The following is a 576,716-nucleotide window of genomic DNA, read 5'->3' as shown; positions in this document are numbered from 1 at the left end:
GAAAATGTGATAAATATATACAATGGGATATTACTCAACCATAAAACAGAGTGAAATAATGCCATTTGCATCTACATGGATGGACCTAGCAATTATCATACTAAGTGAAGTCAGACAGAGAACGACAAATACCATATGATATCACTTATATGTGAAATCTAAAATGAGACACAAATGAATCTACAAAACAGAAACCAACTCACAGATATAGGAAACAGACTTGTGGTTGCCAAGGGGAAGACAGGGGAGGGATGGATTGGGAGTTTGGGATTAGCAGATGCAAACTATTATACATAGGATGGATAAACAACAAGGTCTTACTGTACAGCAGAGGAAACTATATTCAATACCCTGTAGTAAACCATATGTATATATGTAACAAACAGTATGTGTGTGTGTATATATATATATATCTGAATCACTTTGTTGTACAGCAGAAATTAACACAACATTGTAAGTCAACTATACTTCAATGAAATAAATTTTTAAAAAATTAGGTGGAGATTATACCATCGATTAGTTTGAAGGCACTTTTATAAAGTAGGCCTTGTTTTTCTTGTCCTTTCATCCTGGGACAAATGTATAATAGATAGAAACTAACCAAGATTACTCCAGTCTGAACTCATATCACACAGAACTTTAATTGCTGAACAAACCATTAATACCGATTACACCATGGGATGTCCTGATTCAATATCAAGTTTGTAAACCTTGTATCAAGCCTGCAGAATCCACTAAATTTGGAAATTCAAACTGAAATGAAGCCAACTATCCCATGACTTCTCCAAAATTAGTTATACGACAATCAATTGGAAACCATACACAATCAGATGAATGTAGACAGAAACAACCATACCCTTCCTTTTTTTCCTTTGAGATGAAGACGGTATTTAAGGTGATGTCGTGGGCCATTTCAGGGTGTTACTCAATTTCCTGGGTATCTCCCATGCACACAGGTGGTACACATGTTAGTTAACTTGTTTGTGCAACTATATGAAGGCAGTCAATACCACAAAAGTGTATATGTAATATGAATTAAATGGTAAATGTCATGTTTTGTATTTTTAATGACAATGAAAAAAAAGTGTAGTTCTGATATTTCTTACAACATAAATGTACATTAAAAACATGCTTAGTGAAAAAAGCCATACAGAAAAGGCCACCCAGATCCCATACTCATCTTGTCTGCTTTAAATCCATCAAGGTTGTCCAAATGAGGGAAAAACTCAGTAATGGTTCCAGAAAAAGAAAAGTGGATCAGGATGGAAAAATACATTTTCATACAGTTGGGACAATAGGCAAAAGTTGAAGTGGGCCTGTGTATTAAATTATAATGTAGACATCATGATTTCCTCATGTAGGGTTATGTGCTGATTCCTAAGGAGAGTGTCCCTGTTATGGGTAAAACACACTGAGCATTTTGTGTGAAGTGGCAAATGTGAGTACTTTTGCCATTATTGAAACTTTTCTGTACGTTTTAATTACTGGAAAGTAAATTACTTTTCAAAACAACCATGTCAGTACCATGCCAGAAAATCAGAGAAGACAGCCATCAAACTTTGTTATAGAGGCCAAGACTTACCCAGACAAAGTTCAACCAAAGTTGTGATTGTTATTTCCTTTGTAGGGGTCCACATGCTATTAACAGGCACAGTAAGAGGGACTTCCCTGGTGGCACAGGGGTTAAGAATCCGTCTGCCAGTGCAGGGAACACGGGTTCAACCCCTGGTCCAGGAAGATCCCACATGCTGCAGAGAAACTAAGCCCATGCATCACAACTACTGAGCCCGCGCGCCTAGAGCCCGTGCTCCCCAACAAGAGAAACCACGGCAATGAGAAGCCCGCGTACTGCAGCAAAGAGTAGCTCCCACTGCTGCAACTAGAGAAAGCCCGTGTGCAGCAACGAAGACCCAACACAGTCAAAAATGAATTTTAAAAAAAAGGCACCGTGAGAGGAGTATATTAGTAGCTACCATGTCTTGGGTCCTGCGGATTACCTGGAATGCAGTAGAAACAGTGAGATTTTAGCATTACAATTTTTCACATTACTTCAAAAAAATGTTAAAAAAATAAATTCAGTAAAGTTGCAAAATATGGAATCATTACACACAAATCAGTTTTGTTTCTATACACTTAAAATGAACCATCAGAAAGAAAAATTAAGAAAACAATCCCATTTACAACTCCATCAAAAAGAACAAACTATTTAGGAATAAATTTAACCAAGGACATGAAAGACCTATACTCAGAAAACTATAAAGTATTGATAAAGAAATTGAAGACACAATAGAAAACAATATTCCATGCTCATGCATCAGAAAAATGACTATTATTAAAATGTTTATTCTACCCAAAGCCATCAACAAACAGTGCCAGGAAAACTAGACACCAGGCTCCAAAGAACAACACTGGTCACCATCTACACTGCACATAAAACTAACTAAAAGTGCACAGTATTCCACATTAAACCCTTTCTCTCCTGAGTCCCCTGAAGATGCACCCCACTCACCCAGCAGTCAGCTGCACAGGAGGATTCTCTACACTTTCTCATTTTTTCCTCTCATGGCATCTCCTCACCAGTGGGTCCTGAGAAAAGCCAGCTCCAGTCAGTGTAGACACTGCCCCATGGTCCAGAAACCTAAGCCCTGACAGGAGACAAAGCTCCTGTCTGCTTGTCACAGAGCAGTCTGTGGGACAGATGCACCTGTGCCCCCAGAGTCAGACAGGTGGGTTCAGCGCCCCCTGTGGGATGTCAGAAAAGTGCCAGGAGCACCACACTCACAAACCCAGAGGCCTCATCCACAATGCTGTTCCACTGTATACACTAAGTTTGGAAATCCAAACTGAAATGGAGCCAAGTATCTCTCTGTATCTTCTCAAAACATGGTTAAGGAACAATTAATTAGAAACCATATGTAATGAAATGAATGTAGACACAAACTTTACAATGTAAACTGAAATTCACTCAAAAGTGCCCATAGACGAGTTTAAATTACCAAACTATAAAAATTCTAGAAAAAAAAAAGAAAATCTAGGACTTCCCTGGTGGTGCAGTGGTTAAGAATCCGCCTGCCAATGCAGGGGACACAGGTTCAAGCCCTGGTCCGGGAAGATCCCACATGCCACAGAGCAACTAAGCCCGTGTGCCACAACCACAGAGCCTGCACTCTAGAGCCCACACACCACAACTACTGAGCCCACATGCCACAACTATTGAAGCCCACGCACCTAGAGCCCATGCTCCACAAGTAGAGAAGCCACCGCAATGAGAAGCCCACACATGGCAACAAAGAGTAGCCCCCGCTAGACGCAACTAGAGAAAGCCCGCGTGCAGCAACGAAGACCCAACACAGCCAAAAATAAATAAATAAATAAATTTATTTTTTAAAAAAGAAAGAAAATCTACATGACCTTGGGTCTGGTGATGCATTTTTTTTAATTTTATTTTTTATTTATTTATTATTTTTATTTTTGGCTGTGTTGGGTCTCCGTTTCTCTGCGAGGGCTTTCTCCAGTTGCGGAGAGCGGGGGCCACTCTTCATCACGGTGCGTGGGCCCCCCACCATCGCGGCCTCTCTTGTTGCGGAGCACAGGCTCCAGACGCCCAGGCTCAGCAGTTGTGGCTCAAGGGCCCAGCCGCTCCGCGGCACGTGGGATCCTCCCAGACCAGGGCCCGAGCCCGTGTCCCCTGCACTGGCAGGCAGACTCTCAACCACTGTGCCACCAGGGAAGCCCCTGGTGATGCATTTTAAACACACAACACCAAAAGTCTATCAACAAAAGAAAAATAATTGATAATGTGGACTTTATAAAATTAAAAATTTCTACTCTATGAAAGAACTTATTCAGAAAACCAAAAGACAAACCACAAACTGGAAGAAACCGTTTCCAAAACACATATCTGATAAAGGGTTTGTACCCAAATTATACCCAACAATGCCATTAAAATTTGGTAAAGATTGAACCACACACACCTGGCCAAAGAAGATAAACAGATACTAAATAAGCATACGGGAATATACTCAAGATGCTGGTGGAATGCACGTACGACCAACTTTGGAAGACGGTTTGGCAGATTTTTCTAAGTCTAAATAGTCTCACCTTAGGATCCAAGAAGTGTACCTCTTGTATTTAGACAACTGCTTTGAAAACCTGTGTTCAAACAAAAACTAGCATCAAGTAATGCAGAGCAGCTCTATTCATAATGGTTAAAAACTTAAAGATATCAGGATGTCCTTCTGTAGATGAATTCATAAGCAAATTAGGGCACATACATGTCAAGGGGAGCAGAATACACCACCCCAAGATATGCTCATTAGACAAAAGGATTATTTTGGACTGATTAATTTAAAAAACAGCAGACCCAGGAGAATCTTTGAAAACCAAGTAGGAAATGCCCTTTTATGAGGTAAATTTACATTTATTAAGGATATCTCCATGTATTAGGGTATGTCCCTCTCTGGACCAGGGATTGAATGATGACTAAATATCAAGAAAAACTTGTCGGGACTTCCCTGGTCGTCCAGTGGTTAAGACTCCACACTCCCATTACAGGGGGCCTGGGTTCGATCCCTGGTCAGGGAACTAGATCCCACATAACGCAACTAACACCTGGCACAGCCAAATAAATAAATATTTAAAAAAAAGCTTGTCAATGAAATAGGTCTGGATGTAAGTCTGCGTAACAACCATACCCTTGTTTACTGTGCTTTGCCTAATAACCTCCCTTAAATGGCTTCCTTCATTCCCTAACATCTTTCTTCTGTTCTTAGCTGAAGGTATCCTTTAAGGTAATGGCTTGGGCCAGACTAAGTTTTCCTAGGTATCTTTCAAGAATACAGGAGGTATGCATGGTATATATTAAACTTCTGATTGTTTTTCTCCAGTTCATCCCCCTTTCATTACACGGGGGATATCAATGAAGAACATAGAAGGGTAGTGGGAAAATTATTTTTCCTCTCATATACATGCAATGCAATAGTATTCAGAGATATAAAGGAATGAATCATCAACCCGTGCAAAAAAAAAATAGATGAATCTAACACTTACATTGCTAAGTGAAAGAATCCAGTCTGAAGCGCTACACACTGTATGACCTCATTTATATGACATTCTAGAAAAGGCAAAACAGACATGGTAAACCGTTTATGGAATATGTAGTTGAAGAGGTCCATATGATGCTTTAGTGGTGAATACCTGTCACTATGCATTTGTCTACACCCACAGATTTTTACAGCCCAACAAGTAAATTATAATCTATTCAAATTTAGTTACTTAGGATATGGAAGTGTCAAAGACTGGCATACAGAATGTAACAAACAATCTAACTGATTTAGAAAGGTATGAAAAAACTCACTGTTGGTGGTGGGACAAAATGGGCTGACCTAAGTTAACTTTGGAAATGAGCAGACTCTGTAGGCCAAAGGCAAAATATGCCGTACATACACAGTGGACTCTGTAAGTTCTTCCCCATGGAGAGTGGTAACTAATAGTACTGAAACTACTATATCAGTGATCGAATGGAACAAGCACTGAATTTAATGACAAATGGTGGAAGCCAGGTTTCTTACCACTGGAGTGGGAAGTCACAGACAAACAAAGGGAGACAGTTACAATATCCATGTCATAACAGACCAGGTAGGAGACATCAGTATAAACTATCTTTAGCCTAATAGAGATACACATAGTTCCACATGGAAATCTTTATAATTATGTGTATATGCATAGGCTGGGATACATGCATATATTTCCATGCACTGTCAGCTGAGCATATTTAGCTCCCACGTGTAAGTTTTTAATACCATTCTCTAATAAAAGGAACAAGGGCTCTTTGAAGAAAGGGCTGATGCTAGGACTGAGACAGTAAATATACGAAGCAGGATAATCTTAAAATATCAGAAAGTAAAGAAGTACCAAAAATTTTTAAAACCCACAAAAGAAAAATTATATAAAATGAAAACAGGAGCAAATGGAAAAAGTGCTCAACCGCCAAAGCAAGAATGAACTAAGCAGTCTAATAATGTAGTGCTGGATTATACCCAAAAGTTTACGATAATTATTCATGTGTCCAAACTGGTAAAAATAAGTTACATAGTTTTTGATGAATGATGTTAAATAGAAATCTCCTAGGCAGAAAGTTTCTCAACGATTCATATAGATACTCAGCTGTCCATCAAGGATGTGAAGCTAACCACTTTGTCCTCAAGTGTGGCTTCTGCATTATGACTCCCTCCTAAATAAGACACACAGGATGAACATGGGAAAAAATTAACTTCACTGTGTGAAAACTTCACAAACACTACCTCAGCCTGGTGACCAAAGTTAAGAATATAAGTGAGAAGTTCCCTTAAGAGCCTGTTCTCTCGATATACAGTGAAGAGGAAGCACTTTACCTCTGTGATCTGCTTTTTCAAAGCCAAGTCTAATTACAACAAAAACACCAGGCAAATCCCAGTGCAGGGCAGTTTACACAATACCTGACCAATCCTCCTCCACACTGTCAAGGTCATGGAAACAAGGAGAGTCTGAGCAACTGTCAAAGCCCAGAAGAGACAAAACAGACATGATGACCCCATGTCCTTTGAGACCCTGGAACAAGGAAAGGTATAACAAAGGGAACATGAATAGAGACTAAAGTTAATAATAAAGTATCAATATTTGTTCATTATTTGTGATGATTCTGTAGAAAATTAGACTGGAAAAATTAAAAGTCAAATAAGAGAAACCTATTGTAACAAACTGGAAATCTAGAGGAAACGGGTGATTTCTTTGTAAAAACAGGTTACCAAAATGGACCCTAAATTAAGGAAAATACAAAAAGACTAATTAACCACTGAGGAACCTCTTTCCTTATTGGTTATCCTATCACTGTTCCAGGGTTTCCCTCTCCCAGGACATGGAAGGAACAGGGACATAGCTGTTTGGCAGCTCCCCTAGTATATGACCCCACCCAGTGTCTTCATCTCCCCCAGCCACACCTACTCAGTGAGGACACCTGAGGATGGATCAGGGATTATTGATTCGGATGTGTCAACTAGGACTTTTTTTATTCCCAGCAACTGGACACACTTACTGGAGTAAAATAAATTAGTATTTATTATAAGGGTAGAAATAAATTAATACTTACAAGTGGCAAGTTTAAGAATGGGTTTGGACCTGGCAAGGTCCAATGTCTCACACTCTCTGTGTGACCTTGTTTCTCTCCAAACCTTTGTCCTGCTCAGTGCCTTTGGGGGACCTCATTCACAGGCACAGTCTCTCTCTCTGCCCTTGGGCCAACAGCAACTCTAGGCTGACAACCACTCACCATCCTTTTTCCGAGAAAAGGTTTCTCCTTTTCTTGGGTTCTAAGAAAAGTCATGGTTTTGAATACCTTTGGCCTGGCTTGGGTTTCATTCTCATCCTTGACCCATCACCAGAAGATGGAAAATGGGACTGGCTATATGTGGGTTGTAAACCCATCTTCGAGCTGGGTGGAACATGGGCTCATCCTTCTGGAACTATTTGGACTGGAAGCAGGTGAGATGTAATTCCCAAAGGTAAACTGTGGCACTAGACTTGGGCATGAGAACAGGTGCTGGCTGCGAGAAAGCAGCAGATTCTATGTCAATGACAGCTCACAGCATAGCACAGAATCTGACACAAAAGGAAGAAAGGGGTTCACTTAGGGTCAGGGGCTGCAGCTACTCATCCAGTGCTTTTACTGTCTTCCCAAGACTGCAAGAAGTTCTTTGAATTGCTGAAAAGGCAGGATCATTGTTGTTGGTAAACTCAAGTCTCCCGCCTTGGGCATCAGGTCCTCAAATCTCAGAGGCTGGCCCAGAACAGCCCATGTGCCCTCAGAAGACACACAGACCTCATTCCTGCCCCTGAGAGGTGGAATCCCTTGAGTTATGCCATCTCCCTTGCCATATTAATTACCCACCCCTGAAAAACAATACTGCTCCTTTTCCAGTTTCTTCTGTCTCCTTTACTAAGGGAAGAAACCAAATGCTAGGGTGGTAAGGAAACTCTTGTGCAATGAAGTAATGGAAGGCTCAAGAATTATTCCATGCCATGGAACCCATAATTGGCAGGCTTTCCAGAGGCCACATGGATGCATATGGCTCTCCAATACAATGCAGTCTCAGTGTGAATCTCCCATTGGGAGGCCCAGTTACTCCCATAACTTTGACTCTTAATGAATATGAATGTCAAAATTTCTAACAACTAAAAGGACAAAGGATTGCAGGGCCATGGTCTGCTGTATGCTTGTTGTGTCGGGGACACACTCAAATATTTAGAGGGTTATTACCTCTCTTGGCAGGCTATGAGGCTGTGGAGGCTGTGAAGGCTGTGAAGGGGAGGCCCTTTTCTCAACCACATGGATGTTGGTAGTTGAAACATCTCAAAGGAAAGGCTACAATGCCCAGGTAGATGTTCCATTGCTCACCACCATGGTCAGCTCACTTATTGTCCACGGGGTCTTGACAGGGCCCAGGCTGAACTGAGCTAGAGGACCACAGATGCCTCCCTGAATGGTCAGAGGTCAAGGACTGTCCTGCCTGAGACTTGATTGTCTATTGATACCCACTCCAATGGGACAAAGGATGCCTTCAGTCCCAGGAGGGCCCCACCAGCCCTCAAGTAGGCAGGGGGCTGGCACGTTGCTACACCCAGTCCTGCATTAATCCACACATGTCCACTGAGTGCCCTCCTCTCTGGGCACTCTGTTGGAACTGGGGCTGCCCAGGCAGAGTAGGGCCAGCACCACCTTTCCCAGATGGGAGGGCAGGAAGCAACCATGCATGACTCCTGACACCCTCCACAACCCATGACTGACATCGAGTTCAATTTGAAACACTCAGAGACAGTACAGACCTTTCATTCTTCTCTCAGAGCCCAGGACTGGGGGATAGAAATACAGTGGTACAGCTCAACTCCCTGACTCACATGTGACCCTGGGCAAATGTTATCCATACTGGAGACCTCGGAGAGGAGAAAGGAAGGGCAATGGGGGCCAGTTATGCTTAAACCTAGCCCTAACCCTAGAGAACCCATCCTCTAACCTTAACACCCTAACCCCAGAACCCTAGACCCTCTACCCTGACTCTCAAACCCTGACCCATAACCCTGACCCCTGACCCTTAAACCCTGACCTGACTCAAACCCCAGACCTAAACCCTAGCCCAGTGGATACCGTGGGATGACGGTACTCTGGAATAAACCAAGGGATTCATGACCCTGCATTTAACAATAGTTTCTTAGATCTGACCCTAAAACACAAGCAATGAAAGAAAAAAAACAGATAATCTGGAGTTCCTCAAAATTACAAACTTTTGTACATCAAAAGAGGCTATCCAGAAAGTAAAAAGACAGCCCCCAGAATGGAAGAAAATATAGGCACATTATATATCTGATAAGAGTCTTTATCCAGAATATATCAAGAATTTTTACCACTCAATAAAAGAGCAACCCAATTTTTGAAATGCACAAAGGACTTGCATAGACTGTTCTACAGACAAGGCATACAAATGGTCAACAAGCACATGAAAAGATGTCAAACATCAGTAGTCATGATGGAAATGCAAATTAAGACCACAGTGTGAAACCCCTTCACACACACTAGAATGGTTATATTAAAAATAAATAAAAATAACAAATGTTGGCAACAATGTAGGGAAATTGGAATCCTTAAATTTTACTTATGGAAATGTAAAATGGTGCAACCTATGTGTACAAAACTTTGGCATTTTCTCAAAAACAAAAAAATATAATTATCATATGTTTCAACAACTCTACTCCTAGATATACACCCAAAGAACTGATAACAGGTGTTCAAATAAAAACTTATACATCAATATTCATAGCGGCAATGTTCACAATAGCCCAGGTTAGAAACAATTAAAATGTCCACCAACGGGTGAATGGATAAGCAAAATAATGTAGATCCATAAGCTGCATTATTCTGTCATACAAAGGCATAAAGTAAAATTGTGCTGCTGCTGTGGAAAACAGTATGGCGGCTCCTCAAAAACTTAAACATGGAATTAACGTATGACCCCTCAATTCCGCTCCAGGGTATACACCCAAAATATTAGAAAGCAAGGACTGGAAAAGATATCTGTACCCCATATTCATAGCAACATTATTCACAATAGCCAAAAGGTGGAAGCAACACAAGTGTCCTTCAACAGATGGATGCATAAATACAGTGTAGTATATACACAATGGAATATGATTCAACCTTTAAAACTAGGGTAATTCTCACACAGGTTGCAATGTGGATGAACCTTGAAGTCATTATGTTAAGTGAAACAAACCAGACACAAAAGGACAAACATTCTATGATTCCACTAGTATGAGGTATCCAGATAAGTCAAATTCAAAGACAAAAAGTAGAATAAGTTTGCCAGGGGTTGAGGGGAATAAGTGTTTAATGGTTACAGTTTCACTTGGGGAAAAGGAAAGAGTTCTGGAGATGGATGGTGAGGATGTTTTTACAACAATGTGAATGTACTTAATGCTACAGAAGTGTATACTTAAAACGACTTAAATGATAAATGTTATGTGTTTTCAATCACAATGAAAAAAATGATACATGTTACAACATGGATAAACACTGAAAACATCCTAAGTGAAAGAAGCCATACAGGAAAAGCCACCCAGATCATACTCATCTTGTACACTTAAAATCCATGAAGGTTTTTAAAATGAGGGAAAGCCCTAGTGATGGTTCCAGAAAAAGAAAACTGGATTAGAATGGAAAAAGACATTTCCACAAAGTTGGGGCAGCTGGTGAAAGCTGAAGTGGTCCTGTGGATAGGATTATAATGTGGAAACCATAATTATCCCTCATTTTGGGGATATGTCCTGGTTCCCTGGGAGACTGGCCCTGTTTTGGCCAAAACATACTGCAGTATTTGGTGTGAATGTAGACAACTTTGTACTGCTATTTAAAGTTTAAACATTTGAAATTTACTAGAAAATACTTTTCAATACAACCATATCAGTAACATGCCAGAAAATCAGCGATGACGTCAAACATTGCTAGAGAGGCCAAGACTTACCCAGACCAAATTCAACCAAAGTGATGTTAATCACTTTGTCCACATGGTATTAAGAGACACCGTGGGAAGATAATATTAGGAGCCACTAGGTCTTGGGCGCTGTGGATGACCTGGGTGTAGTGGAAAACAGTGCGATTTCTGAATTCTAGGTTTTCACATAAAACCACCAAAAAAATGGTCAGAACTAAAAAAATGAATTCTGTAAAACTGCAGGATCATTTGTGATTCTATACACTAATAATGAACTATCAGAAACACGAATTAAGAAAACAATTCCATGTATAATTTCATCCCCCAAAAAACTCGGAATAAATTTAACCAAGGACTTGAAAGACCCGCACACTGAAAACTAAGACATTGATGAAAGAAACTGAACAGACACAAATCAATGGAAAGGTATCCTGTGTGCATGGATGAAAATATTGTGAAAATGTCCATGCTACCCAAAGCAATGTACACATACACGCAACCACTACCAAAATGTCAATGACATTTCATAGAAACAAAACAATCTTAACATTTGTGTGGAGCCACAAAGGACCCAGAAGAGCCAAAGCGACACTGAGGAAGGAGAACGGCCTGGAGGCATCTCGCTCCCTGACTTCACACTTCATTACGAAGCTACAGTCCCAAAAAAGTGTGGAATTGGCACAAAAACAGGCACACAGACCATAGGAACAGAGCAGAGAGCCCAGGAATAAACCTACAGGCATGTGGTCAGTTAATTCACAAGAAAGGAGCCAAGAACATACACCAGGGAAAGGACAGTCCCCTCAATAAATGGTGCTGGGAAAACCAGACGCCACACGCCAAAGAACAACACTGCACTCTGTCTACATCACCTACAAAAGTGGCCAAAAACCCAGTTTTCCACATCAAGCCCTTCCTCTCCTGGCTCCTCTGAAGACAGACACCCTCAGCTGTCAGCCACACACAGGAACCTTCTCCCTACTTTTCCTCACCTTTTCCCTCAGCGGCATCACCTCCCGGCAGGTCCTGAGGAGATCAGGTTCCTGTCAGAGAGAAATGGACCCCACGATGTCCCAAAGCTGAAGCCCCAGTGGGTCCTGAGGAGACCCGGCTTCCGTTAGTGTGGACTCGACTCTGGGTTGTCCCAAAGCCCAGCCGTCAGCATGGACTCAGCCCCGCGTGTTCCAGAAGCCAAAGCCCCAACGGGTCCTGAGGAGACGGGGCTCCCGTCAGCGGCTCGTGCAGCCAAGTCTGCAGGCTGAATGCGCATTCCCACGGAGGGTCAGGGAGGCGGGCTCACGTTCCCTGCCAGCCAATGGAAACATGCAGCCCAAGCTGCCTCCCAATTCAGTGGAGGCCCCGCCCCCTGAGGACACTTCTGAGGCATCCACTAAACTGTGGAAATTCAAACTGAAATACAGTCAAGTATCCCATGACTTCTCCAAAATAGTTAAGGAACAATTAACTGGAAACTGTATGAAATGAAATGACTGTAGACACAAACTTTAAAACTCACGCCAAACTCACTCAAATTTATTAACAGACATTTAAAATGTGAAATTGTAAAAATTACAGAGATAAACCTAGAAAATCTACATGACCTTGGGTTTGGTCTGGAGATCATGAGCTTTGAGTTTTAACACACAACACAAAAATTCAATCCACAAAAGAAAAAAGTAATCATATGGACTTTATGAAATTAAAATTTTCTACTCTCAAAGACCTTATTCAGAAAATCAAAAGACAAGCCACAAACTGGGAGAAAAATATTTGCAAAACTTGTATCTGATAAAGGATTTGGACTCAAAATAGACAAGGACCTCTAAAACAACCCCATAAAAAACGGGTTAGGATCTGAACAGACATCCAGCCAAAAAAGATACACAGATAGTAAAAGTCATACAAAAACATGGTCAACATCATACACCGTTAGGGAATTACAAATTAAAATCATGAGATATCACAGCACACCTATTAGGACTGAGGCAGGAGATAGATGGGCTCCAGGATAGACATTTACAACTGGCCTCCTGTTCACACTTCCTGGGGTGAGAAGAAGATGGGCTCCAGGTCGGACATTCATTACCAGCCCCCTGTTTACATTTCCTGAAGCAAGAGACAAACGGGCTCCAGGACTACATGTTTATGACTGGACTCCTGTCTATATTTCGAGATCTGCACCTCGATATAAAAACCAGCAACAGAAACAGGGTAAATAACTGGACATTGGACACTTTTATGGCAAGGACAGAGTGGGACTAAACCCTGTTGAAAGATCAAGAGGTCATACATTTTCCATCCTTGGGGCAAGGGAGACATTGCACATGTGCAGAAAGGCTCCTTGGGGCTCAAAAAGGAAGAGAAACCACCCCATAATAGTTGATGCAAAGGCCGTCCCATAGGTCTCTGGGCTGTAATCCACCTTGGAAAAATGTTGCACACGCATGTTGGGCAGGGTCCTAGGGCAGGGCAGGTGTGGAAAAAGAAACCAGGTAATTGGCCAGAGGTAAACAGAGACCCGGAAGAACTGCCTTATATAAGTGACTTAACCGCCTCTTTACTGCGCTCTTCCTCACTGGGGGGATGCCCACACCCTTTCTCTCCGGGTGTGCATCTCTGCCTTGCTTCTGTCTTAACTAAACAAACTGTTTCTCTGTGTGCTTTCCCACCTGTTGTTGTGCTATGTCTCTAATAATAAACTTTGTACCTGTTTTTACAGTTTCCCTCTGTAAGAAATGCATTTTTCACTGGGGGCAAGAGCCAGGGGGTGTGGTAGCTAGCATTCCTAGTTTTCATCCAGGGTAACCAGGTTCAATTCCTGGGCAGGGAATTAAGATCTCACTTCACGCCACCACTCACTGGTGCCTCTCCAAGATCAGGACAGCCAAACTCAAAATAATGACAAGACCAATTGCTAGAGGGTGAGGAACAACAGGAACTCTCCCTGCTTATTGGTAGGATGCATGTACAGCCACTTTGTTAGACAGTTTGTCACTTCTTTCCAAAGCTACACAAGTCTCACCTTGGGATCCAACAATCGTGCTTCCAGTATTTAGGCAACTGCTTTGAAAATCTATGTCCAAATGCAAACAAAGATGCAATTATGCACAGAAGTTCTACTCATAATGGCTAAAAACTTGAGGAAATCAGAATGTCCTTCAATAGATGAATGCATAAGCGAACTGGGGTACATCTATGTCAAGGCAAGTAGAATATGCCACCCCAAAATATGCCTCTCTGGCATAGGATTATTTCAGTCTGCTTAAAAAAAAAGGAATCTCAGAAAACTGAGTAGAGATTGCCCTTTTCTGAAGGACATTTACGATAGAGAAGTCTCCATTTTTAAGGGTATGTCCCTCTTTGCACCAGAAATATAAGGATAATGAAATCACAAGTAACTGTTATCAGTGAAGAAGTCCTGACTTAAATGTGCAAACAATCATACCCTTGTTTACTGTGCTATGCATGATAACCTGTCATAACTGGCTTCCCCCTTCCCAACAGCTTTCTTCTGTTTTTAGCTGAAGATGGTATTTAAGGTGATGGCGTTGGTCACTTCAGAGAGTGATTCATTTTTCCTTGGTATCTCCCCTGTATACAGGGGGTATACATGTTATTAAACTTCTGTTTTTCTCCTGGTAACCTGTCTTTTATTATTGGGGGGCAGGGGGGTGTCTCAACCAAGAACCTAGAAAAGTAGAGGGAAAATTGTTTTTCCTCCCATACACGTGCAATGGAATACTACTCAGCAGTAGAAAGGAATGCACCATCAACCTATGGAAAGACATGGATAAATCTTCAGTATATACTGCTAAGTGAAAGAATCTTGTCTGAGGAGGCTGCACACAGTATGATCCCATTGATGACATTCTAGGAAAGGCAAAGGTACATAGATGATAAGCAGATCATGAGGTGGGGGGTTTGAAGTATTCCATGTGATACTTTAGGATGGATACCTGTCACTATGCATTTGTCTAAGCCCATAGATGTGTACAGCCCAAGGGGTCAATCATATAATCTATTCAAATTTAGTTATTTACAATGTAGGAGTGTTGCAGGATGGAATACATAATGTGACAGAATCTAACTCTATTAGAAATATACGGAAAAAAAACTCACTGTAGGGGATGGGGTAAAAGGTGCTGACCTAAGTTACCTTTGGAAATGAATGGAATCTGTAGACTAAAGGCAAAATGGACCGTACATAAACAGAGGGCTTTATTTTATGAAGTTATTTCCAGGGTGTAGTACCTAACAATTCTGAAACCTCTGCACGTGTAACCTGGAAAGGAGCAATGCATAGTTAAATGGCAGATGCTGGGAGCCAGGCTCCTTGCTGTGGGAGTGGGAAGTTACAAGTTATCAAGAGGAGAGCCTCTGCCCTCGTAATCCTGGATCTGGGCTTCCTGGGAGGATGCTGACTGGCCGGGGGAACTTCACACCCCATCTTTCCACCCATACCTGCTGGAAACACTCAGTCCTCCATAATCAGTCAGTTGCAGATTTTAAGACATTATCACCCCTAGGCAGATAAAGGAGCATAAGGGTCTTGCTTACCCCTAAGCTGTCCCAGAATCCAGGCCCTGGGGATGGAGCCAGGTTGGGGATTCCTGGGCCTCTGACCAGCAGGTGAGAGGAAGGAGGAGGACCAGTCTTGAAGGCAGAGGTTCCCTGAAGTCTGTGAGCCACGGTGCCCCGATGGGATACATTCCCAATGCGGACATGGGCAGGGCGTGCTGTGGTTCTGTGTTCCCCCTGGGCCTTTTGATGAAGCCATGGCAGCACTGGCCCAAGAAGTCTCCTGGCGGTGTCTCAAACTCTGACACAGTGGTTTTACAAAGGAACAAGAGAATGAAGCTGAGCCCCTGACGGTCACTCCTTTCTGGCTCTGAGTTGCTTCCAACAGGACCACAGTCACCTGCACGTAGTCTGCTGTGACTTACCTGCCCCCATTGGCCTTTCCTCTCCCTCCCTGCGATGATTCCAATGACATTTCCAGCCTGGACCCCTCTCCCAGGCCAGACGCCTCTGTCCAGCCACTGCATCCCCATCTCACCTTGGGGGCTAACAGGCCCCTCAGAGGACTGTGATCCTGCAGCTACCCACAGCCAGGAGCAGCCCCACCTTCCCAGGTTGCCAAGCCCAGGCACCAGTTGTAACCGAGCAGGACCCTATGGAGCCTTCCCCGGACAGATCCCTCCCCCATATCCTCTGTTGTAGCTCCTCTCTGAAGTACCTGGATAACAGTATCTGATGTACACTTCCTGAGTTGTTTTACAGATGCTAAAACCACCACCAAGTGGAAGAAATTAACTACTTGATGATCATGAACAGGTAGCCCCAGAGCTTCTGGTGCCTAAGAATTTACAATGTTAACTGCCTGTTACCTCACCATCAACCAGAGAATTGTGCACCAGCTGATCACATACCCTGTGACCACCCTCCTTAAACTGGCCTTAAAAATGCTTTGCTGAAATCCCTCAGGGAGTTCGGGCTTTTAGAGCACAAGCCACCTGTCCTCCTTATATTGGCACATTTACACTTAAAGCTCTACTTTCCTTCACCACAACCGGTGTCTGTAGATTGGCTTTACTGCACTCGGGCAAGTGGACCCAAGTTTGGCTCGGTAACACTGGGGCCTCCCAGCCTCTCACTCTCCTTGTGCCCCAGTGACTGTCAGCTCCTCCTCCAGAGTCTGTGGCCAGTCCCCACACTATTTCACCTCTACACCCACAGCCCTGGCCCAAGCCCAATCCCTCCATTAGGCCCTGACAAAGCTCACTTCCCCCAAAGTGCATCTCATCCCACCCCAAAGAGTGGTCTTTCTGAAGCATAAACGAGACTTTGACTCTCTCCCACCTGTACACCCCCGCAAAGTTTTCCTCACTTTTGCTGGGGTGTCTGGTGAGAGAGGTGTCCATCATGGCCCTGAGAGTCTCCGGCATCCCCACTAGGCTGCTGGCTCCTGGTTTCCCTGACAATGAACATCTCAGCAGGCCAGGCGACACGGCACAAAACCCCAGAACTGCTCACCTCAGGACGGGACTAGCAACACACCGTCACTGCCTGATCAAAGAGAGCAGAGAAGGGTTCCCCAGCTGGGACACAAACTCTGCACAAACTCTCCCTGAGCCATCGCATGATTCCCGTGAGACTTGAGGAAAGGAGGGACCGAGGCACATATTGGTTCCTAAGCAGGATGATGTGGGCTTAGCCATGTACCCCACAAATTCACATGTTGAATCCCTAACCCCCAGAACCCCAGGATGTGGTTGTATTTGGAGACGGGGTTTTCAAAGAGGCGATCAAGGTAAAAATGAGGTCACTAGGGTGGATCCTAATCCAATAGAACTGATGTCCTACAAGAAAAGATTAAGACACAGATAAGCACAGAGGGAGACCATGTGAAGACATGGGGAGAAGATGGTTGTCGACATGCCAAGGAGAGAAACCTCAGAAGAAACACCTTGATCTCAGACAGCATCCAGGACTGGGAGATGTCTGTCGTTTAAGCTGCCCTGTCTGTGGTATTTGTTACGGCAGCCCTGAGCAGACTCACACACAGGGTAACTCAGGGCTCAGACTGGACAGGGCCCACTCTCCATTCCCCTGTACATGAGTTACAGGAGCCACAGGAACTGAGGAGGGGGTCCCTGAGGGGAGGTACAAGATAGAAGATGTTAGGCATAACATGATTGCATTCATGTTAAACGTGCCTGAACTACATTCACACGAGATGGCTTTGTCTTGTATGTACATAGGCACCTTTAGTCTGAACTGCAGATCTTTGGCTTCACCACCTCCACTGACAGCATTAGCTTTACCTGCTGTGGACTGTCTCCTATAGGATTTCCAGAACCACAAAGCATTGAAGCTTCACAGGACCCAGAGTCTGTGCGCTAGCGTCTAGGCGACCCTCAGAAGAGAGCCGCCCAGCTGCCCATCAGAACCCATTTCCCTTTTTCCTGTTCACGGCTACCCTGCACCCCAGCCTTCCCACCCCTTACAGCTGAGATCCAGTGTCTCGTGTTACCAAGGGGAAAGGTTGGAGGTGGTGAGGGGCTTGGCCAGCCTGCATCCTAGGACAGAGGGCGTGATGTCCCCGTCGTCACCCCACCCTGCTGGTTAGAGCTCTCACCTGGAAGCAGGGAGGAGAAACAAGAGGGACAGGGCCTGGGCTCCGACACCCAGCTGCCCTGGACTCTAACAAGAAGGGGACAGGGACATCTTCCGCTTCGGCCCATTTTTGGGAGACACTTTGTTCCAGCAAGAAACCTTTGCTCTAAAAGCCAAGGTGCTTTACAAACCCCTCCCCAGCTGTCACAGAAAGTCAGGCTTGATCTCATAACACTTTTCGTGAACCCCAGCTCACGATGAGATTACCACTCAGGTGATGGTGCTTCAGAGCATCCCATTTAAAGGATCCCTGGAGTTCAGCTCTCCCAGCCGTGCCTTCAGTTTAAGAGAAACTTCTTTGACAACCTTGAAAAACCTGCTCAGTTTCCTTGACAACCAAGCTTCACAATCTCTCAAACTCTTCCCCTTCAAACATTCCTAATCTAGGCTTGCTGTGCCTAAACTGACAGTGCTCTCATCACATACCAGAAAGCAATTCCTCCAAGCCCATAGTTATTGGTTACATGATGCTATTGATTGTGAAATCCCAGAAGAGCCAGCTTTGCAAGGTAACCACTTCAGGACTTGGCACTGGGTCCCTTTCCATGGACAAAGTGGAGTGGCTGTTTCCACAGGCCCCATGGTGGAAGAGCTCACTTTCTGATGAAGCCAGGCTTTGATCCTTCACAGGTGACTCTAGGGTCCTCATCATCACCAGACCCCCACCCACATGGCTGTTGTCTGTACCAAGCTATATGAGACCTTGGTAAACTCCTAAAATGAGGGTTATTTTATACACAGATAATGGATTGAATGGTGGTCCCAAAAGATGTGTCCCCCCAGAACATGTGAACAGGACCATATCTGGGAAAAGGGTCTTCGTACATGTAGTTAAGGATCTCGAGGGAGGTCATCTTGGGTTACAGTGGCCCCCAATCCAATGACAGCGTCCTTGTAAGAGACAAAAGAGGAGAGACCCAGACACTGGAGATGCCACGTGAAGACAGAGGCAGAGACGGGAGGGATACCACCGCAAGCCTGTAGACGCCTGGAGCCCCCAGTAGCTGGAAAAGGCAGGGAGAACCCTATCCCGGAGCCTCTGGAGGGACTGCAGTCCTACAACACCTTGATCTCAGATGTCTGAACTCCAGGACTGGGGGAGGATGAATTCCTGTTGTTTTAAACCACCCGGCTTGTGGTCATTTGTTAGAGAAGACACAGAACGGTCACACAGACCCTGCTCTGTAGGATTCTGGAAATGTGGGCCTCACTAAAGGCAGACAGAGGCTGGATTACGGAACTCTTAGAGTCAGCATTGGGCCCCCAGAAATCCTAAAGCAGTGGTTGGACACCAGAATGTTGAGGGGTCAAGTCGGAAGCCCTAAGGGTGCTGTGTGCACACGGCGTCCCCAGGTTCTTACACCTGTACATGTGGGGGGGTAAGTATTTCAATCCTGATTCAGGACTTTTAACATTACCATTCCCATTGTTAATTAAGAACCCACCAGTGCAGATTGGTTCAAAATGGTGGAGTAGAAGGACGTGTGCTCACTCCCTCTTGCGAGAACACTGGAATCACAACTAACTGCTGAACAATCATTGACGAGAAGACACTGGAACTCACCAAAAAAGATACCCCACATCCAAAAACAAAGGAGAAGCCACAATGAGACAGTAGGAGGGGTGCAATCACAATCAAATCAAATCCCATAACTGCTGGGTGGTTGACTCACAAACTGGAGAACACTTATACCACAGAAGTCCACCCACTGGAGTGAAGGTTCTGAGCCCCATGTCAGGCTTCCTAACCTGGGGGTCCGACAACAGGAGGAGGAATTCCTAGAGAATCAGACTTGGAAGGCTAGCAGGATTTGATTGCAGGACTTTGACAGGACTGGGGCAAAAAGAGACTCCACTCTAGGAGGGCACACACAAAGTAGTGTGCACATTGGGACCCAGGGGAAGGAGCAGTGACCCCATAGGAGACTGAACCAGACCAATCTGCTAGTGTTAGAGGGTTTCCTGCAGAGGCGGGGCGTGGCTGTGGCTCACCATGGGGACAAGGACACTGGCAGCAGTTCTGGGACATACTGCTTGGTGTCAGCCTTCCCAGAATCTGCCATTAGCCCCACCAAAGAGCCAGGTAGGCTCCAGTGCTGGGTTGCCTCAGGCCAAACAACCAACAGGGAGGGAAACCAGCCCCACACATCATCAGACAAATGGATTAAAGTTTTACTGAGCTCTGCCCAACGGAGCAACAGCCAGCTCTACCCACCACCAGTCCCTCCCATCAGGAAGCTTGCACAAGCCTCTTAGATAGCCTCATCCACCAGAGGGCAGATAGCAGAAGCAAGAAGAACTACAATTATAGAGCCTGTGGAAGGGAAACCACATTCACAGAAAGATAGACAACATGAAGAGGCAGAGGATTTTGTACCAGATGAAGGAACAAGATAACCCCAGAAAAACAACTAAATGAGGTGGAGACAGGCAACCTTCCAGAAAAAGAATTCAGAATAATGATAGTGAAGATGATCCAGAACCTTGGAAAAAGAATGAGGGCAAAGATGGAGAAGATGCAAGAAATGTTTAACAAAGACCTAGAATAATTAAAGAACAAACACCTAGAAGATTTAAAGAACAAACAAACAGAGATGAACAATACAATAACTGAAATGAAAAATACACTAGAAGGAATCAATAGCAGAATAACTGAGGCAGAAGAACGGATAAGTGACCTGGAAGACAGAATGGTAGAATTCACTGCCACAGAACAGAATAAAGAAAAAAGAATGAAAAGAAATGAAGATAGCCTAAGAGACCTCCGGGACAATATTAAATGCAACAACATTCACATTATAGGGGTCCCAGAAGGAGAAGTGAGAGAGAAAGGACCCAAGAAAATATTTGAAGGGATTATAGTCGAAGACTTCCCTAACATGGGAAAGGAAATAGTCACCCAAGTCCAGGAAGCACAGAGAGTCCCAGGCAGGATAAACCCAAGGAGAAACATGCCAAGACACATAGTAATCAAATTGACAATAATTAAGGACTAAGAAAAATTACTGAAAGCAACAAGGGAAAAACGACAAATAACATACAAGGGAACAGCTGATTTCTCAGCAGAGACTCTACAAGCCAGAAGGGAGTGGCACAATTATATTTAAAGTGATGAAAGAGAAAAACCTGCAACCAAGAGTACTCTACCCAGCAAGGATCTCATTCAGATTTGACAGAGAAATCAAAAACTTTACAGACAAGCAAAAGCTAAGAGAATTCAGCACCATCAAACCAGCTCTACAACAAATGCTAAAGGAACTTCTCTAAGTGGGAAACACAAGAGAAGAAAAGGACCTACAAAAACAAACCCTTAACAATTAAGAAAATGGTAATAGGAACATACATATCGATAATTACCTTAAACGTGAATGGATTAAATGCTCCAACTAAAAGACACAGGCTCGTTGTATGGATACAAAAAGAAGAGTCATATATTTGCTGTCTACAAGAGACCCAAATCAGACCAAGGAACACATACAGACTGAAAGTGAGGGGATGGAAAAAGATATTCCATGAAAATGGAAATCAAAAGAAAGCTGGAGTAGCAATACTCATACCAGATAAAAGAGACTTTAAAATAAAAAATGTTACAAGAGACAAGGAAGGACACTACATAATGATCAAGGGATCAATCCAAGAAGAAGATATAACAATTATAAATATATGTGCAACCAACATAGGAGCACCTCAATACATAAGGCAACTGCTAACAGCTATAAAAGAGGAAATCGACAGTAACACAGTAATAGTGGGGAACTTCAACACCTCACTTACACCAATGGAGATCATCCAGACAGAAAATTAATAAGGAAACACAAGCTTTAAGTGACACAACAGACCAGATAGATTTCATTGATATTTTAGGACATTCCATCCAAAAACAACAGATTACACTTCCTTCTCAAGTTCACATGGAACATTCTCCAGGATAGATCACATCTTGGGTCACTAATCAAGCCTCAGTAAATTTAAGAAAATTGAAATCATATCAAGCAACTTTTCCGACCACAATGCTATGAGAATAGAAATCAATTACAGGGAAAAAAATGTAAAAAACACAAACACATGGAGGCTAAACAATACGTTACTAAATAACCAAGAGATCACTGAAGAAATCAAAGAGGAAATAAAAAAATACCTAGAGACAAATGACAGCCAAAACACGACAGTCCAAAACCTATGGGATGCAGCAAAAGGAGTTCTAAGAGGGAAGTTTATAACAATACAAGCCTACCTGAAGAAACAAGAAAAAATCTCAAATAAACATTCTAAACTTACACCTAAAAGAACTAGTAAAAGAACAAACAAAACCCAAAGTTAGTAGAAGGAAGGAAATCATAAAGATAGAGCAGAAATAAATGAAATAGAAACAAAGAAAACAATAGCACAGATCAATAAAACTAAAAGCTGCTTCTCTGAGAAGATAAACAAAAATGATAAACATTTAGCCAGACTCATCAAGAAAAAGAGGGAGAGGACTCAAATCAATAAAATTAGAAATGAAAAAGGAGAAGTTACAATGGACACCACAGAAATACAAAGCATCCTAAGAGACTACTACAAGCCATTGTAGTAGTCTCTATTCCATTAAAATGGACAACCTGGAAGAAATGGACAAATTCTTAGAAAGGTATAACCTTCCAAGACTGAACCAGGAAGAAATAGAAAATATGAACAGACCAATCACAAGTAATGAAATTGAAACAGTGATTAAAAATCTTCCAACAAACAAAAGTCCAGGACCAGATGGCTTCACAGGTGAATTCTATCAAACATTTAGAGAAGAGCTAACAATCATCCTTCTCAAACTCTTCCAAAAAATTGCAGGGGAAGGAACACTCCCAAACTTCTTCTATGAGGCCCCCATCACCCTGATACCAAAACCAGACAAAGATACTACAGAAAAAGAAAATAACAGACCAATATCACTGGCAAATATAGATGTAAAAATCCTCAACAAAATACTAGCAAACAGAATCCAACAACACATTAAAAGGATCATACACCATGATCAAGTAGGGTTTATCCCAGGCATGCAAGGATTCTTCAGTATACACGAATCAATCAGTGTGATACACCATACTAACAAATCGTAGAACAGAAACCATATGATCATCTCAATAGATGCAGGAAAAGCTTTTGACAAAATTCAACAACCAATTAAGATAAAAACTCTCCAGAAAGTGGACATAGAGGGAACTTACCTCAACATAATAAAGGCCATATAGGACAAACCCACAGCAAACATCATTCTCAATGGTGAGAAAACTGAAAGCACTTCATCTAAGATCAGAAATAAGACAAGGATGTCCACTATCACCACTGTTATTCAACATAGTTTTGGAAGTCCTAGCCACAGCAACCAGAGAAGAAAAAGAAATAAAAAGAATACAAATTTGAAAAGAAGAAGTAAAACTGTCAGTGTTTGCAGATGACATGATACCATAGATAGAGAATCCTAAAGATGCCAGCAGAAAACTACTAGAGCTAATCAATGAATTTGGTAATGTTGCAGGATACAAAATTAATGCACAGAAATCTCTTGCATTCCTATACACTAACAATGAAAGATCAGAAAGAGAAATTAAGGAAACAATCACATTCACCATTGCAACAAAAAGAATAAAATACCTAGGAATAAACCTACCTAAGCAGGTAACAGACCCATACTCAGAAAATTATAAGACACTTATGAAAGAAATCAAAGGTGATATAAACAGATGGAGAGATATACCATGTTTTTGTATTAGAAGAATCAATATGGTGAAAATGACTATACTACCCAAAGCAATCTACAGATTCAATGCAATCCCTATCAAATTACCAGTGACATTTTTTAGAGAACTAGAACAAAAAATCTTAAAATGTGTATGGAGACACAAAAGACCCCGAATAGCCAAAGCAGTCTTGAGGGAAAAAAAACGGAGCTGGAGGAATCAGACTCCCAGACTTCAGACTATACTACAAAGCTACAGTAATCAAGACAATATGGTACTGACACAAAAACAGAAATATAGATCAATGGAAGAGGATAGAAAGCCCAAAGATAAACCCACCTACCTATGGTCAACTAATCTATGACAAAGGATGCAAGGATATACAATGGAGAAAAGACAGCCTCTTCAGTAAGTGGTGCTGGGAAAACTGGACAGCTACATGTAAAAGAATGAAATTAGAGCACTCCCTAACACCACACACAAAAATAAACACAAAATGGATTAGAGACCTAAATGTAAGACCAGACACTATAAAACTGTAAGAGGAAAACATAGGCAGAACACTCAATGACATAAATCACAGCAAAATCCTTTTTGACCCACCTCCTAGAGAAATGGAAATAAAAACAAAAATAAACAAATGGGACCTAATGAAACTTAAAAGCTTTTGCAAAGCAAAGGAAACTGTAAACAAGACGAAAAGACAGCCCTCAGTATGGGAGAAAATATTTGCAAACGAATCAACGGACAAAGGATTAATCTCCAAAATATATAAACAGCTCATTCAACTCAATATTAAAAAAACAAACAACCCAATCCAAAAATGGGCAGAAGACATAAACAGACATTTCTCCAAAGAAGATATACAGATGGCCAAGAAGCACATGAAAAGCTGCTCAACATCACTAATTATTAGAGAAATGTAAGTCAAAACTACAATGAGGTATCACCTCACACCAGTTAGAATGGGCATCATCAGAAAATCTACAAACAACAAATGCTGGAGAGGGTGTGGAGAAAAGGGAACCCTCTTGCACTATTTGTGGGAATGTAAATTGATACAGCCACTATGGAGAACACTATGGAGGTTCCTTAAAAAACTAAAAATAGAATTGCCATATGACCCAGCAATCCCACTACTGGGCATATGCCCAGAGAAAACCATAATTCAAAAAGACACATGCACCCCAATGTTCATTGCAGCACTATTTACAATAGCCAGGTCATGGAAGCAATCTAAATGCCCATCGACAGACGAATGGATAAAGAAGATGTGGTACATATATACAATGGAATATTACTCAGCCATAAAAAGGAATGAAACTGGGTCATTTTTAGAGACGTGGATGGATCTAGAGACTGTCATACAGAGTGAAGTAAATCAGAAAGGGAAAAACAAATATCATATATTAACGTATATATGTGGAACCTAGAAAAATGGTACAGATGAACCGGGTTGCAGGGCAGAAGTTGAGACACAGATGTAGAGAACAAACGTATGGACACCAAGGGGGGAAAGTGGCGGGTGGGTGGTGGGTGGGATGAATTGGGAGACTTGGATTGACATATATACACTAATATGTATAAAATAGATAACTAATAAGAACCTGCTGTTTAAAAACATCAAGTTAAATTCAAAAATTAAAAAAATAAATAAGATTAAAAAAAATAAACAGAAAAGACAAGTTCTTCCCTTCCCATAGACTTATTTATATGAATGAATGATTTCCACGCTTATATCTATAAATACAAAAAGGAGGAATAACAGCTACCTTGAACCAAAAAAAAAAGAAAAGAAAAACCAGAACCCACCAGTTATACAGATGAAAACTCTATCAGAACACTTGCTCCAGTGGTAAACAATTCTGAAGTTGGTGAGAGGTGGGGAATTGTCTCACATGCAGCCAGCAGTCCCCCAGCCAGGAGCGTTCTCATTGCAAAGCTGGGGGACCGTGAGGAGGCGTCTCTGAGTAAACGTGAGCTGAGCCCCAGGCCAGTTGCTCCTGAACTTTTTCCACCCTTCCCAGGTAAATCACCTGAATATGTACAAAGACTTTAAAGCCTAGAGGAAGGGGCTTGGGGCCACACCAGCGACAGCACCCAGGCCAAGTTGGTGCCTGCAGGCCAGCCAGGATGGTCGTGGCCCTGGGCGCTCTTCTGGAGGCTTTCCCTTTCCCTGCCTGAGTTACCCCTCCTGTCCTGGCCCCCACTGCTTTTTTTCTTGCTTCCTCACCTCTGCCCGGGGAGAAATTCCAGCGGCAGGTATGGGTAACACATTGTCTTCCTTAGCAGGTGGCAGCCTGGCAACTCCTGCGGAAAGTCCAGCAGAGCCCCACTCACACCGGGCCACCCACAGAGCCGTGGACCCTACTCCCTCCCACCAGCCCAGCCCCGAGACTGCTGACGGGGCAGAGAATATGGCGTCAGGCGCAGCTGCAGGGGCTTTTGCTGCCTGGAGGGGTGTTTATATTGACCTCAACCCAGGCACACCTGGGAAGGGCTGGCCGGCCGGGTCAGGCTGCCCAAGCCAGCCAATCCTCGCCCCTCAGGGGCTCACAGTTGCAGAAAATGGGCCTTGCTGCACCGGCCAGGTCCAAGGAACAGGTGTAGGGTCCTGAGGGTCAGGATAGACAAGGGGTTGCAGCTCTGGCTTGTTTTCCAATCATTTTATCTGGTCCATGAGTGGGAGACAACTTCACAAAGACCCTCTCCTAATGAGAGGAACCCAGGAGTCAGGGAGAGGAAGGGGGGTGGGTGGAGACAGAGGCCTGGTGCCCCGGCTGCAGTGGAAGGGTCTGGAAGACCCGGTGGAGGGAGGCCGCACAGAGTGAAGCCCAGGGTCACAGACCTGTTGGAGCTGCTGTTTGTTAGTTCAAGTCCTGCTCTGAGGTGCTCTGTGTCAGCTCTGACCAACACGTGAGCTGGGGGTGCTCTGCAATGAAGGCTATGTGCATGATTCCTGTGTGCCCTGCCCTGCCGGGGTACCTGCCCAGGTGAGCTCCGTATCCTGGGCGGGGCCTGACCACTAGAGCCCCGAGGGCTGGCAGGGGGGCATGTGTATGGGCGTCCTCTCTGTGCAGCCTGCACAGAGTTGCTTAGTGACTTCTCTGTGGGCAGCGCTGGGATGAGATGAGAACCAGGAGATGTTGCGGGCCCCATGAACCACTGTCCATCCAGAGTGATGAGGTCAGTAGGTGGGTGCTGGCCACTGTGCTGCTTGAGGGAGGCCCCACGAGTACCTCTTGTTTCTTCCACCTGACACCACGGAGGCCTCCCCCGGACAGAGCAGACAACCTGCCTGGGGCAGGTGGGGAGCTCCTGATGACCCTGCAGGGGACACGAGAGGGACGGACCAGGCAGGAGGGGGTGGAAGCCCAGGCAGAGCCATGGGGCTCGAGCCGAGGGGGACTTTCTGGGTCTGAGCTGGGAGTGGACGAGCAGGTGGTAAGTGTGATCCGGGAAAGCTGCCCTGGTGACATGAGGCTGAACCTGCTTCAGAGTGACAAGCTTCCAGATGATCCCAAAACAGGATAGTGAGACGGATCCTGTTAGAAGAAGGTAAGTGAATCCCCCCAAGAGGAGGATCTGTGAGCTGGCCCCGGGAGGGGGGTGAAGGGAACAGGTGTGGAACCTGCTTGGAGCGGGCAGTCCCCCTGGGCGGGCGGTGGGTGCAGACCCCACTCCGTGGCCGCACATCTGTGCTTCTGGCTGGATTACTTGGCTTCTCAGAGCCTCAGCTTCCTGATCTGTCTGTGGGGTGATGGTAGCATGGATTGGCTAGTAATTTCCTCAGAACAGGGTAGAAAGGGGTCTAGTGGAAATTCCACAGAACACCGTCATTATGGGAATCACAGGCCCTGTTTCCAGCAGGTCTGTCTTCAGGATCGGGAGAGCAAATCCAGGCGGACTTGCAGCAGAGCCTGGGGATGGGCTCGGTTTGGTGGGTCTCCCTGTTTCCTGAATTTCAGAAGGAGCAGGCTCCCATAGGCAGTGGCAGGTTCATCCCACCTGGAAGCGCCCAGACCTCAAGGCCCAGCAGCCCCCGAGCCCTGTGTCTGGGCCCCCAGGAGGCAGACGGGACAGGCCGGCATCCTCCTCGACCCTCTTCCTGCCCAGAACAGGTGAGGTCCAGGCCGTCATTAGGAAGAAGCAGGGATGGGGTTGTCCCATGTGGGAAGAGGACACGGAGCAGCTTGTGTACGTAGACGTCCACACCAGGAAGGTGGGTTGGTGGGACGCAGGCACTGGGAGGGGCAAATCGTGGGCCTGAGTAAGCACGGTGGGGCCAGGGGTCCTGAGGAGGGGCTGCGGCAAGTTTTGCCTGTGCCAGGCCTCAGACTCCCCTGGGCTTCCCTCTCCTGGTCACTGGGGAGGAGGAGCTGAGCAGTGTTGGTGGAGGGACCACTCTCGTCCCCAGGCCCTGCCAGCATCAGACATTCAGCCTCTGGGTCGGGAAGCCTGAGGAGCACAGGTCCAGCTGTGGCCACCAGGGAGGCCTGGAGGGGTTGGGCGGGAAGCACTGGTGTGGTCATCACCTGTACAGAAGCTTCCGAGCCAGTGTCCAGTGGGAGCTCTCACCTTGCATGTGGGTTTCAAGTCCACAGCTCAGATCACCTTCTAGCTGCTTGGTTTGTTTTCTATACACAAAGTCCTAATATCGCCTATGTCCCCTGGCCGTGAAAAGGCATGTCTGATCTGGCACCAGGTGCTGCCTCTGGTCCCCCATGACTGGATGCCCAGCAGCCAGTGTCACCGTGTCATGACTGTCAGGGGGTGTCAGGCATGGGGGAACGAGAGCACACGATTCAGGCCCATAAGGGGCCGTGCCATCCACGGAGCCGGTGCTGTGGCTGTACGTGTTCCCTCCCACCACCCCATGGGCAGAGACCACCGTCCCCTTACAGACTGTTACCAAGTTAAGTCATCTGGACCCTGCTCGGGCCCTAGCCTGGCGAGGCACTCTGCCTCAGAGGGGAAGCTTTCCTTTATCCATTTGGGTTGAAGTAGGCAAATAACAAAACCAAAGCTGAGACCACCACAGCACAGGCTCTTTTCAGTGGCCAAAGGATGGAGAAGCGGGAGCTAAGCTCACAGATCAATTTCTCACCCACATGGCAAGAGTGGTTTAATTTGAAAGAGTAAAGACAAAGGGAGGAGGAGTGAGGCTAATGATGGGGATGAAGAGGCCTTCCGGGGAAGGGGCAGGGTTTTTTCCAAGCGAGTGGGGTAGCACCTCCTTTCACCCATTTTTGGTCCTTCATGTCCAGTCATGGCCACCGGTAGGTGTGTCACTTAATATGCTGATATAGTAAATTCACCCTGTGATGAGACGCAGGGTCTGTTGGAGGTGAGATTCGTTGCCATCTTGGTCCCAGCTGGTTCCATCTGTTTTTTTGTTTGTAGCTTCCTTTCTTATCTCTTGACCCTTTAACTTAAATACATAGGTGAATTCCTGCTGAGGGTGTGGTGGACAGCCCTGTTCAAGGTGTGTCCGCGGGTTTTGAGCAAGGGCCTGGAGCAGCTCTGACAACAAGAGGAGGAGGCTGAGACGGGCGGTCAGTCTGACGTCCGCACTGGGGCCTGTGGTCGGCATGCGGAAGTGGTCAGTAGGGGGCATGTGTCAGGGAAGGTTCTCGGTGTTTACACAGAAGATGTGAAGGTGGGTCCAGATGCAGAGCTGCCTGCAGACGCTGCTACAGAAACCCTTGATTCTTTCCTGAGAAAACTGGTCGGGGGTCATTCAGGCAACAGGGCAAACTGCTTGCTCTGGATGTTCTTGTGGGGAAGTGGGGGCATTGCAACAGGGGGTCAGCCCACAAAACCCCAGAACCCCTCCCTGAACAGTTCCAGAACCGCTTCTGGAATGGCAAGGAGAAGTGGGTCTTCCACCTACTAGACGTGGAGGAAAGGGCTGGGGTCTGCAGGGCCGCCCTCACCTTCAGGTACTGGCTGGGAGGCTCACAGGACCCAGCACATGCTTGTGGCTTGTGTGCTCACAGCTGAGATGGGTCACAGCACGCAGTAGGGATGCACGGGAGGGAGGCTCCCTGTTCCAGTCAGCTCATGACCCTTCATGCCCCCTCCTTCCCTCGAGGATCCCTAGGGTGTCTCTTCTCCCAGCGACGAAGGGCAGAACCATGACAGTTACCCCCACCGCCGTCCCCCCAGGGAAGCTCACTAGAGACTTGACACCTGGCTGGGGGCTGGTCATTTGATGTTCTCTGCCCTCACCCTCCAAAATGCCAGTGCCCAGAAGGGGAGCCGGTGTTCAGCATGAACCACATTGTTTGTGCAACAGCACAGGCGCAGGGGGCTGCCCCTAACGGGAGACGGGAGGGTTTAGATCAGGGCAGGGAGCTGCTCACCAGCTGCATTAGCTTCCCCGAGCAGCTGTGACAAACGATCACAAATGGAGGCTCAGAACAGCAGAAACCTGTCCTCTCTCAGTCCCGGAGACCAGACGTCTGAGGTCAAGGTGTCCCAGGGCTGCGCTCCCTCTGGAGGCTCCAGGGGAGGGCACTGCCTGCCTCTTCCAGCTTCTGGGGGTTCCAGGTGTCCCTGGGCTTGTGACCACATCTCTCCCATCTCTGCCTCTGTCTTCACATGGTGTCTCCTGTGTGTCGGTCTCTCCTCTGGTCTCTTATAAGGACACTGTCACTGATTTAGGGCCAGCCTGATCCCGGATGACCTCATCTCCAGATGTGTAACTAAGTATGCCTGCAAAGACCCTACTGCCAAAAAAGGTTCCATTCTCAGATTCTGGGGGGCATGACGTGAACATAACTTTTGGGGGGAACCCCCTATTCAACCCACTATAGTACCCAGTTCCCAGATGCCAGCCGACCTTCCTCAGGACAGCATCAGGCTGGTGATGTTCTGTCTATCTGCACGGAGTTGTCTTTTGTTTCTTGTGGTAACAGTGAGGTTGGGTCGGGGGCATTGCTGGCCGACCTCCTGGTCATTCCAGAGACCATGCTGAAGTGTCCTTCCCGGGAGTGTGGGAGCATGGCCAGGCCTCCCTGTGAATACCCTACACTGACCGCTCGGTGGTCAGACACCTGCATGGGCTGGACTGGTACCCGGCACCTTCTACCACATCCACAGCCTGGTGGACTCTGTGTGTGCCTATGACCAGGAGGTGTGGACTGTTAAGATCGGTGGGAGCCCTGCTCCCTGCCACGTGGCCTCCAGCCCACCACAGACCCTAGAGTCCTGCCATGGACATCCCCATCTCATTAAACCCCAAGAGGCCTTCTGGGAGGGGTGAGAACTTGGCCATGAAGAAGACAGGGCAGGCTCTAACTGCAGCAGGTGAAGGCAAGTACTAGGGGTGCTTGGCTATTTGTCCCCAAAGACCCAGAATATGGGCTCTGACTTGAGGGGTCCATCTCCACCTGGGCTCACCTGGGGGGTCGCTGCAGGGAGAACACGTCCTTGGGTGATTTTCCAACTCTCTCCACCCCCAGCTTCACCCCCTGGGCCCCCCGGCCCCATTAATAGTCTTTAAATAGTGTCTCTCACCCAACAGGCCTGCGTGGGAGATTTTAATATTGTGTGGGAGTCCAGTGACCAGCGCCTATGTGTCCTGTGTGCCTTGGGAGGGGAAGGAGCCTCGCTCTCACGTTCCTGCCCCAGTGCACCTGGGGTCGGGGACAGCAGGCCAAAGCTTTGTTTTGGCAGAAGCTCCCTTTCTGTGAACAAGTTTTCTCCCACTCCCATTATCCTCACTGGAGGCTCAGGAGACCACAGCACTGGGGCACCTCCAGCACCAGGACCCCACCCTAGGGAATTTCTCAAGAGCAGGGACCAGGCCTGGGGGCTGAGGGGAGGAGGGAGCTGGCCTCTTTGGGATCCACGGGGGCTAGGATGCCTCCTACCCAGGAGGGCCTTGGACTCAGCTTAACTACCAGCCGGGGTCTCCTACCCCTCCCCTGGTAGGGGGGGCCCTTCAGATTCCAGGGCCCCAAGATCCTCCCCACTGACTTCTGACCCCAACTGCAGAGTCGGAGACCCAGAGACCCCCTCCCCGGCTTCTTTTTCCTTGGAGGCTCCCAGAATTCCCTGAAGCTGTTATACTCAGGGTATATTATGGTGAAGGATGCAAGTTAAGATCAGCGAGGACAGAGGGGACGAGCAGGGTCCAGCATCCTCGACTGTGGCAGCCCAGGGAAACCCACCTGAGTCCTGAAGTGCAGGGTTTATTGGGGTCTGTCACGTCAATGTGGGGACCACCATGTGCCTGACCTTGGCCTCCAGACCCTGGGGGGACTCAGGAAGCCCCACTGTGCATCACGCTGTCAGCACACAGCAGCCTGGAGCGAGGTCCACGGAACACGGACACCCCCGTCAGACTCAAGGTGACCTCTGGGGCCAGGAGCAGAGGCCCGGCCTCTCTGTGGGCAGGTGAACCCACACCGCACGGGCCCTGGTGCAGTGCCCATTCCGTGTGGTCAGCATGGGTGCACGCAGGTCAGCCAGTGTCTGTGTGTCTCAGCCTGTGACCACTGACCACACTGTCCTGCTCTGCTCACAAGAGCGAGGCCAATGGAGGGACAACGGGGGTAGGAACAAAGCCGGGTCATGGTCAGGCTGGGTGAGAAAGGGTCCAAGGAGCAAGAATACTGCTGCCCTTGCCTGGTGAGCTGAGAGCTGACGTCCAGCCTGTGGTCAGTCCATCTCCCCACATCAAGAGGTAGAGCTGCCTTTCCTGCATCCTGGGGCAGGGTCATGTCTGTGTATATAGAAGGACGCACAGCAGTGCATGCAGCAGGCTTGATGCCTGCCCTTGGCATGTACTTGGGGGCTTGGTGAGGGTGGAACATCCTGACAGGTCATGGAGCCGACCCCGGGGGAGGATGTTGGGGTGAAGCATTTGGGAGCATCTGGAGGGGATCCTCACCTGTCTGCACAGGTGGCTTGAGGACACCGACCAAGGCTGGGCAGGCAGGGGAGCCCAGGAAGGGTCCTGGGTCATCCCTGAGGCTGGACGAGGGGTGTGGAGCTGGGGGTGATGGCGATGGCGAGGAGGGGCTGATCGCCGGACAGTGTGGAGAGGGATCATCCGAGGCAGCGGGTAAGGTGAAGACTGTGCCTGACGGGAGGACGGAGAGACCAGCAGGCGGCGCTGTAGGCGCGGGTATCAGGGTTGCTCCCTGCAGGGTGGCGCCCAAGCCCCACAGGGCTGGAAACCACCCTGTGTCCAGCAGGCAGCGCTGTAGGCGCGGGGATTAGGGCTGCTCCCTGCAGGACAGCGCCTAGCCCCGCACCGCTGGAAGCCACCTGGTGTCCGGCCAGAACCCCGCCAGGACAAGAAAGGAAGCCCCATCTACACTGCTGAAAACATCGGTGCGGGACGTTTGCCCTCCTCTTCACCAGGCGGGGAAACAGGCAAATTGAAGTGGAGAGTGATGGGGTTGAGGTGGGAAATGTGGGTGCTTGGAGCCTGGAGAGGAGGGTTTCCTGAGGGGGTGAGACCACAGGGAGCAGGAGAGGGATGGGGGATGGGCAGGAGGACAGTCAGTGAGTGTCCGGCGCTGGAGCACATCCATCCTCCCTCAGGCCAGCCCCCCCTCCCCAGACGGCTGGGTTTATTAACACAGGGGACCCTGGAACGGGGTTTTCTGTCTGGCTGGTTCACTGAAGCTGGGTGTTTGCGGGGACATGGGCCAGTCTGGCAGCCCCGGTGAAGACATTGTTCAGTCTGAGGGAATGAGGTGGACACTCAGTCCCCGGTCTGTGGATGGTCTAGTCCTCTGGGTGTCATGTCTCTTCTTGGGGATCACTGGGGCTTTATCCTCATTCCGTGGGGTACAGGTGGGGAGGGATGGATTGGGCCTGGCCTAGCTGTGCCTGGGCTCCTGGGGAGGACCTCTCTGGCCCACATGTTCACAGGCCTCAGTCACCCCTGCTCGACACCCCCCTCCAGGAACTCGGCACAAGGACCTGCCCTGTGAAATGGGGCGCCTGGGTCGGGGGACTGGTGGGTCCCTTCTCAGATGGCCACACTCAGGTCTCGGGGTGGGTGCAGTGGCCTGCGGCCACTCACCGTGGTCACCACGCTGCTGTGGCTCCTTTCTGGGGTCTGAGATGCCCCGGTGGTGGCTGGGTGAGGGGGGGAGGTCGCCGTGACAAGGATGTGTGGGACGGGGGTCCTGGGCCCTGGGTCCCTCCCCGAGGAGGAGTGGGCGTCATGCCCAGAGGGGAGGCGGCTGGTGACTGTCCTGGGTGTCAACAAGCACAGCGCCGCCCCCCGCAGGCCGGGTATGGGATTCCTGCGGCCCCATCACAGAACACCGCGGCGGGGGGGTGGCGATTGGAACAGGGGCCGCTTACTCTCAGGCCTGGAGCCCGAGGTCTAGGTACTGGGGGCCCCCTCCTCTCATGGGTTCTGGGGTCAGTCGGTCCCATGCCACTCCCAGCCCCAGCTCTGTCTCTGCCGTCACATCGTCTTCTCCCCCATGTGTCTGTGTCCAAATTCCCCCCATGAGGACCCCCCACATACAGGTCAGTGACCTCGTCTCAACCCCGGCACCTCTGCGGTGGCCCATCTGCACACAAAGTCCCATTCTGACGTCCCAGGGAGTCCATCTTCCGGGGCCTCTTGAGGTGACCAATCCTGGTGGTCCACACAGCTCGTGTGGGTGTGTTGGGGGCGGGGCCCCAGGCCGGAACCCAGGAGCCTCACGGAGGAAGTGGTGTCCTGACTCAGAAAGGATGGATGGACAGGCAGAGGCGAGAGGGAGGCCGAGGGGCGGTCAGCCTTGCCCTCCGGGGAGTGAGGAGTCTCTAGAGGGCCGGGCTGGAGCTGGCGGGTGGGACGCGGAGGTTAGAGGCGGGCGGCCTGGTCTGCGACGTGCGGGGTCACTTAGGGGCAGATGCACGGTGGCCTCAGGGATGCCCTCTGTCTGCTCCTATGAAGGCGGCTGGCCGTGGGCTCCCAGCCAGGCTGGGCCAAACGTGGAGGGGTTTGAAGACACATCCCAGGGCCACCTTCAAGAAGTGCCTTGTGCCTGGCGACACAGAGCCTCCAGCCTGCAGGTGAGTGTGTGGGGTTGGTGGCACGTGGGGCTGCATCCAGGGCCCTGAGGAGCTCGAGGTGCCTGCTCCAGGCCTCACCTGGTCCAGGACAGAGGGCGGCTGCCCAGGGCCTCCTGCTTCGGGCACCGCTCCTGGGCTGGGAGGGACCAGCAGGTCCCCTGACCTGTCATTGCAGCCAAGCTGAGGCTGCTGAGTGGCCACGGCCGGAGCACGGCCTGTGGGTGGGTTGTGCGTGGGGAGGTCGCATCAACAGAGGCTGGTCGTCCACTGGACATACGACAAGAGTGAGCTGGACAGCAAGGCCAGCCCGAGGCACAGCTCAGGTGGGGAGGCGGCTGTGTGTCCTCCATCTTCAGCACCCAGACGTGTTTGTAGAGATGCTCATCCAGATACCGAGGGGCTCTTTCCTCAGATGCCTCATGTCTCATCATCTGACAGGTGTGGGGGTCCTGGGGTGACCGTGACAACATGCCACAAGTCGGGGGGTTCACAACAGCAGAGATTTCTCTCTCGCAGCTCTGGACACTGGAAATACAAAATGAAGGTGTGGTTGGTTCCTGCTGGAACTTCAGGGAATTTGCCCTGGCCTCTCCCGGCTTCTCTGGTTTCCAGAAATCCTTGGCATCCCTGGACTTGGGGCTGCATCACCCGCACCTCTGCCTCCATCGTCACGTGGCTTCTCCTCTGTGTCTGTGTCCAGATTTCCCTCTTCTTATAAGGACACCAGCTGTTGGATTTAGGGCTCTCCCTAATCCAGCATGACCTCATCTTAACCACATCTGCAGACACCTTGTTTCAGAAATAAGGCCTGATTCTGGGGTCAGAATGGATATAAATTTGGTGGGGGGACACTATTGAACCCACAGTAGTAGGTGAGGTGTTAGAGGATAGAGGGAATGAGAAGTGCCCACCGAACTGACAGGGCATCGTGAGACCGAAAACCGAGCCAGGCAGCTCCAGGTAGTTAATAGATCAGCTTATTATTGGGTAATTTACTCACAGAGTGGGATTAGGATGTGGTGGACAACGATCGGAAGCATGTGCAGCCACGCTCTGCATGGCCAAGGGGTCACCGGGACAATTTATGGTTAACATGGGGGGGCGGTGCTTGGAAACAACGTACATTCCTAAGTCAAGGTTCATGAATGGGTAACTGGCTTCATGGGCGCCGGGAACACATCAGCGAAGGTCTTCCTTGTTTGGGGACTAAAAAAGCATAGAGACCACCTGGTCCTGATAATTATTAAACAGCCTCTATTAGCTAGAAATGCCTTGAGGACAGAGAAGTGATTGACTACACAGTACAGTCCTGGATAGAGTCAGCGGAAGGATGAGCCCAGGATGGCATCAGTTATGCTGACAGCCTTACATGGCGAGGAGGCAGGGCTGAGGAAGGTGCGGGCTTGAGTCCCGCAGGTGCCCCAGAGAAAGGGACGCGGGCCGGGCAGTGGGGTGGGCCTTGCACCTCGAGTGGTACAAGGGCGTGGCCCTAAAAAGTAACATGACACTTGTTCTTAGGGACCCAGTCTGTGCAGGGTGGACATGCCTGTGTCCAGGGTCACATCCTGCTGCTTCAGGGCCCGACCTCTGCATGACCTCTGTAGGCCAGCGTGAGTGGGAGTATATTGTGTCAGGAGCCTCAGGCAGGACACATCCTCAGGGTTTGGGGAGGATCCCCAGGAGGCCTTGGAGGTCAATTCTGGTGGGGGAGGGGTAAGTGTTCAACTCTGCTGCTGTAAGGGCGGCGTCCACACATGAAGGGGGTGGTGTTATCAGTTTACCTGAGAAAACACACTTTCAGGTCTCCCGTGCGTTATGGAAAACTCATATTTGTAATATGTGGGTTTTCCGGTAGCTGGAAGTGCTCCGGCCTTACTCTGTGGCTGTGCCCGTGCTCCAGCAGCTCCCAAGCACTGACTGCAGCGCCGTTTGCTTCACCTGGAAGGTCCCAGCCGTGGGGCGAGGGGGATCGGGCCATGGCCCCGGTGTCCAGGGTTGCAGTCAGGCAGTACACGGCCAGCGGCCCCATGGGGCTGTTCACAGTGTGATGATAAATCCAAATGGATCCTGTCCTGTGCTACTGGGGACAAGCCCTGGGTCTGCCTCTGGATCATCCCTGTGAGGGGTTGTTCATGCTCTCATTTACACTCCACGGCCCCCACGAGTTCACCCGGGGCCCCAGAAATCACCTGGGCAAGCAGACAGGGTCTCTTGGCAGAAATGGAAATTCCTTGAGGTGTCAAGATGTTGATGTGACGAATAATTATTTTTTTAGTTGTGATTAAAATATATGTAACATAAAATTCACCATTTACCATTAAATTGAACAACTCAGTGGTATTTATCACATTCACAATGTTGTGCCAGCACCACCTCCCTCTGGTCCTAAAACATTCTCATCCCCCAAAAAGGAGACCCCCTCCCCCTCCCCTAGCCCAGTAACCCACTTCCTAACTCTGTGGATTTGCCTGTTCTGGACATTTGAGATAAATGAAATCAGTTTGTGGTTGTTCTTGGCTGAATGTTTGTGTTCCTCCAAAATTCACATGTTGAAATCCTTACCCCCAAGGTGATGGTATTAGGAGGTGGTGCCTTTGGGAAGTGATTAGATCATGAGCATGGAGCCCCTATTATGGGATTAGTGTCCTTATAAAAGAGACCTCAGAGAGCTCCCTCACATCTTCTCCATGTGAGGACACAGGGAGAAAATGCCACATACAACCAAGAAGAGAGCCTCACCAGAACCGGACCGTAGTGGCACCCTGATCTCAGACTTCTGTCCTCCAGAACTGTAGGAAGTACATTTCTGTTGTTGAAGTTCCCAGCCTGGTAGTTCGCTATGGCAGCCCAAGCAGACTGAGACAGTGTCCTTCTGTGTCTGGCTTCTCTCACTGAGCATTGTGTTCTTAAGGATTGTCAACACTGTAGTGAGTGTCAGTGTTTCACTCCTTTTCATGGCTGAGTCATATTCTATTGTGTGGATGGAGCACATAGTGTGTATCTGTTTTCTGTTTACCTGTTGATGGTCATTTGGGTGGTTTCCACATTTTGGCTGTTGTGAATCATGCTGCTATGAACATGCATGTACAAGTGTTTGTGTGGACGTGAGTTTTCCTTTCTCTTGGGTTTATACGTAGGAGTGGAATTGCTGGGTCTTGTAGTGACTCCATGTTTGACATTTTGAGGAACTGCCAGATTGTCTTCCAAAATGGTGGCACCATTTCACATTCCCACTAGCGCTGTTTGAAGTTTCCAAACAGCACTAGGTTCTCTCCTTTTTATTGTCTGTCTTTTGGATTCCAGTACCTTAGAGGGAATGAAATGTTATGTCATGGGTGTTCTGTCAACCCGTCAGACCCTCACCCCTTTTATGCCAAGTACTTTGTAATGCTCCCCTCACTTTCTGAAATCAGAGGCAGAGATAAGATAATCTCTCTACACATACAATTTAAGTATAATTATGTATATGTGTGTATGCAGCTATAGTTACAATAGAGAGGAGAATTAAAGATAAATACATTTTAATGAAATAATACATAATATAATAGGTGAATGCTTGGCTTAAACTACACTAAGTAATCAGATGTTTGCTTAAATTTTTCTTCAATTTAGATTTAAGAAAAGGCAGGTAACATTCAACTCGCTTCAAACTTTATATTTAATGTTTTTAAATGAGGACAAATAGGCATTGTTGTATATAATTTGAATTACTGTGGTGACAGCAATCCTGGTGCATTAACTGGCAATTCAGAAACTCTGAGCCACTTTACCAGGAGATTGGGTTTTCCAAAATGTCAGAGAATTCTTGGTAAAGTTCTGAATAACCGTGCGAACAAGCTTTCCTAGATTCACATCGTTGTTCTATTCCTGCAAAATTCAGCCTATCTTAAAGCCATATAGAAATAACTTGCGTGTAAAGTAGAACAGAGTCAGATTCTCACCTCAGAAAATCACGAGCAGGTCCTTCCCAGGAAGGGTGGGCAGGCACAGGACAGTGTCTAAAACAATTGTCAAATGCATAGTTCTATAAGATCTGTGATTTTAATAGTATAACTCTAGATATAGGAAGACGCTACAAGAGGGAACCATTTCCTGGACCATAACAGACTAGTAGGACAGGCGACCCAGAGGCTTTGGGCTACTGTTAACAGGGCTTAGTCCAGTAACAGCACATTGAGTGGCCTATCAAGGAAATCCTCGCCTGAACTGGGAATGAGTATTCCAGACGCTGTGGGATAAATTGGTCATGAAATGCCTCCTAAACCTTGGTCAAAAGAGGGGGGATTTTAACATAAAGAATGTTGCCCACCATTCAGTTGTACAAGAATTAAGTCATCAACCACCACAATCGCTGACTTACAGGACACACTGAAAGGAATTCAGGGCAAAGATCAGGATGAGGCACTTTGTACTCTGGGAAAACTGGCAGAACTGACCCTCAGAGAGTTCGATATTTTCAGGAGAAAATTTTTATGAACCTGGATTCTTGCCTCTTCCCACATTTAGAAAAGCAGTAAAACCATTAAGGTATCTGTCCCTCCTTAAGAGCAGTAACCTCCTACCAAGCTGTGTGCTTGGTTGCACGTACCCCTTCGTCAAATTCACACAAATGTGTCACTTTTTAAATACAAGCAGTTATTTTCAGCTTTCATGTAGAGAAAAGCCGGTCATGAAGAGCATTTCACAGGAGTGCAAACTGAATGGGCCAATCAACAGTGGTGAGATGGTCCTCGACACGCGCCTTGCCCTACGTGGTCTGAGTTCCCACGTGGCTCTCCTTTCACCCACCGTGTTGGAGAAAGATGAACCAGATGTCCGGCCCTGTGTGTCTGACATGGCTGCGCTGGCCCCCCTGGATATGGGGTTCCTGGTGGGAGAAAGCGCAGCCCCTCAAGTCCTTCTCTTTGGTCTCAGGTGCAGGGACCAGCCCTCTGCGGCCCGGATGCCTTGGTGCAAGCAGCCACTGGTGGGGGAGACCCCCGCTGAAGCAGCAGAAGAGGATGGTCGCCGTCACCACGGAGGTGACCCTCTTCCAGAAGTATTTGCCCAGGGGAAGTACCCTGCGCAGGTGCAGCCACTGCGCAGTTGCGGACGTGGGAGCTGCTGGGGCACGTGGTGGGAGAGGGATGCTCCACACCAGACAGGGTCGGTGGCTCGAGCCCGTGGCAGCACTGCAGCCCTGTGGTGCCCTGCCCACTAAGATGCCACGTGAACCTGATCACGTGAGTGTCTACCGCACCTGATCTCTCAGACATGTGTGCTCACTGCTGACCCATTACGTGTGCCTGATGTCACACACACAGATGTGCTCACCTGCTCACTGCAGGCCTGTCACATACACTTCATCATACACCCACTCACTGCTGCCTGTCGCCCCCAGACCACATGGGTCGAGTCCTATAAGGAGGTTGGGGTTGCCCTGCTGGACCTCATCAGCTGGTCCAGTGCTGCAGCTGTGAAGGGGAGCTGCACACGGGTGCTTCCTGGGGTCCTTCACACTCGGGTCATGAGCCGCACTCTCCTGCCAAGTCAGTTTCCAAGAGACCAGGCAGGCTCAGACCTCTCTGAGGGGCTGGCTTAGGTAAGGGGCTTGCTTGTTTTTTGGGCAACATTACCTGTTATCTCAGAGTGAAGGGGGATTGTGTACCCCCCAGGGAAAGAGACATCCATGTCCTGACCCCAGGGCCTCAGGACATGACCTCATTTGGAAATAGGGCCTGGTTGTGTAAGTAGGTAAGACAAGGGCCTTAGGGTGGTCCCAATCCTGTGTAACTGTGTCCTTATAAGATGAGCGGAGACACAGACACAGAGGGGAAGCCACATGAAGATGAAGGCAGAGATGGGAGGGATGCAGCCATAATCCCAGGGATGCCTGGAGCCCCAAGAAGCTGGAAGAAGCAGGAAGGACCCTCCCCTGGAGCCTCAGCACTTTCCAACTAGACAGTTAGTATGAGTGGGCCTGAACTGAAAGCAGCACCGTGGTCCCTGACCAGTCTGTCTTGCCCGCTGGGCACCGTGGGGAGCAGCTCTCACGAGACACTGACGAGTGAGTTGGTCTCACATGAGACCATAGGACGCTGGTCCCGTAAACAGGCAGGCCCATCTCACACTTCCTCCTGGGCTGTGGTCACACAGGGCAACTGTGCACCCTGTGGGGCTGGGCTTTCAGCCTCTGCACAGGACCCCTTGGTGTTGATTAAAAGTTCAGCTTACACCCCAAGAATGACGGAAGGTGAAATCCTCATCAGCCCTGTGTGGTGCAGACAGGGAGACACAATTAATTATAGAGTTAAAAGGAGAGGGCTTCCCTGGTGGCGCAGTGGTTGAGAATCTGCTTGCCAATGCAGGGGACACGGGTTCGAGCCCTGGTCTGGGAAGATCCCACATGCTGCGGAGCAACTGGGCCCGTGAGCAACAACTACTGAGCCTGCGCGTCTGGAGCCTGTGCTCCGCAACAAGAGAGGCCGCGATAGTGAGAGGCCCGCGCACCGCGATGAAGAGTAGCCCCCACTCGCCGCAACTGGAGGAAGCCCTCGCACAGAGACGAAGACCCAACACAGCCAAAAATAAATAAATAATAAATAAATAAATAAATAAATAAATAAATAAATAAATAAATAAATAAATTTATAAAAATCAAAAAGGGGGACCAAGCCCGAGCCAGACTCTGGCTACTGTAAAAAAAAAAAAAAAAAAAGGAGAGAGGGTAAGTGTTACTCAGCCATGGAAAAGGAGTGAAGCACTGACACAGGCTATGATGTAGATGAACCTCGTAAACATGAGGCTCAGTGAGAGAAGCCAGACACAAAAAGACAATTAGTGGATTCCACTTACATGAGACATCCAGAAGAGGCATGCCCACAGATCCCCATCCAGAAAGTGGACTGGGGATGCCGGGGCTGTGGGAAATGAGGGGTGACCTCTAAAGAGTGGGCCTCTGGGGAGATGATGGAAATCATGTAAAATGCATTGTGCTGGTGGCTGCACAACCCTGTGAATATGCACCACTGAGCTTAATACTTAAAATGGGTTAACTGTGTGGTATAGAAATTCAATCTCAATAAAGCTGTTATCAAAAGTGAAAAACTGGAGGCTTCCAGGCCCACCTCCAGAATCTGACAGCCGAGGTGTGGGGTTGCACAGGACCTGCGTGTCTGAAAGTCCCATTGTGTCCAACCAGGTGGTCTGAGGGCACCTTGTGAAAATTCTCCCTGTGGCATCAGAAGCGTGGGGCGCTAGTGTGGCTAGGCCTCAGGCAGAGAGGCTGGATTGTGTGGCCTTGCTGTCCTCTCTTAGGGACTGTGGCATCGTCTCCGTAGAAGGACATGGGTCAGCTTGAAGCCCATTTCCCTCTTCTGCACGTTTCTTCTTTCTCTCCCAGCGATGGTGCTGGCCAAGCTGTGCCAGAGCAACCAAGGCAAAAGCGTCACGCACAGAATGACTGAGAACTTTGACCAGGTGCCGTGGGCTCCTCAGAGGTAGTGACCCCAGACTGAGGTCCCAGAGCCTCCTTCTGAGTGTCATGGCCCCCTTGCCCCTCTCACGGGAGTTGTTGTCAGGCTTGATGGTTGAAGCAGCCATGGTATCAAGATTTCACTGGTAGAAACTATTCCTTTTCTTCCCTGGGAGAAGCAGGTCTCCTTCTACTTTGTTGGGATACCCCCTTTTTAATAAACAAAAATGATAAGCTGTAAGTACATATTAAGGATTAGGTTATACATATGTAAAGAATAATCATAAAGATCAAGAAACAGAACATGATGAGTGGACACCCAGGAGTGCCCTTCCCTCGTCACAGCCTCCTGCCCACCGTGAGGTAGCTGTTCTCCTGATTTTGTGTCAGTGACTTGTCCTCATAGTTTATGCCCAGGCACGCATCCCTAAATAATGCAGCCCAGCTTTGCCTAGTTCCAAAGTCGGTAAGTGGGTGTACCGTGCATGCTGCTTTATTGCTCTTGATGGCTCAACATTGTGTCCATGAGATTCTTTCATCTTGTGAATATAGATTTTTAAATAATTTTTATAGTTTTACTACCTTTAAACAAAATGTACTCCATTGCTGTGGAATATTCCTTCATAGGAGCATGCATGGTTCATTTCTGCATCCGCTTGTGATGGCCTTCAGGTTCTTTCAGGTTTGGCTCCTGTGTCTGCAGAGTCCATGTCCGTGTGTCCTGGTGCAGGGCTGTTGGGTTTGTGTTCAACTGGGAGGAGCACTGTGGGTCTGTGTGCACGGACTTCGTTATCTGAGGCCCGATTGTTTCAGAAGTGGTTGCATCCCCCCGCTGCGTACCAGGCTTTCCATTGCTCCACATCCTCTTGATATTTGATACTATGTCTTTCATGTCTGCCATTCTGGTAGGTGTATGCACAGTTTTTTTCTTATGGTTTTAACCCCTGGGTTATTAGTGAAGTTGTTCATCTTGTTGTATTCATGGACTATTTCCTGTTGTTTTTTAAAAAGTTTTTAAAATTGTGGTCAAATACACATAAGATACAATTTACTGTCTTAACCATGTTTAAGTGCACATTTCAGGGTCATGAAGTAATTCGCACTGTTGTACAACCCTGACCACCATCCTCCTCCAGAACATTTTCATCTTGCAAAACTGAAATAGTCCCCATTAAACACTCACTCCCCATTCTCCCTCCCTGAGGCCCTGCACCCACCATCCTGCTTTCTGTCTCTATGGTTTTGACTGCTCTAGGGGCCTTGTATGAGTGGATCAAGCACTGTTTGTTTTTCTGTGTCTAGCTTACATCACTGAGCATAATACCCTCAAGGTTCATCTCTGCTGCAGCCTGTGTCAGAATTGCCTTCCTTTTTAGGCTGAATAAGATTCCCTTTTATGGATGGACCATATTTTGCTTCTCCATTCATTTGTTAATGGATACATGTAATATCTACATTCATTTCTCATGTCGTATAATATTTGTGGAATAACATCGGAAAGTCCTATGAATCAAAAGTCATTTGCCATTAACTTTTTTCTTAAACTTTTTATTGTGAAAAACATAAAAGCTAAGAAAAAGGGAAGAATACATGTCAGCTTCACTTGTGTTCAGGAATTAATGCTTTACGGTATTCACTTTATTTCCTGTGTGTGTGCTATGCGTGTGCATGTGCCTGTTTGCATACATGTGCTGTGCATGTGCATAGGTATGTGCATTTGCACACGTTAGTGTGTGCATGGGCATATGCATTCATGTGTGTCCATATGCTAGTGTGTGAATATATTTGTGCTGTGCACGTGCATATATTTGTGTGTGTGCTGTGCTTGCTTGTGCACACACCTGTGTGTTTGCTGGAACCACTTGCAAGTTGGCTGCAGACTGAATTGTGCCCCACATATGTCCGCACGCAGCTGCTCTAACAATCCTGCGTAGCCACGTAAAGGTCACAGATCTCAGGGATTTAAATGGATGGAGCAGGATGTCCTGAGACAGAGTCTATCTTCCAATGACTGTCGCTGTCTCAGTAACATCCTTCACACCTTCTTTAAGCCCCATTCAGGGTCCAGTTTAGACCCCCATTACATTCAGTCACCTGCCCCGGATCTCCTATAAGCTACAGTGTCACAGTTGGAGAGTCTGGCCAGGACTGGGTGTGCCCCTCCTGTTGGCATGGCCTCCAGGCCCTGAACGTGGCTCCTGTGTTCCCATCTCTCAGCCAGGTTCCAACTTGGATGCGGCTGTCACCTCTTTCCTCACAGGGTCCCATCGCCCAGTCAAGGGGGTTCATTCTCCCCAAACACAGCGTCAGGAGTGGGGGGGTGACAGTCCCCACTGGGTCTCCTTCATGTGAGACCCTGTGCTTTTGAAAGAGCAGGCACTCTGCACTCAGGGGTGGTGGGGTGGTGGCATGCGGCCCACAATGGGCAGGCGGGTCACCAGTTGGGGATGAGCCAGTGTGCAAGGAGTTCTGCGGTGGGTTCTCCTCTCCAACGGCTTCTGTGTCCCTACCTCTCCCCGTGCCTCCCATCGAAGACAGCTCGGTGCCCGTGCTGCGTGTCAGCCCCAGGGCATGAGGTCACCTGACCGGGAGCCATAGGAGCTGTCAGCCACCCGCCTCCATCCCCCCCGCCCCCCGCACACGCTGCAGGGAAGCAGGACCTGAGTGCAGGGCTCTCAGCGGCCCTGAGCGCCCCGCCCGGAATCGGCCGGCGGAATGGACAGACCGCCTCTCCCAGCCCGGACCATGCAGGACTGTCCTGTCTGGGCTTCCAGTGTGGCCGCCTCCTTCTGGAAGCCTGGGAGGCTGGAATCAGGCCACTTCTTGTCTGTCTTTGCAGCAGACTGGGCTGCACTATAAGAAGTTCGTGGCTCACCCGTGGATCCTGACCATCAGGTGGCCAGAGAAATTGGGAACATTTCTGTTTTGCCTGTTGAAATGTTTAATGACAAAGATTTTGTTCAGTTTCCTCATGTGGGTGTCCAAAGATGAGAGACCCATGCGTGTCACCTGTACCTCCTATGAGATCAGCCCTAAGGTAGTTGAAACATGATCAAGTTCTGTCTACATGGTAGATTTAGACCTCTGCATGTCCTGTCTACTGATTATGTTTAGAGCTGACCATGTGTTGTCCATAATAAGAAGATTTAGACCTGACCATGTTCTGTGTACGCTACGACTATGGGGACCTGGGTAGAGACCCGGCCTGGCCTCAGTACTGGGAAGCTCCGTGCCTGCATCTGAATGTCAGTGCCTAGATGTCTGGGGTCTGGAGCTGAGGTGGGCTTGTCTACGTAACAGCCTCTCTTCTGAGTGTGGTTACCTGGTCCTCCCAAGGGTCAGTGCTATGGTCGGGGCCTTAGTGTTTATCCCTGCAAGGTTCACCTTCCCTGGGGCTCGTGGAGAATCCTCAGGAGGGCTACCGGCAAATTATTCCAATTTACCAGCACGTGCATGGTGCATGGGGAGGCAGGTTTAGCTGGTGAATTGATTGCAGGGCACGCAGATCGGGCAAAAGGCCGATGGGTAACAGCTGAGGCTGCTGCTGAGCTCTCCTTCCAGTCTACCGTCCCTACTCAGCAGAGTCCAGAGCTGCCCCTGGGCTTTCAGGCCTGCTGTCCTGTGAGTTTTCTCAACATGTAAGTGAGACAAGAAAGGACTGAGCCTGCCAGAACCAAGGTAGTGTGTTCAACTCTAGCATGAAAGCTTTAAAAACAGTTAAAATCACACAGAACCAAAGTGAGAAGAGGAGGACTTCTCTGGGACAAGTGTGGGAGGAGGAGAGCAACCTTATACTTCTTTTCCCATCCCAGGAGGTCCCAGGAACCCAGCTTGTTTCCACATTAGGGGACCAACCAGCAGAGCCATGGTGTCCTGACCAAGGGGACGTGTGACCGCAGGTGCAGTGTCTGGGGAGGTGGGGTCACCTGGTGAGTGTGGACCTGTGACCCCAGGTGTGGGGGTTCTGGGGAGGTGGGGTCACCCTGGAGATGGTGCACGTGTGAACCCAGGTCGTGGGGTCTGGGGAGGTGGGGTCACCCTGGAGGCTGTGCATGTGTGAACCTAGGTGGGGGTTCTGGGGAGGTGGGGTCACCCTGGAGACTGTGCACGTGTGACCCCAGGTGGAGGGGTCTGGGTAGGTGGGGTCACCTGGTGAGTGAGAACGTGTGACTTTAGATGCAGGGTCTGGGGAGGTGGGTCACCGTGGTGAGTGTGGATGTGTGACCCCAGGTATCGGGTGTGGGGACTGTGTGAGTCTCACCACATCTGCATGGGTAGGGATCACATGTATGGGGACACCCCATATCTGTTCTTTGCCTGCAGAGTTTCTTGTCCCCTTTGAGATTTCCAACATCTGAATTAAGAGTGTTGCCCTGATTATCCTGTGGTTCCTTTTCTTCTCTTAATCTTGTCACATTCATATGAGGTCAGGCATGATTGAGTGGGTTGCTGCTCTGTGTTCTGGTGAGTGACAACACTTGGTGGTATCATATTAATATCATAGCATATCATATGACTAATCTATGGGGGTCACCACTGCCTGGGTCCCCCTGGACAGAGGTCAGGTGAGCACAGACTAGCCCCCCCTAAGAATGGTCTCCCACGTGCTCTGTGAGGGTACCGTGATGGCCCCTAAGGTAGGGGACTGTGTCTGGGCCTCTGACATTTGTGATGAAGGGGAGTCGTAATGGAATCTCAATTAACAAGACATTATTTTATGAATTTATTTTAAGTGAAATAAAACACACGTCACATACCTTTTACCATCATCACCATTTTAAGTGCACGTTTCTGAGGCATCAGATATATCCACCTTCTCGTGGAGCCATCACCACCATCCTTAGAACTTTTCATCTTGCAAAACCAAAATTCCACAACCATGAAAGTCTCACTCCCCTTCCCCTCCCACTGCCCCTGGCACCGATGTCCACTAACGTCCCTGAGTTGTCGACTCCAGGGCCCCCATTGGAGTGGAATCCTGCAGTGTTTGCTGACGGGTCATTTTGGAAGAGCTGACTTTCAGTCTGAAGCTCTGCCTGTATGCATCTGAAGAATCTGCATTTAAGGAGAGTGTGTATGAGGAAGGGGGTGTATGCGGGACAAAGGTGTCCGGGGTGCAGGTGAGCCAGGACCTGACCAGCTGCCTTTTGGGTCCTCTGGTCCCATCTCTTGGTCTGTGCCTCATCTGCATCATCACTGTCCCCGCTGGCACCGCTGGGGTGTTGTTGTCTGAGTGAGATTCCCCTGGTGCCCCTGCTCTCCTCCCCTCTTCCTTCTTGCTCTCTCTACTCCAAGCTGCTTGCTTGGTCTCTACTCCTGAGGCAGGAAGGACTCTGTAGCATGGACCTGCAGAGTGTGGGGTGTGGTCCCAAGAGCATGGGGCCCACATAGGGCACAGCATTGACGCATGACAAGTGCTGGGGCTGCCTCATCACTGACAGGGAATGTTGCCCAGATCCTGCTCGGGAGGGCGTGGTGGGTGGCCAGGGACCCCAGAGGCCCCATTCCTATCCTGGACCTTGGGGAGTTCATCCCCCATGGGCTCCAGATTCACCCCATATCTCAGCCATATCTCTCTGTCCTGTCTTTGAACTCAGAAAACGAGCTCTACTGATCATTTTCCACAACATAGGCCTGATCCTGTCAGTATTAGGATTCTTTAATTTAGGCGTCCTGGGATAGCAGCTCTTTTTAGGCCTAAGACGGAACAGCTCAGGAGTGTAAAACCTTTTCAGATGAAACTAATGTTCAACGACTATCTCTAACTACTTGGTTGTTGACTTCTATTAGTCATTTTTCTCCTGGTTTTAGCTCTGATGTGGGGATTGCAGAGGAGTCAACATTTAAATCTTCAAGATCTGTGTATTTGTAGCTTCAGTATCATTACTGACTCATAGTTTTTATGGTTTGGGAAGAGTTATTGATTTCATGTATCATGTAAAGGATTCACCATGATGATAGGGCAATTAAGATTACAATAATGGTTGGTAAATTGTTCAGATTTTCTCTACCTGTGTATCTAATGTTTGTATATGAGTTAGTTTAGTTGTCAATATTAGTGAAATAATATAGAGGACTAGAGAACTTATTTTAAAAATAACTATTAATGTATGATTATGAAAATGTAAAAGTTCTTCATAATCGGTGATGTTGCATCTTGAGAGCCTAGATGAAATTGATATGCCTTAGTGATATACAGGATTTTAGCCTATGATTTAACTTTGACAAAGTGACATCACTTTTTACTTTTATCTCATTTACTGAGAAAGACATAATTGTTATGGTGATGGCTTGAAACTGGTTGAAAAGGACTTGAGTTCTCCCTTATTTTACATTTACATAGGTAGGATCTTCAAACATAGGATATGGTGGAGGGCATCTGTGTAACCATTCTAGGTTAGGAGTAGCAGTTTCCACTGCTGAGACTTCTCGTTCGGACACAAAAGCTTTTCAAAGTATGAAGGTTATTAGCATTACTGCTGCTACTGAGATGAATGAGCCTAAAGACAAAATATTTCATGTTGTGTGTGCCTCAGGGTACTCAGACTAACGTAGTGACATCCCTGAGAGGCCAAGAAAGTGCTGCAGGAAGTCATATTTACTACTACAAATATACTTGTGAAGTGAATTTTTGCTCATGCTGAGTTAACTGTATAACCTGAGAATAGTGGGAATCAGTGTAGGAAGCCTCCTATAATAGTGAAGACTGCTCCCATGGACATTAGGTCATGGAAGTGTGCTACTACATAGTATGTATCCTGGAGGACAATGTCTGGGGATGAGTTGGCTAACATGATTCCTGTCAAACCACCTACTGTAAAAAGAAAAACTAAAGCTTAGAACTCATAATATAGTGGGAGGTCATATAATATTACCTCCATGAACAGTTGCTAACCAGGGACTTCCCTGGTGACGCAGTGGTTAAGAATTGGCCTGCCAATGCAGGAGACATGGGTTCAAGCCCTCGTCTGGGAAAATCCCACATGCCACGAAGCAACAAAGCCCGTGCGCCACAACTACTGAGCCTGCTCTCTAGAGCCTGCGAGCCACAACTACTGAAGCCCACGTGCCTAGAGCCCATGCTCTGCAACAAGAGAAGCCACTGCAATGAAAAGGCCGCGCACCGCAACGAAGAGTAGCCCCTGCTCACCGGAACTAGAGAAAGCCCGCGTGCAGCAACGAAGACCCAATGTAGCCAAAAAAAAAAAAAAGAAAGAAAGAAAAAAAAATTTAAAAAGAGTTGCTAATCAGCTAGATAATTTTATTCCTGTAAGGATAGAAGTAATTATGGTAGCGGATGTAAAGTATGCTCCTGAGTTGACAGCTATCCCTACAGTAAACATATGATGGGCCCACAAGAGAAATCCGAAAAAGCCAGTGGACATGACTCATACTATTCCCAAATAGCTGAAAGCCACATTTTGTCCTAAATAGTATGTAATGATATGTGAGATTATAACAAACCCTGGTAGGCTATGAATACAGACTTCAGGGTGACCAAAGAATCAAAATATGTGTTGGTATAGGATTCGGTCTCCTCTTGCAGGGTCATAGAAAGTAGTGTTTAGATTTCTATCTCTTAACAGTATGGCAATTCTGGCTGCTCAGACTGAGAGTGGTAATTATAGTAATATGGCTATAGTTGGGGAAGATTAAACAAATACTGGTGTTTGATATTGGGATATGACTGCTGGTTTTGTATTAAAGACTATAGTAATAAAAGTAATAGCACCAAGAATTGAAGAGACACCTGCTAAATGTAAGGAGAAAATGGTTAGGTCGACAGAGGCTCCTGTGTGGGCCAGATTGCAGGCTAGAGCTGAATATACGGTTCCACTTGTACCAGAGCCAGCTTCTAATATTGGTGATATGAGTAGGAGTAAGAATGATGGGGGAAGTAGTCATAAGTTTATATGATTTATTTGGGGAAATGCTACCTCAGGTGCCCCAGTTATTAGTGGCCGAAGTCAGTTTTCAAACCCTGCAATCATAATGGGTACAACTATAAAGAAAATTATTACAAGTGCAAGGACTGTTATGATTACCTTACAGATTTGGGCATCTCCAAGTAGCGCTCCAGGTCAGCATAGCTCAGCCTGGATTAATATAATTAAGGTGCTGCCTGCTACTCCAGCTCAAGCACCAAATAGTAAATATAAAATGTCGATATCTTTGTGATTTGTTGAAAATAATCAGCAGTGTAAGAACAGAGGTAAAATGACTGAGCTAGCATTCGACTGTAAATCTAAAGACAGAGATTGAGCCCTCTTTCTGGCAAACCCAGTGGTGAATCAACAAATTGAATTGTAACTGAGAGAAGCAGCTTCAATTCTGCTGGTGATTTTCCTGCCTATTTTTTTTTCTTTTTTCTTTCTCAAAGGCAGGAGAGGGCTTCCCTGGTGGTGCAGTGGTTGAGAGTCTGCCTGCTAATGCAGGGGACACGGGTTCGAGCCCTGGTCTGGGAAGATCCCACATGCCGCAGAGCAACTGGGCCCGTGAGCCACAACTACTGAGCCTGCACGTCTGGAGCCTGTGCCCCGCAACAAGAGAGGCCGCGATAGTGAGAGGCCCGCGCACCGCGATGAAGAGTGGCCCCCGCTTGCTGCAACTAGAGAAAGCCCTCGCACAGAAACGAAGACCCAACACAGCCAAAAATAAATAAATTAATTAATTAATTTAAAAAAAACAAAACAAAGGCAGGAGAAGTAGATTGAAGCCAGTTGACTAGAGGATTTACCTGTTAACTAAAATTTCCTGGGGTTAAAACTCATCAATCTCTTAAGGATTTGGCTTAATTACAATGTTTGCTTTGCATTCAATTGATGTAGGATAAAGTCCTGCTGTCCTTATTTTTAGGAATTAAGTAAATTGTACTTCTTTAGGGTTTTGAAAGCTCTTGGTCTGAACTAACCTAAATTCCTAGTCCAGCACCGATAGAATGGGTGTTATGTGTAGTAATCGTGTGGGTATTATGATTGGTAATGATAGGAAGGTTATTTCTTTGTATGTTCAAATTGGTTTGTTTTTGTGTTGTTTAATGAAGGGAATATAGTTAGTGATGTGGATTATGTTAGCTGCAAGTAGAAGTATATGCTGAGGACTGCTATGATGGCTATTAGTGTTGGTAGAATGATGTTGTCATTTTTGTTGTCTCTTGGATAATTATTCATTTGGGTAAAAACCCTGAAAGAGATGGGCAGTGTCCTAATGATACTATAATGGTGAGGAAAAGGATTGTGATGGGAGGTGTTTTATCTCATGTGTGTGATAATGATACTCTTGTAGTACATGACTGGGCATAAATAAGAAGAAGATAGTGTTGTTATGATATAAATTAGTATGTTTAGGATTGTTATAATCTGAATATTCATTATAATATCTGTTATTCATCCTATATGGGCAATTGATGAGGAGGGTGTAATTTTTTCCAGGTGAGTATGGCTAAGTCTGCCTCAGCCTCCAGCTATGATTTATAATATCACTATGATTAATAGTATGTTTAGGTTGATGGATGGTGACATGTGGTATAAAACTGATAGGGGTGCAATTTTGTCATGTTAATAACATCTGGTCTGCTGTTCATGGAATGCCTTGTGTGACTTCAGGCACTCAGAAGTGAAATGGGGAAAGTCCTACTTTTGTGACAAGGACGATTGTCATGAGGGTGGATGCTGCTGGATTAAAGATTTTTGTAATTCATTGTGTTCTTTGACCAAAGTATATTAGATTAATGCTAATAGCCATTATAGGTAGTATTGAGTGGTGGATTGTTTTAGGAAATATTTGTGGGATGCTTCTGTAGCTGATGGGTTCATGTTTTTTATTAGAATGGGGATACCATTAACCGGTGTGAGCTTGTTACTACAATTATATTTCCTTAGATAATGGTCAGTAGAATGATAGTAAAAACAATGAGAGTTTATTAGTACAGGAAGGATATGCAACAATATTTTGGGGATATGGGCCTTGAAGCTTTCTTAGAGAACCTTACTATATAGCATGTGGTGTAATGTGGTAGCATGGAGAATGTAAAATTCTTAGGAATAAGTTCAATTCCAGAAATGAGAGCATTTAAACCTCTATCATTTACTCTATCAAAGTAACTCTTTGTCAGACATATTTCTTAAGTTTGTGGTGGGTTGCCTGGTATGATGACAGGTAGTGAAAACTCATATACATAGGGCTAATGTTAGTAGTAAAAAAAAATTTTATAAGACATGTATACATTGATCATATCAAAATTGTGGGTAAGATGCTCGAATTCATAGAAAGGAGATTGTTAGATGTGTTTTAATGATGTCTTGTGCTGTATATAATTCTGGCACGTAGGGATTGTCGAATGCTCCTAAAGATAGAATGTTGTGGAAATATTTATTATAAGGAAATTGACATATTCTCTAGGAAGGACAGGGTGAATGGGCCTGCTACATTTTCTACATTGAAGCCAAATACAGGTTTTGATTTTACTTCTGTTAAATCAAGTGGGGCTTCATTGGATTTCTGCTACTGCAGAGATAATCAAATTCTGGGTAGGGGTCAGGAGAAAATTAGTCATAGGTGTTCTTGTGTAATAATTACTGTTGTAAGTGTAAATGATCCATTTATCAGTAGGACTGAGAATAGAATAACTGCTAACATGACTTCATATGAGATTGTTTGTGCTACTGTCTGTAGAGCTCCAGTAAGTGAGTATTTTGAATCTGAAGCTCATCCAGATCAGGGGATGGAATAAATGGCTAGGCTTGATATGGCTAATATAAATAGTATGCCTACATTTATATTAATTAGTGGATAAGATATGGGAAGAGGAATTCATGTTGTGAGAGCCACAGTTAAGGTTAGCATTAGGGCAATAATATATAAATTGATGATGTTGATGGTCCTGGTGGTTCTTTAATAAATAATTTGAATGCCTCAGCAATGGGTTGTAATAATCCATGGGGGCTGATGATTTTTGGCCCTTTCTGGATTTGTATATAGCATCGGATTCTCCATTTAGTTAATATGAGGAATGCTATGGTGAATTAAATTGGGTAATTTGTGAAAGAATATTCATTATAAACATATTCTTAAGAAGAGGACTTGAACCACCGTAGATAAAAGTTTCAGTTTTACATAATTACCGGGCTCTGCCACCGTAACAGACCCTGTTCTACAGTAGGGTATGTATAAATTAATTGAATGTAGATTATATCATCATTTAGTTTGAAGACATTTTGTAAAGTAAGCCGTATTTCTTTTGTCCTTTCCTACTGGGGGAAATCTATAATAGACAGAAACCAACCAGGATGACCCAGTCTGAACTTTAATCGTTGAACAGACCATTAATAGCAGTTATACCATTATATAATCGTTGGGACTTTAATCGTTGAACAGACCATTAATAGCAGTTATACCATTGAAATGTCCTGATCCAGCATGAAGGTCATAAACCGTATTGTCGATATGAACTCTAGAATAGGATTACACTGTTATCCCTAGTCTACCTTGTTCCGTTGATCAGTGTTTTAGAACAACAAGTGATAAAGCATTTTGACTAGCTGGTCTAAATTTTAATCACTCACAGGTGGTTTTATTCTCCAAAAAATAAATGGCGCATGGGCTCAAGGTGCACTGGCTTCAGTAGTTGTGACACGTAGGCTCAGTAGTTGCGGCCCACTGGTTTAGTTACTCCGTGGCACTTGGGATCTTCGTGGACCAAGGATCGAACCCGTGTCCCCTGCATTGGCAGGTGAATTCTTAACCACTGCGTCATCAGGGAAGTCCCAGAATCGCAGTCTCCCTTTTAATATACCTTAAACCCAAAGAATCCATGGAAAATTGTTACAGAAAATAAGACAATAAAATATTGTAAGGACTATAACAGAAGCATACAGTTCTTATAGACACATCCCAAGCAGTTACAAAGTATATTAAAAGGGAGGTTGCAATTTTAAAAGAATAAAATAAAATATACCCACAAACTCCCAATCTTTCCTGGAAAGTTGCAATCTGAAACCCTATTGTAGGAAGCAGAAGATTCCAGGAGACATTCTACAAATGAAAGACTCTAAACTCTGTGGGTGGATAAGGAATTCTGGAAGGAAGGTATCCTCACCCAAGGAGAGGAGGTTCCTATAGTTCTCTAACATCACATCCCTGTACAATTCCCATTGATCTTGGTCCAGGCATTCTCACTCCTCTTGAGAGAAGTCTATGGCCACATCCTGGAATGTCAGCAGTCCCTGAAATTAAAAGTACACAGGCCATGTGGCCATGGGAAGAGTTCATGATGTGACCCAAGAAGGAAACAGCAAGTTAAGAGAGCTTGTTTTAAAATTTAGAAGAGTGTCTTGAATTATCCACTATTATATATATATATATATATATATATATATATATATATATATATATATATATATATTACAAAGTAACATTCTCTACCTTATTTCTAACTACAAGAAAAGAGTATGGCATGTGATCCACAAAACCAGTATAGAGACTATACTTAACTGGAAAAGAAATTAGAAAATGATGGTCAACACAGGCATATGCATTTTTTGAGTGTTTTATTTATGTCAAACTGGAAAAAAATGTGTGTATTTCTCAGACAGAAAAGACTTTTCAAGGTAGAAATGTACCTTTCAACTATTCATGGGTACACAAGCACACTGGGGAGATTGTAAAAGTGCAGATTCTGAGTCAGTAGTTCTCGTGGGCCTGAATTCCATTTTTTTAACAAGCTCATTTTTAACTAGTGATGCCACAGTCTCTGATTCATTAACCACAATTGTTAATAGCAGAGAGATAATAAGGAAAGGTAAAAATTCATATTTAACTGAACTTAAAGTGTTTTATGGATTTTACACATTTAATAGAATAGTAAGCACAGCAGCAACAATCATTTGTGAATATTTACTGTAGACTGTGTGTCTTTCTAACTTTTTTGTGTAGGATTCCAGGAAAAAGGCCTGGGCTGCGGTCACAGTGGGCGGGGCCCCCAGGCCGGGCCGCCGCTCCAGGACCCCCGACGGGGCCCTGCGCTCCTGGCGGCTCCTCCCCCGGCGCCCCCCCCCTCCTTCCCGGAAGGCCTCGGGGCAGAGCGGTCCCACCCCCTGCGCCCAGAACGGAGCCCGTGTTTCCGAAGAGCTGGAACTCGTGGCTCGGGGTCCCTTCCCTCCGCCGTCACTGAAGTGCCCCGGAGCCCGAGGGGAGGGCGGCCTCACTGAGGCTGCCGGCTCTGGAGGGTCCCCGGCAGCCGAAGCCGCGACAGTCCTGGGGACCGCGGGCCAGGTAAGTGGGCGCCGACCCTCCGCCTGGTCCGGTGCCCGGGCGGCAGAGCAAGACCAGCTTCTGAGGGGCAGGGGTTCGCTGCCACCCGCCTCTGCTGTGCAGAAAGAGCGGCCCCCAGCGTCTGGTCCCAGGGAACTTCGGTCCCTCCTCTCGCCCCTGCCCTCGGCCTGGCTCGCGGGGCCTGGTGGGCGTGGGGAGGGGGTCGGCCTGAGCGTCCTGAGGGGAAACGGGGCAAGGGAGGCGCAGGTTCCGGCTGGAGCGTCAGCGCCCCTCCTCCTGACTGCGGGGAAAGCGGCTGAAAACTCATCCCGGGGCTCGCAGGACCTTTATTCAGCCGAGTCCCTCTGAGCCCCTTCCTCCCTGAGCTAAAGTACCGGGGGGGGGGGAGGGGACAGGGCAGGGGACTGGCGCAGGTAATGGGGAACATCCAAAGATGATTGTTAATTAAGGAAAACCAGATATCCCAAGTTAAGGAATTTAGTGCTTTTCTAAGTATGGGAAGATGCAAGAGTCTGGGCTCACTGAAATCATTCCTTTCATATGCACCTCAGCTCTCTGGGACCAGTATTCTGTATTTGCACATCCTGAGTTTTCCCAGGGCCCACCGGCTCACATTGGAGGGCTGCAAGTACTGATGACTGTGACATCCTTTGTTTACTGATAGGGCAAGAAATATTCCATTTCTCACAGGTTTGAGGGGCAGACAGTGAAAAAGAGTAGGAGAATTTCACTCAGTATGTGCTTTGGTTTATATATATACAATATTTATATTTAACTGTGCTTATAGAGGTTCTCAAGTCCAATCAACTTGTACTACTGCCCTCTATGTATTAATTTCATCAATATCATAAGATAAATGCCTATAGAATTGACTTAATCCATTTAAACAGGATAATGATTTTTAAAGGAAACATAATAGAAATATAACAACAAAACCTTTACCACTAAAGGCTGAGTCTGGAACAACCTAAATAAATGTTCCATTGTTAAAATATTGAAAGATGTATTCAATAGAAATATCAACAAAAATGAAAAATAATAAGGGCAGGGGAATGCTGAAATGTTCTATCTTTATCATTAAAGTGGCAGAAAATCATTTATTAGTAGGCACTGGGGGCAGAAGGTGCCTGATTTTATATCTTTGTCATATTTGTGCAGTTGTTTCAACAAGTAACTTAAAGACAAAATGCAAAAACAAGGAGGTTTGTGCCTGAGATCATGTTGATGTGAAACCAGGGATGGCCACCTTGTGCCAGGTGAGTTAAGTTTACCTGGCCAGGTAGACCGCAGAGCTCCTGAGAAGCCAGGGTTGGAATTTTTCTGCTGGGTGCCCCTTAGGTTCTGTGACTTGATTGATTGTGAGTCATGTTGGGGGAAAGACCCGATCACAGGAAAAGGGTGGAAATAGAGGTGATTTGGGGAGCAGCTAACAACATTCATCACAGCTCATGGCCTGATTGAATTTTAAAGAAACAGGAAAACAAATGCTTCTTAAGGAATCAGAGAATGTGAGGGCTGGACAATCCCAGAAAATGAGAAACACCCATCCCGTTTTCCAGATGAGAAAACAGAGGCCCAGCAAGGTGAAATCCCTCACCCAAGTTGCACACATCTCTCCTCCCCACTACATGCTTCATGAAAGCAGGACTCTTCCTGCCTTGATCACTGCTGAACCCCAAACAGGGCCAGGCACCTAGCAGCTGCTCCAAAAATTTGGTTGACTATATGAACAATGCTATTTCTTTCTCTCTCACTCTTATTCAGGATTGTGCCAAGAAATCACCAGGTTGCAATGTTAATTCGATAAATGTAAATATTAATTGAGTTTTGTTGTGATAAGGGCTTAGGCTTTGAAGGTAACAGACTTGGTTTCGTTCCTGGTTCTGCCACTCAATAGCTGTTTGGCTTTGGGAAAATTACTAAACCTCTCTGAGACTATTTCCTCCTTTGTAAAAGTGGGGATAAAACTATCTGAGCCAGCAGAGCATGTGCATGAGAGATGTGCACTAAGTATGGGTCTTCCTCACTCTCCCACTCCTTCTCTGTTCTTCCCAGAGAAGATGTACAGAAGGATATACATGTACAGAAGGACTTTTTAAAAATTATTTATTTATTTATTTTTGGCTGCATTGAGTCTTCGTAGCTGCACACGGGGTTTCTCTAGTTGCGACGAGTGGGGGCTACTCTTTGTTGCGGTGCGCGGGCTTCTCATTGCGGTGGCTTCTCTTGTTGCGCTTGTTGTGGAGCACTGGCTCTAGGCGTGCGGGCTTCAGTAGTTGTGGCATGCAGGCTCAGTAGTTGTGGTTCACAGGCTTAGCTGCTCCGCGGCATGTGGGATCTTCCCGGCCCAGGGCTCGAGCCCATGTCACCTGCATTGGCAGGCAGATTCTTAACCATTGCGCCACCAGGGAAGTCTGATATAGTACTTTTTTAAAAGGGGTTTTAATTTATTTCAGATAATACACATTTTTCTTGTAGAAAAGATTATTCCACTATAGAAACATAAACACGCAAAACCACTACAAATGCAGTATTCTATGGGTTAGATATTATCAATCACATTTTATAAACAATTGGGCAAATGCCAAAGCACTAGCAACTGGGGAGTAAGAGGACTCAAATCTGGGGTGCCCCCCACCCCAATTTCAAGAGCAGGGTGTGTTTTTCAAATCCATATTTCATCTGGTCTTTGTTTCTCATCCATCCTCTGTGTCTGCCTTTCTCAAGAAGGCTCAGATCCTCGGCATTCACACCCTCCCGGCTGGCTGTGCACCAGCTCCCGCCCTGGAACCTCTGCGTGCCTGGGTGTGCCTGCTCTCCCTGTGCATCACCAGCTTTGCCAGGGAGCTGCTGTACCGTGCACTGCTTGCTGTACGCAGAGAACCTAGACCCTTCTGGTGCATGAAGTACACCCTCATCACCATGTGTGCAGCCCATCCCCTTACCTTATATCCTGCCTCTAAGCCAGGCTTGGGGGTGACTACAGTGTGCATTCAGCTGTGTGAGGTGCTGGGATCAAAGTGAAGTTCCCAACTTTTGAAGTTGCAGGCTTGAGGGGCACACAGTGATTTCAAATCGGGTCACCTGAGTTAAAGGGGGGACTGATTGATTTAAAGCCAAGGCAGCTGACTTAAAGCCTGCGTCCCTCAGCTGCAGGACGAGACCAACTTTGGTGGTGCACGGGTTCGCTCCAAGCCAGCACTGCTGTTCAGGAAGAGCTTCCAGTAGCACCTTAGTGCAGGGGGACTTGGTCCGTTGTCTTGCCCCTGCCCTCAGAGGGGGGCCACCTGCTCTTCTTGAGGAGAGTCAGGGAGGGGGAAGTGCAGAGTCCCGGCTGGAGTTGCGGCACCCCTTGTCTGATGGCAGGGAAGGGGGGGGGGCGGAGGCTGTGTGGTGTCCTGGGGCTGGACTCACCAGGTCGACTCAGCGTCTAAGCCTCCTAACCTCCCCCCACACACCCTACAATAGTTTCCAATAATATGTAATTGCGCCTTAGGTTCTCGGTCTTCAAACTCATACACAGGCTCATAGGTCCCTTGATTCAGCCAATTCCTCTGTGCTCTTTCTTCTATTAGATACAGTCCCAGAGGGAGGGGCTGGGGGATGGGACTGGAGGGACCCCGGCAGCACTGGCCTCAGCTGGCTAAAGAGATCCGGGGCCTGCGCTATCACACATGTGCGAGGACCCTTAAGGCGGAATCGAGGGGGCCAGTTAGAGGCAGTCCTTGCTGCCTCAAGTGAGTATGGATCACCGTCGGGTGGGGAGCACGCTGACCCCTGAGAAGTACTGTTAGGAGGATGTGTTCCTCCCTCAGCTTCAAGGACGTGGTGGGCTTCAGGGCTCCAGTTCCTCTCCAGGCCTCCAGGTCCGACTGCACCACAGCGGCCTTGCAGACCCGCCTTCCTGTCCCAGAACTTGCCAGCCTCCAGGAAGTATCCAGACTGCAGAGATGGTGCCTGAGCGCTCCAGCTTAAGAAGTGCTGTCCTTGGGCACCCAAGAGTGGAGGGACGAAGGGTGAAGGGAGTAGGGGGTGGGGTAGGGAGGGGTGTCTGCCCTGGGAGACTTTGAGAGAGAAATATCCCCACCCCCACCCCCTGCCCCCTGCAACTGACCCATTGGTGCCATAGGATCTCAGGGCCTTTTAGTCAGAGATGCCTCTGCTTCTTTACTCCTGTGTTCAAAACTATGCAAAACCAACTCTTCATCCTCTTGCTGCCTTGCCAGGACTTTTAAGCACTGTTCTTTTGAAGCACTCATTCCCTAAACTGCAGTTTGGAGCTGTCCCAGCTATTTAAAAGTGTTCTCCTTAAACTGAGACTAAATCCTACTCTTTTGGAAAAACGGCCTTCACTTCAGAGGAGATCGTCTTTTCTGCCCATTCCTTCCTTCTACTTCCCTCTTAAGAACCCCTGTGCTCAAAGAGCTTGGTGATTTATTTTTTGCTTGATGTCAATAAAAACCTTCCCCATGCACCCCAAAAAGCTTTCCTGGAACATAGGTGTTTCACAACCATGACAGTGTTTTGCAGTTAGTATACACTGGGTAGACTGCCTAGCAATCCCTCCAAGAGCCAGAGGTGAGCAAACCTTTACTTATTTGATTGGATGCCCTTCAAGTTTAGGAAGGTCCCATTCTTATGACCCAGCAGGTAAGACAGAGCCCTGGATGGCTGTGGCTGTGATTAGATAACTTCTGATGATTTTATTTCCCATACTGAGCTGCTGCTTCTAGGTTAAATTCATTTTATTACCTGTCCATTTTTAAAGAAAGACTGATAAAGTTACTCTAATAGGTCAGGGGTCTGAGCTCAGGGTTGGTCAAAGGTACTCACAGGGAGGAAGGTGGATAAAAATAGGTGGGTAAAATAGGAGAGTTAGCAGGTACAACCAGGACACCCGTGTTCATTGTGCATACTAATAAAGGCCAGAATCTCCTCATTTACCTCTGGTGGGAAGTTCTGGTGGTTTCACAGGATCAAACTCACATCATATTCAAACTAGGGGATTTCCCCTGAGCAAAAAAGGAAGTATCCATCCCTAGCAGGAGTCGCTGCTGAGGAATAAATACGCAGATGTAGAGAATGGACTTGAGGACCCAGGGAGGGGGAAGGGTAAGCTGGGATGAAGTGAGAGAGGGGCATGGACATATATACACTACCAAACGTAAAATAGGTAGCTAGTGGGAAGCAGCTGCATATAGCACAGGAAGAGCAGCTCGGTGCTTTGTGACCACCTAGAGGGGTGGGATAAGGAGGGTGGGAGGGAGACTCAAGAGGGAGGGGATATGGGAATATATATATATACGAATAGCTGATTCACTTTGTTATACAGCAGAAGCTAACCTAACATGGTAAAGCAATTATACTCCAATAAAGATGTTAACAACAACAACAACAACAAAAACAAAAAAACTAAGTCAGTCAAGCCAATGGAGATATTGTATGGGTTTACAGTTCAAGAAATCCACAAGGGAATCCTTTATTCTGTATGCAATGAATGGTCCATTCGAAGAGAAAAAAACTTTCTAAAATGTTGTTTTTCCATTTATTGTTCAGAACATCATTTTTATACCTCTGCATTTCTTAGTATTCAAAGTCAAGTCACGTGAGTTAGGGAAGCAGCTGATTGATTTAAAGTTCGGTCATGTGATTTAAAAACCAATCGCAGCTGATTGATTTAAATCCCCATCATATGACATGAGGAGGGGGTGCTAAGAACTGCTTCTTCATCTCTGGCTCAGAATATCATATTTATAACGTGGTTTTTCTTAGAATTTAGAAAACTTGAGCTGTCTCTCCTTGGAATCATCAAGAGAAAAATACAGTATTTCAGGTTCATTCTTTTTTTTTAAACATCTTTATTGGAGTATAATTGCTTTACAATGGTATGTTAGTTTCTGCTTTATAACAAAGTGAATCAGTTATACATATACATATGTCCCCATATTTCTTCCCTCCTGCGTCTCCCTCCCTCCCACCCTCCCTATCCCACCCCTCTAGGTGGTCACAAAGCACCGAGCTGATCTGCCTGTGCTATGCGGCTGCTTCCCACTAGCTACCTATTTTACGTTTGGTAGTGTATATATGTCCATGCCACTCTCTCACATTGTCCCAGCTTACCCTTCCCCCCCCCCCATATCCTCAAGTCCCTTCTCTAGTAGGTCTGTGTCTTTATTCCTGTCTTGCCCCTAGGTTCTCCATGACCTTTTTTTTTTTTAGATTCCATATATATGTGTTAGCATACAGTATTTGTTTTTCTCTTTCTGACTTACTTCACTCTGTAGGACAGACTCTAGGTCCATCCACCTCGCTACAAATAACTCAATTTCGTTTCTTTCTATAGCTGAGTAATATTCCATTGTATATATGTGCCACATCTTCTTTATCCATTCATCTGTCGATGGACACTTAGGTTGCTTCCATGTCCTAGCTCTTGTAAATGGAGCTGCAATGAACATTGTGGTACATGACTCTTTTTGAATTATGGTTTTCTCAGGGTATATGCCCAGTAGTGGGATTGCTGGGTCATATGGTAGTTCTATTTTTAGTTTTTTAAGGAACCTCCATACTGTTCTCCATAGTGGCTGTATCAATTTACATTCCCACTAGCAGTGAAAGAGGGTTCCTTTTTCTCCACACCCTCTCCAGCATTTATTGATGTAGATTTTTGATGATGGCCATTCTGACTGGTGTGAGATGATATCTCATTGTAGTTTTGATTTGCATTTCTCTAATGATTAATGATGTTGAGCATTCTTTCATGTGTTTGTTGGCAATCTGTATGTCTTCTTTGGAGAAATGTCTATTTAGGTCTTCTGCTCATTTTTGGATTGGGTCGTTTGTTTTTTTGATATTGAATTGCATGAGCTGCTTGTAAATTTTGGAGATTAATCCTTTGTCAGTTGCTTCATTTGCAAATATTTTCTCCCATTCTGAGGGTTGTCTTTTGGTCTTGTTTATGGTTTCCTTTGCTGTGCAAAAGCTTGTAAGTTTCATTAGGTCCCATTTGTTTATTTTGTTTTTATTTCCATTTCTCTAGGAGGTGGATCAAAAAGGATCTTGCTGTGATTTATGTCATAGAGTGTTCTGTCTATGTTTTCCTCTAAGAGTTCTACAGTGTCTGGCCTTACATTTAGGTCTTTAATCCATTTTGAGTTTATTTTCGTGTATGGTGTTAGGGAGTGTTTTAATTTCATTCTTTTACATGTAGCTGCCTAGTTTTCCCAGCACCACTTACTGAAGAGGCTGTCTTTTCTCCACTGTATATGCTTGTCTCCTTTATCAAAGACAAGGTGACCATATGTGCGTGGGTTTATCTCTGGGCTTTCTATCCTGTTCCATTGATCTATATTTCTGTTTTTGTGCCAGTACCATACTGTCTTGATTACTGTAGCTTTGTAGTATAGTCTGAAGTCAGGGAGCCTGATTCCTCGAGCTCTGTTTTTCTTTCTCAATTTTGCTTTGGCTATTCGGGGTCTTTTGTGTTTCCATACAAATTGTGACATTGTTTGTTCTTGTTCTGTGAAAAATGCCATAGGTAGGTTGATACGGATTGCATTGAATGTGTAGATTACTTTGGGTAGTATAGTCATTTTCACAATGTTGATTCTTCCAATCCAAAACATGGTATATCTCTCCATCTATTTGTCTCATCTTTAATTTCTTTCATCAGTGCCTTATAATTTTCTGCATACAGGTATTTGTCTCCTTAGGTAGGTTTATTCCTAGATATTTTATTCTTTTTGTTGCAGTGGTAAATGGGAGTGTTTTCATAATTTCACTTTCAGATTTTTCATCATTAGTGTATAGGAATGCAAGAGATTTCTGCACATTAATTTTGTATCCTTCTACTTTACCAAATTCATTGATTAGCTCTCATAGTTTTCTGGTAGCATCTTTAGGATTCTCTATGTATAGTATCATGTCATCTGCAAACAGTGACAGCTTTACTTCTTCTTTTCCAATTTGAATTCCTTTTATTTCTTTTCCTTCCCTGATTGCTGTGGATAAGCCTTCCAAAACTATGTTGAATAATAATGGTGAGAGTGGGCAACCTTGTCTTTTTCCTGATCTTAGTGGAAATGGTTTCAGTTTTTCACCATGGAGGACGATTTTGGCTGTGGGTTTGTTATATATGGCCTTTATTATGTTGAGGAAAGTTCCCTCTATGCCTATTTTCTGGAGGTTTTTTATCATAAATTTTCTTATATTTACCAAGGCTTGATTTGTGACCCAATACATGATCTATCCTGGAGAATGTTCCATGAGCACTTGAGAAGAATGTGTATTCTGTTGTTTTTGGATGTAATGTCCTATAAATATCAATGAAGTCCATCTTGTTTAATGTATCATTTAAAGTTTGTGTTTCCTTATTTATTTTCATTTTGGATTATCTGTCCATTGGTGAAAGTGGGGTGTTAAAGTCCCCTACTGTGATTGTGTTACTGTCGATTTCCCCTTTTATGGGTGTTAGTATTTGCCTTATGTATTGAGGTGCTCCTATGTTGGGTGCATAAATATTTACAATTGTTATATCTTCTTCTTGGATCGATCCCTTGATCATTATGTAGTGGCCTTCTTTGTCTCTTGTAATAGTCTTTATTTTAAAGTCTATTTTGTCTGATATGAGAATTGGTACTCCAGCTTTCTTTTGCTTTCCATTTGCATGCAGTATCTTTTTCCATCCCCTCACTTTCATTCTGTATGTGTCCCTAGGTCTGAAGTGGGTCTCTTGTAGACAGCATATATATGGGTCTTGTTTTTGTATCCATTCAGCCAGTCTATGTCTTTTGGTTGGAGCATTTAATCCATTTACATTTAAGGTAATTATCGATATGTATGTTCCTATTACCATTTTCTTAATTGTTTTGGGTTTGTTGTTGTAGGTCTTTTCCTTCTCTTGTGTTTCCTGCCTAGCGAAGTTCCTTTAGCATTTGTTGTAAAGCTGGTTTGGTGGTGCTGAACTCTCTCAGCTTTTGCTTGTCTGTAAAGGTTTTAATTTCTCCGTCAAATCTGAATGAGATCCTTGCTGGGTAGAGTAATCTTGGTTGTAGGTTTTTCTCCTTCATCACTTTAAATATGTTCTGCCACTCCCTTCTGGCTTGCAGAGTTTCTGCTGAAAGATCAGCTGTTAACCTTATAAGGATTCCCTTGTGTGTTATTTGTTGTTTTTCCCTTGTTGCTTTTAATATGTTTTCTTTATATTTAATTTTTGATAGTTTGATTAATATGTGTCTTGGCGTGTTTCTCCTTGGATTTATCCTGTATGGGCCTCTCTGTGCTTCCAGGACTTGATTAACTATTTCCTTTCCCATATTAGGGAAGTTTTCAACTATAATCTCTTCAAATATTTTCTCAGTCCCTTTCTTTTTCTCTTCTTCTTCTGGGACCCCTATAATTCGAATGTTGGTGTGTTTAATGTTGTCCCAGAGGTCTCTGAGACTGTCCTCAGTTCTCTTCATTCTTTTTTCTTTATTCTGCTCTGCAGTAGTTATTTCCACTATTTTATCTTACAGGTCACTTATCCGTTCTTCTGCCTCAGTTATTCTGCTATTGATCCCTTTTAGAGTATTTTTAATTTCATTTATTGTGTTGTTCATCGTTGCTTGTTTACTCTTTAGTTCTTCTAGGTCCTTGTTAAATGCTTCTTGCATTTTGTCTATTCTATTTCCAAGATTTTGGATCATCTTTACTATCATTATTCTGAATTCTTTTTCAGGTAGACTGCCTATTTCCTCTTTCATTGTTAGGTCTGATGTGTTTTTACCTTGCTCCTTCATCTGCTGTGTGTTTTTCTGTCTTCTCATTTTGTTTATCTTACTGTGTTTGGGGTCTCCTTTTCGCAGGTTGCAGGTTCGTAGTTCCCGTTGTTTTTGGTGTCTGTCCCCAGTGGTAAGGTTGGTTCAGTGGGTTGTGTAGGCTTCCTGGTGGAGGGGACTAGTGCCTGTGTTCTGGTGGATGAGGCTGGATCTTGTCTTTCTGGCGAGCAGGTCCACATCTGGTGGTGTTTTTGGGGTGTCTGTGGCCTTCTTATGATTTTAGGCAGCCTCTCTGCTAATGGATGGGGCTGTGTTCCTGTCTTGCTAGTTGTTTATCATAGGGTGTCCAGCACTGTAGCTTGCTGGTCATTGAGTGAAGCTGGGTCTTGGTATTGAGATGGAGATCTCTGGGAGCTTTTTGCCATTTGGTATTACGTGGAGCTGGGAGGTCTCTTGTGGACCAGTGTCCTGAAGTTGGCTCTCCCACCTCAGTGGCACAGCCCTGATGCCTGGCTGGAGCACCATAAGTCTTTCATCCCCACAGCTCAGAATAAAAGGGAGAAAAAATAGAAAGAAAGAGGATAAAAAAAATAAAATAAAGTAAGATAAAATAAAATAAAGTTATTAAAATAAAAAATAATTATTAAGAAAAAAAATTTTTAAGTAAAAAGAAAACAAAAAGCAAACAAACAAAAAACGGACAGACAGAACCCTAGGACAAATGGTGAAAGCTAAGCTATACAGACAAAATCTCACACAGAAGCATACACATACCCACTCACAAAAAGAGGAAAACTGGAAAAAATAATATATCTTACTTCTAAAGTCCGCTGCCTCAATTTGGGATGATTCGTTGTCTATTCAGGTATTCCACAGATGCAGGTACATCAAGTTGATTGTGGAGCTTTAATCCGCTGCTTCTGAGGCTGCTGGGAGAAATTTTCCTTTCTCTTCTTTGTTCACACAGCCCCCCGGGGTTCAGCTGTGGATTTGGACTCGCCTCTGTGTGTAGGTCGCCTGAGGGCATCTATTCTTTGCTCAGACAGGACGGGGTTAAAGGCGCAGCTGCTTCGGGGGCTCTGGTTCACTCAGGCGGGGGGGGAGGGAGGGGTATGGATGCGGGGCGAACCTGCGGCGGCAGAGCCCACCGTGACGTTGCACCAGCCTGAGGCGCACCGTGCATTCTCCCAGGGAAGTTGTCCCTGGATCACGGGACCCTGGCAGTGGCGGGTTGCACAGGCTCCCGGGAGGGGCGGTGTGGAGAGTGACCTGTGCTTGCACACAGGCTTCTTGGTGGCGGCAGCAGCAGCCTTAGCATCCCATGCCTGTCTCTGGGGTCCACGCTGATAGCCGCGGCTCGCGCCCATCTCTGGAGCTCCTTTAAGCAGCGCTCTTAATCCCCTCTCCTCGTGCACCAGGAAACAAAGCGGGAAGAAAAAGTCTCTTGTCTCTTCAGCAGCTCCAGACTTTTTCCAGGACTCCCTCCTGGCTAGCTGTGGCGCACTAGCCCCTTCAGGCTGTGTTCACACCGCCAACCCCAGTCCTTTCCCTGCGATCCAACTGAAGCCCGAGCCTCAGCTCCCAGCCCCCGCCCGCCCCTGCAGGGGAGCAGACAAGCCTCTCGGGCTGGTGAGTGCTGGTTGGCAGCGATCCTCTGTGCGGGAACCTCTCCACTCTGCCCCCCGCACCTCTGTTGCTGCGCTCTCCTCCGTGGCTCCTAAGCTTCCACCCTCCGCCACCCGCAGTCTCCGCCCGCGAAGGGGCTTCCTAGTGTGTGGAAACCTTTCCTCCCTCACAGCTCCCTCCCACTGGTGCAAGTCCCATCCCTATTCTTTTGTCTCTGTTTTTTCTTTTTTCTTTTGCCCTACCCAGGTACGTGGGGCGTTTCTTGCCTTTTGGGAGGTCTGAGGTCTTCTGCCAGCGTTCAGTGGGTGTTCTATAAGAGCAGTTCCACGTGTAGATGTATTTCTGATGTATCTGTGGGGAAGAAGGTGATCTCCGCATCTTACTCTTCCGCCATCTTCTTCTCTCCCTATTCCAATGTTATGTCTTACATGTTTTTTAATTCCTTGATTTCCAAAACTTGTGTTTATTTAATTGATTTCTATCTAATAATCTGTCTCCCCTTTATTGTTTCTTACTTTATATTTTATTGATCTATAGTTAATTTACATTATTATATCAGTTTCAAAGGTACAACATAGTGATTCATAAATGTTTAGGTTCTTCTCCATTTATAGTTATTATAAAAGAGTGGCTATATTCCCCATGCTATAAAGTACATCATTGTAGATTATTGATTTTATCTATAGTGGATTATACCTCAAAATCTCCTACCACTATTTTGCTCCTCCACCCTGTCTCTCCCTGCTGGTAACCACTAGTCTGTGTTTTCATCTGTGAGTTTTGTTTTTTTTTGTTGTATTCAATTTTTTAGATGCCACGTGTAAGTGGTAACATACCATGCTTGTTTTCTCTGTGACTTATTTTACTAAGCATAATACCCTCCATGTCCATCCATATTCTTGCAAATGGCAAAATTTCATTTTTTTGTTGAAGTCATCATAAAAAATCTTTTTTATCCACTAACCTATTGATGAACACTTAGTTTGACTCTATATCTTGGCTATGGAACATAACACTGCTATGAACATTTGGATGCAATTATTTTTTTGAAATAGTGTTTTTGTTTTCATCTGATATATACCCAAGAGTGAAATATCTGGATATTATGGTAGTTCTATTTTTAGTTTTTTTGTGGAACCTCCATTCTGCTTTCCACAGTAGCTGCACTAATTCACATTCACATCAACAGTGTAAAAGAGTTTCCTTTTCTCCACATCCTCACTAACCTTTGTTATTTGTGATCTTTTTGATGACAGCCATTCTGACAAGACTGAGGTGATATCTCATAGTTCTGATTTGCATTTTACTGCCAATTAGCTATGTTTAGCATCTTTGTGAGTTCTGGCTGTCTATCTGTATTTTTTCCTTGGAAAAATGTCTATTTAGGTCTTCTCATTTTTTTAGAAAAGATTTTGGGTGTGTTTTTTTCATATTGACTTGTATGTGCTCTCTCTGTATTTTAGATATTAACCCTTGATTGGTCATCTTTTTGGTGTTAACCTCTTATCATGTGCAAATATTGTCTCTCCTTCAGCAGGTTGTCTTTTCATTTTGTCTTTGGTTTCCTTTGCTGTACAAAATCTTTTAAGTTTAGTGAAGTCCCATTTGTTTATTTTTGCTTTTGTTTTATTTACATTAGTAGACTGAACCTAAAACTGTTGTTATCATTTATTTTGAAGAATGTTCTGTATTTTCCTCTAGGGATTTTATGGTTTCTGGTCTTACATTTAAGTCGTTATTCAGTTTTGATTTTATTTTATATATGGTGTGCTAAAATATTCTAATTTTATTCTTTTCCATGTAGCTGACCAGTTTTCCCAGTACCACTTATTGAAGAGACAGTTTTTTCTCCATATTGCCTGCTTTGTCATAAATCAATTAAATATAAGTGTGTGGGTTTATTTCTGGGATCTCTGTTCTATTCCAGTGATCTTTGTGTCTGTTTTTGCTCTGGTACCATTCTCTTTGATTACTGTAGCTTTGTAGTATAGTCTGAAGGGAAGGTGCATGATGCCTCCATCTCTGTTCCTTCTCAAGGTTGTTTTGGCTATTTGGGGTCTTTGTGTTTCTATACAAATTTTAAAATGACTTTTTCAAGTTCTGTGCAAATGCTTTGGTATTCTGATAGGGATTGCATTAAATCTGTAGATTGTCTTTGATAGTATGGTTATTTTAACAGTATTAATTCTTCCAGTCCATGCACATGCTATGTTTTTCCATCATTTTGTGTTGCCTTCAACTTCTTTCACCAATGGCTGATAGATTTCTGAGTACATGTCTTTTACCTGCTTAGGTGTGTTTATTCCTAGATATCTTATTCTTTTTGATGTGATTGCATATGTTACTGTTTTCTTGATTTTTCTTTTGGTTAGCTTTGAATTTTGGTTTTTCTTCTTTTTCTAATTCCTTCAGGTGTAATGTTAGGTTGTTTATTTGATATTTTTCTTGTTTCCTAAGAATAAGCTTGTATCACTATAACTTCCCCCTGTGAACTGCGTTGGCTGTGTCCCATAGATTTTGGATCATTGTGTGTTCATTTTCATTTGTCTCTGGGTATTTTTAGAATCCCTCTTTAATTTCTTCAGTGTTCCTTTCTTCCCCTTTTATTCCCTTCATCTGTGATATGAGGACTCTCTTTAATATTATGTTTGAATTTCTTTCAGGTGTGTGTGTGTGTGTGTGTGTGTGTGTGTGTGTGTGTGTGTGTATGATTATTTTAAGTTGCTGATCTCTTAATTTCAAATGGACATTAACAACCCTGCATTTTTACTCTCCTCCCCCACAATTACAGAATTTGACATTATATTTTACATGTACTTGTTCTGTGTGTCCCTTAACTTCTTATTGTGAATATAGATGATTTTATTACTGTTTTATTTCATCCTTCCTACTAGCTGTGTACATGGTTGATTTACCACCTTTACTGAATATTTGCCTTTACCAATGATGTTTTTCCTTTAGTAAGTTTCCTTTCATAATTTTTATGTTTCAGTCATGGCCTTTTCTTTTTCACTTAGAAAAGCCCCTTTAAGATTTCTCGTAAGCTGGTTTGGCGATGCTGAACTCATTTAGTTTTGCTTCTCTGTAAAACTTATGATCTCTCCATCAAATCTGAAGGAGAGCCTTGCTGGGTAGAGTAATTTTGGTTATAAGATTTTCCTTTTCATGACTTTAAATATATACCATCCCACTCCCTTCTGGCATGCAGAGTTTATCCTGAAAAGTCAACTGATAACTTTATGCAAGTTCCCAGCTTTGTAACTTGTTGCTTTTCCTTTGCTCCTATTAATAGTGTCTTTTTATATTTACTTTTTTGCCATTTTAATTACAATAAGTCTTGGTGTGGTCCTCTTTGGGTTGATCCTGTTTTGGCGTTACTGTGTTTACTGGACTTGGATGTCTGTTTTCTTTTCCAGGTTAGGGAAGTTTTCAGCTTTTATGTCTTCAGGTATGTTCTACACCCCTTTCTCTTTCCTTTTTGCTTCTGGGACCAGTATAATGCAAATGTTAGTACACTTGATGTTGTTTCACAGGTCTGTTCAACTTTCCTCATTTAATTTTATTCTATTGTTTTACTGTTCATCTTCAGTGATGGCCAGTACTCTGTCCTTTAGTTTTTTGATTCATTCCTCTGTATCATTTAGTCTACAGTAGTTTCCTTTTAGTGTATTTTTCATTTCAGTTATTGTATTCCTCATCTCTCTTTGGTTGTTCTTTAATAGTCTAACTGTTTTTAAAAAACTTCTAACTTCTTGCTCTGATTCTCCACTTTTCTCCTGAGTTCTTTGATCATCTTTACAGTCATTACCTTGAACTCTTTCTTGAGTAGATTGGCTATCTCCACTTCACTGAGATCTTCTTCTGGGTTCTTATCTTGTTCCTTCATTTGGATCGTGTTTCTGTGTCACCTCATTTTTCTTAACTTGCTTGTTCTGAACTTGTAGTAGGTTAGTTACATTTCCTCACCTTGGAGAAGTGGCCTTTTGTAGGAGATGTCCTATGTGTCTCAGCAGCCCATTCTCCCCTGGTCACTAGAACTCTATGTTCTAGGTTTACCCCCTATGTGGGCTGCTTGGGCTCTTCTGTTGTGGTGGGCCGACTACTGTGGGTGGTCTGGTTGGCTTGGCTGCCCCCAGACTGCTTGTTTGCCAGGCTCTGCCTTGTATGGAGGCTGTCTGTGCTGCTTGGTGGCACTAAATCATAAGGCAGCTGGCTGCACAACTCTGGGGGACACCAAATCTAGTGCTGGTTCACTTATGGGTAGAACTGCAGTCCAGGTGATATCAGGGCTAGTGTCCAATCACAGATCCTGGGGCTATGCTGGCTACTGAAAGGAAGAGACAGGTCCTGAGTTCTGGCTGCAGGGCCCAGGAGTCACAAGGTTAGTGTTGGAACACTGTTCCTGACACAGCTATCTGCCGGGTCTGGGGTATCCCAAATCTTGTGTTGGCATTCTGATGGGCAGGGTCAGGACCCAGCTGAGTCCATGGCTTCTTCTGGCCTGCAAGTGAGTGTTCTGGTCACACAGGCTGCTGGGCTGTGGCATTCCTGGAGCTGGTGTGTGCCTGTTGGTATAAGAGGCTGATCCCAATGCTAGAGCAGGTTTGCTGTTGGGTAGGTCCAAGCTCCATCCAGTCCCTGTGCAGTTATCACCTGCCGATGGTGAGGCTGACTCCAAGGCCAGAGCAGGCTCACTTGTCAGAGGGGCCATGGACTCTGGGGCTGGTTCCTGTCCACTGAGGTGTGGAGGCTGGTCCTGGGGCTTTTGGTGGCTGGACCCATGTCCAGGGACAGCTGTGCACTGAGAGGATCTGAAGGCAGCCTGTTTGCTGGTGGATGGGGCTATGCCCCTGCTCAGTTAGTTGCTTGGCCGGCAGCATCCTAGTACTTGTGTCTATAGTCTGGTGGAAATGGGTAGGGCTAGGTCCTGAGGCTAAAAAGATAGAGGGAAGATTCTGAAATTATGTTGGCTGCTACCAGTGTCCACGAGGTAGAAGGAGCTCCCCCAGATGGCTGCTGCCAGTGTCTATGTCCCTGAGGCTGTGCTGTAGTTGCCTCTTGCCTCTCTGGGAGACTCTCCAAGATCAGGAGGTAGGTGTGACCCAGGATCCTTTCAAATTCCTGCTTCTGTTCTGATTCTCGGATCATGTGGCATTTTGTTAGCATCCTTTAAGAGTGGAATCTCTATTTCCCACAACCCTCTGGCTCTCTGGAAAATAAGCACTACTGGTCTTCAAAGCCCAGCTTTCTAGGGACTCTTTTTCCCCTCAGAGGATCCCTTGGCTTGGCAGCCTGATGTTGGGTTCATACCCCTTGCTACCTGGGAGCACCTCTGAAATTGTAATTATTCTCCCATTTGTGGGCGACCCACCTGGTGGTATGGGTCTTGACTCTGTTGAGATTTTGCCCTTCCTTCCTGTCTTGTCGAGGTGCCTTCCTTATGTCTTTAGCTGTAAAACATCTTTTATGTTAGGTCCTGGCCTTTTTCATCAACTGCTGTTCTGTAAAGAGTTGTGACTTTGGTGTGCCCATGAGAGGCATCAAGCTCTGGGTCTTTGAATGCTACCATTTTGGACAATCTCTCCACTTCATTCTTAAATCACATTATTTAATTTTTCTTAGTATCTTATTTAATTATTGACAGTTTGAAATTTATTATCACTCATGTTTACTTCGCCTGTTTTAAAAAATTGAATAGTGCATTCATTCATTTTGAAATGAAGGTAGTGACCTGTGAATTTCCATACCTCAAAAATCAAGAATAGGACAAAAGCCTTTTCTACCTGTGTTACCCTCAAACTCTGCACCCAACCCCAGCCTGGGCATTAACCTCTTGCACCCATGCTCACCTTCTGTTTTTGGACCGTTAACCATCACTGCATCTGTATGTGTGTTGACAAAGTGAACTCTAGTCTTTCCAGTTTTTGTTTTTTGGTTTTTGGTTTAGGAAACAGTCCTACTATGAATGTACATTTACTGGTCTGCTGAAGTTCATATATAAAACTGTGAAGCACATTACCAGAATTGGAATGGCTTGTATATATACTTTGATAAATTTTAGAGACAATGGTAGAACAGAAGTAAATTGTGTTTCAAATCCCACAGTATTCTCACACCATGAAAACTCTTTCCTTTTTAATATATTTGTGTGTAGTTTATCTTTATGTCCATACTGTTTTTCCCAGAGATGGGTAAGTGTTAAGTTTCTTGCTAAAACATTTACTGTACTGTTCAAATTCAGGTTTTAATGGTTTTAGCATGATCATATTTCCATGAACTCGCAAATAGAAGATCTTCTCTCACACTGTCTTTTACTTCCTGCTCTTTTATATTGCCCTTCGAATTCTCAGTCCTAGTCTTTCTTTATGTTTTTCATTAACCTGGATAGGTTATACTATTTTCTCCCTTATTCAAGACCAATAGAATAGAACACCCAGAAATAAACCCTGATATATGGCCAAATGATTTTTGAACAAGTTGGCAAGACTTTTCAAAGTAGAAAGGATAGTATTTTCAACAAATGGTGCTGAGAAGTCATGTTGTCAACATGCAAAAGTAGGAAGATGGACCCTTACCTAACATCATATGCAAAAATTAATGAAAACGTATCAAGAAACTAAATATAAGACCTAATAAAATAAAAAGTCTTAGAAGAAGACACAGGAAAAGAGCTTCATGACTTTGGACTTGGCAGTGTTTTCCTCAGTATGAAACGAAGGAACAACAAAGACACAGCTAACAAAAAAATAAACAGTTTGCAATACATAATTTTAAAAAATGTGTATCAAAGAAATGTAAACAGAATAAAATGGCAACCCACAAGATGGGAGAAAATATTTGAAAGCCATCTATCTGACAAGAGATTTCTATTCAGAATATACAGAGAACTCCTACACCTCAACAAAAAGCAAACACCCTGATTCAAAAATGGATAAAAGACTTGAATAGATGGTTCTTCCAAAAAAGAAGTACAAATGACTAAGCACTTGAAAAGATGCTCCATATCACTAAATGCATGTTTATATATTTGTGTGCATGCATACACACACAAGCACACACACGCATACACAAGCAGAAAACAAGTATTGGTGAGGATGTGAGGGAGTTGGAACCATTGTGCTGTGTCACTGGGGATGTAGAATGATACAGCTGCTTTGCAAAACAGTATGGCAATTTTTCAGATACTGAAAAATAGAATTACTACATGATCCAAGAATTTTACTATGAGGTATACCAAAAGGAATTGAAATCAGGGTCTTAAAGAAATATTTGTACTCCAGTGTTTAGAGCAGTAATAATCACAGTAGCTAAACTATGAAAGCAATCTAAGTGTCCATCCAGTAGTTCCTGGATAAGCAAAATGTGATATACCCATATAATCCAATATTATTCGGTCTTAAGGAAAAGATCTAGGAATATGCTACAACGTGGATGAATCTTGAGGAAATTTAGCTACCAAAAATGCCATTTTTGTGACTTTTAGTGAGTCATAACAATACAACTACTTATTTCAATTATATGGGGTACTTAGTGTAGTCAAAACCATAGAAATTGGGAAGGTAATGATGCTTTTCAGGTGCTTATGGAACAAAAAGGAAAGTTATGTTTAAAGGATATACAGTTACAGTTTTAAAAGATAGAAAAGAATTAGAAAGATAAATGGTGATGTTGGTTGCCCAATAATATGAATGTATTTAATATCACTGAACGGTGCACTTTATAATAATTACCATGTTATATTTTATGTTATTTGATTTTACCAACGTAAAAATTTGGGAAAGAATGTAATGTCAGGAAAGGTAGTGGACCTGGGATAGAGCAGAGAGTAATCAGAAGGGTGAGACACTGCATATGTTGAAGAAGAGGAGCTGAGAGTCTTCATTGGCCAGAAGAGACTTTATTTAAAAAATTACTCTGAGGGTGTATTAGATAGATATCTATGGGTGTGCTGCTCTCTCCCATGGGTTATCTTAAAGAGTCTTTAATAAAGTCCATAAGGCTTGCTGAGGCTTTTTTAAAAACGGGATTCCCTAGGAGATAATTAGAGGGTGGTACTTAAGTCTATGTCTAGGTTGACAGATTTTGCAGGGAAGACGAACCTGAGAACAGTGGAGGTCTTAAGAGTGTAAGTACATGGAAATTAGAAAAAAATAATAATAAAGGGAATTAGGAAAACTTTGGACTTTGAAGGTCATGTATTATTACTGAGTCAGACCTGAGGTTTCTAAGGAGTTATATACACAGTTGCTATTTGGATTACTTGTTGATAAAGATAAGTGGAAAAACTAGAGTCGTTCCCAAGTGTAGGTAAGATATAATGAGAGGATGGAGGTGGAAAGTAGGGAGACCCAGAGAAAAGTGGGAAGGTCATATTGGGCCAAGATGGTGGTAATATCCAACAGAACAGACGGTAGGACAGACTATGGATTCATCTTTTTTATTTCGCCTCCCGCCCTCATCCTTAATAATTCTTTGGGAATATTTCACTGCTCTGTGATGCAGGTACAGAATTCGAGTGAGGAGGCTACACCTTCAGTGTCCAGCTGTCTGAGTTCTCAGTGTGCTTCAAATGATGGAGAACTATTGCTTCTTTATGAGAAGGGTTAGTACCTCGTAGCTAAGCTTAAGCTGGAGCTTATGCAATTTTGTTTCCATTTTATATATACTGTTGGAACGGAGGTTCCTCCTCCTCTTTTCTTGACCATTATGAAATGAATCTATATTTATCAATATTTGGGTATATCAGATAAATGCATTAACTAAAGGAATCCTATATATTGCTCCTTGAATAGTTTGCCTCTTTCTTGTTTCTCTTTTACCTTTACTAAATTAACACTGGGAGTGACCTTGAAATGTTCTAATCAGGAGAGATTAGAACATCATATTTCTAGAGAGGTTGGTTGGACAGAGCAGGGGTCCCAGTGAGAATCAAAGCTTCTGTTTCTACTTGGAAGTGTACCTGTATAGAGTAGAGGGCTCCAGGAAACATCCTAGAATATTCCAACGTCCCTGCAGGAGATCATTAAGAGAGGCAGGATCTGTACCAGATCAGTGTACTATGACATGTTGGTCAGTCATCTGATGTGAGATTCTCAGAGCCAATCCCATATGGTAGGGCTGACTGCAGAGTGATGCAGAACCTGTGAAAGCCTTTGATTGCATGTTAAAGATGAAGCTCTGATTTTGGGGAGAATTTTCTTACCTGACTGAATGTCATCCTTTTGTGCTTTTCTTCTGTTGATGACCACTGACTGAAAATCATTAGAGGATCATGTCTAGACAGCATACTTTATTTAATTTCTTAAAGAAGAAAACATAGTAAACATTTTTAACCACTTTCAAATTGAGGATCAAGGGGAATGACGTCAGTGAAAATATCAGAGCAGGGAGCTCTGGCTTGTATCCATCCCCAGAAACACTGACATACGTGGTAAAACCTGTTAAAATGATCTTATCAACACATGTAAGTTTTCTTTTCTTTTCGCCACGCCATGTAGATTTATCTTTCATTGAAACTTTACTTACTACAGGATGTGGAGAATAAACAGGGAAGTAGAAACTGTATTTCCTGATGAGACAATCACTAAGTCACATTAGCTGTTCTGAGCTATGTCTTACTCACCATGACCGTAATTAAAAAACAAACAAACAACAAAACACTTTTTTTTTGTTTTAAGTCAGTTCTGACATTTCATCGTTAAAGACAAGGTAACAGATACAGACTTAGATTTATCAGAATTGAGTAAAATTTTGATTGTACCTGTGTTGAATATATGAGCATGACCTGCTACAAATCTTCATTATACTTATTGCCACAACGGACAAATTCCCTTTTTCCACTCCTGATATGTTGCATGTAAGGAAAGCATAGGTCTCTAACCCCAGCTGGTCACAGGTAAACTCTGCCACATGGATTACTGCACGTTTTCCTGCTGAAAGACCCTACATTCTCGAGTATCATGCCTGCAGAGTATCTGGGCTCTTCTTTTTTCAGGATAAAAGTTAGATAATTACCTAATTTTATGAGAAATATATAAATTGTATTCGCATATTCTTCAGGTTTTTATTTAGCCATTCTCTTTCAACTCCTAAGTGCAAATATTAAAGTGATTTACAAGAGGGTGGTAAATAAGACAGTTATGTTTATGTTCCATAATTAACAACAAATCAGAATACAATTGTAAATGCATAATTGTGTGATTAATATGTAGACACTTATGTAAATGCAATTTCAGTAATGCTTTGTGGAGAGCTTCAGAATCTAGGTATTAAAAAAAAAGGAGTTCTTGAAACAATCAGGGAATTATACAGAAGTCTTTGTGTCTATAATTATCAATCTGAAATAATGCATTTTCTCAGATATAAACTAGGCATAATATTGTAGGGAAATCTACATGAAATGAAACAGCATATGAGATGGCCATACAAGAAAAAGAATATTCTCAGAGAATAATGAACAGTGTGGAGTTCAGCAGAAGGGTAATACAGATTCAGAGAATAAATCTTTGGAGAGCCTAATTATGAGCTCCTCACATTTCATCTTTGGAGAGACGGTAGTCATTTGAAATATGTTGTTATAAGGTGATGTTAACATACTTAAATACTTTCATTTAGAAATGACCACTTAGAACCAGAATAAATGAAAGAGAACACAAAATTATGTTTTTGTTGATTTTTAAAGACCTCAGGTGAGTGTTGATAATTTAAAAATACATAATGTCTTGAGTAAAGTTGCATGGAATTTGAGATCTGTAAAACATTTCTGTTCTGTAATGCTAGGATGCTAATTGGACATTTTTGCGAGAAAGAGATTTCAGGATGCAAATCTCGTGTCTCTAAGGTGGGAAGTCAGTTCATGGCGGAACATTCTATTAAACTTGTGATAGTGGAGAAATATTTCTTTGGAAAGAAGAGATCAGTAATCCGTTTTTAATGAAGTTAGTGGTTTATAGTATACCAAATGAGCAAAATGGCTATTTCTGAACTTTAAGAAAAAAATAATATAGTTTTTCTGCATTTATATTATGAAGCTGATGTAAAATATCAAAAATTCTTTATTTTGAGTGGCCCCCACTTGCCGCAACTAGAGAAAGCCCTCGCACAGAAACGAAGACCCAACACAGCCATAAATAAATAAAATTTAAAAAAAAAAATGTAAAAGCCATTCATATTTAAAAAAAAAAAAAATTCTTTATTTTGAAAAACAATGTAATCAATTTGACAGAACTTATGTATTGAGCCTGTGGTACACACACACACACACAAAAAAACTTGCATTAAAACATTTTTTTGCATTTAAAAAATATTTTCAAGTGTAGTTGATTTACAGTGTTGTGGTTTTTTAAAATACATGTTTATTGGAGTGTAATTGCTTTATAACATTGTGTTAGTTTCTGCTTTACAACAAAGTGAATCAGCTATATGTATACATATATTCCCCATATCCCCCCCTCTTGAGCCTCCCTCCCACCCTCCCTATCCCACCCCTCTAGGGGGACGCAAAGCACTGAGCTGATCTCCCTGTGCTATGCGGCAGCTTATCACTAGCTATTTTACATTTGGTAGTGTATATGTCAGTGCTACTCTCTCACTATGTCCCTGTCTCCCCTTACCCCCCCTCCCCGTGTCCTTAAGTCTGTTCTCTACATCTGTGTCTTTATTCCTGCCCTGTCACTAGGTTCATCAGTACCATTTTTCTAGATTCCATATATATGTTTTATCATACGGTATTTGTTTTTCTCTTTCTGACTTACTTCACTCTGTATGACAGACTCTAGGTCCATCCACCTCACTACAAATAACTCAGTGTTGTTCCTTTTTATGGCTGAGTAATATTCCATTGTATATATGTGCCACATCTTCTTTATATATTCATCTGTTGATGGACATTTAGGTTGCTTCTATGTCCTTGTTATTGTAAATAGTGCTACAATGAACGTTGTGGTACATGTATCTTTTTGAATTATGGTTTCCTCAGGGTATATGCCCAGTAGTGGGATTGCTGGGTCATATGGTAGTTCTATTTTTAGTTTTTAAGGAACATCCATACTGTTCTCCATAGTGGTTGTATCAGTTTACTTTCCCATCAACAGTGCAGGAGGGTTCCCTTTTCTCCACACCCTCTCCAGCATTTATACAATGTTGTGTTAATTAGTGCTGGGCAGCAAAGTGATTCTGTTATATATATATATATATATTCTTTTCCATTATGGTTTATCACAGGATATTGAATATAGTTCCCTCTGCTATACAGTAGGTCTTTGCAGTTTATCCATCCTATGTAGAATACTTTGCTTCTGCTATTCCAAAACTCCCAATCTTTCCTTCACCCTCTCCTTGGCAACCACAACTCTGTTTTCTATATCTGTGTGTTTGCTTCTGTTTCGCTGACATGTTCACTTGTGTCCTATTTTCGATTCCACATATAAGTGATATCATATGGTATTTGTCTTTCTCTTTCTGGCTTACTTCACTTAGTATGATCATCTCTAGGTCCATCCATGTTGCTTCACATGGCATTATTTCATTCTTTTTTTATGTCTGAGTAATATCTATTGTATATGTATACCACACCTACTTTATACATTCATTTTTCAATGAACATTTAGGTTGTTTCCATGTCTTGGCTATTATAAACAGTGCTACTATGAACATAGGGTTGTATATATTTTTTCAAATTATAGTTTTGTCTGGATATATGTCCACAAGTGGGATTGCTAGATCATATGGCAACTCTCTTTATAGTTTTTTTGAGGAACATCCATACTGTTTTCCATAGTGGCTGCACCAACTTACATGGGCACCAACAGTGTAGAAGGGTTCCCTTTTCTCCATACCACCTCCAGCGTTTGTTAATTGTAGATTTTTTTAATGATGGCCATTCTGATCAGTGTGAAGTGGTACCACATTGTAATTTGGATTTGCATTTCTCTAATAATTAGTGATGATGAACATCTTTTCATGTGCCTATTAGCTATCTGTATGTCTTTGGAGAAATGTTTATTTAGGTCTTCTGCCCATTTTTCCATTGAGTTATTTGTTATTTTGTTATTGAGTTGTATGAGCTGTTTGTATAGTTTGGAAATTAAGCCCTTGTCAGTCTCATCATTTGCTAATATTTTCTCCCAGTCCATAGGTTGTATTTTCATTTTGATTATGGTTTCCATTGTTGTGCAAAAGCTTATAAGTTTGATTAGTTCCTGTTTCTTTTTTACTTTTACAGTAAGTTCCCTACATATGAACAAGTTCTGTTCCAAGAGTGCGTTTGTAAGTCCAATTTGTTTGTAAGTCCAACAAAGTTAGCCTAGGTACCCAACTTACACAGTTGACTATATGGTACTGTACCGTAATAGGTTTATAATACTTTTCACACAAACAATACATAAAAAACAAACACAAAAATAAAGAAAATATTTTTAATCTTACAGTACAGTAACTTGAAAAGTACACTAATACAGTACAACAGCTGGGATACTCGGGCTGGCATCGAGGGAACAGGCGAGATGAGTTACTGATTGGAGGAGGGAGAGGAGGTGGGAGATGGTAGAGGTGAAGGATTATCAGCAGTAGGAGACAGAGGGCAAGCTGCAATTTCACTCATGCCTGGCGTTGATGGCACAGGTTCTGGTTCCTTGCTGGATTTAATTCTATCTACCCTCTTGAAAAAATGATGCATTGATGTCTGGGTAGTAGCTCTTTTTTTCTCATCAAAGATGACAAGGTAGCACTGGATTGCATTCTGAATGGCTGCTGCCACCTTTGGGTCCCATTCTAGGTTCGGGTCCTGTGCCTCAAAAACTAACAGTGCTTCCTTAAATAAAGAAGATCCCCTTGCCATTTTCTGTGTCGTGAATCTCTTCAGTTCTTCAGTTACTTCTTCCTCCTGTCCCTCTTCATCCTTCCTCTGGGCCTCCAATTCCATCAGTAAGCTCCTCATGTTGCACAGCAAGGAGTTCAATGAAATCGTCCTCTTGCAGATCTAGCTCCAGCTTCTCGCTGAGGGTCACGACGTTGCTGAAGACCTCTTCGGACTTCTGACCTACCTTCTCAAATCCACAAAAATCATGAACAAACTGTGGGCAAAGGTTCTTCCAAACCCCATTCATGGTGACCGCCATACCCTCACACCAAGCAAAGTCAATGTTTTTTATGGCTTTGTAAATGTTACAGTCCTTCCAAAATTGTCCCAAGGTTGTTCCTGATTTGTCACTCACCTTTACTGTCTGACAAAAAGTGTGACATAAATAATATTTCTTGAAAGTCGCTATAACTCCCTGGTCCATAGGTTGGTTGAGCAATGTAGTATTTGGTGGCAGATGCACTACTTTGACTTTGGTATGAAAGTCATCCATGAATGGGGGGTGACCCAGAGCACTGTCGAGCAGCAAAAGAATGTTTTGCTGGGACGTCCTTCTCCAAGAAATATTCCTCTACCTCTGGGATAAAGTGGTGGAAAAACCAGTCCTGGAAAATGGCCTGTGTAATCCAGGCTTTGGTGTTATGCTTCCACACAACAGAAAGAGAGCCCTTGGCTAAGTTTTTAAGGGTTCTTGGGTTCTCTGAGTGATATGAAGAGAGGCTTCAGCTTCATATCACCAGAAGCATTGCCACTAAACAGCAGTTAGCCTATCCTTTGCTGCTTTATAGCCCGGCATCAACTTTTCCTAGTTACTGATGTAACTTCGGTCTGGCATCCTCTTCCAGTACAGTTGTGTCTCATCCACATTAAAAACCTGCTTGGGTCAATACACACCATCACCAATAATTTCTTAAAGTGTTTCATGAAGTTCCTGGACAGCTACCCTATCTGCACTTGCTGCCTCTCCACTTACTTTTACATTGTGAAGGTTGGCTCTAGCCTTGAACTGATGAAACCAGCCATGGCTGGCATTAAAAGATGTGCCCTCTGATTCTTTGCCGTGTTTCTTCTTCAAGTCTTCATAAAGGCTTTTAGCTTTCTCTTGAATCAGCGTTAAGTTGAGCAGGACTCAGAGCTGATGTTGATCCTGCATCCGCACACTGAGAAGTTTCTCCATCTCCTCCATCACTTTTCCATGCTTCTTCGATATTTTGTCAACATCATTGGCACAGCCGACTCCACATGTTCCATGATCTTGTCTTTGTTCTTTAGAATCGTGCCAATGGTTGAATGATTCATGTTGTAAGCATGAGCGATGTCTAACATCTTTTTGCCTCGCTCCACTCTCTCAATTATTTTCACTTTTGTTGACATCATTATCGCTTAGCGCTTCTTAGCAGTACCAACTACATCACCACTGCTTTTATGCTTGCTTCCAGACATCTTGAACTTGAAATAAAGGTACTGTACTACTGTATTCTATACAGTACTGTAAAGTACACAAAAGCACAACCACTTATAGAGGATGCACACACATGACAATGTATGCCAGACACGTGAACTAACTTACATGATTGGACATGCGAATGGACATTTGCATCTTTGAAAGTTTGCAACTTGAAGGTTCGTATGTAGGTGACTTACTGTATTTGTACTGCCTTGGGAGACCTACCTAGGAAAACTTTGGTATGATTTATGTCAGAGAATGTTTTGCTTATGTTCTCTTCTAGGAGTTTTAAGGTGCCATATCTTATATTTAAGCATATAAGCCGTTTTGAGTTTATTTTTGTGTGCAGTATGATGGTATGTTCTGACTTCACTGATTTGCGTACGGCTGTCCAACTTTCAAAAAACCACTTGCTGAAGAGACAGTCTTTTCCCCATTGTATATTCTTGCCTGCTTTGTCAAAGGTTAATTGACCATAGGTGCGTGGGTTTATTTCTGGGCTCTCTATTCTATTCCATTGATCCATATATCTCTTTCTGTGCCAATACCATGCAGTTTTGATTACTGTAACCTTTTAGTATTGTTTGAAGTCAGGGAGGGTTATGCCTCCTGCTTTGTTCTTTTTCCTCAGGATTGTGTTGACAATTCTGACTTTTTATGGTTCCATATACATTTTAGGATTGTTTATTCTAGTTCTGTGAAAAATGTCATGGGTAATTTGATAGGGATCACATTAAATCTGTAGAATGCTTTGGGTAGTATGGCCATTTTAACACTTAATTCTTCTTATCCAAGAGCGTGGGATGTCTTTCCATTTCTTTGAATCATCTTCAATTTCCTTTACTAATGTTTTGTAGTTCTCAGCATATAAATCTTTCACCTCCTTGGTGAGGTTTATTCCTAAGTATTTTATTTTTTTGATGCCATTTTAAAAGGGATTTTTTGTTTACATTCCCTTTCTGATATTTAATTGTTAGTGTAAAGAAATGCAACCAGGGACTTCCCTGGTGGCTCAGTGTTTGAAAATCTGCCTGCCAATACAGGGGACATGGGTTCGAGCCCTGGTCCAGGAAGATCCCACATGCCATGGAGCAACTAAACCTGTGTGCCACAACTATTTAGCCTGCACTCTAGAGCCCGTGAGCCACAACTACTGAGCCCGTGTGCCACAGCTACTGAAGCCCACATGCCTAGAGCCCGTGCTCCACAACAAGAGAAGCCACTGCAATGAGAAGCCCACCCATTGCACAAAGGGTAGCCCCCACTGGCCACAACTAGAGAAAGCCTGTGCACGGCAATGAAGGCACAATGCAGCCAAAATAATTTTTTTTAAAAAAATGCAACGAATTTATGTATGTTAATCTTGTATCCTGCTACTTTGTTGAATTTGTTTATCAGTTCTAGTAGTTTTTGTGTGGAATTTTTTAGGGTTTCCTTTATATATATTATCATGTCATCTGCATATAATGACAGCTTTACCTCTTCCCTTCCATTTGGTTAGATGTTTTTTCTTTTTCTTGTCTGATTGTTGTGGCTAGGGCTTCCAATACTATGTTGAAGAGAAGAGGTGAGAGTGGGCATCCTTGTCTTGTTCCAGATTTTAGCAGGAAGGCTTTCAGCTTATGAACATTGAGTATTATATTGGCTGTGGGTTTGTCATAAATAGCTTTTATTATGTTGAGATATGTTCCCTCTATACCCACTTTGGTAAGCGTTTTTTTTTTTTTAATTTTTAATTTTTATTTATTTATTTATAGCTGTGTTGGGTCTTCGTTTTCTGTGTGAGGGCTTTCTCCAGTTGTGGCAAGCGGGGGTCACTCTTCATCACGGTGCGTGGGCCTCTCATTATCGCGGCCTCTCTTGTTGCAGAGCACAGACTCCAGATGCACAGGCTCAGTAATTGTGGCTCATGGGCCCAGTTGCTCCACGGCATGTGGGATCTTCCAGACCAGGGCTCGAACCTGTGTCCCCTGCATTGGCAGGCAGATTCTCAACCACTGTGCCACCAGAGAAACCCGGTAAGTGTTTTTATCGTGAATGGATGTTGAAGTTTTTCAAATGCTTTTTCGGCATCTATTGAGATGATCGTGTGTTTTTTGTTTTTCCTTTGTTGATGGGGTGTATCACGTTGATTGATTTGCATATGTTGAAACAACTTTGTGACCCTGGGGTGAATCAAATTTGGTCATGGTGTATGATCTTGTTATGTGTTGTCGGATTCGGTTTTCTAATATTCTGTTGAGAATTTTTGCATCTATATTTATCAAAGATATTGGCCTGCAATTTTCTTTTTTGGTAGTGTCTTTCTCTATGTTTTTTTTTAAGACTTTATTGAATTTGTTACAATATTGCTTCTGTTTTATGTTTTGGTTTCTTGTTTGTGAGGAATGTGGGATCTTAACTCCCTGACCAGGGATTGAACCCGCACCCCCTGCACTGGAAGGAGAAATCTTAACTGCTGGACTGCCAGAAAAGTCCCCATCTGTTTTTGTTTTTTTTTAAAATAAATGTCTTTCTTTATTTATTTTTGGCTGCGTTGGGTCTTCATTGCTGTGCGCGGGCTTTCTCTTGTTGCGGTGAGTGGGAACTACTCTTCGTTGTGGTGCACAGGCTTCTCATTGCGGTGGCTTCTCTTGTTGCAGATCATGGGCTCTAGGCATGTGGGCTTCAGTAGTTGTGGCTCACGGGCTGTAGAGCACAGGCTCAGTAGTTGTGGTGCACAGGCTTAGTTGCTCCGTGGCATGTGGGATCTTCCCAGACCAGGGCTCGAACCCATGTCCCCTGCATTGGCAGACAGATTCTTAACCACTGTGCCACCAGGGAAGTCCCCCACATCTGGTTTTGATATCAGGGTGATGGTGGCTTCCTAGAATGTCTTTGGAAGTATTCCTTACTCTTCAATATTTTTGAAGAGTTTGAGAAGAATCAGTGTAAGTTCTTCTTTGTATATTTGGTAGAATTTGCCTATGAAACCATCTGATCCTGGACTTTTGTTGGAAGGGAGTTTTTTTAAATTACAGATTCTATTTCGCTTTTAGTGATCAGTCTGTTCAAGTTATCTATTTCTTCTTGATTCAGTTTTTGTTGGTTGTAAAAAAACAACATACATTTTTAGATTATGTTAACACCTAAATATTTACCATGTATTAGACCACAAAACAAAGAAAAAAGTATTAAAATATTTTTTTAAATAGAAAAAGTATTGAAATATTGTTTAAGAAATTGGGATAATAATACTAATTACAATAATGACAAACTATTCTGAACTTAAAGACTACTTTATCTAAGATGCATATTATATGCTAATTGTTTTATTGTTTTTAAATACATGGAATGTATTCTCCTTTCTAATTTAATTCTTTTATTTTACCTGTATATATAAATTTAGTTGCACATAATATAAAAAATTACACTTTAATAGGAGATATTAATCCGCTTACATTTACTATAGTACTGAAAATACTTAGGTTTAGAGTTACCATGTTATTGTGGACTCTTATTTATTTTTTTATTTATTTTAAAGATTTAATTTTGGGGGGGGTTAATTAATTATTTATTTTTTTTAACATCTTTTTTGGAGTATAATTGCTTTACAATGGTGTGTTAGTTTCTGCTTTATAACAAAGTGAATCAGCTATACATATACATATATCCCCATAACTCTTCGCTCTTGCTTCTCCCTCCCACCCTCCATATACCACCCCTCTAGGTGGTCACAAAGCACCAAGCTGATCTCCCTGTGCTATGTGGCTGTTTCCTACTAGCTATCTATTTTACATTTTGTAGTATATATAAGTCCATGCCACTCTCTCACTTCATCCCAGCTTGCCCTTCCCCCTCCCCTTGTCCTCAAGTCCATTCTCTATGTCTGTGTCTTTATTTCTGTCCTGCCCCTAGGTTCTTCACAACCTTTTTTTTTTCTTCTTCTTTTAGATTCCATATATATGTGTTAGCATACAGTATTTGTTTTTCTCTTTCTGGCTTAGTTCACTCTGTGTGACAGAATCCAGGTCCATCCACCTCATTACAAATAACTCAATTTCATTTCTTTTTATAGCTGAGTAATATTCCATTGTATATTGAAGATGTGCAACATCTTTTTATCCATTCATCTGTTGATGGACACTTAGGTTGCTTCCATGTCCTGGCTATTGCAAATCGAGCTGCAGTGAACATTGTGGAACATGACTCTTTTTGAATTATGGTTTTCTCAGGGTATATGCCCAGTAGTAGGATTGCTGGGTCGTTTGGTAGTTGTATTTTTAGTTTTTTAAGGAACCTCCGTACTGCTCTCCATAGTGGCTGTATCAATTTACATTTCCACCAACACTGCAAGAGGGTTCTGTTTTCTCCACACCTCTGCAGCATTTATTGTTTGTAAATTTTTTTGATGATGGCCATTGTTACCTGTGTGAGGTAATACCTCATTTTAATTTTGATTTGCATTTCTCTAATGATTAGCGATGTTGAGCATTCTTTCATGTATTTGTTGGCAATCTGCATATCTTCTTTGGAAGTGTCTATTTAGCTCTTCTGCCCATTTATGGCTTGGGTTGTTTGTTTTTGATATTCAGCTGCATGAGCTGCTTGTAAAATTTGGAGATTAAGCCTTTGTCAGTTGCTTCATTGGCAAATATTTTCTCCTATTCTGACGGTTGTCTTTTCGTCTTGTTTATGTTTTCCTTTGTTGTGCAAAAGCTTTTAAGTTTCATTAGGTCCCATTTGTTTGTTTTTATTTCCATTTCTCTAGGAGGTTGGTCATAAAGGATCTTGCTGTGATTTATGTCATAGAGTGTTCTGCCTATGTTTTCCTCTTAGAGTTTGATAGTCTCTGACCTTACATTTAGGTCTTTAATCCATTTTGAGTTTATTTTTGTGTGTGGTGTTAGGGAGTCTTCTAATTTCATTCTTTTACCTGTAGATGTCCAGTTTTCCCAGCAGCACTTAGAGAAGAAGCTGTGATTTCTCCATTGTATAGTCTTGCCTCCTTTATCAAAAATAAGGTGACTCTATGTGCATGGACTTATCTCTGGGCTTTCTCTCTGTTCCATTGATCTATATTTCTGTTTTTGTGCCCGTACCATACTGTCTTGATTACTATAGCTTTGTGTATAGTCTGAAGTCAGGGTGCCTGACTCCTCCAGCTCTGTTTTTCTTCTCAATATTGCTTTGGCTCTTCAGGTTCTTTTGTGTTTCCATACAAATTTTGAAATTTTTTGTTCTAGTTCTCTGAAAAATGCCATTGGTAGTTTGATAGGGATTGCATTGATTCTGTAGATTGCTTTGGGTAGTATAGTCATTTTCACAATGTTGATTCTTCCAAACCAAGAACATGGTATATCTCTCCAACTGTTTGTGTCATCTTTGAGTTCTTTCATCAGTGTCTTATGGTTTTCTGAGTAGAGGTCTTTTGTCTCCTTAGGTAGGTTTATTCCTAGGTATTTTATTATTTTTGTTGCAGTGGTAAATGGGAGTGTTTCCTTAATTTCCCTTTCAGATTTTTCATCTTTAGTGTATAGGAATGAAAGAGATATCTGTGCATTAATTTTGTATCCTGCAACTTTACCAAATTCATTGATTAACTCTAGTAGTTTTCTGGTAGCATCTTTAGGATTCTCTATGTATAGTATCATGTCATCTGCCAACAGTGACAGCCTAACTTCTTCTTTTCCGATTTGGATTCCTTTTATTTCTTTTTCTTCTCTGATTGCCATGGCTAAAACTTCCAAAGCTGTGTTGAATAATAGTGGTGAGAGTGGGCAACCTTGTTTTGTTCCTGATCTTGGTGGAAATGGTTTCAGTTTCTCACCATTGAAAACAAGTTGGCTGTGGGTTAATCATATATGGCCTTTATTATGTTAAGGAACGTTCCCTCTCTGCCTACTTTCTGGAGGCTTTTTATCATAAATGGGTATTTAATTTTGTCAAAAGCTTTTTCTGCATCTATTGAGATGATCATACGGTTTTTATCCTTCAGTTTGTTAATATGGTGTATCACATTGATTTGCGTGTATTGAAGAATCCTTGCATCCCTGGCATAAACCCCACTTCATCATGGTGTATGATCCTTTTAATGTGCTGTTGGATTCTCTTTGCTAGTATTTTGTTGAGAATTTTTGCATCTATGTTCATCAGTGATATTGGCCTGTAGTTTTCCTTTTTTCTGACATATTTGTCTTATTTTGTCATCAGGGTGATGGTGGCCTCGTAGAATTAGTTGGGGAGTGTTCCTCCCTCTGCAATATTTTGGAAGAGTTTGAGAAGGATAGGTGTTAGCTCTTCTCTAAATGTTTGATAGAATTCGCCTGTGAAGCCATCTAGTCCTGGGTTTTTGTTTGTTGGAAGATTTTTAATCACAGTTTCAATTTCAGTGCTTGTGATTTGTCTGTGTATATTTTCTATTTCTTCCTGGTTCAGTCTCGGAAGGTTGTGTATTTCTAGGAATTTGTCCATTTCTTCCAGGTTGTCCATCTTATTGGTATATAGTTGCTTGTAGTAATCTCTCATGATCCTATGTTTTTCTGCAGTGTCAGTTGTTTCTTCTCCTTTTTCATTTCTAATTCTATTGATTTGAGTCTTCTCCCTATTTTTCTTGATGAGTCTGGCTGATGGTTTATCAATTTTGTTTATCTTCTCAAACAACCAGCTTTTAGTTTTATTGATCTGTGCTGTTGTTTCCTTCGTTTCTTTTTCATTTATTTCTGATCTGATCTTCATGATTTCTTTCCTCTGCTGACTTTGGGTTGTTTTTTTTTTTGTTGTTCTTCTTTCTCTAATTTCTTTAGGTATAAGGTTAGCTTGTTTATTTGAGATCTTTCTTCTTTCTTGAGGTAGGATTGTATTGCTATAAACTTCCCGCTTAGAACTGCTTTTGCTGCATCCCATAGGTTTTGGGTCGTCATGTTTTCCTTGTCCTTTGTTTCTAGGTATTTTTTTATTTCCTCTTTGATTTCTTCAGTGATCTCTTGGTTATTAAGTACTGTATTGTTTGGCGTCCATGTGTTTGTATTTTTTTACAGATTTTTTCCTGTAATTGATATCTACACTCATAGCTTTCTCGTCGGAAAGATACTTGATATGATTTCAATTTTCTTAAATTTACCAAGGCTTGATTTGTGACCCAATACATGATCTATCCTGGAGAATGTTCCACGAGCACTTGAGAAGAAAGTGTATTATGTTGTTTTTGGATGGAATGTCCTATAAATATCAGTTAAGTCTATCTTGTTTAATGTATCATTTAAAGCTTGTGTTTCCTTATTTATTTTCATTTTGGATGATCTGTCCATTGGTGAAACTGTGGTGTTAAAGTCCCCTACTATGATTGTGTTACTGTCGATTTCCTCATTTATGGCTGTTAGTATTTGCCTTATGTATTGAGGTGCTCCTATGTTGGGTGCATAAATATTTACAATTGTTATATCTTCTTCTTGGATTGATCCCTTGATCATTATGTAGTGTCCTTCTTTGTCACCTGTAATAGTCTTTATTTTAAAGTCTATTTTGTCTGATATGAGAATTGCTACTCGAGCTTTCATTTGATTTCCATTTGCAGGAATATCTTTTTCCATCCCCTCACTTTCAGTCTGTATGTGTCCCTAGGTCTGAAGTGGGTCTCTTGTAGACAGCATGTATACAGGTCTTGTTTTTGTATCCATCCAGCCAGTCTATGTCTTTTGGTTGGAGCTTTTGATCCATTTACATTTAAGGTAATTATCGATATGGATGTTCCTATTACCATTTTCTTAATTGTTTTGGGTTTGTTATTGTAGGTCTTTTCCTTCTCTTGTGTTTCCTGCCTAGAGAAGTTCCTTTAGCATTTGTTGTAAAGCTGGTTTTGTGGTGCTGAATTCTGTTAGCTTTTGCTTGTCTGTAAAGCTTTTAATTTCTCTGTCGAATCTGAATGAGATCCTTGCTGGGTCGAGTAATCTTGGTTGTAGCTTTTCCCCTTTCTTCACTTTAAATATGTCCTGTCAGTCCCTTCTGGCTTGCAGAGTTTCTGCTGAAAGATCAGCTGTTAACCTTATGGGGATTCCCTTGTATGTTATTTGTTGTTTTTCCCTTGCTGGTTTTAATACTTTTTCTTTGTACTTAATTTTTGATAGTTTGATTACTATGTGTCTTGGCATGTTTCTCCTTGAATTTATCCTGTATGGGACTCTCTGTGCTTCCTGGACTTGATTAACTATTTCCTTTCCCATATTAGGGAAGTTTTCAACTATAATCTCTTCAAATATTTTCTCAGTCACTTTCTTTTTGTCTTCTTCTTGTTGGACCCCCTATAATTCGAATGCTGTTGCGTTTAATGTTGTCCCAGAGCTGTCTCAGATTGTCCTCAATTCTTTTCATTCTTTTTTCTTTATTCTGCTCTGCAGTAGTTATTTCCACTATTTTATCTTCCAGGTCATTTATCCATTCTTCGGCCTCAGTTATTCTGCTATTGTTTCCTTATAGATAATTTTTAATTTCATTTATTGTGTTGTTCATCGTTGCTTGTTTACTCTTTAGTTCTTCTAGGTCCTTGTTAAACATTTCTTGTATATTCTCCATTCTAGTTCCAAGATTTGGAATCATCTTTACTATCATTACTCTGAATTCTTTTTCAGGTAGACTGCCTATTTCCTCTTCATTTGTTTGGTCTGGTGGGTTTTTACCTTGCTCCTTCATCTGCTGTGTGTTTCTCTGTCTTCTCATTTGTCTTTGGGGACTGCGTTTGGGGTCTCCTTTTTCCAGGCTACAGATTCGTAGTTCCCGTTGTTTTTGGTGTCTGCCCCCAGTGGCTAAGGTTGGTTCAGTGGGTTGTGTAGGCTTTCTGGTGGAGGGGACTGGTGCCATTGTTCTGGTTGGTGGGCCTCGATCTTGTCTTTCTGATGGGCAGGTCTGCATCCAGTCATGTGTTTTGGGGTGTCTGTGACCTTATTATAATTTTAGGCAGCTTCTCTGCTAATGGGTGGGGCTGTATTCCTGTCTTGCTATTTGTTTGGAATGCAGTGTCCTGCACTGGAGCTTGCTGGTCTTTGAGTGGAGCTGGGTCTTAGCACTGAGATGGAGATCTCTGGGAGAGCTTTTGCCGTTTGATATTATATGGCACCAGAGGTCTCTGGTAGACCAATGTGCTGAACTCGGCTCTCCCACCTCAGAGGCAGAGGCTTGACCCCCGGCCGGAGCACTAAGACCCTGTCAGCCACATGGCTGGGGGTGAGAGCAAGAGGTAGCTTTGGTACATCTCAAATACCACCAATGGGATTCACTGACCATTTTCTCTCCAGAAGTGAAGAAAACAAAATTCAGTCTTCGGCTAGTCAGCCACTTTGGTAGCCAGCCTCCAAGATGGCCCTAATTATCCCCTAATTATCTCCCAGTCTTCATGCACCTGTGTGGCCCCTCGCACCTGAAAAGGGCTTACTGTTTAACTAATAAGACATTGCAGAAATGACAAAGGGCTGCTTCCAAAGGTAGGTCATAAAAGACATTGCAGCTTCTGCTTTGTTTTCTGCTAGATCACTCATCCTGGAGTAAGCCAACTGCCACGTCATGAGGACACTCAATCAGCCCTAAGGAGAGATCCATGTGGCAAGGAACTGAGGTCTCCTACCTACAGTCACGTGAGTGAGTCATCTCAGAAGTCAGAAGATTTCATTTTATTTATTTTTGGTTGCGTTGGGTCTTCGTTGCTGTACAGGGCTTTCTCTAGTTGTGTGGAGCGGGGGCTACTCATCGTTGTGGTGCTCAGGCTTCTCCTTGTAGTGGTTTCTCTTGCGGTGTATGGGCTCTAGGTTCATGGACTTCAGTAGTTGTGTCATGCAAGCTCAATAGTTGTGGCTTGCGGGCTGTAGAGCGCAGGCTCAGTAGTTGTGGCACACGGGCTTAGTTGCTCTGTGGCATGTGGCATCTTCCCAGACCAGGGATTGAACCCCTGTCCCTTTCATTGGTATGCAAATTCTTATCTACTGTGCCACCAGGGAAGTCCAGTGTGCTCTTTTTTAAACCTAGTCTGTTTTCATTATTTTCTATCTTAACGATTCTGTATTAAATTAAAAAATATAATACTCTTTTATATCCCTCCTCTTTGAGGATTATATATGAAGAAGTGTGTCTTATCTATTAATCTCAAATTTTCAGCTTACTTTTAAGAAATAATCACAGTGTCAATTATTTAATACCTTTCACTTCCACCTTGAAAAGCATGGATATTAAAGTGCTAATATAATTACTTTCCCTAGTCTATCTTTTTTTACTTTTTGTTATGTATAAAAAACAACTAAAAAGATGCACGGTTTGTAAGGAAATGACAAATTTCAGAAAATTCAGCATCTGAATACACTCTATACATAGCTTCTAGATAAAGACACAGAAAATTTCCAGACACTCAGAGGCCCCCTGGTCCCATTCTAGTGACTCCTTTTAAGGTTTAATCATGTTCTGGTATCTAAGAAAAAGATCACTTTACCTGTACTTTGTATTTTATATAAATGTTATGACACAGTATAAACACTTTTGGACTGGGCTTTTTTATTCCTTATGTTGTTTGTGAATATACCTATACAGTTGCCTGTTGTTGTGATCATGCATTGCCACTGTTCCATAGGATTCCATAGTGTAAACATTTAACTATTAATTAATTTATTCCAATGTGTATTACAATATGAGTGATTTTCAGTTTGTGTCTATTGAGAATAGCACTGGTATATAAATTCTAGAACTTGAGCTTTGGTGGTATGTGTATAAATTATTGTTCAGTATATATGTAGTAGTAAAATTTTTGAGTCATAGCTTTCATGTGTTTATCTTTTAGATACTTCTAAATATTTTCAAAATATTCGTATGATTTTTCATCCTCAGCAGCAGTGAATGAGATTCAAGGATTATACACATTCTTGTCAAACTTGATAATACCTGTCATTTTCATTTGAACTTTCTGGTTGGTGAGTGACAATTCCAGGTATCACTTTTGTTTCATTTAATTGACTACTAAGAAGCCAAGCATCTTTTGATATGTTTACTTAACATTCTGTACTGTCTTTTATGAAATATCTTTTAGTATATTTTCCCCATTTTTGCTATTACATTATCTTCTTATTGAAGACTTCTTTTTTTTTTCCAACATCTGGAGACTTCTTATTTAGGAGTTTTTAATATATGCTTGATATGAGTTCTTCTCTGTCTCTCCTTCTCTTTCTTTACATGAGTGCCAGTTTTTAATGTTAATAACATCTAATTTATTATTTTCCTCTTTATTTATTTATTTAGACTTATTTCTATTTATTTATGTAGTCTTCTTATCTGTAGCAGAGCACATTATTCTAAACCACAAAGATGTTTTCGTTTCTTCAATAAATCTAATTATTAAGCTTTAAGTTAACTTTCTAAACTAAATATGTTGTATCATAGTGAAAATTAATTTTTTCTATGACAGCTAAAATGTTATATTTATTCAGAAAATGTTGTATTCAGCTTTTTTTTCATTTGCTCCTACATCTCATTGAATCACAGGTGTAAACATCACTTCATCCATGGATCTGACTTTTCTCTGATGTCTCACGGTCATTCTCATTAATTCTTCTTGTCTCCTAAATCTTGTCTCCTAAATCTTTAGCAATCCCATTATTCCACAAAAGCAAAAACCTTCCTTGGGCCTTTTTCCTCAGAAGATTGATTATTCCCACATTTTAAATGGGAGATTGCAATAAGTTAGGAGAAAATGCCACAAGGGTCTCTAATTTTTTTTTCTTCACATCTTGTATCAGCCTCTGCTTGCACTCTCTGTTCAAAGATTTTTGTACAACACATTGATGGAAGATGCCAGTTGTTTCTCTCCTTGGGGCAAAAGACAGATTAATTACCTGACAAATAAAATAAGGACAGTGTCTTGCTCTGTTCAAATGTTAGACAGGATTGCTTGCATCCTAATTTAAAAGTTTCAGGTGACTGAAGCTTAAGATTCCTAAGCTTTAATCCATACTTGCACCATGCACAGCACCCAACAGGACTGCTTTACATAACCCCATGAGACTTTTGTGTGCAAGTGGAACAGTTAAAAATATAAAACTATTGTTATCTTTTTGTGTCATAAAAATGATTTTTTGTCTCATTTAAAATATTTTTTTCTAAAATCCAAAAAATTGTCAGGCTAAAATATTGTAATTTCAAATATGGTAAAATCTAAGACCCTTCAAATTTCTTTCCAGTTTTGGTGATGATGGGATGCCGTCAGAGATATGACTTCAGTAAACACAATAGGTAAGATTCCTTCCTAGGCCTGATTGGGGATATGAAAATAATCCCTGGAAAAATCTGGGCATTCTCTAGTTCTCAAATATTGAGTAAGATGGTATTTAAGGGCCCTTCATTGCCCTATATGTGAATGCAGATCAATTGTGAGAGGTGGGGATAAAACAAGCAGCCTAAATAGCCTCTATATTTATTTGTTTGTTGTACCACTAGTGGAAAGAGGAAGGGTCAACATGTCACCATGGTTGATATAGCAAATAAGCTGCTTGAAACTACACAGATATGTACCTGCTTGTATTTTCTGTGCAGTTACCCTCTCTTTTGTTGTGCCGTGATACCTCCCTCAACTTATGTACCAACTCCAGCAGCATTAAGCAGAAATCCAAAGAAATGTATTCTTTGGAATTATGAGGAAGGGAAGAATCGAACATTTTATAGCATGCTCTATACAAGTATACACATCACCGTCCTTTTCTATGTCATGCCATGCATGGAGGGTCAGGAGGTTCAGGGGATTCTGGAAGCACCAAGTTCTGTGGGGTTAATCACAGCTGCATTCATGGGCAGTAAAAGAGAAGGGCCTTATCTTGGTCACTTTCTCAATGCTAGTAGCTACAAAAAGAAGAGGGCAGCAGACATCTTAGGGAAAAGAGCCAACATTAAATGAAATGTCCTAATTACTCTAGGCAACCTCTCATGATAGCCTCCCATAGCTCCTCAAATCCCTACATACTTGCACAAGGGATAATGTAATATTACTGGAGCATGTGACTCCAGATTAACATTATTGTTGTTGAAAAAAATAAAAACAGTTTCAAGTGACAGGGTTTGAAAAGGGTTCACAGTGGGAGGGAAACTACTGTAACAATGTAGACAGAACCCTTTGGATGGATTCATCATGTTTTTTTTTGTTTGTTTGTTTTTTTTGCTGCTTCAGAATCCGTAGTAGAGATTGGTGTATTCCATGATGCATTCCTGCTTCTTTTAAGTTTTAAGTGGAATACCCCATTAGGAAGAAGAGCACATAAGGATGGTTAGTGAGTCAAACTCCTCTGCCCTCTGTCAGCAGTGGGTGCAAAAGGATTTAGAGCAAGTGCTTTCATCCTTTGATGTTCAAAGTTTTCACTATACGAATGATGTTTTGTTTGTTTGCAGGTCAAGAGCCTTGGTCTCAATATCCCTGTTTAAAAAGTGTTATCACATGTCTGCCAGAAAGAATTGCTGATAATACTGGAAAAAATTGAGTTATCCTTAACAATTAAGGGTTTTGCAGCAACATGGATGGACCTAGAGACTGTTATACTGAGTGAAGCAAGTCAGACACAGAAAGACAGATATCATATGATATTGCTTATATGTGGAATCTAAAAAAAAAAGGTACAAATGAACTTATTTACACAACAGAAATAGAGTCATGGCTGTAGAAAACAAACTTATGGTTACCAGGGGATAAGTGGGGGAGGGATAAATTGGGGGATTGGAATTGACATGTACACACTACTATATATAAAATAGATAAGTATTGATAAGGACCTGCTGTATAGTGCAGGGAACTGTACTCAGTGCTCTTGTACTGGCCTATATGGGAAAAGAATCTTAAACAAAAACAAGAGTTTGGGGATTATATAATAAATATAAATGTGCAAAACCTTTAACATGAAAGGAAAAATCCATTAACTCTGTGGTCCCTGTTAAACATTTTGTACCTCTAATTTTCAAATTTTGAAACCCAGCTCCCATGTTGATGGTATTAGGAGGTGGGGCTTTTGGGAGGTGATTAGGTCATGAGGCCAGAGACCTCAAACATGGGATTAGTGACCTAATAAATATAGCACACAGAAGATCTTATGCCCATTACATGATTTTATTGCAGAGCCAGAAGACCCACATTATGAACCAGAAATTGGTCCCTCATCAGACACTAAGTCAGCTGGCAACTTGTTCTTTTTTTAATTAATTAATTAATTAATTAATTTTTTGGCTGCATTGGGTCTTTGTTGCGGTGCGTGGGCTTCTCATTGGGTGGCTTCTCTTGTTGCGGAGCACAGGCTCTAGGCGTTCGGGTTTCAGTAGTTGTGGCACACGGGCTCAGTAGTTGTGGCTTTTCGGCTCTAGAGCACAGGCTCAGTATTTGTGGTGAACAGGCTTTGTTGTTCCACGGCATGTGGGATCTTCCCGGAGCAGGTATCGAACCCATGTCCCCTGCATTGGTAGGCGGATTCTTAACCACTGTGCACCAGGGAAGCCCCTGGTAACTTGTTCTTGCATTTTTCCGCCTCAGCAATTATGAGAAAAAAAAAATATTCTGTTGTTTATAAATTACCAAGTCTCTCGTATTTTGTTTTAGCAGTCAAAGAGCTGGCTGAGGAGAAATATCTGTGAGCTTGAAGACATATCAAGAGAAAACTTTACATCTCAAAAGAACAGAGAAAATGGGCAGGAAAGAAATCAACAGAACAGAGTAATCAATAGTTGTGGAACAATGAAAAATGCTATGACCTATACATAATGGGTATAGCAGGAGGAGAATAAAGATAACAAAGAACAGAAAATATTTTTAAAAAATGATTGAGACTCTCCCCAGATGAATGTCTGACTAAAACCACAACATCCAAACTTAGAGGAACATATGAATAGTAAAGAAAACTGACCAATATCTCTCAGGAACATCAACACAAAAATCCTCAACAAAATATTAACAAATCGAATCCAACAATATTTTGAGAGAATTTTATATCTTGAATGAGAGGGAATAATCCCAGGTATGTAAGGCTGGTTCAACATTGTAAAATAAAATAATTATATCCATCATATCAACACCCTAAAGACAATCATTAGCATATCAGTAGATTCAGAAGACCTTTGAAAAAATCTAACACCCATTCTTCATAAAAACTCTCAGTTAAAGAAATAGACTGGAGCTTTCTCAAGTTGATAACAAAAATCTACAGGAAACTTTTATCTTACATCATGATTAATGGTAAAAAACATGAAGCTTTTCCATTAAGTTCAGGTAGAAGCAAGGATGTCCCCTTTCATCACTACTTTTCCATATTTTACTCCAAGTCCTTGCTAATGCAATAAGGCATGAAAATAAATAAAATAAATACAGATTGGGTAGAAAAAAATGAAAGCAACCTAAATACAATGTGGACCAATATACTTTATGGACAGCTCACCATAGAAAATAGACACTTTGCATGTAAGTATACAGAAGAATAATCCAGATTACTGCCATGAAAAAGCAAATTAAAAATACAATTACATTCCTATACACTAATGATGAAAAATCTGAAAGTGAAATTAAGAAAACACTCCCATTTACCATTGCAACAAAAAGAATAAAATATCTAGGAATAAACCTACCTAAGGAGACAAAAGACCTGTATGCAGAAAATTATAAGACACTGATGAAAGAAATTAAACATGATACAAATAGATGGAGAGATATACCATGTTCTTGGATTGGAAGAATCAACATTGTGAAAATGACTCTTACTACCCAAAGCAATCTACAGATTCAATGCAATCCCTATCAAACTACCACTGGCATTTTTCACAGAACTAGAACAAAAATTTCACAATTTGTATGGAAACACAAAAGACCCCGAATAGCCAAAGCAATCTTGAGAATGAAAAATAGAGCTGGGCTTCACTGGTGGCACAGTGGTTGGGAGTCTGCCTGCCAGTGCAAGGGACATGGGTTCAAGCCCTGGTCTGGGAGGATCCCGCATGCTGCGGAGCAACTGGGCCCGTGAGCCACGGCTGCTGAGCCTGCACGTCTGGAGCCTGTGCTCTGCAACAGGGGAGGCCGCGATGGTGAGAGGCCCACGCACCATGATGAGGAGTGGCCCCCGCTTGCTGCAACTAGAGGGAGCCCTTGCACAGAGACGAAGACCCAACACATCCAAGAGTAAATAAATAAAGAAATAAGTTTAAAAAAAATAAAAGAAAAAGAAAAATAGAGCTGGAGGAATCAGGCTCCCTGACTTCAGACTATACTACAAAGCTACAGTAATCAAGACAGTATGGTACTGGCACAAAAAAAGAAATATAGATCAATGGAACAGGATAGAAAGCCCAGAGATAAACCCGTGCACATATGGTCACCTTATCTTTGATAAAGGAGACAAGCATATACAGTGGAGAAAAGACAGCCTCTTCAATAAGTGGTGCTGGGAAAACTGGACAGGTACATGTAAAAGTATGAAATTAGAACACTCCCTAACACCATACACAAAAATAAACTCAAAATGGATTAAAGACCTAAATGTAAGGCCAGACACCATCAAACTCTTAGAGGAAAACATAGAACACTCTATGACATAAATCACAGCAAGATCCTTTTTGACCCACCTCCTAGAGAAATGGAAATAAAAACAAAATTAAACAAATGGGACCTAATGAAACTTACAAGCTTTTGCACAGCAAAGGAAACCATAAACAAGACCAAAAGACAACCCTCAGAATGGGAGAAAATATTTGCAAATGAAGCAACTGACAAAGGATTAATCTCCAAAATTTACAAGCAGCTCATGCAGCTCAATAACAAAAAACAAAAAACCCAATCCAAAAATGGGCAGAAGACCTAAATAGACATTTCTCCAAAGAAGATATACAGATTGCCAACAAACACATGAAACAATTCTCAACATCATTAATCATTAGAGAAATGCAAATCAAAACTACAATGAGATATCATCTCACACCAGTCAGAATGGCCATCATCAAAAAATCTAGAAACAATAAATGCTGGAGAGGATGTGGAGAAAAGGGAACCCTCTTGCACTGTTGTTGGGAATGTAAATTGATACAGCCACTATGGAGAACAGTATGGAGGTTCCTTAAAAAACTAAACATAGAACTACCATATGACCCAGCAATCCCACTACTGGGCATATACCCTGAGAAAACCATAATTCAAAAAGAGTCATGTACCACAATGTTCATTGCAGCTCCATTTACAAGAGCTAGGACATGGAAGCAACCTAAGTGTCCAGCGACAGATGAATGGTTAAAGAAGATGTGGCACATATATACAATGGAATATTACTGAGCCATAAAAAGAAACGAAATTGAGTTATTTGTAGTGAGGTGGATGGACCTAGAGTCTGTCATACAGAGTGAAGTAAGTCAGAAAGAGAAAAACAAATACCATATGCTAACACATATATATGGAATCTAAGAAAAAAAAATGTCATGAAGAACCTAGGGGCAAGATGGGAATAAAGACCCAGACCTACTAGAGAATGGACTTGAGGATATGGGGAGGGGGAAGGGTAAGCTGGGACAATGTGAGAGAGTGGCATGGACATATATACACTACCAAACGTAAAATATATAGCTAGTGGGAAGCAGCCGCATAGCACAGGCAGATCAGCTCGGTGCTTTGTGACCACCTAGAGGGGTGGGATAGGGAGTGTGGGAGGGAGGGAGACGCAGGAAGGAAGAAATATGGGGACATATGTATATGTATAACTGATTCACTTTGTTATAAAGCAGAAACTAACACACCATTGTAAAGCAATTATACTCCAATAAAGATGTTTAAAAAAATACAATTACATACCACTATATAACACTTAGAATGGCTAAAATGTGAACAATGACAAGAACAAATTCTTTAGTAATTTGTTGGAACAATAGGAACTCTCATTTGTTACTGGTGAAAATGAAAAATAATACAGCTACTTTGGTAGTCTGATTGACACTTGCTATAATATTGAGCATTCCCTTACTGTACAATCCAGCAAGTGTTCTCATGGATATTTACTGAAAGTAGTTTAAAACATACGTCCAGACAAAAACTGCATATGGTTATTTTTAGCACCTAATTCAATATTGCCAAAATGTGAATGAAACTAATGTGTCCTCCAAGAGGTGAATGAAATGATATAGTATTAATATATTCTGGGAATGGGATAATATTGAGCACTAAAAAAGTAAGCTATCAAGCCATAAAAATATATGGGAATTCTTTTTTTCTTTTGAAATATAGGTGATTTTCTTTATTTTTTAATTTAAATTTTATTGGAGTATAGTTGATTTACAATGTTGTGTTTGTTTCAGATGCACAGCAAGTGATTCAGTTACACGTATGCATATATTCATTCTTTTTCAGATTCTTTTCTGATAAAGGTATTCCCAGAATACTGAGTAGAGTTCCCTGTGCTATACAGTAGGTCCTTGTTGCTTATCTATGTTATATATAGTAGTATTCGTATGTTTACCCCAAGTTCCTGATTTATCCCTATCCCCCCACCTTCCCCCTTTGGTAACCATAAGTTTGTTTTCCAAGTCTGTGAGTCTGCCTCTGTTTTGTAAGTTAGTTCATTTGTATCAATTTTTAGGTTCCACCTAGAAGTGATATCATCCAATATTTGTCTTACTCTGTCTGCCTTCACTTAGTACAATCATCTCTAGGTCCATCCATGTTACTGCAATTGGCATTATTTTCCTCTATTTTATGGCTGAGTCATATTCCACTATATATATGTACCAAATATTCTTTACTTATTCGTATGTTGATGGACATTTTGGTTGCTTCCATGTCTTCGCTATTGTAAATAGTGCTGCAGTGAACATTGGGGAAGATGTGTCTTTTTGATTTATGCTTTCCTCCAGATAAGCTCACAGGAGTGAACTTGCTGGATCATCTGGTAGCTCCATTTTATTTTATTTTATTTCATTTCATTTCAATTTCAATTTTTTTGGAGTATAGTTGATTTACAATGTTGTGTTACTTTCTGCTGCACAGCAGAGTGAATCAGTTATACATATATCCAATCCTTTTTAGATTCCTTTCCCATACAGGTAATTATAGAGTATTGAGTAGAGTTCCCTGTGCTATACAGTAGGCCCTTATTTGTTATCTCTTTTATATATAGTAGTGTGTATATGTCAATCCCACCTCCTTTTACTGGTAACCTCCATTCTGTGCTCCATAGTGGCTGTTACCAATTGACATTGCCACCAATAGCGCAGTATTGGTGGCGCAGTGGTTAAGAATCCGCCTACCAATGCAGGGGACACACGTTCGAGCCCTGGCCCGGGAACATCCCACATGCCGCAGAGCAACTAAGCCCGTGGGCTACAACTACTGAGCTCACGTGACACAACTACTGAAGCCTGTGTGCCTAGAGCCTGTGCTCCACAACAAGAGAAGCCACCGCAATGAGAAGGCTGCACACCACAATGATGAGTAGCCCCCACTTGCTGCAACTAGAGAAAAGCCGCGTGCAGCAATGAAGACCCAACACAGCCAAAAAAAGAAAAAAAGAAAAGTAGGTTTCCCTTTTTTCCACACCCTCTGAAGCATTTCTTCTTTGTAGACATTGTGATGATGGCCATTCTGAGTGGTTCCAGGTGATACTTCTTTGTACATCTCATTTGCATTTGTCTAACATAAAGCAATGGTGAGCATCTTCATATGTGCTTTTTTTTTTTAAAACAGTATGAGTAAAATTTACCTCTTGAAACAGGGTTATTGAAAGTTTGCCTTGTTTTGAAGTCTATTTCGATTACCTATCCCAAGACATCTTTTGAGGGCTGTTGTCATTTACAGCTCCCCAGGCATTATGAATATGAAGTGCCTATAAGGTCCAGTTGTAGAGTTGTTGTTATGGTAAACAGAAGGCGGCAGCATTTCTACTGTCCATCTCTGGTTACTGACACAACCTTAGATGTAGGGAAAGTCCTGTTCCTGGGTTTTAAATTAGAGTGGAATGTGCCTGACCAAACATGTAAGGGCTTCTGTCCCATTCCTTCTTCCCCCTTACCCTTCATCCCCCGAACAAGTGTAAACCCCTGCAAAATCACCTGTTGAGGGTGTTGTCTTGCAGAGTGGGATGACCGTAACGAAGGAGTCTGGAGGTCGGAACCCAAACACCAGGATATGTTGAAACCAGGTGATTTTCCAAATGTCATCCAGCCCAGAGAATCCACCATCCTTTGGGTGTCAGAAGGTTGGTTTAGTAGTATGAGGGCACACTTAGATCTGGAGATTGTGATCCCATGCAGAGGGGACCAGGTACTACAGATTCAAGGGGGGCGAAGTAGCTGCCATATCCTCCAGAGGTCCTCAGGCCCACAACAGTCCATCCTTGGGACCAAATTGGGTCTGTGTCCAGGGATGTGACACTAGCACGTTCACCATGACTAAATGAATTTAGTGATCGTTTTTCTTTTCTGTAATTCAATTTTAAATTTATAATGGAATAGAGTTGATATACCATGTTGTGTTCATTTTTGACATACACCAACATGATTCATTTATACAGAGATGACTATATATTCTTTTTAGAATTATTTTCCCATTGAGGTTACTACAGTGTGTTGAGAAGAGTTCCAAGTGCTCTACAGCAGGTCCATGTTGACTACAAGTTTTCTCTCTGTAAATATGTATATACTAATTCCAACCTCATGATTTATGCCTCCAACACACCTTTCCAGTTTGGTAACCATTAGTTTGTGTTCTAAGTCTGGGACTCTTTCTGTGTTGTAAGATAGTACCTTTGTATCAATTTTTAGATTCCACTGGTAAGTAATATCATATGATATTTATCATTGTCTGATTTATGACACTTCGTATAAATGTATCTAGGTCCTTCCAAGTGGCTGCAAATGGCCTTATTTCATTAATTTCATGGCTGAGTAATATTCCATTGTACATATCTACCATAATTTCTGTATCCATTCTTCCTTCCAAGGACTTTTAGGTAGCTTCCAAGTAGAGACTCTTGTAAACAGGGCTGCATAAAGGCTGGAGTGCCTGGGTCCTGTCAATTTATGTTTTTTCCAAGATACAGGCCCAGGAGTGGAAACACCATATGCTCTGAAGCTCTGTTTTTTTAGATTTTTAAGGAATCACCATCCACTTCTCCAGACTGGCTGTTAGCAGTTTACATTCCCACCATCAGCTTGTCAGGGTTCCCTTTTCTCCACGCCCTGTCCTGTATTTCAGGTTTTACACTATGTGAGGTAGGCCATTCGGACTGGTGCGAAGTGATACCTCTTTGTAGTATTGATTTGCATTGCCCGCCTGTTTTGGCCAAAAAGGGAGTAAGGGTTTTTCCTGAATATATTAAGGAATAACGCATACAGCCGTTTTGGCCAACTGCATCATTGGCGATGTTTAGCAGCTTTGCATGTGCTTTAATGGCGAGTGCAAACTACCTCTTGAAATCCCTTTCCTGCAATTCTGCCTTGCTTACAAGTCCTTTACGAATACTTGGCTCAAGAAATGACTCCATTAGAGGTGTCAGTTACAACCCTGCATGTCTGTGAATTGCAGTGCCCCTGAGCACCAGTTTTCAACTTGTTGTTCAGGGAAGCAGCCACAAAGGGGCAGGATTTCTACAGACCCATTCCGGTTACTGGGGCACCTGAAGGATAGGGAAATTCTTCTTCCAGATTAGGAAACTAGACTGGCATATGCCTGTTCAAACGTCTAGGGCTTGTGTCTCATTCCATCCCTCCATTCCCCTTCCTCAGCCGGAAAATTCCAAGCTGTGCAAAACCGGCTGTTGAGTGTGCTGCCTTCCCAAAGTGGGGAGACTCTAAGGAAAGGAGCTGGAGGGGGGAACCTGAATACCAGGAGACGTGGAGATGAGGTGACTTTTCCAAACTCTTCCCGATCAGACAGTGTACTATCCTCTGGATGTCCCATGCATGTTTTAGCTGTAGGAAGGGTCCCCTGCACCTGGAGATATGGGACCCATGGAATGGGGACCAGGCAGTATTACTCTAAAAGGGCTGCATTTGCTGTCCCATCCTCACCAAGCCTCTCAGACCGACGAGTGTAGAGCCTTAGGTCCCATCCATCTGTGTGTCTAGATGTGGTCAGTCCAGGTTACATTACAGCCCCTGAACAAATTTTGTAAGAATTTCTGTCTCTCTCACTGTCTTTTTTTTTGTTGTTCTTGTTATTTAATTTTATACTTTTATAATTTTTATAATTTTATGATTTTCAATGCTGTGTTTCTTGCTGCTATACATCCAGTTGATTCACTTACAGAGAGACATCAATAAATTATTTTTAAGATTCTTACTAGTCAGATATATTCTTTTCCGGTGAATAGAGTGTGCTAAGACCAGTCCTTTGAGCTATAGAGTAGGTCCTGTCAATTACATATTTGGTCTAGCAAACGATTTGTGTGCTACTTTCAACGTCTTGGTTTATGGCTCACCCCACCCCACCTCTCCCCCTTTGCATCCATAAGTGTGTTTTCTAAATGTGTGACTCTCTTTCTCTTTTGTAATTTAGTACATGTGTAACCATTTTTAGATTCCACCGATAAGTGATATCTTATGATAAGTCTCTTTTCTGTCTGACTTATGTCACTTAGAATGATGAGACCTAAGTCCCTCCAAGTTGCTGCAACTGGCCTTATTACATTGATTTCATAGCTGAGTACTATTCCATTGTACAAAGGTACCACATCTTCTTTATCCCTTTTTTCCATCCAAGGACACGTGAGTTGTACCCAGGTCGAGGTTCTGGTGAACAGAGCAGCAGTAAACGTTGGGATGCCTGTGTCCTGTCGACATTTGGTTTTCCCAAGTTATACGCCCATGAGTGGAAGTGCCGTATGCTATGTAGCTCTGTTCTTTAGATGTTTTAGGAAACACAATACACTTCTCCAGAGTAGCCATTGGAAATTTACATTCCCCTCATTAGCGTAACAAGGCTCCCTTTTCTCCACGTCCTGTCCTGCACTTCTGGTTTTTACACTTTTTGAGCATGACTCTTCTGAGGCATGTGAAGTGACACCTCTTTGTAGTGTTGATTTGCATTGCCCACTTGTTTGGTTGGCCAAAAGGGGCATAAGCGTTTTTCCTGAATATATACAGGAAAAATGCATACGCCCTTTGTGGTCAGATTCAGCATTGGCGAAGTTCAGCCGCTTTACATGTGCTTTAATGGCGAGTCCCATCTGGCTCTTGAAATCCTTTTCCTGCAATTCTGAGTTCCTTTCAAGTCCTTTTCGATGACTTACCTCAAGACATTTTTCGAGAGTGGGTATCATTTACAACCCCGTATGTTAGTGAATTGCAGTGCCCCTGAGCTCTGTTTTCCAACTTGTTTTTTTGGCAGGTGGCCATAAAAAAGCAGGATTGCTTCAAGTCCTATTCTACTTCGGGGGGCAAGCTCAGCATTTGGTCAGTTCCTCTTTCTGATTGGAAATTAGAGTGGCATGTGCCTGTCCAAACACCTAGGGCTTGTCTCTCATTGGTCCCCCCAATTCTGCTTCATCCTCCGGACAAATTCCAAACTGTGCAAAACAGGATGTTGTAGGTGCTGACTTACCCAAGTGGGGAGATTGTTAGGAAAGAGGCTGGAGTGGCGAAGCCAACCACCAGGAGATAAGGAGATGAGGTGCCTTTTCCAAACTCTTCCCGATCAGATGGTGTACAATCCTCTGGCTGTCCCATATATGTTTTAGATGTAGGAAGGGTCTCCTGCATCTGGAGATTTGGGACACATGGAGTGGGGACCAGGCAGTATTCCTCTACAGGCGCTCCATTTGCTGGTGCATCCTCACCAAATCTCTCAGGCCCCCGAATGTCCAGCCTTAGGTCCCATCCAGCTGTGGGTCTGGATGTGGTCAATCCGGTTGCATCACAGCCCCTGAGCCAATTTTGTAATAATTTCTCTCTCACTGTCTTTTTTTTTCTTTTCATAATTTATTTTTGTAATGCAGTTTCACTGAATTTTATTGCTGCGTTTCCTGCTGCTGTGCAACCACTTGATTCACTTAAAGAGAGACATCAATAAATTCTTTTCAGATTCTTAAAAGTCTTATATATTCTTTTCTGGTGACCACAGTGTGCTGAGTGAAGTTATTTGAGCTATACAGTAGGTCTTGCTGATTATATATTTTGTCTATGGAACGGTATCTATGCAAATTTCAACCTCCAGGTTTATGCCTCTCCCCACCCCACCTTTCCACTTTAGCAGCCATAAGTGTGTTTTCTAAACGTGTGACAGTTTCTGTTTTGTAATTTAGTTCAAGTGTAGCCATTTTCAGATTCCAGCTATAAGTGATATGATATGTGTATTTTTCTGTCTGACTTATGTCACTTAGGACGATCGTATATAAATCCACCCGATTTGCTTCAAGTGGCCTAATTTCACTGACTTCAAGGCTGAGTAATATGCCATTGTACATAAGTACCACATCTGCTTTATCCATTTTTTCTTTCCCAGGACATTTAGGTTGTATCCAAGTGAAGGCTTTTGTAAACAGAGCAGCACTACACGTTGGGTGCCTGTGTCCTGTCGATTTTTGGTTTTCCCAAGATATATGCCCATGAGTGGAAGTGCCATAGGCTCTGTAGCTCGGTGTTTTAGATTTCTTAGGAAACACAGTACCCTTCTCCACAGTGGCCATTGGCAACTTAAATTCGCAACTTCAGTGTAACACAACTCCCTTTCTCCATGCCCTGTCCTGCATTTCTGCTTTTTACACTTTGTGAGGATGGCCCTTCTGACTACTGCGAAGTGACACCTCTTTGTATTGTTGATTTTCACTGCCTGCCAGGATGGTTGGGCAAAAAGGGCGTGTGCGTTTTTCCTGAATATATTCAGGAAAAATGCATACGCCCTTCTTGTCTAACTGCATCATTGGCGAAGTTCAGCCGCATTTCATGTGCTTTAATGGCGAGTCCAATCTACCTCTTGAAATCCCTTTCCTGCAAGTCTGCCTTGCTTCCAAGTCCTTTTCAATGACTTAACTCAAGGCATTTTTCAACGATACGTATCATGTACAAGTCTGCAGGTTTGTGAATCGCAGTGCCCCTGAGCTCCAATTTTCAACTTGTTTTTGTGGCAACTGGCCACAAAAGTGCAGGATTGCTACAAGTCCTATTCTGGTTCCGGGGGCAAGCTAAGCCTTTGATCACTTCCTCTTCCTGATTGGAAATTAGAGTGGCATGTGGCTGTCTAAGTACCTATAGCTTGTCGCTCATTGGTTCACCCCCTTCCGCTTCATACTCCGGACAAATTCCAAACTGCGAAAGAGGTTGTTGGAGTTGTTGATTGCCCCAAGTGGAGAGATTGTTAGGAAAGAGGCTGGATGGGGGAACCTGGTCACCAGGAGATGAGGAGATGAGGTGCCTTTTCCAAACTCTTCCTGATCAGACGGTGTAGCATCCTCTGGGTGTCCCATGCACGTTTTAGCTGTAGGAAGGGTCCCCTGCACCCAGAGATTTGGTACACATGGAATGGGGACCAAGCAGTATTCCTCTAAAGGGGCTCCATTTGCTGACCTATCCTCACCAAGTCTCTTAGGCCCAGGGGTGTCCAGCCTTAGGTCCCATCCAGCTGTGTGTGTGGATGTGGTTAATCCAGGTTGCATCACAGCCCTTAAACGTATTTTGTAAGAATTTCTCACCAGTCCCTCCTATCAGGACACTTGCACAAGCCTCTTAGATAGCCTCATCCACCAGAGGGCAGACAGCAGAAGCGAGAAGAACTACAGTCCTGCAGCCTGTGGAACAAAAACCACATTCACAGAAATATAGACAAGATTAAAAGGCAGAGGGCTATGTTCCAGATGAAGCTACAAGGTAAAACCCCAGAAAAACAACCAAATGAAGTGGAGATAGGCAACCTTCCAGAAAAAGAATTCAGAATAATGATAGTGAAGATGATCCAGGACCTCGGAAAAAGAATGGAGGCAAAGATCGAGAAGATGCAAGAAATGTTTAACGAAGACCTAGAAGAATTAAAGAACAAACAAACAGAGATGACCAATACAATAACTGAAATGAAAACTACACTAGAAGGAATCAATAGCAGAATAACTGAGGCAGAAGAACGGATAAGTGACCTGGAAGACAGAATGGTGGAATTCACTGCTGCGGAACAGAATAAAGAAAAAAGAATGAAAAGAAATGAAGACAGCCTAAGAGACCTCTGGGACAACATTAAACGCAACAACATTCGCATTATAGGGGTCCCAGAAGGAGAAGAGAGAGAGAAAGGACCCGAGAAAATATTTGAAGAGATTATAGTCGAAAACTTCCCTAGCATGGGAAAGGAAATAGCCACCCAAGTCCAGGAAGTGCAGAGAGTCCCATACAGGATAAACCCAAGGAGAAACACGCCGAGACACATAGTAATCAAAGTGGCAAAAATTAAAGACAAAGAAAAATTATTGAAAGCAGCAAGGGAAAAATGACAAATAACATACAAGGGAACTCCCATAAGGTTAACAGCTGATTTCTCAGCAGAAACTCTACAACCCAGAAGGGAGTGGCATGATATACTTAAAGTGATGAAAGGGAAGAACCTACAACCAAGATTACTCTACCCGGCAAGGATCTCATTTAGATTGGATGGAGAAATCAAAAGCTTTACAGACAAGCAAAAGCTAAGAGAATTCAGCACCACCAAACCAGCTCTACCAGAAATGCTAAAGGAACTTCTCTAAGTGGGAAACACAAGAGAAGTAAAAGACATACAAAAATAAACCCAAAACAAGAAAATGGTCATAGGAGCATACATATGGATAATTACCGTGAATGGATTAAATGCTCCAACCAAAGGACACAGGCTTGCTGAATGGATACAAAACAAGACCCATATATACGCTGTCTACAAGAGACCCACTTCAGACGTAGGGGCACATACAGATTGAAAGTAAGGGGATGGAAAAAGATATTCCATGCAAATGGAAATCAGAAGAAAGCTGGAGTAACGATACTCAAATCAGATAAAATAGACTTTAAAATAAAAAAATGTTACAAGAGACAAGGAAGGACACTACATAATGATCAAGGGATCAATCCAAGAAGATATAACAATTATAAATATATATGCACCCAACATAGGAGCACCTCAATATACAAGGCAACTGCTAACAGCTATAAAAGAGGAAATCAGCAGTAACACAATAATAGTGGGGGACTTAAACACCTCACTTACACCAGTGGAGATCATCCAGACAGTAAATTAATAAGGAAACACAAGCTTTAAATGACACAATAGACCAGATAGATTTAATTGATATTTATAGGACATTCCGTCCACAAACAGCAGATTACACTTTCTCCTCAAGAGTGCACGGAACATTCTCCAGGATAGATCACATCTTGGGTCACAAATCAAGCTTCAGTAAATTTAAGAAAATTGAAATCATATCAAGCCTCTTTTCTGACACAACACTATGAGATTAGAAATGAATTATAGGGAAAAAAAAACACAAACACATGGAGGCTAAACAATACATTACTAAATAACCAAGAGATCACTGAAGAAATCAAAAAGGAAATCAAAAAATACCTAGAGACAAATGACAATGAAAACACGACGATCCAAAACCTATGGGATGCAGCAAAAGCATTTCTAAGAGGGAAGCATATAGCTATACAAGCCTACCTCAAGAACAAGAAAAATCTGAGATAAAAAAACTAACTTTACACCTATAGCAGCTAGAGAAAGAAGAACAAACAAAACCCAAAGTTAGCAGAAGGAAAGAAATCATAAAGATCAGAGCAAAAATAAATAGAAACAAAGAAAACAATAGCAAAGATCAATAAAACTAAAAGCTGATTCTTTGAGAAGATAAACAAAATTGATAAACCATTAGCCAGACTCATCAAGAAAAAGAGGGAGAGGACTCAAATCAATAAAATTAGAAATGAAAAAGGAGAAGTTACAACAGACACCACAGACATACAAAGCATCCTAAGAGACTACTACAATCAACTCTATGCCAATAAAATGGACAACGTGGAAGACATGGGCAAATTCTTAGAAAGGTATAACCTTCCAAGACTGAACCAGGAAGAAATAGAAAATATGAACAGAACAATCACAAGTAGTGATATTGACACTGTGATTAAAAATCTTCCAACAAGCAAAAGTCGAGGACCGGATGGCTTCACAGGGGATTTCTATCAAACATTTAGAGAAGAGCTAACACCCATCCTTCTCAAACTCTTCCAAAAAATTGCAGAGGAAGGAACACTCCCAAACTCATTCTATGAGGCCACTATCACACTGATACCAAAACCAGACAAAGATACTACAAAAAAAGAAGATAACAGACCAATATCACTGATGAATATAGATGCAAAAATCCTGAACAAAATACCAGCAAACAGAATCCAACAACACATTAAAAGGATCATACACCATGATCAAGTGGGATTTACCCCAGGGATGCAAGGATTCTTCATTATACACAAATCAATCAATGTGATACACCATATTAACAAATTGAAGAAGAAAAACCATATGATCATCTCAATAGATGCAGAAAAAGCTTTTGACAAAATTCAACACCCATTTATGATAAAAGCTTTCCAGAAAGTGGGCATACAGGGAACCTACCTCAACATAGTAAAGGCCATATACGACAAACCCACAGCAAACATCATTCTCAATGGTGAAAAACTGAAGGCATTTCCTCTAAGATCAGGAACAAGACAAGGATGTGCACTCTAACCACGATTATTCAACATAGTTCTGGAAGTCTTAGCCACGGTAATCAGAGAAGAAAAAGAAACAAAAGGAATACAAATTGGCAAGGAAGAAGAAAAACTGTCACTGTTTGCAGATGACATGATACTATACATAGAGAATCCTAAAGATGCCAACAGAAAACTACTAGAGCTAATCAATGAATTTGGTAAAGTTGCAGGATACAAAATTAATGCACATAAATCTCTTACATTCCTATACACTAATGATTAAAAACCTGAAAGTGAAATTAAGAAAACACACCCATTTACCATTGCAACAAAAAGAATAAAATACCTAGGAATAAACCTACCTAGGGAGACAAAAGACCTGTATGCAGAAAACTATAAGACACTGATGAAAGAAGTTAAAAATGATACCAACAGATGGAGAGATATACCATGTTCTTGGATTAGAAGAATCAATATTGTGAAAATGATTATACTACCCAAAGCAATCTACAGATTCAATGCAATCCCTATCAAATTACCAATGGCATTTTTTATGGAACTAGAACAAAAAAATCTTAAAATTTGTTTGGAGACACAAAAGACGCCGAATGGCCAAAGCAGTCTTGAAGGAAAAAAACGGAGCTGGAGGAATCAGACTCCCTGACTTCAGACTATATTACAAAGCTACAGTAATCAAGACAATATGGTACTGGAACAAAAACAGAAACATAGATCAATGGAACAAGATAGAAAGCCCAGAGATAAACCCACGCACCTATGGTCAACTAATCAATGACAAAGGAGGCAAGGATATACAATGGAGAAAAGACAGTCTCTTCAATAAGTGATGCTGGGAACACTGGAGAGGTACATGTAAAAGACTGAAATTAGAACAATCCCTAACACCATACGCAAAAATAAACTCAAAACGGATTAGAGACCTAAATGTAAGACCGGACACTATAAAACTCTTAGAGGAAAACATAGAAAGAACACTCTTTGACATAAATCACAGCAAGATCTTTTTTGATCCACCTCCTAGAGTAATGGAAATAAAAACAAAAATAAACAAATGGGACCTAATGAAACTTCAAATCTTTTGCACAGCAAAGGAAACCATAAACAAGATGAAAAAACAACCCTCAGAATGGGAGAAAATATTTGCAAATGAATCAACGGACAAAGGATTAATCTCCAAAATATATAAACAGCTCATGCAGCTGAATATTAAGAAAACAAAAAACCTAATTCAAACATGGGCAGAAGACCTATATAGACATATCTCCGAAGAAGACATACAGATGGCCAAGAAGCACATGAAAAGCTGCTCAAAATTACTAATTATTAGAGAGATGCAAATCAAGACTACAATGAGGTATCACCTGACACCAGGTAGAATGGGCATCATCAGAAAATGTACATACAAGAAATGCTGGAGAGGGTGTGGAGAATAGGGAACCCTCTTGCACTGTTGGTGGGCAGTAAATTGATACAGCCACTATGGAGAACAGTATGGAGGTTCCTAAAAGCTAAAAATAGAATTACCATATGATCCAGCAATCCCACTACTGGGCATATACCCAGAGAAAACCATAATTCAAAAGGACACATGCACCCCAATGTTCATTGCAGCACTGTTTACAATATCCAGGTCATGGATGCAACCTAAATGCCCATCGACAGATGAATGGATAAAGAAGATGTGGTACATATATTACAATGAAATATTAGCCATAAAAAGGAACGAAATTGGGTCATTTGTTGTGACGTGGATGGATCTAGAGACTGTCATACGAAGTGAAGTAAGTCAGAAAGAGAAAAATAAATATCGTATATTAACACATATATGTGGAACCTAGAATAATTATACAGATGAACCGGTTTGCAGGGTAGAAATTGAGACACAGATGGAGAGAACAAACGTATTGACACCAAGGGGGGAAAGCCGCGGGGTGGGGGGGGGGGGTGTGATGAATTGGGAGATTGGGATTGACATGTATACACTGATGTGTATAAAATTGATGACTACGAAGAACCTGCTGTATAAAAAAATAAATAAAATTCAAAAGAAAAGAATTTCTCTCTCGCTCACCCTCTCTTTTTGCATGTGTGTGGTAATTTATTTTTCTAATGAGCTTTCTCTGATTTTTATTGCTGCGTTTCCTGCTGCTGTACAACCATTGATTCACTTAAAGAGAGACATCGATAGATTCTTTTTCAGATTTTTAAAGTCTTATATATTCTTTTTGGGTGACTACACTGTGCTAAGTGCACTTCTCTGAGCTATACAGTTGGTCTTGTCGATTACCTATTTGGTCTATGGAACGGTATCTATGCTAATTTCAACCTCCTGGTTTATGCCTCTCCCCACCCCACCTTTCCCCTTTACCAGCTATAAGTTTGTTTTCTAAATGTGTGACAGTTTTTGTTTTGTACTTTAGTTCATGTGTAGCCATTTTAAGATTCCAGCTATAAGTCATATCTTATGGTAAGTGTCTTTTTCTGTCTGAATTATGTCACTTAGGACAATCATAGATAAGTCCACCTGAGTTGCTGCAACTGGCCTATTTCATTGATTTCATGGCTGAGAAATATGGCATTGTACACAACTACGACATCTTCTTTATCCATTTTTTCTTTCCAAGGACATTTAGGTTCCATACAAGTCAAGGCTCTTGTAAACAGAGCAGCACTAAATGTCGGGTGCCTGTGTCCTGTCGATATTTGGTTTTCCCAAGATATATGCCTGTGAGAGGAAGTGCGGAAAGCTCTGTACTCGGTTTTTTAGAATTTTTAGGAAACACAGTACACTTCTCGAGAGTGGCCGTTGGCAATTTACATTCGCACCATCAGCATAACAGTGTTCCATTTCTCAACGCCCTGTACCTCATTTCTGGTTATTACACTTTGTGAGGATGGCCCTTCTGACTGCTGCGAAGTGATACATCTTTGTAGTGTTAATATGCATTGCCTGCCTGTTTGGTTGGCCAAAAAGGGCGAATGCGTTTTTCCTGAATATTTTCAGGAAAAACGCATACGCCCTTTTTGGCCAACCGCATCACTGGAGAAGTTCAGTTGCTTTTCAAGTGCTTTAACGGCGAGTCCAATCTACCTCTTGAAATCCGTTTCCTGCAATTCTGCCTTGCTTACAAGTCCTTTTAGAAGAATTGCTCAAGACATTTTTCTATGATAGGTATCATTTACAAGGCTGCAGGTTTGTGAATTGCAGTGCCCCTGAGGTACATTTTTCAACTTGTTTTTTGGGGGATTGGCCACAAAAGAGCAGGTTTCCTTCAAGTCCTATTCTGGTTCCAGGGTTAAGCTGAGCCTTTGGTGGAATCCTCTTCCTGATTGGAAATTAGAGTGGCATGTGCCTGTCCAAACACCTAGGGCTTGTCTCTCATTGGTTCGCTCCCTTCCGCTTCATGCTCCGGACTAATTCCAAACTGTGCGAAACAGGATGTTGAAGGTGCTGACTTCCCCAAGTGGGGAGATGGTTAGCAAAGAGTCTGGAGGGGGGAAGCTGATCACCAGGAGATGAGGAGATGAGGTGCCTTTTCCACACTCTTCCCAATCAAACGGTGTACCATCCTCTGGGTTTCCCATGCATGTTTTAGCTGTAGGAAGGGTCCCCTGCACCTGGAGATTTGGGACACATGGAATGGGGACCAGGCAGTATTCCTCTAAACGGGTTCCATTTGCTGGCCCATCCACTCCAACTCTCTCAGCCCCAAGAATGTGCAGCCTTAGGTCTCATCCAGCTGTGGGTGTGGATTTGGTCAATCCAGGTTGCATCACAGACCCTGAACGAATTTTGTAAGAATTTCTCTCTCTCTCTCTGACTGTCTTTTTTTTTTTTTGGTAATTTATTTTTCTAATGCGGTTTTGCTATCTTTTATTGCTGCGTTTCCAGCTGCTGTACAACCACTTGATTCACTTAAAGAGAGACATCAATAAATTCTTTTTCAGATCTTAAAAGACATACATTCTTTTCTGTGAACTACAGTGTGCTGAGTGAGGTTCTTTGAGCTATACAGTAGGTCTTGTCAATTACGTATTTGGTCTATGGAACGGTATCTATGCTAATTCCAACCTCCCGTTTATGCCTCTCCCCACTCCACCTTTCCCCTTTAGCAGCCATAAGTTTTTTTTCTAAATGTGTGACAGTTTCTGTTTTGTAATTTAGTTCATGTGTAGCCATTTTTAGATTCCAGCAATTTGTGATATCTTATGATATGTCTTCTTGTGTGTGACTAATGTCACTTAGGATGATCGTAGATAAGTCCACCTGAGTTGCTGCAACTGGCCTTATTTCATTGATTTCATGGCTGAGTAATATGCCATTGTACATAATACCACATACTTTCTCCATTTTTTCTTTCTAAGGACATTTACGTTGTATCCAAGTCGACGCTCTTGTAAACATAGCAGCACTAAACATTGGGGTGCCTGTGTTCGGTCGATTTTTGGTGTTCCCAGGGTATACGCCCATGAATGGAAGTGCTGTAGGCTCTGTAGCTCTGTTTTTTAGATCTTTTAGGAAACACAATACACTTCTCCAGAGTAGCCGTTGGCAGTTTACAGTCCCACCTTCCGCGGAACAGGCATCCCTTTTCTCCACGCCCTGTCCTGCATTTCTGGTTTGTACACTTTGTGAGGATGGCCCTTCTGACTGCTGCAAAGTGATACCTCTTTGTAGTGTTGATTTGCATTGCCTGCCTGTTTGGTTGACCAAAAAGAGCGTATGCGTTCTTCCTGAATATTTTCAGGAAGAACGCATACGCTCTTTTTGGCCAACTGCATCATTGGCGAAGTTCAGCCGCTTTTCATGTGCTTCAATGACGAGTCCGATCTACCTCTTGAAATCCCTTTCCTACAAGTCTACCTTCCTTAAAACTCCTTTTCGATGACTTACCTCAGGATATTTTTCGATGATACATATCATGTACAAGTCTGCAGGTTTGTGGATTGCAGCGCCCCTGAGCTCCATTTTTCAACTTGTTTTTTTGGCAACTGACCACAGTAGAGCAGGATTGCTTCAAGTCCTCTTTTTGTTCCGGGGGCAAGCTGAGACTTTGGTCAGTTCCTCTTCCTGATTGGAAACTAGAGTGGAATGTGCCTGTCCAAACACCTAGGGCTTCTCTCTCATTGGTTCCCCTTCTTCCGGTTCATCCTCCAGACAAATTACAAACTGTGTGAAGCAGGATGTTGAAGGTGCTGACTTCCCCAAGTGGGGAGATTGTCAGCAAAGAGGCTGCAGGGGAGAAGCCGACCACCAGGACATGAGTATTTGAGGTGCCTTTTCCAAACTCTTCCCAAAAAGACTATGTACCATCCTCTGGGTGTCCCATGCATGTGTTAGCTGTATGAAGGGTCCCCTGCACCTGGAGATTTGGGACGCATGGAATAGGGACCAGGTAATATTCCTGTAAAGGGACTCCATTTGGTGGCCCATCTCACCAACTGTCTCAGCCCCACGAGTGTCCATCCTTAGGTCCCATCGAGCTGTGTGTCTGGATGTGGTCAATGCAGGTTGCATCACAGCCCCTGAACGAATTGTGTAAGAACTTCTCTGTCTCTCACTGTCTTTGTGTGTGTGTGTGTGGTAATTTATATTCTAATGTGGTTTCGCTGATTTTTATTGCTGCATTTCCTGCTGCTGTAGAACCGCTTGATTCACTTAAAGAGAGATATCAATAAATTGTTTTTCAGGTTCTTAAAAGTCTTATATATTCTCTTCTGGTGACTACAGTGTGCTGAGTGCAGTTCTTTGAAGTATACGCTAGGTCTTGTCGATTACCTATTTGGTCTATGGAATGGTATCTATGCTAATTTCAACCTCCTGGTTTATGCCTCTCCCACCCAACCTTTCCCCTTTAGCAGCCAAAAGTGTGGTTTCTAATGTGTGACAGTTTCTCTTTTTAAATTTAGTGTATGTGTAGCTATTTTTAGATTCCACCCATAAGTGATATCTTATGACAAGTCTCCTTTTTTCTGACTTATGTCACTTGGAATGATCGTACCTAAGTCCACCCAAGTTGCTGCAAGTGGGCTTATTTCATTCATTTCATGGCTGAGTAATATTCCATTGTATATAAGTACCACATCTTCTTTATCCATTTTTTTCTTTCCAAGGACATTTAGGTGTTTCCAAGTCAAGGCTCTTGTAATCAGAGCAGCACTAAACGTTGGGGTGCCTGTGTCCTTTCGATCTTTGGTTTTCCCAAGATATCCGCCCATGAATGGAAGTGCCGTAGGCTCTGTAGTTCTGTTTTTTAGATTTTTTAGGAAACACAATACACTTCTCCATAGTGGTCGTTGGCAATTTACATTCCCACCATCAGCGTAACAGGACTCCCTTTTCTCCACCCCCGTCCTGCATTTCTGGTTTTACACTTCGTGAGAATGGCCTGTTTGACTACTGCGAAGTGATACATCTTTGTAGTGTTGATTTACATTCCCTGCCTGTTTCGTTGGCCAAAAAGGGCGTATGCGTTTTTCCTGAATATATTCAGGAAAAACGCATACGCCCTTTTTGTCCAACTGCATTATTTGCGAAGTTCAGGAGCTTTTCATGTGCTTTAATGGCGAGTCCAATCTACCTCTTGAAATCCCTTTCTTGCAAGTCAGCCTTGCTTACATGTCCTTTTCGATGACTTGCTTCAAGACTTTTTTGATGATACGTGTCATGTACAAGTCTGTAGCTTTGTGGATTGCAGTGCCCCTGAGCTCTATTTTTCAACTTTTTTTTGGCAACTGACCACAAAATAGCAGGATTGCTTCAAGTCCTACTCTGCTTCCGGGAGCAAGCTGAGCCTTGGGTCAATTCCACTTCCTGATTGGAAATTAGAGTGACATGTGCCTGTCCTAATACCTATGGCTTGTCTCTCATTGGTTTGCCCACTTCCTCTTCATCCTCCGGACAGTTTCCAAACTGTGCAAAACAGGATGTTGAAGGTGCTGACTTCCCCAGTTGGGGAGATTTTTAGGAAAGAGGCTGGAGCGGGGAAGCTGACCACCAGGAGATGAGATGAGGTTCCTTTTCCACACTCTTCCCAATCAAACGGTGTACCATCCTCTGGGTTTCCCATACATGTTTTAGCTGTAGGAAGGGTCCCCTGCACCTGGAGATTTGCGATGCATGGAATGGGGACCAGGCAGTATTTCTCTAAAGGGGCTCAATTTTCTGGCCCATCCTCACCAAGTCTCTCAACCCCACGAGTGTCCAGCCTTAGGTCGCATCTAGCTGTGTGTGTGGATGTGGTCAGTCAGGTTGCATCACAGCCCCTGAATGATTATTGTAAGAATTTCTCTCTCACTCACTGTCTTTTTTTGTTGTTGTTAATTTATTTTTCTAATACGGTTTTGCTGATTTTTAATGCTGCGTTTCCTGCTGCTGTACAACCACTTGATTTACTTAAAGAGAGACATCGATAAATTCTTTTTCAGAATCTTCAAGTCTTATATATTCTCTTCTGGTGACTACACTGTGCTGAGTGAAGTTATTTGAGCTATACAGTAGGTCTTGCCGATTACACATTTTGTCTCTGGAATGGTATCTATGCTAATTTCAACCTCCTTGTTTATGCATCTCCCCACCACAGCTTTCCCCTTTACAGCTATAAATTTGTTTTCTAAATGTGTGACAGTTTTTGTTTTGTAATTTAGTTCATGTGTAACCATTTTTAGATTCCAGCTATAAGTGATATCTTATGATAAGTGTCTTTTTCTGTCTGACTTATGTCACTTAAGACGATCGTAGATAAGCCCACCCAAATTGCTGCAACTGGCCTTATTTCATTGATTTCATGGGTGAGTAACATGACATTGTACACAAGTACATTTTCTTTATCCATTTTTTCTTTCCAAGGGCATTTAGGTTCTATCCAAATTGAGGCTCTTTTAAACAGAGCAGCACTAAATGTTGGGTGCCTGTGTCCTGTCGATTTTTTGTTTTCCTAAGATATATGCCCATGAGTGGAAGTGCCGTAGGCTCTGTGGCTAGGTTTTTTAGATTCCTTAGGAAACACAGTACACTTCTCCAGAGTGGCCTTTGGCAATTTACATTCGCACCATCAGCGTAACAGGGCTCCCATTTCTCCACGCCCTGTCCTGCATTTCTCCTTTTTAAACTTTGTGAGGATGGCCCTTCTGACTACTGGGAAGTGATACCTCTTTGTAGCCTTGATTTGCGTTGCTTGCCTGTTTGGTTGGCCAAAAAGGGCGTATGCGTTTTTCCTGAATATTCAGGAAAAACGCATACGCCCTTTTTGGCCAACCGCATCATTGGCGAAGTTCAGCCTCTTTTCAAGTGCTTTAATGGCGAGTCCAATCTACCTCTTGATATCCTTTTCCTGCCATTCTGCCTTGCTTGCAAGTCCTTTTAGAAGACTTACTCAAGACATTTTTCTATGATAGGTATCATTTACAAGTCTGCAGGTTTGTGAAGTGCAGTGCCCCTGAGCTACATTTTTCAAATTGTTTTTTTGGCGACTGGCCACAAAAGAGCAGGTTTGCTTCAAGTCCTATTCTGGTTCCGGGGTCAAGCTGAGCCTTTAGTCACTTCCTCTTCCTGATTGGAAATTAGAGCGGCATGTGCCTGTCCTAATACCTATGGCTTGTCTCTCATTGGTTTGTCCCCTTCCTCTTCATCCTCCGGACAGATTCCGAACTGCGAAACAGGATGTTGAAGGTGCTGACTTCCCCAAGTGGGGAGATTTTTAGGAAAGAGGCTGGAGGGGGGAAGCTGACCACCAGGAGATGAGGAGATGAGGTGCCTTTTCCAAGCCTTTCCCGATCAGACGATGTACCATCCTCTGGGTTTCCCATGCATGTTTTAGCTGTAGGAAGGGTCCCCTGCACCTGGAGGTTTGGGACGCATGGAGTGGGGACCAGGAAGTATTCCTCTAAAGGGGCTGTATTTGCTCCCATCCTCAACAAGTCTCTCAGCCCCCGAGTGTCCAGCCTTAGGTCCCATCCAGCTGTCGGTCTGGATATGGTCAATCTAGGTTGCATCACAGCCGCTGAACGAATTTTGTAAGAATATCTCTCTCTCTCACTCTCACTCTTTTTTTGTTGTTGTTTTAATTTATTTTTAGAATGGGGTATAGCTGATTTTCAATGCTGTTTCTTTCTGCTGTACATCCCTCTGATTCACTTAGAGGGAGATATCAATAAATTCTTTTTCAGAGTTTTACCTCTCTTATATATTGTGTAAACACACAGTGGTTACAGTGTGTTCAGTCGAGTGTATGTGCTATACAGTGTGTCCTTATGGATTACCTATTTTGCCTATGGAATGGTATGTATGCTAATTTCAACATTCTCATTTATACCTCCCTGACACCATCTTTCTGGTTTAATAGCCACAACTGTGTTTTCTAAATCTGTGACTCTGTTTCCGTTTTGTAAGTTAGTTAATTTGTATCAATTTTTAGATACAACCTATGAGTGATATCTTATGATAAGTCTCTTCCTCTATCTGAATTATGTTTCTCAGTATGATCACATCTAGGTTTATCCAAGTTGCTGCCACTGGCCTTATTTCATTCATTTCATGACTGAGTAATATTCCATTGTACATAAGTACCACATCTTCTTTATCCATTTTTTTCCTTCCAAGGACATTTATGTTGCTTACCAGTCTAAGGTCTTGTAAACAGGGCTGCATATATATTGGGGTGCCTGTGTCCTGTCGATTTATGTTTTTCCCAAGATATATACCCAGGATTGGAAGTGTCATATGCTCTGTAACTCTGTTTTTTAGTTGTTTCGGGATACACCATACACTTCTCCAGAGTGGCTGTTGGCAATTTACATTCCCACCATCATCATAACAGTGTTCCCTTTTCTCCACTCTATTTGCTCTATTTCTGGTTTTACACTTTGTGAGGATCCCATTCGGACTGGTGTGAAGTAATATTTCTTTCTAGTGTTGATTTATATTGTCCGTCTGTTTGGTTAGCCAAAATTGGTGTATGTGTTTTTCCTTAATATATTAAGGAAAAATGCATACGCCGTTTTGGCCAGCTGTGTCACTGGGGATGTTCAGCAGCTTTTCCTGTGCTTTAATGGAGAGTCCAATCTACCTCTTGATATCCCGTTCCTGCAGTTATGCCTTTCTTTCAAGTCCTTTTTGATAACTTACCCCAAGAAATCTTTCGATGATATGTGTCATTTACAATCCTGCAGGCTTTTGAATTTCAGTGCAGTGTGCACAGGTTTTCAACTTGTTGTTTTGGGAACCAGCCTCAAAGAGGCAGTATTCCTTCAAGCCAACTCTGGTTGCTGGGGCAACCTGAGCATATGGGAAATTCCTCTTCCTGATTGGAAATTAGAGTGGAATGTGCCTGTCCCAAAACCTAGGGCTTGTGTCTCATTCCTTCCCCCGAGCTCCCCTTCATCTCCCAGACTATTGCAAGCCATGCAAAACAGGCTCTTGTGGGTGTTGCCTTCCCCAAGTGGGTACACTAAGGAAAGCAGCTGGAGGGGGGAACCTGAACACCTAAAGATGTGGAGATGAGGTGACTTCTCCAAACCCTTCCCAACAGTAGGATTTACCATCCCCTGGGTGTCCCAGGCATGTTTTAGCTGTAGGATGGGTTCCCTGCACCTCTAGGTTTGGGACCCCTGGAATGGGGACCAGGCAGTATAACTCCAAATGGGCTGCATTTGCTGGCCCATCCTCACCAAGCCGCTCAGCCCCATGAGCGTCCAGCCTTAGGTCCCATCCCGCTGTGGGTCTAGATGGTGTGACTCCAGGTTTTTGTTACCACCCCTGAATGAATTTTTAAGAATTTCTCTCTCTCACTCTCTTTTTTTTTTTTTTTTTTGTAATTGATCTTTATTTTTTTAATGGGGTATAGCTGATTTTCAATGCTGTGTTACTTTCTGCTGAACTTCCACTTGATTTACTTACAGAGAGACATCAATAAATTGTTTTTCAGATTCTTACCTGTCTTATATATTCATTTCCAGTGATTACAGTGTGTTGAGTCGAGTGTATGTGCTATACAGTAGGTCCTTGTCGATTACCTATTTTTTCTGTTGAATAGTATTTATGCTAATTTCTACGTTCTGGTTTATGCCTCCCCCACATCTCCTTTCCCCTTTAGTAGCCACAAGTATGTTTTCTAAATCTGTTACTCTGTTTCTGTTTCGTAAGTCATGTGCTTTAGGGCGAGTCCAGTCTACCTCTTGAAATCCCTTTCCTGCATTTCTGCCTTGTTCAAGTCCTTTTCAATTACTTACCGCAAGACATTTTTTGAGGTTAGGTGTCATTTACAACCCTGCAGGATTTGTGAATTGCTGTGCCCCTGAGCACCAGTTTTCAACTTGCTGTTTTGGGATGTGGCCACAAAGCGGCAGGATTGCTTCAAGCCCCATTCTGGTTACTGTGGCAACATAAGCCCTCTGGATATTCCTCTTCCTGATTGGAATTTAGAGTGGCATGTGCCTGTCCAAGCACATAAGGCTTGTGTCTCATTCCTTCTCCCTCTTCCATTTCATCATTGAGACAAATCCCAAGCCATGCAATCCGGCTTTTGAGGGTGGTGCCTCTCCCTGGTGTGGAGACTTTAAGGAAAGAGGCTGGAGTGGGGAACCCCAGCACCAGGAGATGTGAATATGAGATGACTTTTCCAGACTCTTCCCGCCCAGACGGTCCACCATCTTCTGGGTGTCCCATGCATGTTTTAGCTGTAGGTTGGCTTCCCTGCACCTGGATATTTGGGACGCATGGAATGGGGACCAGGCAGTACAACTCCAATGGGGCTTCATTTGCTGGCACATCCTCACCAGGTCGCTCAGCCACACGAGTGTCCAGCCTTAGGACCCTAGCCAGCTCTGCATCTACATGATGTGACACCAGGTTGGGTCACCGCCCCTGAAATAATTTACTAAGAAATTTGCGCTCTCTCTCTGTTTTTGTAATTTATCTTTATTTTTTATTATGGAGTATAAGTGATTTACAATGCTGTTTATCATTCTGCTGTACATCCACTTAATTCACTTACAGAGAGACATCAATAAATTCTTTTTCATATTCTTACCAGTCTTATATATTCTTTTCAGGTGATTACAATCTGTTGACTCGAGTTCTCTGTGCTGTATAGTAGGTCCTTGTCGATTATCTCTTTTCTCTATGGAAGGGTATGTATGCTCATTTCAAACTCCTTGTTTATGCGTCACCCTTTCTGCCTTTCCCATTTAGTAGCCATAAGTGTGTTTCTAAATCTGTGACTCTGTTTTTGTTTTGTAAGTTAGTTCATTTGTATCCATTTTTAGATTCCACAAATAAGTGATATCTTATAATAAGTCTCTTTCTCTGTCTGACATATGTCACTTAGTATGATCGTATCTAGTTCCATCCGAGTTGCTGCAACTCTCCTTATTTCATTCATTTCATGGCTAAGTAATATTCCATTGTACATAATTACTGCATCTTCTTTATCCATGTTTTCCATCCAAGGACATTTAGATTGCTCCAAAATCCAGGCTCTTGTAAACAAGGCTGCACTAAACTTTTTGGTGCCTGTGTGTTGTCGATTTATGGTTTTCCCTAGATATACGCCCAGGAGTGGAAATGCTGTATGCTCTGTAGCTGTGTTTTTTAGGAAACGCCATACACTTCTCCAGGTGGCTGTTAGCAATTTACATTCCCACCATCAAGGTAGCAGGGTTCCCTTTTCTCCATGCTCTCTCCTGCACTTCTGGTTTTTAGAATTTCTGAGGATGGCCATTCTGACTGGTGCAAAGTGATACCTCTTTGTAGTGTTGATTTCCTTGCCTGCCTGTTTGGTTGGCCAAAAATTGCATACATGTTTTTCCTTAATATATTTCCTTATATTTTAAGGAAAAACCCTTACACCCTTTTTGACCAACAAAATCATTGGTGATGTTGAGCAGATTTTCATGTGCTTTAATGGCGAGTCCAATCTAACTCTTTAAATCTCTTTCCTGCAACTCTGCCGTGTTTTCAAGTCCTTTTTGTTTACTTAACCCAAGATTTTTTTTGCGGGAAGTGTCATTTACTACACTATTGTCTTTGAGAATTCCAGTGCCCCAGAGCACTGCTTTTCAACTTGTTGTTTCGGGAACGGGCCAAAAAGTGGCAGAATTTGTTCAAGCCACATTCTGGTTCCTGGGGCAACCTGAACCTTTGGGAATTTCTACTTCCTGATCAGAAATTAGAGTGGCATGGGCCTGTCCAAACACCTCGGGCTTGTGTCTCATTCTTACCTCTCCTTCCCCTTCATCCCCTGGACAAATTCCAAGCCTGCAAAACCAGCTGTTGTGGGTGCTGCATTCCTCAGGTGGGGAGTCTCTAAGTAAGGAGGCTGGAGGGGGAACCCTACCACCAAGTAATGTGGAGATGAGGTGACTTATCCAAACCCTTCCCTCCCAGATGGTCCACCATATTCTGGGTGTCCCAGGCATGTTTTTGCTGTAAGTTGGCTCCCCTGAACCTGTAGATTTGGGACCCATTGAGTGGGGACTGGGCTGTACAACTCCAGTGGGGCTGCATTTGCTGGCACATCCTCACCAAGACACTCAGCCCCAGGAGTGTCCAGCCTTAGTAGCCTAGAGAGCTCTGTGCCTCGCTGATGTGACTCCAGGTTGGGTTACTGCCCCTGAACTAATTTTGTAAGTATTTCTCTCTCTCTCTCTCTTTTTTTTTTTTTTTGTAATTTATCTTTATGTTTATAATGGGGTATAGCTGATTTTCAATGCTGTGTTTCTTTCTGCTGTACATCCACTTGATAAACTTACAGAGTGACATCAATAAATTCTTTTTTCAGATTCTTACCAGTCTTATATATTATTTTCTGGTGATTACAGTGTGTTTAGTCGAGTTCTGTATGCTATACAGTAAGTCTTAACGATTACCTATTTTCTCTACGCAAGGGTATGCATTCTAATTTCAACCACCTGGTTTATGCCTCCCCCCTTTCCACTTTTCCCCTTTGGCAGTCATAAACTTTTTTTAAATCTGTGACTCTGTTTCTGTTTTGTAAGTTATTTCATATGTATCCAGTTTTAGATTCCACCTTTAAGTGATATCATATGATAATATGATCTCATATCATCTCTTCCTCTTTCTTACTTATGTCACTTAGTGTGATCGTATCTAGGTCCATTTGAGTTGCTGCAACTGCCATTATTCATCATTTCATGGCCGAGTAATATTCCATTGTACATAAGTACCACATCTACTTTATCCAATTTTTCCTTCCAAGGATATTTAGGTTGCTAGCAAGGTGATGCTCTTGTAAACAGGGCTGCACTAAACGTTGGGGTGCCTGTGTTCTGTCGATTTATGGTTTTCCCAAGATATACTCCCAGTGGTGTTAGTGCCATTTGCTGTGTAGCTCTATTTTTTAGATTTTCTAGGAAACGCCATACACTTTTCCAGAGTGGCTGTTAGCAACTTACATTCCCAGCGTCAGCTTGGCAGATTTCCCTTTTCTCCACGCCCCCTCCAGCATTTCTTGTTTTTAGAATTTGTGAAGGTGGCCACTCTGACTGGTGCAAAGTGATACCTCTTTGTAGTGTTGATTTGCATTTCCCGCCTATTTTTCCTTAATTTCCTTAAATTAAGGAAAAACACGTAAGCCCTTTTTGGCCAACTGAATCATTTGTGATGTCGAGCAGCTTTTCTTGTGCCTTAATGACGAGTCCAATCCACCCCTTGAAAACTTATTCCTGCAATTCTGCCTTACTTTCAAGTCCTTTATGATTACTTACCCCCAAGACATTTTTTAATGATAAGTGTCATTTACAGCCCTGCAGGCTTTGTGAATTGCTGTGCCCCTCAGCACAGGTTTTCAACTTGTTGTTTCGGATACCTGACACAAAGGGGCAGAATTGCTTCAAGCCCAGTGGTGGTTACTGGGCCAAACTGAACCTTAAGGAAATTCCTCTTCCTGATTGGAAATTAGAGTGGCATGTGCCTGTCCAAACACCTAAGGCTTGTATCTCATTCCTTCCCTCCCTTCCCCTTCATCCCCCGGACAAATTCCAAGCCATGCAAAACAGGCTGTTCAGGGTGCTGCTTTCCCCAAGTGGAGAGACTCTAAGGAAAGAAGCTGGAGGGGTGAACCCGACCACCATAAATGTGGAGACGAGGTGACTTTTCCAAACTCTTCCCGACCAGATGGTCCACAATCCTCTGAGTGTGCCAGGCATGTTTTAGCTGTAGGTTGGCTCCCCTGCACCTGGCGATTTGGGACCCATGGAGTGGGGACAAGACAGTATAACTCCAAAGGGGCTGCATTTGCTGGCCCATCCCCACCAATCCTCTCAGCCCCATGTGTGTCCAGCCTTAGGTCCCATCCAGCTGTGGGTCTAGATGGTATGACTCCAGGTTGGGTCACTGACCCTGAACGAATTTTGTAAGAATTACTCTGTCTCTCATATCTTTTTGGGGTTTGTTTTGTAATTTATCTTTATTTTTGTAATGAGGTATAGCTGATATTCAATGCTGTGTTTCTTTCTGCTGCACTACCACTTGATTCACTTACAGAGAGATATCAATAAATTCTTTTTCATCTTCTTACTAGTCTTGTATATTCTTTTCTGGTGATTACAGCGTGTTGAGTCGAGTTCTATGTGCTATACAGTAGGTCCTTGTCAATTACCTATTTTGCCTATGGAATGGTATCTATGCTAATTTCAACATCCTGGTTTATGCCTCCCCCATACCACCTTTCCACTTTAGTAGCCATAAGTGTGTTTTTTAAATCTGTGACTCAGTTTCTTTTTTGTAAGTTAGTTCATGTGCAGCTATTTTTAGATTCCACTTATAAGTGATATCTTAATGATAAGTCTCTTTCCCTGAATGACTTATGTCACTTAGTATGATCAAATCTAGGTCCATCCATGTTGCTGCCACTGGCGCTGTTTCTTTCATTTCATGGCTGAGTAATATTCCATTGTACATAAATACCGCATCTTCTTTCTTCATTTTATGCTTCGAAGGACATTTAGGTTGCTTCCAAGTCGATGCTCTTGTAAACAAGGCTGCACTAACTTTGTGGTGCTTGTGTCCTGTCGATTTTTGGTTTTCCCAAGATATACGCCCAGGAGTGGAAGTGCCGTAGGCTCTGTAGCTCTGTTTTTTAGATTTTTTGGGGAACGCCATACACTTCTCCAGAGTGGCTGTAGGCAATTTACATTCCCACCATCAGTGTAACAGGGCTCCCTTTTCTCCACGCCCTGTCTTCCATTTCTGGTTTTTACACTTTGAGAGGATGGCCGTTCTGACTAGTGCAAAGTGATACCTCTTTGTAGTGTTGATTTGCACTTCCTGCCTGTCTGGTTGGCCAAAATGGGAGCACGGGTTTTTCCTTTGTATATTAAGGAGAAACGCATATGCCCATTTTTGGCCAACCGAATCATTTGCGATGTTGAGCAGCTTTTCATGTGCCTTAAAGGCGAGTCCAATCCACCTCTTGAAATCCGGTTCTTGCAATTCTGCCTTGTTTACAAGTCATTTTCAATTACTTACCCCAAGACACTTTTTGATGATAGGTTTCATTTACAAACCTGAAGGCTTTGTGAATTGCAGTGCCCCTCAGCACAGGTTTTCAACTCTTTGTTTCAGAAACCGGTCAAAAAGTGGCAGAATTTGTTCAAGCCCCGTTCTGGTTCCTGGGGCAACCTGAGTCTTCGGGAATTTCTACTTCCTGTTTGGAAATTAGAGTTGCATGGGCCTGTCCAAACACCTTAGGCTGTGTCTCATTCTTACCCCCCCTTCCCCTTCATCCCCTGAAAAATTCCAAGCCGTGCAAAACTGGCCGTTGAGGGTGCTGCCTTCCCCAGGTGGGGAGTCTCTAAGTAAGGAGGCTGAAGGGGGGAACCCCACCACCAGGTAATGTGGAGATGAGGTGACTTATCCAAAGTCTTCCCATCCAGACTGTCCACCATCTTCTGGGTGTCCCAGGCAAGTTTTTGCTGTAGGTTGGCTCCCCTGCATCTGTAGATTTGGGACCCATTGAGTGGGGACCAGGCAGTACAACTCCAATGGGGCTTCATTTGCTGGCACATCCAGTTCAGGTTGTTCAGCCGCATGAGTGTCCAGCCTTAGGACCCCAGTCAGCTCTGGGTCTACATCATGTGACACCAGGTGGCTCAACGCCACTTGAAAGAATTTCCTTAGAAATTTGCTCTCTCTCTTTTTAAAATTTATCTTCATTTTTTTTAAACATCTTTATTGGACTATAATTGCTTTACAATGTTGTGATAGTTTCTGCTCTATAACAAAGTGAATCAGCTATACGTATACATATATCCCCATATCCCCTCCCTCTTGCATCTCCCTCCCACCCTCCCTATCCCACCCCTCTAGGGGGACACAAAGCACCGAGCTGATCTCCCTGTGCTATATGCAACTGCTTCCCACTAGCTATTTACTTTAGATTTGGTAGTGTATATATGTCCATGCCACTCTCTCAGTTCGTCGCAGCTTACCCTTCCCCCTCCCCATGTCCTCAAGTCCATTCTCTACGTCTGTGTCTTTATTCCTGTCCTGCCCCTAGGTTCTTCACAAGATTTTCTTTTTTTAGATTCCATATATATGTGTTAGAATACAGTATTTGTTTTTCTCTTTCTGACTTACTTCACTCTGTAGGACAGACTCTAGATCCATCCACCTCACTGCAAATAGCTCAGTTTTGTTTCTTTTTATGGCTGAGTAATATTCCATTGTATATATGTGCCACATCTTCTTTATCCATTCATCTGTCGCTGGACACTTAGGTTGCTTCCATGTCCTGGCGATTGTAAACAGAGCTGCAATGAACATTGTGGTACATGACTCTTTTTGAATTATGATTTTCTCAGGGTATATGCCCAGTAGTGGGATTGCTGGGTCGTATGGTAGTTCTGTGTTTAGTTTTTTAAGGAACCTCCATAGTGTTCTCCATAGTGGCTGTATCAATTTACATTCCCACCAACAGTGCAAGAGGGTACCCTTTTCTCCACACCCTCTCCAGCATTTATTGTTTGTAGATTTTTTGATGATGGCCGTTCTGACTGGTGTGAGATGATATCTCATTGTAGTTTTGATTTGCATTTCTCCAATGATTAGTGATATTGAGCATCCTTTCATGTGTTTGTTGGCAATCTGTATATCTTCTTTGGAGAAATGTCTATTTAGGTCTTCTGCCCATTTTTGGATTGGGTTTTTTGGGTTTTTTTTGATATTGAGCTGCATTATCTTCATTTTTATAGTGGAGTATAGCTGATTTACAATACTACGTTGCACTCTTGTGTACATCCACCTGATTCCCTTCCAGAGAGACATCTATGTATTATTTTTCCGATTTTTACCAGTCTTATGTATTCTTTTCCAGTGATTACAGTGTGTTGAGTCGTATTCTATGTGCTATACTGTAGGTCCTTGTCGATTACCTTTTTTGTCTATGGAAGAGTATGTGTGCTCATTTCAACCTTCTGGTTTATGCCTCCCCCCACTCCACTTCCCCTTTAGTAGCCATAAGTGTGTTTTCTAAATCTGTGACTCTGCTTCTGGTTTGTAAGTTAGTTCATTTGTACCCGTTTTTAGATTCCCCCTCTAAGTGATATCATATGATAAATCTCCTTCTTTGTCTGACTTACGTCACTTAGTATGATTGTATATAGGTCCATGCAATTTGCTGCAACTGACCTTGTTTCCTTCATTTCATGGCTGAGTAATATTCCATTGTACATAAGTACCAAATCCTTTTTATCCATTTTTTCCTTTCAAGGACATTTAGGTTGCTTCCAAGTCGAAGCTCTTGTACATAGGGCTGCACTAAACGTTGGGGTGCCTGTTTCCTGTCGATTTATGATTTTCCCTAGATATACTCCCAGGATTGGTAGTGCCGTATGCTCTGTAGCTCTATTTTTTAGATTTTTTAGGAAACACCATACTTCTCCAGAGTGGCTTTTAACAATTTACATTCCCACCATCAGCGTAGCATGGTTCCCTTTTCTCCATGCCCTCTCCTGCACTTCTGGTTTTTAGACTTTGTGAGGATGGCCATTCTGACTGGTGCGAAGTGATACCTCTTTGTAGTGTTGATTTGCATTTCCCGCCTAATTGGTTGGCCAAAAAGTGCATACAGTTTTTTCTTCAACATATTAAAGAAAAATCCATTTGCATTTTTTGGCCAACCGAATCATTCGTGATGTTGAGCAGCTTTTCATGTGCTTTAATGACGAGTCCATTTACCTCTTGAAATCCCATTCCTGCATTTCTGCCTTGATTTGAAGTCCTTTTCCATTACTTACCCCAAGACATTTCTCCATGATAGGATTCATTTACAAACCTGCAGGATTTGTGAATTGCAGTGACCCTCAGCACAGGTTTTCAACTTGTTTAGGGATATGGCCTCAAAGTGGCAGGATTGCTTCAAGCCCCATTGTGGTTACTGGGGCAACCTGAGCCTTAGGGAAATCCCTCTTCCTGATTGGAGATAAAAGTGACATGTGCTGCAAATGGAAGTCAAAAGAAAGCTGGAGTAGCTATACTCATATCAGATAAAATAGACTTTAAAATAAAGAATGTTACAAGAGACAAGGAAGGACACTACATAATGATCAAGGGATCAATCCAAGAAGAAGATATAACAATTATAAATATATATGCACCCAACATAGGAGCACCTCAATACATAAGGCACCTGCTAACAGCTATAAAAGAGGAAATCGACAGTAACACAATAATACTGGGGGACTTTAACACCTCACTTACACCAATGGACAGATCATCCAAAATGAAAATAAATAAGGAAACAGAAGCTTTCAATGACACAGTAGACCAGATAGATTTAATTGATATTTATAGGACATTCCATCCAAAAACAGCAGATTACACGTTCTTCTCAAGTGCGCACGGAACATTCTCCAGGATAGATCACATCTTGGGTCACAAATCAAGCCTCAGTAAATTTAAGAAAATGGAAATCATATCAAGCATCTTTTCTGACCACAACGCTATGAGATTAGAAATGAATTACAGGGAAAAAAACCTAAAAAACACAAACACATGGAGGCTAAACAATACGTTACTAAATAACCAAGAGATCACTGAAGAAATCAAAGAGGAAATCAAAAAATACCTAGAGACAAATGACAATGAAAACACGACAACCCAAAACCTATGAGATGCAGCAAAAGCAGTCCTAAGAGGGAAGTTTATACCTATACTAGCCTACCTAAAGAAACAAGAAAAATCTCAAGTGAACAATCTAACCTTACACCTAAAGCAACTAGAGAAAGAAGAACAAACAAAACCCAAAGTTAGCAGAAGGAAAGAAATCATAAAGATCAGAGTGGAAATAAATGAAATAGAAACAAAGAAAACAATAGCACAGATCAATAAAACTAAAAGCTGGTTCTTTGAGAAGATAAACAAAATTGATAAATCATTAGCCAGACTCATCAAGAAAAAGAGGGAGAGGACTCAAATCAATAAAATCAAAAATGAAAAAGGAGAAGTTACAACAGACACTGCAGAAATACAAAGCATCCTAAGAGACTACTACAATCAACTCTATGCCAACAAAATGGACAACCTGGAAGAAATGGACAAATTCTTAGAAAGGTATAACCTTCTAAGACTGAACCAGGAAGAAACAGAAAATATGAACAGACCAATCACAAGTAATGAAATTGAAACTGTGATTAAAAATCTTCCAACAAACAAAAGTCCAGGACCAGATGGCTTCACGGGTGAATTCTATCAAACATTTAGAGAAGAGCTAACACCCATCCTTCTCAAACTCTTCCAAAAAATTGCAGAGGAAGGAACACTCCCAAACTCATTCTATGAGGCCACCATCACCCTGATACCAAAACCAGACAAAGACACTACAAAAAAAGAAAATTACAGACCAATATCATTGATGAATATAGATGCAAAAATCCTCAATAAAATACTAGCAAACAGAATCCAACAACACATTAAAAGGATCATACACCACGATCAAGTGGGATTTATCCCAGGCATGCAAGTATTCTTCAATATACGCAAATCAATCAATGTGATACACCATATTAACAAATTGAAGAATAAAAACCATATGATCATCTCAATAGATGCAGAAAAAGCTTTTGACAAAATTCAACACCCATTTATGATAAAAACTATCCAGAAAGTGGACATAGAGGGAACCTACCTCAACATAATAAAGACCATATATGACAAACCCACAGCAAACATCATTCTCAATGGTGAAAAACTGAAAGCATTTCCTCTAAGATCAGGAATGAGACAAGGATGGCCACTCTCACCACTATTTTTCAATGTAGTTCTGGAAGTCCTAGCCACGGCAATCAGAGAAGAAAAAGAAATAAAAGGAATACAAATTGGAAAAGAAGAAGTAAAACTGTCACTGTTTGCAGATGACATGATACTATACATAGAGAATCCTAAAACTGCCACCAGAAAACTGCTAGAGCTAATTAATGAATTTGGTAAAGTTGCAGGATACAAAATTAATGCACAGAAATCTCTTGCATTCCTATACACTAATGATGAAAAATCTGAAAGAGAAATTATGGAAACACTCCCATTTACCATTGCAACAAAAAGAATAAAATACCTAGGAATAAACCTACCTAGGGAGACAAAAGACCTGTATGCAGAAAACTATAAGACACTGATGAAAGAAGTTAAAAATGATACCAACAGATGGAGAGATATACCATGTTCTTGGATTAGAAGAATCAATATTGTGAAAATGATTATACTACCCAAAGCAATCTACAGATTCAGTGCAATCCCTATCAAATTACCAATGGCATTTTTTATGGAACTAGAACAAAAAAATCTTAAAATTTGTTTGGAGACACAAAAGACCCCGAATGGCCAAAGCAGTCTTGAAGGAAAAAAACGGAGCTGGAGGAATCAGACTCCCTGACTTCAGACTATATTACAAAGCTACAGTAATCAAGACAATATGGTACTGGAACAAAAACAGAAACATAGATCAATGGAACAAGATAGAAAGCCCAGAGATAAACCCACGCACCTATGGTCAACTAATCAATGACAAAGGAGGCAAGGATATACAATGGAGAAAAGACAGTCTCTTCAATAAGTGATGCTGGGAACACTGGAGAGGTACATGTAAAAGACTGAAATTAGAACAATCCCTAACACCATACGCAAAAATAAACTCAAAACGGATTAGAGACCTAAATGTAAGACCGGACACTATAAAACTCTTAGAGGAAAACATAGGAAGGACACTCTTTGACATAAATCACAGCAAGATCTTTTTTGATCCACCTCCTAGAGTAGTGGAAATAAAAACAAAAATAAACAAATGGGACCTAATGAAACTTCAAAGCTTTTGCACAGCAAAGGAAACCGTAAACAAAGATAACCCTCAGAATGGGAGAAAATATTTGCAAACGAATCAACGGACAAAGGATTAATCTCCAAAATATATAAACAGCTCATTCAGCTCAATATTAAAGAAACAAACACCCCAATCCAAAAATGGGCAGAAGACCTGAATAGACATTTCTCCAAAGAAGACATACAGATGGCCATGAAGCACATGAAAAGATGCTCAACATCACTAATTATTAGAGAAATGCAAATCAAAACTACAATGAGGTATCACCTCACACCAGTTAGAATGGGCATCATCAGAAAATCTAGAAACAAGAAATGCTGGAGCGAGTGTGGAGAAAAGGGAACCCTCTTGCACTGTTGGTGGGAATGTAAATTGATACAGCCACTATGGAGAACAATATAGAGGTTCCTTAAAAAACTAAAAATAGAATTACCATATGACCCAGCAATCCCACTACTGGGCATATACCCAGAGAAAACCGTAATTCAAAAAGACACATGCACCCGAATGTTTATTGCAGCACTCTTTACAATAGCCAGGTCATGGAAGCAACCTAAATGCCCATCAGCAGACGAATGGATAAACAAGTTGTGGTACATATATACAATGGAATATTACTCAGCCATAAAAAGGAAGGAAATTGAGTCACTGGTTGAGACGTGGATGGATCTAGAGACTGTCATACAGAGTGAAGTAAGTCAGAAAGAGAAAAACAAATATCGTATATTAATGCATGTATGTGGAACCTAGAAAAATGGTACAGATGAGCCAGTTTGCAGGGCAGAAGTTGAGACACAGATGTAGACAATGGACATATGGACGCCAAGGGGGGAAAACTGCGGTGAGGTGGGGATGGTGGTGTGCTGAATTGGGCGATTGGGATTGACATGTATACACTGATGTGTATAAAATTGATGCCTAATAAGAACCTGCAGTATAAAAAAACAAACAAAACAACTAATACTAAACTTTCACTGGGTTATTTGTATGGAAATATGTTAATATAAATGTTTCAGACATTACATGAAATTTCTAAAAATCTTATATTTGTATTTGTATGGAAATATGTATGGAAATATGTTAATATAAATGTTTCAGACATTACATGAAATTTCTAAAAATCTTAAAAAAAAAAAAAAAAAAAAATAGAATTACCGTATGACCCAGCAATCCCACTACTGGGCACATACCCAGAGAAAACAGTAATTCAAAAGGACACATGCGCCCGAATGTTCATTGCAGCACTATTTACAATAGCCAGGTCATGGAAGCAACCTAAATGCCCATCAACAGACGAATGGATAAAGAAGTTGTGGTACATATATACAATGGAATATTACTCAGCCATAAAAAGGAACGAAATTGAGTCATTTGTTGAGACGTGGATGGATCTAGAGACTGTCATACAGAGTGAAGTAAGTCAGAAAGAGAAAAACAAATATCGTATATTAACGTATGTATGTGGAACCTAGAAAAATGGTACAGATGAACCGGGTTGCAGGGCAGAAGTTGAGACACAGATGTAGAGAACAAACGTATGGACACCAAGGGGGGAAAAACTGCGGTGGGGTGGGGATAGCAGTGTGCTGAATTGGGCGATTGGGATTGACATGTATAAAGTGATATGTATAAAACTGATGACTGATTAAAAAAAAAAAGAGTGGCATGTGCCTGTCCAAACACCCTTGGGCTTGTGTCTCATTTCTTCCCCCCCTCCCCATTCATGTGCCAGACAAATTCCAAGCCGTGCAAAACCGGCTTTTGAGGATGCTCTCTTCTCTAAGTGGGGAGGCTCTAAGGAAAGTGGCTGGAGGGGGAACCCCACCACCAGGTAATGTGGAGATGGGATGACTTTTCCAAACTCTTCCACCCAGACGGTCCACCATACTCTTGATGTCCCAGGCATGTTTTTGCTAGTTTGGCTCTGCTGCACCTGGGGATTTGGGACCCATGGTGTGGTGACAAGGCAGTACAACTCCAATGGTGCTGCATTTGTTTGCACATCCTCACTAGCTCGGTCATCCCCACGAGTGTCCACCCTTAGGTACCTAGCCAGCTTTGGGTCTAGCTGATGTGACACAAGGTTGTGTCACCTCCCTGAACGAATTTAGTAAGTGTCTCTCTCTCTCTCTCTTTTTGCAATTTATCTTTATTTTTATACTGTAGTATACCTAATTTACAATGCTGTATTTCTTTCTGGAATACACAACTTATTTCACTACAGAGAGACATTTATATATTATGTTTCAGATTCTTAGCAGTCTTGTATATTCTTTTCCTCTGATTACAATGTGTTGAGTCAAGGTCTGCATGCTATTCAGTAAGTCCTTAACAATTACCACTTTTGTCTATGGAACGGTATGCATGCTAATTTCAACTTCCTGGGTTATTCCTCCCCCACTCCCACCTTTCCCCTTGGCACCCATAAGTTTGTTTTCTATATCTGTGACTCTGTTTCTGTTTTGTAATTTAGTTCATTTGTATCCATTTTTAGATTTCACCTATAAGTGATATCATATGATAAGTATCTTTTTCTTTCTGACTTATGTCACTTAGTATGATCATATCTAGGTCCATCCGAGTTGCTGCAACTGCCATTATTTCATTCATTTCATGGCTGAGTAATATTCCATTTTACCCAGATACCACATCTTTTTTATCCATTTTTTCCTTCCAAGGACATTTAGGTTGCTTCCAGGTTGAAATTCTTGGCAACAGGGCTGCACTAAACGTTGGGGTGCCTGTGTCCTGTCTATTTATGGTTTTCCCAAGATATACTTCCATGAATGGAAGTGCTGTATGCTCTGTATCTCTGTTTTTAAGATTTTTTAGGAAACACCATACACTTCTCCATAGTGGCTGTTCGCAATATACATTCCCCTTATCAGCCTAGCAGGCTTCCAGGCTTCCACGCCCTCTCCAGCATTTCTTGTTTTTAGACAAGTGAGGATGGCCAATCTGACTGGTGAGAAGTGATACCTCTTTGTAGTTGATTTGCATTTCACACGTTTGGTTGGCCAAAAAGGGCATATGGCTTTTTCCCTAATATGTTAAGGAAAAACCCGTATGCCCTTTTTGGCCAACCCAATCATTTGCGATATTGAGTAGCTTTTCACGTGCTTTAATGCGAAGTCCAATCTACCTCTTTAAAACTGGCTGCTGCAACTCTGCCTTGTTTTCAAGTCCTTTTCCTTTACTTACCCTAAGACACTTTTTTTTGCGATAGGTGTCATTTACAGCCCTGCAGGCTTTGTGAATTGCAGTGTCTCTGAGCACCCGTTTTCAACTTGTTTTGGGAACAAGCCAAAGCGGCAAGTTTGCTTCAAGCCCCAATCTGGTTACTGGGGCAACCTGATTCTTTGGGAAATTCCACTTCCTGATGGATATTAGAGTGACAGGTGCCTGTCTAAACACCTAGGGTTTGTGTCTCATTCCATCCCCACCCCCCATCCCCTTCATCCCAGCCTGCAAAACCAGCTGTTCAGGGTGCTTCTTCCCCAAGTGGGGAGACTGTTAGGAAAGAGGCTGGAGGGGGGAACCCAACCACCAAGAGATGTGGAGATGAGGTGACTTTTCCAAAGTCTTCCCGACCAAACGGTCCACCATCTTCTGGGTGTCCCAGGCATGTTTTAGCTGTAAGTTGGCTCCCTGCACCTGGAGTTTTACAACCCATGGAGTGGGGACCCAGCAGTACAACTCCAATTGGACTGCATTTGCTGGCAAATCCTCTCCAAGCCTCTCAGCCCCACGTGTGTCCAGCCTTAGGACCCTAGCCAGCTGTGGGTCTAGATGATGTGACTCCAGGTGGGTCATGCACCTGAACGAATTACATAAGAATTTCTCTCTCTCTGTGTCTTTATTTGTTTTTTGTAATTTATCTTTATGTTTATAATGGGGTATAGCTGAATGTCAGTGCTGTGTTTCTTTCTGCTGTACATCCACTTGATTCACTTACAGAGATACATCAGTATATTCTTTTTCAGATTCTTACCAGTCTTGTATATTCTTTTCCTGTGATTACAGTGTGTTGAGTCGAGTTCTGTATGCTATACAGTCACTCCTTATCAATTACCGCTTTTGTCAGTGGAAGGGTATGCATTCTAATTTCAACGTCCTGTTTTATGCCTCCCCCCTCCCACCTTTCCCCTTTGGCAGCCATAATTTTGTTTTCTATATATGTGACTCTGTTTCTGTTTTGTAAGTTAGTTCATATGTATCCAGACTTAGGTTCCACCTATAAGTGATATCTTATGATAAATCTCTTTCTCTGTCTGACTTATGTCACTTAGTATGATTGTATCTAAGTCCATCCAAGTTGCTGCACCTGGCCTTATTTCATTCATTTCATGGCTGTGTAATATTCCATTGTCCATAAGTACCACATCTTCTTTATCCATTTTTTCCTTCCAATGACATTTAGGTTGATTCCAAGTCGAGGCTCTTGTAAACAGGGCTGCACGAAACATTGTGTTGCCTGCATCCTATCGATTTATGATTTTCCCAAGATATAAGCCCAGGGGTGTTAGTGCCATATGCTTTGTAGCTCTAGTTTTTAGACTTTTTAGGAAAAAACCATACACTTCTCCAGGGTGGCTGTTAACAATTTACATTCCCACCTTCATAGAAGCAGGGTTCCCTTTTCTCCACACCCTCCCCAGCATTTCTTGTTTTTAGACTTTTTGAGGATGGCCATCATGACTGGTGCAAAGTGATACCTCTTTGTATTGTTGATTTGTATTTCCCAAATATTTGGTTGGTCACAAAGGGCATATGGGTTTTTCCTTTAATATGTTAAATGCCCTTTTTGGCAAACCCAATCTTTGGCGATGTTGAGCAGCTTTTCAAATGCTTTAATGGCGAGTGGAATGTAGCTCTTGAAATCCAATTCCGGAGTTCTGCCTTTTTTTCAAGTCCTTTTCGATTATTTACCCCAAGACATTTTTCGAGGGCTGGTGTCCCTTATAGCCCTGCATGCCTTGTGAATTGCTGCCCCTGAGCACTGGTTTTCAAGTTGTTGTTTTGGGAAACGGCCACAAGGCGGCAGGATTTCTTCAAGCCCCACTTGTGTTACCGGGGTAACCTGAGCCTTTGGGAAAGTCCTCTTCCTGATTGGAAATTAGAGTGCCTTGTGCCTGTTCAAACACCCTAGGGCTTGTGTCTCATTCCTTACCCCACCTTACCGTTCATCCCCTGGACAATTTCCAAGCCCTGCAAAACCGGCTCTTGAGGGTGCTGTCTTCCCTAGCTGGCGAGACTCTAAGGAAAGAGCCTGGAGTTGGGAACCCCACCACCAGGAGATGTGGAGATAAGGTGACTTTTCAAATCTCTTCTTCTCCAGGTGGGTTCACCATTCTTTGGGTGTCCCAGGCATGTTTAGCTTGGCTTGGCTCCCCTGTACCTGGAGATATTGGACCCATGTCTTGGGGATTAGGCAGTATAACTCCAGTGGGGCTGCAGTTACTGGCACCTCATCATCAGCTCCCTCAGCCCCATGACAGCCCAGCTTTGGGACCCGAGCCAGTTCTGGCTCCAGATGATGTGACACCATGTTTGGTCACCACCCCTCATCGAATTCAGTAAAAATTTCTCTCTCTCTGTCTCTTTTTTCTTTTTTTGTACTTTAACTTTATTTTTATAATGCACTATAGCAGACTTACAATATTGTATTTCTTTCTGTTGTACAGCAACCTGATTCACTTATGCAGAGGTATCTATATATTGTTCTTCAGATTCTTACCAGTCATAATTTTTTTCGGCTATTACAGTGTGTTAAGTCAAGTTCTATGTGCTATACAGTAGGTCTTGATTGACTACCTATTTTCTCTATGTAAGGGTATGTATACTGATTTAAACCTCCTTGTTTATACCTCCACCCCTGCTTTTCCCCTTTGGTAGTCATAAGTTTGTTTTCTAAATCTGTGACTTTGTTTCTGGGTTGTAAGTTCATTTGTATCAATTTTTAGAATCCGCCTATAAGTGATATCATATAATATTTCTCTTTCCTTGACTTATGTCACTTGGTATGATTGTATCTAGGTCCATTCGAGTTGCTGCAACTGGCCTTATTTCCTTCATTTCATGGCTGAGTAATATTCCACTGTACATATGTCGCACATCTTCTTTATCCATTCTTCCTTCCAAGGGCATTTAGGTTGCTTCCATGTCTAGGCTCTTGTAAACAGGGCTGCACTAAACTTTGGGGTGCTTCTGTCTTGTGGTTGTTTGGTTTTTCCCAAGATATACGCCCACCGGTGGAATTGCAGTATCCTCTGTAGCTCCATTTTTTAGATCTTTAAGGAAACTCCATTCTGTTACCCAGAGTGGCTGTTAGCAACTTACATTCCCACCATCAGTGCAGCAGGGTTCTCTTTTCGCCACGCACTCTCCAGCATTTCTTGTTTGTAGACTTTGTGATGATGGCCATTCTGACTGTTGTGAGCTGATAATTCTTTTTTTAATATATAATTTATTTATTTATCTATTTTATTTTTCATTGCACTGGGTCTTCATTGCTGCATGCGGTCTTTCTCTAGTTGTGGTGAGCGGGAGCCACTCTTCGTTGTGGTGCACGGGGTTCTCATTGTGGTGGCTTCTCTTGTTGCATAGCACGGGCTCTAGGACTGCAGGCTTCAGTAGTTGTGGCACGTGGGTTCAGTAGTTGTGGCTCGCAGACTCTAGAGCGCAGGCTCATTAGCTGTGGCACATGGGCTTAGTTGCTCTGTGGCATGTGGGATCTTCCTGGATCAGGGCAGGAACCTGGGTCCCCTGGTTTGGCAGGCTGATTCTTAACTGCTGCACCACCAGAGAAGTCCCCCGATACTTCTTTGTAGTGTTGATTTGCATTTCCCGAATATTTGGTTTCCCGAAAGAAGGGGCGTTCCGTTTTTTCCATAAGTTTTTATGGTCCTTAAGCCAGAACGGTTCCACCTGCTTGTTTATTAAAGTGAAACATCGTCACCTCGGATTTTTAATCTGAGGGGCTATGAGGGATGTAACGCAACTGCTGATTACTTTGGTAACTGATGAACCAACCTGTCGTCACTCCCCCATATAAACAGTGGCCTCCTCCTCCTCTGAGTAGCGAAGGTGGCTCCCACGTCCTACCTGCCGTTTGCCATTAAGTGGTGCACTGTTGCTCCAGCACCTTTTTGCCTTGCAAGAGTAGGATCCTCTATCCAATAAATCATTGACGTCTCTGTTGCTATCTCCTGGCTCTTTTCGGTCTCAGAGCTGGACAAGTATAGGCCTTCCAGGCCTGCTGGGTGCAGCCCACCAACCACATAGTGATTCAATATTTTTATAGATTATACTCCATTTAAAGTTATTATAAAATAATGGCTATATTCCCTTGTGCTCTAAAATGTATCCTTGTTGTATATTTATTTTGTATATGGTAGTTTGTCTTAATCCTATACCCTTATCTCTCCCCTCCCTACTTCCCTCTTCCCACTGGTAACCACTAGTTTGTTCTCTATATGTGTGATTCTGCTTCTGTTTTGTTATATACATTGATTTGTTTTATTTTTTAGATTCCACATGTTGGCGAGGATGTGGAGCAAAGGGAACCCTAGTGCACTGTTGGTGGGATTCTAAATTGGTGCAGCCACTATGGAAAACAGTATGGAGGTTCCTCAAAAAACTCAAAATAGAACTACCATGTGACCCAGCAATTCCACTGCTGGGTGTATATCCAAAGCAAACGAAAACACTAATTCGAAAAGATACATGCACCTCAATGTTCATACCAGCATTATTTACAATAGTCAAGATATGGAAGTAACCTAAGTGTCCATCAGCAGAAGAATGGATAAAGAAGATGTGGTATGTATATACATCAATACAATGGAATATTACTCAGCCATAAAAACAATGAAATTCTGCCATTTGCAACAAAATGTGGATGGACCTAGGGAGTATTATGCTTAGTGAAATGGCAGGCAGAGAAAAACAGAAAAATGCCTTCCATCATTACTATTGAGAAAATAGTTGACTATTGGTTAGAAGTCAGTCTAACTGCCATGCCTTTAAAGGTAATTGTCTTTTTTGACTCTCAGGATTTTTCTCTTTACCTTTGTTTTTTGCCATTTTACTATCATGCATCTAATTGCAGATTTTTGTTTTATTTATTCCTTCCAGTTTTATTGAGATCTAATTGACATACAGAATAATGACTTGACATTCGTATATGATGCAAAATGATTACCATAATGTTTAGTCCATCACCTCATACAGTTACAATTTTTTTTTTCACCTTGTGATAGCTTTCAGGATCTGCTTTCTTAGCAGATTTATTCAAATTTATTTGCATGGGGTTCCTTGGATCTCTTTGATCCATAGATGAATGTGTTTCTTCAGTTCTGGAAAATTCTCAGCCATTTTCTCTTCAAACATTTCTTCTACCTCATTCTCTCCTTCTAGGACTTGATCAGATGCACGTTAGATCTCTCACTGTACCCTCCTTGTGTCTTACTCTCTTTTAAATTTGTTGCTATTCCATGTTTCATGCTGGATAGTTTATTCTAATTTATGTTTAACATATATTTATATAATACATAATTAACATATAAAATTAGATAGTTTCATATCTAAAATATGTCTAATTAATGAGTTCATTAATTCTTCCTGTATTTTATACAATCTGCTGTTTATCTCATTCATTGTATTTTTAAAATTTTATTTATTTAGTTAGTTAGTTCGTTATTTAGGCTGCGTTGGGGCTTTGTTGCTGGTAGCGGGCTTTCTCTAGTTGCAGTGAGCAGGGGCTACTCTTCATTGCAGTGTGTGGGCTTCTCATTGCGGTGGCTTCTCTTGTTGCAGAGCATGGGCTCCAGCACGTGGGCTTCAGTAGTTGCGGCATGCGGGCTCAGTAGTTGTGGCTCTCAGGCTCAGTAGTTGTGGTGCACGGGTTAAATTGCTCAGCCGCATGTGGGATCTTCCCGGACCAGGGCTCAAACCCATGTCCCCTACATTGGCAGGCAGATTCTTAACCACTGCACCACCAGGGAAGCCCCTCATTCACTGTATTTGTTTTATGTTCTCTGCAACCTGCCACCTCTTTCTGCCCTTAGCTCTAGTAATCTGAGTGCTGGCTCCAGTGCAAACTCATGGATTTATAGAGTCTAATTTAGACTCACAGTTGGTTAGAAAATAGGACCCATAAGCCTAGACTCATCTTTTCTGAAGAGAGAAATATATATTGTGTGCTGTAATGTGAGGGAGAGTTAGTGTGGGAGTGGGGAGCTGAGTGGAGGGAGGGAAAGGCAGGCACATCAAGAACAGGTGACATTGATGTCAACGTGAGTGGCTGTTGTGCTGTAGCTGCCACACAACAGCATTTGGCCTAAGGTTACATTAATAAAGATATTATCTCTAGAATAGGGAGGTACTCTACACTGATCATTCATTCAACTGATGTTTGTTGTGTGTCAGATATATTACGCAGTATTTTTGCATCTAGGAAACCTCAGTGAAGTAAAAACAAGCAAACATTGCTGGCTTCATGGAGCATATGTTCTATTGGTAAGGGGCAGACTGTATACTATAAGCACAGTAAATGAGGGAAGTGTTCATATTAGAAGTTGCTAAATGCTTTAAAGAAGGTGATTCAGAGTACAAGTGTGTGGGGAGAGGGAAGATGTCTGTTGTGGTCAGTGTGGGCCTCATTGAGAAGCTGACCTTTGAGAAAAGATGGAAGGACCTGAATTTTCCAAGAGGATGTCTGGGGGATGTTCTTTCCAGGCAGGGAGGACCTCCAGTGCTAATGCACTAGAGCAGCAATGTGCCTGTGTCCATTCACTGCATTTTTAACATTGGTTATTTTAATATTTGTTTATAACAGCTCTGTTTGTTTCTTTTTCAAATTTGCTATGACAAATTTGATAGTTTCCTATAATGTAATCTGTTTCCTATGATATACCTGTTTTCTGCAGGTATTTTCAAGTTTGTCACTTAATTCTTTAAGCTTGGTAATGAAGGTGATGTTTTAGTCTGTTTGATAGTCTCCATGTCGAAGGAGAGTGCAGCTGTGTTTCTGCTTTTCTGCTTCCTTTTGGTTCTTCTGGATCTCAGAATGGAGGGGTGCTTCTTTCTGTTCCTGCTGACCTTTGACTGCTGGCCTTCTTTGCCTTTATAAAGTTACTGGTAGGGTAAGCAAGGCCTGGCACAGGTGTTCCTCCCCCCAAGAAGCTTTGGGTTCGCTCTGTCAGGGACCTGGGTCACTCCCACTTGGGTATCAACTTAAACCATTTTCACCATTTGAGATTCCTTAGCCAACTCAGGTTGTGAGTCCCTGGGTGTCAGTTCTCTTGAGGTCCAGTCTGGACCCAAAAGTCCCCCGGTTTTGGGGAAAGAGGGATAGGTTTCCACTAACTTTGCCCTGATGTTGAAAATTCAGCTTTTTGAAACCCCAGCTTAAAGTGAGCAGGTTTCCTAAAAATTTTCACCTTTCATAGGCTTTGTGCTCTGACTTTTGCTGCCCCTCCTACATGCAGTCCCTGAGCAGAAGCCCAAAACAACAAGAACCGGAAATGCTTGCAGGCATAAGTCCTTCCTATATTCCACTTTTCTCTCTGGTTATGTGTCTTTCTCCAAAAATTGGCCTGGGAACAACCTACTGCTCTTTGGGGTCCTCAGTCCATTTCAGGAGATGTTGAAAGTATTGAAACCAGTGTGTGCAGGGTGTGTTTGTGTGCAGGGGGGAGTGATCTGAATGATGGTTGTTTTTAGTCTCTCATATCCTTAAATGTGTTCAAGTTGGCATGGGATCCCCAGAACATAACGGAATTTGGGTGCTTAAATCCTTGTGAAGTGCTATACACATGGCCATGGACAAGCACAAGAGAAAATGCACTTTGTTTAGACTTCTTACTTATTTCCAGCTGTTTAAGAATGTGTTTCACGTCTTTACTAGACAACTGCTTTCATGTCTTAAGGCTGTATGATTTCCACAAGTCTTAATACAAGAAGCTGAGCAGTCTTTCTAATTGTTAACATACTTACTGAAGAGAAAATAGATTCATCTGTACAAATGATCAGGCTTGAGAAATGAAGCCTTCAAAGACACACAGATAAGGAATCGACAATTGCTCTTATTTATTAGGAATACAGGCTGTATTGTATATTTTAAAAATGTCAGTTTTCTCATTCATGCTCTTATGCAAAGTTAATGAAATAGAATATTTTCATTAAAATATTTTCAAATAGCTATGTTACTGAAATTAGGACTACTGTGAAGACTATAAAAAATTTACCCCAAATTATAAAGCATTTTGTTCTGAAGACATAAGTGTACTCTTAATTGTCCTATGCTTACTATATTGTAAAGTTTAAAATCCTTGTGAAAATTGCAAGTGTCAACTTTCCTACTGATGCAGTACACAGATTTCAAAATCCAGTCTTTATTCTGTTTTATAGTACATGCTTTTTGAAGGGCACAATCCATCACAGAAGAAAATATTTGTTTTTCTTAGTTATGCAACACATGTGTTCATGCCATTCAGTTTTAGAGTGAGTTGATTGTTCTTCATTCTTTAAAAAGTAAAGTGAGTTAGTAATCGCCTTAAAGTACCTATCATAGAAAAGTTATTTCCTTTCCCTGTGGGTTCCAGCAGCGATGTTGAAGTCGAAGTAGTGCCCTGAGTGAAGGTCGTGGGGGCCTTTCCAGGGCCCAGGGCAGTGGTGTGGAGCAGCACGGGTTTCTTTCCTTGTGCAAGAAGCCAGGCCAACTCAGCCCTTCCTGACTCCATAGCCTCTAGATGACCCACCTCAGGTTCCGGAGGGCTGAGGTTCTCAATGACCCCTGAGTAGCTGACTCGAGTCATCGTGGGTGATTTCTTCCACATTGGTTTTTGCACATTTACTCAGAAATTGGAATCTCAAAGGGGAAAGCACATCTCTCTCTTTAGAGTCAGCAGGGCAGAGTTGGGGAGAGGGCAGTGTGGTCTGGAGGTGGGGGACTGGGACTGAATGTTGATTCACCACTTACGGCCTTTGGAACTTACACAAACGCTCTCTTCTTTCTCTGCCTCAGTTTCCTCACTTGTCAGAGAAGAATAAGGACTGTTTCCACCTCATGGATGTGCTCTGAGGAAAAAATGAGGTCATAAGTGGAAGGAATTTAGTCATTGGCATATAAAAAGTGCTCAATAAATGTTTGATTTTAATATTCAGACACGAGAAATGTTTTGCACAGATTTGGTTAACTCACCTGGGGAGAGTAATATTCTTGAGAGAGAGTTTTGAATCTAGTTCAGAAATAATTAAATGCCTTCCTTGATTGAAATAGAAAGGCAATTAAGACAATGAAGCATTTTTCTCTGTGTTATCTAGGACATATTTTTCTCATTTTCCTCTTTTAATGGGAAAATTTGAAACTCACACATAGTGGTGACAAATTACTCATCCCGAGGTTAATTGTTCCCCAACAAATACATTTCCAGTAGGGAAGGTGGATGATTCCAGAGGTTTCAGAATCCAACTGTGAGTAGCATGATGCTTGGGATTCACACAGGCCTGGGTTTCTGGTGTGGCCAGCATAGGATTTTGTAAATGTTTTTTTAATCTCCTGCAGTCCCAGGCTCCCTCACCATAATTAGGGGTAAAAGTACCAAACTACAATGGTGGTATCGGCAGGTTTGTAGGTGACAGGCTATCACATGCTATTACATCATAGCCAAGCCACAACTGAAAGCTGACTTTGCAATATGTTCCAGGGGCTTACTTATTGTAAGAGGGAGCAACCTGTTCACATAAAATGAACCAATTAACCAAGCTCTGTTCACTTTACCCAAGCAAACTGTCTCGCAAATGGGTGTCTCTGGTTTTCTGGGATGGGGCACAAACAACGCTAATATGTGTCCAGGAATAGGGTGATGGGATGGAGAGAGGGGACAGAGATGACTTTGAATGTCATAGCTGTTGCATCTGTTAATTTCCCCATGCACATGATTATCTATTTAATGGTGTTTTTTAAATTTCACTAATATGTATTGGGAAGGCTTTGTGACAGATGAATAACCCACAGTCCCTGTCTTCAAAGGAACATAGGGCAGAAGAGGGACTTATGTGGTTGGGTATGATATCAGTTGGTTTAAAACCTCAGGAGCTTCCCGGGTGAAATCTGGCCCCTGTACACGGAGGGCAAGGAGAGACCGAAGAAAGAGGCAGACCACTCCAGATTTGTAGGTGGCAGGTTTGATAAGCAGGAGAACTTACATATGAGGCTTGTCTTGGGTAGCTGCAAGATGAGTAGATCTCTGCACGTGCCCGTCTGAATCTTAAAAGTTTAGGTAGATTTGGGATAATGGGATTCAGTCACGTATCCTGTCCAGATGGTCTCAACAACACATTGCTCTCTCAAGACCGTGTCCTTGAAAACAGTTCCCACTGTGGGAACGGAGGGCAGATGTACATTTCAAGGACAGGGGAGGGGGCTAGGAGCCTCAGATTGCCCTTACTCAGCTCGAGGGTCAACAGGAGGTCACGTCTTCTCCATGACCTCCTCCAAAAATGTCAGAGTAGGCTAACACTGACAAAACTCTAAAATCTCTTATGAGTTAACATAAGTTTATTTCTTGCTTGTATTAAAGTGCATTTCCTCACGCAGTTTTAGGGACCCAGATGCCTTTGACCCTGTGATTCTAACATCCCAGAGCCGGGGTCAGCAAACTTGGCTCGTGGGTCAAATTTGAATACTTTTTTTGTGAATAACATTTTATTGGAACACAGCCACATCCATTTGTATGTATCACCTGTGTTTTGTAGCTGCTCTCACACTACGACGGCAGAGTGAGTACTTGTGACAGAGGGAGTATATAGCCCATGAACCCTAAAGTATTGACTCTCAGCACTTTACAGAAAAAGTTTGTTAAGCCCTGCCTTATAGCATTGGAATCTTCTCTTGGATTCTCTGATTCAGCTCACAGAAGGGTGAAGAAGGGTGGAAGATTCTGTGGGAGGTTTTTATAAACTATATTTGGAAATGGCTTCCATCAATTCCACCTACATTTTATTGGCCAGAGCTCAGTTGGAACCATACCTAGCTGCTAGGGAAGCTGAGAAATGCAGTCTTGGCAATGGCCCAGGAGGAAACACATAGCAGTTCGCCACAGACTGGTACTGTGCTAGACTCTTCCATTTACTCTATCTTCGTTGTTCCTCAAAACAACTGTTTAATGAGTACAGTACTCCTTTGCTGATGAGGTACCTGAGGTTCAGAGAGGTTAAGCAACTTGCCTCAAGGTTGCTCAGCATCAAAATAGTGGGAGTGGGGATTTGATAGTCAGGATATCTTGCTCTGAATCTTGCACTAGTCTCTCTGAAAAAAACTTTTTTAAAATTGTGGTAAAATACACATAACATGTACCACTTCAGCCATTTTTAAGTGTACAGTTCAGTGGCATATACAATATATTTTGGAGAGTGGGGAGTTTCTTAGATTTTGACAGGAATTTAAAAGCTCAGGGCTTTCATTTCAATGATACTATTAAAAAGTTAAGTATAGGGCTTCTTCCCTGGTGGTGCAGTGGTTGAGAGTCTGCCTGCCAATGCAGGGGACATGGGTTCGGGCCCTGGTCTGGGAAGATCCCACATGCCGCGGAGCAACTGGGCCCTTGAGCCACAACTACTGAGCCTGCGCGTCTGGAGCCTGTGCTCCGCAACAGGAGAGGCCGCGATAGTGAGAGGCCCGCGCACCGTGATGAAGAGTGGCCCCCGCTTGCCGCAACTAGAGAAAGCCCTCGCACAGAAACGAAGATCCAACACAGCCAGAAATAAATATAAAAAAAAAAAATTTTTTTAAAGACCTGAAAAGAAGAAATACATGGCTAATATCTTTAAAAAAAAAAAAAAAGTTAAGCATAGTCAGACTTATCTGGGTAATTTCCATAAAACCGAGTACTGACATAAAATTTTTAATCTCACATTTTAGTTTGTGTTTATTGGTGCCAACAGTGATTCTTTATTGTCATAAGCTGGCAAGAAAGGGACAGAGGTGGATTTGCTACTGAAATAACTCCTTTAAGCTTTTCCTATACCACATGTATTAAGGAATGCTTTATGGTGGTTCAAAAAAAAGAGAAAAATGGTAGAAGAATTGAGACATTACACCAGACATAATTATACAGACATACCAGCCTCAAAGAACCTACTTTTTTGAACTCAGAACCATCTTGACATTTGAGTGGCAATTTAGTTTCCACAAAACAATGTTTTCCAGCATTTTATTATTGTTCATTTATAAATCTTTGCTTTTGTGGTGTTTTTCATTATTTTTATAATTTGTTTTCACAGTTGTTTGTGCCATATGCATAAAGAATTTATCCCTAGTTTTATGCTTGTGCATATTTAAGTAAGATAGTAAAATTAATTTAAATAAAAACATGAGGGATCCAGGAGAATATTTTCTTTTTAAAAGGTATGTGTACAGTCGTCCTTGGTATCCGAGGGGGATGGGTTCCAGGACTCCACAAATAGAAGAATCCAAGGACGTTCAAGACCCTTATGTAAAATGGTGTAGTCCAGTCGGCCGTCCGTATCCACAGGGTTCCATATCCAGTGGATTCAACCAACCTTGGATCCAGAACGCAGGTATACGGAGGGCTGACTGTATATGACTCAAGTTTACAAAAGACCACCCCACAGAGATAGTTTTCTTTTACAAAAAAGTTATATTTGAATTAGGAAACTGTACCAGTCAGGACAGACTAAGCTAAGCTGCAATAAGCGAACCCCAAATCCCCGGTGGCTTAAATCACTTGCTTACATTAAATCTATTGGGTATTGGCAAAGACCTCTGCTCATTGTGATCATGGACAGCAGGATCCCAACTGATGGATCTACCCTTGGTAATACCTCTGGTTGAGGGGAGTGACTACTCTGGGTCCTCTCACTTCTAAATAAATGCTCTGGCTCAAGTAGGTCAGATGACCACACCTAACTACAAGCAGAGGACTGTAATTTTGGGGGGTACCCAGAGGAGACAGAAACCAGGAATCAGCTCACAGCAATAATGTGTGTAACAGAAAGCATCCTTCATCTTTCTGTCAAGTAGTACCCTGTGCCCTGATTTCAACACTTTCTATTCCCTGGTAGAGTTGCAGACAGCTTTCTTAATTTCATGGGCAGCTGTGGCTCTTGGGTTACAGCCAGACCTGGCTGCTTACTAGCCACGGGACAAGGGCAAATCTCAACCTCAGCTCCTCCCTTGTGAAATGGGGGAGAAATGTCACTTGCATGGTTTGTTGAGAGGAGTCAAGACAATAACTCATGTGAAACCTCCTTCTCAGTTGTAAACTATTATCCAAAGGAAGGTAATAGTATTGCTTTTGGTAATCAGTCATACCACACTGAGGATAAAGAACAGAGAGTAATGATTTCACCCTACAGCACTTGTTACATGATCAATATTTTCTCACAAAAATTTCCTGAAAATTCACGAGAAATTTCCTTAGGTGATCTGCTCATGAAACCTGAAGAGAAGAGCTCTCCAGTAAAAAAGCAGAATGTTCCTCTTGGCTAGAAAATGAAAAAGCATTTTACATGGCCCCAAATCTATATGGTCCAATTTTCTAGCAGATTCCTACATTAAAAAAATGTGAGGTTAAAGAAAAGAAGCACTATCTATCTTTTTTAAAAGCAGTAGCTTTAAGTTGGGGATCAGTATGAAAAAAATTACAAATGTCTCACAAAATAGTGCTGAGGATAGAAACAAGATTCTTGTACTACTGTAGCATTGATTCCTAAAACTGAAATCACCCAAGTATCTTGGAGTTCTAGTTTAGTAGAACTGGATGGCATCCTAAGATGGTCTTGTCCAACACTCTTATTTTCCAGATGAAGAAAGTAAGGTCTGGAAATGTTAATTGATTTGCCCTAGATCATGTTCCTTAAACACAAGTTGGTAAGTCAAGTATTTTTTCCATTTCCCCAACCTGAAATTATAGAGATGAACCCAGTGGAGGAAGAAATGTTTCTCTGTTCCCTCATACAATTGCTAATAAGAATCTCTTCTAATCAGAACCTATAAAATTCCCTACATTGTGTATCTGCAAGTGGACAAAGGGCCCACTGGAAATTCTTGTGAAGGTCTAGCAATGATTTTGAGATTCCTTTTCTGCCTATCTAAAATTCAATTGTTTCCCCATTTCAGAATTTTCAAAATGATGTTTTAATCCACAGGAAATGTATGAGTTGAGTAAGAAAATAAGATACCAATTTCTCATTGAATAATTTCATTATCTGATTATTCTATTTAATTAGAAGTGTAAGTGTACTTTTCATCCTAGGGGAATTTTCACATTGTCCGCAAAAAGAAAAAGAAAGATAAGCTACCTTCCTAGGCATATTAGTCAGGAGAGGTTGGATTATGCTGCAGTAAAAAATCTCTGGGACACACAGTAACAAAAGATTATTTCCCATTCACGTTAAAAGTCCACTGTGGGTTGGAGGGCTCTTCACTTTTTGCAAAGAGTGGCAGGTGGAGCGAAACTCCATCTGGGGTTGGCCAGCAGCTGTGACATGGGGAAGGGGATTTGGTGAATTGCACACTGGTTCTTAAAGCTTCTGCCTATAAATAACACATACTGCTAATTCCTCATTTGTCAAAGCAAATTACAAGGTCACATCTAAATGCAGAAGGATCAGAATACTTTAATCTTACTATGCACCTGGAAGAAGAAAAATCATAATTTTGGTGAGCATCTCTAATGGCTACCATACTAGGAATAAAAAAAGAAGAAAATAAACAGAACAGGACCCACAGCCCCACAGCACGTGACCCAGCTGTCAAAAAGCCAGTATCTCACACCATCAGTATGAATCAAATCCTCTATCAGGGGTAATAAAATACCTGTCAGCTATACAACAAAATCTCTTAACACAGTAATTTGAGGCAGGTAAGATTTCCTGAGTCCATTTCTTCATCTTCATACATTAGTATTGCATAGAATAGGAAGCAGGTACAAGTGAACTAAACTAAATGTGGGGCTGGGATGAAGTTTCTAGAAATTCATTGTGGGCCAGCTAAATGGGGAGACACATTTATGCCTTTTGTGGATTTTATTAGACTCATTTCTCTGAGGAGAAATCATTTCTTTGACATGATTATACCAATCAATAGAGTCTTTCTAAAATAATTTGACAGTAGAAAAGTTAGAGCCCAATCAGACAGAAAAGTTCATATTCACTTAAATTGCTAATAAGAGTAATTGTTTAATGGGTCACTCTACAAGGGCACCCTGAACCTTTAAAACTTAGCCTTTTGGGGAAATGTCTGAAGGTCTGGAATATGTTTAAACAAGCTTCATTTGTTTCTTTTATTTGGGTACAATTATTTTCTTAGATACGTATTTTTAAACTTTTAGTGTATTACTAGCAACAAAATGTTTCAAGTGGGGGGAAAAACTAGCCCAGAACGTCCCCAAAATTAAAAAATAGAGTTTTGTACTTTCCAGAATAATAAGCACCTTTATAGTCTTTCTTTAAATCCTTCTTGGTAAAAACCTACAAAGCAAAAGGAAAGGGTGAGAGTCAAAGTCTGCTGATTTACTGTTTAGTTATATCTTTGCCCCCCACCCCTTAAAATCTTATAACAGAGCAGGGTTAACATTAACACCCTAACCACAGTAAACCAAACATATTTTATTACATATTTTATGTTCAAGATGAAAATGAACATATAATAGTGAGATAATTTTATACAGATGTACCATGAATTCTCTGTGAATAGGGGTAAGTCGATTTTGTGTTTTGTGCCTTAGTTTCTTAAGCTATCATTACTAATTATATAAATAGCAAACTTTTATTGAGTATTGACTACAGTACCAGGGGCTGTACCAAGTACTTTATATTTTCCCCTCACTTATTCCTTACAGCAAACCTACTTTTACAAACAAGGAAATTAAGGATGAAATGACTTGACCAAGGTCACCTATCTAGTTAACAGTGGAATGCTCTTTTGGGATAAATCATTGTGGTAACATTTCAACTAAGGTATCTGATAATTGCAGTGTTTTTCTAATCCAACTGTCCTGGAGAGGAAAGAATTTAAATTGGCAGTGGTTTCTTTATTCATAAATATATGAATGCCCACTCTGTGCCTGGTCCTGTCTTAAAGCCTGTGGATATAGAGCTGAATAAATTTGCAAGGCACAGAGGTTAAGAAAAGTGGGTTCTGGCATCAGACCAACAGACTTGGTTTGGGATCTTCAGTGCGACCTTGGACAGGAACTCTAGCTTCACCTGAAAACTGGGAAATTATACTGATGCTTACTTCATGGTTTTCCTGGTAAATTAAATGAGATAATGAAAGTCAAGTGTTTAGAACAGTACATTGCATAAGATGCTCCATGATATGCTCTCAGTAAATACTAGCTTTTATTGTTATTTTTGTCATTGTCATTGGTATAAGCAACAACAGACATTGTCGAGGAGCTCCCTGATTAGGGAGGACGGGGAGACATTTAAAGGATATTTCCTGTCCAATATGATATGAACATTAGGCGAATCAGGAAAAGGCGTGAGTGACTGCCTATAGAATGGGATTGGAAAGTTTTCTCGGAAGAGGTGAACCTGAGCCGGTGATTGCAAGGGGAGAGGAGCTTCTCCAGGTGGAGAAGGGTGTAGGCATTCCGCTCCTGTACAAAGGTGCGGCGGCAAAGGTGTGTTTGGAGGAATCTCTAGGCTCTGGCGAAGTGGAACGTTCTAGTGAGGGCAAGAGGAATGAAAAGCGAATGGGAAACCAGTAGTGGGAACTTCGGTGGTCTGAACCAGGAAAGGCTCTGCCTTGGGCGGCAGTGACGGGAGGGAGTCAGGGTGATCGCGAGGTGGCGCTGTGGCTCCACGTAAAGGGAAGATTCGGACAACCGCGGGTCACTGCACGACCAGGGCAGCCTCGGAGAGGGGGGGGCACGGCGGTCTTGGTGGGCTTGGCACCATCTTCATACAGCCACCAAATAATGACGGTGATAAAGATAATAAATATGCAGATAATCCGAAGCAGTCTCTTTTAGGACACACGGCATCAATAATCAAACTGTCCGCGAGAAGCAATTAAGAACGCGGAACTGTCCAGCAGGGATCAGTGCGCGCGCATTCCGGATAATTTGTGGACCCCGGGGGAACCTGCCTCGCCCGCCTGGAGCCGAGCTGGGCGCTAACGTGTAGCCTCTGGGCGGTTCCTGCGCCCCGTGGACGACCTCCTGCTACCTGCAGGCCAAAGGAGCTACAGTTTCCACGCCTGCCGTGGGGCGCTCAACCGCATCCTGCCTGCACCTTTCAACCGATTGGACCTGAGATCTTTGGGGGACTACTTCGCTGGGTTTCACATGCACATATGGACACACGAATCACATATGAGCTCCGGCTCAGACACGTGTACGATGCTTTTGCACACACATGCACACCCACTCACATAAACGAGGAATGTCTACACGTGACACATGCACACACTATACACATGCACTCGTGTACTCACGGTTGTGTGCAACAATCCTCAAGCACACGCGCACACGTGCACCCAAGTGCGCGATGTCACTCACTGCCACACACTCGTATTGCACAGACCCACGATATGCAACCACTCTTCGTTTGTACAAACATTTGCACACTCACATCACACACATCCAACAAAGACCTCCAAGCGCGGAGCGGTGCGTAAATATCCAGTGAATTGCACGTTAAAGAAAACACACTCGAGAACTTTCTGTGACTGGGGCATCTCGAGGTTGTCTGCTAAATTCCTCCTCTCTTCTACTTTCCTCTAAGCAAACAGGCCTTCTCCTTCCCTTCTGCTCCAAATCCTCGAAGGCCTCAGTTTCCTTCTTTCGGATTTGCACTACAGAAGGGATGCTAATTTCCAAACAGCCCGGCAACCCCTGTTCTCCCAACCTGGAGTCTCCTTAACGTGCGGGGAGCGAGGGCCATTCAGACTCCAGAATCAATCAGCCTGATCAGACTCCAATCCTGCGGGCTGGAGGACTGTGGGGAAGGGTCAGGGGAGGAGTAAGGTCGCGCCCTGGGGCAGCCTTTGACTGGGACCTTTCTGGCAGTGCCCCTAACTGTGTTCTCTCTGCACAGAGTAACTTCAGCTTTTAGCTATGGTCATTCCAAGGCCATACGGCCTTCCTCCATTAAAGCGCATCCACAGGTGTCCAGATTTCTGCCCTCTGATGGGCGTCCCAGGCATCCCCACAGTCTTTTATTTAGTCTATTTCAATTAGGCGACTTTGCGTGCGCCTGGAGCTCTAAAACTTCAGCTAGGGCTGGGGAGAAGCGGCTGACTGGAGGTCACATAACAAATGTGGCAGAGCCAGGGCTGGAGCTGGCAAGACCCTAGCGCGCCCTGCCGCTGGCGGCCCCGAGAGACGCGGGCATCTGTATCTGACCGCTGGAATGCGCATACAGTCCGCGTATTAGGGCTTTTCAGAACCGTTTACCCTCCTCTCTGCTGCCTGCCTTCGGGGGGACAACTTGCGCCCACGCTCCTTTCTCATCCAGGATACCTACAGGCTCGAGAGCTAAAGGGGTCTTCGAGCCATGGGGGGCAAGCACCAAGGCGAATGGGGGAGATAAGCGCCGAAGCTGGGTGAGTGGTTTGGATCCAAGTTTCAGAGCATAGGCTCTGGAGAAATTTCGGCTCGGCGAGTTTATTAGCAATGCGGCTGTGGACAAGTTGTTTCATTTTAATCACAGAGCGTCAGTTTTCTCACCTGTAAAATAGGGGTGATCTTACCTGCCTTGTTTGTCTGTTGTGGGAATTCAGTGAGTTTATGCCCATAAAACCTTCAACAAATGGGATCTGTTCTTATCTGGGGGCCACCCCAGAGGAAACCCGAGAGTCTGCAGGCTCGATCCGGGAAAGGTTTGTTCGAAACCCTGGCCTCAAGCCCTCGTCCCATGCAGACTAAGCGCTCCCAAGCCAGAGCCCCAGCGGTGTTATTTGCCTGATTTCTACCTCCTAGCTCTCTGTGGGTGACTTTGTCCCTCTCTAGGCCTCAGTTTCCCTGTCCGTGCTGTGGGAAGAGGCACGCTCCCAGGGTCTGGAAGTATCAGCCAGACTGGGTGAGCAAACCGGGGCTTCTCTGCAGCGCTGGGGGTCGGAATCAGGGTTCATGGTCCAGGGAAATGCCCCCTTCCCTTTGCCGCTTGCCAGAGCGGACTGAGAGCAAGGAGGTAGGACAGACGGATTTCCGGTGGAACCGTGGCCTCCTGCTCCCACGCATTCCTGGAGCGCAACGGGTAGAGGTATTAGGAGGGCAGGGGCAGGGTTTTGCCGCGGGCGACCGGGATCCGTTGTTTGACCACCCCCGCCGGCGTCTGGGTGCTGCTCAGGGGCCACTGCGGAGTTGCGCCCCGCTCAGATCCTCTCTTTCCCAGGGCCCCGGGCCACCACCCTCCACCCACCTATATCCCTCTCCTCTTTGGGGCAGTGCCTTGGCCTCTGTCCAACCCTGCCCGTGACTCCAGGCCGCGGAGGGACGTCTTCGGAGCCGGCCGCGTGCGGCAGGACTTTTCGCCTTTGGCCTTCATCGCCCCATATTCCCCTTTTCCCTTCTTCTCAGCTTTGAAGGAGGCATCTTTCCTCCGGTTTCACTCTAAGTGGTCTCTGGCTAGCGGCAAAAGGTAGGGGGCATTTCCCAGACAGGCGACCCTTCTGGGGGCGCGTCTTCATAAGGGGGACCGAAACGAGGGAATTTTCTAAATGACAGGTCCCAAGTCTGGCCTCCTGGGGGCGGACTAGCGGAGAAGATTCCCTCTTTCCCTGGGACGTCCCCCCTAGTCTTAGCTGGGCAGTGTTTATCTTGTCTCCGCTCTTTTGGGGAGCGGGTGTGTTTCTATTTGCTCTCCCCGGAAGTTACCGCGGCGACTGATGCTCTTCAGGAAACGGAATTGATCTCTTTGTGCGTTAAGAGGGTTGGGATATCCAAGAGTGAGAAGGTGTCAAAGGTCGGGGTGGGGAGAAGGGCTTGCTCACAGGGCCTGAGTTACCCCCAGCGCGGGGAGACCCCGAGGGCTGGGCAGCCTTGTCTACTGTCTGGAGCAACTGAGAGGAAGTGGGTGGACGCTAAACCGCGCCCACCGCCAGGCGGAAGAAACTCTGAGAAGCCCTGAGGGAGTCTTCACTCCAGGGGAAATATCAAGTCTTTCCAATTGCTCCTTCCACATATAAATTCATTCTGCTGTACATTTTCCTCATGTACATGTTCTTTACCCCTTACTTTCTTCCTCCCTAATTCTGCAGGTCTGGACAAGGCCTGGAAATCTGCATTTCTAACAAAATTCCTCCTTCCCCCATTTGATTAAGCTGATAAGCAGGGTTTACCTTATAAGTGATTACCCTGATGAGTTACCCTAAAGTCATATCACAAATATGCTACAAAGCCTGGGCAATGCTATACATACAAGTTTGTCTCTCCACAGAGGATGTGACTATAATGTAAAAAAGGATGAAGACAGTCTCAGTACATACTTTATAGTCACCCCTGTACACACGTGTTTTGCTTTCTGGAGGTGGTGCAAACCTTACATGAGGGAAGACTGAAAAGCGTTTAAGGGATTTTTCAAAGTTTAAAACTGCCAGTGCTAGTTCATTATTCACCAGAGGAAATCCACAAAAAGGTACCATTCTGCTGGCCTGGGTGTTGTTCCCAGTTTTCTATCACCCTCTTTGTCTCTTTTCCACCTTCTCTTTAGCTTCCTTCCTACTTAAACATTTATTACTGAGTAAGAAAGCAAGATTGAAAGCACAAGGATACCCAGAAGAAAAACTACAAATACACTCTGCTTGATTAAAATAAAGTACACTCACCATCCCAGGTGAAGTATCTGCTGCCTCTGCATAGCCAAATGGACTTGGTCGTATCAAAAGATACCTGCCCCCTTTTATTTTTCCTCCCATGGCCTGGCCTGGTGGATGTGGAGGTTGCCTTCCTCTTATTTAGTTCTTGGAGAGTACTGGCTCTGGGGCAGGAATTGGGCTGCTGAAGGCTTCTTTCTCTGGGCCAATTTCTCTTTTGGATCACGCAGCTTCAGGCCCCTCCACAAGCACATCATTTGCAGAGTGCTTCTAGATTTGCTTGACCCCCCTAGAAATCCATCTGTTGTGTTGCTGTCACTGATCCTGGTGCTCAGAATGGCTGTGTCTCTCCTTTCTCTGTCACCTTTGGCAGTGATCTGATGCCCCATTGTGCATTCCCCATCACTGGGGTATGCACCTCACCAGACTCAACTTGGAGTCCTAACACTGTTTACTGGAGAGTGAAATGGAGGCTCAGGCAATTAAAGAGAGGGAGATCTCGGTCTTATGCCAGTGCTACCTGGGACTCTTTGATAGGAGGGTGGCCTCTGCTTCCTGGTCCCCCTTCTCTGAAGGATCCCCTCAGAGAAGGCAGGGTGTGGTCCAGGAAGGGGAAGGGATTGGCTCTGGGGACCCCTTGGGCCTTGGAGGTTAAACTTGGAGCTTTGGGAAATTTTCAGCAGGCCAAGTTTCAATTGTGCACTTAAATTCTATAGAGATGGAGAATGTCCGGCTTCCCCTTTTCCCTCTTCACAAAACTATAATCCTTCCAGTGTTTCCACCAACATACCCCTCATGAACATCTACTGTGTGCCAGGAACTCTGGTGGGTGGCGTGGGGATCCTGATGGATCAAACAGATCTCCTCGAGAGTTTCTTGGAGGAAATGGCATTAATTATGGTATCAGGGAGGAAAAGCTCAGCACATTAAGTGGTCCAAATTAAATGGTATGAGACTGGGCAGGCTTTGTGCACAAGAGATAAAGCAGTGTTGAAGACAGTGGCCGTGTATCATCAGGCCTGAAACACAGTCTTTCAACTAGTTTACGAATCTGAAAGTGGCTCCCACTTTCCTGCTCTGCCAAGAGCACTAAGTTTAACTTCTGCCTGTCTCCATTCCATTCAACATGAGCATGTGTACTTTTCCATCACTGACCCCACGAGCTCCCTAAATCAAAGGGCCAAGAAAGTCCGGCAGAAAGGGGACCTGGACTTCTGGCAGAGAATTTCCCCAAAGGAACCCTTAGCAGACTTGGCTGCAGTCAGGGAGTTCCTTTGAGGGCAATGAAACAGAAGTTCACCATGTGCTTATTAGAGGTTACAACCTGCTAAAAAATGATGAGGCACGTTACCCAGAAACATCTAGCTATTTCCTTTGCCAGCCACAAGCTTATATGTTGAAAGGTCTGAGGAAGGAGATCATTTCGTCTTCCCTTCCTTCCTCCCTTCTTCCCTCTCTCCCTCCCTTCATTCCCTCCTTCCCCGATCTCTCTCTTTCTTGACAGGTGGCAGAGGCCGAAGTTGGGGGAAGGTTTGTTCAAGCCCCCCATTTTTTTTAAGCCCCCCATTTTAACAGAAAGAATGAGGAAGAGAGAAACCCTACACCAAATAACTAATCAGAGACGTTGTTTTTGCTTTGGTAGTTACTCTAAGGAAAAAACTATTTGGTGGGGCGGGGATGAGGGGGTGGGGATTTATTCCGAGCAAATTTTAAAACGCAGCCTGGCACAGCTCCAGTGCGAGCATTCGTTAGGTAAACGGTGGTTTACCTATCCCGCGGGATGCTCCAGAGAAGTGAGCATGGGAGGACAGTGCCTAACGCCGGCGGTCTCCAGGCTAGCCGCGGAGCGAGAGGGGTTTCAGTGGATTGACTAGGGGCAGAGCCCGGTTCCCCCACTCCCTGGGGATCCACAGCGCCTTGCTTGCCGGAGCCCAGGGTCCACCCCTCCCTCCCAGCGTGGAAGCAAGTGCCGTCCGCGAACTCCCAGCGCCGATCTCACACACCCATTTTTCCAACCCACCACCCCCTCCTCAAAGCGAAGAGGTGGGCACCTGGCATGCGCGTCCTGCTTTTTCTGCCCGGGCTCTCCCGTCTCCTCCACTTTTGCCCCCGACGTCCCAGAACAGCGGAGCAGGACACGGCCCTGGGAGGGCGCAGCCTGTGCGCCTCGAGCGCGCTCAGGGCGCGGCGAGGATGCTTAACGGACTGCAATGGCCGGGATGCAGACCCCAGCTCAAATCCCTGAGAAGAATATCCTCCTCCCCTTCCTTCTGTCTCCCTTCTCCTGCCCGGCTCTGCCCAGCTCAGCCCCGCTCCTCTCCAGCTCGGACACGAGTACTAAGCGATCCTTCGCGCGCCACTTTGCGAAGAACTTTGGCCGGCTCCCCTGCGCCACCCGGAGAGGGATGTTAATGAGGGAGCGTGGCCCTGCGCTGAGAGCCAGCAGGCTTCTGCGCCGCGATTGGCTGCGGCGAGGCGGAAGGATGACGTTATGCAAATGAAGGGGCGAGTCATTGACGCGCGGGCCCCGCCTCCTCCCTTTGGGGTTAGTGTGCTTGTGTTTAGCTCTGGGGAGAGTCAAACTGGATTCCATAGGGAAAGCCTGCAAATCACTTCTATTTTAGCAAGGAGAAAACAGAATCTCCATTCAGCAGGGTCCACCTCTCTCTCTTTCTCCCTCTCCTCTCCTTTCCTCTCTGTCTTTCCCTACCCCCCTCCCCCTTCCCCCCACCCCACTCTCCCTCTCTTGTGTATCTGTCTATGGCAACCAGCGTCCTCCTCATCTATAGGCACTGAAAGGAAAGAAACATCTTTGGTTGGGAGAGAAGGAGGAAAAAAAAAGAGAGAGAGAGAGAGAGGAAAAACTTGCCTGGTTGTGGAAAATGACACTTGAAGTAGCAAAGCCGGCAGCGCGAGTTGAGTCTATTGTTTCTTAAATTGCCATCAGGGTTTTTTTTTTTTTTTTTCTTCCTGCTTCTTCAAGTGAACGGTACCTCTACAAAAGGAAACTCCAGCCCCTCCTGTCCTCCACCGGCCTGTGATCATTACAAAAAAAAAAAAAAAAAGAGAAAAAAAAAAAAAAAAAGAAAAAAAAAAGCACCCAAACCAAAAATTAACCAACCAAACAACCCCCAACAGCCAAGCATACATCTCTATTTTTTTAATTTTGGTCTTTTTGTTGGATTTTCCCTTCCTTTTTTCTCTCCTTTTTTTTTTTTCCTTCGGGTTATCGCTCAGTTTTGAGCGAAGGTTTATATTTTTAAAAAATTTGCTTTCCAGCCCGCCTTGATCTTCTAGCGCGAGTTCAACGACTCAAAAAAAAAAAAAAAAAAATCTCTGGCTGGCGTTTTTCTTTCCTTTTTTTTTTTTTTTTTTTTTTTCAAATTTTCAAGGGGGAGGAGATTTTCCACAAGAAAAGGTTGTTTTCATGTTTGGGATTCAGGAAAGCATCCAACGGAGTGGAAGCAGCATGAAGGAAGAGCCGCTGGGCAGCGGCATGAACGCGGTGCGGACGTGGATGCAGGGCGCCGGGGTGCTGGACGCCAACACGGCGGCGCAGAGGTGAGTACCGCTCGGGGACCGCGGCCGGGGAGGCAAGCCGCGAGCAGCAGAGCCGGGAGGTGGTAGCGGAAGCCGCCGCCGCGGGGCCGGGCCGCGCTCTTGCGTCTGCCGCTCGGCTCTGCTCGTCTCCGGGGCTCCGCGCTCCCCGGCCGCTCTGTCTTGGTTGCCTGCGGCCGCAGAGCCAGGAGCTGCCTGCGAGGAGCCCGCGCTTTACCGGCACTTTTCCCTGCCTGGTCTGTGACTGTTTTCATTTTGTTTTAAGCCTGAAGAGGCGTCTCACCAGTATGATGTTGGATATCTGTGTTTTTCTGTGATTGCTGTTTCTTTTCAGGCCGCCTGTCTTTTCTTTCTTTCCTTCCTTTTCCTTTCCTATTTTTTTTCTTTTCTTTCTTTCTTTCTTTCTTCTTTCTTTTCTTTGCCTTTTCTTCTCTGTTTCTTTCTTTCCTCCTTCCTTTCTCTCCTTCGTTCTTCCTTTCCTTCCTCCTTTTTTTCTTTCTTCTTTCTTTTCTTCCCCCCTTTAAAAAACTTTCCTTCTCCTTCCTTTCTTCCCTTTCTTCCTCCATTTTTCTTCCTTCCTCCTTTTTTCTTCCTTCCTCCTTTTCCTTCCTTCCTTTCTTCGTTCCTTTCTTCCTCCTTTCTTTACTTCCTTTCTTTCCCCCTTTCTTTTCCTTCCCTCTTCCTTCTTTCCTTCCTCTTCTTTCTTCACCCTTTCTTCCTCTTTCCTCTTTTTCCTTCTCTTAACTCCTTCTCTCTCCCCTTTTCTCTTTCCATTTCCCCCTAGAATCATCTCTTATTTCTCCTCTCTGGTTCTCCCTCCCTCTCCCTTTAGCTTTCAGTTTTTCTTGGTCCATCCGAAGAACAGCAACTCCTAACTTTAATTCTGATGTCTCCTAAAAGTCTTCCCCACCATTTATGACCATGGCCCCTTCTAGCCCCTCTGCCACTCTCAGCTCCTGCATGCTAGGCTGTATGGCCTAGAGGCACTGCTTTTGGAGATTGACCTGGGGGAACTTTCCTGGGCACCCTCAGTACCTTTTCTGGGGACTCCTGGTCCCAAGTGAGAAATGGTCCCCCCCTTTTTTAGGCCACCAGCTGGGCTTGGGGAAATGGGAGATCTGGTGGCTCCATGCTCTCTCCGGCCCAGAGAGGGCGGAAGGGGAAGAATGAAGATCACTAATTACATCATCTTCATCTTCTCCGGACTGGGGACAAGTGTCCACAACACTGTTCCCATCCCCGATGATAATAAGAACGGGGGTGGTTGGTAGTGAGAGTGAGTTGGGTAACTGGGCTAGAAGCGAAAGTGTGTGTGTGGGGGGGGGGGGGCGTGCGTGTGTGTGTGTGTGTGTGTGTGCGCGCGCCCTTGTGTCGGGCAGGTCGGGCTGTCAGTGGCCGCCCTGCGCCCCTGGCGCCCCAGGCTCCAGCCCCCGGGAGGGCGCGCTCAACCGTCAGCCCTTATCCATAGGATTTCTGGAAAGGGTGTGAGGATTTCTGCGGAACCCCGAAACTTTGTCAGGACAGGTCTTTTTAAAAAACACCCAATTCCCTTTCCCACAGCGACCACTCCCGACTGCTCTGAGTTCCACCCGCAGATCCTTTTTCTCCACATGCTTTATTTGGGGGGTGGGGACAGACGGCTTCCCGAGGCCCGGCACCCGCGGCTGGCCGGGGGCTGGTGCGGGGGGCGGCACATGAGGTTTCCCGGAGGATGGCTGCTGCAGCGAGGAGTTGAGCATGTTCCCCATCCATTCTCACCTGCCCACGGGACATTCGAAGGGGTGGCGAGAACCAACTCCCATGCCCACCCTCCCTTTAAGTTGTAAACGACCGGCTTTATTCCACGATCGCGCTTCACCTCATCCACCGCTACTTTTCTTCCTCCCCACGCAGCGCGCGTCAGGTCGGAGTAAACGCGTACAGCGTTTTCTCTCTTGCGCAAAACCCAAACTAAACTTTCACACCTCTTCGTCGAGTTCGGGGGCCGCGCAGGTCCTCGGCGGGGAGGACTGGGCAGGCGAGAGCACGCATGTCCCGTCGCCGGGTGGGCCCGGGGCGCCTGAGGGGGCGCGTAGGGAGCCCACAGGGCGTTTTGGGGGCAGAGAAGGTGTTTGAGGGTTCGCGCGTGTGTAAGGGGTGACAAGCGGTCGCGGTTGTTGTCCCGCTTAGCCGTCTAACTGTGCGTCTTTGGCCGCAGCGGGGTGGGTCTGGCCCGGGCTCACTTTGAGAAGCAGCCGCCTTCCAATCTGCGGAAATCCAACTTCTTCCACTTCGTCCTGGCCCTCTACGACAGACAGGGCCAGCCCGTGGAGATCGAGAGGACAGCCTTTGTGGGGTTCGTGGAGAAGGAAAAAGTAAGTGGGCGCAGCGCCGCTGCCCCTCGCCCCCCGCCGGGGAGCAGGCTCAGGCGCTTCGGGAGGCGAGCTCCTCGCGAGTGCAAAGCATCCATAACACACTCCCGCGCGGGGTCCCCCAAGCCACTTCCCGTTCTGGGCGAACCCGGACTCCTAGTTCCTGAGGTTCTGCTCCAAAAAAGTTCGTGCTGAGTCCCCAAAGATGGAGAGAGGCGAGCCCGGCTTCGCACTCCAGAGTCAAGGGCGCTGGGGATGAGCCCGCCCTCGACCGCGCGACCACGCGTGGCTCCTGCCTCTGCTGGCCCAAGCTCGAGCCCCCAGGCCCTAGGAACGGGATCGCCTGTGCGAGCCCCACGGATTTTTTTAGAAAGTTAGAGGGAGCAGTAAGGGTCGGGAGGGCGGCAGAGGGATCACAGTTGGCCGCAATTTCTGCTGCTCCCGGGCCTGTCCGTCTCCCAGGCCAGGGGTCCCTGCTTGGGGAAAGTTGCCTCGAAGTCGGTCCACTAGCTCACGCCGACCTCTCTCCTGCGTCTCTTGTGTCTTTGCGTCCTGCTGCAACCCAGGAAGCCAACAGCGAAAAGACCAATAACGGGATTCACTACCGGCTCCAGCTCCTCTACAGCAATGGTGAGGCTCCCGTCGGGTCTGCGCCGGCACCCCGGGGCTCCGGGTGAGGGTAAGGGGCGCGGGGAGCTTCAGGTGGACGAGAACCCGGAGCAAAGCTCAGTCGTCCGCCATCCTCGGGGTCAACCAGCCTCTCCTAAGTTACGCCTGAAGAGGTTTCACCTGAGGAGGCCCTGAGTGGCTCGAGGGCGGCCGCATTAGCGGACGCGTACCTGGGTCCAGGTGTGGCGCCTTGGCCCCCGCTGGGCTGCTTTCTTTCTTCTTCCCCTTCCTAAGGCCGGGTTCCTCCGCTTAGCATAGACTTCATGCCCAAGTCCCTTGAGTTCACGGGGCTAGAGCGATCAGGGCCTTGGTGGCTCCCGGAGAGCACGCAGAGGGACTCCAGCCATGGGAAGGGAGAGAACCCAGGTGGGGGTCCGCCTTATTCCCAGCTGCTGTGCTTGGGGGTGGGGCTGCCTTCCAAATGCGCTCGGGCTGGGCCAGAGGCCCTTCTCCGGGAACTGGGGAACGGGGTCCTGGCTGTGCTTCTCCGGGACAGTCGGAGTTCCATCAGCCTTGGAGCCCCATTCTTTGTTTCCTGCAGATCCTCTCTCACTTAATTCTCCTGTCCCCCGCCCCTCCCCCAGGAATAAGGACGGAGCAGGATTTCTACGTTCGCCTCATTGACTCCATGACAAAACAAGTAAGTTTCTTAAATTCGCGCCGCCGGGGTGACTCTATGGCCGCGAAATTTGGGAGAGTCAAGAAGCTGGCTACTCCTTAGCGGGAGGGCTGGGACTCGAACTCTCAATGCCAGGGCGGACCGCGCTCTCAGCGCAGCCTTCCAAATGCCCAAAAGCACGTTGACTCGCCGCGTGGAGGAGATGGCTCGACGGCTCCTTCTTTATAAGGGAAATTCAGACCTTGTGATTTAAGACTACGGGGTGCTGCGTGGGGAGAATATGGACTGAACTTCCTTTGACCCGGCCGGGTAGCCCCAGGGGGCGCAAAGGTGCCCAGAGACCCTCGTGCAGATCGGGCTGAACTTGTGAAACCCAAACCATCAGGGCCTCCCCCGGGAGGCAGAGGTAGAGGAAGCGGGTGAGGGGCAAAGGCAGCTTCCCCAGAAATGGTGAGATGGTCTGAGAGCGCACTTGACCCACTCTACACATTTTTAAAAAAAGAGATGGTGGTGGTGGTAGTGTTGGAAGACGGAGCTACAATTGTTAGAAGATATTTTGTAAAAATCCTCCTGCTTTTGCCTCCAAGTTTGGCAAGAAGCCAGGCAGCATGAGTGAGCTTGTGGTCTTAAAGGTACATAGACGGCATTTTCTTAAGCTCCCAACACGCGGGTGCCAAGCAGTATACATTAAGGTTGAGTTATGGTTTAAAAGATACAATTATGAGCCGAGTCAGAAAAGAGGTCTGACGTTTTTACGAGGGGCAGGAACATTTTTTCTTTTTAATTTTAAGAAAAAGTTTAGGAATTAAATATCTGGTTAGGTAGTTGGAGGATTTCGTGACAAAAAAGAAGACAGTTTTATTGGGTGGGGGAAAGAAATCAGAACAAAGAGAAAAGTTACCCATCGTGTACTAACCACCAATTTAGTGAGAGGGTTAAAACTGGTTTGCTTGATTGCGATTTTAAAATATTCCCTTTAAAATAAGGGATGTAGTTCTCATAGATACTGGCTTGGAAGGTTTCAAATTAGAGTATACATGCATACTTAAAAATTGTTTTTAGATACCCATGGCTTAAATATGTTGTACAAAATGCACGTTAATAAGCTGTTGAGAGTTTTAAAATCTACTCAGCAAGAACCAATTTAATAACAGCTAATTGTAATTATTACCTTCATATTTCATTGTGAACCAAGTAAAAAACATGAGGGTATGACATGTATTTTTAAAAATGATAAATACATATCTCTTGAAAACTATTTCAAGTTATTAGCCTAAAATATTTGACTTTCTTAAAGATCTGTTTTATTTCTTAGTTGATTGTTCAGAGTAAACACACATTTATGCTTTTACTCTTGGTATTATTTTGTTTTTTATTATTATTACTATACTGGTTTTGATCATTACATAGGATAATTCCCTTTGATTTGGACGCTCTGTATTTTGTTAAATTTTTTTCCTGCCAAGCAAAAAATGCAAAAGCCTTATTTCAGTAACTTTTTAAAAAAATGATATCAAAACAAAAATGTCTTAAGTGGAGTTTTGTTTTTAAAAAATTGTCTTTGATACCCTGGGTATCTTTTCCTGCCATTCCCATCAGAGGAAAAAAAAGATGGGAGGGGGAGAGGGAAAGTATGATTCTAATACATATTTCTTATGTACTTATTAGAGTTTATTTTTTAAAGAATAAAAACTCCCCACAAACCAGTATGTAAGACCTGTCTGCTTGTGAAACATTGGCCACTTAAATATTAAATTATCAGCAACTCTATGAAGTGAACAGTTGTAAGGAGCACAAAATTAGGACATGTTTGACGTGATAACTTCTCTCAAAACTTTATCTTAGGCCCCTTAAACCAAAGGTGCCACAAGAATTGATCTTCCCATTGTGAGATGAACTGACTTTACACACTCTTCTAAGGTGGAAGAATAATCTTGATTTTTATAAAGCAATACATCTAATATCATTTTACTAACAAGGTCATAGAGCTTAAGAAAAGCTATAGCTTAAGGCATTCTTTGACTGCTTGGTTTCATAAATTCTATCGGTGGTGGGGGTGGGAGTGGGACCAGAATAAGATATAGTGTAGTAATAGCAGGTATAAGAGAGTAACTTGCCATACTGTGACATCTCACTGAAAGTTAAAATTATAAATGTAGGCAATTATATATTTTGGTGGGGAGTGACCTGAAAAAAAGGCGTAATAATTATCTGAATTTAGTCTAAAAATATCAAGAAAAAAGATTTTTCCAGGCATACCTGTTTGCTTTCATAATAGTTGTCTAATGCCTTCTCTGTAGCTTTTACTTTGAAAGGCAATCCCTGCCCGTTATCCGGTTGCTTTTTCCTTGATTATGTGCTGTAAGAGTTTGGGAAGTAGGTTAGCTTCTTGTGTACACAGCTAATACAATAGTCTTCAAAAAGCAGATCAGCGTGAAGAGCATGACTTTCCTTAGCTGTGACATAATTATTACGTTTTAGCTTTGATGAGTAAAACAGTGGATTCTCATCTAGCTTGAAATTATTCTGTGATAATTAAATGCCAAGTCTGATTTTTAAGTTTCTTAAATTTTTTATTTTAGTTAAGTGTGCAGTGACCCCTTCAATCAGAAGTAAGTCTTGACATAAGGTGACCGATTAAACGGTTACTTTTTTTTCCCCTGTGAAATTCTTCCAAGTAGATAGACTCAGGATTTTGATATTTAGAGTGCTGAATGGAATAATTTCAGTGATGTGATGAGTTCTAATAACATCATAAATTTCAGTGGGAATATCTAAGCAGAGTTCAAGTGTCTTCTCTTAGGTACTTATTTATCGTAACATTTTTCACATCAGAGATGCAGCTTTATGTATGTGATGTCATATCTTTGACTCAGAAGTTGGGGTTAAAACTTGAAGGGAATCTTTGGCAAGCAAAATTCAAAACTAGCTGTGCACTTTATATTTTCATAGAATGTTCGTGATCTTGGGTGGCGTTAGCAGCATTGAGATCAAACAGAAATGTACTCAATCAACCAAGATGTATTGGTATGACACAGTATTTCACACCTTTACAAAGTGTCTCATTACACTATTTGGGGTAATGACTCTTAATTTTGGACTCTACCAGGAAAGGGAAAGCTTTATTAGAAGTGAATGTGTAAGGATCTGAGCCCTCTTATCCCTATGCTTTTCTTATAAAACACTAAGGATATAATTATATTTAAAATATTTGTCCACCAACTAGAAAATAAGAAGCTTGCTTTTGGGAAGGGTTTTGCAAAACCAAGTTTAGCTGGACTAAAAATAGGGTTTGTTTTTTTTTTTTTTTTGTCATTGCTGTTTTTGGTATTCCATTAGTGAGCATGCAAAAAGGCCTGTAGGATCCAGAAGTTTATGGCTGTTGCATCCAGAAATGGTATCTACTGCAGAAACTCAAATGAACTCAGTGCGAGAGGTCTGAGTTTTAATGTGCCTCAGTTCAGAATTTCCTGTAGTATTTGAGATATAATTACATTCTGTGATTGCTTCAGTGAGTTATCTTTAAATAGTTTTTTTTTTTAAAAAAAAAAAAAAAACCTTTAACTTACCTGCCCTCTTACCATCTTGCTTTGAAAAAAGGGACATTTTTATAATTCAAAGAAAGAGTACCAAATTCCATAAAGTTATCAAAAACAAAACATTCCCTGCCCCCAAACCAAAGCTCTTTTTTTGGAAAGGGAAAAATAATAGTCACATAATCCTTGTGTGTATGGATTTGAAGGTAGGTGATATGGTGAGGGGACCCCTAAAAAGTCCCAGCACAGTGGGAAGTCTAAGGTACAATAATCAGAACTGCTGTCACAGTTCTCTTTCCAGCTAATCTTTATATATTTGTTTTGATGTTCCCGGTACTTTAAGTTATTGATGCAAGTGCACTTTTTCCGATTGATTGTTTCATCATATCCTGCCACAGCTACGTAGATTTGATTAACAACCCTTTCTGTTCATGGTTCTTCATTGGTAGATAAATACATTTTTAGTGTATCAATAAGTTCCTAAGGAATTCAACTAGGCCAGCAGAGAGGTTCTTTCATATATTTGGGGAAACAAACAAAAAATGACAGGGCAAGTTTATAGTTAGGAGCCATATTTTAGCAGCTTTCTCTCTTCTTTGGTAACATGTCAAAAATGCAGGTGATTTGAATTTCCTTGCACACAGAGGAATGAAGAAGTTTGGGATTTTTATGCATGATCAGGACCTGTGTTTGGGAAAATGTAAACTCATCACAGTGGAAAATGTGTTGTTTGGAGTCTGGGGGTGAAAACAAAGCTGATGGTTTTGGAGAGATTGCCGGAGCCAGATGGCCTAGTACTTTCCCAGTCTGGCGGTCCAACTGCTCCCTCCTGGATAATATACAGCCATTTGTTCGGGGATATTTACGCTAGAGCTGTTTCCATGTGAATGTTTGAACAGCATTAAAAATGAACGTATTAGTAGTGATGCATTTATCGAACTTGTATGACTACACGGATAGTCTGTTCTTGTGTCTTTACTTATATTGCTGAGAGGAATGAAGGAGGGTCTGGATGTTGGTGAATTGTTTATATAGTTGTTGAGCAAGAATGAGTTGGTCTTAGTTATTAGAATATGTAAGCATTTGGAAACTAATTGAAATAATGGTAGCACCTACCTGGAAGCTCAGTTGTGAAAATTAAATGAATTCATACATGGAAAGTGCTTAGAACAGTGACTAGCATACATTAAGTGCTTAATAAATTAGCTGCTTTTATTATTTTACTATTATTACTATTATTACCCCATTGAGTTGACAAAGCCAGTTGTATCTACTAATATAGATGTAAATGTAGTTATCATATGAGTGAAATATCTTTTATTACTGCTAGAAAAAGAAATATTGCATGATATTGTTAGAATGATTCAGTTTTTATCTTGGTGTTTGAATAATATGAGAGATTTTATGTCTTTGAGATACAAAAGATGCATTCTGAAGCTAACTGCTTTTGGTACACATTCTCTTTTTATTCAGTGCTGTGATGTAACTGAACAGCATACTGAATATGATATCATTCCTTTGCAACTTTCCTAGTTCAGTTCTGCAAACAGGCCTCCTTAGCTGCTGAGCTTAAATTACATATTTGTAATTTGTTCACCAGTAGCTAAGCTGCTAATTGAAGCAAAATAATTTTTTATTTTATTTCACTATTAATTTTGGATTGCTGTTTGACACAATTGTTTATGAAACGTCAAATTTGTAGTGTTTTCTTTGGCACAGATTAATTTTTAACTAAGGCTCCCTCACCTACTGGAAATTTCTCGAACCGCATTAGCTAACACTTTCTTTTTAAATGGCAAGAAGTGGAACTTGGTGGTCGAAAGTAATGATTAATATTACAGAATGTTGATAATGTAGGTGTTCATATTTTTTTTATTAGTTTTGATTCTTGGTAATTTGCTGCCAAAGTCGTGTTGACAGTCTGTATTTATAGGACACTTTACTTCTGGTTGAAGGAGATACTTTGTACATTCATGAATGTATTCTTTAAGGTGACAAATTAGGTTTGGCCTTTTATTTTGTATTTGGAAAAAAGAGTGATGTATTTTCAAGGTTACTGTTTTGACTTAAATGGAAAATTAGGAGTTTTTGTTAGTTATAGGTAACCTATCTACCTGTCTTCCTTCCTCCCTTCCTTCCTCCCTTCCTTCCTCCTTTCCTTCCTTCCTCCCTTCCTTCCTCCCTCCCTTCCTCCCTCCCTTTCTTCCTTCCTCCCTTCCTTCCTTCCTTTTTCTTTCTTTCTTTCTTCCTTCCTTTCTTTCTTTCCTTTCATTCTCTTTTTCTGTCTTTCTAAATTAATGATGACAAGTCTCTGATTGTTGGTTTGTAAACCAAGAAAGACTCCTAATGAAAACATTTTGTTCCTAAAAACCTTTCAGATTTTAATGAACCAAAGTCAAAAGTATTCTCTTTGCCCATTTTATATTTGCATGGAACGCAAAGAGTTAAAATTATTAGAAAAGTAAACAAAGAAAACTGTGCTCAATTCTCTGTATTTCTTTTGGCATCCCATTGAAGTGTGATCCCTGTGTAAGTTCATTGTCTATTTTTTGTTTTACTGTGTGGTCTTTATCCATAGTAAGTTTCAATTAACTTTTAAGACCCAGTGATATTTTAGAAAAGTGGAGATGAACCACAATTCACAAGATGCCTTCTAAAACAGTGGCAACAAAGGCAGATATTTTCTATTGATTGATTTCTTTTCAAAGATGGTATAGGTTAATGTGTAATTGGGCATTTGAAACTGATGGCATTTAATCCTCTCACAGCAAACCTTCTGGCACTGTTGTTGTGTAAGGATGTGAAAGTTTAACAATTCCTATTTTTTCCTTCATTTTTGTTATTATAAAAAATCATTCTTGAAAAAACCCTCAATCAGAAAGTCAACAGAGTATTAAAAATAATTGTGATATTTTCATTATGCTCATTAGAGGAGAACATTAAGAAAAGGGAGGCTAGTATATCAGAAGAATAAATTTGCTCCAAATATGTCAAGTTTTGGCAACTTGTTTATCAATTTCACTAGGTTTTTAAAGTTGAGATGAAGTTCGTGCTGTTTATTCTTTTACTTTTTTTCCTGTACAAGCATTCCTGCCACCTTAAGCGATTTATTTGCATTGGCAGGATTAATGTAAACATCGTTTTCTATTTGATATTGTATTTTGTTGTTGTTTTTGTTGTTTCTTAGGTTAAAACCTCAACTTGCTTCACCATCAATTCATTTATTTAAATAATATATTTGATATGCTTTCTCTCCCCCTCCTGCCCATCTCTGTAACAGGCCTCCCATCCTTACTCCTGATGAACACACTGATTTCTTTAAACCGCTGTTGTTTTTGTCACTCTCACAGCAGACTACCTTCCTCCTAGTAAGCAGACACATGACTTACTATGGAGGATGAAGATAAGCCTTCTTCTTGGTGTTCCATTGTCTAGGTCCTAAACCAGCTGTCTATTAAAATGGTTTCACTTAAAGTAGTCAGTGCTGTTTATATGCTTCTGTGATCTCCCAACTGATCTGGCCTCAATGAGCTTCACTCATACCCCAAAGAGGCACCTATTTAAATTGGGAAAACAAGCAGAAACTTCTCCCTAAGCTGGTGTTAGAGAACCCCTTTCCTTTTAGGCTCGAAGTCTGGGTTTGCTGAACTGTGAACCAGTCTTGACGTGTGTGCTAAATGTACAGGGTAGAGATGTGGTATGTGTGAAAGCTGGAGGGAGAACTTGTAGGCATTTTTAAAATGTCTGTTTTATTGTTGACACTCTACATCGGAGACATTCATCAAAATAGATTTATCCTGTTTTCCTATGTTGGATCTCATCAGAATGTCGATTTCTTGGACCATACTTTTATATAATAGTGTGGTGTGTGTGTGTGTGTGTGTGTGGTGCGTTGCGTGTGTGTGGTGTGTGTGTGTGTGTTTTAACAAGCTTTTTCAGTAACAAAAACTGCTTAGGCGAGGCTGGAGGTGGAGCTGCCTTTGACAGAGTTTCACTGTGTAGCTAACTCTATTACACTGAGGTTCTAGATTACACTATTTCCAGGATTTTAGTTCTACTCCTTAGGAGAGGGAGAAGACTCTCTGTTTCACTTGTTTTTATTTCAGAAGTCACAGAAGCAGCAAGCACTTCTTTATCTGTGTTTATGTGCTGAGAAGTATTGTTCTGCTGAGGCCCCAAGGAAAGGGACAGAAGAAACTTCATGCTTCTTTCTGTCCCCAGAGTTTAACTATTTCTGAGCAAATCCAAACTCATGCTTTCATTTTCCTATGCTTGATGTAGAGAAGATTCTCCATTTTGACTCTGCTGCCAGAAGCGAAGTGGCAGGTTGACATTTGGTAGAGATGTATTACGGAGGCCCTGGGCCTTCAACAAATGATGTTCAGTCACCAAAGACAAAAACATGGAACACCTGGGAGACCATGGGTCATCTACTGTTTGAGGGGGGGCATCAACATATTTTCACTGCAGCATATCTTTAATTGAGTATCATCATGGGCCCACTGATTTCAGTGGAACCAGCAGCCTCAGTAAAAAATAATATTGGTATTATCTAGAAAGAGTCAAAATGAGAAGGTCTGATGTAATTGATACTCCTTTCTCCTCCCAAAACCAATTTTTTTTTTAAACAGGAAGGAAAACCCCATTAATACCTGTGAATTTTATTCACCAAGTTATTTGTATTAGTTTAGCATGACAGAAAACTAAAGTTGAAACAGGTTTTCAGGGGTATTAAGAGAACACACAAAACATGTAGTGGTAATAGGATTTCTCAGAAATGCATAATAGAATTTTTTAGCACCATGTATGAGCTCTAATCAGTTATTTACAGTGTTTCTTTGATTTTTTTAAAGCAGTGATTGCAGTAAATAAAGCAGGCAGATATAAGTTTTGGTTTTTAAAACATTTTCAATTTACTTAATGCATTTTCTCGAGTAAAGCAACTTCCTGGGTATTTAAAAGGTCTTTTAAGATTGCAGGAACGCATCATCAGTGCATGCTAAAACTAATGGGTGAAAATTTAAGTCATAATATTATGTTAACATAATCTAGATGATTTCCCCAGAGGATAGTTATGAATTACTTAAAGTGAAGTAGTAACTTTACAGTACACAAATCTGGCTGTGCTGTCTGATGGGTGGCAGGCACCCCCTTAACCAAATGGTCAGAGTTCACTGGCATTAGTGGAACTAGTTGACAGTGTGATGTGATACAGGGAGAAGAACTCAGCGTCATGTCTGTGGTATTCCGGCCCTGAATTACATAACTTTAGTCTAAGTCTGAGGAAACATTAGACAAACCCAAATTGAGGATGTTCTAAAAAATAACTGGCCTATATTCTTCAAAAATGTCAATGTCATGAAATACAAAGACTCAGGAATATTCCTTATTGAAGGAGATATGACAACTGAATGCAGTGATTGGTATTGGTTTTGTTGTTGTTTGCTATAAAAGACATTATTGGGTATTTGGTGAGTCTCAGATGTTTACATTAGATTATTGTATTGTATCAATGTTAATTTTGTGATTCAGATAATTGTGCTATGGTTATGTAAGATAATTCCTTGTTTTAAGGAAATACATACTGAAGTATTTAGGGCACGTCTGCAGTTAACTAATAAATGGTTCAGGAAAAGAAAATGGAGAAAGAAAGAAGAATAAAACAAACTTACTAAAATGTAAACACTTGAGGCATCTGGGTAAAGTGTATCTTGGAATTCTTTATATATCCTTACTATTTTTCTGTGCATCTAAAATTATGGCAAAATAAAACATTAAAAAATATAGGGTTATAACAGGCTAACCATAAAAATGCTTTTGATGGGCCAATGGTAGAGAAATGTTTTCTCCTTATGCAGGTACTTTTTGTCATTTTTTAATTTGTTGCAATTTTTGTTTTGTAATGGAGTTAGGTAACAAAGTCAGAGCCTGCTCTGAAGGTCTGCACACATAGTGTCATAAGCTGTCCTCCATCATTTACAGTTCTAAAAGTCTCAGGTTCATAAACAAGCACATTCCAGCCAACTATAAGTTAGTTACTGCAGTTTCTGTGTATCCTAAAAAGTCTCTGGTTAATTTAAGTAGTTTCATCACCAAGAAATTGAGAGTTATCTGAATGTGTGAAAGTAATTTTGTTAACAATTTGAAGCTGTGTTATATTAGTACTATGCAGTGCTACATTGTTAAGTTAGTTAAAATGTATCCCCATGCAGAGCACTGCTCTACCCATAGCTGTGAGCTTTTCTTTGGCCCAGGTGTTAACATGTAGATCTTCCAGTAAGCAGAGGTCTCAAGGAAACTTCCTGGTGACCTTAAGGAAAATGTTTGTACACATATTACTAAAAACAGACAAACACATCTTGGCTGGTGAGGTGGTTTGGGACTCCAACAAATTTTAAGAGTCAGATGTAATTCTTCTTAGTTGAGGGAGATAACTATGGCTTAACTCCCCCCGCCCCAACCCTGCCCTTCCCCCAGCATATGCGGGCGAGTATTACTGTTTGGGTGGTTATACACCCCAGAGAGCACATGTTTTCAACCTGTAGGCAGGAAGGATTTCCCCTGATTGATGAATCATCTCAAGACAGTGAGTGGACTCATTAACCATACCCTCACTTGTTTTCTACTACTTACCTCTAGAATATTGCATGTTGGAGTTGGAAGTAGTAAAATGAGGCGACAAATACAAATCATTTAAAAATAAAATCCATGTGCTTTTCTATATTTTAAATCACTAGTATCTCAATCTGCTAAGCCTTCTGGGTTTTTCCTTCCCCATTGATTAGATTTATTTTTATTCTGAATTGAAGAGAGAATTGTGGTTGTCTTGACGACAGAAGCCCATCTCATACAAGGATCCAAAGATGTGTGTTATAATAAGGTGGTTGATGGGACAAAGAGGAACATATCCCCTTCCACTCAATTTGGGTTGATCCTTAACAGCTGTCTTAAAACAATCAGCCCAGTGAGGCCTTTGGCTCTGAAAGCTAATTGGCCTTGCGGCAGTGGTGAATGGTCAAGAACTCGACTGTGGTAGTTTGTCCTCTGCTACTTGGTTCCATTCTTAGCTCAAATCGTGCCTTTGTTTACAGGCCATAGTGTATGAAGGCCAAGACAAGAACCCAGAAATGTGCCGAGTCTTGCTCACACACGAAATCATGTGCAGGTAAGAAATACCTTGTTCTTTCCCTTTAATTAGAAAAGAGAAGATGAATTTGTATCTCAAATCTAGGTGAATTCAGGTCTATTTTTGGGTATATGTTTATCTTCTGTTAGACAATCTAAAAACTGTTAGATGTGAGTATTTGGTAGTAAAGTGTCGGGCATCACAGTGGTTCTCAATTATTTATTAGATTTCATCCTAAAAGACATACATTTCCATTTTGATATCACATTGTTAATGGGCACAAAGCAGTGCCTGCCCCGTTTTCCTTTCAATCGAGTAAAATACAATATAACCCTTTTAGTGTTAATATATGTGCTCAACTGCATTGCTAGTAAAATAAGAGTTCTATTGATATCAGCAGAAACCTCTGTTTGGATAAGACTTGAAAGTTATAGTTCCCCTTTTTAATTCTTCCACTTAAAAATGTGACCATCCGTACATAGGCATCATTCCTCCCCACACCAACCCCACATCTGATCTCTTAATCTTAGTTACCTTTTATATAACTATGACAATGTAGCTAACATTTCTTAAATGTAGCGAGCTTTTGGAAGGATGGCAAAGATGAGTCACTGAAAGGTATAAACATTCATGTGGTCCACAAATGAGTATCTTTATTTTTGTCTGAAGCTACGTTTGAAACCAGGCAAGCAGACCACATTCACTTCCATGGCCTCAGCCAGCCCTCCACATGGGAGAGAGTAAACCAGAGAACAGCCTTTTAACTTGCAGTTTAGGATTCTAATTCTTCATAAAATAACACTGGCACTTTGCTTCTGATATATTCTGAGTAATTGGATAAAGCATGACGATGACACTCTGCATCAGGGAAGGGCTACTAATTGCTTTGTTAGCCACGCAGGCTCTCCTGGCACAAAGCATGCTTGTCTCCTGACTATTACTGACCAAACCATTTAGGACTTTCAGCTGCTGCTTCGGCATGGGTGGGTTTATTTGCTGCCCACGGACTTGTGGGGAAAGCAATCTGAAAACTCTACAGGTGGAAATAAAATAGAAAAGAGATTAATGTGTTTCCTTAGTGAAGTCCCAAGTAGTAACTTCTTCTGTATGTATAATATGTATGTATGTAAAAATTTCTTTTTCTCCTTTTTAAAAAACATACTAATATATTATTCTAAAATATACAGGAGTTTCACAAGTTTTCACTTTAGTGGTTTGTAAAACTTGTTAATTGTTCCGAAAACAGGTTGCTTTTCTCTAACTTTAAAGCAGCAACAAAATCCAAAACTATGGTCATGGATTTCTTAGAAGATATTACTAGGCAAAATTAGTGTTATACTGTATACAACAATTGCACAGCTAAAGCTGAGCTGCACTCTTCAGAATAAAATGAGTAAAATCATTTTGAAAAGCATTAAAAAAATGACCTCCTTCGTATTACTATTTTTCCAGCCATATCTCTATTTTATCTTCCCACAATTAGCATGTTGTTAGAATGAATTTTCCGTATTCTGTTCCATGTGATTCCAGCAAACAGGAGACAGGAAGATGGATATCAACCAACAGGCCAACTATTATCTATAAATCATAGATTTGTATCTCATATCTGTACTTGTTTGGACTATGCTAGAAATTATTCTTAAAATACTTAAGCTATATTATGCCTTTCACACACAAGCCTACACTCTGTTAATGCAATTTATATTTTTCTTGTTCTTAAAATTCATTGGTCCAAAGTACGTTATGATGCTGGTTGATGTGCTTTACTGCTGATGTTCTTTCTATTTTTTAGAAACATAAAAATAGCAAAAAATAAAATTCTCAAGCCACTGAAGGCAAATGATGTTTGTACTGCATGGCTAAGAGGGAAGAGCCATATTCAAAATGTCATCCTACTAATGTTACAGATGATGGTTTTCCTGGCTGCCTATAGATGTGTAAGGGGTACTGTTTGTTTACCAGGCCGCCATGACCCTATTACACAAGCCTGTCATCTATTGTGTGGCTAACAGTCTTTTAAATTGCAAATCTGATGCTCTTTAGGGGGCTTTAGGAAAAAAATTCTCACTTTCCACACCATCCTATTTCTCTTGATTTCTTGCCGGTTGTAAGTGGAAGTTGGGATGTGCTGAATTTGCACCAGGGGTGCAAATGCAGGCTCAATTATAAGCATAAAATTAGAGTCTGTTCACCATTAATCAGCCTGGCTAATTGCTATGCACCACCATTAACCATATGGTGTGAAAGACAGCTTGCTCTCCCCAAGATGAAATTTCTTCACTGCAGACATGAAATAGTGAGGGCCCTGGATTTTAAAATAGGTTGTTTTAGATATTTAATTTCTAAACAACTTTCTGCAGTGCTTTCTATCAAGGCTAACGGCACAATAAAACTTTGTGTTTATGTCACAAGAGAGGTATATTTATAGTATGTTGGAGCTACAGATGAAGGAGACACAGAGAATTTAGATCGACAGGAAAGGGCTTGGGATGATTCTGTTTTGTTGTCATCAAAGAAAAAAGAAAAATAAAAAAATAAACACCAGGCAATTGTGTATTAGGTGGCTACAAATTTTAAAAAAATCAGTTTTGTTCTGTTGAGAGGGTAACCCTATTGCATGAGCTGTCTCAAGGACTTACTGCCATGAGATTGTTATTATTGTCTCTCTTTGAGACAAAACCCCTTTGACTTGATGGCATAGAACTCTTTCCATGGAATTCTGGGAGAGGTTCTGCATTTTTGTAAACTGGAATTTATTATACCAATCATCATTATTACATTTTGCTAATACTTGGTGATTAAGCTCTTAAAAAGTATGGTGGCCCCATGAAGGATTTTTAAAAGCAGGATTCATTCCACAAAGCATTTGATTATAAATGCATCTCCACATCCTGTGTTTAAAATGTGAATGGAAAATAGGAACTCTGCTTGGTAGGTGAGTCTAGTTCCCAGCCCCCCCAGGCAGGGCAAAGCAGATTTTCTCCCTTTCCAGTGAACAGGACAATTGCAGGGGATGGGTGCCGTATTTAGGAAGGCATTTTTTTCCCACTGTCAGTGCCTAACATTGTGGACCATGAGCTCCCAGGGCTAGCCTGGTCCCTTGATATGGCTTGTTCTTCCTTCCTCTTTGGCTGGTTTATTCTCATTTTTTCCTTCAGATTCCCACTTAAGCATCCCCGGTCGTTGGCCTGAACGAGGTCCCCTTATTATGCATTCCTGTGATATCCTGCGCTTTTCCTTCATAGCATGCAGCACATTGTAATTGTGTGTCCAAGGCCTGTCTTTCTTTGCTGGACTAAGAGATCCTTGAAGACAAAGAAGTTACCCAGTTTTCCTCTCTGCTTTAGTTGCCCATGTGTGAAATGGGGAGAAACTATTGCTTCTCTCATAGGGTGGTTGTTAAGATTAAATGCTGTAATCCCGATAAATGCTTATCATGGTACCTGACACATAGTAAGTGCCGAATGTCTATTGTCATTATTAATAGTAGCAGCAGTAGTATCAGTATTGATATTAATAGAAGCAGTGGAAGTAGTGGGAGCAGTAGTAGCAACATCTGCAGTGCCTAGTTAAGTACCTGGCACAGAGTTGCTCAAAGGGAAAGATGGTAAGAGAATATTGAAAGGAAGGGAAGTGTCTACTAAAATGTTAACATGCTTTGTTCATTCTAGGTGTGCTGTTAAGTATATTTTCATTCATTATTTTAGCACGTGCTATGTGCAAAGCACAGTGGAATGAAGAGCCAAAGAGGACTGGCCCCTATAGTAGGAGAGCTGACAGGTTAGCCTGGGAGAATGAGACCCATAAAACAGATAACTAGACAGCACTGTAGAAAGGGTAGACAGGGATAAGAGGGGAGGCCAAGGACCACAGCTGCTCAGAGAAAGGAGGACATACTTGCCGGTGGGTTTTAGCTGCAGGGATTGGGAGGAAGGTGAGACAGGACCTGGATTTTAGAGGGTGCATGAAGGAGCGTTTTGGTCCATTTGTTGGCAGTTCAGGCAGGATTTCTCTGGGGAGAGGTCTGCAGATGGTGGGCCTTTGGCCTGGAGCTGGGCAGAGAGTCAGGGCGAAGGATAACCAACTTCTGAGGTCTTTTCTCAAAGGTGCAAGGTAAAGCTATGGGCTTACATGGGATTGACAAGGATGGGTGAATAGAAAGAGAAGAGGCCATGGATACGTTCTTGGGCAACCATCTTATTTAGTGTGTTCGAGAATTAGGAAAAAGAACCTTGAGCATACAGAGCCTAGAAATAAAAGGAGGGTGTTTCAAAGACAGGGAGCCATCCATGTAGTAAGTGTAGGGAGATCCAGATAAACTTGAATACTGAGAAAAGCACCAGAAAGTCACTGGTGAACTTCAAGAGAAGACATTCAAGTTGGCGCTGAGGCCCAGAAGCCAGCTTTTATGGGGTTCAGGTGGCAAGGAGTGACGGCAACTCTGGCAAGGGGACAGCTGGACAGTGAAGAAACCAACTCAAGAGAAAAGAAGGAGTGTGTCTTTTTTTAAAGAATGGAAAAACTTATGTTGGTTAACTGAGGGAAAGAATGAGCTTATTACTATTAATCAGACTATTCAGATAACTCATATATCTCATTCTCTAGCCACTTTGGCTAAATGGGTAAGATAATCTTGCTTTTTGTTGTAAAGCTTAGAGATGGAGCTGTTGCTTTCCTCCACTTGAGAGAGCCTCTACTTATGGGAAGAAGTTCCATGTCCCTAAGATGAGGATCTGCAGGCCTCATGACCAGGAAACAAGTATATGTTTCTTGCCATGATTTATGAAGCCATGTGTCAGTGCACTAGAGAGATGCCACCTGTGTCATGCTGCTAAGGAAGAAACTCACAAGCTTGCTTTTCCCTGGACTAGCTTGTCTGAGGGATGCACGATCTTGCTGGGGAAAGGGCTGCTGTTTTGGGTCCACAGTGTACGTAGGACACCAGGTGCTGGGTCCCCACTCCAGTGATGGGCCACATTGCTCTCCTGCCACTTGGGTTGCAGGTTGCGAAGGGATGTGAAGTAGTGGGAATCCAGCTCTGTGACAAAGCAAATGAGGAGACTCCGAGCCCCCTGACAGATTCCTGCTTTAGGAAGCAAATGCCAGGTCTGTGCCTGGTGCAGTGCCTGACAAACACAGTAGGAGTCTAAAGAACAGCATTTGAAGGGATGAAGATCCATCAGTCACACAATAATGAGGACATGATTAGCACTGTAATTTCTTCTGTTAACCTGGTAACTTTTCCCTTGAAGTGCTTTTGCATCTGTTGTTCCATGTACTGTACTGTTTCAGCCCAAGACCTCTCCTGCCTTAAACACAAGTGAATCTGTTCTCCCTTCATTCTGTCCTCTTGCTTAATGCCTGCCTTGTGTAGAGTGGTGGTTGGTACCCACCTTTCTCAGTCCTTCTGAGTTCAGTAGAGGGACATAGGGAGCAGTTCAGCTTGGAGAAGGGAGGACAGAGAAGGCAAGAAAGACCATCACAGGGAAGGAAGACAGGTCCTTGCTCTGCTTGGCTCTGGGCTAGAACTAGGGAGCTTCAGGGGCTTAGATGCCAGCTCAGCCTAAAGGAAGACCTTCCTTCCCCAATTTGCAGTTGATTTTTAGTCTTTTAATAAGAAAATAATATTACAATACAAAGCAGAAGACTGCAGGAGTACAGAAACAAAATATATATCCTCTATACTTCCCCACTTATTCCACTCCTTATAGGCTATTTCTTTGAAGTTTCTAGTCATTCATTCAAAAAATACTTCCAGAGGGCCTACTGTGCGCTGCAGTCTGTTCTAGTTGCTGGGGACTCAGGGATGAACAGAACAGTCTAAGGCCCTTGTACTCAAAGACAGACAATAAATAAGAAGACAAATATAAAATATAATGTGATGAGTGCTAGGAAGAAAAGTGAAGCAGGATGAGGGGCTAGAGAGCTCTGGGGGTAGTCAGGGAAGGGCTTTTGCAGGCTGTCACTTTGTGCAGAAATTTGAGTGAAGTGAGGGTATGAACTGGCTTGTGAAACTATTTGTCTCTTCCCCTCACTCCCTCCCTCTCTCTCAGTCTTTCCTTTTTTTCTCCTAGAAGTAGGACCATACCGTACATACTATTCTGCAGCTTGGCTTTCTCAGGTCATAATATGATGTAGACTTCTTTCCGTGATGGTGTGTACAAACCCACCTTCGTTCTTTTTAATGCTGCACACAGTTCCATATTTACATGTATATATGTACACACACATATATGTATATGTGTATATGAATATATTTTAAAAGTGGGCTTAAACTGTAGACACTGTTTTGTTGCCACCCCAGACGCAGAGCAGAGCCCAAGAATCCCGTTTTGGGGGTGATGACTATGTGATGCAGTGACATGACTTGAGAGGCAGGAAACCTGTTGGGCTATTTTTCATACTTTGTATAAGGTTTTGTAAATGATAAATGACCTCCAGCCCTTTAGTCTGTTTTCCTTTCTTCATTATCCCTATTTTATTCCTATTCTATTAGTCCTTCTACACTTCTGTTCTTCGCATCTGCTTTTTTCCCTGGGTCCCTTGGGGGCACAGCAGAGAGGGGTTGTTCTCACTTAGGCTGTGCTTCGATTCAGCTGGCTGCACTCCAGGGCATTTTTATTTTAAGGGGATGAAGAGAGTGCTTAAGGCACAGGGCAAATCTCAGGCCTAGTGTGGCCCTTGCTTGGGGAGGTGGTCTGGCGTATGGGGTGGGGTGGAGGTGAACGTTCCTTTCCTCAGCAGTGTCTGCTCAGAGGGTCAGCTTGGCTTCCTCTATCTGCTACCTTCCTGTTTTCTTGGATTGTGTTTTCCCCAGTACATTACATTCATTCATGAAGTCATCCAATCCACCAACCAATATTTGAGCTTCTCTATTCTGTCCCAGGCCTTATGCTACTCATTAGGTAAATAAAATTGACAGTGTGTTCCTTTATGAAGCATATGAGTTAGTAGGGGAGGGGGTGGGAGGAGACAGTGACAAAAAAATATGCAAATATATATGTAAGTATATAATTTGCTTTGTGTTTCATGCCCTGAAAGGAAAAACCAGAGGAACCTATCAAGTGTCAGGGCCAGCTTCTCTGAGGAAGGAAGGAGCCTAGAGGCTGAGGCCCAAAGAGGGGGTAGAGGCTGGCTAACTAGGCAGGGCTTGGATGAGGAGCGGTCCAGGCCCGGAGGCCTGCCCGGACCTGGGCCTGAGGTCAGACTGAGCGTGGCCCATTAGAGAGATTGAAATTGGCCAGTGAGGCTGCAGCTTGGCAAGTTGGAGGAGAGTGACAGGAGACTGGGAGGTGGTCTGGCCATAGATGTATTCTCAGTGCGGTGGGAAGCCATTAAAAGGTCTTGGGCGGTGAAGTTACACAGTCCAATTGACATTTTGAAAAGATCACTCTGGCTGTCATGGGGGGTGAAGAGTAGAGACAGAGAGACCAGGTGGGAGGCCACTGCAGGAGTTAAAGCGAGAAGTGAAAGCGACTTGGATGAGGGTGATGACAGCGAGGAGGGAGAGAATCAGGTTGTCTTGAGATGTAGATTCTAGTCTGAAATTATCATCAGGTGAGTTGGAAGAGTCCCTGGAAGGCATTCAGTCCAGGCAGGACAATGGTGAGGGTTTGACCAATGGGGATTTGCCCAGTCGCTGTTTTGAAAAAGAAAGGAACAAATGGAAAATAGAAAGGAGAAATAGGCCTTCCCATGCATTGCTTTTATCCCTGGGTAAAGACCTGGGCTCTGTCCATGGGCTGCTTTTGGAGACCTGAGCCCTCACACTTAGGGGTGGGTACCACAATCGCCCCATTTTACACCTGAGGAAACTAAGACCCCAGGAGGTGGAATACCTTGCTCCAGCTGCCACAAGCCGCTCGGATTCCAGAGTCGGTGTGCTTAACCACTGTGCTCTTCTGGCAAAGCCCTTGAGATGTAGGTGCAAGGGAGTAGAGTTCAGGGAGGATGGAGTTTAGTTTGTAAATTATTATTATTATTATTTTTTGTATGCATTTCAACGACTATACTTCTCATTCCCTTGTTTCTTCATTTTAGGTATTGGGATCCTTTGGGCTTTCTATCCTCAAGGTACTAGTATAGCAGAACTCAGGCCTGGAGGAAATAGTTTCCTCTGAATCAGAAAAGGAAAGGCTCTTAAGGGAGTGGCATGGTTTTTAGCTGGGGTTTTGACAAAGGAGATACAATTCTTGCTGTTGTTTTCTGAAGATACGAGAAGCAAATAGAATGAGCACCAAATATGGAAGCTGATTCTCTTTTCAGAGATATAGTTACAGCCAAAAGAGAGACTTCCTAACTTTGCTGAAAGACTCCCTGTGCAGGCGTAATATTTCTGGGTCCTGAAAATGAAGTTCAGTGTTTGTTTCTCTCTAGCAGCCTTCTAAATTTAGGCTCTATGATTCACTAAGTCGAATGAGTCTGTGTGTATGTTTGTGTGTGTGCATGCGTGCTTGTGTAAGCGAGAGGGAGAAAAGTGCATATTTTATTTGTGGTGCAAGGCAATGTATAATGCTTGGATAACTCCCTCACCTCCTTGACTGATCAAATACGTGCTTTTATAGTGTGCCCTTGGGTATAGACTGGCCAGTGGACACATTTCTTATTTGCAAACAAGTCTCAGATGGACGGATTTCCATTGACCATGGGTAGTTTTCAAAAACCCTAATTTTTTCACTTTTTAGAAGCATCTCAGTTTAAGAAAAAACTGTCAACTTTAAGGTCACACGTGGGGTGGGATTTTGATAGTAGGTGCTTTTCTTGCCCACGTCTGCCTTTTCTCTGACCTAATAAAGAGCGTCCATTGTCAGGCTTTTGCCAGGCTTTGGAGCAACTGTCCTAAATGCTTCCAGGAAACTTGCACAGTGGCCAGAGCAGGGCACAAAAGCCAGAGGATGTGTGGATCTCTGTTTTCTTTTATCTTGCCTCTTTGTCTTAATTATTGTGTTGTACTTTTATTCTTACATTCTGAACATGGTTCAAAAGCAAACAGTTATAGTTTTAGGATTTGGGGAAGGTTGTGGTTGAAGGAAACGTCTCCCATAAAAGAGGAAGGAGAAGAAAAAGGAATCCATTTAATACAAAATGACTGGAGGGGGAGAAATCACTCATACCTCATTATTGACGCGTTCCACACAATTAGTGTGATCTTGAGGGAAGAGTGTTTAAGCCACCCACAACCCTGAATATTCTCATTGGGTAGATGTAATAATAATGCATTTCACAGTGAACTCTTCCAGTCCTGCGGGCAGTGATGGGAAGACCCCATCTTAGGGCTGTCAGTCCTCGCTCCGTGGGAGTCCCTCTCCCTCCCTCCTTTGTGCAGGGAGAGGTTAATCCTGGCCATTAACCCATAGGTGACCCAAATAGAACGTTCTGTCTCAGGGATCCGTTGATTGCCAGGTATGGCTTTGTGGTAATTCTAGCGTTTGCAACCCAGCAATTTGAACCTTCTGTCTGCCTAAATGATGATTTTACATGGTAATGGTTGTACTAAATCCTCTTGCTTTTGCTCCATAGCCGCTGTTGTGACAAGAAAAGCTGTGGCAACCGAAATGAGACTCCCTCAGATCCAGTGATAATTGACAGGTAGGGACCGCTCTACTTTCTCTCGGTTCTTTTTCCTCATTATAATGAAACACCTGCCTTGCGCGGCTCATGGGTGAGGGTTAGGAAGGCATGTGGCCGAAATTTGCCTGTTGGTCATGACTTCAGCTGCGCCGAGCTATTGCGATTCCTGGGAAAGCCATATGGAATGTTCTTTGGAGGCCTGTTTTCTTGGATTGCTCCAGTTTTGTGTCTGATTCACGCTCCTAAAGGCATATTTTCTTCTTTCTTGACTTTCTGTGGCTCAATCCTCGCGCTGTGCCAGGAAGCTTCAGAAATAAAATAATAATAGTTTGTGATTTATGAAATGTGGTTGGGTGCTTATAAATATTTAACTTTTATTTGAAAAATGTTTGAATCATTATCACTTTTAGCTACAGTAGTTCTGTTGGACGCAATCCATCTACATTTTAAGGTTTTATTTATGCATAAAAGCAGTTTTAAAGAGATCTGTGAACCAGGATTTTCTACAGTAATTTCCCGTGTTTGATTGTAGCTCATGCTGCCTTGTAGCTGATTAATTTATCCTGCTTGTCTTAATTATTGTGTTTTTAAACAGATCCATATTACTAATCTGACATGACCAAGTAAATCACTGTAGAACAATAAATCTGTTTTAGTTGTTCGGCGCAATTTTGAGTCAGTGTGTGCACAGATTATGCAAAGTTGCATTCCAAATATTCGTTTTACATTTTAATTATTGAAATTCATTGTATGGAAACATGTATGATAAACCATTTGTTACATAGCATTACTCATTGGGAGTTAAATGGCCTGGAAGGTTTATAGATACTGTCAGTTGTCAGCTAGGACAAGAGCTAGCACCCTCCGTTAGCTGGAAGAGTCTTACAGGTAAGACTGACTGATCCCTCATTGAGGAAATCAACAGCTGAACAAAAGTCCCTTTTGGGGTTTGGTAATAATGATTTTTGACACCTCCCCCCTGCCCCGCCCACCCATCTGTCTTTCCAATTCTTTACTTTTTGGAGGCTTGCTCTGTCATTTTTCAGTTGACTGAAAAAGTGTTTGCTTTATTGTAATTTGTGACAAAACATTGGTTGTTGATTTTGACTTATGTGATTCTTCAGGCTTAAACCCAATTTTGATTGCCAAGTAGCTTTATAAAACTTACATTTCAATCAGATATTTTAACTAAATATCTTTCACTAATACTCACCAAAGACATATATCTTTGCTTGATACGTGAGGATTAATATCTTTGATTCAAAGTTAAAAACATCAATGGTTTAGTGTGTAATGAAGTTGTGTGCTGCCTATGGAATTAGCATAGCATGTTTATCTACAAAAGCAGACATGCCATTATGTAATTTCTTTTTTCTGCAATGGCAGATAAATCTTTAAATGAATAAGATAAAAAATAAATATAACCTTTATGTTGTTTGTTTCACTTAAATACCTCTCTTCAAAATGCCATTTGTTATTTTAAGCAGATTTTACTCTTCTATCAAAAAGAAAGTGTTCTGATCAAAGGACCAGCCCAAATATTCCCCCAAACTTTGAAACTATCAACATTCGGTTCTGCCACACAGTTTCTTTTGGTTCAGATGATGACAAGAACCTTACTTTGCCATCCGCAATGAAAACACTTTTTTTTGCTTTTGAATGGGTTAAGCTTTTAAGTTCTTCGTTTGGTTTTAAGCCGTGACTCTGATATAGAAGGTTGATATGACTGTGGTTTGAATAACATTTGATTTTGACCTGTTTCTGTGGGTTGCGATGGCATAAGAAACTTGACTCAGCAGTGCTGTAATTAGCCCGGCCCGTGTTTTTGAAACAGGATTGTGTTACCTGGATTGCATTAGTGTGGCTTCTATTGTTGCCGCCTTGCATCTGTCCCAGTAGGGTACTTAAAACCTTTCCTTGGCTGGGGTAGTTCAAACAATTTAGGCAAAGTAAGTATGCACTTTATACTGTCGGTGGCTTTAGAGATATTACTCATGACATTTATCCTTTTCATTTTTTCTTTTTTGGTTTGACAAAGTAGAAAACGGTGTTAGCCAATCTTGGTCTCTTAAGAGAGGAGTACTTGAAAAACGGCTGAAACCCAGGGTATCTGCATGAGTCCCGACATATGTTTATTTGCTGGCTGTTGCCACTGTCTCCCATGAACCGTCTTTTCAAGCAGTGATGCCAGCTGATATGCACAACCCCATTTAGCTATTTTTATTTGCATCTGAGTTTTCAGAATTTATTTGTCCTTCAGTCTGCCAAAGGTTTTAAAAGCTCCAGTCCTGTCTGTGCTGATATGTGAAACTTCCATTTTTAACAACAAGCGAAGAGAATAACAACAGGAAAAGAACTTACACAAGGAAGGGCAAAATAGAAAAGATTTTTCAATTCCATAAAATTGCTGCAAAGGAAAAAAAAATGATGACAACCGTGTTTGAATTTCATAGTTTCCAATTTGATTCTGTATTACCGATTGCATAATATCTGTGTTACGTGCTTAGGGTTTGATTTGCTTTCAGATTTATGGATGCGAATCCCTGCATATTTTGTAAAAATAGGTTATGGGGCCTGCATTCAGTAGCAATAGTAACTGTTTTTACAAGATGCATACAATGTGCAATTATAGAGCTGAGGGTAGAGGCAATCCTTGTGTTAGGATTTAGCATAGGTTTAACATGCAGTCACCTTTTGGGCACCAATGATTTTTAGTTCCCTTTGCTTGTCCTTCAGATTTTGGAAGAACAGTGCTATTTTTATCAGTCAAAAGACTTTTAGCAGTGGTTATTCAGGAAAACTATTTATAGGATTGATAGAAGAGGCTTTCTGGTCATACGGCAATGGTACAGGGTAAGCTATTTCTGTGTTAAATTTTGGCTGTATTTTTTGCTGCCGGTGATTTGGGGACATCAGGTCGGCATACTGTATCAAAAAAGTGGAATTAACAAAATCAGCAGTTATATACTGTGATTTAGAAAATGTGTTTCTACTTTCTTCTTTCATAATAACGTGTGACAAAGTAAGAAAAATACGACCCCAACTCTTTTTACGATTGTGACAATTTGTCAAGTCACTTCAAACAAGTTTGGAGGAAAATTTCTGTAAATGTACAAAGTGGGCATCTGGAGTTGACTGCCAGGTTGTATTTCTGCCTAATGCCAAATGGCTTGATTGAGAATTATAAAAAACCAGGCTGTGCCCGATGATCTAGATATCTGGGCTGTGTAGACATGGGAAAAGTCAAATGTGTTATGTTTAATAGCTGATGACCAGGAACTAATAACAGCAAATTTCATTATCGTTGAGGTAAAGGGCTATGTGTGGTAATTATTGTTAAAGTAAAAAGCAAAAAATGACTTGCAGTTATTGGATTAAGGTGGAGATTGATTTAACATATTCATATAGCAACTCATATTTGAATTTAAAAGGTTTGCAATAAAATTCATGTTTAGAAATTGAATAAATTGTAGTTTTATTAAAACATTGGATATCCTTGTGTCCTAACCTTTTTCCTTGGAGTTATCTTAGTTCAATAAATAAAACCTCATTAGGCTATTCCCATTTCAACGAGTTTATTAAATTTTGCAGGAGTAATTAGCATAAGCTGGGCTAATTTTTCTGGAAGACTAATGAGGGAGGTTCTTAATTAGGTTTACTTTGTAAGAATCAGAAAAGATGATAATGACAAAAGTCACATAGGGTAGTCTGAATTGGGAACCCAGTTTTTCTGAATTCATAAAAAAACTTCCATTTTCTATGTGGAAACTTATTTATAAATGCTTGAACTGAATATATTAAGTGTACAGACTGTTATTCCTTATCTAGTTAGTTAGGATTACTGTGCATTCTAGATTTGCTTCACAAAACTCTTTATTTTCCTTTGAGCAATGACATGGATGAATACAGATGGTCTTACAAAAACATTTCTTTCTCCGAAGTATGCTATAGGATTCCTTTCCCATAGAGCCCTAAAGTTTCCGGCCAGATTTGTGTCACTTATTTCTAGTAGGGCAGGATAGGGGATGGCTCAATACTTGTTTGTTTGTTTGTTTGTTTTTTCAATTTAAGATCAGTGTGATTGATGAAATAGTTGGATCACTAAATAAAGGGAGAACATAAGAGCCCAATTCTTCATTTCTTTGTGCTGTGGATCATGAGAGTTGACAAGTGGACTGTTTTCTTTTAATAGATAGAAATAATAAAGGATGAAATTCCTCCTCAAGTTATCTTCTCCTGTCTTGTGTGAATTTAGACATAGTCCTTTCGGGATATAATGTGGCCTGAGTAACTGGCGAGTTTTGGGTCCCTCACGGCCAATATTAAAAACATGGATTTTTAAAGCCTGCCAACTAATATCCCTCTAAAGATTTTGGGTTTGCTTATTGCAGCTTTAACAGATTTGTCTTTCTTTTCCATTTATAGGAATCTCTGTATCTACATTTGAGATGTAAGCCCTGACATGCAACATTTAAAAAAAATACATGAATTTTGTAACATGAAGAATTTAGCCTGTTCGGAATTAGCTCTTCAGGCCACACTTACCCAAGGGTCTCCTAAAAAGAACAAAAGAAGTGTATATTTGTTTTTTTCTAGGATTTTCTAAAGATCTTTCACAACTAGATCACTTTCACTTAGGTGACACTAAACGGGTTTTCTTTATGATTGTTGTCTGAAATAGAATGTTCAGGAGTGAAAATATTGGAATGGCCATTTTACCTGTTGATTTACGTCAGGGTTGTTCAGAGAAACAATTTTATTTAAGATCCATTCTTCATCTAAGAGGTTTAAATGCTGTGATAGGACTTTTCAGAAAAGCGCAGTGTTGTCTTATCACCAAGCTAATTTCTTGATTAAATCGATCCTGATGTGTTTATGTAACATATATGTTCATTTGTATAATAGGAAAACAATAGTAAAACTTTAGAATTAGAATATAATTGAGTTTTTTTTAAAACATTGAGCAGGGTGGGCTATATTCTAATTCCTAGATCTACAATCCTAAGATGGTGAAGGCATCAGTTTCCCTCGACAGTAAATGATTTCCCTGTCCTTTATAATCAAACTTAAATCCAAAAATTCACTAAAAATTTTCCTTTATTTTCTGTAAAAAATGTCCTCAACTAACATGAACATAAACATACTTTTATTAAAGTTGCAGATGAGGCTTTTAGAGTTTCATGGCTTTATTTCATTGACCTTTCAACTCATTATTTTGGTCTTCATCAGTTTTTAGAAGGACCAACCACTAAACATGATCAGTCTCTAAGGTACACAAACAGCTATCTGGGTCTCAAGGAACCAGAGGTATCAATGCATTTCTCAGATTTCTGATACGCCTTTTATATTGCCTGATTTCCTAACTTTGAATGCTCCATTAAAATAAAAGGAGGAGGCATTCACCCTTTAAAATTGCTGCAGGCAGGATAATTGCTGTCCTCTTGGTTGGTTTGAGAGGTTTATGTTTTTCCAAAAGTGAAAAGCCAGCGCTGACACTGAGCGTGAATTTATGGTTGTTTATTAATCCTACCGTATTTAAACATTTGTTTTCTCAGTGGGAATTCATATGTGATTATTAGCGTTGAGACTTATGTGAGAGACTATCATTCTAAATTTTATCACATATCAGATAATACCGTTCTGAATGTGAGATTAGCCTGTACACTTGTGTGCAGTTTGCTACTGTGATAAGAAAATAACGAATGCAAAAAAAATAAAGAAAATAATGAATACAATCAGCTAATAGCAGTCTATATTCCATTTGCTATCAGCTGTTCCCAAATACACAACCAGAATACGTTCAAATGGATTGCAAATATGCTGACAATATATCATAATGCAAAGTACTTTTACATGGTATAATACTACTGCAGACACCGTATAATGAACAACAGTGGTTTTCCTGTAAAGGAAATAATGGCAGCAACTTCCAAGAAATGTATTTAACGGAGCTTCAGAGAATCAGCAGTGCATATGTGTAACTGGCCTGGGTGTCAGCCCATGGTGTGGGTTTAAAATCCCCTGTCATCATAACTTTGTTTTTGTAACAGTTCTGGAAAAATACAGAAAAGCACTACAAACTCCTCTGTGTGTCATCTAACAACTTTGCACAGTTTGTGATGAGAATATATTATTATATTAAATATGCTTTTACTTTTCTAAAATAAATTGCTTAGAATGGGGAAAAAAACCCAAATCCCTTCCCAAATGCAACTCTCCATTGATAAATTTTACTTGTTTTTCCTTACTTCAAGCACCTGACCAAACTCTTTAATAAAAATTGACCAGATTTTAAAAACTCTGTTTAGAGGCTCACGCATATAAAGAGATGGCATTTTGGTCTTTTTAATTTGCATCAGGTATTATCTGAAATAGACCATTAATTTTTCCTTCTCTCTCCTCCCACCATCTCATCCCTCCCTTTACAAACCGTGTAATTGTATACCATCCGGGACAATATAAAAGTGACCTAAATACTCCAATTGCAATCAGTGAAATATGGTGAACAGTACAGGTTTGTCTTTGGTTGCTTGCTGCCTTTAAAGGTGTGTGTAGATGGAGATAAATCTCCCTCGCAAACTCTTTCTCCAGTTACAAGCCTTTGTGCAGAGGTAAATGAAGGTTTTAACGTTACAGTACTTACTGTAATAGAATTTTAATTGCCTTAACCCTACTAACGTGTGAAGCTGAGTGTGTGTGTGTGTGTGTGTGTGTGTGTGTGTGTGTGTGTGTGTGTGTATTTTTCATGAGGAGGGGAATCAAGCCAAAAAAAAACCCTGCATATTTTTCATGGGGGGAGAGGGGGTCACATGTGGTAAATGATGCAAACTTAATGAAACTGGTTCTGGGGAAGAGAATGCCATTGGTGTTTCATCCATGTAATGTATATTCCACTTTCAGTGGGAACAGAGTGATCCTCAGTGTGCTTTGGGGATTTTTATTTTTGAAGGTGAAGTGCTTGGTTCCAGGTCCAAACTTGCCTCCAAACCCTACTTGGAAAGATGTAACTAGACAAGCTGGCAAATTATATAGCTTGATCCCACACAATAACCTCTAAAATGGCACTCGGTAACTATACCATCCTGCTAACTGTTTGAGGCACAATAGTTTTGTAATATAATATAAAGTAATAGTGTTAGCCAACACATCTTTAATAAGATATTGTTCGTGCCTTTGCCATATGCTACAGAGCAGCCTCTCACTCGGTGGGCCTTTTGATTCCTCTCAATAAGATTATTTCAAATACTCTAATCCTGAATCATTGACATGAATACAAAAGCCTAGTGACATCTAATAGATGCCTCTTAGCTTTGCTTTTCCTCTTGTTCCTTTCCTTTTTCTTCTCTTTTTACCTGACAAAAAGCTTATAGACACTTGGGCTCTGTCTCTCAGTAGCAGCATGGGGGGGCTCCTCATGAGATATAAAGGAGGAAAAAGGACTGACAGAGGCCCGATAAGCTACAGAGTGAAGGGCCATAGATTAAAAGTAAATGCCAGTAAATCCTACCCTGTACACTTAACTTGTCCTTTTATTGTTTTCTTTAACACTTTCCATTCCAGGAGAGGGAAAAAAGAGAAAATAATAATCACATTGCACGTGTGCATTTTTAATCTGGACATGGTCACTATATGTATCGTATAGTGTTTTGGCAAGATTCTCAAATTTTGGTTCATGTCAACGTTATGGTGGTTTAAAAAAATGCCCCTTTAATCAATATCAAGACTCCCTCAAGAACTTTTTTTTTTGCTCATTTTCTGCTTGATTGACCAAATATTGATACTCTCTACGTCTGGTGGGGCAGTGGGTGAGTAGGTCAGAAGAGCCCTTCTGTAGGATATGAACACTCATCATGGCATTTCCAGGTTGAAATAACTTTTTCTTTTCTTTTTATTTATTTATTTATTTTTATTTTATTCATTTATTTAATTTTTGGTTGCATTGGGCCTTCACTGATGCACACGGGTTTTCTCTAATTGCTGAGAGCTGGGGCTACTCTTTGTTGCGGTGTGTGGGCTTCTCATTGCGGTGGCTCCTCTTGTTGCAGAGCACGGGCTCTAGGCGCGCGGGCTCAGTAGTTGTGGCTCGTGGGCTCTAGAACGCAGGCTCAGTAGTTGTGGCGCACGGGCTTAGTTGCTCCGTGACATGTGGGATCTTCCCGGACCAGGGCTCGACCCTGTGTCCCCTGCATTGGCAGGCGGATGCTTAACCACGGCGCCACCAGGGAAGCCCTTTCTTTTCTTTTTTAATCAATGAATTGGAAATGATCAAAATGAAAGATCAGGATATCTTGTTCCATGATGGTAGCTGCTGCTTTTTTGTGTGACCTTGCTCCCTGCTGTGCCCCAAGCGTTGCCTCTGCTGGACGGTGCCTTCTACACAGGCTGGAGGTGAGACTGAGGCAGCAGAGTGCAGGCAGACAACTTGGCTAATGGTCAGAGGCTGTTTGCCCTCCACCTTCCCAAAGCAACCATGATTTGACTAAAGCTTTTTTTTTTTTTTCTGTCTAAAGATCAGACTATCATGCTACTTGCAATTTATTTATCATTGTTCAGTAGAACAATAACTTCCCCCTATTTTGAATATGCTTTCCATTCATTAGTATTCTGATCTGTTAGTAGTATCTTAAGGCATCATTTTTGATAGTCTTGGGTGCACTATTGGTTGAAGTCCCCTCACAAAAGGAAAAGTTAGTCTGAAGAACCCTGGACCTGTGTCAGGTTTGGTTCCTCTCACATGTACACAGACAAACACACACACACACACACACACACACACACACGTTACAAAGACAAAAACAAAGATGAAAAATGAGATGTCTCTTTTTTATTTATTAGGAAGTTTTTTAGAAAAGAAAGTTGGTTAAGAGTTATCTTTGAAGCTATTACAATGTTGAAAACTTGTATTTGCTACACGGTCTTTTTTTCTTAAAGCCAGATTCTAATCTCAGGTGTATGGCGTACATCTCAGAATATCTTTCAAAAAATTGAGTACTTCTTTCTGCGGCTATAGGAGTAGGAATGTCCTCTTCTGGCCATCCGGCATGTTTTCTTGAAGACCAGCGTCTGAATCCTGGCCTATGAGCACCTTAAAACAAAACAAACAAAATGCCTGACCATTGTGAATTTAATAGTAACTTACATCTGAATGGAACTTGCAAAGTTATTGGTGACCTTTAAGGTGTAGTATTTCAGAGAATTCTCTTCACACAAATGTTAGGGCACAAATTAACTCCATTTTACACATATGTAAACTGAGGCACACAGCTGAAGGAACTTTTTTAGTGACAAAGCAAGTGATTAGAAAATCGGTGTCCTAGCTCTCAGCCTAATCTTTTTCCTTCTCAATTGCGCACCTGAAATAAAATACTGTTTTCAGTATTTCATGTAGCCTCATTTATTTTTCTTGGTATCCACATTTCATCCTTTGCATGAATCAATCTAAACCTTTTTACCTAAACAGTTTCCTTAGTAGATCTGGCACTTAACTTCTGGGATTAAAAATAATAGTAATAATATAACATAAATTGTTGTACCCATTGCTAGAGCAATATTTGAGTTCTTGTGTCCTCATTTAATTTGATGAGTAAACCATTGTGTGTTTCACTAGGGGAAAAAACAGGCACTAATCCAAAGAGAAACCTGGGAAAAGGCAGAGTATAATGGAAAAGGCCTAGAATTTGGAGTCCATTGGCAGAAAATCAAATCCCTCCACTATTAATTCCCAATACCTGAGCCTCATGGGGTTCAGTTTTTTTCATCTTTGAAATGGGAAAATCATCTCAATTTTGAAGAATTGTGTGGGTTAAAATACCTAGCACAGAGTTCGGCACATATTAGGTGCTTGAAATCAGGCAGCTCTTGCAATCTGAACATGATATATTCCATATGGATTGTTATTCTTAATGTGATGATTGCCATGGTGCTTTCTTTTTTTTTTTTTAATTCTTTATTTTATTTATTTATTTTTGGCTGTGTTGGGTCTTCATTTCTGTGCGAGGGCTTTCTCCAGTTGCGGCAAGCAGGGGCCACTCTTCATCGCGGTGCGCGGGCCTCTCACTCTCGTGGCCTCTCTTGTTGCGGAGCACAGGCTCCAGACGCACAGGCTCAGTAATTGTGGCTCACGGGCCCAGTTGCTCCGCGGCATGTGGGATCCTCCCAGACCAGGGCTCGAACCTGTGTCCCCTGCATTGGCAGGCAGATTCTCAACCACTGCGCCACCAGGCAAGCCGCCATGGTACTTTCTAATAAGCAAAATTACCTTACTGAAGTTTATCATGGTGACTAAGTCCTCTTGGTGAGGAGTTACTCATTTTTTTTTTCTTTCCACAAATATTTATTTAGCGTCTACTATATGCCATGCACTGTCTTCAGGGTTGGGGATATAACAGTGAATAAGACACTCATGGTTCCTTCCCTCATGGAGCTTTTAGTGCCTCAGAGTTAAAAAAAAAAAACTGGAATAGTAAGTGTAGAAAAGAATATATTGATTTTTTTTAAAAACATAGGAGAATGTTATTTCAGATAGATAGAGATCATGGTGCAGAGGAAAAATATCCCTGGGTTCAAAGTTGCCTGTTAGCTCTTACTCAGTGGTATTGAACTTGGGCAAACTCCGTGGTTTTATTGCACTCCTCTGAGGCAGTCTACACATTGGTTAAGACCACAGGCTGTGGAGTCAGACTGCCTGGGATCAAATCTGAGCTCTGCCCGTGTTAACTTCGGGCTGCGGTCAGATCGCCTCACTTCTTTAAGCGCCAGTTTCTTCATCTGTAAGACCGGGATAGGAGTAGTAGTTCCTACTTTATAGGGTTGTGGTGAGGAATAAGTAGATAATGCATGGAGAGCACTTAGCACAATGCCTGGCACATAAATCACATTCAATAGAAGGTGGCTGTTATTTTTTTTAAAAAGGGCTGGAATGAAAAGATCTCTAAGATGCTTTCCAGCTGTGAAATTCTGATTTGAGTTCCCTCTGGTATTGCTGAGGCTGATAAACTCTTTAGGAGGTAGACTGTAAACCCCAGAGGGCAGTGGTTTGCGTGTATTGGTTGCTGCTGTATCCCCAGCACTGAGCACATTTGCCTCACTGCTGTGTAGCAGGTGCTTAGAGTATGTTTTTGTGAAATGAAAGAATGGAACTAGAAATGGAGTTGTTGAATCTGGTGGTCTCATCTCTCTGCCTAAAGACAGGCTTGTTATAACTACACAATAAAGTGAAAAGGCACTGCCATTAAAGAATGTTGAGAAACAGATAATGTAAGATAAAATATTAAATTTGTTACACTTAAAAATGTTAATCTTCACACGATTACCATGCAAATCCTCTCATTGCCTGTTTAATTGATCAAGTAAATCACAGAGCAGACAAGTGAAAAACCCTGCTGTTGACATTCGCACAAAGCACGTTTTCAAGAATATATTCTGTTAACTAGTATGGCTGTTACACACGATAATGTGAATTTAACACACACACGCGCACACACACACACACACACACACAGTATCCTTTGCAAGCAAGCAGATTTCAGAGAGTTTGGGGGGAAAGCTTTATTTTTGTATAGCAACTTGGTAATCTCCCATTATTATATCAAATGTGAAATCAGTGTTAGGTAACATATGTTTCAGCAGTGCCTTTGTTTTATATAACGTTAGAAGACTTAAGAGTTCACTGTTTTTTCTTTCAGGCAGGTATAATATTGATGTGCTACTCTGGTGATTGAAGGGTTAATGAATCTCCCCCCTCCCTCCAACCCCCCGTCCCCCACCCCAATCCCATCATGTGCCTGGTTGACTCTGAAAGAAGGGGCTTGAAGTTGCCCACAGGGCATCCCTTTTCCCAGCCTTCTCCAAGGCCACCTGGGCAGATGGGAGCTTGCCTCCTGTCCTTAGGACACAAAATCCAATCAGGCGCTGTGTCTGCTGGTCTCCCTGACCTGTGTGCGAGCTGGGAAGAGGGGGAAGAAGCAGAGGCCATTCACTGTTTGATAGGCTGCATCTTTGTGGCTTTGGGGGCTCCTGCGCATTCTTGAGGAAGGAAGTTCTCCCTTATTTTCAAGATAAGGTGTCATTCATGAGAGCAACGTGCTGAACTAATCAGGTTAATTGGGAGGCCTCGGATTGTCCTCGTTGAGCCCCTCTCTTCTTCCTGTTAAAGGCAGATAGTGCAGACAGATAGATTACACATATTTTAGTTTTCCCCAAGCCCATGAAATCTGTAGTCGTTCGGGGAATGTAGCTTCAGTCGAGTGTCATTCAGGCTATCAGGCTGTCGGAGCATGGGTTCTTACAGAGCAGAGCAGCACAGTATTAAAACACAAAAAATAAGCTCTTCAAAGGTCTGATATCTTTTTTGTTTTCTCTTAATGTTGAAATAATGTCAATGTTTCAGATCAGCCGGAATGACTATTTGTTCTAGAATCCAGATGGATTCCTCCCCGACTATTTTACTTAAGATTGAAACTTTAAAAAAAATCTCATCGTGATATGCCATCATTGACAAGGAGTTTCTCCGGCTGTGTTTCGATTCTTCGGCGTCCAAGCCGGACACTGGGGGCTGTGGCCCTGACTAATGGCATCTCAGCCTCCCCTTGGAGCTGCAGCATGGAGAGAAAAGAGAGCTGCTTCCACCGAATTCCGTGAAGGGCGGGGATCCCTCCTCCTCCTTCTCCACTCCAGATGATTTGTCATAGTTTAATTTTAAACACTGTCATTGACTATTCTTTCTTTCAATCCCACCTCTTTCCTCCTTTTTTTTTTTTCTTGGAAGTTCCAGGAATGACTTTAATTATCTCCACAATCAAATTCTCATTGCTGCCTCTGTGAAAGTGTGTAGTCATAGATGGCAGGGATTATTTTCTTTAGCACTTGGGGATAGAGAAACCGGTTGTTTCAAAATGAGAACCAGCTGCTTCCACAGAGCCCTATTTAATGGGGAGCCACTTTGTACACAAACCTTCACTCAGGTCGGTCATTACACCAAGCCCCAAATCAGCAGTGTTTGGTGTATCACCCTTTATTAAATGTCGACAGAGGAGTGATTTAGCCAATAAGATAATAATAATAATAATTTTTTAAAAAACACACCCCACGTCTTTAATTTGCTTCTGCCGAACAAACACTTGGATTTAGAAGGAGTACATCTCAAACTTCCTCCTGTGGTAATTATACTGTATACTAGTTTACCACTTCTCATAGATGCCGTGTGTGTGTGTGTGTGTGTGTGTGTGTGTGTGTGTGTGTGTGTGTAACTTTAACTCTCTCTAAATCTAGAAAATAAAATTAAGCCCCTCTTTCAACATAATCTTTCATCTGACAAGCACAGTAGATAGATGAAAGGTAGATAGCCAAGTTGTGGGTCCCATTAATAGAACCAATTGGAGGGCAGAGATAACCGCTATTATCAAACATCTTTTATGCCATCCTGTAAAATAACGATGAGGGTGATATACCATATATATTTTGCTGTCTTTCTAGCTTGTAGAAATTGGTTTGTTGTCATACCATGTTAATCTCTAGCAGCACCAGATTCGATTTGAAATAAGGAAAGTACTTTCACAGTTAACTGTACAAAATACTTTTGAAGCATACAAAGAAGGGAAAAAAAAGCATAAAAGACACATAAAACCACAGTAGATATTCACTTATGGGAATGATTTGTTTTTGAACCTGGGTTGCATTTTTATAAGATAACCTAATTTTGGGGATACAACATTTATTAAATCAGGGTTTGAAGGATTAAAAAAAAGAGCAGCTTCATAAAGGCTTTTAAAAATCTAGTTTAACCAAATTTTGTCTTACAAAAGTGAGAGATTACTTTGCATTATTAATAAAAATATATGGCTACTTTAAAAAAATTATAACATGCTTTTAAAATTTTTTACATTGACATTAACACAATAAAATAATGTGAAGAAAGGATAAAAATTTAGAAATTTATTCTCACAGGGAGTTTGATCCGTAAGCTGAACACTGATATATGTGCTTTTACTTGTTTTATTTTTAGGATTTCCATATTGAAACATGGTTTGTGGAAAATCTTACCTAACGATTTTTTTGTTTCTTTGTTTACCAACTACTTTGATTATGTAATATCCCCTTAGTTCAAACTGTAATTCTATTGTGTATTTCCTCTATCTGTATTTTTAAAAAATTCTGTGGGTTTTTTAATATAAAAAACAAATAACTGTTATATTTCCAGTCACTCAAATTTGAACTGAATTTTACTTCCTGTTTCAAAGGTCAGGGCAGGCTGACCTCAACAGCAGTGTGGAGGCTGCTGAATTATTCATATCATTGACTTTGTGTCAGCTTCCACATTTGTGGAGAGGGATGTTTTATTCATTTATCTCATTTAGGGTTCTTCTCTGCACCTGTTTCTACCATTAAGTACCCTGTAATTTGCATTTGATGCTAATTTAGTTTCATATCAGCCTGGTCCCCCCTTGTTAATTTAATTTTCTAAGACCCTTTTCATTACAGTAGAACTGTTTTCCTCTTTAAAGCAAACATCTATACAAGTAATTGTATAAACTGCCTTTTAAATAATATCTTTTAGAAGATTCCATCGTTTAATTCCTTAATTCCTATAATTAGCCATGGTTTGATTAATGTTTCAAAGGGTTAAATTAAAATGCAAAATTACTCAAATGCATGCTTGAATAATTTCTTATATACAGTAGTGTTAGTGTTTCGGTACTCTTCCTGATAATTCTCAGAACAGTACGTCTTAACAGCAGTAATTTTCTTTATTTAGAGTTCTGTTTAGTTTACTAATAGTAGTTTCTTTCAGATCACGGTGTTCTCAACATTTCTTGTGAGGTGTTAGTTTTTTCTTTCATCAAATTGCTGATAGACAGTGGCTTAAAAATGTTCCTGAAACATTAATAATGACATACCCCAGATAATCAGGGTGGAATTAGCTCTGATTCCTTGACATGTCATGGAAGTCTGGTATACTGAATTTCAGGAAACTGTGTTACATTTCATGTCTGTTTCTCCTTTTCCCAAGTCTTTTTATTTCTGTCTGCTGCTCAGAGAAGATTGCCCGGGAATGGCTCAGTTTCCCAGACACGGTGGTTTTAGCAAGCTTTTGTTTGTATCTACAAGTACCCACTGGGCTTCATTTGCCACCTAGGTATTGTAGAAATTAGACGTAAGTTGTTTGAGGGGGGCTGACTGAAATGGCGGCTACTGTGGTCAGAGTGGCCATGTTCTTTGAGTGTCCATTGGGGATTTGGAGGTCATATAAGCCAGGCATGCAGCCCCGCCAGTCTAGGAAGAAGAAAATTTACCTCAGTCCTTTCCATGTAACTGTTTGTAAGATCCTTGACACAACATGGCAGTATTCCTTATAGGCTCCCTTAGAGGTGGGAATTTAAAACGGGGTATGAATTACGAAATCAAATTCTAAGGTACACGGAAATGGCACAGAAGGAAAATTTGTGACAGGGGCTGAATGTTACTAAGAAATTAGCCCAAGCTCTACAGTGGCCCTTCACTAATCCACTGGGTTGGATTAGTTTTATCTCTTGCTGATATTCTCCGGGGATGCCAAACGGTGTAGATGCTTTGGGTTCCAGGAGGATTTCAGGTCTATTGAAACTGGAGTTTGAAGGTGGCTTCTTTTGTTCTCTCAGTTATAAATGATTCCGGGGACTCCCACAAACAACTTTGTAATTTGTGGAAAAGTGAAAGGGAATCTCGGTTTTCTAGTAGACAGCTTCATCTGTCTGGTTTCAAGAAGGTCTGTGGGTAGACTATTTCCCAAGCGTCCCCTTCAGTTGGGGACATGTCGGGTATGCACCACCACTATGAATTTTTTGCATCCTATGGTGTATTAAGCTTGCTTTATGTTCTGCTGATGGGCCTAAGATAACGTGAGAATTTCCAGCAATGAAATGCAGGATCTTTATTCATTAGCAAAACATGTAGTTACTGACTCCCTCCCCTTTCACCTGCCCCGTTTAGATATCCTTTGTAGTTTGGGCAAGTCTGTGAGCTCCACCAGAAATGTCTCCTTGAGGTTTGATTAAACAGCCGGGTTTAAAAACAATAAGGAATATTTGCAGAGCTCTTAAGATGGCAGGCAAGGTTTTCCCACCCAACTCTGGCTGATGCTGGGAATTCTACTGTTAGAGCCTCATCCTTTTAGCTAAGATCTTTTGATCTTTACTAAGACATATATAACTTTGGGAAGGCTAACACTTTAACTCTATCACTCATTTACCTCCCTGAGGGAATGAAAGAAAAATTTTACATGGGTTTGGCTGTTTTCAGTTTACGTTCCTACTCTTTGGCCTACATCATTTTAGTTCCCATGGCAACCCTGTGAGATAAGCAGGGGGTTTTGTACCCATTTCCTGGAGATGGAGAATGAATAGTTTAGCTTCATCAAGCTAATCAATAAGCTACCCAGGTCTCAAGGGCAGGTCTTCTGAGGAATCCAGGTTGTTGTAGGAAGAGACGAGATTTCTATCTGAGCTGAATGAACTCTCAGAGATTACAGTCCAGTCCCTTCATTTTACAGATGAGAAAGCTGGGGGCAAGAGAAGCTCAGTAACATTGCCCAGAGATCTAATTAGCCTCAGAGCCAGGACCTTAAGCCAAGTCCCTGGCTCTGATTCCAGTGGCTTTTCTGCTACTACCCTGGGCCATCTGGGTCCTGCTCTGCTCTCCATTTCACCTTGTGGGAGATCAGCCTCAGGGAAGTGTATAAGTTGTATTTTCTGGGTTTGGGTCCAAGGAAACCTGTGAGCTCGGTATCTCCAACAAGGCCCAGCATGGCGCACCACACATACAAGGAGCACGTGTTAAATTGTTTCTAAGAAATTATAACAGTCATGGGGAGGAGGAAGCACAGAATATCCCATCATATTATATTACTTATTTTTTAAAAACTCACATATTTCATTCATTTGCAACTGTGCTTGTTCACGCTATGTCATAACACTATGCAAAAATAGCATTTTCTGTTTATATTTCATCAATAGTCATCTTTCAGCAGGAATTTTAGAAAAGTTCTTTCTCTTCTACATGTCTCATCGTGAGCAGTTGTCTCTATTATCTTTGTCTGGAAGGTACTGACATACATAAATATAGAACTTGGCAATTTTCAAAGTAAGTCCTAATTTAAAAATTATCGTATATTTAAACCTAAACAAATTTAATAAACTGTCCTTTCCAGAAATAATAATAAAGGAAATGCATTGTTATAGAATATAATTCGGAAGAAATCATAATGAAAGGGGAAAAAAAAGGACATTGAACTTCTCCCTGCTCAAAACTCCCTTTGTATAGAGTGTTGCCTGAGCAGGTTTGTCACACCTTTTGAACTGCCAAGGAGGGGCAGAAGTCTGGGATGTGATGCTGAGAGAGACAAGTAGCCCCTGACATAGTCTGAAGCCGAGCTGCCAGAGAGTAATTCCAAAAGGCAAAGGGGGATTCACCTGGTAAGCTGGGGGTGAGGGGTGGGTAATCAGCAGCTTTTGTACTTCTTCAAGGTATGGGGGAAAGGAGGAAGCACCAAATAGCTCAGCCTCTGAATTCTACGCCTATCTGGCCTGCATAAATGATTGGGCTGATTTGGAAGCATTTTAGGTTTTCTGTCTTGGTTAGGCTCTGTGACTGCATGTAGCCAAGAGCTATGTCTTTCTTTCCTGCATCCACTATCTGGTTATTTAGGGTCCATGCCCTAGTTTAAAAAAGATGAAAAAAGATATATCTTCTTTTCTTGTTCCCAAATTATCATAAACAAAAAAGCTGGATTTGCTTGTGCTCCCAAATATTTGGATGTTGGAACCCAGAAATAATATTCCTGCTAAACCTATTAAAAATTGTTTCACTATGGGGTATATTCTTGTTTTCATTCACAGAGGTGATGAGGACAAACACCCATTGATTTCATTGACCTCAAATAGGAAAAACGAACCAGCATGTTAATTTATTCACTAAATGTTCATGAAGCATCTACTGTCTGACATAAATTGTAGCCCCCATCCCTGAGTGGGGACTGCCCTGGAGGTACCATATGACACTTACGGGGCACTCACTTATTAGAGACATTGCATTCAGTGTAGAATCCCTTTCTCTTTTCCAGATCACCACCAGTTCCATTGAATCATTCATCTTTCTCCTGCCACCACCTGGCCCCCTGCCCCACTCCCAATGTAAGATTTGAAGTAATTCATTATACATCAGATTCAGTGTAGGTTAATGCCCTACTGTGCTAATTTTTGATCTTCAAGATACCCAAATTCAAGAATGTCCTTCTGTTATGAGCCAGCATGCTTTGGTTCTATTATAGGCCTGGTAAGTTAGCTCACTCATGCTGAAGTTGGATTTTTCATTTATGATGAAAATGAGAAGCAACCTGGTATAGAATGCTGAACCAGAAGAGAAGAGAACTGGTTTTTAATACTGCCTCTGCTGTTATTTAGATATGTGAGCCTCAACAAGTCTCAACTTCTCTGGGTTTCAGTTTTCCCATTTATAAAATGAGAGAATCGGACACTTAGGATCTTTAAGATTCCTTCTCTCTCAATGGTTCTAATCCTCTATACTCCTATAAATCTGGTCATTTCTTATATGTAACATTGAACAGTAGCTTATTATTAAACATTTGCTTAGGCATCACGTACTATACTACAAATAGCAACCTCACAGTTAGAATTAAACAACCAGCAGTATTCTCAACCAACTTTTATTCCTCCTTTATTACCTTGGCCCAGGTATCAGCTAGGTGATAAGAAGGTAAGGCAGTAAGCACAGCCCACATCTATTGCTAAGATTTATATTAAGGCAGGCGGCTTTGGGGTGAGGTCTTTAGATGATGTACCTTACAAGGCTAATTGAGTTGGTATATTTAAATTTATTGGTAGCGTAACTTGGGCAAGATGGGGAAGGGATCTAGTAAAACGAAAACTGTGGGCTTGTAAAATGTGAGGCACATGGACAGACACTTTCATCTACATGAGATAGTAACCCCAAAAGGCCATCAGCAGAAGCTGCCTATAGGACATCCCAGAGTGGTCTAACCGGATTCTTCTGGTTTAGACTTGGCTTCCAGGTGAAGCCGATTAGATGTTGGTATATGTATGAAGATATATGGTGAGGTGCACATAGCACATGCTCAGGCAATAATTGTTCATTGTCAGCATATATGTACTTTTGGGGAGGATAATGTCCTTTAAGGCCAAATAACTCTGAGTATCTTCAGAATGAAGCTATGAAATTATATGCTCTGCCGGTATCCTGTGCTTGTGTATGAGAATACAGTGGATATCCCTTAAGCGTAAAGAAGTCAGAATCTCACAAAATCTCAAAAACAATTTTTTTTTGGTCATTATGTGCAGAGATAAGAGACTGAGAAACAAACTTTGTTCAGGATAGGAACAAGATTCCATATATCTATAGCTATTTTTAAATGTGAAATTCTTGAATCCTTTCATAGAAACATTGTAATATTTTGACAGATCCTCAAGGAAACAAACTTGTGAGTCCCATGGATAATGACTTTCTGAGAATTCCAGGTACAGAATAGGCCCTCTCAGGCTTTCCTGTTTTTTGTTTGCTTTCCTTCATTTCTTATTTTATGTCTAATAAATCTTTCCTTTAAGCAAGAACAATTGTTAAACCAACTACAGAGCTAAAGTATAGAATATTAATTCTATAGTAATGCCCTATAAAAACCAAAAGAAATAAGACTGACTATTAAAAGAAATCCATATGTCTCTGGAATTTTTATTTAAGTTTATATTAGCGATAATGACCTTGGTTCCAGGGAATTCAGTAACGATTAATGACCAGCAAGGGGTCACTGGCCCCATGGTGCTTTGGGCCAACAATCCCTTCCAGCATGGACAAGAACCGGTCATTTATCCCAAGGAAGTGCCCCGAGGTGAGGTCCTTATCCTTTGCCATCTGATTATAATTTGACCTCAGCTTTTAAAGGGCCCCGAGGAGCAAAGATACAATGGGTCCGTGCTTTCAGTTTTTTAAAGAGTTTATTTTTGCCATGCAATTCATAATTGAGTATCACTGGATAGAGTTGTCCAAAAAGGTTGATAATTATGTTCCTTTCTTTCTGGGGTGTGCGTACTCATTTTCTGTATCTATATCTGCTGGCTTTTAATGGTGTAGAAAGCATCTGTGTATATTCTTATACTCATATTGTGTGTGTGTGAGGGAGGGGGAGAGAGAGGGAGAGAGAAAGAGAGAGCTGTTAAAACACTCAATGAAGTATAAACAGAATAAAATAAAATTTAGGTTACAGGAACCTTCAGTCAAATAAGTTTTATTTGCCACTTGGCAAGGATGTAGTTCTGTAATATGTAAAATATGAGACTAGAGGCAGAGTAAAATTAGTATTTTTCTGGGGTACAGATGACCGGAGGCATTGGCTTTTACATGTTCTATGTGTTATTGTTGTAATTCCTATAATTACTGTTGATGATGGTGATGATAATAGCTAACCCTTATTAAGCTACATATTTGCTAAGTATTCTCTCATTCAATCCTTACAGTAACTCTATGTTGGGAGTATTTTTATTTCCCCCCATTTTATAGATGAGGAAACTAGGGTTCTGAGAGGTTAAATAACTCGCCCAAGGTCACCATAGCTATTAAGTGGTAGAGCCGGGATGCCAGCCCTGCTGTGTCAGACCCCAAAGATCAGGGTCTTAATCATGACACCATTCTGCCTCTATTTAAAAACTAACATTTCCATTTTCTGAGCGCAGCCTTTAATATATTCATTTAGGCAAATTTCCATCTTTTGCTGGCATAATCACTATTCCTTTTGTTGGTCATTGCTCCCCTGGGCTTCCCTCAAACATGGTCAGAGGTGCCCCGGACTTTTTAAAGATGGAAGAAAGGCCACATGGCCCTGCATAATTTGACCGAGACAGCTGTGCAGTTGGTTGTCTCATTTAAATTACAACCACAGAAAAGATGTGCCCAGCTTCATTGACACAAGGCTAAGGGCAGGAACACAAAACGGTTTCCTGAACCTGCGCTGGGTTACTGCCAAAGGTAAGCAGCCATGCTCAGCAGGGTCTCATGGACCACTGAAGAGGCAGCAAGCTTCACTAAAACAATTATCCCTCCCTGGGCCTTTTCTAAAGGTTTGCAGCTCCAAATTCTCAGGGTAAAGGATCTTCTGGCTCTTAATTCTAGCTTGGAATGGCTGACCCAGGCAGGAACTTGAAGACAATTTGTCTGAGAGTTAGGGAGAAAAACAAAGATATGAGATTTAAAAGGTTGGTGTTGCAAAGTATCATCCTGACAGGCTGTGGCTCAGATTTAGAGAAACCCCAAACTGATTTGCTGAAGGCTGAATGCAGAACCTTGTAACCACAGACCACGGAGGCATTCATGAGACCTGACAAGCCTACTTTTAATACAGAATCTGGTACAAAGTTTCATGTGTGTATTTTTGGTTTTTTTCTGTATCTTTTGGAGTTGAGTCTGATAGTCCAAATGGTAGCTTTCATGTGCAGTATTTCCCTCTTTGCTTTGAGATAGTTTAGGAGCTTTCCAGGGCTGTGAAGCAATAAACTTATATCTACGGGATATATGATTTCTTCTTTTTTCGGTGGAATTTTTACATAGTATATTTTTCCCTGTTAAATATTTTTTAACATCAGTTACTTTGTTTTCCTTTTCACCTTTCCAAAACTTCATTCATGGAGGATGCTTCCCAAATCAGATTGGGTTTTATTAAAATTATTATGTCTTTCTGAAACAAACATATTAAGTCTTCCAGGAAAGTTCATTATAGCGATATAATTTTTTTTTTCTTTTTGCATGTGAGTGTATTATGGGCCTGAGTGTGTGTGTGCGCCATGTAGGTTTCTGTAAACATATGTATGTAGTATGGCTTTTCTATTGCAGCTATTGATGACAAAAGAACATATTTCGAGACTAGTGAATTTTTAACTAATTATGATAAAAGGGAGGTGGCAGAGATTACCTTTTTTTCCCCTTATAGAGAAAAGAATTACAACAAAGTGAATGAGGACAAACCGCGTGTGTTGCGCTGCTGGGGGCTGGGCACCTCTGCAAATCGGTGATGGGCTCGAGGGAGGCCCGGGAGAGGGAGCGCGCGGAGCCTTCTCCCCCCTACCCGTGCTCTCAGTGGTGGCATTGTGGGGACTCATGAATTACTTCTTACAGTCGGGGCTCCTTGCTATAAATCCAGCCTGGTGCCGAGAGCGCTGTGGGCAGCGGAGCACAGAGCAGAGGCCGCGGTGTTTGTGTTGTTGTTAGCGACACGTAGCGAGTTCCTCCGAAACGGAAAGGCCCCGGCTCCAGTTTGTCGCCAGTGAAAGCCGAAACATGAGTCGCACATGTGCGGCGGGAACCGCCGGCCGCCGGGCGCGCAGGGGGAGCGCCACCGCCCACCGGGGTATTTGTTGCGGGGGGAGGGAAGGGTGGGAGCAAAGAAAATAGCTCCGGGGGAACCGGGCAAAGGATGCCCTGACCCTTAACTGTTATTTGCCTCCCCGTTACTTGTCTGAATACTTGAGAGAATTTTAAAAAAGAGGTACCCTTTGTGATGTGGCTTTAAATGGCTTTCTTTCTCAGGATATTCTGTGTCCGTCTTGGGGTGGGTTTTTCGTGGGTTCCTTGGTTAGGAGAGGTCTTCTATCCCTTTAAGAGGTAAAAACACGAAAAAATGTAAATGTAGGGACTTTAACACTTCCCCCCTTCCTAACATTCATATAATTGCTGTTAAGCCACATTGAAAACCCTGGGGCCTGGTGTGCACCAGGGTAAAGTTACATTTCACAAGCGGAACATTGACTCGCCACTTAGGAAAATTGGCTACCAATTATGTGTCAAAGACTCTAAAGTCCGACCTGAGGTTTTCTTTTTTGCCAGAAAGTGGAATTAAAAAGAACACAGGCGTCCAGCTTTGTGCCCTCTCCCCACTCCCTGAGCGACTTCTTTCTTGAAGCTGAGTTTCTGAATTTCCTCTTGAGGCTCTGGCCAGGGAAGAGGGCTCCTGGCCCACTGAGGGACAGGCTAGCAGGAAGAAGGGAGGCATGAGGAAAGGAGTCCATCAATAGTTAGAAGTTCAATCATGCACAAGGATTAAAAAAATTCTGCTTTATGGCACCTGGGGAGAATGTTGCTTTTGCCCCAGAGCAGCTGACCCAAGGTCTGAGAGCTGTGACTGAGGTTCCTGGGGCCGAGGGGTGCTGCGGAAAGAGATGCTGGGAAAAGGAGGTGTCCCGGGACATCTGCTGTCTCTGGTGACATGGCACCATGTACAGAGCCCATTCAGGAAGCTCACTGATGCCTCCTGTTGTAGGAGGGGTCACCTGGGCTGGAGGGAGGGATGGATCCTGGGTCCTATGCGGAAGTGAGTCGTGGAAAGTTGGAGAGAGAACAAGAGCCAGAAAGGAAGAGTCAGGGATACAGAGACCACCAATGGAGGGAGAGAGAGAGAGAGGGAGAGAGAGACTGAGAACATGGGAGGGGGAGATAGAGAGAGAGAGGGGAGAGAGAGACTGCGAACATGGGAGGGGGAGAGAGAGAGAGAGAGAGAGAGAGAGAGAGAGGATATATGGAGGAGAGAAAGCAGAAGTAGATGGAGACAGGAGGGTGAGAGGGGAGAGGGCCAGTGCTCTGTACATCATCTTTTATCTCCCTACCCCTCCTCAGCCACTGTCCTTTGTTTCTCCTCTGTACAACTTGTCACACTCCTTGCCTTCTTTCAAGGTCAGCTTCCTCTTCCTGTTGGAGTGGCTTATCCCAAATTTTATTTCTAATGCCTTGAAATCAAGTCTTATTTAGTGCTTCATTTTCTGCCTCTAGAGGGAGAGAAAGAGAAAGCGTTAGGACTTGCCAAATTGAGTGAATCTGCTGTGGTGTGTTGGAGAGAGTTAGTTTTCGAGGACAACTGGGATGCAAATTCATACTGGAGATGATCCCAAGATAAGCACCCCTCCTGACAACAGGATGTGATATGTAATAGTTTTAGTGAGAAAAACCATCCTTGTTTTGCCTTTTGGGAAATTTTGTGCTAGCTGTTTCTGTTTGATTCTAACTTTGGAAAATTTCCAGACTTCTCAAGAGCCAACCATCTTAAATCCTCAATGATTTAGACAGAAAAGACTGTTTTGTCTAAGGGACAGCAATTCTAAGGCTGAGTCTCACTCAAAATATCTAATTTCAATTTAATACTGGCTTCTTAGCTGGAACAAAGAGAGAAAGAATTTATACTTTGCAGAATAGTTAGTTCACCTCAAAGTCTTTATTGGGTTAAAAAATATGTGGGTATGTGAATTTTTCTTATGTAGCAGTTCAGAATGCATAAAAGCTTGTTTTTCTAATTAAGACTAAAACATTTTGAGTGTTTTTCTCCCTCTGCCATCTTACATATTTAAGAGAGCTTTTCTAGCTTTAAGAATCTCACAGGCTCCCTCAAGTGATGTTTAATTAGAGAAGCCTTCTATCCACTAAGTATTTTCTTAAATGTATAATTGATTGTGCAAGGAAGGAAGAGCTGCAGGAGTGGAAATCATACATCATTTCATTATTAATGGCAATTTCTAAATAAAATGCAGACTTTGTCATGCTAATGGATAGCTGAGTATGTTTCAATCAGAAGCTTTTTTTCTTTCTTTCTTTCTTTACTGTTCTGAGATGATTTCGGGAAGTTTAAGTAGCATTTAATATACTGACAAATATGTTCTAATGCGCTGGGCCAAGGTTGGAAAAAAGAGCCAAATTAAACTGAAAAATGCAAGGGAATGTTGTGACAAAACCAATAATTTGGGAAGCCACATACATTACTTCCTTTCCTTTTTACTATAGTGAAGAAGCTGTATTTTTACCTGGACTTAATTTGCAAAACATGCATTTAGCACTTACCATGTGCTCTTTTCAGCGCAACGTTCCACAGATGTCCTCTTCATAGAACAACAGAACTGGAAGAGTTCCTGAATGGCCCTTGCCCTGTTTTCAGTGTGGAATTCATTAGCCAGAGTGAAAGTTGGAGTATCTCATGGACACTGAAATGGCTGCTTTTGATTAGAGGCTATCTTATCAAATAGTTTGAACTTCTCTTGAAAGTAAACCTTCCACAAGGATTTGGATGCAAGTAGTTTATGTGAGCATGATCCTAGGAAGCAGGATGTGAGGAGAGGGAGAACAGGTAAAGAAGAAAAACTAAGATAATGGTGCATTATCAAAGTCACTGGGTAGGCAATAGGTGTTTGATCCTGTTGGGATCTCCTTAGAGGCAGATTAAATATGCCTCCTAGAATTATGCTTCCAAAAGACAAGAGGCTGGGGCATTTATTTCCTGGCTCCTGTCCCCAAGGTTGAGGGTTGTCCCTGGGTGCACTGACACCTTGAAAGCTGTAGGCTGTGCTTGTGTCCAGGCCAGGCAGCTCCCTCAGAGTTCGCATTGCCACGGAAGGAAGCCTTCTTGTGATGGCATGAAGTCAGGGTGAGATACGTGGCTGAAATCAGAATGGACCACAAAGATGGGAGGCAGGTATCAGAGACATCTGTTACAGAGGCTGAGTAGGAAAGCCGATGGGGAGGGAAGCTTCTGGTGCCTAATAGTCCACCCTTTGTTCTTTATTGAGCACCTGCAGTGTGCATGGGCATTGTAGGCATTCAGTGATTCTTTGTTGAATCCATCAATGAGCACACAAATTCAATAAATGTTCAATAAATGTTTGATGAGTACTTATTGTATGTCTGAAGGCTAGTCTGTCTTCTTCCTCCAAGTGTGTTCATGTTGTCAGACCAGGTGCTGTGATTTTGCTTTGAAAAATATGGTACCAGAATGTGGAAATATGGTCCCTATCTGTTGACAGGTCCAGGAGATAAAAAGGTGAATGAGACACTATTGGAGCTATGTGTCTTCAGCCTGAAATATAGACCGTTCTGGGGTGGGTGACTCTGTTAGATGTTGAGCATTTGCCTCTCACCAAGAAGCAAGGATTAGAAAGCAGGTTTTGATGGGCGATTTTGGGGAAGGAAATACAGATAGGGTTCCATGAGTTGCCTAAAAGTTTTGTGAAGGGGAAACTCCTGGGGGGAGGGAAATAGCATGGCAACTGGTGGGAAAGAAGGTTGGAAAGAAGGTCGGGGTTACTGTGTGAAGGCCTCTAAAAGCCATGATAAGAGGTATGGGTTTTCTACTGTAGGGAGCCATTTTTACATAAAGACGGGGAGTAGGGGGACCTAAAATCCATGTTGAAGAACTCAGTGTCCAAACATGAACTCTCAATTCTGGTTCCCAATCCGCGTCATCTTCCTTCTATTATGGACAGATTTCTCTGTCCCTTCAGTTGTCGAAACCTGGGAATTATCCTTGATGCTGCCTTCTCCCTCATTCTGCACGGCCACACTAGGCATCTCTCAACTCTGTCCTCTCCGCATCATCCCCACTCCTACCATCACTCACCTGGACTCCTGCCCTATCTCCATGTTGGTGTCTCTGCGTCCGTTTGGCCTCTCTAGAATCCACTCCTCCACACAGGAGCCAGAGTAAGCTTTTCGGAATTGACATCTGTTAGTGCCCTTCCCAAGCTTAGAACCCATCAGTGATTTCTTATTCCTCTTAAGATGAAGACCAAATTCCTTATATGCTGTGCCCATTGCTTGTGTCAGGGACACTCCCTCCCTTTTTGACAACTTAAGTTCAATTCATCCATTAGGTTCTAGCTGCCTTTCTTTGGATTCTTAGGCACTTTTACTGACGTCTCCAGCTGGGTCAGTTCCCAGCATAGCGTTCTGCAAGCTCCATGAGGCCAGAGGCTGTGGCTGTTTCGTTCCTTCCCAGTACAGTGCCTGACACTTGGTAGGTGTCATATTCTACTTCTGTTGTAGAAGCATGTTTGAATTAGCAGTATTCTTGTCATCATGGAGGACTCGGCACAGTTAAATGAATAGCTAAATTCCACAGTACAGCTAATGGGTTCGATACAACGAGATTACTGAGGGTCTCTTTTGTGCGAGATCCTCTCGCTCGTAAGCTAGTGAAACAGAGGCTTTTCCTGCTCTCATATGTCTATACCCTTGAGAGGTGTAGATGTATGCAAACAGAGAGCTCACCAATAAGATGTGTTAGATGGTGTAATAGAGTATCAGGGGGCACCCATATCGGAGCTGATTAATTCTGTATGGGGCCAGGGAAAGCTAGGAAGAAGTGATATTTGAGTTGAACTTGGAGGGATGAGCAGAGCTGTAGAGAGTGGAGTCCAGAGGCAAGGAGACCAAACTAAGAAGTTACTGGGATAGTAAGCCCCAGAGGTGATGAAGTCTTGGTGGCAGGAATGGAAGGGAGTGGGCAGTGAACAAAGTGTCAGATTGGCTGTGAGGGGTGAAGGAGAAGAGAACCAAGGTGACCTGCCTGGATCATTTTCTCATCCATCCCTTTTTATGGTGGGAGGTGGGAGAATTGAAATTATCTAAATATGGTTTTTTAATGTCCATTTTATCTTGACAGGACTTTATGACAACTTTATCTCAAGCTGCAGCATTTTCAATAGAAATTGGATTGTAGGATACACAATTTGATTTTGCCAAACAGCTTTGGACTTGCACCCTCTTTCATTGTCCCTGAGTTTCATTACTATCATTGTCTGCAACTTAATTCCATTTTTATTTGGATCACTTATTAAGTACCTTAAAGTTATGCATGCAGTAAATTCACAGGATAACCTATGCAAATAAGAAGTACCTCTCACCCTAGTCCTAAATAAACACTGTGGGTTTGTTAAATAAATTTGGGAGTTTTAGATCATTTCTTTTGTGTAATGAAATTGTAGCCTCACACTTCCAATTCAGCTAGGACTCTTTTTTTTCTTCCTTTAAATTCAAGGAGAAAAAAGAATATAAATATTTGCATTTTGAGTCAGAAAGGGAGGGGGGTGTAGAGGAGAGGGCTGAAGAGGAGGGTGGGAGGGAATGTATACAGCTTCTTTTTTGGGTTTTGGCACAAAAGAGTAATTCCCATCAGCTCAGCTTGGCTAAGAGAAGCCTTTGGATAAGAATTTTTGAGATCTTTGACTCTTTTCCACATAAAAAACATATTTAAAAATAATAAAAAAGAAGAAATTACAAATGATCTGGTCTTGAAGTCTAAAAGTCTAACCTTTGATGTTGGCTTTTCGGAAGTTAAATAATAAACCACCGTTTTGTTTTATTGTTTGTTTCATTCCTTTTTTTTTTTTAAAGAAGGCTAATTTATAAAGCCTATTTTATAATAAAAAGAATGAAAACATAAATAAAAGACAGTCAAATATTTATACAGTTATTCAAAGGATTAAATGTATTTAGTAAGGTCCTAAGGTTATTTAGTATTTTCCCCTTCTTTGGAGTCTTTGTTTTTAGCTCTAGTATATTGAGGATATTTTTTTTTCCTGTAGTTTTGTTTATAAAAATTAACTAATTCCCTTACAATCCTGGCAGAAGTTACTTTAGAAATTTGCAAATGCAAATGAATGAGAGAAAAAAGAGAAGGTACAGATGAGATAAAGAAATATATATTTTTAAAAATTTATTTTATTGAAGTATAGTTGATTTACAATGTTGTATTTCTGCTATCCAGCAAGGTGATTCAGTTATACATATATATATTCTTTTTCACATTCTTTTCCATTATGGTTTATTACAGGATATTGAATATAGTTCCCTGTGCTATACAGTAGGACCTTGCTGTTTATCCATTCTGTGTATAACAGTTTGCATCAGCTAATCCCAAACTCCCAAACCATCCCTTTCCCACTCACCCTCCCCCTTGGCAACCACAAGTCTGTTCTCTATAGCTGTTTCATAGATAAGTTCCTTTGTGTCATATTTTAGATTCCACATATAAGTGATATCATATGGGTATTTGTCTTTCTCTTTCTGACTTACTTCACCTAGTATGATCATCTCTAGATCCGTCCTTATAGCTGCAAATGACATTATTTCATTCTTTTTTATGGCTAAATAGTATTCCATTATATATAAGTAACACATCTTCTTTATCCATTCATCTGTCAATGGATACTTAGGTTGTTTCCATGTCTTGGCTATTGTAAATAGTGCTGCTGTGAACGTTAGGGTGCATGTATCTTTTCAAATTATAGGTTTTCTGGATATATACCCCGGAGTGGGATTGCTGGATCATATGGCAGCTCTATTTTTAGTTTTTTGAGGAACCTTCATACTGTTTTCCATAGTGGCTGCACCAATTTATATTCCCACCAATGGTGTAGGAGGGTTCCCGAAATAAAGAAATATTTGGCTAATTACTGTGCTCTTTATATTATCCTGCTTAGTTAACACCAAGTGTTATTGAATAAATGACAAAATAAAAAATGAGTAATAAGCTACCTGTTTGACTCGTAGATAAAAACATCAGGGACCCATAGTCCGGAATAATATAATTTTGCTTTAAATTTTACATTACATGGATACTCTCTGTGGCAGTGTATATGTTCACATGTATTTTCTCCCACTTAAATTGGGAAAGATCAAAGTTTTTTGCAGAGTTTTAGTTTGTTTCATTACATCAGAATTTAAATATCTGGACAGCAGTGTCTGGTGGATTAAAACAACAACAATAACACCAGCCACAATACCTTGATTCACTTCCAGCTCTTTGAAAGTCCCAATATAGTAATTTCTTAGCTGTTCAGTGAATTGGAGGTTGGAACCAAATACTCTCCACTAAGATCATCATCACTTTCCACTTAGGATGAATTAAATTTCTCTGAAAAAAACATGAATGGGTAGTCTATGTAATTAAACATTCTGGTTAGTAGATAATGTCTTCATATGGTATATACAGAATATCTCTTTCAGGTATGATAGCATGGACATAATGAATATAGTTTTATTCAACAATTATGTATTATATAAAGCCCCTGAGAGAATGGTGTAACAAAGTTTCAACTCTTAAAGAACTTCTCACCTGGTGTCATTTTTCTATGATCCAGAGAATACCTTGGTGACTTGCTGTGTATTAGGGTCATAATTATGACCATCATTTATCATTGTACCGTGACTGCACGAGTGCTGGTTAATAGAGGATTCCGAATGACAGAATGCAGGATAAATCACTGCACCTTTTCCTGGAGCAGTGTCTTGGTGAGCTGAAGCAGAAGCAGAGAATGGAACTGATATCATTTCCATCTGCGAGCCCTTTATGGTTTTGTTGCTACCATCAAGACCTTTGGCAAAGTTCTAGACTTATTCTGGTCTCTCCTTTCTTTCTTGTTTTTTCTTTTTCTTTCTTTTTTTTTTTTTTTTTGGTTAGCTGTTTCCAGCTGTTTATTTTTTATTTTGTTTTGAGATGTTTAAATGAAAGGCATAACTTGAATCTAAATTGTGGTTGTCAGATCTGGCTAGAACAGTAAGACAGTGATAGCAATTTGGGTTCTCCTGGCTGTGTATTTTGTACTGAATTCCTCAAGGCAAGGGTAAGTTTGAAGCAGTGGTTCATTCGTTCATTCATTCAGTGAGCATCTACTATGTGCCAAGCAAAGACTATTAGAGACGCTGCATAGACTTTACAGCCTAGTGGGAAAGACAGTCATTCAAAGAATCACATAAACAGAGGTGAGATTACAATTACGTTAGGTGCTATGAAGGCAGGTGCAGGAGGATGATATAAGTGCACACATATGCCAGGGAGGAGGGGATCTGACTTACGGAAGGAGTCAGGTAATGTGGCTCCAAGGACGTGATGATCAAATGGAGAGCAAATCTCTATGTCTGCCTGCTCCTTTTAGTCAGAATTCCATGTGGCACAGTAGAAGTAGCATGGATGTTGGGATCAGATGGACAAAGGTTTCAAATTTGGCTACTAACTAGCCATGTGACCTTGGATGAGTAACCTCATCTCTTTGAAATTTAGGCTTTTTAATCTGCAAAACAGGGAAAACAGCATCTATCCTGCTGGATTGTTTTGTATTGTAGAAATATTATAGAAATAGTACTTTCCTTAAATGCCTGATTCTGTTAGATAGTAGGTGCTTACTACTATTATTTCATCTACGACAAGATGTGAGTTATATAAATCAGGCCTTTTCCTTTCCAGAGAGATCTTTTTAAAGGGGCCTTTCCTGACCACCTAACCTAAAGCAATTTCCTATCGTGACATCTTGCTTAACTTTTTTTTGTACTGTTACTATTTGATAAATAAAAAAATACTATATGTAACACTTATGCTATGCAGCATAATAATAAATCAAAACCTGAGAACACTCTACTAAACTTAATAACTTAGTCTTTTTGAAATTTAAGATATTAATACATGTGAGATCTATGGTATACTTCTGTTTAGAAGATGGATTTTTTTTTAAGGAAGGCCAAAATTATAGTAATTATTTTAAACTTCAATACAGCTTCTGTTACTTGGGTACCAAAAAACAAACACATACAAAGACATACACACCCACAAAGAAAAAATTTCTTTTTTCCTTTGGGAAAACAGTGATATGCCTAAGCTGGTTTGGAAGAAGTTGATTGTTTCCCAACCAGAATGATATTTGGGATAACAATTTGAATTGATTGATCATGGTTTTAGGTAAATAAACTCTGAAATAGGGTCAGTTTTAGATGTATAGGAGAGGAGACTCTGGGCTAGGATGCAGGAGGAACACTGACTTCTGGTCCTGGCTTTGCCTTTGCCTTTGGCTGGGCACCTGGGACTTGTTTGCTTTGCTTTTCCAAGCTTCAGTTTCCTCACCTCTAAATCCAATGGACAAAGAGTTTAACAGTCCTTCAGCCCATTCCTCTGGGATCTGTGCTTTTTCTCAGATCTTTCTCTGCTTGGTGAGCAGAGGGTGCAGACAAGGGCCAGGCCCCAGTGAGTGAGAGAGGCTGCAGGTGTGTGTCCCTTAATGCCAACGTGCTGTCTCTGATGGGTTGGCGCCGACGGCAAGCTTCTTTGCCTGGGAAAAAGTTCCCTTTCAATTACACAGCAGTTTTGTGGTGGCTGAGGGCTATAATGGGAATGCTTTGCAGCCAAAGCACTCTCATTCATAAATTCCACTGTGCCACTCTCTAATTTTTTTCTCTTTTGGATAGATCAGTATTTTGTGGTTCTCTCTACCACAGCCATGCAAGCAAATGTGAGTAGTTAAATATTGTCATGGCATTTAGGTCTCTGTAACAGATGGAGTTGACAGGGTCAATCATAGCAATATTCGGTGCAGTAAATAAAAGTAGATTGACCCTTCCAATGTCTTTTAGAAAGCTGACTTTATAATGAAGTACAGGAAGAAGCTGAAGATGGGAGCTGGTGTGTTTCTGGTTTATTTCTTTCGAAATAGATATTTTATCTTGGTAAAAGCCCTCTGTTCATCACACACAGCTAGATACATATGCTGAATGTCAACCCTTTCTGCAGGTGTGAATATCTATTGTAAATCATGGAAATTTAGGCTGCCTATTTTTTTTTTTAATATTTGCTACATCTGTTTTTGCAACTTGCATTATTCCTGGGTTCCCTTGGAAGTGACTAAAATGCAGAAAGCAAATAAAAGGAAATATTGTTCAAGAATAGAAATATATAAAATCACCACACAGAATCCATATGCGACACAGACTATTTTAGTATTTATTTATTTTTTAAACACGAGAAGTATATTCCCTCATAGTCAGGGTATCAGTCCCTTTGGTGGTGATCTAAAAGATTTATGCTTCATGAAAAACCCATTCCTTTGAGAATCTACACCCTATGTTTGTGTGGGTATGTATATTGCACAGAGCATTACAAAAGTTAACATCTGCTTTCTGCCATGCAGTGTTTGCTATGTTTTCATGCAATGAGGGTTAAGCTTAGGTGTAATTTCAGAATTACTATTAGCTTATTAAAGCATCGAGGACTTGGTCAAGCTCAGTTCAGATAACCATGGATGTGTGTGAGGATGGGTACCACATTGTGGTATAATGAACCTGTAGATCATAACTCTGCCAAGGGTTTGCCTCTGTATTTCCCTTTGAAAAAGATGACTGTTCCTCTGTAGATATGTAGCACAGAATCTGTTTCTAAACAGCTCCAATAAAATCTGTTTATTGGTGTCTCTTGTCTACATACAGCCACCTGTCTAAAAGCATAAATTCACATATATAGAGTGGTCTAGTCTCCCCTGCATAAGTATACGTCACCCCCACCAGCATCAATGAAAGCTGTGTGCTTACCGGCAGGAGAATAGATTCATATGCTGTGAAAAGGTGTGGAATTCTGATTTATGGTCTGTGTTGCTTTTAATGGATATACCTGCAATGGCCACAGAGCTAAAAACTGTAAGGTGTTAAAATAAAACATTTTACAGTGCAATATATTGCCTGCTGGTTAGTTAAAAGCACTACCAGGGAGCTCATTTTAGCTAAATTTGGTGGTATTAAAAATACATGTGGAGTATCTTTGCTTTCTCTTCTCCACTCTTTCTCTCCGTATTTCTCTGAGCGTGCTTTCCCTGTTCACGGACTCACTGCCTGTGACCTCTGGGGCACCAAGGGTGGACATCCTGTGTAGCTTGAGACAAAACTAAAATGAAAGATTAAAGTAATTCTGAAAGATTTCAAGATAGGCTGCTGCCAAGTGGACTTTATAGTTTTGTTTTCGTTTCTTTCTTTTTTTGGCTGCGTTGTGTCTTCGTTGCTGTGCGCCGGCTTTCTCTAGTTGTGGCGAGCAGGGGCTACTCTTCGTTGTGGTGCATGGGCTTCCCATTGCGGTGGCTTCTCTTGTTGTGGAGCACGGGCTGTACGCGTGCAGCCTTCAGTAGCTGTGGCACGCAGTCTCAGTAGTTGTGGCACGCAGGCTCAGTAGTTGTGGCTCGCGGGCTCTAGAGCGCAGGCTCAGTAGTTGTGGCGCATGGGCTTAGTTGCTCCGTGACACGCGGGATCTTCCCGGACCAGGGCTCGAACCTGTGTCCCCTGCATTGGCAGGCGGATTCTTAACCACTGCACCACCAGGGAAGCCCCCAACTCGACTTAAAAGGAAGAAAAAGGAAAAGAAACTAGTTTCTTGAGTCACCTGTACTCTAGATCATAGATAGCCATTTTGGTGTCATCCTCAATGGATGCAAAGTAGCTAGTGCTTTCAAACTCTTCATGCCAGGGCTCAGAAACCTTTGCAGACTCACGTATTAAAATAGGGAGGGGGAAGGGTAAGCTGGGACAAAGTGAGAGAGTGGCATGGACATATATACACTACCAAACGTAAAATAGATAGCTAGTGGGAAGCAGCCGCATAGCACAGGGAGATCAGCTCGGTGCTTTGTGACCACCTAGAGGGGTGGGATATGGAGGGTGGGAGGGAGGGAGATGCAAGAAGGAAGAGATATGGGGACATATGTATATGTATAACTGATTCACTTTGTTATAAAGCAGAAACTGCCACACCATTGTAAAACAATTATACTCTAATAAAGATATTAAAAAAAAAAAAAAAGAGTTCTCATCACAAGGAAAAAAAAAAAAATTTATGCATTTCCTTTTTCTGTCTCTCACTCAGCCACTCGGAGAGCCGGAGAGGAGCAGCATTTCCTAAGCCAGTGAGGTATCAGTGTGGAGCCGTAGTTCCTTCGGTTTATAGGCAAGGGTCAGCTTTGTTTTGGCAGATTATCCTGCAGCCAGTGCCCCTCACCCGTAGCTGAGGGCTCCCGTGGTCAAAGGTACAAATGCCAATGAAAGCACCTGGATCCATGTCCTTCTGTGTAGTTATTAATTGAGGTGGCTTTTTAAAGAAATCACGGCACTTTAGAGAATGGTTAATATTATGTTTGAGCAGAAAACAATTTCAGGCAAAAATTTAGGATTACCTTAAGCAAAGCTTTTTGTTTTGTTTTGTCATCATTTAGAGGCACTCCAGGAAATACTTTAAACTTAACCATATACATTAAGAACTGGTGGGCTGGGACTTTCCTAGTGGCGCAGTGGTTAAGAATCTGCCTGCCAATGCAGGGGACATGGGTTCGAGCCCTGGTCCGGGAAGATCCCACATGCTGTGGAGCAACCAAGCCTGTGCGCCACAACTACTAAGCCTGTGCTCTAGAGCCCGTGAGCCACAACTACTGAGACTGTGTGCCACAGCTACTGAAGCCCGTTCACCTAGAGCCCATGCTCCGCAACAAGAGAAGCCACCGCAATTAGAAGCCCGTGCACAGCAACGAAGAGTAGTCCCCGCTCGCCGCAACTAGGGAAAGCCCGTGCGCAGCAACAAAGACCCAACGCAGCCAAAAATAAATAATAAATAAGTAAAATTTATTTAAAAAAAAAAAGAACCAGTGGGCCTCATTATTAGAAATGCTGGGTTGTATACATTCAATATTTTATGCTTTACGTGTTTCACTCCCTGCCCAATTCTTGCTTTTAGGTAAGCATGAATCAAATCCAAAGGGATATTTTTAGCTATTTCAAGAGCTCTTGCGAAGGAATAATAGTATGAGTTGGTTTTAAGTTTCATGGTAAGACCACTTTTAATATTTAAATAATTTTTCTTCTGAAGTGGGGCAACTTCAGTAAGAAAGTTATTTAATAGCTAAGTTACTTTAGCAACTGACTTTCTTAAAATCTGGAACAGTGCTAAAATAAAGTATAATATAATATTTAAAATAAATGTACCTAAGACCTGTGAAAATGCTACTTCACAGCATTTGTAGGGAAATGTAATGCATGCAAAAGTATACAGTAGTTTATATAGTAGTTTTATTTTAACTAGTACAATATAACAACCTGACATGCTGTGAAAAATAAATAACTTTTTGAAAATGCATTTTCCAAGTATGAAAGTAATATTGAAGAATGACTGAGGTAATCACTTTTGTATAGATTCTGAAAGTGGAAGAGAGGGGAAGAATAATTTATGATTTAATGCATAGAGTTATACAAAGGTGTGAAAGATTTTCTTTTCTGTGGGACCAGGAAGAATGTGCCATGCTATTTTGCCAAAAGACTCAGGGAACACAGCTGACATGTGAGCAAGTGCTTGTAGGAGTCTGGGCCAACTCATTTATACCCCGGACTCTCTTTGTTTGGGTTTTGGGGTTAGCAGATTGAGTGAATGCATTTCTTTTTATTCCTTCACAGGAAAAAAAAAATAAAGACTCTTTTGGCCGTTAAATTAGAATTTTCCAAAGGAAGTAAACATTCCATCTCAGGCTTCTCACACATTCTGATAAACAAACCACTTTGAATCACATAATGTTTATGCAAAGGAAATAGCCTCTCCATTTTATGGATGAGGGACCAGAGAAGAGGAGACTTGCCCAAGGTCATACAGCTAGCCAGCATCTGAACCAGAATCTTTCTACTCAGTCCCATTCAACCTCCTGGTAAGAGTCACTGCAGAGTGTCTGAGACTTTTACAGGCAGCTAGGTGCCCAGGCACTAGATTGAGGGGAACATTGACAGTGTTGCTGATAGTCTTGCTAGTATAATAGGTCAGGGAACTCAAAACAAACCAAATGTCACTGGGTCATTGGCAACCCTAGGAGTGGCTCTGAGGTAGGGTCTTAGTCTGCCTGCCTTAGTCTCTATCAGTTCCTCCCAGACCTCCTCAAATAAACATACACTCTAAGTAAAAACCATTTGCTTGCTGTGGAACTTAGCTTCCAGATGAGTTTTTGAACTCTCCTCACCGCAGACTCCCCAACATAATGACTTAAAGTCCTCTTCTGTTGTATTCTAGAGTCACCGCTGCATTAGGTTTTGTTTAAGTTGTTTTGACCCTGAGTCTTGATATCTCTCTTTGGTATGATTAGCTAGGTCCGTCTTGATTGGAGAATATATACATAAAAAGTTATTTTCGTTGACCCTAAAAGTCTGAAATATCTGGGCTGTTACAAAAGTGCTCAGTAGAGAAGATGGGGGTGGGGGTGAGTGGGTTTCCCTCTACTGCTTCCTGTGGCTTTTTGACTTTTTGTCATGAGGTTTGTAGGTCAAAGGAAGAGGAAGGTGAGTCTACCTTTTTATCTACCAAAAGGGATGGTGGTGGTGGGCATGGGTCAAGGGAGAATAGACTACTCAGATAAGAAGAGATCATGAATCCCTCGGATAGCAAGGAACAAAGAAAGATGAGGACAAAATAAAAATCAAGGTACTCTTCCTTCACAGTTTCCCAAGAACTGTGATAAGTCCTTCAAAAATAGCCTTGGCAGCCAGCATCTCCTGTCACTCTGGCATTGCCCATGAGCCTAGGTGAGGGCATTTGCATAGAAATAGTTCTTGCAAATGAACATGGACCCCAGTCCTATTTTGCAAGAAGATCTAAGGGTGTCTGATGTGGCAGGTGGGAAGGTGACAGTGGTTCTCATTGCTAAGGAAGCTTGGGGAATCCAAGAGGTGAGTTTGTCTTCCTTCCTTTCAGAAACAAGGTATCCAGAAGTGCTGTCCCATCCCTGATGAGATGAGGGAGCAGTTGAAGCGCAATTCTGGAATCCTTCTCTTCTGATCTTTTACCTGCTTTCTTCAGTCTCTTTTCCTGCATCACAAACTCCATCCCTCATTCTGCACACGTGAGGCCAGTACTCCCCAGGAGCCAAGTCTCTTCTGACCAGACTCTGAATAGAGTGAGGTAGTTTCATGTTATTCACCACTGAGTGGAAGGAGGAGGAGGAGAACTTCCATTTTAGATCTTCGGGGAGATCAACCCAAGAACTGAATCTTTAATGGGAAAATTCAAGGTCCTCTAAACCCAAGAGAGAGATTTTAAGGAGTGGGTGGTTATCACAGTACTTTTGTGTGTACATGAAACTGGAAAGATCGATAGCCTGGAAGGTAAATTCTGATACCCTAATCCTTCAGTCCCCCCCCCACTCATAAAATGAGACTGAAAAAATATGTCTTATCTACGCATATGAAATAGCGGATCTGGTTAAATAATGTAGCCAACATTACTTATTATGTGCAAGACTACTGTGGTCAATCTTATGGACAGATGAGGAAAACTGAAGCTTAGAGAAGGTAGGTGGCTTGTACAAAGTCTACGACTAGTTAGTAGAAAAATTGTGATTAGAATCCAAGTAGTTTAATTTCACCGTCTATGTTCTAAACCACTGTTCTATACAGCATCCTGCAAATAGGGTCTAAGAGCTTTCCCTCCTGTGATTTAGAGCATCAGATTTCTGCTGATAATTTAACCTTTGGTATTATTGAATACCCAGAACTGCCAACTGGATTTTCTGACTTGGAACTCTCAGCTTCTTCCTGGCATTTATTTTTTGTTTGTTTTGGTGGTTTTTACTGATGCTCAGCAGAAGTAAAGCTGAGAAATTTTTGATGATTTGGGAATTTTCCCTTTTGCATAAGCTTTCAGTTGTTGGTAGTTGATAAGCCTTTGCATTTATTGCCCTCTTGATGAAACAGTGCCCTAAGCTCAGCTGGCTTGGCTCCTCTGTCTCTGTCTGTCTCTCTTTGATGACTTCAATGAGCCAGTAATATAATTAAGTGCCCAAAACAGAGAATACCTAAGGCTTCTGTTTGTGTTTTTGTTTTTTGTTTTCTAATTTTTATTGGAGTATAGTTGCTTTACTCTAGTTTGTTTTTGATTTTCTAGTAGGAGATATCCTCAATCCTTGATGTTCTCTTATATATGTTTTCCAAAGCTCCATGTTGAGCCAGGTCTTTGTTTATTAGGGAAAAAAATGGGGAAAGGGTACCATCCTGTGTGGATCAGGTAGGTAGGAACCATAGGGCCGGAGGATTCTGTGCTTTGCTCTTGGCTTTCGTTACCTGGAGCTCCATCATGAGTCTCAGGGTAGACTGAAATCCTACAGTGAGGCCAAAAGTGAAAGGAAAACCAGGACAAAGAAATCTGCAGGGCACGGGGCGGGGCTTGCTTAGCAAGGGCGGTGGAAAACAACGACAATGAAGTAGCTTGTAGCTTGCTGCCTAATATGTGTAAAGCGTTGGTACAGGCAAGATGGAGTTAATTCAATAAAATAAATATAAAATACTCTCTCCTCTGTCAGGCCGTGCTGGAGGCGGGTCAGAGGTCACTGAGCCGCTTCACTGGAGCACTAATCGATTTGCTGTCAAGGTGGCCTGCTGGGGTTTCAAGCTGGAGAGGAATTGAGAGGAGCTCTGGCCCAATTTCCATAATTGCTCACTGCCTTTAGTGTACAACCTTTTATGAAACACAAAAAATATATCATGGAATTGTATTGATTAGCCATTGGGCTGAATAATTCACTTAGTATTTATTACCTGACCCCAAGAGGTTAAATAAATCCACTATCTAACTTGGGTTTGTGAGAAATATTACTTATTCATTGAAATGTGGGCTGATTATTGCACAATAGGCCCGTATCTTTGTTTCTTGATTTTGCCATCAAGGTTAAGCCTTCTTGCATTCGGGGTGGGGGGCAATAAGTTGGAATGAAACAAGCATTGTTTGAGTTCTCCCCAAAATAAGCCTAAGGTCACTGCTGAATATCATTTTGAAGCAGTTTTTTGATCTCGAATTTGAGTCATTTGAGGCGTTTCAAAAGGGCCCCAAACTTTATGCATAATGATTATATATAGACATAAACCTGGTTTTCATTGCAAACACTACATTTTTGTAATAACAGGCTTACTAATGATGATGACATCCAAGCCCATTTTTATTATGTCAGTTTTGGAAGATCATCCTGTTATACTAAATACTCATAAATGAATTGTTCCAGGAAACGAAGGAGTGTTGGGAGTGGGTGGGTAGGAAGACTCTTCCAGTCTTAAAGATGAATCAACCATGGACAGATGAGTGATATTCATTCCAAAAAAGATGATTTCAAGTAACTTGAAAATATGATGGAATTTAATCTGTAGGGCATTTTATGAATTTGTAAACTTTGAGGTCATCATTAATTATTTATAGGCATTTACATATTTCTTTTACTCTGACTAAAGAGTCAATCCATTTTGATGTGCTATATATCCCAGTCACATCCAAATCTCATCATGTTCTCAGTTGCCATTAGCTCTCACTGTCAAGATTCAACTGTTCCTTGCCGCGCAGCCCTCCCTCCAAAAAAGACATTTTTAACTTTTGTGTAAAGTCTTTCTTCAGTTTCCTGTCCGCATCCTCCAGCATCTCAAAGCATTGTTTTTGAAGTTTAATGGAATTTGTTGTAGGTCAAGGAAAGGAAGCCACGTGAAGCTTTTTTTTTTTTCTTTTTTCTCTCTCCCTTCAATGAAAGGGAAAGGAAAAAATCATTTGAGTTCAGTGCTAACTTTATGTTTGTTGATCGTTTAACATTTCTGTATCCAGGATCTAACCTTCCGATTAATGGTAGGAAAAGCCTGGGTTCTGGTGTTTTACTCAGAATCTGCCTTTCCTGTGCTGTGGAATGGAAGGAAGAGAGGGCTGCAAAGCAGGGACAATACGCGCAGAGCTTCCTAATGCATGTTCAGGTGTGCCCCATTTCGCATCTTCCATGTGGCTGCCCATGTGAACTTGGGCATTGCATTTAATTTCTGTGTTCCATGTTAAAATGATTTGTTGATTACCACTTTGGGAATTTCACCTTCGAGTTTGAGTGTTTGGTCTCTATATTTAGCTTGGGGGTGGGGCGGATGTGGGAGGGTGGAGAAGGTAGGGAAGGGAGAGAGAGAGGGAACCGAATATCGGAACTTTTTTTTAAGTGACATTTTAAGTCTTGCTTTCCTTCCCCTCCCTTCTCTCTGTGTGGGGCTCAGTTAAATGGAGAACATAGTTAACGAAATGACTTGAGAGCTCTTGATAGCCTCTTGAGTTAATTTGGTTGTAAGCACTGAACAAAATGTGTTCTCTGGATATGCTCATTTCAAGTGCTAATCGTGAATGCTAAATTTTTAAGGAAGCCAGTGTCATAATACTGTTTATAACAATTCCAAAATAAATATTAGTGAGACGCTTTAAAAGGACAGGGTGGTGTGAGAGAGAGAGAGAGAAAGAGAGATTTTTCTCTTCATAGAATTCTTCTGTTATTTAACATGGGCTCTGCCATCAGGCTCAGGCATTGCCTATATTCAAGAATAATAACATATAGGTGAGAGATCTATGTAAGAGATTAGAAATATCATTCTGTTTTATGCCCGCTTTACATAATAGTCCAAGGAAACTAGTTAAGAGCTGGTCAAGGAACCAGTGGTATGTTTTGATTTCTAAATATAGCTGTTTTTGGTGGATGAGGAGAATTTATTCCTATGAAATAAATATAATGGGAAGAGGCTGGACTTCAGAGTCAGATGGTCTTGGGTTTGAATCCTGGCTACCACATGTACCTGGATGAGCTAATTAACTTATTTTGTTTCTTTAATTAGTACAGTGGGAGGAATAGTACCTACCCTCACCGGGTTGTGAATTGAGGACTGAGGATTATAGGAGATGATTCTGGCACATAGTGTATGAATAAGTGGTAGTTGTACTACTACTGTTCTTTAGAAAATTAAGCAGGGATATTTGTTACTGGTCTTGGTGGAGATTCTAAACCTCAAACAATTACATATTCTAGAGCATTCCAGAATGTATTCACTAGGTAACCTAAAAGGAAAACACAATTTGACATTTGGAAAAAAAAAATCTTTTTTAACCATTAAAATTCCTTCAAAGAGGGGAGGAGTATGGCAGATTTTTAACTGCACCCACAAATATGGTGGTTTTGTTTTTCTATTTTAACTAAAAGTGGCCAAGATTTCCCAACTGTTCTATTTTTACAAATTTTAAAAGTTTCATCGCTGGGTCAGATTTAGGGCCTGTGTGGGAAACGGCGCTCTCTGCCAGCAGCACTGCAAGATTCCTGCTGTGTTGTGGTTTCCATGTATTTTTGCATTCCATGCATTGCTGAACTGTGTATAGAAGGGAGCTCTAAATCACTGGTGCCTTATGCGAGTTTGCAACCTTTTGATTTGAGCTTCAGAGTTAATGCATTATTTTAAAACTGGAGATTGTACATGAAGTGACTGTGCCCCAGATCACGCCTCCTCCCCTTCTCCCAGCTCCACCCTTCACTTCCCCAGTTGAGGTCGAAGGTAAACTTTATATAGCACAGGAAACATTTGGGGCTGCTAATAAACACATGTTACAAACGACGAGGCTTTAATTGTTGGATGCGTGCATGCATACTTGGGCTTTGAAGGAAGCCTGGTTTCGATGGGGAAGGCGAGAAGGGAGTTACTATTTCCCTCTAAGGTACAGACTTCTTAAGGACAGATAAGGTGTCTTAGTGGATTCCAGGCATGTTGTTGGAGAGTTCAGCCCCCCATCTCCTGGGCCCTACTCTCTACACACTCCACATGTCCCGTCCACCGTGCACTAGCCCTACAGCCACTTTAGTCCCCATCGAGTCCAGGTCTGAACATGTCACTTCCGCCCACAGACATTCACTGGAGCCCTCTTCCTCCTAAGTCAAGTCTAAATTATTTGTCCTGTGGGCTCAAACCACCTTTCAGCTGCATATTCCTCGATTGTCCTCCAGGTGCCTCACGCTTCTGCAACCCAGACTTCATTTTCTCAGACCAGTCAGCTCTTGCCCATCTCCAAGTCCTGACTTCCCTTCTTACTTCTTCTTCTTGCCTTTCCTACCTGGCCCTTCAGCCCTCCAGAAGGAATCTCTCCTGCCTCTCTTTACTGCTTTATTTGGAGTCAGATCAATTTTAAAAATCTATTTATTCAACCAATGTTTGTGGAGTATCTCTTCTCTGCTAGCTCCTTTGCTTTATGCTGGGATGCAGATGATGATGATAATAATAATAACAATAATAATTTAAAAAACCCCAGTCCCCGGCCCATCAAGGTTATTTAAAAATATTTTTTCTTTAATAAGTTATAAAAGTAATTTAACTACATTTCAGAAAAATTAGGATAGAAATAAAAAGGAGAGATAGATTCCACAATTCTACAATACTCATCATATTGCACTTTTAATTCATGTCTATTTTTAGAAAGTTATGATGGCATAACTACAATTTTGTATTCTTTGTTTTAAATTCCTATATATATATAAATTCCAATTTATATATGTATATAAAATGATTATGATATATAAAAATATAAAATTGCCCATGTCTCTCTATATCCCATATTTAGTGAATAATAACTTGTTTTCCTATTTTTGAAAATTGAGGGTTTTCATTTTTTATTAATGTAAATAATACTGATGAACATATTTATAATTATATTTATTTTTATAATTTGGTATTTCCTTAAGATAGTAGTTTCTTTAAAAAAATTAAGTATCAAAAACTCCCTTTTTAAGTAAACTCTGTTACATATTCAAGAACCTGAAAATATAAAACAGAACTGTGCTGCTGTCATGGGGTAGGGTATCTAAAACCCTACCCGTTCTTTCCCTTTCAAAATCACCAGAGACCTTGAGGCACCTCTGCCGAAACCTAGAGCTTTGCAGGAAATATTTTGAAAGGCTTGTGATAAATCTCATAAGAAGAATTACTTCTTCAGACTTTATAAACATTTTTATGGCTCTCAATGTATAATGGCAGATTGTCTCCCAACAACTTGAGTTTCCAGTGCTCAGCTCTATTGATTATTTGTGAGAGTATCACTTCTCTAGATCTTTGTGAACATTGTACCTTATCATTAAATTTACTTTTTTAATAACTTAATAGATGAAAATTGGATTTAATATAGGTATACACTTCTCTCATTACTAGTGTGGTTGGACATTTTTTCCATATGTGCATTTACTATTTTCAAGTTGTTTTTTGTGACTTCTTTATTTCCTTTTCATTGAGGGTTTCTTTATTGGAATCTTAGTATTTTGATTATCAATTGCTTTAAATCTTTATATGGTAAAGATCATAGCTATCTAGAAATAATGTCTTGTACATATTTTAGGGTTATGAAACACATGTGATTGATTCTTCCATTTTGTTTGCAAAATAAATACCTAAGATTTCATTCTTATAAAACTCTGGCTGAGCCCACTGAGGTAAAGGAGACTTTGTATTTTCCATAGCAACTGGCATTGAGTCTTTTATGTATCAGAGATTCTGAAAGTGCTAGTTGGATGGATGAAGTTACTATCACAGCTGCTTACTATTTTCCATCCTTAATCCTCATTATGATCCTACTTGTGTTCTCATCTCCAACCCTGCCCCTGTCCCCATTGCCCTGAGCCACTTCCACCACACTCTGGCCTCACTGGCTGCCTTCTGCCATGCCAAACCTGTTCATGCCTGAAGAACTTGCTGTTCTTTCTTTCTGGAACTTTTCCTGCAGAACATTCATAACTGCCTCTTTCTTGCTTTTCAGCTCAAATGTCACCTTCTCAGAGAAGTCTTTCTTGTTCACTTTTTCTCCCACCTTCCCTTCCCTCTTTCCGTTCAACCATCAAACCATCCATCCATCCAACCCTCCATTCATTCTTTAACAAATGTTTATTGCATCCACATTATGGTGCTTGGTACAGGGAATATGGTAAACAAAACAGATGAAGTCCCTGCTCTCATTGGAATATCTTGTTTCCTTGTTAATTATATAATCCCTTCACTTCTTGCTATAGAATTCATGTGAAGAAGTACTTTATTCTTCTTCCTCACTATTACGTCCTAGCCCTATATATGCTAAATAAATATCTGCTGAATAAATAAATATTTCACCCCCCCCTCCCCCCATGCCCCCAATATGGTACCATTTCAATTGCTTGGAATGTTGATGGCATCTTTTCAGAAGCTTAGACTTTCTTAGCCTAGAAGTCCATTTTAATTGGTTTCTCTTTTTCTACCTTGTCACCACATTCCTGGATAGAATGAAATTAAGGGGTGTTCTCCCTTTCCCCCACCCCAAGTCTTCCTGTTCCCATCCCGCCACCCACTGGGTTTGGCCCAGAGGATGTTTTCTTCCTTTAGTGCATGAGCCCGGCTCTCATTAGTGTTAATGAGGGGGATGCTCTCTCATCTACAGCCTGCTGGGATTTTTCAAGCACTAGCCACACACTTAAAATAGAGACACTTCAGAAATTAGGAAGCAGTTGCACAGAGCCCCAACTTCAACCTGCTTTTAATAATAGAAACCCTTATTTGCCAAGTCCATGTCAGTTTTCCCCTTGCAAGCTTTATTTGGAAAAGGAATGGGCTGAAGTTCATTCTTCCAAAAGAGAGTAAAGGAAAGGTTCCTATGAGCTGGGGAACCCTGGGCATAACAAGCCGGGGTTGAAAGTACTTTGTACAACTCAGGAGCTACAAAGATCTGTGCAAGATTCAGTGCTGGTCCACCCTGCTGAACAACTGCCCTGTGAGGGTGGAAAATTAGGACCAGAGGAGCAGGAACCAGAATCAGAACGTCATTGTTTTATAACATTATTTATTTATTTTTGGCTGCGTCGGGTCTTTGTTGCTGTGCGCGGGCTTTCTCTAGTTGCGGTGAGGAGGGGCTACTCTTCGTTGCGGTGCGCAGGCTTCTCATTGCGGTGGCTTCTCTTGTTGCAGAGCGCGGGCTCTAGGCGCCCGGGCTTCAGGAGTTGTGGCTTGCGGGCTCTGGAGCGCAGGCTCAGTAGTTGTGGCGCACGGGCTTAGTTGCTCCGCGGCATGTGGGATCTTCCCGGACCAGGGCTCGAACCCATGTCCCCTGCATTGGCAGGCAGATTCTTAACCACTGCGCCGCCAGGGACCATCCTTGTTTTATAATTATTTATTTAAATATCTCCTGCTTTAACCATGAACTCTTTTTTTTAAAATTAATTTATTTATTTATTTATTTATTTATTTTTGGCTGTGTTGGGTCTTCGTTTCTGTGCGAGGGCTTTCTCTAGTTGTGGCAAGCGGGGGCCACTCCTCACTGCGGTGAGCGGGCCTCTCATTATCGTGGCCTCTCTTGTTGCCGAGTACAGGCTCCAGACGCGCAGGCTCAGTAGTTGTGGCTCACGGGTCTAGTTGCTCCGCGGCAGGTGGGATCTTCCCAGACCAGGGCTCGAACCTGTGTCCCCTGCATTGGCAGGCAGATTCTCAACCACTGCGCCACCAGGGAAGCCCCCCATACTTGTTTTAAATCAGTGTTTATCGAATGCCAGCTACATGCTGGGCACGGAGCTGAGTGGTGCGAAAATGACTGTGATTAAGACATGGACTAGAGCCTCACAGTGTTAACATTTTGGGACAGTGTTATTTGAAGATCACCTGTGTGTGATTCACTTTGGTCAAATGAAGAGTCCCAAGCCTCTGCCAGAATCAGAATTTCTGGGAACAGACAACTGAGAATTTGCATTTTCAACAAGTTCCCCTTAGATTCTTTCACATGCTGAGGCCTGGAAAACAGGTCTGGTAATGTAGGGAAGAACGACAATAAATAAATATTAAGTGTTGGGTGTTAAGCCAATAGGAGGGTCTGTCAGGGCAGCCTAACCTGATGTGGGAATGAGCAGTGGTCTGGGAAGGCTTCCTGAAGAAGTGATATTTCTAGTGGTGACTTGGAGGAGTAGGGTTAACTGGGAGGGGATGGGGGCTAGGACTGGTTTAGGATAGACCATAGATTAGAGGAGGTTATCAGAGTGAAGGGGCATAATGTCCATGTGTTTACCAAGAGTAAGGAATGGGAGTAGTATGCAAGTAGGAATTTCTTACTCATGAAAAAATCTGGCTACATAGACAGTGGCACTGCCCCTCCTGAAAGGCTGGGCATACCCTCTCCTCTTATCTAATGGAGGGACAGATGCATCCGGGATGGTCATGAAAATATGCCCTAAACGCACAGATAGATGCCTGAGGCCAGAAAAGCCAACTGGGTGGAGTTAAAGGAAATTAGGCAAGACCCAAACCAAATGCAATAGACCCTGTTTCTTTTTTCTCTTCACTTTTCATTTTGTTGGATCCCTCTCCCCACCCCCCAACCTCCACTGTGGTGGGAATTTGTGTGTGCTGTAGACAGATACCTATTTTCCTTCTTAGCTTAGAGACACAGGGAAGGTGTGGAAGATAAAGGAAGATAAAAGCAGATAAAGGAAGGCTTGATGGATAGAAAAAGAAGAAAGTGGCACTGACCCCATGCTTGTCTATCATGTCATTTTCTTCCTGGATAGAAGTTCTAAAAGATATTTGCTGCTCTGATGTCATCAATGTCAATATCTAGAGTTGCATTAAGCTTTGGGAAAGAAAAGTTTGAGAATATGATGGCTCCTAAGGCTTGTCGTTCTGACTTGTACAGTGCATGGAGAACTGTGAGTCAGCTTCCAGGTTTTTTTCTGTGCTGGGAAACAAGGCCTGGAGAATCTGTGGGAAGGCAGGAGCAATGGTGGCCAGACTGGGAGTGCACAGTAATGGAGCACATGGGCCATGGATTCTGTTGGCTGCTGGCATAGGTTTTGCCATCTTTGCTGGTTGGAAATGTTATTTTTGCCCCCATGGTTGTTAACTCTTATGTTTGCTTGGTTTGTAAGCACTGACTAGCTTCTCTCCATATCCTCTTCTTTCTCCTGTGGTCCCAAATGTTCTTACACTGATCTGGCCACTTAAAAGTATGAATTTTCTGATTTGGGGTTATTTGTATTCATCCTGGAATTTTTCTTCCTTAAGTCTCAATTATAAGAAAACTAGTCTTCATTAACACAAGAGAGACCGCTCACCAAAATACTTACTAAATCTGGCTGTAGAATTTGACTTCATGACCTTTTAGGGTGGTGAATGTCAAAGACTGAGCCCAGGGCAGTGTGAAATAATAAACAACTGGGCTGTAAGATCCAGCTTGACGGGCATCATCTGAAATCACCTCCCTGAATTTATTAGAGTTAATCAATCCAGGCTGAAAAACGGAGCTAGGAAATCTCACCCACCATGCTCTATTTCATTCACACTTACATCAGGTAATAGATGTTTCTGAGTTTGTTTCACTGGTGGATTTTCTCGAGGCAATCAAAGGTGTCCCCAGATGGACGTTCCTTGGATGTAACTTGAAAAGTGATAAAATGCCCAAGAAGAAAATCACCAAGTTGTTTCACTTGAATTGCTCAAGGCTTTTTTCCAAAGGTAAAACTTATTCCTCTTCTTCCAAGGTGTATGTTGGCAGTGACTAAAGTTAGCAGGAATCACATCTCATTTCAAACATCCAGACAGACCTGTAGAGATACATTAAGGAGACGACCCATTGAAAGAGAACTACCTATAGAAAAAGCTTTCAGGGTTCAGGCTAGGGCAGCTGCTCGTGACCTCAAAGATTGGAAATAAAAAGGCCACTGTTAGTTCTACGTCGGTTCTCAGAGTGAATGTTGCAGAATGATGGAGGGTGTTAAGCTGTCAAATACTAGCAAGGGTTAATAAGGTTAAGGAAGAAATAAAAGCTGGTCAACAATAAAGCTGCACGGATAAATCAGGTCCAATAAATAAAGCATGTCACATCATGTATACACTGTGTGGGAAAAACAAAAATCATAACTCACATACTCGAGCAATAGATGTGGAATTCTTCACTGAGACATCCCAGATTATTTCCTTGGGCATCTGGCATGCTCACTTGGAGACCTCAACAGCCCCCTTTCCTCTCTGGAAATCACTTAATCGCTTCCCTGTGGGAGAATTCTCTAACATCAATCAGAGAGTGTAAATGTAAGAAGAGCAGATTCAGTGTAGCTTAGCACCTGATGTCAAGGAGAGGCCGTTATAAACCACTACACCAAGGAGGTGATTCACTTTAGTCTCCTTTGACCTCAGCCCTGGAAAAGGAGGTCAGATAGATGCCTTCTATGTGGGCTGAGTTTGCCCAGCTGACTGGGGAAATACCGTGGCTCAAGGATTTTGCCATGTCTTCTCTACGTTTCCTATAAGTGGTGCAAAGTCTTGAGGACTGTGTAGCCGAATTGCCTTCACACCCACAGACACTTGCCACTGACCACATCAAGGCTTCCAGAACGGAAATTTCAGAGGCAAGATGGCTCATTTTACCTAAGTTGGTAAGTGCCAGGTTCTGGCTCGGTTTTAAGTGGTTGATAACAGGGCATTCTAGCTGACCCCTCAGCCTCCATTTCATTACTTCCAGACCCATGGGCTATGGAGACTACTTCTGATTAGTAGTCAGTCTCACTTAGAGATGATTCTATAAACCATAAGTACAAAGAGTCATGTGATGTATTTATTTTTTAAAGAAGCATAACCCCACTTACACATCTAAGTGAATAATTGCCCTTTTGGGAAGCCATGGGCTTATTTCATCTCTTTAAACCTTGTTTGCCCCTCAGCTTGTAGCATTTTACTTTGAATATCCTTGAGAGAGTGATAAATCTTCATTTTGGGCAGCTGTGTTTGGAAAGAGCCAAATGTTAGAAGTCAAACAGGTGGTCAACTTGGATGAGTGTTCTTTGTTGCATTAGATTATAAAGTATGAGTACTGATGTTTTTGGTCTGGTTTTGTGTGCAGTAGGACTGTGAAGGAATTTCTAAAAGAGAAATGCCAAAAAAGTGTCAAAGGCCATAAAATTGGAAAAACTGCCAAGTTATTCCAAGGTTTAAGTTCTGGTAGGCATGTTGGTGAAGCATCAGCCTTACCCTTTTACAGTCCCGGGTTGTCAACTGCCAGTAAAGTTTGTGAAAGGTGAGGTTTCTGTTCTCACGAAGCATCTTCCAGCAGGCAATTGGAAGTCTGTGAAAAGTGACTTTAGTGGCTTCTCTGCTTGGATCTGTTGAGGCTTTGGAACTCCAGACATTGGCTGAGGAGTGTGCTGGTTTCTAGGATCTCAGCATCAGGAGTGGGCCAAGTCATAGAGATTTTGTCTGAATATTGTTGGCTTTTCCATTCTAGGAAATAAAATTTTTATTTTCAGCCACTGTTTTCACCAAGAATTCATCTTACCTTGCTTGAGTAATCCCAGTAGCAACCTACAGAAAGAATTTTCATTCCCCCAAAAAAACTCATAAAGCTGTGGATTGTCAGGAAAACATGCCTGTTTTTCATGTTCCCGTCTCTTCTCTCCCCATTTTCCACTCTTTCCCCAACTCCACGTTTAACCTTGGAAGGTTTTATTTAGGAAGCAAGACCTGATCATTTCTACATGGATTAATTTCCTATCATCTGTCGTACTTCATGCTGTTTCATGGTAAGCAATACGTTTGTGACTGTTCTTTTAGGATGCTTCTGGCTTTCCCTATAAATTTGAACAGAGTGCTAGAATTTTGTTTTTGTGAGTACAAGGCAAAGTAATGTAAAAATTAAACAAATATAATCCTTTCCTATATCACTATCTTCATGTTCCACACCATACACGTATGGAACTTTATAAATATAGTATGGTAGAGGAAGGGTTCCCCTGTTCCAAAGACTTAACTCCTTGAGGATATGTTTTCAGGACCCACAACGTAGTGAGCTTTATGGATATCACTCTGAGGTAGAAGCACAATGGGAAGACTGATGGAAAAAAGCATGACCTGGGCATCAGACAGACTGGATTTGAATTTCAGCATTTTCCTTACCAGTCAGAAGGCTTCACTTGGTTCAGTCTGAGTTTCATTTCCTTATCTATACAACAGGCATAAGTCTTGTTTCCTAGGGTTTTTTGTACTGTATCGATCATTTAACTATCTTACGATAAAATGAGCACTCAATGATCTCTTAATTCTCTTCTTTTGCCAAAAGTTATTCGCATAAAATGAATTGCACAAACTTAGTACAATTTTTTGGGGAGTGAGAAAATTCTGGCATTGATGTAGAACATAAATTAATATTTGCTTAAGAGTTCTCTTTTCTACAAGTGAAACATAGCTTTTTATTACTGCAAATAGCCCCAAGCTTTCATAATTCCCAAAGTGAGAAATAAGTCCAGGAACTTTGCTCTATTGAAGGAAGAGATGAGAAGGCAAGGGCCGAATTCCCGGCCATTTGGAAGTACAATGATTTCATTTCACAATTCCTTTTCATATTTTATTTAGTGAATTACAAAATATTTTTTAAAGTCACATGCTAAAAAAGAGAAACCTTTGAATATAAAAGTTCTTGCATGTTCTCATCTTTTAATCTGTCCCTCTGTTCAGCTGCAACTCATTGAATACCACTGAGGTGTGGAATCACTTTGAGAAAATGATGTTGCATTGACGAAGCAGCCTGTACCTTTATGCCCCATGGCCCGTCTTCAGAAAACAGAAAAGACTCTGCTTTCAGTCCCTTTCCTCCTTCATTATATACAAACTGCAAGGCAGAAAGCCTTTTTGCCTGTCCTCTAATTCCTCAGCCCATCCTTAATTAGCGTTTTTATGGTTAATCCCTACCATATATCTTTAAGAGTTTCACATGAGTCGGCTCCCTACAAGTTTTATTGCATTCAGAATAGAGGCAAGCTGGCAGTGTGTGATGGTGGGAATATATACAGTCACCAAGAGGGGGTTGGCTGTTACTTGTAATTGATTGCTCACTGGAGCCTGCCGGCGCACTTTACCCCGAGGCCTCACTTTCCTCCATATGCCTAGTGTCAGAACTTGGGAGCCAGCTGGTCAGTCAGCGCACATCCTGTGGGAAGCGGCAGACACAGGCGGCCGGGTAGCCATCAGCCTCCCTGAGCACATTTCCTCTGTGTTTTGATAATAGTTCTGTAAGCTTTAATTATGCTGTGTGACAACACATTCATGAACTATCAAAATAAATCCTTTGAGGAGGTGGCGCTAACAAGTCTTGAAGCAACAGTGCTCATTGCAAAGAAGTAAGGAGCGAGGCAATCAGATTCTTCAGGATCCCCCCTTGATGTTGAAACCAGATGAAACGTTCTCTTGCCTCTTTTATCGTGCTGACAAATGCTCCTTTGAAAGCTGTGCCCTTAAGAAGTTAACTGAAGACACTTATTGCAACACTCGAGTGTATCTGACACAAGGGCTTTACAATTAGCAGCAGTAATGCGAGCATAAAAGCTGCGCCTCGGTATTGGTATATAATCTGAAGAAACACTGCAGGGTCCATTAAGGCCATTTACAGTTGAGACGGAGACTAATGGTATTAAATTATTACAGCTATTGCTAAAGGGGCATTCTAAGCGAGTCCCTTCCAGCTGGTTTGGTTGTATATGCTCTTTGTCAACAGCACAGTCCTTTAAGGATATCCTTATTGTTCATGATCATTTAGCCGTGATGCCGTGTGCTTTACGGAAGGTATAAATAACACCCAACAAAAAGACTGGGAATTAGTGTCTGATTAAGCTTGGCTTAGAGTAAAGTGGAGCCGGGTCGTTCTTGGGCGAAGCCCTCTTGTCTTTATACACACATACATGGCCTGTGGGCCCTCACATGGGGTTGTCTGTGTTCAGGAACTGAGTGTGACAGCATCCTTTTGCCTGGCTGCACGTGCACAGGTAGACCTGTAAATCAGTTAGAGTTACTTGCATTGTTCTAATGCGATGGTTCTGTTTGGAACTCAGCAGATTTTAGGGAATTTGAGTGTCAGAAAAGAATTCTATCTGAAACCCAAGTCCTTAAGAAATAAGGGCAATTTATAATCTTCAGCACACACTTATCTCCTTTTTTCCCCTATGAATGTGATTGCCCTCTATTGGGGTGAGAGAATATATGAATTTCCTTCAAGATTGTTTCCTTCAACTGTTAAGATATTTTAGCTTCCCCAACACCCAATCAAACAAGGGGAATTATTTTATAGAATAGTTGAGCCCTAGTCTTTGGTTTCAATTTACTAAAGCAAGGAAGTTGCAAAGAGAAATTTGGAAATAAATTCAAAGTTGCAACTGAGCTTGAGGAATGAACATAGCATGAATTAATGACACCAGAGGCACAAAAGAGAGAAGACTGAAGCACACAGAGGCACCCGTCTTCTCAGACAGGAGGCAAAGGTCATTGCAAATAAGATCAAATTGTTTGCCACATTCAGTATATTCATATATATTACAGTTGTCCCTTGGTATCTGTGGGGGATTGGTTCCAGGACCACCCTCCCAATACCAAAATCTGAGGATACTCAAGTCTCTTCTATATTTGCATATATTCCATGCACATACCCCTAGAAATGGCTAGGTATACTTTAAATCATCTCTAGATTACTTATAATACCTAGTGTAGTCTAAATTCTATGTAAATAATTGTAAATACAATGTAAATGTTATGAAAATAGTTGCCTGTGTGTGCAGTGAATTCAAGTTTTGTTTTTTGGAATTTTCTGGAATTTTTTTTTTTTTTTTCCTGAATATTTTCAATCCACAGTTGGTTGAATATGTGGTTGGGCTCTGAGAACACACATGGATAAGATATCGTCCTACTCTTGGGGAACTTAGAACCTAGTGCAGTAATTCTCAATCCATGCATCTTTCTACTGAAATAAAAATGTGTTTGCAAGGAATTCAAGGAACTCATGATCTCTTTGAGGCCCATCATTTGATTTCTTGATCTAAGGTTAAGAATTGCTGCCTCATGGGAATTTTGGGCCATAAGTTTGATTTTGGGGGTGCTTGGGACTTAAAATCCTGGCACAGGAGTTTGACTGACATGTAAGGCAACAAGGAGCCACTAAAGAGACCTCCAGAGAAGGTTAGAAATGGGCCATTGTCCATCCACCTCATTTTCAGGTGGGGAAGCTGAGAACCAGAGGTGGAGGTCACTGCCCAAGCTCCACCAGCCATTCCTCAGGGCTGTTTGTCATCCTCAGCTGATTGGATACTGCCTGCCTGGCTGAGGGGCTTTGGGAACTATCAGGGTGGCAGCAAAGGATGCAGGATGAAAAACTGACCCTAGGTTAACATCTCCTCAGCAAAGATACACTGAGAAACAATCAGAGATGGTAGGAGAAAAGGAGACTTTAGGAGGAAGCTAAGAACAAAGGCTGGAGCCACGGGCATGAAAGAAGCTCAACCAAATACAGTTTTCATGCACATGGCTGTTGACACATGAGACACTTCCACTGAGAAACCCTCTTCTTGAACTTTGCAACAAAGTAGAGAATCTTTGCAATCTTTGAAACCTTTCACTTCGGTAATATCCACAAATATCCACAAATATTTCACAAAACAAATGTGAAAAACAAACATTAATGAGGCAGATATAAAACACTTTGGAGAAAAAATAATTTAGCATTGTTATAGTTGCTATAGAAACACCTCAGCCCTCACTCTTGCTAATTAGTTGGATTTTACACATTTTATATCTGGAAATGCAAATCAGTTTTCATAAATTGTTACTTTTTTTTTTTGTTTATAGTACTGTTATACAGATACACATAGAAAGTCTAGGATATTATTTAGTTATCTAGTGTGACATATGTAGTTACATGAGCCTGACGTTTATATCCACAAGACATTTCTTAGTTTAAATAGTCTCCTGTTAAGTGTTGTGGGAAATTATACAGAGATTTAGAATTTTTACAGAAGAAAATGAGAAAATGTGAATGGTGGGGTGTTTGACTAAAGTGTTTTCTCATGGAGTCTTGAGAGAGAAGCGGGGGGTGTCTCTTCCCCAGTGGACTGTAAATAATAAACATTGAAAAAATTTTCTCTAGTCGTGGGAATTATGGTTGGTTTGGGTGTCTTCTGAACTTTTGGTACTAAACACTCGCCATCTGTAAACACTTACTGGACTCTCACTGATTGGAGAAGACACAGAAATGTTTGGAGAAACGGGAATGAAGGACAGGTCCAAGATCTGGAGTGGCTTGTAGTCTTGTGGAGAGGAGGTGAGTGAACACTCAGATTCAGTCTGTGGGGATTATAGCTATATTACTGTGTTTTCAGGCTACAGTCAGAATTCTGACAGGAGGAGTGAAGCTGTAGATTTGGCTTTATTATTGAAAAGGGGGATTCTTGGACAGAGCTGGGTTCAACTCCTAGCCCTGCTACTTACTATCTGCAAGATTTGGGGCAGGTTATTTGACCACTCCAAGCCTGTTGCTATAAAGTGAGGAGAGAAAGAATGATTTCTACCTCATAGAGTTTTTGTGAAGATGATAATAGAATATTTATAAAGTGTTTCGTTTGAGCCCAGCCCATTACAAGTGCTAAGCCAGCAGTATCTATTATAAAATTATTATCACAATCGATTTTCATCACACATGCATTTATCCATTTTGTTCAACTATGTGTGGTTGAACAAAAAATAAAAAAGAATGCTGAAAGGAAAAGAACAGGGTCAATAATATTCTCCTTTCCATTCACAGTGTACCTGCCTCTGATTGAGCTCTAGATGTAAATTTGCTGATAATCAGGCCTTTATATATATGGATATTAATGCATCAATAGAAGATTGTAAATGCATGTCTAACACCCTCTATGTGTAATTTGTGACTTTCAAGCCTTATTTTGACTTTATGTAATTTTTATCTTCTACACTGACTTTAGAAGCTAACTCCCCCATCACAGCTGAAGCCGCTGTATTATAATTGTGTTGTTAGTGTTATTATTGGCCTGAGGTGAAGGAATCAGTAGGGTAGCTGATAGGATGAATTGAACCTTCAGTTGAGACCTTGAAATAAATCTAGATGTCCCTGGATGATTTTTGATAAGGAGAGAAAACAGGTAGCAGGGAAAAGAGGTAGGAGACTCTTAAATGTCGATCGAGTGTGAGGGAGAGAGAAAAAAAGGGGAGAGGCTGAGGTGAGAGGTGTAGGAAGGGGCTGTGGCCTTTTGCCAGGAGGTCTTGACAGGGCTGGTGGAGAGAGGAAGTGAGTCTCAGAGAGGAGACCCAATGGGTGATTAGCCACATGTGGGAAATAAGGAACACAGAGAGAATAATGTTTATCTATGCTAGTATTTTTAGAGAACAAGGTCCTTCTAGTGATGGATTTGAATAACATTAGGTGTTCTAATGCTTCTTAGCCTTTTCAGTCTGATGTCCTCAGTTATTTGAAAAACAGAGTAAACAGGATCACTTCCTTCCCTAGGCTGATTTCCGGCTTCTCCTGAATCAATAAGCAAGGATTTGTTTCTTCTTTGTGTATATGACCCCATTTAAATTCAAGGTTCATGGTAACATAAATGGCAAGTGGGAGGAAAACAAATAAAGTACAAATACATAAATATATTTCTTTTTCAAAATTCGCCACATTAAACAAGCCAGTAGTTTTGATGTTATCTCCATAGGTTGTGGCGGTGCTTTTTAGTATGCCTACTGGGGTATGGCCAGGCAGGAAATGTAAGGAGCTGAAGCAGTAGGGAGTGATCGCGACTCTGGTAACTGGAAAGCCAATGCTCCTGTTAAAGGGAAGTGCTGTAGCCGCTTGTCAGCTCGACCTGCTTGCTGCTGTTGGAGCATCAGAACCCAGGGTTACCAGACAGGACCTTTCAACAGAAGCCAGGAACTGGTATTTTAATGTGAAATCTGATTTTAAATGATGACAACCAATTAAAAAATTAAATCGCTGTCAAAGCCAAAACAAAATTATTCTGTGGGTGGCCTGTTTGTCCCTTTTTTTTTTTTTTAGAGCTGCACTGTCCAATTTGGTAGCCACTAACTAGGTAATGGCTATTGAGCACTTGCAAAATGGCTAGTTCCAATTGAGACATGCAGTAAGTATAAAATAAGCACAGGATTTTGAAGATGGTAAAATATATTAGTATTTTTTAAATATTGATTATGTGTTGAAATGATAATGTTGTGGATATGTTGGATTAAATAAAACATTTATTTAAATTAATTTATCTCGTTATTTTAACTTTAAAAAATTTAAATGACATATGTGGTGTGCGTATGTGGCTTGCATTCCTTTTCTAGTGGACGGGTTGATCTAGAGAATTTGAGCTGGGTTTCCTTTCTCTAAGGCAATCTCTAAGTCTGTTTGTGGTTTTCTGTGGGTAAAGGTCCACAGATTTTTCCACTTGTGCAGTGCTTTCTTTCTTCTTAGATCAACCTAAAGATCAAGAAAGGGCTACTTTTTTGGTGAGTCCTCCAGCCAGGTCAGTTTTGATCCAAGGATAGAGCTAAAAGTGGATCTTATGTCTTAGCTTAGGTTTTGGGTGGCTGGCAGGTGTGCACCCAGCTGTCCCCACCTGAGCCCCAGAAGTGGTGACACTGACATCTGGTGTCCCAGTCATGGGCACAGAGCCTTTGGTACCTGTGTTCTTCAGAAGCTTTGGTGAACGACTGGGAATCACACTTTTTTTGTTTGCCTTAGTGTTGCTTAAAAGCTTATTTTTATTGAAAAAAGAGCAAACACTTGAAATTTGCCCAAGGTGTCGATAAGCTGTCAGCGTCACCATGGGAGTCACGTGATGCTCACATTTTAACTGATTCAAATGATTCAGTAACTAATCAAGGGCGGTGGCTGGTCAGTGGGGCCACAGCTAGAAACGCCAGCTTGGAAAGAGGGAAAGCTGCTGGTCAGTTCTTCTCTCCAGTTTTTCAGAGAACAGTGTGTTTGTGGATCTAATCAAGCAAAAGCACTAGATTCAAATCCAGGAAATATTGATCCACCGGCTAGGTGCTAGGTTCTGTACGGAATGTCTTCACAGACATTATCTCATTTAATTCTCACCTCACGAAACACATCTAGCAGCCTCTATTGAGCTTTTATGTGCTTGATATCAGAGAGGAAAGTAGGAACATGTCAGAGTCTCTGCCCATCCCCAGACTTATGAGGGCTTTAATAATTTTCTGAAAGGCAGGATAGTTTGAATGCCCAGATATGAACATATAGACTTCTCCTTAATCCAGCTCAGTGGTTCTCAAATTTTAGTTGGTTGTAAATACAAATCCACATATGTGGTACTTTATGAATGATGAACGTGATTTTCAAGGGTGATTTTGACTATGTGTGATTTTTGCCTTCCATGCTAACGTTAGGGCTTGACTTCCTGCCTGAGATGTAATTCTTCTAAATGTGTAAGAGTTCTTAGTGTGTGATTCCAGGTGGCTAGACACAGAGATGTGGGTTAAATAGCCTCTGTTTCCAGAGCTTAGAGAATAATGTGTTCTTAATGTGAGGGTTGGTGGGGTGCAGAGAAAACCCACGGAAGCTTAGGCAGTCTCAGTGTTCCTGAAGCTGGGGAGTGGAGGGCTGACCAGTCTAGGGGAGACATTGTTTGGGAGTAGAGAGGGCAGCAGAAGGCAGTCTGGAAGGGGAACCAGCTGGCTCCTACAGCTGCCTAGGCTCAGTGGCCCACAGACATTACAGCTCCCTCCAGGTGCTTTGGCTTCACTTAAGCCAAATTCATGTTATCTCTAGGAGGATATTCAAGATCAGCTCCAAGATGAGCCCCTGCAGCTTCCAATGGTGTCAGTTAGAGGGGCTACAACTTAAAGTACAGCCACCTGGATGTTGGAGCTTGGGTGATTGTTATGGATACTTCAGTGAAATTCATCAACTGAGAATTTACCATGAGTTGTGTTGTGCAAGGAATTTGGTGGTGGTAAGCTAACATTCTTTGAGGGCTTATCATTTGCCAGAGACTGTGCTAAACGTTGCAGTTACAGCATAGCTCATGTAATTCACACAATCCTCTGAGGTAGGTATTACCCATCCTGTTTTATAGATTGGAAAATTGAGCGAGGTTAAATAATTTGCTCCAAGTATCACACTTTTCTCTGCGTGACTATGTCAGCCATGGTTAGGTATAGCTGCAAGTAAGGGAAACTGCCTTGATCCTCCAAAAAAAAAAAAAAGAAGACAGTGACCTAAATAAGGCAGAAGTTTATTACTCTTACACAAATGAAGTCTGGAGGTAAGCAGTCCAAGGCCTCAGGGGAGGCTCTGCTTTATAAGCCCTCAAGCCAGGCTCCTTCTACCATATTCTTCCACCACCTGGAGGGTGGTCTCATCCCTGCTGTCCAAGATGGAGCCGTGGCTGTCACAACGGCATTCCTAGTAGCAGAATGGAAGAAGGAAGAGGGCAGGGTTGATAGTACATACAGCATTCTGTTTGCATCTCATTGGCCGGAACTTGGTCACATGGTTACGTAGCTAAAGGGATTTTGGGAAATACAGTTTTTATTCTGGGCAGTCATGTGCTCAGATAAAAATTGAAGATGTTATTACTTCAGATGAAGAAGAAAACAGATATTTGGGGTCAGCAATAGACTTTGGCCACCACAGTGACCTTGGTCACATCACTAAGACTCCTCTTGATTTATCTGTAAAATGAAAATGGTGATGATAGTAGATTCTAACTCCAGGGATGTTATGTGGAATAAGTGAGGCTATTTGGAAAGCATTTAGTGTAGTTTCCCATAGCTGGCATCGTTTGAAACATCATAGCTATTTTTAATTATAAGATGACCGATCTTTCCTTATTTCTGTTAGTTTTGTGTATATGGTAACATAGTTACTAGAGAAAGATGCTTATTTTCTACATTTTTTTCCTTCATGTTCTATTATCACTCTTAAACAATACTTTTGAATCTTTTGGCTACCCTGTGACCTTAGTTCAATATCTATTTTCTTGTCAGGCTGAGGTGGTAAGATTCACTGATCGTGAATTCTAAACGATTTGGGAAAGAAATCATGAACACAATGTCAAGTTGGTTTTCCTTCTCTTTATATTGATTCTCTCACAGATGGTTTCTTTTTCTTATAGAACTTAATTTTACATTGTGTGCTTGGAAAGCTGAGTGTCAATATAACCACAATTTTAAATAATTTTGGAATTTACTTGTTAAAGGAAGGGATTAATTGTGAAACTTTACATCCGGATCTGGATCTATCCTGGTTGTCACTATATTAGATTGGGCTTAAAAGAGAGACGTACCTTTTAAACCAGAGGCTTCTATATTTTTTATCTTGGAACATGGAAGACTATCATTAAAATGCAACACTTTTGACTGGGAGGTTTGTGGGCTAGAGAGGTGTGCATGGGACAGAGTGTTATACCTTTAGTTTGGACCAGATCTTGACAAGTTATGCAGGAGATAGGGATGCATTGGGTGCTAAGCTAAACTCCTTCAGTGGTGTCCCTCTGGATGAGTCTATCTGGATTCAGTCCACAGTGGCAGTGGTCTGGCCCCTCTGCCTCACTGGCCCAGCATTCTCAGCCCTCCAACCACACTCAAGCTCCCTGCTGCCTCAAGGCCCTTCTGCAGTTTACTCCCTTTGCCTGGAGGGCCTACCCGCCCTCTATGCCCACCTACCTGCTCCTCATCCTTTACACCCCACTTCCAGGAAGCCTCTCTGAGCTCTCGGGTTGGGCAGGCTTCCTGGTATTTACGCATAACACTGGCCTGCTTTTTTTTCACTGTGCCCATCTTGGGCTGTAAAGATATGCTTCTTAGGTGACACTTGATTTGTGTCTGCCTTCCCCTTTAGCCTGTAAGCCCAGTGAAGGCAGGGACAAGGTCTGCTTTGGCTCAGCGCTAGGACCCCTGTGTTTGGCCTGGTGCTCAACAAATATTTGCAGAAGAAGCGAATTTGGAAATCAATAAATTATCTGTGGGTCATCCTCTGGTAACTTATAAGACCTCTCTATAATCAACTTTTTTTTTTTAAGCTTGGCAGTTGCCTGGTGAGCATCACGGATTCTAGCTAACCTGGAAGTTTAATGTTCTTTGCATCACAAGTCAGCATTTTCTAAGCAGAGACTAGAGTCACTTCAGCCCAGCCTGGTCTGGTTAGAGCGAGGCTAAGTCAGGAGGCTTCCGGACGACATAGAAAGAAAGGCAAAGAATTGGATCCCTAAGGTTATGCGGTCCACATTAAAGAGCAAGAATTATTTTCATTGTATTTTTTCTTAACTGAGGGCATCTTATCTAGTTAGACAGGCTTATTTGGAACCAAATTTTGCTCTTTGTGACATTTGGAATTAATATGAGGAAATATTCTTTGTATTGCCTGGTGTTGAAAATGTCAGTAAACAAACTCAGTAGTCAAAGAAGGGGGAGTCCGGTAACAAAAGACATTGTTTCTTGGTGCAGGAGGTAAACAAGAGAGTTTAGAACAAAGGTTTTCTCAAAATAGGCTTTTTAGCAAACTTTGGAGCCAGGCTCTTGAACTCCACCCGACTCTATTCTGCTGAAGCGGGGATGCTGATGATAATACTTGTTATTTTAACCAGCCCCAAAACTTACCAACACAAACACTGTCTTAATGTCTGGGCTGACAGCAGGGCTGGGAAGGTCCTTATAGGATCGCAAAACAACTCGGGCAGTTGAGGGCTTCCGGCAGCCAGCTAACAAAAATATACTCTCAGGATGCAGCTCAGGGAGGCGTGGGACCCGCACAGCAGTGAGCCTGAAAGCCAGGCTTTCCGTTTTTATAGAGCTTCACCCTTCACATCTGGTGGAGCTGTGACAATCAGCGTTAGACCATTTTAGAAATCAGATACCCTGGGTACCAGGAAGTTGATTTGCCTTGCACTTCCTTAAGAAAACACACATTAATATTTAAGCTGGGTTTTCATAAAAGAAGGGTTGTGTGTGAGATGCGAAATAAAGTCAGGGGGCTGGGAAAACGCCCTCAGATACAGTGACCCTGATGCAATTCAAATTGTCCTCCAGATTTGAAAAGGAAAAGGAGAGGGGCTCACCCACCCACAAGGGCTCATGGCATTTGGTATCTACTATTTCATGGCATGTGTCTATAATTTGGAAAGAACTGGATTTGAAGTTGTAACTTCCTACTCTGTAAACAGAAGTTGGAGATCCATGAAGGTTACCTTCTTAAGTGATCCCAAGAAATAGCGTTTATGATTTCTCCCTCAGTATTGTTTCTTGGCAGCTTTTTTCAATTAGAGGGCCGTGTGGCGCACATCTTCCCATTCCTGGGCTCATGGCAGCCCTAGCGCTCCTGGTTCAGCCTTATTCATTTTCCTGCCCCCCTTGGGGTCCGCTCTCTGTAGGGATGACTTTGAGATTGTATCAGATAAATCGGGCGTGACAATCCTGCTAGTGCCATCTTGAATATAGAGTGTGATCTTGCTATGTCTCTAAAAGAGTTGTGGAGACAAATACAGTTCTTAAAGGGGAAAGGGGTTTTTCAAAGATCAGTGTACATGGTTTACTTTAAAAATAAACATTTTAAATCACTTTGATCTTGGCTGTCCAAAAGATGCAAACTAGTCATGCTTCTGGGGAGTATTTTCCGGGGTTTTAAACCTAGCATAGACCATTTCCTCTTTGCTTGCAAGAAGATAAATAATTTTTCGAACAATAGAACACATGAAGAAACCGTTGTGCGAGTAATAGGCAGGTAGGATACTGAAGGTGTCGTAAGAGCAGAAGTTGGTTTTGCATTTGCAAAAGGAGATTTGCTCACTTCTCTAGGTAAGGTTATTCACCCAGATTTGAATCCTGCAAACTGCATTTCCTCTCTCTGTTTCTGTCTACCCACCCTCTCATATACATTTCATCTGCAAAGATATCATGACATTTTTTTGGTCAGATACCTTATTGAAAATTTGCTCTCGCTTTGCCCTGGCATGTCTTCAATCTTTTGTTTCAATAATTAGACTTTACTCTTTTGGACCATATACTTGCCTGCTCATCAGGCATCATCATTTAAATATGATTCCAGCATTAACTGAATATCTGAATGTATGTGTATTTAGTATTTTTGTACAATGATTAATATTTTGAAGATTGCCTGAATTTTAGATTTTGATTAAGTAATACACAATTACAATGGGAGTAAGTTCTGATGTACTTTAAAAGCACAACCACAAATTATTTGAAGATAAAATGAAATGATTTTGAGGTTTTCCAGATGTTTCTTTTGCATGGAAAAGCAAGTGTCAGCTGTACTAACATCACATACTATTTAATCCTTAAACTATTTTTTTTTTGCTAGTTTTATATGTACTGTATAAAGTGGTTATCTCACGGATAACAGGAAGCTGTCCTCAGTAGATCAGCCACCTTTTTCGTATTTATACTATGAATTTTGTTACTCTAAAGATTAAGGAGGCAAGTGATCATTTTCAAGGAAGATGCTTTAAGACCAAGATTGACGTTTTCAACTGGCTTCCAATGGCATTTATTAAACAGGGCTTGCTTCTTTTTTTAAGTATAGTCATGAGGTTTGGGGGATGGTGTTGCACAAGGAAATTTGGGTGGTTCTATGTGGGTCTCTTACCACTATGAAGCAATTGGCTGAAAACATGTGCTCTTTCTTGTACAGACAGAACCACATCGTGGACAGGGGATAATCTGTATCAGGATATTTGAGTTCTAATCTGAGATCTTCCACTAACAAGCTATGTGATCCTAGGCAAGATGCTTAACTTTTCTGGGTGGTGGTTTCCTCATCTATAAATTGAAGAGGGTTTGATTTGACAGAAAATTAGAAACATCTAGAGAATAAATAAAGGCAGAGCTGCTGTACTCAATGAGACTGAGCCTGGGGTAGCATTCCATTGGCTGGGTCTCCCCTCTCAGCTGCACAATGGTCCTGAGACCCCGGGAGCATCCTGGAACCCAGTGTGGAAATCACTTCTACTGCTAGCATTTTACATTCCTTATGTCTAAAAGAGATCATGTTAGCTAGAGTTTAAACTGATAAAGGCCATTTTGACTTCTTTCAAGTGTCCTTTTGCTGATATTACATGTTGTAGAAAACTTGGAATATATGGGAAAGTTTGAAAAGGAAACCGAAATAATTCATTTGTGTCACTACCCACAGATATGCATTTGGAATACATTTCCTTTTTTTCTTTTCCTTTTCTTTTAAATTTCTTATCTGTCTCTCTCTCTTTCTGTTTCTTAATTAGAATAAAGTATGTATATATTATAAAATATAAAGTACATGTATGTTATAAAATATATATTATAAAATACATATACTTTTGAAAAAGAATTCTAGTGATTATCGTGTGTCATAAACTGACGAGTATGATTAACTGCAAACAAATAAAACCTGACCATCTGTATATGCTGCTTTGAATCATATAACGTCTATTCATATGATGTCATAAGAATTTTTCTATGTCATCCAGGCATATTTGGAAAATATTTCAGTGGTGATTTACTATCTCATTAACCACCCCCTCGTTATTGGATATTTAGGTTATTTCCAGTTTTTCATGGCCATAAATGTCATCGTGATGAATATCTTTGACTGCCACTCTGATTTCCGTCTTAGGATAGTTTCCCAGACAAAGAATCTCTGGGTCACAACTTTAACTTCTTATACGTCTAGTGTATATTTATTTTATGTTTCGTTGGTCCTCCTTGTTTTGGTAGAAATAATCCCTTATTCTTATATGCGGAAATCTGATGAATTGTTATGTGAAATAGTATTCTGAAAAGCAGTGAACATGAAGCAGTTTTTACAGATTGCAGAATAAAACATGTCTCCTGTATCATTATTAAATTGATCTTTGTCCTCATCGAATGTTGTAGCAGAAAGTTGCTTTCCAATTTGCAGAACATGACCTGCAAAATCAATGCCAACATTTGTCATATAACTGGGATCTGTCTGATTGCTAAGGTTTTTCTTTCCTTAACATCTTATGATACTTACCATTGGCTTAAACAAACAGAACTTATGTTGTTTCCAACTCCCTCGTTTCTGAACTTCTATTTTTGAAAACAAATTTGGAACTGTGCATTTTGTGGGGAGTATAAATGCATATTTAAGGTATGAATGCTTCTTTCAAGAATCAATCTGCATCTTGGCTGGCAAACCTCTCAGGTGCACAAAGGGGCCCTGGCTACTTGGTCATTCACGGAGGAATATATTTTAAAACTACTTTCTTGACCTTCTTCTAACTTGGAGACAAGCACATTCCTCACTTCTTCCCAACCAAAGCGAACAAAATTTTCATGTGCAGAGAGTGTGTTTTCAGTGGATTAAACCCAAAGCTATGTTGTTCTAGAGGTCTTAGGACTGCTTATGTAGTGCACAATAAGCTTTGTAGCACAATTTAAATGTTGATTTTAACATATAAACAGTTATCTAGAAGCATTTCAGAAAAGCTCTTTTTAGGAATTGGCTTAAAAGTATATTGGATAATGATTTTCGAAGCGTGTTTATTTTTTTGGTGTCTTTATTTAGGCATATAAAGTTTTTCCTTTTACTTGGACTCCATAAAGAAGTTCTGGGTCTGCCTTCTCTTTCTCTCTCTGTGCTCCCTCCCTTCCTTTTCCAGCTGTTTCTTTTATTCATCTGAGACATTAGACGACATTCTTTATTTTGCCGACAATGACTTATTTATACCTAATTGCTTGGATTCTGGGAATGTTAGGAAACTGTATTGACAATGATGATTTTCAGTTGTATCACAATGAGGGCACATGAATTAACACAGATCCCAATCAAAACATGGCAAGCAAGAAACAAAGCCCCCACCAATGGCATGTTTCTCACATTGCCTTTGTTAAGTGTTGCATTAATAGGAAGGTGACATTCTTTTGAGAAGTAAAGCATATGTAAATAGGAGGAGATTTTAAAAATAGAATTCTGCAAGTCAGACTCATTTTTATGGCTTCATAAGGCAGAGAACAAGTTAAACAGAAACCTTCTGTTTAATAGAGAATAGAAATTGGAGTTGTTTTCCTGCTTCATTTAGGAGCCAAACTTTCTTATGGGTTGGGCATAGCTGGGTATGGTTGGGTATAAGTCTGACAAATCGATTCTGTGTTTGAAGTCATCACCACTGAGAACCCAAGATGGGCCTTTTTGGACATGACTATGATTGTTTGTATGAGTTTGTGAAATTACAAACCTAACTTCTGAGCAGCATTAAAAGTGGTATTATTTGGAATGGAGTCCCTGGTTGCTTTGTGTTTTGATGATTATGGCTCTTGATGTATTTCTCTTTCTAAGAGGGGAATAAAAGTGCTATACCCACTAATGACTGAGTTGGTTGGTTCCACTTATATGCCCCATACAGCCTCTTCGCCATTCAGTCTTTTCCAAGTTAATCTATTGTAAAATTAGATTGTAAAAATGGACACAGTTGCCACCACCCTGGGACAATAGTGAAGGACTCATGATGTCAGCCCCACTAAACTCCTTAGGGGAAATCATTACATAATTCATTTGTGGTGTCACCCAGCTCCCCAAAGAGCTTGGCTTCCTTTTCAGTCTCAGTTATCTCTTGGAAGTGTGACCCTTCCAGTTTGATTGCCCTGAGAATGCACAGTGTTTTCTCTTAATGCTCAAGCCCCCTCTCTCAAGGTCTGCGTCTTAAGTGGCAGAGATGCAAAAGCAGCTCTCTCTCCAGTGTTAATTCAATTCTCCTCTATGCTATCATGCATAAACTGAGTAACGCATCCAGTGGAGAAGACAGGAAGAGAGGGGTCAGGAGGTGTGGCTTCCAGTAAAATTTAAATAGCCACTGCACTCTCAATGTTAAATGGTGAACGCCATCCATGACTGTTAGTACACAGGACAAGTCAATTCGATGAACTGACTTTTCATGGTGTTGGGGGTTGTAATTCAGGGATTATTATCCTATAGGCAATTCAAGACTAGATTTTGAGGGGAGGCAGTGAAACTTTTTAAATGGATGGAACATTTTTTTATTAAGTAATTGATATTTTCCTAGGGCGAGGCTTTTATCAAAATCGCACAAGGGTCCACAGGCCAGAAAAGGTTAAGGAACTGGTGCCTTCCATCTTCATAATTTTTTAATGTTTTATTTTAAAAGTTGATGTTCTATTTCCTTTTATGCAGAAGAGACAAAAGCAGGCACAACTCTGATATCCCTTAATCTTTCATTTCTTCTCTCTCGTGGATGCCCAATAATAAATGTACAGGAAAGAAATATAAAACCCTATCCAAACTCAGCTAATAGCTCTGAGAAATGCACATTGAGAGTGCTTTAAAATCAGGTTACAAATATAATTTTCAATTTGCTGGGGAGAAAGTAGGAAGGAAGAATCCTTTGGAATACAGAATAAATTCATCGTATGTACATTATCGGTGTGGGTTCATTATATTCCTTGTTGGCCTACAGCTCAACATGTCTTTAAGAAGCAAAAAGTGCGCACACTGTCCCTCTTGATAATATTTAGGGGAAGGCACACACGTTGTGAACTACTGTGAGTTGGGTTCTTGAAGTCAAAGAGGCAGTAGATGAAGTTTCATTCAAATTTTAAAGATGAGCAGTGTTATCAGTTAGGGACACTTCGGAGATTTGAGATATTTACTGCTCTTGTGGACTATTTCCTCCCTGGTGGAGTATTCTGAATGAGTGTCAAGGCCTTGCCCTGATAGATTCCAGAAAATACATCCATCTTAATTTGCTGTGAAGCCTGGAAGCCCTTGTATTGCAGTCTCTGGTTCCCTGTGACCTGCAAACCCTGGAGTTTGTAGGAGTGCGCTTTTCCCTCTTTCAAATCCCCCATTTCCCACAACTGATTTTTATTATTTTGTGACATGCTGGAAGTGTTGCGGTGACTATTTAAGAAGTACAGGCAGATATATTGCTGACTGGCTACTTACTGGAAAAGTGTCACATTATGTTGAGTCTGGCTGTTGATTGTAAGCAGCTTTGCTAGCTTTACCTCAAACTTCTCAGGACTCTTAGCCTTCCCTCCTCCTGAAAAATCCAGGATCAACTGAAGCCGTTGAAATAATATGACAGTGTATCTGGAGAATTCCACAGCACTTGGTAGCTAGTAGGGAAACTTTGTATTTATTATATAACAAGGTAAGCAGTTGCAAAATGAAATATGGCAACAACAACTACCTTTCCACCAAGTGACTTTGATACGCTTCAGTGATTTATTTATTTTCTTTTTCATTTTGCTACTTTGTAGCAAAATAATGGACAGGAAAGACCCGAATTCCAGTCCCAGCTCTTCCAGTCATGGCTGTTGTACCTCAAGACAGTGCTTTTGCTCCTCTGGACTTTCTTTTCCTCATCTGTAAAATGAGCATAATATTATCTGCTGACTTAATGTGGTTAGAGTGAGGAGGAAATGAGAAATCAAATGGCTACCACTTTATAAAGCATTTAAAAGCCAAGTGGAGATTGCTCTTTCCTTGATAGAAACTCTCCCAACATTTCAGACTTAATCAGTAGACACGTATCTTAGTGGCTCACGGTTCTGGCTCTGGAGTCAGACAGGGCTGGGTGAGCATCCTGGCCATCCCACTTACTCATATGTGACCTTGAATAAGCTGTTCGTGTAATCCCTGCCCCTGTCTTCCTCATCATTAAAATGGGAGTAATGGTAGTTGAGACCTAACAGAGTTGGAAAGTGGATCGAAGAAGGTAACTGTGCCTAGTCCCGTGCCTGGCATGTGGTGAGTGCTTAATAACGGTGAGCTCTTGTTAGGGTTTGGGTCCCTTTACCTACATCATTAGGAATGAGAACTTCCTGAAAACAGAGCCCTGCACATGTGATTAGATATGGGGAGGGGGAAGGGTAAGATGTGACAAAGCGAGAGAGTGGCATGGACATATATACACTACCAAACGTAAAATAGATAGCTAGTGGGAAGCAACCGCATAGCACAGGGAGATCAGCTCGATGCTTTGTGACCACCTAGAGGGGTGGGATAGGGAGGGTGGGAAGGAGGGAGATGCAAGAGGGAAGAGATATGGGAACATATGTATATGTATAACTGATTCACTTTGTTATAAAGCAGAAACTAACACACCATTGTAAAGCAATTATACCCCAATAAAGATGTTTAAAAAAAAAAATAGAATACATGATACACAGGCAAGCTGTCATCTTAAGAAGAAAAATCATCCAGGGTCTGCTGGTTAGTCCTCAATAGTCACCTTCTATTGTGATCAGAGTGGATCTCCAAGTGGTGGCAGAGGACCAGCTTTTCTACAGTTCTCAGTTCCCTATGCCTTCCAGTGGTATTCAAAATACTTCACGATTCAACTCAAGAGATTTAGCGCATCTTCAGAATAAATTATTATTGTCATTCGCACGTTACCACCAAAGAAAATCTGTACAGGAACAGAATGCCCAGAGTGAAATGCTGCGTGTTCATCAGCTTGTGAGCACCACATGTACGAGGATGTTGTTTTTGTTTCCCTTGTTGCTCTTTGTACACCAAAGCTAAAAGCAAGACACACCCAATGGTGTTTGTTGACCTTGTGCCTAACGGAGTTAGCAAAGATCCAGTTAGGACAGTTCAGACAGGCAGAAAGGTAAGTATGCCAGTGCCGAGAAGAGTCACAGAGGCAATGCCTCCTGATAAAAGGGCAAAGGTGACCAAGAGGGAACCATCTTACCTTTCTTCAGCTTATACATGTAAATGTGTCTGGCAATGAAAGCATTCCTAGCCTGCATTATGAGTACAGAAATTGAAAGGAAAATCTATTTTGGTAATTTCCAGGAGGCTTCCTTTTGATGCGGATAGACGTTAATCAACTTTCCTATCCAGCTGTAAATTAATCCTCTAACTATCCATCGAGTTCACTGCTCTCTTTCCTGATGATTCTTGTCACATGTGGTTCAGCACCTGACAGATCACTTTTATTTACAGCTTTCCCAAGGTGATAATTCTGACGTTTTACATGACTATGTATACTAAACATGACGTTTTGCTTGAAAGGAAGTATAGTTTTAAGCGCCAAAATTGCTCCATCCTTTTGAATAGCATTCCTTCCTCCTTTTTACATATATATAAATATCAAGTATTTATGTATATATAAATATAAAGTATTTCAACCCTGAAACCAAACTAAAATTTCTTCCATTAAAGGGTATGTTCATTATTTACTTTGAGACAAATGCCCTATGGATCCTTAAACCTAAGCCTGGAAAATAGGAAATAATTCACTCTGGCTTGAAAAGGGTGGGGATTTCTTTGTTTCTTTTTATATTTATTCAGGAAAAGCTGACAATCGTCCCACATTAATGAACTACACCATCAATCACGGTGTGGACAATGAGAGGAAAAGCGAGGTATATGTCAGGCTGACGGCATATTGCCTTTTTCAGCGAGGGCACGGCTGCTTATAGCACTTTCGTTGGCAGTTCCTTTTGCACTGGCACAGGAGTAGAAAGAAGAATTAGAAAGGCAGCCAGTGGAAAGAGTTTTATGTTTTCAAATTATGGAAAAAAAGTAATAGGGGAAAATTGAGAAATGATTATTTGTGTAGTTTGTGTACCTATCCCACAGAACTTAAAAGGTAAATGGAAAATGAGCAAAAAGGGGGTTTCTTTTATCTTTCCTCTCATTCTATAGGACTAGTTGTCTTTTCCTAAGTCCATGCCAAAAGGTTCAAAGATGGTGTATGTCAACTGCATTTGAACCCTGAAACTATCACAAAACTGAATTGGTTTACTCCACCCTGAGCATCCATCTTGGGTTAAACACACACACACGCACGCACGCACACACGCACACACGCACGCATGCACACACGTGTGTACGAGCTGGTGATTGATAATGAAAATGACTTCGGTGCCCTTAGGAAGTGATAGAGTTTTCTCTCTTGCCTGGCTCCTTCTCTCCTAGCACCAGCTGGTAAGAAGAGAGCTGAGCCCTGGTGGAATCACTCTGTCAGGCAATATTGTGGTAAACTGTGGCTCAGACTGAACAGCCTTGTGGCCACATAATCCATGAGGGGAGGCCAGCCTCATCTCTCTTTTGAGGGGCAGTTTCTCCTCTCTTTCAAAATCTGAACAGCTTTCGCCAGTGTCAACCTAATAAGTTGGCCAAAAAAGACAAGACGAAGGTGATATCGGCAGCTAGTAAGTATTAAGAATGCATGATGTGTTAGGGACAAATAGCCGTGACTTCATGGAATTCTCATAACAGGCCTGTGAGGGGGAGGAGCACTGTTATTGGTACAGATAGGAAACTGAGGCTCAGAGAGATTCAGTGACTTCTGCAAGGGGCCATACAGTCAATGCACGGCTGAATTGTAATGTGTGGGCCTCTCTTAACTACAGATTCCAGTTTCTTCAAAGCTACACCAGTGCTTATCAAACTGTTAAGGCCTAAGGACCTTATACTCTTAAAAATTCTTGGGACTCCAAAGAACTTTTGTTTATGTGGCTTATATCTATCCATATTGGCTGTATTATAAATGAAAATGAGAACTTGAAAAAATGTTTATTTATTCATTTTAAAATGACAGTAGCAAACCCACGTTTGCTATTAACAAAAGTTAATACATTTTAACATAAGTTATGTTATCATAAGTAATATATTGTAAAATGGGTAAAACTCTATTTTCTGAAACAAAAATAGTGAGAAAACTGGAATTATTTTACATTTTTACCAATCTTTTAAAAAATTTCTGGCTTAATAGAAGATGGCGTTCTCATATTTGCTTCTGCACTAGGTTGCTATATGTTATTTTGGGTAGAGCATATGATGAAAATCCAGCTTTATCAATGCACGTAGTTGGGAAAAAGAGGGCTGTTTTAATAGTTTGAAATAATTGTGAATATTCTTCTTTGATATTATACCAAAATTTTGACAAGTGGTAGTTTCTTAAAAGTTAGTTGTCGTGTTCAATCTGAAACCAAACCAATGAACTTTTTATACTCTTTATATTAAAGCCCATTTGTATATCTTTCACTTTGAATGGATCTTTTATCCACCATGACTTTGTAACATCATGCATTGGTTATTTGGAAAATATTGGTCCCATGAATTATGTTCACTGAGCTGAATGACATTTTATTGTACAGTATTGAAAGTTCATATTCATATTCATTAATATCCAAATCAGTCTCAACAGAGAAGTTATTAGGAAGCTTTCAAGCTCATAGTGGGGGATACAAGTTTCCCAAAATTCTAATTTTCACTTGAAAGCTTGAATTTTATCATTGGCAACGTATGACTGTCATTTGTTTTCCATGAAGTGACAGTTCCCCTTTGCTCATTTTTAAGAAGACGTTTGCCAAGTACCCAGTCTGAATAACCATTGTTTGTCAGTTGTACTCACAAGTAAAAATGGTGTTCTGCCAAAAAAAAGAGACCTGTTTAGCTCACAATTCAAACAATTGCACAAGTAGTTTACCTGAATATTATACTTTGGCATGCGGCAGAACGCTCTATTTGTATTTCCCATTTCATCTCACAGAATCTTAGGAAGATGTAAGAAGGGTTGAGATTTAATACAATTTAATATTTTAATAAAGTTCAAGAAAATTAATAATTTTTGCTACTTCATCAAGAACATTTTAAGTGAAATGTTTTTTATGTTTTTTGTGTGTGTGCAAGTGTGTGTGTTTACTGGATGGTGAAGGATACAATGACTGTTGAGTACGGTTTGGTGGCACTGCCTTGATTCTCACTAAAGCATTGTCATCGCTTTATCCATCATTGCTTTTGCAATTCTGTACAAATGTCACTACAGTGGTATTATGAGGAAAATAGGTTTGACCTCCTAAAAGAGACTCAGAGACCTTCAGGGTTCCATGGGACCACCTTTGAGCTGCTTTACACAGTTCTGTCTCTTAAAAATGCTGGTGATGTAAGAACAACTTTCTGTAGCAGGAAAAGAAAACAGTAGGACAGCAAAACAGAAACTAGTTGGATATTATTATTCTTATAATAAAATTTTAATGTGTATTTTCATACACATATGTTTCTATAATGGTAAATAAAATGTTGGTAGGTTTTTATTTGTTATTAAATCTTTGTGCTTCATTTCAAATAAGGAAGAAAAAAATATTTACTACGGATCAGCGGAGAGCATGCTTTTGAAGCTATCAGCCACCGCTGAACTTAGTTTTCACTTTTACCATGTTAACATTGGAACTTACTGATTCTCTGTTTACAATTCTGAAGACTAGCTATTTGGAATAGATGTAAAATACTTGTGTATAGTTGTAGCATTTTAAGAGGCAAAAAACCACCAACTTCTCACAAATGCTTGGAAAATATTCTTCTCTTTAACCAAAAACATCTCATCTTAGCCAAGAGAGAGAAAGTCTGAAGACTGATCCTTTGACTAGATGTAAGGAATTTTCTAAAAAACTAAGCTTAGCAACTAATTTTAAAAGACTCTTAAAGAAGACTCCTGACTTTGTTGAAGTGAAGAAAATTTGGAATTTTTATGGAAACTGATCATAATTACTACTATTTTTAAAAAATTATCCGTCCATTGTTTGGAATGACCATTGGCCATATTTCCTATTCTGGGGCATTACACAGACTCAGAAACTGTCTATGTCTTAGGCTGCAACATAGATAACTCTCAGAGTTGAGTCTTTGGGTAAGAGCTGTCAATATGGGTCTTTCATTCTGTTTCTTTTTTCTGTGAGAATTTTTTTTTTCTTTCAGTGAGAAAATGAAACAGAAAAACTCTTGTGTGTGTTTGAGGTTCATTCACTGCAATCTGAGAAGCGTGGTATTTGGGCTGAGCCTTTGAAGCTTCCATGACAGAGAAATGCTTAGGGTATACGCACTAAATTTTTCAGGTTGTGGATATTTTTCAGTAGTAGGTGAGAAGCATGCATAATATACTTTGCAATCTGGCACAATTCGAGAATCGAAGGTCTCTTTGATCAAGTCAACAGCATTTCCCAAAGTGTGGTAAGTTACCAGCCTATGTACCAGTGTTGGCCTGTAAGATAATTTTAGGAGACCCACAGACATTTTCCATTTAATCATTCTACATCTATTTTTATGATTATCTTCAACTAGCTAGTTTTCTATGTATAGTTTCCTTTGAAAATAATTTTACTTAAATGAAAGAGTGAATCATTTTAAAGTAAAATTATTAAGTAAATAATAATAACAGTGGTGGGTAGATTGGCAAAAGATATACAAATGAGTGAAGTTTGAGAAAGCTGAGATAGTTCAGATGTGTTTAGTGCATTCATTTACTTATCCAACACTATTTATTGAATGCCTGCCTATTCTAGGTGCTGTCGACTCAGCAGTCATTAAAATAAACAAAGTCCCTGCCCTTGTGGAACTCACATCCTAAATGGGGACGATAAATACATATCTAATATAATGTCAGGTAGTTAATGTTATAAAGAAAAATAAAGTAGGGCTAGGGGCTAGAGCTTGGTAAGGGTGCTATTTTGGAGAAAGTTGAGGGAAAGCCTTGTCAGGAAGGTTGCATATGACAAGAGACCACCGTGAGTTGAGTTTAATTCACTTTAACAAGTATGTATTAGGTGTTTGGCTCTGTAATACAAATATAAATAACACTGGTCAGAAGAAGATCTGAATGAGGGGTGCAGAGCTAATAATTTAATAGAGCTAATAGTTTAGTAAAATGGAATGCAATATAGGAACATAAGGCAGATACTTTGAGAGCACAGAGGAGGGGAATGGCTGTCCCCAAACAATGGGAAATGAGGTTCCAGAAGGTATCCTAGAAGAGGTAGTTGCCCTGAATCGAATCTTTCAGAATGAAGACGAGTTAGCAGGGGAAGGAGATGGTGGGAGGGTGGGGCCATTTACAGCAGAGAGAACAGCATATGGAAAGGTGAAAAACATTCCTAGTAGGTGGAATCTGGATTTGGGGGGATTCAGAGGTAGATGGAGGGTGTGTAATTCTAAGAATATACATTTGCAATTTTTTGAAAGTTGGAAACTGTAAAATACTTAGTACTAAACTATAGAGAATGCCCAGTGTTTCCATTTATTCAGAGTGTGGTTGAATGTCCTGTATCATTCTGAGGCCCACTTAAGAGAGTCCTCTGCTCTTCAGAGGGCCCCAATTTGACCCCCAGCCATAACCCTCCTATGGATGAGAGGTCCATGGGGCCATCGGGAACCTGCCCACCCTCTAGATCACTCTCAGAGTTTTTGGCACCCAGGAATTTGAACCCCCAAAGGCCCTGAGCCCAATTCCAAAGGGCCTCCTGGTTCTCTCACCCAGGTCTACCCTCCCAGGGTGTGAGTGTCCTAGTCTTAAGCGGGGGACAGAGGGCTGCTTATAGAGGATGGGGAGGGAGTTTGGATGTGAGGGCTGGAGTGTTCATATGGGTGCATGAAGCCCCTTGAGATGTGGATCTCGGCCAGAGGTGGAAGGAGAAGAGGGCTAATGTGATGGGCTGGTCTCTCTGTGTCACCAAGCTCTTGAGTGGAACTTTGAAGAGTTCAAGAATTCTAAAGTCAAACCTGGCCTTCTAGGTCATTATGAAGGAATATTCATCAAGAGAGGAGGTATAACATATTTCACTTAAAGTTTGTTTTATAGCTTTGAAATATTTAGTCATGCAGTATGTGAGTCTCCTCTTATTAGGTATGGGCCTGAGTATCATAATTCTTTACATTTGTTGCCTTTAAGCTAGAAATACAGTAATAATTGATAGAGATGTCCAGTTCCTCTAAGACTACTTAAGCAGACTTTTACTAAAAATGCAGTTTTTTTGAGAAATTATATTAAAGTTTGCCTTACTTTCCATCATTTTTCCATGACTTTGACCTCCTCATTACCTCATAAATTCACATCCAGAATTGAATTAAATAGCTAAAAATAAGCTCACATTTTAAAATCACTTTTAGAAAGCAGATTTGGAGAAAGTAAGAGAAACACCCGCCCCCCCCCCCCCAACACACACACTTTTTTTCGGTAAAAGACAGGAATCATGATGTTCCACATCCAGTATCTAAACTATAATCTTTGTGATTAACCTACAGAGTGAAAGTTAATTGAAATGTTTCATAAAAATTAGGAAAAATTATGTCAAAACCATCACTAATTTACCAAGAAAGTATATTAAGAAATTATATGCTTACAAGTTTTTAAATAAAATTCTTCCTTGATTTGATTAAAAATACTAAGTACTTCCAGAAAAATTCCTTTCTAGATAAAAAGATCCAAGAAATCAGCATGATCATCAGATTTATCCAATTAAAAAAAGGGCGTAGGAAAGAGTGAATTCCAGATAAGTCCTGTGTAATGCTCCTGAAAGCCATGAGGTCACCAGTAAATTAAAGTTGGATTTGGGGCCCAGAATCTGTTAGAGCCATTTATTTTCTCGAAGGCTGGAGGCCAGACTCCCAGAAGCAGGGCTGAGATCCTTAGGGAGGCTGAATCCTCTTTGTTGCAGAACTTGACCCATCATTGCACCCCTGGAATCAGCAGGTTTGAGCTAACACATTTTGGGAGTCTCTGTGCATCATGCAATAAAATTGCATTGTGTGTCTCTGACCAGAGATGAGATCATTTTTCTTAGCTCATAGTTTCAGGCCAGGACCACACTACCCATAGGTGGAGTAGGACAGAATGTCTGTGTGCTGTGATGTGAAGCGGGGGGACCGCAGATTTTATCATTCAGCTACCCTGTGCCAGGCAGGGTGCTGGGTTCTTTCTTTAACTGTTCAATTAATCCTCACAACAGCCCTGCAAGAAAGGCAGAGGTTGAGGACTATATCCTAGCTCACAGAGCTTCGCAAATGGCAGATCCTGGAGTCATAGTGCTGTTCATGTGATGCCTGATCTAGGCTCTTGCTTCGGCACCATGCTGAGGGATGTTGAAACTTCCTCTGCCCTGGGATATGGTTCTGCCTCCTAGACTTGCAGGCTCAGAGGGGCTTGGAGTTTATACAGTCACAGGATTCTTTTGGTGCTTGCATGCCCACTGCCACAATCCCAGCAGGTCCAAGCCAAACCTATCTAGAGTCCTCCGATCGTTGATCCACCACTCTGCCGAGAAATTTCCCCTTCAGTGACTATGCCACATTGAATTTTAGTCTCTTGTTAAATACAACATGACCCCAGGAAGATGCCATTAATAACTAGGTTCAGATTATTTTACGTCACTTGTATGCAAGTATCCAAAGAAGATAGGATATTGGGGAGAAGTAGGAGAGGGAAAATCTGGTCGCTTGGGAAGGCCCTGGCATATCCTTACTCTAATTTCATACCACTTTCTCCCATACCCCTACTTCTAGCATCAAGGAAGAGAGGATTTCCAAGACAGAAGCTGACTTTTTTTCCAAAGCTTGGCCAGGATAGGGGAGGGGGTGCCTGTCAGACAATGCAGAGTGATAGCCAACTAGAATATCCTCACTTCTCTCAGTCCATGGCTATTCACCCACGAGAGGGCTCTGTCCACTCTGAGTGTATTGCTGGAGACCAGAGCAGGCCTCTCATGTATATAATTGATGGTGTTTTTGAAATGTTAAATCCAGAATGCACTTCCAAAAATCAAAATATGCTGGAAGAACTCGCTTTTTAGTTAAAGATCTTTACATGATGAGGAAAAAAAACCAACCCTAAATCTTCTGCATTGTTAGTTTGAATGTTCAAAAATCAAAATGAACTGGCAAACTTAATCATTTAATCTGGAGTGAAGAATTCTAACCTAATGAAAAAAGTCATTCATGAATTTTCTGCTTTACTAGTTTGAGCAAAATTGTGTGTGTGTGTTTGCCTTATTGAGTCTCTTAATGTAATGGTATATTTGAGATTTTGAGGTAGAAATGAATTTCTGATAAAATAACCATTCAAATGATGAAATGTAAAAATGGTAATGAAAGATCAGTCATTCTCATTACGAGGCATCAAGCTAATATGATACAAGTGTTAAAGCTAGACCAAATTTTAGACTTAGAGTTCCAGGAAATACAGTACTTTACTCAAAAGGAATTCAAGTGATGTTTCCAGAGTTGTCACTGGCAGAGTAGACCCTGATGTCAGGGGATGCGCTTCACTCCACAGTTTGTGTTACTCTTTTGCCTGTGGTTATGTTAGCACAGCCCCCTGTAGCAAGGCACGTTCACATTTTTTATGGTGGACTTTGTAAGTTGAAAGGTCCTTTGTCTCTAAGGGCAAGAGTTCAGAGAGGCTAACGCTGGCTTACTTGCTGGATTTGGGTGAAGCCGCTCTACAACAGTAACCAAGGCATAGTGGGAATCAGATTGTTCATTATGCCTATGGAAAATTGGGTTGTGCTTTAGTCTATCCCTATATTTAGAATTTCACCTTTGTCTCTCATTGTTGGGAAAATTAAAGAGGAACTCACAGTCATTTAATTTGGTGGACCCAAGAGATGAGAGATGTCCCTCGTGTTGTCCCCCCTCTAAGGGACACCCACCTGCAGGCTGGATAAACCCGTTCCACAAAGGGTTTGAGGGGCTTTCCTAATGCCTGTTCTCTGCCCCTTTTTCCTGGGAAGTGGGAGAGCCAACATTAGAGTGAGAGACGAGAACCCAGGTAACTTACCCCACCTTCCCATCTTCCTTGACAGCAAATTGGGATCATTTGTCTCCAATGATGAAAGTGGAGGGAGATGTTCAGAGGCAGGTCTTTCATGTGTCTGCTGGTTGACCTACGTCAGCCTTATTTCCTTGATGGACTCTTTTCTCCCCATTGGGCCGGAATTTGAGATTTTCAGTCTGGTTTGTTTTGTCCCTTGCTTCTGACCACAATCTAAGTTTGTTCTTTGGTTTTACTTTTGCTGGTTTGTGATTGTGGTTCTCGACTTAGGCTTGATAGAATCAGAGAGAGGGACCATGACAGTTACTTTGCACATTGCAAGGCTTTCTCTCATTTCATTTTAAATTCAGAGCAATCTTTTGAGGCTCATAGGATAAGTATTATTAGTCCCATTTTACAGATAAGAAAAAAAGGCTCAGAATGATTGAAGGCCTCGTCCAAGGCCATTCTGCTAGCTGGTGTCTACCTCCAAATATTTATTCCACTGTTTTCCTTACTAACCATGGTACTTCCCCTTAACACTGTTATTTCTGTGAGTAGAATTTTTATTCCTACTTTTCAGCCAGAAAATACTGAGACTTTAAGAAATCTTTTTTTCCCCTTGATAATCCATCGATTCAATAGCTGAGCCAGATACCAAGCCCAGACCTTCTTGTAGGCCATGCTCACTCCCTAACAGGTCTAAAGAAAATGCTCTTAATATACCCCTTAGTGGAGATAAATCCTATAAAATTACATTTCAGCAGCAAAATAAACAAGCACAGTAATTTTGGTGTGAAATGTGCAAAGTCTTATTTACAGAACATCTCATGATACTGTTCCCAGATGTCTTTTTAAAGAAATTTTTAGTTACATGCAAAGGAGCTGAAAACCAGGAATATAATTGGTAAGAAACGTAAATCTGTCCAAAAAAAACAATTACAACAACTTGATGAGATATATATTTTCTCAGCATCAGCATAAAAGAAAGAACATTCTGATCCAGAAATGGTATGTAAGTAAATAAACTTTAATTGGTTTGACAATGCCCCTTTTCCTGGCAGTGCCAAGAATCCTAGCATTATAATTACACAGTTCTGGGCAGACATGTGGTTTCCATTAAGAAAGACTTGTGATTGACTGAGTTCATGAGGCATGTCAGAAAAAACACATCAATGTCTTTATAAGAAGGGAAGAGAAATGGATCTAAATGTATTTATAACTTCACAAGATACACATTCATAAATTGTTCCAAAAGGGCCTACATTTCTTTAATTCTGATGACAAAAAAAAATCATTAAGGAAAGCCATTGGGAGCATTTTGGCCCCTGCTTCTATATGAACTCAACAGTTACTTGCATTCAGGCAAAAGGGCCACCTTTTGCCCTTACAAGGATTTATTAAAGGGTTCTGCAAGGAAAATGTTGAGGAAAGTCTTTGTTGAATAAGCTTTGGCTTTATGGGTCCTCGCTTTTTTTTTCCCCTTTAAATGGCCTTACCATTAACAAAAATATTTTTCAGATCCATTCTCTCTTAGCCCCATGTGGGAAGCTGGTGAAGGGCTCGTATTCTCCCTCAGCTCTACCCCCAACCCAAATTTTTAGAAGAGGAAACTGAGTCTTGGGGAGTTAGTTAAGTTGCTCAAGGTCTCAGAGCTAGTAAATGCCTTTAATTTAAAAAGTGTTGCAAAAACATTGGAGCAGGGGTGGATTGGGTAGGTGGTGAGGGGCATTTTTAGCCCTTGCGTTGTACAAATACCAAAAACTCCACAGGTAACACAGAGGAAACTTTCGAAAGTTTAAGTTTTATAGGCAGAAGGATAAAACTAGCTAGGTTGGAGAAGGGTGAATTTCCTGCAAGAACATTTTAAACCAAAACCTAATGACTTGCCTGAATCACCTAAAGTGACTAAAATATTGAATAGTTTATTTTCTGCTTTTGCATAAATACTTTTAATATGACAAACATTTTTAGGCTTGCCAAATACTGTCATCTTTTGGCAATGTTAATATCTCAGGCTTGATCTATTTTCTTGACAACAGAATAATTGTGTGCGTGCGCGTGTGCACCTTTTCTTGAAAAACATTTTGTCAAGAAGTGGCAAAACATGTGGTAGTGTTTTTAAAAAGACTATTTCTACAAAGGCATCTCTTACATAAAATATGAGATTTTTCGACTTATTTTAAATAAACCAGTGACTTATTCAATGGAATGTCTCAAACTGTTTTCATAAGCGATTCAGATATTTTTAAGCAGCCATCTGGTATGCTAGAGTGGATATGCAAAATGTTGTAGTTTGAAATTAATGAAACAATGCCTGTGATGTAAACAATAAAAAAAAACAATGAATAACAGCTACTATTTATCAAGTGCTTACTATGAGCCAGGCACTATGCTCTGTAATACATATTTATTTTATACTTTCATTAGTATTAGGCGATAGAGATTATTAACCCTATTTTACAGATGGAGAAATTAAGGCTCAGTAATAAATTGCTCCAAGTTGCACAGACAGTAAACAGCAGGACTGAGACTTTCTGGTTTTCTCTCCCACCCCGGACATTATTTCTCTGTTGCTCTTTCTGTAATGACTGGGACACTGAGGCATATAGCATGTCCTGTGGCTAAGGTTCAGTGTTAGGATCCATTAATGGAATTCTCATACATATAATTGGCTCTTGTTATCACCTGGCTCACCAGTGCTCAGGAAAATGGAACGTGATGGGTTTCATTGATATTAGCCTGTGTCTAGAGTTGGATTATCTCTGACATAGAAGCCAGGAAAATACAAAGCCTCGAAGGACCACCTTATAGAAATAGTATAATTCTGTTATTAGCCTATGTTTTTATAATTGTTCCAAAAAAGTGCAAGAACATTCACATCTGCCCATCCTAGCCCTAATTCCCCTTAGGTGTAACTACAGAGAGTGACAGACAAGGAGACCAAGGCACAGGGAGGTGAAAGTCACACGGCTAGCTTTTGCTTGAGTTGAGGCTAGCAAACTTGAGCCCAGTTCTGGGTGGAATCACATCGCCTCTCAAAGCCAAGCCCGGTGGTTCATTTTCCAGGACTGAACTAGTGACATTTCAGTGAGAGCCAGTCTTCATGTGGCTACCGTTTGTTTTCACCACCATAGTTCAGGCCTGCCTCATTACACTTCTAACTTGTCTCCCTGCCTAAAAGTTTCCTCCTCTGATCTGTTCCTGCACACTGCAGCCAGGGAAGCCTTCTTTGTGTGCACTTCTGATTATGCCTCTTTCCAAGGAAGGGACTTCAGCTAGCTTCTCAGAGCCGTGACTGCTGAATGTTGGCTCATGGCCTTCCTGATATGAGCCCAAGGCCTGGTTTACCTGGGGTGTCCCCCCAACATGCTCCACTCCAGGAGAAGGGCACCGTTGTGCTGTCATGGTGGTATTTTTCCGAGTATGCACTTTATACTGTACAAGTTGCCCTTTGACTGTACCCTCACCACCCCCCAACCCACCCCCGACTCCCACTCCTGTGTTTTGAATCCTTCCCATCCTGTGCCAGGAGGTTAATGTTTTGCTTCCTCCTTGAAGCTTCCTCACCTGCTTCTTAATCACCCTCTCCAACGGCTCCTCGGCCATCTACTGTTTTTTCTTGGGATCTCTTGTGTCACTTGTCACTTTCCACCTTGCATTCTAGTTGTTTTCTTTCATGTTAAATCTTCCTGCTAAGGCCATAAGCTCCTCACGGGCTGTGCCATCTAGAGCTTTGCCCAGAAATAATGTACCTTATAGCACTCAGCACGGCAACCCAGGTAGTCAACAGGTGTTGTCTCGAATGATGGAAGGAGTGAGTTATAGCACGTCTTGGATGCCATTATAATCAATTTACTGTCTGGAACGAGCGAGGACATGAATGAATGGCTGTGATGGACACTTGACCTCTCACAGGCCCTACCAGCATCTTGAGTGGAAGTTTTGAAATAGCTCTGCTGTCCTCCGTTCTTGGTGCTCACAGCCACTCTGCTCTCACGGTTATGAGCTGGGTTTGGAGCTGCACACAAAGAGAGGAAGACTTTTGTGAGCAGGGCTGCACCTGCACTGCACTTCAAGTTTCTGTCTGTCTCCATCGCAGGGATGCCTGCATTTGGTTTTAATTGGCAGTGGATTACAGTGATCGCCGTGACTAAGCACTTTGTCTGAGGGTTTCCAAGAGCCTCACGGCCATTTGTATACATCATTTGACATGAAGACATTTGTGTCTGCTCTCCAGTCTGACAAGAAATTGCCCATCGTTTGGCATCAGAGCAGTGATCTCCCATCCCAGTAGCCTACATTCAGGCCCAGTTGAGCATTTTATTAAAAACCAAGAAGCCCAGATCTCTGACCTGGGGATTAAAGAGGAGACTTTGCAGAAAGCTCTCCTTCCCCAATCTGTCCTTTCCAGTTTCTTGCTGGAGCAGAGGGTGCAAACTACAGCTGTCCAGCTACCGTGATATTGAAGGCTCGTGTCGCTTAGGTGCTGGGGAGGGTGGGAGGATTTACTGGGTCTCAGAGAGCCAGGAAGTCAGCAGTCTCCTGCTGTGTCTCAGAGGCTGGCGAGCAGTGCCTGCATCACAAGTAGGACATGTCAACAATGTTTCTCCTGGGCAGAGGAGAGGACTTCAGCCTGTGGTGGGCAGGACCAGTGGCTGCCAGCTGGTTTTCTGTTGGAATTGTGTAGGAGCTGGTTCAACGGGAGACACCAGCTCTGAGTGAGGGGAAAGGAGAAGACCCCTTTGAGGGTTTTCTCCCCTTCTCTCTGTGTCACTCCACTGGCTCCATTTTGCCTAATTCTGAGCCAGAACGAGAGAAATAGAGCAAAGTATTTAAAGCAGGTTTTTCTCCCCTGCATTAGCTAGGGGCAACCCTAACTGGCTGTGCCCTTCTCTATACTTATATTATTGATATGCTCTGGGAGACAGACTTGGGAAGAACAATGGGACCTATTTAAAGCCTCTTGGAATTGCATCAGCTGGTACAATAGCAACCCTATCCACTCAACTGCTCCCTCCTAAAGCACATGATCTTTTGGTTACAAGCAGTAGAAGGGGACTCTTGACAACTTAAGCAAAGCAATAGGGATTTATTGGATAAATAACTGGTAAGCTTAAAAGTCAGAAGAGTTGAGTAATTAGGTGTTGGGAAGATGAGTATGTAAGGTAGCCCTGGGATTTGGGTCATAGGAAGTAATGGTCTCCCAGGATGCCACCAGCCAAAGGCCTGGGCTCCTACCATTTCCTCCCCTGTGTTCAACTCTTCTCAAGATTCAGCATCTCAGGAGAGAGAAGTGGATTGGCCTGACTTGGCTATCAATTCCTCTATGATCACAAAGAATGCACCACAGGCAGTTCACCAAAGGAAAAGTACAATTACAAAGAGATGATGGAGGGATTGAGCAGGTAAAATAACAAGACATCTGCCAGAATGGGCCAGGGCCACTGCAGATGGGCTCACAGCTTCTTCCATCTTTCTGGACAGAGATATTCATTCATTCATTTATTCAATCAGTCAGTCCACCTACTATGAGCACCTACTATGGGGCAGATAATGTGTTCCATACTGGGAATACCGTATTTAATAATTCAGTTATCCAACATATACATGGAATCTAAAAAAAAATTTAAATGGTTCTGAAGAATCTAGGGGCAGGACAGGAATAAAGACGCAGACGTAGAGAATGGACTTGAGGACACGGGGAGGGGGAAGGGGAAGCTGGGACGAAGTGAGAGAGTGGCATGGACATATATACACTACCAAACGTAAAATAGATAGCTAGTGGGAAGCAGCCGCATAGCACAGGGAGATCAGCTCGGTGCTTTGTGACCACCTAGAGGGGTGGGATAGGGAGGGTGGGAGGGAGATGCAAGAGGGAGGAGATATGGGGATATATGTATATGTATAGCTGATTCACTTTGTTATAAAGCAGAAACTAACACACCATTGTAAAGCAATTATACTCCAATACAGATGTTAAAAAAGAATAATTCAATTACCCAGAGTGTAAGATGTGCTCTAGAGACAGGAGTTGGGGAGAATGATGTGCCTTCCCTGCAGTGCTGCTGCAGTCAGCCCATAGGGCACCATTCCTAATTCTAGCAAGTTTGCGACATGCATAGCAGGGGCCCCAGGGCCCTTACTGTCTTCCAGGAAGTTCTTCATATGTCCCTATTCCAGCTTCTTCTCATGTTAGTCATTTCTTCTAGTGATTTTTTTCTGTAAGTATTTATCACCATGATTTTCAGTATATTAACTCCAATTCATTTACTTTTCTTCAGAAGTGCTCTTATATTTTTTTCCTGGACAGTTAGTTATATTATAACCCCCATTAATCTTCCAGGCACCCAAAGACAAATATAACGTTTCTACTTTTAGGGGTCTTCCCTGCCTAGTTCCTTCTTGAATGTCCAGTAATTGAAGAAAGCTCAGGGTTATTATGGAGCCTATGTATAGCTGTGTGACTTTGGAAGTCTAATGAACCTCTCTGTGCCTTCTTCATTCTCTCATCTGCCATATGAGGTAATCCCTGTCTCACCTACCTCATTAGGCTCTTGGGAGGATAAAATGAAATAATGGATGTTAAAAGGCTTTAAAAAGTTAGAAGTCTTCTTAAAGCCCAAGGAAATACTAGGATTCTGTAAGTTTAGGGTAGAAGGCTGAATATAAGGAGTGATGACTTACAGTAAAGAAAATAAAAATAATAACAATAGTAGCCCAAATTTGTTCAGTGTTTATTATCCTCCAGGCACTGTGCTCTAAGCCTTTACATGGATTATCTCATTTAATGTCCACCCAGCAGACTATATGGGAAATACTAATGCTATCTCCATTTTACAGAAGAAATGGAGGCTCAGAAAAGTGGAGCAGTTTGCCCAAAGGCACGTAGTTAGTGAACATGGGAAGCCTGGATTTTACTAAAAATCTGTCTGCTTTATTGCCCCAACTAGACCAATGTTTCCCCTGATGTTTCTTGAGATCTCTTAGTTCTAAGATGGGACTCTTCATTGTTAGCCCAGGGTTAGAAATGTGGGTGCTGGAAGCAGACAGCCTCAGCTTTCAATGTGTCTAACATTTCAGATGTGTGTGATCTGAGTTATTTAGTCTCTCTGAGCCTCAGCCTCCTTACTGTGAAATGGTGACGATAACATACCTTATTCATAGGGGTGTTTAGTAGAAGTACACACGAAAAGCTATAAAAATAATAATAATAATCATTATTAATTGGATGGTGAGTGATTGAATTGCTAAGCTGGGGTCCAGACAAGAGTCTTACAAGTCTGGCAAATCCAGTGAAATGAGAGAGATTAAATTCTTAGGAATTTGCTCTCTCCTTCTCCCAACCTCGTGGCTTGCAGAAGTCCCCAAATGTGTGTGGCTCCCTGACTGAATTCAGCCCTCAGATGCTTTTGGTTTGGTCTGCAGAATATTTTAAAATTTTGAATTTAAAAATTTTGAATTTAAAATTCTGAATTAGAAGTTAATATTATAAAATCAGAAGATTCACATTCAAATCTGTGTACCTGGCTTTTCTTATAAAATTGGAGAATATGTAACCAGGGGCTCACATGCCTGCCTGGAAACCACCGCCCCTTTGCTGAGTATAGCTCCTCTCTTTACATAGGGGTGTATGCCTGTTGTGTGTTCCCATGGGCACTTGAGGTTGAGCCCCCTGCCTGAGAATCATCTTGGGAAAGCTAGGGGACGAGATAGAAGTGACTCTTTTTAATAAAAATGAAAGAAAGAAATCTAGTCCTGAAATCATACCTGTTCCTAGTTTTTTTCATTATTTGTCATCAGCATTCTCTTGCACCTGTGATACCATGAAGTAGAGAGCAGCCAAGGAAGGGGAGACCAAGGAAGGGGAGATGAAAGGGAAAACCAGGGAGAGAGATTTCTTAACCAAGCTGGGGAAGGAGATAGGGGCTGGGAGAGACAGCATGGCTTGTGGCTCAGCATTTATCACGCCGTTGCCTCCTGAAACTGAGGGCTGTGCTGGACAGAAGAGCCAGGCTGCTCGGAATGGCTTTGCTGATATGCCATTCCTGGGGTAGTAGTTATTGATGAAGGGGCTTAAGTGACATATGGAGAAGGCCAGCCCTGGAGCTGATACTCCAGGCTTCTGCAGCATCCACATTTCCCCGGGGGGATTTGCCCGTAGACGTGCCTGCACTTAGATTGAGGAGCTGAACTTCATGGGTTCCTTGGCCTTCCTTCCTCTTACTTTCCTTCTCCCAGATGCTGGACTGGGAGTTAGAAATCTGGATTGTTGTCCAGAATTCCTGAGTTTAACTCTGACGCCTCTGTTTTAATGGCTTTATTACTGATCTGAGAAACAGGAAGACAGCTCAACTGTAGCTTTTGTGGATAATGGTGGTTTGAGAGGTGTCACATCAGCAAAATTCAGAAAGCATATTTGGATCTAGAACTTTGAAAGAAAGAGAGGGAAGGTTTGAAAACAAAGAGAAAGTAAAAGCAGGGAGAAAACAGACTTTTGCATTTCTTCTACCCTTTTTAGTGGCTTATTAGGATTCAGAAGATTTTAGAAATCGTTTCTCTCAGTGTTTCTTAGCCCTGGCCTGACATCAGAATTTCCTGGGAATCTTTAGAACAAATACTGATGTCTAGTCCCTGTCTCCAGACATTCTAAATTAACTTGTCTAGGGTAGAGCCCAGGAAGCAGCATTTTATAAAAGATCCCCAGATGATTGTTGTGGACTGTCAGGTTAAAAACACTGATCTAACACTTTCACTTTATGATCAAGGTAGGTGATGTTCAGTGACTTCCAAATGGTCGCAAAGCTGGTTAGTGGAAGAACTATCATGAAAAGCATAGGTTGTCAGTTTCTCAGCTCTGGGTGCTTTCTCTTATGCCAGGGTTTCCTTGCAAACATCATTCTTGTACCTCTTCCATGATTTTTACCATACCCTTGTACCATCTGTACTATTTTTAAAAAATAAATTTATTTACATCAACTCAGTCTTTAAACTTGAATTTATTTGAAAAGGAGACTTTATGTACTGCAGTAAGTGCTAGTTTGGCCTCACCTGCAGTAAATGGAAGGTAACCACAGAATACGTGCAAGGGAGAGAAAGCAGCATTGTGATCTTCTAGCTGGACACTGCTGCCTGCCAGTGGCGCTGTTAAACGTGGAGGTTGGCAAGCGTTAGGTGTTCAAGAAATGCTAGCACCCAGCGGATACTCTCTCACTGACTTACAGAATAAAGAGAAAACTGAAAAGGGACAGACTTTCTCACTGCGTGATTCAGTGCTATTTAATGCTTATGTTCTTGCATCACTAAAATCGCCCTGAATACATTATTAGTACCTCTTTCTTTGCCTTAAAAAGGTGATATTTAGAAAAATACTCTAAAAAATGGTCAAGTCCCCTTGACTAAATAGAAAATAGAAAAATGAAGTTTAAAATGAGGTCATCAGACAAGAGACTTGAGAAGCCTAGAGAAGAGAAGTTAGAAAGCTGGAGTAAATCTTGGACAGTATCATAGAAATCAGTTTTCAAACCAGGTGAGAGTATTAACATTTCTGACTTTGGCTACCATGGCTATATTATTATTAGCACTCTTTGTAGGCAGTGGTCTCCACTAAAGTGATAAGCTGAATTCAGAGGAGCTCCAGGCCCTAAAGGGTTCCTTTAGATATTTCACTCCTTCTTTTGTGATTCCAAGTTTGATTTGGACATTTATGAGATTCATGGGAAATCAGCTACTAACTAAAGTGCCCAAATATCATAACAGTAACCAGCAGTTTAATTCTACTTTATGTTACTGAATTTCCACTCTAAGAGACAATTCTCTCCATTTTACTTTATTTGGTCACACATACAAAGTTGTAGGATGAGATTCTGCCCAGATAAAGTACTAAAATGCTCTCAGGTATTATTAAAATGACCTGTCCTAGGCTTGGAACCTGTTTATTCTAGGTTTTGGTTGAGTACATTACCTCTGGTTTGGTCATCACCTCCCCCTTCCATGCTCCCACACCCACCCATGTGGTAGCATTCACTTTCCAAATTGAAATATTTACTTCTTATACTCTTTGATTTCCCAAAGACATTAGAACCGATAGGGAGCCTTAGTCATTCGGTCAATACTCTTTGATACATTTACCTAAGTGGCATGTTCTTCCCTGTGCTGTTGCAGCCACGCAATAATTAAATGTACCTTCAAACAGTATTGAAGGTAGGTAGTCTTTGAGCTTATTGCTTAATTAGTTCAGGTTTGTCCTATCATTTCCCATCACTGTGCAATCAATACTACTCTAGAGAACATTCCACCAACATCGGAAAAAGATGCCTCCTGCGTCCACAAGTGGATGCAGCAGAGTTCAGATCGGGCTGTAAATTAGTCATATTGGAAATATCAAGTCAGTCATACTTTCAGAGAGCTTGCTGAGTGAATGTACCTCTTCAAAACAACTTATATACACAAAAAACCACTAGATGCTTCCTTGGGGGCCATTGTTTCTTTCTTCTTTCATGTTTTCAGGTTACTAAGAATTTCAACCAAATGAAAGATATGATTTTTTGAAGGCTTGCTGCCAAAGGGGAACCCTTGTGCTATTTTACCACCTTCTGGGCCATCACAGTAATTTGATTGAAATGAAAAGCTGGTCTTTTCCTGACAAGAGCTCTGTCCCGGGAGTCAGGGAGTCCGAGCCTCCATGATGTGTATCCAGGGCCTCTTATCAGATGAAGTGTGGATGACAGCTCCTGTGAAGGCTCAGCCTCACGAGGTGACAAAACAGTATTTCTGAGCATTTTTTGTGTTGAATTTCCTTCCAGGATAATTCTGGTTAAATCAGGAGCTTCATACATAGGATGCTGGGTGGAAGTTTGGCCCTATTCAGACCACAATATCTATCTTTCCCCTTGAATACCAACTAGATTGTATTCTCCAAACCAAGGGATCACAACCATTTCATTAAATTGCTTTTAGCAAGGGGGGAGTTTTCAAAAAGAGCCAGCTAGATTTGTGATAGAAAAATCCAAGTATGGCAAAAGTAATTAGACTGTGAGTGCTTTGTCAACAGGGATTTTTGTTTGGTTATTAATTCATTTATTCAAGAAATATTTATCGAGTATCTGCAATGTGTCAGGCACTATGGCTAGGAACCGGAAACACAGCAGTAAATAAGGCAGACAGAGTTATGGCCCTCAGGTAGCTTAGTCTTGTTAATCTTTGCATCCTCATTGCCTAACACAGTGTCTGACATACAAGAAATAGTCCCTCAATAAATGATGATTAACTTGAGTAGAAAGTGTGCCCAAGTGCATCTTCTCCATCTGGGTTTTTAAGCTTTGGTCAATCTACACCTTTGATTGAGCCTTACTGTGCAAATAATACTATTAGTAACAACTGTAGTGGCTAATGGTTATTTAATAAATGTCAAGCGATCTGCATTCATTAGTTCCTTGTCTCAGGGCACTTATCTATTTGACCTAGGATTTCTAAAGACATTTCTAGGCATGTTCTAAAACCTATCAACCCTTTACTACAGAGTTTCAATTAGTTTGTGGTTGGTCTAGGCTGCTAGTAGCTTATTTTGAATCCTCTTCCCCAAGCCATACATTAACAATTAAATCCCACATGCGTAGCTTATGTTAGGTGCATAGTAGGCACTCAGAGTCTGTTGAGTGATTTGGATGCAATTTCAAATGATGCAGTTAGGAGCCTTGCTGAGATAAATCTTCAGATCTTTACAATAATGACTTAAAGTTATTATTGAATCCTGTTTTGCTATAAATGTCTGGTGGACCCTTTTCTTTTTTTTGAAAGATTCTAGCAACACCGTTTTGATGAAAAATTTTAAAACAAAACAATAACAATTTTTCTAAGTCCATCAGTGTAGTTCTGCAAAGTAATCTTAGCTTCTTGCCCTGTTTTGCTAGGAATTTAGGGATTACATCATATGTACAAGAACAACATAAAACCTTTAAAAATACAGAACTCAGAGTACTTGAACGTTTGTAAAGTATTTTTAAATTAACATTTAATGAGTTTTAATATTTTAATATTGTACTGGATTTTAAGTAAGAAAGTTTTTCTCATATTAGATGGTGGTGTACAATATTACTTCATGGGATAATGTTTAATTAAAATACACTAATTTATGTATTTGTTTATTAGCTTTATCCCTAAAGCAGAGAGAACCTCTGCATGATTTTATGAAAAATGTTAATGAGGGTTTTGGCATCACTAATAAAGTTAAATTAGCATAGGCAAAAATGTATGCTTTCACTTTCATAACTTTATAAAATGGATCTTTAAGATGTTGATTTGACATATGATAGAGATCACTTTTCGGTGAAAAGATTAAACTCCCGTGAAAACAACCTTCTATTTTTCTAATTTCCTTTTGGCTTTATTAGGTTTTACCTGATTTGTTCTTGTCTCAAAACACTTTCCCTTTTTTCTGTAATTGCAGGAGTCATTTTGATGCAAGGATACTGTAGTAAGATTTTTTTTTTAACATTTGGAAATGGTTAGCTACCCTCACTCAATATGGTCCACTTTGAGTATTGATGTAGCAAATGAGAAACACCTTACTGAATAGTATATATTCTTTGCTGATTTTGCTTACCCCTAACTTAGATTTTACGCTCCTCAAGATTGGGGCCAGGTTTTTGTGAACTTTTGCTGCGGTTTTGACATCCTTCATATTTTAGAAATAAGCAATTTTATTATAGCCGTAACTTTATAATTATGGAACTTATTAGCTTATTTTTCCTTTTTTAAAAAAAATGTTTAAATCTCTTGATATAGACAAGGAGAAAAAAAATAAGACGAAATGGCATAGCCCAGTTTTTCTGAGTTTTATTTAAATGTTCTAGATATCAGTACACAAACACCTATTGTTTTTACTGCCCTGGGTGCCATGGATATACCTTCAGTAGCGTCATGTTTCCAGCAGAAAAGAAAACAGATTCGAAATACATTAAAAGGGGACAGCCCTGAGATATTTTCTCTCCATTCTTCTTTTGTTAGTTATTTATATTCACACTTCTTCACTTCACTACATTCCTTAGTAAACAGCTTGCAGGGGGGTTGACGTTTGTTAATGAACTGTCAATAAACACATGTTCTCCCCGACTTCTTAAAAAAGACTGTTTTGGGGGTGAGCATGCGGGTTTCCAATTCCTGTTCACGCCGTGGAGACACAGAAGGAATCTTGGCTGAGGACCCGGCCTCAAAGCTGGGCACGGCTTGCTGTCACGTGGTGGGAGCGCAGCCTTTGTGCCGGGAGGAGAGCGGCAGATTTTGATAGAGAGTGTGCTAGCAGTTATAGGAAGAAGTGGGGAAGTGTTTGGAAACAGGGCTGCTAGCATTCCCAACAAAGCTGGAGAAGTCTCTCCAAAGAACAAAAGGCAAACACACACTCAGAGTGAGGACTTGCATCTCTGTTGACATTCGAGTGAGTCAGAGGCTGACCCATGTTTGGAGAGAGAGGACAAATAATAACATCTTTGTCCAGGGAAATGGGTTCCAGTCATTTTCTCTTCTTTCTCCTGTTCTTATGCTCTTTGGCTCCTCTTTTCTCTCAAGAGCTAAAATCTCCACTGAAGTGTCTAATGAAGTCCTTATGACTATAAAATACCAACGGAGAGGAACCTCAGTCATTTGAAAAAATAACACTTTCTTGTCTGCTGTGGTCCACCCCAGTGACTTGTGGGCAGAAGGTGGGCAAAAGAATGATGCTGCAGCCGGAGGCTGGATTCGGTGGAGAGGGCAGAAGTATGCCCTTTCATTGCTATGCTACAAATTAAACGAAAGAAACTTAGAACAGCCTTTAAAGAAACCTATTTATAATTTCATTAGTATTATTACTGCCTTCTATTCAATTTGAAATAAATTGTCCCAAGAGCAACAATTCTGGAAATCTGTGCTTTGGAAAAAAAAAAATGTTGTATTTCCCAGTAACCTTGTCTGGTGTTTTTTTTTTTTTTTTTTTTTTTCCTTAAAAATTTCATGCATTGTTAGGGAAGAAAAGTATAGTCTAACTCACAAATGCATCCTTATTCTCATGTATATTTGATACCGGCCCCAGTCTAATCTGATAAAGTGCACTTTGCCTGTGGTGTCTTACAATAAGCTGGCTGCATTAGTGCCGGGAAAAATCAATACCGATTTATAATTTACCATCGAAAAAACCTATCACTTTTTATGACCCTCCATCCTGGCTCATTAATATTACATTAAAACACACACACCCACTGCAACAGGGGGAAATTGTAGCTTGTCAGGTTTACAGCCATAAAGAAACCTTTAATTGGGCTTAGTTTGGGAATTCAGGCACAGATTTTGTTTATTTGCTTTCTTTTTAATATATGATATTTACCTTGGTGGATTTTAAGATGATTCATAATACACCTATTTTTCTGGAAAGAAGGACGAAAAGCATGTCACAGAAATTCTGAAATACACTTGCACATAGCTCTCATAACACACATTTTAATTGTACCTAATAGAATCCTTCCCTATAGTCTCCAGACCCTTTTTACTTGCTTTTTTCTTTTTGTGTGAGTGTGGAATTTCTTTCCCCATGTGGCTGCATTTCACCTGATGGTATTTCTCTTATCTTTTTGGCTTGTCAGAGTTGATATTTATCCCCCACCCCCAGATCACGAAGAAGCTAAATGCCATCTTTTGCATTGTCTGTCTCCCAAAGAAAGGATGCATATTTGGTATTTCTTCCACACTGAATGGAGAATATTACGCTGACCCTGCTTGGAAACTGAGCGATTCTTGCAGTGCTTGCTCTAGTTCCCCAGCAGAGAACTATTGTGTGTGTGTGTGTGTGTGTGTGTGTGTGTGTGTGTGTGTGTGTGTGTGTGTGTTTGTGTGTGTATGTGTCCTCCATTCTTTCACCTTAAAGAAACCCCAAAAGAAAAATGAAACAATACTCTTCCCTTAACCAAGTCTATTAAGCAGCTTTGCCCTCATGTGTTTTTAGACTTAAAAGTCTTATATCTAAATTCTTTCCAGATAATGTAAAAAAAAAAAAAAAAATGATGTCACTGTTTATGTTGGCAGCCACAAGGGGCTCTATTTATTTCATACTATTCAAATAGTTTCCAGGGAATTTTTCCTGTTAACATCATGAAGAACCAACCTTACCACACGACTTGTTCCCTCTCCCTCACTGCCTGAAAGGTTAAGGTCTTTCCAACCCCCCTCCCCAAAAGAGGTAAAATGAAGTGTAAAGCAGAGCCAAATAAATAAATAAATAAGGGGAAGGGGAAATTCAGTGTGTTCTCAAGTGTGCAGTAGATCCACACCATGCAGCAAATACATGTCGTGATTGGGTTTTTAAAAGACGTCCGCCTCGTCCCTGACTGACAGGGCCTATTGATTTTTTAGGTTTCTGCCGTCATCGGTTTCCAGCCTCACAGTGGCCACGTGTCGGGGGTCAGGGCGCACCGGGGCACAGTGAGCCAGCCCTCGCCACTTCCCGAAGTGAAGGGCCGCTGAAAGAAAATCAATCATGTCATAAGTGAGAAGCATCAAAAATTTTCCCCCTGTATGGCCAAGACCCATCAGCCTGTCTCCACTCAGTAGCTAAGGTTAGGCGTCTGTCAAGTCAGACTAGGTGAAAAGTATTAGAAATGCCAGTTAACCCATGGGTAGACTGTGTAGGTGTGATTCTGCCTCTTCCCTTTGGCCATCCCTGGATGACAAGTTTGGCGTTCTCACTTAATTCTGGAGCTGGGCACCCATTTTCCATCCCCTTCGCCTCTGTGTCTCTCTCTCCTCTCTGCTCCCTCTTCCCCAAGGAGGGGTGGATTGGAGCCTGCTACCCTGTTTACTTAAGAACTGGGGAAAAGTCCTAATAGAGGCTTTCCCTCAGCAACCCATTGGGAGGGCAGCCATGTGGAGTTTCTACCAAGTCACAGACTGTATATCCTTAAACGAAACAGATTTTCTCCACCCGATTTGTATTTAGCTTTGGAAATGCACATTACACGGATAAGTTTAATTGTAAAATTAATTGTTCACATCACATGGTAGAAATTTTTATTTGACCACTGTGCTGATGCTTCTGAACTGATAGGACTCTAAATTTTCCTCCTGTTCAACTGATTGGGAGAAAATATATTTTCACCTCTAAGAGAAATGATCAGGAATATGCCGTTCATTTTACAACACCTTTTTATATTTCTTACATTCCAAATCTACATAATTCGATTGTACAGTTTGGAGAAAGAAACAATATTAAGTGTCTAGCTTGGAGAAATCCTTTTATATGTTCCTTCTAATTCTGCGTTTGGTAGTTGGCTAGAATGTGATGATAGATACCTTTCAAGATATAAATTATAGATGATGTATTCTGTGGGAAAAGACTAGGTTTTGATTCACAGATTTTAGATTGCGTTTATTTTAATCAGTCAAGTTAAAATGAATAGTTTTGTTTGCTTGTCTGTTTAGCTGGATAGGAAGTGTGGGTGGGAGAACCGGCTGCTGTTAAGCTGGCCTCACTTCATGCTTTCCATCCACTGAATGTGTCTCTTTTCAGGCTTGTCTCTGTTGGTTGACACTGGTCCACGACAGTCACTGTCAATTTGAGACCAGTTTCAAAGCTCCCGAGAAGAGCTTCTTTTGGGAAAATCTGCAGAAGGAGCTCGTTCGCGTGGAGGGACAGATCTTAAGATCTCCTCCTCTGCTTGGGATGACCACCCAAGGAGTGCTAGAGGATCCTGAAAATGGATTGAATGGAGGGCTGTGTTGTAACTTTCCACCCCTAAATTGACATTCACTGCCTGAACCAAGATGTATACGCACTAATAAATATTTTAGCTCTCTATGCTTCAGTGATTATGCTGGCCGTTCCATACAGATAAAAAGACAAAATGTTTCTTTAATCAGTACTGTGATGTGAGACCGTTAAGGTAATAGTGCTTGAAACTATTAGAATCGGGAAGATATTGACTGGCTTGCTTTTGGCATGGCAATTATAATTACATTTTTAGGTTACATTTTATGGGTTTATACTAGTTATTCTAACATAAAAGAAATTTGCTGTGCAGAATTTTAACAGAGGGGAGAATGATCTAGCTTGAAATCCTCAGCCATCCAGGCACCAGAGGCTGCTAATATATGATCTAATTGTGATCAATACTTTTCTTTTCTAGTTTCTGTAATGACAAGGCCTTTGCAATAAAAACACTACCATCTTTTTGAAATCTGCAGAATGATAAATGACCCAGGCCAACGTGGGGGGGAAAGTGTAGTGTATTTTACATTCCTAGTGATTTATTATGGGTTTGTGAACATAGCTGGTGTGAAATCAAGCTCAGGAAAAAAAAGAGGAAAAGTACCCGACAAAGCAATCCATCCTGTCTGAAATGTTAGGTTTAAGTCCCATTACCACTGATGAGAGCTAAGTACTCTCATCACAGGCTTAGGTGCCCTTGACTACTTAGATTCCTTTTGTTACATTACAGGAAAGGGAATGAAACCAACACAATGAAGCAGTACTTTGCTGTGTACGAATGGCTAGGTCAGCCTAACTCATGTGTTACATAAAAAGGACCAATTCGATTCTGTCTTGACAATAAATGAAAGCTTGGCTTTGAAGGTACTCTTAGCCGGGGCTATTTGCTTTCAGAGACAGTATATTGGGCAGACTCTGGAGGCAGGTTATTTCAGGTGTAAGAAGGGAAATCTGTTCATTTCATTAACTATTAGGGACTGAACTTCCTTTGGTGTAAAGCCGAGTCCAATCATCCCTGACCTCGTTTTGCCCATACAGGGGTGCACTGCTGTCCTAATCAAACCCAGCTGGTCCTTCGGACCCAACAGGTAAGGTTTTTGAGGAAGCCCGGTAGAGATTTGTGAACTCTATAGTGTAAAAAGTGAAAAATGTGTCAACTCGAGCCCCCTGTCAGCCTCCACCCCAGTTGTTTATATCTAGTAGTGTTTCTCATGTGGTTCTGGTTAAGTTTCTCCATCCTTCCATTTTTGACTTCTGTTTATAGGTTACCTGTGATATTTCGGTTCAGGCCAGCATTTAGTATATAATATCACTGATGTCTTTCAGTCTTCCTTCCTTTTCTTTCTTGCTCTTTTTCTCCCCTCTCTTTCGTTCCATCCCCCAACTCTTTTTTTCTTACAAAAACTAAAACTCTTTTGTTAAAAAGGGTTGACAAAAAATATGAAGGCACTATATAGCATTCACAACTTTGGGGCCAATCCAATGTATTTTCTGCTGTTCACCAGACAGACCCTTGCATCTCTTAAGAAAATTTCCAGTGGAGCACTGAAGTGAATGCTTTTTTTTCTTATTAACCAGAAAGTGTCCTGTTTTCCTGCCTTAGTAAACACAGCACACAGTCAGTACTAAGTACCAGGGCTAAGGGCTCTTAGTCAAATGTGTTTTCCTTGCTCAGGACTGTGGAAGGAGATACAGAAGGTGTAGGAGACTAGATTTTTACATGTGATTATTAATCATCTCTTTTCTCTTGAATCAGGCTTGAGATGAGAGGGGTAAAGAGTGTTTTCTCCTCAAATACCCAATTCATCCTATCAGATTTCCCACAGTGACTTTCTCCACTAAGGTCTTAATGCACTACTGTTAGAATGTCTCATCAGTGACCAGAGCTGATGGGGTCTTTGAACATTAGACAGTACCCATTAGTCAAGGTCCCTGGGCTAACATCTTCTGGATGGCATTTTCTTCTAAGTGTGCCATTAGTTAGTATAATGGACTGGTGTCTGTCAGCCTTTGGGGCAGCACAGAGGAGCATCGAAGACCCTTTGTCAGCAGCATGGTCTGTATTTTTTCTCTAACCTGTAAACATGTTCCCAGCAACATTTTTAGCCCTTGAGAGACAATGAATGTTAATGGCTTAGTGAAGTCTTTATGATCTCCCAGGTCAGAAATCTTTTTTTCCCCTTAAAGTCTCAAATAAGGATTTACAAAATACTCTTCAGAACCATTATAGTCTTTTGGGTAAATAGTTTTCATTTTAAAACATTTTTATAATACATACACTTTAAAAAGTGTTCTAAATATGTATTTTTACAATTGATCATGACAGCTCCTTAAAGAACCATTATTGCCTATCAGGGAGATAATGTGTGTGTGTATTCAAGAAATTGTCTGCAAAAAAAACCCCATATCAAAGCTGTGTATATTTTCAATGAGAATTTTTTTCTTACCAGTAAACTTGAAAAAATTATGTAAAACAAATAAAATTTAGATCATTACAGTGAGACAGTTCAGAATTGAGGATTTTTGAAATACCTCTCAAATGGCAATTTAGAAACTCTAGGCTGTGAAAGATCAGACCTGCTGGCTCCCCTTACTTGAGACAGTGAACATAGGTTACCAAAGATTTGGGTGATTTGCCAGACTTTCTTCCTCAAGCCTGCATGCTTGTGAAAGTGAAGAGACAAGGGATTGATTTTGTTGGGGCTCTCTGAATCATAGGTTGTCATCTAATCACAGAAGACTTGAAATCAGTCAGAATAGAGTAACTACTTGTTTGTTTCTTCAGACTTTTATTGAATATGTCACTGTGCTAGGAATTAGAGACAGAAAGAGAATAAGCTGCATTTATAACCCTGCGGAGCATGTAGACCTGTAGATACATTCAGAATGGTAAATTCGACAATGGAGGCGTGAATGAATGGGAGCACCTGCAAAGTGCATTAGAAATAAGAAGGGGGTTGCAGTTTGTAAGATCTGGGAGTCTGCAGGTTTCTTCAGGGTGCAAGGTGGGGCAAATAATTGAGGGTGCGGATCAGATGGGGTGAGATGGCAAGAATCAAAAGGTGACATTGTATATGATAACAATGACAATGACCACGGTTGCTACTCCTACTACTGTTAAGAGTTATTAGGCTTTCATGGAGCTCTTAGCTAGGAATAGTATATGAATTAATGTTTACTTCAGAGGATAAACTTTTAGTTCATTCAGCCAACAAATAGAATTGCATGTCTTCCGGGTGCTAGTAAAAGGAAGCATAATGATAATAGACAGGGTCCTGTTCTCATGAGACTGTGGGGCCTGGGGCTAGACATTAATTTAAAAAATCACACACGTAAATGAGAAATCTGTAATGGGATAAGTTCATAAAAGAGAGGACACTCAGGAATTCCCTGGTGGTCCAGTGGTTAGGACTTGGTGCTTTCACTGCCATGACCTGGATTTAAGACCTGGCTGGGGAACTAATATCCTGCAAGCCATGCGGGCATGGCCAAAAAACAAAAAAGAGAGAGGACACTGAATATTTGGTTGATTTGCTGGGTCGGCTTAGTGGAGATAGAGGAGAGTGTGTATGGTGATTTGACGTGGTTAGAGAGGCCAGGGAAAGGCTTGAGTAAGTGGTGAAAGAAGAGTGAGGGTTAAGCAGGTGAAGGAGGTGGGATTGGAGTGGCAGGGTGCAGAAGAATATTCTAGAGAAAGGAGGTGGGAGGGAAGAGGGAAAGAAATGAATGGCAGGAGAAATGAAAGCTAAGGTAAGCGATAACATCCTTCGATAACATCCTTCCCCTCTTCTTTTCCTGTCCTCCTTCGTTCTTTTGTTCTTTCAACAAATATTTATTGAGTACATCCTAGCATCCAGGCACTGGGGATTCAGCATGAATGAAAGAGTGAAAAAAAAAAAAAATCCCTGCCCTCTTGGAGCTTATGTTTTCGCTGGGGGAGACAGGGAGACAGACAGACAGACAAACAAAATACATCGGACGTCTAACGATGATAAATTCTGCTGAAGAAAGTAATTCAGGAAGTGGGGAAAGGGAACGTTTGGGGTGGGGTTAGAATTGTTATTGAAATACAGTGGCCAGAAGAAGCCCCAGTGGATAAGTTGGTAATTGAGCAAAGCCCTAAAGGAGCAGAGGGTGTGAGCCTGGCCAGGGGAAGGGAAGGCAGGGCGGACCAAGCGGTGTGAGGTGAGAGAAGAGTGTGCCTAATAGGTCTGATGAAGAGTCAGGAGGACAGTGTGGCTGGAACAGCACAAGCGAGGGAGAGAGTAGTAGGCGATGCTGCCAGAGGCACAATGGGGCCCTTTTGGTGGCCCTGTGGGCCATATGAAGGTCTTGGGCCTTTACTCTGCGTGAGATGGGAAGCCATTGAAGGTGGAGGACAGATAGATGGGAAGGTTTTCAGACAACAAGGGAGATGTCTACCCAGTCTTTAATAAGCACGTAGATCCTAAACTTAAGGGAAGCATTTCCAGCAATGGGCATTGAGTATTCGAGGTCTCCTGGCGTTTCCTGAATGAAACCCTAAATAAAACCACTGCAACTTAAGATTCATTTTTTTTAGAATGGCTTCTGTGTCAGGTCCACTAACAGGATTTTTAAGCTGACCTTGTTTCATAAAGCTGTATTTTGGAACATATACTTTGCCCCCTTTAAAGATCTGCTTTGATAACCCCTTTGCTAAAATTCTGTCTAAACTGTCTAGTGATGTGACAGTTGTGTACCCAAATATGCAGTGTGTATGCTATCTGGGTGAGGTGAATGAAACAAACTCAGCTGAGGCCTGAGTGACAAGGTGTTCGGCTGGGAGGGTGAAAGAGAGGGGAGGGAGAAAGCGCAGCTGGGAATGCAGATTGAGGTGGGCAGGCTAGACAGCGTCCTGTCCTGATAGGCACCTTTCCACAAAGGTCATCAGTCAGTCATGAAGATGCAGCCTGGACACCTTGGCTTTTGTGTAAACTGAAGTTTCATTCTCTAGAGGAACCCATGCAATCTCTGAAAGGAAGGTTAAAAATGACTGTGTCAATTAGCAAGATGACCAAGAAAAAGAAATACGTAGGTTGCTATCCGTATCCAAATACTTGTTTACCTGTTCTGTTTCCCTTTTTTAGCTATATTCCTTTGATATTCATCTTTGATATTAATCTTGCAACACTAGGAAGGAATTCCAAAGTTACGACTTAAGGTTCTAGGCACTTTTCCAAGGTGGAGGAGAGAGGGCATGTCCAGAGCCTTATCTCTTGAATGCAATACTGAATAGGTGTTGGGTCGCTGGTCTTTAGAGACTACAACAAAAATCTTCTGATGTTTATATCTCCTCAGGCTTTGACACCATTTGTGATGTCTCTGTTTGTGGTCTTTTGGTCATCTTCTGTGGCGTTTGTTCTAGAAAACAAAAAGGTTCTTATGAGGCTTGCGGCAAACTCTCCTTGATTTCCAGTGAATATTCATCAGCACAGTCAGCCAGCTTCTTTATGCCTTGACCTGAGGTGGGGAGTGTGTCAAGCCAAGAAGACCCTAAGAAGGGAACCACTGAGAGCTGGTAATCAGCCCACTGAGCCCAGTCGGGTCCTGGGCTTGAGGCTGAAAAGTGATTCCATTGATGTTTGCTTGTTCAAGTCCACGTTTGCTTTTCTTACAGGTCCAGTTCCCAAATCTAGTTGACTTTTTACAATTGCTCTTTTGGCCACAGAGAACCAGAATTCACAGGCCTCCCAGACAGGCAATTTTCCAGGACCAATGGGAATAAGAACAAATAACACTCACTCAGTGATTTTTATCATCAAAGTACTTTCTAAATATGAACTAATTCTTGCAAGAATCAGGTTAAGCATTGTTATCCCCGCTTTACAGATGGGTGTGCCCAGATTTTATTATTCTGAAGATAGATTTTGAGTCCATGATAAGTGTACTTAAGATTATAGTCAATCAAAAATGAAAAGACCTATTAGGTCCCAGGATTGCCCCTCCCTCTCCACCTCCACACAACCAGAGCAGGAAGCTCCCTGCAATCTACTTTCTAGTGCTTTGGCCAGGCTTGGTTTAAATGTCCCAGGGGAACCTCCCCATAAGTCTAACCTTGGAGAAAGAATCTCTTTCTAAAAGCTGCTTTTGTGTTCTCAGTGCTGTGGCCACCCCCCTCTGATGAAAGGCTCTTGGAAAGTGAGAGGAATATGGTTGGAAGTCTTTTTTCCTTTTTCTTTTAGGAGAACTACAAATTCCAAGAGTCACATGTGTATCTTTTCCTTTCAGAGTAGATTTTTATACGCCTTTCTAGGTTTGCTAACAGACATACAGTATTTTGAGTTACGGTTGGGACATGAGCTCATGAAATTAGTATTAACTGCTTTAACCCGTGGGTGCTCGTGTTTATGGAATAAGCAAGTCATAATTGCTGACCACAGCCATTAAAATCTGATGTGAGTCAACTTTGAGTACAAAGCCTTTCTATAAGCCAACCCTCCTGAAGCAGAAATGATCACAATTTAATATAACGAGAATAATTAATAAGGAGTGTGCCAGTGACCTTGAATATTAATATTGTTTCCTTTTTCTGTAAACAAACCGGGCTATTTTATTATTATTTTAGTGTGTAATTTGGCATAAACACTCCTTTTCACATAATTTCCCCAGGTGACTTTTGTCTCCTTGGCAATTTCCAGCTTTAATAAAGAAAACCTAATTAAGAAGGAGCTGTTGATTGGTTTGCTAGTGTAATTAACACAGGTGATGCTAATGAGTTTCTATGAAACTGGTGGCTTATGGGAAAAATAAACAGACCGCTGTTGCATATGGTCCAACTGATATCTGCACTCTGGAAGAAACGATGATTTCCCAGTCTCCTGTGAGGGGGTTGTGGGCATGGAATAGGCAGATAAAATATTTCATAAGATTCATTAGTGGAACTAGACCAAATTAGGAGCAAAAGTCTCCATGTTAGGCAATATTAAAAAATCTGATCTCTGGTTGTACTTGTTAGCGCCGTCGTTCATGTGACTAAAAGGGGCAGATTCTTTTGTTTGAGTTGTGTTTCTGCCTTTTAATGTAGGCATTTGAAGTTGGCAAAGCCCTCAGAAGACTTTCTAGAAACACTTTAATGTTCATTCTCTTCTCCCTGACTTTACCCATTAACCCTTGAGGATGAGTTAACCAGGAGAGCACATGGAATTCCTGCAAAAATTAAGACTGCTGAGAGCCTCCTTTCCTGGCCTACAACTGCTTCCTGAGGAACTCTTGATATTTATATTTTCAGTGGCATCCATGCTCGCCTGGTCCACCCACAGTTACTTAGAAGAAGGTGATTTTCTCTTTTTTTTCCTTTCTTTGTTGGGCTGGGAGGGGAGGTGGGGCCTGTGGTTCAGGTTTCATTTAACAACTGTATAAGCTGAACAAGATTCATGGCATCAGTGCAAATTTTCTCATTGTAAATTCTACTCAGCATACCTGGCAGTTATTTTTGATAATTTATGAATACCTGGCTCAGTTTCAAAATAGATTTTTGATGTCATTGACATAAAAGACCAGTATATAATAAGACCTTTCATGTTTATATAGTTTTTCTGGACCTCTTCCCTTTTTCATTGGTGTGTCGTCTTCAAACTGGTTTTTGAAACATGTGTTTTCTCTTAATTTTCATCTCATTTTTATCATCAGCTAGTTAATTCTTTCTTTTTGTTCTCCTGCCTCCAGAAATGCCTGTTCTACTTTGTCTCTCGTCTACTACTATGTGACAGAAAAGCCAGAGACATTCTGTGTCTAGCAGTGCACCTCCAGGGACATCTTTTGAACTCTCATAATTTGTATTTATTGCCACCCACTTTGTAAGTTCACAGTTTAATTTGCCAGCAGTGGCAGTGTTAGGCCGACACAGTAAAACAAGATAACGTTAAAATGTCAGAATGAGAGGGGGCCTGAATGATGCATTACCCCTACTAGGACTTGCACTTGTCATTCCTTTCCACCAAAGTGATGTTAACTACCTTTTGAGAGCTTTATCTGACTGGTATTACTCAGAAATAAGATCATTAGTTCACTGTTCTGATTAGGAAGCCGCTATGCTTGATTAACTCTTCTTGGACTAGGATCTCAGTGGAAGCATTAAATGAATCGTACTGACTTAGACATCTAGAACTAATTTATAATTATTTTTTTGCAATGATTGGTAGTTGTTGACATGTGTTTTTCCATGATGTGGTGCTTAACAGGGATGAGTTAAACCTACCGGGGAACAGACAAGCGTGTTTGAGTTGCACTTAAAATCCACGTTTCAGGGAGGGTCTTCTAGATTTTTCAGTATTTTCCCTCAAGGACAGATGCTAAGCCATCCTTCTTAAGAGTATCCATGTACAGTTCGTTCACAAAACTTTTTAAATTCCTGAGTTTTGGAAATTGGCCCTTTTGGAGTTTTCTCAGAATCATTGTCCTAGGAAGAAACTGGGTGAATTCATGTTTATTCATGGTGGTGACTACATGTGCAAGAAGCAGGGTTAATGTGTGTCTTGAGGAAGCTTCCCAAGTGATAAATCTAAGGTATTGGGACAGGAAACACCTTTTCCCTTTCTTATTCCCCAAAACCACAGCGCCTTTCTTTCCCTACCTAAATTATTTTTCCCAGTCTTGCTGCTGTCTGAAATTCTAGCATATTGATTTTTTGAATTCTGACCAGCTCACGTAGCTGACGTAGCTCTCTTTCCCCTTCCAAACACATGCTTGACACTTGCACTTTAGCGTAAGAATCTTTTCAGAGCAGGTTTTGATAGGGAAAGTACTGAAACGCTAGGAGGTGGATATGGGCATGACACTGAAGAAGAGATTTGTCCTAGAACAAGGATCTTGATGGTAGTGAGGCCTCAATTTGTGTCTCATAGAAAAGGGCTTCATTTTACAATAAGATATGTATTTATTATGGTCCACAATTCAAGACAGTTGTATTTTAATTCAGACTTTTTGAAATAAGATCGTTTTTCCTTCTTGTATTTCCCAACAGAGCTAGAGCTATATGGACCGGCCTGAGAGGGATCTGCGTATCTCTTGCACTTCTGTGTACACAGTGCCTCGTTCTTCTAGGGGCTCAATATGCATCTGTTAAATTGAATGGATGAAGCTATCACTAAAGAGCAGTCCTCCCCAACCCCCCTCAAGTATTGCTCTCTGAATGTCTTATTTCCTGAAAGGGCTTTTTATCTGTGAAGATCCAGAAACTTGGGTTGTTATTGCAGATGCTGCTGATGAACCTGGGGTTACCCTGAGCATATTAACAGCACCATCCCATTATGTTCCTTTATCATATACTTGACATCTGCCCTAAGTTACTATCCTTCACTATCTCCTCAAGTCAGCCTATGTTCTCTTTGGAGATTTCTTGGCAGCTAACCCTTGCTGTAGGTACACATGGATCGGCTTTCAGCTATTTGTATAAAAAATGTAACTATGACTTGCTCTAAGAAGATGATTTAGCACTTGTTTTCAAGACCAAGCCAGGTGAGGTGACTGTCTTTAGGGGAACAAGTTTCACTGGGTATCAGTGTAAGAATTCAAAGGAGGGCTTGGTTTCAGGGTAATGATGATAAAACCCTAAGAAGTACAGAAAAGAGAGTATGTGTTTGGTTTGCATTTCTTGGGTTTATTAATTGCCTTCTAAGAGTATACTTTTCGTCAGGGTGAATCACTTACAGTGAATTCCAGTTTGTTGATATTTTGCTCTGTGAGCCTATTTTTCAGTGGTTTTGCCCTGTATTTCCCAGAGAACTGATGCTCTCTGAGATTTGGCTATAATGCTGCTTTTGTAGAGAGGAAAAATGAAGGCAGAGAAAAATAAGTAGTTTTCTATAAGCTTATGTGAAAAGGTAGTCATCAAGTTGGAAAGACATTTTTTCCCCTCTCATACCTCTCTGGAGGAACCTTTTGATCAATATGGGTCAGGCTTGACCAAAATTAACATTATTTTAAAACTGCTCTCATTTGGAAGTCCCCTTCCTAATAGCCTTTCTTAGAAGGGGAAGTTGGGAATACAGTTCTAAAAGAGAAGATGTTTGGCCAAGAAAACATGAAAAATTTTCCCCATATCAGAGTTGAACATATGAGCATGTGCTTCAAGGAATCAACAAATATGACTTCCCCTAGAAATAATTGTTGTAACTGAATTATGATTACTTTCCTAAATCTGCCCCTCTGCATTATTCAAGGTTTCCTGTGTCCTGCATTGTCCCAGATAGAGAACAAAATGCAACTCTCACCAATTTCGTCTACCTTTTTTGCTCTAAGCCAAGGCTTTGCAGCACCATTAGGATGTAGATTATCATATTTAAAACCTGTGATGACACCGCTGTACCCATCTGAATGATTAATCTGCTCATTAAAAGAGTGCCGATGGGCTAGTCTAATTGGAACATGGATCTTCTTAAAGGACGTTACAGGGTCGGGAATAGGAAATATTACTCATAACATAAAGTAGGGATTAATTATGCTACTAAATGCTACCATGTGAAATTTACATATGGGTCTGGTTAGAGACAAGGATTAGAAAAAGTGTAACATCCCATTTTATAACTTTTATGTCAACTTTAAGACAGGTGGTGTGTTCCTACTTTAATCCCAAATCTTACATCAACATTTGCAAAAGCTGTTATAAACTCAAATGCCACAGAAGGCTTAGAGGTTGGGATAAACACAGAATTTGCATCTGTGAATCACTGATTTAACCGTATGGATTTTTAAAACAATTGCAAAGATCCAAAGCTGCAGAGCAATCTTTACTCTCTGTTAAACCCTAACTTCTGGATGATATTTATCTTCCTAGAGGAGAATGAGAGATGAACTGGGATCTTTAAGAAAATATGCAAATCCATTGAGCACAAGTTTACAAGGTTTTTTTAATAACCTTCCTTTAAACAAATAATATGTATAAAATATGTAAGAGGATTGCTTAGTTGCAAAGGGGACTGGAGATTCAAAGCTCCACCTCAGAGCTTCTCTCTGTCATAAGGATCTTGCAGCTGCACAGGTTAAAATACCTTATAAGATGGAGGTGATCCTAGGATCTTTGAGCTGAAAAGAATCTTGAAGGTCTTTTTTCCTAACTTCCTCATTTTAAGACAAAGACACACAAAGCTTCACAGCTGGTGACAAGCCAGAGCTGAAAACCAACCTTTCTGACTCTAGTTAGAATAGTCCAGTGCTATTTTTGGTAAACAACACGGCATCACTAGTCTGGTTACTAAGTATCTTGACACATCAGATTATTTGTTTGATGCGTCATGTCTTAAGATATCTCTTTTTACTGAAGTCAGTCTGTTTGACAAATGTGAAATACACTCTTACACATCTTGAGGATTTGTTGTGTTTCCATGACTTGAAAATTCATATTCCTTTTTACCTGCAAGCAGGTGTCATGTCGTACGTATAGTAAAAATGGAAAGTTGCTGCTCCAGTGTAAACGCTCTACCACGCTGGCTGGGCTAGCTGAGAAAGAAGTGACAGTCAGGGCACTTAGGTATCAGTTGGTCCCCACCTGTTTGAAGGACTGAAAGGACTACATATAGTTATTAGGGTGTTGCCAAGCTTAGAGAACTTCTTTGGGTGTCAGTGACCATGTGATATTGATGTTTCTGGGACTGGGGTAGCCTTAAGCTGGGAATGCTGAGCTTAAAAAGGTACCCTCACAGGTTATCAGTTCAAGCGCCTTCATGCTTCTGGACCCTCTTAGCCACCTCTCACGTTTGTTCTCCCCTCTCCATCCCCTTGCACTTGTCTGATGGAATTGACTTCACCATCATCTCTCACCCAGATCACTATCGGAACTTCCTGGCTACCTCTCAGCCTCCAGTCTTGACTCTTCTCCATCTGTTGTCTACGCAGCAGCTAGAAGGATCCTTCTAAAAACCCTTCTGAATCACTCTCTTGCTTAAAACTGGCCATCACTTGGACGGTCTGCCTCCTCATTGTCCCAGAGAGAAAAGACCAAGCTTCTTAGCTCTGCATACAGCATCCCTCTTGGCCTCATTTCTCGCCACTCTTCTCCTTATGCTGGACCACCTTGTGCTGACATAAACTCGCCATGCACTCTGAGGTGGCTTTTGTCTTGGCACCTGTTTTTTTTCCAATAACTGGTATGTCCTTCTTGGCTTTCTCCTTGCCTCAGCTTTCATCTGGCTGTCTTTGACTAACCTCAGGGCTAAATTCAGCATTAGCTGCTCAAAGAGGCCTTCTTGGACCCACTGATTTAGGACAGTGTGCACCCCGCCCTCTCTCCTAGCACTTTCTCACCGTGTGGTGATGCCTTACCATACGGCTCCCCCCACCAGTGGGCCCCCTGAAGGTAGGGAACATGCAGTGTTGTTTATTGTAGTCCTATTTCTAAGTACTGTGTCTAGTTCAGAGGAGGAAATCAATAAATGCCGAAGGAAGGAAAGAAAGAAAGAAACTCTGATAAGAGTTTTCAGTCTTGTAAGTTGTGCATGTGCAGAGGGAAATGTTCTAATGTTCTTTGGTTCCCTATTCCATCATATACCTTCTTTCGTTAATAGTTGGATAGTGCCTTTTTACATCAAGCTGTAATGTCTTGGTTCAATAGCTTTGTTTTTTTTACAAAACAAAGTTACCTGGATACAGTAGAAATCAGTTGACCACCACCTTTAATGACACTGTTTCTCTGGCGTTGTCCATGGTGATTTCACTTCTTTGTAGTATGTTTCGCATGTACGCAGAAGCCTGTAATCAAAAGAAGTTGGAGAGTTGTTTTCAGTTGGAGAGAAAAGCCTTTGTCATGGGTTTTGGAGTATTCTTTAAGCTTGAGTTGTGGCTTGTCTTGGCGGTCAGTTCTAAAGATATTCTTGCTGTAATCTGATGTAAGAGAAAAAATTTCAAAGAAGCCTGTATTGCCATTCTGTGAAAGTTAACAGTGAAGTATCATTGCAGATCTGTTGGAAAATGTTTGTTTTCTGCGGTCAACCTCTGAACATTTTTCAGACTCAAAAGTGGTGTTCAGAGAACCTTTCTTTACAAATTCAAACCTGGTGGAGTACCATAATTGTCCAGTGGTGGAACAGACATTTGAGTATAATATTCTTCAGCGAACATCATTCATTCCTGGACCTCCACAGTCTGCAAGTGAAAATACAAACTATAGGCCACCAAGAAGTTAGAGACACATTATTATAGTCAAACCTTGTTGGCCAGAATGCCAGGAAAGTGGAGCAGTTTGTGAATTTTTTTCCAACCTTGCTGGTGGAAAAGTAATTCTATGTCTTCCTTAGTAAATAATGGGCTGGCTGTAGAGATGTGATGTAAGAGGCATAGGAAGTTGGGCTGGATGTGAACTAACCCTTGGTATCAGTGACTTGTTTTGCTAAGTTACAGAATTGTGGGCCCCTTGAGTCAGCAGGGAACTTACCAACAATCTGATCAAACCTCATCCTTAAAGAAGTGGAAACACAGGGCGCAGAGATGAATGAACTGGCCCAAAGTCCCAGAGCTAGGTGACCCCACAGATGGATTCATACCTGGTCCTCAGACTTCTAATTCATTGTTCTTCGCCCTTCAGTGTGAGTCCCTTCGTGGGCTTTAAAAAGGGCTTGCTTTTTTGTTTGTTTGTTTTTCCTGATTATGAGCTCATTACAGAGAGCAATGCTAGTTAACTGGGGAGAGTGAATAGGATGTGGTAAGTTATAGTCTGATGAAACAACACTTTACTATAGTGACACTCTGGTTTATAGCACTGAGGTCTTTGTGATTCTATAAAGTCATAACAAAACATTTTCCCAGGGAGTGTGCAGACTCCAAGTTGCAGATGGGCAGCTGTAATCATATTTGGCTTGGGGAAGCATTTTGTCTGGGAGGTGCAGTGCTATTGCCTTTTAGATGGGGTATATGGTCTGCGGGTTGCCCCAATCCCCACTGCTCCCAGCAGCTTCTCTCTGTTAGATTATTGGCCTGGTCTCAGACGCTTGAGTTTAGTGGGATGGCTTGTTTTGTTTGGGGCTTACAGGATGGTAAGCTGGAGATGCCCATTTTATTTTCAAAACATCTGAGAAGGGGGCTCCATGTATGGGATGGGCTGGTTGTTGACAATGTTGGTCACATATTTGGGAGCATACCACCCCTCAAGCTGCCGGTGGCTTTAACAAATCACTTAAACCAAGTCCTGCGCTCCCATCAACATTAGTCCAAATCTGTCACAGCTGGCAACCTTCAGCATTTGTCGGTGCATCGGCACAGATGCAAGGCATAAGCAAGTAAGATTAGTGCATTTGTGCCACTAGTCAAGTTTATACAAAAGATTTCCAGGTATCAAGGATTTCCTGTTTTATCTGGAAAAAGACTTTCTAGGATTTAGGGTTTCCATTTTTCTCTCTTCTTGAAAATGTCTTCTCTCTCTTTCTCTCTCTCTCAGAAACTTAGACAGAAAAAAATTTTTTTTTTTTAAATAGAGATGACTTCCACACGTGGGAGTTGTACTGGTTGGTGGGTGGTAAGCGTGTCATTTATCTCTTGCTTCTAAAATGATTTTAAATTAAAAAAATTTTTTTAATTAAAAGAAGAACATGTTCTTTGTAAAAATTTTGAGAGAATACGGACAAGTAAACGAAAATTATTTTTTATCCAAAGACTTGAAAAATATCTCTCTTAACAGTTTCTACAGTTTGTTTCAGAATATTTTCTATGTATTGATAAAATTGAATTACATATACTGTTTTGTATCTTGCTTTTTTCATTTAATACTTTGTGACATTGTGAATATTTTAATGTATCTCATAATTTAAAAAAATAATTGCACAGCATTACCTCCTATAGATATAACTTATTTAACCATCCCCCTTTTTGTGGAATATTTAGGCTGTTTTCAGTTTTTTGAGATTGTTAAAATGGGGCAGCCTTGTGTATAAATCTTCAGGTTGTAATCTGTTTTCTTTAGGTTTGATTCCTTGAAGTGTAATCTTTGAATTAAAGGATATGGATATTTTTAAGCCTTCTGGTACGTTACTAAATTCCCCTCAAGAAAGACTATACCTATTTACACTTCCACCATCATTTTTTTAAAAAATTTTATTTATTTATTTTTGGCTGCACTGGGTCTTCGTTGCTGTGCGTGGGCTTTCTCTAGTTGCGGTGAGCGGGAGCTACTCTTCATTTCGGTGCGCGGGCTTCTCATTGCAGTGGCTTCTCTTGTTGCGGAGCACAGGCCCTAGGTGCGTGGGCTTCAGTAGTTGTGGCACACCGGCTCAGTAGTTGTGGCTCGCAGGCTCTAGAGCGCAGGGTCAGTAGTTGTGGCACACGGGCTTAGTTGCTCTGCGGCATGTCGGATCTTCCCAGACCAGGGCTCAAACCTGTGTCCCCTGCATTGGCAGGAGGATTCTTAACCACTGTGCCACCAGGGAAGCCCTCCCACCATCATTTTAAGAGATTTCGCTTTACTGGCATCCTCAACAGACCACCCTCACTTAAAAGCCTCTGCCAACTTAGTAAGTTGAAATATGTTATTTACTCCTATTTTAATTGGCATCTTGTACTTATTCCTGAGGTTGAATATTTTTCTTTGTGTTTTTTTCATTTATCTATTTTATGTTTTGTGAATGGACTATTCATTTTCTTTTTTTTTTCCTTCTTTTTTCTCATGGATTTTTAGTTAGGTTTAAAGCAATAAACATTTATTATTCACATGAATTCAAGACCAACTGTAGTCATCTGAAGGCTTGACTGGGGCTGGGGGAACTGCTTCCAAGATGACACACTCACAAGGCTGTTGGCAGGAGGCCTCAGTTTCTTACTACGTGGGCTTCCTAGGGCTGCTTGAATGTCCTCATGGCATGGCGACTGGCATCCCCAGATTGACTGACCTGAGAAAGAGCAAACAGGAAACTTTAATGCCTTTTATGATCTAGTCTTGGAAGTCACATATTGCACTTCTGCCATATTCTGTTTGTTAGAAACAAATCACTGACTTTAGCCCACATTCAAGGTAGGAGAGCTAAATCCCATCTCTTGAAGCAGCACCTCTTAAAGAATTGGAGGACGTATTTTAAAACCACCACAGAGTCTATCTTTCAAAAATATTTTTGCAATGTTTAAGTATTTTCCTCTGGTTTGTTATTGGTCTTCCTTTTTTTCACATTCAGAGATTTAAAGTTGTAATGAACTTAAGTCTAGTAATCATTTCCTTACCAAAATCTTAAAATTGTTCCATGCTGGTTGGTCGATAGCTGCTGCTCTGAGCCTCCCATCCCTTCCTTACCCCTCAGTTCAGACCCTTCTTTATCGATTAAAAGGGTCTCTTCTGGCACATTGAAGCGGGTGGATGTGATGCCTGCCAGACTGAACCGCTGGTGTCAATGCAGGTGTTAGTCCTGCTGTTTTGAATATCAGCCCTCACTAAGGACATGTAGGCACATGGCTTCTTATTCTGTTCCATTGGTTGGCCTGTTCAGTCTGATTTCATTACTGTACAATTTTAATTTCTGTAGCTATATAATATTTTTTAATATTATAATTCCTTTCCATTTTCATAACTATTACTGCTTATTTATTCTTGTATATAAACTATCGAATCATTTTTTAGGTTAAAATAATTCCTTTAGGATATTGAGCAAAATTTCATTGAAATCTGGGGAAGTTGACATCTATACTATATCTGGTCTTCCAACCTCGAATGAATATATACACTCATTTATTCAAGTCTTTAATATCCTTAAGTAGAATTCTTCTGATATTTTTGGTTGGGCTTATTCCTGTTTATTTTGACATTTTTTTCTTGCTTTTGGGAATAACATTTTCTGAAATACAGGCAAAATGGTTTTTATGGTTATTTATTGTTCATATATGCTTATCATTCTAGGGTTCTTTAAGACAGCAATTTTCCAAGTTTCAGAAAATGAAAATTTGCTCAAGTCCTTTAAATACCTCCTTCTCCCCCTCGGATATGGTTCACACAAATTCTGGTCGCTGACATTGTATAACCAGTTCAGAATGACTTCAGGACAGCTTGAGTGACATGAGAATCACACAGGCCAGATTACGGCTGATATCCAATATACCAGCCTTTGAATTTCCTGTTTCTGAATGTTTCTGCTTGAAATTACTCCTGGTTTAAAATGCCAATGGCATATGGCATTGAACCTGGGGAAGGTTGGTAAGTTTTGAACGGTTTGAAAACCGCTTTTCTGGTTTTATATATAAGATTCTCTCATCTGGATGGGAAGCTTGTTCCAGGGAATACCAGGCCTTTACCCCCCAGTATTATAAAAATGATTGGGTGACTGTTAGCAAAGGAGTAATACCAGTGGGATGTGTATATTAACCTGTCTGTGCGGGGAAAATGCTGAGAGCAACAGGCCTATAATTTAGGTAATAGCGTTAGTCTATGAAAAACATGCTGCTTTTGCCTTGATGCTAATCAGGAAACCATCATACAGTCTTCCCTCACTGAGCAAGGGCAAGACTTAAAGGAAGTCAGCTGTCGTCATGTTTTTGAAGAAGAAAAAAATGAGAGGTGAACTGAACTCTGTGATAGGAACCTCACTCTAAAGCTGCTTCCTGAATTTAAAGGTGTGGTAGTCCAATCAGTAGCACAAATTGGAGGCATCTGATTTGCATGGATTAACAGGAGTGGGTCACAACCTTCTGATAGGTCAATGGCACCACTGGGGATTTGAAGAAAACTTTGATTCTTCCCCTTTTCCCCCTCTACCATGAAGCAATCATGCTGTTCTATTGTAAAAGAGGATCCCTTACTTATAAAGCCAAGCTTGTCATTTAAATTCACCCAAGTTAGGACACCACGGAGCTCTGTCAGATGTCAGTCTCAATACAGCAGGAGAATGTTTTTCAACAGCTTTCTAACCCCTTTGCCAGGGAAACACAGAGGCCTGGATAAAGGGGGAGGGGCAACTGACTGGGGCTTGGAGGGTTTTTACAAAGGCAAGATTGGAATTTTTCATTTAAGGCAGGTTTTCTTTTTCTTTGCTGCTGCTTCTTATTTTTCCCTTTTTTCTTTAAGCCTTGTGTAAAAGATATTTCCACAAAAGGGGAGTGAAAAAAATCAGAGTGGTTGTAAAGACTCCTTCATTCCAGGGTCTCCTTGAAGGCATTGAAGCCTGGGAGTGAGGTTGGTACTTTTCTGCATCAGTGGTGCTGGCTGTTTGCCAGTCACTTCCCTTGCAAGATATTGTTTGGCTTGAAGGTAACTATGAAATGTTTGGCAGAGGAGCGGTCCATGGCAGAATATGGACAAAGAGAAATGGAGATTTTTCTGATCAAGCCTTCGAGGCCCTTGGTGCCCAAATCTGATCAAAATAAGAGGCACATGCCATCAAATTGGGGCTCAACCTGCACTGAAACACCTTGGGTCAGGGGGCTTCAAAATGGTAGTTGCAGAATCAGGAGCATTTTTCCTTAACCATATTTAACTAAATTCTCAGGAACTAGGTTTCAGGAATTCTAAAATACTTGTTTGACACTTACTATTTTCTATATTTATTAACAATTTTTTACTCAGCATGTCCTATAGGTCAGATACTCTGCCAGGCCATCAGGACCCAACTTGCTACAAGATAGACTTGGCTCTTGCCCTCTTGGGACTTCCTCTTCAGGTCTGCCTCATCAGTTTGCTTTTCTTATGTGTCTTGGTCTTTGCAGTTTGAATTCCTGGTCCTTGATGAAAAGGATCAATATTTCATACTTTCTTGCATCCACCACCGTGCTTAGCTTTGCAATACCTTACAGATGGGCTTGGTAAATAGTTCTATTGTTTGATTGGTTATTTGTGTAATGTTTAAACTTTTGAAGCCTCAGTTTTCTCCTCTGTAAAACAGGATAATACTACCTATCCTAGAGGGTGCTTGTGAAGAATAAATGATATAATGCACGTAAAACACTCAGCAGAGAGCATGGCAGAGGGTGCTCAGGCAGTAATTGGGAGCTACTGGTGTTTTCATTAGTGTAGAAGCAGTGGAGGTATTAGAGGGGATGGTAGTGGTAGTGCATGCTTAACACCTGGAACCTCTGTTCTTGTTAATTTCATTGGAATCTTTCTACAAGATTTTGCACTTCTTCTTTTAGCATCTTTGGATGCTTGGAAATAACTTGGAAGACACTAAAGTCATGATGTGAAGCAAGTTCTTAATGGTTGTTGTAGATAGAATGACTGGAAGGTATGTGTGTGTGTTTGTATGGATTTTAAGGTAAGTCCTGAAGTTAAGCTTCCAGTTAAATTTCCAGTTTTGGATTCCAGTAGCCAAATGCCTCTTGAACTTTCTCATTTCTTCTCTCCTTTTAATGGCACAGTTGTCCCTTCAGAGGTGATGTTGTCATTCTCCTCCTGGTGAAAATGTTCAGAGACCATGAGGCTGCATCTCAGTGAAAGGAAACTGCAGCATAGGATTTCACCTGTGAAGTCTTTTGACATGACAGTGACGTGTCCCTGCAAAGTTGCAGTTTTGTTGGAATAATAGTATTGTGGATCGGATTGTGTGTACTAGAGTTCCACTTGGGTTCAAATCTTGGCTTTGCCATTTATTATCTTTGTGACTTGGGGCATGCTTCTAAATCTTAAAAACACACAAACACAAATCCACATGTATTTATATTTTTATTAACTTAATGCAGTGTCTGGCACATTCAAGCAGGAGCTTGTAAGAAATCAATATTTGTGGCATAAATGAACGAATAACCGTTGTGACTACATTGGCTCTTCCTTTCTAATGTCATTGCCAAACGTGTTTTTGCAGGTCGGCTTCCTCTCAGGTGCTTGTTGAACCTGCAGCACCCTCTTAGGACTGTCCTCAGTAGTAGCACTCTTCCACTCTTTGAGGGTTGATCCGAGGTTTGGAAACAGTTTTGGTGCCAAAGCTGGTGTAGAACACCAGCCTGTTACAGACCATTTTGGATCAGAAATGCTGTGTGGCTGTAAGGGAGCTCCAGTGAGGTGTATTCAGAACTCTAAGCTGCAGATGCTCTCCAGCACAGCCTCCTAGAGAAACGGGTTGGGATGGGGTCGAATTCATCTTGATGTGCAGTTCAAGTTTGTTTAAAAAGCAGTCACACTTAAAGTCTCACTCTGGCCTCTGTGCTTTGGAAAGAGGGGGAATGAGATCTGGCTCTCGGTGGAATGAAAACCAGAGGGCTAAGATCCCAGGCTGTCGAGTTGGTCCTGGGTTTGAATCCTGCCTCTGTCGTGTACTAGCTGTAAAACCCAAGCCTTCTTATACTTAAATCATCTACTCTGTAGTTACTTCTTTGTAAATTTTTATCCCTTAGGATTGCAGGAAAAAAATGTGCTTGGCACCTAATACTCCATGTTAAGATTCAGGATAATTGCCCCTTTTACCTTATTTCAGTTTCCTTTTCACATATATACAAGGCTCTAACGTTCCTTGGCTTCTGAAGTCCTAGAAAATAAATTCACGTGAAGCATTACTGCCTTGGTGCCTTACTGTTTTGATCTTAAAAACAGTACTTAAAAGATGCTGTCTAGATGGGAATAAGGATGCAGACCTACTAGAGAAAGACTTGAGGACACAGGGAGGGGTAAGGGTAAGCTGGGACGAAGTGAGAGAGTGGCATCGACATATATACACTACCAAAGGTGAAATAGATAGCTAGTGGGAAGCAGCCGCATGGCCCAGGGAGATCAGCTCTGTGCTTTGTGACCACCTAGAGGGGTGGGATAAGGAGGGTGGGAGGAGGGAGACGCAAGAGGGAGGAGATATGGGGACATATGTATATGTATAGCTGATGCACTTTGTTATAAAGCAGAAACTAACACACCATTGTAAAGCAATTATACTCCAATAAAGATGTTAAAAAAAAAAAAAGAGAAGGTGTTTAGAAAGGGCAGTGCCTCATCTAGAGGACTATGTATCTAATTTTAGCATCTCAGGCATAGTGAAGCTGTCATTTGAGGTCAGAGAGGCCACGGGGCCACACCACCTACCACACTGCTACCAGATTCCACTAGCTTGACAGAAAGGTTAAGCTTCCTGGAATCTGTTCTCCACTGCTCACCCCCTAGTTAGGTTAGTAGCAAGTACCAACGGCGCTTCTGTCAGAGGCGTTGTTAAGTAGGGGTGCCCTTAAGAACATTTCATTGCAAAGGGATGGCACATTTGTTCTCATGACATGACTTTCAAAAGCAAATTAATTATAAACTGGTTGAGGTTAATTCGGTTTGTCTGGATTGTGTGTTTGCAAGGCCTGGGAGTACATTTGGCACCGCTGCTGGCCCATTTGGATTTTAATGTCTTTGACAAGCCACAGCTTCCTTGGCCTGGGTAAATTGCCTACTGCCACGCTGTCGTTTTACTAGATTGTGCCAGAGCAACTCTTCAGCTTCCGGGAGGGTCTGCAGCTTGCAGTCCTCACCCCCGCCCCCATTAGCCGCGTATCGATCTGAACGTTTACTGAGAAGCTGGAAACTGCAAGCTGTGCGAGGACACCCTGAGAAAATGATGGTTAATCACCTAGAAAAGTTTAACTATTTTGCATCAGTACAATAATACATAGGCACATAAGACTTTCAGTTCCCCAAACCCAAGAGGTGGTTTAACAATGTTGTGTGAAGTTTAACATCCTGCTATACATATACGTGTAAAAGGCAGGTTGGGAAAAATACAGTAAAATCCCCCCTCTTGTGCAGAACCCTGTGCATATTTTTTTCCCTAATTATGGAAAGTGCCTTTTTTTTTTTTTTTTAAGCCCATGCTTTTAGCATGCTTATGAAACTCAGCTGTAGAACCAGGGGTTGAAAATCCGGCAAGGCCACGGGCTACACTCTCCTTTGACTTTTGAGCTTCTCGATACTTCTAAGCCTCTGCCACTGGCTCATCCACTCCCCCACCACCGTGGAACTCCTCACCCCAAAAGTCTCAAATTATGGTGGATTCAGCTGGCAGAGTGGCAGCAGACTAATTAAGGGAAAAGAAGGAAACCTTTGGGTTTCCTTTGGGTGGCATCTCATCTTTCCAACCTGTGGTTTAAGTCCCCGCCCCCCCGCCCCAAATCTTCCTCTCCCTCTTCTTCTAAAACAATCTGTATAGTTGGCAGTTTTCTGAGCTCAGGAGATAGCCTTCCTGAGATTTGAACTTGTGACTCAAGGCACTGACTTTTGTGCAAGAGGCCTAAGCTCTTCAGACCAGACAGGTTAAAACCCTCTCAGTCTCTGTGTTTCTGCTGCCTCTTCCCGAGCAGGATGATCTCTGACATTTATTTATCTATGAGGCTTGCAAAATCATGGTCTGTCATAATGGTAAATAAAATGTGTTGGAGTTAATACGAAGAAGAAAGGAGCAATTACAACTGCTTAAAACAGTCTTAAAATATACTTAAGCGGAGGTTTGCCACGTAAACACACAATTAAAGCAGGAATTTGTGATGGATGCAAGGATATGACGGTCCTAGACATACTGTTTACTGGTGTAGTTAACAGATGGATAAGTCAACTGATCCCAGCTGTGCAACTTATAAATATAAACTCATGTCTTACTAGTGATGTATGTCTGCAAGTAGCAACATATTACTTTCTCTTTAACTCTTGACTATTTGCTGGGGGTGACTCTGTAATACCCACTAGCTTAAAAAATAAAACAAAAGGATTTTTAACGGGTTTCCTCCTTCAGAAGTGGTAACCAAATATCTAGAAAGGGGTACTTTTGTGTAGAAGTTCTTCTAAAGGACAGGTTTAAATCGGTTTACTTTTTTCTTTTAGTTTCAGTTATCTAAGCCCTATATCCCTAGCCACAGTTTTCAGATATTTGCAGCTAATTAATTCTTAGGCAATCTAATCTGAATTGAATTAATTTTCCCTTTTAGGGCACATGAAGCAACTTTTAGGTAAGAAAAAAAGGAAAGAACAGGTTTTGTTGAACAAAATTCTTGCATCTAATGCAAAGTAATATTGCTGTTCCTTTCAAATAATGCAATAACAAAACACCGAATGAAAGCATTGCATTGTATTGTTATATTTGCTGTTTAAATAATTTAGCTGCAAAAAATCTGAAGGCTGCTTTAGCTGTAATTAATTATTCATTAATGACATGCTAATTGCACAATACCTTTGAATATTTAACAAAATGCAAAAGCCAGGCTCTGAAGTTATGTTTTTAGTGCAAGGGGGGAGAAAAATCCTTTAGTCCATCACTGCATCAGGAGGACAAAAAAAGTCTTTTTTCAGATGTGAGGTAAAGTAGTAGTAGTGGCCTACTTTCCATTCTCCATCTCAGTCCCCCTTTGTGCAGGGGAATATAATGTCCTTATCTAGACTTAACAATTGACAGGGTGGTAAATCCCTTGACTTTTGTCCAAATGATTTCTCTACAAAAATGGGTTAATTATCGCCTTTCCCTAGCTTTTTGACTAACAAAAGGCCCTGGATCTCTTTTTTCCTTTCTTTCCTATTTACTGTAAGGAGCCCTTTGAAATGTGATAGTTTAATCGGCAACACCTTCTACAGGGGGAACACTGAGAAGCCGTCCTGGCTCTTGCCTGGAGCTCAGGTTGCTGTGTGAACATTACCGTGGTTAGGAGATATGACCTTTATTATGCCAAAGCCATCCTGGACTTTCAGGATGAAAAACTCCTGAGTGCTCGGTAGTCGACTTCATTTGTTTCTGCTAATAAAAGCTGGCGGGTTTTTAACAGTGTCTTTTAGTGGGTGGGATGACTAAAGGGCACTGGTGTTGAACTGGCTGAGTTGTGTTTCATTAATTCCCGTGCAAGGCCGGGAGTTTGCATCTTTCTGCACCCTGTCTCTGTTTCCCGGCTTCAAAGCTCCTCATTGTCTCTGACCTGTAAGTCAAGGATAGTCTTGGTAGTGGATAAGCAGGGAACAGGGACTGGCTTTTTTCTTTTTATTTGTCATTATCACCATCTTGGTCCCAATCAGAGAATCCCCGGCCCCCAATTCGGTACAAGGCAGTGAGCTGTGTTGCAGCTTGTCCTTGTGGTTGAGCATATATTTCATGCACTAGGGCCTACTTACTCAGTGATATTTTGCATTTGACTCCCATTACTATTAATGGCATTTATGAACACACACTGGCGGGAAGAAGACCCCATTGAATCTGTGCATTATCAGAGAAATGGGGAATTAGCATAGTCCCGTGTCTGGTCCTTGATGGATTTTACTCTGCCTTGGAAATACTTAGCAATTAAATGAGAAATCACCATTGCAAACATTCACCTGCTAGGAAGAAAAAAGAATGGAGAAAAGAAGGAGGAGCATTCACTCAAGTTGATGCCAAGTTCCTTCTTTTGCTTTGCATTCTCTCGTTTCAGAAATGTTACATCTGCTAGAAGCCATTGTTCAACATGGCAGTATATAATAGAGTCACTGTTTAGTAAATGCACAGCATCGTAGACCCACCCAGCCAAAAGTGTGTCAGGGTCAAAAGTGTTTATGGTCTATTTGGGAAGTCACAGCCTGCTAAGTGAAAAGTGAAATAATGCAAAAGGGTGTATGATTCAGCACCACATGAATCAAAGAGTCCAGGGATTGCAAAATGGTAAACTTGTGCATTGAGTCCAGCCCACAGTCAGATGTGTTTTATTTGACTTATATCTCTTTTTAAGTTTGAACTAATATTTTTAAATTGAGAGATTTATATAAAAATCCAAATTTCCATCTTCTCTCGAAAAGTTGGAAGGTCTAGCAACACAGGGCTTCCATTCCCACAAGGCAGCGGTTGGCTGGAGCTATGTACCCTGGCCTTGCTCTCCTTAACTGGACATCACCTGTGCCTGGTTTCTACTTTGGGATGGGGGATTCAAGGTGAGAGTGAGGTTGGGTTAGAGTGGTCAGGGATGTCTGACTTTTGGATAAACTCGATCAAATTAACCCTACACACTCTCACAGTATTCAGCCATGATGAGACTTCAGATGGTTCACATCACTCATTTGTAGCATTTTCCTTTCTCATATTCAAAGATGTCACACCTGAATGGTATCTGCCAGGTCACTGAGGAAATACCTCTGTTGCTTTCTGCATGGTCCTCAGATGAATGCCTATTTCACCAACATCTGAATTTCTTAGGATATCTTGTATTTCCTTTTAGGTTTCAAAATAACTTTCATTAAGCATCTCCTTTTTGCGAGACACAGGGCTGGGCACTTTTCACGTGAATCAGCTCCTTTTTGGTTCCATAAAAACTGAACTATAGCAGATGTTAACGGAAAATATTGGACCACTGTGGTGGAATATTTGCCTGGACTGAAGTTTTGTTGGGAGATGGCAGTGTGAAGAACAGGTTGCTATTCTTCACTGACTCTGGACCCTTCATCTGCCCCGAGTACCTTTTCTTGAGTGCATTCACTAAGGATTAATGAGTGAGGTTGTTACATAAAACGTTGCTTCTTCCCAAGTCCTGACGTGAATAACATCCAAGGGAAGTAGGTAGGAGTGCCAGGAGAAGCCAATTGCATGAATGTTAATTAGAGACTTTTGGGCCTGGAAATAGAAAAGCAGCGGTAATCCATTTCTCCTTAGTCTACTGCCTCTGTGAAAGTTAGCCTGAAGCCTTTCATTTTACTTAGCAGTATTAGGGAAACATCTGTGACCAGGCACCACCATACACCTCTGGGAATTGCTTAAAAGTGATACAACATTAATCTGTCAAGTGAGAAATACTGCTGTGGGGAGCATGACTTATAAACCATGTGAATACATGAACCCTTTTTCCTCGAGGTTTGGATTGAGCTGGGGAAGGGTGGCTACCAGAAGAGAATTTGTCCTTAGTGTGAATTAGGGGATGCGTATTCAACATGTGACAACTAGAGCATGGGAGTTCTTGGTTAAATACGCGTAGGGTGCATTTGAGTTTGAGCACGTTCATGGTTGGGAGACTCATTCAGTGAACATTTATTGAACACACACGACGGGGAAAGCCTGTATTTGTTGCATACACAGCCATCTGAACCAGAGTCCCACAGTGGCCAGCTGTGTCCAGATTGGGCATGAGTCACGTTGTGTCTTCTGCAAAATTATCTTGTTGAAATGGCCTCTTTCGGGAAAAGCCAGAATATAATTTCTCTCTTGTGATCTATGCTGTTACTGATGAAAATGCTTTAAAAGAGCAAGAAGAATGCTAAATGGACACACCATCACGGTATAGGAACTATGGTAAAACAAAAATTAAATCTGCTCAAATGCTTTTGTGGATTAATAAGAGACAAGTGATTATGGATCAAGATATTAATATTCATCCACAAATTGAGGAAGAGTAGGAAAAGGTATAAGAGAGGAGATGGACCTTACTATTCTCCTACACACACAGATGAAATCACAGATGTCTAGTATAAAAAAAGGAAGGGGCCTTGAAATCCATTGGCATTTACAGAAAATATTCCATGACCTACTCCTGTTGCAAATGTGCCTTTTACCATTGCAAGGTGATAAAATGCCATGATCCAGCTCCGGAGTACAATTAGGGGCTGGTGTGATACAGCAGGCAGCTATTCCATGCTTGAGAGTTTTCACTGTATAATTAAAATAAACTGAGGGCAGGAGACAGAAATGAAGTGAGGGAGGAAGGTCCAGCTGAAGCATATTCAGACATGACATTTTCCGATGTCGATAACCATCAAAGCTTGGCTTCTCTGTCCAGGAAGACAAGAATGTCACATGTCAGTCAAAGGCAGAGCCGCCAAGCGAGCTTGAGACTGAAGGAAGCCACGTAGGGTCCATCTGGCTCTGGCAGAGCTCAGACTGGCCTCCTCTCAGGCTTTAATTGTGCTTTCTTTGTGCCAAGGGTGTCCACAACCAGATTTCTTTTTTTTTTTTTTTAAACATCTTTATTGGAGTATAATTGCTTTACAATGGTGTGTTAGTTTCTGCTGTATAACAAAGTGAATCAGCTATACATATACATATATCCTCATATCCCCTCCCTCTTGCGTCTCCCTCCCACCCTCCCTATCCCACCCCTCTAGGTGCACATCCAGATTTCTGATGAGTACTGATGAATACGGAGAGATAGCAGGTAGTGCAAAATTTGCTCTTCCCTTTCAAGCTGGGATTCTAGGCCATGCTTAATCCCAGTGGAATAGATAAAAATAACACACCCGAGAAGCAATCTCAGATAGACTTATATTTTTAGGAGCCATTTTAAGCAGTTTTGGCCCTTGTTCAGTATACCTGTGTAATGCCCCTGCTCCAATTGCATACTTCCTTTTTTTTAAAGCATTCCAATGTACATTCCTCCATGGGGGGCTTTGTTGCTCTATTTATATCTTGTAGTAAACCAGCATCCTATTCTCTGACCGAGCAGAAGCTGCCATTGGTCTGCCCTCAGGCCTCTCCTGACATCACAGAGACAAGCAGACGTGTGAGAAGAACCCAGATCACCCTGAGCAAAGAAGGGAGTGAGTGTCCCACCCTGGAGAATGCTGGGGATGTTTTGACACCACCCTGCATCCTCCATCCTGCCCCCTGCACAGGAAAAACTGGAACGTCTGTTCCCCATGGCAGTCTGTCACTTTTGGCTGCTGAATAGTGCTTAGGAAGTACATCCACCCTCTAGGAATGAAGGATTTATTCTTTTATGGATCATTACAAGTTCTTCAGCATATGCTAATATTTTTCATGTTTCAGTTTTAGAGAAAAATATGGAGAGGATTAGTGTTTCACAGGCCAAGGTTGGATTTTAATGGAGTGAGGATGCCTAGCTCTTTAGTGAGGAGCTGTTAAAGCAAGCTGCTCCACATTGCTACTGTCCACCCCTCATTTCTACCTATGAGGGAAAGGATTCTCATCCCGAGTCTATCTCAGGTATAGCTTTGCTCTGACATGATTACTCATCCTTACAATTTCTGTTGGCTGCAATCCTTCTGCTTACCTCCCAAACTCTGGAGTTATTGGTTGCCGTGACGTAGATTAGAAAGGACCTTAGTAACTGATGAATTTAAAATACATTTGTCTCTCCTCCTTACACAATTCCATTGCTTAGTGGCTGCCTGGAGTGCTTTTCTGAGGAGTATAGCAAGGAAAGAGTGCTATGATAAAGCAGTGACGCCTTTCCCTATACAACAATACAGCAGAGTGGAGTGACTGTCAGGTACTTTTCTTTATCATTGATTTGACCTAATCTTATTTTCTATAGATCATGAGAGAGGTGATTCTAAGTGACTTGATGGACCATGACTTATAGCAGTCCGTGCTGTGTAGAATTTTCCATTGCTTGCCGCTCCACCCCCCCCCTCCCCCCGGCCCCGGCCCATTCCAGGCTCTTCTGCCTTCCCTTTCTGCTTTCCGTTTCAGCTGAGATTTTAGGGATGGTTCAAAGTTCTCCCAGGCATACAGGCTGCTGCTTAGAACAGGCATGAGCGCGCTCTTAGTAAAATCTACTCAGCTTGCCTCTCCTGATCCTAGAAGCCACATTGATTCTGAAAGTTAGGTAGGAGCTTTTATATTCGGATTCAGTAAAGGACCTGTCCTGTTTAGAAGCCTTTCCACAGGGACAGATCTGATCAGGGTGCCACTTATAACACATAGCACAATTGGAATTAATGACTTATTTCTGAATTTAATTGTTTTATAGCTATCTATACATAGATCATAGGCTCCAAAAGAGCAGTTTTGTTGTCTCTCTTCGTTTCAGTGTCCTCAGAGCCTAGCGCAGTGCCTTGTACATAGTGGGTACCCAATAAATACTTGCTAAATGAATTGAACAAAGGGCCATCAGGAAACTTTTGGACTTTGGAGGCCAGCCCTGAAGGATCCCTAAAGACTGTCTAGTTAGGGTGATGACTGGCCTGTGTGTCATTCTGGCCACCCTTTGCATTAATGTCATAAGACAGGAGATGCAGTTTGTTCAGATGACTGCCCTCCATTCATCTCTGACTCATAATTAGTCATTCTAGTCAGTCACCTAGAACAGTGTTTTCTCCTTCCCTCCCTCCCTCCCTCCCTTCCTTCCTTCCTTCCTTCCTCCCTCCCTCCCTCTCTCTCTCTGTGTCTCCCTACCCCTCTCTTTTCTCCTCTTCCCCCCCTCCCTCCCTCCCTCTTCCTCCTCTTCCTTCTTTAAAAATAGTCTGGTGCTTTCCTTGCCTTTGCCTTTTCTAACATTCTGATCCAGAGATGTATGGCGTTAGGCTTAGATTATTGCAGAGACTTTCTAGACAGCCACTGCGCTCAGCATTTCTCCCTTATGGTATATTATACCACATGGGTGTGTGCTTCCTTAAAGACCTCCTTATCATAACACTCCTTCAGAAACCTTCACTGGTTCCCTATTTCCTTGTATGTGAAATTAAAACCCCTGTTTGAAATTCATGATAATTGGTAATCCGTTCCCATTCACCCAATCCTAGTGTCCACTGAAGCTTAAGAACCACTCTCATTTACTGAGGGCTAACCATGTCTCAGACTCCGTGATAAGTGCCTTTCCCCTGTGGGGTTCTAGGTATTGCTGTTATCCTCAATTCATAAATGAAGTTACCGAGGTTTAAAGACTTTGACTATAGGTGATTCTGTTTCATTAGTCGATTGCCCAAGGTACCATGACTAGTCAGTGATAGAGCCAGGATTTGAATGCAGGTGGTCTAATTCTACAGCTAGAGCCCCTGACAGCTAGTTCACGATTTTATGCTTGCTATACCTTGTATATTACCAGATAGGGGTTTCATAGGTACAGTGACACGTGCTAAATCTGGTGATATCTAAGGACACTGCTTCACAATGGTAAGAAAGCATTTTACATAGCACAGTATATTTATTTTTTATTTTACAGAGCAGAGTTTCTCAGTGCAATTCCTTAAATGATTTATGTGTTAATATCTGAATTTTTACCCACTTCTTCCTTTCTTGTTTTCAATATTGGTAGTAAAAACATATTCCATATTTACAAAATGCATCTTTTCTCTAATAGTCACATGCTTTTTGTTACCTCAGAAAGTACTAAAGAAAATATCAGCTGGAAACTATTTTCAAATAGGCCAAGGTTCCCAGACTCTTAAGGTATCCTTGGATACTTGGGAGGAGAAGCTGAGTTTGAATAATTCAGTGGAAACCCCAGATGATGTATGTGTGCATGAGTGTGTTTCTGTCCACATAGTATGTGTATGAGTGTGCCAGGAAGAGGACGGAGAGACAAGATGGATGAACAATGTTATTAAGTTGACTATAGGGGATTGCTTCATTGGTTGCTTTGTCTTGGAATAGCCAAATTCCTGCCTCAAGAATTCATTTTACTAGAAGAGGTTCACTGCATTTGGACATGTTCCTGATATGACCTATCCAGTCTTGATTGCGTGGATCCAACCCCTCACAAATGTGTGTGTCTGGAATGAGTATCTCCTTCACTCACAGCAAACCTGAGGATTTGGTGCTTGAATGGCTCACAAAACCCCCATGTGCCATATGCTCATCCTTTTCATTTTCTGTCCACCCCAGTACAGCTGGTTATAAGCAGCAACAGATGATTGTTTTCACTTTTGTCTTTTCCTGAGGCCAAGAGCTTTACCCTAATGATCTTCAAGGTGGTTGACATTTTCAAATAAATTCTGCTCAGACATAACTTCTCACAAGAAACTGTCAGGAGCTATCTCCTGCCCAAATGTTACACAGATAATGATTATAATAATAATCAGTTTCAACTCATCCACAGGCCATTCTTTCATCTGGAGTGGTTTTAGACCAGGGATAGTCCACAGGGAAGACCCCTCGACTGGGGATTCGCTTCCTATTAAAGCCCATCCCCTATTTGACCAGTGGGGGGCAGAAGACTAGCTGTGCGGGGAGAGCCCATTCTATCTCCTGCCCTGATAAAAGGCTGGAAAGAGGGTGCCTTGTTAATAAACTGCCTGTCTTCTTTGTCTCCACAAGAATAGTCAAAGAAATACAGCAACCAAATAGCTTAGCAAAATTGTTGAGATCCTGGGCTCTGGAGTTAGACGAACCTAGGTTCACATCTCAGCTCTACCACTTGCCAGCTGTCTGGACTTGGGGAAGCCGTTTTACCTGTCTAAGCTATGGTTTCTTGGTCTCTCACCTTGGGGTAATAACACTAGTGTGCTTAAATGGCCTAGAATCCTATAGTTCTGCAAATGGCAATAGATGCTGTTGTACTTAATACTGTTCTCTAGACTCACCCCCATCTGATGTGGGACCTCTCATTCTCTGGCAAATCCTACACTTTTGGTTTCAGCAGGGGCGTGGCCTGAGTAAACATCCTCCTTGGGCACAGTCTCCAAGTCATTGTTTCCTCTCCCAGGTGAAGCAGGTTGCAGGTGCCATCGCTGTACCACTCTTTAGCTAGTTGCTTTGTGGTTCTCTCACCAGCAGAGGCTGAGGCTGACAACTCTGCTACATAGAAGTGGGGGCAAGGGAAGCCCTCCCAGGATGTACCAGGGCAAGCTCAGCCATGCAGCTGCCCACCAGGTAAATGAAACAGCAGGACTGGAGTTGGAAGGGGCCTAACAAAACCCCTGGGCACAGCCCTTAGTGAGGAGAGCCATAAGAGGGCATGCAAGTGTATTTCCTGCGACTATTTCAGAATTCTGAAGTAGAATATTCGGACTCCATAATCCAGGGCTTTTGTTAGCTTGGTCGCTGTATTTCTGTATAGGATCCTGGGATCCATAGATCTAAGAAGGATGGATTTCCTCAATGGCAGTTGAGTAGACAATTTCTGAGGCAAGGGGCCATTTCATAGCCTCCCAGCTCCCCTCGGGAAGGCAGATGTAGTTGGCCCTCCGAGAATACTGACTGCTCACACTGGTAGGTTGCTTAAAAAATGGCAGACTACAGGTTTCCTTACAAATTATAACTCAAATGTCCACTTTCTACCAAGTCATACCACAGAGCAAAGTCTGATTGTGTCACTCCCTTGTGTACATAATAAAGTCTAAACTTGATGTTCAAGAGACTTTGTGATCAAGATAGCTTCCTTACAGTTGAATTTCAGTTTAATTCTCTTCTTGAGCCAATGGTGCTAGAGATTTTCAGCTTCTGTGCCTTTGCTTACTCTGGTCTCTCTATCTAGTATACCCGCCTTCTGGGTCATCTCCACATCTCATGGTCTACCAGCCTGTTCTAGGAAGTCTTCCCAACTCCATTTCCCCAACCCAGCTGGAAATGTGTGTCCTGCCTCTGAATTTCTAGGCAAGTCTTCCCAACTCCATTTCCCCAACCCAGCTGGAAATGTGTGTCCTGCCTCTGAATTTCCATAGCACTAAGTCTGACAGCCACTTTTACCTTTGTACCTTGGATATAGGTTATTTATATATGTATCTTCTCTCCCTGCCTAGTCCGTAAGTCCTTGAGGATGAGTTTCTACTCATCTCTGCATTTTCCAGAAGACCCAGCCCTTGTCCTACGTATGTTAAACACTCAGTTATGCACTGAATCTGTGAGGAGCACAAAGTACCCATGGACCCCTTTTAATGTGATGCTTCTTGATTCATTTACCCTGCGTGCCATGTCTCAAAGTTACAGCAGAGTATGATACGGCCATAGCTCCTGTCCTCTTGTGGACCGGTGGGCAAGCAGGACAAGTTAACACACGTTGTATTAAGTGATTGCACAGAGATAAGCCTGGCACGCCTCAGATGCTGATTGGAGGGGCCCTAGCCCACCCTTGCCAGATCAGGAAAAGCTTCCCAAAGCTACCATTTAAGGCTAGGTCCTGAAGGAAGAGGATCAGTGCAATGTTGTGGATTGAATGTCCCCCTCCCCAGTTTGTATGTTGAAGCCCTAACTCCCAGTATGATGGTATTAGAAAGTGGGACCTTTGGGAGGTGATTGGGTTTAGATGAGGTCATGAGGATAGAGCCCCCATGATGGGATTAGTGCCTTTATAAAAAGGGGACAAGGGACCAGAGTGTGCTCTTCTCCTGTGTGAGGATAAACAAGAATGAAGCTAGCCAGTCTGCAAACCAGGAAGGGGGCTCTCTCCAGAAGCTGACCATGCTGCACCCTGATCTTGGCCTTCCCAGCCTCCAGAACTGTGAGGAATACATTTCTGTTGTTTAAGCCCCCTTAAACTGTGGTATTGTGTTATGGCAGCCTGAGCAGATGAATATAGTAATGAAAGTGGGGAGAGCATGAGAGTGTTTGGGACGGAGGGAGCAGCACGGACAAGTCCTAGAGGAGGAGGGAACACAGGCAGTTTGAGAAACCCTAACAGGGGTACGATGCTGGGGTGGAGGGGCCTGGAAAGTGAGTCTGCAGAGGTCGTTGTGGGCACTACAATCCATGTTAGAAATATTGGACTCTCCTCTGAAAGCGAAAGGGAACCATTTAATCGATTCAGAGAATATATTAAAATATCTCAATTTTATATCGGCCACTCAGGATCCCACAGTAGGGATAAAGAGTGTCTTTTGAGTTGAAAGGGTCTCATACAAAATAAAACAAAAATATCCCAGTTCCAGGAGCCAAGACTAAGGCACTTGAGCCAGAGAGAAAATTCCTCCTGCAAAGCTACGTTTTGCCTTCAAGTGGGAACACGCCGAGTCCACGGCGAGACATTATCCTCACGGCTCTCGCTGGCAGCAAGGAGCCGTGGAGGGTCTCTTGAAGTGAATGGGAATGTTTCTTGAGTGGCGTATTGAGAAAGCACAATGGCCGAGGGGGCGTGGGCGGTGGCAGTGCTCTCAGCTTTCGCCGGTGGGTGCCTGATGAAATACATCTTGACGTGTCATTGAAGTGCGGAGCCTGCGGCCCCGTGAGGTCACCTGTCCCACCCCCCGCGTGGGCAGATTGTTCCTCACTGTCTTTCTCTGCTCTTTGTCCAGCGGCTTTATGCACCTCAAGCGATGGGGCTTCCACCGCCTCCCTTGGGAAGCTGTTCCGCACTCGGATTGAGCCTGCTCGTAAGAAGGTTGCCCTGATCTGCAGCCCAAGTTTTCCTTTCTGTAATTACATCCCATCCCTCTCTGCTCTACCCCTCCGCGTGACCCCGAGCAATTCTTTCTCTTCATCGGTGTGCCTACACCCTTGCTCAGGGAGAGTATTTGATCCTTGGTCCTTTGTGTCCTCCCTGAGCTTTGCTTATTCCTGGCTGGTGCTGCGGGAACCCTTATAAGTAGCTCCTGCTGCTGTTCTCTTTAATCCTTGTGGCTTCCCTTCTTTTATTTCTGTCCAATTTGCCTATTTCTTTCAGGGGACTGAAGAGCCCAGAATGAATCCTAGGCTTCCTAACCATAGTATTTATTAATCTTTTATATGGCAGACTTTCTCAATGATGTTAACTGGGCTGGGTGGAATGTAAAAATCATTTAGAAAGACAGAGCTGATGTGAACCCCTTATGATAGGACTCCGGGCACTTCAAAGAAAAATGAATTTGACTCTAGGGACCAACCCCCCACCCAAACCTCAGTCCTCTGATATTCATGCACCTGCACTTCATTGTACTATTGAGGGCAGAGAGGGTGTGAATTTAAGCCATGGAGGGATGGGAATGACCCTCCCCAACAAGTCTCACTAAATCCAGCCTATTCTCCAAGGCCAAGCTTTCGGGTTCGCTACTCTACCACCCCTTCTTTGATCACACTGACCCCCACTTTGGTATGACCAGATAACAGTAATCAGTCCTTCCTATGAATTTCTGTGGCACTTTTGTAATGATTACTTTTGTGGCACTTTCTGTTCTCTATTTTGTTCGTATATCCATTCAACAAACATTTGTCTAGCACATTCTCTGTTCTTGCTGTTATGGCTCATGCTGGGGGGAAATGGAAGGCCAACAAGATTAAAACCTGGAGACAGAATTCTTGCCCTCAGGGAGCTTCCCATGCAAAGGAGGAAGCCAGTGCACAACCACAGACAGATGCTGGATGGAGATGGGCTGGGAGGACTGTGCAGCGGGAGGGATGCGGAATAGATTGCCTTTCCCATCGTGGATCGTGAGTTCATGCATGTGGGAAGGATCACTGTCCGATGCATCTGGGTGCCCTTCACAATGCCCAGCACGTGCCTTCAACGTAGTAGGTGCCTAGGAATACCTGTGTGGAGCACCGAGACATGCCAGGCAGTGTGCTAAGCACTTTTTATGTGTATCTCATGAACTCATAAACAACTTTAGTTACTTTTATGATTTCCGTTTACCAAGGAGGAAACCAAGTCTCAAGGATATAAAGCAACTCACCTGACGTCCCACAGGTGGTGAGCAGTGGAGCTGAGGTTGCATTGAGATGCTTCATCTCCAGTGTTCATTCTCCTGTCTGCTGTGCTGTGTATACTGATCAGCCATTCATGCCTGGCTGACATGGGAAACCGAGGCAGGAAAGATGTTCATGAGGGAGGGAATACAAAACCATTTTCCTTTCATGCCTGATATCCCTGTGCTGGTGCTGACAAACAGCAAGAATGGGATCAGCCAGGCATTTTGTACAGTCAGGCACCTTGGGAGCACACACAGATATTTATTTATCATTGGCAGTGTCAGGCAGAGGATGGAAAACCAAGCTCCTCCCATTTTTTTTTTTTTTAAAGAATCCAGTAGCATCATGTACATTCAGCCGGTCCATCTACTAGACCAAATCCTACTAGGGGGCAGAGGAAAATGGCCATCGAGTGCAAAGATAGCTGAATAAAAATGGAACATGAATCATCTGCGTATTTGGAAAACCTCTGGGTATTTAGCAGATTTTTGGTATCATGTTGATATTGTCTTGTGTACTCAGCACATAGTAGGTGTTCATTACACATTTGTTTAAATGAATACATGGCCACCACTTCTGTTCTGGTATATTTTATACTTTCTGGGGTGAGAGTTATTCTGTTGTTTAAGTGTGATCCAACCAAGCAATGGCTAATTATAGTGATGGGATAGCATGGTCATTTTTAATGGAGTCGCTAAAGGGAAGAAAATTATAGTGTTACTTTGCCTTTTTGTATATGCTGCCCCCTTATTAAAAGACTTTTAGGGGGATAGATCTAGTTTTTCTCCTGCTTACTGTTTTTTGTCTAACTGTTTGAGTGTGTGTGTGTGTGTGTCTGGGTGTAGCAAGAACCTGCAGCAGTGAATGTTGGTTGTTCTACTAGCTGGCCTGTCCTGGGTTCACTAATGCTAATCTGGGAGTGGACAGCAGCACCTGTGCCTGTGGTTCCTGGGAGGCTCAGTGGGCAAGTGGGGTGGCCGTGCTGCAGCAAGCACATTTGTGTCATGTCTCTGGAATGTTCCTCAGCTCCTTGGTGCCCATGGCCTGTGTTCTCTGAGTTCACCTTAACTGCGCCCTTGGAGCACAGCCTCTGACCAGCTGCTGCCTCCAAGATTCCTCTGGCAAATCCCTCCTTCTCATCTTCTCTTGGTCAGAGGAGTAGGATTAGGGTCAGGGAGCCAGATGAAGGGCATGTGCCTGCCCATCACCTCCCTACAGGCCAGGCAAAAACTGGGCCCATCATTTCTCAAGATGAACACAAGTGTCCACTTTCCTTTTTAATAGAGTTTCAACCGTTATAGATTTAAAATATATAGTGTAGCCATTAGTAGCTCACTCTGGAGCCAGCCTTCTGGGGTTTCACCTTAGTTCTATCACTTTCTTAATGAGTCTTGGCCAAATTAATCTCTGTGAGGCTGCTTCCTCTTCTGTAAAATGGGGATAATAATAGCATCTACCTTGTAGACTTGTGAATACAGTCATATACATAATGCATTTAGCTCAGGACCAGGGTATAAGTGTTACTTCTGCTTCTTTGGCAATGACATTTAGTGGATACTGTGTGCCAGGCACTGCGCTAAACCCTCCACATGCATTATGTCCTTTGATCTTCATAACAGCCTACTAAGGACACTGGGGCTCTGAGAGATTAAATAGCTTGCAAGGGTTTGAATTCAAATTTGACGCCTAAATCTTCATTCTTGCCGAGTGTTTGACACTGCCCATTGCAAGGCCTGGGCATTTGAATGGTTTGTTTGAACTGTGGAAGACCTTTGAACTTGAGAGTTGGGGAAAGAGGAAGGGACAGTCCCAGATTTTTCACCCCAGAGGCTTCTATTTTCCTCCGTCTTCCGAATAACCTATCTTCCAGGTAATTTTAAGGAGCTAATCCAGTCTGGCAATGGGGAGGTTGCTCCTGTGTGTGAGCATGTGTGTGTGTGTGTGTGTGTGTAGTGCACTATATTGCGCTGCATCGCAGAGGTTGAATGAAGGAAGGAAGGAGCCAGCGTGCACGTAGATGACACACGGCTCTAAAGTGTGAGTCATCTTCCATGAGCATTCAGGAGGGTCGGTGTCATCGCCACTGCTTGGTAATTATACGGCACATGCGCTCATACTCCCAGCTCACATGCATTCTCATTTACTTGTATGTGTGCGGAACGTGGTAAAGATGTCCTGTGACTCCATAGTCTGTTTTCATCTGTAGTTTAGACACTGAACAAGGGCGAGGTTTGTTTTTCTGTGATCCAATAAAAGAGCAAAACACAAAAAGAGTCATTAAAATGTTGTGATGTTACTACAGATCGTCATTCTATGTCGGTGTAAAGCAGAGGGAGGTGCTTGTTAAAAGGTCTGTTCTTCAAATGTATTCACTCAAGTTCTTTCCTTTCGGGGTATGAGCAGATACAATTTATTTGTTTTGGTGAGTTTAATTCAAAGTGAACCAAAAACACCCCAAAAGATGTCGAGCACCTACTGTTTCTCCAGCTCTGTGTTAGGTTACTTAACTTTTCAACCCCATTTGAGAAAAGCCACGAACAGGTTAGAAATCATTGGCTCAGAGAGGTTCCGTCACTTTCTGAAAGTAATGGGTAAGCAACAGGATAAAGATGCAAACCTGGCTCTCTTTATTCTCAGCTCTCTTTCCTCTTCCTCACAGCTCTGAAGAGGTTAAAACAAACAACAAACAAACAATCCATGAATCCTTTGATGAAGAGTTTAAATTTATTTTATTTCCTCTCCAGTTGGGAGAAATCTGTATTACTTTCTGAGCATCTCCCAAACCCACATAAATCCAGTTGTGTTAAGAATGTGATTGGGAAATGTTCGGCAAACAATATATTGATCTCCTCATCTCCAGCTGACAAGGTAGCTTGTTGCGCACTTCTTTCCCTGTCTTCATTTTTGTTGTAATTATGTTATCCTTCAGAGGATGATGCTTGCCTATTGTGGTAAAATTCACCTTGTAGCTGGATTCTCCCCTCTTTTCTCTAGTGGAAAACATTTTCAAACGTTCCTTTGGGAAACAATCTCAGTAAAAAAGTTTAATTGGACATCAAAACATTTTCCCTTCTGTGGCTTGAATTTTTATTTTTCAAAATTTAAATAATATACACTGTGTATTGATATATGTATATAGACAGTTTCTCACTGAGTTAGGTAAACAACAACAGCAGCACAGCCAAAAAATAAGCCTTGGCCGCACGTGTCCTTAGCCCAGTGCAAACTTCTTTAACCTAACTGGAGAGTGGCTTCAGAAGTTCTGAGGAATCAGAGACAAGAGTGTCCATCATCGGTAATAACCTATAATGGAAAAGAATCTGAAAAAAAGTGTGTGTGTTTGTGTGTGTGTGTATATATATATACAAATATACTTTAAGATATATATATATCTGAACCACTTTGTTGTACACTTGAAACTAACACGACATTGTAAATCAATTCTACCTCAATTAAAAAGAAAAGGAAAAAAAAAAAGTGTCCGTCACTGTAAGAGGAGTAAATGAAACCTTTAAGGAAAATATCCGCTCATGAGGATCACAGATAGTTCTGTCAAACAATTTAGGACATCAAATGTTGCAGTCTTGCCTCGTACAAATCTGTAGGACACTTTATACAAATGGAGATTACTACTCTGGTTATAAAATGTGAAGGCATCTTTTAAAGGCCTGTTCTGGGAGTGCTGTACTGAGAGTCTCATAATAGTAGTTCCCAGCATTTCAATATTCTCTGAGCTTCCTGGGGCTGAACAGTTATGCAGTTAATAGAGAAAAAAGTGTTTAGGCTGATTGTGTCATAAATTATATAAAGCTATAATTTATAATTTATATAATAAACTATATAAAATTTCTAATACCATGGGTGCATTCTGAAAAAGATTATCGAATTCTACTTTTAATATTTTTAAATGACTAATTTTTTACAAAGTATACAAAGTATAAAGAAAAACATTCAAATTGCTTTTCATTCTGTTTTCCAGAGATAACCGTTGTTTGCACTTTGGCATTTATTTTCTACTCGCTTTTAATGCTTATATAAATAGATGTATTGAAATCTGTAAATATGGGCACATACCATATATATAACGCCTAACGCCTTTAGCCCTCTTCTTTGTGGTTGTTATATTTATTAAGATGTGTTCCTTGAACATGTTTTTTAATGACTGCATAGTATTACATCATGTGGATATATCATCATTTATTTAACCAATCTGCCAAAGTTAGACATTTAAGATTTTAATTTTTCATTATTATAAATAGTGCTTTGATGAGCATCTCTGATTTCCTTATGATAGATTCCTAGGAGTGCGATTATGGGATCAAGGGATGTGAATGTTTTTAAACTCTAGATGCCCTACCAAAGTGCTTTCCAGAGAGGCCTTGCTGGCTGATACTGCCCCCCACCCCACCTGGGAGAAACTGCTCACCCACCACACCCTCGCTGGTGCTGAATACTAACATTTATTTACATCTTTTCTGTTCTTTTGAGGAGCATCTGGGTGATTGCTCAAGTTAAGGTGGAGAAACCACAAAGAGAAATCGAAGTTTAAATTCCAGACAATAAACCCAAATTGGCAAAGGCATTCTGGTTCTTCTAGAAACATCCTTCCCTTAATTCAAAGATGAGGATCTCCCGCTTCTAAGAAGCTGCCTCAACACTTCCCAGCCTCCTGGAGTATTAGGTGCCCCTCAGCCTCTCGATGTATGTTCTCGTGTTTCATTAATGCACAGTAGATAGGGATTTAGAGCTTTTACCACCTTGTTAATACTTCTGAGCCATTCTAATGTTTTTCCTATGCTCAACCCTCCAATAAAAAGCTGCTGACCTCTTGTACTTTCATGTCATACAGAGCATTTTGAGCTTCCTCTGCAGCTAACTGGTTGAAAAATGGCAAATTAAGTCAAAGTTTGATTTGCTCCACAGTACTGAATCCTTAATTTTCCTGAGATGTTTTAGGGAATTGGTTAATAATTTTGGTGGAGACAGTCTTTGAGACATTCCATGAGGTCACCTAATCCAGCCTCCTGCCCCAGAATCAAACCAGCCCAAACCAGGGATACAGTGAGGAAGGAAAAAGCAAATTTAATTTCTCAGTCACAGTAGTTAAATAAGTATCTTGAAAAAGTCCACCTAACTTCTCTTTGTCCTGATCTGTGGCTGGGGAGCCAGTTAAAAAAAAAAAAAAAAAAAGTGCAGAGTCTGCTTAGTTTGCTGTGAATTAGCAGCACTGTTGTGAAAGAATCGTTACTGCTCTAAGTTAGGAAACTTGGTGGGTCAGAATGGGTTTCTTTGGCATTAAAAAACTCTAGACATGGAAAGCTTTGTGTAGGAGATAATCACTGTTGTCTAAATCCATGTTAAGATGTGAAACTTGCTACCTTGATGAAGGGTTTGTCATTAGTGTCAATCTCATTAAAAGAGAAACAGAAACCTTGTAGCACTTTTAAATTTGCGCAAGATATGAAAATGGGCTATTAATTGAGTAACTTAAGAAAATCAAGATTGAATATTTGGAACTGCAGAGGTGGTATAGCTTGGTGAGAAGAAGAGGAACAGGGATTATGCCTGCCTGCCTGCTCTTTCTCTGACCTGGGCTGAGTTATTTTGCTAGTGTTCCCTATCTGTAGAATGGGGTCATTTTACTGCTTTCCCCTTTAGACCTCTCAGAAATGTGAAAAATCATTTTCAGCTCTTAGGAAGCATGGAAATTCACAGCGTGATAATTAATTTCCCCAAGTGGGTCGTACAACCAAATTGTACTTGGGAGGCTGAAACCATTTTAGAGGAAGAAGTCTCCAAAACGTCCTCATTCTTTTTCAAATCAAATGCTGAGTGACACAGCGGCACAGCCTCTGCTGTGGGTGGTGGGGCTACTGAGGCAGCCAGCCACGAGGCGGGCAGCTCCGTGCTGGCAGAGCAGCAACATCAGTGACACAGTGGCCAGACTCAGAGGAACATCTTTTCACCCCTCATCACTCCCTTTGATTCCAGCTTTCCTTGATTAGTCATTTGCATGCTCATTTTTGTTCTGTTTCTTCCTGGCGGGGTCTGTTAATGACTAAAGAGGGGAGACTTAAAAAGAAGAAAACAAGTCAGAGTGAGTCTTGCTTGCTAAAGTTTTGTTTTAGGTCCAGTAATTTTAATTGGCAGCAAAAGAGAAAAAACATGCAACAGATACACCTGACTTGCATTTCTAACACTCAAAAGTACAGTGCTAATGGTAATGAATTTTATCTATTATGAGGGAAAACAATCACCTTTGATGACATTATAGAATAAACACATTTAACAGCATGCTGAATTGCTGAAGTATCATTTTCAACGACCTCATTAGTGTCACTTAATTAAAACTTCCTGCTCTTGACTTTGATGCTGGTACAGGCAAAAACACAGAGGGAATTGAACAAACAACAACAAAAAAAGGTGGGGGGTGCATTTTCTAATGATAAATCGCAGAGGTTGCTAATGAAAGCAAATTATGTACCTTTTTCCTGCAACTCCGATAAAATAATATGAAACACACAGCAACTTTGCATCAAACAAATTAATCAGCTGTCAGCAGATTTGCCTTATAATAATCTCTTGCACTTATTGATCATTTAAAAAAGGGGGGGGACTTTTTTTTTTCTCTGTACACAAGCATTAGGTTGGTGATAATTAAAGCTTCAGCTTCAGAAATGCCATAATAACCGTTAATTAGCAGGATGCTATTTTCAACATAATTTGCTAATTAGGCAGTGAGCTGGTATAGTGTATATACATAATTATGAAGGGTCTTGTGCTGTAGACACATGTGACTGGAGTGTAAATGACACCATTATAGGGGTCCTAGTGAATTTTTTGAAAATATAGTTTGTTCAGAGTGCTTAGTTCTTTGGAGACTTCTTAGTACAGGGAATATTACCCTTGGCTGTTCTGCATGAGACTTAGAAGAAGAAACATTATATAGAGATATACCATCTCTTTTATCTAGACAGTGGACAGACAGGATTACTAATTCTAAAGGGGCTTTGTTGCCTAGTGCCTAATGCAAGGGCTGATAATTTAGGCACTGAAGTTGTGCTTTCTCTACCAGTAGAGAATTATTCTCTGTTTGTCTGCCACACACAATTCATCTGTGTACCAATATGCTGTAAATCTTTGAATAATACTATATGCCTACTGTACCTTGATTTTTCTGCCACAGGCTGATAACCTAAAACATGTATTTCTCTGCCTCTTGGTCTCCTCTCCCTCCTGTGTTTCCCTCTGTCATAAAGAAAACCTAGACTTTTCAAAAATGTATGTTTTTTTTCTACCTGGATTTTCTCCAGCCCATTTCCTAACGGTCTTGGATTTAAAAAAATTTTTTTTAAAGAGAGGAATGATAAAGTATGAAAAGTAAGGATGAGCTAGCATGCAAAAGCCTCAAATTATATGCATAACTAATAAGTTATATTTATGAGTTTACATTTGACTTTTCAGCAGAGCATAAGCAGAGTGAGATCATTTGCAGATATATAAACTGGCTTCCTGGATCATAATAGCCGATTTCTTTTAAATGTTTTACCTTGTTTCAAATAAAACTATATTTCTTTATTCCCTTTAAACGAAATGAACGCTTAATTCAATAATAAATGAGCTTCAGAGCAGCACAAGAGTCACTTAACTTAAATCTTTTTGTAGAGGTTCCCACTTAAGCAGCTTGAAAGACAGTAAATCACGCTGGAGAACGGACATCCCAATTTCATTGCCGCGCTGTAGAGAGCTGAATTAATGGCCTTTTCTTTAGAATGTATGGATGCGCTTTCCAGCTGCTGAGCCTGACAGTGTTATAGCTCAATTAATGTGATTTTGATGTAATTGCAGATAGGGAACGTCGTGCCAAAAAAATTATCCTTTTTCCTAAGAATTACATTTTATCATCCAGATGTGAAGAGGAGAGCTTTGAGGATGAATATACGTAACAGGGACTCTATTTTTATTTTTAAATAATAGATCTCTGAAGGATGGAGAGAATAATGTCAACAGAGTTATTTGTTGAGCGCTTACTATGTGTCCTGCAGTGTGCTAAAGACTTTACTCCAACATATCATTTAATCTTCCTGTGAGGTAGGCCCTATTGTCATCCCCATTTTACAGATGAGAAAAGTGAGTCAAAGAGAGATCAAGCTAGTAAGGGGCAGACCTGGGGTTTCAACCCCGGTATGTCAACATCCTGAGATCTTAATTAACCACTATGTGGGTTGCCTCTGTAAACTGTCATCAGAGGCCTCTGGCAGAATATGGTGGGAATCTATGAATGTCGAAATGCTTAGACTGACTTCCCAGAACATCACAATATAGTGTGTGAGAAATAGGTTTTAGTCAGGCTGCCTGGGTACGAAGCCAAGATCTGCAATTTTCTAGTTGTGTTTGACTTTAGGCAAGCTATTCAAATCCTCTGAGCCTGAGTTTCCACAACTGTAAAGAGAGAATAATAATGGAGAGACTCTCATATAATTTGTCAGAAGAATTAAATGAGAGACTGTGTACAAAGTGCTTAGAACTGTGCCTGGAACATAGTAAGTGATCAGTAAGTGATAGCCTTGCTGACTGTTAGCTCAATGCAAGCCAGCAGGGTCATCTGTCTCGTCCAGTGCAATTTGCTTTGCCTCATCTTATCTATTGGGTGCAGGCTGCCTCTGGGAACTTGGCCGCTGCCGGTGTTTTCTGGGAAGAACCCAGAATGGCATTTAGCTTAATATGGGCTGTGCCTGTTATTGAGGTAAGAAGGCATTGCTTTCTTGTTTGGAAGCCATTTTAATTCCTGTGTTATTAGAATGGATAGTGATGCTAACTCAGAAAATGATTAGCTGGGTACCAGTTGGTGTACATAGCGTTACTCTTCAGCCCAAGCTCAGCTGACATCCACGAGGAAAGCACTGCTTCAAGGCACCATTTGGGACTCTAGGAGACAGAAAGAAGAGCAAAATGATGGATTTGTGAACTAAAACAAATCCAGGAAACCTGTTGAGTTCACTATAGGAAATCCAGTTAAGAAAACAGCACCGAGAATGATGACGACGATGATGATGTCATTGATGGTAACTGACATGTAATGAGTACTTAACTATTTGCCAGACACTGCAAAATTATCCCATTCACTGCTCCCAGTACCTCTACAGATAAGAACTAGTGGATCCCTATTTACAGTGGAGGAGGATGAAAGATCAAAGAAGTTAAGTAACTTGCCCAAGGTAACATAGCTGTAAATCTTTGTCTCCATCCTCTCATCTCAGCCATTGACCTCTACTGCATAGATGGAGAGTAGCCTCCTGAAATTAATCCCGAGGTCTGGGCGGAGGGAGGCATGAAGAGATCTGGATTACTTTTACTTCTCATTGTTTCTTGCATCAACAAAGAAGGCCCGCTTACCCACTAGCTCATCTCTTTGTAAATAATAATGTCCTCTATTTGTGGTTATACTGATTGAGTTGCAATTAATAAATTACTCAAGTCTCTGTGGCAAAATTTGTTAAACAATCGATTACACACAAATAATGTACAATAAATTCTGGGCATTTTCATTGCTACGGGTCAATAATTTAACTATGATTAGTTATTTCTAATAATACACAGGATTGGAGCATTTTCATATAATAATCCTAATTTGTATGGTGATGTCATTATTTCTTATTGTTACCTTCAGAATCAACATGTAAAGATTAATATTAAATTTTGACAGCACATAGATGCATTTATGTAACAAAAAGCACCATCATTTGCTCATAGGTGGACCTGAATAAAAATGAGCTAGAGTCCTTGGTATAATTGTCGAAATGCAGACAATATGCATAGGTAGGCTTCATTATTTTTGCTGAAAGATAGTTCTGGAAAGGATTTTTTTTTTATTGTTGGAAATGTAACTCATATATTAGAGGCACATTTTAATGGTGGAAGTGTAAATACAATGTATCAAATAAGTACTATTTGCTTTCATGTTTTCGCTTTCTAGTAAGCCTCCAAGTTGGAGGCTTATTGAGTGAAATTCCTATGGTACCACCTGGATCCGTTTTCTTATTTCTCTATCCCACCAAACTTAGTTCCTGGACAGGTGAGTACCGGGAACAGCATCTTGGACTGTGTCTGCTCACATGTATTAACATATTGATTCCCTTCTATGAGCACCATCGTCTCCTACTTTGCAAACAGTGGGATAATTAATTAGTAATGAAGTTGCAAGTAATACCCTCTCATCTCCACCCACCACACCCTCATCAAATAACAATAGTTTAAGGTAGAAGTTGTTTTTTTTTTCTCCTGTCTAAGAAGTCTGGAGATAGTTTAGGGGTAGGTGGTGCTCCATTGTGTTGGGTCCCTGGCTTCTATTTTGTTGCTCTGCTGTGCATGGTTTCAATTCTCAAGGTCACCTACTGGTCAAAAGTAGCTGCTGGAGCTCCAGCCTTTGTCTCCACATCATAGCCAGAGGAAGGGGAGAAGAAGGGCAGGACCCTTCCCTTATAGGATACTTGAGGAAGTTATGCTTACCGCTTCTCCACACATCCCACTGGTCAGAATTAGTCATATGGCCACACAGGGGGTCGGAAAGAAAGGGAAGCTCTGTGACCAACTAAAAATTAGGGGTCCTATTACTAATAGGCTCTGCCACACTATGTCTTATCTTTCAGGAGTCATAAAGCCTTTCGGCATCTGATGAAAACTGAAACCTCTCACCTGAAAAATATACATAGTGGATTTTACAAATAATTTGAGGGCGTTCAAGGACTTCTTAAAGCCCAGGTGCCCATGAACCCCAGTTAAGCACCCCTTGTTTCAAAACACTTTTAAACTCTTTCATTAATTTATTCAATTATGCATCATTTATTAACAGATATTTATTGTGTACTCACTATATGTTTGCTTTATTCCTGGCAATAGAGAGTTGAACAAGATCTGCAAGTTCCCTGTTCTGATAGCTCTTGCATTCCAGGGGGAGCTAGACATTGAACAAGATAAAAGTGATACATGCTTGAAGGAAAACAAAGCATATTGATGTAATAGAGAGTTGAGTAATGGCCCAGGGTGGCAGTTACTTTGGATTGATGCAGTCAAAGTTATCTTTTCTGGAAAGGCGACCTTTGAGCTGAATGAAATCTGACTGATGAGACAGAACTGGCCATGTGGTGAGCTAGGGGACGAGAGGAGTTCTCTCATGCGGTGAGAACAGCATGTGCAAAGGCCCTGAGGTGGGAAGGAGTTTAGTATATTTCAGGAACAGAACGAAAGCTAGGCAAGAATGGCATGAGATGGGCTTAGAGAAGTAGGCAGGGACTAGGCAATGGTGAGGGTTTTGTATTTCATTCTAAGAGCAGTGGAAACCACTTGGAGGGGAGGGGAGGAGGGGTGTGTGTGTGATTAGGTTGGTCATTTTTTAATAGATAATTCTGGTTGCTACAAGGAGAATGGCAAATGAAACAGACCATAGCACTGGACCATTCTGTTGCAGCAGATGTAAGGAGAGAGGGATTTACCCTCAGCTTCTCTTGTCTGTGTTGAACGAATGAAGGAGGTTTTTCTGCCCCGTGGCATCCAGAGATTCGTCTTCTGCCAGGGCTTTCTGATGTGGCTTTAGCAGAACCTGAAAGGCTTGCATATTTAGGGACACAGGCAAACCACATTTAAAACCACCTTTGTTCTGCAGCGCCCCTACGTGAGAGACGGAGGGAGTTCACAGTGAAAAGGCAAGAAAACTACTGGCAAAATGAAGCTATGGTTCATCAAATAAGCTGTCTTCTCCACCAATTGTTTATTCACCCATCATGGGGCAGAGCAGATGTTAGCAGGCTACTGGGGACCAGGGTGAACTCAGTAGGAGAATGTTGGAGGATAAAAAGTTAGATAACTAAGAACATATGATTTTATCTTGTAAATCTCACAAGGGACAGTGTTTCTGTGAATGACACATCCGGGCTGTAGGGAAAGTCTCCAGTGTTTATAACAACAAGCGATTAAACAGCACAAATCTGTGTGAACTTAGTTTCAAGTATGATTATTAAAATGGTGCTGAAGCCAAAAGGGCTAAAAGAAAGGGGCGAGGATGATAAGCCATGCCCTGGTTTGGCTTTGTGCTCAGAGGCAGTGGCTTTTGAATCTTCCTTGACTAGCCAGAAGCCAAGGCTTGACTGGTTTATCACCAGTTCATGGTTCATGAAGTGTGTTTAAGATTCAGAATCATGGGCATTTGGATCTGAAAGGGACCTGAACTAGTTCAGTCCTTGGTTTTACACACGGGGAAAATCTGAAGCCCAAGAAAGGTGTGACTTGTGTACTGTTTCTTGATTTAATGCTATTTCCTCTAGAGCAGACTTAAAGGAGCTAGTAGTATATCCCTTTGGTATAATGTGGCTATTTTCAAATCCTGCCCCCTTCCCCAAACCCTTTTATTTCTTGCCCAGGATTGCAGAAGCTCAGCAGAGTTACACAGTTTAATCAAAACGAAATTTCCTGTTTTGAAATCAAATTGGCTGAGCGATCTGAGATCCACCCTCCAAAGCAAGGGAAATTTCCTTAAAATATTTTGAAAGCTGCAATATTTTCTCTCAGCAATAACTGAAAGATGGATTCATTTTCAGCTATAAATATGGGCTGAAAATTTAATCTCTAATTTTATGAGAAAAGGAAAGAGGAGGAGGAGATTTTTATGGATAAGGCAAGGTTGGACATTTACTTCATTTAGAATGTGAAGGTTTACAGGCGCCTGTTAAAGTCTTTAAAAAAATTTCCCCCTTTGGGAGGGTGATACAGTGCTTATTACCTGGACCTGGAGAACTTTAGAGCTATAGGAAAAAACTGACAAAAAGAATTCTCTGAATCTGAGCAGCCTGGCTGTGCTTTGATGGAGAGGCCCCTAACCCTCTTCCTGGGGTCCCTCCAGTCTGTTGGAAAGGCCTCGGCTCAAGCCTTGGAGAGGCTTTCTGCATTCAAATCGCCCCTCCCCCAATGGACAACCTAATTGGTTAATTGTAGGCTCAGCCGTTCACTTGGGCTGCAATTAGCCACTTATTTCTTACTTTGCAAATATAAGTGGGCACTTGAATCCTCAAAAAGTCCACTGTGAATTCAGTTGTGTCCAATTTCACCTGGACAGAGAGTAGTTAGGAAAAAAAGTGAAATAAAATAAATAATAGTCCTTGAAATAAAATCCCTCTGAAATCTGCCTCAGGCTTTCTCACTCCTGAAGAGACAATAACAGAAACAGATAGTTCCCTTTAAAAAAAAAAATGTATATGAAACATAACACACACAAATATCTCATTAACTGGAGACTTTGTTTTTCTCCCAGTGTCCCTAATGTAGAACAGGGTGTACCCACCTGCTGGTTTTCAGCTTCATAACTTTCTGTAAGTCTACGTTTCCAATCCCCTTGATCTACTGTGTATAACTTAATTGGCTACTGTACCTTTCTGTGGAAAGTGAATGTGCTAACTTCTAGAGTGATGCGTTAATTCTCTTTGTTATCCTGAAAATGCGGGAGAACTGGAAGATCCATTTTAAATGTCTGCCCCTCACTGACTCTGTCTTAAAGCAAAGTGGAAGAGCTGTTGTTTTCCTACATCCTTTTGATGTGGTTGGTTATTGTTATGTTGGGTCCAAGAGACCTACCTGGGAGATGACGGATGCAGACACTTTGCCCCCAGTTTTCCTTAGAAGTGCACAATAGCATTGAGAGGATCCTGGGTTGCAAGTTGCATTTGGGGGGAATTCTGGAAAAGAGAAGACTGTGACCTCTGTGACTGCACAGTGTCAAGGACAGATGGGAAGAAGGTATAAATCAATATATGTCAACTGCACAGATGGTATAGCCATACAGGGTCCACATCCTGATTTTCCGTCCCCTGAAACTGAAATTAATAATGCCTTCATTATAGGCAGTAGCTGCCAAGCAGTTGAGAGGACCCAGTGCACCTCAGGGCACTGCTCTGGGCAAAGTGTTTGAAACAAGAGTCTCTCTCTCTCTGTCTTTCTCCGTCTCTGTCTGTCTGTCTGTCTGTTTCTCTCTCAAGGTTAGCACTGCTCTGGATCATAAAGGGCAGGAAGAATCATCTTTTGATGCTGAGTTATAGGTTAAACAAACCAAAGACAGGGAGACTGTGGTTGCTTCCTGCTTTGTAATATTTTTATGCCAGTGCATCTTTTCCTAGGTCCTGGCAGTGCCGTAGTGAGAGGGTTAATTTTAGTGTGCCAATTATTGAGCCTGGGGTGTTGAAGATCTCAGACAAGGGTTGGAAGTGGAGTGTAAAAGAAAAATAAGCAACCACAAACCGCCAAAACAAGTATTGGCACACCTCTACAAGCTCTGGCTAGTAATGATGAATTCAGTATTCATCACATGGACTAATTAATGCACGCTAACACATCCCAGTGCAATTTGCAAGTCACAGATTGCATTAGGTGATACAAATGAGTCATTTGTGAACCTGAAGGATGACCTTTGGCAGGACTATCTGCTGACCTCAAAAATATTAAAGAAAGGTTATTTCACCTTGCCATTGTCTCCAAATGCCAAAATAGCCCAATTAAAAACCTTGACTTGGAACCATAGGAGCAGATGCAAGTCCTAAAGGGCATTAATTATTTTCAGTGTCAGCTGGTTGTATAACTGAGGCCAAATGAGAGTTTGGAAACCTATTAAGGCACTGTATTACATGCACTGGGTCTCAGATTTGAATTCAGAATAAGGCTCGATTTCGTCTCCTTAGGCAAGCTGTATAGAATTTGTGCTGGCTGTCCTGTTAAGAATTAAGGGCTAACGTAGGTGAAATGAATCTCATCACCCTCGTTTGGGGTTCTCCCCTCTGCAATCATCCATTTATTTTCCCAAGTCTGTTTGCAGAAGCATCGTTAGTTACCATATTGTGAGGTCAAAAGCATAAACGTGTTCAGTATTAGTTTGCTTCCAAGTGGACTTTTTTCCCTCTCTACAAGCTTAAACACTACAATGATTCTGCAGTGTTTTCCCCCCAAATGTGGTGACAGATGAAGATATGTACCCAAGCTAGCTTCCCAAATGGCTAATTTCTACATTTGTTTTAACAACACACAGATTTCTAGGCAAATTGAAACACAAGGACCTCAGTATTCATGCCATTCTCTCTAGTTCTGTCATTTCTTTCTCCAGGTAGGTGTTAGTGAGTCAGACCAGTGGAATAGCCTGCATTCAAAGGAGAAGGGGCAAGTCCATGAGATGGAATTGGCTCGCAGGGGTTCCACTGGCTTTGGGAAAGAGTTTGCCTGATGCTCGTGGCTTTCACGTCACCAGTTTTCACAGTGAACGTTGACTGTCCAGGCCCACCATGTGTCCAGCTGGCACAAAATGCAAGTACTTGAAGGAGTAACACATTCCTTTTAGGCTCTTTATAGTTGAAGTTTAAGATTCCGGTTTACCATCATCTACAGTTGAAAAGAATGGAAAAGGAAGATTTCACTCCTAGGAAAAGACAGAATAATGTGGTCCAAAGCCCAGGGGATGGGGGATCAGACAGATCTGGGTTAAGATCCCAGTTTGGTTAGGTGTTGTGTAAACTTGAGCTTGTAATTGAACTCCTCTTGGTTTCAGTGTCCTCACCTGTGACTTAAGAATAATACCTGATAGGATGGTTGAGAAGATCAAATGAAGTCATATATGTATGGCATAAGAGGCGCTAGGAAATTGTAGCTATCATTATTTTCGTTGTGGGGAATTTAGGAGCATGTTTTCAAAGACACGTTTTTTCCCCTAGATTTTCCTTTCTGCACTTCTGTGGGGCTGTGTGCAAGGTATTGATAACACAGCTGAGATATCTTAGTCCGGTTTTCAAATACCTCTGCAGTTGGGAATTTGCTTAATCTTGATACATTTCACACGCCTATCTATAAACTGAGATAATAATACCTACCGCAGTGTGGTTTTGTGAGGATTAAATTGGATGATGGATGCATGTAGCGCTTAGCATTTGGTAGGTGTTTGATATATGAATGAAACCCTATTACCCGTGCTTCCAGGACATTCTTGTCCTTTGTCCCCACATATGCTACTAATGAGCCTTTGGTTGAGAGAAGATGTAGTTCTGTTTCAAGTCTTCTTCCAGGCCAGTTCACTGGTGTTTTATTCTGAAAACGAGCACAGTTGTTGGAATACATCTTCTCTAAGCATTGGAGTAATTTCTCATTCTCAAGTTTGAGGGAAGATCTGCTTCCCCATTTGGTGTCTGTGTTTCTCCATTGTTTGCCAGCGCATTGTTTGGCGATGTCCCCTGTTACAGATCCAAGAACGGCAGGCACTGAGGTTGTTCTCACTGGCCCCTCAAGTGTGGTTGATCTTAACCATGGGATAAGAACCCTCTCAGGGGTTCCCCCTCAGGCTACTTAGACCACATGTTACCCAAGTAACATGACTACCATTTTCCCCTACAAGGTTGCTATTATTCTGAACTGCCATTAAAAAAATTCTAATTTTATTATAAGGTCCTCATAAATGCCAACAGTTAATGAAAGCGGGTTTCTTTCTTGCTCTATGGGAGGTGACCACCCATGTCAGCCTTGGAGGGTGTCTGCACATCCTTGCAGGCCCAACAAGTGGTAAACAGATGGAGTCTGAATGCAGATTTTTTTTTTTTTTTTACCAAGAAAAAAATTCTTTCTTTCACCAAATAAGATTTTTAACATCCATTTGCAGAGAGCTCTAGGCCATGGTATATTGGGAGTGTTGGCTCCATTGATAATGAATGCATGAGCTGAAAGGCCACACAAACTCTATCAGTAACTAATTTGTATATACAAGCCCACCCTTAACTTAAGTTTGGAGAAAACATGCATTTTCAAATGCATGTGCTGTCTTTGTACCAGAGTGAAACTTGCTATTGAGAAGCGGCTTATCTTTATTTTGGTATACATGCCTCACCCAGCACACAGGATGCTCCCTTGGGTATCTGGTGATTAAGTCATAAATTCATGGTTACACCATTCTCTTCAGAAAGGAACTCAGTTTAAAGGACACGCTAAGTGTCAGGGTGGGGATACATGGGTGAGAGATTGCTTTAGTTACATAAGTACTAAGATAATTTTACCATAAGGTGGCTTAACCATAAAGGCAGTATTCCACTGAGGGATCAGAAAATTATTAAATCTCAGCTTCTCAGCTTTCTCCCTTGGTCACAATCTCTTTTTCTTTCACTAACGTTTTTTCTTTCAATCTCTCTCTCTTAGCCCTGCTGGTAATCCATCATTCCATCTTACTGGTTCTTAGGTCTTAGCTCAGGGTATGATCACCTAGGAAGCTACTTAAACATGCAAATTATGGGACTTCACTCCCAGAAAGTTTATTCTTATAAACAGACTGGATAGGGTCCAGGAATTTGCCTTTTAACAGATTACCCCAGCCCACCCCAGGAGATTCTAGCATAACTAGTCCTTGAGCCATATCTTGGGAGCAGCTGGACCATGCTGATGGAGACCAGTTTGCTTCCCCATGAGCAAGGTTGAATGGTACGGCAAGACTGAATATAGGAGCTTCCAATAGTTTGAAGATTTTTTATCGTTGTGTCAGTGGAATCCTTTTAAAAATCTTATGTAAAACTTCTTCTTCAAATGAAATCAGACACGGAGCTCCCAAATTAAACCTAACCCAAGTGGAGGTGCTCTGGCTGAAGAAGGAGACTGGAGGGCACTGCTGCTTGCTCTCTGTCCTCTCATCTTCAAGTGCCCCATGGCAGCTCTGCAGCCTTCTTGGGGTTCACTTTCCCCTTTCTTCCCAAGTGAACCAAATGAAGGCCTGGCTCCCTGGGTAGAGGAAAGAGCACCTCCCTAGGACATCCGAGTTCCAGCTCCAGCCTTGCCTCTACTTTGCTACATGGCCTGCGCCTCTCTGAGCTCCAGGAAAAAGAGGGGTTTGAGCTAGATCAGTTTTTCTGGAAGTTCTATGGTTCACAGAGTACCCTTGTGACGTTTGCTGTAGATGAGTAGCACCTAGAGTATTATTTACTCCATATTTGTGTTTATAATAAAAAAAAAAAATCTCTTCACCGCTTCTTACCTAAATATTCACTTAAGTTTGGAGCTAGGCAGTGCTATCTGTGAAAGCAAAAGTTTGGTGTCTGCTTATGGTTTTTCTTTGCTAATACACTTAGAAATAATGTTATAACCACAAAAAAGTGTAAATCTAAAACCAGTGGTGGCATATAAACCTTGAGAAACATTGAGCTGGAAGATCTCTAAATGACCTCCCTGCTCTAATAATCAGAGGGGTTAGTATCTAGATAGGTCTCTCTTGTTATTATCTTGGGAATTTGCAGATGGGGTAAGTTATAGGGAAAAACAAAGAGATCCTCTGGGTACCAGAAGCATGTGAAAGACTAGCAGGGGTGGAGAGGAAAAAAAATTGCTTGTACTGCTGGGAAGAATGAGGGCACTTGAGGCTTGGAGTGTATGTACAAAGGATTTAAATGGCTCAAAGAGAGTTTTTAATATTAATTTTGTGGAGACATAGGGCCACCAGCTGCTTAATTTTATCTGGGTCTAATAGGGAGCTTAATAACCAAGAACATCACTGGTTTCGTGTTTGTTTCTTTTATTGAGTGTCAAAGAGCTAACAGCTTTTATTACACATCTCCCAGGGCCGAAGTTGGCTAGTTAGGACAGTGGCAGCACAGGCCTCTAGGGCAGAGTCCAAGGAATGAGCCTTACCTGGTGCCTGTCATGCTTTGAAAACTGAGCTCTAAATATATGGATTCCAAGAGACACTTTGTGGGAGGCAGTGGCTGCTAAGGGGTTGCTTTCAGCACACATTGTAGAACGAAAGACAATGTTAATGACCTGCTTGTTCCATGCGAGGGGGGACAATGACTCCAGATGTATACTGGCTGAGCTGGCTTGGAAATGGCACAGGCAACTTAGCAGTCACGGTGGTCCAGAGCAAGGAAATGAAAATGTGATTGTAAAGTGAGGGGAAATATAGCCTGATTCAATATGCCCAGCGTCCAAGCACACTGTTATGAAATGGAAATCGGCCTAGGAAACATATTAGGTTAACAGCTGAGGCTCCAGAGACAGGCAGACCCAGAGTTCAAATCCTGGACAGGCAGACCCAGAGTTCAAATCCTGACTCTGCCAAGTCCTGGTGGTGATTCATTCATTTTGCAAGGCACCTAATCTTTCTGAGCCTTGGTTTATTCACCTGTCAAATGGATGTAATATGTACTGCCAGGGTCACCTTAAGTGTTTAATGACTTAAACAACTTTGCACAATGTCTGGCATTTAGAATATTTTAAAAGTAAATTGGAAGTGTTTTTTTTAAAAAAGTCACCATCATCATTATTATGTGATGGACTTATTTTATTTTTTATATCAAATCAAATGACTAGTATTATTATGACTAGTCTTCTTTTTTTTTTTTTTTACATCTTTATTGGAGTGTAATTGCTTTGCAATGGTGTGTTAGTTTCTGCTTTACAACAAAGTGAATCAGCTATACATATACATATATCCCCGTATCTCCTCCCTCTTGCGTCTCCCTCCCACCCTCCCTATCCCACCCCTCTAGGTGGTCACAAAGCACCGAGCTGATCTCCCTGTGCTATGTGGCTGCTTCCCACTAGCTCTCTATTTTACATTTGGTAGTGTATATATGTCCATGTCACTCTCTCACTTCGTCCCAGCTTACCCTTCCCCCTCCTCGTGTCCTCAAGTCCATTATCTACGTCTGCATCTTTATTCCTGTTCTGCCCCTAGGTTCTTCAGAACCTTTTTTTTTTTTTTTTTGATTCCATATATTTGTGTTAGCATACGGTGTTTGTTTTTCTCTTTCTGATTTACTTCACTCTGTATGACAGACTCTAGGTCCATCCACCTCAGTACAAATAACTCAGTTTCGTTTCTTTTTATGGCTGAGTAACATTCCATTGTATACATGTGCTATATCTTCTTTATCCATTCATCTGTCAATGGACACTTAGGTTGCTTCCATGTCCTGGCTATTGTAAATAGAGCTGCAATGAACATTGTGGTACATGACTCTTTTTGAATTATGGTTTTCTCAGGGTATATGCCCAGTAGTGGGATTGCTGGATCATATGGTAGTTCTATTTTTAGTTTTTTAAGGAACCTCCATACTGTTCTCCATAGTGGCTGTATCGATTTACATTCCCGCCAACAGTGCAAGAGGGTTCCCTTTTCTCCACACCCTCTCCAACATTTATTGTTTCTTGATTTTTTGATGATGGCCATTCTGACTGGTGTGAGGTGATACCTCATTGTAGTTTTAATTTGTATTTCTCTAATGATTAGTGATGTTGAGCATCCTTTCACGTGTTTGTTGGCAATCTGTATATCTTCTTTGGAGAAATGTCTATTTAGGTCTTCTGCCCATTTTTGGACTGAGTTGTTTGTTTTTTTGATACTGAGCTGCATGAGCTGCTTGTAAATTTTGGAGATTAATCCTTTGTCAGTTGCTTCATTTGCAAATATTTTCTCCCATTCTGAGGGTTGTCTTTTCGTCTTGTTTATGGTTTCCTTTGCTGTGCAAAAGCTTTTAAGTTTCATGAAGTCCCATTTGTATATTTTGTTTTTATCTCCATTTCTCTAGGAGGTGGGTCAAAAAGGATCTTGCTGTGATTTATGTCGTAGAGTGTTCTGCCTATGTTTTCCTCTAAGGGTTTTATAGTGTCTGACCTTTCATTTAGGTCTTTAATCCATTTTGAGTTTATTTTTGTGTAAGGTGTTAGGGAGTTTTCCACTTTCATTCTTTTACATTTAGCTGTCCAGTTTTCCCAGCACCATTTATTGAAGAGGCTGTCTTTTCTCCATTGTATATTCTTGACTCCTCTATCAAAAATAAAGTGACCATATGTGCGTGAGTTTATCTCTGGGCTTTCTATCCTGTTCCATTGATCTATATTTCTGTTTTTGTGCCAGTACCATACTGTCTTGATTACTGTAGCTTTGTAGTATAGTCTGAAGTCAGGGAGCCTGATTCCTCCAGCTCCGTTTTTCTTTATCAAGATTGCTTTGGCTATTCGGGGTCTTTTGTGTTTCCATACAAATTGTGAAATTTTTTGTCCTAGTTCTGTGAAAAATGCCATTGGTAGTTTGATAGGGATTGCATTGAATCTGTAGATTGCTTTGGGTGGCATAGCCATTCTCACAATGTTGATTCTTCCAATCTAAGAACATGGTATATCTCCCCATCTGTTTGTATAATCTTTAATTTCTTTCATCAGTGTCTTATAGTTTTCTGCATACAGGTCTTTTGTCTCCTTAGGGAGGTTTATTCCTAGGTATTTTATTCCTTTTGTTGCACTGGTAAATGGGAGTGTTTCCTTAATCTCTCTTTCAGATTTTTCATCATTAGTGTATAGGAATGCAAGAGACTTCTGTGCATTAATTTTGTATCCTGCTACTTTATCAAATTCATTGATTAACTCTAGTAGTTTTCTGGTAGCCTCTTTAGGATTCTCTACGTATAGTATCATGTCATCTGCAAACAGTGACAGCTTTACTTCTTCTTTTCTGATTTGGATTCCATTTATTTTTTTTTCTTCTCTGATTGCTGAGGCTAAAACTTCCAAAACTATGTTGAATAATAGTGGTGAGAGTGGACAACATTGTCTTGTTCCTGATCTTAGAGGAAATGGTTTCAGTTATTCACCATTGAGAACGATGTTGGCTGTGGGTTTGTCATATATGGCCTTTATTATGTTGAGGTAAGTTCCCTCTATGCCTACATTCTGGAGGGTTTTTTTTATCATTTATGGGTGTTGAATTTTGTCAAAAGCTTTCTCTGTATCTATTGAGATGATCATATTGTTTTTCTCCTTCAATTTGTTAGTATGGTTTATCACATTGATTGATTTGCATATATTGAAGAATCCTTGCATTCCTGGGATAAACCCCACTTGATCATGGTGTATGATCCTTTTAATGTGCAGTTGGAGTCTGTTTGCTAGTATTTTGTTGAGAATTTTTGCATCTATGCTCATCAGTGATATTGGCCTGTAGTTTTCTTTTTTTGTGACATCTTTGTCTGGTTTTGGTATCAGCTCTGGTTTTGGTATCAGCTGATGGTGGCCTCGTAGAATGAGTTGGGGAGTGTTCCTCCCTCTGCTATATTCTGGAAGATTTTGAGAAGGATAGGTGTTAGCTCTTCTCTAAATGTTTGATAGAATTCACCTGTGAAGCCATCTGGTCCTGGGCTTTTGTTTGTTGGAAGATTTTTAATCACAGTCTCAATTTCAGTGCTTGTGATTGTTCTATTTATATTTTCTTTTTCTTCCTGGTTCAGTCTCGGAAGGTTGTGCTTTTCTAATGATTTGTCCATTTCTTCCAGGTTGTCCATTTTATTGGCATATAGTTGCTTGTAGTAATCTCTCATGATCCTTTGTATTTCTGCAGTGTCAGTTGTTACTTCTCCTTTTTCGTTTCTAATTCTATTGATTTGAGTCTTCTCCCTTTTTTTCTTGATGAGTCTGGCTAATGGTTTATCATTTTTTTTATCTTCTCAAAGAACCAGGTTTTAGTTTTATTGATGTTTGCTATTGTTTCCTGCATTTCTTTTTCATTTATTTCTGATCTGATCTTTATGATTTCTTTCCTTCTGCTAACTTTGGGGGTTTTTTGTTCTTCTTTCTATAATTGCTTTAGGTGTAAGGTTAGGTTTATTTGAGATGTTTCTTGTTTCTTGAGGTAGGATTGTATTGCTATAAACTTCTCTTTGAACTGCTTTTGCTGAGTCCCATAGGTTTTGGGTCATCATGTTTTCATTGTCGTTTGTTTCTAGGTATTTTTTGATTTCCTCTTTGATTTCTTCAGTGATCTCTTGGTTATTTAGTAGTGTATTGTTTAGCCTCCATGTGTTTGTATTATTTTTACAGATTTTTTCCTGTAATTGATATCTAGTCTCATCGCATTGTGGTTGGAAAAGACACTTGATACGATTGCAGTTTTCTTAAATTTACCAAGGCTTGATTTGTGACCCAGGATATGATCTATCCTGGCGAATGTTCCATGAGCACTTGAGAAGAAAGTGTAATTTGTTGTTTTTGGATTGAATGTCCTATAAATATCAATTAAGTCCATCTTGTTTAATGTATCATTTAAAGCTTGTGTTTCCTTATTTATTTTCATTTTAGATGATCTGTCCATTGGTGAAAGTGGGGCGTTAAAGTCCCCTACTATGATTGTGTTATTGTCAATTTCCCCATTTATGGCTGTTAACATTTGCCTTATGTGTTGAGGTGCTCCTATGTTGGGTGCATGAGTATTTACAATTGTTAGATCTTCTTCTTGGATTGATCCCTTGCTCATTATGTAGTGTCCTTCTTTGTCTCCTGTAATAGTCTTTATTTTAAAGTCTTTTTTGTCTGATATGAGAATTGCTACTCGAGCTTTCTTTTGATTTCCATTTGCATGGAATATCTTTTTCCATCCCCTCACTTTCAGTCTGTATGTGTCCCTAGGTCTGAAGTGGGTCTCTTGTAGACAGCATGTTTACGGGTCTTGTTTTTTGATCCATTCAGCCAGTCTGTGTCTTTTGGTGGGAGCATTTAATCCATTTCCATTTAAGGTAATTATCGATATGTATGTTCCTATTACCATTTTCTTAATTGTTTTGGGTTTGTTATTGTAGGTCTTTTCCTTCCCTTGTGTTTCCTGCCTAGAGAAGTTCCTTTAGCATTTGTTGTACAGCTGGTTTGGTGGTGCTGAATTCTCTTAGCTTTTGCTTGTTTGTAAAGGTTTTAATTTCTCCGTTGAATCTGAATGAGATCCTTGCCGGGTAGGAGTAATCTTGGACGTAGGTTTTTCCCTTTAATCCCTTTAATTATGTCCTGCCACTCCCTTCTGGCTTACAGAGTTTCTGCTGAAAGATCAGCTGTTAAGCTTATGCGGCTTCCCTTGTATGTTATTTGTTGTTTTTCCCTTGCTGGTTTTAATATTTTTTCTTTGTATTTAATTGTTGATAGTTTGATTAGTATGTGTCTTGGCATGTTTCTCCTTGGGTTTACCCTGTGTGGGATTCTCTGTGCTTCCTGGACTTGATTGACTCTTTCTTTTCCCATATTCGGGAAGTTTTCAACTATAATCTCTTCAAATATTTTCTGAATCCCTTTCTTTTGCTCTTCTTCTTCAGGGACCCCTATAAATCGAATGCTGGTGAGTTTAATGTTGTCCCAGAGGTCTCTGAGACTGTCCTCAATTCTTTTCATTCTTTTTCCTTTATTCTGCTGTGCGGTAGTTATTTCCACTATTTTATCTTCCAGGTCACTTATCCGTTCTTTGGCCTCAGTTATTCTGCTATTGATCCCTTCTAGAGAATTTTTAATTTCATTTATTGTGTTGTTCATCACTGTTTGTTTGCTCTTTAGTTCTTCGAGGTCCTTGTTAAACGTTTCTTGTGTTTTCTCCATTCTATTTCCAAGATTTTAGATCATCTTTACTATCATTACTCTGAATTCTTTTTCAGGTAGACTGCCTATTTCCTCTTCATTTGTCTGGTCTGGTGGGTTTTTACCTTGCTCCTTCATCTGCTGTGTGTTTCTCTGTCTTCTCATTTTGCTTAACTTACTGTGTTTGGGGTCTCCTTTTTGCAGGCTGCAGGTTCATAGTTCCCGTTGTTTTTGGTGTCTGCCTCCAGTGGATAAGGTTTGTTCACTGGGTTGTGTAGGCTTCCTGATGGAGGGGACTGGTGCCTGTGTTCTGGTGGATGAGGCTGGATCTTGTCTTTCTGGTGGGCAGGACCGCATCCGGTGGTGTGTTTTGGGGGTGTCTGTGAGCTTATTGTGATTTTAGGCAGCCTCTCTGCTAATGGGTGGGGTTGTGTTCCTGTCTTGCTAGTTGTTTGGCATAAGGTGTCCAGCACTGTAGCTTGCTGGTCGTTGAGTGGAGTGGAGCTGGGTCATAGCGTTGAGATGGAGACCTCTGGGAGAGCTTTCACCATTTGATATTACATGCAGCCGGGAGGTCTCTGGTGGACCAATGTCCTGAACTCGGCTCTCCCACCTCAGAGTCCCAGGCCTGGCACCCAGCCAGAGCACCAAGACCCTGTCAGCCACACGGTCATGTAGATGTACTTACATTCCTCCGGGAAAATAATGGGGAAATCCATACTCTATATGTTTTCTGTCACACTGTGTAGCCCTCAAGTAGATCCAGCTACTCCTTCAGTCAGTGCTTTGGGTCTGAAGACTGGCTGGAGCCTCTTCTTTTGGGCTTAGCCTAGTTTTGTTTGCCTATAGCGGGCTGTGTGCAGAAGCCTCACACCTAACACGTGGGATTAGCGTTCCCAGCGAAGAACCGCTGCGAGCAACGTGACAGTTTGGCGCACAGCCCTGTGGAGAAGTGCTGCCCAGGACGCCTCAATTCAAGATGGCGACAGCAGGCGCTGTGCACAGATGCTGCTCCTCACCCCAGCCTGAGGCTCTGGGAGCCAACTAGTCTTATTCTTGAAAAATTATCCCTTGATGGTCTTGAGTTACCATGACAGGGTTATCCCCACATGAATTCTGATTAAGTTTTCAGGGACAAGAAGTCTTTTGGATAGATAACTCCCATCCTTGGAATTAAGGCACTTCTCAGTGGGTGTAGGAGAACTAGATAGAAGTAAAGAACTATGACTTGCCTCTATTCTGCCAACATCAACCAAATTTGGAGCCCCCTTTGTCAGCAAGGAGGTCACCGGTAGTTGTCAGGGGCTATAGGTGTGGAAGGCATGAAAGAGCAAGGTCTGACAGCAGGCTGCGAATCAAGAAGACCAGACCCTTGTTCTCCCGAGACTCCCAAGAGAAGGTTCTCAATACCCTTTCTCACCTGCCAGTGAGTGTGAAAGCCCCCAAATGCAGACCCAATCTTGATACCAGTGGCATTTTTGCTTTGAGTTTTGGAATCAATTTCTGGAAAAGGTAAAGTAAGTGCTTTTTATAGCTCCTTTTCTTGTTTTTACTTACTCTGTCTTCATGTTAATTAACAACAATAAAAGAATGCCAGCATCCTCTTGTAACATTAACCCTCTTCCCTGCCTCCTTTCCTCCTCATTGAGAATGCAATGGGCATCTCTTTCTTTAGGGTCCCTCTGTGCCCTTATTGTTCGTTTCGTAGCTAAGAGTTGTGCGTGCCTCCAAGGAGTCCCCCTCCTCCAGTTGTTTCATATAAATGTCCAGTTAATACTGGTTAAAAAGTTCTTGTTCCTGGTCTATCTGAAGAAAGAAACAATGAAGGGAAATTGAGACGGCCCCACTGCTATGGCTATATCCTTCGCCTGTGATGCATTACCATAAACTTCATTCCACATGTTTTTGGATTGTCTCTTCTTACATTTATCCTCTGAATATTGTTTCCTTTTGTTACAGCAACAGCTGGAAATGGTAAATTTGTGTTTTAAGCCAATGTTTTCTTTTGCCCTGTCATTTCTAAACATTTATTTTCCTATGAGCCAAAAATACCAGCAAAGACACATTCTGAAAGATCTTCATCTCACGCTGCCCATCAACCTCCGATGCTGTCCCTTTAAATGAGGCCCCCAGAGTTCACTTTCTGAAGTTCATTAGCTTGTGTTATCAATAATTTAGGATAATACTCCAGTGGAGCCTGAGTGCCTGGCCCGCCCCATTTTCACTGTCAGTTTTCTCATACCCTGGCAGTCCAGTGAACTTGATAAGTGTCCCATCATCCTGTTAATCAAATTACTTATGAACTAAAATTGACAGTTTTCATTAATTATAAAGGATTATTCTAATTGCAATTCAAATTTATTCATTTAGAACAGACGGCATTCAGTAATATTTCAGGAAATTTGCATATTAAATGGAGAGGGTCGTCTATTAAGTATGGTAATGTATGCATATTTCCTTATTTTTAACTTCTAGGCCATATGCACTGCTGCTACTTCAGCTGGTGAAAAACCAGAACGTGCTTAATTTGTTCAACAAACACAAGGGCCAGAGCACATCTTTTGGCACTCGGCACTGGCAACCTTCTACCTTTACTCCTGCTCTTCCTTTCCCCACCTCCCACATCCCTGCTCACAGCCAAAACCACGGTTGATCTTTCGAAGAAACTTTTTTGATAAACCTGGGCATTCCCCCCCGCTCCCTTTTCTTTTTCTTAAATGTAGGCACAGCTGGTAAGGGTTGATTGAAATGTTTTGCCATAGAAGCTGTGTTCATTAATTTCTTCAAGATGCTGAAGTAGGCATTAAGGTTGCCGGCTGGAGTCCTTCCCTGTGACATGTGGAACAGCAAGGGGCCTAATAGTCAGCCTTGTAACATCAACTGGTTACCCCCCTCGTGCGGCATGAACCTTTCCCCTCCAGTGAAAAATGAACCTGTCTGAGACAAAAGCACAAACCACGCATGCAATGAGACAGTGCCATTATTCACACCCATATAGGCTGTTTTCAGAGATCATTAAAAATCATATCTCCATGATATTAATAAGCACCTTCCCTGATCCAGGTCTCGGGTAACAGGGAGGTATATTTAGAGCCACCCCACCACCTACCTAATCTGAGATCATGAATCTGGGAGGAAAAAAAAAAAAAAAATGCATGTAAGATAAAGGCTAACAAGCTGGTGTGCTAGGAGCCACTTGGCTTTTTAAACAGCTGGTGTGTCCCAGCAGCGTTCCTTGCACCAGTCCTAGTGGGGAAAGACAGGCTGTGGGGCCCCGGCCACATTAAGTTGTTGCTGGTGAGTGTTGCCTCCATTCCTTAGGAATTACTGATATCTGGTCTTAATGATTTGACTAAAGCATCTGCCAGCTCATTCATCTCCAAAAACTCCCATTGAATAACTGGTTGCTCATTTAGCCTGGTTTTAAGTAGACTTGTTTTTCATTTTCTGCAGTTAAACTAAAAGCTTTGTTGTTTCACATACAGATATTTTATTTGCTGAGCATATTTATTTCAGTCTGTTTGTATAGCACTAGCGCTTTCGTGGCCATATGTTATTGATTGAAAAGCCTCCATGAACTCGAATTCTGAATAGGCGCTGTGTCCTTGGGAGGCGACCAAGAGGCAGAGATGGAGGGCCTGCTCACTGCCTTGCCAAACCCATCCTGATCTCCCTCTCCGCCGCTCTCCCTCCTCCCAGGCAATACATAAACCAGAACTGGTGTAGGGTCTGATTCTCATTCTTCACATGTTCACACAGCCTCTCCCCACATCTCAGTGGGAGCACACAGAGCCATGTTTCCTCTTTTTGGGGTACAGCCACTCCTGCTAGAATTGCTAGGAATGACACCGAGAGAACAGACCACCAAAGGCTACTTGAGAAAACACTGATGGAAAATTCTCAGAAATCATTCAAGCCCACTGGCGTGTGTTGAGTCAAGGGAAATTTCCCCCCTGTGTAACATCTTTTCCTCCACTTAGTTCAGCTTTAGAACCATGAAAGCCCTGGTCTTAATCCTTTTTCTGATGAGAGTTAATTTTCAATGCAAGGTTTAAAAAATTTAATTGTCACTGATTACTGACATGCAATAGTAAAATAATATAAAAGAATGCCGCAAATGATTAAAGTAAAACTTAACAACGTATGCATTAAAAAAATCCCATAACTCTACTTTTGTTATGGGAAATATTAAGTTGCATAATGTGACCCAGTGGTATAGGATACTTGCTTAAGAGGCTGTATTATACAGATATTTTGTATATTATATCCTCATGTGCAGTATTTCTGGTGATTAATTCCTCAGCAGAGGGAGGCTCTATTGAACGGATGTTGATTATATAAGAATGTGGACCAAAAGTGGTGCCAGGAATCGAGAGTGGGCACAGGTATGCCAGGCATCCTCTGGAAATATTGGGAGAGAATTTCTCGGGAATTGCTGTGCAGTCAGTGTCCCTACTATCTGCAAGAATAACTGTTAGGTCACCTACAGAGTGCTACGTATTATTTGATGGAGGCTGATTGATAGAGAGAGGGAAGGATAGGAATGCACGTGATGTATAAACATGATATAGAGCTGATGAGGTAGATTTAAGCACAGTGGAGGGAACTAACCTCTCTGAGCTCCATTTTTTAATATCTGTAAAATAGAGCTAAAATTTGCTCTGCCTTTTTCATGGGGCTGTTGTGTAAATCCCCTGAGATCCGACTGTTTCCCAAACTCTCCTGTTCATCAGAATCACCTGAGAGTAGTCAAAAATACACATTTCCAGGCCCTTCTATCAAGAGATTCCAATTCTTTAGGTCTGGGATGAGGCTTGAGAATCTGTATACTCAGATATTTTCTGGTGATTTTTTTTTATGATCCAGCCAATTTGGAAGGTATATACTGTATGTTAAGTGCTCTATAAAATACAGTAGTCTGAAGGAGACAAGACTTGCAAACTAATTAAAAAGTAGTTCAAGACTGTACCTTTACGTAGCATGAAATTTTAATGGGAAAAACTCTAGATTATAGGAATTCCAAGCATTAACTACATTCTGGAATTTGAATTCTGGACAGGTAAGTCACTGGGACCTGTTGATAAAAAGAATGGCTGTCTGAAATTTGCAGTGTTTGTGCAGGAATGGGATCTCTATGTGTCCATCCAGAAGGATCCATGAGGAAGAGCACTTATTCTCCCTGCCCCCCAATAAGACACGTACAGCCCAGACTAGTGAGATGAGCCCTCAGTCAACAGCAGGTGCTTTTTTTTTTTTTTTAAACATCTTTATTGAAGTATAATTGCTTTACAATGGTGTGTTAGTTTCTGCTTTATAACAAAGTGAATCAGTTATACATATACGTATGTTCCCATATCTCTTCCCTCTTGCATCTCCCTCCCTCCCACCCTCCCTATCCCACCCCTCTAGGTGGTCACAAAGCACCGAGCTGATCTCCCTGTTCTATGCGGCCAGCAGGTGCTTTTGAACCAAACATCTAGTTCATTCTGTGAATGTTCTTTATAGTCAAATAGAATCTGGAGGTGAAACTGTCATTACCCACTAAAGAAATGAACTTGGAGAAATGGAAGAGAAAGCTGTTTCCTCTCTGTGAAAGCATATGGAAATGGTGATAGCGTTCAGGTACGGCTGTATTTATTAACCATTATTGACGCAGAACCACTTTGTACCATGTCAGAGTAGAATAAATTGGATACCAATGGGATGACAGCATCATCTAATCTTTTGTCAGTGTTGCTTAATGGTTACATTTTAACTGCCACGTTGGGCCCATGGAGTGGGTGCTGAGATTCTTAGCTCCCAGTGGTCCTGGCTAAGGATTAAAGCATGAATAGTAGGTATCCTGTCCTACTTGAGGCACTCGCAGGCCTGGGCAAGGTGGGATGGGCTGAGTGACGTGATTTGCTCATCCACTATGCTATCTTAGCTGGAAATGCCTGTTTTTTTAGGTTGCAGTAGTTATAGATTTTAGATTGGTTTTAGGAGAGATGGAAAAAAAGATGGGTCTTCTTTCCCTTTCCACCCTGGGGATTATGGCAGTTTAATAAAACCCCTATCTTCATCAAGCACTTTTTGTTCATCATCTAGTTGTAACTAGTGGACTGCCATGCTGGTTAGAGAAAGAATTAAATGGTTGTGTCTCTGACCTCTGGGAGCTGACAGCTTTAGTTAGTCATACTGAGTTAGGCATGAAACATAGAAAGATAAATGAGCAAGGTTGAACACTAAAAGAGTAAATTAAAAAGGTCCAGGCATTTTGTATAAAATGGATGTTACGTTTTAGTTTTCAATACTTTAATGAAAGGGAGGAGATTTGTAGAGACTCCCTGTTCAGATGGGTGACTCATTGGGGAAAGTTTTCTGTCTGGCACTTGCTGCAATTTCAGGATGCACTTTTGGTGACAGAAGATAGAAAGGAGCCTATAATACTTAGGAGAAGGACGATTTCTCTGCTGAGCTGTAAGCACCTGCTCCAGCTTCCCCAGAAGCAGAAGCTAATTGGAAATAGAATTTTGTAGATTACATAAGGACAGCAGTGCTTCCTTCTGGGGCTACATCTTGGACTTTACAATTTCCTACTGAATCATTGCAGCAAGCTTCAGCCAGCCTTTGTTTGGGGGCATTCCAGTACTTTTCAAGATCCTGCACAAATTGCTGGGGTGTGCATCTAGAAAAGAGGGGGCTCACTGTCTCCAGGCCTTTCCATAAACCGTAAAGGCCATTTGTTTTGAGAAATATTTGAAGATTGGAAAAAAGATTACCAGGTATTTATGAGATTAGTCTGAGGGCATGCATCAATTAATTTTTCATTGAGCAAAGGAAATCACATCTAAATAAAATGTATGGTTTAAAAAAATCATCTTTGCTGCAGAGATTAAACATACTGTTTCTTTAGTACGGGATCTAATGTCACCAAAGTAACCAAAGCTCACAGGTGTCCTTGAAGAACATTTTCCAAGTAAGAGGTGTGTTTAAGATTTAATGGTGCCCCACCTCCCTCCACATATCCCTATGCTCATTTAGTTCCATGAATTTCTAAGTACTATTAATGGAAATGAAATGTGTCTTTTTCTAAGAGAAATACTGACAGAAGATTATGCTTGTGTGAAAGATAGGAGGATAGGTCGACATGTAAAAGGCAATTTTATTAAACTGTTATTATGCTAGATGCCAGAATAGTCCTTTTCATCTTTGGAAGGACCGCTGCTTGGTGGGTGGCCTGTTTCTGCTTGGAATGGTGAATATTTATTTCCATTTTACAGATTAGGACACTGAGACCAAAGGAGGACAGATTGTTTCTGGCTAGTGCTAAGAGTTGGTAATAAAATGTCAGACTTATTCACAGCTCAATCTTTTTTCCAATCTTCAAGTATTTCTCAGAACAAATGGCCTTTGCGGTTTATGGAGAGGCCTGGAGACTGTGAGCTCCCTCTTTTCTAGATGCACACCCCAGGCATTAGGATAGTAAGCCCTCTTCATTTCAAACATATGCACTTGGGACATCAGGAAACATACATCTGATTATATTAGAAACCCTCAAACTTGCTCTTCTGGTTTGGGCCCTGGTCTTTCCCCTGCTTCTTAGCTGATCTGTAACTGCAAAACCCCTCATAATGACTAGTGCCCCTTGTCCTAAAGAACAGGGTACCAGAAGAGGGGTGAATTCTTCCTGACCCTACCAATGATCAGAGTGTACCCTGAAGCATGAGTTTTGATTACTCTTAATTTAGTATGCATAACTTCAAATGGTCCTAATGGTCATAAAATTATCTGGTCCTCTTTAATATGCAACCAGAGTTCTTGGTGCTCTAGTAAGCTGGGGTATTTTTTCACATAAGCCCTTGTTTGGCATTTATTTCTAAAAACACAAGAAAACAAACAAAGTTTAAAAATTAAAAAAAAAACAACAACACTACGACCCTAACCTGAGCATATTTTCAGGCTCCATCAGAGAGGAAACGCAAATATTCGGTGTAGTTTATGACACGTCCATACATTTCCCATCTCACATTTCCGTTGTTCTTTTTTGCTGCTGCCTATGAGTTTCATTTCCCCGTGTGCCATAATATTAATGTTTTTCCCTGCTGGCTTCCCAGTCCGGGGGTCACAGCTCATGTTTCACAGCACGAGACACCCAACCACAAATCTCCTTTAAATAATACAGACGGCAGGAGGGTCACTGTCAGGAGAGCCAGTCAGTCCGAACAAAGTGGCATTGATGCATGGCAAGTGGAACAGCTTGACCACGGCCCCGCCAGACAGGTAGAGTATGGAGCAGCCTTTAGTTAAGGGGAGGGAGGCAAGCACGCTGCGCGGTTCCAAAGAGCCAACCAGTTCTGGTTCTCAGTAGGAGTTGGCTGCCAATCATGGAGGCTTCCTGAAAATAATCACACCTCCTCTTCCTGGCTCTGGCTGGACCACCTGATTAGCATAATTTGTGTTTGGAGGTGCAAACACATCTCTTTGGGTATAAATCTGCATTTCCTGAGGCCTCTTAGCCATATTTAAATTAAAACGAAGTTGGGAACTGCCAAGGTGGAAGTAACAACGCACACCTGATTGCAATACATGCTGTGCTTGTGGGGAAGCTGTTTCCCTATTGCAGGACTCAGCATGGTTAATTTAAGGGGACCAGAAACGGCTCGGTGAAACTCAAACCTCGTAGCTGGGGTTGAGTTAATGGAAGCCTCAACTTTCAGAGGAGCTCGATAAGATGGGGAAGGAAAGAGCTGAGGGTTTAGCCAGGGGTTTGTTTTGTAGACAGAAGTTAGAATGTATGGACACATGGACCAAGGTATCATGTTAGGATAATATATCTGTGACTACGCCTTTTGTGAGCAAAGATAATACACGTGCAAATCTGTATAGACGCACATAGAGGGAATATGGATAATGTGTACGAAGATAATTCATTTGTGCATAAAGATATATAGTGCATGTATCACACCCCAGTAGTTTGGGAAATAATTGGCAAGCATACAAGGTAATGTGTGTTACAAGTAAAGACGGAGCTAGTGAGAGGAGCCACAAAGTTCCCCCCGACATGATTTTTCAGGATTTATGTGTTGTTCATCAGTTGCCAAACTCCAGCTCAGTAATTTTCATCTGCCAAAAGTTCCTGGTGGGCTGTTGGGGGGAAGATAAGCATCTCATATGTTTTTTTAGACTCCTTTTTCTGCAACTATTTAGTCACACTTTTGAAAAAAGTCAGTGTGACTTCAAGTTCTTCAGTTACTTAACTCATTGTAGTGGTATGGGGTGAGGTTTCCATAGATGTGATTTCTAGAATCTACCGCCTACCTGATAAATGCACTGAGAACAAAAGAGTGTACATCCATTCAGGGGATGATTATGCTGGTTTTGGTTGGTTACATCCCTGAGCATTTGTTATTTTTTATATCGTTGACATTAATTGCTACTGTGATGTCATAATTGCTCAAAAAGTACATTTTGTGTGTTGGTAGTGGTGGTGGAGGAGAACTGATTCTCTTAACTCATTTAAAATGACAAATGATATTGATTACTCAACAATTCATCTAATGGAACCAGGAGACACATGAAAATGGAAAGGTTTTGGTAACATTAACATGAACTCTTGCTTATGTTCAGAAAATTTTGCTTTTTCAATTTCCTCAGTTTTACACAGGACATCTCAGAGATGAGTAAATATGTTACAAAATGACTCTAAACATCAACTGACCATTTAATAAGTCTAAAATACATAAGCATTTTCTAGTATTTGTAAGCAGTGTGCATAATTTCAGCCTCATCTTTTGAAGTTCATTAGTAAATGTATATTTGCAATTCTTTGAAAAAGCCACATTTTTTTTGTTTGTTTCTGATTTTATTTATTTGGAAGACTTTTTAGACCTAAGAGAAATGGACTGATAGCATCCTGTGTGTCTGTGCTGTTGCCGGGCACCATACTCCCCTCCTGGTCTCATTTACCTTACTCTGTAACTGTCTGAATCCCCCTTAGACTAACTGCTGGCTGAAGGCAGGGCTGACGACTGTCTAGTTCACTATTGTACCTCTGGTTTCTAGCCACAGTTACTTTTAGTTAAATTTTAGTTAAGCCAGAATTGAGGAATATTGACTCTTTTTGGAAAATTAAAGGGCCTTGCGCTTTTAGTTAGGCTTACTTTTAGTTAAATCGGGGTGACCTGCCCTGATTGCCTGGGGCTTTCTTGGTTCTCTCACCAAGAGTCCCAGCTCCAGGGAGCCCCCTCATCCCGGGCAATCTTGGCCCTTAGGTGCTCATCAGTATCTGAATAAATGAGATATCTGTGGGAATAAATCATCCTCCAGAGGTTACAGAGTTATGTGAGAGAAAGGTACACTCAGCTCCTGTTTAAAATTAGCATGATATATCTATACATCGTCTCCCCTGCTGATGGATAGGAATGAGAGGGCAGGGACTGTGTCTCTTCCGTTTCTTTGAATTTCCCACGGTGCCCTGGAAACCCTTCAAGTTATAACTCAATCAGGTGCTAAACAAAACGTGATCAAATAGCAAATTGTTCTGTAGTGTCAACTCAGACTCTGTTCCTTCCTGGCTCTAGGAAGTTGGGCAAGCTACTTGCTCTATCATCTTTCTCTCTTCTCACTTGTAAAATGGGGATGGATGGTAACAGTACTATCCTCACAGGGCTGGTGCAAGGATTCACTGAGACAAAGGCCAGAGCACAGCGTCTGCTCTAACAGCAGGTCTGTGGTGTGTGCAGACTCTTTCTCCTCCTCCCCTGTACCCCGCTCCTCCTCCTCCAATACAGGACGAATACTGAGTGTATTCAGGTAGGTGACAGAGTCTCTATGGTGGCACGTCTTGTTAGACTGAATTTGGAGTTATTTCTGTGTAGAATGGTTTGCCTGGAAAAAGAATACTTTTCTGTGTGTATGATCGGTTTCTAAAATGCCGCATTTATTTTACCCAGAGCCTACGTGACTTCTTTCCACATGGCCAGGGTTAGAAAGACAGGCCGCCAGGCAAGCGAGCTGTTACAGGTGGGGCAGGATGAACAGGAAACAACACACAGACTGGCCAAGAGGGAAGCTTTGGGTGGAGCCATATTGATTCTACCTTTACCCCTCTCTCCTCACCGAATCACCCTCCCCATGGTGGCAAAGCTGGGACCTGGTATGTCGGCGGCAAAGTTTATGTGCAGCTATCCTTAAAGGGACTAAAAGTATAATTGAATGAAATGAAAAAGTAAATCAAGAGTGACTTATAAATAGCTCCTGTTAATGAAGGTGTGTTTCGTGGAAATAATCTCATAAAAATGACTGCTTTATTTTTCTCCCTTCCTCTATGTACCCATATCCTTCCTGCTACCCACTAAATGGGGAAAGGGCAAAGGTTTCCTTACAGGTTCCTTGTTTTCTTAATTTTTCCGGTGGCACACAGTAGAACAGAGAGGAAGTGTCACTGGAACGCCTTTAGAACTTGAGTCATTAAATCCCCTTCGCCCCAGCCCTGGCGACATGACGCATATTTCAATAATGAGCAAGAAAAATTGTTGTATGATAGTTTAATAAAAGCAGAAGACAAATGTTGCCCCTGTGCAAAGGAACTGAATTACACACTTCATGAACCAAATTAGTACAACAACATTTGGCTTTGTTCAGAAGGTGATACGCATTTACAGGCCCATTTTTTCAGCAAGTTAAATATGACACATGCCAAGATTTCCCTGAAGTAAATATTGTAAATAATAAAGACTCTGCCAAGGAAAGCTGAGAAGTGACTTCATCCTCACCCAGTTACGCTGTGGTGCCAAGATGCCACTGTCCGAACTCTCCAACAAACTGCCCGTTTAATTGACTCATCTCACGATTAAGAGAGCGCAAGGCCCTTTAATTTTCCAATAAGAGTCAATATTCCTCAATTCTGGCTTAACTAAAATATTCACATAGGAGCTAGGGCGTTTTATGGCATAAGCAAATTTGATTACCAAGTAACAAAATATATTTTGAGGACAGTTTGGAGTCACACAGCAGAAATGTTCATGTGAATAGGTGCAAATTGGGAGATTTTTACAGAAAGTAAAAGCTATCACTCTAGGCCTAACTCGTGTGATCCTCATTTAGTTTCAGCTTATTCTGGTTTGACTCCAGTTAAAGTTTTCTGCTCACAAAATGGGCTGAATGTATTTCTTCCCTCCATTCAGATTTGCTTGTGAGAATCTGGGGTGATAAAGAGGATACACTGAAATGCCATAGTTAATATGAGAATTCACAGTGCCGACAAGTGCAAGTCATCCATCTAGCTCTAGGCCATCTTATAGCAGTTCCCGTAACAGGGCCCTCTATTGTCTTAGTGCTGGAGAAGAGACAAATGCAATTGCTGCCTGAGCCAGGCAGTAATATAAATGACTTGAGTACTGAGGTTTGAAACAGGCATGAGGGAGTGGTGGGGACTGGGGCGAACTGGTGAGCATGTGCACTCTCTAAAGGTGGAGTCCCTGCTGAGTCCCAGCTAATTGTTGCCACGCGGGAGTGTGGACCTAGTATTGCTAGAACATCTCATTTTCCAAGAAATTTGAGAAACCTTGATTTTTCTATGAAATCTCCCGATTTTCAAATGCTGGTCAATAAAAAAGCGAAAACAGGAAAGTTCTCTGTCCCAAATAAAATGAAGGTCATGGGGTCAGAGTCTGTGACTTTTGCTTCTTTGCAGTTTAGGACCTGTAGCAGGACAAAACACACATGCCGTGATGGACAGCGTGGCAGAGATGAAGAGGGCAGCTTGTGTGGTTGAGGCTGAGTTGTTTGCCAGGCTCTGTCCTCAGCAGTGCATGCTTCACCTCATTGTTTCCTCCTACCCACTCAAGTAGGTGCTACGAGTAGGTGCTACTACGTCTCCTGTTTTACAGGTACGGAAACTGGAGCCCCAAGAGACAGAGGTGGGATTTGAACTCAGACCAGCTCTGTGAGCTCCTGAGCATCACACTGCAGTTCCCCCACCTTGATTTGTTGTTGTGACCCGACAGGAAGAAGAATGGGATGGGAGTCAGGCACTTGGGTTTTGGTGTTGCGGTGGCCCCCTTCCTGTGAGAGTGGGTCCTTTTCTGACACTCATTCTGAGCTTGCACGTCTCACCTTAGCAGGTGGAGGTAATATCACCTGCCCAATTTGCCTCACAGGCTGTGGGGAATGATTATACCAGGAGTAAGTGCAGAAGAGCATGGAAAATTATGAAGTGCTCTGTCAACACGAGCGGGGGGAATAGTGCTCATAATGAATCAGAGGATGCAGAGAGGTGAGATTGTAAAGCTGCTCATTGTCTTTGGATCAAATACAATTAAAAAACAATCCCTTCTTGACTCTTCAACTCAATAAAGTGTCTATTTGTAGAAGTGGCTTAAAACTGAACTCACTTTGAAAATTAATCAGCCACTGCTCATGGCTAGAAAGTGAGCAGACTGCATTTATTTTAAGTGAAAAAGAGCAAGAGAGAAAGAGATCCACCAGCTGAACAGTAGTTAACAGCCCAAACCTTGCCCGTTGTCTGCCAGACTCGTGACAGGGAGGACAGAGGATGAAGGCCCCCCCCACTGCCAGCGCCTTCCACATCCCCCAGTCAAGGGACTCCCCTTCAGAGAAGTCAGGGAGAGAGACCATCGCTGGCCCAACTTGGAACTGTTAATTGATGCTGGCTGGTAGGGAAAACTCATCATGACCCAGACACAGTGAACATTTAAAGAGGAAAACAGAAAAGAGACATACATGCAGGAAAGGTGGAGGGAAAATACCCAAGGATGATGCAGAAAGATGTTGATGCATGTAGGCAGTGAGTAATCTTCTTATTTATAAATGAATGAGCTGGCCTGGGGAAGGGGAGTTTTGTGGATTATCACCACAGTCCCATGTGACAGGCTTCCTCACTGAAGGGGCTCTCTCCTCACTGACAGCCAAGTCCGTGCAGTGTTTTCCTCTTCATCTTGGGGTCTCAACCTAATGGTGGTGCTAATTTGTCCCCTGAACTTTCGTTAACTGAAGATCCCAGCTCTTTGAACTTACGAGATCTACTTTGTTTCAGGAAGATGTCTTCCGTGAATTCTAGGTGTCCATGTTTTTCCTCTCCTCTCCTCTTTCCCCTTTTGCTCCAGCCTGGCAGAATCTCCCACTACCCTCCCATAGAACCTCTCCCATCTCTGGGATTTGGGTCAGAATATTGCTTCCCCCCCCCCCACCCAATTTGGAACCCTTGCCTGCTCTTCTCCGTGAACAGCTGTGTCTTTGGGGACCATGTTGAAATCTGCTCTGCTCCTACGAGAAGCTTTTTTTGGCCTCACCCTACTCTGATCACTCCATTACTCAAGTATGCTTAGGATTTGGGCACAGAGTCCCATCAGTACCTTTGCTCTGTGATTGATCTGTGCTTCTTTTAGAGGTGGAGTTTTGATTGCATTGTGTGATTGTCTCTCTAATTTGTGAGAGGCCTTCATGTTAGCTTCCTAAGAATTTTTTTCTCCTTTCCTATAGCAAAACAAACGAACAAACCAATAAGCCCACATAGACTAGCACTCCTTTATTGCCAGTCAATGGAGGGCCTTATATTGTAGGGGTAAGAGCATGGATTTTAGCATCAGAAAACTTGGTTTTGAGTTACCTCTTTACTACTTAATGTTGGTGTAAACCTGGCAAGTTACTACCCTCTTTAAACCTGCATTTTCATATCTCTAAAAAGGAGAATACCTGCATCATATCCCTAGCATATATCTTGGTAAAGTACCCAACACATACCTTGGTAAGCTCTTAATAAATGTTAGCTATTTTTATTATTATAATAGTAAGTTCTTGTTGACTGACTGAATCTATCACCTAACGCGTTTCCTGGCACACAATTGGTGGATATGCTCAGTGCTAGATGTTGAATGAATGAACAGAAGAACAAATGATTGAGTGGATTCATGAGTTTACTTGAGCCAGAAGACACAGATGTAGTCACCCATTTATTGTTGACTACTTATCTAGTGGCAGCTGGAAGTATAGCCGTGACTAAGGCAAACAATATCCCTGCTCTCATGGGCTTAAATCCTAGCAGGGACAGACAGATAATAAGCAAGTTGAATAAATTACCAAGGTAATTTTTCAGATGGTAAATTTTCGCGGTCATAGGTGAATATGAGGAACATTAGCGAGAACTAGTTGACTATAGCCAACCTAGTGGAGACCAGAGAATGGGTTCAACTGTGGGTCCAGTGAGGTGTGTGAGAGAGAAATTATTCTGTGTTACTGCCAAGAGCAAGAACCAGATCCAAATGGTGGAGGTGAACAAAGAAGTTGAATTTGGCTCTGATTAATTGAGACACTTCTGGTTCAGTAGTCTAGGAGTGGCATGGACTGCCTAGAGGGCAGCGAGAATATCATTGGAGGAGGAGTACAAGCAGAATCTAAGGGACATTCTAGCACCATTTGTAGCACTGTTTTGGATAATCTCTAAGGTTCTGTCCAGTGTAAAGATTCTTGGCTTTTCCACTATCCAGTTGACAGATGAGGACTCTTAAATTCTTTTTGATAAACTCTAAGTGGTATCTGGGGGGAGGTGGTTGTGGTAGAAGGAAAAGAACACAGGCTCTGGGATCAGATAGAGCATGGTTCAAATCCCAGGTCTTCTACTTACTGTTTGTAGGACCTTACTTCTCTCAACTTTACTTTCCTCCTCTGTAGAGTGGATTTCTATAGATTTATAGGAATGATGTGAGAATTAAATTAACTAAGGCATGTAAAGTACCTTGCATAGTACCTGGTGTCTAACAAATGGCAATTGCTGTTACAACTGATATTTCTGTGGTTATTGTGATTATCGCCAAAACTTGGGAGCAGTCACCTTGGTCCTGCCAAGGCAGTGACTGGGGAATAAGTCAAGGGAGTAGCTCGAGGTAGGTGGGGAACAGGTGTGAGCTGTCATGTTGAAAAAAATTAAGGGTCGGATACGTGCTACCAGTTCCCAAGCCCAGTGCTCATATTATCATCAAGTCAGAACTACCCAGAGAGCTCTCTCTCATCCCAGGTGACAGACAGTTCGTTTCTCAATTTTTCCCCGTCTGAGCTGCCCTTAGTGTTAATTAAAATTTGATTTGAGTAGGAAAGAAAACGTTGGGGTAGAAGGTGATGGAGGAGTAAGGGCACAGTATGATTTGTTTCTGCAGCCTCCCCCCGCCCCCCAGCTCAGCACTCAGGCCTCCAGGGAGATGGCTCTGATACTATATTCATATATGCCATTGGATCCAGACGTCTTTGAGCAAAATATAACCCCAGTGGGAAAAACATAAGATCCGCTTCTCAGATAAGAACCTGCCAGTTCTTCTGGTCTAAAATGACTTTGTGTAAAAATGCCCTGCAGGGGAGGGAGGACGCTCACAAACAGAAGAAGCATGAGACACATCTGGAGGGAACCCAAGCTGGGAACCTGAGGGCCTGACCATCTGCCAGAGGGCCAGATGCTGCTGCTGGAAGCCTCTCGCCTCCCGGCTTGTCATCTGGGTCCGATGATGCCATCCAAAAGGACCACAGAGTGGGAGGGCAATGAGCAATCCATCTTCTCCCACCCACAGTTTTGTATGGTGTGACATGGCCCGGGGGGCATGGGGAAGGGGCTTAAAACATTTGCCCACAAAACTGCACCTTCCTCGTGGAAAAGGCTGTCCTAAAACACATGGCTCTGACCACCCAGAATGTATTAATTATTCCATTAAATATCCCTTTCTTATTCTTTAGTCTAAATAGAATGGACAGAGAGGTTTAGCTGTGTAGTTGTCAGTGGGAAGTGCCATCTTCTGTCAACTTGGGGGTGTATTGAGAGTGTCTAACCGACCGCATTGGTCTTTACATTGTAGGATTTCCCGTATTGCAAGTGTTCTTCCTATTAACAGCTTTGGTGTCTGATTTTGGCCAAAGCAGATCATTGGGATTCAGAGGGACATCCTCTTCTTTTTCCATTGCAGAAGCAATCAAGAGTCTGTGCATACGGCCCTCATAAAAGGAGAGTGATCAAAATCACACACACACACAAAGGACTCTTAAACTGCAGATGAGATTACTGCTTCATGTGATTCCCACCATTCGGGAATGTCTTTCTGCCTCATAATTGCTCACTGATAGATAGACGACCCCCTCAGACAGTCTATCACTGCTCTGCAATGTGGGTCCTTCCTCAGGCTTCATTGTCTTAGTGTGTAGCAACTTCTGCTGATTAGAGTTGCTTCTGGAACCAAAAAGCTAGTTTCCTGAGAGATAAAAAAGATAATCCACGGCTTAATGTGGGGATTCAGCCTCAACTGAATGCAGTGAGACTAGTGGAAAGTCTGAGGTTTTGAAAATAGCAGAAGTGGGGAAAATGAAAATGTGATGTCAATTTATATTCAACATTGTCTTCTATCGTTTTAAAGCTGACAAATGTCCCAGTTAGAAAAACCTCTGGTATTGGGTTGTATGAAAAAATGAAAGCTACATTGTGAAAATTAAAAGAAACATCTCACTCTAAGACTGGGCAAATGCCTCAAGGCTCCGTGGTGGGAAGGACTTCTGATTCTGGTTGGTGATTCACCTCATGTGCTTCAAGGCCTTGGGCACATTTGACTACAATGAGTAATTTCTGAGAAAGTATAGTGAGGGGCAGGAACTTTTCTGCCAGTGTCAGAAATTCTTAAGTCTGATGTCAAATGTTCAGTAATGATGTGGAACCATTGCCAATGCAAATATTGGTAAAAGGAGAGCACCTAGAGATATCAAAAAAGACCAGGGGCCGATCAGACCCAAGATGGACATCTCTGGTGTTTAGTAGCTGATGACATACTTTCTATAATAATAACACCATTTTTTTTTAAGTATTTGTTTATTTATTTATTTATGGCTGTGTTGGGTCTTCGTTTCTGTGCGAGGGCTTTCTCTAGTTGTGGCAAGCGGGGGCCACTCCTCATCGCGGTGCGCGGGCCCCTCACTATGGCGGCCTCTCTTGTTGCGGAGCACAGGCTCCAGACGCGCAGGCTCAGCAATTGTGGCTCGTGGGCCTAGTTGCTCCGCGGCACGTGGGATCCTCCCAGACCAGGGCTCGAACCCGTGTCCCCTGCATTGGCAGGCAGACTCTCAACCACTGCGCCACCAGGGAAGCCCAATAACACCATTTTTAATATTGTTTTAATGTTTCGAAGACCAAGGGTGAACTTAAAAGTCATGGTCCTTAAATAGCAAGAGGTTAGAGTCTTCTGGGGAACTGGACTCTGGCAAAACATTTCCTTTCACACGGTTTCGGAATTGACAATGACCTTACAATGGCAAATTGTAGTGGGTAGTGTTTGTCAATCGCTCTAGACACCTTGTCTGTCGACTTTTGTATATCGTCTCATTTCCTCCTTCCTGCAGCCCAGTGGAGGTACTATTAATATCCCCAGTTTCCATTGCTGAAGCTCACACCACTCTTCACTGGTTGAGATGAGACATTTTTCTACTTTCCCAAGCTCATCATCTTGATCTTGTAAGAGGAAGGTGAAAGTGATTTGGCCAAAACAGCCGTGGAGATGGGGACAGAACTTGCGGACGCAAAGCTAAGTCTTGTGGCTCTAGGCCAGTGCCATTTCCACCTTTGCATGATGGCTCTTCTGAAGTTTTGTTGCATGTGATTAGTATTGTCAACTTGAGAAGTTCATTTATTGATTTCATGTGTCTAAGAGCTCTTCTCTTGAACTAGATGAGAATAAGAGCAGTTTTAGTTGTCTTACAGTAATACCGAGTGGCTAGTAGATCCTTAATAAATACAAACCAACTGCTCAGAATGTCTCGAGTTAAATGCACATTGGGCTGAAGTCAAGGGACACAAATTCTAGCCTGACCTCCATTATTGTCTGACTGTATGACCTTGGGCACATCTCTGACCCTCTCACTGAGCCACCTGGTTAGGCTGGGTAGAGGGGAAACATCCAGGTTTCTCCTGATTCCCTAAGGACAGAGATGAGATCAAAAAGCCTTTGGGTTTTTTCTACAAAAGATTTTTAAAGGCTTATTAGAGTTATTTTGGCTATAGTTTTGATGGTGTCATGAAAGAAGGTGGCAAGATGATGGAAAACAAAGCAACCATCCATGTGAATGTACCCTATGTGTGTAAATATGTACAACACATATGCACAACATCAGAGAAGCAAGAACTTTGAAATCATACACTTTAAGTCCCAGCTTCTGCCACTTAGCTGTGTGGTCTTGAGCAAATTACTCAAGCTTCTTAAGCTTTGATTTCTTCGTCAGGAAATTGTGGATAATAACACTCCCTTTAAACAAGACTAAATGAGAGAATTAAGAAAAACAGTCAGCACATGGGACATTATGAGTCAACAGAAATGGTAGCTATGACTATTATTATTGAATGAAATGTTTATTGGGTATTTAGTCTTTCAGAAATTCGTATAAAGACTAAGGAGATACAATACAGTATGGGGCAGAGCTGCTGCCCTCTGGATACTTACTACCTAATCTGTAATAGATAAAGAAAAAAACCAAACCTACTTACTATCAGTGTAGCAAATAGTACTGTACAGTAGATAAATGAATAATACAATCCTCCACATAGAATCATACCATAGTCCTCAAAAGCTCTTTATCCTCAAGTGATTAAGGAACACTTTATTTTGATTGCAAGTGATTTGAAACTTGCCGTCTGTGAAGGGTAAACAATTCATATTATTTTCTCCTTTTATTGTCTTCATGTCTAAAGGATCTTTCCTTGTTCAGCCTACCTTTGCCCTTAATTTTTCTTTCATTTGTTATCTGTTGTGTAGAATACTTGGAATTTCTCTCTTCTTTCCCATCTTCTTTGAATCTCCTCCTCTTCCTTGAACATATTTCAGGAGAGGAAATGCTTATATGTGTCCATAGTTCCAAAAGTATAATGTGGCTGATGTCGGGAGTTTTATTTTTAGAACTTGGAAGTTGGATGTCAGCAGCTGGTTGGGGAACTCAAACTTCAGATATGTTTACAACTGGGAGAGGTTTCCACCTCTGCCTCAGGGGATCCAGGTTACAGGTTGGGTAGCTCTGGCTATAATAGACTTCAGAACCTACCTTGGTTAGGTCCCTGCTTCCCATTCGAATTGCTTACCCTTGTGCTCTCAGAAAATATCTTATTTATCGGTGGTCCACCACTAGAATGATCGCGTTGTCTTCAGTCCCTGACCTGGGCACCTGACTTCCCTTCTTTAAGCCTCAGTCTCCCCACCTGCAGTTTGGGCATAACACTCACTATAGTTGTGAGTGTTAAATGAGGTAACACATGTGAAATGCTTAGGATCCATAGTAAGCCCTCAGTAAATGTTAATTGAAGTTATTATATCATCCTCCAAATATGATTTTTTCTGCTTTTGTATACTTTCAAAATGCTGTGCAGAGTATTTTGCTCATAGTGAACACTCAGTGAATAATGTTGATGATCAACATTTCCTACTGGCATCTGACTTATTACTGATGTTTAGAGTCCTATAAAAGAAAATGAGAATCTATTTTCTTCAATTGGCAAATGAGGAAACTTGGACAAGATTCTTATAGGCAGAAATAGATTTTGGTACTCATGATTTTATTACATTTAATGTTCATATTCATACATTTCACTGATGGAGTGTTACATACTATACAGTATGTATAGTATATGTGCTGTATTACCTTTCTAAAATCTAAAGAATTTTGAATTGTGAAACATATGTGGCTCCTTAAAGGGGTTCAGATGGGGGATTGTGGATTTAGAGATGCGGAGGAATTTGTTCTTTATAATGCTTTTGTATACATTAGCCCATCTGATTGTTGCCAAAGTCTATTGAAACCGGTAGGGTAGGCACGAGCTCTGTTTTACACGAGGGAATGAAAATTTAGGGAAGTTCTATGACCTGCCCCTCTGACACGGTAAATGGCTGAGTTCCCATGTTCTTTCTACAACATTCTCTGCTCCTCTCTGTGAAGCTGAAAGAACAACTAATCCTGCCAGTAAGACCATGGAGGAGGTGATATCAGGTTTGAGCTTTAAAGGATGGATCACTCTCTAGATCCACAAATAACTAGAAAGGGATGGACTGATGATTCTCGCTTTGGGATCTTCTTCATGTCACAGAGAATAATCTGCCTCTTGACTTAACCCAGGATAGTTTTAAGAGGTATGAGCAAAAAAAGGGGAGAAAAAAAATCGGAAAGGGATAAAGTTGTATTTAGGTGTTAGGAGAGCTTTTACTTTTTTTACTTCTCTGCCCTCTGTCCTATGTTTTCTCATGTTTGTGAATATAGATGATTTAAAAAAACCAAGGAAACAACCCTCAATACCCTTTTCCCTAACTCAAGCTTGGAAAAAGAACAGAAATCAGATTTGATTTGATTCAACTAATACTTATTCTCCCAGCATTATATTTTTGCCTCAGAATTGTACAGGGAAGTTTAAAGATTGTTTCATTATACAATAAATAGTCTGTGAATCCCATCACTCTTGCCTGGAACTTGGAAGTGGCATTTTAGAAGCATGTTAATTTTTTAGTGGTGACTTTATTCCTTTGGTGATTTGCAGGACTTTTAATATTTTGGCCAGAACTGCATAAAATACATTTTAAATGAAGCTTCTCAATCCTTCCGCCTTTTTAAAATGACATAAGCTTTGATTATTTTAAATGTTTTAACAGAGCTCTTTGAAGAACACCACATCTCTGCCACATTTCTCAGATAATATTGTCCTACACCTGGAACATGAGCCCCATTTTAAAGCGGTAATTTGGTCCCTGAAGGGCCCTTCAGGCTCTGTCCTGCTGCCTGCCCTGGCTGCACTGTCTAGGAGTAAAGCCCAAGACAAATGGGGCTGGATTTATGCAGAGTAATTTAAAGCCTCCTGCCTATTCTTGCCTTTCTTTAGAGAATATACTTGGAAATTCGTTTTAAGTCTGAAGCATTCTTTGGACACCTGATTTTGTGATTCTGTTTTCCTCCTTCCTCCTCATAGAACCTTTATTAGAATGCTGACGAACCTTGGCCTCAGCAAAGGATTAAGTGAGCAGATTCTTCGAGCAATAAATCTAAAGACATATTAAAAGCAAGGAAAAGGGATTTCCCCAGTGTTTTGGGGGGATTTATAAGTGCCAAAGGCTAAACAACTTACAAGAGAAGTAAGATTGTCCCTTTTTCCAACCTGGACATGTTCTAATACTGTGACACAGGGTAGAATTAAGCTGGCTTACTAAGTAGAAACATGTAACATAATTGAAAATGCACAATACAGAGAGGAATTCTCAATACAGCGATGTCCTGTTGTAAAGATTACACTGATTTATAAGGAATGCCTTAACTCCTAATCCCAGCCATGCAAGACCACTGAGTCGAGTCTTTTACAACCAGGGAAAGGGAGAAAAAGGCTTAATAATACATATTCACCAAATTGAATATAAATTTCGAATTGGTGGTTGAGCAGGCCATTCATTTTTTCTAAAACAATGTAGCAATGAAAACATTTTTTATTATGTTTTGACATGTGGATTTTCAAAGAAGTTCAGGCATTCTCTATTTCAGAAATGATGGGTATAGCCAAATCATGGAAGAGTAATGAAAATGAATGGTGTGTGCGGGAGAAGAATAAATATTGTGGGATATGAACTGTTTAGAAAAGATCAGCAAAGAAGAAAAGTGTCAGGCTGGTGAAATAAAACCTAAGGAATAACCTTATGTATAAAGTAAGGGTTAGAAAAAATTGAGGTAAAAGGGGACCTCGGAATTCATGCTGACGGAGCAAAATCATTATAGCTTGAAATCAAGGATAATAAAGAATAGAAATTGAGTGCCCCATTTCTTTTCCTTTTTTCTTTTTCTTTTTGTAAATCATGATGTCAGGAAAAGTCATCTCATAAGCTCTGATCCATAGGGGGAATTTTGAGAGCTGTTTATGCACCAAAGAAACAGATTCCAACCTTGGCCAAGTTCTGAGAGGTCTGTTGATCCTTCCACCGTAACTTTTTTCCTTCTTACCTGTGAAATGGGAAAATAATATTCATCACTCATGCTGAATTAGATGGTATATAGGTGGAAGAAGGAAATAGTATTGAACAGAATATTAAATGTATCAGGCAGAACTGTAAATGTGTATGTGTGTGTGTGTGTGTGTGTGTAGGAAGAAAATAGAGGGGTTTCTTTGGAAGATAATATTCCCTGGTATGTTGCACAATCACAGTAATGGTGAATAAAATCAATAAAGGCTAGGTTGACTGTATATACACAATGAGGGGAGCTTTTGATTGAATAGTCACCAGTTGGCAAAAATAAACAAATGAATAAACAAACAAACAAATATTTCAAAGTAAAATAAAAATAAAGCCAATATTGCCCTTTGCTTCATTTGTTTTTCAGTGAGGCAAGAAGAATGGAAACTAAAATCCCCCCACATATTCCTAGTCCATAAGAATTGGAAAGCTATAGAGTAAGAGGGAGTTGAATATTCAGGACATTTCCAAGGAGAATTTACTGAGCCAAGAATAGCAAATTACTGTGTAAAAGCAAATGTACAGTGTATACATACATACACATAAACACACACATATAAGTACACATATATACATGTGTATTCATACATGGACACACATATATAAGCGCACGTATACACAAACACACACAAATGCACTATTTAGCTGGCCCTAAGAAGGAAAAATACCAGTGAAAACGATTAGCCCAAAGATGAGACTTGGGAAAGTGGTGGCTCTGACAACGGCCAGTCTTTAGCACTGAGTCCACTTTGATTCCAAAGAAAAAATAACAGGGGAGAGCTGCTGGGGAGATTTATTTTTTGTTTGCAGAGAATGAGCATTAGGGGGAAAATGCACACATATGTATCAATAAGAAAGGAAGAGGATTTTGCTACCACAGGAGAAGGTTGAGCTCCTTCCCACAGTTATGGGTATGTAATTCCTATTGAAATCAATTTTCATTGTACTGGGTTTTCTAACTTCAGAAGTTGGCAACACACAGGAATGGGGTCTTAAAAAGCCAAAATAAAGCAGTGGCAAGAGGGAGACATGGGGTTTAAAAAATGCCACTCCACTCCCCCCAAATCAGAAACCATGGTTGTGTTCAAACAAAGACAAGCACAAACCCAAAACTGAGTGTGAACAGTGGGAAATGATGAGCTTTAATGTCCCCTGACTTCAGAGTAGTTTGTGATTCTTTTGTGGAAAAGAGACTACAGTGTACTAGTTTGTTTTGGGGATTAGCTTCCTGAATGGACAGAAAGTCTGTCTTGTACTCCAAATTTTTATTTGTCTTTAACATTTTAACATTTCAGTCAGGGGGAGGAAACGAATAGTGGCCCTTTGAATGCCCGTAATGAGATACGCACTAGCCCAGGTTGCAGAGAAACAGCAGTGACGCTAAGTGGCACTAAATCATGTCATGAAGGCTTGGCTAAAAGGAGGGCAGAGTTAATGCCATCAAAGCTTATCAAGTTTTATTTAAAAATGTTAAACAGAAAACCTGCACCTTCAAGAGTGATCCATCCCCAAGTCAAGAGAAAATGGCATAATTTCTGCTGCAGAATATAAAACTCTCATCTGTTTGACACCAGACTCAATAGCAGGTTGGTAGGGGCAGGAGGAGGGACCAAAAACAAAGGCAGCAGACAAAATGAAAAGTATAAATAGAAGTATTGAATATACAGTAACCCGGAGGAAACTACTATAATGCTGCTTTCAGTACTTGTCTCCATTTGTAACAATGAGAAAGAAATGACTGAGGTATGTAACATAATTCTATAGGAGTCCCAGGTTTAGACAGGAAAAAGGCCCGTGTCTTTTTTTTTTTTTAAATCACTTTTTATTTCGTATTGGAGTCCAGTTGATTAAGAATGTTGTGTTAGTTTCAGGTGTACAGCAAAGTGATTCTTTTTCAACTTCTTTCCCATTTAGGTTGTTACATAATATTGAGCAGTGTTCTCTGTGCTGTACAGTAGGTCCTTGTTGGTTATCCATTTTAAACATAGCAGTGTGTACATGTCAATCGCAAACTCCCTAACTATCCCTCTCTCCCACCCTCCCCGCCAGTAACCATGAGTTTGTTTTCTAAGTCTGTGAGTCTGTTTTTGTTTTGTAAATAGGTTCATTTTTATCATAAGATTCTGCATATAAGTGATATCATACGATGTTTCTCTTTCTCTGTCTGACTTACTTCACTCAGTATGACAATCTCTAGATCCATCCATGTTGCTGCAAATGACATTATTTCATTCTTTTTATGGCTGAGTAATATTCCATTGTATATATGTGCCATATCTTCTTTATCCATTCCTCTGTCAGTGGACATTTAGGTTGCTTCCATGTCTCAGCTATTGTAAACAGTGCTGCAGTGAACGTTGGGGTGCGTGTGTTCTTTCAGACCACGTTTTTCTCTGGATATATGCCCAGGAGTGGGATATGATATCCCTTTTTCCTGTGTCTTTAGAAAAGAAATAAAACAAGAAACTAATATGGGCTTGTTGGGAAGTTTGCACAGTTCTGAGAAGCACAAAGAAGTGGTTCGTGGCTATTTGTTTTGGTGTCACATGTGGGATAAGGGTTTTTAAATGAATGAGCAAATGGAGATGATCTTTGACTTTCTTTGTAGGAAAACAGTCATTATTATTACAAAGAGTAAAGGCTTTGTGACCTGAACAGCAGGGATTAAACAATTTAAAAATTATATAAGTACATCATTTAGGGAAAAATCCAATGTTGTTTGACCCCTTATAATATTCCTCGGGTGAAAGTTTTTGCTTTGCAATGTTCTTTTGCATCTAGCATATATATTTTCTTTCTACTCATTCTCACAACAACCTGGGGAATTAGAAGGGCGAATATATTGTATCCAATTAACAGAAGAAGAAGAGTAACAAAAGTGAGTAGAGAAGACCTAGATTTTGCTTTGGCTGTGCCAGTAGCTCACTCTGTGTCTTTTCACGAATTCCCTTTATCCATCAGCGTCTTGGATCTACAAAATGGGAGTGTTTGAGCAAGTAATTGATGAGACTCTTCAGCTCTAAATTCTAGGAATCATTGGATGCCAACTATCCCTAATGAATTAGGGATAGCAGAGGTTAAATTTCTCTTTTCTTGCGTCAGCATCATACTTGCCTTAGATGCATTTATTCTCAAGGTTTCTACTCATCTTTGCCAACATTTTTGAGGGTTCACTCCCCTCTTTGGGTATACAACATTTGGCAATAGAGCAATTACTGAGACTTGAACAAATTCACTTTAAAAATTTAACCTTAAGAAATCAAAGTAGAAAGACCATGTGAATACCTTCAGCTGTTCCAACTGAAAAGCTAAGCTTAAATATTATCTTTAGCAGAATTTTCCAGCATCCTTCCTTTCAGCCATTTTCTGCTTGCAAATCCACCCACCCCCACCCCGCCACCACCGCTGCCATCTATTGATTTGGATACTAGTGGTTCATTCAGCAAGTATTTATTGAATGCCTTCCACGGGCAGGCAGGCTTATTGTATTAAGCGTTTGAATTAGCATTACAGAATGCCGGTCACTTTCTAAAAGGTGAGGTTTGAGGTCCTGGGAAATCAAGGTAGTTTTTGGTAGTGATGCGATCAGATCTTGCTCAGTAAGGTACACGCTTGGAGAAAGGCTCTAACACAGTCATTGGGAATTTGATGACTTGAGACATTGGTGAGAAGAGGGCAGCAAAGGAAGAGAATTATTCAACGTATTGGTGGGAGAAATAGAAGAAAGAAAATTCTACTTGTGTTGATTAGGAGAAGGACACATCTATGCAGGGTAGGGCAGCAGGAGGAAAATCTGGTGGGAAAGTGGAGAGGAAGAAGGAGGAAGAGAATCTTAGGTTCATAGGTGGAGGTGGTGGTGCTTATTTCTGCAGTGGGTGAGGCCTGAGGAGAGTTTGATTGTGGGAGAGGTGAAGGAGGACTAGCAGAAATACACTGAAGCAAATTCATATAGAGACAGAAATCAAACCTTTTTGGTTACTATTTTTTTTCCAATTGCAAACTTTTCTCTTCAGAAAGGTATCAGTACCAGTTCCATGGTCTTTAATATAATTTGTCAATTTTTATTGGGATCCGGTGGAGGTATAAATTTTAAATTGAGAAGATATAGTCATAGAAAATGTTTTCTGCCAACTCACTGAACAAATTTAGCACATCGGGTGTGAACACTTTCTGTAGCTATGCAGATTTATTAGCTTCATATCTCTAGACTTGGTGCATGGACTTGCCCCTTAGGAATGTACAGAACTTTTTATGAGAACAATTAGGCCCACTTACATTTTATTTACCATGTTACATGCGAGCCATAGTCAATACTATGATATTTTGATTTTAACTCAGACATCGATTGCACACTCTACATACACAGAAGAAAAAAAAGAGTGAATTTTAAGAGCCTCTTTTATTTCTTCAACCAAGAGAGAAAAATGGGAAAAAAAAACCCCTCAGAAGTAGGAACTGTTAATATATGTTGTCTTTGTGGCTCTCTTTCGATCAAATAAATAATCTGTAAGGTTCTGAGGGCAAAAGGATGTGACTTCTGCTGAGCCCTCACCTGCCAGCACCCCTCCATGCAGTCCAATTTAGACATTTAAGCGGAGAAATTATTCTCCCCTTTCCCCTGGAAACAGAGCACCCAGTAGTAAGGTTAATCATTTGAATTTTGCAGTTCATATTGAGGCAAAACAGAAATAATTCTTCACCTTGGACCTTGGAAATTTGTTGACACACATTTTAGAGCTCAAGATTAGACTTTTCTTCCCCTTTGAATCATAAATATGAAAAGCTTTAAATATATTATTTCATAACTTGATCTCCCACCAAAGTGAATCCCACTAGACGATATAAGATGGAGTGGGGCTTCCCTGGTGGCGCAGTGGTTGAGAATCTGCCTGCTAATGCAGGGGACACGGGTTTGAGCCCTGGTCTGGGAAGATCCCACATGCCACGGAGCAGCTGGGCCCGTGAGCCACAACTACTGAGCCTGCGCGTCTGGAGCCTGTGCCCCGCAACGGGAGGGGCCGCGATAGTGAAAGGCCCGCGCACCGCGATGAAGAGTGGCCCCCACTTGCCGCAACTAGAGAAAGCCCTCGCACGAACCGAAGACCCAACACAGCCAAAAATAAATAAATAAATAAATAAATAAATAAATAAAGTAGCTATAAAATTAAAAAAAAAAAAAAAATGGAGTGAAAAATCACTTCTAGAGTACCGGGTTAGAGTGAAAATAAACAGAGGAGTGTAAGAGGAGCTTCTGACCACAGAGGAGCTGGTTGGGATGATGGTAGAATCTGCCCATGAAGGTGGTTATTCAAAGAGGTAATTTCCCTATAAGCTTTTCTTCAGAGTTGTCTCAAAAAATTTATAAGGATATTGATCTAAGTTAGTACATATGAAAATTAGGTTAAAACCATTTCTGATCAACAGGACACTCCAGAGACAAGCCTGAACGTAAAGCTCACTAATTCTACAACATTACAGGTATACTTTAATAGGTACAATGGCTGGTTCTGAGGGAACTATGTATAAATTGAAACCTCTTTTATTTTTTTAAATCTAGGGAAATTAAACTATGGTAAATTTTGGTAAATTTCGATTTGTACATGATTAATAAAGGCTGTATCATTGGCCTGACTGTTATCACTTAGCAGAAATACATGCACCTGCTAATTTTGTTGATCATAGTGATCACATCAAAATGGGGACGTGTGGTCTTATAAATCCATGTAAAGTTATTAGGAGAACAGAACAGAAGACATTCATTTGCTCAGTCATTGAAAACAAATGTTTATTAAGTACTAACTTGTTTTTGCCAGCCAGTGTACCAGAAAGAGGCTATTTGAAATTGGGATCTTTGAAAAATCTAGGTTTCTACATTGATGGTGTCTCCTTCTGAAATGCAAGGTCTTCTTTTGTAAAGAGAATATTCCATCCTCTCTATATTTTGGAACTCAAACAAGTATTCATTTTCCCAAAGTGGCTATAATTAATCTCCTAGTGGTTAAGCAACACTACCTTATAAAGATGTTGGATGAGGGTTAAATTTTTTTTTATTTTGAAAGAGAAACAGAAACATCATTTACTTGAATTTAGTTTCAGATAGACATAGGCTCTGGGATTGGAGTTCCCCACAGCAAACACCCTCCTCTATCCCCAAATCGGAACAGAAATGCTTGAATTTGAGGAATGTGTTTGTGAATCTTTTGGACTTGAAAGTCCCAATGCAAAGCAAATGCCCATCCATCTAACTTGGAATGTTATACTTCAGAAAATAGCATGGAATTTGTCAGTTATTGATGAGTATTGCTGGAAGACACAGAGCATCTGGCTTTAGACCAGCACTTGATTTGCCAACGCAACACACGTCTGTTGGGTTTCTAAAGTGTATGGTTTTGCTACTGGTCCCTGCTGCTTTTCCAGTGCCACACGCTGATGACAGAAATACCTCAGATTATGACTTTTCTTCTAAGAGGCCGCACAGATAACAGCTATATCCTTTCAGGTAATCTGGAAGGCAAGCTTGATGCGTCCCATTTAAGGATCAGGACGGGAGAGTTGGGCACCGGCGGCAGCACTCTTTTCCGTTCCCACTGAGCGCTGCGGTAAGGCCAGCTTCCTAGGCCTGTTTCCTCTCTTCCTCCTGCCTTAGAACGACCTCCTTCAAACTGTGCGTGGAGTGGGGGCTGTGGAGTCCTGGGGACAGCACGGGGGAGAAGTACTTCAATACGTACTTTGCATAGTAGACCCGCTGGATTCAAGCACACATTTGCTGACATTTTACTATGCTAGGAAGAGAAAAATAAAAAAGATATAGAACATCATGGCAGCAGAGAATAATGATTAAGAACACAGACTTTGGAGCTTGGCACACCTGGGTTTGAGTCCCAGCGCTGCCACTCGGCAGTGCAGCACGTAAGGGACTTGCCCAGACTTTGTGGGCCTTGTTTCCTTGTCTGTAAAGGAGCCGGTATCTTGCCCACAGAGGAGTTAGAAGGATTTTATGAGCAGATGTGGGCAAAATGCTAGCTGAGCGTCTGGCCCATAACACATGCTCAATAAACCTCCGATAACATGGCGGTAGTAATTATTATGTGTGCCATTTCTGCTCTTCCAACTCCCCTGAAGCCTGGGTGTTGTTAGCTGATTTTCTCCCTATCACAGACCCAAGAGAACCACTATCCACCAGCTTGATCAGCCCCAAATGTGGATGGCACCTCACTTACCGTATTTGCCTAGGTTGACTCCTAATAATTGAAATGGATGAGACTTGATTTAGTATCACTGCAGCTATTCTATTCCATGAACCAAATGCTTCTGAAAATACTAGAGCAGTGACATAAACATTCAGGGGAGAAAATGTTAACAGATGACAGTGTTGTACCAGAAACTTTCAGAGGCACAGGGCATTTGTGTAGCTGTTGTGGCAGGTTTGTCCTAGAGGAAGGTGGGATGTGTGTATGTGCTGAAGTGCACAGTCTCCAGGAAGGCCCCTCTGCTCCCAGTCAGTGCTGAGCTACCCCCTAACTTTTTACCCTGCTGAAATGAAGCTGGTTGGTTTCCGCCTTGTTAGTTCATGGTGTATGTGGCTTTTCTGCCAGACTGTGAGCTCCTCCAGGACAGGGGCCACGTCTTCTTTATTGTAGTGTCCTCCCTGATTCCTTACACAATGCCACAGGGGTTACCAGGTTTTGGAGGCAGGCAGAACTCAGGCTCTGCAGCTTATCAGCTGTGTGGTTTGGGCAAGCTACGTCACCTACCCAGCCTTAGCCTCCCCATTCGTAAAATGGGGCTAATTACTCTTGTGGGATTGTTATGAGGATTGAATACAGTAATTTTTTAAGATACTGAGCACAGTTACTGGTACTGATTCAAGGCTACCATTGATGGAGTACATATCACATGGCCGAACACAGTACCTTTTCTATAGGAGGAGCTCAGTAGGGCTTGCTGAATGTTTTTTAACTACCCATATAGCTTGAGCATGTTTATCTACACTGCTGTGTGTGTGTGTATAAATATAAAAGTGAAGGGAGGATGTATACATGTATGCACTTATATATACACATACACGTATACCTACCATAAATGAGTGTCCCTCTATTTTGTGATGGCCTACCTTCACTTTTTCCAACATCACATTTTTTGAAGAAAAAAAGATTGATAGGATCAATGTTAGTGGTTGCAGGCATTTTATGAGCTTGTGGATTGTCTTCTCTGTAAAGAAATAATAAAACAAAAAGAACGAAGGAGAAAACAAACAGAAAAGATTGAGGAGTGGAAACAGAGTCATTTTGCCCACCTCCTTTTTTTTTTTCAAGGGCTGTGTCCTTACCCACAGAGAAGTAAATTTCTAACACCGTCATGCAGATTCAAGCATGAACAGCAAGGCTATGTGACATCTTGGGGTGTACATGTAGTGCTGGGTACTCGACAATGTGTGACATGGTCGTGTGTATTGCTCCACGAATATCCCTGTGTTAGTGAAACCTCCTATTGGAGAAGATACGTCAAAAGACCGCTATCTTTGTAGTCCAAAATCAATTGCATCTCTATGAATTATTGAGTTGTTTGCCACCACTTTCCTGTCCTTTTTTATTATAAGGGCTCTTTGCTGTGATAAGGTTGGATAAGAATTTTTTTCATTTAAGAAACTTGGTATATCTTTGTCTGTGTATTGTCACAAAATAATTAGGAGTGTCCACCTTTCTCCACACCTCTCTTTCCAGCTTGAGCATTTAAATGTTTCAATACTTGGATTTAGCCCTTTGCTGGTTAAGCACCAAGCTTCTAGCACATGGCAACCCAGAAGATGTGGCAGGCTCTGGGGACTCCAACTCATCTTAAGGAGAAGACACTCATTTTTCCTGTGACAATGAGCATGACATTCACATGCTTGCATCCAGTACCATCTTGCAGCTTTTATACCAAACGGAGAGACGTTACTAAATGAACATTTCTTGCTCTTACGTAAATAGATTAATGGCGTTAAGTGAAAGCCAAGGCTGACTGAAATGTTAACTTCCTTATGGGGTTTTGAGTTTCTCTTATTTTTGATAAATGGACCAATCTGGCAATAAAATCCTTGCACAGTAGGTTAATAATGTCATAGCTGAACTGTGAAATAGTAATGTGTGTACCATCTCTCAGCAAACAATAATCCTTGAAGCCTGATAAATCTATTTCCAACCCAGTTGCTGTTCACTGTTACCCACGACTCCTTCTTTGCAAATACAAAGCAGTTTTGTCACATGCATTTTTAAGCAGAGGCAACTGGGAAGGCAAGGGCACATAGGCCTGTGAAGGCAGGCGGGACAGATTCCTTTTCAGCTCTCCTGGGCCCCTGCTGCCCTCAGTGTCTAAAGACCCTCCTCAGGATTCCTGCATTGCTGGTATGGGGGCGCTGTATAACCTTCCGGTGCCCAAAGCACTGATGTGGTGCTGGAGGCAGAGAAGGATTGGGACCTCGGAAGCAAAAGTCCCCCCAGGCCCTTCAGTGTTCATTGATCACTTAGTAGCAGGCAAGGTTTGGTGCTATTTACCCCAAATCCCTGACGACAAGAGAGGCGATGGAGACACTTCTCTACACTGACTTCCTGTAGAGCTGGGAATACAGAATCTGGCAAATGTCTGCCGGCTTCAGACAGCCCGCAGCACACACACACTCTGTGCGGAACACTTCAGTGCTGCGGATTCTAAACAAAAGACAGCCAAATGCCCTCCTGCTACTAAAACGAGGGAGAATTGCGCCCCCTCCCCCATCTTTAGCCAGTGCCGGTCAACTCCAAGGTAAAATTTATACTGTGCTGGTAAAAAAAGAGAACTGTATCCAAACTCATGGCCGATTTTGAGGGAATTATTTAAGCGTCAGAATCTAAGTAGCTTGGGGCAGTGCACATAAACTTGACAAACAGGCTACTTTAGTTCTGTCTGACTGTATCAGCATAATAGGGCAATGAAGCTTTTATTCATTCAAAGAAAGGTTGAGTTTGATTGGCAGGGCAGGCTGCCTGCGCGCAAGTGGCTCTTTTCCCCAACACTTCACTGCTATCAATTACCGTTTTGAATACGAAGTGTTTCTAATGTAAAATAATGCCAACCTCTGCCTCTATCCTCAGGCCAGAAAGCTTCTTTGTGTTATTTATTCCTAGTATGTGACTGCTCTGAACCTTCCTCTCTCTGCTGTTTTGTTTTCCCCCTCTTCTTTCCTTTCAGTATCTAAACGATGTTAACATTGCCGCCAGAAGTGAGGTTCATGCAGAAAACATTCCTGTTCTTTATTTTAATCAATAATCTCCTGGGTGAATGACATTTCTACCTTAGTGATTTAAAATCAGTAGACCTGGGGATGTCCGTGCTTGTGAATCACCCCAGGTTCCAGGAACAAAGGAGGCATTTTTGTTTTTTGTAATTTCCCCTTCGTACTACAAGCAACTGGGCTCTGAAGTTGATTTCATTTAGCAGTCAACTTCTGTCCAGAAAAATGTGCGCAACTGAACCGAATGCGGTTCTTATTTAAATCGGCAAGTGATTTGCTTTAGCTGCCATCTGTTGGCCAGTTAGCTATTTTAATTTGATGCTGGGGACATTACCTGACTTTGTATATTGCATTTTGATCTGCATCATGTTTGAGAAATGTCTGAAAGTGACTCTAAGGGAGAGGACTTTGAAGGATTCTGTTGAACAAATATGTACATATGTTAATACAGCGCTGGGCATACAAACGTGGCAATATACAAGTGTGTATATTTACAAACAGCATGTGTTACATCTTACCTAATTGTCTTTATGGCCAGATTGATAATAAATCCTTCAAACTTTTCTTTCCTCCATATTTCCAAGTAGCCCTCCTCATTTAAAGATCGTTAACTTTGAGCTTTCACGGTATCCTTACCCATTTTTCCAAAGCTGCAGTTTCTCTTGTTTGAAACCCTGTTGAGCAAGGCTTGGATGGCAGGGACAGTGTGGTGGAGGACCTCCGTACTCCTGAGGTACACCAGACCCTCTCTTCTGTCCTTTCTCAGAGCCCCCAGAGCTTGGGAGTGTTTATCGAGGCAGCAGGGCAGTCTGGAAAATGTACAGGGTAAGGAGTCAACAGGCCTGGATTCTTGTTGGTGGCTGAACTTCCTGTCACGAGTTAGTTGTGTGATTTGGGGACAGTCATTGAACCCATCCGCACCCCATATCCTCGTGTGTAAAACGAGGTGATTGTACTGTGGAATCTCTAACTGCCTTTCCTGCCCTGATGTTCCAGGGAGCCTCGTTCAGGAGAGAGAAAAGAAGGCACATGGCCCAGTCTTTGCCCTCAAGTGTCTCACAATCTTATTGAGTCCTTAGGAATTATTCATATTTGCAACTCATTGTAGAACCACTGGCGCTGATCAAGTGCTAGATTGTCCTCCTCTCTGTTTTTTTTCTCTCTTCATTAATAAACTCAAACTTCCTGAAACTTTTGAACGCGATTTTATTTTTCTCAGCCTCGCCTTTCATGTGATGTGCTTTTCTACATAAGCTTCTTCCTGTTGGGTCTCTGTAATATTTGCTCTGTGTCCTTCTTTTCTCCCGTTCATTAACACTCAGGTAGAAGTACACAAGGGCATTTCCACTTGAACTTGCCTCTCTCGGGACAGCTTCTTTGCCAAACTCACCTTGATGCATGCAATTCTCCCTTGGGTGTGTGTACTTACAAATGCTATGTAAGACTGAATGTTTTTTGACCACACTGAAGACATATGAGGTGCCTCCAGTTTATATGTTCACCATTATGACCATTGATATTATTTAATTGCCTGGTTTCATACTGTACACACCAACCATCCTAGTCAGATATTTACACACAAAACATTCAGGCAACAGAAGGGACATATCTGATCATAACAAGGCAGAAAGGATGGTAGAAATCCAGAAAGAGTGAATCATGGAATATAGACTGGACAGAAAAAACTGTGTTTTAGTTTCAGATTTGGAATGATGGGAATCTATGTTTTTCTTCCATTTATTGGATTCTTGGAGTATGGGAAGAAATTTAGGCTGGCTAATAGTAGAAATGGGTGCTCTTAGGCAAATTATTTAACTTGTTTGAGCTTCAGCTTCCTCACTGAAAAATAAAGGCAATAATAGTATGTACCTACATTATAGGGTTGTTGTGGGGATGAAATGACATAATGAGATTAAATGAGATAAAGCATATGTAGCAGGACACCTGGCCCACAGTATGCATGCAGTAAATATTTTCTCTTGTGGCTATTGTTATGTGGAAGTCAATACCAGAAACTAGTGTCTTAATTGGAGATGTTCTCGTAGAGAATTGGGGCGCCAGCTAAGACCTGGGAGGCTCTGTAGTCAGAAATCACTCCAATCTATCCAGTAAACCTTGCTCTCTCGCCTCTCTGTCTCCCCATGTCAGTTTCTCACGCTCATTTACAGGTTTTTTTTTGCTGATGGTTATACATACAAATCTGTCCCCACCCGATAACAGGTCAATAGGCTACTCCTTTTAGTTGGAAAATTGCGGGTGATTTATTACTGGTGAAAATACTTTTGGGATTCTGCATTTGCGTACTCAATTTATTAGTATTTTCTGGGTCGTTTTCTGCTTGCACATTTGTTTAAACTTCTTCCAGGAGCAGCAGTGAGCTCCCTCTGAAAGGGAGAGCTGCCCGACAGAGTTGCACTTGGTTTGGGTTCCATACAGCAGCCACGTGGGGTTATGTTCTTTTCCACTGTGACTCAGGGGTTGGCATTTGAGTTCTATTTCTTGTTGGTTTTACGGGCATCTGAAGCTATTATTTCCATAGCAAGATATGACAAACGGAAATGACTTCTTTTCTAATTATTCTAATGAGGCTTCCTGAGCATTACTGGAAAGGGAATCCATGGAAAGAGTGTATCATCACCAAACTTTGTACTTGCAGCATAGACTTAGGTCTAAAAAGGTCTTCGAAATAAAGTATCAATTAAAAAGGGTGTGTGTGCACATGTGTTTGTAGTATTTGGGTATCGTCATAACTCAGGGTCAACAAAATGTCTCTTTAAAGGGAGAACAGCCTAATCGGAATGAAATTATTTAGTCTCTATTTCTTATGAAGCTATAATAATATTTTTGAACAGTCAGCTGAATGCCTCCTAAGTTGCCTGGGTGACTAAAGGGCTTAAAAAGTTCTTCCATGGAGATAAATAAGCTGTCAATTCATGATGAAGAAAATCAAACTCATGGTGTTGATCTTGGCGGAGGTGCCTGCACAAGTATGAAAGAAATTTTTGCCGAGATACAGCACAGCCCATGTGTTAGCAGTTAGCACTGCAGTGCCACACTGCGCCTCTGCTAGCCTTTTCGAAAGATAAACATGGTTGTCAAAATAAAGAAAAGAAAAGATTAACCCATTCAGGTGCATGTAAATAATAAATGACACTCCAGCTGCTGAGAGTCTATAGGAAGAAAAGAGGCAAGGGTCCAGAGAGTGGTTTTTAGTCAGTTACTTGGGTTTCCTTTTCAGAACATCTTCTCAGGCTTGGGCTGGGAAGTGCGGGATGGAAGCTCTGAAGTGAAATCTGGGTGCAGTGGGAAAAGGAGGTGGCACAGGGAGAGGCTTAAAGGAAGTACGTGCCAAAAGCCAATGGTTTACTTTATTCCTTACACTCTTACAACATCACAGTGTATTTCTCTGAACTGTGGTCTAGATCCAGGCATATTTTGGAGTGAGCACCTAAAAGAAAATAGCAAACACGATAATTCTGTTTATAGCAGATTAGGGCACTAGTGTAAAAAAGACCTGCGGCTGTTATCCTCCTGACACTAAAATCCAGAACTGGGCATGAGCAGGGAGAGAGGGAGACTCATACTACTTTTATTTCCTTTGCGTTAATAAAACCCAAAGAGGGCTATTAAAACACAATACTAGCCTGCCTATCGGCTGCTGTGGTAGGTGGTGTCTCAGTTTATAGCTTTGGGCTTTATAGTTATGCCTCAAATCCAACACGAGGGGCACACCCAGTGGAGCAGTGGCTCAGACATTTAAAACTGAATAATAGGGGAATGCCAAATATTTTATGGAAAGGTATTGTTTTTCTTGACGTTCTTGTGGTGCAGGTTATAGCAACTTCCTTTTTTTTTTTTTTTTTTTGCCCTCGGAGGTCCTACAAAGCAGCAGGTACAGTAAGATGGAACACGTTGTGTCTCACACTTAGGAAGTCTCTGGTAAAAATCAATGGTTCTATGTCCTAAAGGTTCTCATAGCTGAGGCTTAAGGAGAGAATTCAGCAGTAGCTTGCTGAAGAGTACGGCCGATGGAAAGGGTCATGGGATTGAGGGTAGAAGATACTCTTAACCTGTTGAAGCCTCTGTTTCCTCATCTTTAAATGGGGACAGTAATGGTACTTACCCATTGGAGGTATTGAGAGGCTAAAGGAGACAGAACCTGCAAAGCACAGTGCCTGCCTTTTTGCAAGCTCTCTGTAAATACCTGACGTTGTTACTGATTCTTTTTGTGGCTAATATTCTTATATCTTATTATTGGTCCTACTGTTTCAACTAGTCATGTGATATTGAAGATGCTCTAGAACAGGGGTCCCCAACCCCCGGGCCATGGACCAGTACCAGCCTGTTAGGAACAGGACCGCACGGCAGGAGGTGAGCGGCGGGCCAGCAAGCAAAGCTTCATCTGCCGCTCCCCAGTGCTCCCCATCGCCTGCATTACCGCCTGAACCATCAGCCCCCCAACCCCGTCCTCGGAAAAACTGTCTTCCACGAAACTGGTCCCTGGTGCCAAAAAGGTTGGGGACCGCTGCTCTGGAACATTTTTTAGCTGCTAAACTTTTCTCATCTGCAAAGTGAAGGAGTTGGGCCAGATGATCTCTGAAGTTCTTTCCTATAATAAGGTCCTAGAGTTCTCAAGGTCCATTGTTTTTGTTGTAATCAGGTGAAAAATGCCCACATTCATACCAAAAGTATCAGAAATCTAGAGCTCTTGTATGAAGGAACTGGGAAAAGCCTGAAAAGTTTTAGGTTGTAATTAAGAAAGTGGATTATGCAAAATTGATTCAAGGAAGGCAGTAGTGCTTCTCTAACCACATGGATATTATCTGGGTATGTGTAAATAAGAGACGGGTGAAAAAGATGAATACTAATCTCTGCAAAATTCAAATGAATATTAACTCTTATTCAGATAGTGCAAGTACGTTGCATAGAGAAATCAGGACAGGACATGAATTCTTATGATTTCATTTTTTTCAGCTGTGTACATCCTTTGGTTACAGAAGCAGCACAGGACTTGTGGTTTTGCTCATTTCCTAGTAAAGTATGACATCTGGGCTTCTTCTTTAAATATAGTACCTTGTTTGCTCAGGCTTATGGCTCAGTAATATTTGTTTTGTTTTATAAATGTAGTGAAAGCAGGAATTACAGGTATTCCTCAAGGAATAATTAGAAATAAAAGCTTATTTATACCAGGGAAGTTTTCGTGTAGGATGTGTTCTTGCTTGAGTCACAAAGAAGTGATACTGGTTTCAGTTTCAATTTTGATGCATTGGAACTCTATGGTTTTTGTAGAGTCCATTTGGAGAGGTTAAAAAAAAAAAAAAATCACTCAGAATTCTCTGCACAAGTTCAGGTTAAAAATGGCTTGTTCTTCCTCTACTTCAAGCTCTTCTACCCTATTGGCAAGTCTGCTCCTCCATTCCTCTGTGTTTGGATTTTAAGAAATAAATTCGAGAAAGGATAAATATATAACTATGGGCACTCTTTCTGTAAAATAAAGGTGTGCCAGGGATCAAAGAGAAACCTTGTCTTGGAATACAATTTGGCCACAACTGCCCGTGTGGTGTGTGTGTGTGTGTGTGTGTGTGTGTGTGTGTGTGTGTGTGTTCATCTCTCCATGATTCATTCTGAGGGCTGTTTTAGCCTTCATAAAATATTCATGCTAGTTGTGCATGGTTCTATAATTGCCATCTCAGGCCTTGAATTATTTATAGGTTGTACTGTTCACATAGTCTCATTTACTGATAGAGAAGATAACACCATACAAGAGGATCCCAAACACTCTGAGGCCTGTTACTTTGCATTAAGTAGTGGAATTATATTACTGTAGGTGTAAAACGCTGGCCTTTTTTTCCTCCTCTCCCTTTAATATATCATTTTTGTATTTATAATATGCTAATTGTCAGGATGCTGTTAAGCCTCATAATTCCTGCCGAGTTTTGCAGAAATCAAGATGTGGCTGAAATGATTTAGCTCTTGATCCCAGAATGATTGTTCTAAAAAAAACCCTGTCTTTACACACAGCATAATTTATTGAAATGATGTATGACTCTACATGCATACCTGAGCCCTTTTGTTTTGTACTATTGATCAGTTTGTGTGTCTCAGTGTTAACCAACATGTGGTTGGTTTAGGTAGACATTTACAAGGAGGCTTTCAAGCTTGCTGTCCCTAATTAAAGACTGATCCTCAATTTGGTTGTGTGACAGTTTCTCTGCACCTATTTATTTTACCTTCCTAATGCTCCTTTCCCTTTTCTGCCAACTTGATCTCTATTCCACATACATCATACTGTTTTGAAATTTATTCTAGGGTGGGAAGATATGGTGGTTGTATCTCTTCTCTCTTTCTTTCTGTGTGTAATTTAGTTTCAAAAGTACATGCTAATGTTAATCAATATCAAAAGCCAGATTTACCACAGAGTGTACTTTTGTAGTATTTCAGTATCATTTTCCATGTTTAAAGATGAAAAACAGAGAAATTCATGGCAGCTCATAACCTACTGCTGATATATTTTTGTTCTCTCCTCCACCAGGGGAAACTCATGAATTTTCTGCTGGTTTAGGAACTTCCAACTCTTTACAAATCATGTAGCAAACTTTCCTCCATCTCCTCTCCCACAACTGATCAATCTTTTCCCTCCAGCCTTCTTTCCATCACACAGGTTGCCCTCCTTTCTGTGTGTGATGTGCATTTCCCACACCTGTATCAGCTAACTCACTATTTCTCAAGTATACCTGCAGGCTGCTGCTGGTACATGGGATGATTTTAAGTTGGCAGCCAGGTGATTTTTAAGTGGTACCCAAACTTAGCTTTTAATAACACTAAATCAGGTAAGGAGGAAATAATTCCATGTAAAATTTCTTTTAGTCCTTCTAACTGGGCCAAGGTATCAGTTTGGTGCTAATCTGTCTTTAACACCTCTCTCACACTTGCTTCATCTCCCTTTTGAATAAATATGCTTTGGCAGGAAACAGTATCTAGCCAAAGTTTAGCTAATTTTTTTGGTTTTGTTTTTATTGACTTTTATCTGTATTACTTCCCTTTATCTAAGGCAAGTGGCATTGGTTCTCATTCATAATGGTAATAAAAAGTGTCATTTAAAAATAAATTTATTGGGAGTAAAAAAGAGGTGAGTCAATATCCATAAAGTATTAAATAAATACTATTATAGGTAATGTGTAAAAATGGCAAAAAATATGAAAGTGCTTTTATGAGTGATTGAAGTTTAGAGGACAGTAGGATCATGCCAAGGCAGTGATGAATCGTTCCAGAGAGCTAGGGATTCAGTAGAGCCAAAGTAAAGGATAAGATTGAGTGATGGGCAAAAAGAGAAATTGATATGATGGTGAGATGAAGGCTTTTTTTTTTTTTTTTTTTTTTTTTTTGCAATTCAACTATCTTTGTTTTTAGACAGTAAAAGTTCTACTAACTAAATAGGGTGCTATTCAATTTTTTCTTTGTTACTGAGGATCCACCTTTATGGATAAAAATGTTTCTAAAGGTGCAGGAGTCCCCTTTCCACCATAGTAAGACAGTGCCGGGGTGAAATTGACTATCATTAATGAATGAGGGCTTTTAGGGCTCAGAGAGGTTGTCGTAAACCACAGTGGATCTTATAGATTAATGTTGATACGAGTGTAGGAAATCAGTGTAATTTTTTATAGAAGAGCCCTTGGACAAGCTACATTTCTCAATAAAGCCAGAATATTAGCTTGTTTTGTTATCTAAAGAGAATGTGCTCTGGAAGACTTCTGGCCTGTGCCCAGGGACAGCGCCTGGCATGTCTAGTGGCTTAGCACGTCTCCACTGTGCTTGAATTAGTGCTAGATAGCAGGGCTCTGATTAACTAATATTTCCCTAAAATTTACACACAGAAAAGTGAAGTATGATTGAAGATGAAATGAGATTACTGTTTCATCTGCTCAGTGTATCCTGTGGAGTAAATGCCTATGTCTGTACACTGAGGGGTGGCTGAGGAATAAATTATATAGTTCTTTAGGAGCTCATGGCAATTCACTTGACAAGACTGAATTGTATGCTAAGCAGGTTTTAAAATTAATTATTAAAATTCAGATGTGAATGTCTTCTAATTTCTTAGAATCAGAAAAGACCAAAACCTTTCTGTTTGGGTAGATAGGGGAGTCTTGTCTAAAGGCAGAAGAGGCTTAAGGCTATCTTGAGGCTGGGATGACTGTCCCTCCCGGGTACTGGTTAGTGTTTTGGCAACAGAATTGAGTGGTGAAGCATTTTTAAATTTTTCTCAGCCAAGGTTTTGTGTTTTGGAAAGCCACGGCTGCAATTCCACCAAGCACCTCTGCACCTGCTCTGGTAACTGTCTGTCTTCTTTTAGGCTTTTATCCCATTGGTTCTGACTATTCCAAGCTCGGGCCTTGTGATTCCTTGAAGTTCAGTTTTTTGTGTTTTTTTTCAATTTTATTTTTTAACATCTTTATTGGAGTATAATTGCTTTACAGTGGGATGTTAGTTTCTGCTTTATAACAAAGTGAATCAGCTATATGTGTACATATATCCCCATATCTCCTCCCTCTTGAGTTCAGTTTTAAAAGGATGAATTTGGTGCATTGTTGTAGAAAAATGTCCTGTACCTCAAGGCCAGGTCTGAGGAAGGTTGTGGCCCCAACTCTGCTGCCAGTGAACCATGTGTCATTCAGTAAGTCCACCAAGCAATCTGTTCTAATTTTTTATGGTTCCGTCATTCACTGTTCACATCTATGGAGATGGAATTCAGACCCTTGGCTCCCTTAGGAAGTCAGAACATCATTTGTCATAACTTAAACAAGACTGCTTGTTGAACACTTTTAATTTCTGCCTCCATAGACATGTGACCATATGTAGGAAGGACTCTCTCGCTATTTCCTCCCTCTTCTGATTGTTCCGTATATTCTGTTCTGTTATGTAAATATATCTGTTAGCAACAGTTGTGTTAATGCAGTTGAATGGCATTTTTCCAAGATAGTCAAAGTATATCTAGAACGTTATTTAATCAATAAGGGGAGGAAGGTCGTGAAGAATTGTAGAACTTTGTTCTTTCAAAGTCTCTGATATTTGACTCTGATATCTTAATCTGTTTTCAGCAGCCATCTGCATGTCACAGGTTAAAACTCTCCAAACTTCTGCTGGTCTTAGACTCATATGACTTGAAGTGAAATGAATGACCAGCTCGATGAGCCCCTCACTTCCCTGGTATTTCTGCCAAGTGGTGTCTGGTCTTTTCTTGAACATGTACAGTGATGGGGAACCCACCATCTCATAAGGCAGCCCATCTCACCCTTGGAGCATTCTTTCCTTCTGTCGAAGAGAAATCTGCTTGATGAAATGTTCACTCTTTGGTCCTTATTCTGTCTTATGGACTTTTAAAGAATAGATCTGCTGCTTCGGCCACAGAGCAAATGGCTCACATATTTAGAAACAGCTTTCCTGTCTCATCAAGGCTTCTCTCTTTTATTTATTTATTTATTTATTTATTTATTTATTTATTTGCCTTTGGGTGATTTTTATTATTTTTCAAGTATTTTTTAATTTGCATTAACGAACTTATATTACCTTTATAAAGAAAAACAGACTTTTGAAATTTAATGATAAAGCTTCTCTCTTTTTAGACTAAGTGTCTAATATCTTTCAGATTTTCTCCCTGTGGCATTGAATTCAGTCCTCTGACCTCTTGACCACTCTATGCTAAACATACATGAGTGCAAAGAGCTAGACCATTAGGTCAATCAGATGTCAGTTTAAATTCCGGATGAGCTACTTACCTTGCTGTGGGGTCATGGCTCTGTGGTTAAGCCTCAGATTTCTCATAATTAAAATGGTAATAATATTTGAAAATATCTACCATCATCCAGGGTCTATAGTAGGTACTAAGTGAAATTTTATTGCCTCTCATTGTTAAACTTTTCTCTTTGTCTATATCTTAAATTATGACATCCAGAAATGATGTGGAACTCCAGGTGTACTGAGCGCTTTGGAGAGTCGAGCAGAATCTTCACATCACCTCGGTTCTGAACACCATATTTCTAGTAATATGGCCAAACGTTACTTCATCTTTATTTTATTTACTTATCTTTAAAATTTATTTACTTTGTTTTTAATTTATTTTTGGCTGTGTTGGGTGTTTGTTGCTGCGCTGGGGCTTTCTCTAGTTGCAGCGAGCAGGGGCTACTCTTTGTTGTGGTGCGCGGGCTTCTCATTGCGGTGACTTCTCTCTTTGCAGAGCACGGGCTCTAGGCATGCGGGCTTCAGTAGTTATGGCGCATGGGCTCAGTAGTTGTGGCTTGCATGCTCTAGAACGCAGGCTCAGTAGTTGTGGTGCATGGGCTTAGTTGCTCCGCAACATGTGGGCTCTTCCCAGACCAGGGCTCTAACCCGTGTCCCCTGCATTGGCAGATGGATTCTCAACCACTGCACCACCAGGGAAGCCCCTACTTCATCTTTAGTTGGAGTGGAGGACATGTGCTCTTCTCTTTCAGGCCCTCTATATCTAGCCCTTGCCAAGGTGCTTTGGCAAAAAAACTTTGTGTTGACACCGGGTGGACTGCTTGTTGATAAACAGTAGCAGCTTTGGAGCATGAAATCCTGCTCTTTATGAGTATTTGGCATTTTGTGGAATTAGAATTTTGCATTCTCTGGATTTTCTTGGCTTTCTTCAACAGCCTCCCTACCTGGTTCCCAAAACAAGACAGCAGGGATAAATATCACCCTGAGACATGCCTCTTTCAAATTCAAAAGAATGGCAAGCAAACTGGTGTCCCCTAGAGCAGCAGAGAATGGACCCTCCACTCATCTTCATGAAAGAATAAAGATAATCTTCCCAAGTTCACAAGATGGAGAACTGAATTTCTTATGCACCAGTCCAACTCACTGGCCTGGATGAAAAGGCAGGATAGTGAAGCAAAAAGGGAATGGGGAAACTTTGGAGTTAGGTGGGTCCCCAAAGATGAAAACAAAACAAACAACAAAAATTAGGAGGAGGCGGGAGTATGGGAAGTGCCTATGAGGACCTGTACCAAAGCTGGAGAAAGAAAAAGGACACCACCCACCACCAATATAGAAAAACAAATGCTTTGGAGAAGAGGAAACATGAGGGTCTCATTGATTTCCTGTGACAAAGTAATGCTGAAGGGGGGGGGGGGTCCTCCCTCCTCTGCCCCCACAAACTGAACACCAATGTTCGTCTCTACAATGGGCTGGACTCAGAATTGTGGATTTTTCTCTATGAGGATCTGATCCCTTGGGTCCCCAGATAAGCAACAGCATATTGTTATGCAAATTGTCCCTATTCCCTGTGGGATTTTGCTGCCCCTTGTGAAGACCTCTGCTGGGAAAAGCGCTTTTCAGCTGTCTCCTCCTGGGTTGATATCTTTATAGAGCGGCCAGAGCAGACGGCGTTCTGCATTTCTTTCCACACAGTGCCTAAAATTCTAGTGTCTTCTATTTCTGCCTCATTTTTACACATACACACACCCAAACACCCAAGTGCCTTTTCATTCTGACACACCCCAGAAGACACCAGCCCTGGAAGGAGAAATAGTTGAATACCTCACTCTTTAGGCTTCCCAAGGAAGAGTACACATCATCCTTCTTTTCTTTCTCCAACTCTCTTTGTCGAGGGAACATAAAACCTCTTTTGGTCACTTTGAGTTGGTTTTATGAAGTTATTTTGAATCTTTTCAAGAGTAGGTTACAAGTGAATGCTTTCAACACCGCACATGTTGCAAATGTCTCCAGTTTTGCTTATGCCATCCCCACCCTTTGCCCCCAACAAGGTATTGCCATGGCTCTTGTCTGCTGTGCGGCATTTTTACCATCTTTACTGCCCAAAAGTTGTGCAAACATCAGGAAACTGGGGACACCAAGTCATCAAACAGCTTTGTGCACTAGTCCTTCCAGTTGGCTGTGTTGTATGTGACCCCAGACCGTACTTTGAAACCATTTTCTTGAGCACCAGACGTTGCCCAATTTAAAAATAACAAAAGAGTAATGCCCTTGCATCACTGTCAGTTTCTCTCCACTTGTTTAGGGTGTGCGAAGGGTGTTAACACTTGAACTAGACAGTCCCAGACCCCAGGGAAACAACTTGGCCAATGTGGTCCCCAGCAGACCAAGTGCAACTCTCTTTTGTAATAAATATGTAATGAGGACATTTTTGCTGTGCTTCTCTTAGTTTCCTTTACATTTCTGAGTGATGTTTTTAAGAAAAAAAAAAAAAAAAAGCATCATATTTAGCTCTCTTATGTTTCTTGGATCCAGATGAGAAGGACTAAGCTCTCAGCCACACCCAAAATTAAAGTCTTTATAAACTTTGAGTTTATAAAATATGAATCTTTGTCTAGACATTCAAGTTAAAGCTCTTATTTATTACTATTAATTTAATGGTAGAATGGGGGAATATGGCAAAACATTTATGGAAGGCTTTTTGGTTGTTGTCGTTGTTGTTTGCTTGTTTCTTGAACAACTATACTGTAAATGTTGGCCACTGTATTTGAGCTAAATCCTTGGGACAAAAACCACATAGAGAATTCCCAGATATAAATGTACACATATAACTGTGCCTTCAGGGGGAAATTTTAAAAAAAATGTTTTCATAGGCTTTGTATAGTCAGGTATAATGGTATCTTCTGAATCTTGTAAGCAAGTAGAAAAAAATAAGTGGAAATGGGTTCTGAGAGATAATGGTTTGGAAACATGTCAAAGAGGAGGCATAATGAGGACCCTGTAGGATCCATTCCAAACTATGCAAGTACATAATTTTTCCAGTTTTGTTCATTTTAATGTCTATTATGACAATTAGTTTCTGAGGTTTAGATAGGATGTCATGGAGAAAGAAAAAAATAAAAAATCTAACCATATGCAAGTTGTAGTACTCGTCAAAAAATGGAGAGTTACATTTTTCCAAAATCAAGGCAGGTGGAGAGAGATGTCGTCTACACGAAGGACTCAGCTCTCAAAGCTGCAGTCTTGAATGTAGACTGACTCCCACGGAAACCCCTGGTCTTCTTTTCCCCGGACTTTTATCATTGTGTATAGTGCTCAACCCACATGTATGAGGATCCGGCTCTTCCCTCATTGCCAGAGCTGCCTTGGACATGGGCAAAGTAATGAAAAAGGGACACCAGTTAAAGAAACATCGTCTCTCTTCTTGAATCTTGAATTAGATTGACAAATATGAAGGTCAAGGTACACCCAAATTATATACTAATGATTTTGTGAAATATGAAGTCATGGCTTAGAAGGCGATTATCAATTATTCAGGTCTGTTTAGAAGCAAATAAGTACCTTCCCCCACCCAAACACCAAATGACCATCAGTTTTGCCATAAAAATGCAGACCCTTTCTCTAACTGTTGGTATTTTTGGCATCACATCGACCCTCCCCTTTTCATCAACACCACTGGGGTTTCATTATTAGTTAGGATGTCAGGTTGTCTTGAAACCTGGCCAGGAGTGATAGACCAGAACTTACAACAAATTTGAAGTTGACATTGACCACATTTATGGGCCTGTCATGGTTCCCAGTGCTGCATGTTTAATATTTGGAGAAGAAAGAACAGGGGTTATTACTCGGCTCCTCGCCACAAATTATGCATCACATTTATTCCACATTTGTGCTTGTGTGTGTGTCTGTGTGCCTTGTTAGTTTGTGTGGGTATGTCTGTGTGTGTTTAGAGGTATGTAATATGTAGCTATATATATATATGTATTACTGGTGTCCCCAGTGTATAGTTCATAGTTTGGAAAGAAATCATCTTCCATCATTCGTCACTGCCTAGCTGTTGTAGACTGGCCCAGAGCATCATTTGTTAACTGCGACAAAGCCGCACTCATAAACGCCGACATGTTACATTAATTTATAGGCACTGAGTGACTTATTAAAAGTGACGTGTGAAATATAACAGGGCCCGGTATGGATGATTAGGTTTCGGGCTTTGAATTGTTGACAAGGCAGGCGTAATGAATTGCGGGACACCAGCTCCTGCGTTTCCCCCTCATTAGTCAGTATTAGCTGCATTAATAGTAATAATTGGATATATTCATCATTTAAAATGTTTTAATAAATGTTTGGACAGTACCCTATCGGAGCTGTCAAATATTAGGCTGGAAGCGTTGTGACAAGAGAAAACCGATGATGTTCCTTAGGTGAGAGAGATGTGCAGCTTTGGAGGATGCCAGCCTTGACTTTCTACTCCCTAAGGAGCTCTGAGTTCAGATGAGCTAGGGATACACACCGTGGAAATGGGGAAACCCAACTCTCTCTGCCTCATAGGACATTACTGCTGGGAGGCTTTGAAGGAGGACAGAGGACCTGTCCAGGATTCAGGTCTGTGACTGGTTTGCTCAGGATGGTTTTCTGGGAAGAGATTAATTAAGAGTCCCATTGTTGAGCCAAGGTGGCTGTGCGGCTCTAGGCCAGTCCCTTCACCTTTCTGAGCCTCCGTTTCTGTGCCGATGATATGTTTCATTTGGGTCCCTTTGAGAGCTTTGAGAGCAAATGTGATCCTTTGAGTCTACGTAGACCTTTAATTGACTTCCCCCTTCCTTCACACTTAGCAGTGTTTACTGAGGACTGATGTGTGGGCTCTGATGAAGACTGAAAAGGTGGATGAGACTTTTCTCTAGTCCCGGGAAGGTGATCCCCAAACACTGTTCAGTATATGCAGCATGATCTGAGTCATATGGACAGGATTATATTTCCTACAGTAACTGGGATCTAGAAGCATCCCAATTTTATGGTTTAGCTCTTTATGGGTCTTTCTTTGTTACTGTGATCAGATTAGGGCTATTGTATTATATGCAAAAGACGTAGGGGGAAAAGGTCCAGTCTACATTCACGTGGCTCCTAACCTCCAGCCCATTCCCTGGATCCCTAATGCAAACACAACAAAACAAAGCAAAACAAGAACAAATGTATATTTAACTTGCATTTGAACAAATACAGATTTTAGACCAAGATGGAGAATGACTGAGGCCCCATAATAATAATAATAATAATAATAAGTAATAATAGTAATAGTAAACTTTATTGAGCATTTGCTACATGCCATTCATGGCCCTTTGGACTTTACATATATATATATATATATATATATATTCTCTTATTTAATCCTCACAATAATCCTCCCAGGTAGGTATATTAGTTCCCATTTCATGCATGAGAAGACAGGGGCTTAGAGAGGTTAAATGATTTGCTCAAAGTCACACAGCTGATAAGCGGTAGAGCCCAGATTGGAACCTAGTTTGTCTGACTTCGTATCTTAGCCAACCTGCTCACTGCCCCTAACATTTGGGGGGCCTGCTCAGTTCTGATGGCATAATTCAGGAGGGATGTCGTCTAATGAGAGAGTATTTGGAAAAGGATGAGCAGGATGGTGAAGCATTTGGAACCTTGTCCTAAGTTGGTAGAAGAAATAAGGTTTGTTTATTTGGAAAAGAGGCCTGGGATGATAGAGTGGCCAGGTGAAATTATTTTAGGGTTATCCTGAGGAAGAAAGTTGGGTGTTGTTCTCTGGGCCCAAGCTACAACTGAAATTCCTGAAGGTGAATGACAGGAGAATTCAGTTCTCAGGAAGAGGGAGCCTCCTCACAGAGCTATCCAGCATGGATGGGAAGGCCAGCCTCCCCCTAATGGGTGCTTTCTGTCGCAGCTTGAAAGATCCTACTCCCTCTGGGACATTTCTTATCACTTTCTTCCTCGCTTACTATTCTTCAGTGGGCTTTGCACTTGCAAGAATGCTCTTCACCTAGAATTTGGCATGGCTCATCCTCATCTTTCAGGTCTCAGCCAAAATATCATTTCTGAAACCTTCCCTGACCACCTTCTTTAAAGTTACCCCCTGTCTATCAGCAATCACTTCTCACCTTTTCTCTTCCAATAGCTCTAATCAGTAACTGACATTATCTTGTTTACTTGTGGGTTTTTTAAGTAACTTGCTTTTTGTCTCTCTTCCGCACTAGAATGTCAAATCCATGAGGGGAGGGAGCCTTCCCCTCTCTGCAGTCCATCTCCAGCTCCCAGGACAGCCATAGGACTGCCAGAGCATCATTTGGCTGGGACATTGGAGAAGGGATTCCTTCTTTGAGCTGGAAGCTGTACTAGATAACGCCTATATTTCTTGCTCATTCTTGCAGCCTGTGAGCATCTCAGTGTTACAGTAGTTCCCCTTGTTTCTTTGCCTTATCAGAAAGACAAGAGAGTGTTTGAGATTTTATAAGACCTCAGTATCAGCTCTTGGTCGGTTTATAACCAGTACTCTCTTCATATCTAAGATAACCCCCAAGCTAATGGGTTTAATTTGCTCCCTCAGTAACTCTGTGGGAATTCTCTACATTTACTGCCAGTGAACTTCAGGTTCACGGGTATCAGCATGACATTTTGGCATCACTTATGTAAAATATGTTTAGAATGCACCAAAGAAAAAGTTTGGATTATACCAACGACACTTTACAGAATTGGTGTTTATTACCGATGATATTCCCCATTTCATGAATATTAAGATTATTGCCACATAGTATGAAACTATGGATGTTGTTCATTAGTACAATTTGATTTTGCAAACATTCCAGCATATGGTTCTTTACAATAAGTCATGATGCTCTGTACACACAGGTCACAGCTAGAATGTTCTGGTGTCCTCAGCTCATTTACTCTGGTCTTAGTTCTTTCTCAGGTGTAGGTAGCGTTTTATCATGCTACCTCCATTATTTTATCATGCTACCTACATGCTTATTGTTCTTGCAGAATTAAGCAGCTATTTATAAACTCTATCCCAGGTTCTGAGGATACAGAGACGAGAAAACATGATTCTTATCTTCAAGGATATTTACTGTGTAGTTGGGGAGGTCAGCAAGTAAGTAGAGAGTCACAGAGTCATGTGATAGACATGGTTCTGGAGGAATGTGCCAGGGGAGCCCTGCGGTGGGAGATTGCATATCTGCCTGGAGGAACTTGGGAAGGCTTCTCAGACAGAGAGGTAGTGTTTGTGGTAATTCTTGAGCTACAAAGGATTCTTCTAGATCAGGAGTGGGCTGGAAGGGGTGGGAGGTCCATGTCAGAAGGAAGAAAGAGCATTTAAGGAGGCCTGAGAGAGCTCAGAGGGTTTAGGAGACATCAAGTTTTGTAGCATAGGGAAATATAAGGGACAAGGGATGAGATGGAGCTGACCGCGTTGCTGGACACCAGGTCATACATGGTAGCTTTTGTTCCATGAGACAGTGAGAAGGCATCATAATATCAGTTATATTTGAGGCTGATGTCTCAGATAAACAAGATAGCTCCAGAAATCAGAGGCAGGGTCTTGGAGAAATTCACTTGTTGGAGAACGTTAGTCTAACAAATGACTGCTGTTCCTGATGGGATGGTCTTGTTGAACAGTTTCCAGGTATGATTTTAAGAAAATGATAACCATATTGTAGGTCGCTTGCTTTGAATTTTTCCAAAAACCTTTACTCACAATAGGATGCCTACTCTACAAAGGATGCAGTTTCTCCCAGAGCGTATGACTCCATTCAGTTTTTAAGCAGAGATCTTTTAACATGGGCTTTCTCTCACCCTGCTCTTGGATATGGCGTCTTGGTGGGAGCATGGGCCTGGTGGAAAGGCTGACCATGTTCAGTCTGTGACTTGCTTTGCTCTAGTTGAATCCTTTTCTCAGCCCTGCAGCAGGCTGAGTGAGACCAGCATGAGCACTGGTGGCAGATAGAGAGCTTCTCTTCGGCCGCCTCCATTTGTGGTTAATTATAACTCCAGATGTTGACTATGTTGTCCTGGGTATCCACACGTTCTATGGCTGCGGGTGAAACAGGTTGGACTTGTGGATATGCAATATATTCACTGTGTTTAGTTAGTTTGTTTGTGATAAACGTGGATGCCTGGAGACTCCTGGACCACTGGGCACAGCAAGGGCCACTGTTTAGAGTTTCTCCAACCTGGTTTGGCTGAATCTCGATTTACCTTGACTCATGTCAACGTTGTCAAATGAAACCACTTTATACTTGCTTTCAAACAACATGCCACTTTGACTTGGCAGTTCTTGTCCTAGGAAACTATAAGCAAATATTCAAATATGTGGGCAAAATTTTATGTACAAGGATGTTTACCAAAGTATATTTATAATAGCAAAAACTTGAAAGTAATCAAATAATAGGAGATTTGTTGAATATCTTCTGTATATGATGAAATATTATAGAGTGAAAAAAAATCACATTTTGAAGATTATTTGACACCAGAAAAGGATATAAAATCTATATAGCATTATAAAAGTTGTATATACATGAAAAGATTTGGGAGAAGATGAGATAGAGGTGGTTTTAATTTATTATTTTGAGTATTTAAACTTTTTTTCTTAGCAATAACTCAATTTTTATAATCAGGAAAAAGCTAGATACTATTTTAAAATATATTAAACTGGAATTTTTAAGAGGAATCTACATTTCAGATGCCATATAACCAAAAAAAAAAAAAAAGATAGTGCGATGCATGATGGCAAGACAGTGGGAATTTCTAAGGTCAAACGAAAACTGCTTTGGCCCTAGCATCTTGTTAAGCACCAGAGCAGCATTTATTTAAGGCAGCATTTGACTAAGCTAATTCCAGACATTTCTCTCCACTCCTGTGCAGTTGGTTTTAAGTTGCAGAGGAGATTTCTGACTCAGGCCAATTGAGGGAGTATACATAAACATGGGGTTTATTTTGTCAGGGATGTTCTTGAGAGACTCAATTTTTTACTGATCTTTTTTGTTCTTTGTGGCCATTTATTTACTTTTGCAAATACCCCCGCAGATCCTCACTTGAGTGAAAAGGAGATCTGTTCTCACGCCAGGGCTCAGTCACCAATCAACAAGGCTCTAAGAATTGACTCTAAATTCGGTTACTGCTGTTTTTAACATTCCAGCAGGTTGGCTTGCTTTCTGTAAATGAATGATGTTGCTTCACATATTTTCAGAAAATCCTACCCATGTTTCATATTCTGTGCTTACCGTGTAAAAGAAGGCATTAATAATGTTTCTCCCCACCCTCCAGTTTCTTTTTTTCTTGTTTCTTTTTTGGCTTGCCTTTAACTGAGGTTCACGATGATGAAAGTGCTTACCTGCTACCTTGAATCCTCCAGGAAACATAAGAGACAAGTGACTAGAAAAGGTCTGAATTGATTCTACTCATCCCTTTAGTGAGTGCATGAGAAGAGAGGAGATCTACAGTTAAGGTCCTAAATCAGAGCTGGCAGTTAAAGTTTTTGTTGAGGATTTAGGGAGGCTAAAGCTAAAACTGAGTGTCATCTTGGAGGTTAATCCACCCGGCTCTGGAATGCGTGTCCCGCTGCCTGTGATACTGACATGGTGAAGCAGCTGAGGGTGAGAGGCCCTGGGTTTGCCTGTGTGCGGGGCGTTGGAGGTAGATGTAATGATGGCAATGCCAGGGTTCTGAGGCCAAGGTGTTTATTCCCTGAGACAGAAGATGCTGCATGGGCTAGGGCTGAAGGGGAGCAGGAACAGGTGGCTCTGGGCAGTCAGAAATGTCACACGTCTGTCTTGCAAAGCATTAAGCAGTAGCCCTTTTAAAGTTCAAGTTGACCACGTGGACCGAGGAAAGTATGGCAGTGAGGGAGTTAAGAGGCTGAGAGGACTTTCTTGTCCTTCTAAAAAGTGAAAAGCACACAGTTGCACCAAAGACAACCATGCAAAGATGGCAGCCAAGTCCATTGCCGGTGGATACCACCTTCCACATCATGGCACCTCGTCTCCAGACTCTGAATGGGACCACTTTTATACTCCAAGTCCTCATTCCTATACCTGAGAGCCAGGGTGAGTAGGCAGGCAGAGTAAAATACCCTTCACAAGCATCCTGAGTACCCTCCAAATAGTGATAAGCTGGATACAAATTGTGTCGTAAGCAAGAACGTGATTTTTGACCTTAGCCGGACCTGGATTTGAACCCAGGCTCTCTCACTGACTATATTTGTGACCTCAGACAAATGGACTATTAATACCATCTACCTTAATAGTTGCTACCTTAGGGTTGTTGTGGGAATTAAATGAGATAATATTAGTAACGTGCTCAGCAAATTACCTTGCACGTAGTAAGCACTCAAATATTAGTAATTCTAATAAGAACACAGATAATAGTAATCACGGTATTATCATGGTAGTAGCAGAAGTAGAAGTATTATTGCCAGTACTGCAGTAGTTTATTTATCAATATTTGTCTTATTTCTATGGAGATCCTGAAGTAAATATTCAATCAATGTCTGTTCACTCACTGTACAGTGGATGTTTGTGATGCACAAACAAGATTCTACTGAGCACTACGGAGGATAAGGGATTGTATAAAACATAATCCCTCCACTTAGATGCTTGTGATCTAGTTGGGTAGATAAAAAATGTAAATGCAGATAAGCCAAGGGACCAGTGTGATATAAACAAAGGCTGTGGTAACTTAGTGCTATTTGGGCCAATGTGATTAAGGAGGCTTTGGCATTGGCCTTGAAGGATGGATTTGATATCCTTTCAGTAGACAGAATTCCATGCAATGGGAACTGTATGTGCAGGGGCTTGCAGGTGGGAAATAACAACCTTTCCGGGAATGTTGAGACGCTTGACCAAAGGTTAAGTGAAGGGCAGCTTTGGCTGAATTCGTTTCAGACAGGCATGGCCCCAAACGTGGTCACTGAGATTAGGCAAAGTCTCAACACTCATAACCCTCCTGGATGTTCACAGCCAAGAGAACCAATCAGATTCATGCATAGATAACCTAAATTTAAAATGACCTTGGGAAGAGCCATGAGAAAGACACTTACAGATGTTGGATGCCTTAGGTGTATGGAGAAGTGAGACATTAACTCCAAATTGGGAGAATCTGGGCAGTCTTATTGGAAGGGGAAGAATCTTAACAAGACCTGGAAGGACGGTGGGACTTGAAGAGGGAGAGAAAGACATTACAGATCAGAGGAACAATGGAGCTAAAGCTTGGAGGTTGGAGAGTACTCTTTTATTTCCCAGCGAACATGGTCGTGTCATGTTTGTGGGCTCACAAGGTTATTCTACTTCGGGATAAAGGCCACTATAGTTTCCCGTGTGTCACTTGGCTAAAATGGAAGGCAGATGAGGAAGACCTCTCATCTGCTATTTCTTCACATTCCAACCAAGATGGGTTTCTTGTAGGGAAAATGAATCGGGGCTGATTCTTCCCTTGATAAACAAACAAGGTGGAAGATGATTGCTGTGGACGTCCCAAGTTACTGATGTGTCCCAGGCAGAAGTCTGTCTGTATTCTCTATGCCTAGAACTCAGTATCCAAGGAACCAGGACAACTGTCCATTTTATCCATTGTCTCCCATCACTCATCCAGCCCCAGTCTGACCTCATCAGGAAGGGGTTACCTTCCATTAGAAGTGAACCAACTACCGTAACACTGAAAGATCTGTTCAAGGCAAAGATACTCTCCTTCCCTCTGAGCCCCCATCTTCCTGACAAGGCTGTAGACCATCTCAATATGAAATACAGAGGCACAATTTTTTATCTGTGTTTCAGAAAAAAGGGCGCAGGAGTTCGGCCTCTACTAAATGTCGTTTAAACCTTGATTTCTCTACTACTTTGCTGCATAAAAGAACAAAATCAGGAGAGAGAAAGAGCAAGCTCAGTGTCTTCCAGATTTGTTATTTGATGATGACTTTGTTATCTAACGGTGACTTTATGTTGATGCGCGTGTGTGTGTGTGTGTGTGTTCCTCCCATCCTCTTCATTCTCTTGAGCCAACAGGTCTTGAAGAAGGCAGCATGTGACAGGCAGGTCTGCTGTTCTCTTTAAAGAATTGTGGTGTCTCAGCTTCTGAATTTCTTAGGCACCTGAACTAATGCTAGTTTACCACTAGAAAGCGCTGAGTATAATGCGAGTGTCATATTACAATTAACAGTAATTCTGGTGGCTGTCATCACTTACTCTGAACAGAGGATCTCCACACAAGTATGACAACGTTATGGCTGCTAATTCAAAGGCATCGTGTGAACTATGACAGACCCTGGTGCACCTTTTATGCTTATTCAAATGAATAAAGTCTAGCAGTTTAAATGGAGTAGAGGGAGAAAAAGTTTTAACACATTTCTGTAGATAAGCCCAGGAAAGGTCAACTTGGAAAAAGAAGTTGTGTTAAGGGAAGTAATTAAACAGAGCCAGAGAGATTGAATATCAGTGTTTTAAGGAGTAAATGAGGATAAATTCTGTTAATTATGTGACTTTTTCCAGTACTAATGCGATAATAAAGTACTCTAATTCTGGAGAGGCTTGTCACAATCCCAGCTAAAGCAGTGACCCTTCTACTAGGTGAGACCAAGCAGCGACTTATAAAGCTTTCTAGCAAAAAGCAAGAAATCAGAGTTAAATGGATTTTTTTCTTCACTCTCTGTGTTTAGTATAGAAAACCACTACCCAACACTGACCCGAGACTGTTGGTGAATGGACTGTCTTACTTGAGACACAAAGCACTTGTACTTGCTTTTATGTTTAGTTCCTAAGGGAAGAAATGTGAGCAACTCAGAGTATAAATAGCCCAGTGCAGGATTCTAGTTCAATGATTAACAGCACCAAAAAGATTATACTTAGGATGTTGGTGAAATTTCAATCTTCAAGACTTGAACCTTATAAAAATTGATGTCATGGTGAATGAGTGGGAACTTGTGTTAGGGCAGCAGAGAAACGAAACTTGATTGTTTGCAACATTATAATTATGGTGGGAGCACAAAGGAGAGAGTTTGGGGATATTGGTTTGGGAGGGTCAGGGCAGTGCCCTAATACATGTAATGTTTGAACTTGGTCTTGACTGATGATGACTAGTTGCTCAGGGGAGAAAGGATGGGAGAGGGAAAGAGGAAGTGTGCTAGGAGGAGCCATAGCATGTGCAAAGGTGCAGAGTTGGCAAAGCAGAGAGAGTGATGAATGGAAGGAGAAGTGGTCCACATAAGCTTGAAGGTGCAAAATGGGAGGAAGAATATGACAGGGGTAAGTTTGGTCCAGATCGCGAAGGAGAGGGGTGCTTCAACAACAGAAGGAAGCTTAAAATTTTTCAAAAACAGATAAGCATTTGCACAGATTTTAGCGCATAGTGTCTATGGACAGAGAGAAATACAGTAGCTGTCAGTGCATGTTGACTGCTGTGTCCTCCAGGAGCGCAGAGAAACTATGTGCCTGGAGAGCTCTGTTCCAGCTCTTAGAGCACAGGCTGCCTAGTGAGCCCCTGTGTTCAAATCTTGTCTATACTTGCCAGGAGCTGTCCGTTGGAAGACAAGTTAATCTCTTTGTCATTCAGCTGTTTTCTTCCCTGGAGAGTTGGGGCAAGGATGGAGGGTGACTGGGTGGATGGAGGAGTGTCAGGTTGCTGTGAGGATTAAAATAAAGTGTGTACTCCCCTGTGTTCATAGCAGCACTATTCACAATAGCCAAGACATGGAAACTTAAATGTCCATCAACAGATGAATGGATAAAGAAGATGGGGTATATATGTACAATGGAATATTACTCAGCCATAAAAAAGAATGAAATAATGCCATTTGCAGCAACATGGATGGACCTAGAGATTATCACACTAAAGCGAAGTAAGTCAGAAAGAGAAAGACAAATACCATATGATATCACTTACATGTGGAATCTAAAATATGACACAAATGAACTTATCTACAAAGTAGAAACAGACTTACAGACATAGCGAACAGACTTGTGGTTGCCAAGGGGGAGGGAAGGATTGGGAGTGTGGGATTAGCAAATGCCAACTATTATATATAGGATGGATAAACAATAAGGTCCTCTTGTATAGCACAGGCAACTATATTCAATATCCTGTGATAAGCCATATTGGAAAAGAGCATGAAAAAAAAAAAATATATATATATATGTATAACTGAATCACTTTGCTGTACAGCAGAAATTAACACGTTGTAAATTCACCTATACTTCAATCAAATTTAAAAATAAATAAAGTATGTACTAAGCACAGTATCTGGCACATAGTAAGTACTCAATAAGTATCAGCTATGCTTTTACTCACTACTATTTTTCTTTTTTTTTTTTTTAATTATTATTTATTTATTTATTTATTTATTTATTTATTTTTGGCTGTGTTGGGTCTTCGTTTCTGTGCGAGGGCTTCCTCTAGCTGTGGCAAGTGGGGGCCACTCTTCATCGCGGTGCACGGGCCTCACTATCGTGGCCTTTCGTTGCGGAGCACAGGCTCCAGATGCGCAGGCTCAGTCAGTAATTGTGGCTCACGGGCCCAGCTGTTCTGCGGCATGTGGGATCTTCCCAGACCAGGGCTCGAACCCGTGTCCCCTGCATTAGCAGGCAGATTCTCAACCACTGCGCCACCAGGGAAGCCCTACTATTTTTCTAAAACCCAACATTTGGTAAAATATTCAATTAGGCTACTTTGGAGCACTCTTTCCCTTAAAAAAAAAATCAACCATGATCCGAAAGAAATTGGTATTCTGAGGCATGGTTAAGAATCATCGCAGTAGAGAGTGCATGCACACTTGATCCTGTAATTCAAGGAAGAATACATGAAATCCCATATCTTCCCAGACTGTTCCCTTTGAGAACAACTTATCATCATCACTATCTTTGTAAGGGAAGAGCCATCTTTTTTAAAAAAAAAAGAAAACTCAAAACTCTCTATGGGTTCAGAGACATGTTCTGGAAGTGGACTGTTTGGTTGGGAGAGAACACATACGGGGTTCAAGCAGACCGACTGCCCTCCACAGCTCCTAGCCTGAGTTGGGGTTGGGGAATTGTCAGGTTTCAGTTAGGGGCCCCTTTGTTACACATGGTAGCCATCTCAGGAACACCCCAGAAGGAGATGAAAACTCAGGGAGAATTAGGGACCTCAACTTTAGCCTTTAGCACCCACCCACAACTTCTCTGCTTAACTCTGAGGATGCTGTGCTTTTCATTAGTAAGGAAAACTATTCATTTATCACCATTTTTCTTATCTCCACCATGTGGTGTGGGTCTTCCCACCAGAATTAAGAAGCTAGCCTTGAGTCAACTGGGAAAGACATTTAAGATCAAGTGTGTGCATTTGGGGGTGGGGTGGGGGGGTCACATCATGGTCTCCTTTCAGCAGATGACCCTTAAATATCTCTGGGGCAGGATTCATTTTCGTCTGTCACCCTCCAAAGGGTTCTAACTGGAAGTGATGGGGAGAAAATCCTTTTGTTTAGTCACTATTATTTTTTTTCATTTTTACTTTGTATTGGAGTATAGTTGATTAACAATGTTTTGTTAGTTTCAGACATACAGCAAAGTGATTCAGTTATACATATACATATATCTATTCTTTTTCAAATTATTTTCTCTTTTTCAAATTCTTTTCCCATTTAGGTTATTACAGAATATTGAGTAGAGTTCCCGTGCTGTACAGTAGGTCCTTGTTGGTTATCTGCTTTAAATATAGTAGTGTGTACATGTCAGTCCCAAACTCCCAATCTATCCCTATTAAAAATTAGGAGAATCAGAAAATTGGGAATTCCCCCAGGCATTTATTCATTCATTACTTGTTCATTCATTTCCCAAATATTTTAGTGCACGATGTCAAGCCCTATCCTAGGCTCTGGGTAAAAAAGACAGTGATGGGGACTGAAGGGAACCACAGAGGTAGGATGCAGGAAAGTCATCCCTGGGGAGGCGATGTCTAAGGGAGATCTAAAGGATGAGAAAGAACTGGGCCAGGTCATTCCAGGGCCCAGAGTGAGGAAGAGCTTGGCATGTTTGTGGAAGTAAAAGGAAGACCCCAAGGCTGGAGTCGAAATAGAGGCTGCCACTAAGCAACTGAGTGACTTTGGCCATACCGCTTGACCTCTTTGAGCCTCAGTAGACTAATCCATCAAATGGGGGCAACTCTACCCATCCCCTAACACATCTTTCAAGAGTTTTTTTTGAAGAGCAATTCAAGAAAAGTTAGAAAAGAGATGATTTTTCAAGTGAAGCATAGTTTAAAAAGTATACCATTATTTTTTATTATTGATTTAGCAAAGAATTATTGCTAGTAGACCTTAGCACAAGTTTGAATACCTGTTTTTCATCTAAGGAGATTTATCCCTGGAAATAACAGAAGCCCACTCTTATCATATAGTTTCACTTTTAACTTGGTCCAAGTGTAGGCAGTGAGCCCTACACTATAGTCTTGCTCTCTGTTATGAACTATAACCTGGCCTCAGGTCCTGGTTCTGCTACTTACAGCCTGGATGAGATGTTGTGCTCTTTTACCAACCTCTCTGGCCTCAGTATATTCACCTGTGAAATGGGGCCATTAATAGGACCTAACTGTCTGGGAGTGTCAGGATTCATTGGAATGATCCCTGTAAATGCCCAGTGCCTGGCACCTGCTGAGTGAAATGGGGGATCTAGGTGAAATCACGGGTGATTCCCATGCTAGTGAGGCCGCCCAGACTCATGTGTCCTCCCATTAAATGTAAGAAGGGAGAAAACTTGCTTGTACCGGGTTGGTAATATCTTCTTCCATAGACATTGTTCCAAATTGCTGACTTTCCAGGCCACAGACTCTTCAGAAGCCAGGAGGAAGGCACCGAGTCAGGTGTTTTGTTTCCTGCATGGTTAATTGGTTGTAAAATGCTAATAAAACTTACTGCTTCTGATTGAATTAAGTGCCCTAGGAAATCCAGCTCTGAACAGGTGGGCGTGGACGGTTTTCCCTGTGTCTGTATTCATGTCCGTGGGCAGCCTCATACTGGTAAATGTGCTTCTGGGTGCAGATGTTTTTCCTAACTTTTCCCATCACCCAACATGTCAGCTGCCAAAAGTCTGGGAGAAAACCAAGCTTGAGTACATCTGGATTTCAGGTGACAAGGATTCTCAAAAATAACAAAACAAAACATGCCATTACCTCAAACGCAAAAACTACTTTTTTTTTTTATTATGAGAGAGTCCCATTTAGTGGAACCAGAGGGCTCCTTTTTTTTTTTTAATATTTATTTAATTTAATTAATTTATTTATTTATGGCTGTGTTGGGTCTTCATTTCTGTGCGAGGGCTTTCTCTAGTTGCGGCAAGTGGGGACCACTCTTCATCGCGGTGCGCGGGCCTCTCATTATCGCGGCCTCTCCCGCTGCGGGAGCACAGGCTCCAGACGTACAGGCTCAGCAATTGTGGCTCACGGGCCTAGTCGCTCCGCGGCATGTGGGATCTTCCCAGACCAGGGCTCGAACCCGTGTCCCCTGCATTAGCAGGCAGATTCTCAACCACTGCGCCACCAGGGGAGCCCAGGGCTCCTTTTTTTTAAATTACTTTTTTAAATTAAAAAATGGGCCCAAAGAAGCCCTGCCCTAGCCTCACAGACAAATGACTTGCTGCTAATTTGGTTATTACACTTCAGAGCAAGAGATGCAAACTGGGACTCCACTCCCAGATCTGTTATATCTGGCCCTTATATTGTCTGGAAGATTGGCAGACTTCACACTTAGTATGTATTTCCAGCTTCTCTCGAAATGGGAAGCTCTGGCAACGCTGCCCCCAAGTTCCCTCGTGGAGTCAGTTAGCTGGAGAAGAGTGAGGCTGCCTCACGTGGACCAGACATCCTCTCTTCAGTTACTACAGTTCTTGGTACTGTCTGAGGTGTTACATGTAGCCTAGTTCACTCATTGTTGTTACCTGCCTGGAGAGATTTATCTATCTGTCTATCTGTCTATCTATCTATCTATCTATCTATCTATCTGGACAGAGAGTTGAGAGGGGGCCATAGCATATTGAGATTGTACAGCCCGAAAGTTACCAGGGCTCAATAGAGTAGAATATTCTCTCTCTTTCACGTATACTTTTTTGGGGGATCCTTCCTTTTGCTACCTTCTCAGCTTCATCATTCTGTCAACATCTCCATCTCCACTTTCCTCCTCCTTTCCTGGAGGGCATCGGATGATGTGAACTCCTCTACATTCTCTCCTCCCCACCTAGCAGAGTTTCCTTGTCCTGTGATCTCTATTAGGTGGGATACTAGTGGATTTTATTCTATTATGGTTTCATCTCGAAGAATAGAATTTTCCAGCACACACAGCCTCACATTTTTCCAGGTTCAACTCTAAGAAGAATGGAGCCCATCTCTGTTTTGAGCCACTCAGGCAAAAGTCCTCCAGCTAGCTTGGATTGGGCCTGATTGGCTTGACTTGGATTACAAACTCATCTCTAAAGCAGTCATATAGTTGGGGGAGTGATGCCATGACTGGTCAGGCCTGGATTACAGGCACCGCTGTGGCCCAGGTGTGGAATGACTTCATACTGATGAAATACAAGGACTCTTGGGTGAGAACAAGGACGTTTTTCAAAAGAAGCATGGAGGACTGTTATCAAAAATAGGGGAAAATGGATTCTGGGCAATCAACTCACTGATTCCTTCTGCAATCTGGACCCATTCTACAGAAAAAAAGTATGGATAAAACTTTGGGTACAATGTTCAGGTATTCAAGAGCCATATGTAGACCATCCATTGACTCTAGATTAAGAATATATGGACTAGATAATTTCTAAGTTCTTGTCCCATTTTACTAAATGATCAACCAATTTTTGTGATAAAAGCTTCTTTGGAGTTTTGTTTCCAGTGTTTCTGGTTTAAACTGAAGCTGTTTAAGAGTGACTTGTTGGGAGGGGAGGGCAAGGGAGTGTGACCTGTGAGCTGCAAAGCACCCTCAGAAAGTCTCAATTATGTCATTGTTCATCTACAATATTGCTTTAGTTTCATATTCCATCAGCATCCTTATGATATCATGAGAAATAGTGCTTAATAACATGTCAGACTCTATTTTGCATTATGATTTTAAAATGATAAATTTCTTCTTATATTTTTATGAACTAGAACACACAGACTTATTGGATCGCCCATAATATAAACTGGAATAATTTGGAGCTCATGAGATTATTGGCAGTGCTCTGTGGGCATGATGCCCACTGGTCATTTTTATTTGGAGACTGATCCTGAGCTTTAAATCCAAATTAAGGAGTCACTTGTTTTTGTCTGAACTTCACTTGTGTGGCATGTTGGAATGCAGTGATTTTTTTTTCAATGAAAGCCATTGCTCAAATTAAATTCATTATCCCCAATGGTGTGTGAGCCTGGAGGATGGGAGGCAACACAGAATGATGCTGAGATTGGGATGAGGAAGGATGTGGCCAGAAAAGTGAACAGACAAGGGGAGTGAGATTTTTAAAAAAGGGATGTTGAGGTTTAAATAGGCTTAGAAATAATTTTCATCCTAGCAAGACTTCTTGCTTCTCTCTTGGGGAACAACTTCTTCAGCTGATGCCTTTATCTTTTCTTTCCTGTTTGGTAGAAAAATGAGCTTATTTCTTTTCCTTGAAGCAAAAATTTGTCAAGTATCAGCTTTCCCTGGCAACCAGGAACTCCTTTCTTTCTCTGTGGCTTATATTGGACAGGAGGTGGGGTGGGTGAATGAATTTAATTTTTCTTTTTACTCAGAGGTGATTTGACATAAGTTTTTACACCTGGTTTCAATGACACATGATTAGATGTCCATCCCTTCTGTGCAGTTCACTATTTCTGGTGTATAACTTTGCATTTGTCACATGGTATTGACATGACTTTTGACTTTAAAAAATACATTAGATATCAAGGCTCAACATTCAGTGTACATCCGAATTATCTGAGTATCTTACCCCCGAGCCAACTCCCACCAGGGCAAGATTACCAGATAATTCTGACATAGGTGGCCTGCACTTTGATGAGCTTCTATAAGGGCAGGGGTGAAGTTGTCTTCTGAGCTTGAGCTTGGCATGTAGTAGGTGCTTAGTTAATACTTAATGAAGGAGGGACTGAATAATTTAATGGATAACTTAAAGAAATAGGCTGAACCAAGAGATAGCAAATCACCAAGAGCTTTAACCACTGGGTTTCAATGAAGTCATCAGAAGGGTATGTAGAATTTTGGAGAGAGGTGATCCATTTCATACTATTAGTTACATGACATTTTGTCCCTTTGGGTTATGCTTAAATGCCTTAAGACCAATGGCAAGTTTAACTTAAATAAAATATTTTAAACTTTGATGTTGAGGAATTTTAAAGTAGGAAATTGAGGATACCAATGGTGTGGAATCTGCCCAGTTGATACTCTTTTATGAATTATGCATATGAGAAACTAATAAATGATCTACATTTTACAGAGTATGAGATGGATAGCTCTTAGGTGTTCTCATTTGCATCAACTGGCATATCTTAGAGCATAAAGACTTTGGCAAAGACACTCATCATTTTTAGTCCCTAATTTATCCATTGCAAAATGGGGGCAGCATTCCCTAGGTTCTATTCTGAATGATATTCACTTCCATTTTTACAAAAATTAAGTTGTTTGTCTTTTCTTAAAGTAATGCCTATTCAGAAGAAATTCAGAGAACAGAGAAAAAAGTGGAAAAAAGAAAGACGTCATCTTTGTGCTGTAATTCAAAGTTAACTGCCATTAATACTAACGGTCAATCAAGTCGGATATTTACTTACTGTTTTCCAAATACAGCTGTACCTGGTGCTGTGGGGAAGACAGAGACACTGTAAAGGTGTCTGCAGTGCTGTGGAGGGGGCAGATGATTACTCAAGTGACTGGAGTACAGAATGTGAGGACGGAGTGTGACCAGAGCTGTAGCAGAGTGGAGGAGGGAATGATTCATTCTAGCTGAGGTTCTTGGGCTCAGTGCATTTAAACTGCACCTGGAAGATAAGTAGGATTATGGGAGGGTGAGATGGTGTGGGGTTGGGGAAGGCATTTCAGATCCAGGAATCCAGCCTTTGGGGAAGGCAGGAAGGAAACTTCATGTTCAGGGCGCAGGGTGTATCTCGACGTGACTGAAGCGAAGAATGCAAGAAGGTAAAGAGTAGGGGACCAATGTGCCTGGAAAGGTAAAATCTTGACATTATTAGGGACTTTGACCGATCCCCTGATCCAGCCATGGCCGGAACACTCACAACAGATTAATACTTTATGAGTATTCAACCTGTCTTGGTAATTACTCACAAACCCTATCACCTGCAGCGCCCACTTTTTTCCCCTGGAAATTCTATTTTTAAGTGGTTTCCTTAAAAATAAAAGTTTTTTTTTTTTCTTTTGGAGAAAAACTTGAACCAAAGTCAGTGTGATCTTAGTACAGTTGGTATTAAGGGAGAAGAACTGGTACATGTTAGGCTCTCTGGGAATATTTATTGATTGAGTAAATGAATGACACTGAACATTTACAGTTCATAAAGTCTTGAAAAACAGTAGTGACTTGGGTGTTCAAAAAAACCCTCATGTTTCAGTTACTGTGGATTTGAACTTCTTGATCTTTCTCTGGTGTCGGTCACCTCCACAGGGGAAATTAATATCGAAACTCTTAGAGTCCTTAGGAGGAAAAGTGAAATTGTAACATCAGATTCTAAATGAGTCTGCTTTAAAATTTTATACACATAGGTATTAAACAGAGGGGTACTAAAAGCCTTTTATTTTCAACCTGTGGCTTTCTGTCTGCAAGAAAGACATTCAAAGATAGTGGCTTGTGGAACTGGTAACCACAGATAGTATAACTAAATCCTTAAGGTGATATTCACTGACTCCTCCCAAGAGACCCAGGTTACACTGTTTTTGCTTTGGCCATCATTCTCTGAACTTGGTTTGACTCTATTACCAGACCCACTGGTCATTAATTGTGGTTAAAATGCATTTGAAATAGGCGAGGGTGTGCATAAGCAAAATTGAAACACATTAACATTTATAATTGGGAATATTCTAGTGGCAATACCAGAAATTTGTATGGTGACTTCAGCTGTAATCTTGAATGAATTTGATGATGCTGATAAGAGAATAGCTAGATATGGTCAATGATCTGTAGTCCTATAATATCTATCATATATATAACATACAAAGGAACATAGTTTCATGGATGTGGGTTTTGGAGCCAAACTGCCTACATTCAAATCCCAGCTCTACCACTTACTTGATAGGAAACCTTGGGCAAATCTCATAACCCCTCAGTAGTGTTATCTATAAAATGAGAATTGAGATAGTACTTCGTAGGGTTGTTGTGAAGAGTAAATGGATTAATACATGTAAAGCACTCAGAACAGTGTCTTGTACATGGTATACTCATGTGTCTGCTGTAGTACCTGCTAAGTTGAGGTGTTGAGGCTCCTCCCACTTCACCTTTTAGGCCGGGCTTTGTGGGATGGGTCATTGTTATTGAAACAAAGTTGCCACTGCATTTGCATCTTTTCCAGCCTGGGGAAGGATTTGCACCAGTGACCAGAAATGCCCGTCTCAGATCCTATCCCTGGGTCTGCAGGAACTCTGTGCCATGTGATTCATTGCAGATCATGATCCTTGTAATGGAAACAGTTTAAGACAAATACATTCTCAGTCTATGCCCAGCCCCAAGAAGGACAAATACTTGGGTTTGTTTTTTGTTTTGTTTTGTTTTTTAATTAATTTTTATTGGTATAGTTGATTGACAATGTTGTGTTAGTTTCTGCTGTACAGCAAAGTGAATCAGTTATACATATACATCTATCCACTCTTTTTTCGATTCTTTTCCCATATAGGTCATTTACAAAATATTGAGTAGAGTTCCCTGTGCTATACAGTAGGTCCTTATTAGTTATCTATTTTATATATAGTAGTGTGTATATGTCAATCCCAATCTCCCAATTTATCCCTCCCCCCTTCCTCCCTTGGTAACCATAAGTTTGTTTTCTACATCTGTGACTCTATTTCTGTTTTGTAAATAAGTTCATTTGTACCATTGTTTTAGATTCCACATATAAGCGATATTATATATTTGTCTTTCTCTGTCTGACTTACTTGACTCCGTATGACAATCTTTAGGTCCATCCATGTCACTGCAAATGACATTATTTTGTTCTTTTTTATGGCTGAGTAATATTCCATTGTATATATGTACCATATCTTCTTTATGCATTCCTCCGTCAGTGGACAATACTTGGTTTTGTTATCTGCCTCATTCCTGCTGCAAATCAAACTACTAGGGTGACTCAAAATGTCTGCCCAGGGCCAGGGTTTGTACCTTAATACATTTAAGCAAGAAACACTTGGCATTTGAGTAATCTTCATAAAAGAGTATCCCTGAAGATGAACGCCTGCTCTGCCACACCACGTTCTACAGTTCTTTGGATGTGTGATGCTTTCTCATTTAATTTCCAGTCTAACCTTGTAACAGTTGGTGTAAGCTACAGCACCCTTGCTCTGGCTTCCCTTCTCCATGTCATTTCTAAAGAATTGTGATTTATTCTTTCCCCATTGGCCACTGGTTATTTTGTCCTCCCCTCTCACTTTCCTGGTGCTTTTTCCCACCTTTCAGATTTGACTTTTAGCGCCAGGAGACCTGTTTGTTGTGGGTCCTTTTACTGAAAACTATTTTTAAATTCTTTATTCTGCTGCTCTGCTATCCCAAACACCTTTTTCTTTCTTTTTGGTAAATCCTCGCCGCTAATTATGTCCTTCCATTACGGCCCAGCTTGAGCTCTGAGGTCAGGGATGCTTTTCAAGTTGATCATGTTCGTCCCTTCAGGCTGAGAACACTTTGCAGAAATGTCTAAGATCCGAGGGACCTTGGCCACGGGAAAAGGCAAACTCCTTGAAGTCAGTGGCCAAGAATAGGGGCAGCACGTGCTCTCCCTCTGGGATCCCCAAGATAGAGCCACAGCGTGGTATCATTCCACCTCCCACTGTGGGGAGGGAGGAGAGAATGTGCCTCATCTGTGTAGAAGCCTCTCTGTGACCCTCGTTCTCCCCTTCCTGCCTTCCTCATCTCTCAGACAGAACTGGTGGGGGGGGGGGGCGGTTTGAGTCAAGGCAGGTCCTCTCTCAGCAGCGTACTTGAATATCAGGAAAGGAGAGGCGGTCAGCCAGGCGGTGAGAAACCTTTGCCCTCGCAGAGGTTCAGCCTCCTCAGTCTGCCCTGGTGGCATCCCTAGGATTTTGGCAGACTTAGGGGTATCATATTTTCACATGCATGAACTGTACTCTACAACTTTTCCTGTGGACTAGGAACCCAAAAGTGTTGACATTGAAAATAAAGTTTTCTCTTTCTAGCTGTTTTCGTCCCCTGTTTTGAAGGGAGATCTATTTTTCATGGCAGTGGCCATGGACTCGTGTTTACCTCTTCATGGAGGGCTCCCATGGAGTAGTGATGGCATTTCTGAAACAGTCTCTGGCATCTCGGGCGGTCTGGATAGGGATAGGTGCTTTCTGGTTAAGTATTTTTAATTTGAGAGAATCCTTGTACTCCTGGAAAGTCTTCCTTGGTTACATCTGGGCAGTAGATCTGGTCCTGGAGCAGGCAGTTCTGCTCTTCGTCGTCAAAGCAAGGAAGATGGCTCAGTCTATGACAGGAACTCCTCCAAAGAGGCCCTTTGAATCATGAGGCATTTCTCTCTCTACCCTCCAGCGAGTGTGTGTGGGAACAGCTTGAATTTCACACAGAAGGGACCCCACGGTTGTTTCCACACAGCTGTTTCCTTCACTGGGCCAGAGTGAGTCTCCGTGTCTTGAATATCTTTGAGAAGGATCGTCTGCCACATAACCATCTGTGGGCATAAGTCAGAGGAACTTTCAGAGAGGCTTAAGACTGCAAATGGGGCTTTTATGTCTTAGTTTAGGTGTGCCTTGATGCTGTTCCTTTCCAGCCTGGACATTATGAGAGCGGCTGAAAACATCCAGACATGATTTTTCAGAATTGGGGTGGGGGAGGTGAAAACTCAACCTGCTCAGCCCAGATCTATTGCAACACTTTGCATAATAATTAATGATGTATAAGCTGTTGCCTAATGGACGGTTTTACTGTGTATGCCCGTCAGTTGTGACTAGCTGGAGTCCTCTGTGATTTAAGCTACTACCTCTCTCCTTTATGTCTTGGCCTTTGGGTAGAGCTGCTGTAGTCATTATTATCTCTCTTTGGTTTCTTTTTTATTTCTTTTTGTAGGTCACTCAATGAAACCTATAGTTCTCGTCAGATACATAGATCTTGGCTTCTTTTCTTAACCTTAACATTCAAAGAGAGAAGAATACTTTCTGTACCTGAAAAATCTCAATATCTCTGAGTGTTAGGCAGTGAGCAGTGGCCAGGGACAAATGATAATGAAAATAATTATCTCTTCTTCTATGCCAGGTACTATTTAAACACTCCACATATATTACTCATTTAATTCTCAATAACCCTCTGAAGTAGTTTCTTTTATTGTCCCCATTTTACAGATGAGAAAATTGAGGCACAGAGAGGATAAGTAACTTTTCTAAAGTCACACAGTTAATTAAAGAGTAAAGCTAGAATTACGATGAAAGCCACACCATGTTGCTAAGAGGGAGGTACTGTTATTCCCATGTTTTATTGAGGCCACTGAGGTTCAGGGAATTGTAGAAATTTACCCAGGCTTGTCTTATCTTTAACCCAGGCTCCTGTCCAGTATACTCTACTGCTGTCTTCATTTTAGAATGTTCCCATTTCTACCCTTAGGAGGTCCTGGATTCTGTTTAGTTGTACAAATATTTACTGAAAACCCATTGGTTCTGAGTCTTGTGCCATGTGCTGGGTATACAGAGATAATTTTTTGTTATTTTACGTCCTCGTATGGATGGGTCATATCCTGTTGGCTAATTTCATCAACTTTCCTTTTGGGGGAGCCTAGTGGTACCTTTGGTATCCAGCACTGTGCTTGTCACATGAAAGCTACTCCTAATACTGAATATCTATTGGTTGGTAAAATGTGACACAAGGAAATCACTGAATAAACAATTATGTTCTACAAATGTGTGTGGTCGGTTCAGTTAATGTTCAACGATGGGTAATGTCCTACATTAGCCTCATTGGTGAACTTAAACACAACTTTCAATAGGATGTCACTTTTGGTTTTATGACTGTCACTTTCCTAATTGAGGTAGTAGACTAAGTAGTGCAGTAGCTCTGGTGTTGAGCTTTTATTGGGTTGGCTTTTGAAAAGCTAACACTGTATTGGAAAAATCATGCAACTAGAAGTCAGGACATGTGGATTATAGTTTTATCTCTCAGAATGATTATAACTGTGTGAGTATTGTCGTGTCTTCTGATGTCTCAATTTTCCCGTATGCACGACGAGGAAGATAGACTCAGTGTTGGTTTAGGTCACTTATAAAGTCCTGTAAATCACGGAGAAAATTCATACCATGACGAGTCCTTTGGGCTAATATAGGGTATTAGCTTAGTTTTGACTGTAGATAAATATCTTAATTTTGTGGAGTCTTAGTTTTTTTACCATTCAAATGGGTTGATCATTCCTGGCCTGCCTAATTTGTAGGACTTTTGTGAGTATTTAGTGAGATTCTGGGTATATAAGTGCTTTGGATAATATAACACTGCATGAACACAAGATATTATTCGTATCGAAAGTTAACAGAAAGGTGTCAGGTTTCTCGCCACTCCTCCCCCCTACCAAAAAAAAAAAAAAATCCTGGAGTTTGGTCCTGGTTGGGCTGTTTCCTGTAGTTTATAGAACTCTTTGGAACGCTAAAGGGTCAATAGGGGCTTTGTCCTGCCTTAGGTCAGTTTCCCACGGTTGGGGTAAGGCTGCACACTCTTTCCCCCGACAACGTTATCAAACACACCCGACACTCAAAATGTGGTAATTTGTTAGACAAAAGTGAGGTCTTGAGTTACACTAACCTCCGCTTTGTTCAAAGCACCCCCTCGGAATCTGAGATCTTCTCCATAGGCCAGCAGAAGTGCACGTGTCCCCCAGGTTTACAAATGCCTTAAAAACAGCCTGATAAATCATCCCCCGAGTTTGTGTACCATGTCTAACTTCGTGTCTCGGTGGGGATATTTTTAACTCCTGCTTCTAACTCCTCTCAGTTCCTTTGAGGCAGTGTGATCCGAAAGGGTCAGACATTTGGCATCTACTTGGGGGAAAACTTTGAAAGAGTTCCTGATGCTCCCCCTGGGGTAGGGCTGGCTTTCTCCGAAAGAACTGGCCCTTCAGAGTGTCTTTGCCACATAAGGGCTTGTGCGAGGCCCCAGGCACCAGTTGATGCCGTCTCTTCCCCACGACAGATGGTCAAGCCTTCAATTTCAGCTAGTGGTCTGCTGTTGAGAGGGCGGGCAGGAGATTCTGCCAGCGTGCCAAGTGACAGGGCTGCTTAGGGTAATGGGGATCTGGTGTGTGCCCGGCATAGCTTTTGTGCTAACGATGGGCTGGTGACAGGCGCCTCGCCCCGGCTCATCGCTGAGACAGAAGATTCCCCTGCTCCCTTGATTCTGTTTCTCTCTGGCAGAGCTAGCGTCCTGTTTGCTGGTCTTTCAAAAGCCATTTTGGCACCAGATGGACCCCCTCACGGGGGCTAGCAGTTGTCTGACTTGAGGATGTCAGAGGGTGTGCTGACAGCTCCTTCTAACACAACCTGAATCTGGCTGTCGAGTCTGGGCTCAAATGGCTTAAACACACACAGGCAGCAAATATTATCAACCCTGGGGAACCGGGAATGGGAGCCGGGTGCCCACTGGATGGAGAAAGGCAGCGACGTCTCCCTCCACAATATTCATGTTGACGGAGTGGAAATAATCGTACTAATAATTAGTCTTATGATTACACTTATTTGTGCAATTGCCATTATTAGTACAGTTGCTGTCAATGGTACAATTACTATTAATATCAATATTGCACTACTTCTATTATTATTAAAACTACTATAGCATAATGGTTAAAAGCACAGGCTCTGTGCAAATTTGAGTTGATTCACATTTAATAACCTTTGGGCAACTTATTTAACTTCTCCGAACCTCAGTTTCCTCATCAATAAAATGGGATTAATACTGGAGTTTATTTAGGAGGCTTGAGTTGGGAAAATGCATTTGACATTCTTAGCGTTCTGAGCACGAAGTAAGCACCTAATACATGAAAGACATGATTATTATCGCTGCCACCATCACCATGCTTACTGTGTTCCAGACACTATGCATCATTGCAGTTAATTTTCACACTTGCCTTATATGGTAGGGACTGGTATTATACCCAATTTATAGATAAGAAAAGTGTGGTGCAGAGAAGTTCAGCTATTTATCAAGGTCACACAGCAGTACCTGTCAGAGTTTGGATGGGAATCCCGTTCTGGGTATTTCTAAGGGTTGTGGCTTTTCTATCATACCAAGCTGACTCTTACTGTCAACTTCGTGATAATCAGCCCTGTCCTGGGGTTTGGGTGGCTTTTAAATATTCCCTTCCAACCAGCTATGCTTGGAAGAAGCAGCCAGTTTTCACATTTCAGGTGTCTTTGGATGTAGGCTTGAACCCCAGCAAGATGGCAGACTCACGGTCCCGACCTCCACCACATTAAACAGAGTCTGACAGCAATGTGTGATCACTAGGACTACCCAGCATTTGCCTCTGAGAGTTCAGAGGAAAGGGACAGTGCAAAGGCACCTAGGATTGTGACCACTCTCTCAAACCCCTTTCCTTTCGCCCAGACTACTACTGAAGTCAGGAGTCAGCACTGGCCAGTTGGGCTAGGGAATGACAGTGTTGCCTTTGAGCTGGATTTCATTTTACACAGTTGGGTTTCAGCAGTGTTCCATGAGTCATTTGTCTTGTTCAAAATGTTGATAAACTTTGGCCTCTGTGAAGAGAACCTGGAAGTAGGGATGAAGGATTGTTCAGAAGCCAGCTTTTACTGATGGGCAGTTGAGTGTTGCATGATGTTGAAAGAGCCATTTCAGGAAGATGTTTACATTTTAAAATGTTATTTTTGGGTTGACAAAGTCATTGTCTCTCTTCAAAGAGTTATTCCCACGCCATACTTCCCTCTTGGCATATTCTAAGAGACCAGGGAGGAGAGAGATTCTGCTGGGATATCTCTCAGTTTGGTTTTCAGAAATTGGCTGAATTTGGTGCATCTTTGTGCTATGCTGTCATTACAGAGGTGTTATTTGGTTGATAGGCTTTGTACTCAGAGCTAAGACCGGACTGAGGCATCCTGGAGTGACAGTTCTTCACAAATTATGTGTATTGAAGTAGGGATTTTACTCCAGTGTAGACTTGAAGCGGAGAAAAGGTGAAGACAAGAAAATTCCTATGGGAATTTAACTAATCAACATTTTAATGCAGTGTAACATTTTGGGAAAATATTTGGGCCTGAAATTCACAGCACTAAAAGTAAAAAGGAATGAAGAACTTTCGGCAGCTTTTAAAATGCTTCTTTCCCCAAACATAGGCAGGTGGAGAGGTTTAATTGTAGGTGGCCAACAAGAATGCCCTAACTGGACACTTTTGATCCTTGCTGCCTTTCTGTGATGAACTTTAACAACTGCCAGCTGAGAAATATAGAAATAACTCATCCAAGTTATCACCCAGACCAGGACACTTTTGAAAGTTAAAGTGGGTACTGTTCATACTTACACTAATACAACTGGTGTAAACTAGAATTATTCCCGGCAAATTGGGACCTTTGGTCACCCTAGCCAGTGAAACCCATAGATCTCACTCTAGAATCAATTCAGAGATCAAGGTGGCAGTGAGGCAGGACGTTCCTCCTTCCATCACAAATAGCTTTTGTCTATAGCATGCATGTAAGGAAAACATATGGGATATGTTCAAGAAGCCAAAGGATTTCAGTCAGTATGTGAATCTTACCTACTTCTCATAAGTACTCCTAATTAGAATATTTTATTTGGAGATGCTAAGATAAAAAGTGTTTACCATCTCCTTACATTCATCTAGCGTGTATCTTGCCGGTTCATCATCTGTGAATTTACGGGGCTTAAATTACATGTTGTTGTTGGGGACTATGAGTAATTCTCAGGCAATTATCTCCAATTGGACCCTGCCTTAAATTATGGGGAAGACTTACCCTCTTTATGAGTGAACATACTTCCTTGGGGGCTTAATTCTTTTGTGACATCTGTTGGCAGCACGGAGAGCATTCTCTTCATAAAGAAGGTCCAGCTTGGATGCAAAACAAAGGCTAAAGCTTTAAACAAAATACTGGCTCTAACATCATTCTGAATATTTCAGGAAACGTGCAGAGAATAGAATGCATGACCCAGAAGTGACTTACTACTTTTTTCCCTTCTGTGTCAGGACTGAAATGCTAACCGTGATAATTTGTTTCTTCACAGGTTCTTCTTGAAATTTTTCCTCAAGTGTAACCAAAATTGCCTAAAGAATGCGGGAAACCCACGTGACATGCGGAGATTCCAGGTGGGTCTGTCTTGTCTTTCTTATACCTCAATAATGACATGAGTATCGGGAGAGGGTAAAAAAGTCTTAGGTGGAGAAGAAACAGTAGCATTGTTTTCCCAGAGGTGCAGAGCAGGTGAGACTTTGGGTCCCCAGGTCTCTGTACTCTAGAAGTTGTTGTTTTTATTAGAGAAGAATTAGGGCTGAGCCACCTGCGTTCACTGGTTGAAGCAATGGTACCCTTTGAGCCTAGTTTGGCTTCCCAAATGGACTCATAAGCTTAAACCACTGCAGGTTAAGTGAAGTACATACAAAATGATGCATCCTTTGCCGAAAGTTCTACAGGTAGAAAACTGGTAAATAGGAGCTTTGTGCTGTTTTGGAATGATGTCACCTTCCTCCTTCCTTTCTCTCTGTTTTCCTTTTCCAATCTTGGAAATTGTTGTCAGTAATTATCTATTAAAAATGGGCCCCTGAAGAAGCAGGGCATATCTAGGGCGGTATGGGTGACACTCAGTCTGTTTCAGAAATGTCCTTGTACAGCAACATGTAAATGTTTTCAAGCATCAGTCATATCTGCCACCATTTGAAGCATGAGTGGTATGTCAACTTCATATAATTATACATTTACTAAAGGAAAAAAGATGTGAAAATACATGTGTTAACTTCCAAGACACAGACATGGTGGTTGGGTTTTAGGAAGGGTTGCTAAGTTCTAGATACATGCTTCTCAAGCCCTAAAGTGCTGAGAATCCTCTGGGGATCTTGTTAAAACGCTAATTGAGGTCTGAGATGTGCCTGGAATTCTACCTTTCTAACAAGCTCCCAAGCGATGGCAAAGCCATGGACCACACTTTGAGTAGCAAGGTTCTAGACCCTTGTGTTGCTCTCCGTCTAATTTTATGACTAACTTATTTGCATGGTCAATGTTAGTTTCTCCACCAGAGTAATGATTCATCTATGGATGCCCATGGGGTCTGTCAGTGAAAAATAGCATGGTGTTTAAGGTATGTTCTTAGGTATAGTTAGTCCACTTTAAGTGTAGATTGAAATATATGATCTCTGAGAGGATCTTGACAAATTTTAGCTGCATATTCTCTGATGGGAGAAAGGGAAGGGATGATTCTGGGCACTGATTTTTGGATGTCAAGATCTCTTAGTCTCCAAGATGATTATTTTTATTTTAATTTTTATTATTATTATTTTTAACATCTTTATTGGAGTATAACTGCTTTACAATGGTGTGTTAGCTTCTGCTTTATAACAAAGTGAATCAGTTATATATATATACATATATCCCCATATCTCTTCCCTCTTGCGTCTCCCTCCCTCCCACAAGATGATTATTTTTAATAGGTGAGACTCAGTAGTCTCATGAAAGAACAAATTCAGTAGAAAGAAGACATTCTCTCCTGAGATTCTGAAGCAGTTCTGGAAATCATTTGGCCTTGCCACCTTTTGTCCTGACAGATAAATGGGGAGAATCCCTAGATTCCTAGTGTCCTGGAAAATGTTTCTCCTGGGGAGCTTCTGACTAAGTGGGTAGACTTGGGTGCTTTCATTCCCACCCAGGACATTTTGCATTGAGTTGGAGTCAGCTTTGCTGGTGAAACATGTGATGCTATTAAGTATGTGTTGCTAAGTGTCTTGGAACATGAGGTTGGGTTTCAGTATAAACTGTGTTGTCACTTACCTTGGCCTTGAAATGGGCCATAGATCTCCTTTGACCAAACTTGGATTAAGAACAAGGCATATCCAGGCACGAACCAATTGATGTGTAATAAACGTGTCTAGTAGACATGTGTGATGCCTTATGAATACTGGGATCAACTTTGCTGTGCTTCTCAGGGCAGAAGAGTTAGAGATGGACTTTGGTGACTCCAGGAATCTAAAAGAGTATGTGTGTAAGACTTCTGGGGCCTTGTTTTTCCTCACAGGACCTGCCAGTGAAATGTCTGAAAGCTTTGAATTATAGGAATGTAGCTCTTGGATGAGATGAGAACCAACTCAGTCTATTATTTTTGAGAGTATCTAGAAAGCTTTATTTTTGCAGACAAAATAGTTATTCTTTGTTTAGCATAAGGGCTATTGAGTCAAGGAGGCATGAGTTAGATTTCTGCAAAACCTCAATTTCCTCAACTGTAAACTGGAGTAAAAATGATGATTCTGCTGATTTCACAAAAGACAGTATTTTGTAAGCATAACTAATTTACACATGATCAAATATAAATGTAAGCTTTTGGAGAGAATATTTGCTATAAACTAAAGCTGGGTCATTAGTTCAGTATCGGGTTTCTCAGCCTGGGCACAAATGACATTTTAGACTGAATAATCCTTTGTTTGGAGGTGGGGGTGGATTTGTCCTGTTTATCATAGGATGTTTAGTAGATGTCACTGGCCTCTACCCACTAGATACCAGTAGAGAGACCATCCCCCCACCGCAGTCATGACAGACCACAATGTCTCCAGACATTGACAAATGTCCCCTTGTGGGGGTGGGAGTGCAGAATTGCCCCTGGTTGGGAATCACTGGTTTAGTCCTATACCTGATGACCTCTGACTCTCCCTGGAAATATCCAGCAACTTAAACTCAATGAGCCCTAAACTCCATTGTCAGCCTCGTTTTTTTTTGTGCGTAAGCCTCCACCGCAAGCTGGCTTCTCTTCCTGTGTTCCCTGCCTGGGTTCATTCCTAACTGCCTTAAGTGCTGGAGAGATGACTGTTTACATTTGTGTCTGCATTCAGGGTGTTCCGTAGACATATGTATAACTATAGGTGTCCATGTGTGTACCTTTGATGTATGACCGTGGACATTGTCCGTAATGATGATGATGAAGCTAACATTTATTGGGTACTCACTATGTGAGAGGTATTGTGCTAAGTATTTTACATGAGTTATCATATTTATCTTCACAATATATGCAAATAGGGTTTAGGAATGTGCAAATAGGGATTATCCCCATTTTACAGATGAGGAAACTGAAGTCTAGAGAAGTTAAGCAATTTGCCCAAAGTCACCCATCTACTAAGTAGTGAGGCAGTGATTCAACCCAGTCAGTCTGACTCAGATGTTCTCTAGTGTCATGGGACAGTAAATAACTTGTCCAGAGCCTGTAGGCAATACTTAGTGAGGCAGTAAAGAGGTTTCTCGACATCTGAGAGCCCCAGTGGCTACCCGTGAATATGTGTTAGAATCCTGGGAAAGCTGAGGAGCATTTTCAAAAGGGGTATTCGCCGTGAATAGAACCTAAGGATACCGTCTTCATGAAGGACACTGGGATGCCAGCAAAGCTCATCAAGCAGTGCGTGGAGTTGTGTGGAAGGGGAAGAACTTGAGCACTGTTTCTGATCGGAGCCACAGTGTTGGTCAGTGTTTATTCGTATGAACTTTAGAGAAAGAAGCTATTGCTCAGAAAACTGCCTGCGCTTCACCTAATCAATGGAGGTTTTAGCCAGTTCTCCAGGTCAAGAAAGACCCCTCACCAAATGAAGCCTGAGTCCGGTGGCCCCTGACAGCTCAGAGAACTCTGTTCGGAAATCACACTGAAGTTCCCAACTGTTAGGACTAAACCAAGAGGGGGAGGATTAGTCTTCCCTGCAGCTACCCTGGCTGACAGAGGTGTGTCCTAGAAACATTGGTGGAACTTTTCCTATGAATAGGCATTGATTTCCATCATTTTTCTCACAGTACGCTAATTGGGAAGCTGGTTTCAAATATTTTGATGTCACTGTTGCCCTGGGCAGGGGCTGGGGGCAGTGAGAGAGTGTCATTTTGGCAGGAGAAAACTCCATTCTACTCTTTTCATCTCGATGTGACTTTTCCCCGTTACACTGAAAACCCGAGGCCTGGAGACATCTGAGTGAGAAGGCACTCTTCTGCCTATTCAGTGGGCTCCCCCCACCTGTCGTGGGTGCCGCTTTTTCTCTCACCCCGTTTTGTATGCTCACCAGGCCAGCCTGATCTTCATGCAGCCATGCCAGAGCGTGTCTCCTCTGAACAGCAATCACGGGCCTGTGTAGGTGACTGAGGAGGACATAAGAAAGGTTGTTGATCTCTTGACATGTAAAGACATTCTGTCAAGCAAACTCAGACTCACAGCGACTGAGCTTCTGGTGTGTAAACAGAGACTGCTTAATTACACAGGTCATGTCAATTAGTGTGACCTTAGCGTTTTCAAGAAATTAATCACTTTCTGTAGAGCTCGGCTGTGTTCATACTTTAAGGCAGTATGGAATAAACCTTGTAGAGAATCTGGTACAATCTTTTTTCTTTTTTTTTTTTTTTTTTTTATAATGGATGTTTTCTTTTGAAATCCCCAGGCTGTGGTTAGGGTAACAAACTTGCTTAAATACAACAGTGGATACAGGCTTCATTCAGTTCTGGCGGGTGTGGGGACATGGGGAGGAAGAGAAAAGGAGGGAAAGCTGTGAATGAAGACAGCTCATGACAGGGAGAATTTCACTGTGACTAAATGAGCCCATTTCTTCATCTTGACACTAAAAACACGCTAATGTCAAAGGACTGTGTTAAAGCCATGTCACAGGTCTGGTTTTTAACTGACAGGAGCTAGACAATTCAAGGTTAAGATTTAAATCCTTATCAATAGCTTTCCTTGTTGGGGCTGGCAGAGTGGGGTGTTGAGGGGAGGAACAAGAATTGGGTACAAGCTGTCATCACAGTAGATACCATAATACCTGGAGACTGGGAAGTAAATTTCCAGGTTCATCTTATCTCTTTAACAAAGTTTTCCATAGGATGTAAATCTCTCTCTGTGTATAAATGTTAGCTCTGTAGCTACATGTGAACATAAATGTAAGATATCTTTGTTCCTGCCTGCATGCCTGCACTCAGTAGTATTTATTGACATGGGAGGTGGTGAGTGTACCATGATGAACAAAAAAGACCGAGTGTTTGCCCTAATGAAACTTATATTCTAGTCAGGGTCTATTAGTTAGGTTAACACTAGCTGCTGTAAAAAATAGACCAAAGAATATATAATGGCTCGTGTACAAGAGAAGGCTATTTCTTGCTAACGTAATGGTACAAGGCAGGTATTCCTGGTTGGTGAGCAGATCTTATACATGAAGTAGTTTGGGGACCTGTGTCTCCACCATTCCCTAGAATCTCGTTGTCTCCATCCATCCAGTTGAAGGGTAAAGAGTGCATGCAGGGGGTACGTGGACTTCTTAAACCCTGGTCTTCGGAGTGATCCTCGTCAAATCTGCCCACATTCTACTGGCTAGAAGTCTGTCACACGGCCATGTGTAACCACAGAGAAACCTGAGAGTGTCTAGTTGTACCACCCAAGAAGAAGAGAAAATGGATACATAAGGAATGATTACCATCAGCTGCTATGCTGTGTACAAATAATTACACATCATTAAAATTTTTAATTATTGCTATAAAGGAAGTGAAACAGGATATTATGAGAGAGAATACCAGTGTGGGATCAGGGATGGGAACCTACTTTAAAGCAGGTGCCCAGGGAAAACTTCTGAGGAGGGGACTTTTAAGCTCAGAGGTAATGGATAAGAATCACTCATCCTGAGGAGAGCCAAAAGAATTTTCTGAGCAGAGAGAACAGCAAGGTCCCAATTCATGTTTATCTCACGTTTATCTGAGGAGATGAACAATCTTCTTTCACTTACGAGTCATTTGGAGTGAGGGGGTAGGAAATAGGAGAAACGACTAGGTTATTCTTCCCAAATTCCCACCAAAAATGTCTGGTCTTTCAAAAATGATGACATGGTAAATGACATTAAAAGGCAACTCTCTGCCCCCCTTTTTTGGGTGAATTCTATAAATTTTGGGGAATCCTCGTTACTTATTCAGAAGCCTGCAGTGTATGATTAGAGGATTCTTAAAATATATGCCCAACCCCTGCAGTTTCGGTCTGCTTTTAAAGGCGCTTAAATAAAGAAGGAAATATTCTTATCCCTTTTATTTCTCTCCCACTCTCCCCCACCCCCTGTCTTATATTGTTTTGACAAACAGCACATCTTGCAATTAAATTCTTTACCAACAGAATGCTAGGGGCCCGAGCTGCCATCACTCTCTTCCTACAGAATAATTTCAAGATGCACCATGCTGATTAATTATACTGAAAGCAGCTCTAATGATAGTTTCAGAATACAGGATTAATTCACATAACGTGGTAAATACAAATGGTGGATTTTCAACCTGATGTATTAAACCATTACAGCTTACTGGGCAAATATGTATCTTGGCATGAGCCTTATGCTGGGCCTTGGCAGAAAATATGCATCACTGAAAAGGAATCCTTATGAACAGGATTTGATGAGTGGTAGCTCTTCACTGGGAGGAAATAAATTCCTACATTAAGTACAGTTGCTATTGAAAAAAATGTAAAATACATTAAACGATAGATGTAAAAGTGTTTGGTTTGATCAGTGTTGCCAATGGATATTGGTTCTGAGGATGTCTATACTTACTGAGACTTACCAACAGAAGGTATCCTTATATTCTTCCACTTTTTAGGTTGTAACTTATAGAGCTCTTATTATGTGTGAGACCCTGTACTAAGTGTTTTACATGTATAATTTTATTTATTTTTCTACCCTTTTCCCCTTGTTTACTTTCCTCCAAACGGGTACATTGGCTGCCTTTCTCTTCCATCATTTCTCTTCCCCAAATATACTAAACTCATTCCTGCCTCAGGATTTTTGCACTTGCTATTCCATCCCCCTGGAAATTCTTCCACCATATCACTGAATGGCTGGATACTTCTTATTACTCAGATTTCAGCTAACATGTCACCTCCTTAGAGAGGCCTTCCTAATCATCCACTCAAAAGTAGCTCCCACCTAGGCGTCAGCCCCCTCTCCTCATTTTATTTTCTTCTTGGAACGTTTCACATTCCAAAATTTGCTTTCATTGCTTATTTATTTGTTGTCTGAAAACGCTTTTTGATTCCCAATGGGAACTAAGCTCTTGATGGGCGAATACTTTGTCTTGTTCATTGCTGCTTCTCCAGTACATAGAATAATGCCTGGCACTTATTCCTATGATTAAATGACTTATCTAAGGTTACAGACTAGTAAATGATGGAGTCGGGGTTCAAACTCAGCACTGTCTGACCCTGGAAACTGAGCTGATGACTAATATGCTACTTTCTTTCTCCCAGTTTCCATACCTGTGTGCCATGCTCCCATCGGCAGAGAGCACGCATGGCAGTTCTGTATGTTTGGGCTTACTGCTACTTAAAATGGCCAATGGGAACACATAAATGGAGAGCACCAGTTAAATGCCAATGACACCATCAAGAGTCATCAAAAGTATCCTGATCCACGGAGAGAGAAACTAGGTTCAGATCAATGATGAGCTTTTTACGTCTACAGTGTGTCACAGTTCAGGAGACAGAAGCTGAGTCTAGTTTCCAATAGTCCAAATTAGTCTAGCGCAAGAATCTGAGGATTTAGAAGTGTCTGTTCTTGTCTTACTGTTAAAAGAAGAGCGATTTTTGCCTTGAGCCTTAAAGGGCGGATTTAATTCAGCTACTCGCTCCCTCACTCCTGCAGTTCCACTCTGTTACATCCTGTAGGTTCATGCGTCCTCCATAATTTTTAATGAGTTATTTGGGCTCTTTCAACCAGATAGAAACTAACAATCAGGCTGGTTTCAGAGAATATCTCGTTTCATATCAGTCAAGGATATTTTAAAGGACAGAGTTAATGAAGACCCAACTGCAGCAGACCTTTTTTATGTAAATAATACCTAAAGTGTGGTCAGCCAGATAGACGCAGCGAAGTGTACTGGAAGAGACCGGAGGCAGGGGAGAGAGGGCCTAAGCCAGGAGCTTGTCTTGAGAGGCCAGAAGCTGTTGTGGGGGAGAGAAGTGGACCTGGAGTCTGAAGTTTCCCTTCAGGTTTGCCTCTGCTCTTAATTTGTCCTATGGCCTTGAGGATGTTTTTAAGTCTCTTGGACCTCAGTTTTCCAAGCTGTAAAAGGAGGCATTGGACAAATTTGCAGTATCATAACTACTAAGGACTCCTTTTGTGATTTTTATCCTACAGACGTCTTGTGGTGACATATTTTTCAATGTAATTGCGTTTATTGAGTAAGAATCACAATCTCTATTTTAAAATTAGTCAAAGCCATGTGAAACTGCCAATTTAGAGCTTCTCATGTGCATGAGATAACCGTGTTTCCACATAGAACTGTTATAATCCCATATCAGTAAAGGGAGGTTACTGAATGTTTTGGTATGCATCCTTACTATGGATGAATTTAGGGTGCCCTCTCTGAAATGTCGTCCCCAGTACAACATTTGAAAACTTGTCGTTGGAAGCCACTAGATTGGCTGATCTCTTGGGTCCCTTGTGACTTGTTGGAGGAGACTATAAAGAGTAGTTCAGTAGACAGGTTGGATGTAGAATGTGGGCTGTGTGAAGTAGAGGGTAGAATTTTGATCAGTAGACTTTATTTTGTAGAGCAGTTTTAGGTTTACAGAAAAATGAGGGGAAAGTACAGAGAGTTCACAAATAGTCCCTTAATACCCCCTCCCCAGTTTCCCTTATTATTAACACCTTGCATTAGTGTGATACATGTATTACAATTGATGTGTCAATGTTGATACACAATATTGTTAATTGTTAATTAACATCCATAGTCTACACTAGGACTCACTATGATGTACATTCTTTGGGTTTATACAAACTCATGATGTTATGTATCTACCATTACAGTATCATATAGAATGGTTTCATTCCCCACCCACCCCCCAAATCCTCTGTGCTCTACCTATTCATCCCTCCCTCCCTCTTCCCAAACTCCAGGCAACCACTGATCTTTTTCCTATCTCCATAGTTTTCCCTTTTCCGAAATGTCATATGGTTGGAATCATACAGTATATAGTCTTTACAGGTTGGCTATTTTCATTTAGCAATTTGCATTTAAGGTTCCTTCATGTCTTTTTGTTCCTTGATAGCTCATTCCTTTTTTTTTAAATTTTATTATTTTTTATACATTTTTATTGGAGAATAATTGATTTACAATGTTGTGTTAGTTTCTGCTGTACAACAAAGTGAATCAGCTATATGTATACACATATCCCCATATCCCCTCCCTCTTGAGCCTCCCTCCCACCCTCCCTATCCCACCCCTCTATGTCATCACAAAATACCAAGCTGATCTCCCTGTGCTGTGTGGCTGCTTCCCACTAGCTATCTATTTTACATTTGGTAGTATGTTTATGTCAGTGCTACACTCTTACTATGTCCCCGCCTCCCCTTCCTACCCCGTGTCCTCAAGTCCATTCTCTATGTCTGCATCTTTATTCCTGACCTGCCACTGGGTCCATAAGTACCATTTTTCTAGATTCCACATGTATGCGTTAATATACGGTATTTGTTTTCCTCTTTCTGACTTACTTCACTCTGTATGACAGACCCTAGGTCCATCCACCTCACTACAAATAACTCAATTTTGTTCCTTTTTATGACTGAGTAATATTCCATTATATATATATATATATATGTGCCATATCTTCTTTATCCATTCATCTGTTGACGGACGTTTAGGTTGCTTCCACATCCTGGCTACTGTAAATAGTGCTGCGATAAACACTGTGGTACATGTATCTTTTTGAATTATGGTTTTCTCTGGGTATATGCCCAGTAGTGGATTTGCTGGATCATATGGTAATTCTATTTTCAGTTTTTTAAGGAATCTGAATACTGTTCTCCATAGTGGCTGTATCAATTTACACTTCCACCAACAGTGCAAAAGGGTTCCCTTTTCTCCACACCGTCTCCAGCATTTATTGTTTCTAGAATTTTGATGATGGCCATTCTGAGTGGTGTGAGGTGATACCTCATTGTAGTTTTGATTTGCATTTCTCTAATGATTAGTAATGTTGAGCATCTTTTCATGTGTTTGTCGGCAATCTGTATGTCTTCTTTGGAGAAGTGTCTATTTAGGTCTAATGCCCATTTTTGGATTGGGTTGTTTGTTTTTTTGATATTGAGCTGCATGAGCTGCTTATATATTTTGGAGATTAATCCTTTGTCAGTTGCTTCGTTTGCAAATATTTTCTCCCATTCCATAAATTGTCTTTTTGTCTTGTTTATGGTTTCCTTTGCTGTGCATAAGCTTTGAAGTTTCATTAGGTCCCATTTGTTTATTTTTGTTTTTATTTCCATTTCTCTAGGAGGTGGGTCAAAAAAGGATGTTGCTGTGATTTATGTCATAGAGTGTTCTGCCTATGTTTTCCTCTAAGAGTTTTATAGTGTTTGGCCTTACATTTAGGTCTCTAATCCATTTTGAGTTTATTTTTGTGTATGGTGTTAGGAAGTGTTCTAATTTCATTCTTGTACATGTAGCTGTCCAGTTTTCCCAGCACCACTTATTGAAGAGGCTGTCTTTTCTCCATTGTATATTCTTGCCTCCTTTGTCAAAGATAAGGTGACCATATGTGTGTGGGTTTATCTCTGGGCTTTCTATCCTGTTGCATTGATCTATATTTCTGTTTATGTGCCAGTACCATACTGTCTTGACTACTGTAGCTTTGTAGTATAGTCTGAAGTCAGGGAGCCTGATTCCTCCAGCTCCATTTTTCTTTCTCAAAGTTGCTTTGGCTATTCGGGGTCTTTTGTGTTTCCATACAAATTGTAAAATTTTTTGCTCTAGTTCTGTGCAAAATGCCATTGGTAATTTGATAGGGATTGCATTGAGTGTGTAGATTGCTTTGGGTAGTATAAGCTCATTTCCTTTTTTTTTTGCTGCATCATCCTCCATTCTATGGATTACCAGTTTGTTTATCCGTTTACCTACTGAAGGACATTCTGGTTGCCGATGCCTTTTATTTAGTTGAATTTTTTTTATGGATATAATTGTAGAGTCACATGCAGTTGTTCAAAATTATGCAGAGGGATCCTGTGTATCCTTTACTCATTCTACCCTTATAGTAATATTTTACAAAACTATTGAGCAATATTACATTGTACTATACAGTATTCATACAGGATATAAACATTGATACAATCCATCCATATTATTCACATGTCGCTAGTTTTACTTGTACTCATCTGTGTGTGTATGCTTTTAGTGCTATAAAATTTTATCATGTGTAGGTCTGTGTATCTATCGCCACAGTCAAGATATTGGACATTTCTGTCCACACAAGGATCCCTCCTGTTGTCCTTCTATAGTAGCCCCATCCACCTTCCCTCTGTCCCTAATCCCTGGCAACCACTAATTTGTTCTTCATTTCTAAACTTTTGCTATTTCAAGAATAAATAAATAGAATCATGCAGTGTACTAGTTTGCTATGATTGCTGTGACAAAATACCAGACAAAATACAGACCAGGTGGCTTAAAAACAGGAATGTATTTTCTCAAAGTTCTAGAGGCTGGAAGTCCCAGCTCAAGGTGTCAGCAGGTTTGGTTTCCTCTGAGGCCTCTCCTTGGCTTGCAGATGGCCACCTTCTCACTGTGTCCTCACGTGGTCTTTCCTCTTTGCATGAACACCTTGTGTGCCCAAATTTCCTCTTCTTATAAGGACACCAATCAGATTAGATTAAGTCCCACCCGAACAGCCTCATTTTAACTTAATTACCCCTTCAAAGGCCCTATCTCCAAATACAGTCACATCCTGAGGTTCTGGGGTTAGGACTTCAACATATGAATTTTGTGGGAGACAAAATTCAGCCCATAATATGCAGTATGTAGCCTTTTGGTATTGGCTTTTTCACTTGACATAATTCTCGGGAGATTCATCCAGATGTATCAATAGCTTGTTCCTTTTTATTGCCGAGTATTATTCCATGGAATGTTGCTTAATGCCTTTTTATTTCATGTACTTCTGGCCAGTGCATTTCATGCCTCATTATTAAGGGCTTTGAATTAATGCAAACATAGAATAAGCTAAACCCCGAGGTAAGGAAGCCATGTAATAGACCAACTTTAGCACTAATTTCCTTACACTGAATTATCATATATTAGCATTGAAAACCAAGATTTATAATTTTTAAATCATTATTCAAAATTTAAGTTGCTAAAGTGGTTATATTTTAGAGAGAGGTACTGCGTACCAAAATGTTCTAAATTTAAACAGTGAAAATATTTTTATGATTTAATTTTCTCCCGGTGCTGTATTTGTTCTAGAAATATTTAAAGATACAGATTTCAACTGTTTTTGTTGCTTCTGTCCTAACCCCTTCTTCCACATGAGCTGCTACTTTTGTTAATGTGATCTGCCACTCATGACTGAATTTAGCTGCTTGTGTCTTTTTGAAAATCTGCTCATGCTTCATGAATCTGAGATAATATAGTTGGGACATACAAGGTCTCTGGCTTGATAGGAAGGGAAGAGGGACAACCTAAGGAATGATAGCAAGGAAATAATTACCAATAAGAAAACTCTCAGAGAACCCCTCATTCAAATGAAGTATTAGGGAAACTAGACCGCATTGATAAGATGCAGAAAATTTATGGACTGTTTTCAAAACTGTAAGGTTTTATTTAATTTCAAGCCTAGAATGTAAAAGGCCAATAGGAAGATGGTTTATAGGAAGCAAAATTACATAAACCATTGAAACTTGCAGTTCACAAGAGGTCTAAATTATATAATTATATATCATGAGCATGGAGGTCTTTAAATTTGTAAGATTTCAGTGTTAAACTGATAAAGCAGTGAATGTAGAAGAAATAATTTCTGTAGCCTTGTATTTAAAATAACAGTTTATAGGCTCTTGAACTTTTTGACGAGATCACCAACAAAGCAACAACTATGCTACCACTGCTAACATTTGCTCTATAAGAACTGGGAACCATGCTGACCACTTTAAATACTATAAGCCTCACAGTAACCTTGTGAGTTAGGTACTATTATCATTTCCATTTGAGAGTCAGGGACACTGGTGCTTAGAGAGGTTAAGTTACCTGACCAAAGACACATCAGCTAGGAAAGATTGAAAGTCAAAAGTCATAAATTTTGTGTTGAATTCTTTCTAATTCTAAATACATGGGGGTAGACAGTAAAAATAATAACCTCCAGGGAATTTAGATCCAGGATATAACAGAGCAAATTTCTGAACCACTGATATGAGCCAAGAAGTCAGAAACTTCATTGTAAAATCTCCAAAGTCTGTGGGTACCTGTGGACTTCCCTTCGCCCTTTTTATCCCCTCACCTGGAGGGTTGGATGCAAACAGAAGATACCATGGAACACACTGGGTATTCATCAGCACATCTCTGGATTGCTATACTAAAAAGCCATGCCCCTCCCCCAAATAGAAATTTACTTCCAAAAACTACAGGGATAAAAATATATATGTATACAACCCTAAACATGTCCACCTGGCTTAATACTTATTTCAGGAGAAATAAATTGGGCATCCTCATGAATAAGTTGGAACAATTTATTTCAAAACCATTCTATAGCAGCACTGTCCAGTAGAATATTCTGCAATGTTCTATAACTGCCATCTATTATAGTAGCCTCCAGCCACATGTGGTTACTGACCACTTGAAATGTGGCTATGGAAACTTGGGAACAATGGAATTTTAAATTTTACTTAATTTAAATTTAAACAGCCACATGTGTGACTACTGTATTAGTACAATTCTAGAGAGTAAAGTTTTAATAATAACAGATACCATAAAATTCTAAATATACCTGTTCCTCATCTTACCCTGGGTCAGGGGAGTAAGGAAGGAGGTTGAAAGGGAAGGGGTGGTCGAGTCCAAGTGTAAAATCATTTTCCATGTTTATCTGTCTCAAATTCAAGCTGGGTTTTGTTGACACAATTTGGGAAGGTGGAAGATTTGGCAGGTCCATCTGTCCCCTTGCCTGCATGAATGTGTCAGCACCTCATTAATCTTGTGTTTAAACTGTAAAGGCCCTTTTCCCTCCCACTATAGGCTTATTTTTAAAGGACTTTTCAGTGCTCCCTTTGCATCTCACTATTAGATTTTTTTTTTTTTTTATTTACAAGTTGCTCTATGGATTAATTGCAGCATTTATTTTATTTAACTATATCCTGATCATTTCCAAATTGGAATGAGAGAAATTATTTCCGGGTAGGGAAGTTAAAATGTGTTGTGTTATGAGTTTTTGAGGAACATATTAGGTGTTTATTTTCTAGAAATTAAAGGCATGAGGGTTCTCTGTATCATCTTTCTCCAATTGTAACTGGTCTTTCAATGAAATGATCTTACTGCACATGTGGTCTTGGTGATCCTTCTCTTACCAAGAGAATAAAAACATATAGGGTGTAGTTTTTTTTTTTTTTTTTTTTCTTAACCGTTTCGATATTTTTGTTCAATGTAGGAATTAGATGACAGTGTCTTTAAATGATACTGAATAGTTTAAGCCTGTAGCACTCAGTCTTAACAGGTGCATGGTGGATTGTCATCGCCTTTGTTTTTCTTAAGACAGACATCTAGAATAACCACTTTCTGTATTTCCTGACACTGCAAACAGACACCGTTTGTCATTCCTTTTATAGTTTCTTCAGCTAACGACTCCAGTGACCACTCAGTTGTGGTCTTGCAGTAAATCAAAATTTCTCTGAAAGACCCAGCTCTGTTATATAATTGTAAATGTCCCACGAAGTCATCTCCTGAACTAAAAAGAAAAGTGAGTTTCCGTTGCTTTAAATAATATGGACTCTGCCACCACTCACAGTACTTTTTGAAAATAAAAGAATAGAGAACTTTCTTCTCCTCTCCCTCCTCCTCCTCCTCTTCCTTCTTCTTTTAAATTAACCTACAATTGATGAGACATACGCAGAAACTTCAGGCTGTCACATCTGGTTGATCAATCATGAAGAAAGAGAAAAACCACTTTGCAAACTGCTGCTTCAAACTTACTGCATCCTTCCATGAATGACTTGCCCTGGCTGGAATTTTGGGTTTCACAATGACTAAAGAGAATACCCTGAGTCCCTGAATGGACTCTCTTAATTGTTTACTTTGCATTTTAACAAAATAGAGATAAAAAATAAAATCAGGGGAGGGTCCAAGTCCTGCTGGGGGGGTCAAGGTGAGGACCCTGAGGGAGGCTGGAGGGGATCCCACAGAAGCCCTCCCCAGCAGTCATCCCTGGGAGACCCCACGGCAGGATGACCACAGTGTTGCTTCATGGGTCTGAGAAATACTAGAGCCTTGATAAAAGGAGCAGGGCCTTGGGTCCGCGGAGGGGAGGGCCCGAAGGAAAACAACAACAACAAAAAATTTGGTTGCCATCTTGCAGGCAAGGGGGAAGGGAATCCGCCGTATTTTGCCAGGATGCCTTTAGGTCAAAGAGGGGGACAGTGGAACTTCTAAGTATGGCAACCATTGGTGGAGGTCTACAGGATTGGGGGCAGGGTGCTTTGCCAGGCAGGGCTTACAGTTCCCAGGCCTAGCGTTTTCCCCTCTGCCCAACTCAGGTGATGAAATCGTAGCATTGCACAAGGCTCTAGAAGTCAGGGTCCCCTTTCCCCAACTTGGAGAAAAGCCTTCCTCAGAAACTGGTGCCTCAGTATGTGCCAATCCTTGTAAAACGTTTCACCTCTTCAGGGGCTTAGGTGTCTCAAAACCAAGAGCAATTAAAGCATGAGTCTTTCCAAGCAACCGGGGAATTGAGCAAAAATAAATCAGAAAACCTCAGCCTTGGCTCTGGAGGTTCGCCTCATTATGAGAGCAGATCTATTAGCCCTCTTGCCATTGTCTTTCATTTCTCAAGTGAGGTGATTCTAATTAAATTAATCTACATGTCAATCTATCGGTGATCAATCAAAGAGCCTGAGGTCCCCCCTGTGCTGCAGGGTGCTTGCGGCTGACAGGGGCTGATAATGGAGGAAGAAATAAACTGTGGAGCAAAGTTAATTAGTCAACATAATAGGTGGATTAAACGGGAGCCGGCTGATTGCTGTTTCCCATGTCAGAGCATGAGGTGGGTGCTGAAGGTGCAATTACAGACAATTATTATATTTGGTGGTAAGAGGTCGCATGAATAAACATATCTCTGTGGGCTTGGGTTTTAATCCTCTTACCCATTTAATATAAGGAGAACTGTAGGTCATTTCGTCTCAGTGTTTTAGTCAAAGTTCTCTGAGAAAACACCTTTGCCTCTGTCCCTTCCGGCAAACTCCGTTCAGTCAGTTTATGAGACCGCCACAGTAGTTGAATGTACCTTGGGCCAGGGCTACCTTTTTTTTCTTTTTCTTCTGTTTTTTGGCTTTGAAACACAGCTCTAAGTCCCTTGATTAGCGTGGATTTTGGGGGGGTGGTGGTGGTGATGGTGGTGAGGGTGGGCTTTGGTCTGATGTCTGATTAACTAAACAAATGTGGGAAGAAAAAAAGTACAAGAAACCCCAAAAAGACACCCGGGAGAGAAAGCTTCATCCCAGCTCTCACTGAAACCTCTCTTTTTCATTTCTCTATCCCCTTAACCCTGACGCAGTGGCGGGGGGAGAAATATTTTAAAGATTCAAAAGATTTTTATTTGCATGATCAACTGTGATATCTGCTTCAGTGTCTAAACTGAAGGGCAATTTAGGTGAAACACAACCACCCTTGTGTAAAAAAATATGCTAATAAAGATCTTCCTGTTAAAATTATGGTTAACAGTGTACCTTCTGCTGTATAACTATAAACTGTGCAATTTTACTTAAAACTGCATCAAAAGCGTTCCATGCCAAAGACCCACTCATCAATAGCTCCTCTTGTTAGACTTGTACAGCATAAGCACCAGTTATTATGTGAAATAGCTATGCAATTTTCTTCAGCTCCCAGCTGTTATTTATTTAACTTGAGTTTATTACCCTCCATGCTTTTATATTAAAATGTTCCTTCATTTCTCTCTTCTGTCTCCAGGTCGTGGTGTCTACGACAGTCAACGTGGATGGCCATGTCCTGGCAGTCTCTGATAATATGTTTGTCCATAATAACTCCAAGCACGGGCGGAGGGCTCGGAGGCTTGACCCCTCGGAAGGTACGCCCTCTTATCTGGAACATGGTAGGCGAATCATTTTCATTGGTTGGCATTGCTACTTTAACTGTGCATTTATTTGGTTTCTTTCTTACAACTCCACCACACGTTTTACCCCTTTTCAAATTTCAAATGTCCTGTTGAACAGTATTGATGCTGAGTATTTAAAGACAGGAGGATGTCTTTGAGACCCAGCCTTTCTTGTTGCATAGCTCCCTACCCTGGAAATGGCTGACACATCCTTCCTTCAGGTTGAAAGACAGAGGGAGACTGGACCCCTGCTTTATTTTAAGCTCCCACTTGATTAAAAAATAACGAAAGGCCAAAGCAGGGCAACAAAAATCATGATATATTTTAAGTTTATGGTTGACCTGGTTGTATAATGAACTTCACTGTCTTTACAGTCCTGCTGGTGTAGCTCTGTGACTACATACTTAACTTCATTTGGAGATAAGGTCCAAAGTCTAGGTTGGAGGTGTTTTCTGAATATAAAGTCCAAACTAAATGTCCCTCCCATGCCCTGTGCACACCCCTACCCTCATTACCACATGATACAGTCTGCTTTATGTAGGTAGAATTTGGTGGGGAGAAATCACATTTGTCTTGATTTTATGGCTAATGAGTTGTACCCTTGAGTGGACTGCAGGAAATCCGGCAAAAATTTGAACCAAGGAAAGTAAATGCCACTCAAAGGAACTATAGGCTGGATTTAGCATATGTCCAAATGTTTCTGTGCTGCATGTGTATATAATGTATCCCTCTGTTCATCCATTCATCCATTCATCCATCCATCCACCCACCCACCGACCCACCCAAGAAACAGTCACTGAGACTCTACTGGATATCAATCAACATGGCAGATTTTCTCCAGTCTCCTCAAATTAAACTCTTAACTCATTTCCCCACTTCACTTGCCAGTTTGCTAGGTCACCCAGATTCTTTTAAAAACACTATCACACAAACTACCACCCGATTGTCTGATTTTTTGATGGGCCATGAGCTGTCTGTGATATAGTTCATAAGGTAGAAAACTCCTTTCCCTGTCAGCGTCCCAATTTAATAAACACACCACTGTCATCATTTTGCCTGATTTTTTCCCCTGCAATTGAGGAATACACAAACTGTACTTTTTTATTAATTAGCCAGATGTAACACTCTTAGAAGGGATTCTTTACCAATCCAGTGTTACAGTCTTCTTAAAGTAAACCATCGTCTTTCAAAAGCTGCTTCTTTATGGGTTCATTAGTACTGAGATGTATGGATATTGCTTTTTGCAGGTCATTTGGAACACCTGCTCATGATTACATTCCTAGTTCCATTTCTGTACTTAAAGTTATTCTAATCCTCGCTTTACAGTAATGTTGCCTTTTAATACCCTTGGAGTCACTTCAGGCATTGTATGATTAGAGATATTTAGGTGAAAGGAAGAAGGAAAAAATAGGTAAATACTCAGTCGGTACAATTTGGACAGCACTAGCTTAAAAGCTAAACTCTTGTTTTCAACTATGACTGGTTAGTTACTGTCCTGTCTGGGAACAGACTTGACTGTCAGTTTGGTATCTAACAGTCATGGATTCACAGTTTCAAAATGTGCTCCAAGTCCAGACCACATCCAGCTCCCATGCCTGCCCTTGGGAAGCTCGTAGGAGAGCACACGATGCCTTATAAATCATCCCTCCACCAAAAAAAAAAATATCCCAACACAAACCAGTAAAAAACAACCTGCTAGCCAGGACGCCTCTAGGGCTTGGCGGTCAGGAACATTATTTGACATCATGATGCAGAGGAAAAAGAGCCTTGAAATAGGAGCCGGGAAACCAAATTCAGGTCTGAGCTTCATTTCTGGCCTTTGTGTGACCTTGGACAAGTCGACTTACCTTTTGCGACCCTTCGTTTCCTTCTTGGCAAAATGAAAGGGATGATCTGTAGGGGGTAAAAAAAGAAATGTGTGCCTTGGGTGGGGGCAGGTCACGTGCACAGGGGAAGTGGGCTGGGTGGAGACTGCGGAAGAAGGACAAGTTCATGCTCTGCCGACCCCAGCCCCAGGCAGTTGTCACCGAGGGCAGGGAGAGCCCAGTGGGGTCAGATGCTCCAGTCTGTCCAGAAGTAAAACTCTCCTATTTTTTAATTGCTGGTAACTAATTACAAGTGTTTTAGCCCCTGAAGTGAGGAACAGGGGGGAAAGTCACTTAGGTAGAAGACAGCCACAGGCTCACATTTTGAGATCTCTGGATCAAAACGTCGCTAAGCTGCCTCCCAGCTCAAATATTCTCCCTTCTAGGTGAACATATTAATATTTCAGCTGGGCTAGCATTTCATTCTAAGTTTTAAAGACAACATTTTATTCCTCTGCTACAGGTGACCAGTCCACAAATGGCCATGTTCTTCTTAGCGTGTCACTCAAGAAAATGATGACATTTCACTGTTTATTCATGGTTAACCATCACTGGGGACTTGGGTGTGTCCTGTCTTCTTCAGCTAGGGGGCCTCCCTCTCACCAAAACCTGACTTCACTTCTATCCAGAAGAATTTAAAAAGGCAGACACTTTGAGGTTCTCAGTAATGACAATAACGTGGAAATCTGCTTCTCTGCAGAATGAATCAACCAACCACACATAACCACCCACTCATTTAGACGCTTCACGCTGATGCATAAATATCTACTCAGCAGAGAGTGACTATGGGCTCTTCATTGGTGATGTGTGGGAGTGGACTTAGATGCTAGTTCGCATCAACTTGGGGACATGGTAGTGCTTCATCTTGCCATTGAAGAATGCCCTGTTTAAGACTCACAGAGCCATAGCCCTCCCCGGCCGCTCCCACCTCCACCCCACCTCACACAGCTGCCCCACAGCGAGACTGCGTGCAGTATTTTCACCTCCTAGGTGACCTGTAGGAGTCTTGTTTTTCCTCCTTCTGGGCTCCCTACCATCTCATTTACAGGTAGCCTGAATCATTTTGAGCTATTCTGCACATCTCTGTTTATCTCGCGCTTGTCAGAAGGTTGGAGGAAATTTCTCTTCCGTGGCTCATCTTTCTGCATATAAGAGAAATAGTGACCACGTGTTGCATTCACGCCTTCTTCCCTGTGTGACCCATGGACTCACAGACCTCTGTGCTCGAATAACTGTCCCTGTATTTCAAGTAGGAGAGTTGACAAAGGTGGATTTATTTCATAGACTCTGGTGTGGTCCAGAGAGGGTGAATCCTGGCACGCTGGATCTCGTGGTGATTGCCCTCCCTCCTATTTTTTTCTTCATTCATAAATACTGAGATTTCCTTTGGCTAGATGTTTATGAGCGAGTTTAGGCCAGTGAGGTTTTTCTCTTTAAGCAACAGCTTTGTAGAAGATGTACAGTTGTGGGGAGAGGCAGCCCCAGAAGCTAACTGCTCTCAGGATTGTGATTTTTGGAAAAGCGTAGACTTGGGATCAGAGCCGCTGAGCTGACCCCATCGACGGTCAGTGCACAGCTCTGGCTTGTGTGCCCCTCCCACGCCTTCCCATCACTTGGGCAGACTCCGGGGCCTGTGTGCTGGGGATCTTCAAAGGGCCTGCGGAGTGTACTGTCGTTGCTCTTCTGAGTTTCAGGTTGTGTTTACCTGAAGGTAAGGCCTACTGTGGCGTCAGTTTCTCTTTTTCTTCCCCCTGTGGCAAGAAGTGGTGCCCTCAAAAGCTATAGTGCAGGGACCCTGTCAGCTTGCATGCGCTAACACCTTATTATCCAATGATCTAATATGCAACAAGGCAAAGTGCTGGTGCTCATCATTCTGACATAGAATGCTGGGAGAAGTGACTAAATTACTTTCTGGACCATTAGCGCTAGCAGCTATGGTGAACTCACCGGCAGCATTTATGCAAATGCCTGTGAATACACTACTGGCTTTGTTAGGGAGCCGGCTGACAAGCAGTTTAAATGCTCATTTTTTTTTTAGGGGACATCTTTTTTTTTTTTGGCGTGCATGTGTTTTTCTCCCTCCCTCCCTCCGCTCTCTCTTTCCTTTCTGCACTGTTGGGGGACTTGCCTGCTCCAGGATCATTGGGAAAATCTGAGCAGGTCGGGAGCCTGGCCAGCACCCTTTCTGGGAGTGGGGTTAAGGCCCTGATCTGATGTTCTTCAGATCAAGGGTTTTTTTTAAATTGTTATGAATTTGTACAAACCTTCATATTTATTTGAAAAATCAGTAGAACTGTATTAATCAAGAGTTTTTATTTTATTTTATTTTATTTTTTTGAGAAACAGTTTGAACTATTTTTTTCTTTTTTTTTTAATTGGAGTAAAATTGCTTTACAATGTTGTGTTAGTTTCTGCTATACAGTGAAGTGAATCAGCTATATGTATACCTATATCCCCTCCCTCTTAGACCTCCCTCCTCCCGTTTCCCCCTCCATCTAGGTCATCACAGAGTTTTGAGAAGATGAACATTTTACTGTTCATGAGTTCTGACCTGAGGACTTAGTTTCCTGGCTCAAGCATAGATGTTTTAAAACACCCCGCTTTTTAAAATGGAAAGCGATTGAAATTTAGCTTTGTGGGCATCAGATACGAATGAATTAAATCTCCCTTCCCAGTAATTACAAAGATTGACATGTGAAGTATAATGGTGCCAGGATCCCAAAATAAAACAGAAGTGGAGTTTGGTCAAACTGAAAATCCTTTGTAGAATAAAGAGTGGTGTTAGACTTGCTGGGCCCATCTCCTTGCTGTAAGTAGAGCAGTAGAGAAATAGAATCAGCTTTTCCCCACCACCAGTCAGTTCTGACCTTTCCATTGTAGTGGCCCCTTCCAGCTGCCCCTGACAATATGGTGTTATTCTTGCTCTTTAGCATTTGACCTTCTTTAATCCTTTTGCTCCAGACAGAAGCAGTTTTTGCTTCTGTTGGTTGCCCCTGGGTATCCGGCCCCATTGACTCCCAGCTGCACTTAAATTTGTTGTTTTCTGGACATGTGGAGAAAGACAGTTCAGGCTTGGGGAGATTACTCCCAATTGAGAGACAGCATGGAGATTCCAAAGAAACAAGTGACTCCCTCTCCTCCCCTCTTTGTGATGAGGCCCTAAGAAGTGGCTAGTAAGTGTCGGTTGGATCTAATAGGAGGAGGGTTGGCTGTCTGACTGGAGAGCTAGATCCCAGTCCTGACTGCCATTAACTAGCTGTGTGACTCTGGGAAGGTCCCTTTGCTTCTCTGCCCTCAATTTTTGTATGTTTTCTCAGAGCTGGGTGGGGCCGTCTCTAGACCTTTTAGCATGCACTATTTTTTGGTGCTCTGGACTGAAGCCATTGACGCGTGCCTTTGCTCATCTGATACCTCCTGAGGTGCCTTTGGAGAAACAGGTCTTCAGGAGGACAGAGAAATCCCCTGGCTGTTTCTAGTATAGCCCTTTCTTAGGTGTCAGTAAGAGATCATTCTTATGTCATGTCAGTAATGGATCATTCCTTCCTCCATTCCTTCATACTAAGCATCTATTACATGCCAGATGGGGAGCTAGGTGCAGGAGCCCAGGCAGATACAGTCCCTGTCTTCACAAAATTATGATGTAAATAGAGAAGAAAGACGCTAAACACAACTTACAACTAACTCATCAGACTTGTGTATAAAAGGGGGACCATAAAAGGAGTGAGGAGGAGTGAGGTGTCAGGAAAGACTTCTTTGAGGAAATCTCATTTATGCCAAAACCTAAGAGATGAGTAAGTTTTCCCCTGACAAGGGGACAGAAACAAATTTCCAGGCAGATGGAATAGCGTGTGCAAAGACGGTTTTGCTTAGGTGAGTTCAAGGAACCAGAAGCAGCCTGTGATGGTTCCTGTTGCTCTGGCCACTGAGAGTGGCAGGAGACGAGGCTGGGGAAGCTGCTGAGGGTCAGATCACGCAGGCCTGTGTGGACGCTCAGGCCGTGGTCAGTGACAGTTGTGAAACGTCACTTCTGGGGGCCACAGGAGGCTTTTAAGAGCTCAGTGTCAATTACACGGACTCCTAGTGGGCCGTAAAAGCCCAGGGCGAGATTGCTCTGAGTGGCTTGTAACCTTGCCCTTCCCTGCCAGCCTTTGGAAGCTCAGGACGGAGTTGGCTGTGCCCTGGAGCTGTCCCCCTGATCACTTCTCATTCTATTAATAGTGCATGTGTTCAAAATAAGAAGAAAGTCCAACATTTGGAGAGTTCTTCTTCCAGATGGTTTTGGCTTATTAATTTTCTTTTTTCATAAGTAGCTTAGAAATTTACTTTCTGAACTTGTAGAGACTTACTTGGACAAGTGAAAATAAACTAAACAACAAAGAGAAACATGCCACTGAAGTACAGACGGTCATCTAACACACCCCTTCATATTCCAGAGAAGGAAACAGACCTGGAGAGAGCATGTCACCTGCTTACGCTCACATTGCTAGTTTCCGTCCAAATCCATTTAGAGCTCTTTGCTCTTGCCCATGGTATGCTGGCCGGCAAGTATGGATTTTAGGAGTTGCACAGATGTCAGAGGGCATGGGGTCCATCCCTCATGGCTTTCCAATTCCGGTTGGCCTAGGCTTGCAGGGGTCTCTCTGGGATTCTGAGGATCATGAGAAGAATGTCTGTAAAATCTCACCAACTTCCTGACAGAAATGCAATGCACCTTCAAAACACAAGGGCAGAGGATGAATGCTCAGAGCTTTTCATTTGGACAATGGCCCTTTACAGGACTGGTGTTGGTGCAGAACTCCAGCCAGCCCCACTTAGGTAAGAGCATTTTGGTGAAGGGTCTAGTTTAGCAGAAAAATACGGATGTCATCTTTTGTTACTGAGGATGGCATGTTACATCTTATCAATTGATTTTCCTAGTTGAAAAAGCAAGACAGATGCAAGAACAGAACATTAGGGTTAAGAATATCCAGATGTGTCATAAAATAGAGGAAGGAGGCCCCAGATTTCCAAGCATCAAATCAGGCCTTTTTCTTTGAGCAGCGGGGAAGGTGTCTTTTGTCTTCCCTTGCAATAGAAAGGACCCGGCAAGAAGTCAAGATAATGAACAAGGATGTAAGCGAAGACTGATTTTCAAAGTATCCCTTGAGTAATCCATAAAGCAGGTAACACCAGAAATCCTAACACTGGGGATTTGGTAGCCAGCAAGCTCTCGGCATCAGGCAGATTAAAGAGTTCATGAGCCACAGGTCACTGCTAAGCAGGTGATCTACTTTATCTTTATTTGAATATGACACCACCAACAGCATTGCCGACAAAGGAGAAATAGTGCTCAGACTTTGCTGCCCTGCTTAATAGTGACCATGCCAGGTAGTAATATGTATTCTTTTTCTTCTTCTTATTGCTGTTGTTGATATTTGGAGACTGTTATCAGCTAACATTTATGGAGCATTTACTATGTGCCAGCACTGTGGTAATCATTTTATTTATATCATGTCATCAAATCTCCAACAAGTCGGATAAGCTATAACAATTATTATCCTCATTTTACAGGTGGGAAAACTGGGATTTAGAGAGATTAATAACTTACCCAAAGCCACAATTAGAGTTGAACCTGGGAGTCAACCCCAGGTCTACCTAACCACAGAGCTCTGTGGAATAGTGGTACTAACTATAATGACACAAACACTCATTGAGTCCTGACTGTGCTGGGCACATAGTGCTGTGGGCACCCTGCTGTAAAGATGAGGAAAATGAGACTAAAGGGATGTTAAGTAACTTTCCCAGAGTTGCACAGCAAATAAGTAGTAGATCTAGGATTCAAACCCAGAGAGCCTGGCTCCAGAGTCTGTACTTCCGACTGCTTGCTCTATACATTATGCTGGTATTCTTTGCATCTCTTATCCTACTGTTCTTATTTTTCCTCAATACAAGTTAAGGCAGTTTTGCTGGTATCTTAAAAAGGCCTTTCAAAAGTTAGCCCAGATATATCTTTTTTTTGTTTCTAATGGGCATATTGTATATGTTTACCTTAGAGTTCATTTCCCTTCAACAGCCTATTTTTCTCATGGCTGTAGTCAAATAAAGAAAATGCTGGTTTTATTTGCTGACTAGTATGTTTTCCATGGGGCTCGCAAGATAAGAGGGAGACTTGTAATATTTTATTTATTTGCAAGGATGTTCTAATTCATCTAGAAGTCGTTTGCTGACCATATGGACTCCCTGGCACGCATACAAGGTAGAGAAAAAGGAGACCAGGAGAAAGTGTGAGATTTTGAGTTAGATGACAGTTAGGATACTAACAGTCTCCTTGTTAGGGCACTGAAGGGTTACTAAACCTCATGCCACAGGGACCATGGGAAACGGAGACGGATTCGGGGAGGCAGTTTTCGTCTATGAATTTCTTGAGAAACCTGTCAACTGTGGGAAACTTCCAGTATTTGGTATTTTGTGTGACCTAATAAATGACTGAACCACACCTAACTTATTTTAATAAGCACACAGTGTCAGGGGAGGGGGTGGGGTGACAGAATGGTGCTTTCTGCCTATGTTTTGGACCGAAATGACAGAACTTTTTTTAAGCCTAATTTTTTGTTTTTTATTTGGTTACAAAAGCATCATAATTCCAACCGTGTTTATCTGTGTAATTGATTGTTTCAAGCCAAGGGCCTCTTCCTAATTACTTTCTACTTACTTGAGAATATCAAAGGATTCAAGTGATGTGAATATGCAAATGAGAGCTTCTATGTACTGGTCATAAATCTTATTAAGATGAGATATTTAGGGGCACTGACCAGGAGTGGGTTTGAAACATTTCTTTGTTTGAACATTTTCATTCATACATGCAGAAATATATGAAAACAGAGCACTGTCCCTACTTTGCCACGTGACCTCCACTATGTACTTCGATTTCTTTGGGCCTCAGTTTCCTCATCTATTAAGTGGGGTTGGGGACAGGGAGCTTGGTGAGCCCTTTAAGCCCTGATGATTTGTTGTTTGAACCCAGCTGATCTCCTGAGCTGCTATACACACACTGCTTTGGTGAGTGACCACCAACATACCAAGGTGATGTTCACTCCACAGGACAGATCTGAGGCCCACTTCCTTTTGCCTTGGGCATTTCTGCAGGAGACTGACAGTGAGTTCCAGGAGGCCTGGAAAAACCACACGGTGTGGCATACACAGCCACTTGTGCCTTAGGTAGCTCTCACCCGGCGTTCTTCTCTCCGGAATTCCTTCAGCTGATATGGTGTAGTGTTGAATTCGCTTGATGGTTAGCAGTGAGCTTTTATACTAGGTTCCCCATGCAGTTAGGTGATAGAGTGAAAAAAAACATTCAAAAAAGTTTTTAAAAATAGTTATGTCTATCTTAATGCATAAGCAAAAAACAAAAAAAAAAATCCAAAAAACGAAGCTCTCCCAAGTTGTGGTCTCACAGCTATTCTTTTTTTTTTTTAACGTCTTTATTGGAGTATAATTGCTTTACAATGTTGTGTTAGTTTCTGCTGTATAACAAAGTGAATCGGTTATATGTATACATATATCCCCATATCCCCTCCCTCTTGCGTCTCCCTCCCACCCGCCCTATCCCACCAGCCCTATCCCACCCCTCTAGGTGGTCACAAAGCACCTCACAGCTATTCTTGCTGAGGGCAAGATTGAATTTAAAGAAAAAGTAAGTCAATGTAAACAAAAATAGCAACTATAATGTTAATTAAGTCATAGAGGAAGTGGTAGAGGATGGAACAAAATCAGGACTGAAGCTTGGGAAACACTGTTTTGGAGGACTTAGGGGTTGGGAGAAGTAATACTTTTTTCATGTCACCAGGAGACAGTGTAGGACCCTGGGAAACACTTTTTTTTTTTTTTTATGAGTCAAATATTGTTTTTTAATAGAAAACCTTTTTAGCTCAGTTTACCATGAGAATAGACTTAATGTCCTCACAGGATTTTGAAAATCAAAATGTCTCCCAAGCTGTTACCTCTGTTTTTATTTTTAAACAAGTAGTGTCTGCATGTCAGAGAGCAGAAATTAGTGTGGAAAGGAGGATTTGAGTCAAGGGAGAGCATCAGCCAGCCAGGGTCCACCCAGGCAGCGCATTATGATAATATATACGGAACCAGCTGGACGCTGAGCAAAGCTGACATTGTGTTGTCAGGGGCAGAATCGCCCATCAATTTCCAAGATAGGAGTTGAGTTCAAATGACAGAAAGAGCAGCAACTGTGTTGAAACCGATGCATGGGGGAGGGGCGGGGCAGGCAGGAACCAGCCAGGCCTAAAGACAGGAAGTGCTGGTACCTCCGGAAGGGGGGTGGCTCTGTTTTCTCATCTGGCTGCTACCCTTCCTTCTAACCTTAACATCTGTCAGCAAGATCCACCTGGGCCCTTGCATGATTAGAGCCCAGTGCAGGGGGAGCTTACTGGTGCTAATTTTAACCCCCATGAGAATGGAGTGCCTGCTGCTAGAAGGGGGACCAGAGCAGCATAGGAAACCCGATTCCACAGAGCCACTGCCTTATCCAGTGAGGAAGCCCAGTGTGGGTGTAGTGGCAGTTAATAACCACTGGAAGACGTCTCAACTTTTTTTAAGCTAGTCTGTTTAATGCCTTAATATGTTAACAACTCTGATGATTCTTCTTTAGTTCGTTGGCTTATTCGTTCAGCATTCAATCACTCATCTACTTACAATTATTTACTGACTGCCTACTCTATTAGACAATAGAGATGCAGAGGTGAACAAGGCGGCCACAATTGTTGACATTATGAGGTATACAGTCACGTGTGTGTGCATATTTATGTGTCGATGTAAAGCGAATGATTGCACATAGAATTACTTAAATTGAAATGATGGTAAGCACTCTACAGGAGAAATACAGACTGCTAAGGGAGCTTTAAACAAGGGAACTCAGCCAAGTCTGAAGAATCAAGGACACTTAAAATTTAAAATAAGAAGGAAGGAGTAGCATTTCGTCAAGCAAGGAGGAGAGAGCAATTTAGGCAGAGGGGAAAGCATATCCAAAATTCCACATGGGAACAAAATATTAGAAGCTTAAGGGAAGGGTAAGCTGGGACAAAGTGAGAGAGTGGCATGGACATATATACACTACCAAACGTAAAATAGATAGCTAGTGGGAAGCAGCCGCATAGCAGAGGGAGATCAGCTCGGTGCTTTATGACCACCTAGAGGGGTGGGATAGGGAGGGTGGGAGGGAGGGAGATGCAAGAGGGAAGAGATATGGGAACATATTATAACTGATTCACTTTGTTATAAAGCAGAAACTGGCACACCATTGTAAAGCAGTTATACTCTAATAAAGATGTTAAAAAAAAAAAAAAGAAGAAGAAGAAGCTTAGGGGAGACCTAAATGGGACAGTGGCTTAGGTCTTAGATCCATTTTTGAGAAAATAAATTTGGAAATTTCCCATAGGTTGCTTTCTCTTTGACCTGGAGAAGTGGGTCCAATGTATTTTCATAATCACAGGCTAACAGAACTCTTTGCCCAGTAAAATGCTAACTTTTAGACCAGTGTTTCGATTGATGGTGATTTTGCTGTTATGATAGCAGCCTTTGAGCATTTACTAACATCAGGTTTAATGCTGAGCACTTTACATCATCTCTTTTAATGCTCTTAACCACCATCGGAGGGCACTACTATTACTCTCTCCATTTAGCAAATGAGGGACACTGAAGCCATCTTTCAAAAATTTGGTTGCGGCCAAAAAGAAAAAAATGAGTCAGATTTTTGTATCTGCAGCATTTGGACCTCCAAGTAGCTGACGCAGGCGGCCATCACCACTGTTCTTTCCCACTCTTTAGTCATTGCTGATTCCCTCACGTTGGACTTCAGAGGTGGAGAGAAATTCTCCTGCCATTTGATCATGTAATATAATTCCTGCTTCAATTGAAGCAAATTGACGACGTTACTCAAAGGCAAATTGAAAAGCCAGATCTGTGCTAAATCCCCAGGGTACGTTAGTTGGCATGTGCAGTGATATATGGGAAGGTGCTTTTCTGGGTTAAGATAAAAAAATCCTGGTATCACGTCACGCTATCAGGCACCCCATCTCAACCACTCTGTGCCAGCCCTGCAACTTGAAATACTCAGTGGACAGAAATGAAACTTTATAGAAATTAGGTGATCATCATCTTTATCAGATGAATATGATGCCATCAGCATGATTCTAGCGTCCTCAGAAAACAAGAGATTTACCTGGAGAGGAGCAAGAGAAAGTCTAAGGCATGGATTGTAGGGCTTTTCTGCCAGCCTGCCTTGGGCAAGTTGGCTAGGAGATGACCTAGTAATTAAAATCCTGCTTAAACGTATGCTGCTAGTCAGTCATAATGAAGGCACTAACATGGGAAACCAGACGGTAACCAGAGAAGGAAAAGAAAAGTGAAACACAAAAGTAACACTGTCGAGACTGTGGGGCGCAGAAATAGAACTGAATTGGCCGAATACTTATCTGACCACTAAGCGTGAAAGTGGAACCCAAGTATTAATATATTTTTACCCCAATCTGTGCAATTAATATTTTATGTGTGAACATACGCTCCTGTGTTACTGGCTTATTTAATTGACAGTTGCAATCAGCAGGACGCCAGTTGTTCAAACCCACATTCTTCCCCCGTAGTTCGGGAGCGATGTGCAGCAGGAGAACATGGGGAATAGAGGCAGGGACAGCGCCAGGTTTGGGCCGTCTTCTCAACACATCAGTTTCTTTCATCCACCTTGGGGCACAGCAATAAAAATGTCAGAAGACATACAAATAGCAGTAGACTCTGGCTGTTGTTTAGAAGAATGATTAAAATTAATGTGGTTGGTACAAATCGAGAACTTTCTTTCATCCCTTATTATCCTTTGGCTACTTCTCTTTTGAGCGCAGTCGGGAAGGCAGCAGGCTGAGCAGCTCCTACGCACTGGTTTGGAGGCGGATACTTTTAGGTGTGTTATGTGTGGGGCTGTGGGGGAGGGAAATGAGTGCCAGCGGTTCCAGGGTGTTTTGTCATTTCCTAGTAGAGCAGGAAAACAGAGTTTGGGTCATTCTTTTTTTTTAAATTTATTTATTTTTGGCTGCATTGGGTCTTTGTTGCTGTGTGAGGGCTTTCTCTAGTTGCAGCGAACGGGGGCTACTCTTCGCTGCGGTGCGTGGGCCCCTCACTGCGGTGGCCTCTCTCGTTGCGGGGCGCAGGCTCTAGGCGTGTGGGCTTCAGTAGTTGTGGCTCGTGGGCCCAGAGTGCAGGCTCAGTAGTTGTGGCACACGGGCTCAGTTGCTCCACGACATGTGGGATCTTCCCAGACCAGGGCTCGAACCGTGTCCCCTGCATTGGGAGGTGGATTCCCAACCACTGCACCACCAGGGAAGTCCATGGGTCGTTCTTTGCTAAAATCTTCTGGCTGAATCACCACGCCAGCTGTGCTCTTCCAGTAACTGTTATGTGCAACAAATCTATAAAGTCAGACCTCAGATTCCTCTACCTTTCAACTTTGGCAGAAACCTAGAAACTCTTCTTGGTTTGGTTAGCTAAAGCCTGTGGAATCCAATCCTTGTTGCTCAAAAAAAAAAGACAAGTTGGGGAAAATGTTATTAAGGTACTGTTTTAGGATAACCTATTTAATCAGTAAACTTTTATTATTTTCTTTATATGTGCAAAATTCTATAATGAGCACCACTGAGATGGATAATGTCCAAGTTGAAAATGAAAGTTACGGGGAACTGCCCTACAGTTTAAAGATGTAAGTTCTCATAGTGCTGCTATCACTTATATTTGATGTTCGGACTCTTGACCATGTTTTTAGCAGCCCAACTTACAACAGTAGAAAAGCTTCTAAGCGTCAAAGTCTGGCAGTATTTTCAGTGTTCCTGTGTTTAAATTGGCACTTGTGGTATTATATTAGGATGCCATTGTTTGAACTTGGAAACAGAAGAAGGTAAAGAGAGATTTTACTATAATTCATATGTGGGGCTGAGTCTTAGGGGGAAAATAACTTTACTTGGAAATCGAGTAGTAATATTCTGTAAAGTTAATAAATATCCACCCTCTATCTTGGGAATAAGGAATTTCACAACTAAGATTTTATGGGACTTTGGCTGTGTTTACGTGGTCGAAGTGAATATTTTAGCGAAACTGAGCAGAAATTTCAGATAAATACCAAAATTGAAGGGTAGTTTGGGTATTTTAAAGATCTGACTTTATCAACCAGTATGGATTCTCAAAGTTTCAAGTTCAAGTGAGTCTCCAAGATTCAGTTACCTCATTTGTAAAGTGGAATTTAAAATAACATCTCCTTGCCCACCACTTGGGGTTGATATTAATTGTGATAATTATGGGCAACCCCTTTGAAAACTTAATAGTGCTAGTTAATTGTCAGGTATTGGTTAAGTGCAGAGCACTGACTATCCAGTTTGTGAATGAATGAGGTCCCTGCCTTCAAGGGATGTGTTGATAGTTGGGTTGTTTTGCATATATATACACATGCCCAGCTGTACACACACACACACACACACATCTGTTTGTATACAAAGATAAAAGTTCAAGAAAACGTGAAATAAGTGACAACTGAAGGAGTTCACTGAAGGTTTAGTGTTTCGTAGACTGGGATAGAAACAGCTTCCCACAAAAGACCAGCCTTTCAGCAAAGTACTATTTGGGTGGAAGTGAGTGGTATAACCTCCTTGAAAAGAAATGCTCCAAATGTGTTTGGAGACAGTGGATTTGGAGAGTCCGCCGTCATCATCTTTATTTTCTTCTTCCCGATCTTCCTCCTCCTCCTCTGGCAACTCCTCCCCACCTTCCTTCTGTCTCACATTTATTCATTTCTTCCTCTGTGCTGAGCTCTGTAAATTTAGGTGAACTCATTTAAACCTCACAATAACCTCCTGAGGTGGGTTCTCTTTAAGTATTATCCCCAATTAGAGTGGTAGAAACTGAGGCATAAGCAAAGTAAAGTAGGGGCTTCCTTGGTGGTGCAGTGGTTAAGAATCCGCCTGCCAACGCAGGGGACACGGGTTCGAGCCCTGGTCCGGGAAGATCCCACATGCCGCGGAGCAACTAAGCCCGTGCGCCACAACTACTGAAGCCCGCGTGCCTAGAGCCCGTGCTCTGCGACAAGAGAAGCCACCGCAATGACAAGCCCGCACACTGCAACGAAGAGTAGCCCCCACTTGCCGCAACTAGAGAAAGCCTGCCCACAGCAACGAAGACCCAACACAGCCAAAAATAAATAAATTAAATAAATTAATTAAAAAAAAAAAAAAAGAAAGAAAAGAAAAGTGAAGTAAGTTGCCCAGGCTGGTCAGTGGAGAAGCTGGAATGTGAGCTGAGGCCTCCTGAATCCAGAACCAGTGGTCCCAAGTGCTGCTGAGCCCTTCTTCCAGTTTGGGAGAGGTAGAGGATGAGGTTGGAAGGGGAGAATCAGCCAGACTTGTGATCCTGTAGGTTAAGGGGAAACGACAGAAAGCTTCTGAGCAGGGCAGTATTGTTTTGAAAGTGGGCATCAGAGGCAGGTTAATCTGGGTTTTGGTATGTAGATGGGATTTAGCACCTAATTAATAATCTGATAGTAGAAATGAATCACAAACAGGCAAGTGTGAGTATTTGCCCTTTGCAGTCCAGATAGAACAGCCCAGACTCCAAAGAGTAATTTTTGAGGCGGCCGAGTCAGTCCAACATGGAGTCCAAATGGAAGTGGAGCTCCCACACTTTTTTGCTCCTCTGTCTGGATAAGTTTGATGATACACATCCTGGTGCTTGTGACGTCACTGATCATCACCACGGAAACATCTGTGCTATGACAAACACTGGAGTGCAGCATGACCAAATGTGTCAGGGAGGAGAGGAAACTGGCTCAAAACGATAAGGTTCTCAATAATAAAAGTTCACTCAAATACGTTAGCAGTAGCAGCCTCGGTTGTGGAGAGAAATGTAAGCAGTACTGTTCTGAAAAGCACAAAGCAAGAGTTGTGCATTACTAAAGGTTGGACAAGGTTGATTTTGAGATGCTGCTCACATTCAAAACGTAGTTTCCTTAAAAAGTCACTATCTATGCTGTCTTGCATGATGACAATAGGAATCCTTCAGGAGCACGGAGCTCGTCTCCCAAACTGCTTATAGAAAATCTTCTGCACAGCGGAGGAGGGCTAGCTGGGGACTTCTGTGTTGTTCTGGGAGAGGGATTGAACAATCAGAGACAGAATTGACAGTGGTGTGGTTTGTATCTGTTGTTTGATGAGTCGGTGGCAGTATTAGTCATGCAGTTTCAGAAATTAATAACTAAAAGATGATTGGCCCTCCAGGGATTTATAGAAGTTGCACACTGATAGATCAGATCATGGACTGAATCCAGCTCTAAGTCATATTTAGGTTTGGTTTGCATGTTGCTTTAAGAAACTATGTATTTGTTGCTTTACAATTAAAAATGAAGATGTTCTATATGAAAATCTGGATGTGCACATTCTCTTAATATTCAGAAGAGCTGGTAGGGCTGTTAGTGCCACATTCTCAAATGGAAACAATTAGGTTAAACTGAGAAGTTGTGTCCCTCTTGGGTAGGGGATACACTCTACAGTTGGCCACACTCCCCACCTCTCCCATTGTGTTGCCCCTAGCCCATTTTATTTATTTACCTTCCTGCCTGGCCCTGTGAGCACTTGATTTTGTGATCACTGTTGGAGGGATTAGATATTAATTGTTCCTAGCACAGTTCCTGGCATGTGGAGGGCACCCCATAAATGGTAGCTCTGATTATTCTCTGTCAGTGACAGGCTCAGTTATTTACGCTTGAACCATAGATCAGCACTGTCCCATAGAACTTCCTGTGATGATGGAAATGTTCCATATCTGTACTGTCCTCTGTGATAGTCACTAGTCACATGTAGCTCTTGACCAATGTGGCTAGTGTGACCCAGAAAATAATTTCTATTTTTAGTGAATTTTTGTTAATTAAAAATTAAATTTCAATAGCCACATATGGCCAGTAACTACCATATTGGGCAAAGCAGATTTAAGTAATGGGATTGAATATCCAGTGCAGTGTCCTTGTTTAGGATAAAATGTGGAGAATAGGTGCTAGGACTGTGTTTGGTCAGCATGTTTAGTTTACAAGAGATTACTCATAGTGGGCTTCATCAGTTAGGATCACCTACTTGGTACCACCCCTTGTCACCTGACTAGAATTCTTGTCCATTTAAGGAGCCAAATACATATGTTCTAAGAGAGTTATACCAATAAACCTAAGTCATCCTAAGCTTGAATGGGAAGTTTCACTGCTCTCTGCCCCCTGACTGTTCATCAGTTAAGGGTATTGTGTATTTACAATAACTAGACCTATGTGTAGAAAAGCCTAAATTTTTGATTAGCTGCTTGCTGCTGCCATTCGTGATGGCATAGAGCCAGGAATTAGGGTTAGCAAGGGGACTATGGAAAGCCAATGGAGCCCTGCTAGACTGCTAGAGGGATCCTGTCTTCTTAGGGCTGGGGCTGCACAGGCTGCTGGCTCTTGCGTTTCCATCACAAGCATAAATCCAACATATCTAATGACCACATTGCCATAAACCAGCCACAATGTAGGGTTCTGAATGATCCCTCTTTCATGCAGCTGATTTATTCGTTTGCACCTTGGTTTGCTTCACTGAGCCCAGCAGTCAGAGCCATCCCCTTTCCTTTGTCACAGGGTTGGAAACCCCAGAACCATCTACCAGGCTCTGGCCCATTGGCAACTTGCCCCAAGCCAGCTTTTCCAACTGAGAAATGAGTAACTTCACTGCTTCCAGGGATAGATGCACAGGAGGGCAAAACAAACATCAGCCTGTTTCATTGAAGATGGAGCTCTGAATTACAAACCCCCTCCCCTGAGAAAGCCTCCTTAAAAATATAGAAAACCTAATGAACATGATAGAAACAGCTGTTGTAGCTAATTTTATCAAACGGTGACTAATACTAATCCTCTTGAAATGGAGAAAAAGAACAAAACATACATGAATATATTCTGCTTGGATCATTCATCCAGTCGGAATTAGATGTCATCTCTTCTTAAAGTCGGATCTGCAGAGAGGATACAGGTCTTGCTTTTCTATCTTTATGTGCAAACATCAATGTAAACCCCTATTAGGACAGTGAATGGAATGAGTCCTAGAATTCAGTAGGAGAAGTAAGACAAAGCCCTCTAACAAAAAAAAGTAGATTCTCCATACCTTTAAATTCCTTCTTAGGAAAATTCTTCACGAAAATATTTACTAGAAAAAGACCAAGCTGATGTCAACTGAGACTAACTAGTGAAATGTTAAACTATCTGCACACATCTCTGTTTTGAATGCTGAATTTAGTCTGACTCCCAGACACAAGGAGGCTAAAAATTCATATTCAGATAAGGAAAGGCAAACCTTGGAGAACAGATGGAGCAGAGTTCAGCATAAAGGTTTAATCCTATCAGGCCGATTCCTGTATGACCATCTGGATAATCCGGCACACACATTCAAGGCCTGTTAAAAATACGGCTCCAGCCAAGATTAGCGTCACAGATTTTCCACTAGACTTGCTCATATTTGACTTTATGATTTTCCAGGCCCAGGAAGATTGCTTGCAAATAAAGACTTGAGGATTCCATGAAGAAGCAGTGACATGTTTTTTTTTTTTAACCTGAAAATTGTTTCCTTTTTTCACAAAATCAGGTGTCCTCTTTTCACAATATTGGGTGTCCTTTTTTGGAAAGTGATTTTCACTTCCATTTCTTCGCTGACTTTCATATCTAGAACTTTTCTTATAACAGGATAATCAGGAGAATTGGGCTAAAAATAATTTTGTGCATGAAAGTTCTCATCAGGAAGAAAAGAGTTATTTACCTGCTGTATAATCAGAGGCAAATGAATTTACTATTGTTGCAACAAATATCACAATTGGATCCATGAATAATTCATTTTGAGGATTCTCCCACCCTCCATGATAATTTTTCTGTGTTGCTTTGCAAAGGGGTGGGTGACAGTCATAGAACAAGAAAAAAGAAAAAAAAAAAAACTGATGGCATTATTTGCTGTGAGCTGCTCTAGGATTAATATTTTGTACATTTTAATTTTGGATTTGACAGATCAAACTTGAGGTGGAAAGCAGTACATTCTCACCTCTTTGAGTTATAAAATTCTGAGCTCAAGAAGTGTTTTTGTTTATTTATTTGTTTGTTTGTTTGTTTATTTTTGGCTGCGTTGGGTGTTCGTTGCTGTGCGCGGGCTTTCTCTAGTTGCGGCGAGCAGGGGCTACTCTTCGTCGCGGTGCGTGGGCTTCTCATTGCAGTGGCTTCTCTTTGTTGCGGAGCACGGGCTCTAGGCGCGCAGGCTTCAGTAGTTGTGGCTCGCGCACTCTAGAGCGCAGGCTCAGCAGTTGTGGTGCACGGTCTTAGTTGCTCCGCGGCATGTGGGATCTTCCCGGACCAGGGCTCGTGTCCCCTGCATAGGCAGGTGGATTCTTAACCACTGCGCCACCAGGGAAGCCCTCCTGAAGTGTTTTTAACAAACAATTTTTGCATATTAGAAACAATGCTGTGTTGTGTGTCATTAAATCAAAAAACCTTCAACAAGTCTTTCAAGTGCAATTTAGAAGTTACAGGTACATCAAAATGTCAAGATTTTTCACTGTTAAATTGTTAAATCACCCTGTGTAGTGAACCTGCACAAAGTTCTGGATCACAAATAGACAAACTCAGAAATCCCTAAGTGCTTGTCCTGGAATGTTCGGATTACGATTGTTGCCCCAGGATTTCTGTACCAGGATTTCTGTCCTTCCCTTGTTCAGATCTATGTCCACTGATTATTGAGGAATTTTGCTAATTCAGAACAGAATAAGAAATCTGCAAAATAAATAGGAAGTAGATATGATTTGGACTTGCTCTGTATTTAGCAAATGGCATAGTTTGGAACTTAGGTATTCTGCTAAGTTTAGATACACCTAGACAGCCCCACTGGGTTAACTCTGCCTTGATGTAGATGGATAGTAGATCCATGTTTCCATGGAGCAACTATGAATTTTTCCTTCGCTTGTTTTCTGAGAGAGCCATTAATGTCAAAGCAAAGGGCTTTCTTGCCAAATGAAGTCACTTTGGAATAAAGGATGAAAAACACTTGAAATTCTTGAACTCCTCATTTAATATTTAATAGATTTAATTGCATCTGGTGTTGAGAAATATCTATATCATTGGTTACAGTTCTCTTCAGAGTGACAAACACACCATCACACACAAACACACATACACACAGGGGGTGCGGGGAGAGAAGGAGGGAGGCTCTTTTGCATATATAATATGTGATTCTTTGCCAAGTAATATCTAGATATGCTAGTGGATGGGGCAATAAATGCAGACCAATAACAAAACCAACCCAAATAAAAACCCTAATAAACAATAAAATGCTTAACTGCATAAAGCAATTACTAAAGAAAATAAAGGAAGGCAGAAATAAATCTGGTTAGTAAAGTTAAAGTAAGAGCATAAGTGTTACAAAGACTGTTCCATCTTGAGTGAGGAAACTGTCAAATTTGTTTATCTGTTTAATAGTTGACTAGGAGTCTGTGGTGAGGTTAACATTCTGAAAGTGAAGTTTGCACCCTCTGGTGCTAGGGTTCAGGTCAGGCATTATAACTGCTACTGGTTCTAAGGCTTCCAGTTGGAGGGTGGGTGAACCCAGAATAGATTCACTTCCTGTACACGGTGAAAATACACAGGGCCAGGTTTCCCAGGAGGGTCAAACCCTCTGTTTGCCCTCCTCCCTGGCCAGCAGCTACTGGATGTCAGGATCAAAGAATGCAGGTGTTGCTGCTGATGAGCTGTGAGCAGTCAGGAAGATCATCATTTCACTTTAGAAAAGCCCAGCAAAAATAATAGTTCCAATTAAACAGGAAGGGCAGGTAACTGTGCACTGAGTCCAAGTGGGGGTACTTTGTGTCCCCATCCATCTCCGAAACAGGCTTGCTCCCAAGCACAACCTTACCAAAATCAAGTAGATGCAAGGGAGAAAGGCCTGAGATTTTATGAGGTCACAGGTGTCCCATAGAAATGAGCTGAGCTCATGGGTTTCACAACATTTTCTGCCAAGTCTCAAGAATTTGGGGCAATAACATTAAAGTTAATTCCTCATTTCTGAAAAGATGGCCATTAATATTCATTCCAGGCTAATGAGAGCCTTAAAAAAAAAATTCTACTTTGTAGTTACTGATGCCAAATCCACCTCCTCAGTAAGCTTAGCTATGTTAGCAAGTCACTGGGTTGGAAATTTCCTAGGGAAGTTTTACAATACGCCTCGTAATCTGCGATGGTGAGACTATGGTGTATTCTAGTAAATAAACTCTGGTTAGTGGGGAACTGATGATGACAGTAATTGCTATTATAGCAACTAGCGTCCTATGTGCATGGAACATAGTAAAACAGCAATACCCAAGCAGGCACTTTCTGCATTTTGCCAGGAGTCTGTGAGGTGGGTACCACTACTGCTTAGAGCGGGTGATTCAGAGAGAGGGTAAGTGACTGCTTCAAGGTCGCACTGGGTGGTAGATGTGGAACTTGAAAAGCTGGAGCCCTGGCCCATTTTCAGATGCTATAATACCCTGAATGTTAAAATCAACTTAACATAATTGCATCTTTCTGTCTTTACTCAGAAGCCATTAAGGGCTGGTGCTGGCATCTTCACCTCCATTGTAAGCATCAGTATCTGCTCTGTAGAAATGTTCATCAGTAGTAGAGAGTTCTGGTTAACAGAATGCTGGAAAAGGAGGGTTTCCATTTTTTTTTTCCATATACCATATACAAAGGAAATGGAAAATAACATTACCTCCACTTCAATGGAACTTTATTTTGAGATTTGTAGTGGGATTAAAGCATTTCTAAATTTGTACCTTTTACCAACTGATTGAGCGTTGTTTCCCCATGGTATTTAAATACAGGGATGGAGAAAAGAGCCAAACAACACATCTCTAGTGAGGCTTCCGTAATGGGACATCGACTGTCACAAAAGCCTCATTTTGGGGATAAGAGATGGTAAATGCTGCACCGGGGTCATCTACACAGCTACCCCAAACAAGTGAGGTATTGATCACAGTACAAAGAGATTTCAGAGGCAAAAGTAAGAGCAGCCCCAGGACCCTGTTGATAGCTGCACACACCACTAATTCACCTCAATGGGCAGAGGCACCTCCGAGCTCAATTAACCCTTATTCCCAAGGCCCCCCATAAACCCCGAGGTAAACATGGTTCTCCGGGCCCTGGCTTTCTATCAATGAAATAGATCATTGCTTTTGGAGGCTGAGGGGCGATTCCAGTTTATAAATTCACCTCACTAATAAAAAGCCTGATACTTCCATGTGGGTGAGCAGGCATTCGAATCTTGTAATACTGATTGTATAAATCAGAAAATTTCAAACTGCTGAGGCCATCCGCGATTTCTTCTGCCGTCCGTGGCTATTGGAAGGAAATATAAACGCTCTGGAAGTAGAGCAGGTGATAGCAAATGTCCCCTGGTGCAATTGTCTGCACACAGAACATTAGTTGTTAAATATGTACTGAAGCCTGAACGATTTCTTTCTTTCTTTTTTTTTTTTTCCTCATTCTACCCTCTCTTTTCCTTCTCACCGCAACCATTGTTCAGAAGCAAATTGGAAATCTGGTAATTAGGACCTGACTCACGGTGTAGTATTAGAGTTCCGAGCCAAAGTTCAACACCCTGAAATGAAATTTAAACCAATTAATCTGTTAGATTTTTATCGCTTGTCCGTGTTTTCTCAGCAATTCCCCCAGCACGTGGCCTTTGATCAACTCTCATACAAACGCTAAAATGTGTGCCTGCTGCTAGCAAGATGGGAATGACATTAACATGGTACTCATAAAACAATCAGAGCAGAGAAGCCCTCAAACAGGCAGGGCATAGTAATATTTAATAAAAGCGCACGCATAATCTTCAGAATTAGCATTTTGCGCCTTGCAGTACCTTTGGGAGAAGAGCTTTTATTTGTGGAGTGATCATTATTATAACAAAGAAGAGCTACCTAATAATTTCCACTTTAACTCTGCAATGTGCCACGAGCATTTCAGAGCCATTATGCTAAACTGTGGTGGTATAATCATGTTATTGTCATAGTTTGAAGGAAGGAAAAATCTCCTTTACTTGGGTGGCTGTTGTGAGTGGGAGGAGAGGTTTAAAAAAAACAAAAGAGAAAAAAACACCCAAACTTTTATTTTTAATGAGATTTAGAACCAGGAATTGGCTTACTGTCCTTGTGGAGACCCAGAGTGTGAAAATTCATTGGTGAGGAAGAAAGGCTCTTTCATTAATTAAATCAAGATTTGGCCAGTAAAAGTGGTTTTGTATTCAAATCCACTCCTCTCCCCCATTCCATAATATTTCCTTGGAGATAGAATTGTATTGATTATTACACTCCTGGGCTGGATTGAACTCTTTCATGAGTCTTTTCACCTTCAGATTTCACCGAACACATCCACCGTGACTATTATAAACTATCTTCCCTCTGCATCTCTCTGGATATCCTGAATGAAAGAAAAACAAGTCGTTGCAGATATTCTCTGAGCTTTCTCAGAGAAAACATACCCAAAGAGAAGATGGAAGGGGAGGCTCAGGGTCTGTTACTCAGCACATCTGAGCTTAAAAAAAAAAAAATTAGTATCAATTTGCTCTAAAACGTATAAACTTTATCTTGCACAGAATTAAACGCTCTGCTGTTATTTTTTTAATTAAAATGTATTACCTTAGTATGTGCTCACTGGAAAAATTCAAACCATACAGCTATCTATAGAGTAGAATTTAATAGTCTCCTTTCTCTGGTCACCTTCCTTTTGCATATGGACCCACTGGGGACAGTTCGTGTACATCCTTCCAGACTTTTGTCTGTCATACCTGTTCACACATACCTACACATGCTCATGCATATAGGCTAATAGATATCATTTTTAAAATTAACAGAATCACACTATTCATCAGGCTACAAATTGATTTTTGTTTTACTTACTGACATATTTTGACATCTTTCCATGTCAGTTTATAGAAAATTTTTTTCGTCCATTCTAATGACACTCCACATATCCTCTGGTATGGATGTACTATAATTTATTTAATCACTCCCTTATTGGGGGCACCTAGACTCTTAAACTGTTTACTGTCGATACTGCAGTGAACATTTGGGTACTTGTTATTTTAGGCACGTTTGCAAGTACTTCCTGGGCTGCTTTTAGTCTGGCAGATTTGTTTGTGACTAGGGTAAAAATGTAAGATGGCAGCCGATGAGTTAAATTTAAGTCCATAAACATTTTGTTTAGCCTACACATTAAAAAAAAATATTGAATTAGCTGCCAGCATTTAAAGATTGGGAAATTTCACGTAAAAATCTGGGTTCCTGGCTTCCTTAGAAAGATCAGAAGACCAGATCACACTGGGACTGCGTCTGTGTGGGGACACCAGTGGCTGGAGGTTCCCCAATTCAGTGTCAGCAGCCATCCATCTCATGCTTATTCTGAGACCCTGAGCTGCTGTATTCATTTGTGTTTCTTGCCTTGGCCTGTATGGATTTGTGAGTTCTTAACAGCTGCTCTTGAGCCTGATTCATTTAGCTAGTCACAGTGTTTTCTACCCTGCATTATTGACATTATAGGGTTCTTCATTTGCGGGACTGTCTCATGCATGAAAACTTAGCATCCTTGACTTCCAGGTACTAAATGCCAGTAACATCCCTTCCTCACCCCTCTCTCTCAGTGGGTCAGCCCATGATTCCTTTACATATTTTCCAACCTTCGCAATGGGGGAGTGCCACAGAGCTTCCCCTCAAGACTGCCATGACACAGAGGTATAGGAGCACCTTTGGAACCCTTTGAGGTCTCAACTTAGAAAGGGCTGCCCGACTGACTTGTTCTGAGAATGGCACTTAGTCCCTAAGCAGGGATAGTGGATTGTGCTGAGCATAGAGGTAGGATGCATCCAGGGGTGCCAATCTTTTCCTTTAGTACTTCCTCCAGGGCTTTTTTTCCTACCCCAAAGCTAAGAAGATGGTATCGTATGTTGTTTCCTCACCAGTTTTCCTCTTGAAACTTGATGCTCATTTACCTCTAACTAGTTGACATGCACCTTTTTTTCTGGATGGTTGAAAACATTATCACTTTCCTTAGGAAATGTTTGAACACATACACACACATCTATACATATATGTACTTACATGCCTTCTATATCCTACAAATAACAAATGGAAAAAAGAGAGCTGGGGTCAAGTATAAAATTGGCAGTTCTTGACCATGTTATTATAACTTCTTTACAATAGGAGAGTCTGTCAAAGATAAACCAACACGCCCTTGTGTCTCCTTTTGTGCAACGATGAGAAAGCCTGGAGGAGTCCATACTTAACTAAAGGAACATGCTTGTGTGATTAAAAAATAAAATTTAAACAATTAAAAGAAATCCCAAAGCTAATACAGATAATAAACACCAAGATTATTTTGTGGTTTATGAGGGCAGTTGCAGGGTCAGCGTTTAATGATACCGTTGGATTCCACACTTTGCCATCAGGCAGGACTCTTTCAAGACCAGTTCAGTTAAACCAATATTCTATTCTTCTCAGAAGTATCCGGGGATATAGTAATACCTTTTCTACTCCACTCTAGCAACTAAGTACTTATACTGAGTTAGAAATTAAGAATTAAGATTTTGAGACATTAACTAGAATGTTTCCAAACTGCTTATATTTTAAGAATTTTATATAGTTGTTAAATGTAGTTTATTTCTCTTATAAATTGCTTGGAATCATGTATCATATTCTATCATTAGTTTAGGAGTACTCAATCATGCATTTAAACGTGGTTACTTTTAAAGGAAGATTTTACAAAAAAGTCCTATGCCTGTGGAACATTGATCACAACCTTTATATGTGTCAAAAATTGAACAAGAATTTTCAAGCCATGAATCATTTACATTTCCTTGATTAATTATTTTGTTTTTAGGAGAAAGTGGGGGAGAGAAAAGACATCTGAACTGCCCAGTTTTAGTTGTAAATGCATTGCTGTGAGTTCAGCCAACATGAAATATTTAGTTTGGATATTTCCAAATTTCTCTGTGCAATTTTATAAGATAAATTTGACTCAAAAGCAAACCCGTTCTGCTTGTTTGTGTGGTGGCACGTGAGCAATGGTTCCAGCGGGCTGGGCTTCATATTTTCTTTTCTTCTTGCAAAAGTTAAAGCATGACATTTTGCCAAATTTGACAAAGTCCAATAATTTTTTTGCCAGTTTCTTCCTGTTAAAATTAACTGGTGCTCTCATTGGCTTCAGTACTTGGAAAGTCAGTCTGGGGTACTTAATAAACATTTTATTAAAGAGGAGGGTCTCATTTTCTCTCCTTAGACAATATCTCCTTTGCTTTAGAATTTTGCTTTGTTCCTTTTCATAAAAGTGATCATGAAAACAGCAGCATGGCATTGTGGAGTTAAAAATCCTCAGTGGTACAAAAGTACTCTCTGACAGATTTCATTTTTGCCTAGTAATTCTGTTGAAAGCACGCCATGCTCATCAGGCAAACCACCTCTAGTCTGTTTGGAATCACAGTATTTGCAAATTATTTCCCATCTCCAAGGGCCATTTATAATGGAAAGAAAGGAGATAGGAAGTTTTGAAAAAGCCAGTTCTTGGGTTTTATGCCTGGGAATGACAACAAAGCAAAGGTCATGGGACTTTCTGTGGTTCAGCCCTGACTCAGCTATTTGGTTACATAATTCACCCTGAGTGACCTGCATACTTTGTATCCATAAAATGGGATCCATGACATTTATTGAAAAAAACTTAGTGACTTTTATTCAGGAATATTGCTCTGTTAGTGGTACAGACAGAAGGCATGGAACAAGAATGATGTTCTGCTCCAGCCTCCTCTGTTTCTTCCCTTCCCATCAAACAGCAATGTTTATCTAAAAAATCTATGAGCTTTCTTTTCAGGAGATGTATTTAATTATGAAGCAGTTCTATGAGGTTTCCAGTGTATTTTAAAACATCACCCATTTAAAAAACATCCTTAGCATTTCATAAATTAAATTTTGCTTCTACATTTTATTGCATAAGATTTCAGGTTTGAAAAAGATTTGGGTAACATATATGTATCTTAATAGAAACAATGAAAAGCATGCTTTTAAAAGCTGAAATTGCACCCTGAGGTTTCAGGTCCTAATGTGACTAGGAAATGCTGAGATCTTGAGGGACTTTCCGTTCGTGAAAAGATAAAAGATTTTTTTTTTTTTTTCTTTTCCTCAAGTCTCCCATCATTAAAGTTTGGTTCTAACAGCCGACTCCTTCTCTTTTTCATGTGTGTTGAAAAGCAGCTACTCCCTGTATCAAAGCCATCAGCCCGAGTGAAGGATGGACGACGGGAGGTGCGACTGTGATCATCATAGGGGACAATTTCTTTGATGGGTTACAGGTCATATTCGGTACCATGCTGGTCTGGAGTGAGGTAGGTGTTGTCTGAACATTAATATCTAATAGCTTGGTCTAGTTGAGGAGACTGTCTACACTTGCATTTCTAAGAGAGTGTGTAGAATTTAGAGATGGCAGTCTGGGTGGGCCAGCTCCGGTCTACAGAACTCTGGAAACTGGGAAAGATGGGTTGGGTTTACCAGGAGGCATCACTTTCTACTGGAATGACTTCCATCCACTGGCCCATCAGCACCAGGAGAGCTTCTGTTTTGTCATTTGTCCTCATGGGCTAGCCACAGTGTGGAGGTCCTATTATGTATTGGGAATTGGAAACGAGACGCAAAGTCACAAAATATATAGGCAAAGCCCTGTTCAAGCTGTAACAAGGTAGTAATCTGTGAACATTTGTAGATGGAGTCTATTGTAGGACCATCTTCAAGGATCACCATTCATGTGACAGTAATAATCCAGGTGTAGGTGGTTCTTGACTTATTCAATGACTCTTCATCAGAGAGTGAGCGGTTTGCCGGGGGAACCTAGAAGAACCCAAGGCTCTTTCCAGCCCTAGGAGTTTATACCTCCCAGACATCTCACTGTGGGACTTTAACCATATGAAAATGACTATGCTCTATTTTTGCAGTACTTTCCAAGCACTGTGATCATTATTTTAACCTGCAAGTTGACTTGTCTGGCAATAATCAACATTAGCTCAAATTACAAAACATAAGTATCACCATTCCTTAGAAGCCATGGCAAACTTGCCTTTGCTTTCTAAATTCTGAGCCTCGATTTCTTAGCCAGCATACCCAGAGCCCCTTTTCTTTCATCTCCCCAAAGTTTAGAGTAAAAACAAGGTTAGAGCTGCAAGAGACCATTGAGCTCACTTATCTCACACACTTTACCAGTGCTCATAGAATGGCTAAACTTTATTGAGACTTACTATATTCTGGACACTGTGCTGAGTTCTTGACATAGATCATCTTAATCTTCCCTCTACACCACAAGGTAAATACTCTTAACGTGTATCTTTTCTTGATAAGCATACTGAGACTTAGACATATGTAATTACATCACCCCAAAGCAGCCACCCAGAGCCCATGGAGTGTGAGTGATAGGTATGTGGCCACACAAAGGAGTCAGTAGCAGAATTGGAGCTAGAACTCTGGAGCTAGAGTTTCTATTTCCATTCCTGGTTGTCCTCCCATGACACCACTGTTTAGCCCATCCAGATGTTTTGATTGTGTTTTCTCTTTGGAGGGGCCACAGAGATAAGCAGAAAGTTAAGACTGTGACAGTTGAGTACATTTATCTTTCCAAAGCAGAGGCTGCCCTTCCTTTTAAGCCTTCTATGTGCACACCTCACTGCCAGTAAGCCACTCCAGCAAGCCCCTTGCCAGCTCGTTCTGCCACTGCCTTTGTCTTTCCCAAGCATCCAACAAGCGGCATGCTCTTGGCCAGAGAATCAAAGCTCCCTTAAAGCTGAATCAGAGATGGACTTCTCAGTCCACCAAGCTCATTGTTGTCCAAGTTAGAACAGCCCAGGTCTGGAGGTGGACTGAATTCCCCTGGCTGACTGCACCCCATTCTTTGCTGGAAACATTGGGTTGTAACATTAGAAGCATCACGTACATGGCATATGTTTCTTCCTCGCTGCTGGAGACAGCAGTGCTCACGAGGATAGCCATTCCCAGGTCCCATGGGCTGTGTCTTCATCCCTTCCTACCCCTCATTCTTTTGCTTGTCCTGGACCTTGAGAAGAGGGGAAGAATAAATAGAATATGAACTTTTTATCCAGGTCATAGCAGTCACAGTGAGGCCTGAGAAGTGGGGCTCAGAGTCAGCCATATTCTTGACCCCTCCCTGAGAATAAGTGGGGTTAGTGTGACACTCCCTTTACAACCTCGTGCCTGTCTTAGGCCAGGTGCACCATGTTGGATGTGGAATAAAGGACTTCAGCATATCAGGAAATTGTTAATTTTTCCCTCCACCTTGTCAAGGTCCCCAAGTTTCCTCTCAGTTCCCCCACTTTCTTGCCCTTTTTGGGGAACACGTAAGGGAGGTTAAATTCTACCTTAGATTTATCTAAATTGCTTTAAGGGATCTGTTTCCATATAAAAAAATCAACGCAAGTCATGAAAAGGAAAATCCACTGAGGTGATACCTTTGTCCTCCTCCCTCATATGTCCCTCCACTACCCCTGCCTTGAGTGTACCAGAAGCCCCTCGTGATGGATCTGGGGGGTCCAGCTGGGAGGTGAGGGTTGGAGGGCGCATGCTCTTCTTTGCCCACCTCCTCCTCCCAAACTGCTCTCCTTCGTGGATATATCATAAATCAGCTATGACTCTTTCCTGGTGAAAGCCCACTATGTAGTTTCCCAAAATGTTTTAGCTGATATTCTTTTAAAATAAATAAATCCCCTGCAGCATTAGCAGTTGGGCGTCTGGATGGAGGACTTTAATTTGGCCTGTTATCATCATGATGGTCCTGACATTTGGGAAAATGAGTCTTGCAGAGGTGAACTTTTTGTAAATATTCTAAACTATTTATAAATTTAGGTTTTCATCCAGGCTATTTGACAGATATGATGTTCTCTCTTTTTTAGTGCAGGGAGAGAATCTGGTACTGCTCCAAGTCCCCAAATCCGTTGTATACTGATGAGAAATTGAGAAGTAGCTCACATTTACTAAGGGTTTTCATGCGTAGGCACTTTACGGGTATTATTTTATTTGATTCTCATTATAGCCCCATGTTAGATACATATAAGTAAACCAAGTGTCAGAGAGGGTCAGAGACCCACCATCACACCGACAGATAGGGCTAGAGATGGGATTTGAACCACAATGTATGTTTTTACGAAGGAAATACAAGCCCAAGTTAATGAGAGAGCAAATAGGTAGAATCTTGAGAGTGAGGAAGGACAGGAAGAAGAGAGGAAAAAAAGACATGCAGAGTAATCCAGGTGGTACAGTAGTAGGAGTAGTAATAGCAACAGTAGTAGTAACTATGACTGTTGTTGTTAGCCAAAATTAAATTAAGTGTCTTTTATTTTGGTAGGGCCCAAAACAATTGGGGGCCATTTCTCCAGGCTTCCACTGGATAGAATCAGAACTTGGTAACTGTGAATATTAAGAGAAGATATCTATGAAAGTAGAGTATGACTAATATTAGCTAACATTCATTGAGCACTTAGTTCCTGCCAGGTACTATGCTAAGTGTTTGCCATGGCTCTCATGTGAACCTGGTGACAGCTTGCATGTGTAGCATGTATAGCATGCTGTTCTCATTTTACTAAGCGGGAAACTGAGCTTGGGGAAGTTAAATAAGCTGTTCAGTTATCAACTGGTGGAGATGCAATGTGAACCCAGACAGTCCAAATCCAGGGCTCACCTTTTTAACCGTCCACGATTTAGCCTATGCCAAAATTTTTACCCTAGGGTTTTACCATATCAGACCAGGGTGGAATTGCCACTGATGCCTTATACTTGATGGTATCTTAACAGTTACTATCACCTCCCAAAGTAAGCTAGACTTGTCATGTAGAGAATCAGAAGAGCGATCCCTTCATTTTCTAGCTGTGTAAATTTGTGGGTGGAGCCGTTGGCTTTTAGGAAGAATTTACCCTTATAAAGGGTATATGCTTTGTGTTAGGGGCAGAAGACAGCCTCTTCTTTTTCTATATGAATGACTAAGTTACTTGTATATTTAAGACAGTTAACCTGTCTGGGCCTCTTCTCTAGAGTAGGACCCCAGTCTATCCAAATTCTTTGTCCCTGGCCACATTTTCTCTTGAGGTTATGCCACCTCTGAGATCTAGTACTTTTCATTTTAAGTAGCCTTTTATCTCTTCTCAATTTCTTCACTCTGTAGCTCAAAGCACGCAGGAAGCAGGCTGGTGGGCCAGGACAAGGAGGCAACATTTTAGATTAGCAACTGATGCTATTATTCGAGACTTTTTTTTAGCTAAAGAAGTTTAAAAAAGAGCCAGAGAAAATAGGGCTGGCTTAATTTACCCTCATCTGTGCCCTTCCCCTACCAACCCAATCTTTTGCAAGTGAGTAGTTCATTTTAGCTCATTGATTGCCCCCAGCTGGGAAAAAGAAAGGTGGCACTCTCCTGCTCCTAACTCAGGGCTGCCTTCTGTGAGCTCCCAAGTTTGGGGTGAGCCACAGGGCTTTCCTGTGAATTTGGTTTGCCATCTTTGTTACTCTTCCTTATTGCTTCTTGCCCTTTCTCCTCTCTTTTTACAAAGCAAATTATTTTCTTGATACTCTTGTACTCCTTATCATGTTTTACACCAGAAGACTTAAAAAAAAAATCTTTGTAGTGTTTTATATATAAACCCAGAGAAACAAACAGGGTTGATGTGTGCTAATGTTTAATGTGGGTTGAGTTTTTTTCTTGAATACACATGTACTTCATTGCTTTTGCTTTTCTACCAACCTGTGATTTGGAGGGGCGAGGGGCTCCTGCTACTGGTTTGTAGAGCTAATTGTTATTTTAATATCTCCTTCTGAATTCCTCTAATTTCTAAACAATGAGTACTGGTTGGCTTACCAGCTGGTGTCGAGCACTGGGGTAGGTGCTATCCGTGATTAAAGTTAGGTTTTGTGGGATCTGGTATATTATTTAGAGAGATAGCTTGTTCTCATGTAGCAAATTAGAGAGTTACATAATATATTTATGCAATCTAGAGTTAAATTTGTGGTTTACAATTCCAGGCAAGGTTCTAGAAGGCAGAGAGGGTAGTGTAGTCAGAGGTAGACTGTTCGAATAACCAATCAGGTTTCTATTATGTCCAGGTGGATCTCTGTGCTGGACATTTTAGGCTCTCACAATCCTTTTAATTAGTCACTGAAATATCTGAGAGAATTTATACAGCTTATGGTGTTTAAGCTGGCTGTAAAAAATGTCCAGTGGTGGGATTGGCAGGGAGCAGAGGGTGGCGGGAATGGAGGACAACCATCCAAGAAAGGATTTAGATTTCACAGGGTAGCAGTGGGCTAGGAGCCAGAGAGTAATTATAGTCCTTCCATTGTCCAGTCAGAGCACCTACATTTTAGTCATTGTTGGTCACTGGACCTCCATCTCAACATCTGAAAATGAGGGTCTTAGACCAAATCCTCTTGGAAACCACCTACAATTCTAGTCATTCCTTTTATCTAGAATTCACTCCCTTGAAAATCCCCCAACAGTAAGAAGTGTGGGAGTGAGGATGGGTGGGAAGTAACTTCTTCCACTATTGTTCTTCACTTTTAGAACACACTTGCAGTATACAATATCATGTTTATTTTGAACTTCATCAAAATGATTTAATTAGCCCCCAAACTGGATCTCCCTATTGATATCTCTTCAGTCCATATTTTCACTCTCTACACTTCAGATTCTGGTATCTGATCTACACCTGAGACTTATACCACAATGTTGCTCTAATGCATCTTCCAGATAGTTCTATGGAATATACCAGTTCTTTGGGATTTTAATAGGCACCCCATGGCAGATGGGGGTGGGAGGTTTTTCCCAGTAAATGTGGAAAACGTTGAGTCAGACAAATTCCACTGGTCCTGTCCTAGAGCTTTCGAGGTACTTATATGCACTTTGACTATCTAAGACATAGTATGCAGCATGTCCCAAACTTTGTGACCACAGAACCTTTTTTTTCAGGGATCACTTTACAGGAAGACATACTGATAATGGCTGAAGTATATTTAGATTTCATGTTAATGAAGTAAAGTCATGAAACCCAATTATGAAGTGATTGGGCTGGGGTAGATGTAGGAAAATCTGAAATATTTGCAGAGTATTATTCAGATTAGACCAGCAATGTTTGGAGCCATTACTGTTTAATACTGCAAGGCTCTGAACAGAATTTCTCTCATATGTTGCATCTGGTTTTAGTTCGTGCACACTTGACATTAGATACCATGTGATTTTGTAGGACAGCTATATTTAAAGATTGCCAGGACCACTTAGCTCAAATGGGAGAAGCCAGAGTTACATTACTGTATGAACCAGTGAGCCTCATCCAGAGGCCATACACTGTCTTTTTCATCCAGATGAATGTTTTCTTCAACTGCATTCCCAGAGACAGGCAGAAGGCAAAAGAAGCCACTGTTTGGGAAACCTATGGGTGACCATAGTCAGGTAAATGGCAGTTTGTGGGGCTGAGAAGCAATTTTGCTGCCTGAATCCAGAAGTCGGAGAATAAAGTTTGAAATGCAGTTATTGATTTCTTCCCTTCTTCCTTTCCATATCTACTTTCTATTCTCATTTGTGCACATAGCTCAGAGGAAGGACTGTAAATTGAAAAAAAAAAAATAGTATTTGCTCCTCTGTGACATCAAAAAATGAATGACTACAACTCATACATGCTCCCACTGTGAGTTTCCCAGGCCTTATATCCGGCCTTGATTTTTACTGAACCACATGTAGAGTCACAAAATTTTGAGGGCTTTGAGGAGCATTTCCAGTCATCAACTGCAGCTGTTTTATTTTGAAAGTGAGGAGAAAGAGGTTCCAGCGCCCGCCGGTGCAGTGACTTGTCCTGAGAATGCCTTAGCTAGTTAGTGCTGGGATTTTAGCCCAGCTCTCCAGACACCAACCTCACTCCCCATTCAGCTTTCTCTTTTACCAGGATTTCTCGTGACATTTCCCTAGTTTTTTAACATACTTCCTTATATTTACCAAACCCTTCCAAGTTTTATACATAATAGCATCACAACTCTAACGACTATTACGTATAACACATTTATATGAGATACAATTCCACTAAAATCAAAAAAAATTAAGAAAGGTGGAGAAAGACATTGTGTCAAATACCTTCTCTTTCAAGAATTGTTAATATAAATAGGGTACAATGTAAATAGCTGTGTCATCCACTTTACCTATATTGAAGCTTACAGGTATAAGTTTAATTCAAAGTTTATTAAATGCACGGGTTTTAAATAATTCCTAATTGCCTACTTTTTCCTAAATACATAAGTTGCCAAGTCCTTATTCAACCTGTACTTATTGATCATCTGTTAGGAGGAAGATGCTTAATGCAAAATTTTAGACTTCATTTGTAAAGAATTAAAGGAGTAGTCTGAATCACTTGCATCAAACTTTGAATACGACTTTGAAGAATACCTTTCAAGTCCAAGTTATTTCACAGGGAATGATTTCTAAATGAGCCAGCGTATTTAAAAAACAGATTAAAAATAGTCTAATGGGCTATTTAATATACATAGTTACAACCATGCTCACCTTATGCTTTAAAATCCTCTAGTCTATATTGTTATTTTTAATGACTAAGGCACTTTAAGTCTATCCTCTATGTTGATAATTATGGGTTAGTTAAAAGCGCCTTTAGGTTGACATTTTCAGCTATTTATTTACAGTGCATTTGGGAGGTACACATATGTGCCTAAACTTGAAAACGGATAAACCACAGAAGTGTGATGTGTTTCTAATTTTAACATGAATCACAGACAGAATTCACAGCTGGCTGCAGTCATGTGACTTTAATGAAGAAAGTCAATATTTATATAGTGTTGTGCTCATTTCATCCATGTGCTCAATGCTGATTGCTGGAATGGCTCCCTGATGATCTGACCTAAAGCCTTTCTCCTTATGCAACCTTACTGGCTTCCTCTTTCCTAAAGCCGTAACTCCGTAGTTTGGGATTCAAGCACAGCCCCGTAAGCCTCCGACCTTTCTTTTCAACATCCTTACCCACCATTCATCTTAACTTCTGCTCCAGTCACAATGAGTGATTGGATAAAGATGCGGCTCTTTTTGCCTGCAGTGATTTTTTCACCTCTGCGCTCTTGTCTTGTTTATGCCATTCCTCCTTCCACAATGCTTTTCCATCCTTTCTGTGCCCACATCCTTCCGCCCTTTACGATCTGGAAAAAAATCATTTTTGTCTGTGAAATCTTCCCTCACAGCTCTAGATATTGAATATTTTCTCTTTCTAAATTCCTAATGGCCTTATCTGTACCATCTTATGTTCTTATCACTTTCTATCTTTGATTATTGTGACATAAGGGGCTGCCCTCTCCCTTGAAGGCAGGATCCATGCTGAATTCAGCTTAGTCTACAGAGTCTAGCACAGAGCCTTACACTTCAGAGGCATTAATTTATACAAAATAGTGTTGAATGACACTGCTTCTCCTTTCATTCATTCATTTAATCAAACAAATGCTACTTTTTAGCAACTGTTATATTCAGTGCTGCTTCATAGTGTCAGTACCAGATAGACTGCAGTTTAGTTTTTGTTAATGCGTGTATAATTAGGTAGTTTATATTTAGATATATTTATTGTGCAGTAAGGATGCACATAAATACCTTAGTGTAAATCTGTTGGTTATGGTGAGGATTAAGTAGTAATAAAACTAACACTTTTTAAGTGATTGATACCAGTGAGGCCTTCTCCTAAACTCATTATAGGCGTTAATTCAATAAATCCTTTAATAACACTAGTTAGATAACTAGCCCTTCCCCCTTCCCAGACAATGAAATTGAAGGCCAGAGAGGTTGAGTGACTTTCCAAAAGCCCCACAGCTGGTAGTTTGCAAAACTTGGGCTTGAACCAAAATCTTTCTGACTCCAGAGCCATCTTTTTTTTTAACCATCTAAAAAGAAGGTAGTGAAAGCTCATTTATCCAGAGAAGAGTGTCCTAGTCACCGCAACTCTCCAAAATTCAACATGAAACCAGAAGTGAGCCAAAAAAAAAAAAAAAAAAAAAGTAAATACATAAAATAACAGACTTTGAGGTGACCAGAACAGTAATTTTAAACCAACTATGTTATCTGTTTTCCCAGGTCATAGCAAATTAGAAGGAGCAAACTAGAGGCGGGTTGTTAGAAGCAGGCTCAGTGACAGCAGAAGTGACAGCTTAATGTCAAGGGAAGGAAAGGAAAACCTAAAAAGCAGATGAAGAACTATATTACTGCGCAGCATGTTAATGGCTGTTCATAATGACAGTGGCCCTGAGTAGTCAAGAAAGAGATGGCAATTATATTCAATATCTTCTGTCTGAAACAGCATGATGTGTGTAATGCATCCTCGAAAGAATTCAGTGAAAGCAGTTGTGGTGGCAGGGTATTTAAAGGGGGTTGGCTTCAGTTTTCGGCAGAACTCACTTCCTGGAGGGATGTGTTAAATCAGGAGTTACTGAGTATATGCGCAAGGATCACTGTAGATAGGATGCAAATAGGAACTATACCACTGAAGAATGTGAGAATGAGTCACTGTTTAGCATCTTACAGCTTTGATATCCTTTTCTTAGAGCTCCGAAAGAACCTAAAAGACTTTTTGGTGAAAGGTGAATTCATTCCCAGCTAGTCTACCTTTTGGTTCTTACGTTTTTCTTCCTAATTCCTAATCTTTGCAGGCAAAGATTCTGCCCTGCAAACCACCGGCTTTGATGACATGCAGCCCCTTCCAAAAATGTATCTGGCCTTCCTTTTTCTTTTATATTTTAATTTTCAAACAAACAAAGCAGCAACCCAGGACCCTAAGCCAGGCCCAACTAGGGAATGATATTCCTTCTTGACTAATGTAGAAAAACAAGCCTCGAGAAAGAGCCCATTGTGCAGTTTCAAACCACAGGGGCTGGCGTTACTGGTGTCCAGTCCTCTCCGTCTGGAATACTCTGGACCTCAGGAACTCACCAGTGCTTTTCCAGCTCCCAGATGGTCAGGATGGGATCCAGTCTTTAATGGTGCCCAACTGGCACAAGATTTACATCCTGGGAAGAGAGGTGGAGAAAGTTTATTTAAAAAATAAATTACCGAAAAATAAATAAATCAATCAACCCACAAAACCAAAGGTAGTTGAAGCATAATGTATTTATTTTAGCCTTTTTCTCCCCGATCTGTTATTTGGAAAGATGATGTTATTGCTGTTTTGTTTTGTACAATTAAGTGCATTGATTTAGGGACCTGGCTAGTTTCTCGGTCAGAAGAATTGGGTAGTATATTTTGGTGAATGTTTAATGAGGCTACCAGGAAGTCTGTGGGGGCAAAGTTAAAATAATTTTTTTTCTTTAGTAAAAAGATTTTTTGAATGGGGTGGTACTGATGATATCTTTTTGGTAGATTCATAAGGGACGTTGTTGAATCTTTATCCTAATTATTAGTGGTGGTTAATGATGTCACGGTATTTACTCATTCAATGTTCAGTAAGTATTTATTGAATGTCTGCTAGTTCCCAGGCACTCTTAAAACTGGAAACAGAGTAGTGAAAACAAGAAAGACCAAGTTCATATCCTCATGGGGCTTATATTCTAGTTGGGGGATGCAGGCAATCAATAGGAAAATAGATCTATATCTCTCTTCTATGTGTCTGTGTCTATGTCAATACCTATGTGAGAGATATTTCAGACAGTGTTAGGAGATACTCCTGACTGTTAAAACGTAGATTTTAAATCCCCTTTTAACTCAATTCCTGGGACTTTGGTTTCAAAAGTCTCCTCTGACATTCATACATAAAGTTTATCTTTGGGAATTCATGTGACCCAACATATTTTGCTAAACATTGGTTTTGTTATTTTCTTGAAAGGACAAAAGGAAACCAGAATGTTTGTGAAACAGTAAATGCTTCCACGCGCTTTCTCTCACGTTCCCTGAGAAATCATATACTGCCTTTGAGACAGGCAATTCTTGGGAATGAAAAAAATCTGGGTTACGAAACCCAGAGAACCCTGATTAGGGAACAAACCAGAATACACTGAGAGAGAAGAGCTGGCATCCCCTGACTTATGTTGTATCCACTTCAGGGGAATAGAGATAAAATATGTAGGTACAGCCAGCACAGTCCCCAAGAATATACACTGATCATATTTCAACTTTCTTTAAGAACTCCAGAAAATAATATTTTTTAAACACCATGTTTACCTACAGAAAGATGAATGCCCCGGAGTGGAAGGAAAATAAGTTTTCTTGTGTGGTCACCATCACTGTGGTGTCTCTTTAAAGCTCCTTAGTCGATTTGGTTTTGAAGCTTTAATTATGTTTTTATGTTATAGTTTCCTTATTTAAGTGTCTGTTTTATGTCCATCACTCAGCACCCCCTGCCTATCTCAAAAGAGATGGATATTATTATCCTAATTGAGGAGGAGGGAGAATGCTGTGAGAATTATTAATACATAAATTTAAAAATTAATCTGGAAAGTGCTTTAGGGTCCCTAGAGAAGCTCTACCCAAACACAAAGCATATTTAACATTATTGTCTGTACTCCCACAGAGCAGGAGCTGGTGCAGGATAAGATGGTAAAGTGAGGCACAGAGGGTGACACTGGGTGAATGGGCCAGTGTACCTTAGAACCCAGACTCTTGGAGGGGTAACACCTAAAAACCACTGTACCAGCGCCCACTTTAGCCTTTTTTCTAGTCATAGCTGTTAATTTTTTTTCCACAGAAGAAACTTTAACTTTTCCTTCCTTTTACCCCTTCTCTTTAAGTCTTTGCTTGTTTTGGAGTTTTTTGTTTTGTTTTTACTTTTTAGTGTTGAAAGTGATTAAGGCTAAAATATTAAGTCCTAAGGGTGGTAATGAAAAATCACTGGTGCGCTTTCTAGTAATCCCAGTTATTTTTTTGGCTTTGTGGCATGGAACTTCAAATTGCATTTATTTCATATAGTTCCATTGGTTGGAAAACGTGCGTAAAGGCTTCTCTTGGAATTGCTTTTTTGTTTTGCTGGGACATAATTCTCAGCCAGCCTGTCACCAGTGAGAAAGGTTATTTTGAGGACCTGCTGTGTTCCCAGAACATTTCTGAATGCAGGAGAGGCTGAGGACCCATTCCACCCCGTTAACAGTGGAGGTAGGATGAAAAGTACAAGTGCCAGGAATTATGGAAAAACAGTAAACAGTAGTAGGGAGGGACAGCTGTGGTTGTATAATGGTGGTCATCAGTCAGGCAGACTTGATGCTTCTTATCGGTTCCCTGGTCATTTTTCTTAACTTTCCTGAAATTCATTTTTCACATCTGTGAACCAGCTACTACCCTTGCCTGTCCCTAATACTATAGGACAGAAATCACTGAAGGAGTTTCTCACAGTACGTGGCACATAGTAAGAAGACAATGAAAAGTCACTGCTGCTGAAGTCACCATCAAGGTCATCACCACCATCCATTTAGTGTGAGCTACAGGGATACAGATAGTAAGTGCTACTGGCTCTCAGAGAAGAAGGTGATTCCCAAGACTTGTTTTCCCCCAGAATTCTCCAACATGTCTCCATTAATATTTTAAAATACTAGGTACTCTCATTCACCCACCACGTGGGTCACACTTTTGATCCTGCTAGAGACTTTTATAAAAACCGCTTGGAGAATTATCCTCTCCCGTGCCCCTCTTCTGGACTCCCAGGCTTTGCAGACTGCCTCTTTGGGGTTTTGCTTCCAACCCTATGCATCTTTCATGATTCTCTGTGCACCCACAGAGGGAGTCGTTCCTCTTTCCTGTTTCCCACTCTGCCAAGGACAGGCCTCACCCACCGCCCCCCATGTCTGCATCCTGTCTCTCACGGTCACAGCAGCTTCACTTTGTACCCAGAGGCCACAGCAAGCGTGCCTCGCCTGGCCGACCACTCGGGACTCTTCTGCTCTTGTGCTCTGAGTCTGGAGAAGAGAAAATGCTCACACAGGCAGCTCAGAGGGAGCAAAATTGCTGTCGCCGGCAGGTCCTTGGTGTGCTGGCAGCCTCTTCTGGGGCCTTGCAGAGACCATGTGTGTTTCTTTCATTGTGATACCACACTTAAAAATGATTGCTTCTGATTATAATATTAATGCATTCTGATTGTTGAGAAGCCTGAAAATTCAGGGAGGTAAGCAGAGGAAAATATAATTACCCGTAACTTTACCATCTAGTGGTAACGTCTCTTGACACTTTGATGATTTTCCTTTTGGTCTTTCTTCCATGCAAATAGATATCTAATTCTTATATAATCACATGCAATACATATTGCACAAAACTGATAGTATTCTACTTTTGATTTTAGTAATATTTTTCTCATAATAAAAGTAATACCTGTAAATGTATGAATTTATTTATTCCAGAATTATTTATATGATTATTATTTCCTGTGCAAGCACATGCATACTCTCTCACACACACAAATAAACACAGAAGTACACACACACACACACACACACACACACAAACATGAGGAAGAATCAGGAGAGACAGAAGATGTATCACATCTAATGTCATCAGTCTAGAAATAAACACTGCTGTTGGAGCATTGATCCTTTGTGGCCCACTTTTTAGTATTGCTTAACCATTTTTTTCTTTGTTTCGCCTTATCCCTTCTCACTGGAATGAGTCCCAGACCTTTAGACATCTTCTTTTTTACCACTTAGATGATATCTGAGCAGTAGTCTCATGCAGGGACCTGAGTTCTGGGCCAGTTGGATAATTAATTTTAAGAGCAACTTAGGGAATGAGGGTTAAATATTATCAGGTTAAGAATAGTGGGTTCTTATGGATAGGAATTGCTTGCTTAATGCAATCAAACATCTAGTGGAATTCTGGTCTAATTTACACAAGTATTTATTTCAGAAATATTTTGGAAATATCCTGTATGTAAGGCATTCAGTTAAATACTTTAGAGGATACAGATATGAATTAGACCCTGTAGCCGATCTTAGGGACCATCTAATGGGAAAAAGATGTGTAAGAAAATCTTTATGGCACAAAGTAAAATAGGATGCTAAGTTCTGTAGTATACATTCCATAATTATATAAATTCTTACAAAGGTGCGGGTAACTGTGGATCAGGTAAAACTTATTGGAAGAGATAGCATCTGGTGAGGGTCTTAAAGAACAAGAAGAATATCAGTAGGGGAAAGTTTAGGCAAGAAATGGCATGAACAAAGAAAAGCTGTTAGGCAAGGCCGTGGTGTTTTCATGTATCCACATGGCCTTCAGAGTGTGGAAGGGCAGAGTGGGGAGGGTGAATAGCAAGGGTGATCAGCTGTCAGGCCTTAGAGCACCTGACTACCATGCCAAGGAGTCTGGACTATATACCATACACAAAGGGGGCAGGTGAGGTTTTGAGTCGGGGCATGACGTGGTGAGGTTGATTTGAAGAAGATAATTCTGGTGGAGAAGGTAGAAGTAGAGAGAGACCATTTAGAAGGCAGTTATAATATTGCAGTCATCTGAGTAAGAAATGGTGACAACCTGAACAGCATAAAGAAGGCAGGCAAGGGGCCAGTGGAATTCAGTGGAGGGTAAAATCAACATGACTAAAAGAAAAGTTGAAGGGAGAAAAAAAGTAAGATGATCCTAAGTTTTCTATTTTGGGTGATTCAAAGGAGAGTGTTCCCTTAACTGAGAGAGGGAACACAGGAGCAAGAAATACATTTATAGGTAGGAAGATGATAAATTTATCTTGGGCCCTATTGAGATTGAGGTGGCAATAAGACATGTTCAGGGAGATTCTGTTACTCTGTTGTTCATAAAAATGTGGTGCTTGGCCAAAGAGATCAAAGCTACAGGTGTAGATTTGGAAGTCAGTTTAGGTGAGGTGGTTGAGCCAATGAGTGAATTCAAGAAATGTCAGGCGAGTGAAAAAGAAAAAGATCTAGAACAAGACTTGTGAAATTTCTACAGTTAACAAGTTGGCAGAAAGAAATAGTTGGCACATGAAGAGAACAGGAGCCAATGAATAAGAGAGGAGCCCTGGAAAACACTTATTTACAGGCCTAAGAGATGGGTTTTCTTCTACTGTTTCAAATAATGTTAGTTAACTTGCTTGACCCTCAACTTTTCTCATCTGGAATACATATCCCATAAGGATGGGTTTTAAAAGAGTGAATGTGAAAGCGCTTTGATAAACCATCAGATGCTCTGCAAGTCTTAGGTCTCATAATTAGTGTCACAGAAGTGAAGAAAGTGTAGACTTCCAAAAAGGAAGAAAGTAGTGTCAGATGCTACAGGGTTTCAGAAGAATATTTATTTTTAGCTCGTTTGGTTTGTGATTTAAGGAAGTTAAGTCAAAAGAGTGAATCTGTTCTCTAATCACTTAGAATAGAATTTCCCAAAGTGTGGGGTACGTGCCCCCTGGTTGTACAGGAGACCATTTTGGATTCGACACAGACATTAAGTAGAACTGAATCATATCCTGAGAAAGTGATTTTCCTTTTATTTCTCTTTTAATCCTTCTGATTTATGTTAAGGGACAAAGTCTCATTTGGGGCAAACAAGTCTGTAATGTCCAGCACTAGCTCAACTCCCTTTTCAATAAACCCACGCAGGTTGTCAACATTATCTAGCTAGGATCTAACATCATATTAACTTTAAGATTACCACCCACAGTTCCTTCTTATTCTGGCAGGGGATACCAGTTGCGATAATAATATAGCTTCCTTTTAAAATAAGTTACTTTAAACAAAAAGGTAACCAATTAAAAATTTTTAAGTACATAATTGTACAAGTGGTTTATAGATATGGCAAAACTAAGAAAGTGGTATTCCAATGATGGAAGTTCGGAAAATTTAGACTTACTTGAGCCCTTCCTCCTTCTGTAACTTAGAGGGGCTGCCTTAGTTCAGCCAGGTTGGAACAATGTGGGAAATTTATCCTGAGATGGCGGAGGGGTTTGGAGGTGGGTCTTGAGTTCTAGACTTCCAAATCTAGACCCTGTCTTTTCCCTAAGATGTTGGGTCAATTTTTGCAGCCACTAGACTTTTCTGGACTTTTGTGTCCTTCGCTAATGAAATGAGAGTGTTAGTTTTAACTGATTACTAGCATTCCTTCCCGTAATAAATACTGTAATTCTTTGAGTGATTAGTAATTAAGCCTCTGCTTTCAACTGACAGAAGTTAGATACAAGTTTTTCCTTCCGTAAGCCAGCAGTATCACGTGTCAGTGCTAGAGCCTGTTCCCAGACTAACATCCACAGCAAGGAAAACATCAACAAATTCACTCTCTAATGGTGACTCATATTCTACCTCATTTGCGAAGGATAGTTATTTCAAGAATGAATCTCTGCTTTAGTTAGAGTGATTGATTAAAACTGAAAATAAAATTGTAAATGAAAATTTGTTTCTATTTCCTGAGCCTAGTACTTTATGCCAACACCCCACTCTCTTAGTAGTTTCTTTGCAGTCATATCTAATCAATTTGTAAGGCCCATGAACTTTGTTTCTTAGTGTAGCAACTCATAGGTAATAAGTTCTTATGCTTAAAAAGATGTCTCAATTGTCTGCTGATATCTTTCCATCTTTTAAAATGTATTTCCCCTGAGAAAAGGGAGGGCAGGTGAAGTGTTTTGTAACTGGCTGAAAGTTCTCCTAAATATCGTGAATTAATGTTACCCTACAGTCCAAGTAACTCTTAAGATAGAAGCACACCACTTATTTGGAATATAACTATATGGCAACTTCCACCATCAAAAACATAGCCAAGGACCAGGCAGTAAAAGAAAACTAGATATAGCATGTAGATTAACACACACACACAGTCTTTGGATCTGAAAATTTTGAGTTTGATACTACCTTTAAAAAGTTTAAAGGTATGAATATAAACAATTTCTTTTTTATGGTTAGATAGGAAGAATTTGTTCCTGTCATTTTTTGAACTGCATTGGGGTCACTGTTTTGCTCTTATTTGCTCTAACGAGGGTGATTTGTGCAAGCAGTTTAACAATTTATGATTCTGTTTTCACATCTGAAAAAAAGGGATAAAAATACTTACGATTTTGACCAAATTAGTGACCAAAGTTAGTGTTTGCAAGTAAAACACATCTGACCAAATTAGTGTTTGCAAGTAAAATCCTCGGCAATGTAGTAGATAACCTAGGTACTCAGCAGGTGTTAATCCCAACATTGCAAAAACACTGTCTGATCAGTTGAGATTAAACATGCACTTGATTTTGGAAGATCATCTTTTACTGCTCTCCAGAGCCTCTTTTCTTCTCCTATTCTCTATACAATAGTAAACTTGATTTCCTGATTTCGATGCTTAAAGATTAGAAGAGCAGTATAGAAGGTGCAAAGGACACCAGGAGGAAAAAAGACAAAAAAAAAAAATGAATAAAATAGAAATAATTTAAAACTCATAGGTATCCAGGGCCATTTAGTGCAGGGGAAAATAGCCCCTCATACCTCAGTGGTCACTTAGGGCTTTTCTGTATTATAGAAGATATATAGATCTAAGATAAATAGAGCTTTGATACAAGATATAAGAAGGGGTGTTCCAAACGAAAATCTTGATTTATCAAGGCTAAATCAAATTATATATACTTTGCTAACTTTAGAAAACATATAATGCATTTTGGAAGAATTTCAGTATGAGAAGGTCAAAATCTTAAATATTTTTTGTGCTTTTATGGATAAACCCTTAGCCGTCTGAAAAATTTAGCCATGGAGAGCTCAGTCTCCAGGGGTTCCACATAAGCACGATATTACTGAAGTATCTTCTATGTATTTCCCGCAAATAAACTAAGGGTCCACACATTCTATGGAAGAGGATAGGCATTTCTAACTACTAAGTTAAAATGATTTTTATGCAGATGACCTTTATGTTTCAAGAAAGAGCATTTGAAAGAAATTACTTGCGGATTTTAGCAGTAGCAACTTTCTTATATTCTTTCTGCCAGGACTTTGTGCTAGGACAGTTTACCCGGGCAGGACGCAGGGGCTGGCATTTGTGGGTGTCACCTGGATTCTCATGGTGTCACCTGTGATTCTCTGGGCAAAACATTTGAATTTGCATATTGAAACAAAAGCCCTTTCTAAGTTATAAGAACAGCACAAACATGAGTTAGTATAAACTCAAGTGATCACCCACTGCATACTGACTCAGTACCGCAGCACTGATCTAAATGCGTCTGAAAGGAGTAACGAATGGGCTGTTGCACACACCACAGAGAGAGCACGCAGAGTCCAGCACCATCAGAGGTCAGCCAGTCAAATACCAGGGCTGGGGTTTTCAAAGAAGCAGATAATGCCAGTTTTATGGCCGTTAATAACATTTTAGTTATATAAACAAAGATACGAGTATTAAAAAATAAATTCTGCTTTGCAGTGCACTCTGGCTGCCAACAGGGTTCAGAAATGACCTTCCTCATTGTGCACGTGGCATTGCATAATGGACCACTGAGCATACTCCAGCCCCCTCCCCAACTTGCCATTTCCCTTTTATGGACAGTGCTTAGTTCTGCTAGATCCCTCAGCTATTTCAGGGAGGCACATTCTTGGGTTTCCCCTTTAAAGCTCTTTGATTGTGCCTCTGGTAGTTAATGCACCAAATGGTCTTCAGGGGCATTTCCTACATGTGCTCTGCAGCTAATCAGAGCACCTTGGCCCACTGATTTCCTACCTCTGTGTTTTGCACGTGTTTAAGGGCTCACTTCAAACACCAGGCCCACCAGCTCTGGAGAGGAGTGGCAGAGCTCAGCTCTGATTTGGGTGTCTGCTTCAAACAGAGATTTTCCAAAGGATATCCTGTAGTAGATAAATCATTTCATTAGGCCAGGTTCACTTTTCAAACCAGGAAGCAGAGTGCCTGCCGTGTAGGAAAACTCAGATAAAGTTGTTATGGCTGTGCTCAGAGCACTTGTAAATATTGTCGTCAGTGTCTTTTATACAGGTTCCATCACGATTGTATTTAAACACTGACAGGTTAATTATGTGTTTGAAGGCTATGTTTATTGAGAGCTGATAAGAAACATATGAAATGAGTCCTTTACATAATGCAGTGACAATGTTTTTTTCCCAAACGTCTCCCCCCTAGTTGATTACTCCTCATGCCATCCGGGTGCAGACTCCTCCTCGGCACATCCCTGGTGTTGTAGAGGTCACATTGTCCTACAAATCCAAACAGTTCTGCAAAGGGACACCGGGAAGATTCATTTACACAGGTAAGAACTACTGCAGATGGTGGACAGAGCTGCCTTGGCCCTGTGGGTCTTTGACGCTATCTTGTATATATGTGTGTGTGTTAGTCTAAAATCTGTTTTCTCTTAAGATCCACTTTCTTTCTCCATTTCACCCTATGTATGACCAAATGAGGTGCTACTACTACTACTACTATTATTATTTAAGAATTCATCTGGGTGTCCGTGTTGAATGACAGGATCTAGTTGAAATCATGGGTTGGACACCTAAAGCAGCAGCATGAGAAATAAGGGAAGAGGAAAGGAGTGCTCGACAATCCTGAGTCTCTCTGGATGTTGAACCATCTGTGTGGCGGTTCGTTTGCTTTATGGAGTAGGGATGTGCTTTAATGCCCAGTACGACGTTCTTCTAGCTTGGTCATGGCATTTGTATTAACGACAATTGGTGATTTTTGTATTTCATTCTGGATTGGTGCTTTCTTTCCCTGTAAGCTGAATTTTTCTCCCCCCCACCCACACCGACTGCCCCCTGCCACCCCAAACAGCCTTGGCACATGGACCCGCCTTGCAGTAAGAAGCTAGAGTTATAGGGTGAATATGAATTTCCTCCCATCACATGGAGAGAACCAGGCATGTTCTCTATGCAAATATATCAAGGGCACAGTCTGAGTGCCCAGTGTGTACTTGAAGAGATCCTCAGATTGTTGTGTGCAAACCAAACAATCTTTAGGAAACCAAAAAGATCCCTAACCCAGGGATCTTTTTTGCAATCCAGATTCTGATTCAGTAGCTCTGGGTGGGACCTGAGACTCTGCATTTCTAACAAGCTCCGAAGGTGAAGCGGATGATCCTGGTCCAAGGACCACACTGGGAGTGGTAACATTCTAGGTCCTCTGCTAAGTAGCAGTCATCTCTGGGCAGCTGTCTCCAGAAACTGGCCCCATGTTTCCTTCTTCATTCAATAAAGGACCAGAAGGCCAGCTTAAGTACAGAGTGTAAGTTGCTTTCACACAAGGAGACTCCAGAGCATGAAGGGATAACTGCTAACACATCCTAATTATAACCATACAATTAAATGGACAAATTTTATTTTGCTGTGACATTTTACCTCGAAGCATCTTTCCTTTTGTATTTTAACACTAGGAACAAAACCGACCATGCTTATTAGTGACTCTCCACCCCCCTCAAAATTATAAAAACAATTAATGCATCCTGACCCTTGGAAATGCCTCCCAGTCCTTTAAACAAAATGCAGGTTTGGTGACTGCCTGCCTATTAGTTTTAGTTAATTGAAAATTATAGGATTGACCCAAGAGGAAAATTTTGTTTGCACTCCAATCACTTCTACAAATTAAGGAAAATTACCACAATTTTGTTTAGCTAAGGTTTCACACTGAGTTCAAGAAATTAGCTCAGCCATCCCAACAAAGTCAGCACTTTGTTAGTGAGCACTTGAAAAAATAATAGTCTATCTGGAGTTTTGTGGTGTATACAAACGAAGCATAGAGAAAGCAATGATGCTTTATAGAAGTAGGCCAAGTGTTTTTAATTAGGCTCATTGGTTCAGTGTAAGTTTTGAAGAACAATCAAACTAGCAGATTAGCTGTTTCTTTTAAAGCTAGGATTTCTTGCCATTCATTTTTCCCATGAGAACTTCCACATAGCGCTATTTTTTTTTTTTTTTTACAAGCCTCATTATGGGCCTGCAGGAAAAGGACCAAATGAAACTTCTGATACTGTAACATTCCCCACCATCATTCCGATGGATGGGAGTTTTTCACAATGTTCTTCACTGAACTCAGTGTTCTGGAACATATTACAAAACCACAGAGGCCAAATGTTTTCTCTGCGGAGTTTGGACTCTGTTTTTGGCCGAAAACATTTAGGCCTCGCTGGCTGCTTATTTACTCTGCCATTAAGGACAAGAAAAGGAGAAGAAAAAGAAGAAGAAAATGCTCGTGTGATGGGAGGAACGAGAGGCGATCAGGCATGATTCCGCTTTGGTGACAACGTCCCTGCCCATTAATGGTTCCATTTTGTGGTCAGGACTCCTTTAGAAGAAATTATTTTTAATCAGTGTTCAACAAAATATCCCCTTGAGCCACCTGGCCATAAAAGTTAAAAAAAAAAAGTCATCCCCATTAAATTACTTAAGTTCTCGAAAGAAAATAGCTAGGGGACGCATCGTTATTGGGAATTTTTTTAACCATTAAAAAAATTGCCATCAATTTAAGAAATCACATCTTGGAAAAACTGTATAAGACGGGAATTAAGATCAAAGGTAAAAGCGGCCGATTTGCAAGTCTAGCAAAGTAGTTAAGGATAAGAGAGAGAAATCCTGGGTGTGCACTCCAGGATTTCCCGCACGTGTGTAAGTGTGTGGGAAATTTAAAGTATGAAAAAATGCTTCTGCTGATCTTGCCTCGAACTGTGGGCAATAGACAAGAAGACTTAGTTTTTCAAGTATTCTAAGAGAGACTCTCACCTCTCCCTGCATTGGAAAAATAAAATTTTCAAAGAAACTGGTACAAAAACTTCCCTGTTGATGTAGCTGGCTGTTCACAGTCACTGTGACATTACACCATTTCTAGCAAAAGGGAGTCTCTGTTAATTTCTGAACTACACCTGGAACTCTTGATCATTATCATGAAGTGTTTATGGCCACTGCTGCCAAGCCTCTGTGATTTGCTCAGTTTACCTCTCTGCTTGTCACCACTTTCTAGCGGAGGCGCAGGGATGGGTTGTAAATCCTCTCTGTTCTTCATATCCGAACAACCGCTCAGCTCATTGGAAACCTGCAGCCCTCCCCTTCCGTCCACCCACAGAAGCTCACATTTCATTTTCTTTAACATCCACGGCATTTCAAGATGTGAGGCTTGCTTTTCTGGATGGGGTGAGCTAACAGTTGTTTCTTAGTAGAATATCACTTGGAATTTTTCCCTTTAAAAAGAGAAAAAGAAATGTCCTGGGACTGAAAAACAACAGCCCAAACTAAGGCACTGTTGTTTTCTGAGTGTGTGTGAGAGGGTTTGGGTGTGTGTATGTGCAAGTCCCTAAAAATCTATAATCGATGAAAAAAAACCCACACACAACTGAGACAGGAACAGCCTGGCCTAATCTATGCAAATAAAGGCAGACTATTCGGGGTGGGGGGAAAGAATCTGACTAAACACAGATTGCCTGCAAGCTGGCTCCACTGGTAGGGACAGGAGGGCAGCTCTCCATCTTTGGTGCTTCAGACCAGGGACACGTGAGGTGTTCTCAGCTGCCAGCTCTACGGTTCCCTGGTGTTTGCCCAATCAGAGTGAGGGAGCAAAGTGAAGCCCAACTGGATCAGAACGAAAAAGCTCAGTAGCGCATCCCTGATCTGATTTATTGTGGCCAGTTATTCTTATGTAAATGTAGAGCAAGGCTGACTTTACATTTTAAATCATGTTTTCTAATAGGAGGAAACAAAACCCCTTTCTAAGGACAGGACTGTTTTCAAAGCCCTCTCTAATCCTGTGTCTGGTCCGTCAGTCCAATGGGAAGTAAATCCCCATAAACCTCCACTGCCCTGGAAGGGGTCTCGCCAATATCTTTGTTCTTCTCGTAGCTTGCTTTCCTGCAGTTGTTATGTCTTGAAGTGACTTGGATCTTTTAGAACTGTAATCTCTCCCACTAAACTTTTAAGTAACCTTGGGAGCTGGTAAAAGACTCCCAGGAGCCTTTAGCTGCTTCTTCAAAGTTCTTAGAATTGGTTTTTCCTCATAAGAGGTGGCCAAATCCAAATGTACTTTTTAACTTCAGTCCAGTTATTCCTCCACTGGAGGGGCTGCTGACTTTGGGAAAAATGTGACTGGAGAAATGGGCCACCAGGATGTTGGACCAGCTTAGGTGTGCACCAAGAGCTATATACTGCCTACTGCCCAAAAGTTGGTGAAAGCCCCCAATGGATGATCACCTAACAGCTCAGATGTTTGGGTAGGTCACATCTCAAATCCCTTCTACCACTGGGTTCTCCTATTCTTAACGTTTTCCACCAAGCTTCCTGCCCCTGTGAAACATACATAATCCTTGTATGTTAGTCTCAGAATCCACTTTGAAATAAATATTCTTCCTGGAAATGCTTCTTGTTTGTACCTCATGCCCCAAATTACTTTGCATGTAGAAGGGACCATGTTGGCTGAATATGTTCCATGAAACTTGATGACATGTACCATGTCTTTCAAATTTTCCTTTTTTCTCCCCATTCCTCTTATGTTCTCCCTCTGCCCCCACTCTCTCTTCTTCTTTCTTCCCTTCTCCCTCTTTTCATTCCTTCCCCTTAGTCTTTCCTCCCTCACTTCCAAGGAGATGATGTAGATAGTGATTGAGTCCTTGGGTTTAAGAGATGAGGGGTGTAGCTTGAACTCTCAGCTCTACCACTTACCAGACAGGTTATTTTGGGGACATTGTACGATAGCTCTGAACCACAGTCGCCTCAACTTTACATTATCACAGGGAATAATAACTTGCTGGGGTTGTTCTTAGTATTAGAGAAATGTGTATAAAGCACCTAGGGTGAGCTAGCATGAGCACTTAGCCAGATATTAGTAGTTTCTATTAATAACTGACGACCACTATAATTATTCATTCATTCATTTGTTGCTGAGTCCCTACCATGGTGTAATATTTTATATGTGTTGTTTATCTTCTCCACCATGTTCCTAGAGGTCTACGAAATGTCCTTTAGGAATTTTAGTAACAAAAATGTAGTCATCGGTAAATTAAAGAGGCAACATCAATCAACCACAAATACAAAGAGCACAGTATAAGGCAGCAAGAAAAAGATTAATAAATGCGACGATAACAATTTTGATATAACAAATATTTTCTTAGAAACCACCTCAAACAATACATATTTTAAAAAGGCAGCCCAGATTTATAAAGTTCTCAGGTGTTGATTTTTTCAGGAACAACACACACCTGTTCTCTTATTTCCATCCCAAATTTCAACCCCTGATCTGGAGGCCATAGTAACATGGGTACCGTCTATCACCAGCCCCCTTCAAAGGTGTTTAGGTTCTAATCAGCTTCAATCCCCATTCAAGAGGTTTCAGGGAGAAAGCTCTGTTTTTAGTTCTTGGAAACCTCCTGCACAGATGAAGGCTGCCATCCTGGGGATAAACAAAGTCATCAGTTTTAGGGAAAAAGTTTGCTCCTAATGGATCTCTTGTTCTTTAGCGTCTTCTTAAACTAGTTCATTGCCAGATTCAGCTTCTGAAAAGCCACTTTCATAGCATGTCCCTGCAGAGAAACCTTGCCTATCTACTCCCTGTGTGTAAGATGTAGCCCAAACCCCTGGGCTTGGCATTCACAGCTCACTATGCTCTGGGCCCGGTGCTTCCTCGGCTCCACTCAAACCCGTCTCCTCACTATGCCTCACGCTCAATTCATGTTTAGCAACCTTGGACATGGTGATTCCCCTGTAAGTTCCAGTTCAAACTCTATTTCCCCTCGGAGGTGTTCTCTGGCCACAGTAGCAAGTGGCTGGGGCACTGGGCTGAGATCAGGGAGGTCTGAATTCTAGTCCCAGCCCTGCTGCTAACCGGCTATGAGACACAGGACAAGTTGCTGACATGCTCCAGACTACAGTTTCTTCATAGTAAAATGAGCCAATTGGACTAGGTGACGTTGATGTTCCCTATGGCTCATCTTGATTAATTGGAAGAGTCTCTGTCCTTGGATCTCTTTTGTTGCATGTGCTTAGATGGCTCATTCATCATTCACTTCCTTCTACTGTTGGCTCTCTTCTTTTGATCTTAGGTAGACACATCTCAAGAGGTCCACAAGCTGCTTGAGGGAAGAGCGAACCTTCCCTAATCTTACACTGTTTTGCCCACTGTGTTGAAGCACCTTGACTTACTTGACTTACATCTTACTTGCCATAGGTGTTCTCTAATAATTGACTGACATATTGCCCAGAAGCAATGGGTCCTCATTGATTTTTGTGCTCTGGATGACAGGGAATGTAAATAAGAGCTGTTAATTAAGAATCTATCCCTTTTAACTTGAACTTACATGTAGAGAACACAGTCACTGGGGTTTTTGATAAAGAAAAAAAAAATGCGGTTGGATCTATATTATACATACTCTTCAATTTTTGTCTGTAAAATGAGGATATTTTAACAGTACCTGCATCTAAGGAGTCAATAAGTAAATGTATGTAATACACTCCTGGCAGTGCCTGGTACAGTATGAATGCTCCCTAAAAGTAAATGCAAAAAGAAAGAAGCAGACAATGGGAAGGTTTCTCTTCAAAATACAAAGAATTGGTTGTTAGGGCACATTTTGTTTGGTGTTATATGTGTGCCAGCTTTCATCTGATTAAGGAAATTGTTTCTTTCTAGGCGTTCCAGTCAGAATCAAAAGATCTCGGTTCTAATTCTGATTTTATGACTTTCTTTTGTTACTTCATTCACTCATCTCACAAATATTTGTGGATTGCCTGTTCTATTCTAGGCAGTGTTCTAAAACCATGTTGAGCAAAACCACACACAGCCCCTTTTTTCAGGGATTTTGTAGTCTAAGAGGGAATGTGGATATTCATAAGTTTACAATTTCAAACCTGCTAAGTGCCCAGAAAAACAGGAACAGAGTTTCAGACAAGAATATAACAAAGGACCGCCAGTCGGTCAGTTAGAGGTATTTTCTCTCAGATAAAGATGCATGAGCTGAGATTTGAAGGATGATTAAGAGTTAACCTGCAATTGATGAAGGATGGGGTCAGGTGGGGTGGGGAAAGAAAATGAGTGCTCCAGCCGAGAGAAGCACGTAAGAAGGCTCTGAATGGGAGGAAACGTGGCATCTTGGAAAGCTGTAAAAATTCCAGTGAAGCTGAAAAAATCAAGAGAGAGGAAGGGAATGGTGAAAGAGGAAAAGAATGGTGAGAGAGAAGATTGGGCAGAGACAAGCCTATGAAGCCTTGTAGCCAGCGGGAGGAGTCTAGTTGTCATCTCAAGAGCAATCCTTAAGTGGTCAGGTGGACATAACCAGACTTTCATTTTGGGAAAACAAAAACAAAAACAAAAAACTCTGGCTGGCTGGAGTACAGGAAACCAGAATGGATGTTGGAAGACCTGTTAGGAGGCCATTGCAGTATTCTGGGAAAGAGATTTGATGACTTGACTTTGGGTGGTAATGGGTAGAGATGGAATATAGTGAGAGGATTCAAGGGGTATTTAAGAGGAAAAGTGGACAGGACCTGGAGGCGGGTTGGACGTGGGGGTGAGGGGACGGAGGACTCAGGCCCAGATTTTTGACTTCCTCCCACTTAATAGACGGTGGGGTCCTTCCTTCTCTGGGCATCCAAAGGGTCTTGTGAGTATCAATGAAAGAATGGGCATGAAAATGTTTTGTAAAGGGTAATATTCTACACATATGTTAATTGTTATACAGACGGGCCTAAGCAAACTCAGGAAGAATTGGGGAAAGGAAGGCAAGAAAGCGTTTTCTTTTATATCAGATTGTTTTCACTTAGGATTCAGCTGAAGGAGGGCTGTGTAATGAACACTTGACTAGCAGTTTTGCCTTCGCAGTGTCCTAATTGGAAAAGACCCAAGAAGAAGGAAAAATTAACAGGCTGCTCCTGTCCACATGTCTCAAATATTACTCCAAATGAGCCATTTACACACAAAGAAAAGAATTCAAGGCAGAGGGAATGTTTATTCTTTTTGCTTTTGTGATCCAAAGGCTAAGTCCCAAGCCTCCTCTCCTCTGCCAAAGGGAATTTTTGCGCAAAATGTGATTGCTCCTGATCTGATGTACGTCGATGTGATTGGTGATCCTGAACCCACTGGCGTTTGTCAGCTTAAACACTGTTGGTGCCATAATGGGGACAGTAGCAACAAGAATCACTAAAAGTAACCCATTGTACTTCTGTGACGTCTATAAAATGAAAGCCGTTTCTGCAAAGAATAAAGCTGGTCTGAAGGAAGCATATTATTTTGCATATTTTATGTACATACTTTCCAAGAAATACGACCTTTATTTCCTTTTTGGAGTGGAGTATAATCAGGACTTGAGTAGCTAGTGTAACAGGATCATTAAAAGGGATATTTTCACGGACGTTAGAGATCTAAATGGCCACTAGGCCTTATATACAACCTTGGCTTTTTCCTGTCTACCCAGAGTTAATAAGTGATAAGGCCAGGAGAGAGATAAATCACAGAAATCCCTGTCCAAAGAAAACATATTGACTACAGCCAAGCAAATAACAGACCATAACCAACGGTCCCATTCATCATTCATGTAATAGGGATATAAAGTGTTTCCTACCGATGAAACCGTATAGAAGGAAAAGGCAGATAAGCTTCCCCAATCTAAGGCATGTGATTTGGTTATTAAGGGACATGAACTACTTGTCACATGGCTTTAATCTTTAAGATGTGTTGCCATTTCTAAACTATAAATTTCTAGTCAGGGATTAGAAAGCTATTAACAATAAAGGTAGGAACTGAGCTTTATGTGCATTCTTGCCAAGGTAATGCAATACTATAAAGTCTTGAACCTCTAATCTATTTAGTATAATATAACATGATTTGGTTTTCAAAGCCAATAAACTATTTGGAGTTTTTCAAGGCTGTTGTTTTTGTTTTTTACCCAGCATCATGATAAATTAACCCTTCAGTTTTTAAACTATGTGCCTTGAAACGGAGGGCAGTGGGTGGGAGGGAGATGAAAATAAATTTCTTTCTTTTTCTCCTTTCCTAAGACATATTCCAAATGTTTGATGGAGGATTATTTTCTATTTTATTTGTCCACAGTTACAGTGGTACGGATACCCATCTTTCTGTTCATTGTTAACTAAGTGGTGTGGTGCCCACTAGAGGATTAAAACTTGTTTTTCTTTCTTTATTGCAAAGTTGCCCACACTGATTTCAGATAATTTAGGAAGCACCAACAGAAAATAACTAAAATAGTATTAAAATTGCCCACATTTCTGCCAGTTCTTTAAACATAAACAATACATGTTAGCTGTTCATATTATTTTTAACGGCATATGTCTTGTCTTTTTCCTATGCAGATTATCTGCGTCATTACCAAAATAGGGTGATACCTTACATAATATTAATTTGTTCTTTCACTTAACTATCATAAACATCAGGGCATTATGAATTTAAAACAATTTTTAGTCTCTCATAATCATTTCGCACTTCAGTAGAATCTCATCGTGAGATATATCTTCATCTTCTCGTTAAAGCATAGATACGTTGAATCTGGGTTCTCATCTCTTTTTGTTCCTGAGAAACCTATAGCACAGGGTCATTAGTCCTATACCCTCATTCTTGGCATGCCTATTGGTTGGGATTCACCAGCCACCCCAACTGACTGCATGTAAGTAGCTCCGAAGGCCTCCTGTCTCAGATGGCCTGAGTCTCAGAGGTTGGGACCAACTGCCTGACACACAGCTGTTTGTTCTACCTGAACCACCTCTGGGGGGGTCAATGAATTCTGTAAATTTTCCCCCACTATGTGAAACACTACTGTACTTTCCATAAGTAAAAATGAGAACTCATCTAAAACACTTACGTCTGAAACTTAAGTCCAAACTTATGACAATAGGTGGGGCGATGCAGGCCCCTCCCAAACCACCTTCCCCAGGATAGCAGCGTTTCTCACTAGAGTTTTGAACTCCTTTCCTCTCTCTACCCTGTGGGCTTCCAACAGCCTCTCTTGACTTCTATACTGTTTTTTCCCACTCTATCTTCTTTCTCCATCTTCTTCCTGTCTGCATTACTAGAATGTAAGGCAGGTTTTTCCCCCCTGAGAATCTGTGTAAGGCTGACTCTATTATTGGCCCATTTTAAAGATAAAAACACTTAGAAAGGTGAAGTGCCTTCCCCAAGGTTCTGTAGTTAATAAATGGAGGAGCCAGGATTTGGACCCTGGTCGAAGGATACCATAGCCTGCACAGCTGTAAACCCCCTGGGGTATTGCTTTCACTTACTCAGTTTTGGAATTATGTGATCCCCTAAATTAGATCGTTAGTGATGGGAGAGTGTGGGTGTTTCTAGAACAGGTGAGGTCTGACAGGAACTGGAGCCTTACATATTTTAAACAAATCGTATCATTATGAACATCATGCATATTCATATAGGATAGAAAATTTAAAAAACATGAGAAATATGGAGAGATCCATTATCCCATCCCTCTGTTAATATTTTTTAGTCTTTCTTCTAATATTTTTCTCATAAACTCTTATGTATTTTTATCAGAGTGAATCACAGTATATGTATATAATTTTGTATCCTACTTTGTAATTTGAATTGTAAAGTAAACGTTTCCTCTATTAGTTTAAATTCCTCCTAAGTGCATTTTAGTGGGTATGTAATAGTCCATTTTGTGGCCACATCATAATTTACCTAATTTTTCTCCTATCATTGGATAACCACATCTTTTCTTTCACAGAACTTTCAACATCATATATGCCAGAATAGAGCATATATAACACCTTAATATAAGGTGTTCCCTCATTTTCCTAACAAAAGGTTTTCTGCTTTAGGACCATGTTAGCCATATGCATATTTATAGATACCAGTGAATTATCAGTTGTCTATTTATAGTATTTCACATGTTAATTTATTTAAGTATACATATTAAAATCACATAAATAATTTACAACATTTACAAATATAACTTTTTCCACCTTTAGGGTTTACACTTCTATTCAAACTCATTATAGCCATCTTTAACATCAGTGCTTTTCTTTTTATTATCAAAGTCAGAGCCATTTTTAGTCCCTTCATATTCTCTTCTATCTTAGTTGTTTGAGATCTTCTTTTTGAATCTGTACATGATGCTTTCACTGAAAATTTTATCAAAGCCATAACTAACCATTTGCTATATTTTAATCTCCAAACATAACCACTTCAGCAATGTTCTTAAAGCTGATCTTTGAAAGTCTTGTTTTGAGAAACATTTGCAATGGTGGGAGATCCAGGAAAAATTCTACATTTATGTAAGTTTTCTAATCTTCCTTGTCGTTTTTACTCTCTTCTTCAGGGGACCTCTTAAGCATCACCATGGATTATAGTTGGTTCATGCCCCAAACAGTACTTAGTTTAAAAATAACATAATTGGGAAAGCACTTTGTCTTAAGAGAGACTTTAAAATTATTCGAATATATAACAAGGGGACTTTTTTTTTAGAAGGGTATTCTTTCCATATATGTCAGCACATTGATCCATCTTTCCTCTTGGTGGGTCCTATGGCATATGTGATCCTTGATGTGAACTGAATACTGTACCACATAGTATTTTTGATTTGAATAAAGTGGATCTTAAGTGGATCTTCTATTAGTCAGGGCACTGAAAGTGCAGGTGGAAACCATCCCATTAATGTCAGATTGGAGAATTCCTGCCAAACCTCTCAATGGTGAGGGAGTAGACAGAAGCTGGGACTCCCTAAATCATGTGCAGAAACAACAACAGAAGAGCAGGCTTCCCCTCATACCCACTGCTCTTTGACCTCCAAGTGTAGCTCCTGTTACATCAACTGTGGCTTGCTTCTTTATATCACGCGTGGAAGGCCAGACCTGCTGGGGAAGAGCCACCTGGGATCAGCCTCGGTGGTTAGTGTCAGGAAGCCTCAACTCCCAGTTAATATGGAGTTAATTTAGGCCTTTGTTTAGTGCCAAAAATATACTCACATTAAATATCTGCACAGAATAAGGCCTTCCCAGTCATTCTACACATGCACATAGTTTCCTTTTAGTGTTAGCTGATTTTTAAAATACTCACTGAGGCCAGGCCGACTATTTGAGGTTATTGGGAGGTTTGGGTGGAGGAAAGTGTCCCTGGAGAATCTGTTCTGAGCAAGCTTGTATGTCTCATTCTTCTCCAATTTGTTCAAGACTAGAAAAATGAAACGTGCACTGGCTCAGAGGAAGACTTGGAAATTTTGCTTAATAAAATTATTGGCATCAAAGCCAAAAAATTTGTGTGACTTGTCAGAAAGTTATATGTCAGGGACCAAAGTACAGGCTTGGCTATTAAGCCTCTGTGTCTCATCTTTGTCTTATGTCTGTGTAATTAAATAAATTTACCTCAATGCAGTCTGTACAGTTGACCAAGACTTTCCCATTCAATTCTCTTCTGTAAGGTAAGAAGGACAAGTATTTTTAGCCCCATTTTCCGGTATGAAAAGTGAGGTTTAGAGAGAGGTAGAGAACAAATGTATGGATACCAAGGGGGGAAGGGGGTGGGACGAATTGGGAGATTGGGATTGACATATATACACTACTAGGTATAAAATAGATAACTAATGAGAACTTACTGTATAGCACAGGGAACTCTACTCAATGCTCTGCAGTGACCTAAATGGGAAGGAAATCCAAAAAAGAGGGGATATATGTATACGTATAGCTGATTCACTTTGCCATACAGCAGAAACCAACACAACATTGTAAAGCAACTATACTCCAATAAAAATTAATTTAAAAAAAAAAGAGTCATTTAGGTCACCTAGTGATGGGTCTGATATCAGATCTGTATCACTCCAAGTAACTGATTAGACTTCTTGGTATTTCATATTTTTACATCTACAAATGCACGTAAAATACTTCTACTTCATTTTTTAAGTTTTCTACAGTTATGATTCACTAATTAGATTGGAGGCTTCTAGAGTCTTAGGCTGCCTCTCCAGCGTTGCACTTTTATTATACATAGCAGTTTTATTTTATTCATAGCACTTACCACCAGTTGATACAATCTGGATTATTTCTTTGTTTACTTGTGCACAGTCTGTGTCTCTCACTAGAACATAAGCTCCATGAAGGCAGGGTCCTTGTCTGTCTTGTTCACCTCCGTATTCTCAGTGTCTAGTACAGCGCCTAGCACAGAGTGGGAACACTCAATAAATATTAGTCAAATTAATGAATGGAAGAATGTATGAAAAAATGATTGAAAAATCTAGCCATAAATTTATGAAATGTGAGTCCTAAAGATAACCTAATTACCCAAGTTGTTGATTTCTTTATAGAAGATGAAAACTAGGCTTACGGAATTTAAAAGACTTGGCTAAAGTCACTCAGCTGGTGGTAAATCTTTATACCAGAGCCCTTTTCTTTGGCTTGTCTCCACATTGTGTGTATCCCCTTAGGCTCATTTGGTTATAAAGAAACTGTATGACTGTGGATCTCTGGAGTTAAGACAGACCCCACTTTGACTCTAGCTATCTTCTTAACCAGTCTGAGACTCTGTTTCCTCATCTTTAAAATGGGGATGATAATATCTCATATGATTGCTGTGAGGATTCAATTAGATAATGCATGTGAAAAGCTTAGCACAGTGCATGGCATGTAGTAAGTGCTCACTTAGTAGCAGGTCTTATCAAAACAGGGTTTGAGAAAAACAGACTCTTATAAATCTGAATTTTAGAGCTGGAAAAGCCCTCAGAGATGTCCTGAACCAATCTGCCCATTTTGTAGAGGAGGCTACTGAGGCTCCTGTAGGAAGAGCCTTTCCCAGACCGACATATAATTGATTTGTATACAGAACCGGAACAAATCATACATAAAGGGAGTTAACTAATTATTTTGTGAATGGACTTCCATATTTATGAATATGTAAAGACATCACATTTTTGCATGGATATAAAAATCAGTCAACCAACATCACCATAGTATTTAGCAGGCTCGTTTTGAATTCTTTAAGGTCGTCAATCTTTGACCTTTCAAAGAAAGGGTGAGATAGTATAGCATGTTTGATTCCTTGGGCCTCCAATATGTGATCTGGTTTTTAAAAAAGTGTCATGGACACCATTGTTCTGATTTGTTTACATTCTTGGCTTTTTGTTGACAAGAGAAGAAGGAGCTTTTCTTCGCCTCTGAGTAAATCAAAGTCCGAGAGGAAAGTCAAGCGCCATTTTACCACTGATGAAGTGGAGCCTTGCAATCTAAGGGCGTTTTCTTCATCCTATATTTTTGTGAAAGCCCAGCTTAAGAGCAGGACATCTATTGGTCACCAGAAAGTATTGGGAAACCTCATCGGACTAGACGGTCATTTTCCCAAGGGCCAGATCAGAGAGGGACTTGGCGGGGTCTGCCTGAATATACTGTCCCGTCCACATTCTCATGTCTAGCGCCTGTAGGAACTTACGAGGACATCTGTGGACCCTCCACTCTGCCTTTAAATCTCAGTTCTCTGGAAGTCCTTGAGGAGATAAGATGTGTCAGGCTTCGCTGCAGTTAGTGATCTTATGCTTACTAAGTGGGCTTGGAGGCAAAATCACCATCATTAGGGGCAATGAGAGGGAAATACTTGCAAGATGATGGTAACCAGGGACAAGATTAAAATCTGCTTGGGAAGAGATCTCTGCTATGTGCCTGGCACAGTGAGGTATTTCAATTACCGTTTGCTGCCTGACTGGCTGACAATGAATGAACGTGTGAATTGTTATAGGCCTGTCCTGCAGCTATCTGGGAAGGAGGGTATCACTGTATCAGTGGTATATCCCAGTTCATAAAAATATCCAGATTGTATAAGGGGATTCTGCTCTAAATCTTGCTTGGGGCTTATGTTAGAATTCAAATAAACGAGTTGTTGTTTTTTTTTTTTTTTCCAGACCTTCCCAAAAAGGCACCCAATTGTTGGTGAAAAGCAAAAATGGGCTAGCTGTCCATTGATGCTAAATGTAATGAGTAGAGTAAAAAGTAAAATATATTAATTCCACTTTCCTAACTGCAGCTAATTAAGGGTGGCTCATTTAAAACAGACCTAATTTAATCTACTAATATAAGTATTCAATTAAAGTTGTTCCCACCGCTTTCTTCTCAGACTACTTTTTTGTATGCTTATATATGATGCATTCATGGTGTGAATCCTTCTAAGGGTCCAGGTTGTAATGGAAAAGTGGTTTCAGGACTTGATAATTGCCCAAATTAAATAATATATATGTAAATGGAGATTTGAGTGTAAATTGCGCACGGCAATGCTATAAGGAATTGAGTCCCTTTATCCTGATACCTTTCAGCCAATCAGAATAAAGTGCTTCCCCTTTTATTCTATACCACTTAGGACAGTTTATTGCGTTATTAAGTACGTATTACAAGAAGCACATTGTTGTTTAAGACTCACTGATTTAAGCAGAACTATTCTTACAAAGTTTCGTAGCCTTTTGCATAAAAAGAGAAGAGGCCGTATACAATTATAAAACCTTAATGTAATATAACAGCCTATAATATAATATCCTCCCATTTTCTAAAGAAGCCACTAAAGATTTTAATGAGTTTATTAGAAGTACTGTTTGTGAGTTCTGGGATGTCATGTCTAATTAGACTTCATGGATTTAAGTATTTCTTTAATGAAATCTGTAGCTTAACTCACCACGGTTATATTCCTTGTCCTCCCGCCCTTAAAATGATTTTACTTTATTTTTATTTTGCGTGGCATTAAAAAGAAATGAAAGACTATGATTCTGCCTCATCCTCATATGGGATATAGTGAAAAATACAGAGCTTATTATGAAGTCAGTGTGAATTACCATGTAATTACCACTGTCTGCACTGTAATGATTATTTAGTTACCACTGAGCATCTCTGCCAAATAACACACATTATTTCATAGGAAGCATAGAATTAAGTCATCCCGGAGCTCACGGAGGGTGTATAGGCCCGATCTCTTTCCTTAAGTGTGGGCGCTGCTAATGTTAACAGCTAAATAATCAAGCTTGGAGCAAACGGACAGCAGAACAGGGTATGAGTTTACGTGATTTGATTTGCTGATGTTTTAAACGCTTAGCAGGGGACAGCTATGGAAACCAATTAAATCTCTCCAAGGTGCACAGAGTTATCTCCTTTGTGAGAAACAATTTAAGGGAATTGCATTGGCCCTTAAACTGGAGGGGAGACGAAGCATGAGGAATGAAATTTCAGATGCAAAGTGCTGATCAATCGTGCCTCCTTCTGTGTTTTTTAGCTTCGCGTTGTTTGGGTTGCTGCTATTTTAAAGGATTTGCACTTTTATTTTGCAAGCACAGGGTTATGTTAAACTTTTCCCCGTAAAAACGTTCCTTTGGCTATTGATTATGATGTGCCTTTTAACAAGGCATTGTGTCTAAAAGAGTAAAACAAAAACAAAAACAAAAACATGTCAGTACATTCCATCCCTTTCAAATACTGCATCTTATCTAGTGTACCGGAATTCCCAGTTTAAAGTAATCACAAAATTTATGGAGAAACGGATAAAAAAGCTTGTAAAATATTGATTTGGGGAAAATAATAACACAACTCATCTATAATAAGAAGAAAAATGAAGCAATAATTCAGGGGGTATCGAGCGGTTTGCTGCTGGGTGTATTGATCCAGTCCTTACAGTATAAGATCGCACCTGAGATTGCTCTGAAAGAAAGAACAGCATTCCTCAGCTCATTATTTCTCAGATACTATCACCTTGTTACACGGGCCTTTCAGAGTTGGGATTGTTGCAGCTGGGACAGTGGGACCCGCAATAATAATAATAAATAAATAAATAGCTCAGAAATCTATATTGCCTTAAAGCCACTGTGCCTGGTCTTAATAACATACTGGCTCTGATTTTATAAATTCTTCATTGCCTTATAGTAACTAATGACAATTCCGACGCCGTGAGGTCCATTTAGGGACCAAAGAGATCTTCATCTTCTGTAATGGGCTCTGATATTTGGAAAGAATTCTTGTCTTGTCTGAAGACGTTTGCATCTGTTGTATTTCTTCGTTAAGTCACTAAGTTGAAAGCAATACATTTATGCCACTTTGCTTTGACATGGCATCATTTTATATTTTAAGACCATTTTTGGACTAGGCCATAGTATTATTGTTTCTGAGCGAAATCTTTAATATGGCCTGAAACTTTGACATTCATATTCACCGATCATGAATTTATAAATTTATCTCTAATGTTTAAGATGTTGACACATTAACTCGACAATATGCAGTCATCACTGTAACTCCTTAAAATGGTAGAATGTATTTCATTGCGGAAGAAGTCCGGGTTCTTTCTAGACTTTGATTATCCTATTAGTAGTGAACATTTTGCTCTCATTTTATTTTATTTTATTTTATTTTGGAGGAGAGAGTGGAATAACATTCAAATTCCAATTTAATAAAAAAGCTTTGATACCAATTACCTTCCAGGCATCTTTTAGGCTCTGTGACCCAGGAAAGTGAGGTTCTTCCCTTCAAGACACTTATATTCTAGTAAGAGAAGGAAGGCAACATGGAAGTTAAGAAGTAAATAACATAAGTGTCAGACTGGTAAAAGTGTTATGAAAGAAATAAGAAGTGTGATCTGGTAGAGCATAATGGGGCAGGAGGGCTCCTTTAAATAGCAATTAGTACAGTAGCGTTAGAACAGTATATAAATGGATATCGCTTCTGGCCTGCACAGCATCACCCAGACACGCTTTTGTTTCTAAGCCTCTGTGGATTTTCCCCAGTGCTAAAGCCATGCTATCATTTGCCCAGAAGCTTCACTTTCCCTACCCCATCCCCCAGCCACTCTGTGATCATCATCTAGAAATATGAGCCATGCCGGCTGACTATGTTCTCAGCAGATCAAGCTTCCTGAAATTTCAATAAGCATTGATCTATGTCATTGCACCAGATCCTTGAAATTGTTGTTTCTATAATATTTGTCTCTCCGTTTCTGGCTCTAAAAGAAAAAAAAAAATTCCATGGAACAAGAGGCCAATGCCTTGTGTCAATAAAGGTGGATGGAGAGGGAAGGATGGAGAAGCAGAAAGAATAAAACATCTAACCATCAGGACTTACTCACAAAATAGCTTTCAGTAAACTGCAAAGCTTACCCCTCCTTCTTTATCCACAAAGTAAGATTGAAAGTCATCACTGAGTCTTAAACTGTGAATATTGAAATTGCAAGATGTATGGTACATTTAGTGGAGACACTGGTGAAGTGCAGAAGTCATTTAAACTTTGTCTTTTAATTTTAAAGATTTATTGGCTGCAAGGAAAGAGAATATTTACAAGCGTTCTTAGGTATTCACGAAACACGTAGTTGCCAAACAGTACAAAGAATGGAAAGAAATCATCATTACGAAGCTGGATGATTCAGGAAGTGTGGTGATAAATATGGGAGGGACAACATATTATCTCAGCCCCTTCCAGCTCCACATTTTTGAGTCATGATTATCAAGTGTGTCACTACAGGGAGTATGCTAAGTCATTTGGAGCTAAAGGAATTTTAGTTTTAAAAGAATAATCAGGCAATGTTTGGGAAGTACAAATACAATAAATGATGTCAAGTCATCTTAGCTTGAATAAATATATATTGTATAATTGCTTCTACCCTCTAATTTCTTGTAATGAAAGGAAAATGGCAAGCAACAAGAAGGCAATTAATTGCAACAATGATTACTTAGCGTCTGCAGTGCCCGAATTAAAAAGAACACTAAGATTACTTTTTCTAATAGATCATATTTTTTAAAAATCATTGATGCTTTTAAATGGCAGCTGTGTTTGAATCCTTTTAAAACACTATTTATTTGCTTGTTGGCAAACAGATTGTCAAAATGAACTGTTGGTTGTTTAGTATGGTCCCAAATAAATAGAGATAAATGTCATATCATAGCTCATCTATTATAATCCTTTTCTGCTGTGTGCTTCTTTTAATTTGAGACAGGCTGATTTTGAAAAACAAACTTGTGGCTGTCACTGTGATTTTACTTGTGTGTACTAGTTCTCTCTTGTCAACACAGAGTCTTGAATACAGCGGTACCCAGTGGTTGTTGAATGAATGAGTGGACAAGAGACCTGCTCTTTGGCTTTTGACAGGTTACTTCACTACTTAAACGTCTATTTTCTTATCTTGAATAATGGGGGAAATAAACATATCTTCTTCACTAGTTTGTTGTAATGATTAAAATAGATAATATAGAAGATCCAGCACAGCCATAGATAAATAAATAAATAAATAGATAGATAAACAGATAAATAGATAATATGAGTAAGGCACTTAGCAGATTATTAATGGTGCACATTAAGGACTCAAGAAATGGGAGTTCTTATAACTGATGACTTTAAGTAGTTCTCAATCTGTAAATTGATTATCTGACAGTCTATTTCTGTTGAGTTCACCAGAGTATTTGCAGTGCCTAGTACTATTTCTGGCCCAGAGTAGATGCTCAAAAAATGTTTGTTGACTGAATGAATCCCCCGATTCTCATTAACAAACAACAACAGCTATTGCTGCTAACACTTAAAAGGTGCTTACTATGCACCACTCACTGTTTTGAGCATATGACATATTTTTAGACATCTGTTCTTAAAAAAAACCTAACGCTATGAGACAAGTACTATTATTATCCCCACATTCCACGTGAAGAACCTGAGTCAAAGAGGAGTTAAGAATTTGCTCAAGGTCACGCAACTAGAAGGTGGCAGAACCAGGATTTGCACACAGGCAGACCGGCCTCAGAGTCCTGAGCATATAGCATTATCATCAGTATTTAGCCACAAAGGTAACATGAAGTGTGGCACTGGGTGCTGATCATTCATTCATTCATTCGTTCAGCAGACATTTTTTAATCATCACCCATATGTTACTTACTGGAGATACCATGTATCAGATGGGCACAGGCCCTGCCCTCATGGAGATTATAGTCTAAAGGGTCTGATTTTCTCAAATTTCAATTCATCCCATACCGTCCTCAGTGACTACTAGAATGAGAGACACTTAGAGGTCTTACTTGATGCAGTAGAAGGAAGGCTGTACATGTGCAGAAATGAGAGTGCAAGGGTAAGCCCAAAAGGGAGACAATTAGGGTGGCACTGTCATGATTCTTATGGGTTACGCAACACACATCCCTCCTTCTCTTTAGAGAATATAGGATGCATGCCTTCTGAAGCCCTAGATCCTACTGAGGCTTTCCAATTCTGTGAGCAGATGTGTGGCCTTGTCATCTGGATCACGCCAGCCTCTGGGTCAGAGCTGAGCCAAGCGTTGCTCCAGGCTAACCATGAGAAGACAAGCCTCTGGCTCAGCCCCTGGAGGAGGGTGATGGGGTATCTGGGAAGAGCCCACTTTATTTTCTTTTCTGAGCATCTGGGTCAGAAGTCATCATTTTTACAGAAAAGTCCCATCAACTGTTTTTTGGTTTTTTGTGTTTTTTTTTTTAAATGGCCAGAACCTCAACCTCAAGGCCACAGGAATTAGTGGCCAATAAATGCCCACATTTTAAATCTGTGGCCAATTCCCTAAGAATTTGTATGACTGTTCAGACAGTGTCACGTGCGCACATTTTACTCTTCTCTGCTTGTTTCTCCTATTTGGACTTGCCCTCATAATGACTTAGTTCATTCGTCCTCATTTTCTTTACTTGCCAAATATTTATTCAGGAACGAAAAATACACAGCTGGAAGGATAGAGTTTGCATTTTGATCACCTCAAGCACAATGCCTGGCAGAGAGTAAAAAGTTTAGTAATAGTTGTTAAATGGACAGATTGATGGATGGGTGAATAAAAAGAAAATTAGAAAACCATTATGTTTATACTTAAAGAGATTATTTTTAATTAGGAATGGGTTCAAGCAAAATATTCAAAGTAACTCTTGAAGAAGGAATAAGTCATTCAATTAAAAAAAGGGCAAAAAAAAATTAAAGCCAAATCAAATTTGTCCCAGTAGAGTTAAGTGATTTTTACAAAACAAATCCATTGATTTAGATCTCCCAGTTCTGTCTGCCTCTGCCTAGGGTCACCAGTCAAGATGACTGATTATCCTGGGAAAGGTTCTGTAGCCTATCTCATAAACAGAAAAAAACTATCTCACACTTGGTCAGAAGGCAGCCCAAACACTTCGCCTCCAGAGGCTGGGAAAATTTAGCTGTGGTTGAGATTTGGCCAAAGGGAAAGAGCCTGGATCTGAGGGGCTCAACCATGACCGGGTGGTGTGAACCCACCTCCGGGGCACAGCACACTCAATAAGTTAGGACTCTGGGTCAACTCCAAAACTCCCTAAGGTTTGCTCCTAAGTTTTCTAAGCTGTTAAAGTACCATAGACATTTTGTCCAGGTTAGAAATTTCAGGAAAAGAACCTTAAGAAAAAAAAAGAAAAAAAAACTGATTTCACACTTTGTTTTTTTCAATAGAAAAGCCACCAGCGGTCTTGATCTACACCCTTTCATTTAGAGTCTTAGGTGATTGTCAGGTGATCTTTCACCAAACGATGGTTTGAATATATGGGTATAGTGTTCACGTCTACTGTCAGACCCTGTCCTAGATTCCCTCATCAGTCTTCACAGCGTCTCCTGACATCCCTCCATGGCAGCCATCTTCCAGGAAGTCCTTTCCCCTCCTCCTTGTTTCCCTTACCGATGTGCTGTGCATTTGCTCAGCTCTTAAGCGTACACTTGCTTTGTGCTAGGTCTCTTGTAAGTCTCAGGCTTTTAATTCTGTGAGAATTCCAGGTCCATCAAATACCTCAAAATGCCCTCTCAATTCCTGTCCTTTCTCTTGCCTTTAGGCCTTCAGCTAACTAATCCCAAGAAAGGTTTAGGAATTGGAAAATAAAATTAACCTCCTAAAGCAGAGACAAGTCTTCTGTTCCCTTGAGTTTAATTCTCTGCCTTTTATTGAATGCCAACTATGTGCAAAGTATGGTGCAAAGGCCCAGGGATCCAAATATGACTCCAGTGCACAGCAAAAATAAATAGAGGGCAGGCTGTGTTGGCACATGATGCCAATCAAACTGATAAAATGCTCTGGTAGAAATCTGGGTAAATGGCCAGGGGGTGGGGGTGGGGTGGGAGGGCAGCCAGCCTGGGAGTCCAGGGAACTGGGGACTGGGAGAAGGTTTTGCCTAGGGGACTGAGGGTGTAGGATTCCTTTCAATTCTAGTCTCCTGCTTCCTCCCCTTGTTATTGAGCTCCAGCATCTCAAAAATGGGCAGTCTTTATATGTGAAAATTATATATTTTAAGAAATTCTGGCCCACCCATCTCCCTCTCTTTATTTTTACCTCTTAGAATATGTTCTACACTATTCCAGAATTTACGTAAAAATGATTTCCTAAGCTCATCGTTTGCATTGCTCCTCCCTGCCTTTATTCCATGCTACTCCCCCGCCTCCGCCGAGAGATTTGAGGGCATTTAAGGTATTTTTCTTTTATTCATCTTGTTAAGGAAAATCCTGACCATTCACTTGCATTCAATTTTGAGTAAGAATAATTACCTGCACTGAAGTGAGTAGAGCTTCCTACCTTCATCCAGTGTCACCCAGACACTTTTTCTTAGAGAGAAATAAGAGCCAAATATCTGGGGATCCTTGTCAGGTAAACAGGATGGTGTTTTTGATCTGATGTCGTAGATGTGGAAACAAGGCTGAAGTGGGAGGCACAGGTGAGGGAGTTCTTATGGATAAATGTTTGGAAGAATAAATGAGTGAATGAAGAATGTCTCGGCCTTGGTTTGTGAGTAAGCCCTCTCATTTGCTTCCCTCTCAAGGTGCCCTTCTGTGGATACCCCTCTAGCTAGCTTTGTGCATTTTTTGAGCATTTCGCTGTGAAATCCTCCCATTTTACTGCATCATCATTTCGATCAGACTATATCATCAGTCAAACACTGGGGAATGAGATACACGTGAGGTCTGTGCACAGTGAAGAGTCATTGCCTGAGGGTTACGTAACTTGATTGCTACAGGTAGGGAATAGCCTCTTTACCAACACATAGATTTATTGACTTCTGGATGGGAAAATTCAGCTTTTATATTTCAAGAGAGTAAATCATCTCTTGTAAATTGTGATGCCTTCAAAGGACATTTTGGATGGTGAACTTCTGCTAGAGCTTTGTGCAGTAATATGTAAAATATGCAGTTGACCAGAAGTTTGCAGTTTTGACTAATAGGATTATTAGTCAATGAGTAATACTCCAAGTTTGCCAAGTCCCAGTTTATAGCTGGACCTTCATAAGTCAGAACTTGGTGTTCTAACAATCAGAGGCACTCTATACTTGGAACTTTAGCCCCAGATAGAAAAATTTTAGCAAATACTACATTTTGGCCCAAAACGAATACCTAGGGGTACAGCATTACACCGAGTACTTGTGTTAAGGTTTGATCTGCTTTGTTTATAGGATACAAATAAAGCACAGGTGATCTTTGGTGGTCACAGTATGAAAGTAAACATTTTTGGAAGTAGAAATTGGAGGAAGCCATGGTGGTGCTATTACATAGCATGGGCCCTGGAGCAATTTGATCAACGGAGATTGAGGATTGTGATGAAGCAGTTTATTATCTGAATAATATATTTTGCCTCATACTTAGATATAGTCTACATTGTGGATTAGATGAAAGCAGTGGTCAGTTGAAGGAATCAAAGAATATATTCAACCCAAAGTTTGGCACAAAGGAGAAAAAAACAGCTGGTTGATTGATTTCACTGTTTGCCTTCCAGCTGGTAGTTTTGGTGTGGTAGACACACATCATGGGCTTCCTGTCTTTAACATGCTAGCTCTTGTCCGCTCCCTTGAATACAGAAAGCATGTTGGTCTAACTCTAAGATTCTAGCCAGAACCCAGCAGATGGCTGTAATTTCTTTCTACTAAAAATCTCTTTCCTGTCTTTTGTTCTGTTTCTAGGTGTGCATTCCAGTGATTTCGATATTAATTGTTTTCAATATCAGTAGTTCTGTTGTCAGTGGCACTTTTGGAGAGAATAAGATGGTGATGTACACAGCCTTTTCTTATTAAGAGATTTCCTGTTATACAATGCATTAAGGTTGTCGGCTTCTACCCTGTTTCCTTTCATTCTTTCTTTCTTTCCTTTTTAACTTTAGCTTGTTTCACCAGAGGGAGAAAGACTAGCTCAATTGTATTATCCTGTTAGATTGCTTAAACCATGTTTAGATAAAAAATTACTCTACGCTTTTCTTACTACAGTTCATGATTTCCATTTTGTAAGGCATCCTTTCTAAATTTTGTGCTTTATTATTCTTGCGGTGTTGAGCAAGCGAAAACAAACTCTAGTTCATAATTCACTTTAAAGAACATACCCTTTCTTTCTATTTTCTTGTTAAAACCAAATTGTGTGCAATTTGTAGAAAATTGGAACCACATTTTTCACTTAACTTTCCAAAATTAAAATTTATGGGGAAAAAGAAGCAATAAAACAGTTACAATCTGGTCATCTATAATTATCTGTGTGGTTTGAGCAGTTCCACATTTGAAAAAAGTGACACTGAGAACTTATCAAGATTTGACAACCATGGGACCTTTCACTTCTCTTTTGCTGCTTTGGAGCCAAGACCTCCACAAAATGCTAAAAGTTATACTATGAATTTAGAAATTAGATGCATGAAGAGTAACTTTGAAATCCATACAAAACAATAGACAGTGTCTAAAAATAGTTGTTTTCCTCTCTCAGTAATGAAATTTATTACAGTAAAATTGACCGTTCTATACCGTTATTTCGAGTGTTGTCTCTGATTTCAGTTGCTTTGACATTCTCTTGTCATGCACTACCTGGTAGGAAAAAAACCACAGAGCCAGTGAGACATGCTATTTCTATTTATTGGTGCTGCCATGGCTGTCTTGGTACCTCCACTTCCACTGCTCCTTCTGTCCTTATGGATGCCCCAGGAAAAGGATCCTGGAAGACATTTGAGTGCTGAGCTACTACATTTTTCTCAGAATAAATAGTTTTTTTTTTTCATCACCCCGCTCTTTTGATAATGCCATCTCATTGTCTCCGTATTATAACAGTAAAAATAAGTTTTCTAAGAAATTTAACACTTCAACTCTAGTTCTTAATATTTCCCTATGTGGAAATATGCCCATATTTGGACAACTTGATGCAGCCAGGGTGAAGTACTTCATTCACTGGCTTTTTCACTCAGTACACATTTATTTTACACCTATTTAGTTCTGAGTCTTATGTTAGAGTCTAAGTATAGAGTAGCAAGCAAAGCCTTACAAACAATACTGGCACATAGTAAGTATTCCACTGAACCTTAATATCATCACCAACATTCCTAGAAATGGATGATGGACAGATCTTTGGCAAGTATGGAAAAACCATGTAAAACTACTACAGTCCTGAGTACTGACCTTAATTCAACAGAACGTTACACTCCTGCCCCAGATGAGCTTATCAAAACACTTACAAAAACTCAAATGTTTTACATGTATTTTGTCCATTTCTTCCTTTGTAATTGTATTCTGATTAATACAAGTCAAAATTTTATTTTACTTATTTAACAAATAATTTAAGAATTTACACCATGTCATACTGTTCTAAGCGTTTTAAAGATATTAATGCATTTAAGCTCCTAACATCTCTATGAGGTAGAGATGTCCTCATTTGACATATAAAGCACTGAGACATGGAGCGATTAAGTCATTTTGCAGAGTTACTCAACTGGTAAGCGGAGGAGCTGTAGTCAGACCCAGGCAGTCTGGCTCCAGAATCCATCCCCTTAACTGCTCCACTGTGCTGTCTTTCAGAAGGACTTCGATATCTATATAGCCATATTCCTTCTTTAAAAATGTGATGATCCCTGAGTGTTCAGTACTTACCCAAGTCTGGTAGGACTCTGTAGAAAACTCACCCGTAAATGGGTAGATTTTCAAACAGGAGCCAGAACAGATACCCCTGGCATGTGAGGGCTCCCAGATAACCTTGAACCAGGAGTAAACAAAACATGGGTCAAACCTCCCATCCAATGCCAGTTGTCCATCTGTCCATCTTTCTATTATTTGTTTAGTAATTACATTATATATTTATGTAATTATAGTGATAATAGTATATATTATATAGAAATAATGTAAGCTAATTACAGAAAATTTAGGGACTAACAGGATAGGGTAAGAGAAATGAACATTGTCTGATGCCCATCACCCAGAGATAACCACTGCTAACATTTTCATATATTTCTGTCATATTTTTCTATGTGTAACAAATATATATAAACATTTTTTTCATATTTGTGGTTATACTGTGTATGTGTATACACACACAGTTTTATATCCTGTTTTTTTCACATAGCCTACTAAGCATTTTCCCACGCATTACAACTTCTTCATAAACATAGTGTTAAAAGGCTGCATAATCTCCCACAGTGTGGGTTTACTAAATTTATTTATCCATTCCTCTGTTGCTAGATATTTAAGTTGTTTTATATATACTTTAAAAATGATACACTCCTTGTTCTCTCTTCTATCTTTGATGCTTTAAAAACCATTGTCATTTCTGGCAATTAAATTTTCTAATCCCTTTTAAATACTTAAAAACATTGTTTAAGTGGTTCCTTTTTGTAGAAGGTAGAGTTTAAAAAATATTTGAAATGATTTTGTTTTTATTATTTTAGCATTTGTACTCTACGATAATGCTATAAAATATAGACTAGTGGAAATAAAATATGTCTAAGTGTACAAATGAATTTGTGATTAGCCTAGGAAACTATATCTAGCCATAATGTGAGCATATTATAAGCTCTTGTATATATTAATACAATCAGCCATACTTTTTAATGTTCAAGTGTTTAATCTATCAGTGTCCCTTCTCTTTTTTATCACCCAGCTGCAAACTGGATTCATTTGGGATAATTACCTGTGGTGCTAAATGTATATTATCTGCTCAGTTAAGAAAGAGATTGGAGGGAATTCAGAAATCAATAGTAATAAAGTAAACAGAGAGAATGGAATCTATTTCCTCTCTTAGAATTTATTTGGATCCACTCTACTAAAGACAGGGACCCTGTCTAGTGGACTTTGGACAGAGGACTACAAATAAGCCCCCCTGGGGCCAGCAATCCTTTAAGAATTGATCTGATATTTCAGTAAATATCCTACTGTTTGAATATTAAAATGTAGGTCTTTAATGACCCCAAGAAAGCTTTGACTTCTGTTGTTTACAGAATTTATGTTAGTTTCTCTTTCAATGTTTATATATCTCCAACTGGGTGTGCCTCTGGTATGCCCACCCTCCCTCTGGCCTTCATAAAACTATTTTTGACAGAGAATTGATGTTGGATTCACTGTGTTATGCTAACCACAATCGTATTGTCCAAAGGGAAATAAAATCCAGGGCCCCATATTGCTGACTATAAAATAAGCTGTCTATAAAGTTTCAGTGTTGGTGTCATCATGAGGAAAGATAATTTAATACTCAGATTGGGACAAGTCAGTGGCACGTCGCCTTCAGCACAAACATGGGAGAGTTAGTTTACCTTGCCCAGACCTCTAAATATTCTGGCAGGCAAATGAAACTCAGAGAATTGGCATGCCCAGCCTTCCTTGTTCACATTCTAAATCCCAAAGCCAAGAAAATATTCCTGCCACGTAAAGGAAACCCATAACTGCTGTTAATTCAGTGTGTGTTTATCTCCCTCATGTAATACTGTTATTTTGTTTTCTCCAAATCCTAAACTGTCTGGGAGCTTATGGGGTTATGTCACAACTAATGGCATTACTAGCAGGTGTACTAGAACCCTATTTTCACATCATTTCCTACCAAATGTGGATTTCATTGTAGGGTGGTTGGTCTGGGATTCAAATGACCTGATTTGGTACCTTCAATACCAAAGCCCAAGGTCAAGGCTGTGGCAAGTCAGGAGTCTCCCTTCTGTGTTCATGGAATTATAGTCATAGTTGATTTTAGAATCGTGGCCAAGGGGAACACGGTCAGATTCTGAGTTTATTTCAAAAGCAAAATCAGGCTTTCTAAAAAGATGGCATTGCGTATTTTGGGAAATGGGTCTTCCTAGTGGTTTCTGACAATTTCATGACATTTAAAAAAAAGTGTTGCTAGAGCCCAAATAGTTCCCCATGCAGTAAGAAATATGCTTATATCTCTTACAAAGTCTAATTGTAAATATCTTCATCATCAGAGACATAATCTCACACCTTTCTGACTTCAAGAGGCTACACGCTCGGTAAGAGATCCAGCTGGCATAATTCTCCCTCAAGAAACCAGCTGCCCCTGGCACAGAAGGGCAGTTAATCCAGAGTCTCTTCCACGGGTACCTGCCGTGCTACAGGGAGCAACCTAACAAGAGTCTTTTGGGGACACACCTCAAGACCTTGCTTAGATCTTCCTGCCCTGGAGAGAGAAAGAAAAGTGGAACTTTGAAACAGACCAGATATTTCCGGAGAGAAATGTGCAAACAGTTTTTCTTTCCCCCTTCCTTTTATCATTAATACCACCTTTTTACGTCCACAAGACCATTTGCAAACCTCGTCTTCCCTCGGAGGCACATTTGAAGCCTGCTTAACTGGCATCCCAAGAATGGCAGAGTGGCATTATTTGTGATTCCCTTGCAGCTGACACAGAACAGTGCTGGAAGGATGTCAATTTTGCAAGGGCAGCATTATCCGCTGTTCCCCCTGCTCAGCCCCAGAACGCTCCTTTGCTGGTGAAGACGAGCGCCTTGGTGCTCTCCCTTCTCTCTGCTGTCCCCTCCCCATTCCTGCTGAATCTCACATTCCTGGCAGCACAGCCCGGAGAGTGCCAGCCTCTCGACAAGCCAGAAAGGAGAGATGGCGCTCTATGAAAATGGGGCATTAATGGTTTGTGAATTCGAAGATAGTTAACTGGTGTGTGCATTCAATCAAGATGAGTTTTTCAGTGAAAAGGCAACCCAGGAGGAGAGAGGCTTCCTTCTCCTTTCTGGGGTATGAGCAGTTAATGAGAAAAGCATATCCGAATTCTACCTGTGTTACCCAGAGCTGCCTCAAGGTTCCATACAATTTTCAAGTTCCTTGATTACGGAAAACTTGCCAGGTGAGATTAAACAAGCTGGAAGGTGGTAATGGAGAAGCGTGTGTCGTTTCTCATCTCTTTTATGGGTGACATCACCACCATCCCCACCATACATACACCTCACAGAAAATGGTTTTGGGCTTAGGTGTGATCCATTTTGGAAAGTTTCCCTTTTTAAACTCACATCTTCCTGGAGTCAGGTCCTTATGTAGCCTATGTGGGTATACATGTATACTTTCAAGTCAAAACCAGATAGTTTTGCTTGAGACATCTTTTATTGTTTGTTTTCTTCCATGGTGCCTTAAAGGCAAGATAACATCATCCCTTCCAATGTGTTAGCTAAATGCTTCCACAGGGGCGGTCCAGTGTAAAGGGTGAATAAGTGGCTGGGCACTGGAGACTGCCTAAATTTGGAGCCCGGTTCGCTCTTACTGCTGTAAAATTTGGGCAGGATCCATCACATCTCTGTCATTCTCAGGGTCTTCCTTTATCTGTAAAAATGGTGATGGTAACAGAACAGACTTCATGAGGATGGCTAAGAGTTAATGATATTTGACATAGTACTGAGCACAGCTTCTGGTACATTCTAACTATGCATCATTTCCTGTGGGCTACAATTATTATCACGTTTCCGTTTCAAGAATTTAGGTCAAGTCAGAGCACATTGTTTTTAATTCCAGGGGCCTTTGCAAAACGGACTTTAAGAAAGATTGGCAATGGTTAAAAAAAAAAAGGTGGACACTTTGTAGACGTGCTCCATGATACTTTCAAGATCCTGGGAGGCTTCGTTGGCCTTCCTTGCAGTTAGTATTCATTTTATAAAATGGCAGGGCCATTTGGCTTTGAAATGGTCAGTAGTTATAGGAGATGGATCTTTTAATGAGGATATTGTCTAAAGGGCAGGTTTGGTGTCTTTTTTCATAGATATAACCCAGTCACACTTCTTTTCATTGCCTACCCACCCCTCACCATCTCAGTTTTCTCGTCTGTTAAACAGGAATACCTACCTTTGGGGCCATTGAAGAAACAAAATAAGTTAAATTTAAAATGCCTAGTACTACTTCTCAGTAAATGATCCTTTTTATTTTAAATCAAGCTTACATGGAGGACTGATGTGGGACCTGGTGTGAATTAGGTTCCAACATTTGAGTTTTTTCTTTCTGATTCAATTGTTCACTAGCAGTTTGATCTTGCATTGATCAGTTAGGGTCTCCAAGCTTGGTTGTGTTTGCTGTAAAAGGAAGGATCTTTGCAGCAATAAAGTTCTGAAGTTGATTGAATGGATGTGCTTTTGCCCCTCTACCTGACTGCATCAAGATCAAGTTGTTAATTCCAGACTTAGAAAGGAGAGTTAGAAGAATGTATTCTTCCCTAGAAGTTGTTTCGGTAGCTTTTGAAAAATGCAATCCAGTATGTTTGATTTTGTTCTTAAAGGGTCACAGTACCTATTGTCCCAATATAATCATAAAAATTTTCCATCTGGGAATAGGTCAGCAGTTTATCAAGCCTAGTCTCTGCCCCTGCAGCTATGCCCCAGCCCTCTGAAAAACCCAGCAACAATATCTGACACAGTGGCCTCAGGCAAAGTAAATTCCACACATGGTGTTAAATATGTATTTTCATTTCCTCTAAGTTCACCAGCCTCCAATGGGACAGGCAGATTGCAGAGAGAGAATATGGAAGGGAGGTCAGTTCTTCTCCCTTGTTCTCATTTATTATTCATTTTAAGCCACCTCATCGCACCCGTCAATTTAGACAGAATTGGAAGATTCGGTTTGGGGAATTTCAGTCTCTATTTCCCGTTTGAAGGAAGAGGAGGGTCCAGGGGAGTCAGAGCAAGAACAGCGTCTTCTTGAAACACAAGGTGGCATTTCTGAAGGCTGACAAGGCTGGTGTGACTGCTGTGAGCCTGTGTCCGTCCACTTGGAAAGATAGTGTTGTTAGAAGTGGTGTGTGTGGCCACCGGGCCTCCATTTGGAGACGCCTCCAAACTCATGATGATTTAGTCTCTAAACTTAATCTTTCATCCTCTCCACCCACAGATAGCCAAGTTGCCCTGCAAAAAGCTCATACCCATTTCTAACCATCAGCCTACAAGAGTACTTGCGTTTCCGTGCGCATTGCTGTCATTGAGAAGTTAACCTATAGAAGTCACTTTCATTAGTAACACTTAACCTGCTGTTGCTTTACCAGTGGGCTAATGCTGTCTTCAGCATCCTGTCGGAGTGTCTGTTCAAAATGCACAAACCTTAGGAACGTCTGTTCAAAGTGCACAAACCTTAGGTGAACCATTTGCAACTCTTAGAGGGCCTAAACAAAGATATTAACTAAATGTTTTCCCAAGAGCTGGAAATAATGAAAGGCAGCAAGTGAAAACAAGCATGATATCTTTACACATGGACTGTGCCATGCCATCCTTAAAAGTTCTTGTCATAACTGTGGCTAAGGCTCTCCCCCACCCCCTACACCCACCCGCCCACGGTATTTCATGTGGATCGAGGGAGCCTCTCAAGCATTTGGGATGAGATGTGAAAGATCACAGCCTGAAAGCAGAGGCTGGTTTGTTTCTTCTGCGCATATCGGTGGGTTACCAGTGTTTGCTCACAGATCAACAGCAACGGCCAGAATTTCCTTCACCTCTCGGACAGTGTGCTCCATGTTCCAATTAGACCCCCTTACTTTCTTCTACACTTGGAGAACAAATTATACCAGCATGGTGATTGCTCTCCCATGAAGTTTCTAAATCCCTTTTCTTGAGGGCCTGAATTCAAATGGGAACCTGGAAGCCTTGAGGTCAGGAATTTAGTGACTGGTCCGTTCTCTTTAGCTCTTGAGAACTGCCATGGCATTCCTGGGGTACATTCATTAAAGTGCTTTTAAACAGAGACTTGGTAAAGATATGCAACATAAATATTCTCCTGTGCACCTGGCTTAGGTGGGTAGCTTCAAGCTTCTTGCTCGCTGAAGGTCAGAACCAGTGTCAAATTTACAGCAAACCCACTTATGATGCTGGCTGCTTCCTTTGGTTTTTATCGTCACAGTAGGGTTTAACCTGACCAAGAAGTAATTACACCACTATTTTTTATGTGGTGCTTTATTACTTGCTTTTCAAAATTGGATTCCAGCATCTCGTGAGCTAACAGCAACAAATGTCTGATTGTAACATTCACTGCATCAGGAGATGTGGGGTTATTGAGGAAGTGGCCACATACCCATTGCCCACACGATAACTGTTACTCCAAAACAAGTGAATTGCTTAACTAAACATCTATTGATTGTAAGTCACCAGGGACCAATATTAAGACCACCGACATCCAAAGGAGAAGATTAAATTCTGGTTACACAAACAAATGTATTTTGTAAATATTTTGTGGCAAGGAGACCCAGTCCTCCTGGCTCACAAGTCCAGACCTAGAGTGGGTTAGAAGCAGTAGCACCTCACCGGGGTGCTGTGAGGGATCAGCTGGGTTCCATCCACTTCTAAAACACAGGCATCAAGATCGGGAGCAGGAAAACTCGACAGCCATGGAAAATCCCATCATCCTCACCCTTCCTACTGTACTAACAGAAATTGGCCAAAGCTAGCAGTGAACTTTGCATCATAGTTTTTGTCTCAGGGCACCTGGAGTTCTACACTTTCCTTTAGGACTAAGGTGACTCCAATCAGGGCTGAGTGTCCTCTCCTCTCTCTTACGCCTCTTGTGATTAGCTAAGCTTCAGTTGGGCAAACAGGTTTGCCATCATCCCTTACTTACTTGATGTGTTCAGATCTTTGTATTTGGGGGTTATTGAGTGAGACAAAAGAAAACCAGAGCCTCTGGGTTAAAGCATTCACGAGTCTTCATTTTGGAGTGGTCTCCTTTGACAGCTTCTCCCCAGACCTCTCCTGGTTGATTACCCAGCTACACTAGCTAGTGTGGACAATTTTAAGCTCCTCATTTGACTTCAGTGCCATTATTCTCTCCTGACATTCTTTCCACTTTTTTGACCTGCCTTTGTTCTTTTTGTCTCTGAGTCTTTCTCAAACTATTCCTTAACTGTTGGCGTTCCCCATAGCGCTGTCCTTGGTTCTCTTACACCGATGTTTTCAGCTATTACCTATATCTCAGTGTTACCCATAAAATTAACTCCATCCTTGATCTTCTTCCTGAATATCAGTCCTTTATTTCCAACTGCCTACTAAACATTTTCACATGGATATCCTATTGGTATCTAAAATTCAGCATGTCTGAAGTTGAACTCACGAGTTTTCCTCCCATATATAGTTTTCGTCTTCCATTCTTTATCCTGATAAATGGCCACTCTGTTCATCGAGTCAGGTAAATTAGAAATATCAGTCATCCTCCACTTTCTTCTAACCCCTCACATCTACCACGTTACTAAATTCATGTAATTTCTGTTCTAAAATATCTCTGAAATCTACCTTTTCCTCCTTTTCTCCATGACCACCTCATTATTAGTTGGTCTTTCATTTTCCATTTGGATTATTGTGATAGTTCTGACTTTAAAATCCATCTTTTACTGGACTCCTATGGTTATGTCTTCGAAATATAGATCTAATTGTATCTCTCCTATGATATGGAACACCTTTAATAGCCCCTTGTTACCTACCAGGTAAATTTCTTAGCAAGGCACTCAAGGCCAATACTATTAACTCACAGTTACTCTTCAACACCCTACTCCCAATATATAAGCTATGCTCTTTCCAAACTGGAATATCTAATCTTATCTGAACACATCATGTCCTTTTATATCTCTGTGCCTTTGCTCTTGCTGTTTCTTTTGCCTCGGATTCTTTTCCCACCCTTTTCAGTAGAAAAATCCTACTTATCCTTATACATCCAGCTCAGGTATGACCTCTTTGGTATATGTTTCCTTGGCCCCAGTACAGATAATTACTTTTCCTTCTTCTGTGCAATGTACTATTACTACATTAGTAATGCTATAGTTTTGTATCATTTTGAGTGGCTGATTATAGGCCTGTCTTCCCTGGATTATAGACTCCTCAAGGTCCAGTGATTAGGACCCCCTGCTTCCTCTGCAGGGGGCACGGGTTTGATCCCTGGTCAGAGAACTAAGACCCCAAACGCCACTGCATGGCCAAAACATAAATAAATAAATAAACTCCTCAAGGGCACATCACAGTGCGTAGGAGAGTTTTCAGATGCAACCATCTCCAGCTGGAGAAGCATAGGGAACTGGACCTGTGTTGTACTTCTCTTTTTTTTTTTTTTTTCATTTCCTTTAGCACTTGGCCTCATATATAGCAAGCGTCCAAACTTATTGAATTAATTAAGCAATGTAAAGCATCTCAAGTCTGGGGAAAAAAATTCCCAGTTTAATTAGGTGTCTCCCACCTGTATTTTGTTCCCATTTTGTCACAAAATTTATATTGTTTTAAAACAGTTATGTCCTATTCCAGACACAGCTCTGTTTCAGAGTAACATTTGAGAATCAGAGGTGGTAGAATTCTTTGAATTGTAATTTCCAGTTAGTGTGAGTAGGGGGAAGAAAGGCTGAACCCCGAGGACAAGTGAAGCATGCCCGATGTTCTCCTAAAATACTGCATCCTCACATTGTATTTATCACATTGTTGTAGAATTCTGTTTCTGTCTTTCTGCCCCTCTAGACTCTGGAGTTTCTTGACAGTGGGGAATGTACAAATATGTCTAATTAATCCTGTATTCCCCACATCTTCCCCATTTCTAGCACATGTCAGGTATTCTGTTATTAGTAATTACAACTGCCTATTGAGGATTTATTGTGTGCAAAGCATCATACAAATAGTATCACATCACATCTTCACGTTACATATTAGGAGACTTAAAGAATGTGACTTTTCCAAAAGGCACATAGCTGGTCCAGTGACATAGCCTGGATGATAATCTAGCTCCGTCTTACCCCAAAAGGGTTGGAACAGAGGCAAGAAGTGGGCTGTTAGAGAAATGGAAGTCAGATGAGGGCTGGAGTAGGACATAAATTGGGACAAAGAAAAGAATTAGAATAGACTGCACATAGAGGGGTATACTGGGAGCAAGAAAAGCATTAGAAGAGTACTGCAGGTCCAAATTGTTAGAGACCTATCCTGGAGGCCTCTTGGTTATCCTAACTAGGCTGTTCTAGCAAAGAGGTTAAGAGCAGGGCTTGGGAGGCAGACTGCCTGGGCTCAAATCTCTAGCTTTTCACTCATTAGCTCTGTGGATCGAGGCAAGATGTTTAACACCTTCAGGCCTCAGTCTCCTTCTCTGTATAACAGGCATAACAATAATACTTCCCTTTGGGGTTTTGGTAAAGATCAGATAGGTTAGTCCATGTAAAGTGCTTGGCACATACTAAGTCCTTAGGAAGTGTTAGCTGATGCTCTTATTATATTAATAGTACAAGAAAATACACAGTGAATGAATGCAATGGATTCTCATAGCATCTTCGCATTTAGTTGATTCCACGCTTCTGAGTAGATCCATGTTTCCTAAACTTACGCACCAAGGTGTCCCTTCAAACATACAGGGGTGATGTGGGGTATTTTAAATTTGAGGGAAACAAGTGATACTTTAAGTCTGTCAGGTACCAGACAAACTGCTAGTTTGAGGTAGTTCATAGCTCAACATTAGATTGCACTGCGTTCCTTTTGATGGTGTCACAGTTTTGCAAGGCTCAGTTTTTAGCAGTTGCTGTGATTCAAGGAAGTGTCCTGTGAAAATCAACGTGGAATAGAAAAAAGGGCGTTGATGTCCGATCTTACTCCAGGCTTTGAGAAGTTGTACTGTGCTAAACAGGAGCACACATCCCGTGAGTAAGTTCTTGTGATTATTTTAGGATGAATTGAAAGTGTTATTGTATTATTTTTTCTTTCCATTTCTTTGTAATTTTTTTCAAATGGCTGCTGAGTTGTTAGGATACACATATTAAGGATATAAATATTAAGATGTTAGGATATAAACAATATTAAGCTGTTTGGACCTAAGTAGTTAATTAAACGGAATTGTTGGGCACTTCTTTTGGCTTGAGGGCTCTGTGAAAAGATTACTGAGGCACCCAAGGTACTGTGAACAGAGAAAGTTCAAGAAGCTCTGGAGCAGACAGTGAATAGAGATATATTCACAATGTGTGTTAAGGCTATAAAGGGAAGGGTTCCAGTGCCAAACATTCAGGCAGAGGAGACTTTCTGGCTGAGTCGAAGGCTAATGACATGCAGTAAAAATCATCACTTAGGTTGGGTCAATACTGCAGAAGGCTGGCATCATTTATTTTATATCAAATGCTATTTAGGTTGGCGTTCAGGCTGGCAAAAACCTCTAGGCTTATCTGCAAGACCTCGGTTAACGCTCCACATAGCATGCTTGTTATACGTTCTCTTCTGAGTCCATTAAAGTATAACCAAATAAGCAATTAGTCCTCTAATATCTGCCAGTTACAAGTACTTTCCTGTCTTGTTAGGAGAATTAATGGATTATTTGGAATCACTTTCATGTCACTTTTCTTGGGATTTTTTTTCTCCCCTCCCAGTCTATCTGCAGAACTCCGCTGTAACTTCATCATCCAGCTCTTCTGAAACCTGCCCACTGGTTTAGAGGAGACAGCTCTGTGACAGTGGCAGTAGTTTTTTGAGTTGTCACATAAGACCATGATATTAACAATCCCAAGCGGGACCTCGGCCCAGAACTCTGTGCTCGGTTAGCAAAAGGCGCAGAGAAGGGTTTCTCAGCTTTGGAGCCTGACTCGGTGCTCTTCCCTGCTGAGAGCCATAAGATGCTGGTAGCTTGTTCTAGGAGAGTAATAAGTATTGTTGTTTAACAGTTGTGTTGTTGAAATTCAGCTCCACTATGTCTGACAGTATTTATCTAAAATACTCTCCCTGGTGCGTGTTCAAGTTCCAGTAAACCGTGTCTTCTTGTGCGACCTTTTCATTTTCCAGTGAAAAGGGATCAGCTCGTCAGATAAAAGCTACAAGCCAAAGTACAGGAAAAATGCGTGCTCAGAAAATCCAAGCACGATTGAAAACAAGATGTGTTAAATCAATGCAGTTTATCGCCTGCCTATTCCCGGCAATTGCTGTTCTAAGCTCATTCTGAACACACGCTGGATGATAAAAGTACAGTGTCAAGCACTCGCTGGGGTGGGAACACAAGAAAACATGTTTATCAGACAGGCTGGGTGATTTTACCCCCTTGATAACAGTTATTGTCAAAACTCTTTGGGAAGAAATCTAAAGAACAATTATGGAAGGAATATTACTCTTGTTATATCAGAAGATATGCCAGTAGGGAAGAAAATGATGGATTTATCTTTGAACGTTAAAGAAGAAAGACAGAGTGTGTTGGCCTCCAATACTTAAAACACCATCATCCATTACACAGCGACAGCCATCCTCTTCTCATTCAATTGAGCAAGTCTGGCTTTGGAACCTAATCATAAATGATGAATTAAAAAACAAACAAACAAAAAAACTCCAAAATGAAAAAGATTGAAAGGCAAAAAAAAAAAAAAAAAATTCCTGGAGATATGCAAGCTCCTGTTTGCTTGAGAGATTTAATTTTAGTTTTATACTTGCATCAGATTTGGAAATCTAAATTAAGGATCCTGGAAGGCCAAGCTGTACAGAGCACATCATATGCAGTAACAGGGGCAACTTTTCTCATCAACTTTTTCACAATTAGAGAGCAATACAGTTTTCCCTAATTATTGTACATTCACCTACTTCCCATTTTAGATAGAGTATAACCCTCCAGGGCCAAAAGTGGGTCTGTTTAAGAAATGCTCCACTTCTGCCATTGACTCCTCACCAAGGATCTTCTAGAAAAGACCAACTGGTTGTGGTATGAAATAAGTTGGTTTAATGTATCTCAACAGCATTATGTGTCTCTGTTTCTCAAAAGACAAATCAACTTTTGAGAGCCCAGCTCAGACCTGTAAGGAGAAGTTGATGAGACAGAAAGCACAGTTTCTTGATTATTTGTGGGGCAAGTTTAAAATGCCAGGGTGGCCTTTCCAACAGGTTTGTGCTTGTTGACATGGTAAGCTTTAAGAAAATCAGGCCAAGTTAGCGTTCCCCCGTTGTGAAGTCAGGAGTCTGGCACAAGGATTCCTCCTAGTGCTGGATTTCTGTTTCACAGATATTTAGTAAAAAAAAAAAAAAAAAAAAAAGGTGCCATTTAATTGATTTGGTAGCTGGACTTGTCAATATGCTGCAAATTGAGATTTACCAATGTGAAAATAAAATAGTCATCCTGGCATAGTAAGTGAAGCACTGGGTTTTTGTTCTGATTCATGCAGCCAGCTCTTTCTGTGCCTCAGTTTCTCACCTTCAAATTGGGAGTCATAAATTTTGACATTTATGTCAAGGGCATATTGAAAGACTCAGTGGGATAATGTCTATAAAGCATTTTGATATTACTGGGAAGAGTGTCTTATATGACCTCGGGGTATGTTTGAAATGACACTTCTCCAAGTAATCATTGTGATCGTTAACATCTATTAAAAACATTCATAGGTCCTTATAACGTAGAGAATAATTGAGTTCAGGATGCACAGTCTTAAAAATTCGTTGTCTTTTGCAGATGCCTTTAAAAGTAACCTGTCAACATGTAAATTGGTATAAATTTTAGGAAGGATAGTTTAAAAATATATGTATCCAAAGTCTTGAAATGTACATATTTTTTATCTAAGAATTTCTCCTGAAAATTTTTTTGAGGAAAAAATACACCCCCATTAACAGGGGATTTGTTGCATAAGTTATGGCCATCCATATAATTGCAATACGCTACAACCATTAAAAAGAACGAGGTGGATATAAATATGTATATAATCTATATTTATATAAAACAGTATTGTAAGAATGCCCGAAAGCCTACATATTAATATAAATAGTGATTATATATGAGTATATATATTATGAGGCTTTTTTCCTTCTTTGTGTTTCTTTTGTATTTTTTTTACAATAAGAGTATATTCCTTTTAGACTTAGAAACACAGTAAAGCTACTTCCATTTTGAAAAACAAAAGCGAGTCACTCTTAATTCTTGCTTCCTGCTCTTGATTGCTTTTGCTTCTGGAAGAGTTATTAATTTCCTAACATACGCAAGTCCTTTGCATTCCAAGTGACGGTGCTCAGGGTCTTCCATCTCTTTCTCCCAGATCCCCTGTATTTTTTCATCCTGGGCTCTGATCCACTTTGCAGATCTCTTTCTCTCTTCAGTCTTTACCTTGCAGGCTCTGTAAAGAGAACGTAGCCGCACAAGCCAACAATACCTCTGATGGTACCTTCGGTAGAGAGAAGTATTACGTCCTTCGCTTGATTTTTGAATCTTAGTGTTGTTGCTCCACATCAAGAGGTTCGAAAACTACAAATAAGAGATCAGAGCATGCTGAAAGCCAGTTTGGAAATGCTCCTTTGGCTCCTGTATTGGTAAATTCTGCCCGTGTTGGCTCCATCCTGACACCCTTCTGGTTCAGTTATAGCTTTCTGCAGTTCAGTGAGCCTCTTCCCGAAGCTCTCCTGAACCTCCTTCCTGAGGCAGGGTGCCAGGCTGTGAAAGCATTTCACACTGAAAGCAGGGGCTCTGCCTGCAAGGGACTTGGTGTTAGGTTTCTTAGGGAAGTGTATGCCTTCCAGGAAGAGATGACCCGGGATACCGTGTGTGCACTAAACATCTAGGCGAGGAATGAAACATCCAAACGGCTGGAAATGCAACACATTTCTTCCTTGACCATATTTCTGGCTCTTGTGTAGGTTTCTGGTTGATTTTGCGGTTTACACCTTTTAAAGTCAGTCTTAAAGATAGGTTCGTGAAGATAACTTGCTGTTTTATGGTTTACCTCTGGTTGTTAATTCAGTGACTGAGGGGAAAATAGGGCCATTATGGAACAAAAAGACTGCCTAACACATATGTAATAACTCTTATGCCCAGAATGGATCTGCCTAGAAGGGAAATGCTCTGCTGTATTCCTTTAGTTCAAATATAGAATAGTCACCAGGGAAGCTTGGAGACCCAGGTGCTGGTTTTATCATTGCCTTTGCTATGAGGCTTTATTTATTACTTGGCATAGAGTCTAGATATTTGTTTGGACATTAAATGGCAATAGAATATAAATATTACCTTTCTAATATCTGCATTTCTTTTTATTTCCAGTCAAAATGACATCATGTCACATAACCATTAAGAAAAGGAAATTAAAACCCCAGCAATGTGTTAAAGCGCTGCAGTGAGTCACTGAGCTATAAAAGCAGGGGAACTCTGCGCGCTCACGTTGGAATGGCACCCAAACCACTTTTCCCCTGATGTTTGGGAACACAACTGTCCTGCCTTTCATTTCCATTGTTTCCAGGGATAAGTAGTCCAGAAGTTAAGGAGGACCGAGGAGTGTTTTCTCTAAAAGGCAACTCTGAAAAGAGAAAAATCAGTTCTCATAAGTGAGAATGCATTTGTCTTGACTACATGGTTTTAATTTGCAAATAAATCCCCTTAAAGAGAATTTTCTTTCTTTGATGTGTTTGTGGATTAAAAAAAAAAAAAAAACAAAAAAAAGGAGACGACTAAAGGCATGAAAAGGCCACAATTCACATATACGTTTGGTAAGGATTTACCCATTACCAGATGTTTTGGATGAATTTTATAATCTTGTCATTATTAGTAGTACGTAAAACCTAGTTGTCTTATTCTAAAGTTTCTTTGCCTATAGCATTTCATGCTGCATGAACACTGTAAATAGCTTTGTATAACCAGAGTTCTTCTGTCTTGACCAGAACCTTGGTTGAAGCCCAAAGGGGAAGGGCTCTGCATAGACTGGTTCTGTATGGAAAGTTACTGGTTTCCTTTAGGGGAGCCTGAGATTGTGAGACTGGGTGGGAACCCAAAGCCATTTATAAGCTGACCCCGCTCAAGGCCACGTGAAGTGGTTTGATGTTTTTTTAAAACGTTTAATTAACTTTTCCCTTTTGAAAAGTAATGACTTTGATACAGCTGAGCCTTCCCCATGGCCGCATGGGTCCCCTACTTCCTCCCTATACCACTCCCCAGTATCCTATCATAGCTGTGAGAGGAGCCTCCTGAAATCTCAGCTGATACATCTGCCCTACAAGCCTGCTCCTGTGTAGAAGCATTTAATCTTGCCTTTTGTGCATTTATAGGAACGTTTCGGACCTCCTGTAGGATATGTACACAGCTCCATGAGGTCCTACTGAGCTTACTCAGCTAATATGTATCTACCCCTGGGTTTGAAGAGGACAGTGCAGGCCATCGTGAATGCAAATCTCTGTGGCTCCCCAGTAGCCTGATCGCTCTATAAATCCACACGGTCCTGTGAAGTGTAGTGTGAGCTTAGTGTCAGAGAAGAGGAGCAGTGGTGGTGACCCACCGTCTGACCATCAGGGAGGCAAGAGAATGGATTGCTGAGCAGGAGGGAAGCCTGGCCATGGGAGCTGGAACCAGGTTCCAACTCTACAATCATAGTAGTTCATTTCTGAGGTGAGATTATGTACACCTCTCAGAAAGTTTATTTTTAAGGGCTTATGTGACGTAAAACAGTGAATTCCCACCAGTGCCATCTGAACACTTAGTAGGCACTAGAAATGATTATTGAGTCAACGGACAATTTATTACCTTGTGGAATGTTTTTAATGCCCTCACTGGTCCCATTTTATTATGCTGACCTAAAAACTGAGGCTCTTCTTCTTTGGGATTATGGATTTTGCTAAACCTCTGAGCCTCCCTTATTCCGTTACCACCCCGAACTGGTTTCGGAGAACACCCTCTCAAACCCTGTTGAAAGTGTGGGTTAGGTGCTTGGAAGTAGGGTGACACGAGGAGCTCCCATCATTGCATTCCTTTTGCAGTTTACAGTTTCATCTGTTTTTTCTTTTTACAACCTAAGATACTGATGCTTCATTTGTGGTTAATTATGTGCAGTTAAATTTTTTTCTTTCTCTCCTGGATTCTCAGAATTGTCTCAAGTTTTAGGGGGAAAAACTTGACTAGGCCCACTTCTTTTTCTGGTGCCCCCTGAGCCCTGTGCTTGAATACAACGAGGTCACTTTGTTGAAGGATTAACTTTATATTACATTCTTGCAGAGCAGATGTATGTCCCTAAGGTACGACTACCCCCACTGATGAAAATAAATATGCCATTCTTTATGATTCCTCCCCGTTACTCTCTCTGCTGATTTTCAGAGAGTTTATGAATAGTCACATATTTATACAACTGGCCAAACGTATACTACTTATTTTTCTTATGGTCTGTAATAACCTAGGCAATGTTATTAAAGGGTATGCAGACCCTTTTTCAGGCAAAGTTTCTTATGTCATTACCTTATACAAGCAGGTCAGATTCCATCTTGGGAACACTCTCTTGCTCTTAACCTTTTCCTCTGATTATAAAAGTAATATATGTTCATTGTGGAAAATGTAGACCATGCACAGCGTAAAGAGAAGGAAGAAAAGCGCTTCAAGACTCACTTCTTAGAAATAACTACTGTTAGGCAGTTTATACACAGAAACCTTTTCTTTATTCTCTGTATATGTTCATTTAAAAAAAAAAAGTAACCATATTGCACATGTGCTCTTGTAATCTGCTTCTTGACATAGCAATATATTTTATACCAGTAAATTTTTTTCCCTATTTTTTTTTCCAAAAGCATTGCTTTTGAGGACTGCATCATATTCCTATGGGTGTGCCGTAAATTAACCATCCCCCTCCCTAGACAGTTGATCTGTTTTCAGGGTTTTTTTTTTAAAGGGACAATCTCTATCAGATGGCCCCTCTCACTCAGTAATTGGTTTAGTTTTTTTCTTTAGTCACTGCAATCCGAGAAATCATCAGGCACCTTTGAATTTAAGACAACGAACTTTGCTTGCATATCTTTAGTGTTATCTTTGTTTACAGCACTAGACAATGCCATTGTAATGTTCACTATGTAGATCGAGGGCAGGTTAATATATTAAAAAATACGAGTGTAGAGCAAATCATAAAGGCATGGGAAATAAATTGAAAGCCTTTGTCCCTCTACTGAAATATTTCCTCTCACATAGCATACTTCCATAGACTAGATGCTTAGTTTTCTTTGAATAATGAGTTTAATATATCTAATTCAATTACTCTTTCTGGCAGCAGAATGACTTCTCCTCAGCTCTTTAGCTATTAGTTCCATATGATATTTGAATCAGTTCTTTTAATTGTGGATACTGAATGTCAGTCATTCTGTTGTGAGTTGTTCCTATGGTCAGAGAAACATATCCTCCCCCCAGTACATCAGTCATTCAATTAACAACCATGGGTTTCTTGACACAGTAGGAATTAATTCATTATGCAAACCACTGGAGCGGTGGGTCAACAAGTCAAGTTTTATTGGTGGCTTACACTGAAAAATAAAACCAAGAATTAGAATTTTCAGGATGCTGAATCATATCTTCAAGTGTTAAAATGATACATTTAATTGCCTAAAGCTATTTTTATGGTTAAACATCTTTGTTGGCAATTAGCATTATGGGTGGCGGATAGACGTGATATACAGCTTAGCCTGGGTGCCCATTCCTTCACTCCCGGGCATTTCTTTATTAAATACTGGGATTTTATGAGTCACAGCTTCCCTGTGTAGAGAGTTGTATGGCTTTTTCTCTACAAGTCTAATTTGAAAAAGAAAGAATTTTTCTCAAGGGTTTACAAAGTAATTCATAAAATGGGAGGAACAATAAATATTGTGCCTTAACTCAGGTACCACTAGAGAGAGATTTGGTACACCTGGGTGTAATTTTAGTTAATTTCCACAAGAGACAGGTTGAAAGTTTACCCTTTGGAAGGGGGTGGGGAGAAGGTGGGGGAAATGGCTAAACCTCATATTTGCAAAAGTGATCACATTGTCTTAAATGGCTACTCTATTAACAACTCCAACAAGCATTGCATTTGGGGAAAAAAAAAAAAATCTTCTTAAAAAAAGTTACCTGCAGTTCACTCCAACTTAAAATGTACAAGTGAGGAAAAAGTACTTACCCTGATTTATATGTCTTTTGGAGGTGTAATTATTGGCTTTTACTCACCTATGTAAAACAATGTACTTTTGTAAATGGATTTCTGGCCACTTTATGCAGCCTTTTTTTTTTTTTTTTTTTTTCTCCTTTTTTTTTTTTTTCTTACATAAAAAGTAAGCACTGTCAATCAAGGAATTTTAAGGTTTATTTCCTCTTTAGAAATGATTGATAGCCTTTTAGATTTACAAGTTGACAAGTTAAAGGGTTCTATTGGTATAATTATGTACTAAATTCACAGTCTTTCCATTTAAATGTCCTTTTAACACCACAAGATTATCATACCTGTATTTTGAAAAGTGGGCCAGTCATTTTGGGTTGGTATACAAATTGCTTCCATTAGCCTTGGGACCTATTTGAATTTAATACAGTTTTTTTAAAGTTAGTAGTAGTATGAATCTTACTTTTAAAATTTAGGTTAATGGAAATGCATTTTAAGTAAAGCATGTGGCAACTTGTTTTCTAAATGTATAGCTAACTGTCAAAGACTTGTCTTTTTATGGGAGAAAATACGTGGTTGAGTACTTTGGTTACATGAAGAAAGACAAGAAGAAAAAGGCCGACTCCTTAACTTAGAGGAGACGGGGGATGTGGGTGGAGGATGGAGCCGCCATCTTTTCCTGGTCAGGCGAGCAAAGCTGGAGATATTTCATATCCTGGGGAGGAATTTCAAAAGTGATACACCAGAGTCCAGTTTGTATCGAGTTGAATTGTAGGATGCTTTGAAGAAGGTATAGTCGATACGGGTACAAGAAGGCCCACCGTCTCCAAATATTATTACAGGTTTGCTCTTCTTTTAGTCTTTTAAACAAATTCTTCTTGGAGAGTCAGCTGCTCTGAGTTAGTGTTCCATAGAGGTTAGCCTTTTCCTGAAATAATACTGATACTGGTGAATCAGTCTTTCACCTTAGATATGAGGGTGTCGTATCAAGGGCATTTTCAATACCTGTCTCTTTTCGGGCTCTTCCGAGGGTAGAAGAGGTTTTCTGGCCCGAGGAGATCTGGTCTCCTCTGCCCCACCACACTTAATTGCGCCCGATGGCACTGCGATACTGTATCAGCTGCGGTCCACTTGATAATTCTGTAGCTAAGCAAGTACTTTTAATTCTGCTCTTTATAGCTGTAGATACCCTTGGCCAAGCCCTCCAGTGTGTTAACTCAAGCTTCTGACTGAAGGGAATCCTGAAACCTCACACCAAGTTCCATTTTACCTTCCACTTTCAACACTGTAAGGAATATAGAATTTGGCCAGAAGAGCAGAGTTTAGGACCTGCTACTCATGTTCTTCTGAGTGAGTCAGTCCCCACCAAAAGGGATCATTTGTCCAGTCACTTTATGATCTAACTCAGAAGTATCAATGAAACTTTGGACTTCCCAGTTAATTTCTGTGCCGTAAGTGTTGCAAATCATCTGCTGTTTTATTTCCTGAAATTGTTCTAATTGTATGACTTCTTCATTGCAGCGCTCAATGAACCCACCATCGATTATGGTTTCCAGAGGTTACAGAAGGTTATTCCCCGGCACCCTGGCGACCCTGAGCGCTTGCCAAAGGTAGGATACCTCCTCTTTGGGTTGGGGCTCTCTGGAAACACGGGCTGGGGCGATTGGCAGAAAACTTTGCCATCGATAAAAGTTAGTTCATAGATAAGCAACTCAATATTTTTGTGCTTTGTGTATTTAGTATTATAAGGTAAGCAATAATCAAAGTAGCAAGCACTTATGTGCCAGGTAATGTTGTACTTATTTTTACTTATATCATGTCATATCTTCCTCTAAAAAACCCTCCGAGGTTGGTGCAATTACCACCTCTATTTTAGAGAAGAAAATAACCAAAGAAAGAGAGGTTAAATCATTTGCCCAAGGTCACACAGCATGTAAATTGCTAAACTGAGATTCAAACCTCTAAAGCCTGGCTCCTAAGTCCAGGTTATTAATCATTATATCGTATCGGTTCTCAAGAGGAAAAAGAACATTGCTTTTCTACCCCCATGAGGATCTTTACTTATTTCTGGTGAGGGGAGAACAGCTAGAGCTCAAAGGAAAGCATATTGGCACACCTTGCACCGGGGCTACTCAGACATGGGTCTGTTCCCTCCAGAGGCATCCCACCTAAGACACAAGTGGGAGAAATTAGACACAAGTTCAAGATAGAGCAATATATGTCATACAGCAATGTTATTAATTGCCAATGCAGAAAAAAAGGAAATGCACATTTATTGGTTTCTATTCTGTACCTGTCGTCAATGTTGGGGATATTCCATCCCTGTGCCCAAGGAACTCGGACCCCCTGTGGGAGAGAAAGCCAAATACAACGCCATACATAACAGAAAACAATAGGTACGTTTAACAAAAGTGCAACCAAAGTTGTGGGAGGACTCAGAGGAGAGAACATTTAAATGCTAAAGAAGTTCAACGAACAGACTTGGTCGAGCTACCATTCACTGTTTACTGACAGCAAAATGAAATTTCATTTACTACACAAGTAAAAATTAGTATAAATTAAATGAGTAGAGGGAAGGTCCTCTCCATGCCACAGCAAGTCTAGAGATATGTCATTTCCAGGTCTGTTTCTGCTCGTAATACACTTATAAAAATGAAGTTGGCATCCTTCCTAGCTCAGCGAACCTCTTTGGGGGATCATTTCATCATCACGTCTTACCTGTGGGCCCTGCTGCACTGAAGGGGCAGGACCACTGTCAGAACAGGCCTGCCCAGGAGAAAGCTGCCCCTTCCCCGCCGAAACTGATGCACAGATGTGAGGGGCTGGGGGGTGGGCAAGGGGCACTGCCTGCCCAGAGAGAGGAAGAACCGTGACAAGCAAATTCTGCCCTCTCCTAGACCCCAGGGGAAGACCCACAGAATCTTCGGTCTCAACCCTGAGTTCCCATAACAGCCTCACTTCCACTGAGCGCTGTTCACCTTAAAAAAACAGCTTGAGAGCATTTCACCTGAGGAAGAAATCATATGATGTGTCGGTCTGTACATATCCTTGTCTTTGAAAGGGGCCTTCATCTTCCACCTCCTTCCCTTTCACCCTTATTCTTGGTGAGCAGTTACAGAATCTAACAGTAATAGTGAACGACCCTCTGCTTCCACAGATGGGTGTGCCATGGAGAGAGTTACCTTTAGGTTCCTTTGTCTGGCAAGAACCCAACTCCCATGCATTTCCTATGGGAAAATAATCGGTAATTTTAGAGCACGAAGATGTAAATAATGTGTGTCCACCCAATGGTGGGAAGAGGCCATGAGGGCATTGCCGGATTCTTCCCATTGTTTCCACTTGGGGACCATTTTCACTTTCATTTGGCATTTGATGTCCCTAGAGTCTGCTGAAGGGACTGGAGAGCTGGACCGGGTGAGGTGACACTCAGAGCCACGGCACCGACCAGCTCTGTTGTCTGGGTCAAAATTCTTTCTCCCCCCCGCCCGCCACATTCTTAACCTCTCTGTGCCTGAGTTTCCTTCTCTGTCAAATGGAGATGGTAATACTTCCTACTTTTTTGGGTTGCTTTAATCACGTATTTAGCAGTCAACAGAAGGTAGCTATAATTATTTGCCAGTTGAGTGAGAGTGGGACCCTGGCTTCTGAGAGCTCTCCTACCCAATCTCTGCAGAGCAGGAAATCCTAATTCAGGTCAGCAGTGGAGTGTGTGATTTATCTTCTGTGTCTCGGTTTCTTCATCTATAAAATGGGGGTGAACTAATCGTGCCAACTTCACTGGGATCACATAAGGGCAAAACGAAGTAATCCTGTGGGTGCCTCAGCATAGTTTCTGGCCCACCATTGCCACTCTATAAATATTGATTGAAAAACAGGAGACAGATTTGGTTTGATGGTTGAGGTCTACAGGAACCAAGCAGTACTTTTCTTATTCATAAAGAAAGGAGAGAAAACGGGAATATATGGTTGGGTTTTGTGTGTTTACTTTTAATAACATTTTCACGGCTGCACATCACGTTCAGAAATGTTGAACAAACAGCACAGGCACGTGTCACTCTGTCCCCGGTGGGCTGATGGTGAAGTTCCCAGCCCCGTTTTCCTGGGTTTGGGAAGAGTAATCAAGGAGACAATGGGTTTGTGTGTTAAGGAAACACTCCACAGTGTGCATCCAGCCACTGGACGGCGCGAGGGCTTTGGCCAGAGCCCACCCCAGGAAGCTCTCTGTGTGACTCAGATCAGAGCGGTGTCCTCTTGGCTCCGAACGCGAAGGTGGAGTGAGAGTTCAAGAGCAGGGTCAGGAAGTGGCGGATGGAGCCAGCACGCGGTATTCCTGTGGACCTGGGAGATTTATAGCCCGCTGTCCGTTGTTAGGGGGATGAAAACGGGCTCCGCCTTCCTTAGAATCATGGTCAGTGTTTGTAAAACAGGAGTGTTTCAGTGAGCCACGGACCACACACCTTAAAAAACAAACTCCACTTTATTAAACCCACGTGTTTGCGAATAGACAAAGCTAGATTCATACAACCACCCACATATTCTGTCAACTGAAACTGCTCCAAAGACCAAGCAGACAGCTTTCCATAAGAATACGCCTTTGTATACTGGCGTGTGCCTTTTCAAAGAACTTGTACATGAGTTGCTTTACTGGAGCCCACTCCTGTGAGAGAAGTCCGGGAAAGCAGACATCATTCCTATTTACCAAACGAGAAAACGGGAGCAAGCCGAATCCTCCTCTGTAAATTAGTTTGTCCCTGAAAGCCACCATCAGTGATAGTTGCTGTACACACACATTTAAAATACTATAATTATGCTAACCCCAGATGTGCTTTGGTTTCCTTTTTCACGTGCACGTGGAGAAGGGCAGGCTAAGGGTTTTCAGCTGCGGCATGCTATTCTGTGTCCTACAGACGTGCCTTCCTCTCTGGATCCTGGCAGGAGGGAGAGGAACATGTGACCAACTTTGGGGCAAAGGTTGACTTTTCGTATAATGTAGAGGTGAGGGGGATGGGGGCTGTGGTCAGTCAGACACGCTGAGATGCTGACATGCATGAGGCCATCCAGGAACATTGAGCAAGGGGCTGTCTCTGTTTTGAAGGCCAGAGGTGTCTCTGTCCCCCTCTCGATTTGTTAGTTGTCTTCCTGAGTGGTCAGTGTGCATTAGCACAGAGGCACCGAGCTTGGCTGGCATTCCGTGCGTTTGCAGTGAATCCCAGGGAGCAGGTAACCTTTGCGTCATGCCCTCGATGTGCCTGGCATGGCTTTATCGAGGTTTTTGAAGGGTACCGAGGCCAAGAGAGTGGGCTCTCAGGTCAGGCGGACGTGGATTTTGAAAACCACTTGCACTGCTCCGTGCACGGGACTCACCCTTCTCAGCCCCGGCTTCCTCCTTTGTAAAGCAGCTGCCCCCCAGCATGGCTGTTGGGCGTTAATGAGATAATGTACGCAGCGAGGTCTCTCTGGCATGTAGTGAGACTTCAGGAAATGGGGGCTACTATTCCCTGCAAGGTGGGTACTCCCCACTTCACAGGGTCAGAGTTCCCAGAGGGCTGGTGGCATGCTACCACTCACGGCAAGCACGTGGGAAAACTGAGATTCGCACCCGGGGCCTCCGGCCTCAGTGCATCAAGTTCCCGTTTCCCTCCCGGCTCTGGAAACCCAAATACTTCTGCCTTGAGGTGACTGGCTTCTCTCTCCTGTCTCTCGCCTAACCTCAGCCCCGTCCTACTCAAATACGCGCCAGCTTTCTCTCATTTCCCCACCCAGAGGGGCTTGCGTGGGGACCTCCACAGGGCAAACGTGTTTTTTTCCTTCCAGAGCCAGTCCCTCCTTTAGAGAAAATAAAGCAGTTTAAGAAGAGTAACAAAGGTGGCATTTGTGTGTTTTGCTTTATGGAGCTGAAAGTATCTGGTAAAGTGATCCAGTGGGAGTAATAAATACACATTACTTTATCTTGTTCTTCATGTCCTATATCCCTGAGCCTTGCTAGAGCAACACCACTTAATAGACTTAAAAAAGAGTAATTACACTGATTGGTTGTGCGATTTTTCAGCCCTCCTAGCCCTGCCTGACCTTCTAATTTAGCTCACCACGTCTAACTAATGCATTTATAGTCATCTTTTATGAAGCATGTATAGTACAGAATTGACTTTAGAGCCTTTTTCAAGCTGTCCTCCCCGGTTTCCAATCCGGTGAGCAGTAAGGAGAATGGGAACCATCCATCTCCCTACATCCGCACCTATTGATAATCCATACACACAGCATTTTCTTTATCCTCTATGAAACATAATAAAACGTAGTTATTACATTTTTACTTTAAAGCTTTTATACATTCTAGCATTATTTACAGCTAAACATGCAGGCAAAAGATGCGAGTGTTTTTAAAATGATTACTGTTAATGTTTCTGCTTGTCAAGAAGTACTTAAATTTTCCTGCACTTTGTCTAAAAACTCAGTACTGTTGCCTTTTAAGAACAACACATTTAAAAGATCTTGCAAGTCAGATTTGCAAACACTGCTGACAGTTTGTGATGAATGATATTGCAAAATTTGCAAGATGTTTGTCATTTCGCACAGCTGACATATTAAGGAACAGATTAAGAAACGCGAAACCCCTATGGAAAACAACCATCCCAAACAAACCTCAAGCAAACCTTGAACCCGGAGAGCACACGCACCAGGATCTCTCACCCGGGTTTTCTCTCCCAGCTTCCCGCTCAGCCAGTGGAACCCAATTGTTCTCAGTGCATTTTCTCTCACCATATGGTCTCCTCATTACCATACACTAAGAGTCCATATGGGAAACTTGTGAAATGAACTGTATTCATTTTAACTGCCAGATGAGCAGCCTTTTGCTTTGCAAGCTTAGCTTAAGTCATCTGCTGTCTTCGTGTTGTTATGGCAACACGGTACCCATAAAAAATTCTAATCTACTGTAAGTGATCACAGTATTTTAAGTGCTTGCCTATAACTGCCCTCAAAGGGGAGGAAGGAGGAGGGGGTTATCTTTGCCCAAGGAGCAAAGGGTTGCTCTTCACTCCAGCAGGTGTCAGTAAAGAAGCTTGGTGAGATGGAGAGTGAGGTGCTAGGGTGGCGGTGTAGTAGGTGCGATGGTAAGGGAGGTGGATTGCAGAGGGGTGGATGGCAGTGAGGGTGGACTGTAGACCCTCTGGGTGGGCTGAGAAAAAACACTGACTGTCGGACACCATAGTTCTCCCAGCAGACACATGACTCTGCTGGTGTGGTGCACCCCGCCACGAATAAAACTCAAGGTTCTGAACAACGACACAGGCAGCAGTTCCTCATGGTAACTTCTCCTGCACTGGCGTGCAAAAAAAAAAAAAAAAAAAAAAAAATCCCAGCCTCCTCTTCCTGTACACGGGAATTAGTCATTTCTAACTCTTAATGCTAATTAAGAGTACCTTAAAGTAATGGAAGTAGGCAGCAACATCCTTAAATATAAATCATTTTCACCTCCGCAGGCCACATGATAGGTTTCATCTCTGTCGCTCTATCTGTATTGAAAGTGAATGTTTATAGCCTCAGTTCATCAGTTCACATTAGCCTCATGCTGAATATTTAAACACAGAACAATTTGAACACACCACGAAGGAAGACAGTGACTGCACTTTCATTTGGAACAGCAAGGGCTCATCTAATAATAATATAGTAAATCAGCCATTTAGTGGCTCGGTTGTGCACTGCATTGTGCCAAATATTATTCAGTTCCACGGTACACTTGCAGAACTGAAATTCAGCCTCGAGTCACAGGCACTGTTTTTGCTCAATGGAGAGACGAGACCCAAAATCACCCTCCCTAAAGAGCGGTCGTGTTAGTGATTTATCATAAATACAGAGCTGGGGCAAAATAAAACTGGAGTCGGCTGTATACCACGTATTCTAATTATGCTCTCATTGTTTTAGTCTTTATGCAAAGACTATCTGTAATTCAGAACCTGCAGTTGCATCAGTGAAAATACAAATAAGAAATTTTTGCATAACCACATTGCCTGTTAGCAGAAAAGGGGATGACTAAGGGTTTCAGAAAAGGATAAAGAAAAACCGTACATCTTTATCTTCCTCACTGTGACACTGGACGTGCTCTCTCGTCTTATTCATTTATTTATTTTTTTTAATTTCAAGAAAATCTACTAACATTATATCTGGGAACCAAAACGACTCAAACAAAAAAATATAGCAACAAAAGCAAATCATACAGTATATTCAGCTCTTAGCAAAAGCATGCTTGAGTTTGATTCCCAAAACCATTTTGTCTCTGCATTTTCTTGTCAAAAACACACACTATGGAATGCAGTTCTTTTTCCCCCTCTCTCCTCCGTATCTGCCAGAAAACTCACGGGCAAATTCCACTTCCCCATTCTGATGATATGCTCAGTTTAGGGGCTTGGTAGCCCCTCCTACTTATGCTTCTTTTGTCAGGGGAGTTTAGCCTAGTTCTGTGCACCCTTGAAATTGTATATAGAATTGTGTGTGTGTGTGTGTGTGTGTGTGTGTGTGTGTGTCATGAGTATGCACACACATGCATGCACATATGCACATATTTTTCTGGGGAGTGAGATTATAGCTTCATTAAAAAGGCCATGACCCCCACGAAAGTTTTAATTCTCACTTTTTTTAGATTATTTATTTTATCTTTAATTGACTGACTCTGCAGTAAGTTACTCTGTCATTATTGAATCATGCCCGATTTAGAGATGAGGAAACTGAGGCTCAGAAAGGACCACTCACACAGCTGTCAGGGGAGGTTTTCTACCTCACCAGACCTCCTCACCATTAGTCTGTTCAGAACCTTTCCCAGTGTTTTGCAGATAGGATTGCACCTCAAGTAGCACTCGAAGCATTGACTCTAAGAATGCATATAATTTGCCCAAGTTCTCTGGAAAATAAGTGAGGGTTATCAATATTATTGCTGCCTCTTGCTCAGTAAGCACTCACTGTATGTCTGCTGAGCCAAATGCTGGTCTGCACCGTACTTTACAGTTGAGGAAACGGAGGCATGCATTTACAATGCTAAAATAATGGCAGAGCAAGGATTTGAGCCAACTCTACTGGACTCCAGAGCCAGTACCTCTAAGCACTGCTTCCTAGAATTAAGAAAAGGGAATTTTAAGAAAAAAGGCAATTTTGTAAACCAATTTTTTAAAATCCCTCAAGCTTGGCCAGGGGGGAAAGGGGAAGGTGGTAGCGTAGACTGAGGGTAGCTCACAGATGGCTTAGCCTGGGGAAAGTGGCAGCAGGAGTTAAAAACACACACGTACAAACCTGGGAGATAATTTTCTTTCTCTTCAGCCCCAGAGTCATTGCGGTAGGGACTTTGTAATAACGGTTACTCCAATAGCTGAATTCCGGAACCTCCTTCAAGTTCTTTTAGCACTGAGCTCTTGACAAGGGGGGGGGGGGACTAAGTTTAACCTTGGTATCACACCCCGTGTACAGGGGCTTTGAATATAATCACTCATTAGTTCAAGGAGAAGTCACAGGAGGAACCAGGGGCGCATTTCTCCTCCTAACCACCCAACATCCTCTTCTTCAAGACCGGAGTCCTTAGAAACAGAGACACGAGGAGGCCTCTGGCCGTGCTTACTATTTTCAGCCTTGAGTAACACTTCAGTTAACCACTGGAGTAATAAGAAGTGAGCCCCAGCAGTCTTGAGTCAGTGGATTTTAATTGCAGTTATAGTCAGGACCATCTGTAAAGCCTCGGGAATCATCATTTACAGATACCGTTCTTCTGGAGGTACGTATCATAACTGACGATGTTCAACAATTTAAGAAACCAAAAGCAACTCTATTTTTGCCTTCCTTAGATATCCTTAAAGTCCAGTATAGTTCCAGCCTGCACATATCACTTACTCAAGTTTAACTACATGCACTTGTCCAAAAATATAAATATACACATACATTTGTATACACACACACCAAACACATACACAGACATACAGGGACATACATAGGACAATAAGTCTCTTTGTTTACTCAGTGGTCCTTTTATTTTCAAACTAGATATTTATTGTCCTTCGCCCTAGGGAAAGGGAAGCCACAGCCAAAAGACGAAGGGAAACGCAAGTAGTTAATTTCTGGCTTTTGTGTTTCTAAGAGCCCAGGCCTTGGCAACTTAAAAGAGTTTCAAGGGTAATTTTGACTCTAGGCAGTTTTTGTTTCATGTGCTGACTTTACAACCTAGCCCTGAAAAAGCCACCTCTGTCCACAGCCTTCTCTTTAAGCAGAGACTTTCATCCTGATCAGAAAGTCGATTTCCAAGGCCACTCAGCAGGATCTAACCCAGAGCGTTGGTCTTAAACCAGTACAATGAATTGGAATAAGAAGAGCCAGCCAGAGGTTACCAAGTTCAGCTCTGTACCTCCAAGCAGGTCATGTTCACAAGGGTGCAGACACCATTTTTCACTGTATTTGTGCCGGGAAGCACCCCAGGCTCCCATTCACCAATTACCATGACACCATTTAGAAGAGAATGCCAGGAGACCAAAAAGAGGGGGGGGGGGGGGAAAGCCATTGTCATCACTCTTCTCAGGAATACCTGGCTTCACAATTTATACTTAACTGCTGACACTTGAAAAGTCGAACATTTTGGTAAAATGAATCAAGTGTAACGTTTCTTTTACGAGATCCCCTTGCAGGAAAGGGAGGTTTGGCACCTCGTGGAGACCAGGCTTAGTTATCCATCATAGTAAAGTCAGCTGTCCTAGCCAGCTTCTCAGAGGTCACGCGATCGAATCAGCAGCTCTTACAACTATATTATTGCTTACGGAACAGTAATTGAGGCACCAGATAAAAATTACCTGGTCTAATAGGCAGTGAACAATTTTCACTCAATAAAATTATAGGCCAAATCATTCATTTCATAACACTCTGGCTAATTTATTTGTTGACCTTTTAATATCCATAGCTCTTCAGTGGTATTAACTGCAACTCAGACAAAATCTCTCGTTCATTTCACTTTCATTGATTTTTTTTTTTTTTCCATTGAGGCAATAACAGCTGCCGGAAAACAGCCTCTTCCTTTCCACTGTAAAAGTCAGTCATGTAAGTTAGTATGTCTTGCGCTGATATAGCTGCGTTAGCTTACAACCCACCTTAATTTCGTGTGATTCAGAAGTCTTCCACGTTTGTAACAAAGGCAAAGCTTTCGGGCGCGTCTCCAGCCATGCGGCACAATGATACGTAATCATACGTTTGAGAAGTAAGAGGGGTGTCATCTAATCTGAACACAAAATCAACTTTAAAATTAGAGGAGGTTCAGAAGCCCCCCCTTCAAGCCCCGGCATTTTCTTTAGACTAGAACACTTTCGATGCCTCTTGTGTGAACAGCAGTAGACCCTTTCAAAATCTTTAATTCCTTTGTTTTGCAGATTTCTGCAGATTTTGATTATGGTTTGAGTTTTATTTTTCTTTAAAGACTATGGGCAATGAGTGTGCACTGGAATGTTCAGTAAGCTTCAGCTGAAGCTTCTATAATAAAATGCTATGAAGTCTTTAGAATGCAGGGTTGTAAAATATAATTGTTACACATTTGGCATTTTATGCCTCCCTAGAAATAACCACTTGCTACCTACACCTCACCTATGCTCCTCCTTTCCATTTCAATTTACTCTAAAGTGGTCCTTAGCCATAACGAGAATGCCCCTTTCAACGGAAACATGTTTAATTATATCCATGCTAGATGAGGGTGACTCCTCTCAGTCATAGGGCTTCTGAGTAAAGCGTGTTTCAAGTGTGACAATAAAGGTTTCTAATGATCTGCGGTGAGCTCTATTTCGAGAAGTTCATATTACCAGAAAAAATGAAAAATTTAAGGAATGTCTCAGAGGATCGGAAGCTAAACAGTGCTCAAGTATTATTTTGGTTTGTTTTACTCCTTCCCTCACTGCCCTCATTATATGATTTTTTAGAATGCAAAGTCTACCATTGTGGAATTTTCCATTTGGCTGAATAAACACAAAGGAAGTTGGGACATAAAACTACCCTCCACAGAAATACCTCTCAGTCAACTAGTATTTATTGCATTGTACATCCAGCTCTGCAGGAAATGGGCTGCCAGAAACTTCCAATCAGTTTTTCAGCTTTTAGACTTTCTAATCAGTAGTGTCACCCGCACTTTCAGAAGCAAGTGGGGAAAGAGCTAGAAGTTAAAGGCTAGTAAGCTGAATGTACTGTTTAAAATTTGGACCCGATAGTGAACTCCAAAGTGAGGAGGTGAACGGATTCAGTGCTGATTTCATTGATAGGTGCTTATCGACTTTAAATCAGGAGTGATTTTGCCAGTCCACTTCATTTTGTCTTGCTGATATTTGAACCCACTGTATCTTGAATCCCCTGATAGGGCAAAGTAGAGTGGTGATAAATGGATGTCAGGGAAATGTGCAGTGACAGGAAAGTATTGTACTTCTCTCCCGGGAATCACCCAGGTCAACTTGACTTTGATAATTGATGCTTACGTTTAGCTTCTGTTTTCTTCTACGTCCCTCAAAACATTATTTTCTAATTGAGAGAGCATAAAGCCAAGCACAGATTGCCTTCCCAAATTACAGAAGCATCCCTGGGCTTTAATTTTATGAGGGAGTTCCAAGAGGCTCAAAATCCGATTCTGAGATTTGAAATTAATGTTGTGTTGGTAAACGGGTACCCATCTGGCTTTATGAGTTGGTCTGTATGTGCTCTGAATGAAAGAAAGTTCAGGCCATCTCCCCTGCTCATCTGGGTTTGAATTACTCAAAACATGGAACTGGGTTTATAAATGGGCTCCGTATTGGATGGTTAGACAGCCTTCCCATTCTCTCTGGAAGGCTAGGTGGGCCCAGTGAATATGAGCTTATTAGCAACACATTTGAGATCAGATGCTGCAGAGAAGATTCACATGGAAGGTGAATAATCCTCAGAGGTTTTATTGTCATGAAACGGAAGGAAAGGTGAATTAGCCATGTCTGCATATCAGACATGATATGCCTGGTTCCTAAGAGTGTGCAAATACCTAAGTATTTCTAAGAGCCTAGGAGTATAGTTAATAAAAGGCTGATGTACCTCAAGACAAACCTCATGTTGTTAGCAGCCTATAACTTGAGATAATGCCTGTACCCGACATGATTCATTATATTAATCACAAAATTAAAATGTAAGTACAAGCCAGCAGGAGTGAAGGAGCAAATTCACTTTAAAAAAAAAAGTGGTATTAGAAAACCCCCCAGTGATCAAGACTTGACCTTTGGGAATTTATATATTGGATTTAAAGGTCTAGAGCCAAATGGAGCACCAAATTTAAGTCTTCTGCTTTTATAAACTATGCCAAATACATGACTTGGTCATTTCCTCATGTAAATTAAGCATGCGCTTTTAAAAATCAGTAATGATCTTAGAATAAGCTCTTCAACAAGAATTTCCCAAGGGCTGTGCTTTGCTGAACATAGGGCTAGGGTCTTAGAGAAGGAGATTAAGACCTCAAAGAGCCTATAGTCTGGTTGTGGAGATTGCAGACTCACACATTTAAGACCAGAGCAAAATGACCCCACAGCGTCCACTTCTGTGCAGTGCTGGGCGGTGTAGTCACCGCTATTTTTCAGAGGAATGAGAGAGGTTAGGAGCTGGGGTCTCAGTGAAGGTGGAATTAGTTCTGATAGGATAGTGTAATTATGAAGAGCTCAGGCTCTGATGTCTAACAGGCCTGAGATCGAATCCCTGCTCAGCCATTCATGAGTTGTGTGACGTCGGGGCAAGTTGGTGGACCTCTCTCAGTTTCCTCGTCTGCCAAATGGTGATGCGGAGTCTCACCACGAAGACTGAATGAGTTAACGTTTCCCTTTCCATAAACAAGTTATGTTTTCCACTACTCTACCACCACCACCAGCACCACGTTCGTTATCAGGCCCTAGAGGATGGGAAGATATTGTAAATGGGCACAGACTGAAGCCAGCTTCCCAAATAAAGTAAAGGCAAAATGAGTAAAGGTATGGAGATAGGAAGGAGCCCAACATGTGACTTCTAGGCTGGGGAGGACTAACTAGCCCAGAATAGAGGGCAGTTCTTCAGATGTATAGGGAGAGGAGATTGGATAAAGAGGGTAGGACCAGATGGTGGCGGAAATCTTTTGCAATCCCCACAGAACACCGTACCTTAATTCTGGGAAGATAGGGTGCCTTGAAAGGTGCTGGAGAGTAATATCGGTGTGTGACTGCTGGGACAACAGGAAGCTCTCAAATTATTTGCTCACTGATTGGGCTGCAACATATGAAGTAAAGCCAAACCTTCTCTCTGCATTTGTAGCCCACTCAGCTCTTTTATTATAAAGGTTCCAAAACATAGTAAAACTTGTACCAATTATACTTGAACTGTTTCTCGAAGCCCACTCCTCCTTGAATCTTCCTAGTGTTTCTACTATAACTCTAAGCAGATTTAGTATGGTTCATCCATTTTTTTTTTTTTTTTCCTCTCCAGATCCCCATTCACATAATCATCAATCGATGGTCATGGCAAGGCAGGTAAAGACAGGTTTTAATTGAGGAAGGAAACAGGTCAGCAAAGAGTTGTTGCTGTTTTTAGGGAGTATACATTTTCTCTTTCTTTAAGAGAGAAGAAATCCAAAGCCATGAAAAGAAAAATAGTCTGACTCAGGATGTAGGTTGGAGAACAAGCATTAGCTCTATAAGGAGACTCTGGGGCTTTTCAATATTTAGGGTACTAGTATTTGCCTTCTTAATTCCCCAATGGGATATGTATTTTTTTTTAATCCAAGGATAGAATTAATTATCTTGGAAGAGTCTAATTTCTACCCTCACGTTTTAAACTGCAAGCAGGGAGACGTTTTAAACATTATGAAAAGAAGAGAAAAATCTCTCCTGACAAATAAACGCTTTGAAAAATTAGATATTAGTACTTGTCAAGTGCTCTCCCTTTTCAGAAATACTAAAATTGCACATTAGAATGGAAGGATCCTTACACAATGCTCCCTCCTAATGTCGCAACAAATAAGACTTGAGGAACAATTTCAGAGACAAAAGATTATATGAAACATCCAGCTCGTCCCCTTATGGGAAATTTCTCTCTTTAACATCCCAGGCGCAATCATTTCCTAATGTGAAATTGCAGATTTTTCAAATTACCATGTAAAACTGCAAAAAAATTACACTTGTGACCACCGAAGAGATAGCATATACTATCAATTTGATTTTAAGAGGCATACATCTTTTATACTACCTGTCATTTTTATAATGCCTTTTACAAATTTAATCAATACATTTTAACATTCTATATACTTTAAGTGCAATATACAATAAATATTCAAGTTTCATCTTAAACATGCTTTAGCCTTTAAATTGTTAAAACTGCAGTGCCCTTTCAATCTCCTTACATAATGTCATAAAATATACATTTCAAGGTAAATGAAGTCAGCTACTTCAATTTAGTCCCTCAAACTGGTAGTAAATGAGAGGTTAACACTATGGTGCCAAACCCATTATTGAGTAAATTTAGCACCTTGGACAGCTCTGTAAAATCTTTATTGCTTTCCTGACCTGCTCGTCATGTTCTGTCTGTGTGTTCAGTGGCTCTCAGCTCTGATTGAAAGGCAATATATTAGATCCCCAACACAAACACGCTTGGGGGCTAGTTCACTGGGAGCGAAATGACATGGAGGTGAGAGCAATTTTCTGGTCACCGAAATCCAAGCACCTTGCAGGTCCGCTGCACTAACTCATAGAGGACCCAGAAATTTCCTTTCTCCTTCCCATTTGCAGAAATAACTAATAGAAGCTGAATCACCTTGGCAAAGCTGAGCCAAAAGTGGGCTCTCCCTTAAACCCCATAGTTGATACCACGATGAAGGGCATTTTAAAATAGGCGAGATATCATTTAAGGGAGTCACTTCCAGGACACAAAGTCAGGTTCATGCACTGTCCTCAAGACTGCTGGTCTGAAGCAATGCTGGCAGCTGACCCACCTACGGTGGCAACGTGCCTAGTAGAAAGCATGTCCTGGCTCTTTGTATTGAAGAAGGAGGCAACTCTACGAAGTGAGATTCACAAGCTTCATTTTCAGAGGATTGAATGGTGATGAGAGCTCTGGGTATTGAATAAGGAGAACAAGGAACAAGTAGATTATGTTATTGAAAAATGTTATCACCAAAAATATATCAGTTTAAAATATACAGCCTACACTGATAGTTGGAATTTTTCAGGCACAAAAACTTCAAAGATCTTGGAGTTTATTGTGGAGTTTACGTTCCCTCCTCCCTGGTTCTGTGAAATTAATTAAAAGAAGAAGCACTGCTCTAAATCCTCAATGATACTGTTCCAAGATTGAAGTTTGCAAGTGCAGTTTCTGACTGCACCTTATCTTGCTTTTGACAAACAGAGACTTGTATTTTTTTTTCCCCTAAAGTGAAAGAAAAATACCTTCTCTGCCAAGCCCAAACACTGGCATAAATATTTATTTGAAGAAATAAATGAATATAGACCCAGAGAAGTCAAATTTTGGTAAATAAACTAACTTGATCCTGTTTTGTTTTCATCTTTCCTAAGAGCCAGATAAAGCCGTGAGGTTTTAGTGAAGGCAGCACAAGCTGATTTGATCTGGGGATGGGGTTTACTGTGCCCATACCATAGTAAATTATTAACTGCTGTTGTCAGACGGCACTGCAAACAAAAAGTGGTAGATTATCTTGTGGCTTGCATTAAAAAAATAAAGAAATTATTTCAGATGTATTGATTCAAACCCCATTGATTATATAATGTTTTTCACTCCTTATATGAAAAATACCAGAACTGTTTTATAAATGGGGTCTAGCAGCTTAAGGCAAGCACAAATGTTTATTGAGAACTGAAAACCCCTCTATCTCATTTTTGAATTTAGGACATTATATATGTCATAAGTAGTTACTGCAGTATGACAACTATTTTATCTTATAGAGAATTTAAAATCGAAAAATGCTAATATGTACCTAAAAGCGTGTCATTTCAAGAGTTGTTCAAGAATTTTTGAAGAGGCTATGGTGACAGCGAAATGAATGCAATTATATCCCTATTTTCTGATCAGTGTCTGCAGTATGTGAAAATTGAACAGCACTGCTTCTCCATGCAGAAATCTATTGTGTAAAATGTTTAAAGTTAAACTTCTTTTTGAAACTTTACCCACAGCAAAAAATTATAAACATATCTTGTTGCAAATCACTTCTGATAACCACACCACGCCTTCATGTTTGCTTCTCTGATAAACCTCCATTTTATTAGTATCAAGCTTAACTTTCCTTTTCACCTTCCAGTATAAATGAATCTGCGGAAAATTAGGGCTGAATGAAGAGGGAACGATTTCTTGTGGCTAGAATGAAAACACATTACCACCACACACATTTTTGTAGAGCGCCCTATATTATTAGAAACAAGCATGCTAGCTAAATATGGAAGCCCACCTAAGTGAAAAGGAGACATATTTTCTTCAACTGGAGTGAACAGTGGAGCATGTATCTAGAAGGAGAATGAATGAGCAAATGGGGAAAATGACAAACAATACTGAAATAGCCAAGCATTGCTATAAAAGAAACAGACTCTGCCAGTCATGAAAATTGGTGCAGAGGGAGCTTCCGGGGGCAGGAGAATTCTTTTGTAAGAACCTCTGACAAAACAGTGCATTGCCCCAGTAGATGGGTTTACTACATCGCCCCCTTATATCATGACTCTGCCATGCAAGGGAGATAAACAAAAGAAGTTTAATGCTACATGCTTCTAGTTGCTGAAGATTGATTGGACACCTCTTGAAAATGACCTGTCTGATAAGGTCATGGTTCCTGGAATAAGCAGTTAAGTGCAAAATAAACACATCTTAGGGATTCATAACATGCACCAACTGACATCCATCATAGTAATCTAGTAAATGACCTCGCAATTGTATTCAGCAATAAACATATGAGTGCTTTATCGTGCTTATGGCACACTATTGAGTGATGTATTTTATCTTGCAGTACCAACGATGCTCACCTTTTGACTTGATTAAGTGTGTACGTGAATAGGGATAAATTGGTGATTTAACGCCATTCGGGGGTTCTTTTAAAGCAGTGCGTTGGCAAAGGATGGCCATAGGAAAATGGAACGTGATCATGTGAAAAGATAATGACATCCTGCCTTCACTCAGAGGACTGTATCTGTTTTTCTCCTTGACAGGAAGTGATACTCAAAAGGGCTGCAGATCTGGTGGAAGCGCTGTATGGGATGCCACACAACAACCAGGTGAGCATACTGGGTCTAGAACCTTCCACATTCAACGGAAGCGCCTGGAGTCCTTATTGGAATGAAAGAGTATGAAAAATACAAAAGCTTTTGCACGAGTTCAGAGTATATAAGTCATTCGGACCTAAAGGGTTGCAAGGCCATTCAAGTCTTCTCTCTTCTTTTGTAAATCTTTTAACGCCTTTTCTAGGGAATAATTTTTTCTTACGAGAAAAGGTACTTTATTTAAAAGGACTCTTCTGTGGGAATGTAGTTCATCACTGAAGAAGAGAGTTATCGGTGCTTGATTTTATTCCTCTCAGGTTTTCAAGAAAATTTAGGAGGAAAGGGGGGGTTTAATTTCTTCTCCTAAAAAGTATAATGAGGCCTGAATATTGTCTGCTTACCATTTTGTAGAGCAACTCCATGTATCTGATTCAACTTGCTCAGGAAACTGAGTCTGAGAAATCCTCCTTCCTTTCTTGTGTCACTTGAATCAGTGTCCAAGGGACACAGTCCCATTAATACTCAGGGACAGAGGTCATCATGTAAACTTGCCCTTAACTTCATCTGGGGAGATGAGTTGCAGGGGGTGTGTGTGTGTGTGTGTGTGTGTGTGTGTGTGTGTGTGTGTGTGTGTGTGTGTGTGTGTGTGTGTGTGTGTGTGTGTGACCCCAGAGTTCTCTGTGTTACCTGTGGGGAAGGAAAGCCCCAGGTTGCTGTCCTGTACTGCGAAGTAGTATAGAGGACTGGCTGAGTTAATGGGCTTTCAGAGTCAGACGAACAGGGTTATGCAGCCCAGCTCTCTCCTAAAATAGGTAAGTGTCCTGAAGTGAGGTCTTGGCCTCTCTGAGCCTCAGTTGCCCCATCCGTGGTATGGGCGTGATGATGATGAGACTGAACACACAGGTTGGTTGAGAGGGCTGCAGAAGTTAGTGCCGTTAACCATGGAAAGCCCTAAGCACGGCCTGTAGTAAACACTCGGAACGTGGTACTCCTGGGAATCTGGGCAGCTAAGGGGGATGTTCCTGTTACTTTTCAGGAGATTATTCTGAAGAGAGCAGCTGACATCGCAGAGGCCCTGTACAGTGTCCCCCGCAACCACAGCCAGCTCCCGGCCCTCACTAACACCTCGGTCCACGCGGGAATGATGGGCGTGAACTCCTTCAGTGGACAACTGGCTGTGAATGTCTCCGAGGCGTCGCAGGCTACCAATCAGGGTCAGGAGCCCCACTCTTCCCCTCCCCATTCTTCCCCTCCCCATTTCCCTGCCCCTTCCCAACCTCAAGCTACCCCACCCCCATTTATTTGGCACAAAACAGTGTTCATTTTTAAAAATTCTTTTTTTTTTTTTTTTTTTTTTCCCCAAAAGGGGAGATTCCTAGTCTGTGTGTATCAGATACTATTGTAGAATTTTGGTTCTAGCCATCATGTCTGGTAACTTGGTGGAGGGGCTAGAAAGGATGCATGCATTTAGTTATCTCACCATTTGACTTTTCACTGTAAACCAGGAATGAGAGATCACAATGAGGGTTGGAACTAAAGTTCTGGAGGGGCCAAAGCACATCATCCTCGCCCAGGGAATAGGAATCGGTTACCTCCAGGATATGTCTCTCTCTTAGATTGGGATTTATTTCTGTTCCCAAATGATAAAAGTTATAGGTCCTGCATTGCCACTTCTCACAGGCCCGCTAAGTATCTATGATCTCCTGAGAAATGTGTCTTTTGCTCGCTTCCCATTTTAATCATGGAGCTAGCACCACCAATCCACCCATGAATCACCTGGCCCCTTCCGTTCAGGATGCGGCGATGGGGCAAGAAACAGAGACCTTCCTTTCCCCAAGCTTCCCAGACCCGCCACCCATCCGGACGCTACCCTCATCCTTGGTTTTGCCCCCGCCCCTCAGGTTTCACCCGCAACTCAAGCAGCGTATCACCACATGGGTACGTGCCGAGCACCACCCCTCAGCAGACCAACTATAACTCGGTCACCACGAGCATGAATGGATACGGCACTGCCGCCATGTCCAATTTGGGCGGCTCCCCGACCTTCCTCAATGGCTCAGCTGCCAACTCGCCCTATGCCAGTAAGTAGAGATGTGTGTCCTGTGTTTCTGCACATTTTTGCTCTAAGAACTGGGCGTCGTGCTGTGTGGCCCACGGTGCAGGTCTCCCCGGTCTGAGGACCCCTGCCCCGCCAGGCGTAGACCCAGGTGATGGGACCAAAGCCAGCACCGTCCCCAGCAGGAATCTCTCTGCCCTCCTTGCTCACCGTCCTCCCCATCTCCCTCACAGAACGTGGCTGCAACCAAAACAGCAGCGTGATGTCATTGCAGGAAGCCAAGCTTCCAGTCAGATGGAGTTGGGTTTGACTCTTTCTTCTACCAGTTACTGACTGGTGGCTACGGGCAGGTTCATCTCCCCTCTAAACCTCAGTTTTCTTTATCTGTAAAATGGGGAAGGAACCAGCACCCGCTCCCATACAGTTGTTGTGAGACTTGGATAAAATAATGCGCGTAATGAGCTCGTCCTGAGGCCTGGCCCATAGGAGATGCATTCAACAAATCTAGGTACTAATCATAATCATAATGACACAGAATGATAATATTAAGTGGTGCTGGTAGTATAGCATACTAACAACTATCCAAACTTAAAATCTCTTTTTTTAGTGCTTGGAAATTTTTTTCCCCTTCTTTGTGTTTGATATGTACAAAGAAAAAACGAAAACTGAACAAATCAAAAAACACACTTTATTTTTTTCCAAAAATTTGGCATGATGAAAGACAAATTACACACACACAAGAAATTGTTCTTTGGTGTCTCGTCCCTGTCTTAAAGAAAGAAGCTTAGCTTAAAGGATTTTTTTGTGTGCAATGTTTGTTTAGATTGCATCTAAAGAACCTCAGGAAACTGGCATCTTTCTTTACATATAAAATGTCATAGGCTGTGTTTGCGCAATCTCTTGATCGCCCTTTGAGGATTTTTACATAGAAAACCAAGTTCATCTTGGACAATGTGGGTGGCTCTTCTGGTGTATAAAATATGTAAACTCTTAGAATTTTGTGGGATGATAGCAGCTGTGTTTGTTTGTTGTTTGTTAAATGAAAGAATGGTCATGTTTTTAAAACGAGAGTCTCAGCTAAAAATACGGAAAACGACGCTTTCTCTGATAGTGGAAATGTGGAGTGTGCTAGGCTGTTGAAAAAGGAAAGATCACTCTTGGCCTTTGTGAGACGTTATTTCTGAAAGTAATACTTAGGACCATTTACCTTCTGGGTGAATTTGTAGGCTCAGTGTGTGCTAAATCTCTATATTTCTTTATTTCTACTTGATCTGCTTGGAATCAGCAGCTTGTTGAACATTTAAAATTCCCCCTAATAATCTGCATATATTACGTCTGTCTGTCTGCTTGAGCATCAATGTTTGGGGCCAGTTTCACATTAGATTTTGATTCATCAAAAAATTGTTTCTCACAGATCTATCATTTCAGCGTTCTCCCTTCTACTCACTCAATCAGAAAATGCTTCAATCATGACCTGAAAATTAAAAGGTGGCATTCTTAATTAAATCAATAACCTAATTGCTATGTGGCAGCAATTCAATTGAGGGGCTTGGATTGCTCTGTCTTCCCAAGCCCTTGCAGACACCCAGCGACTTGAGCCTGAGATTGCATCTGTCAGACTACGAAACTTCGAACATTTAATTTCCATTAATTGATTTCCTCAGTGCTCACAAATATAGTATTAAATTCTCAAATAGGCTCGCAGATGGGACAGTTTTATCTGCATAAATGCAAATAAAACAATAAACACAAAGCCCAGCTGATTTGAATTTTTGTCTCCATAATATTTAATTATTCATAAACCACTCACGTTGAAAAATTCCAAACAAACAGAATAAAAAATAAAATAAGACATTCCACTGGTGAACACACTTTCTGGTATAGTGGCTGATATCTAATAATGTTATAACAAATGGAACTGCTTGACTATATTTCACCCCTTCCTCTGTTAACGCCCCCTCCCCAAACTCCCCACCTCTAAATACACATAATGATCGCATTTGCCAAGGAGATTAATTGCCTTCCTCAGTGAACCAGCAGGATTTCAAGTCTACGAATATTTAAAAATCAAACCTCCAGTGCAGGAGTTTTGCAATTTAAATGGGTGTTATTATTGAGCGTATTTTCACATTTACAAATCCTCAGAGATGTATAAAAATGCTGGTCTCATTAAAAGAAAAGTACAGTTTAGAAAATGTTTGTGAAAATTCTGATGAGGGCGGCTCTGTGTTCTGCTCCCTAAAGCATCCAGTGCGTCTGGATTGTGTAGTGCTGAGGGCTGATTACGAGGGGTCATTTCCCCCCACCACACGACGATGGCAATCGCTGTCTGTGACCAATTTGATAACCACTTCCCTAACTAACTTTCCAAAGCCAGTAGGCCGAGGGTGAGGCCATCTAACTGGCAATTTGGACTCTGGTGTGCTCATGGGAAGGGGCCTGTCTGATGGCAATCTGTTTGCTTAGCAGGGTAGCCTAGTAGAAAGAGCACTGCATTTGGGTTTGGTTCCTGGCCTCACCTTCCAGCTATGGCCCTGGGGCAAGTCACTGGACTATTTTCTGAGTCCCAGCTCACTGGGTTTGCTCAGGTGTCAAAAGGATGTAATAGGTCCCAATTTAAGCTTGCTTGGCCAATGACATAGACGAAAAGGATGTGAAGATTCTTGCAGGTGATAAAGCAATACATAATGTTTGTTTATTACATAATGTGAAAAATAATACAGTAAAGGAGGAAGTGCCTAGAATTTGAATTAAGTGCCTGAAAATCATCAGACAGGATTCATACTTTTTCCCAGGAGATGGAGGAAACGGAAGGTGAGTGTGTGATGGCACCAGTCCTGAGTGTAGAGGGCTTATCATGTGCACAAAATCTGTCTCCTAAAGTGACCTGAGATTATTAGCAACTATCAAAAGATGAATGAAAGGCCAGGCAGAGAGGACCGTGGTTGGTGGAGAACGTGCATCGCCCAAACTCTTTCGTATCCCCAAGCAGCTAGGTTTTCTCTCTCTCTGAACTGCCAAAGGTCTCCTATCATTGATAATTCACGTCCCCACCACTCCCAGACTGTGAGTATTTACACAGGGCTCCGATCCTGCTGCTTATTAGTTCACACTCATCTCTGTACAGCTCCGCGGGGGATAGAGAGAATTTGGAACTTTGACTTGTAGTCCTGCGTTATTCACACATGTTGCACGTGGCAGACTGTTTATCCACCTGGCTTCCTACCTACCTCTATCCGTCTTGTGGAGCATGAAGATACAGTCATATCCTTCAGGAAGCTGTAGCTTCATGGGGAGACAGGCCACACATACACACCACCATCTGCCAGTGCCTTAAGCTGGAACCCTCGTGTTGCCTTCAACTCACTCTTCTTCCTCACACCTCTCCTTCCACTGGTGACCACACTCTCTCAGGCTGGCCTCCTCCTGTCTCTTGTATCCCCAGACCCTTTGCTAGAACCTTAGTTTAGGCCCTATCTGGAATGCTTCCCCTGACACCTCCTCCATGAAGCCTTCTTTGGTCTCCCTTCCCTGCCTCCCCAGAGTTGGCCATACTCACCTTTGAGGCTATCATGTGGCACTCTACCCCTTATAAGAGCACTCTTGTTTCCTGGCTTGGGATGCTCTAGCACGCTGCCTGGTACATAGTCGGCCTAAAACAAAAGGAAACACATGCCGCGTACCAAATGATGAGAGCAGACAAGACCCTCAGAGTTCAGGGAAGGCTCCTGCTAGAAGGGCGGCCTGAGAAGGATGGGTGTCAGGGTTGGAGCTGAGCTGCCTTGTGTCAGGACACCAGGAGAGGCACTGATTTCTCTTTTCCCATTGTCCCTTAGTCGTGCCATCCAGCCCCACCATGGCCTCCTCCACAAGCCTCCCCTCCAACTGCAGCAGCTCCTCCGGCATCTTCTCCTTCTCACCAGCCAACATGGTCTCAGCCGTGAAACAGAAGAGTGCTTTTGCGCCTGTGGTCAGACCCCAGACCTCCCCACCTCCCACCTGCACCAGCACCAACGGGAACAGCCTGCAAGGTAAGCCCCAGGCCCCACCTGGGCCAACCAGACGCCCTGACTCACCTTCCCAGGGCCTGAAGCAGATGCGCCACTGTTGCGAGGGGAATGGCCTTGGGCCTGCCTGCTTCTGTCCACCCTCATCTATTCTGTTCCTTTGTGTTCACCCTCGTTGGCCCTGGTCCCTGACCCCCCCCCCCCCCCCCCGGCATCCCTCCTCTGCTGGAGTGGCCTGAGCAGTTCTCCTTCCAACTCCAGCAATTCTGCTCAGGCCCGGGATTTGCTTGAGAATACTGTTTCCACTTACTAATGCCATCGTTTCTCTTTCCTCTCTCATTCCCTGTGGTCGCCATAATCAGATCAGTCTTTTGTGGACTCTAGCAAGTTCTCCACTTCAGGGTCTCTCCCGGGACTGGCCTTCTCCTGAAGTAGGTTCCCTTCCTGTTGCCTGTGTCAGCATGCACATTTGGTGGGGCTGATAATGGGGAGGTGGTGAGTTGGCCAAGCCAGAGCCCTGAGGTTACAGCATCTTAGACCAAAGACCCAAGACTTACTACTGGGAACCAGAAACCCCAAAGTGCTACTAGAGGACTCTGGTTCATATCAAAACTGTTCGATTTCCTCCCCCTCATTGAATATGGAAAATAATAGAGTAACCAAATTTGAGGTGACCTTTCTATTCATTGAGAAGAAACCCAACCTTTTAAAACGGGTCCCACCATTTCTTACACTTTTCTTACTGGCACTGAGTTGTGGTGTTGACCTGCATGACCTCCCTCCTTCCCCACAGTGGGATTGTGTGATCAGCACTCAGAGCCCCTACCTTAGAGACGAGAAAGTGAAAGGTTAGCGAGGTTATGGAATGGCTTGACTTCAGACAGAGGTGGGTGGCAGAGGCTGGCTTCAAACACAGGCTCAAGAGTTCATCTCCTCCCTCCAGCTTCCAAGCACTTTACTGCTCAGAGGGGGCAAACAGGATGTATCCAGGATTCGTAAGGCAGCTGGCAGGGAAGTAAGATCAATAAGATCATCAGCTGCCATTCCTTGAGCACTGACCAGTGCTAAGCACTGAGCTTGCTTTATCTTACTTAATCCTCACAACTTCCTGATGAAACATGAGGACAATTATGATCTCCATTGTACAGAGGATAAAACTGAGGCATAAGGAGAGAAAACACCTGCCCATAGGCGTAGCCAGAAACAGTGGGGATGACTATAAACCCTCAGGGTCTATGCCCTAACCCTTAGCCTACCCAGCGCCCCACGGAGCCTTCCTTCACAGCCGGCTTACCCATCTTCACTGATGGAGGTGAGTCATGGAGGTCGAGAGGGGTCAGGGGGGCAGCCCTGTTTCTTACGTCTCTGTCTATCTATTTATACTCTGTACACGTACTCTGTACAGGACACTTTACACTGATGCAAACTTACATCCATTCTCTTGAAGACCCTGTGAGGTTGGTGCTACTCCCATCATATAGATGAGGAAATCAAGGCCCCGTTTGCTCAAGGTCACATATCTAGTAATGGTGGAGCCCAAACTGAACCCCATCTGTGTGACTCCTGAGCCTGAGCTCCTGCTTCCTTTTCTGACTCCATAAGGGCTCAGCAAGGCACTCCTCAGAGACCTGCTGGCCAGTCTGCCCAGCACAGCCAAGGTCAGTGCCCCTGCCCCCTCCCTGAAATATACATACACTGGCAAAGCCATCTTCTTAGAGGGAAAAGGAAGATAATCGGACTGTGGAACGACATTTCAGGCAATATTACTTGTGATAGGAAATGCCCACCCCACAAAGGGGAGCCACCCATTCACGCAAGTCTCTTTTTCCACGAAAAATAATGCTTTGGCACGCTCAGTACACCTCCAGCTGGCAAACTGAGAATATAATGCTTAAGCGAACATAACTTATAATGGGTTTAAACAAGGATAAAACCCATGGAAAGCAGAAATCTACTGTTCTTGAGCTGCCAATCACAACGCTTGTTAAACACAGACTTGATGTCAGGATGAAGGTATAAATGGGGTTTGTAATCCGCCGTGGAGGGCTGGCGCTTGAGAAGAAAAGGCCCACGGCTCTTGCAGGGTCACAGCCGTATCACTGGCCACTGGTGACTGAAGTGGGCAGCCGTTCTGTGAGGCCGAGTGTCTTTTCATGCCATGTGGGCCAAGGAGAGAGGAGGAAGGGACTGAAGATAGGGACTCAGCTTGAATTTTAGAACCTCCTGGATCTAGGGAACTTGCGGTGGTGTAGGGGTCTGTGTGTGTGTGTGGGGGGGGGGGGGGTGTGTGTGGGGGTGTGGGGGGGTGTGTGGGTGTGTGTGTGTGTGTGTGTGTGTGTGTACGCTTAAGTAATGATGAAATGGCATCAAGACAGGGACACATAGAAAGTTTGTGCATTTGTCACCCCCAGGGCATTTCTAACCCATGTCTGCACAGATTCCGAAAGTACAGAGACTGCTCCCCCCTTCTGATCCGCAGCTGAGTCTCCATCACGTTTCTAATGCACAGCTCACAGCTGGGAGGGTTTAGGGTGTGACTCAGGGACACGCTTTGTGCTGGATTTGCTATTGTGGATGACACTGCCCTTTCCTTCTAGTTGAGCATGTGTCCTGGAGATGCTTTCTGGTGGTTTTTGTTTTTCCAATACTGTCATGTATCAAACATCCCTAGTTTTGGGGAGGTGGCAGCAGAGGAGGAATGAGTAGAGAAATTAGTCACGTTAACTGATACCATCTTGGAAGCTGTCCTCCCTCCTGCCCACTCCTCTCCTCACCACCCACTCACCAGGCAGGGCCCACACACCTGGGGTCACACGTCTGTCCCCTGCACGCTGTCCCTGCGGACTTGGGTGTGATGCCTCACTGTTTTCAGGGAGCGCTTGCCTTGGAGTCTCCCCTGAGAAAAGTGACATTCTGACTGGAGGCTGCTAGACCCATAACTAAAGAATTACTTCATCTTCAGCTGTCTAAATTCCACTTCTATTAAAAAAAAGAAAAAGAAAAGAAAGGACACAGGTGGGTTATAGAATTGAGGGTGAGAATCTCTGAAGTGTTGCATTCCTCCTCCTCCTTTTCATTGTTACAAGTAACACCTGCTTCATTTGGACCCACCTCGTTCAGAGTTGTGACCATTAAGACAGGGCAAGTGACGAAGGAAGAGTTGGTTAAGCAAACTGACCACATAAACAAGATTAGAGGTGACACATTTAGGCTGTTTTAAGTGTTTTAAAGGTCTGTTTACCTCCAACTACCACTCTGCTAATTGTCCATCATTCTTTTTCTTGTTTTAAGCCAACTCCTTAGAGGCCCTTTTCCCCAGCAGCCCTTTCTCAGCCTCCTCTGGTGACAGCACTCACGTTTATTCCCCAACAGATACGCACCGTGGTCTCACATGATGGTGATGGCAATGGTCACAGCCACTAACGTGGGAGGGAGGGCTTCTTCCCAGCCTGGGTTTTTCACTGTCTCATGTGTTCCTCCCAACCAGTCTTAGGTATGGTCTGTCTATTGTCCCCATTGTACAGATGCAGAAACTGAGACAAAGCCAAGATGGCTCATCTAGAGTTATGCAGCTAGCACATAGGGGGAGGCTGGGGTTAAATCCCAGGCCGACTGACTACTATATCAGCCCCTGTGCTAAACGAAATGGTCATAGTCAAGCCACTGGGCTAGGACCATGTGGACCAGAAAATGCTGACCTTAAAAGCTTTTCCTGTGTTAGGGGAAACATGACACCACGGAAAGAAAGCAGATCTGTCTGGGAGAGGCTGGATGCCCAGCTGTGGAAGTTCAGAGGAGGGAAAGATTAGGGAGAGTTCTTTGGAGCAGCCTAGTGGAGAAGGGTGCCTTTGAACTGGACCTTGGGTGAAGGGCAAGTAGGATTTGGGACCAGGGAGATGGGGGAGGAGCATTTCAAGCAGCAGGATCTAGGATAACCTGAGCCAGTCACGTGTAGGGGGCTGTGCACCCTTCTGCAGCACAGGCACCAAGAAGCAGGGAGAAGCTTGAACAGGAGGTCCTTACCTGGGAGTCAGAAGCTCCATTCTTTACTGATACTTTAAAATTCACAGTTTCTACTGTGATTCCAACTGGTTTTCTCTCCCAGGTAGCTAAAACCTTTGACGATTCACCATCCGTCTGAGAAATTTTTTAGGACAAAGCAACTCTACCTCAGTACTTCTGGGGTCCCATAGATGTTCTGTTAAAAAAAAAGAAAAAGAAAATGTTATGGTCAAACAAACCTAGAAGATGGTGTTTACTGCATCACTGTCTTGGAGTCACAATGCACGTATGTTTAACTAAAGGCTCTGAGACACCCCGCGGTTAAACAGAAAAAGTTTCCCATTTTGTTCTCTGCACTTCTTTGCCCACGGCACACTTTTCCGAATGTTAACACCAGTGAACATCCCATGAAAAGCTTTGGAAAATGCAGACATATTTTGAATTTAAAGATAAGAACACAGAGAAATCGCCTTCCGTTCTTATCTAGAGAACGTCATTGATGAATCCTAATCTTAGAGTCCCCAGGTGTGTCTGTTTTCAGAGCCCAAAGACCTGAGTCACCTCGTACGCTCAGCTATTGTCCTGGAGACATCCTTCCCCTTCTCCTAAAGCTGTGCCCCTACAGTATGGATTCTATGCAATTTCAGGCCTTAAAGGACTTCACTAATCAAGAGACAGGCAGCCCCAAGAATGCTGTCACCATGCCATTGGACCTGTCCCCAACGTGGGGAGTTGAAAGCCTAACCATGTCCCAGACAGTCTCCGCAGTGAAGAATTAAAAAGGCCAGAGTGATTTCACGAAAATTGTCCGCACGCTGTGCTGCTTTCTTTCCCCACCTCCCTAAAGCGCAGGCTGGCCGGCCTCACCCAACTCTCTGCAGCCTGGTAGCAAATCTCCTGGCATTGTCTTTCACTCCACGCACATGTTCGGTTTGTGCAAAAGCTCTTCCCCCCATTCTGTTCCTGATTAGCTCCTCATTCTTTCTTACACATATGGTGGTTCAAGGAAGACCACATTCCACCCTCTCGCTCCAAACTCTCCCAGCTCGGCAAAACTTTCCGTTTTGTCTTTGTTCTTATCACACTGAAAAATGCATTGCCTCTCAAGCCAGTAGTTTTCTGCGCTTTGGTCAGGGCACGTGCTCACCCAGCAGCCAGGGGAATGGCAGAGCCTCCCCCGTCTTGTGATGTCTTTGGCACATGTTACTCTCTGAGACTGTCGTGTCCTCATGGAAATCTTCACGGGCCCCACTGGGCCAAGTGCGTGTGCCAGTGGCATTTCTGGAACATTCTAAGCCTGAAACACCCGTCCCTCTCACCCATGTAAGTAATCTTGGGGATTACAGCACGGATACAAGAAAAACAGCTTCTAACATTCCGGGAGCTTCCCTGCGGTCGTGCAATGAGGTTTCTTTATTAAACGGCCACTTTAGAGGTGCCTAAATTCAGAGGCCACAAAGGGAGCGCTCCTTTCCCAAAATTTACTCATCAGTGAGGGTTCCGCGTCTGGAGTTTAGGAAGTGACGGATGAGATTTAGGGAGCTGTAACCCCCTGATATTACGTGCAAAACTCTGGGTGTAAGTACCTCTGGGGCTTCTTCTGGAGAGAGGTTCCCTGGCTTTTGTTAGACCCCCCCAGAGGAATCTGAAGGCCAACGAAGGAAAGGTAGGAAACTGGGGGCAGACCACAGCCACCCCTAGACACCCCCAGATGTGTATGCTTGTTTATTTGGTTCCAATTTTAACTTTTTGCTAACACATATAGACTGGGCTATTTTATCTTTTAAAAAATCCACCTCTCCACCTTCTCTAGAAGTAATTCGAAAGCTGGGGCGGCTGTGAGCAGGCATTCCAGCAATGGCAGCACGGGGGGAGCATTTAGCGTGCCACCCACCCTGTAGGAGGCAGACCTGGGCTGAGCCACCGCAGTCCCCACGGAGGGGACCTTCCTCACTTGTGATCCCAGCCTGGGCTCTCAAGGTGCTGGAGTTTTTGACTCCTGTGTTCCCGACTAAGGAGCAGTTATCTGTGGGTTGGCAGCCCATCACTTAGCTTTGCTTTATAGCTTTCAATGTTGGCCCTGATAGAATTAGTTTAATCTAATTGATCTAACACACCATTCAGGTACCAGAACACTGAGTAGCTCTTTTTAAAAAAAATTCTGGTCATCTAGAATTAATTAAAAAAAAAAAAAAATCCTGATGTCTTTAGGGCCCAGTTGATACATTTTGGCTGGGTCCACTGACGGAAATAGCAGGAAGTTGGTCAGTTTTCTACTTTGTATCTTATTGACGCTGCCTGATGTATGCTACAGGAGACTGCCCTTTAACGCCAGGCACACGGAGTAGATTTTGGCGGAAGGCATAAGGAGACACACATATTTTGCCAGAGGGTTAGAACTCCCACGGAAAGGCCTGCCTTTAGTAAAGGTGCCTGGACGCACCTCCAGCCTGGAGGAAAAGATCCTTAGGGAGGCAGGACCATGCTGAGATGTCACACGGCAAAGACCCTCTTACCCCCGCTACCTCCCCCTTGCCTTTGGAGCTACAGCATCTTGAATTCTCAAGGCTTGGATTGAAATACCCAGCTCCCCATTTCAGTCAAATCCAGGGCTCACTTGACTCTTAAGGGGACTGCATCTCCAATGGATCCCAAATCTTTGGGGGTTTAAGTTGGTCTGCATTTGGCAAGTGACACTTCCTGTTTCTAAGAAAAATGGCTTAGGGTGGCTTACAAAAAAAGACTCCAGGAGCTTTTGGACTGCGAAACGGCTCTTGCAAAACAACATTTGGATGATTTACGTGTAAATGAATCAGAAACATGTGGATTAAATTTCCTTGTGAATACAGATGGGTTTAAAAATTAACGGAAAAAGTGTTTGTTTGGCAAAATACTTTTTTTTTTAATTGAATTGAAAATGCCAGGGCTGGGGTAGGGGCAGCAGAGGAACGTGGGGCGCACGGGGCTCAGAGCCTCACCTGGCCTTCCGACGTCTACTGCAGGATTTGCAGTAGTTGGGGCTCGCTTAAAAACAAAGGCACATTCTCGCAGACATTAGAGTTGGGAAATTTAGAGGGTCACTTCCCAGATGCAGTCACCACTGACAAGGACACTCATTTAAATTTAGAATTGCCAACAAAAAGAAAGCAATGACTTCCTCTCTCTGCCTGACAGGATGCTAAGCCATCATTGGGAGCCAAAGATGGCTGCCTCTTGCTTCTAATGTAAGCATTGCTCTCATCTCCACATATTTCAAAGTTGCCATCCGGAACTCTGCACTCATCCCTTTATTCCTCATACCCATCCTGTGAAGTGTTCCATATCGGATGGTACCTAGTTGATATGAGGAAACACAAGCCCAGAGAAGTTAAGCAGTTCGCACCGGTCACACAGCTCATTTAGTGGCAGAAGTTAAAAATAACAGCAGCCCACCTCTATTAACTAACTAGGAGCTGATCCGGGCTAAGCACTTCGCACTGGTTGTTTTATTTAAATCTCCAACAACCCTAACAACATCGCGGCCCTTGCAAATACTGATACACTGCATTTCTAGCTGAGGAAGCAGAGAGGTTCAAGGAGACAAGCAACTAGCTCGGGGGACATACTCAGCAGGCAGAAAAGCCAGGCGTGGAACGCTGTCAGATTCCATGCTTTTCTAAATACAGCTGTGTGTGGGCTCCTAACTCTCGGCTTTGCAAGATTTTTGATTATCCCATACAGCCGTCCCTTTGCCTAGGATCTCTCTTTAGCTTTCCTAGGCTACAGTTTTCTAGGGACATGGTCAGACCATTCCAGAAACCCTGAGTGAAGCAGTGGCATAGAAGACATCCTGCGTCCGCATCCTCCAGTGAACAATGCCTTCTGGAGCCAGTATCCCCTTCTCCCAGGCCTGAGGACCTAAATGGAGTCACTCAGATCGCTGCTCTGGGCCTCCGTCCTCGTGCTGACGCGGAGCACAGGCAGAGCCACGGGTTGTGGTAGAAACTACTGGCTGTCACAAAGGACCAGTTTTTTATTGTATATTTTGGAAGCGAAAGGGAGGGGAAAAAAAAGAGTGACAAACCGAAAATTCTCACTATTTTGCAAGCGTTGGGCTGCAACTTTCCCAGCAGTATGCAAACTATGTGACTTTCCAGTTATGTTTTAAAATTGAAATCAGATTTGGAGGGCTGCTTAGGATCTTCTTTTCTGTTAAAGACACATACACATGCGGACATACTATCATTCTTAATAAAGTACATGTATATTTTATAACAAAAACTCCTTCCAGGGAAGATGAGAAAGCACATGTGTGGCTAATATTCAACCAACATAGTGGTGTGTGGGTGTTTTTTTCCATCTTTTTTTTTTTTTTTTTCTCTCTCTTTCAGTGAGAAGTTTGGATGCAAAACCATTTACTCTTGTCTTCTCTTTTCACAGCGATATCTGGCATGATTGTTCCTCCCATGTGAAAGAATTGCCTTGAAGAATTTTATTAATGAAGAGGTTGGATTCTGCTACAGAAAGTAATCTGATACAAGTCCCAGAGTGGAACTTTTAACTCAGGCCTTTTTAAGAGGAATCACAATAACTGCAGATTTTTAAACAAACAATATCACCGACCTTGCAAATACTGAAATTGGAAGGGATCTGCTAATGCAGGGTGTTGGTTACCGTTGTACCTCCCAAGTCCTTGGGGGGATATATTTATTCTGTGTTGATAAAAGCAAATCCTCTTTTTCTTTCTCTCTCTCTCTTTTTTTTTAAAGCTTAACTCGGCAATCATTTGTCTTTTATAAACCATAAAGCTGTGTACAAGGGACACTATAAATAAGACTCCATGTTTTAATTTATGATGTTTTTAAAGCTGTGTAAAAGGAGAATGAAATGGTGATATTTACAAAAAAGTTTAAAAAGAAAAAAAGAAAAAAAAAAAAAAAGCTTGTATGGGACAGAATAGGAATGCCAGTTAGATTTTTTAGAAAACTAAGGGTCGGCTTTTGCGCCTTAAAGCATATCAAGTGGTAGTTACTCGGACAGTGCATTTCCAATATCTAACTTAACATGCCACCCCTTAGCAGTGCAAGCTTATTTCTCTTTTTTGTATTGTTGTCTTAAGTAACTGTGTAAATAAATGCAGCCTGGAAAGTTAAAAAGTGATGTAAGTGATCACATTTTCCCCTTCTACTCAAAAACCCAGTGCCTCTAGACAGATCTTAAAACTGCATATTTAGACCTGACAGCACTCTCTCTCTTTTGCTTATGTCAACTTCTTCGGAAGCCGATGGCCTCTCGAGAGCTTGGTGGCACACGTGCTGTGTGAGAATCTCCTTTGAGACTTCATGGAACAGGGTCAGGCACAGAATTCCACATAATGCCCTCCAGTTATCAAACCAAAAGCCCACTTACACTCCGCCATTTACGTGGTTAAAGTTTACTCATCCTAAATGCTGAATTCATACCAATCCTTCAAAAGCTGACAAAAGCAACATGGCAGGTATTTCAGATTTCCCATTCGAGATAGCGCCTCTATCAGTCGACCCTTACCATTTGTAACATAGTAGATTGAAACAACAGGTTAAGTGCTTTGGAATTAAGAATAAAAGGAAACTGGGAGAAAGGAGAAGAAGGTTGAGACCTCCAAAACATGGTTTTCTGTTTGATGGGAATTTTTGCTCTCATTATCTGGGAAGTGTTCTTAAAAATAGGAATTAATAGCAAAGATGCAGCAAAGCTCTGAGGATGCATTTGCCTGATATTTTTTTCTTTGCTGTTGTGTTTTGTATGTAGTTATAAATACTGTAGATTTTTTGTGATTTTTTGCCAAAGTTGTTGTTCTATTTATACATTTTAATGTCTTAAGACAGTTTTTCAATATCACAAAAAAAGATTTTACTGCATATTTTGCAAAGAAAAAAAAAGCTCACTACCTTTAGCTTGCACATACTTGCAAAGTTAATTAAAAGGCTTTTTGTTTTAAAGGGGATTTTGTAAGATATCCGTATAAATAATGTATTTATCTTTGGAATTTGTACATTGCTTTCCCCTTCCTGCTTTTCCTCCAACTCCCAGTTTATTTTATTGTGTATGTTTGCTATGTGAAAAGTGCGTATTTGTTTGGCCACCTATAGTTATATTAGCTGTTTCAATGTGATTTTTAAACATTTCATTTATAGTTATTTTTAGTATTGTTTTAAACCATGCTTAATTTTTTTTTTAATTTTCACCCAAAAGCCATTGTCTATTTTTGTATTATTTGTAAGTTAAGAAGTTTTTTCCAATATATGGCAAAAATAGTAGCATATTATTCTTGTAGCATTTAGTTCTGTAGATTAAAAAAAAATGTATCCTTTGCTTTGGAAGCTTACAGAAAAACACCCTAATGCTGTTTTACTCTATTAATATGCATGGAACCTCTCCCTTTGGAGTGACGCATTTTGTGCATTAAATTCCGGGGAGAAACTTCATAGAAATCAATGAACATACTTTCTTTCCTAAGTCTGCTTGTATATTTCCTCTGTCTTTCACATAAATATAAACCAGCAGATTGGATGCCTTAACAATGCAAATCATATTCATTTCACTTGTACATTGTAACTGTGCACCAGAACTGTCAGTCATCACTAACATTCTAAGAAAAAAGAAAAAGAAAAAAAAGAAAAGAAAAAAAAAAAAAACAAAGAAATCGAAAAGCACAAAAGAACTGTTTTGTTACCTTAAGACAATGTAACTTTTTCTAGTAGAGCAAGAAATTTACAACAATGCTGCAACTGTGCATGCCCCCATATGGATTTTGCAATGGTTTTCACTAGACTGTCAGAGTGCGATTTTTATGGGTTGGTGAGGGTGGGGGAGGGGTGTTGCGGGAGGGAGGGGAGGGGAGCAAAGCTGATTTTTCTTGGTGAGAAATAATAATAATGATGAATAATAATAATAAAACTGGAAAATGTAAGCAAAGTGGACGCATTGCTTCTCGGTACTCAGAAAGGTTGTCCGAATTCGTGTGCTAAGCGCTGGCCTGAAGATGTGTATAATTTAAAGCCATATTTTGTCTGGTGAGCCCCTTAACTGTTTGTGAAGGACCCCGGTCAGCCGGTGAGGTGTCGGGCTCAGACCTTGACAACAAACGCCACCCACTGTCAGCCATGTGTAGTGGTTAGAACTTTTCTTGAAAGTCCAAAGAGCCTTTAAAATGTGTATAATTTGTGTTTTGTTGCCTCTATTGATATTGATTAGATGAAAAGACGTTCTGGCCCTCTGACCCTCTCTCTTCTACACAGAACTTTTTACAAGTAAAAGATGTTACCCTAAATACAGAATATGGCTTTAAGAAGAAAATGAAATAGCGAATTCAATTAAGATTTCAGTTCGGGGGTGGGGGGGGGTGGGGAGGGAATACAGCTTCTGGATGACTGGATTGCAGGACATGCCCTGGCCTCACATTGTACTAGGATGCAGCTTAATGAAGTCATCTCTAAATCTAACCTTTCACCTTCTTATCAAACTTTTGGAATAGACACACACTGTACAGTTCAATTGTTAGAGAACCTAACTACTGTAGAGATTGTTATAATTTTTTTTTTTTTTTGCAAACATTCAAGCTGTAAAAACTTTTCAACTTTCACAATATTTAATTAAAGTTACTTCCTGTCTGTGATGGCAGCTCCTAGTTGTGTATTCATTTCTCTATTTCAGATGAGTCCGAGTCCAACATAATGTAAAAGGTCTGTGTTTGCAGTTACTCAGGACAGTGTTGACACCCAGAGAAAAGCAGCAAGAGTAGTCTGGGGACACCCACTTTCCCTCTTTGTCAATCCTTGGGGATTTGCTAATCTGGGATGCAAATTGAACACACACAGCGTATTGCTGCCCTCTGCTGGCAGCAGCTGGACGCGCAGTGCCCATACTGGCCCAAGGAGAGGCCAAAAGCCCTAAGGATTACACTAGGCAAGCAATGAGATCCCCCGGAAGTGACTGAATTATGAATCCAGGATCTGGCCACTCTGGAAAGCCATCCTCCGTGCTACAAGTCTGAACCAAGCTCTTCACATACAGCTGCTAATTAATCAATTACTTATGTGCCCTGGCTCATTGATGAGGAGGCATGTGTGAACACAGAACCTTCTATGATCTATAGTTTTAAATCCCATGTGGATAAGACACTTTTCCTGTTGGATAAAACCAAATTTATCTGGAGTCAAACATTCTACAAACACCCAATAGGTCCCTGCTCCTGTAAAACGATTTCACTTTAAGTTCCATCATCATCATTAGCCTTTCCAGTTGCACATTCAATGCTTTCCCTACTTTTGCAATTATTGGACAGAATAAGGTTAATGATGCTTGTAAAATGCCTTGAAAACTCAGCAAATAGGCCATGGACCAACAGAAACTTGATGACCAGAGCTAATAGGTCGTCCTACAACCACCATCACAATCATTTGTAGTGTGCATTGCTGATACACTTTTGCTCTGGATAGAGCCCAATCTGAGGTAATGAAAGAGTGTAATGAATAAGTTAATAAGTAGAGAAGCTACTATCTTCGTCTTTAAAAGAGATCTATATTGATTAGTTTGGTCATACAATATACATTTTTGGAATTCTGTATCAGGCGCAGGTCTCCGTACTAGATGCAGAAGATTAAAAAAAAAAATGAACAAGAGGCCCCTGCCCGCAGGACACTCATAATCTCAGACAAGAGAAATCTATACTCAAAGCAGTTTAGAATGTTTAGGGCAAGAAAGTCATGTCATAATGCTCCACAGAATAAAATAGACATCCACACCTCTACATACTGGTGTCTACTTTCCTTAAGGCCTATTTCCTGGAAGCATCCATTCATTCACGAAGAGCTTGAGGGTTTATTGTACATCTGGCACCAGGTGAGGCCTGGTGGATTCTACAACAAGCACAGCAACACCAATCCTGCCCTCACGGATCTTACAGTTGAGCGAGGCAAGGAGACATTAAGCCACCGTACAAGTCTAAACTAACAAACCGATAATGGCGATGAAGAAAAAGTCTAGAATGCTCTGAAAGTGTATTACAGTGGGATCTGATTTAACCTGTAGGGTTGGGGGAGGTTTCCAGAGAAAGTGACACCTAAGATGATATGTGAAGGATGAGGTAAGCAGGTGGCGTGGGCACCTTAAGCAGAGGGAATGAGGGCAGAGGTAAGGATCTGGGCTTTGGGCGTGGATATGGCCCATTCAGGAACAGAAAGACTGTGTCTGTAGAGTATGCAAATGTGCAGGATGGCACCGTGGAGCTTGGGAAGTTCAATTCAGAACACGTAGTGAGGACCTACTATGTGCTTGGCACTGCGCTAGGTGCTAGGATGCACTAGACAAACCAGTCACAGGTCCAGCCTGCAGGGCCTCAAGCATAGCTCATAAACTCAATGCCCCGTATTTGTCCACAGGGACCCTGCTGGCAAACCATGAAGTGGGTGAGCTGGGGTAAGAGCAGACAAGGAACACCTCGCTTGTTCCAGGCAGTTGTTCCCACATGGGAATGTGGCCCCAGTGACGCCCATCCTTCATTTTTCAAGAATGCCAGATACATTATTGAATTTTTTTTTTTTTTTTTTGCTGTGAAATTCTCATTTTTTAAATGTTGTCATCTAATCCAAAAATGGTGCTTTCAAAACACTGCACTGGGCAAAAAAAGAAAGTCCACGAGCCTCTAAGAATGTCAGTTTGGGACATCTGGCCAAAAGACAAGTTACTAAAGGAGATGTTTACCCAGCTTGACTTGAGGGTCCTACTGCTAGGTCCCAGAACTAGGTCAAGGAAGGCTGCAAAGAAGGGCCTGCCTGAGGGGTGCAAATAGACGCCCTCCAGGCAGGTAAGGGAAAGCAGGGCATGGAAGGCCATGCTCAATGCCTCTGGAGCTGGCTGTAGGAGAAAAACAACATTAAATTAATCAAAAGGAATAGGAATCTGGGGAAATGGAATATATAATTGTGAAAAAACTCTGTATCCTACAGCAGCCATGTCAATGTTAAATATACAGATCACTTTTTTGAAAAATCTCCTTTTGCCTTGCCAAAACGCCCTCGTCAAAAAGTTCATTTTTAAATAGATGTCCAGAGAAGTAAACTCTTTCTGGCACACCATGCTCATGGCCATGCCTGTCCTAGCAGGCTCCAAATCACTCACATTCTCAAGAATGTTGCTCCTGAATTATCATCCTCTCCCTCCAACATCTCCATTTCCTCTTCCTCAATATTGCTATCTAATCAGTCTACACATATTATCCCATCTTAAAGAAAAAGAAAAAACTCTTTGACCTCACTTTGCTTTCAGTCTGCCCATCATCTTTCTGCTCCGTTTTATAGCAAGTCTTCTCTACAGAGGTGTCTGTGTCTTTCTCTTCTTCTTCATCTCTATTCTCCTATGATCCATATTACAATAGATGTTTGCTGCAAGGATGAATAGTGGGGAGTCTTAAACACTGTAAACAAGGGATCAAACATATATTTTACAAGTATCCTTGTAGCTACCTAGAGAGTGAATTGGAGAGAGGCAGAGGGGAAAGAGAGAACAATTAGGAGGCCATTACCATGGGCAAGGCAAAAATGCATAGCTTGGACTAGAAAAATGGAAAGAAGGAAAATAGATAGGATTAGACATACTTAGTACTGTGATTATAGTCAACAATACTGTATTGTATACTTCAAAGTTGCTAAGAGACTAGGTCTTAAATGTTCTCACCACAAAATGAAATAATTATGTAATGAGATGGAGGTGTTAGCTAGTGCTATGGTGGCAATCATATTGCAATTAACGTGGTGTATACCTCAAACTTATGCCATGGTAAACGTCAAGTACATCCCAATAAAAAAATATTTAGTGGATAGAACCACTAGGATTTGGTGACTGATGCAATGTGGGGATTGAGGGAGAGGAAGAAGTCAAGATAAAACTCAGTTTTCTGACTGAGGCAACCGCTATTAAAGAAATGGTCGATTTCTCTATTTGGGCTGTTTCCCTGCTATTGAGCTACGGAGCTTGATGGTGAAATCCCTTCCTACTGTTCCCTTTGCTTTCCTTCCCTCTTCCAAGTATGATCCTCTTCTCCAGAGGCTTCTATATTTACATTAGGAATGAAATTCAGTTTCCGGAACTGGAAATATTTTGCTACTTTTTTTTTAACTCAAGCATCAAGCAGTTTTCTCTCTTCTCTCTGGAGAGTTATGCTACAGTGGGACTGATTTTTATCTACTTGGCATACTTTTTTCCCACTGATTGTAGAATTTCCACATTCTATATTAAGAAGGAACGTTCCGAGCCCTGGAATGAACCACAGGCCTGAGAGTTGACCCTCTGCAGGAAATATCTTGCACAGGGAATTATGCTATAAGGAGAATCCAGTACTCCACAAAAGTCAACAAAATGTCAACAAAAAGGAGGAAGTCCCACTGAAGTTGATTCATTCAATAACATAGATTTGGGTGGGATTCTTCCAGGAAAGTCACAGCCATAAAATGCGGGAGAGCAAGGAGAAATGAATTAGAACCAATAGCCATGCCTTCTCTCACACATTTGTCTACTCAATATATTCTTACCATGGACCTTCCCTGTGTCAAGCACTGTGCTAAGGGCTGGGGTTTGACTGTATCTTAAATAGACCCATTTCCTTCCCCCATTACTACCTAAGGAGAATTCTTTGATATGAAGCAAAGAATCACAGGAACATCATTTCATACTGTGATAAATGCTGCTGTAACCCTAATATATCTGAGCAAGCATGTGGCTCTATCTCCGCACACATTCAAGCCTACTTCAACACCCACCTTTAATTAAAAAGAAATGGATCCCTTATTCAAATCCCTTAAAGGCCATTAAATAGAACCTAAATGTAAAGTCCACAGCAATACCTACTAAAATTCTCTTTCTTCCACCATCCTTTTCCCTACTCCTAACCTTACTCAGACACTATTGTTCTCAATCCATCTGACAAAAGTCTATTCTGAGTTTGCATGATTTTTCTTTTTACCTCCTCACTTTCCCCATCTCTCTCAATGCATTATTTTCTTTCTCTCATTGCATTAAGTCTTTCTTCCAGCAAGAAAATCTTTCTTCTTTAGCAGAGCTGGGGAAAGGGGAGATATTGGACTGGCCAAGCATGATTTCCTTTGGCAAGCTGGGAGAGGGGAAAGTCCATAAACACTTCCTTGTTAATAATGTTTGGTGTGTTATACTTTGAGGGGCAAGAACAGGGAGCCATGAGCACATAGAGCAAGAGTCATGGATCTGCTCCTGTTTGAGCAAAGACCTGAAGGAGCAGGAGTCAGCAGGCAGAGCTGGGGGCAGCGCAGACAGCATTCCAAACAGACGCAGGTCACCCCCAGTGGAGGACTGGTGCCATTCGAGCCTTTCCTACAGAATGCTCCCCCTTCTCAGTTCATCTCCCTCCTCTGTCGTGTCCTTTTTTCCTGCCTTCTGACATGGTTTCCTTCCTCTCTGTCTATGCAACAGTCCTGATCAGTGTTCGGTTCACTGGTAGCTCTTCAAGCAGAGCCATTACCTTACTGATTCTGGTACACCTCTGGGGAGACTCTCTCCTTCTCTTTACCTTTACTCCTGCCTTGCCCCATGGATTTATTGCATGGGATTCTAGGGATGTGGTGAAATTTTCTTTAATCCTTTAAAAGCAGCTGAAACCAGACGAAAGGTTAGGGGTCCCCAATATTGCTCTTCATAATTCAAAGGTAAACATTCCTACCCTACACTTCATGCCCTAGAAACCACCACAGCCCAAAGTGCTCAACTGAAAAGGCCAACACTGAGCTCCCATTTCTTCCCACAAGCACAGTATACTGTGGCACAAGCTCATGTCCAGGAAAATCAGGGAGGTGGTATGAATGGCACCTAGCATTCCCTTGTTGGGGGCCTATTTTTACATGAGGTGATATTCTATTAACTTTATGGAATATGTTTATTAAATTCTCATAACGGTCATGAAACAGGGGTGTAATTGTCCTCAACTAAAACTGAATTACTCACCAACTTTGTATGAGGACAGAGGGTTCCTGCTGGACCTTGAAGGCCATTTATTTAAGACATATGGGCACAACAGTTACTCTGTCTATGGAATGAATTAACCCAATAATCAGTAGATATTGAAAATGACTTCAAAAAAAGAAGTCACTCAAATTTTCTAATCCTCAGCTTCTCATCTATAAAAAAGAACTGATAATAAGAGTATTTATCTTAAAAGGTATCTAAGAAGATAATGTTAAATAAGCCACATAATGAGTTATCATTCAGTGCCTGGAACATATTAGCCAGTCTGTCAATGTTAGACATTGTGATTCCATTGTGTGTGTGTGTGTGTGTGTGTGTGTGTGTGTGTATGGATGGACAGATAGATAGATAGATATATCATAATATGTTTAACTGATTTCAAACTGATAGACGTTAAGTTGTTTCCTATTTCTTGATATTATATGCAACATTATGATGGATATGCTTGATTTTAAAAAAGTTCTTGCAAGTCCTTCCTACTTAAAAGCTAACAGTATAGTATCCCTGGCATCCAAAGGGCCACCTCAAGAAAGGAGTCCTCCTTTAACAAGAAAAAACTATCCCAACAGATCCCAAATCAAACCAGAAGATGACTTGTGGCTGATGCTTGCCATAAGTACAAGAAAAACAAAGATTCCCCAAATCATTATACTTTGGTACCACAGTAGGTACCAGTGAGCTCTAGACAGGAAAGAAAAAGAATCATTCTGAATACTGTCATATGTCAAAGGAAGGGGACTCTGGGCAATAAATTTGCAGGGCAAGGACCTAGCACTGATGCTGAGGATGAGACAAGACAAAGGTTGAGATGGGTAACTCGGGGACACAAGGAAGAGAGTAAAGAAATATTTCTTATACGTTGGCATCCATAAGTCATTTCATGACGTGTGAACCTGCTAAGCCCTTTCATAGTTCAAAAAAGATAAATGAAACAGGCTTAGGTGAAACTAGATGAAATTTAGACACGATCAACACAGTTATGGAATGGACTATTAGGAGCCTATCTGCACTCAGAACAAGAAATCTCTTGAAATCACTTGTCCCTTCTTTGCTCACTCACTCTAATATGTAAGTGCCAGTCATTATGCTAGGAAATGAGTGTAAGAGCAGTTGGATGTGGGCAATAATTCAGCACACAAAAAAGCAAATTAATAAGCAAACATATAATTACATGTTGAGAAGAGCCCTGTGAGGGAAACTGGCCTGGATGCCGTCTGCCTCCTCATCTTACTGATGTTGGGCTTGGACATGTGACTTGCTGAGGTCCATGGAACATGAGCTGACATGATACAGGCAGAGGCCGTAGATGTGATTGTGAATTCTGACTAGGTTCTTACACTCCAGAGACCTGCCAGGAGGACAGCTTCCTCCAGAAAGCTGTTGAAATGTCAACCTGGATCCTGAAGTGTCTACACACAGAACAGACCAGAGGCCACTGACATCTCAGAGCTGAGCTTCACTGACCCTCAGCTGGAAGCAGAGTCACCCAGCCATGCTGACAATATCAGCTGTTCCTTGGATCTACTGCCCTGCAAATCTGCAAGGGTGAGAATTAAAACTTGCTGTGGTTGTAAACCCTTGAGCTTTGGAGTGATTTGTTAGGCGACATTATTGTGGCAATAGCTGACTGACACTGAAATAGAAGCCTAGAAGTGGGTGCAGTTATAAGAAAAAACTGGAAAAAAAAATTAGTTTAAAACTCAGTGGTGGGTGGTGAGGAACCAATGGGAGGTTGGGAGAATCACGACCTGTGTTATACAACAGAGAAAACATTTAGTAAGAATTTAGTAAAACATGCAGTAAAGGGAGTACCCGAGATAATCTAGACAGGAGACCGGGAGTGGAGTAAGGAGATTTGGAAATGAAATATTAAAAGCCTGAGCTGGCTGCAGGTAGCCACATTTGATAAGGTGCTACATGAAAGAGATGAGCTCAGAAAAAAATGGTCCAGTTTACAAACACAATTAAGAAAGAATACAGAGAACTCAGAAAACTGGGCACATGCTGTGTTGGAAGATGATACTGTTTTTCATCTCTAGACTCTTCATCCAGTAAAATATCCTCTAAGTAAAATACAGCCTAAAGGAAAAGACCAAAACAGGGACATAGCCATTAAGATACAGCTCAGGAACATAGTCTAAACCAAGAATGTGGCCACCATAGTCTTTGTTAAGACCTCTGAAAAGATTAAGCAGATTCCTTCAGCTGGATGAAGAGCCTCCCAGAAAGATCACACAGAAGCCTGAGGTGCCCAAATTAAGAAGCACAATTACCTCTAAAAAGAAAGGCATTTTTGACAAGAATTATGAGTATGGCTTCAGTGAACAGAATTCAGTGGAATTCAATACATAAACAGTCCACTCAGTTTTTGAGACAGTTGTATTGGCAGTTATGTAGCCATGCTGGATTAGAAGAGATTGTGACCATTAGAGATGTAAAAAGACATCTGAGTCACTCACATTTCTAACAGGCAGGAAGCAGGCTGAGAAAGTTTCTCAGTTACTGAGAAGGAAAAACCCTTTCAGAAATGACTACAGAATAAATGAAAAAGAAAGGGTCTCCTGAAGGCAGAGCCAAGAGTTGTGGAAAAAATAGTTGTCTAAGAATCTACTTCAAGGAGGCAGAATGTGGGTGGAGTATAGTACCCCAACCCATTGATGTTGGGTTAGCCATGACTTGCTTGAACCAATGGAATGTCAATGGATATGATGTAAGTGGAAGCCATGGGGCATGCTCAGATGGCTCTGGTCTGGCAGCATTATTGTGGCAACAGCTGACACAGCAATTCCTGCTCTTGCATAGAATTTGGACCGTATGAACCTAAATGACTCTGAACACCCAATGAAAGCAGCTGCTTTTAGTCATCCTCTCTGACATCACCACTTATTATTTTCTTCATAGCCCCTTTCTCTTTCTGGAATTAGCCCATTTACATATTTGTCTATTTGTAAATATTTTTATTTACTGCCTCATATTCGAGTGCCTAGAACTATGCCTGACACATAGTAATGATGAATAGATGCCCTTTGATTTAAAGTTCCTTTCTCTCTCAAAGAGCCTATAATTCTCACAAGCTTAGACTGCACTGGGGATATTATGAAGACATTGTTTTTTGCCTCCAGTAACCCTTCAAAATACTGGTATCATTAGTTTAAAGGGCATCTTTGATCAGAGGCAGTTATAACTCATTGGGAATACCCATATCGTATGGACTCTGATTTAGTGATTTCTGGACAAAAGCAGGCAGTGGAATCATTTCCAAGTAATGATTCAGGAGAACAAGTAATCTGGGAGACAGTCTTCTAGACTGACTTGTGATGAGCAGAAGACCACGGTGTTAATTCCAGTATATCCATCTTAAATTGCTGATAAAGTTGTCTATATAGGGCAAAGTGATAATTTTTGGAGATAATGATGGAAACTGATGAAGTCAAAACTAGGCACCACAAAATAAACCTTAACTGTAAGGAATAAAACCCAAGAAATGTCAAGCTATCTTACTCAATAGCTATCAATGTACCTCTGCATTTTTTGTCCATGGAGATCTCTCAAGGTTGAATTGGTTTCTTTATTCAACTGGCAGTATGCTAGGTGCTGGGAGAACCATGGCGAGCTAAGCCAGAAATGGTCTTTGCTTCAAGGAGCTTTCCATTTAGTAAGAGAGGCAGACCTTAGTAAAATATATATGTGACTAAATGCAGTATGTTAAACCCTTCTAGGGGCCATGTAGGAGGACAGGAAACCAAGAGATCATCTGAAGACCGACTTTCTTTGAACCATCAAGGAAAGCTTCCTCTGAAAAACTGGTGTTCAAGCTGAGATCTGAAGGATGAATAAGGCAAGAAAGAACAATACAGGAAGAATGAGTATCATGTGCAAAGGACCTGAGAAAGATCACTGTGGCTGGAACAAGGGAAAGACAGGTGAAAGATGAAGCTGTACAGATGGCAAGACCCAGATCACAAAGAGCCACGTGGTAAGGAGTCTGGTTTTTGTCTAAAGGGTTGTTAGAAAAAGAAAAAAGCCATTGAAAGGTTGACTGAGAAATTTATCAACCAGCTTCCAAGAGACTTAGGTAGACATTGCAGACAAATATTGGGGGGCACTTGGAAAATAGTTCTCAAATACTGATAACTCTCCTCCACTAGTGAGCACCTCTGGGCTAGAACCAAGGAAGAGTTCTGTTTGCCGCATCTTGCCCAGGATGCTATGTGTCAACTCGTAATGGTTGGTTCACCTTTACCTTTCCATGAAGCCCATTATGTTTTAAACAATACCCATCAGATCTTGTAAGGCTTGATATTTATTTTATTTCAACTATCACTCTTTTTTGTCAAGTCTAGTCTCATGCACAGCAGGTGAACCTTAATGGCTTAAGGAATAAATAGAAAGCTGACGGGCTCACACCCATTAACTAATGGATTACTAAGCAAAAGGGACTACGGTTCCACCCCAGCGCACTTAGCCCAGGGTTGCTAGGAATTTTAAAGACTCCAAGCTAACGCTTCACGGGCCCAGGGGAAAGGAGCTCAAACTCAAGTATAGTTCCTTTGATAGACAGGTGAATGAACGTGGCTATCATTATGTAATCACACAACTTAGGAGTTATTTATTATCGACTGCACAACACATTCTAGAAACATACTGGAGACACTTGGCCTGCCAGCTTGGTACATTTGTTGGCTCTAACCTGGCAGACAGAAGGATCCTGATGGGAGAATCACTTAGCCCTCTTGCTTGTACTCACTCCATTGGTGTCCCAATAGTTCATGGGAAAATACGTAAGGAAAAGCAGGCTATTTTAAATACATTTCTTTGAAGTAAAGGTGCCTGACATTCTGTTATCTGCAATGCTCCACGCCTCTGTAAATTAGCCACCTTGCATGTTGTGTCCAGACCTTCTTTCCACAGTCTTTAATCAATTGTTTCAGATATATGTGTCTCATTAGCATCCGAGCAATGCAATCACTTTTTAAAATCCCAAATCTCATGATTTTATTGGGCTATTAAGAGCTTGATTTGTAGGCAGTGGGAACGGCAAAAGAACTCATGCCATGGATCACATTTTGCAGAAGGTGTCCAGCAGAATGAAGAAACCAGCAAGTGAAGCCCCAGAAACACACGCAGGGTGTGTTTCTCACATATCAGCCCAAGCAAAGACTATCGCCCATATAACCACCTTTGAACACCTTTATTTGGTGGATTAGGGGGTGGGAAGGAAGGGATTGAAAATTAATTGCCTTCAAAGGAGATTCTGGACATGTTAAACCCAAAAATGGGGTGTCAGAAAAAGAGACCAAAGAAACACAGTAAGAGGACCGCTATTTGCTACTAGTTTCACACTCAGAAAAATCAGTTGCTAATGATCAACCTCGATCTTTGCTCTGATCCAAGGCCAAAGAATCATAGACCTTTATGAGCTGAAGGGATAGCCTTAGAGATAATTTTTCTAATGCCCTTACAAGACGAAGAGACTCAGGAAGGGGCAGACTAAAGTCATATATCAAGGGCAGAGCTGGCCCCAGACCCCCCCATCTCCACCCTAGTACGAGAGTTGTCGTTCTCACTCCCTTTTTGTGCTCCCCTAGTTTCCGGGGCAGTGAGAACAAAGATTTGTCACAGGCATTTTTTTTTTTTTTTTTTTTTTTGCCATGCCACATGGCATGCGGAACTTCCCCAACCAGGGATGGAACCTGTGCACCCCGTATTGGAAACGTGGCGTCTTAACCACTGGACCACCAGGGAAGTCCTGTCGCAGGAATTTTTAAAGCTGAAGAGCTGAATTTAAAAAGTCCTCTTCTCATTGAGAGGTTTTCACAAAATAATATCCAAGAAATATTAAAATAAGTCAATTTTAGAAAGCCCATGTAATTCTTAATTTTTGAAGTCAGTTTAATGATCTACCCAATGATATACGGACAGAATTCCCTGGAGGGATCAGGAGCAGTTAATTAGCAAACAGGCAAATCTAGGCTCCTCCTTCCCAGCACTGGGTCCAGCTATGAGAGAAGCTGTCCTGGTAGAGTCTGGACACTAGGGAATGCTTGCGGCTATTTCAAGGCAAGAGAGGATGGCCCTTCCTGACTGCCTCTCGGCATCTCTTCTTATTCTGCTTGCCATTAGCAGCAAGTGTGGTCTGCTTAAACTCCAAATTAGACCATGTAATTCTCCATCTTAAAACCTTTCAATAGCTTCCCATCACACTTAGAAGGAAACACCTGCCTCTTTTGGCCACTGAGCATTACAGGATAGGAGCCCTGTTTATCTCTCCAAACATATCTCGTACAGGTCTCCCCTTTGCTCATTTTGCTCTAGCGATATGCCATGCTCTTTCCCACTATATGACATTTGAACTTGCTCTTTCCTCTGTCTGGAAGGATTTTTTTTTCCTTTCTCTTTGTATATCTGCTATCTTCTTATCCTTAAGGTCTTGGCTAACATGTCACTTTCTCAAATGGACTATCCCTGAATCTCCCAAATCTCAACCCTTTTCCAGTCCAGATAGCTCCTACCTCAAGCCCTATGTTTCAGTCTTCCAGTACTTAGCCCGAGCTCCGATTATTTTATTTGTCTGTTTGCTTGTTTGCTTGTCTCTCCCATTAGAATGTAGGTACCACAAGGACAGAAGCCATGTCTGTCATGCTCACTATTGCATCCTCAGTGTATATTACAGTGCCTGGTGCAATATAGGTGTCAGGAAGTATTTTAGGGGGAGTAGAAAAGAACCTACCCTGGGAATAGAAAAGGACGGAGGTTATGACTACTATTTTTCCATAGAGAACTGAGGCCCAGCACTTGCCTAAGTGGATCAAGAATTAAAACTTAATTTCCCAGGATTTACTGGTACTGTATGATAATTGGCAGGGGTTTCCCCAAGGCTGCACCTCTAAGCAAAGATGCTAGAAAGGGCTCCTGTGGAGTTCATGAAGCAGCATAGTGCCCTCCAAAGCTTTTGAGAGACTTTCTGAGGCTCTGTCTGTCCTTCTCCTCCTCCTTCTTTCTATTTTAAATAGCTCTAGATCTAAGGAGAATTTCTTTCTGAGTTGGCCTCTATTCATTTTAGAGAGAGAAATTTAATTCTGTAACCTATCTTCTATGCCTCTCCCTATCCAACTTCTTTTAATCTCTCTAGTCCACAGACTGACAACATAAAAATAAGGTCAAGATGAGGAAGAAGTTTTCATCTCCCTTATATCATTCATGACATTTTTATATGCCTCTCCCTTCTAATAATGTAGACTATATAATGCGTTTCCCTTTTTACTTTGGCTTCTAGGGAGCTCAGGAGAAAATGTAAACTTCAACCACAAAATTTTACAAACAGCATCCCCTACTCAATGTAATACATTCTTATCATTCCCAATTTTAAACGGATGGGATATAAATTCAAGAAAAATTAACTTAGAAAATTGATCTACTGTTCTTCCTCTCAATCAGTCTGTTCATCCAGTGAGATGACCAGAAGAATTTCTCTCTCTGCCACCCTTTAATCTTGGCTATAAATTACCACCTTCATTCCATTTCACTTCATATTCTGAGCTCTTAACGCTACAGATCTGCTCTCATAAGAAGTAACCTGTTCCAGTGGCAATGTGTAGAAATAGAAGATGAATAATAAGTATTTACTATGTGCTAGGTGTTGTGCACATCTTAGTTCATCTACATCACCTAATAACACTAATGTAATTCACCCAAGGACCTGGAAGCTTAGAGAAGTTCTTTTATTTGCATAAGGCCACTGACCTGTTAGGTAAGTGCAGTACTGGGTCTGATTCCAAAGCTCATGTTCTTCATGACAGTGCTAATTCAAAAACTATAACCTGCCATGTAAATGATCTGAAAGACTGTTAAAAGGAACTACTTAGTAAGATGATCCTGGTCACCAGCATTAACTATGTACACTATTGTCATTGGCTCTTGGTATGATAGAAAAGTTATTTAAACGGTCTCTAAACAAAGGACAGGTGAATTAAGCTGGTTAATTAGCTGCAACGAATATTAAAAAAGGGGGGATAGCTGGTTTATAGTGGCTGCACATTTTTCTTTTCTTCCAGATTTCCCTTCTCCATATCATTCCCCCGCAACAGTCCAAGTCGCAGGTTCTTAAAATGACGGTGACAGGATTCAAAGCAAAGAAAAAAGAAGTTTCTTTCAGGCTTTTGTGTTTCAAAAGCCTTTACAAAGAGGGTTCTAGGCATTCACAAAATGTCTGGGAAAGCCATCGTGAGTAAAGCAAGGAGGCTCCAGAAGAACTGGGCTTCCCCTGAAGACCAGAAAGTTCCTCTGGACTTGAGGAAAGGGAGAGGTGGAGAGGATGTGTTGAGGCAGAAATGTGAGGGCTCCCAGAGAAGGGCTCCGTTCTCTGCTTCCTCAGAGCGCCCCAAGACCCCTGGAGAGAGAGTGGGCAGTGGGGCATGAGGCAGGTGGTCTACACAGCCTGGTGGGGATTTCCATGCTTCAGTGGGAAACCTGGTCACCCAACAGCACTCCGGTCCTCAGGAGCAGACGAGTGAGTTGCCAGGGCTGGGGGATGAGACTGAATACAACAAGGGATGCCTCAGCAGCAACCAGCCTGGATTCCAAGTGAGGACCACACAGGCCACAGCAACTCAGACAAGATGCTGAGAACGCTGCTGAGCTGACCTGCCTAAGTTCTGGGAACCATGCTGATCACCTAGACCTAAAGCTCACCCTTGGGGAAGAGGGACTAAGGAAACCCCAACTTGACGGAGATTAGGTTTCTGCCTCATCAGTAGAATCGTCTGTGAAACCAAAACTTAGTTTAGAAAAAGGAAGAGTTCTGTTTCTTGTACATCTGAGGGTATGGACGTCAAGCTGCATCAGCTACGCCCATTTCCATAGGGCCTCTGATCATCTACGGCATCGGAGACTCAGCATCTCAACACGGACCCTGAGCTACAGTATCCACTGGGTAAGGAAGGAAAAACCTAGCACCCTCCCACATTCTCACAGTCTGCAAGGGGAACAGTCTTCATAACAATATACACAAGACACTCCAGACTGCAGACATCGGAGCTTGCTAGCCCACGTGATCAGACTGCAGCCCCGACAGCACGGGTGCTGGATCAGACATGTGTGGGTACGTGGCTGCCACTTCCATCAGCAAAGCCTCTCCATCCAATTTAAACTGAGTTTCAAGTTGATTCTGGAGAAAATTTATACAGTTTACAGGTTTAAAGCCTTTGCTTCATCCCCGAGGACAAGGCGAGGGGAAGGGAGTGAGGAACTGCTAACATTATTGAGAGGAGAGAAAAGCAAGGCATCCCCAGGAGACAGGGAGGAATGAGACCAGAGACGCAAAGAGGGGAGATGACAATTGTCAGATGAGTTTCATCACTCGACTTTGCCTCTACCTGTTCCCAGCTTCTCGGAAAAATTGTCCTTTGGGGCCCAAACTTTCTGTTTAGCCCAAAGATGAGTCTCAGCCCAAAGATGAGTGAGTAGAAAGTTTGAGAAAATTCTTTCAGGCATCTTGGAGTTATGCATGCAGGGAATGAAATGACATTGTTTCCGCTTTCAAAATAAATAGAAGAGTTTTTGGTCACGGAGAGCTCAGGAATGAGAAGTGAGAAATGGCTGCACCTTCAGACTCCAGGAATCCCACAGCCCTTGTAAGCAAACAAATCTGAGACTTGGGAGAAAATAATCTGAATAAAGAAGATGCAGGAGTTTGAGGGGGGCAGGGAGGTAAAGTAGATTCTGTTAGCAAAGTGAAACTTTTTTAGTTTAGATTCCATAATTACTGGGGGGAATGGAAACCACAGGCCAGTTCTTTTATTCTTACACTCTTCTGTTCAACCACCGAAGAGAACAAAATTCCCCTTGGTAGGCCTCCAGTTCTTTATAATTTTCCAGATGAAATGTATGGTTCCAAAAGGACAAAGCTTTGTGCTTTTCCTTCTGGCTTCCTTCCTTTTGCAGATAAATGGCTATTTTAAACACAAAATCTTTGAACACAAACAACTAATAAATACGTCAAAATCTGGAAAAATAGCAATTGCAAGAAAGATGCACAAAATAGGTTGCGTATACTGTGCAGAGGCTGAGAAATTAGTGCAAGGCACATTTTCCGCTGATATTTCTTAATCAGTAAGTGCCTCATGGGTCCAAGGTGGCAACATTTGGTGCAGGTTATATAGCTACGATGATGTCTCTTTGGGTCTCAATATTCCTTATTGATTTAGCAAATACGTAGTCTGGAAAATGGGCTACCTAATACCTATTTCCCACTCCGTGCCCACGTGACACCATCACTAACTTTAAAACATGCCTCACCTCTTTCATGCCGCCCTGCAGACAGAGCTATAAAATGGCAGAGGCAGGCACACGTGCATGCACGAGACACGTGCTTTAAACATCTCAATCTATTACCTGTCTGGGTCTGGCAGGCAGCAAGCATCTCGACTGCTCTGCGGAAGCATATCCCTCCTGCCCTCCCGCCCTTTGATATGCAACGAGCTGAGGCCAAATAAGCCACTCTATAATTTCAATTGTAGGCATCTTTGGAGATGAATGCTTTGGCAGAGAGGTGCCGGGGTCCCCATTTGGACTCCATAACGAAGCCCTCAAAGCTGAGAGATTTTCCAGAATTTAATGGGCTTTGGGGGACAATTTTACAGGCTGATTTCCAGGAGCACAAATATTCAAATTTCTCAGCCCCTATTTGAAGGCACATCTGAAGGTGCACCCTACAACCTGTGTGTAGCAGGCTCTTTTGAATCTTGTCCTTGAAACAAAAAAAGGGAAAAAAGAAAGAAAGAAATGCGGGGCCCCCTGGGACTTCACCAGCAGAGACTCTGGGTAAGTGCAGAGTGACTGCAAAGCCCTGCCAGGAGGCCTTGGGGCTGGAGGGAGGAAGTGGATGAGAGAGACCGGAGATGAGAAGGCCCTTCAGCAGCCATCGGGGAGGCGGTGGCGGGGGGAAGAAGAAAGGGAGACATGCACTAAAAACAACAGAAACACAGGTGGAAACGGCCTTGTGGGAAATCAGCCTGTCAACAAACAAAGCTGGAGGCTAGAAACCGCTGCCTCACCAGCCCAGCTCCTGGGCAAGGAGATTGTTCTGTAAATAAATTAGCTGTGGCTTTGACTGCTTGGAAATTAATACTGACACCATGAAAGCTGCAAATGACTCCCTTTTACCAGGAGCAGAAGCGCTACACTTCGCAAAGGGATCTTTTTGCCATTCCGCCTTTTATTTTGCTTTGTTTTCTGGGGGAAAGTAAATTAGAGCCACTTACATCAGCAGCTCAGGTTAAAGAAAGGGGAAGAAGAAAGAGAGAGAGAAAAAAAATAGTTTCATTTCATGTACCAGTGGTTTAGAACTTCATTTAGAGCTAATCACACCCCCATCTTCCTCTGAGCCATTTCTGACAGCAACACAGTCTACATTGCCAACTGGGAGACGCAGGCACCCTGAGCTTTGCTGGAAATGCACCAAAGGGCTAGGCAGAGGGTCCTGAGGTTTCTGTCAACGGTCAGGGAAGTTCAGTCTCTGGAGAGAGAAATTAACTAAGCCAGGAACTAATTGTTACAACCTGCCCGGTGTGGGCTTTTCCAGAGGATCTCAGGCACTTCCTTCAGCTCTGGCTCTTCCTCCAGAAAGATGGCTGAACTTCCCCCAACAGAAGACAGGAGAGGAAAAGCCCCAAGTTTATTCAGTGGAATAACTGCCCTTATGAATGTGACGCAGATGGGCAAGGCAAAGGCCCTGAAATTGTAATCATGTTTATGCTCTGATTAGAAATTACAATTTCTTTCTTTCTTCCCCAGTTCTACCCTACTACCCACACTCTCCCTGCCCCCAACAAAACAGACTAGAGATCTTAAAGAAGCAGACACTTTTAGGAAAATTAGCACATCACAAATTCTATCATTCAATATCCTATTAGTTAAACCTCTCCCTTAACAATTTCCATACTTTTATGGTTAACTCAAAATTGATGCAAGTAAAAAGGATTTTGAAGCCTCATAAATTCTAAAAGTATGCTCTGGGCTACCAAAGGTACAATTATTTGATCTAATTTTCCAGGAAATTACATGTTGTTTCTTTATGCCCCGGAAAAATGATAATCCATATGTAATGGTTATGATGACTATAGTATGGCCAGAATTCTAGATTAGTGAGCATTACTCCAACACCACCAGATCAGGGGCTTTACTGCACATTAATGCTTTAGTTGGTATAGAGACAAGATTACTAGGACTCTTGTTGCTACTTTGTTCCAGGTACAAACTCCCAAGTAGACAAGAAACAAAAGTCAAAAGAAAACTCAGCCCTTGGACATCCAGCAAATAAAAAGTATTTTAAAGGACACATTGGGGATCACCCTCAAAGCATCACTACAAGTTGGCTGGTTGAAGTGAAATAAAGAAGCTCTGACTAGCTGTAGAGGCCCTTCAAACTTTGAGAACTGAGAAGCACCTGGCAACGACTGGTGCTGGAAGTGACAACAAGGAAAGCAGAGGAAAGAAAGCAGACCTGTGTCGCCGATGTTGGGCACATTAGTGATGAGCCACAGTGGCGACAAAGGGACCCGTGCTGCAGCAACAGAGATGGCACAGCCCGTCCTGCTGTCTCCCTCACCCCTACACTGCAGAACAGAGCTCTTACCAGGAAGGGCCTCATTTTCATATGAGGGCACTAGGATGTGTGCGAATTGGCATCGAGGGGCTACTGGGAAGCTCTCTGGACGGTTGCTTCATGGGAAATAGACCAATTTGCCAAATGAGCAATTCTGAATAACCAATTTGTCAAACTGTAGAGTTTACAGAATTCATACTGCATGAACCAGTATCTAAAGGCTTTGAGGATTTTTTTTTGTTTTTTTCAAAGTTATAGTTTCAGCAATTAGGAAAGTTGTCAGATTGGTGAAAATCAACATGCATGTAAAGGCACCATTTGGAAAACAAATCAAGCCCACCAAAAAAAAAAAAAAAAAAAAAAAGGATGCAAATTAGCATAGAACTGCATTTAAAAGGCATAGATATCCTTTGTGCCTGAATGGTTGAGACTTTTGAAATTTGAACCACACAAAATACACATTTATTCAAGCTAGCTTAACAAATCATTGAACTAAAAGATGATGGAGACTCAGTAGACTGGACCCAAATAAATCTTTAGAAGAGAATCTCACTCTTTTATATAAATCTGGACTCACGACATGCACAGTGCTCCTAATTTAAAATAGAAAAGAAGTTTTCATTCTGAAGATTCAGAGGCACCAAACAACAGGACAACATAGGCTATGATGGACTTAGACCGGTTTCTGCCAAATGCCTGCGGCAAAAGGGTCCGGCTGGTCTTTTAGACCTGGTTTAAGGCATTTGTCTGACAGTATTTGGTGACTTGATAACTTGTCAGATTGGTCATCTGGTGAATATGCGTTTGGAAAATAGACCTAGAGTCTGCCCACTGGTCGTCAAATGCACAGTGGACTGTGTTGAATGTAGCTGGCTGGCACAGGGTGGGGGTGATAAGCAATACCTCATTTAAAGGTGTACAAACAGCAAGATGCTTTTGCGTTTTAGCAGTCACTCTCACTACGAGGTTTCACGGCTAAGCAAAGAACAGAAGAATTCCAAAGTTGTACTAAATTTAAAAGAAGAAAAAATGTGCACGGGGATACAACTTGTAAACCATGAAAACAGTAATGAATAAGATAATACATAATACTTGTTCATCTATGATATAAGACAGCAATTTAGGCCCAGATGATTACACACAATGCGTGATCTTCCAAGCTTTTTTGGGAACAACACAAAAACTGAGAAATATTCTTTACCTGTGCATAAAGGCAAAGGGGCTGCTTTCTATTTTCTTCATGCTCTCTGACAAACCTGGAGAGTCTAGACTACTACCCCCTGGAAATATGTCCAAGATTCTGACCGCTCAACAAGCAAAGCCTGCCAATTGCCCATAGAGTACCTTGGTGCAAATTAGAGAATGACACCTCTTCCTTCAAGATACCTTATTTCCATGGGGCAGAAAATGACTGTAATGCGCTAATTTTGCTCCAAGTGGATACTTTACTGTCATCTGAAGAAAAATTGTCATAATAGTTTTACCAATCTTAGTGATGTCGACTATGTAAATTATGTTCCCTTAGATATGACATCGTGTGCAATCTGCACAACTATACGGGGGGACAGTGGACCTGGGGGCAAAATATGGGTGGGAAGATGAGACACAGACCTTGGGAGATTAGCTGTAATGGAGGGGAAGACGATAGATAGTGGTCTGAGGTCAAAGGATGGGCACCAGCTTAAGAGGATATGGATTACCTGTAACACTGCAAGTGCTTTCCCAATGACCACTGCTAGCCTAGGACAGAGTTCAGACCTACCTCATTTCCTTTCAGTCCTCTCCGGGAATACTGTTGTTCTGATTTCCTAATTCTACTAATATTTCAGAGTCTATTTTGACTTCCATTTTTCATCATTGAAGTCTGATACTTCTCCCCCAAAATGATCATCTTCCCTTCTAAGTTATTCACGATATTTATCATGCATAAGATATGTATTGGCATGATTACAGTAGATGGCTGGCATTCACATAGTTAACATTCTTGTTCAACCATTTGCTAACTTTCCAAAACGTCCAATTCAGAATTGCTGGTCATTTGGCTGAGGCAGAGATTTTAAACTGTCATTCCTCCTGTGTGGGAGCCCTTCTAATCAGCATTCGCTCAGTAATGTTCTTACCCCATGCATCTTATAACAATATTTTACATATTGGGGGATTCACATACGTCTCTGGACTTACCCTTTTTGAATGTCAAGCGTCTATTCTATATTCAGTTTGGTTGTTAACAACATACCATTTTATACTGTACAGAATTCATTTGTGTGAGTCTTACCTTCCCCTTGAGGGCAGGAATTATGTTACATATATTTTCTCTTTTTTCCAATACTTAATTCAGGGCATATAAGAAATTATTCTCAATAAGCACTTACTAAGGTTAAGAATTCACTCTATGACAACATTCTAAGCACACCTCACCACAACATGAGTGCTAGTGCCAAAATATCTGTGGCAGATCTCACAATTGATTTTGTCCCTTCAGTTGGCTGTGACTCAGAGGTGAGACAAAGAGGAACTGAATTTCTTCAGAATGCTTCAATATACTAATTTAGATCAAACTGTATAGACAGCGAGGTTTAAAGGTTCCATGAATTCTTACCCACCAGACTACGCCCTCACCTTTTCATATTTTTAGATGAAGTTCAGGGGAATTTAGTGGAATCTAAACAGAGGTAAGTTCCTGGTGAGCAGTTAGGAGGCTATGAATCAGGGGACTCAATTTTTGCTCCACTGATGTCCTCCATGAAGCATTCTGGGGAATCCTGAAGGGTCAAATCATAGCCCTTCCAGAAGGAAGAGAGGTCAGAATGTAAGGATGAAATCAAGGGAATGATGACACTGGCTATACAGCTCCAAAAAGCACCTCCCAAGTTTTATTTCATGGGTCATTAGTCTCACTCAGGAGATGGTCAGACCTGCTTCTTTCCCATAAGCGCAAGAAGCACACAGAGTAACCTGTTTGGAGAGTAAAAATGTATTACTAATAATGACATAATAAAGGCTTCACTGGGTCTCATCTGGGCTTTTCCAAATATATTTGCGCAAGGAACCCCAACCCCTTTTTGGAAACACTCATTAGCATCTTCCAGAACTCGTGTTCCATGGCCTGTGCACTGGGGAACAAAGCTTTGGAAAAGAGAAACAAGAAGCCAAAGACAGCTGGCGAAGACCTTAATGTATGTAATTATTAATGATGATAATTTAATGTGCTAAACAATATATACCTGGATACAGTGTTTATATATAGTTGGCTGAGAAGAATTTGCAATATATAGGATATAACCTGCAAATAAATAATAAGGCAGCTTGAAGATAAACATAGCTTAAGCCTAATGTACAACTAAACTTCCTTACACTTTAAGTGATAGGAAGCAAATATCTTCATAAAAACACACCAGTGATACATTTAGTAAAACACACAGCTGGTCCACTGCTTTCCTCTTCTGTAACATAACCAGGATTCCCCAAATGATCCCCATTATTGATCAAGAGCCCACCCATAAAATCAGGCAAATTACTTGGAAAGACAAACATTCTAAGGATTTGCCTCAAACCTCAACCTCAGGTGTATAATGTATGTATATATATATATATATATATATATATATATATATATATATATATATATATATATATATATATATATATATATATATATATATATATATATATATATATATATATATATACACAATGTAATTTGTGTTATAAGAAGGTGGATGTTTAATATATGGGAGAATTAACAAGAGATCTGCAGACAAAGTATGACTACAGTGATACAAAAGTCCAAAGCACAAGGTCAATGCCTCCTTTAGAGTTCTTGAATAATTGTATTGACAGAGCAAATTCCAAACAATACCAGAACAAGAGATAACATTTCTAGGGCAACTTCCTTCTACACTGGAAAGTCTTTAATGTGATATACTTAAAAATCCATATTTTCCAGAATCTGGGACAGATTCACCTCTTCACCAAGAGAGGAAAAAGGAAAACCTTTGACTGTGAAAGACAAGGAGTTAGGTGAGTCTAGAGACAAAACAAACAGATTAAATCTATTCCACTGAAACAGAGACACATAATTTCTCTCCAGAGAATACCAAAGACTGACAAAATAA

At 41.6% G+C, this 576,716-nt stretch overlaps 1 protein-coding gene and 1 long non-coding RNA gene across 12 annotated transcripts; one reads left to right on the top strand and one right to left on the bottom strand.

Moving 5' to 3' along the window:
• The first annotated feature begins 154,776 nt into the window (after nt 1–154,776).
• On the top strand, nt 154,777–552,789 carry EBF1 (EBF transcription factor 1). Of its 11 annotated transcripts, none has more exons than XM_068536302.1 (18): nt 154,777–154,944; nt 160,598–160,716; nt 162,911–163,067; nt 163,631–163,694; nt 164,318–164,373; nt 174,980–175,053; nt 184,534–184,602; nt 411,881–411,962; nt 428,764–428,905; nt 456,106–456,239; nt 474,926–475,052; nt 520,213–520,301; nt 536,871–536,936; nt 537,958–538,135; nt 538,823–539,002; nt 542,814–543,008; nt 543,347–543,415; nt 551,406–552,789. In XM_068536302.1, exons 2-17 carry the CDS (start codon nt 160,625–160,627, stop codon nt 543,412–543,414), a joined length of 1,773 nt encoding a protein of 590 aa, XP_068392403.1. In that variant the 5' UTR covers nt 154,777–154,944; nt 160,598–160,624; the 3' UTR covers nt 543,415; nt 551,406–552,789. The 11 variants fall into 11 exon arrangements, with proteins under 11 accessions (XP_068392403.1, XP_068392404.1, XP_068392405.1 ...); XM_068536303.1 differs by lacking the exon at nt 154,777–154,944 and adding an exon at nt 155,407–155,420; XM_068536304.1 differs by lacking the exon at nt 154,777–154,944 and adding an exon at nt 155,557–155,603.
• On the bottom strand, nt 534,195–543,963 carry LOC137759727 (uncharacterized). Its single transcript, XR_011073132.1, has 3 exons — nt 543,811–543,963; nt 542,537–542,630; nt 534,195–534,776 (listed from the first exon to the last, which is right to left on the bottom strand). It is a non-coding gene; the product is annotated as an uncharacterized lncRNA (long non-coding RNA).
• Nucleotides 552,790–576,716: the final 23,927 nt, after the last annotated feature.

Source organism: Eschrichtius robustus, chromosome 2 (genome assembly GCF_028021215.1).
Source record: "Eschrichtius robustus isolate mEscRob2 chromosome 2, mEscRob2.pri, whole genome shotgun sequence".
NCBI classification, from domain to species: Eukaryota; Metazoa; Chordata; class Mammalia; order Artiodactyla; family Eschrichtiidae; genus Eschrichtius; species Eschrichtius robustus.
Note: the sequence above shows the minus strand (reverse complement) of the source record. Positions and strands in the feature narration are given on the sequence as shown.

What these genes read in the sequence shown, in the direction of transcription:
- EBF1 (XM_068536295.1), top strand. Translation starts at nt 160,583, where the DNA reads ATGTTTGGGATTCAGGAAAGCATCCAACGGAGTGGAAGCAGCATGAAG. An exon ending in GCCAACACGGCGGCGCAGAG is followed by an intron (nt 160,717 to 162,910) that starts GTGAGTACCGCT and finishes CTTTGGCCGCAG; the next exon opens with CGGGGTGGGTCTGGCCCGGG. An exon ending in GTCGCAGGCTACCAATCAGG is followed by an intron (nt 538,136 to 538,822) that starts GTCAGGAGCCCC and finishes CCCGCCCCTCAG; the next exon opens with GTTTCACCCGCAACTCAAGC.